We start from the raw sequence: 488,912 nt of genomic DNA, 5'->3' as shown, positions 1-488,912 counted from the left end.
AACACTTTAGTTTTGAGGTAGCCCCACAAAAAGAAATCGCACACGGTCAAATCTGGTGATCTAGGGGGCCAGGAAACGTTACCGAATCTTGAGATGACACGGTTACTGAACAATACTCGCACAGCTTCCATTGACTGTCATGCAGTGTGTGATGTCGCACCATCCTGTTGAAACCAGGATTCTTGAACATCTGGAAAATTGTTTAATTCAGGTGTAACAAAACGTTGTAACATTTTCACGTAACGATCAGAATTGACAGTTACTGCAATCCCCCGTTCATCCTCAAAAAAATAAGGTCCAATGATTCCATGTAATGAAACAGCACACCATACTGTAACCTTATTAGCGTGTAAAGGGCAGATTGTAGGGATGAAATTTTAATTCTAAATGAAGAATTCTGTGAACACTCTCACGGGACATTTCAACCGCAGCTGCTTGCTTACGAATCGAACGGCGTGGACTCCTCAATACAGATCGGCGTACAACATCAATGTTCTGTGCAGTACGAGCACTTCTTGGTCGTCCCGTTGGTTTCTTCTTTAAAGCTGATCCACTCTCTTCAAAATTATTAATCTAACCTCTAATGGCATGTTGTGACGGAACAGAATCATGACGTCCTAAGTTGTAAAAACGTCGGAACTCAATCTGGGCAGCTTTAAAACTATCACCGTTTTTATAAAACATTTTTATAGCTAACACACGCTGTTGCCAGTTCCACTGGTCCATGGCTACTGTAATGACGGCTTTTTTACTTGGTCACTGTCACTGTCCCGCAGTGCTGCCACCTGCTCACGGCTGCCATGACGCGTTACAAAAATTCCCGTTATTCTGTGTCACCCTGTATATTTAAACATAATAAATTAGTTAGTCTTTCAGCTCTGAGGTGCTGACTTGATTGGTGGAATTTCCTAATATTTGCACTAGTTGTTTGTTTATAAGCTGTTGGCCACACTTTACATTTATTTGCAGTATAACAAGGGTGTCCTGAACATTCTTAAGATAAATGATGGTAATTGGAAGTTATCTCCATTTCCAGAACAACTTGTGAGCCATTGAAAATCTAAATTTAAAGGCTATTGATTCAGAGCTCTGACATTGGAGTGAAACATCTTCTTATGGAGCACCTATGAAGTACTATGGTAAATTCTGTTTGATAGTCATTAATAAATATTTAACAACTGTGGGAAGTCTTGAAATCGGAGAACCTGATTTCATAATATGGTAGTAGAATTTTGTCCAAAATCCAACCAAAAATAAAATAATAATAGTGATAAATACCAGATGAGTTAAGATCAAGTGGTAACAAAATCTATAACAAGTTCTAGAGGTTACTATCAGTCCACATTTCACCCTCTGGGCTTGGATATTCCAATCTTCAAGGGTAACTCGGACAGTTCAATAATAATTTCTCGGGAATTCAATAATAAGTCCAAAACTGTTCACCATTATACAAAATAGATTGAAATGTTGAAAGTGTTTAATTAATTTTTTTTGTTCTCTGTTCCAGCATGTTTCTTCAGTGGATTTTCTATCCGGTAAAATACTACAAGGTCATACTGATCTGTTTTACACAATGAATTCTACAGGAGTATTCGAATGGAGTTTAGATATGTTGAGTGGAACTCTATTTAAGATGTCTAAAAAGTGGGAAACTAACTCAGGTAAAATAAATAAATAACTTTAGTGTATGAAAATAAAAATAATAAAATTTGTAGATGTTAAGTTAGGATTAAGACAATGTGTCACATTATGTTGCATTCAGAGAAGAGAACAGAGAAAGAAGAATATTAGTTTGTATGATCTCAGTTAACCCTCAAAGTGCTACTATCGCACTGTGCAATATGTTCGTACCACTTCAAAGTGCTACTATCGCACTGTGCGATATGTTCGTTTTTTTCATATCACAGACGAACGGTTCGCTCAATAACGACGTGGTTTATAAAGCTACATGTAGGAATAAATTCCCTATCAAGTAACGTAATTAGAACTATGTAATTCAGAAGTTTACGAGGAAGAGTAAGAAGAATAGTCAGCTGATTTCGATGCGTGTTTGTCTGTTACGGTCGTTTCGCGGCCGACGCTCTGTGACGTTATTGTATTGCTTCGTTCTTTTGATTTGTAAGTGACTTATATTATTGTTTATTGAGTATGAGTGCTATGAGTGAACTTAGTAATTCAAGTGCCATTAGGCGCTGTTTTGATGACGATTTGAGTGGAAATGATAGCGATGCAAGCAGCACCCCCACCACAGAGTGACTCAGACTAATTTTTTTAGTCTAATGTAAATATGTATATAAGCCATTTTTTTTTTATTTTTAATACTTTATCTGTCATTTTTCTTACTTTTACTCATATCATTAACTAAATATGTGTTTATTTTGAGGCAATAATCACTATTCAACTACTTACTGCCACTTGTTGATGTGGTAAACATTTTAGTAAAATTTTTGCGAAAAAACATTGTTTTGTTTTTTACCAATTAGTATTGTGATATGTTGTGCAAAAGGTTAAGAAGTGATATTTTTCTTATTCAGCATTATATTTGGAACATTTTGCATATTTTTAGAACTAGGACTACTACATTTTGTAAAAACTATACGTCAAGGATTTTGAAAAATAAAAATATAAAAAACTACACAACCGGTTAGCAGTACCAGATTTTTTTATGATAAAAGATAAGCATTTTTATTTTTACTTAATCTTATAGAACATATGTTTGTGTAAAAAACCATATGTAATACAAGCGAATTTGAACATATGTTTGTATATAAAAAGTTGTTTAAAAAAGAAATGTCATATGCTCGAAAATGGCCTAGCACTTTGAGGTGGTTTAGTCATCACTTGGAGGGTTAATCAACGATCGGCCAATGATATAATGGGAAAATGCTGTAACTGTGAGTCATTGAGTGAAAATATAAAACATTTAGGAACCACATTTTCACCGGTTTTTGTCAGTGTCTTAGCAGAGAGAAATTGTATGGTGAAAGAAATTCATTTTTAAAATGATATTGTGTGAATACTTTGCAATTATAAATGTGTTACCTTTTAAAAATCTAACAAAGTAACTGGCTGTAGGCTATTAAAATTGTTTCATTTTTTAGAGGATATGAGATAATTTCATTAAAGGAAATAACTTGGCCCATTTTAAATAGTTAAATTATTAAGAAACTAAAGGATTACTGGAAGATTTCATTTTTTTTACTGATGGTTATGATACAAATTATAAATTAAATTAACCTACACTAAATATTTTGAGTGATATTGTTTGTATTAATAAATGCAAAACTTTGATTAAAATAAATAATTTTAATTATTTGCAAAATATTTCTTACAAACAATATTTTTTATAGTAATAACCAGGTCTTTTTATATTGACATATCTTGTTCAGTAATAAAATTCAATGTTACTTCAGGTGGATAAAAAATTAATTACACTTTTATGGAGCAACATCACTGTGATTAATTTGTATTTTTAATAACTTCTACAAGAATCAAATTTTCGCAAAAGGAACTTACAAAATCAGAGAATACAATTCAGTTACTAAGGCAGACTTTATACGAATTTGAAATTGAGTATGACACATTACTATGTAAGACTGAAGAATATAGAGACAACAAGACAGTACCATGCCCTGTAAATATCACTGAGAAGTTGGACTGCTTGGTAATCACTGACATGCCTATTGGGAAACTAAAAATTTTAAATGTTGAAACTAAAGTCCTTGAAATTAAAACTATAAATGATTTCCCAAAAATTATAAGCTTACCAGACACTTGGAATCCAAAACTTGTGGTACTTCAGGAGGGTGCAGACATACTGTACTTGTCAAAATCACCGGATGATGCCATGGGCTATCTTTATACTCTTATAAATGTGACAAAAACAAATTTCCCAACTCCACCATAATAGTAAATAGCATCATGAAAGATGGGAAAATTCCCCCTAAACTTCTAAATAACGCAAATTCAAATATCAAGTGGTTGTGTAAAGAAAAACAAGTGGTTTTCTGTAATACACAAAAAAGATTGACAACTAAATGCCTAACTGTCCATGGAAAACTTACCACCAAAGGTTATAAAACCTATGCGAACATAATAACCTGCTTAAATAAGCTATGCTCTAGAAAGAAGACCACACCACAGCCAAACAGTGAATATACTATAACTAATTTGACTACTCCCCAATCAAAAGAACAGCATACAAGACAAATAACTTCATCTAGCAATGAAACTACACAGATTTGCAATGTAATTGCAGGATCTGCAGAACAGATAGTCAGGGAAAATGAACAAACAGAGAGGCTTCCTAGTCTAAGGAATAATCAACAGTCAATACTAATCGAGGGTATAAATATAGACTCTCCTGCCTATCTCAGTGATGAAGATGAAAATGTTACAGCAGAGACCAGACCTGTGATGAAAAGAGTAATACGCAGTGTTGCTGTTAATTCAAATACCGGTAAATTGTCATCACTACACTCACTTGATAAAAATTCTCTGGAAAATCTAAAACTATTTTCCTTTCATCCGGAAGAAACACCACTTGTGACAACACAACTTGATATGGATGACAATTGGAGAGAAAGCTGTGGTCTGTGTTTTTATGACAAAGATACAGGAGAATGTTCAATTTCACTTACCCCAGAGTCCTTAAAAGCACTGCAAAGAAGACTTGAGCTAAATCAACTCTCGTACAACATTTTTACCACTACCTCGACCTCTGGTAAACCATATATAATCATTTGTCAATCCATGAAAACAGGAAACTGGAAGCGACGTCTTTATAAATTTTTGGAACTAACAAATGACTGTTTTAAATTCCCTGTACTGTTTTCTATTGACCTAGAAAGAACTGTTGGATTTCTAAAACAACATTTCTTAAATGAAAGAGACCTTCTACAAGTGTTGTTGCAATTCTCAAGCAATGCCTACTTGCATCGTATGAGACTTTATTCAAGTGACAAAAAATTGAAAAAATCAGTTGATAAAATCCTGGACAAACAGCAGCTAAATCAACGAAAAATTTCTGAAATTACATGCAGCAGCAACAACTCAGGAAGCTACAACACTTGGAGAACAAAGATCCCACATGCACCGACTACAAACAACACTCCTCTGGCTCAAAATGACTCTAAATCTAACTTTGTCAGAACTGCTATGGTGGAACAAAGGGACCTATGGAGGATAAAAGAAGAATTACTCCTGAAAAGATTTTCAAAAATGTACCAGGAGTACAACCTAAGCAAAAGAGAAAAAATTACGCAAGATATAAGAGACACATTATTAAAATACAGAGACAACTTTGCTCTCATTGATTTGAAAAGTGGCAACTTTCTTATTGGGGACCCTAGCAAGAATTACCAGTGCGGCTTTGACGGAGCACATTTTGTAGATCTAACAAAGGATGAACAATCAAAATTTTCCGCTGCCTCTAACGCTAGTGTAATTAATGACCTAATATTGGTATCTGATGACACACTACTAATGAATGACCTTAAACTATACAATAGTACAAAAACTACCAAGATCGATAACACATACTCTTCCAAGGCTAGGTTTAACTTAGTGCAAGGTGTGCCAGGATGTGGGAAAACATCCTTCATCTTGAAGAACTTCAAAATAGGAGACTTGGTCTTGTATCCCACAAAAGAAGGAGCTACTGAATTCTCAAACCGGCTAAAGACAAGCCATCCTGAACTTCAAGATGATGTGAAGAACTACTGTAGAACTGTGCACTCATTTTTAATAAACTCGACAAACCACTTGAAGAATGGAGGAACTTATAACCACTTGATAGTAGACGAAGCACTCATGGTGCATGCTGGCGAAATCTTATACGCAGTCGAACTTTCACAAGCAAAAGAGGTCATGATGGTGGGCGACATGAACCAAATCCCCTATATTAATCGAGTCACAGGCCACTCAACTCAGTTCCATGACATTACAAAAATCACTGAGATATTTAATTTAATAAGATATTTAATTACTGAGGTATTTAAGTCACTCCTACAGATGTACGATGACAGTTGCCTGCATTCTTTCCAAATATTATTCAGAAGGTATGACAACAAGCAGCAATGTAAAAAGAGAGCTTGTAAAACATGTTTTTGACAACATCAATACTATACCAGTCATGGAAAAAGACACCAAAATGCTGGTTTTTAAACAAACTGAAAAAGCACAACTTTTGAAATTAGGCCATAACGTCTCTACCATTCACGAATATCAAGGTAAGCAGGCTCCACACATTGTAGTAGTGAGGACATCATCCAACAACGAAGACATCTACAACTCAGTACCACACTGTCTTGTCGCCATATCTTGTCACACTCAGTCTTTCACGTACATTGCTCCACCTCAAGAGGATATCCTGACTAAATGGATACGTTATGGTCAGCAGTGTTCTGAAGTAGATCTTGCAAAACATCACAAAGAAATGGAAACAACCTGTAAAGAAAACAATTCTGTAGGAAAGTATCCATTCCTACCTCACAGAAGCATGGAAAGGAAAGATGCTATGAAACTACCAAATAATAGTGACATAGGTGGAGCCAGCCAAACCACCTCAACAAAAAAACTGAATTCTAATTTCATGACAGGTGGAGACAGTCAAACCACCTCAACAAAAAAACTGAATTACAATTTCATGACAGGTGGAGACAGTCAAACCACCTCAACAAAAAAACTGAATTCTAATTTCATGACAGGTGGAGACAGTCAAACCACCTCAACAAAAAAACTGAATTACAATTTCATGACAGGTGGAGACAGTCAAACCACCTCAACAAAAAAACTGAATACTAACGCCATGACAGGTGGAGACAGTCAAACCACCTCAACAAAAAAACTGAATACTAACGCCATGACAGGTGGAGGCAGCCAAACCACCTCAACAAAAAAACTGAATACTAATGACATGACAGGTGGAGACAACTATTTTTTAGGGTTGAGAGAGAAGCGAAGGCCCAAAACCTAAACTGCTGTTGCAAAACAATGGACAGGAAGGGAACAAAACCCGGAAAACAAAATAAACCCCCCTCTAGAACTTTCCACCACAATACAGACAGAGCACCTAATGAAAACAAAACCATAGCAAAACACAGCTCCACTAATCAAGGACACCGACTGAAGATTTTTCATCAAAACATTGACTGCCTAGGAGGGAAAATAAACAGACTAACACATGTCCTAGAGCTCCATTTACCTGACTTGGTTATCTTAACTGAGCATGGGCTGAAAGAGACACAGCTATCAAGTACTAGACTTCCAGGCTTCAACTTAATAGGAGATTTCTGTCGTCAAAATTGCAGAAAAGGAGGAGTAGCAATTTTTGCTAGTGAAGGGCTGAGAAACGAAATATACAATTTTACAACTGACCTTGCGAGTGAACTTACGTGTGAAACTCACGTAGTAAACATGAAAATTGGCAAAACGACAATCTACATAATTGGTGTCTACAGACCACCAAGTGGAAATCTTGACAATGCCCTTGAAATTCTGTCTAGCACGTTAGACCTCATCCCTACCTGGAAGTGCCCCACAATTATCATGGGTGATATCAACGTTGATGGGCTAAATCATGACTACAAAAACAGAAAGTTAAAAGACATGTTGGCCAGTCATAACATCAATAGGATAGATCTTCCACCAACTAGAGTCACTCCACACACCAAATCATCAATTGACTTTGTTTGTTCGAACCTTGACGAGCGTAAAATTGACACTGACTTAATTGTCACTGGCCTATCAGACCACATAGCTCAGCTCTGTACTGTAATTACTACAAATAAAAAAATACCTCTGCCCATTTTATCTAATAGACACTTCTCAAGGGAAAACATGGATTATTTTAAATACCTACTTAATTTAGAGACATGGGAAAATGTCTACGATACCCCTTCCGCAGAAGAATCGTATGACCAATTTCATGAAATCCTTTTACAAATCCTCAATCTAACATGCCCTCATAAAAAATCCCGTCTAAAAAGAAACTCAAGATTTAAGGCAACCAATGAAGAATCTGAGAGATTAAGAAAATGCTTCCTCAGAGCTCTGGAAATGGAAAGGACAACTGGTTTTGAAGAACATAAAATAGAAACTGCTGCCAGAAAGAGGGACTATGACCTCTATCTGAAAAAATTAAGAAAAAAGTATACTTCAGATTTCATTGACAACTCGAACAACAAACAAAGGGCTATTTGGCAGGTCATTAACTATGAAAGATGCAAAGATATTAGAAAGGACGAATCATTAAAACTTGAAATCAATGGAAAACAAACTGACAATCCCAACAAAATAGCAGAGCATTTCAACCATTATTTTACAAAAATAGCTGACATAACTCTCTACAATGCTGGCCAAGCCATAAACAATCACTTACCATCATGCAAAGACTATGGCGAAATACCTGACTTCATCCTTCATCCAACCACACCAGAAGAAGTATCCCACACACTCACATCTCTGAAATCAAAACCGTCAGCAGGAGTCGATGAACTCAACTCCACACTACTGAAACACTGCAAGGATGAAATAGCGAGTCCTTTATGTCACATAATCAACCTCTCGTTTTCACAAGGCATTTTTCCAACGAAACTCAAACTTGCAAAAGTTTTTCCTAAACACAAAAAAGGTAGCGTAACATCAGTGGAAAACTATAGACCAATATCAATTCTCCCAACATTATCCAAAGTAGTGGAAAAGATTGTACTAAGCCAACTTATAACACACCTGACTACTCACAACATCTTGACGACCCAGCAGCATGGCTTCCTCCGTGGTAAATCCACAACTACGGCAATAGTACAACTGTCAGAATTCATCATTGACCAACTTGAAGAAGGTGCGACTGTGACTGCCATGCTGTTGGATTTTAGTAAGGCATTTGATTACCTAAACCACTCTTTACTTCTCCAAAAAGTAGAGAACATGGGCATTAGGGGAGCATCACAAAACTGGCTTGCTAGCTACCTGAAGGATCGACAACAACTAGTTGAAGTGCCTTATACGACCAACAACAACACATCCCATAAAGCAAATTCGACCCTACTCCCAATCACTAGAGGTGTCCCTCAGGGATCGATATTGGGACCAGTGCTTTTTATTCTAATGACAAATGATCTTCCAAGCTATCTTCTTGACTGGGCCCAAGCAATGCTTTATGCAGATGACACAGCCCTTCTTATTGCAAAAAAAGACACAATATCCCTCGAACTGGACTCTTTTATAGCTCTAAATATGACAAAACAATATTGCCAACACAATAATCTTGTCCTTAATGAGAACAAAACTCAGCAACTTATATGGAAAGGCCGAAGAACAAATGACTACTATGGTCTACCAGAAATAACTCAAGATAATGAAGCAAAGTATCTTGGTATTACAATAGACGACAAGCTATCTTGGAATCCACATATTGACAATCTCTGTAGTAAGCTTAACTCTAGTATTTATGCTCTTAAAAGAGTAAAAAGTTCTTGTAACCATGAAACTACAAGAACAGCTTACTTCTCTCTAGTTGAGTCCCATCTGAGGTATGGATTACTAGCATGGGGCAACTCCTCAGCAAGAAACAGGGACCGTGTTCTAGTTCTACAAAAAAAAGCTATCCGAATACTAGCAGGACTGACTTCTCTCGAGTCATGCCGTCAAGCTTTTGGAGAACTTAAAATCTTGACAGTGGTCTCACTCTACATCTGCGAGGCCATCTGCTACACAATAACTCAGAAACCTGAACACCTAGGTAACAATCACAACTATAACACTAGAAACACCTATGACTATGCCCTACCTACACATCACCTGACCCTGTTTGAAAAGAAACCTACCTACATGGGAAGCAAATTTTTCAACCAACTCCCGGAAGAACTGAAGAGAAATAGAGAAGACAAGAACTTTAAGAGATCACTCAAGACCTGGCTGCTACAGAAATCATTTTATACTCTAGAGGAATTTTTCAATGCTTGACCTTTCTGACTACATCAAATATCCAATGTAACTTAACTATTTTATCTCATTGACTCTGTATCTTTTTGTAACCTTTTGATTGTATAATGTTTAATTAATTAAGTGTATGATATTTTGACACCAAAACTGTACTCAATGTATATGTTAATAAAGAATTTTTGACTTTGACTTTGACTTTGAAGAAGTGTTAAAGATTGATTTCAAATTTAATGATTTTTAGAAAAATAAGAAATATTTAAAATGTTAATTGGATTTGCAAAGTATTTGTAAACTACAGGAATTTTAACTTTTCAGAGCAAAAGTGAAAGATTACTACAACATTTTTAAAATTACAAACAAAATTTTTAAAATTACAAACAATAAACAGTTAAAACTATACTTTAAAAACTAGAAAATTTGATAAAAAGTAATAGCTGTCTCAAAGGCCTATTGATGTAAAGAACTTGTTTAAATCAGAAAATGTGTTAAAAAAAGTCTGAAGCATTATTAATAAACTCAGAAAAAATGAAGTTCCACCCACTCCTATTTACCTTGAGATTGACGGAAATGGTAGGAAAGATCTTTGTATGGTTGCAGATAAATTGAATGATTTTTTTGTGAATGTGTCTCAAAATGGAGGCTGTTCTGCAAATTAACCGAGTTTAAGTAGGGCAACATAACACAATCATGTTTGCTCCTGTTACTGAAGAGGAGGTGATTGCAGTCTTTAGAGACATGAAACCCAAACTTTCCACTGACATTTATGGAATATCAATGTTGCTTATTAAACACTGTTCCACAAAATTGTCAGACCCTTAGAATAGTTAATTTTTCTTTTGAATATGGAAAATTTCCCAACAGCATACAAGAAGCCAAAATTGCTCCTTGTTCAATCAATCAGAATACTTTATTCGTATACATCAAGTACAGAATAGGTGTCAGGAGTAGGAATAACAAAATTGAAGTTACAAGTAACATCAATTTTGTATTACAGTGTAATATTAATGAATAATGAAGTTTTGAGTGTGGTGGCGGTCAACTGTGCGGGGATGGGTTGTCACTGGAACATGGCTGAAGATCTCCAATTGATGAATTCTTCAACTGAGTAGAATGGTCTCTCTGCAAGCCAAGCCGAAAGACACTGTCTTGTACTGCTTACATTGGGGCCTTTAATTGTCTCTGGTAGTAGGTTCATAAACTTCACTCCCATGTAAGAAGGCTTTTCTTCAAAGAGTAAAAGATGGTGTACCGGTAGGGTGAAATTCATAACCCTTCAAGTGTTTCGGTTGTGCCTTTCTATGCCTCGTTCAAGTTGCAGTCTGCAGGCGTAGGTTGTTACAGCTAGGATGTACATGCTGGCTACTGTTAAGATTTTTAGTTCACGGAATTTAGGTCGTTAACTTTCTCTTTGGTCAATCTCTGTTAGTATATGTATTGCTTTTATCTGGTGGATAAGGACAAGCTGTAAATTGGTTGCTGATAAATTTCCCCATACTTCCAGGCCATAACGAAGATGTGATTCGGAGAGTGAGTGGTAAGCAATCTTAGCTGTGTTGGTGTCACTTATAGTTTTAATTATTTTAATGTCATAGAGACTGCTACTCAATTGAGTAGCAGTCTCTGTAGTAAATTTACTACAGAGGCTGTCAATATGAGGGGTCCATGTCAGTTTCTGGTCTAATATTACACCTAGATACTTGGCTTCTTCTGGAGCTTTGATATCCGGGATCCTATTTACTGCATTATTTCTTCTGCTAAACACCAGTTGTTGTGTCTTCTCTTCATTAACTACTAGGCTATTGTGGTAGCAATATTGTATTGTCATGTTAATGGACACAAAGGAATTAATTTCAAGGGCTCCAGGGTTTTTTCTCTAAGGAGGAGTACGGTGTCATCAGCATACATAAGAGACTTGCTGTAGTCTTCCATGTAGTGCGGGAGATCATTTGTGAATAAGATAAAAAGGATGGGCCCAGTACTGAGCCTTGTGGAACACCCCTTACTACTGGTAGTGGCTTTGATCTCACTGTTTGTGTAACCCCTCTCTCAGTATATTTAAGTTCAACCATCTGGCTTCTTCCCGTTAATTAGCTATTGAACCATTCTGCAGATTTCCCACCCACTCCAATTCCTCTCAGCTTGTTACATAATTGGGCGTGATCCAAACAGTCAAATGCTTTACTAAAATCAAGAAGAATTTCAGGTGGTGTGTTTCCTTTCTCTAAGTTGTCTAATACATACTCGGTTAATGCTATTATGGCAGATGTGGTTAATTTCCCACATACAAAACCATGCTGATGTGACGTAAGCAACTGATTGGTTGGTAGGTGTTGTCGTAGTCTGTTAAGTACTATTTTTTTCAAAAACTTTGGAAAATGTGGGATTCAATGAGATAGGTTGGTAATTCTTTGTATTCAGATGTTTCCTTTTTTTAATTTTGGATAGACCTTAGCAATTTTCAGCTTATTCAGGGTGTCCAGCAGCCTTGAAAATCGGGAAGAGCGGGAATTATGCTTGAATTTTACATGCCTTGAATAGGGCGGGAATTATGCTTGTATTTTGTAGAAAATCGGGAGTTTTGATTTTTTTAACGCCGCTGCCGTTACTAATGCTAGGCGCCCACTGCGACCGTCCCGGTCTTTTTGTCGAAATACACGCAATCAAATTGGACACCCGCCCACTTAGGGCGGCCCGGCCCGGCCTTTTTGTGAAGTCGAAATACACGCAATCAAATAGACACCCGGCCTTTTTGTGAAGTCGAAATACACGCAGTCAAATCGAAAACCACCAACTGCGGGCGGCCCAGCCCGGCTTTTTGTGAAGTCGAAATACACGCAATTAAATGGACACCCGCCCATTGCGGCCGGCCCGGCACAGCCCGGGAAGACTCGGCCCACACGGCACCCGAAGAGCCGACCGAGGCCGGATAGGCCGGGCCGGTCGCAGTTGGTGGGTGTCCATTTGATTTGCGTGTATTTCGACTTAACAAAAAGGCCGGGCCGGCCGCAGTGGGCGGTGCTAGGCCGGAGTGAACCCGGCCCGGCCTTTTTGTGAAGTCGAAATACACGCAATCAAATGGACACCCACCAACTGCGACCGGCCCGGTCCAGCCCAGCCCGGACCGGTTGCAGTGGGCGGGTTTTCATTTGATCGTATGCATTTTGACAGAGTATAAAAGTCCGGCCTGGGCTGGACTGGGCCGGTCGCAGTGGACGCCGTGCTTAACACTAATGAAGATATTGAAGCAACAGTTCGATTATGTTCACATCAATGTTAAATTGATAGAATACAAAGGAAATTTGGAAGCAACTCGCTCTCGTTGCAGTCGCCAAAAATGGCGTTGTAGTAGGTTTGAAGAGAGATGGCATTTATATATGCTTGATGTTAAAGTAATTTGAAGAGTGGTTAAATAGCCACGCGTAGGTACGTGACTATATATTGCATTTATAATATTCGCATGTTGAAGAGGTTGCCCAATTCTTTGAAACATAGTGATGAATATTAAATGTTTCATTTTAAGGTAATCGAAAAACGTGATCATGTGATCAATTATGGTGTATAATTGGATGCCTATAGGATTTATTTTAAATTTATTTGAGATATATAATTAATACAACACTTTTGTAGTAATCTAGGTGTTTATTTACCCTTGCTATACTTATTAATGGTTGTTATCATTTAACGTATTGTCAATAGCCTTATTTGTTTAAATTAATTTGTGCAACGAGTAAAGGTGCAATACATCATTAGTAATTCAATTGTTAAAGTTTTATAACTTTCACACATGTTTTCTAAATAGAGTAAAACTTTTTCTGTGACAAATTTATTTTTAACACAAAATAAATTGTAAAAAGGTTCAACATTTGAATAGCCCATGTTTTGGACTTTTTGAGTTTAATCCTTTTTTACAAAATGAATATTAATATATTTTTATTTATTTTAATAGTTATTTTGTTTTTATGAAACTTAATTCACCTAAAGCTAACCTATCCTCGACTGGTTGAGAATAGTATTGGGTTTGATGTTGAAAGTGTAAGTAAAACTTCTTTAACTTAAAAGTAAAACTATTTCTTTACTATCCTGTGTTTTTGAGGGTTTGTTTTCAGACTTCAAATAAAAAATCGAAATCATTTACCTATTTGGATATTAAAATGTATTTGCAACAAATTGTTACAATATAAACATTAAATTAGGCTTTGGTACTTTATCATAATTTTTATAATTATGATGAAGTTTTATAAATTTTTTGTTTATTTCTTTATGAGAAATCTTTATTGTTACATGGAAAGTAAACACTATTTCGTGACTTGATTTTGGCTTGTAAAATTGTTAGTTACCGATAAAGAGCCAAAAGTAAACCGCGACTATAGCCTTGAATTTTATAATTTTGAGCCTTGAAAACCTTAAAATGTGCTTGAATTTTAGATTTGGTCATTACTGGACACCCTGTTATTTGAAAAATCCCCTGTTGGAATGAGGAGTTGATGATGTATGTTAGTGGTCTAACAAGTTCTTCTTTACATTTTTTCAAGAGATTAGCAGATACATCATCAATTCCAGCTGATGTTTTGTTTTTTATGGTGTGACTCAACTCGTGCTCGTTTGTTGGCTGAAGAGACATTTGGGATATCTGATCTTGCGCTTCTGTATTTTCAGTTGGCTGATAGTGGCATTGAGGATTTTTTAAGGGGTTTGTTGGCTATATTAGTGAAGAACTTAAGATGATGAGCAACTTTTTGAGGATCATTGGTTTTGTGACCATTTATTTCTAGTTCAATTGTTTTCTCTGTGTCTTTTGCAGTTTTTCTTTCTGCAGTTTAAAAAAGGTGATCCTCAAGCTAGAGATAATTATCACCTGATCTCCATTATTCCGGCATTGACATTGAGTAAAGTGTTTGAAAAGCTGTTCCTATCTCTTCTTGAACCGATCTGAGACCCTCTGCAAAAAGCAATTTGGTTTTAGGAGAAGTAGATGTAAAACTGATGCGGTCATGCAGCATATTGATATTATTCTGTTGGGTCTAGACAAAAAACTTACAATCATAATTTTCTTAGATTTGTCAAAGGCTTTTGACTACATGGATTATCAAATTCTGATCTTGAAATTGAATAGCTGTGGGGTACGAGGTGCACCACTCACTTGACTGAAATTGTAGTTACATGAAAAATACCAATATGTTCAGCTAAATGAAAATCAGTCAGAAACTTGCTGAGTTCACAGACCGCGAGTCAGAGTTTTAAGGAACTGACATTTTTTAAGTCTTTAATTAATTTTTTATATTGTATTTTAAAGTATTAATAATTTTCAAAGATTTTTAGAAATGTTTGTGCATGCTTGACCTTATGCCTTGGCATCTGATGAAGAAGATAGATTCCAATCCTCGAAATATAGTGCTCTATTTTTGTAATGTGTAACAATGGCAAGTGTCCGAAATTATATTATCCCTTAAAACCATCCATGGTTAATACAAATATTTTAAACAAAAATATATAGCCAACTTTAATTAATAAGGAAATTAAAACTATTCTTCAATAAAAGTTCTCTGTGTCAGAGAAGTACTGACATAATACCTGTAAATATGCTTTAAATGTATGGGAATTAAAGGTGGCAATCATGATTTTTGTCGATGTATTTTAATGAGACCACATGTTTTTTATTGGTGATCAGTAGTGGAGGATAACCCGCTAATCCAGATGGCAGGGTTACCAACAGTAAACTTCACAGAGGTGGTGAGCATGGAGTCTGTACTCAACACAATACCTGAGCTTCTCAGTAGCTGCGGTGGTGAGGTTGTCAGTCTGTCTGTCTGCCCGACACATCAGTTTATTGCAGTGGCAACAGCAGAGAAAACACAAGTTCCCAGATACTCCGACCATGTCAAGGTAATTTAATGTTATCACAGTGTATGGGAAATATTCTACAATAAACTTCCATCATATTGACAAAAAGTAAACAAATACGAGAGAAACCATCAGAGATCTATTACTAAAAATATATATTATCGTATGGGTGAATATTTAAAAATTGTTTTATGAAGTAAAAGGAAACCTAGAATATAATGTTGATCAAATATAGTACGATTACTATATATTAATATTATTTTAAATTAATATGAGCAACTTTGAATATGGTATCTGTGTTTTGTAACTATGTTACTATACATTATACAATTTACTTATGACAAATAATTGTTAAAATTGTCTCTGAAGGCTTCCATTTAAATCAAAATTTCTATAGAAAACTATAATTTTTTGTGTTCTATAATTTTACTTTTTTTTAATGTGTGTATAGTAAATTCTTTTTGCTCAGATATCTTCCATTATATAATTACTTTTGTTTTTAAGATTATGGCTAACTCTCACTTTTTAAAGGATTTTAAAATGATTTCTTCTCTCCATTATCACTGTAGATACAGGAATAGTATTTTGAATTAACTCAATATTAGTCCATCTAACAGATATATTGATGTTATTTATTTTATATTCCAAATTTTATCATGCTTCCTACCATATTGTAAATGGTCTTCTACTGCAGTCCACAATCAGGTCTATAAAGTGGCCCACTCACACTGAGACCTGTTATGATACCTGTATCGATACCTAGCTGTTCATGCAGAACTTGTTGCCAGGTATACTCGTACAAGCAGAGTGCTCAGCTATTGGATAAGTTGCCAGCACAAAGACCGTCTCACTTACAGTGGCTCCATGTTCCTTACCAGACTTGGCTTGTATTCATGCAGAACAACTCTACTCTTCAGCTTTTCCATTTTCAAGGTTACAACTTTATATACTATATAGTATTTTAGTCTAAAATTTATACTGTGTCAAGAATAGTAGTGATTTTTTTGTGTAATAAGTTTTTCGATTAAGAAAATAGGGTTGTTGAGGTAAAAATGAGAGAAATTAGGTTAGCAGTTTGACACAAGTATTTTCTCATTGCTGTGTTTATTCCCATTTATATCTTTTTCCTCTCCATCAATTAGAACACCGTAAAGTTTTGTGCAGACTGTAGCATGTAATGGTATTTTGAAACCTTTATCAGATTTTATGTTTTCCAAAAGTGTCTGAACACTTTTAATCAAATCTATTGAATTTCACCCCAAATCACATAACAAATATTAAGTTATGTGGGGGTTTATTATTTGACCCAAAATATCCAAAGCATTTAATGATGTGATGTTTATGTTGCATTTCTTAGAAATAAATGTGGGTGTATACAAACAATCTTATTCTCAATTTAGGCTATGTCTTTTTCTTTAGATTGTAGTATAATAAACATTGAAGTAAAACTGTTTCTGCATGATCTGTAAATCATATCAAGCACTTAGGCGTTCTCTTTAACCAGTTGTCCTTTCCTTCGCAGCCACATAATTTGCTTATACCTTAAACCAGCCCTGGTTGAAATAGTGAAATTTGTAGACATTATACTGAAATAGTGAAATGTTCTGCCAAAACAGAGGGGTTAAGTCTGAATAAAACATAATGCACCATAAAAAAAATTTAGAGGCAAATATTATACAGGGTAATTTAAAAAATATACCACAACTTTAGAAATTTATAACTCTGCAGAGAATAAAAGGAGAGCTAAGCACTATCTGTCGGCGAATTAAGGAAGCTCTAAGGTTTCATTTAGTTGCTCATTCGTTCACTTGAGGCGTTGTTGACAAGGCATCAGCGTCAGTTGATGCTAAGATGAGGACTGCTAAACAGAAAGCGTTTTGTGTTATTGAGTACAGCAGAAATGAACTGACGACAGTTGTTCAGAGTGCATTTCGAATGAAGTATGGTGTTCAACCTCCTGATAGGTGGTGTATCAAACGGTGGTATAAACTGTTTATAGAGAATGGGTGTTTGTGCAAAGGGAAAATTTCTAGACGGCCGCCGCGCACGAGTGATGATAATGTAGCACGTATATATCAAGCATTTGTTCGCAGCCCAGGTAAATTGACTCGGAAGAGCTACAACTGTATGGAGAGTCCTATGAAAAAGGTTAGTAATGAAACCTTATCGTCTGAAATTGGTTCAAGCCCTTTGTGCAGTTGATAAGATTAAAAGAATCGATTTCTGTGAGTTTATCCTTGCTCAAATGGAAACAGATGAATCTTTCATTTCAAAGAATAGAATAGAATAGAATAATGTTTATTGTCATTTTACAAAATGCATTGACAAAGTCATAAATACACCTAAGTGGCATAGTCAAAAGAAATATTACTCTAATACATAAAAATACTGTACATATATTTTAGATTTGATGTTAAATAAAACATAATTCCAGTATACAGATGAAAGCTTTAAACCACTAGATTAACAAATTGGAATATGCAATTGGACAATCTAGAAATATATATCATAATAACTAAAAAAACTCTGAAAGTTCATAAAATGGGTTCTGTATTAACCAGTTATATAGCTTAGTTTTAAAAATATTTACAGAATACTTATTAACTAGGCCTTTTAATTTGTTGTAAATGTGTTGGGAAATTAAATTATGACTTTGTTGGGTTTTTCTTAGCCTACAATGTTGCATTACAATATTATTTTTATTTCTGGTATTATGGCTATGAAGATTTCTGCTAAAAGTTTGGGATTGAATATATTTGATAATGTATAATACTGAGTCAAATATATATATGTTAATAACAGTTTGCAATTATAGTTTTATGAAAAGTGGTTTGCAATGGTCCAGTGGTTGTGCTTGTGCTATTACCCTAATTGCCTAAATATTGTGTTTAGTGATGAACACACATATGGGAGAGTCAGCCAGCACAATGTCCTTATATGGGGTACTGATAATCTGTGGGAAACAATTGAGCATGAACGTGACTCGCTTAAGGTGAATGTTTTCTGTGCAATTTCAGCCAATACAGTTTTTGGTTCCTTTTTCTTTGAAGGTGCTACTGTAACTGGACTATAGTATTTGGAGATGTTGGAGAATTGGCTGTTCTCTCATCTCGAACAAGAAGCACAACAATTCATATTTCAGCAGGATGGAGCGCCACCACATTGGCACTTATCTGTCCGTGACTACCTGAACGTCAACTACCCGAGGCGATGGATCGGCCGCCAGACAGCCCGCGACAGGCACTTCATCACTGGCCTCCAAGAAGCCCTGAACTTACCCCCTGCGATTTTTTCTTATGGGGGTATGTTGAGGATATAGTGTTTCGGCCACCTCTCCCAGCCACCATTGATGATTTGAAACAAGAAATAACACAGCTATCCAAACTGTTACGCCTGATATGCTACTGAGAGTGCGGAATGAGTTTGGGTATCAGATTGATATTGCTCGTGTCTGGAAGGGGTCATATAGAACATCTCTGAACTTGTTTTTGAGTGAATAAACTTGTTTTAATACTCTTTGTAATGATATATAACAGAAGGTTCTATTATGTTTCTTCCATTAAATACAAATTTAGTTGTGGTATTCTTTATGAATCACCCTGTATATCCTTGCTTAGTGTTCTGATGTTTAGATGAGTTTTAACACTGTGCTGGTTATAAAAATGTTTAATGTTTAAATATTCTAAATTAATTTGATAGGGTAACAAATTAAACTAGATTAGTATAATGTAGTACTAGAGTAGTATTTTTAATGTATTTGATTAATACAATAATGTTATTTGTGATTATATTTTTTTATTTAATCTCTAGTATAACAGCTTGTTTAAATACTCAGATTTTAAATAGTTAAGGTCATCACGTCAATCAACAATATTTTCATTGATGAGGCTTTATTGAACATGAGTAAAATATTTCGTGTAATTGTTCATGATGCAAGCTAAAGAGCAAGCAAAATTAGAGTGTTTAAAACTTTTAACAAAAGAAGTAAAAAGCATTACTTTATTCTATCATTCATTGTATTAAAAAATATCCAAAAATGAATACCGCATAATTATTACAAATAATGTCTTATTTGGTTTATAGTTATGAGTGAATGGCCAAAATCTCAAATACCTATAAAAGTAAACTACACAAAAACGAAATAAACCAAGCTAGATTAACTAACTATATGATTCCAATAAACTCTAATGATGTAAAGTGTTTGAACACTATTCAAATAAGCGTATAGAGACAAACCTCAACAACTCATTTCTCACAACTCACATGCTTTTGTTCATTTTTTGCAAGTGGATATTTACAATCAACTACAACAAGTAGTCTCTTGTAGGGTACTAACATATGTGTTGGCAATGTTGTGTGATAAATAAAGTTGGCTAACATAATTGTTATTTTATTTTCTTGTTAATCATTTGATAAGAGCTACTTGGGCAAGCTCTACTCCAGTTCAATTGATACAGACTCTTTTTTTATAATTTTATTAAAAATTAAAGCTACAGCAGAACGTTTTATAAAGGATGGCAATATTGAGAAGTTATTCTCTATAGCTTGTTACTTCTAAACTAAATCAATGTCTAATTTTATGGTTTTCAGAGGGATTTCAACTTAGACTATCAGCTGAATTAGAAGCCTCAGACTTTATATCACTTTCCTTGCCTTTGGCATCAAAAGTGAGCCGGCAGCCCTACCTGGTCGCACATTCAGGGTCGTCAGTGAAGATCTTACGTGCTGTACTGCAGGGTGATCCTTTCCTTGGGGAAGACGTAATCTGTAACTTTGATGAAGCTTTACTCAGAGTTCCTGGTAACAATTAATGAATTGTTGCTTGTCACGTTTTATTAAATGTTTCATATTGAAACGTCAACTTGTGATTTTACTGTGTAAAGTAAATCAAGAATTGAAATAGCCTTAGTAAATTTTAAAAAGTAAAATAGATTGAGTGAGAACTAAAATAATGAAAAATGAATAATAATGTTTTGTATTTAAAATTTGGATGTTAGTTTGTACACTGTAAACAGGTTGTATGCAGTTTAATATTTTCTTTTTATACAGGGTGATCGGCATAAGTCCTGGTTTGCATTTAAACATTTATGATTTTAAGAATTTTTTGTTGAATTATTACAAAGTGGAGAAATCTACATAAAGTTAAATATTTAATTCCGGTAATGTTAATAACTTAATATTTTTATTATTAAGTAATTTTAGGGAATTGAACAAGAAAACAGTATTAATATGTGTATTGCCTTATACTTTTGTGTATAATATTACTTAGTCTTATACATGTTAAACATTGTGAAGCTGCCAAACATTATTGGCAAATGAAAGATTGATACTAGTTTGTATACTTGCTATGCGTACCTTGTACAAATTTGGAAAGGGAATCTTTATAATAATTAAATTAATGTCGTAATTAAAGTATTTATTTATATTTGTGTTTGATTTCTTTTCATTTACTTATATATACATACTTTTTACTGTATGAATTTTTATGCTTTTTAATTTAAACATGTTTAATGTTTTCCTGAGTGCTTAGTAATAAATATAGTAAACTATATAAAAAGCACATAAGTAGTATAATGCTTTCCCAGGTTTCTTACTTGCTCTTGAACTTTTCTTTCACTTGAGTCAAGGCCATATAGAATGAGACCATCGCTCTCACTACCTGAAATGCATACATTTTATATTTAACGGTATTTGCAAGCAAATGGAAGTTCGTGGTTTTGACATTACTGGGAGGAGGAATATTCCTGTGTTTATCAGCAGAATGTAAAATATTATGTACAAAATACTGTAACAATAATTTGTTAATTAGGGTATCTATCTACAGTTTTTCAAACACAAAGTATGAAAAAACAATATGTAGTGATGGGTAATTTGTATAGTGACACTTGGCTATCATCTGCAGATAGACGCAACTGACATGCAGCAATCTATGTACATAAATATTGAAAATACAAACTACTAGCGAAATATTGTTTATAAGACGCAGCAGACACGCTGCGATAAATATATATACAAAGTAGAACACACTAATTGTAACCAAAATATTTACTTACAAAATTATGATAATTTGTTAGTTTATCTATCTATGGGTTTTCAAAAACAAAGTACAACTTTATTTATCGGTAATTTGCATACTGTTTTAATTTTCCCTGACCAGAAAATTTTCCTCTCTCTCCCAGTCTGTGGCTACACTATATACAGGGTGGCACATATGTCAGTTTCCCCATTAGAGAAATTTAGAGGAGTTATAGATTAGTTGAATAAAACACTTTTAGGCAAGAAAACAAATTAATTATATGAAATTACTTACATATTACCATACAATGTAATAGCAGTTGTTCGAAATGTCCACCTTGATTTTGTATACAGTTCATACAACGACTGAGAACAGAATCACAAATTTTTAGCAATAAAGGTTTATTGTTACTAACAAATTCAAATGCATTTCTAGTTAGTTTTCTGAGTACGTCAAGATTTTGCGGTTTTGAAGCATACACAGTCCCCTTTATAATACCCCACAATGAAAAATCACATGGGGTCAGGTCTGGCGAATCGATTGTACCACAGAGCAATTCATTCATTAAATGTATTATTAAAAAATCTTGAACTTGGATATCGAAATGTGCTGGGGCACCATCTTGTTGCCCAATGAGTGAATGAATATTGAAAACAGGATTTTTTCTGAGCTTGGGAACTATTACTTCTACCAGCATATTGAGTTCTGCTTGGATTACGTTATGAGGATTTACATCCAACTAGTTCGGCTGTTATGCCGATTAACACATCCATTTAGTTTGAAACATGCCTCATCACACCATAAAATTGATTGCAAGAAATTTGGATCAGCCTCTGAGCTGATAATTATTGTCTCACCGAATTTCAATCGCCTATCGGAATCATCCTTGTGAAGCGCTTGGAATAAAGATGGACGGTATGGCTTAAATTTTAATTGCTTTAACATTCTTTGCATGCTTCTTCTTGATATTTCTAGTTGAGCAGATGCCTTATGAGTCGATTTACCGGGACTAGCTACAAAAGCTTGAGCAACTGTCTGCAGGTTTTCTTCGTTGCACATTTATCATGGACGACCACACTTCAGGGCATTTCAAACGCTTTCTGTGTTTTCAAATTTCTTATTTAACTTCTGCATATACTGTTGAGTGGGTATTGCAACACCTGGATATTTTACCACTAAATTCTTCAATTATTATAGTAGTATTTTTATTATGCTTCCACCACAACTGAAGGATGTAAACTCATTGTTGGGTTGTAAACATTTTAAAAACACACACAAACAAATAACAGATACAAAGAGCATCACTTTACACTAGTCACTGGAACAGACAACGATAAACTTACTTTGTGTTGCTGCCAACTTAACATTGTTACCAATCTATCGAAACAAAATATCCTAATTTATGGGGAACTGACATATGCGCCACCCTGTAGTGAATGATGAGGAGGACATGTAATAGTAAACATTTTTATTTTATGTACTTATTTAAAAATTATATCCATGTAACCATTTTGATTCAAGCTTTATAATTATTTTGTACACATAATAATAAAATAGTGGTCGATTTATCTCCCCTCTCTCATGAAGTATGAGATGAAGGGTCAGAGTCCTTGAATTCAAATTTTGGAAAAGCCACAGCTACTTTTCTATACAGTTGTTCCATTTTTGAATCTCTTCACAAAAGTCTGCTGCTAATGTAGATCCACTGCATATATTGATAAATTAATTGCACTATTTGTGACATTTTTGTTGTTCTCATGATGCTTATCACCATAGAACCACATCATTTGAAGAAACAAGTGATAGAAGGAGCCAGGCTGTAAGGTGAAATGGTCAATAATTTGTGCATGTGGACATTCATTTTCATTACTCCATGACTCAGAATCTTCCGTTCTGATTTGCTCACCATTCCTATACTCAAGTGTTATTATATTATAAATAGCACAGACTGTACCCTAAGTCAGTTTCATGTTTCTTGGACTATAAAGTACAGTGACTGATTGCATCCCATCCACAGTCATCATGAGAGTCAATTAATTAAACATTTTAAACAATGTCATCAAACAATAAATGCAACCCTCTGACTCCATAATGGATTTTTGTGCCAAACCAGAGAGAGACAAGTAGAGCAGTACGCACACTCTTTCAGAGTAGCAAGACTCACAGTACTGCAGCAACTGTGAAAAATGATATTAACTTCCCAAACATGATTCACTACATTCAACTAAGATAGGCAAGAGTAAGACTTACCCAAATAAATGTCTTAAGGGAAAGTTCCGCAGTCTGGCTGCCGAGTGGGGTCAGCCTGATCGGCCTCTGGGTTGCCGTACAGATGATACCAAGATTGACTTTGGTTGCCTTATTGCATTTGTACCAGTGCCCATGGAAAGCATCTTCAAACACGTGAGAGCTCTATATGGAGAGAAACAAATTAACATCATACATTTTCTTAGGAGTTGAAAGATGCACTTTTCTATTGCCATCTTTTCAATCTGTTTGATAAGCCTTGACATAAAATACATGTTAAAAATATATTTATTACTGCTTACTAACATAAGAAAAAAATGTCAATTCTACTTTTTTATGCATTTGTTTTTAGGTAATAATTTTTGACATCTTAATTTATTTAAAGTACTAGCTGTTACCTGCAGCTTCGCACACAATTAAACAACTTTTAAGCCCTTAGCCTACTTAGATAAAGCACTCATAATGTAATATAATGATGTCCTATGATATTTTTAAACGCATTTCTGGTTCCAATGAATTATATTACCGACACCACAGCTGAGTTGGCCTTGTTCCAATCAAGAAAACATTAACATAGGTCTCACAAACACACTTCAGTAAAATACATTTTACCCCTTGTAATCTACTTCCGGTCAAAGATAATTTCAGTGTCATAGTTGAGTTTGCCTTGTTGTTTTAATGAAGAAAATATATGTACATATGTAGGACTGAGAAGCCTACTTCGATCAAGAAGTGTCTACTTTCATCCCTTTGAATTCATGTCTATTCTAATTTATTTATGGTGTCTAATATGTGGTTGCCTTTTTATTCTGATCAAGAAAATACGAGTATATACTTATATTGGTCTCAGAAACGTACTTCAGTCAAAAAGGATCTACTTTTGGCACTTGCAACAGGTCAAAGATATTTCCAATGCCATAGTTGAGTTTCCCTTATTGTCTCGACGAAGAAAATATAGATACATATTTAGGACTGAGAAACCTACTAAGGTAAAAAATGATCTACTTCCAATGTAAGGGGAAAATCCTTACTAAATTCATGCAACATTTCAAAATATTGTATGTAAGTAATAGATTTTGCATTATTGAAGTCTTGCTGTTTTTCAGAACTACAGTTCTGGGAAAGAATGGCTCTTTAAGGTATGTTAGTGTTCATTCCTCTGTTCTTCTTTAAGCTGCAATAAAAATACCATGTCACAATGTCGAGGAATCTAACCAATTTTTATTACTTTGTGTGCAAATGGTCACAGCTTTGTTCATTAAGGACGGTTTTTACAACAGTGTTTTATTAGTATTTCCTAAAAGTGTTTCCAATACATTAGATGTTTTAAATTTGTCACTGCTGAAATCTAGAATAAAAGTTATAGGGTAACTTTGTCTCTGTTATCTGCATTCCAAGCACTATGTAATTAATATTTTATAAAATTAAAATGTTAACAAATCTTTGTCTCTTTGAGGAACTTCAGCTGAAAAATCAAAGAAAGTTTAAAAGTGTCAACAGATGTTTAATGTGAGTAAAATTTGTGTTTTGAAACATAAATATTATCATAATTTTTTCCAAATCATAGTGTTCTGGGAAATTTTTCCTATCTTTCTTTTGCTATAAACCTCCCTTGAACTTTAATGAATATTAAAAAAAAGAATGATCCAAATTGGTCCACCCGTTCTCGAGATTAGTGCTTACCAACACTTTCAGCGATTTATTTTTATTTATAAGATTATGTTCAATCATAAATCATAATATTATATTATAATGTTTATGCAGAGTAGTGTTTGAATTCAAATTACCAAAAAGTAACAACATATAATTTAATTACCTATGGCAACCGTATCTATAACAATACCCTCATTTTTGAGATAATACTTTAAACGTACAAAATCAGAAATTCAGCTTAGAAATAATAATAGTGAACATAAGAACATGCTTTCAATTCATTTGACAAAATAGAGGTGAACAGCGACAGCGACAGAATAGTTTCATCTTAGTAACTTGTGTAAGGGGCCGTGATATTAATTACCATATTACAATGAGCATTATCAGCTGTAGTAAAAACGCTTAGTTCTTGTTTGGTGATAAAGCAGTCGTCAGGATTGTATGAAATTTAATAAATGCAAAAAACCCCTGTGTTTCTAAAATATAATGAAGCAGAACCGTATTAAATATTTTATCCCTTTCATACTTTGGTGAATTGGAAAATATTAGACTACCCTATCCATTCTACTTTTAACATTCTCTTTTTATGTTATTGTTATTTTTTCTGTATATTTTTTGTTCTTGTATGATTTCTTTAAATGGTAGTTGTAATGTTTATTGCTCAACGCTTTTAAATATTCTTACTAAAAAATGCAACAAAAACTGTTAAATAATATTTTAAAAAGAATAGATTACCCCCTCGGGAACCAAACCCTTACCTTCTTCGTTAGAGAGCCCTGTCTTACTCATAGACTGCAGAAGAGGCATTGTATAAATATTAATATAATAGCCCAAACGGTTACCCCTACTTTGAATTCATGCATTCAATCACAATGTGACTTCGAAATACCATCCAGTGCTCAGATCAGGATGTTGTTTTCTTTTGTTTAGTGCATGACTGAAAATCTTATACTTTTATCATATAAGCATTAGCAAATTATTTTGTTGATCTATTTTGTGACTAGATACTATTAGTACAATAAAATATATTTGCCATTGTATCAGATAATTAATACTATAGAGTATTGAAATATATATAAAAATAAAATACAATAATAAACAAGATCAGTATTTTAACCTCCAAACATCAAATCGATTTTGATATGTCTTATGGATAGCTTTTTAATATTATACTAAAGTATTGCTGTGTTTATAAATACCATTATGAGTTAATATTGTTAATGATATTTTTACAATCTTAGGGAACAGAATCCTGGTCTTTTTCCAGCCAAATGTCCTAGCATCTAAGTTTACTAAATTGTCTGCTGGTCCCTATACAAAGTTGTCTTGTCAATAAAAATATACTTTATTGGACTTTCCATGTCAAAATAAAGGAATAAACAATTATTTTTATTTAATTTATTTTTTTGTTCTTGTAGGACAAGGTTATAAACTGCACCTAGTCCCATAAAGACCTTTGCACTGATTCCGGAGTGATAAGATACTCTGGATGGGTAAAGTTGGGGCAGGGACGGCCTCCTATTGAGATCCATATTTAGGAAATATGGAAGAATTTAGGGCACTAATCTCATCATGTCCCCTTGAAAGAAGGGAAGGCCAGCTCTGAACCAGCCTCTCCGGTCAAAGCAGGCAGAGGATGGCACACCCTTATGTTGAGGCTAGCAAGAACCTTTGACACTTAGGGAATGAACCCCACCAACTCCAACAGTCATCTCCTGCAGCAGTAGACTAGACCTATTGAGTTACCCTTGCACTCCAGAATCTCGACATTTGCAGTTAATGACGTGTCTCTCCTGGACATCCATAAGGTTGCCCAAATTTAAGTGACACATTGGTTTTTGTTGTGTTCAGTGGTGGGTTCAACTGGAATGTATAAACCAGCCAGAAGTAATCCCTGCTGAGTTGTTATTATTCTTACTGTGCATAAGTTTATGTATGTATGTAAGAATAGCGTGTGACCAAATAAATGGCCTGACTTTTACCAAATTTGGCATGAACTCAGTGAATATGGCTTGGCAGTATGGGGAGGTATTAACAATGCCAATCTTGAGAGGTCTTAACATCCTCAAAATCCTTACTATTGTAGCCCTGTACATACAAGATGTCATCCTTCGAGCAGTCAACTCTGGACAACATAGGCATAACAACGTACACCAACACAACACAAGAAATATCATATACTTCAATCTGACATACCACCATCTAAGCCTTTACGGAAGGACCACCCTTAATCATTAAAAGTAGCCCTGTACTTCAACAAGCTGCCGAACATTTGGAAGCAACAACATCCAAACCAATTCAAGAAAGCACTGACTGAATGGATACAAGAGAGACCCTTCTACACGGATAAATAATTCTATGATTTTTGACCTAACTCATTGTTTGTTAATCTTATCAAAACCAAAAACCAAGTATATATGTAATACTTGATATAATACCAAGATTACCAAGATCATGTTGTCTAACCCAACCAAGTTTTTTTTATTTTTTAGTATATTTTCATTCCTAAAGATCCTTTACACACCAAAATTATTATTATTTTGTTAATCTTTTTGGTGCCTGACTAATATTGTAGTACATTTTAAATTGCATCACAATTATACATAATTGCCTTACATAATATTGAAATATTTCTAAAAGTCAAACACAATAATGAACTAAAACTATCTTTCAACCTTCATACTTTCATTCAATAATGATATGTTGTATTGATATACATACATTGGCTTATATTTATGGGTTTTGTTTTAAATTTTCACCATTTATAGTGTTATTAAATGGTTAAACTGGTCTGTATTAAAATTCTTTTTTAATCTTTTATTTTGTATAAAAATACAATTGAAACCTACAAGAACCAAACATGATTAGTCTGGAACTAAAGGAGTCTGGTAGAATGGGAATGGTGATTATAGAATAAATTTTGTAAATAAGTAAGATTTTCCTCATTTAGGCACCATTTGGTAATTTCTGTGACCATTTACTCATAAAAAGGACAAATAGTTACTCTATAGATTTTGCAGCCATGGATTTTGATATAATGCAGTATTCAAATTTGCTAATCTTACCTCGTGAATTAAATGTGTACCAGCAATACACATGAATAGTAAGTTAATTACATTTCCAATGAAATATGAGCTAATTATTATCTTCTCCACAGGGCTGAAAAAGTTGATTTGATCCTGAAAACCAATAAAAAATTTAAGTCATAGATTTAAATTGTACTTCATAGTGTATAGAATAATGGAAGGTTTAATTATCCCTTAGTATATTTTTCTCAAGATTACTTTTCAGTAGCCTATATATTAAAACTATACTCACTGATTTCTTCTGTTGGACAAGAATCTTGTGGTGGATATGCCACCCTCCATAACTTAACTTTCAAATAGCAAGCTATTTTGGCTGCTTCTACATTTTATTCTCATTATTACAAAAATGTCAGTGATTTTTCATTAACATCTATGAGTATATGTGTAGCCGAAATAAGGCCAAAATCTATAGCCAAATATAGAAAATGTATCTTATAGTTGATGTTTTGTGTAGGTGCTCTATTTCTGCAGCTTGTTCTCTTTTTCACTAAAATTCACTGTTTCATTAGAATATTAACCTTATATAATTACTTTCCTATTAAGGAAAGTAGTTTTCTTGGCAATACGTATATCTCATTGTCAATTGTGTACCTTACTCATGTAGATAAGTAGCAACACTGGTCTTGAGGATAGTTGTCATGTTGCCAGCATAATTATAATATTGATGTTATTGTATTTAGAATAAGATGGATAGTAGTGTTAGTAGAATAAAGAGATTGGATCTAACTCTGAGCCCTGTAATACTTCTTGTGTTACAAAAAGCTTTTTAGGTGTTTGTTATTTCCATTTTTATATAATTGATGTTAGCAGTTACTGATGGCGAGAGAAAAGAAGAGACCTGGATTCTGGCCTATCCTAAAATTGCAGGCGCTACTACTAGTATGTTGCCGCGCCTTGTTTCGTAATTCCATTACTGTTTCACTGTTTTGATTGATTTGCTGCCTAATTGTTATGTTTTATAATAACGGTACTGTCAATTAAAATTGAGCAAAATTTATGTTTGTAATAAGTTCTAATAATTAGGCTCTACAGTGGTTGTAAACAAACAATAATTAAAGGAATGGATTGCTGAAATTGAAGATTTTTTTATTGTTAAGATAACAATTACTAATGTTCATTTATGTATAATGTAAATGTAGTGCTTTTATGTTTATAAAATTTAACATTGATACCTTACTGACTAACACAATATTGAATATACAGTAAACAAAAAGCCTCTTAAGCAAAAAAAATGGGAACATTTGTAATTGGATAAAATAAATTTGCTTTAACAGCTTTAAAAATACCACATCAAAAGAAAATAATTAATTTTGCTAAAGTTGTAAATTGTTGAATATGAAACCGAGAGAACACAGTTTAATCCTCCAATGGTAAGCATGTTCGGAAGATAACATAAAAAACTTACTGTTAGTAATGTTGAAATTAATAACCCATTATTTTACATTTAAAGTTAAACAAGTGTGTTCACATTAATTTAGAAAACATTTTGTTCTCTGTGCTTGTATCAGTGTCCATCGGCAATGGTACTGCTAATTCTTCATCAGACTCAGGGTCACTAGGGTCATCTTCAGAACACGTGATGCAACACTGACAGACTGAAATAATGGGCGCGTCTAAGATGAGTCACACTCTGCAGGAATGCCACATTACTGAAAACAAATAACTCCATTGCTAGGATAAACAATTCGCAGGGTTGGCTGTGGGGCGAAGCGCCTGAAATTACTGCGCGGCAGCAACACACTAGTACACAGCTGTGCGCCGGCACGGGCCAGGTCTCTTCTTTTCTCTCGCCACCAGTACATTTGTTCTCATTTTAAAATTCGTGTTTGACTGTAAATAAAAATAAATGAATCTCACTAAATCTATTTTCGAGATTGCTTTTAACCATTCCTTTGCACATAAAATAGCTATGTTGGGAAGGGTTGATTCAATGTGAGTGTTGAGTTTAGCTTCAGTTCACCTTCTGCTTAGTGCAGCAACTGAAATCTGACCCTGTCACAACTCTTGGAATCTGGTCACGTACATCTGAATAGATGAAAAAAAGTAGGAGACAAAGAAACTCAAAACGAACTCTCTTTTTCATTGTTTTGACGTCAGAGATATCTAGACTATAAACTCAAATGTAATCTAGATGAAGAGGTGTTCTCATTGTCTCGTCAGGTGCTCAATGTCATTTTTTTATCTCTTTAGACATACGGCTCCAGATTCCAAGTCAAGTCTGTGACAGCATCAGATTTGAGCTAAACTCAACATTTACATTAAATCAACCCCATAGCTATATTATGTGTAAACACTTGGTTGCTCCACCATGCTTTGGAATCTTGTCTATAACATTGTAGTGCTCAATTGTGTTTAGAAAAATTATATTTAAAACTGTATTTTGTTTTGTACAAAATACTAATTGAAATCATATAAACACGGATGATATCTCAATATAGATATACTAGAACTCTAGAAATGTGGTTCAAAGAATAAAATTTATAATGTGCAAAGAAAGAAAGTTTGTACCATAATTTGGTATTACTTGTTGTACAAATGGTGTTGGTTCTTAAAAGATGAAACTAGTCAATTGTCTTTTGACTGGTGGTAACATACTAACAAAACAATGATCAGTATAAAGTAAATACCTGAGTAACAATGAATGTTCCAAAAGACACACTCAAGAACACATTGATGAAGTAGGCAACCAGTACAGGAGTATACAGTTGGATAAAATCCCTGCACAGCCTGAAAATAAATGGTTTATTAAAAACAACAAATTAATGTATGACTGCTTCTGCTGCTTGTGTAGACTGATTCACAAACCTTTATTTTTTTATGTAAACTGTTGAAGATATTTATAGAAAAAGTTCATGTTGAGATCACCCAAATTTTGACAGTTCACTACAATTACACTACATAACATATATGAGAATGTATCCGGATTCACACATTCAGTCTGTGAAATTTAACTTTGTTTACATCACCTTTGAGAGCACAAAGACTGAAGTCACCATATTATATGAGAAAAAAGTCAACTTTTATATTGAGGAAGATAAGTTAAATTCCAAACCCTTGTGCATGTTTAAAAATTGTATTACACCATTGATAATGGCTGTACCTAATATGTGACAAAATCTTGCTTCCATTGTCAGTGATGAACTACTAAATTATTTTTAATAGTTGCCTTTAATGGGTTTAATAAAATACAGTTAAAATTTCAAATATAAAACTTTTGTATTATTACAATGCCAGGATCTATACCAAATTTTATTAACATCTTTAGCAGGTTTAATTATGACATTAAAACCTCTACTTTAGTGATTGTCATGTACCGTATTAAAAAGTCAACAGTGTACCCAACAGTTTATTTCTTATAAAGAATCAAAGAAGCAAACAAATATGAAAAAGATGTGTGTTAATATGTCTGTTACCATATTGCTACAATTTTAAACGGTTTTAGTAGTAGTATATGACTAAAAATACTCATTTACGGTCTTTATTTTGAAGTAGCACAACTTTGTGGTTTGTGTGAGAAACTTTTATCTGTACCTCAGAAATATATGAAAAAACTATTTTGAAACCTTATTCTGCTAAAATTTCCCTTGAGGGGCTCCCAGACTCCCTTTCTTCCGGAAAGTATCCCAAACTCCTGGGAGGTTACAATTATATTACCTCTATAATTGAGCACTGCTCATAAGATATAACAGAATTTCAGAGTGGGATTAATACCCCATATATCCTTCAGGATATTCTCCTGAAAAGACTATACTGCACAAGCATGCTTCTAATTTATAATACAGTACATACCTTAAAAGATGTGTGTGGTATTGAATCCAAAATTTTATATCTTTATCTACCATCTCAAGATTTAATTTATCACTGTGTTTTAACCTTCCAGAATATTTCATTGACATCATCGGATTAGAGAACATGGTTAGGTTTTCATTTTTACAGCTGTGAGTAACGGATTTGAAAGAAAATCGGCTCCAGTTAACAACTGCTCCCAATCGATGTCGAAGATATCTGAAAAACAACACCAACAAAAGTGTCACATTAAGAATATAGAGGTCGTTGACAGTCTGCATCACCACCATTGTGTGTAGAGAGACACACTGGAATATCACAGTTGGCCAGAACAAAGCATCATCAGTAGTATCAAAGTAGACGGCATGCACCAGGTCATTCTCATTACCAAAATCTACCATCTTTACCCTGCTCATTGCTTTATACACAAAATTTGCCGGTAGTGCCAAAAAATTTAACCAAAACTGCAGTTTTATCCAAGCGTTCAATCTTATTGCATGTGGCTCTAAAATGCGCTCAAACGAGTGTAAATTGCATAGTCCTGAGCATGCACTGAATATTTCTTTCAACTCAAGCAGATCCTGTAGATGAGTTGCAATTCTTTCTCCGTTAGCCAAGTAGTAAATAGCAAGAACAGTACCATAGCTGTACATAATGCCTAACGTGAAGTTGGATGGTCCTCCCTCACTGAATTTCCAAAATATGCTGGATATCAGAAAAAAGCTGAGTATAAACAGTACAATCGCAGTTAAAAGAAATATAAAACCATAAAAGATTCTACGTTTTGTCAGCAGCTTGCAGGTGATGCACACAATTCCTGCAAACACTGCAACGGATGTTATTTCTTTAAATATGTGCTCTGAAGGAGGCATTGTCAAGAAGTACTGTAATAATTCTCTACTTGTACTTACAAGATGATGTGATAACAAAAAGAACTGGAGGTCTATTATTTAAGCTATACTAAAATTGCTGGCTATCATCCCAGTCTGCAATTTACAATCATATTCTAATTATTCATGAAATAGCTGTTAACTGTACGACATGAGATAATTATCGTTAGCTTGATTACCACTTTGTAATTAAGTTTGTCTTTTAGTGAGTCTACATTACTAATGATTAAACAAACAATAACGACACATAAAAAATAGAATTATTTTACTTAGTTGTGTGGGGTGCACTAAATTTAATAAGGTTTTGAAACATAAAGTCTTTATCAGTAAAAAACGATAAATGAATGATATAAATCACCTATTTTCAGTGCTCATATATAGGTATTTAAAACTTGTTTAATGCGTATAAATATATACACAAGTTTTGATCATTGTAGTTTTTACATTTGAATGTAAAAAATAATTTATTTGCTACTTGTCTCCAATACTTGCTTATTTTTTTGCTAAAAATACACACATGATAGAAATGTGAATTAATATATTTTAAATTTATTTATGCCATATATAACAGGGTTACATACACATTTTTAATAATAATAAAAATTATATTCTAAAGGATTAATTAAATTTTTAAGGATTCTTCAAACATCACTTAGAATTTCTATGTTTTTGTACAAGATCTTATTATTTTAGCCATTTAAAAGCTATATTGCGCAAATGATAAATAAATGTTTCCTAGCAAAAAAAAATTACACAGTTTTGTGAATTATGGTTTTTTTGCTTTGCAGGTTTACTTATGCTAATACTCAGATCAATTCACTTTTCTTTAAGCCATTCACGCACTACTTTATTATGATTAAAGTTTATGGTGCTACATAACAATGATGCTATCAGACTTAAAATTTATAATTGTGTGGTTTTTTCAATGCTAGTAGTCCAGGAGGTGAGAGCTAATTTGCATTGAATAAGAAAAAAACCCATTTTTTTAATAATAGTGAAATTTCCCTAAGAAAGAAATTGATTATCAGCAACACTAGTTTTGGTGTAGGTCGAAATGTGAGGGTATCAAGAGGGTTAAATATGTGAAATTATCATTTTTTTCTTAGCTTGACATATTTAAAACCAACTGTTAAATACTTAAAAAAATGTTAAATTTCTCTACTGCAGACCCTTTAAGTGACGAATTTCATAATTTCATCAAAAATTATTTGTAGATAAAAATGTATATATATTGTAAAATGTATAGATATAATGTATATATATACATTTTTATCTACAAATAATTTTTAATGATATATATATATATATATAAAAATGTATATATATTGTAAAAATGTATAGATATAATGTATATATATACATTTTTATCTACAAATAATTTTTGATGAAATTATGAAAGTCGTCACTTAAAGGGTCTGCAATAGAGCAATTTAACATTTATTTAAGTATTTAACGGTTGGTTATATATTGGTATATATATATATATTATATATATATATAATATAATATATATATATATATATATATATATACACACACACACACACACATATACATACATATATATCTACTACATATAGTAGACAGATAAATAATTAGCCATACAACAATAGATTTAGAGATAATTAATTACATTTTCAGTTTGCAGAGAATCCAACAAACCAATCTTCTTTGGATCAATCAATCTTACTCTGGTGTAAAATTGTACATAGTAAACAAAAGACAATTTCATTATTTATATTATCTTGAAGATTAGAAAAAATAGAACATATTAACATAGAAGCAAAGGCCATATAGGAGGAGATATGGTAGTATATCCCAAAACAATATCATTTGACAAGCTTACAGTGTTATCTTTTTGGTTTAGTGAAATCTGATGTTCCAATCCTTAAAAATACATTTGCGCTACCCCTGGATCCTCTAGCTAAATCACTAACCATCCAAATTGCTAAACAATCAGTAAACAAAATTATTGTATCCTCCATACTTTATTTCTGGCCATTTTCTTTACTGTTTCAAACTTTAACCAACTCAGAGTATTTTTATCATGAAACAATTAAAAATTTATCTGTTTATGTTTTATTCAATTAAGTATTTAATTATTAAATACACAACAGGGCCTTCTTAAAATTGTGTTGTTGTCTGTCTTTCTGTGAGATAATTCTTTATAAAAAGGTCCTAAGAACTTGAAACTTGGTGTATAGGTTTCTATTAATTAAGTAAAAAGCAATCTGTCCCTCTGTACGATAAATCTTTCATTACGTTCTGTCGGGTTTTTCAATGAATATTCTGTTGTATCGGTTTATTATTATTTTAAATTTCAGTTATTAATTTTTAATGCACAATTCTATTCATATAGGTAATGTTACAAACATTATCATGGTTTTTAATACAAATCTGTTGATTTTGATTGAAATCATGGTTGAAAATCGAAATTGTGTGCTTTGAAAATAATTTTGACAACGAATTAGAATCTTTCAACTTAATAGATTTTGATAATAAACCATAATAAATTATATCAGCTTACGGTTGTAAACAAATTTTGTTTATGGCATATCTAGCTTTTATTTTCACTATTTATGCCATGGTATTAACTGATAATGAAACAGATAATGCTAGGTTAGGACGCATTACAGCACCTATTGGCATAATAATTATTACTGACGTATGACTGATGCTAATTAAACAGCTTGGAATACAAACATTATTCAGTCGATGGTTACGTTTTTAAGTAACACAATATCAAAAATGTTCTTGACGCAAACCATTTTTAAAAATGTTTTAAAACTTAGCAAGTATGCAGGATTTCTCTCTATTGGAAACACAAAGTATTCAAGAAAAACAAAGTACTTGACATATTTATATTTGTTAGGACTATTTCTCATCTTCTTTTTCCAAATCGTGTGTTTGTCAGTTGTACTGATATTCAGGTACAACTTGGATGATGGGTCTGGAATAGTGTGTACTTTGGCAATAATGATCAACAACTCTTTCCTTGTCATATTTTACATGGTAAGAGACACAGAAGTAGCGCAAACTTATAAAAACATTTCAAAAATTGTCGATGCCATTTTGGAGGATCGCACCCATGACAGATTCATCAGCACAATAACAGAGCATGCAAAACATATCAACAAGTGGATTGTCCTGTATGTGACTAATGTTTACATTTTATTGCTGATAGAGTTTCTTGTAAAAGGACTAACGTACGCCAAGGTGGTTAGTTTAGTCCCTGACCAAAGCGTTCTTATCTATGTATTCCCTTGGCAGCCTGATGTGTACAACTTCTGGCCCACTTTAACATTCCAGACCATATCAACAGTTCTGATGACAATCATCCAACAAGCAAACCACTACTATATCTTGACAATGATGATCTTACAAATGGTGTGTTTTCAACATCTACGTCAAAAATTAGTTCATATAATTCATTCAAGTACTAAAGTGGGAGTAAAACACAACCTCTCAAGACTTAAACTTTTGGAGCCACTGTATAAAATGGAGGGTGTAGATCCATGTTTTCATTCCATTAATCGGGATAACAATATTGAAGCTGGCAAAAGTCTCACGTCTTGGATTGTTCTTCATAACCAACTTCTGAGGTAAGGTGTAATAGCTACTCTTTCCGTACTAATGTAATTTTTAAAATATTTTCCCAGCCAATTTGTAAAGTCCTCAAAATCCTTGAAGAATTTTAGCACAATTTCAACTATTTGCAACTTGTAGGAGCTATGGTGACAACAGTAGCCATCTTGAAATCTGCCATTTTAGATTTGGTTAAAATTTTTCTGATGGAAAGAGGGCATGTGACACGTCATGGGCATGAACTGCCTCATTCTCAGGAATACAAAATGTGATAACTGTTTAAAAATATATTTATTTTTGTAGGCATTATGGCTTGTTAAAGTTGTTTGCCAGTTAGACCAGTTAAATATGACCATGTTCTCATTTCATAAATTCTACTCAAATTCAAGATGGCAGTCTTAAAGATAGCTACCATTGTTTACATAGCTTCTAAAAGTGTACCCTCACCTAAAGACACTCCACAGTGCACAGTGATACTGTGTTGACATATGTATCTAAGCTCTGCTTCGACAACTTGTTACAAGATTTTAGATCAGACAACCTAAGGAAGATAAAAGCTATAGGAAGGACTGGCTTGTACTCCAGAAACTAAAGGATTCTGTCAACTTGCCTAAAAACATTTTCACATAACAAAACCAATATGTTGATTTGCTTAAATGTATTTCATAACCTAGCAATCTGTATAAGTAACAGACCAAAGAAAGATTTATGATTTGATTAATTAAATTTTGAGTCAGTAGTAATGAATGTATAATTTTGTTTTTGCCTAATTTATATTACTATTAACAATTACTTTAAATAGCAAGTACTAAGTACTCTCAAATCAGTATGAGAACATTTTATAAAAATATTCTACTTCCAAGATATATTTTTTCTAAGCAATAATTATGATTTTGTTTTCTTTTATTCCTTTAATTAATAAACAATTATATTTTGTTAGGTGTTATGAAAACCAATTACACAAAGGCGGAATAAAATCATTACGTTTATGGTTGGCCATGAGCTATACAGTAAATAACCAAACATGCGGTCAAGAAGTGCAAAATCATTACTTGAATCTGTAATTCAGACTCTAAGGTTTTTAGTCTCTTTTGTCACTTTCATTGAACAGTGAAATGGTAGTAGGTGATGCTAGTAGTAAAATGTCACCAACAAATACTTTTTTTGCCTTATTAACAAGGTTTAGTAAGTTTTCTGGAATTTTATCTATTGGAAATATTAAATACTCGAGACAAATAAGAATATTGTTCTATGTGTATTTAACGCTAATGTATATAATATTTTTGTTACAAGCTCTACAAGTGGCTTACCTTTTATATTCCCCTCGTTACACGGATGATGGAATAGTTAATGTGACTGTAGTCTTCATGTTCATGAATACAAGCATGCTTCTCTTTTACTATGTGTTCCGAGGTAATATTATAGAAACGCATTTTAATAACATGTCAACTTTTGTTGACGAATGTCTCTGTGACTCACTGAAAAATGAGTTCAAGCAAAGCTTAAAAAATCGTCGTAATCAAAGAAACATATTTATAAAACTAGCTCTCTTTTTAGTATACAGCGTTGCCTTTTTTGAGTTTGCAACAAAAGCCTTTTCCTACTCGAAATTGATTGCTTTCAACAAAGAAGACAGTTTGTTGATTTTCCAAGTTCTGTATGATGTGTCTGATGGAGAATACTACTGGCCGACATTGACTGTTCAGATTATGACTTGTTGTTTCTTAGTCGCTGTTGAGCAAACAAATTCTATTTACCTACAGTTAATGTTGGTTCTCAAAACAGAATGTTTCCTACATCTTCGCCGAAGTTTAAAGGATATTTTGTGTAAACCACAGAGGCAACATAGAAATAGGCTTATTTTCAGTACGGATCAACAATATATCCAGTATATAAGAAGTGGTAGAGAAGAAAGTTGGACTAAAGATTATAATGGTGAACAAGTCATGTTGATGAACGTGTGGATTGAAAAACATGCAAAACTAAGAAGGTAAAACAGATAATTCTAGGCAATTGCCATAGGTCAATAGTTAAAAATTTATGTTATTTTATATTTCTTAGATTTATGATGTAAAACTTAGCATTTACAGTACTTATTCGTCTTAGAAAATTCATTGCTTTGGCTACATTATAGGTATTGCAATAGTATATAAATATAACATGATTTATAATTTGAATAATCAAATCACATACAAATGAAGTTATTATAATTGTTCTTTAACAAATAGGCTGTGTTCAATAAATTAACTTGTAATTTCTCATCATCGTCAAATGTAGGAGAGTGTATCATAACTCAAACATGTTAAAAAGAAGTATACAAATTTATTGATTAAAGTTTTAAAACTATTATTCATAACAATTTTATAATAATGTGTATTCAGAAAGAAATTGTGTTTTGAGGAAAATGTAATAATATTGCAAGGTTAAATGCGCACCAGACTTCGGGTCAACATGGGAGGCTTTGTACTCACTACAAAACAAATAATATCCTGGCCCAAAGAGCGACTCCTAATGGACTAATGTTTTCATTTTAAATTTTGACTTAGGTGGTAGAGCGGGAGTTTCACATCAAATTTTAACTCTCCAAGTTATCTCACTCAAGAGGTATTTTGGATAAAGATGGACACACACAAAGGCACAAATCTGCTTTTATCGTCAATCGGTAGAAGAGACTACACTAAATACTCAGCCAATTAAACTTCATAATATCTAATTCTATTATATGAATACTTTTAAGTGCACAACAATACATTTTTACAATGAATAAATTCATAGTAGCATATCCTTTTGTATCTTCTGCACATAAGTAGATATACAGTAGACTGGTAGTTGTATGTTTTAATTTGAGGCTGCTGAGAACAGTATGACTACAGATCACTCCAGTGGATCTATTCTTTAAATGAACTGTAACTCAGTCTGGCAGAAATAACAATGGGTGTACAGAGTAGGATGGCGGCAAGGTAAGAGATGTGCGGGGTTGAGGGGACGGCACAGCACAAGGTAATCTAAGGTGGGCTGTCAACAACACAACTTGACAGACACTTATTTGTCAGTCCAAATACTTCTCCAGTATGGATCGGCAGTCTATTTCTATTGTTGGTCTCTGACAGAAGGTTCACTTGTGTCTCCAAGCTGCATTATCCACTGACAAGTACCTATTGAGTTTAAAGTGGCAAAAACATTCTCTGTTTTAGGACAATATCCTACGAATAAACAAACATTTCTTGATACAGCGAATGTACTTATGTAAATACGAATGTTTACTATGTAACACAGTAAATTGCATATTATCACACTGTTATCCAATTTTGTTCCAAATAACAAGGCAGTCTTTGAAAAGTTAGTTTAAACTTAATAAAATGTTTATACATAACAGGCAATAAAGTGAGCTACAATCTATGGTCTGTCCATTCCATTTTTCATCAGCAATCAACATAACACAGTAAAAAACCTCTTTACGAGCACAAAGTTTCCTAGTTAGGTGTGAAAATGACAGGTTAAACTAAAATATTCAAGCTTTGTATGAAACCAACCAATTGAACAAAGTGAACTTTATCATATATGTTGATACCATACTAAAAAATATCATATGATTAAGCTTCATAATAAACTCTTCTAACAAATTTGTTCATTCTCTGTTTTTCTCATTGTTAACATGTTCAGACATATTATAACCGATATAGCCAGAGTCACTTTTTGACAGACAGAAATCAAAACTCCCGATAGCCCAACGTTTACCATTATCAATAGCAATGTAGACATGGTACAGATAAAGTTTTACACTACATTTCAATCCTCTTAATGATCAGTTATCATGCATACAGTTTGAGAAATCAGATTTTGTTCTTTAGTAACCGGCAGGAGAGATTTTTGAGTTGCTAAACACTCAACGAGTTATATTACTCAATGTATTTTTTGCTAATTTAGTTATAGCTTACAATATTTTCTCAAAATTGTGAGCTCAATATTTTTAATCCAATTGAAAAAAATTTTAAATGAATAAAACATTTGAATTACCAAAAAATTGTAAACAGAAGCAGCTATATAAAACATTTATAATGTAAACTATTTTCTATCTTTGAACTTCTTATTAGTATTAGGAAACATTTAACAAATTTATGATTGCATTTAATATTATACAGTGGAGTCCCGCTAATCCGAACACGTGTAATCCGAACGTCGGTTAATCCGAACAGGTCCAGGAGGAATTATTTATAACGATAATGAACAGTTATAGGAACTAATTACATAAAAAATGAAAATGGGTGCATCATTTCGTACATAAACAAAGAAAACTTTAATTAAATAGACATACTGTACAGTATTTTATTAAGACAGATTGTGTACGGTACAGTACATAAATAATGAAGTTAAATACAGTTTCAAATTGAAACTTATAGGTTAAGTATGAGTTAAATTACTGTATTAGGAAGTGAAATCAAACAAAAATTGGACGTACAGTACTGATATTATTATTGAGTACAATATTAATTGTTAAAAGACATAAATTCAGTTATTGTCTTCTGTCGCATTGAAGAGAGTCTATTGGATTACGCGTAGTTTCGTACAACTATTGAACGCGTGGACCCGTACAATATCCAGTACGCTCACATTGCTTAACAATAGAACTCTCACACTAAATACGGTAAATGTGCTTAGTATTCGCAAACACTTTTATTTGTCAAGAAATACAATGCAACAGTCAGAAAACATGTTTTAATAAACAATGTTGATAATTCTATAACAAAATAGACCCATTCTCAAGTTTAAAACCGTATTTTTCTGTAATTCTGGCTAATCCGAACAATCACATAATCCGAATAGGGCTCGGTCCCAATTAGGTCGGATTAACGGGACTCTACTGTATTAAACAATACTCTGAATGTGAATGTAGAATAGAGAAATTTTTACTACACAATTTTTAAGACTGCTAATAAAATCAAATGGAAATACTTATTCTTAAAATAATTCAATTGCATTGGACACCTCCAAATTTAAAATTTTTTCAATTACTTTTTAGTAAACGATTATTATTATTATTATTTAAATAATTCAGTATTACTGACATATACTGATGAAAGATCGTTCTCAACAAAGAAATGGATCAAGAACTTTATAAGGAACAAAATGGGGTCTTACTCTCTGTCCACTGCAGGAAATTACCAGTTGTCTGGTCACCCCCTTCCCCCAAAACTTTTTCTTGTCTAGGTTCTTGCCAGTAAGTATCTTTACTAAATCATTTTTTACTAGGTGATGTTCAATAGCCCATGATATTCTCACCTTCTTCCAACAGTTTAGCTTGAAACTTCAATGTTGAGCCCCTAATTTCGCTTATTTTGTCTATTATGTCAGATTTCACATCTACTCTTTAGAGTCACGACTATTAAAATAAATTAATCCATGGCTACCTCACAGACAGCTTTAAAACGTATAGAGTTCAATAAACATTTTTAGTGCTTTGATGACTAGTGTTTTTCAAATTTAGTTTATATTTACTAGCGTCTACAGGTTTATTATTTTCTTTCCAAGACTTAAGGTTTTTTTTATTTCTGTAGACTACATTCTTAGACACATTCACACTAGTTTCTTTTTAATTAACAGTTTGATATTTGTAGGTATAATATTTATTGGTTCTAAATACAGCTCCTTTAAAATTCAAAAATGTTTCTTTTATACCTGGGTGCCCCCAAGAAAAGGAAGTGAATAATTTTATTTTATTCTATATCCAGTGATGTTAGTTCTTGCTCCAACTGACTGAGTGACTTTTGGACTTAAAAATACAAAATTGTATCGTACTTACTATATATATAGTAAATTAAACATTATTTTCTTTTAACTTTTTTAATTAGTATGTTGTTTTAAAACCCTTTGTATATGATTTAAAAAACTTCATTCAACTATATAATTTAAAACATTTTATTTCCCTAAAAGTAATTTTTTGTTGTAATTTGTATAAAGTATGTAAAACCATCTCATAGTGATAAATACCGTTTTCCCTGCTGCTATAGACCATAGTGGAATAATATATGAAAAGAAAATTATAGAAGGTCATAGAGGAAAACATGTTAGGTGAACATGGGCATAGTCATTAAATCAATAGACACATATGCCAGTAATATAAAGGTCATCAGAGCAATAACAGCTCCGGAGTTTTTTTAAACATACTGACCAATATGGTCATAAAACTTCATAATAAAACACATTCCATTGTCATTTACTCCAGGTGTTGTTACTTGAACTTGTCTGAAGAATGGTTGATCCAAGACTTTTGTTCTCATCAGTGATAAAACTCAGTTTTCTGGCGGGGTTCTGTTGTTTTGGAGATCTCAAGCTTTCAAAATTATCGACCTTATTGTTGGGAATGTTGCGGACAACTTCATTTACTGTGATGTTGTACCAATCAGTCACCTCAATGTACGTCCTAATCAACTTGAGTGATTATGATGAGGATGGGTCAATGTTGGTGTGCTTTATTTGCCTATGTGTTAGTTCTTGTAGCCTCATAGTGTTTTATGCATTGAATGGACATGTAATACAGAGACATTTTAAAGAAGTCGTTGATTTTGTGCCAACAAATTTTGCAGATTTGAATGAGAATGTTGTAAGGAATAAACTGATAACTTATTCTGAAAGGCTTAACACATTCCTGAACTATACCATGATTCTTTGGTTGATTGTTCTGGTTTTGGAAGTGACTATAAAAGTATTTTCTTACTCAGAAGATAGCTCCACTCGAAGTGGACGAATTTTATTCTGTGAAGTTTTTTACAGTGTAAACAACATCAACGTTTATTGGAGTACCTTGCTCTTGCAAAGTTTCACACTATTCTGTATGCTGACGACTCAGCAGACGCATCGAAATTATCTATTTGCTATGATGTTACTGCTGGCATTGTGTTTTCATCACCTTCGTTCCAGTTTACGTGAAATAGTTAGTGAGTCAAAATCTATAACTCAAGGAAAAAATTATTCAATACAATTAAAATTGTCGGATCAACTTCAAACAAACTCTACCCCTCAAAGGAGGTTGAGTCATCTAAATAACAAAAATACTGAAATCAGGATTTACTCTTGGATCAAGAATCATGTCAAATTGCTCAGGTAAACATTATGTGTTCGTAGAGCATCTGATGTATTATTTATTATAAAATTAATAAAAACTGTAATGTTACTCTTGTAGTTAGTTTCTAAAGAAACTTTATAACTCTAACTCCTACACTGTGTGACATATTACGTAACAATATACAATATACAAACAGCCACAAGTATGGAGTAGTAATAAGTACATTTTTGTAAGAGAAAAATACAGAGAAATTTGTTAAATTAAGACAATTTTATCAATATATTGCGAGGTCTCGAAACAGCCGCCAATATCAGGATTCACATACACAATGCCGTGCATGTACACCGACTAACAACAAATTGTAGCAGAAAATTAACACATTCGCTCCCTCATTAAAAAATATTTCTCTTCAAATTTGTTCAGCTATACATGACATATCAATACAAGCCTGGGTTGTGATCCGCTGTAACGGAAGAATAACTAGTCATTGGACAAATTACATTAAATTGGCACACCAACCAATCAGTTGAAATTAGGCTCCCTTTGGTCGCCAATTCTGAAAAATAAACTAACAAGAAAACCTAAATTATCAAACAGATTAGAGATCAAACAGAAAAGGCCTATTTCTGGGACAAACATTTATGATTACAAGATCATTTATAATATGTCCCTCCACATCCCTCCTTTTATGATAAAAGTGTAAAAGACATGATCTGGATACACATAAAGCACAAAAATTATAAAATGTGAATCAGTAACAAGTCTAAAGTTAATAATAAAAGTTATAAATGTATATGTACAATATACATGAAAGTAACATTAATTGACAAGATAACACTGTAAACAAGTTTTTCTGGTTAAAACCATGTTGAATAATTACTGTAAACTGTTACTGTAAATAGCACTTTCAATGCTGCATTTTGAAGGTCCTCGGCTTCTCTAGGTAGTCTCTTTAATATTCAGCACTAGGTACTGATCATCCTGGGTTCCCACAACATTTCCTAAAGCGTCTTTGCCTTTGTTACCAAATATAATTTCTCTCCTACCTGGAGATTTTGGTTACAAATAATGTAGTTATCTTTAATATATTTACAAAACTAATGCAGAGGTTCTTTTAGAGTTGAACTTTTTGAGGGAATTACTTCTTCAGTAATTGTCAATGGATTGTCATATCCTTTTACGTTTTCCCACATGCTCTTCCAGGTGGCATGGTCGTCCAGGTAAACTTTTCTTGGTTGTCTCATTTTCTCTTCCAGTTAAATGAAGACAAGGATCTGGCAGATTCAGCTTTTCAAGAGGTGGTTTAATTTGATCAAGCACCGTGTTTCTCTTCCCAAACATGAGTCTCTTATGTTGGCAAGCATCCTCACACCTCTTCATTTTGATCTTAACTTTGTTTCTAGATTTTACTACTTTCATTATCAAAATGTGTTCTAAATAGGCATTTCTTAGTTTCTACGGTTTCTCATAATTTTTAATTTTATGTATGTATGTAATAGTATTAATCTCTTCACTTCAAAAATGTTTAAAAGAATATGTAAATATAATACAAATTACTTATAAACACACTGCAGTATAAAATATTTATAAATCCTACTTGTATAACATATTTTGTAACATATTACACTTGTATTGGAGTGAATATTTGTTTTAATAGTTTGCATTGTTTTGTAAAAGGAAACAATAAATATTCATCAATATGAACCCCATTCTACAGTAATAAAATGAAAATGTTCAGTTATAAGTTTGCAGTAAAAGAAACAAAACATGCAGTTAACGAGTGGCCATTTCCTGAATTAGTAATACAGCCACTAAGGCTCTTGTCCATATTTCCTTTACAAAACTGAGGAGGTAAATGAGATGAAAAATGTCACCAACAAAGAGTGTTTTTCGTACATTAGCATGGTTCAGTAGGTTTGCTGGAATTTTATCTATTGCAAACACTACGTGCTCAAGAAAATTCAAATTGTTCTTTTATGTATATTTAGTGTTAATGTGCATTATGTGTTTAGTTCAAGCTGTGCAAGTGGCTTACCTACTGTATTTACCTCAGTATACAGATGATGGATTTGTCAACATTACTGTGTTTTCAATGTTCGTAAACACAAGTGCGATTCTATATCATTATATATACCGTGGAAACAAAATAAAAGCACATTTTAATAGTATTTCAACTTTTGTTGATGAATGCCTTAGGGACTCACTGGAAAACGAGTTTGAACAAAGATTAAAAATATGTTCCGAACGTAGGAATTTATTTACAAAACTCACTCTCTTGTTCGTGTACACTGTCGGGTTTTTTGAGTTTGCAACAAAGGCTTTTTCCTACACGAAATTGATTGCTTTCAACAAAGAAGACAGTTTGTTGATTCTTCAAGTTGTCTACAAAGTTTCCAACAGAGAGTGCTACTGGCCTACATTGATTATTCAAATCATTTCTTGTTGTTTCTTAATCGCGGTTGATCAAACCAATTCTCTTTATGTGCAGTCGATGTTGGTTCTGAAAACAGAATGCTTCATACATCTTCGCACAAGCCTGAAGCATATCTTATGGGAAAACCATTATTGTTATAGGAAAAGTGGGACATTCTTTAACATGAACAAGCAGTGTAAGAACTTCATAAACCACAAGAAATTTGAAAGTAAATATGAAGATGTGATGATGGTGAAGTTATGGATTGAAAGGCATGCCAAACTAAAAAGGTGAAAATAGAAACTTGAATAGAAAACAAACTTAAATTGCTAATAGTTTAATTTTTAACTATTTTCATATAAACACATGAGGCCAGTTTCTTGTTTAACGTTCTGTCTGTTACTATGGACTACTAGCTATCAGACACTGTAAAGGTGAGAGTTGGTATATTACAGGGTTGGAATACTGTACTGATAAAAGTGTTCCAGCCATTGACAAGATTCCAACCTATGCTATCTCTGATTTAGACCTAAAGTCCTAGATCAGACCATGCAGCTATCATCCCTATAACTTTCAAAGTGATAGATAGTAATTTTTATACTATTAGTAATCTGAAAATTTCAAAATAGCAATCTTTTTCCGGTAAGCAAAGTAAAAGGAGTAGGTTCTAAGTGACACATCCTTTCATGAACACATATGTATGAATTTTTAACACACATACACTCATTTGAGCGTTGACACATACATTTAAGATGTACAGTGTTTTAAATTCTACAATACATTCGATCAACATATTGTTGGCATCCAAATTATTTTATGTTGTGCTTGACAGAAGTCTTTTTACTTGCTTCAAATAGAGTCTTAAGTGAATTAGACTGAATTGTGGCTATAGTGATAAATTACGTGTCACTTCACTGTAAGACAGACCACTGTATAGTATATATAATATTTATTAAAATATTATCTACAAACATTTTAAAACTCTCACTTAATTTAGAGAAAGCTACAAAAATTGATTTGATCACCTAATATGGAGATACATTTTGTACTTTTTTCATCTGAAAGCTTAACAACTTAAAGGCTCATAAGGAAGATTAAATGTTTTGTTATATTTGTTGATGAAGCTACACATAACAAAACACACTGAAATCTGGAAAAAACATTTATTTTATTCATTCTACTGTTTTACAAGGAAACATAAACTACAAGAAAGCATCTCAAATAGCTTATCCCAACATTGTATTGCAATCTGGCTTCAATTAATGAAATGAAAAACATCTTTGTTATGGAGTTGTGTTGGGTTTGAAAAGTTCTATGTGTTACTTTACAACTAATGGGCCCTTTTTCAATATAATTGCCTAAACATTCTTTTGTTTATGGAAATAAGAAAGCATAACCACTCTTTCGTAAATCCATGATTTAAAAGATTTATTTTGGTCTTCCCAAGTCTACAAGTTTTCACCTCCGTTTTGAAGTGACAGATATGAAAGGAAAGACTTCCTTTAAAAGGTCCTAAAATTTATTGTTTCCAATGGTAACAAAATCCCTTTTTGCACGGGATAAAGGAATGAACTCTATTGTGACACACACACACACCACACTAAAGAAAGAGAGGGAGAGAGTAGAGTGTTTGGTCTCTTCACTCTACTATAGACCAAACACTTGTAACTATTGAATGGTAAATCTCAGTTCAAGACTGTTTATCATCATTCTCACACACCACACTAAAGAAAGAGAGGGAGACAGTAGAGTGTTTGGTCTCTTCACTCTACTATAGACCAAACACTTGTAACTATTGAATGGTAAATCTCAGTTCAAGACTGTTTATCATCATTCTCACACACCACACTAAAGAAAGAGAGGGAGAGAGTAGAGTGTTTGGTCTCTTCACTCTACTATAGACCAAACACTTGTAACTATTGAATGGTAAATCTCAGTTCAAGACTGTTTATCATCATTCTCAAATCGATACCTCAAATAGTCATCAAGTGATCTTTTCATTAAGAATAATGACCACACAAAAAGCCCTATTTATTTATTTATTTTATTTACATGCAACAATACAGGTTACACACCCAATTACATTGTGCATGATTAAATCAAGATGACATGCAATAATATCCACACAATCAAATATAATCCAGTCCAGTCCAGTGCTCCACTCAAAATAGTTCCCATTAAATAGATAATTAAGCCTAAAGATAAATAACAGATACATATATATATATATATATATATATATATATATATATATATATATATATATATATAGATATAACAACGTAACTATAATAAAATTATAAACAAAATAACAACAATAATAAATAATCATAAATATTAACAAAGTCAAGATAAGCCATAACAAAAAGAATGCGCGTGTGTGTGTGTGTGTGCGTGTGTGTGTGCGTGTGTAATTAAAAGTAAAAACATCTTAATAAAAATATTGTAGTGTAGTATATTTGTTAAATATGTATATGTAAGGTATTAGATAGTCTAGCTCAGTTTATATCCCTCTGACAAAGTCTTTTGTATTGATTAATACTATGCAAAAATATATCAACCTCCCCAGGCAAAGAATTATGTAATCTCATCATTGTATTCAAAGGTGATGAAAAATGTGCCATTGTACGAGAAAAACTAATGTGAAACAAATTTTGGGATCTATTATAAAATGATGGAGTGTAAAAATTAATTTTTGACAAGCAAAATTAATCCATTACTTCACCTCTCAGCAATTTAAAAAGAAAAAGTAAATTCGCTAATTTTCTATTTGCTAATTGAGTGAGCTCAAAAAAGGTAAAATACAGGAATTGTACAGTAACATACTATATTTTGTTTGCAGTCTTTGTAAAGAATTTGTGGAGATCTACACACCATTGCTGATCTCTTATTTCTCTGTGATGTTTGTAATTCTCATCAGTGGAGTATTCTCAATTACTCAGGTAAGTTTTGTTTGCAATTTGTGGAAATTTTCACTCAATAAAGCCATATTCTTCCTTTTTACAACCAAGAATTATATATCTCTTTTCGTAACTAATATGAGTGTACCAGTATTTCATTTTATTTTATTATTTTCTAACAGCTTCTAAAAGTGTAACTTGTAGATAAGAAATAGGAAAGTACTACTTCAAAAAGGTAACATAACTGAAAATCATTAAACTTGTAACAAATTTTAGCATAAACAAAAATAAATATGGGGTTCTTTGAGTAATTTGAATGTATACAAAAAAGTGCAAGATAAGACTTCTAAAACAAAAAAAATGTTCATGTAATGATGTAAGTTTACAATTTATGTTTGTGTTATTTAAACTTAATAATAGTTTATAAAGTAACTTGATCTATAATAACTCTAATAAAATTATTTTACACAATGAATGTTCAACCTCTCTAATGGAAATTATAGAACCACGGTGACACTTATTAAAACCTGAATTAACATGAATGTAGATCATGCTAACACTTAAGGGATAAATGAATATGTTTAGATTTAATTTTATAATTTTGAGTCTTTTATTAATAAAATCTTTATTCAAATCATTATCATTGTGTGTTGTAACACAAATTTAATGTTATTTGACTATTAAGATAAAATTATTTGTTTGATACCTTGGCTATTCAAGCAAAAATTACAGTCATAATGAAGTACACTTTTTAAATTTTAAATATGAATAAATTCTTACAAATTACAACAACATAAAAATGTCTGTATACAAAGTATTGATTTGTATTGCAATTTTAAATTTATTTTTTTTTGTTAATAACTAATGTCAGTATGGAATTTTTAATAAAAAGATTAACTTATAATTAAAGGTTTCACTTATCTAACCCAATTAATCTGTGTTAAAGGTAATTTGGGATTGCAGAATGGCTTGACGATGGGATTTAGTATTTTGTAGAAGTGCAACTTTCTTTTTGTTTTTTTTAGATATCATTTATTTTTTTCATTATTACATTAGGTGTATATGTAGGGTGAGCCATTTAAGGTGTTCTAATGTAAAACAAAAGAAAGATTACAACTACAACAGTATCCAGTATCTCTAATCACTTTGAGGAAATTAATTTAAAGCAGTTCTTTAATATTTTATGTGTGGCTTCCAAAACTTGAGGTTCCATGTTCGAATCTCATAATTTTATCTGTAACCTGTATAAAATATAATGTTTTGGTGAAATTCTTTTCCATAAATTAAACTGCCTCAAAATAATGGCACAACACCTGAAAATTTCATAGTTTGTAAAACAAAATATAAAACTACAAATTATTATTTTGCAATGAACTTTCTTCGAAATGACATATTGTATAACCATTAACCATACTTACAAAAATTAGCTAACTCCAGAAATAAACAATAAAAAAAATATAAAATACTCAAAACTCAAACAATATTAGGAGAGGAGTACCTATGTAGCATAACATTTAAACTTATTAAAAAATTTAGTTTTAAATGTTAAATTAAAACAATTCTAATGTTAGTGACTAAGATTATAACTACTGCATTGATATTTTTATGTGACCTTGGGACTGAAATGACTGGGAACAAATACATTTGGTAAAGCATACATGGTTTACAAATTATTAATAAAAAAAAGTATTTGGATCAAAATTGAAAGTCATCAACAATATTTAAATCTTTAAAAAATCATTGTGGTTAACACAATTGTTTGATTTTAGAATCAACACTACTATGGATTAGCAGAGGAAATTTTGCTTGGATTATACTTTTTGGGAATAATTTTTAATCTGTTTATGTTATCCATCGCTGGCACCAATCTGAGTTTAGAGGTAAGAAAAAATTGACTATAAATTGACTATTTAATACTTAAATGTTATGCAATAAATTATATAATATAAGTATAATAAAAAATTAAAAAAATATACTGTACCCTATGTACGAGGTATGAGTACAAAAAGTAATGGGAATTTTCATTCTTGAAAAAATATTTATTTATTCATTTACACTAATGCCGTAATCTTCAAAATAGTTCCCATTAGATATTATGCACTTGTGCCAGCACTTTTTCCAATCCTTGAAACACTTCTCAAACCCTTTTGGATACCCTTTAGGTCTTTCAGTGATGCACTTTTAGTGTCACCTGTGCTTTTAAAATGACAGCCCTTTGAGGTTCTTTTTATTTTTGGAAATAAAAGTCACACAGAGCCAGCAAGTCTGGAGAATGTGGAGGTTGGGGCATCGTTACAGTACTGTTTTTGACCAGAAATTCACAAACAAGCAATGAAGTGTGAGTAGGTCCATTGTCATGGTAAGAAGGCCAAGAATTGTTTTGCCACAAATCCAGTTATTTTTTCGGATTGCTTTACAAAAATCGCATTGAACTTTCAGGTAACCCTCCTTATTGACCATTTGCTCTTGTGGCAAGAAAAAATGCCATTAAAATCGAAGAGTACAGTAAGCATAACCTTCATGTTTAAGTCGAGCCTTTTCAGTCTTGGCGATCTAGAATGTCTCCACTGGGATGACTGAGCCTTAGTTTCAACGTCATACCCATAAATCCATGTTTAGTCACTTGTTATAACACACTTCAGTAATTCTGCAGTGTCGTTGACTTGATTTAGTGACTCCTGAGCTACTTCCATTCACCGCTATTTTTGTTCAAAATTCAACAATTTCATAACAAATTTTGCTGCCACACATTTCATAACCAAATCATAACAAAAATTTCATGGCATGAGTCAATTGATATGCCAACATCATCAGTGACTTCTCTGATCATAATACAACAATTGTTCATAACTATTTCATCCACATTGTTTCACGTTTTTATTAGTTGTTGATGTTTCTGGAGTGTTTGTCATCTTCAATATCTTCAGAGCCATCTTTGAAACATTTATACTACTCGTAAACACTTGTTTTCCTTTGCCACTAGCAGACTCACCATAGACCTTTGTTAATATTTCCCACATTTTGTTACACTCTATTTAATTTTTTACACAAAATTTGATAAAATTTTTTGATCCATTTTTTTGCAAACAAAAATTGCTCAGTTCATTAAACACATCTCACCTTAGCAGGTGCCACTGAAAAAGTAAACAATGAATACAGCTGGAAATCTTAGTCTACTACAGGAACATGAGTACTAACATAAAAATATTGACAATCAGACTATCTAAATCCGTGAAACTTAAAAATGCCTGTTATTTTTTGGATACACTACTAAAATTTGTTTTTTTATAAGCTTATTTATTTTATAATATATCATATTTATATAATGAAACGATATTATTATGGCTTTTAAATTTGTCGAGCCCAATGTTAAATTACATTTATTTAAAATCTCATTTCAGAGTATTCGTGTATTTGATGATGCTTTCCATGCACCATGGTATGACTGCAGCCCAGAAGTTAAGTCCTCACTGAAGATAATAAGTGTAGTCTCCAAAAGACCAGTCAGACTGGCTGCATTTGGCTCTAAAAACTTCAGTATGTCACTGGATACTTTCATTCGGGTGAGAAAATTTACAGTTAAATAAAAGAACTATCAACGCAAATTCCTATTAACCGAAACTAGTTTTATTTAGTCTTAGTAAAGCTATGTTAAATTACTTTCCATAATAGATTCCAGATACTAGTAGAAATGTAGTGTATATGAGACTTGTGACAGATGGAATATATAATGATCCTTGTCATATCTTAGAATCACTGACGTGATTGGAGCTAATTTAGACAATCAAGTTTTTCTGTCCATAACTTAGCTATGGTAGGAAGGGTTTATTTAACGTAATTATTGTGTTAAGCTCTATTTCACCTTCCACTTAGTGCAGCATTTGAAATCTGACACAGGTACAGATTTGACTACTAGAATATGGAGTCCATGTCTGTCTGAAAAGATCCATAAAAAGTTGGTGAAGAAGAATTTCATAAAGAACTCTTTGCATTGTTTCAATATAAGTGATACTTAGGATCCAAAGGAGCTCAGTCTGGTTACTCAGCAGCTATCCAATGTAATCTAGATGAAGAGATTTTCTAATTGTCTCCTCACTCTCCTGCCAGTCTGTACCAGTCAGATTTCAGACACTGGACTAAGCATAAGGTAAAATGGAGCTTAACACATTATTCACAAATTATTCTGGATTTCACTCCCATATGCTATTGCCTAATCTAATATAATAAATTCATTAATTCTACAATGTGTTTGTTTAAAAGCCATAGTACAGATACTCAGAAGTCTCATAGCGTGGAACTCATAATTTATTTTACCAGTAATCCTCTGGATAACCATAAGTGTCAAGAACAATTCAGATGATCTTGTGCAATGTATAAGAGAGATACTTAAGAGCATACAGAATTTTCAATTTTTCTCTAGGAAGGGTGCCAGAAAAAATTTCCATGAACTGCTTGCTATTGTAAAAATAAAACTCCCAAAGTTCTTTTCTAATGGAAGATGTTTTTGAACTAAGATAATTCATAAAAGGTTTGTGACAAATTTGTAGAAAATTAGCTGAAAATGTGGTCTATTGCATCAATGTACACATGTCTATCTTTGTAAAAACTGCCATTCCCTGTTAAAAGTTTAAAGAAATAAGGATTAATCTTTTAACCTTTAATACAGCTTCCAAGTATCATAATTTCATTACCATTGCTGGAATAATTATAATATTGTTTCAGGTGAGTTTTTGTCTGTATTAAGATTGGGTTGATTTATTCAACTTAAATATGCCATTCCTAAAAGTATTTTCCTTTCTTTAATTAAAAAAATAAAAATGCCTGAAGTTCAAAATATGATATAAAACTTAAGCTATAAGTTTTACTGAAGTATACACTTGTCAGAAGATTTCCCACAATCTTTTCCACAGACAGTTTGGGGGACTTTTTTTTTATTTTGTTCTCTTAGGACAAGAAGCTTAGAAATTGAACTTAGTCCTAAAAGGACCTTTGCTCTGCTTTTGGAGTAACAGGATATTCTGGATGGACAAGATTGGGATAGGGGTCGCCTCCTGTCAAGATCTATGAGGAACGATTTTGGGCATGAATCTCAGTCATATCTTTTTAGATTAAGGCGAGGCAAACTCTGTACCAGCCTCTCCAGTCAAAGAGAGCAGGAGATGGCACATCGTTATTGGGTTGCTTTAGGTTAGCAACTGCCTTTAATACTTAGGGACCCCAATTTGTGGTTATCTCCACATTTGCAGTTAGTGATGTGATGCTCCTGGATATCCATAGTGCTCCCCAGATTTAAGTGACACATTAGATTTTGCTGTACCCAGAGTAGGTTAAACTGGTGGGTATAAAATAGCCAGAATGGACCCTCCTGGGGACTGGGGAGACTTAGGCCCTCACCCTGAATATGTTGTTTTAAGAATTTAACAAACATAAGTGACTAGCAATTTCTCATATTAATGAAAACTTCCCTGGATCATTATAATTAGTTAGTTATTTTTTTAGAATTATTAGGTCAAATCCATGTTGTAATAACCATAATCATTTTATCAATGCATATTTTTTAACAAAAGATTGTATAGATTACAGTACTTAAAGTTATAAATTAAAGTATAGTTCATACATAATCCGTTAGTTTATGCACTGGTGTATGAACTTTACCTTCTCTCACCTGGTCTGAAACCCCTTCTAAAACCTGTCAATTTAAATTGCTAACACAAATTTTTATATATCCTTGTGTTACATATTTGCTTACAGGTTATGAAGACGATGATATCATTCTACATAGGATTGGCACAAATGAAGCAACGATTGGCCAATAAAATGGCATCTGAAGACATCAATCATATTTCAACGTAGATTTCACACCCTTTTATTTACTTCATGTAACAGAACACAAACTAGAAAATATAGCTCTAACACTGTTTAATGTGAATATGTTAAAAGTACTTTGTATTGTGAATGATTTTAGAGCATAAGATAAGTTTTAAATGTTTGTAATTATCAAGAATAACAGTTTAAGGAGTATGAGAGAAAATGGAAATCTTTACAAGTGGACAATGACTAAAACTCTTTTCCTAGTCAGATTTAGATGGTTAAAAAAATAATTCATACAAGATATTCAGAATCCAAGGATAGATCCAGGCCTGTCAGTACAGGTTTTGATATATCACTTATCTTTTAGAGTTTGAAGTCCTAAAAAATGGGCAAGACTTTCCCTTTCCCAAACTCAAAACTAAAAAAAAATAACAAATCTAAGTTTTTAAATCTCAGAGAAGTAATAATGTATCAAATTTGAAATCTCAATCATCAGAAAACTGTATTTAGGTAGTCAAGTATTATTATACACACTTTTAGCCCTAGGTGACTGTCTATGTTATTTAGGAACAAGAATAAACTAGCAATTGAATATTTCCTCTCACAACCAACATTAATTATAAAGTTGGAGCTGAAGTTAGTATTGTTATATATGTTCTTACTAGCACATGCCTGCACACATTTCTTGTGTTTGTTTGAATAGCTCACACAATTTCAGTAACATTTGAATTATTTTATATCAATGTAGAGGTACTTCAAAGTCAAAGTTCATGGTTTTCTTAGTGAAACCATTTATGGTGTAATACAATAATGTCCTATGTTAATTTTTTAAATGGAATTAGTCACGTTCATGTATCAGGTACCCATTTTTAAGTGTTCATAATTAATAGGATCAATTGCAATTTAGGTTAAACAAAATTGCAAGTAATTATAATTTCAAGTTTTGCACTTTTAGTTGAATTAATTAAGGTGTTATCCATATGTAAAGATGATACATGATACAGTAAAGTACATGTTATTGTTTCCCCAATCCATGTTCACTATATCATACTATTATTATTTTGTCTAGGGATTATATCAGTATCATATTCCCCATCAGTGAAAAATGGATGAGATGTCCCCTCCCTGTCATGAAAATTTCATTTATTGTCTTGTACTGTATATTGCTTATATTTCCTAATATTCTATATTTGCCTTGTTGCCATGGTGTTAAATTGTGTTGTTACTTTTGTTATTTTTTCTCTATAAATGTAAACAAATTGAAAATAATTATTAAATTAATTAAACATATGGTCATGCAGTCATTATAGAATGTTTACACTTAATAGTTTATTACATTAACAGGCTCTTTCAGTTCATATTGCACAACTTTATAGAGATTAAGGTGGGATATTTTGTTGCTTTAGAGACCAGTGGGGTGTAGCCTGGAGGGATTTTCCAAAAAAAGTATAGGCCTATATTCATCCCAGGAATGGTAAGAATGGCCACATAAACTTTCAGTAAAATTGGTTAAGTAGTTTATGTGTGAAAAAAATATTAATTAGGATGTGTGGTGCAACACATGTATAGGCTATTAATTTACATTTAAGAAAAGGAATATATTCAGTAAAAACGTCCATGATCAATAAAGTTCACCATAGAAAGTAAATGTACAATGAACTTACTTTGCACTTGGCACTGAATCCTCTTGTGCCTAAATTTTATAAACACCATAACACTGAACTGTTATAGAAATTATTAAGAAAATGTTTTGTGGGAAATGTATTAAAGAATTGCTTTCAAATATAAGAATATTTTATAAAAGTAGTATCTCGTTCAACACTTCTATTGAAGATGCACCCCCTTGATGTGAAATTATTCATAGAATATAGGCAAAAATAAAATAATTTTAGGTGGAACATCTTTTTGTTTATTTATTGGAACTATCCTAAGCCTGTTAAAGATAATGCATTCATTTATTTTAATAGTAATTAACGGTTGTTTTGAAATGCTGTGTCACTGCTACTTCTACTTTGTGAGCCGGGGCTCAGTTTGGACTATTTATTTTTGTCTTTTATTTTGCCCACCTCGGCCACTCTTGTCAGTCGGTGGGGGAGTCACTCCGTCAGAGTATTGATTTTCTGCCTGGTTGAGGTCAGCTGGTTGACCTTGACTAGTTTACCGACCAGCTGTTCACCGGCACCGGCACTGGCTCTGGCTACTGTTCGGAGCGGTCAGACACGTTCGGAGAAGCTTACTGTGTTCTGGCTGTTCTCTGTTCTTCCCGTTTCCCCATGGCTGGCTAATTCACCGACTTTCGGCAGGTAATTGTCTTTTTCACTCTCTTAACTTAATTAGTTGGCGGTTTTTCTCCCCCATCCAGACATATATTATCGTAGTTTAGTTATAAGTAATTTATATATATTTATTTTGTAACTTGTGTTCCTCGTGTACGTGTTCGTGTCGCAAAGTGTTCGTTCCTGTCTTTCGTACCGTACGTTCTAAATTTGTTAATTTTATTTACTATGCTAGTTTAGTTTTTTTATCTTTTGCTCTAGTGCTTTCTAACTGATCCGTTTGGCGAACGGAAATTATTTATTCCGTGTACACACTTTGTTTTTTTTAGTGTAAGCGAGACGGTACAGACTTTGCAAATTTTTGTTACCTCGTGTTTTGTGTTGCGTGCAAATTTGGGTGGCAACATCCATGATTTCAATTTTATTATTTAATTATTGCCTTTATAGTAGCGTGAACTGATTAGAATTTAATTATTGTTATTTGGGAAATAATGTATTGTTATTATTTGTAAATTATATAATTATTATTATGCCTACCTTACATTTAATATTTAATAGCAAAATGTAAATTATTATAATATTATAATAGAATGATTAAAATCCAGCGAATTATAGTTACAAGTAATTGTTATCACGCTTAATCATTTAGTATGGCTGTTCTAGCCTATAAGTAAATGTTTATATATTTGAAAATTTGTTTTGTTTTTAATATTTAATATTGTCACCAAGTAGTGTATCTTATAATACTTGGTGTCTTGAGTTATTTTTAGGAAACAGTTTTCAATACTTAAAAGGTACTGTTAGTTACAGATCGTTATTTTTAATTGTTAAATTAAAAAAAAAAAATTTATATATACTTTGTGGCAAACATAATTAAGTTTTATTATTTCTCGGGTTATACTAATATTTTTCTAAATATCTACTGGTTATGTTGGGATTCTATAGGGTCCCCGTGAGTGCCGTCAGCGGGACTGATGCGGCGAGTCTGCCCACAGCACTGAAGCCAACTGAATGCCCGCGCCCTGCCAGCGCTATTGGACCGGCATCCAACCGGAGTGTAGTGCTCCCATTAATTTCTTCTGGAACAAGGTTGGATCAGAAATGTTTTTTACTTCTTATACCACTTGAGAGGATTGGCTTGTATGGAGCGCTGCCAGATGTTAGATCTGGAGGAGGGCCAGTATATTAGCCAGTATTATTTAGTTTAGTTACATGAACTGAAGGGGAGGATTTAATCTTTAATTCGGATTCGTGGAGGCAACTAGCCTCCTTCGAAAATTGGCTTTAAATATTTTTTTTTAATTTTCGGCTACAAACTTGAAACCAAATTACTTTTTAAAATTAGTGGGCCTAGAAATTCTACAACCTTTTCCCTCCCCTCAGTTCATAAAAGATTGCCTGTTAAAATTTTTAGATTTACTACTGCCGTACCTGATATATGTTATTTATAGACCAAATTTCTATTTATTGTGTTATTATTATATTATTTATTTATTATGTTATTGTCATTATTGGAATTATATTTATTGTTGTTATTTAGTTTTTAAGTTACGCGGTGCACCGTGGTGCTGCATAATTGTATTTTGCATGGAAATGTTTGCCACCTACTAATTATATTTCTTGTACTCGAAATCTTGTCTCGTTTTTGTCTCTTCCCACTAGTGGCCTGTGATTGTTTTTTTTTATGATTTGCTCCGAGTTTGGGAGGGGCACGCTTCCGAGGCCTCCTGTATTTTTCACTAACTCGGAACAAAATGGTAGCAGAGCGTGGTTACGTGTTTTTACCCTCTACGGGCCCGGGGTTTTTGTTTTGCCACTGGTGGTGAGAGAGATGAGTTGAAGTTGTTAGTTGACTTCCTGCGCCTGTGCCGTCTCGCTGTGCTATTTTCCGCCGATCGACAGGAAGTGTGTGAACCTATTTATTTCCTGATTATTGTTACTTGTGTGTTTTTGTTATACATTGTCATCGTTGTTTTTTTTTCTGGTTTTGTTCTGGTACGGCGTAGTGTTTTGTTGCGGTATTTTGGTTTCGCTGCCGTGTTTCGTGGACGGCAGGAATTCTGGGGACCCTGCTGAGAGTGTTGTCTCACTAAGTTATTCACTTGTCGCCTTAGTTATTACTTTGTTAGTCGTTGACTTCGAGTCAGTGTGTGTTACTTGTTAGTCTGTGTCATTTATTTATTTATCATGCCTGTCTCTCTGGTGCCTGAATACTTGTTGAAGGAGGATCTCCATTTTGAGTTGTTGGCTCGTGGGCTTACTCCGGGTTCCGACTGCGAGTCCATGCGGAAGCAACTGCGGGATAACATGGACCTGGACACTACCTGGCCTAGGGATTTGGCGTTCCAGAAGCAGAGGCCTATTTTGGAGGCTAAGTTGGAGACTTTTGAAAATAGTCAGGAGGACTGGTTGGAGTCGCCGCCTACTGGCCGAGAGAGGGCTAGGTATTTGTCCCGGCTTACCCATCTACATATGAGGCTGTCGCTACTTAGAGCCAAGCTTTCTAGTTCTGGTGATAAGGAGTGGTTGGAGGAACACATCACCTTGGTTGACGGCCTGCTGACTGTACTCGAGAGGGACGAGGGGGCAAAGGCTCCTGAAAAAACTGTGTCTGCGGTTGATTCTGCTGCGGCTGTTAAGGGTGAATGCCGGATCCCTGGGTCAGTTGTTGCTGATTTTGATGTGGGCGTGGCGTCGGGGGTGTCTGGTGTGGACGGGGCCCGGGGGCCTGTGACCCAAATGCCTGCTGGATCTGGGGGACTGGGGACTGTGGTGACGGGATCCTTTGTTCAGTATCACAAGCTTCCGAACCCACTTACCCCGTTGCTGCAGCGACTACCAACGGTGGATGGTCTAGATACTGAAGCCTTGCTGCGGTTTCTTTCTGAGATCCTGCGACTGCATGACTTGCCTGGTCTTCAGGGAGCGAGCTTCCTGCATGTCATCTCTCCGTTTTGTAGGCCACCTTTGGGTGACTGTCTGGTTCGAGTTCTCCAGAGGGGTGGTACCCTGGATGATTTTCATAGGGAGGCATTGGATTTCTTTGTTCCTGGTCAGTTGAGGGAACGTCTCCGTGTGGAGAAATTCTTTAGGCCTCAGGGCAACGGAGAGAGTTTGGCTAAGTTTGTGGCCGAGGTGAGGGACACTGATAGGGTGTTAAGGCTCAATATCCCCGAAAGTACTGTGGTCACCACCATTCTTGAGGGTCTCAATCCTGAAGAGAGGTCCCGTCTAGTTTTTGCTGGTCGCCCTTCCACCTTTTCTGAACTGGACCGTCTGTGCATTGCTTCGCGCAGCGTGCAGTTTGCTGACCGGCAGAGGGCGGAGAGGAACAATCATCGTTCCATCCAGCCCTCCAGGGCTGTCACGGCCGTACAGAATCCCGTGGATGGGCCACATCACTCTGGTGGGCTTCATCCACCCATCTGCTATGCCTGTGGTGAACGAGGTCATACTCGTCGGGAGTGTCCTAGGAGATATCGCACTGGTCCAAAAAACTAGATCAAAGGGGGGTTTTCTCTGAAGTTCCCCCGAGGTCTAAGAAAAAATTTCAAAAAAATAGTACCTGTGCGAAAAATTTGATTAATAGTTTGGACACTATGAGCCTAGCAGAAAAGGGAAACCTACGGCTTAGGACAGCATCTTCGGTGTGCCCTTATATCAATATCTTAGTGGGAGACTCAGTGCATAAGGCCCTAGTTGATTCCGGGTCAGCCTGTAGCCTCATCTCTTCCCGTCTTTTTGAAGCCATTTCAAGTTTAGGTTTGGTGAAGCACACCGAGGAGTCTTCTTTAACTTGCTGGACTGCTTCTAATTCCCCTCTTCCAATTTCGAAGAAGGCTTCAATCAAGTTTAAGGTTGAATGTTTTTCATGGGTGTGGAGCTTCCTTGTGGCCCAGGACTTGAGTATGGATTGTATTTTGGGGGCGGATTTTATTCAAAAGACTGGTTTGGTGCTGGATCTTCAGGCGGGCCAGTCTTATTTCAAATTCAATCGGCGAGTGTCAGTCCCCTTTTCTGATAAATGCAAATCGACGCCGCAGGTTGTGGAGGTGGAGTGTGAGGAAGGTTCTGCCCCTGGGGACCCGTTCGGTCACTTGGATGAGGAGCAAGCTGGGGTTCTCCGTGAGCTTTGCTCAAGATTTCCGGAGGTCCTCACACCCAAGCTCGGTTCTACCCATCTCATTGAATATGAAATTCGTCTGACTGACACTCAGCCAGTACGCTCCCACCCATACAAGTTGGCTCCTCCAAAGATGGAGGTTATGCGTGGTATCATCAAGGATCTCTTGGATCAAGGAGTTATTGAGCCCTCAAACTCATCGTATGCCAGTCCAGCGTTCTTGGTTCCAAAGCCTAATGGAAAACATCGTATGGTGGTTGACCTAAGAAAACTTAATGCCAAAATTGAAATAGACTCAGTGCCTCTCCCCGATCTCCATTCTGCTTTTGATTGGTTCGGTAAGGCCAAATTTTTTACTATATTTGATTTGAACCAAGCATATCATCAGATTCCGTTGAAGAAGGAATCACGTCCTCTCACGGCCTTCTGTGTTCCGTGGAATTTGTATCAGTACCGATCTGTGCCTATGGGGCTAGCTGTGGGGGCCCAAACGTTAACTAGGTTGCTCGACTCCATCTTCCACGATGTGAAGTTCAGGTATGTCTTTAATTATCTTGATGACCTTCTGGTCTACAGTGAGTCTTTCACGGAACACGTTAAACATCTTGAGGAGGTCTTGGTTAGGTTGGGTAGGGCTGGCCTTACAGTCAATCCGGAGAAGGTGTCTTACGCCAAGTCTGAAATATCGTTCCTCGGTCACCTCGTGTCGTCTAGGGGTGTATCTATAGACCCTGCCAGGACCCAAGGCATTCGGGATTTCCCTCCTCCGAAGGATGCCAAGGGTGTTGCCAGATTCATAGGCATGGTTAATTTCTACCGTAGGTTTATTCCTGACTTTGCCGAGGTGGCCGCCCCTCTGAACGCCTTAAGAAGGAAAGACGCAAAGTTCGTTTGGGGTGAAGATCAAGAACGTGCTTTTCAACTGCTTAGGGAGGCCATTATCCAACCTCCTGTGCTGCGAATACCGGACTTTAGTAGGCCCTTCATCTTGCAGACTGACTCCTCATCCTGTGCTGTAGGAGCTGTGCTTTCTCAAGAATTCGACGGCGCTCGGCAACCTATAGCTTTTGCATCTAGGACTTTGACCCTTCAGGAAAAGAAATCTTCTATTTATGAGCTGGAGTGTCTGGCGGTCGTTTTCGGCATGGATAAGTTTCGGAGGTTCCTAGAGCATTCCGAATTAGTGCTGGAAACTGACAATCAGGCTCTTTCCTGGCTATTGGCCCATCCTCGACAACTCGGGAAGATTGGTCGCTGGGTTGTCAAAATTGCGGCCTTTAAATTCAGGGTGCAGCACATTCGCGGCACCCAAAACGTCGTCGCCGATGCTCTTTCTAGAATGTATCATCTACCCAGCGATCCTGTTGATTCTCAAGCACCGTTGTGTGGGACTGTGATGTTGGATTTCCCTGCTGCCTTTGAGAGTTTTGGCTCTCACCAACTTCAAGACCCCGAGTTGTCAAACATCATTGGTGAGCTCCAGGAGGGAGAAGCCCACTCTCCTTACTTCTTGTCCAAGGGTGTCCTCTGCTGTCGTGCCCGACGCGGAGGTGGTCCCAAGATTGTTCTGCCGAGTGCCCTCATACCGATGGTCTTTTCCTACTTTCATGTTTCTCCCGTGGGCGGTCATTTAGGTATTCACAAGACCATCGCTAAAATCAGAGATAAGTTCATCTGGAAGAGTATGGACAGAGACATTGCTGGTAGAGTACGAGCTTGTCATCTTTGCTCGGTCAGTAAACCTGCACAAAATACCAAATTAGGTTTTCTTTCCTCCGAGGTGGCGGAGCGGCCTCTTGAAAAGGTGTTCATTGACTATGTGGGACCCTTTCCCCGTAGCAAGTCAGGGAACACCTCCCTGCTTGTCGCTGTGGATGCTTTCTCTAAGTTTTGCTGGTTGATTCCTCTTAGGAGTGCCACGGCGTCGCTCACCGTCAAGGCACTCAAGTCCCGCCTTCTACAGAATTTTGGAGTGCCCGCCACCTTCGTCTCAGACAACGGCACACAATTCGTGTCGAGGGAGTTTCATCGCTTCTGTTTTGGGCATGGAATCAAACATGTTACGACATCTCCTTACTACCCCCAGCCTTCTCATGCTGAGCGGTTCAACCGCAATCTCAGAGCCGCCCTCATCGCTTATCACGCTGAGAAACAAACTACCTGGGATGAAAACCTGAGCTGGCTTCAGTTAGCCTTCAATTCTGCTCTTCACGAAAGTCATGATTCCACGCCTTTCCAGGTCATGTTTAGTCGTCCTTCTTCTGATCCCTTGTCTAATCTCTGGAGTCTGGATAGTCTTCTACCAGTGCCTGGTACTCCCAATGTGAGTGACACTTGGGAAGCAGTCAGGGTTAAGCTCCTACAGTCTAGGGAAAGGGTGAGGAGAAAATTCAATAAGGGACGTATTGCTAACCCCTTCCAGGTGGGGGATCTTGTCTTTTGTAAGGCCCATCCGGTCAGTTCGGCCGTGGATAAACGGGCAGCCAAACTTTGCTATCGGTGGACAGGTCCTCACCGGATTCTTCGTTTTCTCTCCCCAGTTACTGCTGAGTTGGTTGATCCCGTATCGGGGAAGTTGTGGCGGAAGGCCCACGAAAGGCCCACTCTTGTCAGTCGGTGGGGGAGTCACTCCGTCAGAGTATTGATTTTCTGCCTGGTTGAGGTCAGCTGGTTGACCTTGACTAGTTTACCGACCAGCTGTTCACCGGCACCGGCACTGGCTCTGGCTACTGTTCGGAGCGGTCAGACACGTTCGGAGAAGCTTACTGTGTTCTGGCTGTTCTCTGTTCTTCCCGTTTCCCCATGGCTGGCTAATTCACCGACTTTCGGCAGGTAATTGTCTTTTTCACTCTCTTAACTTAATTAGTTGGCGGTTTTTCTCCCCCATCCAGACATATATTATCGTAGTTTAGTTATAAGTAATTTATATATATTTATTTTGTAACTTGTGTTCCTCGTGTACGTGTTCGTGTCGCAAAGTGTTCGTTCCTGTCTTTCGTACCGTACGTTCTAAATTTGTTAATTTTATTTACTATGCTAGTTTAGTTTTTTTATCTTTTGCTCTAGTGCTTTCTAACTGATCCGTTTGGCGAACGGAAATTATTTATTCCGTGTACACACTTTGTTTTTTTTAGTGTAAGCGAGACGGTACAGACTTTGCAAATTTTTGTTACCTCGTGTTTTGTGTTGCGTGCAAATTTGGGTGGCAACATCCATGATTTCAATTTTATTATTTAATTATTGCCTTTATAGTAGCGTGAACTGATTAGAATTTAATTATTGTTATTTGGGAAATAATGTATTGTTATTATTTGTAAATTATATAATTATTATTATGCCTACCTTACATTTAATATTTAATAGCAAAATGTAAATTATTATAATATTATAATAGAATGATTAAAATCCAGCGAATTATAGTTACAAGTAATTGTTATCACGCTTAATCATTTAGTATGGCTGTTCTAGCCTATAAGTAAATGTTTATATATTTGAAAATTTGTTTTGTTTTTAATATTTAATATTGTCACCAAGTAGTGTATCTTATAATACTTGGTGTCTTGAGTTATTTTTAGGAAACAGTTTTCAATACTTAAAAGGTACTGTTAGTTACAGATCGTTATTTTTAATTGTTAAATTAAAAAAAAAAAATTTATATATACTTTGTGGCAAACATAATTAAGTTTTATTATTTCTCGGGTTATACTAATATTTTTCTAAATATCTACTGGTTATGTTGGGATTCTATAGGGTCCCCGTGAGTGCCGTCAGCGGGACTGATGCGGCGAGTCTGCCCACAGCACTGAAGCCAACTGAATGCCCGCGCCCTGCCAGCGCTATTGGACCGGCATCCAACCGGAGTGTAGTGCTCCCATTAATTTCTTCTGGAACAAGGTTGGATCAGAAATGTTTTTTACTTCTTATACCACTTGAGAGGATTGGCTTGTATGGAGCGCTGCCAGATGTTAGATCTGGAGGAGGGCCAGTATATTAGCCAGTATTATTTAGTTTAGTTACATGAACTGAAGGGGAGGATTTAATCTTTAATTCGGATTCGTGGAGGCAACTAAGCCCCCGCCTCCTTCGAAAATTGGCTTTAAATATTTTTTTTTAATTTTCGGCTACAAACTTGAAACCAAATTACTTTTTAAAATTAGTGGGCCTAGAAATTCTACAACCTTTTCCCTCCCCTCAGTTCATAAAAGATTGCCTGTTAAAATTTTTAGATTTACTACTGCCGTACCTGATATATGTTATTTATAGACCAAATTTCTATTTATTGTGTTATTATTATATTATTTATTTATTATGTTATTGTCATTATTGGAATTATATTTATTGTTGTTATTTAGTTTTTAAGTTACACGGTGCACCGTGGTGCTGCATAATTGTATTTTGCATGGAAATGTTTGCCACCTACTAATTATATTTCTTGTACTCGAAATCTTGTCTCGTTTTTGTCTCTTCCCACTAGTGGCATGTGATTGTTTTTTTTTATGATTTGCTCCGAGTTTGGGAGGGGCACGCTTCCGAGGCCTCCTGTATTTTTCACTAACTCGGAACATTTGGTATTGCAAACATTGAGAATTCCTGATTTCGGTTTGTCAAGATAGTGGCCTGGTTACATTGGTTTTATGGGTGAACTTGTTGACAATGGGAAAACTACAAAGCTAATTAGTAAACAGAGCATGTGGTGAAGTTTATAATATGACATTACTCAGTAACTTATCAATATACATGATGAAGTTATTTTGATGGTTTGGTTGGTTTCCTATAAAGCTTGAACATTTTTGTGTAACTTAGTGCTGTCTTCATAACAAGCTCAACTTACTACAGTGCTTTTTTAATGTATTTTGTTATTTGGAGATTGCTAATGAAAAAAGGATGATCTAAGCAGGGATCTCTTGTATAGTAGTTTGAAAGTTTACATTAAATCACTTTGTTGTATCTGTTAAGTGCAGATATCTTATTTATTTTAAACTAACTTTGCAAAGACACTGCCATGAAGTTTTGAATATAGCTCAGAACTGGATGACAGCAATGCACACGTATCTTGTACATGCCCAATGTAGAAAATACATAATTCGAGCGGACATACTGTTTGTGACATTGCCACAGTGTGGTATTACCTGTTTTCTTAACTTCTTAATCCAAGGCAAACTAAACATTACAGAGCTAAAAGTTTGATACTTCATTACATATATAAATAAAAATATAATAACATTTTACATTTTATATGCCCAACCTGTGCCTTTTGACCTAATTCATACCAAATTTCAAATATTTAATTCAGCTTTTTATTATTTAAAGTGTAGTATAATTTATGTCTTGTTTCTAAGTATTCAGTGTTACGCGCAGATTTGTAGCAGAGTCAAGGTAATGTTTTTATAAGGATAGTATAGTTTCTTTTATCAATCAGTCAACTGCCGCCACTTGTGCTGCTTATTGCATTCAAATGAGTGGATATGCCTATAATATGTAAATGGAGGGAATACTTATTTTTTATTTTACTATATTTGAATCAAAAGAAGCATAAATCCCACATTGTTACTGTTAAACAGTAATTTCTAAAGTTTTTGAAGAAGTAGCTCTGATTCGTCTTATAATTCACCTCCTGGAAAATAATTTACTAGCTTGTCAGCAACATGGCTTTATCAAGGGACGTTCTACATCAACAATTATAATTTAGTCTAATAGAACTCATTATTGATAAACTTGAAGATGGCAATGCCTGTGCATCAGTATTATTAGACTTTAGTAAAGCACTGGCAGCCTTGACCATAAATAACTCCTAAGAAAACTGGAAGCGTTTGGAATTTCTGGAATTTCAGTGGATTGGTTTGGCAGCTATTTAACTAAAGACAACAAATGGTTGAGTTTGTGCATTCAGACATGGTTTGACTTCTTCAGTGAGATCTAGCCCTCTAACCAGCTTGAGAGGCGTACCACAAAGTTCAGTTCTGGACCCGGTCTTATTTGTACTTTTTACAAATGAACTACCCAGGTGTCTAGAAGAATTTGCAACCATTATTATGGACTTGGAGAACTGTTGATATAAACCTAATGTGATAACTGACATGACTAAATTGTTTTCTCTTTCTAATTATTTAATATTGTATCTTTGACGCTAATGTTATTCTCAATGAATTGTACAAATAAAGTCTATTGTCTATTGTCACAATTGGTAAGAATACTACCACCACAATCCAACAATTTCATCCATAGAAACCAATTGTAAAAAAAATTTCTGTAATAATGCCAAATTTCAACTAATTACTACAAGACATTATCAAATTAAACACTGTTATATAAAACAATAATAACATGAACTGAAATGGTAACTGTTCAGGTAATTATTGAAGATTGAAATATGATATTTTGGTCTGTATTTGGTCCAGGAATAATAAGGTTAATAGAGAGTTCTGGGACATTATGTATATTCTATTCAGAATGTTACTGTCTCAAGTTATAAAACTATACTGTTTTTACAAAGGAAATTACGAGAGTTTAATTCAAGTTTTATTTTGGTGACACACAATTCAAATTCAATATTGGCTTGGATTTTCGTTTTATTATATTAAAATCAATGGAAATGATTTCCCTCTTACTTTTTACTTTCACTCTCTCACAAAATACAGGAGGTAGCTCACTAGGATACCTGCTGTTGCTGTTCAAGTCAACTAAATTCCACACCAGTTCCAGGTTTAAGATCACATGAAATTTAAAAACCATGAGCACCTCCAGATAATGACCAACCTAGACTTTCCAGAAACTCTCTCTGCTTATAAAGGAGTGGAAAATTACAATGACATTAGAATATAAGTTTCTCAGTTTATACATTGTTCTCACATTGAAAATCACACAACACACATTTTGGACATTTTGGTTTTTTTGTTGACGGTCATCTTAAATATATTAAGCTGAAAATATACAATTACATATATTTTATTTGAGGATAAAATATGTAAATCTGTAATTTACATGATAAATCCAAGAATCGAGTTTACAAATGTTATAATGGAAAAGGACATAATTAAATTTGTTCCATTTATTTTGAACCAAGTTGATATAAAAAAAAAAAACAGATGCATGACCTAAACCTGCTAGTGTTCTGGGCATCTGAAAGAATCCATTGATTCATAAATCTAGACTCAGGTATGTAATAAAAATCAGATTTATCAGTAAAAAAGTATATTTTAAACATTATTTTATAAAATTCACACAATTGTGTGAGATTGCTGCCATAGTCAAGTACTCCAAACTGACCTTTAAACATCAAAACATGTTTGAATCAAGTACTTGAGATCCATTAAATTTTTAAAGCTATAAAACAAAAACCTTAAGTATGTTACCTAACAAGTAAAATTATAGAAAAGTTCAATTCTTATAACTCTTAAAGTTATATTCTACATTGTTTCTCCTTAAAACACATTCAAGAATTTGTCATTTAAATGTTACAAGCAGAGAAATCTACAAAATCCAAATACAACTTTTTGTGTTGTATTACTCCATCATTCACTAAAATAAAAAAAAAAAATTTATTATCCATTCCATTTGATAGGGATGACCTTTTTCTTTGAACATGGTAAAGGTATATATGGTTTATGAAAATAAGTCGTTTTTAAGGGGGGGAGGTGCAAGGTTCAAGCTCTTGATAGACATACCTTGGGTACAAACACATCTTTGATTGTTTACAGTATCATCAATGGAAACTGGGAGATAGAATAGTGAGAGAAAGAAAGTGAAAGGGATCACCTTGATCGCACTTTCAATAATAGGTAAATAAAGATACGTCAATTTCATGGGTGCTGTATTGAGCATTTGAAAGGTAAACGATATATATTTTTTGTCAAAAAACATTTAACTTGAACTCTGGTTAAACATGGTAAATAGACTATTACAATAGGCTATCCACCCTTTATATTATGTGGTTAAGCCGTTGTTACATTGAACATTTTCCTGCTAACGTAAAAGTTTTAAATAAAAAATGATTATTTTGAAAGAGAAATTAGGATAAAATAAACTAGTGCTAAACAAACATTACTAAGTAATGACCTAAAAACAGATATAGTAAAAATATAACAGCTATATAAAACCATTGACTTACTTTAAGTTTAAAGTAAATAAGCCAGACTTTCAATACATCCAACGGGAATATGATACAAGAATAAAAGGCAAACTCTTTCAAGTCCTAACTAAACATAATTTTCCTAAAAAAAAAAACTCCCTACCAAAACAAATACCTCCTTAAAGTAGTTGTTAAATACTTCATTTCCATGGCAGCAATTTGAGAAATAAAAATTGAGGCTTGAGTTTGAGATAATACATAAATGTAATATTTCTAATTAAATTTTATTGTACCAAATTAAAGACATTATAATACTAAACTCTTCAATTATGTATTACTTAGATAGAATATAATGGACATTATTTGGCTGAATAATATCATCCAATATAATAACAGCAAAATATAATATTTTCATAGATTTTACATATTGAGATTTTAAATGATAACAATAAGTACATAAACTTAGATACGACTAACTCAGATCCTAACAGAAGAAATATATACATTACTTACACATATACAATGTATATCTTACATAGCAACTACACATAGTAATTCTGTCCATTTACATGTAAAGGCACTTGGTCTATTTTATTTATATATTTACATGTGTTTTGTACGTAAGCTTTATCAACTTTAAAAATATACCTAAACAGCTAAAATGAAGAGTAATACTAAGTTTTTCACAGCCTGAATTCTTGTAACCAGTGGTATTATTTCAATATATGAACAGATAACTTTTTGAAAATAATTTGTTTTAAGAAAGGAAAAGTTTATTATTCTCCGTAAAAATGAACTATTAAATAATTTAAAAGTAATTATTTTATCCAATGTTTATTAGAATAAAGGTATACCTGTGGGTTTAAATATTAAAAGTGTCATTATCTTACGGATTTAAAAAGCTGCTGTCTATACATTTTAATTCTTCAAATAAAGTTTTGATGACTTGAGGTAATGTCAACTCACTCTGTAAACTTACTTCTGGTTCAGAAGTATCAAACCCTTTTAAAGCCATATTCTTGACTTTTACCTGCGTTCCAACTGACCTTGTTGTTTTGTTGAGGAAACCACTTATCTTATTCCACAGGAATGCTTGGTTGACACTTGTATCTGAAGAAGGTTCATGGTAGTTGGTTGAAGATGGTTTATTGTTAATTTCATCTGAAACTGTCCTTTGAACTGGTTGAACATCATTTATTTTTCTTTTTTTGGTTACATTTTCATCACCTTCTCTTTCTTCTTCATCCTCTGACACTGCAGTTTGAACACTGCTACTTGACTCTATCACCAAAGCATTTTCTGTCAAATTCCTTGTTCGTTTTGTAGATTCTCTTGCTAAAGCATTAGTGTTTTCACTTACTTCTGAATCATTTTTATTTAAAGCTCCAACGTATCCTTCAGAATGAATTTCTGATTCAAATAAAATTGATTTTGATGAATTCTCCAGTTCCAAACAAGGACTCTCCTTAACATTTTCATCATTTGAGAAATCATCTTTTAATACTGGAATATTTATTTCAATTTCTAAATCAGATTCCATGTAATTTTCAGTTCTTGTAAAATTAGGTTCTATACATGATTTTTTACAGTTCATTTTATTTTTTATTTTCCTTCCTCTCTTCTTAGGTAGTGTTTTCCTTTCTTCAATATTAAAATGTGATTCATTTGAACTACTAATTTTATTTTCTTCTTCGTTATTTTCAGACCCATCTAATGGATTTCTAACTTCTTCAGGAGAAACAAACAAATGTTCAGTATCTCCTTTCAATTGTATATTAGGATCAAGCACTTTTCTTAGTTTTCTTTTTTGTCTCTTATTTGACAAAATTACGTTACTACTACTGTTGACCAAAGTCGAGTCAATGTCTACCTCAACTTCACTAGGTTTGTCTTTAGCTGAGGATGTGTAAGGAATTTCTAAATTTGGTGGTTCTAAATACACATTAACTGGTGTCTGAATTCTAAGTCTTCTAGCTCTTGTTTTTACCAAAGCAGGAGGTAATTCATTGTAAGTGGTTTCTATGGCTAGTTCATGGTTCTTTGCAGTAGGTGGAATTTGTACGCAATTATCATTTGAGCCCTCATCACCAAAAGAATTATCATTTACCAGCAAGTGCACATTGTTATTGGATAGTAATGATTTACTCTTTCGGCCTCTTCTCTTTGTATCAAACTCTTTATCCGGAGATAGATTATTTGTTTCCTCGGTCAGAGACAACTCCAAGCTCTCTTCTTTGTTTATGTCCTCTTCATGTTGTAAGTTATCATTCATCAGATCTTGACCACTTTTTTGCGGGTCTTCACTCAATTTTGTACGTCTTGATCTTGTTCGTCTGAGACTAATACTTTTCTGAATGGCTGAGTCCAAATCACTTAATTCCAATCTAGTTGAGTCTTGATTTACTTTGAATGTGTCTGATGAGGCATCCAAATTATCCTCATCAATTTTAATTTCATCACAACTGTTAGATGATTTTTTTATTAAATCTATATTATGTGCTCTTGGTTTCCTTCCTTTCTTTCTAATAATGTGTATATTTTCAATAATTTCAGTACCACATATTTCATTATTTCCTAAATGAACCAAATGATCTTGATCATTTAAGGATTTCTCAGTATTTTCAGTATTTAATTCTTCAAATTTTTCTTCAACATTATGTACAGTTTTTGTTCGCTTTGCCTTGGGAGGTCTTCCTCTTCTTTTAGATATTGTTATTTTTTCTGGTATGTCTAAATTTGGTTCATTATTGCAATTAGTTACATCATTACTTAGTTCGCTTTTTGTTTCAGTTATAAGATCATTGCTATTTTGAATATCATGTTTCTCATGACATGAAAAATTAACAATTCTTGATTTTCGAGTACTTTTTCTGAGTAAAGCAGGAGATGTAGCGCTCAAGGGTAACAAGCCATTATCTTCTTCTTCTTTATTCATTGTTTTGATATTGTTGTCCTCATTAGATGAATCAATAGCACTACTTCTTGTGATCTTTCTTTCAGATTTTCGTAGACTATGTTGAAAAGCAGGTTCTTCTGATTTAAACATTTTCTTTTTTGTTGTTGGAAAATGACCTGCTTGGTGATTTAATATTCCTTTACCGTCGAAGCTTGATTTATTTTTCTTTTCATCAATTGGCAATAAGTTAACTATTTCACTACATTTAGAAAGCTTTACGGAGAGAGGAGTATCTTCATCAAGATCTTCTTCATCTGTTGAAGTATCACCAAAGTATGGTAACATTTTCCCAACCTTCGCTTTAAGAATGCTACACAATATTTTATCTGTATGTATTTGAGATAACGGCTTCATACTGAGAATACTAGTGCTTGAAGGAGGCTCCTTAACAAGTGCCTCTGACACGGTATTTTCATCATCTTCACTATCAGATGGCAATGGTGAAGGGCAAGCACTGTGGTAGTTGTCTGAACCATCATCAGATTTCTCATCAAAATTGTCTTGAGAGAAAGATTGCTCAAAACTATAAAGTTCTGTTTTAGTCTCATTTGGTTTATTTTGTAGAAGTTTATCAAAATCTGAAGGCTCTTCACTTATGTTACTTTTGCTAATAGATAACAAGCTATTATTAATTTCTACCAAATGAATATTTTTTTGAACTTCTGGGAAGTTATTCTTGTTTTCAACTGGGTTTTCTTTTAAAGTGTCAGATTTTTCTTCAAAAATAGTAGAAGTTTCCTTTTGGTTTTCTTCTCTATTCTCTTTTAAGTTGTTAACAAACCTAGATTTTCTTGACTTTTTAAGATGAGCTTTACAAATAGTTTTTCTCACCCTTTTCCTTAATTCGGGTGATGTAACTATACTGCCATGAGTAAGATTTATTTGGTCTTCTGTTAACAAATCTATTTTTTCTGATGAAGATGAAGTATTATTTGACTCATTTTCATTCATGTTGTCATTTGGTGTTACAACTAATTCTTGAGATAATATTCCTACATCAGTAGTGTTAGGATTTGTTTCACCCACTGGAGATTCCACGAGACTTTCTGGTAAGGAATCTTCATTGTAACAAACCAATGTCCTGCACTGTCTAGTTTTTCTGCTCTTTCTGCTGATACTTTTTAGTTTTTCTAACAGCCTTAATTTTTGTGCAATGATATCTGGTTTGGGGATCAATTCGTGGTTTTGTATTGACTCTTTTGAGTTATGCTCAGAAACAGAAGAATCATTACAAGGAACAGTTTTATTACTATGACTTGACAAATCAATGTCTCTATAAAATGTTGGCAAAATATACGGATTTGGAGACATTGGAAAATCTCTAGTAACCGAGAGCATTGAATCTTCCATCAAAAGATCCATAACAGTTTTTCTTCGTCTCCTTGTTTTTGTTTTTGCAGATATTAATTGAATTGAACTATTAGAGGATGATACAGCTTCCTCACTTTGTGTACTGACAATGTCACTGCTCTCATTCATAACATTAGGTTCACTTTCCTGAGGTACCAGTTTTTTCTGAATACTAACATGCCTTCCAAATATTGGTTTTCTTCTCTTCCTCCTTCTATGTATCAATGATTTTCTGTAAGGCTGTCTAAAAACCTCTTTGGGTGTAGATTCTACATCTTGTTTTTCATTAATACTATTAAGATCCGACTCTATAAAATTGTGTACATCCGATTCATTTTCAATTCTAGTAACTGAAGTTTCTTGGATATCAACTGGTGACAGTTTTGAACTAATTAATGTTGTTGTAGTATTCAATCCGGGTGTGCTAGAGTCTGGTTCAGGAATTTCATTTGTAGAATTACTTCTGACTGATTCAGGTTCTGATGCTGGTTCGGATAGTTTATCACAATGGTTGTCTTTCTTTCCAGATTCTATGCTATAATCAACAATCTTATTAGGTAAAATCTTGTTTATTGAAGTCTTATTTCTAGTTTTCCTAACAGTAACCTCTTGAAATGGATGCTTGCATTTTAAAATCTCTGGTGAAGTTATAGGTTTATTTTTATCCTTTGCTATTGCATGTCTATTCTTAGAAAAACAGTTAGAGTTAAACTTGGCTTGAGTTATATTCTTAGAGTTTGTTTCATCATCACTTCCTCTAAACTGATATATAGACACAACATTTCTCCTGGCCCGTTTAGATTTTTGTTCAACCAATGGAGAAGAATTCTTTTCTTCCTCAATAATATCAGAGAGAGGTTTATTTTCATCATCTTGTCCACTATTTTGAATAGTTATTAATGATGTAACATTTTCACCATTAATAGTAGCTTTTGCAAGTATTTCATTTGTTGGTTTATTATTCTTTGTCTGAAGTGTCTCTGGAACACTATGATCATCTGTTTCAACATTTTCATTTGACTGCATGCTAGGACTTTCTGAAGAGGCCTCCTGTGATTTGAGTGCTGAAAAGATTTCATTTGACTTCTTATTCTTGACTTTTTTTGTTGTATCAGTAGATACATCTATAGTGGATAAATTATCTTCACACAAATTAATTTTTAGAAAGTCGTCTTTTGATTTATTTTCTTCAAGTTGTACTTTTTCTGTTTCAACTACATGAGTGGTAGTTGGTTCTTCATTTACAACATCTTCAGATTTCTTTATTTCAATGGATTTTTGACAAATAATACTGGATGTATCCTCTAGTGAGTTATTAGACTCATCACTAGAGATACTCACAACATCATCAGTTGTGGATTTGTTTTGATTTGCTGCCTTGCTTCGAGTCCTAGTTCCAATTTTATCCACTAAATTGGCATGCTGATTTCTAGCTAATTTTTCGAGTTCATCTATTTCAGCTAACCTTCTCTTGATCTCAGCATCAACTTCGGCTTTATCTCTTTTCTTCCTGAGAGCATCCTTGGACTTAATATTGATTGTGGAATTAGAAAATGAAGAGTAAACATCCAGAGCAGTTTGGTACAAATCTTTATTAATACTAGTAGCATCTTCTGTAGCTTGTGGTGAACTTGGAAGGCTTTTTTCAGGTAGTATATCTGAACTAGATACATCGTTTGCATTGTTACAAGATTTGGTATTAGAATTTCCACTAGAAAAGTTATTTACTCTAGAATTGGACTGCTTTTTGTCATTATCTGTATTTCTTAGTGTTTTTTCTTCATTACAACTATTGCTTTTCTGGTCATTAGAGTTTCCTGTCCTGTTAGGAGTATCAGATACACAGGTTTTAACAATGCCTTGAATATTTATATTTTGTACCTCATTTAATTTACAAAGGGTTTTCTTTTCCTCACATTCTTCACACTTTTTTTCTTCTTGGAGAGGTTTTTCCTCCTCAAATTTGTCTGATAATAATTTTTGCTTCACAAATATGAGCGGTTCGTCAGTGCTATCAGTAGACATTGATCTAGATACTACTAGTTGTTCTTTAGTGTCAGTCTTATCTTCTTTAATCATTAAATCAGACTTTATAAAATTTGTTTTGAGTTTAATTTTATCTTGACATTCTTCAAAGTTATTGAGTTTATCATTTAGTGTCATTTCACAAATTTTTTCTTGGTTTATTGCTTCGACTTTTTGTTCAGGACTATCAGGTGTTCCAAATTGCTTAGTCTGATCTTGATGCATAGTCATTTTCTTTTCAGGATCATTTTTGGTTTTTTGGACATCCTTTAGATTAGATACAGCTTCATAAGATGTCAAGCTTTTTAATGTTTCTGTCTCCTGCTTTTGCACACAAATTTTCTTTCCTTGCAATGATTCTTTTATATCTTCACCTAAAATGCATTCGTTAGAAATTTGCCTTTTTGAATTAGGTTTGAAATTACATTTTGAAGATATGTCCTTCTCAGAATGTTCTTCTTTACTACTTTCTATGTCCGATTTGTCTTTAACATCATTTTCTTTCAATACCTCAGTAGCTGTTTCAACATTTATATCAGAAGAAATTCCATAGTTAACTTTTTTTCCCTTGCGTGTTCTTTTTGCTAATGAGGAAAGGCTTACGTCTGATACTATAGGATCTGGTTGGTTAACTTTTACAGACAGATTTATTTCTTCAGTCTCATAATTGCAAAATATTTCACTTTCAGCACCAATTTCAACTTTATTTTCTGATATTCTACTCTTCAATTCATCCTTCTCAATCACCTCATAGCTACTTGATAAATTTTTTTCTGTAGCTTTCACTGTACGTGTTCTTCTCAATCTTGATTCGGGTAATTTTATTTCTTCTGTAACCTTTAAATTATGTTCTGTGTTATGGTTCATTTTATGAGAAAAGTCTTCCTCTGTATGTTTTACAGTTCTTCTCTGTCTTAGAGGACACTTATTAAGCTCTAAATCTTGTTTTACATTACTACTGATACAATTTGTAATTTTATTCCCACTCTCACAACTATTATAATCAGATAAAATACATTTCATATTACTTTTTGTCTTCCGTATTTTCCGCAATGGAGAAACATTATTTGGTTTTAAATCTTCTAAATTATTGTGTATTTCTTCTTGTACTAGTTGTTGTTCTAAAACATTATCACTAGATATTTCATTTTTTCCCAATACTTCAACAGTACCAACAATTGTATTTGATACTTTTTTCAAGTTTTCTTCAATAATAGAGTCCTTATTTGAATCCTGATTGTCCTTTACTTCATGGCAGGTTTCGTCTGTTTCTATTTCAAAGAATGGTAAACATTTAGTGCTCTGAATAAGTTCATGCTCACCACTCTTTTCCACAAAAGAAATAGCCCTTGAATTAATTTTTGATTTTTTAGCAAGTCTTTTTCTTCTCTTTTTATGAACTTTACTGTTTTTAAAATGCTTTTCAACATGTTCAGTTTTTGAATCTTCAGTGATATTTACATCTGAAATTGGCTTACTAGTATCTGAGGCATTAACATGAATAATATGTGTGTTTGGCTCTTCACTGTTAGAGATTACCATATCATCATTTGTTCTGTTTACAATTTCATCATCTTCTTCTGCCATTGTTATAGGAAAATCACTCTCTGATTGGGGAGAAACTTTGCTTACACCTTTTGAGGATTTCAGTTGATCTAAATCGTTAATAGTATCTGCATTCTTTACAAGAGACTTAATCTTTTTGGAGAACCTTTTTTTGATATTTTGTGGAGAAGAAAGTTTACTTTGTTGATTTACAGATAGTTTTGAAGTTGACATTTTTTCCTTATTAAGATCAAAATTAACATCTGATGTGCTATCATCTGATGCTGCAATGTTAAAATTAAGGACACTATCATCATCTCCACCAACAGTGCTATCGGAATCCAAACAACCTTTTGCTAAATCCGATAATTCTTTGTCTAGTATAACAGAATCATCATTATCACTTTCATTTTGCTCTGATCTACTATTATTATTTTTTAATTTTTTGTATCTGTTATTATCTAATTCAGTTATGGCCTTATTACTAGATAATGGTTTTGAAGTAGATTCATTTTTATCAAACTTTTCAGAACTAACATCTGCTTTCTCATTTTGATCCGCACTGATGGTATCATCTTGAAGTTCATGTGTATCAAACTTTTTCTTGTTCTTTAATGTTTTCTTGGGAGAATCTAGAATTTTTGCCTCTGGCATTTCTTCAGCTTTAGGAATAGTTAGCGACAATGATTTTTTTTTCTGAACATTAGACAAGGGCAAGGATTGGAAGGAATTCAATGTTTCTATTATACCCTTATAATATAAAAAAGTATTATTTGAAGAATTTTCTCTCAATAATTTTGAATTTAGAGTTTCACTTTTCTTCTGGTCATGATTCTCTATGGATGTATCTTCTTCCAATGTTAATGAATTTTCTGTAATTTCACTTTCAGTTGATTCTATAAGATCGATAGCATAGGGAGTTTCATTAATACCAATTATTTTTTCAACTTGATCAGGAATCTCATTTTGGCTATGATTTTTTTCACAAACATCAGAACATAATTCATAAGAGTTAGGCTTTATTTCACTAACATTCATGTCAAATGTAACTCTCTTCCTTAATTTTGGTTTAGTAATGGTATCTTCATGTTCATGAATTAAATCCTTTTTAGATTTAACTTTCTCCTTCAATTCCTGCTCATTCTGTTCAGTGTGTATCAATACATCGGCTACAATATCTGCCTTTAAATTAGGAACAGTTTCTTCACAAGTTTGCATTTTCTCTGGGCTAATATTAGACAATTCTTCATTTGGGGAGCTCGAATTCAATTTGGTCATATGAACCTTAAGTTTTTTGGAAGTATGTTTATCTGAGATTGTGCTTTGTTTTGAAAAACTATCTTGAGGTTTAACAAGTGAATCGCTTATGTCTAAACTTACTTTACAATTATGTTTGGATACATTTGCAAAATTATCATATTCTTCAGAAGAACTTGGTTTTTCAGAAAGAGATGAACTCGTATCTGCTGCCTTCTTTATTACACCTTGTGACGATGACAACCTTTTCACGCTCACTTGAAGTTTCTTAAAGCCTGCAACACAAACAGGAATATTTTTAAACTTACAAAGTTAGTTACATGCTTATTTGCACTTAATATGCAAGTTCAGAATAAGTTCTGTGATAACTTATGAATCTTTTAGTTGAATAATTTATGTTACATTGACATAGGATATAAAAATCTATTTAATTACACCAAAAACTACTTTACCTCTTTACGGAAGAATTGGAAAATCTTAAATGTAAGTGAAGGTTTTGTTGTTATTATATTAAGGATGTTGATATAATGAAAACAATTGTAATGTGTGTTAGCAATTATTTGAGATAATGTGTGATAATATATTAATTATTAGAATTTGGGATAGTCAATTTATTCTTCACTTTATCTAGTTCAGAAAATATATAATAGTATCCAGGTTCTCTTAATGAAAAATTACATATATTGTAAAAACCACAAATAGTACAAGGAAGGGCTGAATTTGTTATGGGTACAATTATTTCCAAAAGTTTACAAAAAATATAATTTTTACACTAAATTTTTCCAAATATACAAAATTTTAGAGAATTGTATGCACTACAAAATAATAAATAAATTAATAACCTCTAAATTTTTTTTATTTTTGAAAAGTAGTGAGATGTACAGAAACTTGTTACTATGATTATGATCATTTTGAAAATTGGCAAAAAATTTAATTTTTACACTAAATGTTTCAAAAATATATCAAAATTTAGCCTAGCATAGCTTAAAAACAAAGCTATAAAAAGCTACAAACCAACATGATAAACCATACTCATGCTATATCACTAATTTTCAAAAATAGTAAGATGAAGACAATCTTTCTGGCAAATCTTATGATGTTACTATGAGATCACTGTTGATAAAGCAGCAAAACAAATTCCACCATTCAAATCACCAATTCTTTCCATTTGAAGTGGTTCATAAATAGTTATTGGAGTGTTGATTTATGTACTGTATGAACTGTCAAAACAAGTGCGTGTCTGATCAACATTATAATGTCAATTGCCAGTGCCAGTGTTAACCCTTTGGATGCCAGCCCATTTTCCAAAAGTACTACCCAGAAACGCCAAGGGCATTTACAGCAGTTTTGCAAGCTTTCACTAAATGTATCATAACTTTTTTATTTTTTAACAGATATTGATGATTTTTTACCATTATTTTGCTTATGAAATGCCCTTGTTCTGTTGGTAAATTTTAGTTGCATAAATGTAATTTAAACTTATAAAAAAGTTAAAAATTAAGAAAAAAAAAATTAAAATTTCCAAAAAAACATTTTTTTTTTAGCACAAATAAGTGGTTTAAAAGAAAATGTATGCTGATTTCCTGTTATATCCTAGTAAACTATATCTAACCCTTAACCTAATTACAAAATTTCAAAAGTCTACCTTATATAGAAGTCCAGTTATGATTTTTTTTCACTAAATGTGACACGGGCACAGTTTTTGTAATTTGCATGGACGTTGTATGTAATGTTACACTATATTCACAAATCAATATTTGACACTATCAATATAGTAAAAATGCCCTAACAACAAAAGTAATGAGAGAATTACAAACGTAAACAACGCATAGCAACACGAACGTAACCTCAATCTCGACCAAACAATTCAACAGCTGCGAAGCTCAAATACGACCAAACAAACAGTCCATAAACGAATTAACTACTTTGTGGTTGCAAAGCAACTAATCGACTATCGATTAGTCAAAATTTCGCGGCAATAAGATGAACTATAAGAAAATTACAAGTGAAAAACGTGACGTACCTATATTACGGCCGTTGGCGATTTTCAGTTGAGTAGCCGACGGCCGTAATACCGGTACGTTGGCATCCAAAGGGTTAAATAGGCAATGTTATTTTATACATTTGGTTTACTTAAAACACAAAATCCAGGTCAACTTAGGGAAAAGAATTATAAATTAAAAGTGTAAACGGCCACAATCTTCTTCAAGGTTGTTTAAATTTAAATTGTTAGTTCCTCTTGATCAAATGAAAAATAGGTGACACCAGTTGATGACGAAATGTGATTTATCTGTGTCTGTACACATGGTAATGGTAAAAAAGTTGACCTTGAGGATTGAATCTCCTATTTCTAGAACCTATACATTGATACTGAAAATAGTAAACATCAGTCTGTTGGGAATTCTAAATTCTGTCTGTCAAGAAGGTGACTCTGATTAAATTGGTCTTATAGGTAACCATGATGGCAACAAGGAAAATACAGAATAAAAAAAATTAGTAAACAAAGCATAAAGTGAAGGTTAATCATATGACATTTTTCTATAAATTACCTGCATGAGTGATGTAGTCACTTTGTTTGATTTGTTGGTTTCATAAAAAGCTTACAATTTTTTAACTTAGCCTGAAGTGTCATCTTCATAACAAACTAGGCAAAGGGAGCAGAGTTTTCTATTTTACTTACTGCAGATTTTTTACTGGCATTACTGATGAAAAGTTATGATATGGTTATTGATTGTGAAATCTATGATAGTTATAATACATCCATGTAATCAAAATTAGCCACTATAAAATTTAATGGCTAAATGTTTGCGAAGCCTCTCCAGCCAGTTGGTGACAAAATCTTGACTTCTATCTGTGTATATGTTGTGTGCACGAATGATAACTTTCTCAATATTGATATTAAAAATGTTACATTTCAGAGAAAATGGGCAGTAAATGCTGCTGTGAACACAAAGTCTCCAAAGCTGATTAAAAATCTGGCATGTATTTAATATTGTTCTAAAGGATTAACAACAATTGATTTTTGTTAATTAATTATTAGTTAATTCTGGGAGAAATTTAATTCTCTAAGTGCCAGAGCCAATCGTCCTGTAGCAGTATAAACCATTCTAGTTTGCCTGTGGCACTGTAAAGGTTAAAGTTATGAAAACGTTACAGAGAATAACAGTAATGCTAATTTTTATTACAGTAAACTTCCATTAATCCTCCACGGTCAGGACTTGAGGTATGCTGAATTACAAAACATGCCGGATTATTGGATATATAACACAGAAATAATGTACACATCATAAATAAACAAACAATCACAGTAAAATATGTTTTTATTATTAAAATATAGCCTTCCGGTAGTCCTCATTACATGTGAAGAACGGTCTATTTATAGAGCAACGTCCACACATCATAAAAATTGGGTGGCACACGGTCAAGGTCGAGGGTGTGTTCACCCCGGTTCATCCTGTACCATACTGCCACTGCTTGAGTATCTCACAAGGCAGTGCCGAGCTGTCAGTAATTTAGAGTTATCCTTCTATCACAAACTTGTGCTGAGCACATTAACTGTGAAATTGACCTACCATTACTACACTCAATTGAATTGATACTAAAGTGCAACTGGTTACACAGGCTGGCAGCCGACGACCATGGTCAGTAACGTGACTCGAGTCTATTCGGTATTACCCAAAGTTGGCCAAATATGACGCCTAGCCTCTACTAAATAAACTTAAGAGATTCCGATTCAGATTCTGACCGCTTAATCAAAAACAATTCATTTCTCCCATGCCAACTCCAAGATTATAAATGTAACATTTGTTACCAAATCCTAGAATAAAAAATGAGCTCAAAATTATTTTTATGTTAAAAAATCATTAACAAGTAAAAATATCAATAAAAAATTGATATAATGGTTACGTGGCATTTGTTAAACACAAAAATATATTGTATAACTTATTTCAAGGAGAGCACAAAGTACTAATTTTTGCTTACAAATGAAAACTAAATTAATAATTTCCCACATGAAAGCAGAGCTTTTATAAAACATTTAACAGTAAGTCAAATACAAAAAGATTTTCTTGTATATATATATATATATATATATATATATATATATATATATATATAAAATTTAAAGTTCAAAATAAAACTATTCACTTCAAAACATTTAATACCAAAATAAACATTTCTTGAAACGAGATTAACATAAGATCAATAATCTTTTTGCTTAAAAGGTCATCTGACATAGCAAGAAAACTTATTATATTGAGAAGTTTGCTTTAGTATGTAAATATTACTGTACTCATTAAACATCTTAGTTCATTGATATTTCGCTGATCAATGGTGTTGTAGAGTTTAATTACAACAGTTGATTCTTGACAGTCTGCCAGTTACAGAACCCAGGGAAAATCCTGAAAATTCTATTTATAATGTACTATGATGTTCTCTTCGACTATGAAGTATACAAAAGAAATAATTTCGCATTGTTATTTTACAGTAAAAGAAAAATGTTTGTTTATGAAAAGTACAAAAAACAAAATAGTTCAGCTTTTACATACTGTATTAAATTACAATGTAGACCTATGCACCTTTTATAAACATACACAGTATAAAAATTAATTTACATATAAAAATATGTGTGATAAGCTTTTATTTCTTCCTACGTAAAGAAGTGGCTTTTTCATGAATGTTTTTTAACGTTAAAATGTTAAAGCCAAGTTTACACTCCTAGCAGAAGCATATCGTGTTGGCAGCTTACATAGCCTGTCACAGCTGATTGTGTACTTTGTCACTCCTAACTCCTCAACTGTTTATTTATAATATTGTCTATCAAAACAGGAGGTCAGAAGAAAAGATCTTGTTTTCATTATTGGTTACACTGTTGGAATAGTCCGAGACAAAATCCAATTTAACGGTGTCATCATCTCTAGATTTCCACCCTTTGCACTCATTCCAACAGGTACAATGATCATTGTGGAAATAAACAAAGCAGCATATAAATTATAAAACATGATTTAAGAGAAAACATGAGTAAAGTGACGGCCTGTACTGAATGAACCACAGTGTTCCTCATAAATACAAAGTCCTGACAAGTTGATCAAACAGCTCCTTTTTATAATAATTTCGAAATCATTTCTTACGGCAAAAGATTTAATTTTGGAATATGATTATTATATAATAAAAATTCTGTTTTTTACTGTAACTTCACACATTTAAAATTTGCTCAATATACCATCAAAAATTAAAGTAGTTTTGAAAATTGTACTAAAAACTTTCTGTCACAATTTATTAAGAACGATCAGTACTCACCTATTATTATTGGTTTAGTTACACATAGTACTCAAGTGAAATGGTCTCATGTGAATTATTATTACACCATAATGTAGTCAATAATGCATCAAAGAACCCTTCTTAATTTAAAATACAATTATAGCAACATTTCTCGAAATAGCACACTCTATGAATGACTCTGATTTTAATGAGAATATTTATATTTGTTATCAAAGAAGAAGATAGCAATAGTCAAAGGTCAAGTTTAAGTCAAGTAATAACCAGCAATGAATGTGCAGGTAGTTCTCTGAACTCTGTATTTATCAACAACTTCTTATCTCCACTTGTCTGATTGTTTTCATTGTTTACATATTACAAATTAGTAAAATAATTTAACTATTGAAACCATTAAACCTTTTAACTAAAGAAAATAGTTTATTGGTCTATTATTAGAATATTATTGTATAATTATTTAAAAGGATATTCCCTTGGCACTAGGATATAAAAGTGAAGTTTAAAAATCAATATAATATTTTTGTCATTGGCTAATGATATAAGAGCTCTAGGAGCATCTCCAAGAATGAATAATATTTTACATTCATATGAATATGAGATTTTGGATCATTTTTTGCTACTTAACATGCACTCTTTAGTCAACATTTACATAAATATAAAATTGTTGGCAAATTTCACTTCTAGTTCAAATGTATTGTACATATTGATATTAAAACAAGAAATACTTTTAAAAATCAGGGCCATATATCAGAACTAGTGAAGTTATAAAATAAACAAACTCTGCATGTACATAAATAAAAATGAAATGTTGATAAGCACACTACTCAAGAATGGCTGGACCTATTCAGCTGTTTTTTCCTCACATTTGTTCAAGTCCGAGGAAAGTTCATATGAAGAGAAAAATTGGAAAAGTTTTTCCACGGAAAATAATAAAAATAGAAGAACAATCCTAATCAAACTGACCTAAAACAGCTATTGGTACTCTTAGTAAAAGTTTGCAAAAGAGGCTGAAACATAATGCTGAAATAGATTAAAATGGCTATAAATACACATTTTTTTTAACAAAGTAGAATTTGCAGTCAAATGTGCAAATGCATGTGCGCACGCACACAATTTCTTGCTCAGGACATCAAACAAACTCTACTTTAGCACTAAAAAAACATGAGTGGAAGTAGACTGCTATGGCTGGAAGTATATGTGTATTGACCAAACTAGAGATTGAAATATCTTCTACTGACCATTTATCCCAGGAATGTTTGGTATGTCATTTAAAAAGGATATGCCAAACATGTCCATGTTATTCAGCATGAAATTGTGAGCATAGCTGCAGGTTTATGCTCGTATTATATACATTTATTTATTTAATTCAGTTTTTTAATAAAACAAATAAAACAGTACCAGAAATCACAGTTAATAATATCACTGAAATAGTGGTTAACCCTAGAACTGTTAATCGACATAATTTTGTCGGTCAATGCCGCTTCTGTAGTGTTAACCGTCAAAATTTTGTCGGTCAAACATTCCCTCGTATAATTACTTTTTACAATATACTCCGGTAACGTATCGATATAATTCATGCACCATTGGATTCGGGAAGAAAAATGCTAGGGAACAGATGAGTTTTATTCCTCTTTGTATTATGGTTATGACGTAGCAAGCTTGTCATTTTGAACGTAAAAGAAAACGACGCAGTTTGTTGTGACCGCCATATTGCCGCTGCCGTTCTGTATCACTTTCGACACAAATTAGCTGTGGATATTTGTAAGTTTGAATAGTTTTACGCGTGTTTTAGTGTCGTATTTAATGTGTAGTGTGTTGTTTGACGTCGTAGTAGTGTAAGCATATATATTTTAGAATAAATCAATTTCTATTTACTGAAATATGTTTGAGAAATTTCCGGCTCTGTATAGGCTATGGCAAAATGACTTGACTAAAATTCATTTCACATAGTTTGTTATTGTTTTCACTTACTAAACGTTATTTATAGCACTCTTTTAGCTCTGAAGTAACTATTTATTTTTGGTAAATAGATAGTTTTCACAATAAAATATATATTTCCTGTAATTTCTTTGGTTATATATAATAACTGTTTGGGTTATTCTATATTTTTTCAATATATTTAGTTATATTTATAGTTTTCTAACTACATAATATTTCCTATTACTTATAAACCATAAATTTATAAATTTTGATATAGTACAAGCTTTAGAAACGATTTTATATTTTGCTGAATGAAAATTTTTCGCAAAATTTTTGAATAATGGCAAAATTTAACTTTTTTTTACTTTTCAAAAAATAATTTATGGTAATTATTTCATTAGTACTGTATATTCTATTTTATTCTAAGTAATAAAATATGCAATATAACATGTATTCATAGATAAATGTATTAGCAAAACTTGTTTTACCAAAGTCTTACGTGTACACCCAATTTTCAGAATTTATACGCATCGCTGCTTTTTGTTCTATAGCTTTATGATGCTTTCATAAATGTGTATAATGTTTATGTTTTTCTGAAACTAGATAAAATTTGACTTTTCACTATAACTTCATTTGCTAGGTATGGTCCCCCCCAAATTTAAGAAATATTTTTCGTAAATTTTATATTTGATTAAAAAAAAGTGTTTATTAGAACATTTTTTATGGTTAATTTTACAATATAGTGCAATTCTACGTTTAATTCTGAACACAAAAATATATATACTCTTATTTATATTGCTTTTATTTTATATTTTTAATAATTTTTTTAAAAAAACCTTGCGCGAAGCTCCAAAACAGCCCGACACTACAGGATGAAATGACCGCCAGTTCTAGGGTTAAATAATACATGACCAAAAAACGAGTAAAAAAATAACAAACAATACTCAATTAATGTTCAATAGACACATTTTTTATGGACAAAATTAAATAAATATGATTACTGAACTAAAATAACTACACAATATTATGAAATAAAATCACTAACTACAATGAGATTGTACTAACCATATAATCTAGATTGTAAACATGGACTAACCAGATCCAAAACATCACCTACAAACCAAATCAGCTGGTTTCTAATGTTGATTATTAGAAATTATGTGTTACTACTCACAAAATTAAAACAATCAATCATTTGTTGACTGAAAATTATTTGTAAAAGTTAGTGGATAACACGCTTCTATATTAGAGACTTCAAAGCGCACAATGACAATAGTTTTATTTGTATTATGTTTGCTTCTACAATAATGTCAACTCTTCAGAATTTAATGTCAGTAATCAACACACAAGCAGACACATACATTTTGTAATGTGAAAACACCCAATTGCAGCAATATACTAGCATCTGCATATATTGCTGTTATAGCTATATGTTTGAATCACCTTAACACCATGTAAGAGTACTTCATATAGACAAGAAACCTGCAGAAGATTTGATTTAAATGATTTTGATTTGATAATGGTTTATGCTTCTTGACGTTATAAATGATATATTATTAAAAAAAATTGTATGCTGAAGTCATAACCTGGTTTATTACAGTGGTCTATCATCGTCTACAGACAATTTTTTGAACTATGTAAGCATATTGCCACATTTATTTGAATTCAATTTTTTAAATTGAGAGTAATACTTATTACTAAAATGTTCCGAAATGTCAGTTTTTTTATATATTGAATAGTAAAAAAAATGTCCAATATATGAAAAACCTACAAAAACAATCAATAAATATAACTTGATGATATATCATATCATCATAACTATTTCTTACGTATGATGGTTGGTTGCTTTCAAGTGGGCTAAGCTAAAAAAAATAATGATCTTAGAAAAAGTTTTGTTCCATAATTTGACTCTTTGGATACCCTCCCGTATGACCCCTCTCCTCCAAAGGTAGCATGGCGGACAAGTGAATTTATTTCTTAGGGGGAATTTCTTCAATCAATTTCAAGAAAAACTAGTTTCTGTATTACTCCTCTATGGCAATTAACTATAAAAATTGTATGACTGGGTTACCGATGGCTCTCATATCATCAGCAAGACCAACACAGTCATTGTGTCTATTAACTTTATCAGCTGTTTTGTTTACTCCAACATACACTCCCACCTTCCCTCAGCATTGCCATTATTTTTGATTTCATTAATGTACCACAGCTTAGGTAAGTCATTTTTAATAAAAAGGTGTATATTTATTACAAATTCTTATATGGCTATGTATTTTGCATTACTAATATGTATCAGTAATTCTTTATGTTACAAAAGACCCTATTAATACTGTGATGTATTATGTTGGCTTATATTTATTACGACAAGTAATATTAGAATTATTTTTCAATCCCTTTTATTCCATATAATCTTGTCTCCTTTCAAAGAAATCAGTTTTCAGATAAACTAAGATATTTAAGTTTTGATATTAAAATTTAAGTGAGCGCCACTGGAATTTATAATAGATGCAGCCTACTACATCTGTTGAGGCACACAAAATCACCATGGCACACAGAAGATGGTAATAAGATAAAAATTAATTCCTTACTCTATCTATTTCTTCACATTCAACATCTTCAGCAATGGGTTAATTTCAGATATACCTGGTTTGCAAGGAAAGCTCTTTTAAATTAAACGATGAACTGCCATTGATCAGTTGTCCATTTTGGCTCCTCTGGTATTTCATATGTATGTCACTGATATTCCAGCCACACTATCGATATTCCCACCACAACATCAATATTTCCGCCACACACCATCGAGAAAATTCATTTACAAAGACAATAACATTGTTCCTGCCACATAACATCAGAATGTAACTACTAGAGATCTCGTTCATAAATGATCTTGCCACTCTCAAAGATATTTTAGAAGATGAAAGTTGACCAAAATAGCTTGTTTTCACCTAAACAACAAATCAGCTGATCAAAACCTTAATGTCTCTTTAGATGGTATCAGATTAAATCATAATGAAAATCCATGAAACATGGGAATTGGATTTGGAACAATGGATTGGTCTCTAATATTTAAAAGCCACCTTCAGAAAACAGCAGTAAAGACATTGTATCAATATTGTATAGCAACTTGCCAGATCATCTTGAGAAGCCAGCGGACAAGTCCTATGAACTAATGAATAGTGTTGTCTATTCTTGCACTGAATACTATGCTCCCATATAACCGATTAGTTCCCATGTACAAGAGGTTGATGTCCAACTGAATAGTGCTATAATGATGATAAGTACAACCCTCATGGCGACTTCTCTCCCGGATCAGGGAGGCATTAATAAAAGAGTTTCAAACGATCTCATATGCCCTGCATCTCCTGATTTTCCCAGTCATGCCATGACCAATAAGGTGAATAAGTTCCAAAAAAACCACTCTTATGAACAGTTTTCCGGTTAATCATATCAAACTTTTCACCAAAGACAAATTAGCTGATTTTCTGGGACTGTTTATGAAACAGAACCTATTGGTTTTTAATCCATCAACTGCAACAATGGTGTGCATTGGCTTTCCACTGAAAGAGTGGGGATTTAATTGAATCATTTCCATGTTGAGGTGGAGATGTGTAACTACTGGAAATTTACATGGTGATTGATAAAAGAGCAATCATGTGAATAAGGTACAGAGGCTTAACTACGGAGAGCATGCTAACAATAAAGTCTCTTGCAGTATTTCCCAGATGGTTTGGCCAGTCTTCATTGTGATGAGATAGGTTATAAATGATTATTTGCTTCAACTTTGTGGCAGGAGATTTTTAATTAGTTTTCAGTATTTGATAAAAGTACTATGCAGTGAAGATTGTTAATTAAAATTTACATTTTTACGAATAATTAGCATTTAAAAAATAACCATTAGCACGACATGTTGAAACCAGGTACTGATGATTATCGCTACAGCAACGGTCTAACATCGTCATGAAAAAGCCACTTTATAAAGTAACTACACTCATGGACAAAATTAATGCAGCACCTAAAATTTAAAATTGTGCACACAATTCAAACACCAGTACTAAAATAACTTCATATCTATTTCAGTATTACTTTCTTAAACATCAATTTGATAAAAAATAAATTTGGGTCAGCTTAATTACTAATCTAATGAGTATCCTGTCTTATCAGAACAAAGTACATTCGGGAATTTAGAGACATGATCATATGTCCTGTTGTGCTGAATCCTCATTGCATATATCTGTCAGAACGATGCTATTGTTTTAGAGTCTATAATTAAATTTGTTTCCTGTGTTGAGAGATCAGCCAAAGCCATTCCTCAAAATAAGACACCCAGAGAAGCCGCTAGAGTAAGATTGTTAGTGCAACAAGGGTGGCCATACAGAAAAGTTGCTGCCTTGTACGGAGTTCACAACACAACTGTTGAGAGTTATTCAGCAGTTTCAGGAGACCAGGAGTAACTACCGAAGGCGAGGTCAGAGTCAACCTCTTGTTACAAGTGAAGTTGACAACTGATTTTTAAGACTGAATGAACACATTAAGGTCTTCTATAATTACAGAGCTGCAGGGATTGTTAAGAAGGGTTCGTAATGTTCAAGTTACAAGCAGAATCATTTATAGACGCCTTTTTTTCAGATAAGCATCAGAAGATCTGTTAGAGGTCCTGTTCTCACCAGAAGACACAGAGAAATGAGATTGAGGTTTGCTCAAATGCACATCAAGTGGATTATCGAGCAATGTAAAAGCAGTACTCTTCAATGATGAGACAAGAGTGTGTCTATGGTCTCTAGATGGACGTTAACGAGTGTGGAGAAGACATGGAGAATGCTTTGTTCAGGCTTGTGTCTCGCAACAGGTCCCCTTTGGTGGAGGGTCAATAATGTTTTGGGGAGGAATCAATTATGAGGCCTGAGTTGGTGTAGACCAGCTCTAAATGCACATACATAGAAACTATTCTACAAGTCTATGTTGTTCCTTTTGTTCCCTTCCTTGGCCCTCAGTATGTGCTCATGCACAGTGCGGCAGCAGTATCGGGTTACTTAAGGGACGTTGGTATTAGACTTCTGGAGTGGCCACCAAGAAGCCTAAACCTTAACCCAATAGAACATGTGTGGGACACTATAGTCATGTCCAAGCCAGAAATCCATCTCCAAACAACCTCGTGGAGCTGGAACGAGCTGTGAAAGAGGAGTAGGAGAGAATGCCTATTGAAGTCATACAGCACCTCATAGAAGGAATTCCTAGAAGACTCTAAACAGTCAACCAGACAAGAGGGGAGAACCACCCATTACTAAGCAGAAGCTAAGTCATATTTGTGTTAATGATATGTTACTTAGAACAGGTTTTCCATTCAATAGTACACACTGTTCTCTTCTCTGTTTAATGTTTCACTAATAAAGTAGATTGTGATTCAAACTATAAGACTACTTTTAATTTTTACCCTTTTTACCTTACACTCTTGTTATTCTGTTTGATAAAAGTGAATATTACATCATAAAAATATTATGTTATTGAAAATATTAGCGACTGTGTTCATTTTGTCCAGGAGTGTATAATGCTTTTCGACAAACGTAATGGTAGCATTCGATACTGTATAAATCGATTTATCGATTAGTATGAAGTTTGGTACTATTACTCTGATGCAAGTTGGAGAGAAGAAGAATATTTTATCAAGAACAAAATCAGTTTTAGAACAAAAAACCTTTGTTGCAGTAAACAGTGTTGTGTCCAACATTTTCACAGCCTCAATCTAAAAACAAATTCTTCGAAATCCAATGTTCTAAATTTTTCTTTGTGCTCGACAGACTGCGAATATGGCCTGGCCATCGTGTGGGATGAGGCCATATTAGAAGAGGTCTATTCCTCAAAATTTACCCTTGATCAAGGTTTGACATGGAATGCTCATATCGATTACGTTTCTTCTAAATTAGCCTCAGGCATTTATGTGTTGAGGTCTCTAGTTAAATACTGCCCTATTTAGTTTACAATGATGGCTTATTATGGCTTGATCCATCCACATCTCACCTATGGACTAGTGCTGTGGGGTGCATGTGCAAGTAACCAATTTTTAAGAGCGTTCAAGCTTCAAAAACGAGCGATACGCATCATTGCAAAATTAAAATTAAGAGTCATGTAGGCCAGTTTTCAAAAGATTGTAACTGTTGACTCTGCCAAGTCTCTACGTTTTAGAAACAACGTCATATTGTGCTTAAATGCACCTTGACCATCGGACGGGATGTTCACTCGTACGACACAACAGCCAGAGAAAACTACCGAACCAGGACACACAAGACGGTAGTTCATAAACGTTTGCCCTCACAGGCAGGAGTTCATCTCATCAACAGCTTGCCAAATAAAATTACAAATTCGCCTATGCATAAAGTATTTAAAACGCTGTTTAGTGTTGAACGCGTTTTATAGCGTGAACGAGTTTATGGTGTATAAATGGGAGTCTGCAAAATCACTTACTCTCGAATTGAGGTGGGAAGAAATTGGCAATGAATGGAGAGAGTGAGTATCAAAATGTATGTATAAATGAGAGTTCGATGTAGCATGTGTGTCAAAAGTATTAGATACTTGATGTTTGCTATACAAATGTACTTTTTGTCTCCCAATAAATACTTGACTATTGTATTTTTATTTTCATTCTTGTCATTACTATGCTGTAGTTTACTTATTGGTAGTTTTTTTACATTTTTTGTTGTAAGTATGTTGTGTTATTTGAAGGTATTATTGATAAATTATGTTATTGCTAAATTTTGAGGTGAAATAATATTGTTTCATGCATTGGAAAAAATACTGATATGTCAATGCATACCCTTCACATTATCACAAAGAAATTTTCCCTCAGTTGTGCCCCACCAACAGAGAAGAAACAAGATCCTTGTAGACAGTGTTGTGTACAAAAATACAATGTGGTGAGAACAAAAGCAGCAAAAGACACATTACATGTGCAATGACTGCAGAATGGCTCTGCTTCACAGGTTATCACAGATTCAAAAACCAATAAAACAATAAAGTGTGTCGTAAATTGTGTAAATAATAATTTTTATTTATAATAAAACATTTTCTTTACTCGAAAACGTCAGGGAGAGTGAATAATTTAGGTTTTGTTTTTCAGTAACCCCCTAGCCCTTCCATCACAAACAATAAGAGAAGGAACAACTGAATTAAGGACTTGAGCATTGGACCTTGTATTTTATAACTGGGATCCGAGCATGCATGGTGCTCAAAAGTAAGAATGTAAATTTGATAATTTCTTTTAAAAGTGATAGAAAAATTCAGAAAAAGGTATAATTTTGGTGTATTATTACAGTTATGATAGTTAGGGTACTTATGAATCAACTTGTATAAACTACATTAGTGTTTGAGTAATTCTATTTCACTTTGAGCAGGCTTATACAACATTTTATCCAGACATATGAATAATAGGGTCTTGAAGTATATTGGTTTTGTTTATTTAACTTCTATGATGTTTTACCTCCATATGCATAGCCATCTATCAAAGAATTCAAGTGACCTCTTAAGTCATTCAAAAACGTTGTTCTTTAATGTTCATAATAAAGTACAAACATTCTGCTTAAAAATATTGTATGTATGCTATTGGGATGTTAGAAATAACCACTTAAAGAACTATTCAATTACAAAATAAAAATACTATTTAACAACAATTACCTTTCTTTATCAAATATCCATCAGTTGAAAGAACAAAGGTGGTAGGCAGGTTATTCTCAATGAAAGAACCACTTTTCTTAGATAGGGGACAAGGTTTGGTACATTTTGATAAATTTGGGATGTTTTATAGGAGATTCAACAACAGGCTGTTCATTTGATGTTTCTTTTCCAGTAATTACTGGACTATTATCCAAATTTTCATTGAATATAGTTTTTGGAAGTGTTTCTAAATTTACATTTGAATCTGTTACGGTCTTCACTATTTTAATGGAATTTTCTTCACCATCTGTGGAAAATTCATTTTCTTTTTCCTTCATATCATTGGGTAATTGAGTAATTATTGATAACTTGTCATTCTTAGATTTACGTTTACTTCTCCTACAATGTGTGAAATGATCTTCCTTGTCAATAACAAATTCTTTGCCGTGTGTGACTATTTTTGATATTGAATTTACATTGTCTTTCATTTTCTCAGAATCCATGTTTTCATTATTTTCAGAAACTTCAGTGGGCCATTCCTTATTGTCACTTGTACTTGATGAATTATTTGCTTCTTTACTGTCATGTGAAGTTTCAAAAGTGCAGCTAGTGTCTTCTAAATGCAGCTTGGGTTTTCTATTAATACCATCATTGTACTTCAATGACTTAGTTTCACTAATGTCTGTTTTCATTTCATCTGTATTTATCTTCGAATTATCGTCAACAGAAGATTTAATTGGTGGTGTAATATGTACCATATCAGCTATATTTATGTTATCTACTGTTTCTCGTGAGATATCAGAACTGCTTGAGTGGGATGAGTGTCTCGTCTTCTTCTTAGAGTGCTTATGTTTATCATTCCCACTACCTTGACAATCTGATCCAGTAGAATTACTGTCCTCAAAATCATGAAGAATAGACTCGACAACATTTTTTGAAAACTCAGATTCCATGACTTTTTCTTTAGAATTGACCTTAACACCATTTCTATCTGTGTTATTTTTTGTCATTGAAACTTTGACTTCTACAGATTTGGACTTATCACTGTGTTTTTCTTGAATTAATGATTTGGATATTTTTGGATCAGTTCTTTCAGGGGTAGGAAACCGTTTTAACTCTCCTTTTGTTGGGATTGATAGAACAGGTATTCTTCTCTCAGTGGTTAAACTACTCTTCACATCAGATAAGGGTTGCTCTTTTTCAACATCACATTTGGGAGGGTTTACTTCCTGTTGAATTTGTAGAGAAAATGATGAAGCTTTAACCTGATTTTTACTATCACCTATACCAACTTCTGAATTGTCTTTCAGTGTAGATGATTTGTTTTGTTGGTTTTTCTCCAAATGAGGACTGGCCACAACTATTGCCGAATTTTTATTTGCAGTGTCTATTTCCTGGTTTTTGTCAGAATATGTAGCAACTTTATTCTTAGCCGAGTCAGTGGTATCTTTATCTTTCTCATCAGATAAACATGTTTTTACATCTGTAAGAACGTTTACATCTGACTCCTGTTCTAGTTTTTGTAGTTCATCTATAGTGTTAGATAACTGAGGAATTACTGAGTTACCCTCGGAACCAGGAAGGCAATGCTTAAGAGTGTTTGTAGCTTTCTGTTCAGAATCAGCGACTTGTTCTACTTCACTTATTCGTTTATCATTGTTCTTTTTTCTACTCTCTCTTCCAAAATCCTTTGATAGAACTTCTGTTTTATTATGTAAATTGTTTACATTTAAGTCTGGAACATTATCTTTGCCTAGTTTTTCTGAATTAACTTCTCCTTCTTTATTATGAACAGTTTTAAATGCATGTTGAAAAATACTCAAATCAGATTTCTGAATCACCTGACGAGGTTTGTATAAAGAGAGCTGCTCTTCCGATTTCTTTTTTGTTATTGGCTCATGAGGTTTACTGAATAAGGATTCATTTTCACTATCTTTCTGGACGTTCACCAAACTGTCACTTAATTCAGTACTTTTTACAGATATAGTGTCCTTATCTTTTTGCTTCAATTGAAGCGTTGTAGTCTGATTAGATGGTTTAGAATCAAGATTACACCTGTTCTGATGTTCTGTTTTCTTTGCATTAATACTTTCCAAAGTTGGTGTAAGACGCTTCCTTCCAATTGAATGTGACAAAACAAATGCAAAAGATTTGTCAACTTGAGCATTAATTTGTTTTACTTGAGACTCTGACAATTTAGGTTTTGAGTTTGTTGTTACATTACTCTGTACTTTTTTGTTAATGATGGTTTCTGATATACTTATTTGTGATGTTTCTTTTATAACACATTCTTCAGTATTTTCATCACTGTTGTTACAAGGATCGTAAGGCTCATCTCCTACCTTAGCTCTCCCATTGTTTGGTGATTGCATTGAGACGTCATTCTTTTCTACATTACCCGAACTTGTACTAATAGTATCTTTAAGCTTGGAAACAATACCTTCTATTTTACAGTTTTTCTCTATGTATTTGTCTGTTTTAACAGTTTCATTTGATTCTGCAGTATTCATAGATTTTGACTCCACATCAAACTCTGGTTCCAAACTATTAGCCTGATCAACAGCTGTGACTGGTCTAGGCTTGTAGTTGAGTTTGATTTTCACCTTTCTATCATCATATTGGCTAACACTGCCACTATTAGATGATGAAGATTCAATTTTTTCTGGTGATCTGCTTCTGATTTCCACCGGAGCAAGTCTTGGGTCTTTGTTTTTCATTCCATCACAGGTTTTTAGGCACTTTTTAACACTGTTTATCGCTTCTTGTACAGTTTGGTTGTTTTGTCCCAGTGGATTGTGTTTACATTTCTTGCTGGACTCAATCGGATGTACATTGTGCAGACTTTTAGGAAAATCATTGTCTGGACTGTCAGGCAATTGAGTTATGACCACAGGTTTTGAGTTTACATTTTTAATTTCTTGATGGACACTTATTAAATTGATGTTTGACAAGTGGCCTTGATTAGGCATCCGGTAATGTTGATGGCATGGAGGAGGCATTTGCATCTGATATGGCAAAGGTGGTGGCGGTTGATTCAAGAACGGAAAGGCCTGTTGATGGGGAGCACTGTACTGATCATAGTTACTCATCATTTGTGGCTGTGTATACATATGGTGCTGCACATTTGACCCCATATCCCCCATCGGCATCCAGTTATTAAACGCAGGACCAATCTGATGAACGTCAGGATAACCCATAGGAACAACCATATCATTAGGATGGTGCTGAGGAGGCATCAGAGTGGTGTTGGGAAGAGGAACAAAGGAAGTGTAAGTGGTGACGACTGTAGAGTCGCTGGCAGTTGGTGGGGGTGGCACTGGAGGCGGCTCTGGAGGCAGACCTGGAGGCAGCGGGGGCAGTGCAGGTGTGGACGTGTCAACTGGCACATCTGGCACACTCGGTGACGAACTGCCCTGGAAACCCATTTACATACTTCTCTGACTTGGAAGACATTTTATTTATGAGTTTCAAGTATAAAAGAAAACAGTGAATAATAAACTCAATATTTAATATAAAACAAATCTAATTATAATGTATTTTAGAAATAGTAGGAGATGTGTTCAAAAATAACTTACTTATATATATATATATATATATATATATATATATATATATATAAATTAGGTTTAGATAATAAATATGTTCAATTAAACATTTTATAATACTTCAGGATGTTGATAAACCAAATTAAATTTCCTAACTTCTTAAAAATTACATTTTTATTTTACTAAGAAGGACTGTTTTAGATTTTATCCATCAAATTGACAATAAAAATAATTAAAACATTACATTAAAATAACTTTTAACTCAACTTTAATATTATTAGATTTTAAACATTCTGTTCAATAAAAATTAAATTTTTAATATAAAGTAATTTGTACGTGTTTTAAAATGAAATATCAAAAAATTAAAAATATTAACTAAATCAAATTTAGCACAATTGTTTCCTATAGTTCACTAATATATTCATAGATATTGTCATTACAAAGCTGATGGGCCACCATTTACAAGCAAACACAATAACTATTCACCTAAATACACCATTGATGCAACCAAACCGAAATGTGCAGTGATGCACATCTACTACCTTTACTCTCCAATTGTTTGGTGATTGCATTGAGACGTCATTCTTTTCTACATTATTCATGATTCTGCAGTATTCATAGATTTTGACGCCACATCAAACTCTGGTTACAAACATTAGCCTGATCAACAGCATGACTGGTCTAGGCTTGTAGTTGAGTTTGATTTTCACATTTGATAATCAAAACTATGTAAGGAAAAGAACCTATTCCTGAAAATCTTCCTAACAGTTTAATACCAAACACAAAGCGTTTTGATTATCCATGGGATGTAGCACATAAAATGCACTTGCATATACACAATGTGCAGACTAGAAATGTCATACTATCCATCCACTACTACCATACATGTGCATGTGCGATCTTGATTATTAATCTTAACTATTATTCAATATTATTAATTATTAGTAATTATACTTATTGTAGGTTGACGCTATTCATTGTACAATGTACATTTTATTGAATAAAGGATTTTTTAATTTGAATTTGAATTTGATTATTCAAAGGTTAATGGGCAATGTATTCTGTCATATAAACAATTTATACTGAATATGAAAAATAATTTGTGAATAAAGACATTTTGAATTTAAAATATAAAAAATGTGATATACAATACAATACTGATAGATGTAATGCTTTTAGTTCCACTTTCTCTCGAATAACTTATATTATCCATCTGATCAACCCAGAAATGATTTTTTTATAGTATAGAAAATTGTGATTGAATGAATTTATTTAATCATATGCTAAATTAAGTCTACAACAGACTAAGTTTTGTAACTTGCATTTGGGGTTTGACAATTTTATTGTTAGTCTTTTTATTCCCTATTTAAAAATTTCTCTATTAATTTTATTTAATTCCGCGATGATAGGCTGATTATTTGTACATTTTTAGCATAATATTAATACATTACAATCATTCTTCAATCATACTTCATTTTCAGTGTTCAATGTGAGTCTGCTATCAAATCTCAATAAAAACTAATAAATAATATTATATGATGAAAAAAATCAAGTGATGGAATCCACAAAACTCATTCTTACCTAATTTTACACTCAATGAGGTACTAAATTGGCCTGTAACCACATCTGATTACAAGAAATCTCATATATTTTTATTACCACTTTCATGTCAAACAGTGCTGTAAAAAGAGTATACAATTTGTTAAAGATTATACATAATTTATTACATTCCTTATATTTTGAAATATTAAATTGAGTGCATTCATTCTATTTGAGACACAATGACTATAGAAATGTGATAAGATACTATGCATAAAGACTACACAATGAAAAATGAGAATATAAAGCAAGCAGGCATGCAAGAAATAAAAAACATAGTTGAAAAGATAAAAAATATATTTTGAAATAAAAAGGTAACATAAATTGGTAAGACTATCAGTAGTATTGGTAAGAAGGATGGTAGTAGTGGTGTGGCTTCGGAAGAGATTCACAGTACTGATAGAAAGACAGAGCTGAGTATCCGGTATAGTAGGTGTTAACTCCGTTGACAGGTAATAACCGTGTTGGGTAGCAGCTTGCCATATTTACCTGGGAAAATATTTTGGTTTAATCGTACTTTTCAAACAATAATGCAATAACAGTATCCTATGCTCTGCCCAGAAAGCCTTCACCTAATAATGGCCCATAACGAAGTCATAATTTGTTTAGTGAAATTGATTTACATATCTTCTAAAAATATAGGCTAGTCAGTTGATGTATTGGTTTGATTTAACTCCACCAGATATAGGAAGAGACCAACCAGCTTTTGTACATCAACTCTCAGATAATAATTGGTTAAAAATTCTTGTGCTAGCTGCTGGATTATGATACTCAGTACTAAAATAGGCTTTTAAATACCTTTAGTTGTTGGCTAGTATTTTAATACTAATTATTTGTTAGCATGTGAAAATCCTTAAGCAAAGTGGGATTTGAATCTAGGTCCCTGGGATGATAAACTGAGATGTTAACCACTTAGCAAAACAAATAATAGCAAGGAGAAATGAGCTAATGAAAGCTCAGGGAGTGTGACATACATCGTCATATATTGGAAAAGTAAAGTAATGTATTTCTTCAGGTTTAGAATTTACCATATTCCTTATTTCCTACTCACATTTTCTTTTATATGTGAAATATTTACTCCATGTATTTGGGTATAGTTTATGGTTTTCTAGAAAAAAAATAAAATTCTTATCTGTTAGATACCAGAAATTTATAATTTTCATTATAATAGCAACTTACAAAATATTGTATTACTCCAAACATATGAAATATGTCTGTACAATTGATAAATCATAATAAAAAGTCTATAGTGAATTTTATTTTATTGTTGCTTTTTTATTGAATTGGTATTTCATTCTGAGTAAGAATATATATAATATAACATAAATTCATGTACAATTATATTATTACTTAGTAAAATGATTACAAGGTGGGACTAGGTTACACTATGTGTTGCGTAACAGGCTTCACTGAGGTTGCATGGAAAATTCAGGTATATGTCATTTTATCCTCGAGATATTCTGTGGACAAATAGACAGACAGACAATTGTACAGAAAAGAAATTTTTACATCCTTCGGCAGAAAAAAGAGCAATTTTGTCAGTTCACCGAGTTTTAGGCTTCAATGACCATCAGCCAAATTCCATGGATGAACATGTGCCATCATAGAACTCATTCTTGTGTATGTATGTCTTAAAATGAAGTCTCATTCAAAATTTTCCCTCAAGATATATTGTCATATGATACATTCACATTTTTGTTCATATGTTATTTTCATAGCAGTGTTTAAATAATAAAAGTTCTGATGAGCTAGTGAGAATCCCATAACATAAGAGTACGTTGATATAAAATTTTGTCATCAACTTTCCACTCTATTATTTTATTCTTTTTATCTTTACAATAAAAGTCCAAACACAAAATCACCACAATATAATGCATCTGTTAGGGTGGTTAAGCAACATAAATTACTTATGTAAATTATATATTAAAGTCTTATATGATTGGACTCAAGTTTGTTTACAAATTTATTCATTCTGCTATTTTCTCGTTGGCATTATGGTTACCCATAAGACCAATTTAAAAATATTCTCTAACGTTCAACCAAATTTGTTGGAGTGACATGCACCATCACCAAACACAGTGTTACCTATATAGAAATGAAGCTGCATGCAAAATTTGAAGTCTATAGGTCAGTTCATTTTTGAGATATTGTGTAGACAGACAGACTAACAGAAGTGGAATTTTCCACCCATCAAGTGATAGGCTTCGCTAAATTTTAACTCTTTTATTTTTATTTACATCTATTACTACTTTATCTGCTTTCATAACTGTTGTAAATCACAATCCTTCAGCCCATTAACCATAAATTCTCAATAGGAGCAAAGAGATGTGAAATATAATACACAGAATTAATCACCTCCCGATTCACAAAGCTGTTCAAATTATTTCTTGATTTTTTAAACTCGTTGATACTGAAAATCGGGTTTTAGATTTCCCTGATTGTACAAAGAGATTCGTGGCTTATTTTCCTGTTTCTTGGTGTGTTAAATTCCTGGTTCAGTGGCCACCCTAGCATGATGTTACTGGATTGTGGGAGGGAGGTCGCAGTTCCACTTAATCCGCCCTCCTCTTAATCCACCACTGATTATAGATGGAATTTTACATTTATACTTAGTAGCTGCAGTTGAGTTTTTTGCAGATACCTGAATTGAAATTATTATCATAACATTGGAATCCCAGTTTCTGTTGAATAAGTGATATTCAACAATTTAATTAAACTAAATAAGTTAATGGATATATCTGAGACTAAAAAATTGATTTAAGACAGAGTCTCTGTGATATTTTATAAGTATATTTTTGGAAAGTTTTAATATAACTCAGAAAATATGTTTTGAACAGTGCGTCAGCAGAAACTGGAATGTTTGGATAAAATGTTTTCGCATTAATTATTTTACTTACCGAATATTTTCAATTGTAGAATCCATCTTCTATTTGTTTCTCTTCCCATTATTTCATTCTTCATCATAAACCACCTTTTAAGTTGAGCAAATTCGTTGATAATTTTACGAAATTCAATAAAAAGACCATCAAGAAAAGCAGCAACTAAATTAATGAAAACTACCAGACAGGCAATGTTACATACAACAATGAAAAAAACCAAAACAAATAAACTACATTAACTAACGGTCGTGCAAAGTAAGCAATAAAGTGAAATAATAAATGTGTTAATTTAGTCATTGTGTTAAAGTCACATGAGAGAATTAGGTGAGAGAAGTTTTCTGATGGAAACTGTATTCTATTATACCTCATTCATAACGACAGGATCATAGTTGTCTCGGACAGTTTCATAGTTGTCACCATTCGATGTGAAGGTGATGGATAAAGGTGTTGTCTGAAATCAGGTGTAACTTATTATATATTTCAAGATCAAAATAGTGAGATGAAATCATATATATTAAAAATTACGAGTATATACTCTCCAATAATCTTAGAACACTTACTTATGCTTTTGATTATTAAACTTTTGATTTTATTAGATTGCCCTTAACTACAAAAATAATTAATTTAACATTCTATAATTTTAAATTACAATAGGAACTAAGTTGCCATTACACCAGTAAAAAATTTAGGAAATATAAAATGAAAATAATTTATATTAGTTGACTAGAACTGATTCATCTACTTGGATGTCTGATTGAAGAAACGATGGGTTGAGGCTAGAAGGATGGTACTAGAGTCTACCCATGTTGCCTAAATCCATGCTAACGCATTGGATAATACAGACCTTGTCCTTGTGACTGTGACCGATCACATTGGCCAATGAAGGAATCTAGAGTCCAACATCCTGATATAGTAAGGATGAAATCTTTATAATTCAGACCTCACATCTTACTTACAGGCTAAAGACTGATTGTTATAGTTTTCTGGTTTAAATTTTTATACTATAGCCTTTGTTAGAGACTTAATACCGAAATAATGACAGTGATTATAAATGTATGAGGTCTAGTTTCACCTTTATAAAGACGCTCATCTTTTCAACTTTAAGCAATGAAGTTTGGTAGTTTAGTACTTCACAAACTATGAGTGCTCAATAGTGTGGGAAGGTCAAAGAGGGAAGAGATTAGGAGGTTAATAAACCATAACTTTATACATCATAATACACAAAACTGACTATACATGTCAGCTGATTATAATCAGCTGGATCATAACAATGATCTGGTTTGCACATGCCATTTTCATATTCTAACAAATAATTATCTGACCTAGCCTCAAGTAATTTATCAAATTATCCCAGACTCAAATTAGCCACCAACATGTAGGCCTACTACTTTGCTTTACCATCTGTTTCAAAAAGACCTTGCATCTTACAATCCTCTTAACTTATAGTAGAGGAGCCCGGGATGCTAAATTTGCAATGACTAAAGCGTCATGGGGGCCTATAGGATTGTGAAAATTAAGTCTTAAAACAAAAAAAGTTTATGTTAAGTTTTTTATTTCAGTGTGGAGAAAAGCGTAGACAAATGTTCAAAAATCTAAAAAAAATCATTCACATGGAAAAAAAGAACTTGAGCATGTCAGACATTCATAATGTATACGCGCCATGTCTTTCTGATAACCGAGCGCTATTAATCTGACGAGTAATTAGTGGACGGTGGCCATAAAAAGGGATAGAAAAAAGAAGAACAAAAAAAGTTATTCGAGTGTGTCAGATATTCAGAGGGAATGCTAAGTAAACTCAAAAAAGTATCCTATTTAAATGACTGACGATTTGGACGTGATCAAAAGTCATGACAGATTTGCGAAAATATTTAAAAAAATGCGGTCTTTAAATACTTGAGCGCATCAGATATTTATACAGGCGGTTCAATTCGATGTCCTGACAATTCTAAAAGATAATCTGACCATTTGAAAAAAAATTTTTTTCACACGTTTCTTTTCCACAAAATACACATTTAACACTTCACTCATTATTGTAATGTATATAAAACTTATTGCATTAAACAATAACAAAAATAAATAAAAACGTTGTTCTACAAAAATACGTTGTTATTGTGATCAGCTGAGATGGCGGCAGATGGTATTGTGCGGATGGCACGAGAGAGTGAAAGACAGAGAAAGAATGAGAAGGAAAGAAAGGTGCGGAGTGGGAAATACACAGTTCTCAGCGGCTGTACGCTCCACTCTTTATTTATGGTTTTAGCTACCTCACCCCATGAAAATAGTCAGATTATATTTTTTCCGTATTCCTTGAAAGATTTCCTCCAAAATAAAAAACAGTTCAATCGCGCTTGAGTATTTCGAGGTAACGTATTTTTTTACACCTTTGTGACTTGCCTATTTCCTTATACCACGCTTAAATCGTCAGATTATTGAAATCTACACTGTTCTACATGTGCTTAACTTACCTTGTATTTATCTGACGCGCACGAGTTTTTCTGAGGATTGATTTTTTTTTACTAGTCTGACGGTCTGCCCTCAACGCAGACCCCTATATTAAAGGTTCATATGTGCTAGGGGTACATTACAGGGTACAACATTTCTCCCCATATAATATTCTGACGCGCTCTAGTAACGCGAAAAATCCCTGCTTGGACTCCCCTACTATTACACCAGATGAGATATATTTGTTTTACAAAAGAGGAAAATTATTACAATACAATGTCTAAAAAGTGTTAAATATACTATAAGCTCCATGTCAGAAATAGAGACTATTAAATGTGTGTATTTACTGTATATGATTATACAAATGATTTTATGACATCCTTAACTACCTATTCCAGCTGATTGTTGAAATCAGTTACTATAGAAATATCTTAAGCAATCATAAAATACTGATCTTTTTAAACAATGTACATAGTAAAAAGTTGTTTTAATTTAATATTATCCTAAATATATATATTTATAAACAATTTTTACAACTGGACTTTAAACAATCCATCCAATTATCTGCTTCTTTTTAACAAATACCCATCAATACCATTTTCAATATTAATAACGCCACAACACGTTTTTGATATGAGATGGTGCAATGTTTTTAGTACCACCTAATTTTTCTAGTTCAGACCACATCAGAATATTTCTGCAATAAAACATCTTGAAATTTTAAACTATAGCTGTGGACAACTTTATTTAAAAAAATATTCTTAACCAAATCTGGCAAAGCCAATAATGTACATCTGCTTATAAAAGTAAGTAGAAAGGGGTCGTTGTATCCTGGTTGGCTGAAGTTGAACCAGTTAACAATCAACATGATAGCATGAGTTTGCGGCTGCATGTGACAAAGAAACCACATTTATAGCTGATTAATGAAATTTATTTCTGACTGGTTGAGTTGCAGCCAAAACAACCCCCCCTTACTCACCTATGTGAGTGGATACGCATCACTGGCTCTGCCAGTTTTGGTGTAACATTTGTTGATTTAAGACAGGCAAAAACATATTATAACGATTTATTATCTAAGCAACATTTTGACATACAGTGTGAAGCGGAACATTTAAATTATATACATAGCACCAGCAGCACAAGCCCTAGAACAAAGATGCTTTTACTATTTGGTTAGCATAAAAAATTTTATCATATTGCTAAAACAAGATTGATGCTTTTTTGTAATTTTTTTCTAAAATTTCCGTGGGTTGTCAAATATAACACTCAAATACTGACCGGTTGCGGCTTGGTGTTGCTGACCCTCAGCAAGGCCAAGGCTCTCTCGTGCTCTTCCTTGAGCTTGCGGCGCTTCTCCGCCACAGAGATCTGCACCATGGTGGGGCTGGGCGAGCGATGACGGCGATAGTGGCGCTCCTCGCTGGACGACCGGCTGCGGTGGTGGGTCGGGATCCTTGTCCGCGTACGTGATCGAGATCTGAACACACCTCTAACTTTAGTCTAGGTTGTCGGCAATCTAACATAGGAATCACAGAAGTGAAATTATTGTTATAGTATCTCATTCTATTTTCAAAGACTGTTCATAAAACTTCTTTTATACAATTGTGTTGTTTCTGTTACTTTGTGTGTACTCTAACCTTGTGTGTGGAAACACCTACGCTCCCATAATTAAGTTCTATCACAATCAGTTTGTCTCATTTAAAGATCAAATTAACTCATTTCTATCCCACAGGGTGAAACAGGGCATTTCGTGGTTTCTGATTCATCTACATAAAAAGTAGAAAAGTATGCCACACCACGTGTCGCAACAGGCTTCACTGAGATTCAGTGGCGCACCCAGAAGTCTTCTCTGGGGAGGGAAATATCCGGAACATCGAGGAGTCGGGAGCATGGAAACTCCCGATATCAATATCGGGGGGGGGGGGGGGGGGGGGGGTGTTCGGGCCCTCCCTTGAGAAAATTTTGAAATATCAGGTTCTATAATCGTTATTTCATAGTACTTCTGAACTAATAAAAGGAGAGCAAAAATCTGTCTACTATCGGATCAAAAACTAATAATATCTGAGTTTACAAGTTCACCGCAAACTACGTGATAACGGGAGTTGTATTAAAATTTAGTTCGTGTATTTATGCTTTTCTAAAAATAAAACTGTAGAATCCGATTAAGACTAAATATGCATTCAAAATATTATATATAAGTGTTTTGTAATTGAATATATAATTTTAGAATTTAGAATAGTGTAAAAATAAAGTTGTTATTAAGTTACCACATTTTCCTTTATTCTTAACCAGTAGATCACACGATTCGACACTGGTCACGCTACGGATCTAAGAGTCATTATCTTAATCTTGTAATTTTATAATCTATTATTTAAAACTTTTAATTTATAACACATATTAAATTAAGCAGGTTTTGTGAATTTACCGGTAACTGCTAGTTTTAAGGCGCAAATCACTAGACTGCGCCCAGGGTGGTGTTGCCTCGGTGGTGACAACGAATGACAACAAACTAACGCAGTACAGAACTGCTCAGAGTTCGGGGAAACTCAGTCACTACTGTGACAACCGATCACGTACGGACTACTATAACAGATACTTTGTACCGGATACTCGTCTGGTACAAAGTGTGTTGTGCCGGAAAGTGCCCGGGTAAAGGTTATTGCTAAAGGCACTTTTACGATACATATACTTTACACGTTTATTGCCGTTTATGGTACAAAATAATCATACTCGTTTAACAGTAACAGTACCTAGAACATGTAACTGTACCATTTTAGGAGTACTCTGTAACGTATGATTCTCAACAAGTACGCCAACGAGTACAATGCACGGTTACCGTCGTTCCTAAGTTTACCAGTAACAGTACTGGAACATGTACCTGTACTTTAGGAGTATTTGTATTTTAGGAGTACTCTATTACGTATGATTCTAAATCAGTACTAGTACATTTTGTGGTCGGCTAGAAAATACCATGTACAGATAAAAACCAAAACAAATAGTAAGAACTAACCTCACTTTCATAGTTGCTGTGTGACGGTAAAATTCAAATATTTAGTGTTTTGAACAAAATTGAATTATTAGATGTGTAGTGCCGGGTATTTCGTATTATATTATGACTGATATCAAAGTTTCAACATAATTGTTCTTTTTAGCCGAAAAAATACGATTAGGCAATCGATGTAGAAATGGAGTATCATACAAAATTTAAAATCTACATATTCTTTCAACATTTCTTTTCACACGATACATTCACAAGCTTTAATTAAATTGGGTTTCGTATAAGTTTTTAAATCATAAAAGGAGGGATAGTTAGCCTATAGGTGTTAATATGTTACGCGTTTCTTCTCTTATTAATCTACTCGTAAATATTCTTGTTGCCATCATGGTTACCCATGAGATGTAAAAGTAATCGCTCAGCGAAATTCCGTGGAGTGACAAGCATCATAGTCGAACTCAATGTTCCTTGTAAGAAATGCACCTTATGCACAATTTCAAGCCTATTAGTCAGTTCGTTTTTGAGATATTGTGCGGACAGACAAACAGAAATAAATACTTCGCTAAAGCTCAGCCCACAACACTATGGACAGGATTATTCTAAAAGAAGCGGTTATCTGAAGTATCCGATCTGCATTGTATGAATTAGACTACTGTTGGATATACAAGCTATTAGCTTGCTTTCCGTTAGGAACTGATTACATTATAAGGCTATAAATAGTATACTCAGACCCGCGCTGTAGGCACGTACGCGCAAGTCTGTATGTGATGCTACTTTATCGGGCCGATTATCCGAAATAGGCTTGGTCCCATCAACTCGGAATGATCGCGACCCTAGAACACAAACAGGCCAACCAGCTTATTCACGATTCGACTTCACGGACAACTATCATCTCACATTCCATGGAGAGTATATCTTGTTTTGATGTGGTAAAGCTTACATGAACGTTTAAAAGTACAAAGAATTCAAGAAATAGAGAAGGAATTAAGAGACTTTTATTTTAATCAAAACATTATATTAAGTATTTTATATATATATATATATATATATATATATATATATATATATATATATATATATATATATATATATACTCGTATGTCCTTCGTATGTATTCGTATATATAAAGTATGTCCTCTTCTTATTCATAGACGGTAATTTACATGAAGATATACGTCCACATCTACTACGCAATTTGATGTGAAGTACGTAAGCACATTTAATTTTCATAATCTCACATAAGAGACGGTTATTTTTGGAAATACATCCGAATCAGATTCCATTTCAATACAAATTCCTAAGTTTAAGCTCAGAAAATTCAATTATTAAAGGCAGACAAATTAACACATTATTCCATTTTAATCTTTCTATAATATTATTCTTTCGAATTAACATGTTTATAAAAATACGAAAAGCGCCCTGATACCAAATAATTAGATGGACTAGCAACAAATAAATGACTTTTTTGGCATAGAATTTTAGTACTAAGATTCGTCAAGCGAGTCTTTCGCTGGACCGATAAAATAATCTAACAGTTTTCATCACGGTCTTGGGATTGGGTGTAAAATAACGAATGTAAATGATCAAGATCAATGTTTTGTTTTTAATTGAGTTATAAAAATTAAAGTTCATATTTAATTATCCGATTATTAGAGTAGTATATGTTTTAAGTGAGTAAAAGCCCTCATCCGAGAAATTTGTCTTTTTGAGGACGAGGAATTGGTCCCCAGATTCGTCCTAAGACATCTCTACTGCAAAAGGAAGCCGGTATTATTTAGATAACATGCAGCACGTTGTAACAACAGATGGTGGTCGCGTTTAGCACCATACTGCGTGTCTGTTTTTCGACATTAAACATCAAGCTGCTATTTTGTTAGTTACACGTCATTAAGCATCATACTATTTGTGGCTGTGGCGTTATCCGATATTGACTGGATTGTGACATAGAAGCGTTAGATAGACGCTGTTAATGGTCACCATAAACCCGATATAGTTTGCACAAGAGTGTATTATTGACAACTGAAGACAGAAGTGGTAGTTTTGGGCGATTTGCAAGCCGCGAGCGTGATCAAGTAGCCAGGATTACCCAGTCAATGAGGAAGTCCAACAGTCTCTAAGCGGAGATGTGTTGATAAGATTAACAGAAACGGGGATACAAGTTACTGTCACATCTTAAGTTGATCACATGATTGAAGTGAAGATAGTGAAGGCCTAGGCCCAACAGCTAATAGTGGCGGTGGTGACGATGGACTGATCAACAGTCTCTAAGCGGAGATGTGTTGATAAGATTAACAGAAACGGGGATACAAGTTACTGTCACATCTTAAGTTGATCACATGATTGAAGTGAAGATAGTGAAGGCCTAGGTCCAACAGCTAATAGTGGCGGTGGTGACGATGGACTGATCAACAGTCTCTAAGCGGAGATGTGTTGATAAGATTAACAGAAACGGGGATACAAGTTACTGTCACATCTTAAGTTGATCACATGATTGAAGTGAAGATAGTGAAGGCCTAGGCCCAACAGCTAATAGTGGCGGTGGTGACGATGGACTGAACAACAGTTTGTCTATGAAGATCCTCATTTTCCTCACACGTTTGTGTGGTAATTGGCTTAAGCCATGTGAACGCGTTAGCCCTGAGAACGCCGCGCGATCACAAAACAACAGCCGGTAACATCGCAGATCAGCTGAAAATGAAGTAAAAGTGACATCAGTTCAAGGTCGAACACTCTTTTGTGGGAGTAAATGTATAAGTGTGTCAGGTAGGAGAGATAGAAGGATATATTGTGAGGTTATCCTTAAGGCAGTGCAATTAATTATAAGTTGGAATAATTTTGTACATTAAAAAGCATTTGAGCGTAGCCCTTCTGCCTTTTCTGAAAACAGAAAAATATCCATTTAGAGGAACAGGAAAATAACTGTTACCAGTTGAAGCAGAATTTAGAGCCACTATAAAATAATGGCAGATAAAGAGAAAAAGCGTCACAGAAAATGATATATGTCTATTACAGTGCGACTATATTATGACAGACGACTTGTGTTCTCATGAACGATAAAAATTTTAAATTATAATCTTCAGCCATTTTTATTTTGGTTTGATTAACACATTAACCAAGATTCCTACTTTTTTAATGCCTGCAAATCGTAGTAGAATGAACATTTGTCTTCGGGGAAATTAAATGTTATGTCTATCTTTAACTTGGGAAAAAAGAAAATATACGTGTTTTATACATTGCAACATTTTATGGTATTCATCGTATTTATGTTAAACATATAGACTAGCTTTAACAGTTGATGTTATTGTACCACGTATATTTATTACTTACCCAGGCATATATATATATGTATATGTATGTATGATAGCTTGGAAAAATGGTGTATTACACAATTTATTTATGTTTGCAAACAAAATTAAAAAATTAAACTATTTACATTGTACTATAACTTGTAACTATATTTTACTGACACAAAATAACAGTAGTAAATATATAAGTCAAATTATAATTACTGTACATTCTTGACCCTTTACTCTGACAATTGACATTGATCAGTTGATATGGTACAATTGAAGCATGTTTATGTTCGTATTATCCCGTCATCATAAAATCGCAACTTAGCTGTAAATTCTTCCAGCGAATATCTCCCGTTTTAGTAAGAAACATTCTAAAGCGAAATCAAACCAACCAGCCAGACAGTCTCTATATCTAAGTCTTAAAATACGTACAGTATCAGACGTTTGTTTATACCATAAAACTGAGTTAAAAATCGCATGAAAATTTGTTATGGATATAAAACGAACGAAATAACAAATTAAACAGGTAATTTATAACATTCACAACTAAACACGGAAATCTTGATTTAGAATTTAATCTTGATTTACAAAGGGAATTTCTAAGAATTTGTACCGTTCAAACGCACTCTTAAATAGTATCAAAGTTATAAAAATATAACGAAATTTAGTGTTACTGATTTTTTGTCCAGTGTAACTGTGAACTCCCCTATCTCGTAGCAGACTGTATCCCTCTGTAGTCAGACATGGAGCTTACGCAAGGTGTTCATTTGAAAACTTCAAACTCGTATTGAAAAGTAGCCCAAGTATCAAAATCCGAATTTGAACATTTGATTTGAAGTTTACAGAGGATTTTCAAAAGTAATCAGTGAGTAATTTTGTTGCTATTAACAAATTACTGTACTACTACTAATTTAGTAGTAGTACAGTAATTTGTAGCCTAATAATATTGTGTAAGAAATTACATTATTGGCTGCTGATACCAAACGGCTTGGCCGATTTCAATAATTATGCTTTTACCAAAATACAGCATTTTTATGAAATCAATTTGAGGTGTCACAAGGTATTAGTTGCCAATTCAAAATTTTGACTTTGTTTACAGGGGAGAGAGGGCATGGGGGTGAGCATCCCCAATTTTGAAAACAATTTTTTCCCCCAATTAGTACTATACACTTCCTTTTACAGAATCTTGATACTTGGGCTAAAGTCTTTTAATACCCGTGAAATAATAGAAACAACTTGGTGGCTGAGCGTTATTGTATCTCAATCAACTAAAATATTCGTGCATGCCTGGACAACATACTCGTACCTATCTCGAGAGTTATAATTGTACACAAATTAAATATAACAAACAATAAATAATCAACACACAAGAGCAAAAAACAAAGTTTTGGACTAAATCTTAGTTAGTGACTTAGCAAACTTTAAGGTAGCATGTATCGAGAAAGAGGGGGGGGGGGGAGAGCGAGCTTCCATTACCATTGGTACATAAGATTTGACTTACGAGATAGCTTATTGAATGAAATACGTCACTGCTACACTACACTACTGCAGCTGACACTATTACTGCCAATAAATCTACTAACTAGAACCGGTATTTAACGCCCCTAAGAACTAGAAGGCACAATAATATCTGCAGCACAAAATACAATACTTACAAACACACAAAAGTATCTTTTGAGGAAAAACTACTCCAATAATATAAAAAGGCTTATGTAGGATGTGTCTTGGAAGGACGGAGGGTTAGAGAGCTTGATGACCATAGCTAACGTCCTCCTAATTGAGTTAAGAAACATTATACATAGACAGACAACTAATGGAAAATTTTACTGAATATAACACAGTGTAAAAAAGTTTAAATCCGCTTCTAACTGAAAATCTGTTTCGACAACTTACTTAAAAATAACAGTTACTGTCTAAATAGTTACATTTTTAATGGGTATGAAAATAAACTCATCTCAAACACAAACTGTAAACCCGTACTTGCTTCGATAAGATTACGGCTTAGGCACAAAGATAAGATTACTGCTCAAGCCACAAAGATATTATAACGGCTCTGTACAAAAACAGGCAAAGAATGGCTTCTGCTACCTTTGTATTACTACTTGTTGCTCAGTCAATCCAGTGACAGTTTCAAATTCTAATATTATTAAATTACTAAATAAAATGATAAACAAGAAATTTAACATTTATTTACGACGTTGGCGCTCCTAATTCGAAACGGCGAATGCGCGGAAGAACCATTTCAGACATAGAACAATGCACACGTGGTAATCCTGATTCTCAGGCATCCAAATGGTCTTTTAATTCCTTGACATAAATCGATGTATTTAAGTTAAACTCAAATACAAATATATCTTCCGGCTCAGTCGGAGGACGAAGACTTCACAAAGGCCCGTCATCTCGAAATCTCAAACTGAATATTCATTGTTAGTTTAGAGGTGTTTTATTCGCATAAAAATGATGGGACAATAACCATCAGTATTGACATGCAACATCAGTTAGAAAGTTATCATGAAACCTTGATAGACAAAGATTATTATAACCATACACATTTCTTCGTAAAAGTGGACTTTATTTATTTACAATTAATATGAAGCTGTTTGAATACACATTCATTTATAACGGTTCAAATGTATCCTTCAATAACTTAAACGGCCACCATATTGAAACCTTAAGTTATCTAAAAATAAGAAGGAATAAAAATGTTGATCGAAATTCATTAACAATTTTTTGAAAAGTATCTATTTTAATTTATCTTTTGAAATACTAGAGACTTTGCCCAAATGCGAATTATAGCCTTCTTGAAACGTTTTATTGGTTAAGACTGGCTAACGAACTGATCCTATATAATTGCAGCCACTGTACAAAGTAGTGTCTGTATCTATTAAAAACCACGGTAGTTATCGTGTTCACAATATTCCCCCCAAATTGTTAAAATGTTGTAAGCCCGCTATCTGGAAACCATATGTGATTTAAAAAAATAACTTGGAACAAATATTACTGTAAAATAAACTGATAATTTTTAAAACATTTTTTTGTTTATTTCGCGCTGTAATGGATAATTACATATAACCTTTCCTTTCCCAAACTATTAATAGCCGTCTTCTTGAAATCTGAAGTGAAAAAGTCAAAGTTGTCCGTAATTAATTAATATATATATATATTATATATATATATATATATAAAAAGAAATTATCAATTTGGGTCGATGTTGGGGGAATTAGTTTAGTTAAAATTGTTGCTTAAATGTGAATGGCCGCCATCTTGGAAAGTTTCATAGGTTAAGACTGACTAACGAACTCATCCAAGCTATGTGCCAGTACTGCATCCAGTACTTTGTACCAAGTTAAATCTGGATATTTGGACAATTACGTCAACTATCGTGTTCACCGGCTCGCGTAATATTACATAAGCCCGTATATACATATATATATTTATATACATTATCAGATTATGGTGGTTTTGGAATCTGGGTGGTCATGATCGGAAAAAAACCCCAAAAAATCTCCCGAGAATTCCGCAATGAGGGCGATTTCTATGAAAACTACCTGAAAAACGAAGGAAGCTTTAGCGTAAATCTGTTCATTCAATAATTATAGGATGTCCCGTTGACAATTGCGAGTAAAAACGCTTTAAAACAATGAAGATCTCTCGATTGTAAAATCACATATTTATCCAAGCTAAATTTGAATACTCTAAACTTGAACGGTTTTCGGATCATTCGGACATGTATACACAAACGACTTTCCGTATGTTTTTCTATAAGGTTGGCTCATTCCGTAGATAAGTTGAAGATATTTCAATGTAAATAAGAATGAACGTGCCTCTTGCCGTTTACACTAACGAGTAAATTTGTGACAGAACTTGCGCAACTACACTGTCGCTTAATGTAATCGCAATACTGTCGCAAGTAATTGCGCTGATTGTTGTGGAATTCGATACAAAATATTTTCACACACAACAGTAATGTCTCGGCAATGTTTGGTCTGGCACTGGTCTCCAGTTCTCACGATCGACTGTCTGACACCAGCCACGACACCCCTCGGGAGAGCTCTCGCACCCGCTTAGACAAGCAATGTTTAGAGTTTCTAAACGTCGTTCCATTAATATACTAGGACGTTAATATACACTACTTTTTGGAAAAAGAAGACAATCTCTTCAAGGCCGGTGAAATAACCATAAAATAAATGTATACAATATTTAAAAAGCTATCGTAAGTTTGGACACTCGATATTAAAAAAAAAATGGCGTTAATGTAAATATAATAAAATATTAGTTACTAAAAATACTATAAATATGTAAGTAATTTTTAATAAGTTAAGTGAAATAAATACTTACAATATTAATTTACGCCAGATGACTGAAACTTTCAAGTGGGAAATAGCAATTTTCTTGCAACTAAGAACACTAATATTTACTTTTGGTATAACTCAGATGGAGTAGACGCAACAGGAAAAGGAATTTGTTGTTCATGTTTTAAAGTTCCAATGTCATTCTAAACCGAGCTTGCAGTGCGCCTTTAGTGATAAGATAAGGCCATAAACCTGCCGCGTTTACAGGTCCTAAGGGGTAGACTATAGTTAGATTATAGTTAATGGTTCTATGTTGAATATTATATTTACATGCATCTTGAAACTACATTCATAGCTAATGTTTAATTGTAGTCGATTAAAAAAAAATTAATTGCTATTTCACAAATAAATGTCCAAACAATTTCTATCGACGTTTACATAGTTTCGCCTTGTTTACATTATTTTATTTCAGTTAACGTTTTTATATTAATATTATTATCATAGTACATCACGTTATGCTGATATGATATAAGTACGTGTATTTTTCTACGCGGCTGTTTCTACGCAAACGATATTCTTAATTAAGCATCCTAAATCTTGACCAGAAAATTAATCTTTGGAAGGCAAACCAATCAAATTTAACACAATATTACTTTGAGTCTAACTGTTATTCCAATATACAGACTATATTTGTAGCCGTAGAATGTTCGCTTTATTTGAATTAATCGTTAGCGAAACAAAATTATATATATATCTAACAAAATTGTGTAATTTTATATATATGTAATTATATATATATATAAAACCACATAACCATAAACACACAACAACACATATAAGCACACATAAACATATTTTTGTTAATTTTCTAGATATTAGAAATCCAGTTGAATTGAATAATGTAGCGTATATTTAAGTATGTGTGGTTGTTTAAATTGTAGTATGAACTAGTTTCGTAAGCCATTATCACAAGGTTTAATTTTTCTTACAGCTTTATATATATATAGTATGTTTATATTATATTTTTATATGGAAAACACAACCTATCAACATATGTCAAACATGTCTAAACTTATCTTAATTTATCTTGAAAGAATTTATTAGGTGTTTCTTCTCTTATTTATTGTTTATTTTATACAGTCTTTAATTGTATTGTTGTGTATAAAAAGTGTAAAAAAAACTAAATATTGAAGAAATAACTGTAGTTTTTGTTCAAACTTTTCTGATTTTTATATAGTTTATATAAATATACATATTTTGTATATTTTTATATAAACACATACACATGCTCACGCGCCATAATTAGTGGTACATATTGTATGAATACAGCTAAGAGTACAACCAGCTCTTGAGGATGCAACAAATTGATTTATATTTTATTTATACAACGGCTATAATTTTGAAAATTAGTTGGATACATACCAAAAAAACGACACAATCGAAATTTATAAAAAAAACAATAATTTTAAAGTATTTATAAACTCTTGTAAGAAGACTTTCTTATAAGTATTTTACTATTTCAATAATTATTGTGGTTTAGAAGAACATATAAAAGTATTACGTTAAGGCGGAATTTGGAAATAAAATTACGTAAAACAAATGTATGACCAACAAATATTTATACTTATGTGATTTAAAACATACGGGAACAGAGACAAATGTAATAATAATCGTTTATTTAATTTTGATTTAAGTGCCATTTGTGTACTTAATAATCATAATTACAATTTCAATAATTATAATTTCAATTTATCTATCTGCACAAAAAAATAAAAAAAATAAACCACATATACAGTAGTTTAAAATAAAATATTATGGAAATATGCAATAAATAAGAAATTATATGATCTTTTGTACAAATATATATATATATATATATATATATATATATATATACACACACACACACACACACACTTGAGGTGTATGTAGAAAATGGACGTTACACAAATACGAAAATCATGAAAAGCTTTATACTAAAAAAAACTTATCATAAAAGAGTGTACTTAAAACACATATAGTAGGTCTCTGATATAGTTAGTACTCTTGCACACAAGTAAACCGAATATTCCTTAATTGATTTTAACCTAGATGTTAACTATCTTGCGTCGAAGCACAATGAAAAATTACTCGCGAGCTCTCAAGTCCGTAAATTAATTTAGATTGTACTTATATAATGGCTAAAACTTTCAAAATCAGTTGTGTACATGCACTAATAACGAACAAATCTAAATTGATTTAAATGGAACAATTTTAAAGCCTCTATATATGATCTTATTCCTTATGAACATTATAAAATACTTCTCCCACCGCATATCCTTTAATGAATTAAGTACATTGCAACCACTTATTTAGCTACCATAAACAACCAAACCCTTTAAACCGTGATTAGAAACTTCTTCTTTAAAACTATTTTCAATTATTTTACATTTAGAATACACCTTAAAAGAGGAACACAAAACGTATTTTTTTATAGCTGAAGATTAAGAACTGCAGACCACAAATGAATTTGCGTCACTGTTAATCCTTAGGAAAAAGGTAATTAATTATATGCAGACTCGTACTACATTAAATGTTGCTTAACCTTTTTTGTCTACAGGGAAATGTTTCAGCATACTTGATCACTGACATAATTTCTTATTTGATCGATGATAGATATAATGAAATACCCTATAAATTAGTACACTACATAATATTACATTGACAACACTTCGACAGAGACCGATTATGCTAAATCATATTACATATAAATTATCAGTTTAGTTCTAATATAACCAAAAACAATTCTGCTATACAAGTCGAGCACTTATGTACTATTGTTACCTTCGCTCAAGGTCCTCGAGGATCTGTTCGAGAGCGATGACGCTGTTGTCCGATACCAACATGCCTCAGGCCGCCCCCATCGGGTCCCTGGACATTACACACGCGGGGGTACGGCACCGCTGCCCAGTCGCATACACACGTCCAAGTACCTGGCGCGGTCCATCGTCACAAACCACTCGAACGTATTCACGCGGTGGATTTATACTGCACAGGAAAATATTACAAACGGTACACGTCCAGAGAATCGAGGACCGACGCCTCGCACGGGCGAACTCTATTCTGGACACGAATCGAGATCGACCTGCAACCGGACACGTGCGACACGGTACGTGGATTTAATCGTTACTAATATAAATAACGGCAAACAGTGAAGTTGTTGAGTTGTAATAGCGAGCAGCAGCCAGCCTCGCGCGGCGGCGGGAATCGATAGGGAGTAGAGACGCGCCGCGCGCACCCCCACATAGCCACCCTCCCGATATTATCATATACTGCACGAAATATTAATATTTCATATTAAAATAATTCAATACTAATTTATATTCAAACCCTAGAAGTGCCGTACGCGGGTGAGAGGGTAATCCACATTTATAATTGCAATTATTACACTTCCGATATGAATTCTTGGAATTGGAACTTTATATTTGTCTACAAATTCCACGTAAAGAGAGTATATCCGTACAACGGGATTATAAATACTCCGGACGTGCTGTTCCGTAAAATATAAGCTAAAAATAAAAATAAAATCTATTTTTACATAGACTTGTGTTATACCAGGGTTTATTAGATGAAACTATCCCATAAGTTATCCCATAACTTGATTTTCACCATCAAACGTTTAACTATAATGAGGATTACTAACGAGCTCTAAAAGATTAAAATGAACTTGGTCTTAAATCTCAAGGCACAAGTACTCAATTAATTACAGTTGACAAATTTGCATAACAGTGGAAATTGAATAGTCGGTAAAAAATTAAACCACTAGTTACTGTATATAGCGATAATATAATAATATTCGTTATTAAATGAAAAACTCACCAATACATGGTTGTTTCCATTTTATAGACTCGTAGGTCAATTTAATAACAGTATGGTCCATGAGACAATTGTAGATATTTTAAACCGAAATACTAACGAGCGAGTCAAGTCTTTCCGGTGTCGAATGTTAACTCGTGTAATCTATATATATAAAAATGAAACTGTTCGTGTGTAACAGCATCACTCACAAACGGCTGGACGGATTCGCCTAATTTTTTTTTAATTTGTTCGTCTTGATCTGTAGAAGGTTATAGGATACTTTTTATCCCTTTCCCGATTCAGGATTCCGCCCCACTGGTTACAGAAATACCCGTAAGAAATGCATTGCAGCAAACATATGTTATTAAGTGAAAGAGTCTTTTCAAATTTTTAATCAGCTGTTCTTTGTAAACATATATAATGCGACAAAAAATATATTTATATATAAATTTCTTTACACTTATAGTTTTAAAGCATAGAGTAAGCTTAAGAGAAACGACAAATTTTGTTTAAACTGTTTCTGCAATCATAATATATAAAAATGAATGTTTGTGTGTTTGTCCTTTATAGACTCAGAAACTATTGGACCGATCACTATGAAAATTTGTATTTTTCTATGTAGAAGGTTTATACGCAATGCCCATTGATGTAACTAACCACCAGGCTGTACTGCAAGATATAAAAGTTATCAAAGCGCCTGCACATTATAAACTGCAATTACAACACAGTAGTTACGTATATTAAAATATCCAAACACTATTTGAAGGCAAAGAAATATACGGGCAAAGCTTAAGAGACGCGTGCGAAGCCGCGGGAAACAGCTAGTCAATTTATATTTCTTAACGACAAGCTATTTATGTTGCAAAAATATAATACTACCTTTTCGAGGATTTGGAATCTATCTTCTTCATCAGGTGTTAAAAACGTTAAGGCATAAGGTTGATCTTACGTCATAGGTTTTGATACACAAAGAAGAGGATAGTTTCCAATCATCGAACGTAGTGTTATATTTTTTTAACATATAACAATGACAAACATCTGCAATACGGCTATTCTTTCAAATATCCACCGTCAACAACGAAATTTAAACAAAGAAGCTAATTTTTACATTTAGAACTCATGTTTATCTCATTTTTCAATGTCCCTAAGAATTGAAACCTACAATGAGGGGATCGACTTTTATGAAATTTTAATAATTTTAGCTGGCTTCAGAACAGGAGGGAGAGAAGACTAAGACTGAATCTTGAATGAAAGGGTCGCGCCAATAGGTAGATATAAACGAGAATTGTATCTTTCGGAAAATGTGTCTGGTAAAGCTATAATAAAGATAAATTAGTTAAATAAACTTATTTGAAATTCATAGCCTATTAAAAAACCGTACACTTTAAGTTTCGGGTTTGCATTTTTAAGTTTGAATGATTCTGAGGAATTTCTTTTACTTTCCACAAGTTAAATCTTTGTGTCCCACAACCGAATGGGTTAAAAATAATCTATTTAAATGCAATCAAGTCTTAAATAAACACAATTATACCAAGTACAATTATACAGTTTTATAGCGTCAAACAAGATAAAGAATGTCTTATTTTACCAGGCGAAGTTAGGGATAATAAGCCTCCTCTCTAACATTTAATTGGGGCAATGGATGGGTAGGCGGGCTGCTTGCAAGGACAGGATCGCTCGGCGGTCACCCATCCAAGCAGCAGCCACTCTCGACGTTGCTTGATTCGGTTTTTTTTGCCGTACTCGCTACACTGCCTTTGAATATAGCGTCAATCAACACAAAACATATAATTATTACTATTTATTAATAATACTTAAAACTGTGTGCAACTTACCGCCGACGACTTCTTGATGGTCGTTCATAGTGTTCTCTCTTACGTTCATGGGGAGAAGGATAGTCTTTCCATCGTTCCTTCAGGTATGCTGGCGGCGATGTCCTCTTTTTGTAACCGTCCGGAGATCTCACTTTCAGGGGAGGTGGTGAAGGTGACATTGATACGGACGAATAATGCTTTCTTTTTTTCTTTTTTAATTTAGATTTTACTGCTTTTGGGCTTCTCGATCGAGAACGAGAAGATTTGTGCGTCTTTTCTTCGGCGAGCTTAATTCTCTTTTTATCAGACCGCTCTTTTTGGTTTTCTAAATAATTCAAAATCGATCTATTATGTAGCTTAGGTACGGGAGATCTAGATGGCGAGAAACTAGACTGGGAAATTGTTGATAAGTCATCATTCCAATCATAAATTTCATCGGGCCCAGAGGGCTGTGTAAAGGTTGGCTTTGGTTTCAAGGTCTCCTTCCTTGGGCTTGGCGGTTGGCCTTCTTCCATAAAAGGTATTCCTTCAGAATCTTTTGAACCTTTAAATAACACACTCGTGAACACAGATATGCTTTGTAGTTCTGGATCCTTTTCTAAAATATTCTCTACGTTATCCTTATCTTCTTCCAATTTCTTGCTTTCCTGAATCTTATCTTGTTCCACAAGATCTGAGTAGGTTATGAATAGTTCCTTGTCATCATCAACATGATCAATGTGGCTATGTACAGATGAGGATGTTGCTAATGAGTCTACAGATACAGCTGAGTCTCTTTTCTCAAATTTGGTTGGGGGACTAGTGTCCATAGGTTTTCTCAGTATAATGTTTTCCGGAGAAGGATTTTCACGACTGTTGCAAAATTCTGAAAAAGACAAAACAGGAGGACGAAACTTTTTTCTTTCTTTCATTTTTTCAGGACTGGACGATTTACTTTTTCTATGTTTTCGTTTAGATTTGTGCTTGTGTTTGTCGAAAACCATCTTTTCTTCAAAACATTTTTCTCTCTCAGACTGCAAGTATTTAATATACTGTTGGTACTTTAATTTGTGTTCTTTTAATTCCTTTGACTTACTCTTATACTTCTTCTCGGATCTTGACTTCCGTTCTTTGTCGGTAGAATCTGATCTCCTTTTCGACAAATCGTCTACTGATAAAACACGCGAGGTTTTGTCAAATTTGGAAGAGGTTGAACTTTGCGGTGAAAGTTCTCTTTCCCTCCGAATTTTCCCCACAATAGATTTAAGCCTAGACTCCTCTTCTTTAAGAGCTCTTATCTTGCTACTCTCGGATTTTATTTTATTCTTTTCGTCTTTTCTAATAGTTTCACACTTCTTTGAAATTTGATTCATGTACTCTAAACATTTTGCTTTGTACTGATTCAATCTTGCGACATACTTTTTGAGTTTTAGCTTTCTTTTCGTATCTTCATCAGTTATTTCGCTTTCGCCTCTCTTTTTGTTCTTGTCTTTTTTGTCTTTGGTTTTATATCTGGCTTTAGCTTTACCCGAGCCTTTTTCTTTTTTGTCCCTGAATTTTATATTCTCTTGATCATTTCTACACTCAATAATGACCTCCCGTTCAGGCTTGGACATGACTTTATGAGGAGATGCATCATAATAACTCCTGCTTTTATTTGTGTATTCATCCAACAGTTCTATATCACTGTCTTCCTCGTCGAGTGACACATCCACAGCCCCTTGCACGTCAATCGAATGAGAGCTTGGCAAGGTGACGACAATACTCGGGCTGTCAGGGAGTTCACCGTCCGAAGTATCACATTCCCCCGACTCTGGTCCATCGAATTCGTTGTCAGAAATATTCTCAAGACCCGTGTCCTTACTCGCACTCTCTTCACGGCCATCCTTATCCTCGACAAACAATTCTTCCAACTGTCTTTCCACACTGTCTCCTCGCGACTTATCGGCTCTAGCTTCCTCCACTGTATCTCCTTCTTCATCACTACTGTCATCCTCAAATACCAATGGCACGCTAAGTAGTATGTCAAGACTCTCTTTTATGTCATCGTTGAAATCAAAATCTAGATCTATTTCGGAGTTTCCGTCTTCTGATTCTACTTCCTCCATGTCGACAACTGCAGTTTCTTCAACCATTTTATTCCTGAAACATACAGGATAAGCTATATGCTAATTTTAATATGAAACATGAATTACTTTTACAATTTTCTAAATATTCGTGAGATACAAACACATTATAATTTACTGTAAGACATATTTTAACACCAATATGAATAAACATACAATTAAGTGTTTATGTAATGAGTTTAGTAAGTTGGAAAACTAAGTCAATGGAAAAAATAAGTGGTAGACACTTATTCTTTCCCGCCCTTGGGATTCCGGTAAAGGAGAAAGTATTGCACATGGTTGTAGGCGAATTAAACTGTAGTACTTTAGCTGAAATGAGTTAAAAGTACGATACTTCGTATTTAATTGTACTGTACATACTCAAATGGCGAACGTTGCGGAACAGTCTTATCACATATAATTCATTATATAAAATCAAAGATAAACATTGAAATGATAAACTATACGAGTATACGAATATAATATGAAACGTATCGGTACATAAATCAGATATAGTATAACATTTTCCCTCCAAAGCGACAATAATGTACAGAGATTAGATACACAATTAAAAACACAACTACTAAAGGAATCATGGAATATCAAAGGCACTGATTTATTTTCATCGGCTCTTTTCTTAACGATAACAATGGCAATAAACGCGTCGATGTCATACAAAATGCAATTTAAGTCTTTAACAACTTGGAATCTTACACATAAAATATTTTGCTGGTGTTGACCAAAAAACTTCTTATACCTTCATGGTACACATGCATGTTCAAACTTGCAGATACCTTTCAAATTTTTTGTATGTATAAATATATTATACCTATGTATCATAGTGTATTCTATAATAGTTAATTCGCTTGTGTTCCCAACCAATACAACGTTTAAAATGCATATTTAAGTACGCATATATGTAATGAACGCTGTGTCCACCTTTCTGACGCGATAACTTTGCTTTGTAGATGTAATAATATATTAATATTATTGGAATAATATAACCGATTACAATTTTATGAAAAAATGGTATAAACAGTAATGGAAAAATAAAAAATGAAGAAACATATAGTTTTACTGCATGCATTTACTTAATCAAATATTGATAATGGTTTACCGTATGACTTTCTCCATTAACAAAGAAATATTAGTTTATTAAAAATTGCGAAATATTATTTATTATATTATTAAATTATGAATTCCTTAAGGAGAAAAAAAAAACTTAAATTCATCCAAAATTAAAATCTAAAAGTCAGAGCACGTCACTTACATTACGACGAACAATGTCATGTATAATTATACAATATAAATTAAACATTCAAACTGGCTATTAATTATTATTACAGTTTTACAGGATACCACAAACATGCAATATTACTGTCTATAATTGAAAATTGTACAATGGTACTGATGGGTCGACAAACCTGTAGATAGAAAGCTATAATTCTAGAAATTCAATCTATCCAGTGTGTACTCTAAATATTCAGTCGTATTAACACAAATTTTGGATTTGTCACTACCATCGATGAATCTAGTGACAATACTGGCTGATCCTGGCCGCTCAGACAGCCACTAAATGACTAAAAGCATGCCGGTCACGGTAACAGTTGCCAAGTTGGCGTATTGTACAGTTAAGTCAATTAATTAGTAACATTTTTTGTTGCTCTAATACAAAGTTTGCATAACAATATATTTTTCTTTTAAAGAGTGCATTAATTCTGCGGTAGGTTATTTGTATTACGCCGCTTAGCCTTCGAACGCCCTTTTAGATAATGTCATCTCCAATGCCGTTTTGTTACCTGGTTATTGGCTGAGCGTCAACGAAGAAAATTATATTGTGAACATTTGTGTCTGTCTGTACGCGTGATATCTGTTGCACGAACCGTCTTCTACATCTGAATTTTGCTGGAAGCTTTACTTGTACATAGGCAATATCTAAGTCTGATAGTGGTGCATGAGGCTTGTTAGCGAACATGTTTACATTCGTCTTATGGGTAACCATGACATCAGCGAATATATCGTAGAATAAACAAATTAGCAAACAAGTTGACCAGGAATTTTTAACACTGCAGTCAATAACATCTGTATAACAAATTTGGTCCTAACTCCATTCTGGTGGTGTTCTATGATTACAGTAGGTATTGTAGTAACAAAGAAGTATGTTTTCTTTGTGTACATTGCGGAAAGCATACTATTGGTATTGATGTCAACTAAACAAAGTTAATAAAGCAGTTTTGCATCTTCATTTACGCAGAAGGAATATTTACAATACATTATACAACAATAATAGTGTAGGAATTCGTCATGTCTCAGAATTAGTTTCGTCACCATGATAACTCTATGCTACACATAACTCATTTACCTTATTCAATACATTTTTATGTCATACAAACGATATTTTTATCATTCTCGAAAAAAAACTAAAAATAATCCATAAGGTAACAACAACATAAATCAACGACCAAATACATTAGTACAAAAACGAAGCTAAGTCCAGTAGGCTACGTTCTAACAAACACGTGTCGTCAACGCTAACATTTTTTAGACGCAGCTGTTCAATTCTTCCCTCACTGACTGTGTAATAAAACAATTTTGCACCATACCATACTAAACGTAGGAAGTGAATATTTAAAGTGGTATTTTCCCGTTCTAGGACTGTAAAACAGCTGGAGAATGTTCCTGTGCGGCCCGTCACAGACTGTGCAAGTGCGGCAATTAGTGAAGCCGACAGTAGAGGGTCGGTAATACCGCTCCGATAGGCGAAGTGAATAAAAAGTAGTATCTGCTGCCTTGACTTAGCAACAACTGTTTTTGAAGTGAATAAGCAATTGAGGTAATTTTTGCTAACCTAAGTTTGCCTGTATACGGTCACGGGGCAAACGAGAGCACAATAACAATTACTCGTGCAAAGCGTTTACTGGAAGTTATTAAAAGAATACTGATTCTTCAACAACTTTAAAAGTCCAACATTGATAGCACATTCACTTTGATTACACTTTTTATATAAACAGGCAGGTTGTGAAACGTTTAATGTCAACACGTCTGTGATGGAGAAGACCGAGAATTTGTTGTAGCCTGTGAAAAAAACGAAAAAAGGACTTTTTAGATATTCAGTTACAACATCTGCAAATTCACTGTGACATTATCGAGTATGTAGCAGGTTACATAGTTAGATTGCGTAAAACTAAAATCATTTGTGAACGAATGTCAACTTTACGATAATTAGGATCATATTTCAGAACAATAGTTTAATAAGTAGCAAAAATCGATATTGATTCGTGTAACCATATCAAGATGTAACAAATACTGTTTAATTTGTTAATCTGATTTCAAATACTGGTTCCTTTCAACCTTCTTATACCGACATAAGATTTAAATAGACAAGGGTGTGCTCTTGCGCATCTAGGTGGAGCCACTGGCGGCGAGGTGACGTCACAGCCAGTCAGCAGATCTGAATGTTACACCTCGCGGGACTAGAGCCACAGTTCCACACGGCCACTATGTTGTAACATTCCTTACAGCCGAGGTCTTTAGTGATAATATTTTATGTTATTTTGAACTGAAAACAAAATGTATTTATCCCATTGGACGCAACGTTCGATAAATCTGCCGTTTAGCGAAAAAGTATTATTTTTAGTTATTTTGTTATTTACAAGATTTTAACGTTTGTTTCGAATGATTTGGTTTGGTTTTGTTTTTGAAGTAAATAAGGACTACCGTTATCAGTTTTATAGTTGCTATCACTAAAGACCTTGACACAACTAATTTACATTTAAATTCTTTTACACTTTACGCAAAGCTTGTAAGAATTTCTTCTTAATCTATTTTAAAAAATTTGTTATTTAATAATGAATCTAAGATATAACCACTTTATCAATTAAACATACGTCCAATGGATATTTTATGTAAAGATGTTTCTGGTACAAAGTTATTATTTTATGTAAATTTCTTTTTTTTGTAGCAATTATTATGTAATTGTCAAATTTATATATATATATATATATATATATATATATATATATATATATATATATATATATATCAATTTTTAAGAGCGTACAAAATTGTAAAAAAAGCAATTCGAATAATTACAAAAATAAATTTTTGAAAATCCTACAATACAACTGTTGACTCTGCCGAGTCTGTACATTTTGCAAACAATTCTATTCTGTAAGTCAAGATGTGCCCTGATAAGCGGCCGAGACATACATGAGTATGAGACCATAGGCAGAGACAGCTACCTAACTGAAAGATACAGAACGGTTGCTTTTAAGCACTTGCCCTCACAGGCTGGTGTCCATTTAATCAACTGATTGCCAGATTCCATCAAAAGTGGCCCAACGCCCCATGCGTTAAAAATTCGCCTCAAACACTTTTTAGCGTCAGAGGCATTTTATAATGTCGACGAATTTATGGCACACAACGGGGAGACCGATCATTTACAAGACTGACGCCGACGTTGGAAGTGGATAGAATTGGCATATGAATGAGACTGAAAAAATGTACAAACTGTATGTAGGAATGGATATTGTGGTATAAACGACAAAATTATTTTAATTCAAATTCTAGACGTTTGCTATGCATGTTACCATGTTTTCGAAATAAACAATTTGACTTTGACATATGTATGTATATATTATATATATATATATATATATATATATATATATATATATATATATATAATGCAATTTTAATTTACGCTTATCGATAGCCAATGTAAAAAAACTACAAATAAAAAAGAAATAATTTAATTTACAAAAAAGAATAACTAAGAGCAGTACGAAACGAAACATAAAGGATTGTAAACAGGCCTCGGCGGTTTTGAGTAGTACCGAACTCTGGAGTGCTCGCATCCAAAGGGTTAAATTTATAGTGCCTGGATTAGTTTAGTTCTAACACTTTTCCGAACCAGGCTTTGTTCAATTCTCTGAAAAGACGATGACACATGTAGACCTACATTGATGAGACGGTGTATTCGTATTCCAAGTCTTAAATCTTTCAAGGCGGTAACGCTGAATAAAATGTAAGATTCGAACATTTAAAAAATTAAATTAAAGATGTAGTTAAAATGCTTATGTCTCCTTACATGTGATACCGACCCGGTCTCACTTCGCATAATGTACAGGTGTATCCAATGCTATGTACAGGTGTCTATGTTATGCTGTGTTCGCCGATTTTAACACCGGTTGCCCTAGTAGCCTGTTGCTTATATATCAGTAGTAATAATGTACTTAAAACCAGCGAAATCAGCAGTTTTATTTTAATTTAGTGAGTAGTACAATGTTAAAACAATTTAAACGTTGTGGAAAATTATTACTTTGCAATCATTACTTATTTTTACTATTATTGTAAACATAATAAGTGATTAAAAATTTAATCTGCGGCCCAACTTACGCCTCGCCCGTAAAACACGATAGCGCCCGGGCCCTCTTTCGGTACTGTTATAATCCTATTCTGTAACTAAAGTTATAAATTAAATTACTAAGTGTTCGAATTTTAGTCTTAATTTTATTATACTAATCTTGGCAAAAAGTGCTGTTAGAGCATAATGTATCAGAAATACAATTTAATATAAGAAATGACCATAGTTCCAAAAATATTGAAAGATCATGGGAATTCTAGATATTGAAAGGATAGGAGCAAAGTTGGAGGAGAAAAACACAAAAGAAGAATTACATACGTAACTACTAAATCATTGTAAATATCCTCAAAATATTCTAAACATAAATATGAAAAACAAGACAACCCCAATATTTGAAAATTTAACATATTAAATAAAGAGAATCTGGTCAAAATTACAACTATGTCATTATAAATGCAACATGGTTTTAAATGTTCCATGCGTGTATATTTTACTTATTTGTTTAAGAAGTTATTACATTGTACATGTGCCCTGAAGATAGCTTCATTACAAAATACGTGTCTAGAGTATTAAATGTTTTTAAAGGGATTTTCATTTCTTATTTTTGTATTAATTATAAAAAAGGCCCTACATTGCGGAGTTAACAGTATAACAGAAATACTAATGTTGTGATATTCTCAAACAATGAAAAACAGTAAAAATATAGTATTATTGTTTATTTTTTGGTAGCGTATCACTAAGCTGTTTATCTGATTGAAGATCGGTATTATTTATGACGTTTTCTCACACACACGACTACACACCAAGCCTCTGTGTAGACAGGTCAGCAGCGCTGCCACAAGGTCAACCAGGTCACCTCGTGCAGTTGTCCTGACAAGAGTGACGGGCTTTTAAATTTATTGCAGGTCACATAATGTGATACTTCATACACACTTTGATTGCGGTTTATTTTAGACCATTGTAGGCTTTGAATATCACCGTTATCTACGTTGTTAGATGGACGCTCTACAAATTTAACGACACCCTCTCCGTTCACAATTGATTTGCCAGATGGATTAGTAATGTATACATAATATTACAAATAATGTCAAGATAGCATACAATACCGAAACTCTGTGACACGCAAGTACAGATGGGTCACTGGAATAAAAAGGTATGGAATTTTCGAGTACAGTACTTTGATGAATGATTCGAAATACTTTAGCGGATGTAGGTGAATGCTGTCTAACCAAGGACCGCCACGATGTCTATACTTCTTAAACACATACAGTACTTGAATGATCACTACCATGATATTAGAAGTAGTTTTTTTAATAAGTTATTGTATACATGAATTAATGTATCACGTTACACCCAAAATTTTAAATCGGCATGTCTTCTCTCGCGTGTTGAATGTAAAATATTTTAAATAAAAGAATACAATCTCAATGTACATTATTTGGATCCAAAATGGATAATGGATGGGTAAATAATAAAGGTACTTTGTTTTTGAATAGTCATTCGCTATGTCTTGGAATTTCAAATTCATTGTGTAAGGTTAAGAATGTAATTATTTGAATGATTTGTAGTGAATAATTTGGCTGTTAATACAGTAATTAGAAGCGATCCCACACGGCAAGGCGCACAAATTAATTCGAATCTTTTTAATTAGTATTTATTCGAACATCTCAACACTACACACCAGACTGGGGTTCAGGATCAAGTTTACTTCTGTGGCCGACCGTAGACCGGCGGGACCGTGCGTGTATGGCTGGCTGTTTGCTGGTCACCTGACATACCTCGTGCATGCTCTTACTTGTCAGAGCCCGAAATTCTTCTTAGCTTGTGCCTTGTTTATACGGTGAAATGTTAATTTATTTATCCACCTGAACAAATGCAACACTAAACCCTCTCATTTAACGGTGACATCGAATTTAAAGGTCTGAAACGTAGAGTTTCTGTCATTTGACGCATGCGAAGACGGCTATACAAGTCAGTCACGTTACCACTGGATTCATACTCACACAATGTCACACAAATAGCAATAAAACTATTATATACTACACGTAACCCTCACAAATCCACTTTGGACAATGAATGTTTCTCAGCAGTGCTATGTGGTAAACAAAATCAGAGTGCCGATTGCCGAACATTCTGAGACGTCGGATAATGGATCTGAGTTAGAGATAGTGCATGTTCAAATAATGTCTGTGACCGAAGCACTTTTTATCATCAGTACCACCGATTATCTGCTGTATCGTCTCTACCTCTTATTAAGTTTGATAAGATCCTCGCACACGCCAGTGAACCCAACATGGCGTGCAGGTTAAGGTTTACAAGAGGATCGGCTTATTCTAAAAGAATGATATCTATAACGCTTTGTTTAAATCTGTATTCTCTCATTGTCTGAAATTAATTACCCAAAACACGTGGTACTGTTTTATAACAGAATTTCTATTCAGTCTTGAGCAAATGAAAAATACGTGGTATTTGGAAGAAACCACTTCACAATGTTCCTGAGCTCTCCACATTAAACAATGGGTCGTTCGGTAGCCAAGTGTTAATCTAAAGGGGGTTATGTTCGTGTAGCACACAGTGTTGGAATGTCAATGGTTTTGTAACGGAACTGAACAGCTAGGCTCAATCAGTTCAAGGTGACAGGGCGGTAGATGTGATGTGACCAAAAACATTGATTACACAACAAAACTGCACGAGTGGAGTGGGGAGGGAGTTGTCCTTGAGCGGGCGGTGGGAGGCGCCCCCTAGCAACAGTCGCTGCCACACGATTACAAGACTGTAGGTCCACGCCTAATTTTGTCCAGGGTGGTTACAGTCACGTTTATATACAGGGTGGTAAAGAGAGTCCACGCTCAACTGGCTGTGCATTAGTATTTATACCTGAACACTCTTCAATCTAGTAATGCTTCCACTGAAGTAGTAAATGTTAACAGCGCTTCGCTAAAATCAAAATTTGAGCTATCAAATAAAATGGTATTGAAAAATAATCAATTGAGATTACCTTAAATAAACTTCTAACAACAGTATATTACTCTTCGAATAATAAAGTAATGTACAGTACTAATGCATAATTTTGTATAAGTAAACAATAATTCTGCACTATAATCAAAAGGGTTCCTAATGCAGAATGCTAGCATTAATAATTTTTTTTCGCTTGTTGTTAGCGCATAAACTTATTTTGTAAACATATGAAGTGTAAATGGATTTATATTACAGTAAAATTAAAAATCTAAGCCTGATCAATCGTTTGTACAACATATACCAGTAGTCAGCCGTAGCGGATAGTTTGTAGTTTTATAAGACAACTTAGATTCCTGTCTCATATTTCACGTTCTCATATTTTCAAATTACTCAAAGATTAATTGTATACAACACAAAAATGTTTCATTAACTTAAACATTGGAACGGTTTATAAACCCAAATTAATCTTTGATAATACACCAAGAGTTTTAAAGAAGCTAAATTATTTCATAACCCACTAAGATTTGTTACAGGAGGTAAATTATAGTAATAATTAAAATTATTTAAAATGTAAATTGCTGACATTAGCTAATTGTTATATACTGACTGTGCCTATTTACCTTAAAGTGGTAAACCGACAAGATAATTTTAAATATATCATTAATACGAATCCAAACATTTTTAGTTGTCTTCTAATATTTATACTTTTTGAATCTTCAAACGATTAAGTTGTAAAAGGGAATGCCACATTTTCTGAATACCCAATAAAATATTGACAAAACTAAAAAGGTTTTTGTTTCTTATTTTAAATATTTAAAACGAAGCATTCCCATAATTATTATACAATCGAAAATAAGGTCAGAAGAGTGAAGTTTAAGAATGTTAATATGGGTCTAAAACCAAGATCGCAATCTGCACGGCCGGTTCTTAACATTTACGAATGACAGTCCTACTGGTTTCGGTCTCGAAACACCCTTGCAACCACTGAAACGTGAGTACAGTCCTTTGTCAACCCTTTATAAAACACAGCCGTTAATGAGACAGTGAATGAGTCCCAAGCCGTGGGTCCAGTATCCACCCCTCAACATAGGTAAGAAATAGTCCCGACAGTCCGTTTACCGTAGCCACATGTCTCGATGTTACACTTCACTAATTGTTCAATGAGTAGCCTAGGGAGGAAGCGGGTAGTTGTTCTTGAGCGGATGGTGGAAGGCACACCCCCTTAACAACAGTTGCTACATATCCCAATGTTACTAGACACAATGATTTATTTACTGTCACTAAACGATGTACAGTTACCGTATGGAAGATCTTAATCACAAATTAAATGTAAGAAGATATATATTGAAATTAACAATAAGGCTATTGCCATTTATGTAAATAAAAGTAGTTTGACAGGTATTTGGTCTTCCGATCATATGTTAGTTTGCTTATTTAAACGTATTTGTGACAGATACGGCCAAATACAAAATAATTGAATCGGAAAAAAGTGAGGGCTCTGTGGTGTAATGGTAGCACCACCCAGCAAGTGAGAGATCCGGGTTCGACTCCCGGCTGAGCAAGTACTTTTTGTGATTCAATGTTTATAGAAATTACATACATACATATTCACTAACGCCAATCCATGTGCCATAGTATGACATGCACCATTATCGTACAGTGTTGCTCATCTAAAATTTGGCTTCATTCAAAGTCTATGGTCAGTTCGTTTTTGAGATTCGTTTTTTGAGACATCGTGCGGACAGACAAACAGACAGAAATTATATTGTTTCAGCCCCACCAGTGATAGGCTACGCTAACGCTCAACTAATCATTAGGAGAATATTTTTAAGCTAATGCTACAGTATAAATTACTGTATGCTTTGTAGCTTTATCAAAATATATTTGTATTTTGTAATCGGATTATACAAAAACGTTGTCTAATCATTAAAATCCATTAATCACATTATACATTAATTCCAAAGTGCAGATTTAAAAAAACAGTGTTAATTTACTGTTGTGATAATAGAGATTGGGTAAGATGACATCAATCCAAACGGAATTCACTACATGAAGCTGTTAAAGAGGTACTTGTTGAAGAGATAAAATGAATGGCACTCTTCAAGCCTACCTCTTTCAAAATGCAATAGTCATTAGCGAAATATTTCAGGGATGTTCTGGATGGTCACTCTTTATCCAGGATTAACATAATACCTTCTGCTAAGCCTTTCTAAATTAAAATAAATAGTTGTAATAACTGATATATTTTTCATTCTATTTTTCCTTATTCGTTAATTTTGTAATTCCAACAAACTGAGATAGCGAGGGTAGATTACGCTATGTTTTAGCGTATGCGGTTTTCCCACATATTCTGTGGTCACGTCACTCGATGTATATCAACAAACTGAGATAGCGTAATCTACCCTACTATTATTCTATGTTTTAGCGTATGCGGTTTTCCCACATATTCTGTGGTCACGTCACTCGATGTATATCAACCAACCGTGATACTTGCTTGTTACACACTGTCTGACAATCCAGTTCCACTACTGACTCGAGTGCGAATATAAATCACTCACTTGTTACGTAATCCCACCCATATGGCAAACGTGCGGTTTTTGTACCACCGGAGAACTGTCAGTGTTATTACGTTACAGATTTATTTGCTCCATTATATTCTCGGCTCCACGGACTAACCAGCAATGTATTTGTAACTTGTACGTCCCTTTCTGGTGTATACCGGAAAACAAATACCCTAATACAGAGCACATTGTCTACAGATATTTCCATGACCAGTCGGTACCACGTTCTGATCTAGGTACAGATTCCTGATTAACCATTCAACATGGGAGCGCTGTCATTACGGTTAGTTGATAGTTGCTGTTCCCCTGTGCTGGCTGTGTTGGCGGCCATCTTGATTTTAGCGCGATAACAACAATATTAACTTCTCACACTTGTATTCCCTTATGTTTAGTCTTAGAATTAGGGGGGGTGCTTCATTTCAAGGATAATATCACAGTGGCTTGTTATTAATGCATATGGATATTATCTGGAATGAAGCACCCTCATCATTCTACAACCAAGTATAAGAGCGTAAAGCTATTTGAAGTTTCACACTATCCTTATGGGGTAAAACGTTTTTACTGTATGCGTCTCTTAAGACCCAGCTGTAGCTAAACAACTATACAACCTTATGTTTGTTCATGTTTAACATCTAATGTTACTGTTAAACCTGCAGCACTTTTACGCCTTTCTTCTTCTTCTATGGGGCGGCCTACTGCCATGCACTTAAGACCCAGCTGTAGCTAAACAACTATACAACCTTATGTTTATTCCCATAACAACTATGTTAAACCTGCAGCACTTTTACGCCTTTCTTCTTCTATGGGGCGGCCTACTGCCATGCACTTAAGACCCAGCTGTAGCTAAACAACTATACAACCTTATGTTTATTCCCATAACAACTATGTTAAACCTGCAGCACTTTTACGCCTTTCTTCTTCTATGGGGCGGCCTACTGCCATGCACTTAAGACCCAGCTGTAGCTAAACAACTATACAACCTTATGTTTATTCCCATAACAACTATGTTAAACCTGCAGCACTTTTACGCCTTTCTTCTTCTATGGGGCGGCCTACTGCCATGCACTTAAGACCCAGCTGTAGCTAAACAACTATACAACCTTATGTTTATTCCCATAACAACTATGTTAAACCTGCAGCACTTTTACGCCTTTCTTCTTCTATGGGGCGGCCTACTGCCATGCACTTAAGACCCAGCTGTAGCTAAACAACTATACAACCTTATGTTTGTTCCCATAACAACTATGTTAAACCTGCAGCACTTTTACGCCTTTCTTCTTCTATGGGGCGGCCTACTGCCATGCACTTAAGACCCAGCTGTAGCTAAACAACTATACAACCTTATGTTTATTCCCATAACAACTATGTTAAACCTGCAGCACTTTTACGCCTTTCTTCTTCTATGGGGCGGCCTACTGCCATGCACTTAAGACCCAGCTGTAGCTAAACAACTATACAACCTTATGTTTATTCCCATAACAACTATGTTAAACCTGCAGCACTTTTACGCCTTTCTTCTTCTATGGGGCGGCCTACTGCCATGCACTTAAGACCCAGCTGTAGCTAAACAACTATACAACCTTATGTTTATTCCCATAACAACTATGTTAAACCTGCAGCACTTTTACGCCTTTCTTCTTCTATGGGGCGGCCTACTGCCATGCACTTAAGACCCAGCTGTAGCTAAACAACTATACAACCTTATGTTTATTCCCATAACAACTATGTTAAACCTGCAGCACTTTTACGCCTTTCTTCTTCTATGGGGCGGCCTACTGCCATGCACTTAAGACCCAGCTGTAGCTAAACAACTATACAACCTTATGTTTATTCCCATAACAACTATGTTAAACCTGCAGCACTTTTACGCCTTTCTTCTTCTATGGGGCGGCCTACTGCCATGCACTTAAGAACCAGCTGTAGCTAAACAACTATACAACCTTATGTTTATTCCCATAACAACTATGTTAAACCTGCAGCACTTTTACGCCTTTCTTCTTCTATGGGGCGGCCTACTGCCATGCACTTAAGACCCAGCTGTAGCTAAACAACTATACAACCTTATGTTTATTTCCCATAACAACTATGTTAAACCTGCAGCACTTTTACGCCTTTCTTCTTCTATGGGGCGGCCTACTGCCATGCACTTAAGACCCAGCTGTAGCTAAACAACTATACAACCTTATGTTTATTCCCATAACAACTATGTTAAACCTGCAGCACTTTTACGCCTTTCTTCTTCTATGGGGCGGCCTACTGCCATGCACTTAAGACCCAGCTGTAGCTAAACAACTATACAACCTTATGTTTATTCCCATAACAACTATGTTAAACCTGCAGCACTTTTACGCCTTTCTTCTTCTATGGGGCGGCCTACTGCCATGCACTTAAGCCTCAAGGGCCTTTTGCACACCCCGGAAGCACACATGAGGCCTTATTTTATATCGAAGCGTTATGGGTGATGACTCATTTTAAAGATATTAAAATTAATACGCATCCAAACACTCCGTTTTCATATAACGTCTATTATTTTTTTGTAATACTTAAACAATTAAGAACAAAATGTTGAGGGCTTTTAATGGTCTTTAAAAATATCGAAAAACTCTAAAAGCGTTCGTATAATTTTTTTAATGAAAGGATAACAGAATTTTGGACATTTGTCATTGTTATATATTACATAAATTATAACACACAGTTTCGATGATTGTAATCTATCCTCTTCGCCAGGTGGGGGGTAATAATATAATATACAGATATTATTTTTAAAATTAAGCACTCCCCATCATTCTATAACCAAAAATAAGGGCGTAAAAGTGCATACAGTTTAATATTGTTATCATGGGGCTAAATCCTCCCTGGTCCGTATAGTCGACTCTGAACCCTAGAACTGGCGGGTTGTTTCTGGCAAGTTTATGGTACCTACTTTATTTTACTATCGTGTTATCGTGTTATATAAAATAAGTAAATTATTTTATATATATATATATATATATATATATATATATATAATTTCGTTGAGGAATGTTTAAAGAATATGTTTCTTACAAAACAATAAATATAGCGGTGTATTGTGAAAATTAAATTTGTCATTACATCCTTCAGAACCTAAAAGTTTTCACAAATTGAATTAAAAGTTATTTATCTGGCCAAAAATTACAATTGGTTAAAATAATAAACAAAATATATAAAAGGTACATAAAATGCATTTAATTATAAAAATTAAAAATAATAGTAGGGTTTAAAAATTTTCACATATAGTAAAAAAAGTAAAGACAGATGATCAAAACAACTTGTGCCTAATATAAATGTAAAAACTACAAGGTTCAATTTTGGTTGTTCAATCCAGTGAATAATATTTCTTGAACTTACCATTAATATTTACACAATCTTACCATCACTATATCGTGGTATTTAAAAACAATTATTACGATCTACCATCTTAAGTATCGTCAGCACAACTGACTCACAACAACATCAAATCAAACAAATATTACTATTATAGTAAAATACACGTAGATAAAAAATTTTAAAATCTGTAAGGACTGAGTAACACGAGCGGAGTGGACCAGCTGTTCGCCCGTAAAATGGAACGCAGCGGGTGATGTAAACGAACATGTATACAAGTGATAATAAAACGTATAGACATGCACCGAACATTTAAATGATTACTTAAATTAAACATTCATCTATTTATTTCAATATTGGCGCATGGATAGCACAATATAAAGCCGTTAAAAGAGTTACGTAAGGCCATGCGACAAGACCCTATATCGGACAGTTTGCCACCGTTGTGCGACGGAACAGACGTGGATTTGGTAGTGATCACACCGCTGATCGCAAAACAATTCGTGGTTGTATAAGACGATTTGATCACACCACTGATCACAAAATATTTTGTGGTTGTATAAGACGATTTGATCACACCACTGATCACAAAACATTTTGTGGTTGTATAAGACGATTTGATCACACCACTGATCACAAAACATTTCGTGGTTGTATAAGACGATTCAATACAGCAATTCTTTTGTGTGATAAATCATCACAAGTTATAAAAACCCGGTTAAGTAATATGAGCTTCATGTAGGCGTATTCCTAAAATTCATTACCATGACAAAGTCTTAAGTTTGAGTTAATAACACCAATTACCAAATAGATCATGATGTCAAAGTTACATGTTTACGAGACCCAATTATTGCATGACATATTAATGGTAAAGGCAACATAATAATTTTCTCTGTCCAATTTTTGGTTTATGTGGTTATGAATGTTTGGCGGAGCGTCAGCAAAGCATAACACTCGAGGTCTGGAAAAATTTCAATTCTGTCTGTATGTCCGTATGAGATCTCTAGATGGACCTATATACTTGAAATTGAAGGTTTATTTCTACATAGGCGACACCGAGTTCGATGATGGTGCATGTTACTCCATGTTATCTGGCTGAGCGTTAGCGAACTTTTTACACTGGTCTTATGGGTAACCAATATGGCAACGATAAAATCGCAGATAAAATTAATGTGTAAAGAAACAGAGTATAACCTTATAATATTGCAACGTGTGACATAGTAACACAACCTAACTATAATCAATAAATGAGCTATTAATTTGAAATATTTGATGAAGACACACGACACGTAAGTAGCATTCTCAACCACATCAGTCGGGTATGTTTGCAGGAATTGATGAGAAGAAACAAAAAAATGATAAAGACTCTCCCAAAGTGCATGCTTGATACTAATTAAAGAACAAAAATGCCGTTTGTGTTATTGATAAATCAACAACTGTTGGTTACGAATTCCACTTGTCGGACAAAAATGAGGAAGGAAAAGGTCAAATTACATACAAAATGGTTTTCCAGTTAATCGTGTTCGTGCAGCGTTGACAGTAGTTCCAAGTAGGCTCTATCGTTCAGCCAGTAATAAATGCCTCGGACGTAATGTCTCCAACCTTCACGGGAGAATTGTTACTGCAGTATCTTCAGTCATCAACGACATGATAATAAACAAACAAACATGGGGGGGGGAGAATTCGAATATCAGTCGGATATTTAGGTAGAGAGCAACAGACACTCAGTAAGCTATAAAATTTCAAGGTTATACATAACCTGAGGAAATATGATTGTAAGAAAGGTGGAATAGATAGGATAGAAAACGTACTAGCTAACAGTACTTTCTACCTTCTACTGTAGCATCTATCGTTAAGACATAGCGACTCAGAACGCTTGCTGCTTGGTTATATATAATATCTACAGGTGAAATCTTTCTTAAGATATCTTGCTACATGACACATTGACAGTTCTGTTCATTAAGTTGGGTTCGATAGCAGTGTTTAAATAATAAAGGTATACACACAAAGGCACCAAATTATGGAGCTGTATGTGTTGAGGTAGTTAAAGACTTCGTGTGCTAATATGCCACATGTTAAATCTCTTATAACCATTGTTTCAGGGTGACCATACGTCCAGCTTTTGGAGGACGTGTCCTCCTTTTTAATGTCTGTCCTCCCGCCTTTTGAAAATTATGTAAAATGTCTGGATTTTTTTGGCGAACGCTTTTCAAAAATAATAGCATCAAGTTACAAAGTCCTTCCAAATTCCCGAAGATAGGCCTTGAAATATAATTGGAGTACACGCGTAATAACATGGCATGAGAACTGCTAGATTCAGTTGTATGTTGTGTGTTGTCTATAGTATTACTGACTCAAAGTTGGTTCTATCTAATTAGGTGCGCTGGCGTACTACCCCTTGATTTCTTATTTATGTATTATGAATGAAAGGTTAATTTTTTTTTATTTTTCTGTTGTAGTGATAATTTTTTATATATGTCTGTTAGTATAACTTATTAATAATGCAATTAATTAATACAATGAACAAATTCCAATTATTTCACAAAATGTATTTTTAATATCATTCTACAAATTTGAGTTCAAATTAGTTAAATTTTTTAAAGAGAAAGATTCTAACAATAATTAATTCAATTGTGTGCCACATACAAGATAATACTTTTATCCATCATATACACTTAAAAAATATGAATTCCTTACATTTTTCTATTTATACGTATTTCAAAACAAATCCAATTGAGTTTTTTAACAAGCAAAACATTACTAATTATTTTAATAATGTATAAATAAATATTTTTCTCTAAGTATATACGAAAATTTAACTCTGTTCTCCTTTTTCATCCCCAAAAGTTTTCCTTTTAGGAATTCAATGCACCAACATCGAACTCAGTTGTTCCTCTATAGAAATGAAGCTTAATGCGAAATGTCAAGTCTATAGCCCAATTCGTTTTCAAGATATAGTGCGGACAGTTGAAATGAACAGAAAATGAAATTGTTTTCAACCCGTCGAGCGTAGTCTTCGCTAACTCTCAGCTAATAAACAGAACTTAATTAGTACCAACTCGTAATAAGGTATTAAGTATTCGTACCCCTCAGAAACAGGAGTTGGAGCGCATTCAATTTTGCCTGGTTAGCTAATTGCTAGCCTCGACTAGTTGTATACTTTCGAATACATTAATGCAGTGGCATGATTAATTAGGATTTAGAGTCAGGAGGGGTGCACAATCATCAACTCTTATTTCGTAGGGAAGGGTTATTACAGAAGAATATTCGAGAAATATGAAACCAGAATTTTGAGAAGTGAATAAAAGTATTTGTTTATTTAGAACATGTGCAAAAACCAAACAACGTCTTCTATCAGTATACGCAGGCAGGCCCGAGATATAAACTTAACCCCTGAAAGACCTTACTTTGAATCCAATTATCCACTCCATATGTGTGGCCCCTCTATAGAAGCTATTTTTATTCCTATTACTGTATACAGTACATAAGGATAGTTCCTAGTGTTAGATATTTATTTACAGCACTCGTAACAAAGCTATTCCTATTTATTTAACATAATCTCATAGTGTATTAACACACTAAAATGAACGTAAATTTTAACTTTCTTAAATAATCCACTTAAATAAAGTATTTCCTTTTTTCTGGCAATCCGTAGCCTATTTATTAAGAACACGTTCTCTCTGATATTCTTTTAAGATTTCTGAATAAGAACAAACCAATTAGATCCAGGTCCCAGGATGTAAATTGGATGATCAATTTCCTTGAGTCCTACTTCACGAAATGCAGTGAGTGGAACATTAGTAATGTGGACAGGGGCATTGTCATACAGCACAAGGATTAGAATCCATACGCTGAGACCGAAATTTTCTAAGAGTATTCTCACCCTTCCCACCTACTCCATTCCATTCCATCTTAGGACTCTGGGTCATACTAATGAATCGATGTTTCATTCCCCGTTCCAATGTTATTCTATAAATAGTAGGCCTATCACCATCTTCTACTAGTAACCTCAACAAGACATCAAAATTTGCATTTGCCGTTTGCCAGCACTTTTCTTATAAAAGTAATTTCTCAACGGCAGAGAAATTTCATATCTGTAAATGGTCAAGACGGATGAACTAATTCCTTGCTAATATCTAGAGCTACTGCAAAATGCTAAGCTTTTATTTTGCGATCTTCTACCATCTGCTGCAGCAACGTTTTCAGAAGTGAGTGTTCTTCTTCTATGAGGTTAAGATCCTACTCTAACAAAATAACTTACTCAAAAACTGTACATTGCTTACCGTACACATCACTAATTAAAGAAAGAATTTCTTTAGTGATTTGCCTCAGTAAAAAAGCTTGACGTGGCTGATAACTCAATTGTCAACAAATCAGACAATTGCGCTTCAACAGTTGGTAACAAGAGACTAAGTTTGATAACGAACTGAGTCAGGACACTTACACATGTCACGAATTCACTGATACCTCATCAGCTTCAGGGGTTTTCCCACGGTCATCACAAATATAACGAGAAAGGAACATTCCAGACGCCCCTCTTACTTTTTAAATGTCCGCTACGTAACGACCACTCCACCAAATTTCTTAACAGTTACACAAAGTTTTAGTTCAGTATTTTGTTATAAACTGAAAGTGGAGAAGGCGTTCATAACGTGTGTAATTTACAAAGTCGCATTTGAGTTTGGAGGGGCTAAACATATTAATTTTTTGAGAAAAAGGGTGGTTAAATATTTACTTTTTTAATATTATGTATTAAAGATAGAAGTTTGGGAAATGTGTATCCTTCTCTCGTAAGTAAATACGTTTTATTAGTAACTCATAAACTGCACAGAAACAAAACAGCTTGTACTACCATTATTTTATACTCATCACCATGTATGAGATACCTACGTAAAAAGCGTATTAAGTATCTCTATCAGAGTGGCCACTAGGAACCACTTTTCAAATTTTCACTTTTCCGGGGCGAAAATTACCGATTCCGATAAAATAAATATAGAACATACAAAGCATAACCAAAAATAATATGATTTGTAAAACGACGTCAATTTGTTTATTTCATTATCTATCTATATTTTTCATACAGAAAGTACAAAATACACGTGTTAGGGATCGGTAATTTGCGAACTGCAGATCAGCTGTTATCTGCGAATGGACTTATTTGGATTCAGATTCACCTTCGACACATCACTAATCGTAATATTGTGAAATGGTATGAAGCGTATTGTGAACGTTCCAAGCGGATTTTAAGTACTTGGTATTGGAACCGAGTGCTATCGAGCAGGCCCGGCGACAGGATTCTCGGGCCTCTGTGCAATTCAGAAGTCCGGGCCCCTAGATACAGGCAACCAACCTACTTACCTTGACAATTCACTTCCCTTCAGTACAGCAAAACCATATATTGGTTGTATGTTAACATTGCAAGCAATATTTAAAACCCAAACTTACTAAAATGTTACCTAACTTACTTTGTTGTTACTTAACTGATTTACTCCCCTCTAACGAATATGCCAAAGCCATAATCTAATTTTTTGTGCGTGCGCGAGCGCGGGCGTGTGTATATAGTAAATTAGTAAACAAATGGAAAATGGAAAATAAAAAATGGATGTTTAGCGATTACATTTTTATTACACAAGCAGTATAGGTGTTATCAAACATACAAACTTCATTGAAGCTCGCTTTAAATCAATATTGAAACATTAGGTGTTACTTATTTACTCATGTTACTCATTTTAACATTACATTTTGTAATATATAAGAAAATGCAGTATATGGTATATCAAACAAAATAAAAACTTGATTTAACCTCATATAAATCATCAATGAAACATTAGGCTCGTGTTACTCATTTTAAAACAACACATCATGGAAATACAACTCGTCTAGTCCTCTTCCTTGCAAAATCATCAATGATATCATAATATTTTAAACTCCTTGCCAAATCAGATTCCATTGCCAAAATGCTGAGATCGTTCATCCTCTCTTGGTTCATCGTTGATCGACTAGCACTTTTGATCCTTTTCACCAAACTGAAACGTCTCTTTCTTTGAGTTACAGATACAGGGATGCAGCAGAACAACCTGATTGCTGTAGTAATGTCCGGGAACAAACTATCGAGTTTAGTCTTCCTTAGAACATTCAGTAGTTGTAAGGGTTGAAGAGATTTTTCTCCTACGTTGGTCTTATGGATCGACTTCAAGTGTTTTATTTCGTTGAAAATGTCAATATCTATGTCTTGTTTATACGTCTGGCACAAACTTAAACATTGCTTTTTAATAACATCATCTTCTTCCTTAAAATACGTCCAAAGACATTGAAAGAGGTTACAGATTTTTCCGGAAATTTCAAATCTTTGACTAAGACCTCCTAAGACTGTCAAGAAGCTTATAGAAAACATTGAAAAATCAAAAAGTGCTTCAAGCATATTTTGACACCGCTCACAAAATTGATCAATCTCTCTTTTGCACAAGGCATTTTTCCGTCTGCACTGAAGACAGCAAAAGTGATTCCAATTTTCAAAAAGGACGATCCTTGCATATCCAGCAACTATCGTCCGATTTCAATTCTTCCCACCTTCAGCAAAATTTTCGAAAAAAACATTTCTCAAACAACTTGAAAAGTTCCTCAATCATTTTGAAATCATCTGTCCTGAACAGTTTGGGTTCAGGAAAAACAAGTCAACCATTGATGCTGTGACGGATCTCATCAACAAACGTTGTCGATGGCCTGGAGAGGAGAGAACATGTGCTCAGCATATTTCTCGACCTCTCCAAAGCTTTTGACTGTGTGCATCATGCGACACTGTTGCGCCAGTTGTGGACAAGTGGTATTCGGGGTCTGCCGCACCGTTGGCTCTCGTCTTACCTCGCGGACAGAGAGCAGTGCGTGCAGATTGCGAATGCTCTGTCAGACAAAGTAAAAATGCCCTATGGTGTCCCTCAAGGATCAATATTAGGGCCAGTCCTTTTCATATTATACGTCAACAGACTGAATTCTTCAATCCAGAATGGAAAAGTGGTTCAGTATGCTGACGACACGACTCTCTGCATCAGATCAAAATCAAAACAAGATCTCGAGGTGAAATCATTCATTGAGGTGAATTCATGCATTGAACATTTCTCAAAACTCAATTTGAAAACAAACAGTTCGAAATCAAATGTGATGAATTTTTGCCTTCGGCAACAAGAGCATGGGCAACGACCCGCAGTGATGGTGGATGACGTACTCTTGGAAGAAGCAGAATCCATCAAATTCCTTGGAATGTACCTTGATCGAGGACTGACATGGGATGATCACATTGATAGAGTCTGCTCAAAGGTTGCTTCAGGCATTTATGTTTTACGCAACCTTTCAAAATTTTGTTCCATGGATGTATTGAAAACGGCTTATTTTGGTCTCATACATCCACATTTATCTTACGGCCTTAGGCTGTGGGGAAGTTGTTCTAAATACAAATTCGAAAGAGTATTTAGAACACAAAAGAAAGCCATCAGAATTCTTTTTCAAAACTGAATCCTAGAGAGTCGTGTAAAGGATCCTTCAGGGAGCTTGGATTGCTGACTTTACCCTGTCTCTATATTCTCGAGGTCGCCCTGTATTGTCGACTAAAATGCCAGTTGGTGCAGGGCAGGGACGTCCATCACTATGAAACAAGAGGCAGGGACAACTTTCGAACCGAGCAACACAGGACAACAGCATTCGGACATTTGCCATCCCAGGTTGGTGTCACAATCATCAACAGGCTCCCTGAGGAAATTAAACATCTCGAAGAGCCCAAAACATTCAAATCTCGACTAAAACGCCTCTTGGTGTTAAAGGCATTTTACTCCGTTGAAGAGTTCATGATGGGCCGCTGGGATGAAAATCCTTGAAATTATCAACAAACAATTTCCCAGTCCTGATGTCCAGTTACCATGAAATTCCAAATACTTGTTAACTGCCTTGTTTATTGACTCTCACATTTAAGTATTGTGTGTTTAATACCTCAAATGTTGACGCATGCAATGCAATTGTGAAATTGTTGATTTTTGATGCAATAAAGAATATTATTATTATTATTATTATTATTGATTCTGAAATTTTCCTCTTCATGTTTTACTGGATGTTCCGGTACACATCATGTTGATGAAGAATCTCTGGTTTCGCCATGGAAAAGCAGTCTTTTCTTCAGTCTTATCTCCTTGAAATCCGTTTCACATTCTACATGTTCAGCCATGCTTATTGCTACTAGCTTAGCCTCAGTGTAGAGATTACTCCATTTGTCTCGCAGAACGTTTAGTTCCTCCATTAGGCCACTAGTGTTCTTTAGCTCAATGTCAAGTGTTGCTAATCGAGCTTGTAACACTTTATTTTTGTTATCAATTGCAACAAGCACTTTAAGCCATATTGTTGACATCATGATACGCTTAAACGATCTTAGGTATTTCATTAGACCTTTCTAATCTGTCTTACATTCTGTTGTTAAATTAAGCTCCTTACAGTTATTCGGAGCATGAATAATGAGTGGCAAATGTTTTACAAAAGGTTCGAACACTATCTGTTCGGGCCGACCATCTCGTTTGGGAAATACTATGCAGGGAATATTCTATACGTTTTTCTAAGTATTCCCATCTTTGAGGGCTTCTAGAAAAAAAGTAGTATGTCTTTTGCAACAACCCAAAAAATGTTATCACTTCCTCGCAGCATTCAGCAGCATTAACTCCACGCAAGTTCAGGCTATGTGCAGCACAGTTGTTATAAAAGGCCAAACTGGTATGTTCAATTATGGCTTGAGCACCTTTATAAACTCCGGCCATATTTGACCCATTATCATATCCCTGTGCTCTGCATTCCTTCAACGGAATTGAGTGTTTGCTGAGTTCGTCAATGATTAAGTTAGCCATATCCACTCCAGTTTTTTTGTTACAGTTAACAAAATTCAAAACTCGCTCGCAAATTTTAAATTCTGATTCATAATCTAACAGATATCTCAAGATCAATGTTGTTTGCTCAGTATGTGAGGCTTCGGGGGTAGAGTCTGCAATAATAGCAATATATTTTGATTTTTTTCCTTTCTTCCAAAACCTTCTGTCGAACTCTTTCACCACAAACTTGTATAAACTCATTTTGTGAGTCTTTAGACTGATAATAAGCTTGTACCCGCATCCCCTCTTCTTGGGTCTTTTTTACTTTTGAAATATGCTCTCTCAGTAAAGTGTCATATTCCGCCAATAGCTCTATCAGACCCAAAAAGTTTCCATTGTTAGGATCGCCTATTTTTTCAGAGGTCCCTCTGAGAACTAATCCTCGCTCTCCTAGAAACATGACTACGGAGAGCAATCTTTGAATAAATCCCTCCAATATTGTTTTTGAAGCCAATTCTGAGTCAAGCTGAGAATGGATGTCTGACGCGGAACTTAGCCTCCTTTCTAACTCTCTCCATTGGATGTAGCTACTTTTGTGAGAAGTGCTTGTTTCATGTGATGGTAACTTATTGTACAACTTCCGCCATCCATATTTCTTTTTCCATCCATCATTACTTAACAAAACAGACTTATTTGGATCAGGTTTCTCGCCCCCAAAACTTTTATGAAAAAACCTACATGGAAAACAAAATAAGGAGTCAGCAGTCTGACTCCATACAAGCCAATCTCTTCTAACACTCTCCCCGTTTGGTCTTTTTGGAAAAAAAAGAACTGTTTTTGGAAAAGATTTTTTTCCATCACTTGGCAGGTCTGACGGCAACACAGGTGGACCCATTTCCACTAATGTCTCAATCATACTATTAGTCACCACCTTCTTTTTTAGAAGTCCCAAATCTGAATTTGTAATGATAGTTCCCATCCCAGAATCCACGTGTGATACAGTATTTAGGGTATCGTGATATTCCAAAAAAATATCTTCTTTAAGATCAGGTTCTGAGGTGAAGCTATCTTTTCCTTCGTCAACATTACATTTATTACGATCGTCGCTTTCTTCAGTGTTTGGGGGGTTGGGTGTCATCAAAACTACGAGAAACGTCTGCACCAGGGTCATTAGGATCGTCGCTAGAACTGGCTGTGGCTTCGTCTACTTTAATTCCCACGTCAAATAATTTTCTACATCCTTTTTTTACATTTTCTTTTCTTTTGCCTTTCTTTGCGTTTTTGAGCACCAGATTTTTGTTTATAAGTGTACATTTTTATTATAACAGTGTTCTTGACTCTTGAGGTATGCAGTAAAGCAATAGAAAAACTAGAAAAAGTAGGGCATACTGTGATAACTGAGCGAATAAGCATTTTTGTTTGTTTTTTATGTAATTGGGATTCTATTTTTAATAATGCTGTAACAAAAAATCCATAAGAATTTTTATAAATAATTTATGAAATTAATTAATTAGTTGTAATCATATACGCCTACATAGCTAAGAGGAAAAGAAGGTTATCAATCCTAGTATTTAAAAAACAAATTTACAAAGGGTATAGCATTTATAAAGAATTTTTCGGTAACATTTAACTACAGCTAAATAGTATGATTGGCATTTTAAAAAGCAACAACCTGTGACACAGCAAGAAGAATTCATTGATTGTTTGTAACGACAGGGACGGTAACGACTAATCTAACAAAGGTCGGGACGGGACACACATATCAGCACCGCGCCCGACACGTGAGTCGGCCGAGTGGCGGTGCGGACTCGGCTCGGTTACTGTGAGGTCACACATGTCCGTACGTAGTCTGAGCGCAACAATCTTACTGTTTAGACAAGACTGACAAGAGCATATTTCTTTTGGATTTCTAAGTGACTGACACTTAAAAAAATACTCAGAGATTAAGGTATTGCTTGAGATGAAGAATTTTAATTTTATTGTTGTAATTTTTATTAATCACTGTGGTGGATGAAACATTGAAATGCTACAGTTTTGTCTTGCATGAAAATCTTATTGCAAATATAATATTTTTATTTCAACTTTATTGTAGTGAAAAGAATAACAAATTAAAATGTCATAGAAGCATTCTAAATATGATCCATACAAAATACCAGAATAAATTTATCAACTAACTTCAATACATCCAAGATAATTAGAATTTTGCGCAAATAAGTATATCCTTGTTATATCTTAATTAATGAAAACCTTTTATAGATTTTACATAACTCGAATTTAGTTGTTTAAAATCACTACAACAATAGTACTACAGTTTTTAAATTTGTTGTAATTTTAGCACAATAAGAACATATGACTAGTTTACTCTATATGTAAAAAATATTAATACTTTACCTTTTATCAATAAATATGATTTTGTACGCGAACGCAGGATTTAAAGTTAGTACGCTATACTAAATAATTCAATAAAATAGAACGTTTAGACTACTTAAATAGTTTTAAAAAGAATAATGAAACAATAACCAACATAGAATTATATTTCAAAACTCTATTCAAATTTATGCTTTTTCAACTCCTCATTTTCCGTAATCTTCTTTCACACATTCTCATTATACTCTGCATTCCGATATTTTTTACATGATTGATCATAACTTTAAATAATACGATAAATAATAGATAAATAACAGGAAACTTCCTTACTTCTTCGATAAGTGTTCTATATCCATGACTGATGCCGCTCGTAGACCGCACCGTGCCCTCTAAATTCTAAATTCAAACTCTACATATCGGTGATGGTGCGGGCACGGTGCGGCCCAGCGACCAAAGGTATTCTTTGGTCGCTGGTGCGGCCACGACGGTCTGGTGTCGGTGCGGTCCATGTGTGGACTTGCAGGTTGAAAACTGCGCTGCAATTCTTTCACCGTATGGCGGCCAACACACACTCGACACACGACGTGTCGGGCGCGGTGTGGATATGTGTGGCCCGGCCTTAAAGCGTCAATGAAGATTGGTGGGAAACACCAGCTGAACGCAGTGAAAATAGCCTCTTATGGCGAATTATGGGACCTGTGCTAGCCACTTATTATTTGTATTATGTATCGATAGTTTTAAACACTCTAGCTCTTAAAACTGGATTTTTTCGTAGTAAACTGCAATTTTTTATTTGCTCCTAGGTATGAAAAAGTAAATTACTTTTATTCACATTATCTATAACATAATATACTTTCGTATAAATTGACAGCGTACTTTTAAGATAAGTATTTATTGTAAGTAAACAATTCAGTTGTCAGTCGGACCAGTAAACTCAAAAAACTATTAGGCTTAATAGTCGATAGAAAAAGTTTGTCATAAAACTATTTTCTGAAACAAACGGAAAAAAAATATTTACTAAATTACCTTTATACAAGTTGTACACAGATCTGTAACAACACCATTCACACAAGAACATAAAACAGCACTGAGAGCTTGAAGGAAACAGACTTGGTATTGTGTTGTTTGACGTTCACGTTGCAACCTGTAGCAAGGAATGGGTGGGTGGGAAGGGGTGGTGAGTCACTGCTACCGCGGCAACGCCTACCCGCGGGGCCCGTGAGCGACCAGCGACAGACAGGCACCACGGTTCTTGGAAGTTTCTCACAGTCGCGCCACCACCCTCAGTGTTTACAATTGGTTTAGAATGAAAATGAAACTAAACTAAGAATTCTCTGCATATTAGGCACGTTGATTAAAAGAGCAACTGTAAACCATTTGAACTTAATCTTTCATTTGAATTTTTAACTATGGACATATATTATATGTATTCGTCGGTCCGGGCCCCTATGCATTCGACCCCCTGCCCCCTTGTCGCCGGCCCTGCTATCGAGTATCGGAATCGACTTATCCATGGTAAATGTTCCGGGGACGTTATAAAAAACTCAGGCATAACACAAACAATTTTCCTGAATGCCCAAAATTCACACATAATCCCAGATTTTCACACTGCCGATCGATATATGGTGAATGCATCCGAAATTTATCTGGTACGTAAGTTTTCGAAATGCGGTAAATTTATGACCTTGAATACATACCGGTACCGAACAGTACTTTCCATATTTGCCCCCCGAATGCGAACATAACCTCACTTTTTTGTCTATACAATCTTTCGACAAATCAAAACATGACTGAGGATCAATTGTTCACAAACTAAACTGAGACGACCGACCGGTTGGCCGAATTAAATAGTCGACTGTCCACGCATTCAGTTAACTAATAGGTGACATGATTACCACACGTTGTTGATCTCCATTCACAATTATGTGAGAATCATGTCGCGTAAAATACAAAGTTTGGGATTCATGTAGCTGTTTAATTATTTCTAGATGTCATTATATATATGCTAAATACAATATAATTGAATCGTAAAAAGTAAGGGCTCTGTGGTGTAATAGTAGCATATTCACCCGGCAGGTGAGAGATCCGGGTTCGAGTCCCGGCGGAGCAAGTACTTTTTGTGATTCAATGTTTATTGAAAAATTATATATATATATATAAACTATTAGACTTGCGCTGAACCGATTGGGATTCCGTTTAGTCTTAAGATGCCGTGGAAGTAATTAATATACGTGTATCACTCTTAATCAATGTTTTATTTAGCACTTAAACATTAAATCCATGAAACGTACAATATTAATTATTGCTTATTAAGTTATAAAATGTATGCAGTCTTCTCTCAATTGTAATGCAAAATATCAAATCTATATCTTATTCCGTTCTCGAGGTATCCTACGAACAGACAAACAGAAGAGAAGTGTTCATAACACAATGAGATATAGGCTTCGCTAATGCTCAGCCTAATTCCATGAGCGGAAATGTACCGCCATCAAATTCTTTCTTACCTGTGTAGAAATGAACAAATCTTGTCTGTAGCTCTATTTGTTCTCGAGGAGCTAGAAGTTTGTGGGAAAAAGATAGACACCCAGTTAACGCTCCGACAAATTCCACGGAGAGTCATCATGTATCATCATCGAATTCAATTTATATACAAATTGTTTCTAGCCAAATTTCAAGTCCATACCTCAATTAGTTCTCGACATATATTTTTCCAAAAAAGGAGAGATCTATCTCGTAAAACCCTTACTTTGTCCGTTCTCGTAGACCACAGACCTGTGTGAGAATCGGATCTTATCAAACATGATAAGGGGTAGACTTGATAAAGAACAAGGTCCATGTTACGAGAAAAGTGCTACGATCACAGGCAGACTATATAAATCCGCGCTATATCTAACTCACTCATTAACAAAATTTCCAAAGGCGTTATGATTCGTCTTATCTGTACATTCCAAATCTTAAAGACTCTCGTGATAAATAAGGGGGAAATTTTGCGTGAGTATTGTATACCTAATGGACGGACAGGATGGCAGTAAATTGTCACATCCAAAGTCCTACTTGGCACTCCCTTCGGACAGACTGACAGAAGAAATATTTTGCCAGCTCCCTGATTGATAGGCCCAAACAATTGCACCCTTATCAGAAGATTGAATTGTCAACTTGTATGTGACATGTCCAAAGTAATGATTTATATGTATTCCACATCCATTTACTTTTGTTAAATATTAGTTTATATAAAATCCAACACACCAAGTAGTAGACAGAACGCTCAATAATGTATATAATAATTTAACAAAATTTCCAAAGGCGTTATGATTCGTCTTATCTGTACATTCCAAATCTTAAAGACTCTCGTGATAAATAAGGGGGAAATTTTGCGTGAGTATTGTATACCTACTGGACGGACAGCATGGCAGTAAAATATTAGATTAATTTAAATTAGTACATGTTGATATTTTAGTTATTTAGATATCAGCACTTGTATTTTCTTAAAAATATTGTGTTTGTTGGCGGCAGAATAGTTCGAATATATGGTAGAGCAAGTATTATTTTTGGTAGCTCATCTCCATGCACAAACATTGTTACTTGCGGAATGTACTGTATGTCAGTAGTTTGTTACGTTAATATTTGGAAGATGAATGGAATAAAAGTATATTTGACTATGAATAGTAACCAATACAGCTCGTTATTTACAGCACCGATTCGCATCTTATTCGGTTTATAAGCTTGATAGGGACATTCATGGGCCATACAGATGGATGATATACGAGGATGAATTCGGTTTTTATTTGAGAAAATATACATAACAATAGGAATTTCAATAAAATACATAATAACACATATTTTATTCAAACAATGCACAGTTGACATTTGTATGACTGTAATTGCGTATTTGCCACCACTGGTAGATAGGCAAATATCTCTCTTGTCTGGTGCACAGCGCTGGCCTTATCTGTAACATTATGACGACTTACGTTGCTAGTAAAATACGAAGCTAGATGATGTTCTAGATAATGGTGGGAGAGTTGGAAGTAAATGTTTGTAGGCTGTGTTCATGCTGTACAAGATCAACTGGTATGTGCAGATGGTACATACAGATTAATTATTGCAGATCTTATATAAGTTCATATACCGGTATACAAAAACAACTTCCGCTTGGTTCATTACGGGTTTACTGAGAAATCAGAATCAGGAGCACGGATGTTGCACGACCCCTCTGTGTACCGAGGCCGTGCATCGGCCGTCAGACTGATTAAATCAGTCATGTTTCAATACTTACAACAGTTTTACACTTTGTTAATCTGTAATAACAATGTAAAAATGTACGATTCATATAGCACGCGATCGTGCTGAATAACAGGACATCATAATCACGTCGTTTTTAAATGGCACACCAAACACTTATGTGATGGTCATTGGAAGATATTCTAATCTCCTGATCCATTTTGAAATAATAGGATTTTAATTTTAGAAAGAGCTTCGGAGTTCTTAACTAGCAGAGTGAAACTGTTTTTAGAAGAACTAATGAAATAACTTGCTAATAAAACTTCTATGTAACATCCGAATATATTGTACTGAATACCTCCAACGTTGTCAATAACACCATCTAGTTTAGCACAGTGTGAAGAATCCTCAAGCGGAGTCCGTAGCTGTCTTATAGAATGCTCTTGATAATTTTATTATGATACATTTGTTGGAGCTCTACGATAATTTTGAAATCAAAGAACACGTATTTGAAGTACATAAAATTTCAACAGAATAGTACCCTAGTAGCTTTTACATAACAGAAACATGAACATTACAATTAATACACATATATCTAATATTAGTTTAATTCCACACAAAAAAATCTGGCTGCTTCGCGGATCAGCCAACTCGCTATCTATATGCCCGTAACCATTCTTCGAAATTAATACTACCTGTAAACCTGATACAATATAGTAGCTGATATATATTCTTGCTTTCAAATATCTGTTCACTAGACCATCCTACATCCTTAGTTCAGTCTAGGAATAACATTTTCCATCATTAGTGCAAAACGTATCTGCTACACCATCAATGTTATACACGGTATGGTCGATTGCTTTGTGGTATCCTTTCCCATTGTTGCGGGCTCGTTGTATGCAATTCAAATTGAAGTGAAGGAGTGTATACCTCCTTGAGTCATGATACAGCCCATTTCCTCCGTTTTTACTCCTTCCTAGTACCTATAAATATCCCGTTCCACAATGTCAAGAGGTAATTTCGAGTACCTTCTCACTTGGACACATTTACAATTTTATTTAGTCAAATTGAATTTTATAAAAAAGTTTAGCAAATTCAGAATAAATTAAATGGTTTGAATTAGTCATGCCCGCCATCTACATTAAGTCCGAGTAAGTAAGGTAAACTTAGATAATACTAATATTAGTGCCATTTGCGGGTAGTACTATACCTCGCAAAACGCTTGGAATCATCTGTTTCTGGAATATATTCTACTATACAATACTCTTGAACTATCAGAGTAAATACTTATATAAGCAAAGTACACGCCAAACGCGTCCCTAGGTTTGGTGGGATTGAGAATCAAACATCACAAACTTCTCCATTTACACCAGGATATTCAGATTTATTCCTGAATGGAAATTACATCATTTTCATGTAAATGTTGAATTTAGCTCCAGTTCACCTTCCTCTTTACGTGCAACATATGAGAATCTGATGTTGCTGTAGACTTGAGTCCTGAAATCTAGAGTTGTATTCGTCTGAAGAAATACAAAACTATGATATTTTTTCAATGATCATTGTGTTTGCAATTTTTGTTCAATGAACACTAGAACAGCTATTTGCAGAAAACGTTGAACTTCTTATCTCAGATTCATGTTAAATCCTGATAGGATTATTTTTTCTTGTCAGACAAGAAATGTACATTAGGCAAGCTCATTTAAAAAAAAAAAAATATGAGGCATGTTCCTCGTAAGTAAGTGTACTGAGGCTCTGGCGGCCGGAGGGTATTTTCTGTTGGCTACACTGCCAGTATAGCTTGATTCCCCACCCCACCCCCCTCCACCAACAACAAGGCTGGTTCGAGGTAAGTACGTTGAAAACTGTCGATGTAACAATACGATTTGTGAAATATGCCAATGCAATCTCCCAAAATGCGAAACATGCACCGTCATCCGTTATCTCGTTTTGTAAGGGAAATACTTCGGTTTATAATGAGGTAAAACGCCTGCATACGGTGATAAGGTATAAATGAGGTAAAAACTGCATATGGTGATAAAGCTACGAGTCGTATGAGTGTGTTCAAGTGGTGTCGCGAGTTTAAAAACAGTCGTACGTCTGTGCATGATGGTTACAAGAGCGGGCCTTCAATTGTGACTGAATTCTAGAAAAAATTGAAAATGTTCTCCTTAACGATCACAGATCGACTGAAGATGAACTTTCTGTAATATTTCCACAAATCTCCAGATCTCTGCTACACGAAACGAAACCATCACAGAAATCCTCAGATATCGGAAAATGTCCGCAAGATGGGTCCCAAAACAGTTGACAGACCCAACACTCGTGAATCGAGTGAAGGCCGGGTAAGAGTTTTTGGGACGCTACAAACTTCATAGAGACAAATTCCTCCACTCCATCGTTTGGAATTATGTAATGTTTACCTCATTATGCACCTCAATCGGAGTTTTCCCTTCTAAACAATATAACGGATGACGCTGCGTTCTTCGCACTTGGCGGGAGATTGGATTGAAACTTTTCACGAAACGTATCGCATCGGCAGTTTTCAACGTACTGACCTCGAACTGGTCTCGTAGCGGAGAGGAGGAATCAGGCTACACGGTAGTCAAAATTCAAATTCAGACGTATTTATTGCAATTATATAATAATATATTACATTAAAAAGTCAGCGATACTAATATTATTAATTTTGGCCAGCTCACCACAGTTTTCTCCATACAAATATGCAAATTCACTCACCAATATTATGTATTTGTTTATTTACCCCCCAAACCCTGCTTCGAAGTCAGCCAGCCAAATGGGTGATCTCCCAGTCAGATACCAGAAACTCGCCGACATTATAAAATGCATGTAATACTAAACAGCGTTTTAAACGATCAACGCACGGTACCCAATGTCGAAAAAAACGTTCCAGCCGTGAGAGCCTCAGTACACTTACTTTCTAGATATGTCTCATATAATTTATTGTGGATCAGCTAAAAGTGTTATAGCTGAAAGATTATTTGCATTTCGGAGGTTAAGAGCTAGGACATGAATCATGTTCTAAGCGACCGATCTGCATTTAGTTCTGTGGTACAGATTCGTAATCTACGTATTAAAACAGAGTTGACACCGTACACATGGCTGTACACGTGATGACAACTGATGCTGGTTGGACTATGGCACTGAAGAGGGAGACTGTGAACCTGACATATGTGATGAATGACCAGTGTCATTAACACCCAGGTGAGAGTAGGTTTTGCATGCTGAGAAAGTATTAATGTAGAAAACCCATCATCATTGACGATGACCCCGCCTCAGGAGTACAACAATGTCCATATCAATCGTCTTCTCGTGTGCACGACCACTTGGCGCAGGATTTTGTCAGGTCTGAGCGTGACGAGATGTTCTTGGCGAGTTTGTTTTACTATGTTGACTAGGGATCTCTGATATGTAAATCTTATGAACCAATGATAAGTGAAGAATCGAACAAATAAAACAATATTCAAACCAAAACCATTATTTTTGAGGGGAACAACCTAAGAAGAAAAATGTTAAATGAGTAATATTAAGCATATACATATTAGGTTTGCAGACGACTATAAACCTGCGAGGGAGGAAACAATGTACTTAGTTTGGACGGCTCTAACAATTATAAAGGCCTGTCAACTTTATTAAAATATTCATATTATTTTATGTTATATGAATTTCACCACATTGAGTGGTTGTAGACAAAATGTTTCAGTCAACATTTTGAAGATTACAGTTCCAGTGCCAAGTTTATATTTTAATGTGAACTTTCTTTAATTACATGACAGCTATTTAGATATTTCCATAATTTACTAAGCTGAGCATTTCAAAGATTTTATGAAGCACATTAGTAACACAAATAATGAATTTAATAAGAGTTTATGTTTTATAATTGTTTGGCCTACCAGAAACTAATCTTAAAAATATGGAAAATCTAAGACTATTTTATCCTAAAATTGACATCTATAATCAAAATATACATGTAAATACAATTCAGTAGGCCTACGATTTGCTGGATTCTTAAGCGGTCAACAATTCTGCATTAAACGGTAGGCCTAATATAGAATTTGTAAAAATAATAATAAACGCCATAATATACGTTTATAACAACGTACATTAAAAAGCATGGAATCGATCTACTATGTTCTGGTTTATTTTGATCACATTTGCTCAACTTCAAATTTCAGACTCATACATTTCTTTAATACTGTTCAGTTTTGAAGTATATTATAAAGTTAAGCATGCATTACAAATTGTATGGTCAATATAAATTAAACACGTTTAAATTCTCGTTTTCATTTTTGTTGTTCCAATCTGACTTATTTACCTTACTTTAGGGAACAAAGCGTTTATTTCATAGGTATACCAAAATACTATACAGAAATTAGTATAGTAACTAGCTTAAGTTTAATTATTTACTTGTGGAGCTTTAGGCTGAAAGGTTAATCATGAATACTGTGTACCTTTTATGTATACAACCTCATTTTATTGGTACTGTTAATGGCTGCCAAGTACAACGGCAACTTGTACATGGTTATAACTATTGTTGGAATATACAACATGCATGTCCCAACACAAAACTTACGGTAAACCAAAAGACTACAACTATTTGTATATTAAATTGTATTTCGTAATATAAACTAAATAACAAATAAACGATAGCACTTTATTTTTCCAAGCTTGTTACTTACATGTAACGCTATTTGATTATTCATAGATACAAATAGTCTATATCATAACAAGGAGTTGTATTCATAATTTATTAATATAATGAATAGGTTAGCCACACTGGTGGGCTATATTGACCTAAACTGAACAAAAGAACGTTATGTGTAAATTTATATTTTGTTAATTTGCTTTTCAACCAACAAAAGTAATATCAAAATCTAATGATACGTTACAAAATATTACTCATGCCAGTAAATCCGACTTCAAAATTTACAGCACACATTAGTGTGTTCAAATTGTTGAGAAGAAAGCAGAAGGTATAATTCTGTCTTCTTATTGCAACTCTTGGCTAAATTAGTGTCACGTAAATGTTAGCATGCAATGAATACGAGAAAACCCAGGCAGAGTGAGATACTACCTAGTTCAAATACACACGCTTACCTCACATGGTGTGTGTTTGTTTGTTAGACTACATTATTGCGTAGTTCACTTGATCAATAAACGATCACTCTATACACGAACACACACAAGTCAATGTAAAACAAACAATATATAGTCATACAAGTAAGAAAACTTCACACTACTTATTCACAAGACAACACAGGTGACTGCGAACTGCACAAATACACAAGCCAAGATGGCGAACAAACAGCCCAGCCGGCAAGACAGGGCAAGAGAACGAGTTGAGTGTCAGAGAACGGCAGACGCCAGACAGGACATGTGCGCGGGGGGGAAGGGGCAGTCACGTGACGTTGTCATGGCAACCACACGGGCATTCACAATCCTGTACTGTGCACTGAGTTAGCCGCGCAAAGCATTGACTTTGACCAGTAAACACTGTATGTGTATTGATAGATGTGTGCTACTAATTTATGAAAACAAAATGTTATTAATTGTATATCTGTCTATGTCTGGTTTACCGTAATATAGTCTGCGGTTGTTGTAATATTTGTCTATTAAATCTATTGTTTGTCTGACTCTCATTTTGGCACTTTTGGATCGTTTCATTTATTTAAATATCGGTTATGACCCTCAGACCAAACATATTAACAAGTTTAAAAAAGAATACATAATGTTTAACTTAAAAATGTGACATAACGGTAGCTAATGAAATAGTATTTAATAAAAAGTGCTTACATGTTGTTTAGACAGTTTATTAAACGGATATTAGGCCTACTTAAACCTAGTTTAAGTAACCCACAAGCCGTGGAATAAAACAAATAGTTTATAGAATTCTTAAAACCAAAATCTATTACTTTTGTCTAAATACTCTTATATTATATTCTGTATACCCAACCACTCTTAAAATATTTAAATCAGGATCTCGTAACGTAGGCTATTTCTAAAAGCAATGGTTCTTTTGCTAATAGTTTTCTATTATTGAAAACCGCTTTACGTTTATTTGTTTATTTAAAAACAATCACAAAATAAACATCAATGTTTCTTTCAACTTAGTAACGCACTTCACAACGACTTCTGATTTGTTATAAATGTATAGTTTATACTGTTACTTGTTAGGCCTACTATTAGAGAAAAGTTGTTACTATTGAAGAATTATTCTGTTCTTTCACCTACGAATAGCTAAAAAATGATCAATTATTGAATGATAGGACACAAATCAAACAATAGCTAAATATTTACTTTTCTGACATCAAGTCTTAAAAAAGATGTACTTTTACATGCATTATAGGAGAACAGGTATGTTTACCTTATGTTATGAAAATATATTAATGCACAGAAAAGTTTAGCTGTAGGCCTAATGAATGGACTTTCCACCATCATCCAAAGAGGCAGATTTCATGAGCGACCTCTGTAACCTCTATTACCATTCAAACCATCATTATTCATAAACTTTAATAATTAGTCTATGAACCATTGGGTTTTAGATACGTTCATTTTGTCCTACAGTGCTTGTTACTTCTGTGAATTTAACAATAAAAACGTGCAAGATCAAAATTAAAGAATTAAAACAAAGTTTAACATTTATTTCTTTATAACTGATTTACTGGTGCAGGTTGCTAAAAATTAAATTTTGACTATATTTTACACTTCGTAAGGCCTTATATCTACGAAATGCCTGGTGATGTAAAGAATTTCCGAGATTTCTGATAAAATGTAGGAAAATGGTAACATTTGTAGGACTATAAAACATATTCATCCCTTTGTGGATCACACTGAGATGTATTTTCACACTGATGTATTTTAACAGCTGAGACTATGACAAGTTTAAGTGGATTTAAGAGGTTTACAACTTACCTCAGCCAAATACAGAACTATCATATCAAGGGAATCGGAGTCAGAAAAATTAGTTTAAGAATAATTCTGTGTATCCCTAAATAAATACTAGAAATAAATTACAAACATTAACAGAACTCTAAATAATCCAACAAGATCGTCGAGATATTGAGATTTACAATGTATACATAATATCATGTTTGTCGCAATGCACATGATTTGTGTAGTAATGTATATGACATGCTAAACAATTCTAAATCTTATATCGGTTTACTTTGAGAAAGGTAACGATGTTCACTGCGAAACTGTTCCGAATTAACAGTACCTATATAATATCTCAAAACTATATCAACCAAAATAAGTATGCCAAATTAAAATGTTCGGAACATAACAGGCCTCGTGCACGCCGCCTGCTTTGTTATCGTGTTTTTGTAGACGTGCAGACAACATTAAATGTTTTTGAAAACGCAAAGTTTCAAACAACTGTTTTGGTGACATTTTAGAGGAAAGTATAGTTTAAAAAAATAGGAAATGTTTTTAGGGTATAATATTTATGCAATTGGAACGGTAGATGAAGCGTGAACCCCAAACGAGCCTTTTGTTTAATTTCAGTAACACTATATTTGATGGCTGATTTCTAAAAGTGCTGTGAAATAAATTTTTGAATTGAGGACAATGCATTGATATCACATTATGGGTTTGACTACGACGGTTATAATTTTGTGAAAGAAATGGTAGTAGATAAATCTATATACGACTTTAAAACTTTATAAACCACTACAATTAATTACCGTTACTACTTGAATACATAGTAATGAGGTAGAATTTTATTCTAAAATAATTAAATATGTAATATATATTTTACATTTATGTTACATTGTAATATTAATTTTGGTAAATAAATGCAGACAATCAAGTAAAATGTACTTCAACATGTTATTAATAGGTTTAACAGAACTCTCGCTATTTGAAATCACTCTCATGGCTTTTCGCGAGATTGCATTTTCTCCGATCATGGCTCCCAAAAACTCGAAACCACTATAATCAGAAATTGTTTATATGCAATATAACACGAGCTTGTGTATACGATAACTACCGTAATTATTTATGGATCCAGACTAAACTTGGAATTAACACAGTAGGCTATATTCAAATAGTCTGGATGAAACGTTAGCTAGTCTTAGGCCATTCGCATTTGTGGAAACATTTAAACTCAGATATTTACCAAGTACCCCAAGATTATTTAGATAAGTACCCCAAATGATGCGTGTTTCAAGAATATTAAGTAACTTTATTAACAACTTTAATCTTTTACTTTTTCCGGTATCTATTAAGATTTCAAGATGACGAGAGTTAAAAATACAGAAATGGAATAGTTGTACCTCAGTTATAGCAAAATCGCAAAGAAAAAAACGCTGTTTAAAAATTCCCAGGTCCTGTAGAATAATGTTTGAATTTTCGTGTTTTTTTTCTTATATCGCAGTATATCTAGATATTTTTCGTACAAAGTTTTGAGTAGTATATAACATTGCGTTAATAATCAAATTGTTAACACAATAACTGTTGAAATATGAAATAAATCTACTTAATAGAAATATATCTAAACTAACTTTGGAACAGAGACTATACTTGCACATTTCTGTAAAGGTTATAACTCGACTTTTCAATACAGATCTGAAAATATAAATGTGTAAAAATATTAAATCAGAATATAATTCTATACAACCGCTCAGTTATTCTGCATCGTAGAGTTAAATAAAAATTAATTTTTAATTCTCAGGTAATTTTGTTCTTATGCCTATACTACTATTATTATATAATTGTACTAAGACAGTATTTACGAGTTGCTCGAATAAGTTGGTCTCAACCAATAAAATATTTCCAGATGGAACAGTTCATGCAACATATTTATTTCGGGTATTTCACAACATTATCAGAATGGACACGTTTCATAATGTTTTCAAACAACTTTAATCGAAACAAATGTTTTCATAACTCTTAATTTTTTCAGATGGAGGCCGTTGAAATGTTTTATAGATATGCAATACCATTGATTCGTTGTAAGTGAATGAATATGTTTAAAAACAAATAATTTTGGATTGCTTATGTTTGTCTTGTAAGATTTCTAAATATTGAAAGTGTCATAGTATATTATCATAACAATCTTGAGAGTCATCGTACTCTACATTAGGGTGAAGCAAATTAAATATTTAAACTAAAGAAAAGCGACATTTCGAGATGAGATCCACATCTAAAATCTACCTTTATTCTGACTAAGCAGGACATTGATATATCACTTCATATAAATAGTATTTTTCTTTCTTAAAAAAAGAGTTGCATTACAAAATAATATAGTTTATAATTACTAAATAATATTAGGTGAACAATCCACATCAAAATATTGGCTTAAAAATATAGCCCTGTGACTATCAAAATATATTTCTTATCTTTTGCGTGTTTTGTTTTGTTTTCTTTAACAGTTATCAGCCAATTGATGACGCATGAAGATAAACTACCTTTCATATCAAGTCTTGTTTATTTTCTTTTATTTACAATTGATCTGTCATATCATGCGCTGATTGTTGTCCTGATCAACACCAGAGATATGATGTAATAGTTGCAATGTTCACAAACGATGACCATCGTCATGGCGTTATTCATGAAAATAACAAGAGCGCTCTATAGCCTAAGTACTGAGTGTAAGGCCTAAACATTTAATATTTTTAAATAAACTTGAGTATTTCAAAAGAAAATACGGGTTCCTTCATTTAAAAAAAATCAATCTTGAGGCTGGGGCACTTCCTAACTCAATATTTTAAAATTGATACCGCCTTTTCGCAAAGAGTATAAAACAGAATTTTAGGGCAAACTAAGTCTTTACGCTTATTGGTTTAGGATCAAATCCAAATTTCACAATATCATTAAAAAAATCGATTTAAAAATGTTTGCTAAAAGTAATCACTGGGTGCAAAACGTTTATCGTTATAAGAATTTTAAAAGAAATATACAAGACATTTTTAAAACCCTGAGGTGTAACGTATACATCTTTACGTATATAAGACACTTTTCACAGTAAACACCTTGTGGACATCAAATTAGATATTAAACGTGATTTCGAGCAAAAACACCCCAATGAAATCCCGAATTCTTAGGTTTAAGATAATAGAGACGTGTTATAAACATGAATCGTGTGAAAGTAAAAGCCCCACTCGGGCTCATTCACACAAAGGCAGGGAGTTCATGTGGGCTATCTAACCCGAGCATGTGGGTGGTACTCCTGATTTGATTAAACTTTTAACTACGCATCCCTGATAAGAAATAGTTATTTCCAATTTACAGTAGACATAATTAACGATCAAACTAAAAATTAGACTAGGTCAGCTGAAGGTAAGTAACATCTGCATAATCTTCAGTTTGTCATTGGAACTTATTCTTGTGTTTGAGAAAATTAAGGTAATAAGTGATCCTTAAGTGAAATATTGTGATTTTGTGTTTTAACGCTTTTGTTCACTTGATCCTTTTTAATTCATTAAATAGGGAGATTAGCTTGTTGCTTTAAATAGATTTGAGATTGATCATCCCATTTTTCGTTTAAAAGTATAAAAAACCTGAGAATACGGTAAAGAAAGTTTCCTTGAACACTTTTAAAACTGAAGTCACCTTTTTCTGTATCAACGTTAATTGTTCATCGTGCCAGCCTCCACCAAATGTATATAATGGCAAGGTGCTCTTATTTTTTGGTGAAGTAGGAAGGGATTGTCATTAAGTAGTGTGACATTTTAACAACGTTTGTGCTAAAAGGCCAGTTGGTAGAAAGTATTTAAGCCACGCTGTGACGAAATGTATGACGGCTTTTCGGCCAGGTTATCCAAGATCAGGAACACTCAAACAAGAATAAGATACACAGTTGGAAGTTTACTCGATGTCACAGAATAATCACAGTAAGAAGACTTAAGCAAAAAATGTTTAAAAAAGAATAAATTTCATCCTTACTAAAAAAATATTACATGAACTGATTGACGATTACCATAATCAGCGTTTTAGTAATAAATTCACTTTCTTCTAAAATGGTGCTCCAATATGCACATCAGCAGGTACTGGTGCTCAAAAACCTTGCATGAATGTAGTAATATTCACACATAATACGCCAAAAAAGTAAAATTTTAGGCGAAAAAGGAAGACATTTCGAGCAAGAGCTTAAAGAACTTCCAGTAATTAAGTAACTCAGATGATATGATAGAATCCTCAGATTGGTTACAAACGGAGATATTCATCATGAAGAATATTTACACAACTATCCTATTTAAAATTACACTTTAAAAACATGTTTTGCATATTTTATTATAACACATCCTTAATAAGATTTCTACGCAAAAAGACACAGAAACGAACAGGAAATGAATTATGGAACTAGGTCTGAATAATTTTCCAGTGGAACTTGGATAGATCAAAGCTCTAGTGACCAATAAACAAGTTGGAGTTATCCACGATTTTGCATTATGGAAACTTTTTTATTGTTATTATTGCATAGAAATTTGAGAGACTAAAATAAAGTTGTCCAAAATTCCTGATTAAAAATGTTGAATGAATTATCCAATTCTACTTTACTAGAGGAAAAAAAGAATATAAGATAGACCCAGAATAAAGGATGACTCATTTTAACCCAACCCTATATAAGACACGTAATGTAAGGATGGGCTACCCGACCCCGCAAAGGTCCAGTGGCTATTTTGATGCATCAAGCCTCACGGCTGCCTCGGAAAATCTCATTAGTGATTTCCCTAACTTAGCCAAGATATTAGACCTAAAGTTATTAAGAACTCTAGCGCTCGAAAAATACATAGAAAAGTCATTAAGCACGACGAAAAGATGGTGATATCAAAGTAAACGTCACTTTCTGAAAAAGTCAGCCTCCAGATACTCGTGGCGTACAATCAACCTGCCAATTAACACTACATTGTAACACTTCGAACCACTTATCGCAGGAATAAAATCAGTTCCGAAGCGCCAATAAAAAATAGGTCCTCGCCTCTTTTGTCCACCACATGGGGTTGACGGCGGCGTCCTCACGCGTCTGATAACTGTTTTCATGCTGCTGCTCAGCCAGCATTGGATAAAGACACCGCCATACCGTGTCGCATGCAACATCACGACGCGATCATAAATTATGTGGCTTTACACATATGACAATCTCCTATAGCCTATATGACAGCCTGCGCGACCTTGAAGATATATATTTAAAACGTAATACCCTTTTAATATTTTTCTTTCTTGGGAACAGTTTAACTTATAAGGGCTGTGTGGAAATGATAATTAATTCCTGAGTTAAAACCCGTCTGTCACCATAAAGGTCATATAGTCCACCACTTGTCATTTTAGTTGCTTAATAAATGGAATAATAAACACTTATTCTCCACCAATGGAGTGAGGGTATTCCGAACATAAACGGTCCGCTCCTCACGCGTTCGGGACGGGATGCCGCTGCAGATTACGATTTATCCCACCAATAATCAAAACAGGGATTGTGAAAGTTAGAGAGAAAAACACTAGTAGACCGTCGCTAGAGTCATCACGAAGGTGAAAATGGCAGAAACTTGACTATTTCAGATTACAATTTCGGATTCCTTGGTAGATAGACAATACCAACTGCGTAGAATTAAACAATTTCATGGGAGGTCATCGGCTACACACAAAGAGATTATAAACCCAATTATAGTAACTAGATTTTACTACACCACGTCCTCAGAGCACTATAGACGCAGAGATAATACAAATAATGGTGGACTAAAATAGAGATATGGACTTGATCGTATTAAAGTATGAATTCTAATATCAGAGAGACTCTTTGTTTGAGGTTTGTTCTTGACGAGGATACGATTGTGAAGGAAAAAAGATTTTTCCACCAGAGAAACTAACATAACACGCGCATACGTTACAATGGTTTAAAGACTAGATCACTTCACAATAAAATTTAGAATGTTCGAGATTATATTGGACAAGACGGCTTCAAAGCACAAGTTTGGGTCTTCGAGAGTGATATAAAGATACAAGAAAGTCAACGGAAGACCAAACATCACGGCAATGATGACTTTCGGTCTCTTAAAAACACGGGTTGAGATTAGGACGGTTATTATAGTGCAATTGATTTTGTACTTGGGGAATATCTTTATGTTAAATTTATAGCCCTTTAAGATGACTTTCAAAAATACAGTAAAAGTAAACTTTTTGCCACTTTACAGGCATTTAAAGTAGGAAATTTAGGTAATTTTGTAGTTAGGCTCAACTAGGAACTAAAGAAACGCAAGAATAATATCCCTTTTCAGTATATACATAAGTTGTAGGTTCAGGGAGTGATATGATTCTTTTACTTGTAAAATAATTTAATCTACTCAAGAAACCTCATTGAAAAACGTTTATTTAAAACTATAATTTCCTCCATAAGAGAATAAGAAACATGCCAATCCCTGAAGCTACAATTTATATTAACACCCAAAAAATGTCATATTTTTAATCTTCAGGCGTTATTTGGCCTGAATATAAAATTGTCTAAATTTCATACTGCCTGCAATTTCACGCGAAGTGATAAAGCAGGGTTTTCAACTTTTCTGTATTCAGGTAAGTTATCTCAAATAGCTCTGACTTTAACATAAAATATTTTCCAAACCCAAAATCGATCGCACTGTATTAAATTCTCAACCACTACCTATAAGCATGACAACAACCTGGCCCAAAAAAAACCCATTAAGTGTGATAAATTTAGATTTTATTTGATCAGGATTATCGCAAAAGTATGTACAGAAACGTTACTCTGAGCAAGAGACTGGGGGGAGGGCGCGGTGGGAGGCGCAGTATTGATCATGGTGCGGCGCGGCGCCACCCCCAGCACCAGGGCGTATCTCTCAACTTTTACACTGATCGTAATTACATTAGCGAATTCAAATATCTTGCCAAGTAAAAATTCAATCATCGTGTTACATTTAAAGCGAAAATATTATCGCAAACTGTTAGTTTTTTTACATTAACAATATAAATGACACTGACAATATAAGACGATGTTATATAGTATTTATCTTATTCCATTCCTCATATATTGGTAAAAGTAGCTTTCGTATTAATATTTTCTTTCTATTTAAAAAATATAATACTACAAGAATTACTACTAATTATTACTAAATAGTACAAATTTACATAGTTCTTACTCTGCTCCACATATATCGATACAAAAAGCTTTGTATTAACATTTATCTTACTACGATCCACATATATTGGTACAAAAAGCTTTGTATTAACATTTATCTTACTACGATCCACATTTATTGGTACAAAAAGCTTTGTATTAACATTTATCTTACTACGATCCACATTTATTGGTACAAAAAGCTTTGTATTAACATTTATCTTACTACGATCCACATTTATTGGTACAAAAAGCTTTGTATTAACATTTATCTTACTACGATCCACATTTATTGGTACAAAAAGCTTTGTATTAACATTTATCTTACTACGATCCACATTTATTGGTACAAAAAGCTTTGTATTAACATTTATCTTACTACGATCCACATTTATTGGTACAAAAAGCTTTATGTTAAAGTTTACCTTTTAACGATCCACAAGTACCGTTACAATAAGTTTTACTGCGATCCACATATATCGGCATATGAAGCTTTGTGTTAAATTTTATCTTTTAGCGATCCACAAGTACCATGACAAGAAGCATTGTAATAAAAGTTTCCTTGCTATGTTCCATATATACCGGAACAAGAAGTATTGTATAAAAAAATTTCCTGTGCCCCATATATACCGGGACAAGAAGCATTGTAATAAAGGTTTCCTTAGTGTGCTCCACATAAACCGGGACAAAAAGCATTGTAATAAAAGTTTCTTTACTGTTCTCCACATATACCGGAACAAGAAGCATTGTATCAAAATTTTTCTTCCTGTATCGAGCATAGTATACATCGGGAATAGAATAATTGTATTAATTTTTCTTACTGTTTTATATCGGAGAATTTGCCGTTTTTACGGATAAAACATCCTGAGTGATGGTGTTATTTATGAATGTTGTAGAAAGGCCTTACAGGCGTGCACGTTAAATGAGAAAACCGTAGATTTATAATAAGTAATTTATCTTTGGACTTTCTAAAGTGTCAACACCTATAAATATGTGAATGCACTACGATGTGATAGACAATATCTCTAAGCACCCGAGTTTTCTACTTATAACGTATCTATGGTACAAAGGGTTGATTTAATAGGTGTCTCTGATGTCGAAACGATGTCAATGTTTCGTTTTGTTCTACGTCGTCGACTTTCTTTGGATGTCTTCAGACGAACATGACTCCAGATTCCTGGAGTCAAGACTGAAACAGTGTCAAATACCAGACGCTGCAATATAAAGGAAGGTGAACTGGAGCTAAACTCAAAATTCTATTGAATCAACCCTTCCTACCATAGCACATTATGTATACTGGTTTGTTTGTTATTTAACTTTAAAAATTTTAAACAGATGCAATATTGTGAATATTAAATAATACAATTATTTAATTGTGAAATAGCACAATTATTTTTTTCGAATTTTCTTCCTATCTATTCAATCCAATGTGCCAAATTTTATTTCTTTAGGTTAACTAGTTTTAGAGATAATAATTGTTTTATAAAAATACAAAATGGCGGCTAACGGCTAAACGAGGAATTTCTGACCTGTACCTGATTATTAAGAGATCATTAAAACTTGACTAACTATGCATAAGCGACTACTACTACTTTAAAGGTACGCTTGTACAAGTCGGGAGCAGCAAACATTTAGCCTTTTGATAGGCATCAGCTGTTTTATATAGCCTGTAAAAATTTTACAAGATACTAATTATTTTAAAATTTTTATAACATTTTCTACGGTACTTTTTTTCAACGAAGTCTGTCGACGTCGAAGCGAGTACGACAAATTTAAAGGTACGGTTACACAAGCCGGGAGCGCACAACGTGTCACAGTTCAGAGATATCAGTTGATTTTTGCTCCTCGCTTGTGCAACCATACCTGTAACGTGATCGTGATCGCTTATGCGTTGACGGATTTCATCGCGAAAGGTACAGTTGGAATGGTTATAACAAGTACTACATAGTTGGTATCTTACGCATTTTTTTCTTACTTAATGACAATTTCAACAGACGGCATTCTATTAATATAAAGAAACCCACAAAATTATGTTTTTTTAACTTTTCTCTTATAGATTACTACCAATGTGCGAAGTTTTGGTATCTGTATCTTTACTAGTTTTATAAATATTAATTTTTGTTTAAAAATGAAAAATACCGGCTAGCGGCTAAACGAGACATTTTTCGATCTACGTTTATATGACTTTTTTTTAATTATGGATACTATCATCCACACAAGTTTGTGAAAACCTTTTGTGAACATCCTGTATACATATAACTTATTACTGAAATCTACATAAGTCACTTGACAATAACATTCTCATGAAAAACCCCTTATTCCTAGGCATGACGTATTGTTTTAACATAATACATTAATAAAATATAAAGGATCAACTTGCTTGAACAATGAAAGCTGAAACAATTACTTTAGTGTATTATCTATATCCGAGCCACATAGTATAACATTAACTTTAGTGTATGGTATAATTACCAAGGCAAGACGCATTTTATTATTTGTCTAACTGTACTCTATATATACCAGGACAAACTCCATTAGTTAGATTACTCGAATCCATATATAACAGGGCAAGCCACATTGTATAACATTTATCTTAGTGTGTAACATATACCCCGTAGCATGACATTTTGTTATACATTAGATACGGAAATCCGCGCATAGCGTGTTCATATCCACAAGGTGTAACACAGATAATTTATGTACACAACGCTTATTATGATTAACAGTAACACCATGTTTTTGCAGGATTCTACTCCAGAAGATTACGTAGCGTATATCCCTCAAATTTCATAAACTAACTATATTCATAAATATTGTTATATAAAAACAAACAAATATATATTTAAAACATATAATAATATAATATAAACCAACCTTGTTATTATTATTATATATTATAATTATATAATATATGTACACACACATATTTTGATTATACCTTTTTGAAAACGGTAAATGCCGAAATATTAAAGGAAATTATATACCAAGAAGTAAAATAATTTATATATATATATATATATATATATATATATATGAGTATTTATAGATGTTATATGTAAGTAAACTTTAGAAATACAGATTAAGCCATAACTATTATTATATTGTCCTAAATCTAAAAATTACTTAACAAATTTACCACGCGTAAATTCTGTACTTATTACCGTTTAAAACATATGTTTTAGTTTCTGACATTTTGAGGTTCCAATTTAGTACTAAATCAAGCCTTAATGTTTGGAACAGAATCCCGATTTGGTAAGGCAAGCGTCAATTACGTTCTGGACGTCACCGGTAGAAGAATATAATGTAAAGCTAGATATTTCAAAATAAATATTGAATAATTAATTGCAAATTTTAGTTGTCTTATTGGATATATATTTTTTTAATTCATTTAATGTATAACTGAACAATAAGTGTTAGCTTTTATAATAGAGCCCGGGCCCTGGGGCCAGAGGTCCTCCCAGCCCCACCCTTGTGGTGGCCATGCGTGTAAGAAAATAGTACGGTACATAGTAGGTAACATATCCTTGCTTGTAACGCCTATTGGTCCTTGTGTTAAATAGTTTTGAAAAATTCTGGAAATGCTGTGTTAAAGGTACATATTTCATGACAAGAACACTGTTAACATTCGGCAACCAACAATACGCCACTAAAATATTACTTGCTAGAGGCTGTCAATATCTGTTATGTGCGCACAACTCTGAAACTATTCATATAGATTATAAACAATACATATATATAAAAATTAAACATTAAATCACAAAAAGTACTTGCTCCGCTGAGACTCGAACCCTGACCTCTCAATTACCGGGTGAATGATTGTGCTACCATTACACCACATAGCCCTTACTTTTTACGATTCAATTATTGTGTATTTGGCAGTATCCGTCATATAACCGCGTTTAAATAACTAAACTAACATATGATCGGAAGATCAAATACGTGTGTGAGTGCGTGTGTGTATGTGTGTGTAAATTACAATTAACACATATCCATGATTTACCAGAACAAAAAACACGCACCGTGTACTGTGAATATGTTCGTTAGCGCTGGATTAATATAAACATAAACAACACACGTCGGGCGGAAAAACTCACTAAGCTACAAGTATTTAAATACAAAGGAGCGCATAAATAACCGTTAGCCTAAATTATAGCTCAAGCAGATAACGGTCGAACTCAACAAACACAATCTTAAGCTTTTATACAGTTTTTATACAGTTGATGTGATAACAAATACAATGCATGTGTTTTATGTGAAAAATAAACCTGTAATAAGCATACGTAACCACTAAAACAATATGATACATACGGTAACATTTTTAAGTATAAAAAACAACGTAACAACAGAGTGTAATGGCTGATAGGAAACAAAAAATGTAATGGATTAATTACCAAAGGAAACATATTTCCTTGTGCACATTTTACACATAACCCAACATTTAAATACAAAAGCGCAATCCTTTCAGTTATTTTCTTGTTGTAACTGTTATTAAAAAACTCTTATTGTCCAACCAACCTATGGAAGCGTCAATAACCACTGTATGACAGCAAAATCGTTACATTGAACATAATGGGTTGCAAAGTACGTGTCTACAAAATCACACAATAATAGTAATTAACGTGTCAAAGTGAATAATAGTACACAAATACATAGCTTCTAGACCTACGTAATACATATTGGAATTCAATTTTACATATTAAATAGATAAACTCTAAATCTTGATCAACAACCGAATACTGAAGTCAGAATTTGGCGTCTGTTGTTTTCAACAACAATAACCTACCTGTAGGGATGCACAATCATGTCCCTTCAATTTCCTATTTTTGTATTATCATAAATAAATACAAATAATAGAAACGATGGGAGGATCCCTACAATAGTGATGAAGTTTTAGTAATCTAACTCTTTTAGTAATCTAAATTCTTTCACGAGATCCCTACAAGTACAATGTATTCAAAGTGCCCCGATCTCAATATATGTTGCGGTATATCAACGCTTGGTTACTTTCGCCGTTTGCAACCCACTTAAATGTATCTCCAGGAGAGTTCCCTTCTGGCTGATTTAAACCTTCCAGTCGAACCAACATTGGGTACAGTAAATGTGAACCTTAAATGTGGAAAACCCAATGGACGTCCAGAATCGCCACATCACTGACTGCAAATGTCGAGATATTGGGGTGAAAGTCTACATCGAAAAGGTCTAGTCTACACTGTGAGGGATGACTGTTGGAGTTGGTGCGGCTCCTTTAGTGTTAAAGGCAGTTGCTAGCTTAGACATTTGAGCTTGTCATCCCTCTCCGCTTTGAGTGGAGAGGCTGGTTCAGAGCTGGCCTCCCTTTCTTCCAAAGAGATGTGACTGAGAATAATGCCCAAAATTCCTCCTAATGGGTCCTGACAGGAGGCGGCCCCTATCCCAACCTTACCCATCCTGTCAAAATCGGAAATCAGCGCAAAGGTCCTTTCACGAATTTCTCACCTTCTTGTCCTAACACACAAGATGCTGTCCATAACTGGTTCCTGACCAGTCCCCAGCCAGCATCGGAGATTCGCGACCACCATGCATGTAATACACAAACAGCTAACACCCTACTCGTGGTTCAGTCTCTAGACTCTGAAAACCACCATTCTTTACCTTTCCTAATATGTTCTACCCGATATGGCAGTGCGACATATTTCATACTTGTTTTACCTATATGGAATATTCTTTTTGAATTCTGGGCTTGAATGATGGTGTTGCAGCGTTTACATGCAACGTACACAACAGGGCTGCCCAACCTACGGCCCTCGGGCCGTATGCGGCCCACGAATCAGTTTTATGTGGCCCGCCTTGTTGCCAAAACAACCAAATTTGTTTAAAAGCATTTGAAATATTAAATAAATACAAATTTTGAGAACCAAGCAGTCCAGCCGATTTCACTTAGAACGAGCCGTATTCATTTGGTGGAGTATGAGTGTCGAAAGAAGTAAAGTAGTTGCAGACAGATTTCACTGACTACGGTGGTGGTGGCTGCCGGCTGGCGAATAGAACGCGCGTAAAGCATGGCACAGCGCGCGATGCGTAGACGTAACCCCTACCCAACTCAAGGTCATCACTTGCAACGTGACTTGTTTATTTCCACTACCTCCCCACCCCACCCCTGCAATCCTAGTGCTAGTGCTACTGCCCGTGTGTCCCTCTATGCAGACAAGAGTGTTTGTGGTGTCAGTCTTTACGTGTTGAATACTGCAGCAGTTGAATTTTAATAATAGTGCGAATTATTTAAAAACATTATATCGCAATGTGTAGTACCAAAATGAGGAAGATTGAAAATGAGTGTTTGTATTTTTAATGAGAAGTGGAGTGAGCAATATTTTGTTGTGAATAACAGAAACAGTGCCTTGTGCCTTATTTGTAACGAATCAATAGGGTGTTAAAGGAGTACAACATCAGAAGGCATTTTGACACGAAACACAAACAAAGTAAATATGCTCAGCTTTCAGGTAAACTTAGAATAGAAAAAGTAGATGCTATGAAAGCATCTTTGTCATCACAGAGAAATATATTTACTAAACGTCATGATGAAAATGAGTCTGTTGTAAGAGCAAGCTACAAAATTGCTCACATTTTAGCTAAGGAAGGTAAACCTTTTAGTGATGGTGAAATAGTCAAAAGTTGTATTTTGAAAGCTGTTGAAGAGCTTTGTCCTGACAAACTTTCTTTGGTAGGCTCTATTAGTCTGTCTCGTAACACCATGACTAGCCGAACCGAAGATATCGGCAAAGACGGTCTACAATCAATTAATGATAGCCTGTGAAACGTTTTAATGTTTTTCAATTGCTTTGGATGAATCCACGGATAACTCTGATGCAGCTCAGATTCTACTGTTTGTAATAGGTGTAAATAGTGAATTTCAAATTACCGAAGAACTGGCTGGAGTTCATTCAATGAAAACTACTGTAACTGGCGTGGAAATATTTTCTAAAATTAAGGAAACTATTTTAGGTCTCGGACTTGATTTTACAAAATTAAAAGGAGTGACTACAGATGAGGTAAAAACATGAGTGATACCTAAACAGGTGAAGTTTGAAACGTATACAAAGCAGTGGAAGACACTAGTGGAGAGAAACCCATCATATTACATTGTATCATCCATCAGTAGGCTTTGTGTGGAAAAAATTTGGAAATATCAGAAGTGATAGAAATTGTTGTGAAAACAGTAAACTACATACGGTCGTCCTCCCAAAAACACCGCCAGTTCAAGGCATTTTTGTCAGAAATAGACAGTAACTACCCAGACGTGCCCTATCATTGTGAGGCCCAATGGCTTAGTAGGGGTAAAGTTTTACAACGTTTTTTTGAACTTCATGAAGCAATAGATATTTTTATGATAGAACAAGGTCGTCAAGAGCCAGTACTTTCTAATCCGGTGTGGTTGTGGAAGTTAGCATTTTTAGTTGACATCACAGTGCATATCAACTGTTTAAACTTACAACTACAGGGACCTAATTCTCTTGTTACCGATGCATACCACCACGTAAATGCTTTTAGAAAAAAACTGGCCCTCTTTGAGAAGCAGCTAAGTAATAAGAATCTAGACCACTTAGAAACATGTAAAAAAATTTGTATCCGAAGTTAGTGTGCCGTTCCCTTCTGAGTTCGCTGCTAAGGTCGTCAGCCAATTGAGTCAGCAGTTTAACAAAATATTTGAAGATTTTGACAAAGAGTGTGGTAGAATCAACATATTTCAAAATCCATTCAAGTGTGATATTGATACTGTGCATCCATCCCTTCAACTTGAAATTATTGACCAAACAACAAATGAAATTATCAAGGAATGCCTTAAAATGGGGGGGGGTGGGGGGGGGGGGGGGTGGGGGGGGGGGGGGGTGGGGGGGGGGGGGGGTGGGGGGGGGGGGGGGTGGGGGGGGGGGGGGGTGGGGGGGGGAATGTACACGAATGGACGTATTATGACGTAATTTATTAAACACCACAGGGAATATAGGATTCCGGTCCGTATAACAGAAACTGTTTTATATTGTTATTTATTAATTAATACCACTGTGATGATAGCCTTGATCACTCATACAGTCAGTTTATCATACCAGTGATAATTCAATTACGTATGTCAGAAACACCGTAATGATGACATATGTCAAACTTCTACAACGATTCTGTTAGCGCAATTCATAGGCAATACGCGAACATTCGAGAGTGACGTGGGTTAGCTGATCGCCGCCCCACGCACCCGGGGATGAGGGTCGATATAGCCTGCTCATCTTGTTATTTATTGTGGGAACGCACATTACGCTTTTACGAGTCAGAATTAACAGTGTGTAAGATTCGGTCTGTCCATGTTTTACAGTGACCGATGTGATGATAAATCAAACGGTATTTTAACAAAACTTTGTTAAAATTACTGATTGTAATTAATATCGGCGTAAACCGAGCCCGTGCCATAATACATAATAGTGTGGCGAAGACGAACACATGGGAGAATCAAGATGGGACGCTTAGTGAATTATGGTATTATTGCGTTAGGAAATTAATGGAAGTAAAGAAAATTCTGTATACTGTAATTGGTAAGCAATTTCGATTAACGTAGCGTGTAAGAAATCTCCTAAAGTGTATAAAACGAATCTTATGTATCATGGCAGGTAGTTAGGTATTTGATATATTTAGTAGAAAGTAAGAAGGGCCACCTTTAAACTTTGAAAGAAAGTGTGCGGTATACTCATCGTTTATCTTGGAGATATATGTTGATTCCATAGTCACTGTTTGCGAATTAATTTTAGTCCGATTCCAGTCACTTTAATGAGTTAATTAATGTGTGGCCACTATGTTGATGACTGCTTCAATATTAAAAATTCAAATATTTGTGTCCGGAGTATTAGATGGCCACGGAGACGTTAGCAATTCCTAACATATGTCCATTTATATCTATCGTGTAAAGAACGCAGCGAGTAAACTATGAAAATTTGATAAACAGTCCCTCGGTTCCTAATATGATGAATGGCTATACGGGTAGATAGTTATCTGTCAGAGCAGCCACAAGAGAAGGACCTCCCCTCTGCTTCTTCGACCAGCACCAACTGTGCACTGTCCTTAGCTTTAGGTTCGACTAGTCAGCTTTTTTTCTTCATCCTTTGATGAGTTGGGGTGTAAGCATTATGGGTGCATGCTAAAGCTTGTCATTGGTTCCCCACATATGCTTAATTAATTATGGGGCAGGTTTCTAGTCGACAGACGAGACAGTGTCTCTATGCGTAAGAGTGATAAATCGTTTGCTCACTGAATTCCCTCCAGCTTCGAGATATGGTGGCTATAAAGTGGTCAAATTAGGCACTACGGTGGTTATGCCTTATGACTTTAAGAATAGAAATACCTAAAGCTTTTGTGATATTAAGAGATTGCAACCTTTCTTAGACAGGTTGCAAATGGGGTTGTATACCCCTATAGAAGACTATAAATTTTAGTTTCTTTCAACTTCCCTGCTGTCCTAGAAAGATGAAGTTTAACACATATGTAACTCATCACTTCGTAAGCCTACAAGAGTGCCTGAAATGATGTAAACTTTTAATGATTATTTACATGAACATAAAAGAAACGTTCAAGTGTGTTTCAAGTATAGAAAAAGAATATGTAATTCCAAGGATGATCATTTTTGCGCAAATGTTCAAGCTTGATGACCTTTCACGTGTACAGACAATGCTGATAACGCGGATACCAATCGATTCGATAAACGGTTAGGGATAAAGATATTATTTTGAATTTCGTGAACATTTATCTTTCAATTTCCAATTTCAATACATCAATTGTTCTTTGTTTTTGTTTTGATGATAAAACTTCTGTCCCTATAAAAAGAAGTCCATTAGAGTTAGATCTGGGAACCGCGCGGGGTATTCCGATGGGATCGCTTGTGTCCACAATACCACGGATTGAGCTGGCATCGAGGTGAGCTCTGACATCGGATGGTGCTGAAAGTACACCTAGTCAGCACTAAACATTTATGCAATGTGAAGATGGACTTATATAGGCAAGGTTAGGTACCTGCCACCGATGACGGTTCCATTACAAAATTGGAAAGGCTGAGATCGCGGGACTTACAGACAGAAGTGACTACTGTGAATACTGTGACTACGTGATAGATGTGAATTAAATTGTATAAATGGCAATAGCCTTATTTAATTTCAATAAACATTGAATCGCAAAAAGTACTTGCTCCGCCGGGTATATATATATTATATATATATATCTTGAAAAAGTTCATTTGCTAATTATTAAATAGTTATTTTTATATTTTAAAATAATATGAGATATTCAATTCTTTAACATTAAAATTTTTAATTTATAATAATTTTGTAGTCATTTTTACAATATTTTTACATTTCATATGTTACAATGATGACTGACTTCTAAATATTAAGTATTATTAATAAATTTCCATTATTATAGTTTATATTAATTTCTACAAATTGGTTAGTATCATTTTCACTACAATCTTAAGTTTCCGAACTAATTTCTTCATTTTCATCGTCATTATATTCTAAAAACGAAATTATGTGTTTATAATAATTGAAATAAGATATACAAATTATGGAACAAAATGTTGCTAAATAACTTGTTAACACAGCATCTATTGCTGTTCCATATCCCGTTGTACGTATGTTTTTATCGTACAATTTAATTGATCTTTTAACAAGTCAACTAATGATTTTGACGTTCCTTCAGCAAAATGTGTATTAAAATTTGTTTTACGTAATTTATTTTTTAAGTGAATGTAAGATAAGGCCCAAAATAATTGAGAAAAGTTTATAGTTACAAACAACAGAAAGACTCACTTTCTTACAGCATTAAAACACTACAGCTTTGTTAGCTAGAAAAGATATAATCAATTTATTTTTAATCCTCTTTTAAATTTCGTCAGAACGAAACTAGTAGTAAACTGTAATAGGAGTTAATATTAATCGTACTGAAATTTAATTTAGGATCCGATGAGCTTTTGCTATTAAAAGATGCAGCAACTTAATCAATTTCACGTTGGATTCATTAATAAATAAATTAGTAGTTCGTAGATGTATTCAAACCAGTATTTTATCCCAACGACTGTTTGGCATAGGAAGCTTTTTGGTGTGTTAAAATCAACATAGATACTCACAGCAGAGTATGAATTAATTTTGTAAACTTTGACAGCTTTTAAATTGGAGCTTATGCAACCTAAAATGCTACTAGATTAGAGACGCGTTTCTTTATTTTCCTTATTATATATAACGTTTTTATATGTTATTGTGGTTTATATTGTCTTTTTCATCTTTCCTAACTGATTTCTCATTATGGCCAATCTTTATTAATTCAGATCAGATGTTTATATACGGTTTGTTTTACGTTTTGGTAAAGCTGTCATTCTACTTTGAAAGAAAGCAGTGCGTGTAAAAAATACTACACATCCCGCCAAAAGAAGTAGTCACTTCGATAATAACCACTCACTAGCACGCCTGGATTAGCCACTGGACGGAGATTAGAATCGCCCTGACATCAAAATGATTCGCGATAAGTCCCCACCTTCACTTAGCGGTTTACAGAGCGAAACATAAGCTTGACGTTGACGCGTGACGCCGAAAACAAAAGTTTTTTTCCAGTGTAAAACATACATCCTTAACCGACCAAAATAAGTATAGTCATTTAGAAAAGAGCCTAAGATGGCCAATGCAGATATCACACCAAACACCGGTAACACCTGGTAAGTTCACATGAGTGTTCAACTCCGCTACATGAGGATTTTACAGGACTCCCAGTAGGTACAATTATGGTGATTAATTGTGCCATTTAATTTAAACGCTGGCCTCTCGTTTTCAGAGGGAACCCTGCGATTTTCGGCTCATTCAAAGAATTGAACCCGTAGGTCCGGCTTCATTGAGACCATGGGACCGTGTTAGGAGCGTGATGAAAAATACATGCGGATAGACGCTAGTCCTTTGATATGCGTTGTATCTTCTAGGCAGTGTGTCCTAGGTGATGTTTCGGTGCGTGATTCGAAGGAAGGACTTTCCCGCACCTTCTTCATTGTCTAGGATCTGGTAGATGTCCGTAAGGGGATTTCTTGTTGACGTGTGTGTGAACAGTTCCATCTGCTTCAAAAAATTTATTTCTGATGCGTGCGTCCGTGCGTTGTGGCAGTTTGTAGAACTCCATTCTGGAACAGTCTCTGTAGCCTCACTTCCGTTTAATTTTCGATTTTCCGTTCAACATTTAAAAACAAACTTTCTCTTTTCAAAAGCTAAGTTGATATCCAGGCCAATGCGTTTACTTCAGTAAATCCTAAAACAAACAAGAAATATTAGCGACCTTTTATATACAGGACAGTAAAATGTTTGTACATTTCTTTGAGACAATCTGTTAGGAATAGCACTTCAGAACAGCTTATTTGTATTTTCATGAAAACGAACCACCAATAGAAGTTGGAATAGTATTGCAAACTCTAGAAAAACTGTACTTTTAATTTATCAACCGTCAGATAGCCTAGAACAATGATAGAATTTGACAAACATGTATCTCATGCTCTCAACAGAAAATGAAAATATTTTCATACTGATCAACCAACAATAGGTACGAAACGCTCTTGATTGGGGCCAATAATGCAAATGCTACTACGACGCCTGATATACTTAAGACCGGTGAGGAAAATTACTATAAATAAAAGTAGACGTGCCTGTTGACTAAAAAAAGAGACTTTCCAGACTTGTCTATATTACTTTGTACTTGTTGGTCGGCAGGAACTCGCGGAAAAAAACGGTAACTGTTAGTGTTGTTTATATTATTTTAGAGAAAATAATTTTATTAACTATTAATTAGTTATGATCTCAAACGGCACTAACTACAGTTTCGTTGTGTTTGTTTTTGATTGCTTAATCCCACGGCAAACGACGATGCAGCATGTGCACCAAACAAAAGCCAGTCCCTGAGGTTATGTGATTTAGTATTTATGGATATCTGATATACACACTGAAATTTTTAGCGATTCACATACTAGTAGCTTTAATGGATTAACGTGTAATAAATAGCCTGTGTCCTTTCAGACCACATAAAATATGGACGGGTTTCATTAAATTTGCTTTGCCCCTCAACATAGTTACTTGAAAAAATCTATTCCAACTTTGAACAATGGAAAGCATCAATATTATTACAGTTTGGACTCTCATTAACTATTTCCAATTATAAAAACAGTATATTTTTTTATTTGGTGGCAAATATAAATGATCAGTGTTTGTTTTACTAACAGAATCTTAACGCCTTCTACATATTTAATCTGCGTAAATAAGAAACTCCTTCTTTGTTAATATTTTAATAATGTAAATAATAACAAAGCTATAGTAGGACGTGTGTAACAGCCATGCCGAAGTTTTGTTTTAAGTATTTTTTAATTGTTATGTTCGTTTTATTGTAAACGATGCAAGGATTGAGTAAAAACTATTCAACGAAGACCACAACATTTAATGTTTTCTCGTTTAAAATGAGATATACTTTGTGTAATATACGCGTATCGTACATGTTATTTATCAAATCATATATCTTTGTAAAATTATAGCACTTTAAAATTGATCATTTCCTCTAAATAATAAACATTTTACTTATAAATCATAGCTATTGAATTTTCTATTAAATGTGAGTGGGGAAATGATCACTTGGCGATCAGAAAATGTGAGGGCACTAGTCATGTACGTATACTGAGACGCACATTTTATATCAGATTAGGATTAAGTGTTTAATGTCCTTTTGATCGCATGGATCACAATATGAGGTTACAATTTAAAATTTTGGGTTGCTTATAGTTTGGAGAAAAGTCGAAATAAAAATACTAATAAACATCTAGTTGTATAATAGGACTATTTCAAATATTTTTAGTGTATTTTATTAATATATTAAGACAAAACAATTTTATTTTGCTACACAGATGCCTAAATCTCAAGATGATACAAATTTATAACATCAAGGTAAATTTTTAACTTTGTTAGGTTTGGGATACTGTCATGGTTTTGATGAGTTGTGAAATATTATTACTATTTGAAAATGTTGAGACATGACACCGTCTCCAGTTTTAGAAAAAGGTGAAAATGAAAAAAATATGTTAAAAAACGAATTCCTCTTATGAACATCTCCTCTTCAAACGTTTAATTCCCATTTACATATGAAACATAATAATAAGAAGTGTTTATTTCATTGCCAGCTTACACTCATGTCAAAATACATGGTTGTATTTAAGTACACTTTTCGTATGTGGGAGTTAAATAATATAAAGTAATAATCCAAGTTCTAATTAAATAATAATAGTTATTTTAACTGCCAGTTAAAGTACAATCGTTAAGTTACAATTATCAGATTAATAATACATATTGTATTGGGGGGGGTGGGGGGGGGGGGGGGTGGGGGGGGGGGGGGGTGGGGGGGGGGGGGGGTGGGGGGGGGGGGGGGTGGGGGGGGGGGGGGGTGGGGGGGGGGGTATTATTTAAAAGATTTTTAGACAGGATGTGTAATTTTTACATGCTATGAAGAAAGTAATTAATAATGCATTAAATGTTAAAAATTATTTTATTTAAATTATTAACAAATTATGAAATATACGGTGGCTCAGCTACTGTCCGATTACAAAACAAGTTGCATTTCTTTAGGGTTGTTTAAAAGCTGTTGTTATAGAATATCATTGCGCGATTAAGACGCTATGGTGTAATTGTCATATTCTGAGAAGTCGCTCAAGTTACATATAGCATGTTTACATATATCACTGTCAACTTGGTTTATTTTTTCAGTGATGACACTCCTCCTAAACCTCCTGTACCCTTTTCTACAGAATTTAAACAATTTTATACGAGACTGCCAATTCTGTTAGGAGACTATAAATCGAAATATTTTTACTTTTAATCAATTATACAACACTGATTAGTAAGGAATTAGTATAACAATATTTTAAGAAATATTACTGAAATTTATTGGTAAATTTTTATTTTATTTAGCTTTGCTTTCACAATATTTTCTACATCGTAGTAATGAACACTGAAAATGACAGAATAAATATTTTCTGGCAGCTAGAAAATAGTTAAATATCATTTAACATATTTTTGCACAGGATGTAATTTTTTCATGATAATAAGAAAGTAATTAACAATGTATTAAACGTTATAGATGATTTTAATTACATTTTTATTCTTACGATTAATGAAATTAACTTCTTCTGGTAAATGTTTTTTTTTCAAATTTATTTAAGGTTACATTAAAGCTGCAGTTATGGAATACCCTCGTTGCGCCATTTAAAACTGTGGCTAAGACGACTGAAGCTATGATGTAATTGTCATATATTATTCTGAGAAGTCACTCAAGTTACCTGTAACTGTTATTGTCCGCTTGGTTTACGGCAAATTTTTTCAGTGGTTGCTAGGTGATGAGACTCCTCGTAATTTTGAGTCGTTGCTAGGTGATGAATCCTATACCTTTCTCGGCATGTTTTATACAAACCCACTAATCATATTAAATGACTCGGTTTAGGTGTTGTTTAAAAAAACATATACATAGTCGAACTTAAAACAATGTTTGTTATTTTCTGCAATCATTCCCTTCACTTTGTCTTATATTAGTTCAGTACGGTTATACTCACAGTGATATAGGGGAAGTCTCACCACTGTACTGTGTGACCCGTTAAGCACGCCAACACGTCCAGCCCGTCAACTCTTCCTCTACGTGAGAGTACTGTCATTAGTAGGTCTGGTACTGTGTCACGCTCACGCGTAATCTTACAATTGTTTCCCTAATCTACTCTTGGATGTTCACTTTAACGCCATTTTGTGTCTATAATAATCAATATTCCATATTTTTACAGTATGTTATGAGGTTTTAGTTACCCATGGAAATTTACAATATTTCTTCGAGCAGATTTAGAAAGTTTTTGAACAACTTTATATTGATCTTCTCATACTAGTTTTGGTTTGTGGATATTTTGTGGATTGTCGATGCATTATAACATTTAATAAAAATACAATTTGTTTAACATTTAATAATTGAGTCTCCTAAGAATAATTTCACACATTTTGCATTACAAATATATATTATTATTAGCCACCACAAAACATAAATTTACAATAGCGTACAATGAACTAAACCTGATAAATATCGACTTAGATAAAATTTCTCCTTTTATCATTATGTATTAGAATAAATAAAGTAAAAACAAAAGTGAGAAGAAAAAATAAAAACAATTATTTTTTTAATATATCGTACTGTCGCTTCATGTTGTATCTGGATAATAAACAACTATGAATTTATTAATACGAACTAATTTTGTTTTAATTTTGTAAACAACTCTAGTCTGGCAGTACAAGGGGGAAAATATTAGAAGAAGAAAGTACACGTTTTATATTACAAAATATACAGTGGTCAATTTGGGACCAATAGAAATTATTTTTTTGCAAAACATCTTTTTCAGGCTTTTTCTATATAGCATTCAAAACAGCTCTCATAACTTTTAGGGGTACGAGGGTAAAGATTAAGTCAAGCTCCGTGTCTGTCCGGCGGGTGGACAATTTGTTAACGCAGCATTCATCTGGTTAGAGAGAACAACACCGTTTGATCTCTTGACCCGTCGTCGGTTCTCTGTATTTATCTTTAATTATACCACTAATCTATCCGGGAAAGAAGAGACGGTGGTGTACAGGGGGACACTAATGATTAAAAAAATTCTCCGTTCTCGACAGAACTTTGATGGAATCTGCGGTTTCTCATATTTCAAGTCCATTAGAGTGTGCGACTACTCCCTCTATCACATAGGATGGTCTCTTACATGCATGTAATCCTCACGTTAATGTTAATGTGGCCAATGCCTTAGTTTTCTAATAACATGCCAATAAAAACAATTACGTAACCAAAGTTTGAGCTTAAGGGCTATACATATACTTAGTACTGCAAATAATTTTAAAGCTTGTAAACTGTGTGTACAATATATAATATTAATATACAAGATATACTATTATATAAACATGTAATGGTATCTGCCTACTTCATTGCCCGCGCGCGCGCCACGCATGTGCGTATTTGTTACTCAGTCACGTAAAAACTACAGAACTAAATTTATTGACATAGACTTTATTAGGGTCCCTGGTAAACATATAGCCCTATTCTTATTTCTAAAATCCCTCCAGGCTACATCCCAATGGTCTTGAAAACTATCTTTTTAACTAGATCAGCAGATTGTAAATGTGTTTTGTAATTAACTTCTTTTTTTTAATGTGCAATACAATGATATGTTTAATTAATGTAAGTATAATATAATGTAAGCAACGGGACTGTACTTGTCCCGGCGGAGCAAGTACTTTTTGGGATTCAATTTTTATTGAAATTAAATTAGGCTATTGCCACTTATACAAATTTAATTAATGTAAATTAGAAGTCATTTCACAGGTATTTGGTCTTCCGATCATATGTTAGTTTAGTTATTTAAAACACATATGTGAAAGAAACGGCCAAATACAAAATAATTGAATTATATATATATATATATATAATATATAATATAGTATTTTACTTATTTAAATAAAAACAGAGATATAAAGCTTCTATATTTTATATATAAGTATGTTTATATATTATATATCGCTACCTCATGTGCAACAGTGGGACATCTGAGATTTTTAGTGTTTTGAGGTTATGATAGGTTTTCATTCTATTGGAGATGTAGATTTCAGTGCTACAATGGGTTTCCCAAGATATCTAACAATTAAAGCAATATAAAAGATATCCTGGTGTAACACTTAGTTGTTTTTCCATTATATTATAGTGAAACAGTGGGATATCTGAGTTATCCCAGTGTTGCTCTTTTATTCCTTTGTTTCTGTCTTCAGTGCACTGAAGTTGTCCCAATATTACACCAGCTGTTTTTTGTGTTGAGATAAGGTTAAGTTCATACTGTTTAGTTTTATTCTTATGATAAAAGTGTTTTCTTAGCACAATTTGTGCAATGTTTTCTTCCAGAACATTAAAAATAATTAATAATTCCAAAAAGTTGGCTGATATTGAAGAAACAAAAGTCAGACTTTGTGAAAGGTAAGTGCTTTGACCTTTTACTTATAGCCGATACATAACCTAAATAATATAACTTTTATTTAGATTTTAATTTAGAATTAAGATTGTGTTAGATCGGCTACACACGCATAAAAACAAAATATGGTAGCTGATCTAGGCTTAAAATATTGGGAATTTGATTACTTGCACTGCATTATTTAAGTTATTGATGACCTTAGCTATAGTACGCCTTAAATAGGATACTATCAAATATCCTCCCCTACACATCATGGCTATCTATCTCGAAGAATATAGGATATTGGATATAATTTAACGACCTTCATCCCGGTGATGGTGACTGTGAAAAGGAAATTAGAGATGTAGGCTTAAGAATAACTGTGCAGAATGTTAGGCCTAAACCTTATATTATGAAGACTCGCAATTAATCTAGATAATCGATTAATTTGATAAATCCTATTAAGAACGCACACTATACAGTTCCCGTTATACTTTGTAAAAAGTATTAGCTAAAATTATTGAAGACCTACGCTATCAGCTTAACCAAGTCCCACAGTTACAACTTATTTTAATCTAGTTTCAGGCGGATTATACTTTTCATTACAAATTAAAATAATTTCTGTAACCTATTGTGTAACTGTTAACGACAACTACAATTGAATTAAGCAGTTTGATAATTTAATGATATTTTATTCAGTTACGTTTAAAAGGACCTAATTCCATTTTATGTTTCAGATGATGAAATTATACAGGAGCACTGGATGGTGGTGATTCTATCGTTATGGAGACTTTTGAGCAAAGTGAGACAATGCCCTGAAATACCTGGTAAATGTGCTGTGCAGTGTATAGATAAGCAACCAGGCAACTACTATAGTATCCATACAAGGAGACAATGTGCTCGATTAGCAAGAACTAGATGAATTTATTCTAAGCAACAGACTCCGTTGATCTCAATCAACACCTACTGAACAAATAACCTGCCCCAGTAAAAATGATCCTGAATACAGTTTGAGAAGTACAGACTTAACAGTTTTACAACCATTGCAAGTAGACAATGAATTAGATTACCCAAAATGATGAAAACCTGGATGATTTAAATTTAGTCGATGATCTTTTTTATGACAGTGACAGAGATCCAGAATATGTACCAAGCTCAGAATCTGACAGTAGTGCAATTAATGAACCTCCAGCAAGATTTACCTAACGTGCAGTCAGATGAAAATCTAAGGAAAACACGATAGGCCTAAATAAAAAGTTAACCAGAAAGCGTTTAAGGAACGTGGAAAACTGGTCACGAAATATAAAGAAAAAGAAAGTTAATTCTGGTTTGGCGTATGTATCGAGACTTGGTAAAGATCATGGACCTAAGGTTTTAGGCGTATCATGTACTAACAAATGCATTTTAAAGTGTAATTTGAAATTTTTCAAATGCATGTAGAAAGACAATCTTTGATAAATTTTACAATCTGGGTGACATTACTAGAAAAAGAGATTACATATCAAAACTCATTTCTTTTTCCCGGTAACAATAATGAGCGACCACTTACAGGTCGTAAACGCAATGCATCGTTTTATCTTGAGATAGATGGTAGAAGAGAGCGAGTTTGTAAATTAATGTTTAAATCTACATTTGGCTATTTCTAACAATTTTATATCTACTGTCATGAAAAAGAGTGATGTTAATGGTTTTACAGGAGGAGACTTAGAGGAAAGCATGGGAAACAGAAGAAAACTGAAGAAGCATTAGTAAATTCAGTAATGGAACACATAAATAATTTCCCACGGATTGAATCCCATTACTGTAGGGCAAGAACTAATAAGGAGTACTTGGAAGGTGGGTTTAAACTTATCAATGATGTATAGGATGTATGAAGAAGAAAAAAACAAGACTAAAGGTTTGAACTACGTAAAAAAACATTTGTATGAATCAATTTTTAATACCAAGTTTAATATAAGTTTTTTTAAGCCAAAGAAGGATTTTATGTGTAAAATGCGAGGAGTACAAACTCTTGAACGATGAAGAAAAAATAGAAAAAGGAAGATCATGCTGAAAAAGCACAGAGAAGAAGTTTCACTTTCCAGAATGGAGAAAGAAAAGGATAAGGAAAAATGTGCTAGTGACAAAAACCTGATGTTAGCAGTGTAAACGATTTAGAGGCAGTCTTACAGTTGCCACAGGGTAAAGCATCACTATTTTATTACAAGTCTAAATTGAATGCTTACAATTTTAACAATAGCTGACATTTCTAATAAGGATACTTCACAAAGAAAAGGTTATTGTTATTTATGGCACGAAGGTATTGCAAACCGAGGTGGTGTAGAAATTGCAAGCTGCGTTTATGAATTTATTAAGGAACACTGTAAGGACAAGAAGAATTTAATATTTTACAGTGATAACACTGTATCACAAAATAAGAACAAGTATGTCTTTTGCTATGTACCTATTTTGCATTAAAACCATGCCATATTGAAAGTATTACACATAAATATCTAATAGTCGGTCATACGGAAAATGAAGCAGACAGTATTCATTCCCTGCATTGAAAGAGAAAAACAAAGAATTTTGAAAAGTGGTCCAATTTTTATTCCTAGTGAAATATCCATGCTTATTAGGACCTCCAAAAAATCAGGGAACCGTATAATGTAAAAGAAATGGAAACTCTAGAACTTCTACGATTGGAAGAAGCTTTCTGAAGACATAGCCAAAAATTTTTTCTGTAAACAAAGATGATGAGAAATGTACATGGGAACGATGTAAAGGTAGTAGAAGTTAGAAAAGAAAAATGAATATTCATTGTTTTACAAGACATCTTATAAAGACGAACATTTCAAAGAAATTGACACAAGAAAAAAATCTAGAAAAGAGTGCAAAGGAGTTAGTTTTGAAGAAAGCTATATACCGAAGCACCTCATATTTCAGATAATAAGAAAAGGATCTATTATCATTGTGTTTCAGCAAACTTAATTCCTAAAGCACATCACCAATTTTATTGTAATTTACAAAGCTCAAAGAAGGTCATTTCAATAGCCCAGAACAGCAGTGATGAAGATGATTAAAACAATGTTCTTTTGATAAATTTAATACTTTTTTAAAGTTGTATGTACAAAAGTTCTAAAAATGTAAATAAAAAAATATTTAAAAAACATTGTTTTATTTCATCATTATTTATCATTAAAATTAATTGTCTAAATAATAGTGTAAAGATTATACTTGAGACATGGATTTGGAAAAGTATGATTTATTAGTGCTACAGTGGGACATCCGTGCCAGGTCTTATTTTATATTTTTTATGTCTATAATTGAGGTACTAATTACAAGTAACTGTTGCAAAAATTGTTTAAAGATGTATCAGATGACACTTTGGTATTTTTTTAGTTTCAATTAGGCAAATGTTTAAGAAGTAAACTGCTATCATCTAACATGAAAAACTTTGATCGCTGATTCCCGAAAGTAGGGTGTTTGGTACATTTCCCACTGTTGCTCTGGGGGGTAGCGATATACATTATATATAAAACAGTGTATGTGTACACACACACACACACACGCACGCACACACACACACGCGCGCGCGCGCGCGCAACGCACGCACGCACGCAAAATCTTACTAATAATAATAATCTTACTTCAATTTCAAAATTACATAGAGCCTCACCATTTATTGCATTATAAGTACGTTAGCTGAAAAGTAAAGTAGCCTACTTTAACTTGAAGATTTTTTTTACACTGAGCTAATACAGTTCAATTATTACTGAAATCGTTGAAGCCATTTTATATTGAAGGGAAATTCGAGTTATTTTACAGGCACTTTTAAAAACTGTTTCACCCACTGACTTCAGATTCCCAAAAACTTCTCTTTAAATTTAAATCTAAAATGGATCAAGAATTTTGAATGGCTTTCAGTAATTATGACGTTTAACATAATTGTTTGGATTGCCTTGTAAAAATAATATATGCTCATGTGTACTTTTTTTCAAAATGAAATTTTGTTTGCGAAACCACGGGTAACATAAGGTAAAGAACTTCAAAATGTAATCAGAATTATTATAAAGGATTACATTTGTATTTGCCCTTTTATGTTCAATATTATCGTGATTTAAATATCAAGTTAAGCATTAACAACACGGACAAGTACAAATGCTAAATAAACAAAATGTAGTCACATACATCTTCAATAAACAGTTCGTTATCACTATTACATTCAACACGAGCCCTCAAGTTTTTGCTAGCAATTTCTACAACATATTTAATTATGTACATAGCTAAAATACCTGAATTTTATTGTTACTCAAATTGTTTAAGTTGTTCAATAACAAGTAAAAAGAATATTGAAAAGAAATTCGAGTTATTTTATAGGTTAAAAAACTATTCCACCCTCCGACTTCATATTCCCAAATACTGCTCTTGAAATTTCAATCTAAAATAGATCAAGAGGTTAGAATGTCTTTCGGTGACTACTGTGTATATCATAATTGTTTGGAATGCCTTTTAAAAAGAATATGCTCGTGCGAACTTGTTTTTCAAAGTGAAATTTCGTGCAAAACCGCGGGTAACATATGTAAAGAAATTATCTTAAATATAATAAAAATTATTATGACTAATTACATTTGTATTAGCATACTTTCATGTTCAAAATTATCGGGAAATAAATATCGAGTTAAGCATCAACAAACAATCGACACGCACAATTTACAAATGCAACATAAACAATAAATTAGTTACATACATCTTCAATAAACGGTTTATCACTATCACATTCAACACGAGCGTTCAATTATTATTGCTGGCAATTTTTCCAACATTTTTAACAACAATAGTTATTTTTAATATTTTCTTGTGAAATCGGGAAATATGTTGCATCCATAGGTAACGTAGTGTAAGCAATGGTTGTAAAGCACATTCAGGTATTCGTTCAACAGGATTCCAAAGCTCGCGATGTTACTTGCTTAAACTTCGTAAATTATACATAAAATGGTATCAGTGTCTGCTAGAATAGTATCTTTAATAAAAGCAAGAGTTCTGAATGTATCCAGTTTTAATTTATTGAACATTAATATGACAGTCGAGACCAAAAAAGAGGATGTTGAGCTCTCTCCCGGCCAGGAGTCTGGCTGGCAATATCGACCTCCCCGGGTGTTGGGGAGGGACTCAGCCACCCACATCACCAATGTTCTGCTCGCCCGCTGCGCTGGGATTAACATTTTGAAGAGAAACATTGCATATTTTATTATAGCAGTTATGAGACAAGCGCACTAATATATCAGAGGGGAACTTCGTTATGTGATTTTTTTTAAAGACTCATTAAAAAAAAAAACTTTTGCAAGTCTGAATGTGGCCGTTTTGTTTGGGAATTGCTGAAATGCAAAAAGTCTCTCATTTTTATAAGTGTCATGACTGCGATATATAGATGGTGCCCACTATCCCTCCTCATGGCATGGAGGAGGAGGGTATTATATATATATATATATATATATATATATATATATATATATATATATATATATATATATATATATATATATATTAATACTAATATATACAAGGGCAGAACTAAATAATAACACAATCTCATGACTTTTATTTTTGTTAACGTGTTAGTCCTAGTCAATTTTTAAATTACTTATGATATTCTAGCCATAAATCTGAAGTATTTATAGTAACTAATAACCGTTGTGTATTTATAGTAACTGTAATAGTTTATCGAAGTCAAAAATATATCAGATTCATAAAACTGAAGGATAAGATCTATTACTATTATTACTCCTGATAATTACTTTATAAATAAACGAAATGTATTAATTGTGTATCATCCTTGCTAATATTCATTTATTGAATAAGCAAATAGGTTATGCTATCTCAAGCCACACTCAACAATGTAAATGGGAACAATGTAAATAACGTTATCCAAAGAGACTCATTCTTAAAAAGCGCAAGTCTTAATATGACTGACTGATAATTGCAGAAACATAGAAATCATCCCATTCTTCCAAGATGGCATGACTGAGATAATGCCTACTAGTCCTCCACATGGCGATTGTACCACTAATATACGAACACGTAGATTGTTTATATATATATATATATATATATATATATATATATATATATATATATAAACATAATACAATCATGTTAAGCTTATTTTAAATATCCTAGTGAAATTTTTATTACTAATTATATTTTAGGCATAAATCTAAAGTATTTATAGTTCTGTGCACAGACAAATGGAATGCTCATTGTTCATTTAACCAGAAATAACTAGCAATCTTCTTAGGACCAAGAGGCGCGTATTTACCGTTTTGTCTACCGAGAGTTATCTATCACACGGATGGGCAGTGTCTTAACAACTAGCCTTTATTTCATCACGAGTGGTGTAATTAGTTGAACTCGTAACGATTTCAACTCCGTAGACGGAGAATACAAATCCGTCTAACTTATGAAGTCATGTTTAGTGGTATAATCACGCGATTAAACATAAAACCTACAAAACAATATTTGTACGCATAAATAGCCCCGTTCTATTCCATCAGCAACGCAAAGACACTATTTACCGCACTTTTGCATTAAAGAAATAAATTAATCGAGTATAACTTGATACTTCGATTATCTTAATAGATATAGAAAAGTCTATAAATGTGGAAGTTTTAAAATTGTGCTTTCTGAGTTTAAGTTGGTTACCATTTCTTATGTTGACTTCCATAGTCTTATAGCAGCGATGACACTTATATAAAGTGATGTATTATTTTGTTGGGATAATCTCGGCCTAGTTCAAAGAAGAAATAAATATGTAATATTTAGTTTCTAAAACATCCCGCCAAGTAATTTGGTAAAATATAGTACATTATTATGTAGTACATAATAGCAACTGTTGCATAGCTACAGAGTAGGATGTCCAGTAGGCCTACCGTATTAACAATTTAAATAATATGTACACAATGTTGGCCATTATTATGTAATATATCATGCTTAAATTATCAATTTCCAGTTATTGTGAAACATTTTTTTGCAATATACTGAGTAATGTTTATTTTAAGATGCGGCATATATGATTAGGTTCCACCCTTCAGATTGATAGGATAGAATATGGTTTAAGTTTAAACATTCAAAGTTATCACACACCACTATATGTTAGTGTGAAATGTTTTAGATACATCAGGTATTACAGTCCCATATAAAAATACACATGTAAATAAATGAACGATTTAGTTCCAATGTTATACTAGATTTTTTAAGGAATGGTTGTAACTAATGGAACGAAAGGAATGTTTCAAATTAATATTACAGTAAAAGACATGCGTAATTCTTCATTATTAAAACTGTTTATTTTTCTATATTGAGAAAACACAATAGTACATTAGGCCCAAAATGGGACGAGGGGGATAAGTATATCGTATGTAGTATCCCTTTATGTTACTGATAGAACAGAAGGTTACTTGAGGATACTTATCTCATTTAATATTTACCTTAACATTTTTAAAAATTGTTAAGACCGTATATTTGGGGAATCTGGAGATAATAAAATTATATTGCCGTTTAATGTGGCTGTGAAGGTGCCTGGGGGATGTTTGTAAGTCAAATGTGACGACGATTTGGAGAACTGGAGACAAATTGCAACATTTGGAACACCAGAGCGTTAAATCGTTTGAATTCGCAGACGGATTCTGCCTCATTCTGATAAATCACGCAAAAAATAATTTAAACTTAAGTAATTTCCCTTTGCATGATATTTATTTATTTAATTTCAAAATTGGCGCTAACGTCGAGAAAGGCCCCTGATGTATTCTTTTTCTCCCTTACGTTCAGAAGCCACAAATCCACCACCCCATGTAGTTTAGGAATGAATTCTCTTAGGACCATAACAGCGTCGTTAAAGTATATCGTGATGACAATCCAAAAAGATGGTATAAGGAAGGTAACAATATTCTATCGTTAATGGAACGTAGAGTAAATTGATGGTGACAAGAATTATTGGATTTCCGGGATTGTCTGAGTTTTTAATATTATTTAAGGTAATACAATAATGTGCTCAACCATTGATAACAAATTGAAAATTCCTGTAAGAAGAAGATTGCCTTTATAAAGTAATTCTTGTGTAAGATTTCAGATTTTGAAGTGAGATGAGATCTTATACAGGTAATATCTAACATGAAAGTAGCTTTAATGGATTGGTGGAGATTGATTGTCAAGTTAGCGTCAGTCGCGTTCCTTTTACTTCTTTATTTGATTCCATGAGGAAGTGGTCTGAGCCTTTACCTGAAGTACTATTCACAATGACAGTTCCCAGGATTGTCGTAACTTGTTAACACAACCTAAAATTGATTTAACTGTTTGTTGTATGTTATAAGTGTACTAGTTCACAAAAGCGTAACTAGTATTTTATAACTACTTACTGGTAGATACAGCAAGATTTATAATTACGTAAGAATATACAACATTAAATATTTCTTAACATCGATCTAAGTGCATGTGCACACAGCGTTATCGGAGGAAATGAGTGATAATAGTTTTTCTTATAATAGTTAAATTTCAATGTCATAAACATGTAAATCTATACAGAAATACTCTGAAATTATATGCGTTATTGTATGATTCGCCAGTCCTGAAGTTAAAACCTGTAACTAGGGAGTTGAGGGGGTTTTAGTATTGATCAAAGCGTAGCGCCACCCCCTTTTTAACATCCCTGGCAGAACTCAGTAGTTATTTAGTTTCATATTTTCCGTTGAGTAAATGTGAATCTGCAACATAACTGATGTAAAATATTTGAAGAACAAGTGATATAATTTGCGCTCTAGGGCATAGTTCTCTAGGGGCAAAAAAATACAAATATTTTGTTTACTTATAGTGTTAGTTATTAAAAAAAATCAAGTCAAATAGTTTTAAAATATTATTACTATCTTGATAAAAATTTAAAAGAATGTGGCCTTCCTGTTTTTTATTGTTAACTCTTGTATTTGAAAAGATGCAGTGACACACATCAAATGAATACTAAGAATAGCAATACGTGCAAACACGGTCATATGTTTAATCAATTTAGGTGGAATTTTAAATATCTTTACGTTTTTGGTTTGAAAGCATAGAGTAAGGTAAAAAAAAAAACATACAAACAAATGCGTACTAAGAAAAGCAATATCTGCAATAGGAAGTCTAACGCTATATTAGGTATAGGGTGATATCTGTCAAATTAATTACAATCTTCAAACATGATGAAATCCAACCAAAAGGCAAACCTCTGATAGCATAGTGAAAGTAATTAGTTTAAGAAGAATATGTGATCAGTTAAAGGATGTAAGACTGCTCACATAAGAGACAAAACGCGTGCCAAAATATCCATACAGGTAAGTCTTTCTAAAACACGTGGCTTTATTCGAGGAAAAACAATACATAGTATAATATGTTTAGGAATTTGTGAATCCTAGACGAATTAACAAAAATAATTATTACTAGTGAGAAAATAAAGCTGGAGCGAGAAAATTTGAGTTCGAGTTATTTGAGTTATGGAGCTATTAGAGTTTAAATACTATACTTTTATACTTAAAAACTGTTATTTTAATGCATTGTAATGTTGTGTCTATTGTATCGTATGACCAGTATTTAATAAAACAAAAATACTTCTATTAAAAATTTCATAAAAATATTTGGGTGAACATTGATTAACTGTATGTCATATAATCTTGCCCTAAAATGTTAATTTTAATCCCTATTATATTTATTTCCTAAAATCATACTCCCACATTAAACCCGTATATTCGTAGAGTTGTGTACTGAAACTCACTATGGACGCAAGAAGTCCATAAATTATGACGGTTTGATCAAATTATTATGATTTAATCTTGAGAGAGAATAAAAAAATAGAATCATTGCATTAATTTTTAATAATCGATCTACTAGCTTTGGAACATAATTATGTACAAATTTAAAATTTATCTATTTGCTTTACATTATAAAAACTGAATTAACACAGCTCATTTAGTGTATCGAATGTTTACCATGTAAAGTAATTAAATTCTGCTTTATCTACACGAAGAAGTACAAATTATTGTCTTTTTCTTGTATTTTCCATAGGTTTGCTAAACATCTTGCGTATAGAGGGAAGATGTATTGTAAATTGTCATTTTGTATTGTAAAGCGGTTGCAGAACTCAGATGTGTAAATTGGCTTTGCCTTATTGCATAACTTTCGATATAGAATTGTGCTATAAAGAAGTAAAAAAAACTTTGTACGCAAATATAAATTCTCAATAACTCCGCTTATATCACACAATCTATGGGGTTCTCGTTTACTTCTTTATAAATGAAGTTGTTTTTAGAGTGTTGAGGTCCTTAACATCATAGATAACTTGACCTATGATTACATTTACGATTTTATATTGATTTCTTATAGTGAAAGTGATAATAAAATCATAGGTTTTTTTTATACTACAATATACTGGTAATGTATAAATTATAAATACTCGTGTTTTATTTTTGTAAATGAAACATGAAAACATTCGCGGTATACACCGTAACCAAAAGCAATAGACGGGCAATGTTGATTAAATATTATATTTAAATTTGTTCGCATGATTATCTCCGTAATATTTAGGCGTGTGAGCGAATGGTTTAATGAATATTCTGTAAGCTTTAAGGTTTTACACTGCGTAAAAATCTAATAAAAATCTAATATACTATACAGCTGCATGTGAAACTGACTGACTGACTGACTCACTGATATATAGATACAAATTCTAACATAATTCTAGAAGTGCTGGAAACTTGAAATTTTTCATGCAGGTACCTTTTGCAATATGACCCGGAGGAAAAGTCTGAAAACCGGACTTTTTTACTTTTAAACCCCTCAAAAAAATTCGAGAAAATTCATGCATTCTTCACCCCTGCAGGCATTTTTTGTAAGCCCGATAGCGGGCGAACCGTTGGAGCTAGCTCGGATCTGACGAAAAATTCATAGTCAGGAATGAAGTGAACTACAAAAAAGATCCAGTGATTTTTAGTCTATCTTCCATGGTTAAGCGACAAAACACTCTAATATTTGACATTCCAGAGATTTTTTCGCTAAAAATAATGTTACGAGCCCGATAGCGGCCGAACCGTTGGTCGTAGCTCAAATCTGATTGACCCATCAAATTAGCAAATTGCGCGATCTACAAAAAAGGTTCAGTGACTTTTTGCCCTATCTCCATTGGTTTGGCCGAAAAACGTAATTACGTGCATTTTTTGTGTAATTTTTACGTGAACATTTTGTTTTTGGCGTAGATAGCGGTGAAACCATTGGTCGTAGGTCAAAATAAAACAAAAGGTGGATTTAGGAAATAAGATGATCTACAAAACAGTTTTAGTGACTTTTTACTCTATCTCCATTAGTTTGACCGCAAAACGCGATTAAGTGAAAATATTTGGAAATTTTCGCCTACAAATTTACATTCCGGGCTTGATAGCGGCTAAACGGTTGGTCGTAGCTCAAAACACGTGATTTAATAAGTTTTAGTAAACGACGTGTTCTACAAAAAAAGTCCAGTAACTTTTTGCCCTATCCTAAATGGTCTGGCCGAAAAACTTGTTAAAAAGGAAATATTTTATAATTTTTAGGTGAAAATTTTGTTTCTGGAGGCGGTAGCAGCCGAACCATTGATCATAACTTAAATCCTAAACGTTCAATAACTAGACAATCTAGAGATCTAAAAAAAGGTTAGGTAGCTCTTTGTCGTATATCCTTACGTAAGCCCTAAAATCTCTCTTAATGGCAAAATCTTGGTCGTATTTAGCAATTTCAGGAGTTGTAAATATGATGCGACTGTAATTTGTGCAATCCGTTCTTGTTCTGGATTTAACTTGTGTTACTAATTTAACGAGTGACTACAACCCCACATCGTGAATTGGCTGAGCGTTAGAGAAGGTAACATTAAACCCCCCTGGAATTTCCTGGTATGACCAGATAACATTCTGAGTAAATTAAACCCCCTGATGTGTTAACCCCCGGTAACATTAACCCCCTCCAGGGAATTTCCTGGCTTGACTAAATAATCTCCTGATGATAATAAACCAACTGTTCAACTTAAAATACTGCCTTAAGGTCGGTTTTTATTATGTTTATACTAAACAACTCAAGATAGCTGACCAGAGTGCAGACTTTTCTTCCGAGCTCAGTCCTGGCAAAACCAAAGCTCGCAGCTAAAATCTGACGACGGAATTGCAAGATAAAATTAAATTTTCGACAAGAAAGTTCCAGTCACTTTTTTGTCGTATCTCTAACGGTTAAGCCACAAAATGCCTTTGAAGTCAAAAGTTTGAATTAATCTGGAAAATTCGATAAAGTTGGTCAACTTTTCACTCCCAAACCAGTAATCTTAAGCTCGGACATAACATTTCCCCGGTAACATTCCCCCCCCCCTGGGAATTTCTTGGCATGGCTATATTAACTCCTGAGCAAATTAAACCTCGTAAACAACTTAAAAATACTTAATTAAGATCGTTATTTATTATATTTATACTAAAAAAATCACCATAACTGACCAGTGCAGACAATCCTTCCATGCTCTGTACTGGCTAAACCAGACGTCGTAGCTCAGATCTGAGGCTAGAATTGAAATAAAATCAAATTTCCGACAAGAAAGGTTAGTGACTTTTTCTTGTATCTTTAACGGTTAAGCCACAAAACGTCCTCAAACTCAAAAGTTTGGTTAAAATTAAACACTCCATTTTCCACTTCCTCGCAAATCTAATCACGGACTGTAAGTTAGTTATCACAAAAATCTTCATATCTCATAATTTTGCTAAAACATCATCACTTAATTTTCTACGAAATCCATTGATTATTTTATACATCACTCATAAATTGGCTGAGCGTTAGCAAAGCACCCGCACATTCTCGAGAACGGATACAACTGTGAACATAAAACTTGGAAACCTCAGGTCTGAATTTAACCAATCACCAAATCGCTCTTATCCCCTAATTGGCGAACACCCAAAAGGGAGCCTGGGGGCGTAGTCCCCAGCGAGCCGAAGGCGAGTACTGTTTATACAATTATAATCTTGAGATATTTTGGCTTCGTTATGGAAAGCCATCTTTAGTGAAGACCTGTTTAACTGAAACTGATTGGAGCAGTAATGCACAGCCACAGGGTGAGGAGCTGTATCGTGATTGGCTGCAACTTAACCAATCAGCGATCAATACGGCTTCTATATCAAAGGCTGCCAATTTTTCGATAATCTGATGTTAATTTTTTGAAATTTAATGTCTATCCCGATTATTTGTAAGGTTTCCTTATTTTTGTATGAGAGTATGACATTTCTGCAAGTACGTTTCATTAACCAGCAGTAATATGAAGAAAACAAAAGCCGTTTAATTGATATAAACCGGACCTTTAAGACGAGATAATTAGAGAATCAGGTTTTACAATTCAACAGTTGCGCTGATTCATAGTTTATAATATTGTTCTCTTTAGGCAAACTTAATATGGTCACCAGACCAGCCTTGCTTGATTCGTGGATTCGTTTTTCTCAAAAATGTAAAACGTTATTATTTTGTTATGCTAAATCTGATAATACCATATTGATGATTCAAAGCACAGACTACGGTAGTATAAACATTACTTTTGGCCTGTTAAAATCGTAATATAATATGATATCTTTACAATTTAAAGTTCTATAGTCGGAAAAATTCTTTTTTACTTTTAGTGAACAAAAATACTTGTATTTTGGCCCCTAGAGAACTATGCCCTAGAGTGCATATAAGATCGCCTGTTCACCATATATTTAACATCAGTTATGTTGCGGTATAAATTTATGCACATTAAACGTTAATTCAAAGGGAAACATGAAACTAATAATTACAGAGTTCTGTCAGGGTTGTTAAAAAGGGGGTGGCGCTACCCTTTGATCAATACTAAAACCCCCTCAACTCCCTAGTTACACTCCCAGTTTTAACTTAAGACTGGCGAATCTTACAATAACGCATGTAATTTCAGAGTATTTTCTGTATAGCTTTACATGTTTATGACGTTGCAGTTGAACTATTATATGAATCCATCTGTGACTTCAAAACCAGTCAACGCTCTGGTATTTCATCAGTTGCAATTTGTCCCAAATTCTCTATATCGTCTTCACATTTTACTTACAACATCCCCAGTGATGCAGTCATTCACTGTGACTTAAGCAAGGGTGGAATCTAATCCTATATGCCGCATCCTAAAATAAACATTAATCTCTATCTTGGAGTATATTTCACGATAACTGGAAATTGATCATTTACGCATGAAATATTGAGTTATACTGGCCAACATTGTGTACATATCATTTAAATTGTTAATACAGTAGGCCTACTGGACATCCTACTCTGTAGCTATGCAACAGTTGCTATTATATATTATATAATGTACTATATTTTACCAAATTACTTGGCAGGGTGTTTTAGAAACTAAATATTACATATTTATTTCTTCTTTGAACGAGGCCGAGATTATGTTAACAAAATAATACCTCACCTTATATAAAGTATTGATCGCTATAAGACTTATGGGAGTCAACATAAGAAATGGTAACAAACTTAAATTCAGAAAACACAATTTAGATAACTTATTATCTACTAATCGTATAACTTCCATATTTTGAGACTTTTCTATATACATATTCAGATAATCGAAGATTCTTGATATTTATTTATTTATTAACGGACAAACCATTTTACAATAAATTACACAATAGCTGATTACAAGCGATAAGGCAATAAAAATACAAAAAAAGAATAAGTGTATAAATCGAGAGAATTGCGATACAATAACATTATGAAGCTTATAAACAACAAGATGTAAACAAAAATATAAAACTATTGAAACATAAACAATGAAACTGCAAGATGTGTTCTGCAAATACAGCAATTAATTAACAAAAATCAGATACTAACAATACAATATATATAATAATAAATACCAACAATAATAAACTATATAAAAGTGCAATAACAGGAATAAATAAAATATAATAAATATATAAAAGCAATGAGAACTAATAGTTTATTTAACAGCTAATAAACTATGTAATTTAGCAATAACAAGAATACCATATATTAGTATTAAAAATGAGTAATTAATAAGTAGCTAGGAAATAAATTATTATATAAAATTGCAGTACACGACACTCCGTAGAGGCGCTTCCAATCACTCTTGAGCTGCGATAAGTGAGGTGTCCTTCCTCCTGAACAGCTGGCCACTGCTGTATAATCAGTAGCTTAATTGGTGAGAACTTCCACTCCCCGCGCGATGGTCCGCGCCTGTACAACCCCAGCAGAAAGAAGAGAGAAGACCTGCCGGCGAACCTGGTGAAGTCCATCGAAGAACAGGTCACACCCAGACGCAACCCGATTTCCCCAGGCGAATAAACCTTGCGAAAGGACTGTTGAAGTCGAAATTGGTTGAGTGGTATCTTCGACCCAGCAGATCTCGAGATCTTGTGTTTTGCCGGAACTCTGAGGTCGATTTCAGCTAGGAGATCTGGGACAGTTCATGCGACCATTTCACTATCTTCCAGAGAAGGACAACATCAGCCACGTCACGTCGCAGGGCAAGAGGTGGACAAGTTCAGATTGCTGGACAGTTCCTCCACAGGCACATCAAGATAGGCAAAACCCAGCCGGACACCAATCAAGCGAAGAAAAACGCCTTTGTAGAGCCTCCAGTCTCGTCTATTGCCAACAGTGTAAGGCGACCACACGGGGACTTGCATATTCCACAAGCTGTCTCACAAGGGAACAATACAGAGAGCGAAAAGAGCAGAAGGGTTGTCGATGCCTCTGGAGAATCTTGCTATGAAACCAAGCATCTTGTTTGCTTTGCTACTGAATGTGGTCTATATGTCCAGAAAAATCCCATGTCGCTGGCAAAATATAACGCCTAGGTCTTTTATACACTGGGACCGTGGAATGGATGTACCAGAAATGGAGTATACGTATATGACTGGAGATTTGATGCGGTGATAAGTTATACAAGAGTACTTACTGGGATTTACAGACATGTTATTCCTGACACACCAAATCCTCAATTCCGGAAAAGGCTATTTTTGAATTTCTTGAGAGTCCTTCTGGTGTAGACACAGCGATGAAAATCTTCAGGTCGTCAGCAAATTGTAAGGCCTTTACAGTTAATTTGTCTAGTAGGTCATTGACAAAGACATTGAAGAGGCAAGGTCCCAGCAAAAAGAACCTTGTGGAACTCCTGAAGAAGGTGAGAACTGAGTGGAAGTGGCGGAACCAATCCTCACGACCAGAGAAACGTTTTTGAAGATAACTAGAAAATCCATGACAAAAGAGGTTCAGCCACTCCGTAACCCAGCAACTTAGACACAAGAATTGTGTGGTCGACCTTGTCGAAGGCTTTTGCCATATCGATGTAAGCTGTATCAACTTGGTAGTTCTTGCGAAAAAGCAGACAAAACATATTCTTGAAAGAGCAGGAGGTTGGAGACAGTAGACTTGCCCTTCATTAAACCATGTTGGGAAGGATGGATTATTTTGGATAGAAAAGGATTCAGTCTATCTACCACGATACTTTCAAAAACTTTGCCAATTGCCGCAGAATAGTGATTGGACGGTAGTTCCGTATGTCGCTGGGATCATTTGCTTTATGCAAAGGAATGATGAAGCCCAACTTTAAAGAGCTAGGGAAGATTCCTTTGTTAAGTGATTCATTGAACAACACTGTGAGGGGGTTCAGCTAAGAGAGATCGGCAGTGATGAAGCATAGATGGCGGTATATTGTCAATTCCAGCTCCCTTTGTAGTGTCCAGATTCTTAAGCTTGCTGAGAACTTCTTCTGTTGAGGTTGTTATGACACAAAGAGAATCGAAGACAGCATAGCTAAAGCTAGGTGAAACTCGTAACGAGGGAGAGTAGACTGAGTTGAAATTAACTGGAGAAACAGCTGGCAAATGCTTGTTGTGTCACTGGCCACTTCATCATCTAAATGCAGACTAGATGGCATATCAGGAGTATTTCTTTGAGCTTTAACTAGTCCCCAGAAAGCTCGTGGATTAGAAGATATGTTTGATTGAACATTGGACAAATATCGAATGTGGCATTCACGAGACAGCGACCTACAAGTATCTCTCAGCCTCGAGAACTCATAATAATGGGCAAGATTGAAACTTCTCTTGAAACGTGCATGCGCAGCTTTCTTTTTCGATAATGCATTTTTTTAGATCATTATTAAACCACCTAGGGAAGCGTGAGATACCAAATTTGTTCAACGGACTTGCATTTTTGACGATTTTCTCTAAGGAACTTTCCAGAATGTCGAACTTTTCATCAACTGAGATCGGCTGGTGAATAAATCCCATATCTGCCTCCTGTAGGGCTGTAAAAGCAGCTGGGAGGTCACATTTCCCCAAGTTGTAGCCGCATTTTTATTCAAGTTATATACGCGATTAGTTTATTCTTGACTTGCAAAAGTGCCTTTGTAATTAGTTTCTTTGCTTAGCTGGTGGAATAGAATGAGCCTATCTATGCGGTTAAAATATTGTTTTGTAAGTTTTATGTTCAATCGCGTGATTATACCACTAAACATGACTTCATAAGTTAGACTGGTTTGTATTTTACATGAACATTTTTTTTAATCCTCAAATAATTGGTATTAATCGTTACAAGTTTAACTAATTACACCACTCGTGATGAAGTAAAGGTTGCTTATTAAGACACTGCCCACCCGGGTGATAGATAACTCTAGATAGAAAGACTACAGACCTAAAACTGTACATACGCGCCTCTTGGTCCTAAGAAGGTTGCTAGTAATTTCTGGTTAAATGAACAATGAGCATTCCATTTGTCTGTGCACAGAACTATAAATACTTTTGGTTTATGGCTAGAATATAATTAGTAATTAAAACTTCACTAGGACTAACACGATAATGAAAATAAGATTAACAGGATTGTATTATGTAGTTATGTTAATATATATAAATATTTATGCTATTGCCATTTATACAAATGTAATGTAAATAAAAGTCATTTGACAGGTATTTGGTCTTCCGATCATATGTTAGTTTGGTTATTAAAACGCATATGTGACAGATACGGCCAAATACAAAATAATTGAATCGTAAAAAGTGAGGGCTCTGTGGTGTAATGGTAGCACATTCACCCGGCAAGTGAGAGATCCGGGTTCGAGTCCCTGCGAAGCAAGTACTTTTTGCGATTCAATGTTTATTGAAATTAAATAAGGCTATTGCCATTTATACAAAGTTAATGTATATATATATATATATATATATATATATATATATATATATATGTATATATGTTTTTTTTATATTTTGATCTATACATATAAGGTTGCTCCTATGAAGATCGCTTTTTATTTTGAGATCAAAATAAAAAAAAACGTACCTTTTGCCTGTGCACGGAACTCTTGATAGTACATTAAGACTTAAACATTGCTACATAGTTTAGTCTTCGCTCAAGGAAGAACTCTATTAATTTTGTGGTCCAAAGGGCAGATGGAAGGCCATCCGTCTGTGCTCACTTATTTTCCTCGTACGTTCTCTGGAGACTTTCTATATTTCGTTATATCAGTTTGTTTTAATCCTGTATGCTATATATTACATACACGTCTGGTTTCAACAAGTGATTTACGTATCAAATATTAAAATTTGTTACATGCTCCTTATATAAACTAAATGCATTTCGTAACGATCACTTAGGTTAAACTTAAATCGAAGTTGGTTATGTGATTTTCATTGCAGGTTTGCAGGTTCTATACTCCTTTAAGTCCACAGAATTGATTTTCTCCAAATGTAGATAGCCAATCCACCAATGTTGTACAACTTTATTGAATAGTACATTCCACAGATCGTTAGATAACGTTATTGACGATCGGCGTATTTACAGTAGTTTACGTACTTATAGTTTGTAAGTGTGTAGTATTAACTGTTCAGTTTACATTTTTCCCTTACAGTGTTGAGTGTGGCTTGAGATAGCATAACCTATTTGCTTATTCAATAAATGAATATTAGCAAGGATGATAAACAATTAATACATTTAGTTTATTTATTAAATAATTATAAGGTTGTAATACAGAATAGATATTATCCTTAGTTTTATTGAGTCAGATATATTTTACCAATATGATAAAAAAAATTATAATTCACAATGTGATTTAATCATTTTAATATTCTTTATATTATCGGGTGATAAACTATTAAAGTGACTACAAATAAACAACGGTTGCTAATAAAATCGTTGATACTAACTAATTACTATAAGTACTTCAGATTTATGGCTAGAATATCATTAGTAAGTAAAAATGTACTACGACTAACACGTTAACAAAAATAAATGTCATGAGATTGTGTTATTATGTAGTTCTGTCCATGTGTATATATATGCCAAGCCATGAGGAGGGATAGTGGGCACCATCTATATATCACAGTCATGACACTTATAAAAAATGAGAGACTTTCTGTATTTCAGCAATTCCCAATCAAAACGGCCACATTCAGACATGCAAAAGCTCTTTTTAAATGAGTCTTTAAAAAAAATCACATAACGAAGTTCCCCTCTGATATATTAGTGCGCTTGTCTCATAACTGCTATAATAAATATGCAATGTTTCTCTTCAAAATGTTAATCCCAGCGCAGCGAGCGAGCAGAACATTGGTGATGTGGGTGGCTGAGCCCCCTCCCCAACACCCGGGGAGGTCGATATTGCCAGCCAGACTCCTGGCCGGGAGGAGAGAGCTCAACATCCTCTTTTTTGGTCTCGACTGTCATATTAATGTTCAATAAATTAAAACTGGATACATTCATAACTCTTGCTTTTATTAAAGATACTATTTTAGCAGACACTGATACCATTTTATGTATAATTTACGGAAGTTGAAGCAAATAAACCACAAGCTTTGGAATCCTGATGAACGAATACCTGAATGTGCTTCACATCCATTCCGTACACTACACTACCTATTAATGCACTCTATTTACCCACTTCATAAGAAAATATTAAAAATAATCATGTCATTAAAAAATGTTGTAAAAGTTGCTAGCATCAATTGAGTGCTCGTGCTGAATGATAGTGATAACGAACTGTTTATTGAAGATGTGTCCAACTACATTTTGTTCATTTAGCATTTCTACTTGTGCGTGTTGTTAATACTTAACTCGATATTTTGATCATGATAATGTTGAACATAAAAGAGCTAATACAAACTTAATCCTTTATTATAATTTTTATTACATTTTAAAGTCCTTTACCTTATGTTACCCGTGTTTTCGAACGACATTTAATTTTGAACAACTGGTACACATGAGTATACTCTTTTTATAAGGCAATCCAAACAATTATGATATATGTAATAGTTACTGAAAGGCATTCAAAACTCTTATCCATTTTTTTAGATTTAAATTTTAAAGAGGAGTTTTTCGGACTCTCACGTCGGAGGGTGAAACAGTTTCTAAAAGTGCCTCTAAAATAACTAGAATTTCTCTTCAATGTGTTTTTAATTGTTATTGATTAGCTACAACAATTTTAATAACAATACAATTGAGCTGTTTTAGCTAAGTGTGGAAGATCTTTAAGTCCTTTGCTTTTCAGCTAACGCTTTTATGATACTCAATGGTAGGGCTGTATTGAATTTTGAAACGGAAGTAGCCTTATTTTGGTTACATATTATTGTTCGTTAAAAGCTTTAGATGTTAGACGAAATTCCGTACATCTTTATTTCATATGTTGTGCGTGTATGAGCATGGTTGTTTGCCGTGTTGCCCTGACCAACAAAATATATATACATATACAAGTGTGACAAGCACAGTTCCGTCATTAAAGCGACCATTTTTCGGCAATTGTAATTTTCTTCAGGTCTAAGATATTTCTGGTATCATATTTGAGTTTGCTTTGTTACCCTGATCAAGGCAATATTATACAAAACGCAGTTCTGAGAAGCCTAGTTCTATAAAAAGAAAACCAACTAAGATGGGTTTTATAACGGTCTTTAAATCTGTAGCAAAAGTGAGATTAATTTTGTCTTTGACATCTGCATTACAGTACTGATTAAGCACTACATACTGAAAATTGGCTAAAATTTACAGTTAAAAATGTATTTTTATTAAAACTTCCTCTGGCCTCAACAGTGATTTAAAAAAAAATTAGTAAGTGTTATTTTTTAAAACTTAATCTATGCTTTCAAGCTAAAACGTAAAGATTTTAAAAATTACACTTACATTAATTAAACATATGATTGTGTTGCAAATTAAATGTTTACAAAAAAGAAACAAACAAAAAGACAGTTAATTACAAAACACATTATTTTAAAATATGCTGAACTAGTTAAAAAGGGAGTTATCAAGATCTTTGGGCATAGCCTGGATGGATTTTCGAAATAAGAACAGGGCTATACGTTTACCAGGGACTCTAATAAAACCCATGTCAAAAAGATTTGGTTCAGTGCTTTTTACGTAAATTAGTAACACACACGAGAGCGAAAGAGTGGACAGACACCATTACATTTTATACATAATAGTATCTATATATATATAAAAGAAAGTCGTGTTAGTTACACTATTTATAAGTCAAGAACAGGCTGATCCGATTTTGGCTGGAAAAATTTGGTATGGAGGTGTTTTTTTTGTTTAGCTAAGAACTGGGGGAAAACACATTAGGATACTTTTTATCCCGTTCCCGATTCAGGGATTCCGCCCCACTGGTCTCTAAAAGTTACGGAAATACCCGTAAGAAATGCATTACAGCAAACATATGTTATTAAGTGAAAGGGCCTGTTCAAATTGAATCAGCTGTTCTTTGTTAAACATATATAATGCAACAAAAGAAATAAATGTTTATATCATTTAATTACCATTTTAAATTTCTTTACATTTATAGTTTTAAAGCATAGAGTAAGCTTAAGAGAAACAGCAAATTTTGTTTCAACTGTTTTTCTGCAATCACTTTTAAGCATAGACTTTAGTATCCAGATAATACGAATCAAATTTTAATTTTTTACAATTCAAAGCAGTTATCTCTGCATCTCCAAGTCAGATACGTACATTAATTTGCTATCATCATTTCGACATGCTTTCCATCGAACCCATCTAACCTGTGGCACAAATACAAGGATCATATGGCAGAAGATATTTTACATCAAATTCGTGTCAGTTCAATAAAATTTACGATCTTGAAATGAATGAGGAGATACATAATCGGGCCTTGCTCTTGATCGAAGACATGAGTTATCCCATGTGTGGTAGTTTATTAGTCAGGTTAGGAATGCCAGCGCCAAATTGTAAAATGAATGACGCATTTAATCGAGAATTGGAATGGGAACGTGAATATGATCACCAGGAATTAGATTTAGTAGTTCAAACAAATATGCCCTGATGAACCCCCAACAAAAGGAAGTTTATGATACATTAATGAAGGCAATTGATGATGGAAACGGTTGTTTTATATTTACATGGTGGAACTGGTAAGACATTCCTCATGTCAGTAGTTTTAGCCACTGTTCGTGCAAGATCCAACATTGCAGTTTCAGTTGCTTCTTCTGGAATAGCAGCCACATTGTTAGAAAGATGTCGTACGGCACATTCTGCATTAAAAATTGCCGTTAAATCTTCAATATAATTTGAATAACCAACGGTGCCAACATTACAAAGCGCTCCGCTATGGCGAAAGTTTTATCAGAATCGAAGATCATCATCTGGGACGAATGCACAATAGCGCATAAACGTGCATTGGAAGCAGTTAACCTAACATTGCAAGATCTACGTAATGACTCAAAGTGTTTTGGAGGCGCAACTATTTTACTGTCTGGCGATTTCTGCCAAACATTGCCAGTAATTCCCAGATCGACTGCTGCCGACAAAATAAACGCTTGCCTCAAATCATCGAATCTATGGCGCTATGTTAGGAAACTTCAGCTGACAACAAACATGAGAGTTGCATTGCTGAACGATATATCTGCTGAAGATTTCTCTGAGTAATTGTTGACTATCGGTAATGGTCGAGTACCTGTCGACGAATCGAGCGGATTGATTTCATTTCCTCGGAATATCTGTAACTTTGTCTCTTCGAAAGACGAACTCATCAACAAAGTAATTCCCCAAACATCATTACTAACCTCAAAAATAATGAATGGTTGAGTGAGCGAGCAATTTTGGCAGCTAAGAATAAAGATGTAGATGACTTAAACTACATAATTCAGAAATGAGATCATTGGTACACTGCATTCTTTCAAATCTGTTGACTGTGTAACAAATGAAGATGATGCCACCAACTATCCAATTGAATGTTTAAACTCCTTGGATGTACCTGGTACAATTTACAACTAAATATTGGTTCTGTAGTAATCATGCTTCGAAACTTATACCAACCAAAACTGTGCAACGGAACAAGTTTGGTGGTAAGTAAATTGATGAACAATTTGATTTACACCACAAATACTCAAAAGGTGAGGAAATTCTCATTCCGAGGATCCCGATGATCCCACCCGACATGCCATTTGAGTTTAAACGGTTTCAATTTCCGATCCGTCATGACTGTAAATAAGTCACAAGGCCAATCGTTGAAAGTTTGTGGTCTTAATCTCAAACATCCATGTTTTTTCCCATGGCCAATTAAATGTGGCATGTCCACGGGTCGGGAAGACCATACGCGTTATTTGTTTTCGCGCCTAATAAAAAAACAAAAAATGTAGTTTATCACAAGGTGCTTACAATAAATGGCAAATAAAGAATCAAATAAATTATATTTTTTTATTTACAATTATCCTAATTTAAAAAGTAAAAAATGTGGATCATGTGATATTGCCTTTAAGGCGGGAACAAAGTTTCGCCGGGTCAGCTAGTATCTAATATATTGATATTATATTTTGTACACACAGTTTTCAATCTTCAAAAATGATACACAGTACTAAGTATGTATACAGCCTTTAAGTCTTCATTCTAGCCTGTAATTACAAAACTAATGCATTGGCGACTTAGTAACACACACGAGAGCGAAAGAGCAGACAGACACAATTACATTTTTACATAATAGTATATCTAATATATTAATATTATACAGGGTGTCCCATGAAGAAACGGAGAAACTGTCAGTACTTGTTCTTACGTGTGAAAATTACGAAAAAAGTTCATATACACATAGGTCCAGAAAACGCTTAGTTAGCGAGCTATACAGGGTGAAAGATTTCGCCCAGATTTCAGTGCCACCGTTAAAAGGGAGCCCTAATTAAATTATTTTGGGCGTTACCCAGGACGTTAAACTATAATGTATATTATGCAAATTGAACTGAAAAATTGAATAAAATTGGTACCACAGACCTCTAGCTGCAGTAATTTTTAAGATATCTGAAGAAATACGCAAAATTCGGTGTCCAAAAACAAGTTTAATTTTAGGTTTTGCAGGTGAAAAGGATGAAGTCCTCTCTTTACGCAAGATGCGCCACACTTTGTTTCTCGATAAACCAGTGCGATACGCAATTCGCCTCGTACTAGTACCCGGGCTACGATGAATCACTTGAAGTTAATCGTTAACGCGATGATGTGCCTGCCGTTCAACCAAAAACGAAATTGTTGGAAATGATCCATTCGTTCTTAAAAAACTGAAACACTGAAGAATGGGGGGGGGTGGGGGGGGGGGGGGGTGGGGGGGGGGGGGGGTGGGGGGGGGGGGGGGTGGGGGGGGGGGGGGGTGGGGGGGGGGGGGGGTGGGGGGGGGATATCCACAAACCAAGACTAGTATGAGAAGACGAATATAAAGTTGTTCAAAAACTTTCTAAATCTGCTCGAAGAAATATTATAAATTTCCATGGGTAACTAAAACCTCATAACATACTGTAAAAATATGGAATATTGATTATTATAGACACAAAATGGCGTAAAGTGAACATCCAAGAGTAGATTAGGGAAACAATTGTAAGATTACGCGTGAGCGTGACACAGTACCAGACCTACTAATGACAGTACTCTCACGTAGAGGAAGAGTTGACGGGCTGGACGTGTTGGCGTGCTTAACGGGTCACACAGTACAGTGGTGAGACTTCCCCTATATCACTGTGAGTATAACCGTACTGAACTAATATAAGACAAAGTGAAGGGAATGATTGCAGAAAATAACAAACATTTTTTTAAGTTCGCCTATGTACAACACCTAAACCGAGTCATTTAATATGATTAGTGGGTTTGTATAAAACATGCCGAGAAAGGTATAGGATTCATCACCTAGCAACGACTCAAAATTACGAGGAGTCTCATCACCTAGCAACCACTGAAAAAAATTGGCGTAAACCAAGCGGACAATAACAGTTACAGGTAACTTGAGTGACTTCTCAGAATAATATATGACAATTACATCATAGCTTCAGTCGTCTTAGCCACAGTTTTAAATGGCGCAACGAGGGTATTCCATAACTGCAGCTTTAATGTAACCTTAAATAAATTTGAAAAAAAAGAAAACATTTACCAGAAGAAGTTAATTTCATTAATCGTAAGAATAAAAATGTAATTAAAATCATCTATAACGTTTAATACATTGTTAATTACTTTCTTATTATCATGAAAAAATTACATCCTGTGCAAAAATATGTTAAATGATATTTAACTATTTTCTAGCTGCCAGAAAATATTTATTCTGTCATTTTCAGTGTTCATTACTACGATGTAGAAAATATTGTGAAGCAAAGCTAAATGTAATAAAAATTTACCAATAAATTTCAGTAATATTTCTTAAAATATTGTTATACTAATTCCTTACTAATCAGTGTTGTATAATTGATTAAAAGTAAAAATATTTCGATTTATAGTCTCCTAACAGAATTGGCAGTCTCGTATAAAATTGTTTAAATTCTGTAGAAAAGGGTACAGGAGGTTTAGGAGGAGTGTCATCACTGAAAAAATAAACCAAGTTGACAGTGATATATGTAAACATGCTATATGTAACTTGAGCGATTTCTCAGAATATGACAATTACACCATAGCGTCTTAATCGCGCAATGATATTCTATAACAACAGCTTTTAAACAACCCTAAAGAAATGCAACTTGTTTTGTAATCGGACAGTAGCTGAGCCACCGTATATTTCATAATTTGTTAATAATTTAAATAAAATAATTTATAACATTTAATGCATTATTAATTACTTTCTTCATAGCATGTAAAAATTACATCCTGTCTAAAAATCTTTTAAATAATATTTAACTATTCCACAATTTTGAATAATTGCAGATAGGAAAAACATTGTATGTTTCACCCATATAGAAAAATTAAACCGAGTCGCTCAAGAGAATTCGTAGTCTCGTATAAAACATGCCAAAAAAGGTACAGAAGGTTGTATACGAGGAGTGTCATCACCTAGCAAGCACTGACAAGATAACCACGGAATTACTGCAATTATTTTGTCGAATTCTATGAAATTTTTGTTTTGGTTTTGTAAGTATTTCATGCAAGGGCAGTATCCTCATATACGGATGATTTATCTGCTAATGTATTCACGACATAACGTGTACATATTAAGGTAGTCCAATAGATTTTTTTGTTACGCAAATGATTTCGAATTAAATGTATAGAGCTCTTTTTAAAAAAAACTTCCAAAAATATATAGAAAATATTAAACAAATATGTTTCTACTCTTCACGAGGAATTACGGGCATTTAAAGTAGAAAGTTTTGTAATCAGGCTCAAATAAAAACTGCTATAAATGTTTTACTTTATGTTTATTAGTTATAGGTTCAGAGAGTAACAGGTTTCTTCTGCATTTATAACTTAAGGAAATTGTATAATTTTAATTAAAATTAATTAAAGAAAATTACATGGTTATCAATAATTTGTTTTTTTAAGAAAAATTAAATTATTTAAACAGTTTACTGTTTAAATAATTAATAATTTAATAAAAGCTATGTTTTATATTTATATAAAACATAGCTTTCTCTTCTGTCATACTGTAAAACGTTCATATCATTATCTTTGACAGGTTTTCTTTAGGCCAAATTACGAGCGGTTCCAAATTTATGCTAGAAATTCCTTGTGGAATAATTAACAATATTTTTCCTACTTCTCTTATCACCAGAAACCATACTTTAAAAGGCTGCGAACAATGTTGTAATTAAAAATATAGCAAACAAATTGCACCACCACAAACGGGGTTTCCCTCAACGTGTACTGTGTCTTCCACCAAATTATTTTAAATTAATTTTAAATACTGTGTTTAACTGTGAAATGGAAGGAAATATTAAATTTTCATACTTGAAAATAGCTTAACTTAATCATCCTAACAGTGATATGAAACCTAACTTAATGAAGACAAGTGTGATTGTATCATGTGGTAAGATATATTGAAAAACATCTTATCTGAAAACTTGAGTTGCATGAATCTTCATTACTACATAGACAAGAATGATGATCCGTTTCCAACCAAGAATTTGGCATCGTTAAAGCCTATCACTCAGTACGCTGATATAATTTCTCTTTGTCTGCCAGGGCAATTGTAATATTTATTTTGCGTATGATTGTCTGTCTGTCTATCTGCCCTTAGGATACCGCGAGAATGAAATGAGATATAGATTTAAAAACTTTCATGCAACCTCAGCGAAGACTGTCACCCGACACGAGTTTTAGCTTGTATAATAATGAGTACAGTTTGTATAAATTATTATTAGTATTAAGAACAAGTAAAAACATTCATTGGCAATACACATGCTACAATATTCGATACTGCAAGGCATCATCTGTGTAATTATTCTATTAAAAAGAAATGTCTTACTTGTTCATCCCCCATGACATTCGCCTGTATATCAGGGACATTCCCTGTACATTAACTTAGTTAACTAAAATAATAAAGAGCGTAATTTGTATAAAATGCCTGTTACTAAGTGAGAACGTTTATGACTACAACAAACCACGATCTGTGAAGGTACTCTAGTTTAAATTTTTATTTATTTAACAACGCACTTTTTCTTCTGAACCAGGAAAATTATAGAATTTAGTATTCGTTTAGGTAGGAGTACATACGTTGACATTTCTTTTAATGACAAAATTCGTTAAGTTATTTCCACTTGATATAAAGTGTTTTTTGATCGAGGATTTATTGATTAATACTTCGCGGACATTACAAAACTAAGCAAAAGAATATGAATTTTAAGTACGGTATTTAATGTTGTAATTTGTAGATTCAAAGTTTTATTGTGTTTTTTATTTTATGTTGACTTTGTCTAGAACTTGTTTTTAATGATATTATTATGAATATTAATTATGTGTTGCCTATGTTATACTTATTTTCCTATTAGAGTTTATTTTATGTGTACTAATTAATTTTGCTATCTTAAATGTATGAATAAAATGCAAAAAAGATGATATAGTGTGTATGATTGAGTTAACGAAGAGAAAAATACAATAAATGTACGTCTCAGTTACATTTCAGTTAAACCGAGAGTAAAACTTGGTGGATCGAGTGTTGTTCAAGGTTGTCTGTAGCTGGGAGTGGCTCCACCCCGTGATCAATATTCAGCGACCGAAGTTTCAGTCCTCCCTGGCGCCGCGCCGCTCCGCTGTGAGATATTACGTCATGCAGATATTTTATCAAACTTACGGCAATGACCCTGTAAACTAGAATATCAGAATATAAAATTGCGTTACCACGAAATTATCTATGTTAATGGCGTAAGGTACCTCTGTTGAACACGTAACGAAGAAGACTGGAACACAGCTGTCGGTGGTAGCTGAGTGACAAGCCTCTTTGGGGCCCGGGTTCGAGCTCCGATTGGAGCACGATATTTTCGCATCTAACAAATAATCATCTGAGCCTAGCATAAAGTAATGCGATAAACTATTCCGGATTATGAAAATATCATCCATCGACAAGAACACTAATGTTATTGATGGTGGGTGATTTCAAATCATAGATTTCGGACATTTGCCATTGTTATTATGCCTTATAAACTAATATAACACTACGTGTCAAGTACTACGTGTACTATCAACTTCGTAAGGATCAAAAAACCTTCAGACATGAGCATGCTTTGAGACACGATAGCATGTATAACATTATTTATTAAAATTTTTCGACACCTAAATAAAAGGATTGATTAAAATCCTTAATACACATTTATGTAACTCATAGCGATAGCATATGTCTAGGGTCTTGTCTGTTACACTCTTAAGCTATTATATTTATTGAAGGAACAAGCTGTAGCTGAACATAGGTTCGTCAATATGAATGTGTTTAATTGATTAATGTGGTTGATCTTATTCAGATCGATTAATGTTCTTTTTTTTGGGACTACTTCAGATACTAATTCATACCTTAAATTTAAACCTGTCGTTCTTTAATTCGTAAAGCATGTGATTAAACATTTTCCCCGCATATTTTTTGGTAATATAATCTTAACGCAAATGTTAGATGTCTGTCGGTATTCCTGTGACTCCAATTACCTCTCTTAAACAATATAATTGCTTAAAAACACAATATTAAATTTCGTTATAGGCTACAGCCTTTCAATAAATTTAAGGATCATGTTTAGGTTCACCTTCTTTAAGATGCCAAATACTCTTTCTTCCTATACGCGTGATCAAATATTAAGAGTATTTATCTTTAGTTGTGAACTTCATTCCCGTATTTCCGGTCTGTTTGTACGTAATAATTTATAAGCATTCCTAGTTGAATTTTCAATACTCATGAAGTACTTTATTATAAATTATGGATTTATGTTACATACATAATAAACAGCAACCCAGTGACACTAATCTACCTTCTTAATCTTGTAATGTTGATCAACCCAGTGACACTAATCTACCTTCTTAATCTTCTAATGTTGAGCAACCCAGTGACACTAATCTACCTTCTTAATCTTGTAATGTTGAAGATGGAGCTTTGTATTGGCTACTGTTAACTTATTTACATTTAAACACATAAACTAAAATTTAAAACTTTTATTTTTGTGAGGCCTTTATCGAAAGGCCTTTAAGCAAGGCTATCTTCGTCAGACGCATCACAAAAGTAAATACAACAATTAAATTTGATTTTTAATAAACACAGAAACCAATATTCAAAACTTTTACTTTTGTGAGGAAATGCCTCACAAAAGTAAAAGTTTTAAATATTGGTTTATGTGTTTAAATGTAAATAAGTCTTCCTTATCTTGTCACTTTCAGTGTATATCCTCTTATTTTTTCCAGCAGCATTCCAATAATTCCGAAGTATTTTCTTTGTAAAACATGAAAGTACATTTCACTTTTGCCGGATAGGATTCTAGGAATTTCAATGTACCACACTAAATCAACAATGTTAGTGTATTTTCTTACTCTTCCAGTAGTATTCTAGTAATACGTATGTTATTTTTTTATTATAAATATATTTTTTTAATTTGACAAAGTATTTCTGGAATTCCAGTGCACCAACCTAATATTAACAATGTTGGTGTATTTCTCTTTCTCTTCTAGCAGCATTCCAGTAATTCCGAAGTGATTCGTTCAAGTAATTCTGAAATACATTCTCTGTAAGATGCGAATATATTTTCCACGTATGCTAAAGAGCATTTCAGTATTCCAATGTATTACTTATTTGTATAAGTTAAGTGTGCATTTTCGTATTTGCCCAGTAAAAGTACAGTATTCTATAGTATCAGATTTAATCTTTTAGAACCAGCTCTTTTCAGTAGACTACTTGTATTTTACTGGTATACATTTTGTACGTGGTACTTTTAGTTTATTACATAATGATCAATTTCATAATTATTTGTGCTATTTCTCAAACAGTAGTGATGATTCTATTCCAAGATATTGAAACTCAGCACTTTGTCTTCTTTTGTTACTTCTGTTCACTTGTTTCTTTGACTGTTAAGACGTTCAGTTCACCCCTTTTCTTTGTTGACAAGCACCGTCATCCTTGTAGTGCTATACGTTGCTGCAGAGTTTGTTTTATAATAGTAAGTTACTTTTCAATTACTATAATAATCTATTGTATATTTTGATCAAAGTTCCTTCAATTCTTCTGATTCTTTTTATTTTGCAGCAGATTATATGAGCAGTTATAATTCGTATTATAACTACAAGTAATAAGTTACACAGGGGAAAATGTTTTTTGTTCTTCCCGTACAATGCGACATAAACAAATTTAATTTAACTATATCCATATGTGTGTGTGTGTGTGTGTGTGTGTGTGTGTGTGTGTGTGTGTGTGTGTGTGTGTGTGTTTTTATAATCTATATGAATAGTTTTAGTGTTGCGGGCACAGCCTCTAGCTAACAATATTTGTGTGGCGTATTGTTAGTTGCCGAATGTTAACAGTGTTCTTGTAATGAAATATGTTCCTCTAACACAAAATGTCCAGAACTGTTTACAACTATTTAACACAAAGAACCAATAGAAGTTACAAGAAATTATATATTACTTACTATGTGCCGTACAATGTTCTTACACGCTATAGATTGAAGTCTAATATACAGAAGGATATGCAATAATATAGCACCCTGTAAGGCATTATTATGAAAGATATTGAGGTCCTCGTCGTTGCATAAACTTTGAGCTTTATAGCTTACATAATATGAACGTAAACTACAAGTAGTTACCTCAATCATATAAGCTTCATTCCCGTTACACCTTTATACACTCCCAGCTTCAGTGAAACATTAATTTTTAATTCTGTATTACATATGAAATCCTCAAATGAAAACCCACTTTACAAAATTACGATTAACATATGTGCTTTTTAAAAGGAGCTTGTAAGCCATAAGAAATATACGAGCTTAGTTTAAACAAAGAAAGTACTGCCTAATAACAAAGCCTGTAAATTATGTGAGAAAATTTAACATTAGTGGTAAATTACGCCATTTGTTCAATGGTATAGGAAAGTCTTATCTACATATTTTTAAACTGCAAACATTTTCTTCTATTGTTTTCTCTTAATAGTCACATTTTTACATACGTGTGCACTAAATAATTTTCTCGTACATTTAAAAACAATGACATTTTTTCTGAAGGAAGTTAACAGTAAATCTGAGACTCTATTCAATTTTATTAAGTGTGATGGCTTACTTTTCTGAAAATATGGAAAACTATATTACATTCTGATTTAAAAAATTATATATAATAAGTATATACACGCACGCACGCACGCACGCACGCACGCACGCACGCACGCACGCACGCACACACACACACACACACACACACACACACACACACACACACACACACACACACACACACACACACACACACACACACACACACACACACACACACACACACACACACTAAATATATACAAACTAAATAATGAACATATATAGGCTATACCTAAGCTTTAGGCAAAAAAACGCATATAATGACTTTATAAGGTATAAGATTTAAGAGAACGATTATATTATACTCAAAACTTTATTAAACAGTTTATTAAAGTGGTTTTATTACGGCTGGCCCAGGGTTAAAGTACTTTTATGATCAAATGTTTTATAATACTGAATAAAATCATCATTATGTAATTTTTTATAAAATCTATACTTGAACGTTTATGAAACAATACAAAAAGTAATACATTCAGTAGTTTATATCGAAAGGCAAAAACGTAAAACCATGAGTACTGGATTTTGTGAAGAACATGATTATTGTACTTAACTTGGATAATTTGAGCAGTAAAAGTACAAATGGATCAACACAGAATACATTTAAAAATGTTACATGAATTTTGTTTACTTTCCTTATTTATGGATTTCCAGTACTCAGAAATTTAATTTATTGCACATATTAATAAAATATAGATTAATTCTAATAAGTGATAACCAGAAAGACATTACGTTTGGGTGGTACCTCTACTAAGTACAGTGTTACAATCTTCTGTTAACTTTAACAAAAAGCTGATAGCTTGTCATAATGAACTTGTTGATCGTTGCTTGGCAACATTAACTGATTGATAGGTTGAGCTTGTGCCAATCAGTGTGTAGAGTTCAGTATCCTCCACTAATCTCTGTAAGCGGATAAGCAGTACTTGCTCTATCAGGTTTTGTTAACAAATACATAAGGGTATCCTATGTATAAGGGTATTTTATTACATCACAAAATACTTAATAATATCCACGCATACTTACAAAACTGCCATGAGTATTAATAATGCAATAAATAAATGTACTAATATAATAGCCATAATTCAGATGTCTATAGTCAATTTTTTCTGTACGAGATTTTGATACAGGTTCCAACTTTAACGTAACCATTATGGTATTCTGGATGTTTATCTACGCAAAGACCGAAATGGAAGTTTATAGCTGCCTTTGAGCAAGCGAGTTAATTTCGGACAGTGACCGAATACAAATTTCTCCCACGTTGTGTGTAAATTAATATATCCACATCATGTTGTGGTTAAAGATTCAGTGCTTGGCGGAGTCGGGTGTTCGAGCATAAAATATGTCTGTAGGAGGGAAGTTCAATAATTAAATTTACAATTTTATTGGTCTGGACAAAATAAAGGTTGGTAAAACAATTTTAATACTATTAGAGCTTAAGTTGGTATCATTGGCATGATGAGTGATCGTTTTCGTTCAAAATTACAATCAAGAGGGGCGGTACAGGTTATCACAACCCTATTGTTTTAAGTTTGTGTTTCACGATAAAAGGATTGTGAAGGAAATAGGATTTCCCGGACATTAGCCATCAGTGATAGAAGAGACCATTGTCGCCTATGAAGAAGTTTCACAGTAACGAGGAAGTTCTGTTTTATAGAAATAATCTGATTCCTCAAGACCAATTTGTCTCTGTAATTATTAGATACTACTCGTACTAACACTTCTAGATGATTATAAAAAGCCATAAAGCTGTAAAACGGTAATTAAAGTTTTTAGTAACAACAAGAATTTTAAGTGATCACACAACTTACGGTTCATCACATACTTCTGAGGTTGTTCACGATTGATCAAGTGATATCGAAACGGGCTATGTAGGGGTTATCTGTGCAATTACCTACATGGTTACCGTTCATTATCATCCATAGTCCATTACTATTTACATAGCTTCATTACAATCTTCATTACACTCCGTTCAGACAGTGAAGGATATGTCTTAAAACATCATGTTTTATAACATTTTCTGCAAATCTCTCAAATTTTGCCCATTTGTGTTTTAAATGTAAACGTGTCAAGGTACTGTTGAAGAACGAGTTTTGTCACATAGAATACTGGCACGTTCAGCAGAAATAAATAAAATCTTAATTATACATTTACAAGCTTTCGGTTTTCTTTGATTTCGTTTGAAAATATCATCACTTCATTATTTTGTCCAACGTAAAATTTTGTTTGATTATAAAGCCCCATAAATCTTCATATTACGTATTTAATTTCAGATCGTAAACTGTTAGAATATAAAGACATTTCAAACTGGGTGCTACTTCTATAAACTCGTAACAGACTAAGGATAGAGAGAGAGACCAGAAGAGCTACAGTCCAGGAGATGTGGAGGTCCTGTATCGATCACAGGGTGTACCACCCCCTCGCATACACCGGACAGTTCTCCATTTTATCATCAAACTCCTCTTTTAATATATACTTCACTTTATTTTTTTTCTATCCAGGATTTGGTGTTTTCACATAAAAGAATCAAGACAAAGTATATGACTATATATAATATAAGTTTTCATACAATATTACATTAAATCTTTATTTAATAACCTAATTTAATATCAACAATAAATGTTCCAGTGAGCTAGGAAGGGTATTGCAAAGCAAGAGTGCGTCGAAATATAATCTTGTCATCGTCGTTTAACATTAACTAACCACCCTACTATTTTCTTTTTTTGTATATGAATAAGTATATCACCTAAACATTCACATGTCATATTAAAATCTTATATGAATGTTCTTAAATTGTTTAAAAGTTATTTTATTGATTAAAAAATACTTCGTAATGCTCAGCCAAATCCCATGCAGTGATATGCACCATCGTCAAACTGATAGTCAGTCAAGTCTTGCAGGACTAAGAGTATGAAAGGACTAAAGTAAAATTCTTTCACCGAACACAGACGTTCATACAAACTGTACTCTGTATTGTGATAGTTAACTAAATTACCAAATAGCAAAGGTAATGTTCCTGATATACCGGTGAGTGTCCTGGAGGACCAACAATAAAAATCGTACTATAAGGGCAGAATAATTCCACAGATGACAGTAGCAGCGATTCGCGTCATATGTGAAATGGTAATGAATGTTTTCACTTGTTCTGCAACAGGCATTTTTTATTCAATTCTTTATAACACGAACAGGGAGATTTTGCGCGCAGCATAATTTATAATTTAACTGTTTATATTCATAATAAAATATTTGTAAATTATCACAATAATTAAAATACGTTAGGCTACATTACTCATGAGTCATGCCTTTATGAACGAGAGCCGTAACGTACATAGGTTTTTGTATTTAAACAAATATTGTTCTACAGGGTATCCGCCATCGCCGCTCTATTACACTCAGTTCAAAAAGTACGCGTTTGAACATTGACCACGAACTAACAAGAGGTAAACATTACCGGGAGTTACATTAAAATTTTGCTGGTTTATTTCTTTTTTAGACATATAAATCAAATTATCTACAAACATTTACTATTATTTTTATTTCGATAACTCATAAAGGTTCCTGTTTTTGTCGCTTTTCAACTAAACTGCAACTTTAAAAATTCGTAACTCTGAAACTTGTGATCCGATTGAGACCAAATGTATGTAAAATATAGTATATGTTTATGGGTATGCAATTTAAGAATATTTGAATTAAATGTTGTTATACAATTACGTACCATTTTATATCTTGTTCTAGATCGAACTGTTAAAACTAACGATATATCGATATTGGTCACGTTATTGAGTTCTTAAACTCTGTATCTTGGGCGTGTGGCTTAAAACCTATTTAAAAATTGTATTTTTAGCGCCGGTTTCATTGAACAGATATTGTTAATTTACTAGGGTCGCAACGGCGGCGGCGCCAATTCGTCGAAACTTGCAAAGCACCAGATTGTTCTAAGATGAAGCTGCAATAACTGTTGTTTTAATACATACTTGTGCATTTCCTATGAATTGCTTGTTATGAATAGTTGTTCAACATTATGTACAGTATTTACATTTACCAGTTTTGCGCTAGTTCTGTGCTATGATATAACAAACCATCTAAGTTTCGATTAAGTAAATGACGATTTTGTCCTAAAGCAAGTTAATTCAAAGATAGACTTCTTAAATCCTGAAAGTGTTATACCTAATGATTATTTTTATTGTTGTCTTTTTTATTTTAATCTTATGGAAATAAATAGGTCTATTAAAAAAAACCTGATATATATTGTCGTGCATATGTAATTATGCAAACTTTAGAACTAAAAGTAAGTTATTGAATTAATATCGTCATAATTTATAAAAAACAAACTGCACAGTAAAAATTAAATGTATAATGAGAGTACGGGGTTGGCTGATGGACGATGGGAAGAATTAGGTAGGACTGGAGAAGCCGTAAAAGGCTAATGGCACAGGGGCGCACAATTGCTAAATACGGGAATGAGTATAGATAACGTTCCCGATATACACGCGAGTTTCGTAGGTGTACTGTCATTGAATGTCCCGCTCGTTCTCTGTTCGTAACAGGCGTTTATACAAACCGTGCTCTTTACTGTATTAGTTAACTAAATAAATATATAGTAAAGGCAATGATCTTGGTATACAGGCAAGTGTCTCGAAGGACCAACTGCAAAACACTTTTTGTTAAGTTAAATAATTCCACAGATTATCGATTATATTAGTATCGAGTCTTGTCATAAGTGTATTGGCATTGAATGTTTCTCTTGTTCTTAGTTAGTAATAAGCATTTATACAAACTGTGCTCTTTATTGTACTGTATTAGCTAACTAAATTAATATATAGTATAGCTAGTATTCCTGCTGTACAGGCGAGTCCCTTGGTGAGCAAACTTTAAGTAACGTTTTTAACGTAAAATACTTCCACAGATTATGGTTTGTAGAGGTGAATATTGTCATATGTATGTTAATGTAGGCTAAATATAGTAAGTGTATTGTTAATACATGTCCTTGCTTGCTAATTACAGAGGGGTGACAAATTATTAGACTCAATCAGATTTTTAGGAGAAGAATTTCACGAGGATTGTGTGCTACAAACAGTGAAACATCCAACTTCTGTTATGGTCTGGAGTTAAATGTCGGTATATGGGCCTGGTAGGCTATATATTGTTGAGAAAGCAATGAGACAGGACCAGTACCTCAATGTTTTACAGCGAAGAATGGTTCCACATGCCAAAAACTGGTTTCCAGATGATGAATTTGTGTTTATGCACGACGGAGCGCCATGTCACCAAGCAAAAACAGTTAACAGCTTTTTAAATTGAAAAGAAATCAGTCTTGGCCATATAGTTAAAAACAGGATGAAAAAAGAGAAAATTGCAACAAAAACTGGTTTCATAGAGACCTTAATAATAATTTGGCACCATGACCAAGAAATAAAGGATTCTTGCGAAAAACTGGTGGAAAGTATGTCAAACAGATTGGCATTGCTTATAAAAAATAAGGGATTACATACTACGTATTAGATGTGTGTAAAAGTTAAAAATTAATAAAATGTATTGAAAAACCATGTTGAGACTAATAATTTGTCACCCCTCTGTATTAGGTATTAATGTTTGTAATAAGTAACAGTTAACAACTAAAGAAAATAGTGTCATGAGCACAAATAAATATAATTATGCACAAATATGAATCATGATGATATCATCTTAGATCATTTCTCTTGCATTTGACTAAATGGGATAAACATTTTTCATAATGGTAGCAGGTTTTGTGTTTAGATAACTTTGATATTTTAGTGATGGTAAGAAATCACCGAGGGTAAAATATTTATTTATTTATTATATATATATATTATATATATATATATATATATATATATATGTGTACCACTAGATGTGGTACAAGCTCATTCACACAGTGCTTCACAATTCTGGATGAATAAACATCAACTCCAAAGACGTTTCATTAAGGGAGTTTATAACAGATGTCACATCTTTAGTTATTTGTCAGTTGTAATCGTAGTGAGATACAGGTATTGTTATCTGAGTAGGGTCTGCCTTATTACTATTGTCAGCTCTTGGGCTATCTTTGTTTTGTGTTAATATCAGGTCGGCTATTTTAGTGAAACATTTGTTAGTGTCCTGCGACTATGAAAGGATTATTTAACTATTAGCCATTTATTGATATGCAGAGTTGATCTGAATAAGCTTTTTTGCTTTTTGTTTCTTTATTTATAATATGGCACAAGGCTTTACTTTTGTTACCAGCTGAGTTTATTAGTTTAGAGTTGGCTCTATGTTTAATTACGGCCACGTACTTTATTGGCATAGTCCTATTTCTTTCTTACCATGTCTTCTTTGTCTTGGTGGTTTTATCTCGTTATAAATGTATACATTGCCGCAGTAAAGTTCTCTTTAAGGACAAATGAATTTTATCTGTTTTCTCTGTTCCTATTTTTATAGGATAGGCAATGCCAAGAGCTACTTGAAGTGTATTACTAAAAATGTCATGGGCTGTGTCTGTATCAGGAGCATAGTGGATATTGTCCCAATTTTTGTTTACAGAGAGAGTTATTTACAATTATCCAGATTGGTTTGGTTTTCTTTAAACTGTTGCTCATTTTATAAGTGTTAACTTTAAGTATTTGTGCAGTGTTATCACACAACCCTGACAAAACTATGTTTGTGTCATTGTCGTTGTCGGATATGTTGGTACATACACAGTTAATGGAAGTGGCCGTGTCATGCGTGATGCGTGTTCCAGCTAGGGACAGTCTTGGGATGTCTGTTTATAGGTGTTTAGTTCATCCTTCAGTTGGGTGTTTTCTACGGTGTTTTTCAGGTTGTCTATGTTTATATCTCCCATGATCACATCAGATTTATTTTGGGTTTCTATATATTCGAGAATATTTGTCAGGGTGTTTTTATAGGATCGTGTTTTTTTTTTAGACAGAGAAGAGAGAAAGAGCTATAGATCCCAAGAAGGTAATTCTTTTCTTCCATGCTTTTAATCTTGGCCAATGTCACTCACAAAAGAACTCCTGATATTAGTGAGACATATCAATAGATAGGGAACTTTGTACCAGAGGCTGTTTAGCGTAGATAGCGAACCCTCCCAGTTTATTGTGTTCCCGATTGTATTCAGCTATTAAGGAGTAGTCTTCAATTCGGGTGCTTCACACCTCCCCTTTCTTTAGTCCGTGTTCTGCTAATATTACCAGATAAGATTATGTGCTATTAAGGATATGGTACAGTCGATCTACCTCTTTTGCCTAGGCCGCAAATGTTTTGATATAGGACTATTAGTTGAGTTTAAAAATGTTCTACTTTTAAACTTGTTTTTTTTATTGGCCTGGTCTGAAAAATGTTCTTTAAGACTTGATTAGAAGTGCTTTATATTTGTGAGTGTCAGTATTGGCCACGTTTTTTGTCATGTCGCTGAAACGTTTAATTGTTTTTCCTAAATAATTTTCCAATTTGTTTGGAACATCGGTGACGTGGGAGGTTTGTACAAGGGTGGTGATCAATATAGCGAGACACATCACATGGACAGCTCGTCAGTGTGAACCATCCACTCCAGACAACACTCGTAAACAGAACATCGGTGACGTGGGAGGTTTGTGCAAGGGTGGTGATCAATATAGCGAGACACATCACATGGACAGCTCGTCAGTGTGAACCATCCACTCCAGACAACACTCGTAAACAGAACATCGGTGACGTGGGAGGTTTGTGCAAGGGTGGTGATCAATATAGCGAGACACATCACATGGACAGCTCGTCAGTGTGAACCATCCACTTCAGACAACACCCGTAAACAGAACATCGGTGACGTGGGAGGTTTGTGCAAGGGTGGTGATCAATATAGCGAGACACATCACATGGACAGCTCGTCAGTGTGAACCATCCACTTCAGACAACACTCGTAAACAGAACATCGGTGACGTGGGAGGTTTGTGCAAGGGTGGTGATCAATATAGCGAGACACATCACATGGACAGCTCGTCAGTGTGAACCATCCACTTCAGACAACACTCGTAAACAGAACATCGGTGACGTGGGAGGTTTGTGCAAGGGTGGTGATCAATATAGCGAGACACATCACATGGACAGCTCGTCAGTGTGAACCATCCACTTCAGACAACACTCGTAAACAGAACATCGGTGACGTGGGAGGTTTGTGCAAGGGTGGTGATCAATATAGCGAGACACATCACATGGACAGCTCGTCAGTGTGAACCATCCACTTCAGACAACACCCGTAAACAGAACATCGGTGACGTGGGAGGTTTGTGCAAGGGTGGTGATCAATATAGCGAGACACATCACATGGACAGCTCGTCAGTGTGAACCATCCACTTCAGACAACACTCGTAAACAGAACATCGGTGACGTGGGAGGTTTGTGCAAGGGTGGTGATCAATATAGCGAGACACATCACATGGACAGCTCGTCAGTGTGAACCATCCACTTCAGACAACACTCGTAAACAGAACATCGGTGACGTGGGAGGTTTGTGCAAGGGTGGTGATCAATATAGCGAGACACATCACATGGACAGCTCGTCAGTGTGAACCATCCACTCCAGACAACACTTTTTGTGCACATTCAGTTCTTTACGTTCTTACGTATCGCGGTAACGCGATATTTATAACAGTCTATTTTTTTAATTCATTGATCACGTTTTCCCAATGCCACACCTTTACTACGAAAGTACATGGCTAAAGCAAATGACAATTTTGGCGAATATCACAGTATACTATTATTGGGAACTGCAAGAGCTGTTGCACGCTATTTTACAAATATACAGGGTGACAATTAAGTCTGGAACCTCTTTTTTTAATTTTTAAACCAATACAAAAAAATACTAAAGTTTACACGTGCTTACTGGTGATAGTAACGCACACATCTGCCCAATTACCGACCGGATAATCCCTTTGGGGGACGGTCCACAAGGAGTAAGACAAAATTCTTAAATAGCAGCATAGGTCAAGTTTGGTATCAAATTAAAGGTCTCACTTATCCGAGTACAATTCCGCAAACCGGATTTCAAAAGGTGGATTGATTCAGTAGTTATAGCTGTTTGAATTTTAAAACTATTGAATTATTGTTAAATTATTAAGTATTACATGTAAAAACCAATTTATAAGTACCTGTGAGCAAAGTAAGTGTTCAAAATGTTCCCCTCCCATCATCTGACAATGTAGTAATCGAAGCCAGGATTCAATAATTATTACCAATAACACAACTACTGTTAGAATGTGAAAGTGGCTCTTTGGGTTTTCCCAAAGAGTGAACTTTGACCCCCAAGTGAACTTTGACTGCAACCGTTGTTATCTGTATTTTGTTAGGAATGTAACAGTTCAGTTGCACTGGAGCTTTCACCGGGTTTAGTTATGCAGACGGAATAATTTTCAGTCATTAACAAGTTTTAAAATTGGTTATTAATTTGTTTATTTACCGTTATGTCACTTAGTGAACGTGAAAGGATAACTCTTTTAATGATGCGTGGGTGGGGAGATAATGAAAGACCATATGAAGCAGTTAAAATTTATTCAATGATACTTTTCCAGAGAGACATCCTATCTCTAAGTCCACAGTAATAAAGACAGTGGCCCGTTTTGTAGAGACTGGTAGCGTTAACGATCGTGTCAGAACTGGACCAACATGACCAACAACAGTGACGGGTGAAGCCGCATCATTAGATGTCGAGAATCCAAATGAATGAGTTAGATCTGCTGCAGAACTCATGAAATATCTCGAGATTCAGTCAGAAAAGTGTTGAAAAAGGCAGCTTTCAAGGCATACCGAGTACATCTGATTAATTACCATACCGAGAGGTAATAATTATTGAATCCTGGCTTCGATTACTACATTGTCAGATGATGAGAGGGGAACATTTTGAACACTTAGTTTGATCAAACTAAGTGTTCAAAATGTTCCTGTGATCACAGGTACTTAAAAATTTGTGTTTACTTGTAATACTTAATAATTTAACAATGTTCAATTGTTTTAAAATTCAAATAGCTATAACTACTGAATGAATCCACCTTTTGAAGTCCGGTTTGCGGTATTGTACTCTGCTAAGTAAGACCTTTAACTTGATACCTATGCTGCTATTTAAGAATTTTGTCTTACACCTTGTGGACCGTCCCCCAAAGGGATTATCCGGTCGGTAATTGGGCACATGTGTGCGTTACTATCACCAGTAAGCACGTGTGAACTTTGGTATTTTTATATTGGTTTAAAAATTAAAAAGAGGTTCCAGACTTAATTGTCACCCTGTATATGTACATATAGTTATATATATATACAGGGTTATATGTATATAACTATATATATATATATATATATATATATATATATATATATATATATATATATATATATATATATATATATATATAGTTAATTGTGCTACGATAAATACTAACGGAGTGTGTCAATTTACTAAATATGATACATATATATCATATTTATATATGTATCATATTTAGTAAATTGACACACTCCGTTAGTATTTATCGTAGCACAATTAACTATACGATATTGTTCATCAAAAATAAAAATGAATATTTTACCAACCTTACTGATGTTGGAGGGTAACTTATTAGGCGTTGTTCTTAATATATTATGAATATTTTGAACATTTATTTTTCTCTTTATGTCATACATAGCCATTTTTTAGCATTCCCTGATGTCATATGCTGCATACTCGTTTCTAAAAGACTGTATTAAAGCACCAATGGTGTAGTGGCACAAGGAGATAAGTCAATTTGAGATGATAGATTATCCGAATGTGAAGTGTACCTTTATCTACAAGGGTTATTACAGCCTTATAGTTGGGTTTCAAACCGTATATTAAGTGTATGCAGATTGTATAACAAGGCCTGTAGCTGTTCTATAAAAGCAGCTGGTTAAGTGCCGTCAACTGTGTGTTAACCTACACCTGACTTCAGTGACGTTCTAGTGTTACAGTACACGTTAAATAGTGTTACACGAAACGGTAATTGTAACATGTACACGCAGTGACAGATACACACGCATTTACCACGTTCAACATCATCAGACCCCTCACTCAAGTTTGTTTGCCTTAGGCAAGTGAACACATTAACCTTGTGATGTAATGCTACCATTACGTCACAGTTACGTGAACTAATACGTCACGTTATGCCATCAAGTGTACAACGTTCATATTCTACTACTGTCTATCTGTAGGCATTTCAAAATCTAGCAACATGCCTTCATCACAATATGACCATTAACGATTCCACATGACATTGTTCACACACAACAATTACTTAAATTGTGCGCATCGTTATTTCCTTGTAGGTTAGAGTAACTTTAAGTACACATGTTTACGGTAGTCTAAATGCAGACACAGTCAAAGCTAAACAGCCCAGATTTAATAGTGAACACTGATGCCACAGAAATAAAGGAAACACAATAAGAACTTATCAATATACACGACAAGTATAAAACAACGGCAGCTACAAAGAGCCGACTGTTGTTAGTGAAACTACCATGAGTTTTACGCTATAAGAATAATGTGAACCACAAATAATAGTAGGTTTATTTTTGTCATAAAATTATTAGAGATGCCTCATTTTAAATACGGTACATGATTCATGAGCATACAAACGCTTTTTTGTTTTACTTGTAAAGTTTATACTTTAAGAAAAATGCCAAAGTTTTTCATAAGCAAACGATATAATACAATAAAGTTTAATATTTTTCCATAAATAACCAATAAAGATGTTACATTTTAAAAACCTAAATACGTTTTGATGCATGCTGATGATATTTTTAAAATAAGGCATCTCTCATAACCCTACAGTAAAAAATAAAGGCGCAAAATTAATTTGCGTGTTGTTAAGTGTAATTGTTATTATTCTTGTACGGCGGACAGATTTGTCATTTATACCGATTCATGTGGTTGAATTTAATAATACCAACAACCTATCATACTTCTAGCTATTCTTTTGTCACCCATTTTGTAAATGCAATTCTGTGTTTAAAACAGTCATTCGGTAACTCAAAGTATTTATTATTGCATTGTACAATGTCTATTTAATATTAATAATAGAACTGCAAGTATTGTAATAAAATATTGCCTGGATATTACACCAGCTGATCGTAATAAAAATAAATAGTCTAAATTGAATGAGATTTTGAAATTAGTGAGTCCATTTATTCTTAAACTAGGAACAACAAAACATTTTGATCGTTTACTTACATTTATTATAATTACTTCTTTTACATGATACAAACGGTTTTCGGTTGTAATGTTTTTGAATTTTAAAAGTTTAATCGCAGCCCTTTGAATAGTACCTTTATTGAAGACAGGAAAATATGATGGATTTTTCGCTCATTCCTCAAGGAGTTGTAGGTGAAATTTAAAGCAAAATTTAAGAGCATGTTATTTTATTTTATTTAATTTAAAGAGGCCCTAGTTGGAGTAATGTATATGAAGGATAGCTGAAGGGAAAGGCCTTGTTTTATTTATAGGCAACTTTATTATAAACAATCAATGGTTTATTTGTACAAAAACGCTTCTTTCATCCATTATATTTAATTTTTTAAAGCCATAAATCATTACAAAATATGTTATTTTTAAAAAGCATTAAATCATGTACATTAAGTTAAAACACACATTTTTATCTTCTTAAATTTTTAACTGGAGTCTGATCACCAGTAAAGTTTCAAAATTTCCTACTTTCTACTGTAATTCCTGAATACGTGATAAAAAGGCCTTCCTTACCTTAAACAAGATGGGGGCGTTACTTAGGAATTTAAAATATAACACAATGTATCAACCAAAAACTGATTGTTCACCTTCAGTGTATAGCCTATAACTCGAAATCAAAATTACCGTTGATCTGCGCGTGATCTCCAGACGGGATTTGAATTTTCGGATCTCTAAAGTCTAACGTCATAGAATGTGTGACAACCTCCTTCCCCAAGGAAGGTTACACGGCGACTTGCCATGTAGCTGCATGACATTAAGAAGCTGTTAATGGCTGGAAATGCTACAGCTTTGGTCAATTTATTATTTCCAACGCCATTAGACTAGCGAAACAAAGCTCGTGTATGGGAGTGCGGCATTTCTAACAATACACTGAAACTGACAACAAAAGCTCGATTAAGTTGGTTGCAATAAGAATGGCCTAAACGACCCAGAAATATTCATCTGAATTGCATAAGAAATTGCAAAACGTTTACAACAATTATGCGTTACCAGTTTGCCTTCGAAATAAATCAAGATGTAGAGTTCTGTTCAGCGCAAATTGGAGTTTTTTGGGGGGTTTTAATGCAAACGAGAAACTTCTCTGGACATGAAAGTGCTTCCTTTGGTATCAACACGGTAACGAGTAGGTTGTGCTGATGTGTTTATCATAAACAACTGGTTTCCAGCCCTGCCAACCTAAAATCCTTTTATAATCAAATGTTTATGATTTTGAAAGTTATCCACCTAAATTTATGATTGATGCACACATATAATTGATTTTCTGTATGGTATGTATCTGATCTCGAATTAAATTTAATTTTGAATAATAAATTACTTTTGTGTTTCATAAATAATAAAAATACATAAGTAACTAATTGGAAACATGCTCAAGAACTTTAATACAGGTTATAAGATATGTTTTAATAGTTAAACTGCCAAAAACTACAGTTTAACGTAATAAATTACTAACATCGAAAGGAAAATGAACATTAGCAGAGGAGCGACATGCCTCGTTTGTTAGTTTCGACACACGATCCGTTTGGCCTTGACCTTGGCATTGACAAAGGTGATGAGAAACGAGTGCAAGCCTGACGCTGCATGTGCCAACACCAACTCTGCCTCAGTTACAATTCGCCTACCTGCTACTTACCACGCAGCTGTTAAATCGCAGTTATCGTTAACTGCTACTGAATAAAAGTAACAGGTAAGAAATCGCGGTCGCGTAGCTAGACTCTGTTTTGATCAGTTCAAATCCAAGTACTGGGAAAAAGAAGTGATTCATTACATAAATAATTTAATTTGTTATATTTTACGGAAAAATTCATTTTTAATTAAAATATATAATTAAAAAGATATGATAACAATATTATATTAATAATTTTTTTAATGTATTATTAATAAACAATTCTTTTATTGTTTATACTTTATGAAAAAATCTATTGTTAAGCTTATTATTGATTAATGTGTTTTTAAGGGAGCTATAAACCAATTACTTGTGTTTATTCTGGAGAACCTTAACACCAAATGGCTGAAATGAGAAATAAATTCAGTAGGTAAAAAATCGCGGTACCTGATAGACTTGTGTTTATTCTGAAGAACCTTAACACCAAATGGCTGAAATGAGAAATAAATTCAGTAGGTAAGAAATCGCGGTACCTGATAGACTTGTGTTTATTCTGAAGAACCTTAACACCAAATGGTTGAAATGAGAAATAAATTCAGTAGGTAAGAAATCGCGGTACCTGATAGACTTGTGTTTATTCTGAAGAACCTTAACACCAAATGGCTGAAATGAGAAATAAATTCAGTAGGTAAGAAATCGCGGTACCTGATAGACTTGTGTTTATTCTGAAGAACCTTAACACCAAATGGTTGAAATGAGAAATAAATTCAGTAGGTAAGAAATCGCGGTACCTGATAGACTTGTGTTTATTCTGAAGAACCTTAACACCAAATGGCTGAAATGAGAAATAAATTCAGTAGGTAAGAATCGCGGTACCTGATAGACTTGTGTTTATTCTGAGGAACCTTAACACCAAATGGCTGAAATGAGAAATAAATTCAGTAGGTAAGAAATCGCGGTACCTGATAGACTTGTGTTTATTCTGAAGAACCTTAACACCAAATGGCTGAAATGAGAGATAAATTCGGTAGGTAAGAAATCGCGGTACCTGATAGACTTGTGTTTATTCTGAAGAACCTTAACACCAAATGGCTGAAATGAGAAATAAATTCAGTAGGTAAGAAATCGCGGTACCTGATAGACTTGTGTTTATTCTGAAGAACCTTAACACCAAATGGCTGAAATGAGAGATAAATTCAGTAGGTAAGAAATCGCGGTACCTGATAGACTTGTGTTTATTCTGAGGAACCTTAACACCAAATGGCTGAAATGAGAGATAAATTCGGTAGGTAAGAAATCGCGGTACCTGATAGACTTGTGTTTATTCTGAAGAACCTTAACACCAAATGGCTGAAATGAGAGATAAATTCGGTAGGTAAGAAATCGCGGTACCTGATAGACTTGTGTTTATTCTGAAGAACCTTAACACCAAATGGCTGAAATGAGAAATAAATTCGGTAGGTAAGAAATCGCGGTACCTGATAGACTTGTGTTTATTCTGAAGAACCTTAACACCAAATGGCTGAAATGAGAGATAAATTCGGTAGGTAAGAAATCGCGGTACCTGATAGACTTGTGTTTATTCTGAAGAACCTTAACACCAAATGGCTGAAATGAGAGATAAATTCGGTAGGTAAGAAATCGCGGTACCTGATAGACTTGTGTTTATTCTGAAGAACCTTAACACCAAATGGCTGAAATGAGAGATAAATTCGGTAGGTAAGAAATCGCGGTACCTGATAGACTTGTGTTTATTCTGAAGAACCTTAACACCAAATGGCTGAAATGAGAGATAAATTCGGTAGGTAAGAAATCGCGGTACCTGATAGACTTGTGTTTATTCTGAAGAACCTTAACACCAAATGGCTGAAATGAGAGATAAATTCGGTAGGTAAGAAATCGCGGTACCTGATAGACTTGTGTTTATTCTGAAGAACCTTAACACCAAATGGCTGAAATGAGAGATAAATTCGGTAGGTAAGAAATCGCGGTACCTGATAGACTTGTGTTTATTCTGAAGAACTTTAACACCAAATGGCTGAAATGAGAGATAAATTCGGTGGGTAAGAAATCGCGGTACCTGATAGACTTGTGTTTATTCTGAAGAACCTTAACACCAAATGGCTGAAATGAGAGATAAATTCGGTAGGTAAGAAATCGCGGTACCTGATAGACCTGCAGTGATCGCGAACCTCGACTGCAACTTTATCGCTATGAGTACATGAACAGGTGATCAAAGAAATTACAGTAGTTCGTGTTATTTTATTCGTTCTCTTAAGAGTCAATAAGACGTTTTAATAAATGAAGGTGTATTAATTTATATTAACAATTTTGTTTATTTAAACTTTGTAACTGATCTTGATTGTAAAATTAATGCATGTCAATGAAAAGTACTTTGTTTTCCACATACTAGGGCTTCGCCGTTAATAATACAATTTGAAACTAGTATTATAGCTATGAAAAATATTGGTCAATATAGCTTAAACATGTGAAATATGATTTATATAATAAAGTTATACTAGTAAAATTATTTAATTTGAAATGAATAGTAAACACACAATAATTGTAGGTATAGAACTATAGGCCTACATACTTGCATATGCGCCTACCATTTTGTGTCAGTATGACTTTATTTTATAAATCACATTTCAGATTGTATATACATGAAAATATTACATGCAAAAGCAAGAATCTATTCATTTTACACTTCAGTGGCTCATAGTAGAAAAACAAGTCAAATGTCGAAATCGCGGAGTAGCAGTTAAAAACCGCAGTTATTTAAAAGTAGCAGTAGCAGTTATACCTGCTACTGGAAAGTAGCAGTTAAGCCCCATCACTCTAGCCTCAGCGTCTCGTTCAGTCATCTACAGTTTCAAGGTTCAGACAGCCGAGTCACCAATATAACCCCGCCCTGAGATCAATACACCCAGTTCGTCCAGGCACAGATGGTTCATTCAGTTCGTGGCAACCTCAACCGCAATTAGCATTACAGTTGAATACTCATGGAACTTCCATGGAATCCTTGAATATTTTATAAAAAGACATGTAAATAATATTAACCCTACTCAACAACTTGTGTAGGTAACAAAAAAATCTATAGCTTATCACAATAATTATATACCGTAATAAAACAAACGAATGTTACTTCCCTAGGTTTATTTCAATAACTAAATTAAATTTATGTAAACAATTTTAAATAGGTTTTAAAAAGGTGCATGAGAATTTTAATAAGACCTGACTGACCACAGAATGCAGCTACTATATTCCACGTTCTATATTATTAGGTTAATTTGGGCTTGGCAAAACTTGGCAACCCAGCGGTTCGCTATCTTGTCCCTCACGTCACATAAGGCCCTATCCTTCGTGTGAGTTATGTTGATAAAGGACTTCGCCATACGTGTAAACAATTGTTATTCTTCAAAACTAAATGACAATTTAGTGTAAAATGTGTTTATTAAAAACATTTTTCGCAAATACTACTTCTGAAAAATATAGTAAATAATTTAATTAAAGCTAAATAATAACTGTCAGATTTGAATATTTTTACTTATTTGTTGTTAGCAGAGCTTTCCACCAGACACATTATAATATATAAATTGTTGTAAGATGCGGGCGCTTGCCAATCACTCAACTCCAGATATTTAAAATTTAAAAGTAACATTCCACTTTATGTAAACCATGTTCAATCATTCTTCATTTGTAAAGAATCATTGGATTTGATATACTAATTTAAATAACGACATGGGTCGTAAATCATGTTTTAACATACGGTACCACACACGTCTGACGATCCATTTGTCACTATTGCAACTTCTAGTACGTGCACTTTACGTAGCTTTAGTGGGAAGGGGTAAATCAAAGTGAATGTGAAATTTAGCTCCAGTTCACCTTCCTCATGCAGCGTCTGAAATCTGACGCTGTCACAGACTTGACTCCTGGAATATGGAGTCATGTTAGTCTGAAGAGATCCAAAACAATCGACAATGAAAACGTTTAAACAAAGAGACACCCAGATTACAAAATATAGTGTAATCTAGGTGAAGATGTATTCTCATTGTCTCATCAAGTGCACAATTAGGTGCACTACGATGCTTTAGACACGATCTCTAAGCACGGTGGAGGAACCGAGTTTGCTAAATAAGATAGTTAAGACGAGAAGAGTTAAATCCACGTGAATGATGAGTTTAAGACCAGTTCACCTTTCTTTTAGTAAACGTCTGAAATCTGACGCTGTTCGAATTCTAGTAGGTGGATTAAACAACACCAGTAAGTATATATTTGATAATTCGAAATCTCAGCACACGAAAAAACTTCCAAGGTTCTCTGATGGCTAAACGTGTATTTTAGTCATCGATAGCACCATCTGAAATCTTGAAATATGTATATTTTGCAACTTTTTATAATCGCTGACTGTAGCATGTTTTGTATTAGACACGCTACACGCTGGCTAGAGCGGGTGTCCAGGAGTCAACTCATTACAGTCAACATGTTGGTGGCGGATGTGACCTTAAGGGAGGAGGTGCGCTTTTAATTAGCGTCAAATTAATACAATTGTGTTAAGGATTTTTTAATCAAACTCACTAACGAGTGATCATAAGTATTATATCTTATATATATATATATATATATATATATATATATATACATACATATATAAACTAAATTGGTAGATATTGATATGGTATAACATAGATATACCATTTTCGTCGATTTATTTTCGGTTACGGTAAACATTTTAAATTGAACCATAACAAAGGAAATTTCGTTAGAAGCCGCGACGGAAGTATCCCGAAATGAACGTCGTATTTACTACACAATAAATATATCATACGTACATTGCTGTAAGACATAAATTGTATATTGAATAGCGTATCATATATTAAAAAAAATCTCTTGTCTTCTGTATGGAACTGTAGCTAACGCTAGCTGATTGCTAGATGATATACTATACTACTGCTGCGTTTAAAGCATGTCGTAATGGATATCTCTTGACAAAAATATATTATAGATTAAAATAAGACTTAATGAATTATAATTTAATTATTGATTATTAAAAGCATTACTCTTTTTAAACTGGGCGTATTCTTTATCAACCCATTTTAATTCACGAGACTCTCATTTACCCGTGACGCGTTGAAAACTGTTCATTTATTCGTTCATATCTCCACGTTTACATAATGTGTCTAGACTGATACGATCAAACAATGCACGCATAAATTTAAGACTGGCATCTTTAAATGTATGCCTACGACCATGATGTATGTTACGATGTCATAAGTAACTGTATATTTACGTATGATGATATTCCACAAAGACTTTATATGAATAATTTTGTTTCTCTCTGAACTATTCAAAAGAATCGATTTCCATGAACATTGATAGCTTCCTTTATTAATAGCTCTTTGTATCTTAAAATTTTCCGTATATTCATTTAGGATGGCGTTAGGAGTTCCTCGCCACTTGTAGACGTCGTTAGATCGACTTCTGTAGCACTGCATACATCGATATTTTCTTCTAGCATATTGACTAGTCCTGCTCAGAACATCACTGATACCTACTATAAATATTGCCATCCCAACTAACAATTCGTGATTTCATATCATATAGTATTTTGCCTCAGAAGTAGTGGCATTGCCGTTTCAACTTGGAACAATGCTTACCCTCTGCTGTATTAATTTATATGTGGTTTTATCTGATTTGTACTTGGTAGATCTTCTTAAAACTCACTCACAGCTTCGTATTTTTCAACCCAGCAGAGTTTCGTATTAAACTTTGGTTTCAAGTTACTTTTATTTGGAATAGATTCCTTTTTCATTAAAACTACCAACCTCGTCTGTGTGTTGTATCTAACGTGTTGTAAGACGTTGACTGCTCTTTGGAATGGATTCGTGATTGGCATGGTGTGTTCAGATTTGGAATTACTATCTACACAATCTTCAAATGTTCAGTCTCACCTTTGTCTTGACAATAAGAATTCATTGTATTCCATTGTATGCCAGTCTGCAGTATGCAGGAGTTATCTACCGGATGTGAGTGAGACCTTGGCTGATGCGCTGTGACTCACCGAAGCGGAATGGCTTACCGTGTCTTCTTGGAGGTAAAATAGAGAACTTCCTTAGTTCGACTCACTGCTCACAGTTTTGTAGTGACCTCTCAACTTATAGGTATTTACAATATTACAGAAAAAATTTAAATGGAGTTCCCTTATAAAGCACTCCCAATATAATGAATTTAAAAATCGCCTTAAAACGTACGTAATATACGTAATTGAATAATACCCTTGCATCACCATTTTTATCGACTTTAAAAGAATAACAACAGTTTCTTGCACTCGTTCGTCCTCCGACTGACAGTCAGTCGGCGTTGTCGCTCTGAGGCGATGTTTGTAAACATCGTATCTGTTCGAATTTTACAGTTTAGTTGTTATCATTGTTACTAATTACTGTGATAATTTAAGCGTAGTTTGTTTCAAGTTTAATGAGACCACCCAAAGAAGAAAAATTAAACATTGTTAAAGAATGTAACACTATTCTCTCCATGATAGCCATGCCACAATCACTAGATTAATGAAACATACGGGATTGCATAAAACTTTTATAAATACGCGAGCAACTAACCAGAATGTAGCTAAGGTAATGACTTGAAGTATCTGTTACGGTGCCTCAGAATTTAACTTCGTAGTAGGATGTTATGCAAAAGTAGAAGATTGGAAGTGGAAACAACATTTAATAATCTCTTGTAAATCCTGTTTCTCACCTTAGAACAGAAACAATATCGCACAGCACGGATAACCAATAACCAATTTGTGCAGAAGTACCGATGACAGACCAATGATTAGTTTGGCAAGTCACACGACATTTGTGACAGAAGAACGAATGTGAAACACTGTAAGCAGTATCCAGTAAAATGTTGTACAATACTTGATCTCGACCTCAACTTTCCTGTTGTATATTGAAAATTACTCTTGAAAGTGACTGATACTTAAAAACACCACTACAATAATTATAGTATTTGAGCAGATTATCCATTAAACCATTAATTTACTTTTACAATAATTATATATCCAATAAATAAGTAGAAATCAGACTATCCTTAGAACGATACGATTTCAGCCTTCAGATCTATAAGAGTATGCAATTGCAAAATCAAGAAACATAAATATTTAATTGATAAAATTTTAAACCAACTTGCACAATACAATTTCAATACAACAGTAAGACTGAATGTTATGGAGAAAAATCTTTAATCAAATTCTGCTTAAAAAAGATAGCATATATTTGTTACAATAATACAAGACAGAAATGACGATTTTAGATTTGTTTGCAATGCAATCTAAACGGAGCCCCACCATAAAGAATCTATCTTACACGTGTATATAAAGACCTTTACTCAACAGGATACAGGATATCCAGGAAGTAAAATTATCTTACACATTTTTAAAACTGGTAAGAGTAACAAATTAAATTATTTGTAATACCAATTCCCGCCATATTTTCTTGACTGAATTATGGAAAATTATCATAACCTGCAGTGTTTCCAATTAAAGAAAATAAAAATAGAAAAATTGGGAAGAGATAGCGAGATTTGTGATAAAAATGTCTTGAACGAACCTGTCCTCTGGGACTAAAATAAACTTGAAACCGAAACAAAGAAGAATAAGATAAAGAGGCCAGAAACTAGCAAATGCTCCACTCACGATTATTATTATATTGACCAATAAAATGACAATAATGTTGCCTGACGTCAATGAAAATTGCAAGAACCGGCTATATAGTATTATTTTGTATTAAATTCAAGTGACACAATACATCGAGGAGGATGATGCTCAGGGAAGAATCCTCTAAAAAACAAAAATAATCCTATTCTCATCAGGCACCGTAACAGAAAACGATTTATCATAAACTATTATTGGCTATAAAATGAAAAAAAGAAAATATATAAGGGGTAGGATATCGGGTCAAAATAATAAGATCGCTTCATAAAACAAAAGAAATATATTTTGTACTAAACGATAAAAATGAAACTAAAACCACAATTATAGTTAACTAATTAGTATAAAGCTGCGTTTGGGTTAAACAAATGGAAATTAGAATATAGATCTAGGCTACTGCACAGTATATACAAAGCTTACAATAGAAAAGTGTTACTCTACAAGTTATGTGGTGGGTAGATACGTTATTAATACGGAATCTGAGGTTCAACTTATCCAGATTAAGAATTTCGCTATTTTTATTTCTTCTTTCTTGATACAATCTACGTTTATATAAGCTTATAATTAATTATTTTATATGAAGACAACGATATTATAACATGCAAATCTAACCAGAGAATGAATTTAAAAACAGAAAAATGGATATAGAATGATTACTTTTCAAACTTACCGATAACTTAGGGAGTCCACGCCAAAATATCGACTAGGCTCGTCTAAAAAGAAAAAGAAAATAATTAGCTGAATCATTAAAATAGTTGGGAAAGTGTATTTGCACTATAAATAGCTAAAATGTCCAGTAGTCCCGCTTATTTATAGTTTATGGTGACATTTAAATTCAAAGCGAACTATCAGAAATGACATAAACATTCTTAGCCATCTCTAAAAACAAAATTACAAAGATAGTACAGTAAAAAATGTTGCGCCAGTAAAATAATTTATCAAACTTTATCTACACTAAAAGTAACTAAAATGCGAGAAACAAAGTCTACACATAATTCATGAAACACACATCTAACGAAAACAAGAATGTATTTACAGCTTTGTGGGTTGTAATCAATCTATTCTGTAGCACGAAATAGAAATGTATTGATGCAGTTTTATGGCCACATACGATACACGGAGTAAGGGGAGGTCACGCGCTTACAAAATTAGGAATAAAATATAATTTAAATATTTTTAAGGGCGTTCTTATAAATTGAATCGCTCGCTAGTGCGCGAAAAAATGAAAATGTCAGTTTGAGCCGCCGCTGTGGTACACGGTGTTACTGCAGAGCTGTAGCGTTGTTTAATAACACGCTTCAGATTAAAACCGTGAGCCTGGCACACATTATTAAAACAGACCTTAATAAAATCAACTTGATCATAGTTTTGTAATAGTTCGCTTCACGGACAAACAACAAATCTTGAAAGGCGAGTAATCGAAAGGGATCCCCAGATAAGCCTTCTGAGAGGGGGATATCTTTTGAAAGCCAATTTTCTAAATAGCGTTTTATGACTTTATAGTCCCAAAAAGTGAAATTGGGATATAATTATAGACCCTAAGATTGGTCATCAAACAATAAGTTCCCAGAAAGGACGGTAGTCCTTAATTTTTAATTAAACATTATTTTCCATTGGTTACAGGAATTTAATATTTTTACGATCGGACGCCTACAATTTATCTTATTATACTTTATGACTGCAAACATACACTTGAGAGGATTCTCTAATAATTTTGTGTGAATGTTTAGTAACAAGTGTTTGTGTGGAAGATTGTTGTTTATAACTTCAAAACTAACATGAGATATATCACCACTATAATTTACACAGTGTAAATAATTAATATGGCACTATAAATAATTAATACATAAATAATACATATAATAAATACATATTATTTTACATAATAATCACATACGATGAAAAACCAACTACATACACTATATTACACGATGATACAGTTCCAATACCCGGTTGTCTTTCTCAGCGGAGATTATAATAAACGTCTATTCCCTGTTGTGGCAGGTAAATGAGAGTTCGCCTTAACTTGCTTCCAAACTGGGGTCTGGGATCTGTACTTACTTCAGCCAAATGGAGGACTCATAAACAAAGCAAGTTTAAACTTAGTCCTTACTTTAAATAGACAATGAGTACAGTGAAATGTAACAACTCACTAGGTTTTTATAAACACTAAGTTTAAACACGCGATTTTCAGTTCTTCGGAAGAACTTGCAATTCACTAAAAGTATTAGTTATGTAGGAGTAAATCATTGTACACGCACATAACAAAAACACATTTTATTCAAACATGTAGCGGGTTGTTCAAGATTATCACATGTTTAAAATTGGAACATATGGTAATTGGTATTCAACAATGGTCATTTTCAGCACAGTTGGAAATTAGTTTTTACAGCAAGTGATAAATAAGAAAACTTCAAGGTATATATGTTACACTCAAACACCGAATTCGGACAATGTCCGAAATTTTTACTCACTCCGCGATGTGGACAACGTGAATTACCCACGTCGCGGATTGAGCATTTTTTTCGGACATTGGCCGAAGCGAAATACCCAGAACGCGTTGTGGGTAAGCGAAAGTACTCAAGAGACGAAATAAACACGTTCATCGGAGATTGAGCAAAACCATAATACCCATAACCCGACGTGGGTAATCTAATTTGCCCACGTCGGGTTGTGGGTATTTGTAATTTGCGCAAACGCCGAAATCCGTTTCCCACAGTCCAGACGTGCAGGTCGAGACATGCGCCCCCCCCCCCCCACTATCGTCACTGTTAGCAACAAATAGGCCTACTGTCTATTTTCATTGACATTAGTGCACTGTCGTTATACACAAGCAGTTTTTCTTTGTTCTGTGCGTAAGTGGCGTGTGTTGACTTATTTTAAAGTGCTGTTGTGTTTTGTGATTTTGTTTGAAATGAAGGAATCATTTCACAGTAAATTGGAAGATCTGATGTCCAAGTAAGAATGGTCTCACAAGTCGAAATTTTATTATCGAGGAGCCACGCTATGAAGAAATTATCAGCGAAGTAAAGGAGGCAAAAACAGAAGAGGAAAAATGGTCAGTCCTTGATGTCTAAAGATTATCGCCGAATCAATCGGTTTGATGTCATAAACCATTGGCGATAAAGAAATGTTGATTGAAAAAACAACTGAAGAAATGACAGATATAAAATATTTCTGTCGCATTGATCAAATGTATGACACAATTCATTCAGCTCACTTACGAGTTGGTCATAAAAAAGAAAAAGCTATGGAAGCCGAGCTAAAAAAGAAATTTTGTAACATTACCAGGGAGGTAATTAAAATATATTTGGATCTTTGCGAACCTTGCGCACTTAAGAAAAAAGTCAAAAAGTAAAAGGGCTGGTTGTTAAACCCATCATTATGACAGCATTAAATTCACGCTGCCAGGTAAGATATCATAGCATTTCTCTAAATAAGACAGTTTCTCCTTTGCTGACAAATACCTAAGCGTATTTACGCACTGGCAGTTTGTTATAATGAGGTATATGGTATAGTTTGACATAACATTTATGTTGAGTCGATTTATGTATTTTTATTGTATTTTAGGTGGATCTAATTGATATGCAATCAGAGCCTGACGGCGAATACAAGTTTATCCTTAATTATCAAGATCATCTCACCAAGTTTGTTGTTCTACGTCCCTTGAAAACTAAAACTGCTGATGAAGTATCCGACATCCTTTTGGATATATTTTGCTTATTTGGGGCTCCATACATACTTCACAGTGATAATGGACGGGAATTTTGTAACCGGGTAAGTGGTAAAAACAAATTACTGTAGTGAAAGATTCCACCCTAGAATTTAGTATTTTTGTAATGGTAATGGTACGGTTTTCAGGTTATCGAGAACCTAGCCAGTAAATGGAGTGCCATAAAACTAGTACATGGAAAACCAAGACACTCGCAGAGTCAAGGGTCTGTCGAACGGGCCAATCAAGACGTTCGAGATAGTCTTGTGGCTTGGATGACTGATAACAACACCTCAGGATGGGCAAATGGTCTCAGGATCATTCAGAATACTAAGAACAATAGTTACCACAGTGGGATCAAGAGAACCCCTTATGAGGCAATGTTTGGTTCACCACAGAAAAATGGATTATTAGATTCCCCTTTGACAGCCGACGTCGTAAAAAAAATAACTACTGAGGAAGAACTAGAAGGAGAGTTCTCTAAGCTTGAAAAAAGTTTTTAATGAAGAAGACAACGAAGAAATAAATGCTGTGGATGAAGATGCTTCGGAGATTTTGACAAGGACTGTAGAAAACAATGAACACGTAGAAAAAGAAACTATGTCCAGCGATAACTTAACACTCTGTAATATTAGATTGTGACAAAGCAATAGATTGTGACAAAGCAAACAGCTGTTTTGAATGTGGTCAGCACATACATTATGAAGTTTTAAATAACGAAGACCTAGGCTTACCTTTGTGCACTCTTTGCTCAAGAAAATCTGCCATAGACACAATACGAGAAAACTGTGTAACTGCATTGAAAAAGTCAGGCAGCCAAAATGTTAAAGCGTACTGAAAGAAAATTAACTCCAGTCTCAGTCGGCGATAACGTTTTGGTAAACATTCCTGATGTCGACCGGGGCCGACTAGCTCCAAGAAATGTAATGGCTGTTGTAATAAATAAGAACGATGATTCCTATACCCTTGGTACAAAGCATGGAGTTCTTGACAAACAGTTTTCCAGAAACCAGTTCCAGGTAGCTCCTAATAAATTTATTAATAACATCGATGTACCTGATGAACAGCTCAATGTCCGTAAAGAAGCAATGAAGTCATCCGGGTCCAAACAAGGTTTCATCAGATGTGGGATGCAAGAAGAAGTGTTCGGGCAGATCTTGCAAATGTGTAAAATCAAATTTAAAATGCAATTCTAAATGTCACGGTAGCACTTCTTGTGCTAACAAGTAAAGTGAATACTTTTCTGAAAAGAACTTTAATAAACATTGAAAGTGGTACATGTGTGAAAAAATAACTTTTTTTTCTATTTTCAATAATAAGATACTTGTATTTTACTGTTTAGTTTTTGTTTTGATTGAAATAAATGGAATTTCAAGGAAAATTTGATTTTATTTTACTTGTTATAATGGAATTAGTGTAGGGTATGGTATGGTTGTGTTTGGAGGCTTTTCGGCGTTTGGCGCAAATTACAAATACCCACAACCCGACGTGGGCAAATTAGATTACCCACGTCGGGTTATGGGTATTATGGTTTTTGCTCAATCTCCGATGAACGTGTTTTATTTCGTCTCTTGAGTACTTTCGCTTACCCCACAACGCGTTCTGGGTATTTCGCTTCGGCCAATGTCCGAAAAAAATGCTCAATACGCGACGTGGGTAATTCACGTTGTCCACATCGCGGAGTGAGTAAAAATTTCGGACATTGTCCGAATTCGGTGTTTGAGTGTAACATATACATACGTAAACTATATCCCTACAGAAAAAAGAGCTGCGCCTGTCATTAAAGCGAGAATTGGCGACGAATATTATTTCCACGTTCTCCGTTGCAGTAATATAGTACTAATAAGTAAACATCAACAACTTTATAAACCTCAGTTGTCAGAAGGGTTCGCGCTTTGTTAGTTACGTCAAGGCGAATAATGCGACCGACGCGACGCCTCGACCTCAAACTTATTCAGTCATTTTTTTGTATTGGTGAAAATTATGTTTATAATTACGTAATTTAAAACCACACCGTAATATGCTAACACACCAGTATAAAAATAAAAATATGTCCAAGAAGAATCATAGTACACTACTGACGTATATTTAATTTCCTACAGAAGTATTAACCTCGTGTGTGAAGCAACGCGACGTTGAATTTCACCCCATAAAAACAATGTTAAAGCCCTTATTGTCGTATAATTATGCGAGACGTCTCATTTTAAACATATGATCAATACGCAATCTATATTATATATTTGCAACTTAAAATTAAACGTTCTGAAATTAAAAGTTATAACGCATCCAAGATGCTTAATTTAAATCCACAAAAGGTACCTCACAGATATAAGGGATATAATTTTGCTTCAATGTTTTTGTTATTGTACGTTAACGTACACAAACGTTATTGTGATTAAGATGAAACGCAAAATGTGTCCCAACATTACTAATCAATAATTTATTAGTAATCCTTCTGGTAATTAAACTGCACGACACCAAATTTTTAATAATTGACTGAACGTTAGCGAAGCCTATTACTCGAGAGCCTAGAACAACTACATATCTGTGTGTTTCTCTATCCACACGATATTTCGGAAACGAATAGACCTTTAGACTTTAAATCTTGCACAAAGCTTAATTTCTATATAAGAAACACTGAGCTTGATAATGGTGTATGTAACTCTACGGGATCTTACTGAGCGTTAGCGAATATTTTTACACCGGTCTTATGGGTAACCATGATAGCAAAGAAAAAATAGTAGAATAAATAAATTTTCAAAAAAAGTAGAATCGTATGAGATTTTAACATATTGTGACATTTTTTTATCATAAAGTAAAAAGAAAAAAATAATAGAGTGGAAATACAATGCTAAAATTCGGTGACAAGATTTTATGTCAGCCTTGTAAAACCCTTCCTATATCACCGGAACTTATATTATTTGAACACTGCTGTAAAACTTAATGAACAAAAAATGTGAAAATATCATGAGGCAAAATATTACGAAAATTAGTTCATCTGACACCTGTAATTTTGCATAAAACTTCATTACTACATTGTAAAAAATGTGTTCTATGATGGTGCATGCCCAACCATGGAATTTGGCTAGGCGCCATTAAACCCTATCATTCAATAGGCTGACACAATTACTCATTTGTTTTACGAAATTAAGACTTTTTAATAACTAAAAAAAATATGAAACGATCTAAGCACATTTCGGGAATGTCAAAACTAATGTAAACTAACGAGAAACTATCGATTCCAACCATTGGGTGCGCCAATTTCAAAGACACGCCAAACTAAGACTTTTTAATAATTTTAAAAATAGAAAACGACCTTAAGAAATGTAGGAATGTTAAAATTACCGTAAACTAACGAAATACTTAAGATTCCAGTCATATTGGGTGGGCCAACTTCAAAGACACGGCAAATTAAGGCTTTTTAATAATTAAAAAAATTATGGTTGCCTGTAAAGTCGGTTTTACGGGCGAAGATTTTACGTGACAACGTCTTTTTCTCGGTAGAATATTTATTGATATGAATATTATTAAATTGCACAATAGGAACAAGGAATTGAATGAAAATAAGAATTGCACAAATTTTAACTATAGAAATATATTTTGTTTACTAAAACATTGTACATAATTTGAAATTAATTAAAATTTGTTATTGTAAATGGTAAAGTTGAATAAAACATTTACTAAAATTGGAATTTGAAATTCTTGCTAAACACAGTTAAATTCTAACTCCGCGCGTGGTGATTGGTCGGTTTAGTTCGTTTGTTTGGTCGCACTGTTATGACAGGTTAGAGGTTATAATTTGTTATTTTAAATGTTTGACTAGCAATACGCGCTGTTTCTTCTCAATCGACTGAATTACGATTGATTGCAGAGTGATTTAAACTAATAATTTACTTAACACTATCAACATTTGTCAATAGTATGACATAACCTATAAACTCAGTTTCTCAACTTTTGTGTCAATCTAACAATTAATCAATCAATCATAGTTTACGATAATGAAATATCAGTGTACAATTATTTACCTTTATTGTTGTAGTTGTTGTAAATGACGAATCTAAGCACTCCACATTTTCACGAACAAACATAGTTATCTGCTTTATCCCGTGCGGCGGACCCACTGGACGGGCATCGTAACGTTACCGGGCGTTACACTTTTTCATGAGTGACTCCGAGCCGCAACCTAATTTAAGACGTTGTCACGTCAAAAAAATAAAAAACGACCTAGACAAACGTAACGAAAAGCTATCGACTGGTATGAATATTGTCTTGAAGATACATGGTAGATGGGCCACCCAAAATGTTAAGTCAAAACTACCAAAAGGAGATCGAAACAATAAGTTTAAAATGTCTAAACAAACGTAAACTAACGATTCCATCCAGTCTTAAGTGGGTGGACCAACTTCACAGACTTTGACAATTTCTTTTTTTTGTATAATTGTTTGTTTATCTGTCCGCAAGACATTCTGAGAATGACAGTCCTACATTTGAATCATTGCATGCAACCTCAGCGAACCTTATTACGCGACACGTGGTATTGTATCATTGTAAATAATACGATCAGTTTAGATAGTTATATTTTTAACGACCCAGCACCCCACTAATTCATTCTCCGTCGCCGCACAATAATGCTATAACGCGATTTATCAGCAAAATGTCGATGGGGCTCTGTCCGGCAAGGTGATGAAAAATTTAGAAACTGACGAAAGTGCTTCTTGTGTAGGTAGATATGTGATTATCCTTCAAGATCATTTTTAAATGACAATACTACGTTATCTCTAGCTCAAAATGACGAAAGTTTTTACTTTCTGTTCAAACTTTCATGAAAATTGAAATGTCTTGCAGTTTTTCACTATAATAGTCTAAAATTAATTGATAAAAGATTTGTAATGTAACCATGAAGCCAATTATACCAATTTTTTTTCAAAATCTGCCTTAAATTGAATGAGAGCCTTTTTGCACATATTCTTATTAGCATCTTGGAATTCCACCACGTTTAAATATCTTTCAAATGATAGCAATAGTATAATGCAATAACACTATCACATGAGCAATTACTAGGATATCCTTTGGTTTATTAAACACGTTTTGTCTATCAAAGCTTGCATACTCTTGTTATGTAAAAACATTTATCTTGTTAACTTGTTAGTGATTTAAAAAAATAGAATGCAACCATTTCAAACAACCACAAGATTCTATACTTCAGAGTAGCCGAAATAATCGATTCACAAACTAAGCCCCTAATCTGCTCGGTTTCCGAGCACTGTGCACGATTGAGCTTACTGCTCCAACAGTTAGGCTAATTGTTCGTAAAAAAACACTTCAAACCATACACTGTAGTGTTCTGAAAATTTAATACTTATATGCGATAACATTGGGAAAGCAATTATTTATAATAAAAAATGACAATACGAGCTGTCAGTATAGTTAGGACAAATTACTGATGACAGATTTATATTCGCAATATAATATTGTCATTTCCTGACACTTTAAACAAAAAAATAAAATTCTTTGTAAATTCTGAACAAACTAAATACACTCGAATTTATATGTAATTCAATTCATTACATTTAATTTAATTCAACAAGGTTTCTTTGGAACTATATTTCATCTTGGATTAGTCACCACAATCCACGTGCATACAACTTAAATTGTTTTGTAAGTTCTAATTCACGTACAATATTTTGCATTTTTTAAATGAACTATTGTTATTAATACTTCTACGAAAATTATTGGTTTCGCATCTGAATAAACAGAGTGAGTCGGATTCGCGTTTTAAGTTTTTGATAGAAGTACTTAATATTTATATAAGAAATTATAATATATTCTGAATGCTCTGCACACTCACAATTATTTATTTAATAAAAACAAGGTCATTAGTACATTAATACTCCTCACTAGTACAGTACCGACCACCGACTATATTTAAATGTGTTGTATAATTCGGAAATAGTTCTACATCATAGTTCTAAGTACAACAGCAAAATTATCTTATTTTAACCGTGTTGTTTTTAAACTACAGTTTAACGATGGAGATATCTTCAAAATTTGTATTTTTTCGTTGCAACCTTGGGAAAACTTAGTTGCTGTTTATGTTCTTTTTGAACATTTATTTCAGTCTTTCTCCTTTCTTTTTAGTTAACCACCACTCACTTTTTCATTGGGTTATGTTCTGAACTATAATCACTCTTAACTACAAGTTTAGTTTAAATGAACATAATTGTGTTAGTTAACTTTTCTTGAATACCATGTTCCCAACGATAAGTAGTGTTGACTTAGTGGGGCAGACTGTCATATTTTCAAATAAAATTAAAGAAATAAACACATAGGTATAATGATAGTGGTGAAAAAAACGTCAGACAAAATAAAATTAGGAACTCTTAAAAACGTTATCGAAAACTTAACTATCTAAAAACTTTAATTTAAATTATTTAAGCTATTCTAAAATAAGGAAAAAATTTAAATAAAATTACTTAATGTCTCTGGATATGGGCTAATGAATTTAATACTACACGGAATGTAATACAATACAATAGTACATTTTAATGAGTTTTAAAACATTTGATCAATTATTTTAAATGATTAACCAAAAATAATGCTCCATTCGATAGGTCATTTAATGGAGATTGTGTTTGACTTCTTAGCATACAGCACATGAAACAAAATATCTGTGTACAAAAATTACTTTTTCTAAACTTTAATAAAATGTTTTCTCGTTCAGTAACCCAAATAAGCATTGACAATTTTTAAACTGATAATTTTTTTATTTCAAATGAGTTTAAATTTGTCATGACGCTACTGCAACACTTAGAAATTAAAGTACAAGTTTACAAAACGTAAGTTTAAAATGGAGAAAATCTAAGCATAATTTACTACAAGAGCTTAGAATTTATTAAAGCTACAACATTTTTTAGACTAAGGGAAGTTGGGATAAAAACTTGTTTTAATATCACACTAAAAAAATTTACGTAAAACTTAATATGTATTTAGATATCAAGTATACGTTCCACCAGTGAACTAACCTTTGGTTACATAAGAGCCAAGATGTACTGGTAACTATCTAGATTTTAGCCCTATTAGAACTATTGTACAACTCAAACACATTTGCCTTCCTGGAATTGTTGACGGTTGTTGGAAAAATCTCAAACATGTTATAGATTCAAAGTCTAAATCTAAAAAAATGTATATAGTCTATTATTGGGCTAGAAGAAATCAAAATCATCTAAATGCATATTAATAATACTTTTTTAATTAAGACATATACCCTACTGCTACATCCAAGAAAAGTGAACAGTGTTCTAATGAGATAAAACTCTAGTGCGTTTACTACAGATGGCCAATGCGAAATCATGAAAGAACAATTCAATTTAGTCCCATAGGTTATCATAGTTCATAAAAAGCGAGTCCAAATTCCTTTTCTTATTATTATTTAATAGTTAAATAGTTAATTAGATAAATTCTAGGTCCGCCAAATGTACTACCTACAAAAGCTTATGCTCTTATAAAACTTTTTAATACTAAACAACTGTATTATATTTTGTTTAATAAACGGTGAATCAAAACGTGTGTCTGGATATGACATCGCAGCTGATGCACCTCACCCATCCCTCTTCAGGACTGGAACAAAGATAACGAGATACTGGGGGCCAAGAAATTGAGTTTAAAGAATTTGTTGACTTCAATGATGATGTAGTAGTAAGTGGAGATCTAACGAATGAATATACTGGCTTCTGTTCAACCTTCAAGAACATGAAGCAACTGAAGATGATGAGGATGCACGGGCGGATAATCATCGACCTCCACTAACAACGGAAGACGCAAGATTGATGTACTTAAGTTCTTTTTTCATGGAGAAGAATTGTTTTAATGAAAGTATAGTGAACGATTTCGTTTAATTATATCCCACGAAGTATCGTCGAGTTGGAATTCCACTTTGGACACAGCAACCATTAGTGCCGTTAAGCAATAAAAAATTGATAACTTTTTAAGACCTGATTGAAAACTGTTTATGAAATATATATCTGTTACGCTTAAGTTTCTAAAACCGTATGTACCAGTGATTTAATACACAATGGATACTGTATTTTTTAAACTCTTGCAGTCTTTTTTACCTAGGCCAACATTGAAAAATAGCTTTAGTTACATTAACAATTATTCGTATTATAGAGGTTGCTCAAAAAAATCTTTGTTTTATAGAGTTTATCTCAGAGCGAGGAGAAACCTGTATATTTTTTAAATATATAAGATAAGAATTAAATCTCGATAAAACGTATCTCTTCATTAAGAATAGCTCGAAGACGATTTTTTCCGCAGCCCTTGAAATTCCGCCTTATCGAGGTTTGATTGTAGTTAACTATCGTGGGAAAGGTTGATTTAATGTGAGTTGGGTCTAGCTCTAGTTCACCTTCCTCTTAGTGCAGCGTCTGAAACATCGTAGTGCACTCAATTGTGTACCTGAGACAACGAAAATATCTCTTCACCTCGATTACACTAGATTTTGTAGTATGTATGATGCCGAAACGACGTACAGAGTTCATTTTAAGCTTCTTCGCCCGACTTTTATTGGATCTCTTCAGACGAACATGACTCCAGATTTTTGTAGTCAAGTCTGTGACAGCGTCAGATTCCAGACTCTGCACTAAGAGGAAGGTTAACTGGAGTTGAACTCAACATCATTAAATACGAGTAGTGTTAGCAAATAGTGACTGCGACTAGAGTTCAGGTAGTTTTACACCAAAACACACGCAGGCACAACACACGCGCAGGGTGTTAGGGCCGCCCTATTAGTAACATAGTGCACGTTCCCAATCAACCCAGAATTTTGTTATTTGTGATTTTATCCTTAAGTGATAAGGTGCTAGGCTCGCACCTACCCTCTGCACTCGTGTGGGTGTGGGGGTACGTGCGTGCGAAACAACTACCTGGCCCTTCAGCCCCAATCCCTAATACTGTAGACAATATACTCCTAGTTTGGAGAGTCCTTTATACTTCAGGGGTCACGGTCATATGAATACTTAGAATTGACATTATCTAGAATATCACGCTTTCTCCAGGTAGTCCCATGGACGCTCATAACACAATACCACCCCTTCCCAAACCCCCTCGCTCATCCAAATACTGTGCTTTCCCAATTCAATCCCAAATGACCCAAAATGTTTACTCACATTTTGCATCTCAATACGCCCATACCCTGTTGGAAGTTCCTTTTCACGGAGCATAGTGGAGGTTATACTGAAGTACGAAACAGAAGGCTCCGGCTCAATTTCTAGAATAGCGTGATTTACCAAAGCTCAGTTTCTGAATATCTATGTAAAGTAGCTATGGATGAATCAATTGGTTTGAGGCTTTGTAAAACAAATTTCAATCTTATACCAAATACCTAACAGTAGTTCACACGAAAAACTTAAATTACGGGGTCGATTTTTAAGTAAGTAACACCCTTGATTATGGATCCTTCTGAATACTAACATTATTCTCCAATTATAAATGTTTATTCAATATTAGGCTACTCATAAAAGGTTTAAAACGTACTTTATAATTTTGCTTAATGTTTGAACATTACAACATGCCCTAAGGATACATTTGTATAACGAACATAAAGATAGTAGGCTATATTACATTTGTATTAATTTAAAATATTCCATGCATTTAATGGAATTTACATCTATTGCGATTCCACCAACACATATAACTTACATTCGTTAGATTCAATCTTGGAGGAAACTTAATCTATTCCACACTAAAGTAGTATTAACCGTCCCATTGTCTCTACAGAATCACACAATATTGTATATAGTATATTTAATAAAAAATATTCTTACTTATTAACTTACGCGCAGACGTATTTGGTTCTTTAATGCTGGAATGTATGTAGGTAACATGATTATAAAATAATATAATTATCTGTTTGAAAATAGTCCATCAGCTAAAAAGAAGTCGTGGCTATCTTTTTTTAATTAGAGTACCAAATGATGACTAACCATTACTTAACCGAATGGAGCGAGTTCATTGATTCCCCTCGATGATTGACATTTCCTGTTTATGTTACAATAGCAGTTCAGGCGCTCGATTAATCAATCATCACAGAGTCCCCATTCACGTTCCTTCTAGGTTAGGTGATTTATATACGAGTACATGTTCAAGATAGTGGCAACAAAAAAAGCACTTGAAGGTGAATGTACAGGTGAAATATTTTTTATGTTTATTTATAGAGGTCGCAATTTGAATTGCTTGAGTTAAATTATACTCCTGCGCTACCTTACGCCCGAGCCAATGATACGTGAAGTAAAACTAATACAAATATATATATATAACAGTATATATATATATATAAGCGAAATATATAATAGCGTAATACATATATATCACGAGCAAAATAATTTGCTCAACCGGGACTCGAATTCGGATCTTTCATTTCTCCTGCGATGGTGCTGACCATTACATCATGAGACAGAGCCTTACTTTTTGTCTACCTATACAGTTCTATTATCATGACGAAGATGAATGCATCCTAACAGATCTGTCATGGCGTCCAGCTTAAATGTAGAAATTCAAATAATGTAGGCTATACGTCATTTTATAGAATTATTCTATAATTAATTAAATATAACATTGTTTTATTCTATATTTATTGTTATTTAAATTTAGACAGAAGAAGCTGCACTGATTTGACTACAAGTACAGAGTACAACTTTTGTTTACGATGCTAATTCTTATCGCCATATTCGCATAAAAACTGAGTTTTGGATCTCTTAAAATAACCACATCATAACTGATTTTAATAATTAACTGATTAGCACAATTGGGAAAGCTTTCTTACCGCATATATGCTTAAAATAAAAACAGTTTACAAAATTAGGCCTATACGAAAAAAGGTTTTTTCATAGAATATCGTCGAATGAAAATGTCGAAACTGCACCAATCAGAGGTCCAATCTTAACCCAAAAAGTTTCAGAAAATGTATAGTGCCTATTTGGATCCTTATGGGGATTAAAATATTATGTTTGTCTTAGTTTCTTAGTGAGCGTGTACACTGCAGGCTGATAAATTAAAGTTGCCGGTAAAAGGTACGGAAGAGCCATCAATTGTAAACAAACCATGCTCTGAGAGCGATTTAACACAAAGCTATGATTGAATGGAGCGTAGATTGTCCAAGGTCGAATCACGTGATGGTTAGGCAATATATCAGATGAGATCAGAGGCTAACAAGGACGTAAACTGCGAAACAAATCTAACAAGTATTTTGATCAACCAAATATACAACCAATGAGTAACTCAGTCGCACGCGTTTAGATGGAAGCAGTTAGGCCGTCAATATTGTGAAGGTCCCAACAAGCCGTCAATTTCTTGATCATCTGGGTGGGGATTGAAGGTGGTGTAGAGTACGATATTGAATATTTTAGTTGTGTTCTTGTGATACAAACTTATAAAATATCGCACGTAACGATAATTTACTAAAATTTCATATTTGCGTTTACCGAGCAAAATATTTAAATCTTATGACCTGATTGGACGAATTACTTATTTGTATCTCGAGTTAACATTATTGTGCAGCGAGATTTCAAAATATTTCAGGATACTTTTTCTAAAGTACTACAGCAAACGCAATGTTGCAACTTTAAAACTAAGTATGAACAAAATGTGTTTAAAAAAATGTATCTTCATTTAAGAACGATCTACAATTTGTTTTTTTATCGCCTAACAATCGTATGTGGTCCACCAGAGGCAGACCTCTGCAAGGTGTTAATGTGTGAAGCGCTAAAATAGGCATTCGCAAAAAACGATCTTAACACCATAATATCAATAGTAAACTTTTCTTAGTGTTATGACAAATAAACTGGAAAACCTAAGTAGATAATACTTCTAACCAGACTGATAAAACATTGATTGGCATATATAACACAAATTCTTAACTAGTACCTAAGTTATTATCAGCTTGATATTGCTTATGAAAATCACTAATTTTAGTAATTTATCTCGAATGAGACAAACAACATTTCCTTAATAGGGATTTAAGTAGTCTACCACTGACGATGTAAACCAGTTTCCAACCATGCATAACACTATTCAGACAAATTTCACAATACGAAGAAATAATTGGCGTTTTGAAATTAACTATTCAATTTTCAAAATATTCTACTAGGTAATATGCATTATAACTGAACATTTTCAAGAATCGCGTGAAAATGGGTTATCTTGCTGCAATTGTTTTTTGACTAAAAAAAAAACACGTTTTGTTTAAACAAATAGTTATCATTAAGTGAGTTTGGATTATAGGTAGGATTCAGTATAGCAATATCGATAATTAGTGGTTGACTACATTGAGAAATTGCGACGGTATCTGCAAATACACAGTCACCGCTACAGCAACCCGACGCGATGTCGTAGTAGAGATATGTCGTTAGAGGTCCATTACCTGTTCAATTCGAACGGATCAGTCAAATGAACGAGTGATCCTGATCACATTGTTTCAAAAAGACCCGTTCGCCTGAATGAAACGTTCACTCTTTCCCCGCTAACTGAAAAATTTTTATTTTCTTACGAATCAGATAATTTATTTTTAAGAATCGTAAAAAATTATATTACAATTAAGTTAACTTAAAAATCCTTATCCATTGGAAAAGTAGCTCAAGAGTGCATCTAAAGGGGCCCATACACGGTCAATATTATTGTGCAATATATTGCGCAATGATATTGAAGGATCGGACACACACAGTTCAATAATTTTACGCAATCAGAGTGATCAGAATTACCGAGGAGCAAGGCAGTTCGTGTGCCGTGTATTGTAAAGATGTGTGATGTGGGTGCTGCAGCGTGTGTTGTGGTCGCATTGTTAGTGAAGCCAAAGAAGAAGAGAAAGAAGCGGGTATGGATGAAGGAGTGGTTAAAAAGAAGGAACCAGTTTACTCATGAAATACTGCTGAATGAGCTTCGTACAAATGAACCCAATTAGATAGTCATTGGAGAATTGCCCATCGGATAATTGACAGGATATTGCGCAATACTGCTCATCACGACTCAATATTTTCAAGATTGTGCAATAGATTTATAAACTTTTTGACTTCATCCAATATATTGCACAACCAGTTTTTGGCTTTCAATATAACTCATCAATATTATTGTGCAATAATATTGTGTCATATTGCACAATAATATTGACCGTGTATGGGGCCCCTTAACTGAAATTTCGTTCGGTCGTTCACATGATGACCTGTAACACGCTCTAGCGGGAAGGCTCAGTAACTTAGTTGACCGGGTCGCGGCAGTGAACGAGACCGACAGAACCCGATTAATTAGATGATCCGAATGTCACACCACTATCATGAAGTGTACAACCATGTAAAACGTTAGATACCACAGAGTAATCTCAATTAAGTTTATAATTAGATTATCATTTATCTATACAATATAGTTAAATGACAATTTTTATAATCTGCATGTCATACTACAAACTTTGATAATTGATAACCTATGTAAACTATGTGTACTCATGCAACATAAAATATGATTAATTACCTAATGTTTTTAATTAGTACCGACGAGTTTCACTTTGATGCAATATTTTACATTTTTTTTAACAAGACTACTGTAAGGCTACATTTTACCTGTTAATGTGCCGTGCCATAAATACCATTGAATCTGGTATACTTGTAAAAAATCTTGGAATTAAGAATTAAAATAAAACTCAAACATTGCCTATATAGGTAACAGTAGATATAAATAAGAGAGAAAGGGTAGGTATACACAATTAACATTTATAGTACCTATAATTAATACGAAAAATCATAACTAATGCAGTAATTATTAAAAATATACGTCCCGTTTGTTTTACAAGCTTGTTAGTAAATTGCTGCTTTAGTTTAAACTCTTACTGTGATGCGTTAGCCTCTGATATATATATCATAATTAACAGTTAAACTGAATGTAGACATATCAAACACTAGGCTAAGACTCAAATTAATTAATATAAATGACGACAGTTACGATAATTAGTTGAATCTAACCTTTCGTATTGTTACATTTTCCCAATTACAAAATGATTAATCTTCTTCAATGGCGTTTCTACCTAAAAAGTTCTTCTAACCCTAACGCCATGTCTGGCAGCTAAAAGTCTACGGAATAAAACAAAATAAAACACTAATGTTAGATACGTTTATTTTTTAAACACCATACAAATTCGTAAGTGTAATTTAATGCGTAAACACTAGTAACATTACACAACACTTGTTATAAAATAAACCACAAATCACAGTGAGATCGAGAATAAAATACCACTAAGTTTTAGCCAAACAAAATGGAGTTGTTTTCTTTCCTAGCTTGAAGTTGGCTCGAGTCGAGTTTGGAAGGAATGGATTAGTCCAATAGAAGGGGAGTATGGTTCTCCTCCTCTGTATAGACTCGCCCAACAGCAACAGCTGACTGTTAAGCTTGATCGTTGAATATTGAATTGACAACATTACTGTAAACGGTATTTCGCTAATCAGCTTATTCTCATTATTTACTTGTAACGGAAAACGTTTGCTATTTGTATCGTACTAAACAATCATTAATGTCCTGCTGTTAATGTTAAAACTAACTTGCTCCTTATAGAAGGTAGCTTTTCAATATTAGAAAATTAATTTACTGATTATAAAAAGAATTAATTTACCAGACAATTATTATTAGTAACTGTATTTATTCATGCAGAAGGCATGCTTTCTACCAAAACAAATTTATTTTCACAGAATCGTGTTAATTATATTTACCGTAACCAAAAATACACAACACTAAAATCCAGTTCTCCGTCATTGCGACTATTTCCGAGAGATTGTGGGATCAATCCTTTTGGACATAAACAAGAAACACAATTGTGAGAGTCCTATTTAAATTTTAATCATTATAATGTGTAAATGGTGGAACAGGACATCATTTATTACGTCAACTAGATGTAGGCCCACCTATCCTTTTCTATTGTGCACTTTGTTTTGCATAAAAGTTTATAGAAATGGAATATATGAAATATACTGTACGCCAAGTGTTACCCTGGTAATCTGCAAAAATACCTACAGTATTTTTGTGAAGTATTTGATGTTGTGGTGTAAGTAAACTAATGAACATGGAGGAATTACAATTCATTAATTTTTACGTGGTGGATGGCATTGCACAAATTTTCAATTATGGATATTAGAATATACACTAATAAACTCACTGAGTCTGGGCGCAAGATAGAATAAAATTATTACTTCTGACTATTGTCAGCGCAAATGTTGAAATATTATCTGACAAGAAGTTTGATGATGTAAGTATTCCTCAAGAAAGCAAGAAAATTTTACTATTTACTATTTAGCTACTGTTTACTATTCTAGCATCATTCATTAGGGACTTTGTTATTGTTTGGTTATTGAAAAGATTATGTAGGTATTTTCTTATAAAATGGTTAATATTATATTGTATAAAAATAAAGAATATATTATTTTTGTCAACTTTTGGTAGAAGAATTTTCACAATACTCACAAACAAGTGTTTGAGGGAGGGGTACAATTGTTTTCGGCGGAGGAGTTTAAGAAAGGAAAATCCACCAATGGCCTTTTTGGATTTGAATGTTCAATTCATAAAAGAGTGGTTGTAAGAACTATTAATAAGTTCTTGAATATATTTATGAAGTAATATAAAATTATATTACTTCATAAAAATGCTGAGACACTGGCTTACTCAACTTTAGAGCGTAATCAGAAGAATGGTAATGAGTTATGATAGCCTAGTTTAGGTGTGTATCTTGTTTTGATACTAGCTATAAACTATTTTATAGAATGTATAATTTATTGATATCCCTTAGACAATGAAAATCAAGATAATTTCATATTATATACCGTATGAAGTTAAGCCATATCGATTTTTCTATTGAAATGTAGTATTTATCAACAACAACGTCTGAACACTGTTGAAAATCTTAATTTCATTCAAAGAATTTATGTGATTACATCTATTCTAATTAATAGAACCTAGCAAATAAAACTCCGCTTCAAACTATTAAATTTACCGTATGTTTCTATTTCTAAACATTTTATGATAATAATCTTAATTGAAAGCAAAGTAACTCCACCAGTCCTTATTGTTGTATACATAGGCGTCAATAAAATAACTATAGGGTCAATCGGGGCTAATGTGAAACACACAAAAATTTGGGGTTAATGTTGAAACATGTAAATAATTATTAAGTTTTTGTTAGATGGATATCTAAAAAATTAATGTCATTTTGTAGCTTGTATATTACTTAGTTTAAACCCATTTTAAACATACATAGATATCCACTTATGTATATACAGAAAAAAATAAAAATCATAGTCATGGAATTTTACGTAAAAAAAATTTTAAACGGAATGCAAAAACTTTTTCTCAGTCATAAAAAATACTATCAAAAACCCAATAACTAAATTGTTAGGCATTCTAGAGGAGTTGGTGAGTATTTTTAGCTATTAATGTTTGTCTTAAGTCTAACATAACCTAAAATATTAACCACCAAAGTTGAGGGGCTAATATGAAACAGTGTTTGGGGCTAATGTGAAACAGTGGTTGGGCTAATTTGAAATGCTGACCAGGATTATTTAGAAACAAAACTTGAACAACACTATTCTACAACATAAATTTGTATCCACCCACCACATTTGAACACAAATAAATGCATATCTTTTTGATTTTTCATGCAGCTTCTTTTTTTTACTCTGTGTTAAAGGTGGGGAATTTTTATCAGCTGGTAGTTCCCAATCAGCTGTTTCACAATATTGTCTAGTTCATTACCATTTGTAGCTAACCTCAAAACACCCGATGTGTAACTAACGTGTTGTGTTTGTTATTTTGAAAATGGTGCGCACTTACAAAAAGAAAGGAAGTAGAAGAGTTTATCCAGAAAAACATTTTTGGATGAAGCTAAGAAAAGAGTAACTAAAGGTGAATCATTGCGTAGTGTTGCTAAAGTACTCAGTATTGAAACAACTTTCTTGTTTCGTTATTTAAAAAAGTGTGAAACTGCAGTTGATTTAAGACCTCCAGGTCACAAACATGCTTTGGAGTAATGAGATTGAAAATAAATTAGCTGATCACTTGAAAGTCATGGCTAAAAAATGGTTTTGCTCTGAGTAAGACTGAAGTTTTGGACGTTGTTAAGGAATATGTTGAGCAAAATTCGTTAACTGTTCCATTCAAGGACAATCGTCCAGGTCATGATTGGTACATTGGTTTTTGCAAAAGGCATAAACTAAGCTTAAAAAAAAATGGAGCCTCTGGAGAAAGCACGCAAAATAAACACAAGTGATCCTTTTCTAATTTATGAATTTTACGATTTGCTTGAAAAAAAAAAATAGGAGGAATTGGATATTGCAAATAAAACCATCACATGTGTACAATCTTGGACGAGACATCATTCTGCTCGGGATCCCTCAAGAGTCAAGTTTGTATCAGGCATTGGCCAAAAAGCTCACCGTACTCAAGAAGGAACTGGTAGGGACAATACTACTGTACTGGGCTGTTGTAATGCAGCAGGAGTAGTTTTTCTTCCTCCTTTAATAATTTTTCAAGGAGCAAATTTTATGGTCCTCTTGGAAAGGGCAATATGATTTGCCAGGCACCTTCTATGCTGTAGTGTAGTGAAAAGGGATGGATGACATCAAATATATTCAATGATTTTTTTGTGAAGTTCTGCCAAGAAGTGAAAGAGAGACCTCTTCTGCTGATTTACGATGGCCATATGACCCATTCTAGATGTTCACACTGCTATGTATGCTAGACAGAATCAGGTTTACAATAATTAAACTTCCAGCACACACTACAGACGTTCTCCAACCTTTGGACACAACATGTTTCAAAACATTGAAATATGCATGGGACTTAAAAGTAACCGAGTGGTACAGACTGAATCAAAGAAAGATGCAAAAGAATGATGTTTGTCGATTTACTCTTGTCAGGTTTGGCATAATGGTTTTGACACCAGATAACGTTAGAAAAGGCTTCAAGCCATGTAGGCATATTTCCATGTGATCATGCTAAATATCCTGTATCACGCTTTGATGCGGAAAAGCTGGCCAGGTATAGGGCTTTTAAACAAACTGGTAGGTCCAACTGTGATGGGAACCAAGAATGCATAACAGCTGAATCTTTTGAAAATCCCAAATACTGTCACTGAGTCTCTGTCTCTGGGCAATGTAACACCTTGCACTTCGACATCAGATAAGCCACGAGATCTAGAAGTATCATTGTCTACATCTGATAAAACAATGTCTAAGCCTAGTACTAGCAATTCCGAGTCTCTTATTGGATCACCTGTAGGTGATGGGTCACAGTCTTCTTCGTCTTTTGAGATGTTACTGCCTCCAAAAAATTAATAGAACTCTTGCTCCCAAAAAAGAAGAGAAAAAGAGTAGACGCAAGCTCAAAAGTAATTACAAGCGATGAATGGATTGCTGCCGAGCAATTGAAAAAAAAGACCAAGAAAATGACAAATTGAAAACAAAAGAACTGAAATGTCTTGGTAAGCTAAATAAAGGAGAAAAAACTGCTAAGAAATCTAACGCAAAACAAAAAGATTAGGCCTAAAAATAAACAAAACCTCCTATCATCTATTCCTCTGGGTAATGGTAATCCTCTAACTTCAAATGCTGAAAGTAAGAAAACCAATGCAGAAAAGTTTAGATGAAATATCGAGTGGTAGGCCAACAGTAATTACCCAAACTGACAACCAGTTGTATCTAAAAATGGAAAACAGTAGTAGGGCCCATGAAAAAGAAGCAAAGAAAGGCAGGACATATCAAGATAGAAATAGATGAAGATACCTCTGATAGTGATGAACCGTCTCTTTGTGATACTGACGAGGAATCGTTAAGTGATTTAATTTCCAACTCCAAAAAGGACATAATCAACCCTGTTGCATATGAGGCACCTGTTTTTTCAGGAAAATATAAAGAAAGGGACTTTTGTTTTAGTTGATGTTAAAGGTGGAAGAGGAAATCAAACCCATTACAAATATGTCTGCCTCATAGAACATGTCGATATGGATGATTGGTGAAAGTTACACGTACAAGGCTTAAGGTGCTGCAATGATGGAAATTACCGATTTTTGTGTACAATGAAGGGGACATATTCAATATTGATTATATGGATTAAGAAGCTGTGTTACCTTTCCCTTTGACCAACATTCAAAAATAGAAAAATTACCTATGTTTTCCCTGGTTGTGTTAATGTTTTTGAATCAATGAATGAACAAAGATGTTGATTTTATATCGTGATTTCTGATTTTTAAGCTTTCTATTTCTGTGAACCATTATTTTTGGCCTAATTTATATATAAAAACATTTACAAATTTAAAGCTTGAGAGTTGTTACTAATTTCCCTTAGATTATTTATACCTAAATCCATTTCAAAAAAATTTTATCCTTCCTTTATTTTCGTATTATAATTAGTGAAATATTTTAGTTTCCATATTAAAACATGAAAAAAAATCATTAAAGATAAAGTTAAGCAAATTAAAGGTTATGGAAATAATAGATTATATATATTTTCTATAAGCTGATATGTTTTTAAGTAATCAGATGCTCATAATATGGTAATTATTGAGATGTTTCACAATAGCCCTTGGCTGTTTCATAATAGCCCCTTTTTCTTGGGGCTAAAGTGAAACACTGTTTTATTTTTTTCATGATTTTATTTTATGACATAAAACATTATTGATACCATTAACTTATTGAGGAAACAAAGCTACAAATTGCTGAATTTTTGTTTGTGGGTTAGGGCAAATAGATTAAAAGTTATATTGCAAAGTTTACATTTTTGTTTCATATTAGCCCCGATTGACCCTACTGTTAACATAGCAATCAATCATAATTGCTATATCAAATAAATGGTGTATGGACAGAAAAAATTTTACTTGCTGAGCTCATTCCATAAATGACAATAAAGTAATCAATAAAATTTAAAAGTTCCAGAGAGATTTAATAATAGCATTGATTATCTGAAAAATATCAAAAAATATATTAGTAATGTATTTTTAATCTATCTGAATACATTGTGTTATTTGTAGATACAATTGGAGATGTCCATTGGAAGTAAAAACAAATCAAATGAAATTTGTAAATTAATTATAATTTTTACACTATTAATAGAGTTTAGTGACATGAGATTTAGTGTACATCAGAGAAATAAATAATTCCTTCCAATGACCATGGATAACCTCAGGATTTTTCCATGTGTATCACGTTTGTAAGTAATGCCTTGTTACATAACACCTTTCATACAGCAGCAATACACAATAAGCTATAATAGATGGAGGTTTCTTTCAGCATCGGGGATTTCTTGTCCTGATGACGAATTGAATGTAAATAGGTATGGGAACGAGCTAGTTGTAGATAGCTCTTCTCTTATTGTAACCCATAGAAATGTGCAATGTGATAATCATATGTAATTACTGTTGTACTGGATTACTTCGTTTATTTTTGGTTGACACTATTGTATGGTTGAAAAACTGTAAAAATAAAGATTTTTGAGTTCTGAGTTTCAATTACTAAAACTTACCTCAATGATGCAAGAAGAAATCTCTCATGTCACTTCAGATGAATCCTATCTTCGCAGCCATTTTTGCTATGTATCTTGACATAGCATAACAGGACAGGTTGCAAAGGTCCTTTTCCTTTGATACATCCTTATGTTCATATCAAGATCCCTGTTATGATCCCTCATGAAGGGATCCCCTCTTGGAGATGCGAAATTGAAAAGAGGTTGCAGAGAAAGAGATTTGTTTTGAAGATTCTTACTCCTTCCTGTTGAGCTCTTTTTAAATGTTGAAGGTGTCATGAGATGGACGCTGTAATCTGCGTTCTATACTCACCTGATGAGACCAAAATAAGATGGAAACAGCAAGAATAATTATGTACCGTTATAAACCATTTTGTTGCTAATGTGGAGGTAATACTTTTTGCACACAGGCTACTCCGCATAGCTATGCTGTGTAGAGTGTACAATTAAGTCATGACATTTGTTGCTTAAGTCAAGTGTTCACAAAAAACATTGGCAACAGAAATGATTGATGGCAAAGAGCGATAACATAAATGGCATTTGTTAAATGTTTCAATTCAATTAGTTTGACCACATATTTAAGGAAGTCACCGAAATGCTCTAAACTCTAACTATAGACAAAATGACTTCGTACCACTAAAGAAATTGTTGAATCCTACCACAGCTGGATCAACTGGGAATCACTGTATTTTTTAATGAGTGGGTATCTCCTAACGACGGAGGTGAGAAAACCCCATAGCGTCTTGGCCACCACTCAGAATAAGTGATGTCACATACTACCGTACAAAGTCAATAACCAAACCGATTACAAAGAAATTGGTCCAGCCAAAAGTGTTGTGGCACGAGGTTCGACCACAATTGTCTCAAACAATTCCTAGCCTACGAAGCCATAAAATCTTTTGAATGTGACTCCATCTAAAGCACGGGCATTCCCCATAGCTACGGCACTGCCACTTCTTAGATATTAAATGGCCACAGTAAAGCGCTAAATTTGAACCATTTCTGGATTTTGAAAGTTCACGTTCAGTACAAGGGTTTTTGTTGAGTGCTCGAAGAGCCTCAAAAACCAGTTAGCTCCAGTTTCAGTAAACCTTACTAAGAAGTTCTTTATAGTTATCTTCATTCCATAAAGAATAAATGCAACCATTCAATAAATACTTTTTAAATATTACGTAACCTTGGACCTGTAAGAGACCTCCATATAGCTTTAATAGTTTTGGCTTTTGTTACTGAGTGGTGGATATGATAAAAGTATGAACGTTTATAATTCAATGAGCATCAGTGGCATCTCTATTTGGCTCTTAAAAAACTATGTCAACTTGCTTGTGGTTTCTTGAACTTATGTAATTAATGCTTATTTGAGAGGGTAGTTCTTGTGCTCAACAATGGTCATTCCTTTATTGAAAGGTGACCCAAGCAAACCAGTTTTTATCCTAACGGTGTTGAAAGGAATATTAAGAATTATAATTCATATATCGTAAATGGAAAAATTCAGGTGTGTTTTCCTTGAATTATACATTCTTGGAACTTTGCTTTGTTGTATATACAAATAGTTTGAGAGACAAATTGTCCAAAACTCTGATGACATTAAAGTCAGAAACAAATCATCTTTACTAACTTATTCATTATAAAACAAATTGTATCATTTACAAAATACAAGTAGTAAAATACTCTAGTATTTAAAATGATATAGTGAAATTTTACTGTTCTTAATAGGAATTCATCAATTGTGTAGAAAAGATAAGAGGAGGCAGTTATATATTATATATCCCTTATATGTTGGGTTTAATTTCATACAGTGTGCGATGATGAGTTGGAAGTGGCTACATCGATGCATGGTATTTTTGTTGGTATTGTAGGGCGAGATAAAAAAACCATCTCACGGATATAAAGGCCAAGCACCGTAAGAATTTTAAGCGTCTTGTAGGCGTCTCTGCAGATGGCAAATAGTTGGTGTCCATTTAGTTTCCTAATGGCTTTTGTTTTGAAGTCATGATTCTTTTTAAGCTTGTTCCCATCCTGTCCCCGTCGCGTGCTCATCATCCATGTCCACCAATATGTCAGTAGTACGTAGTGTATAGTTCTGTGTAAGTAAACTGTTTATGCAGGAGTTTATCAAGTGCAGTGTTTCAAGGGTTAAAGTGTCAGTGGTGTTGTAGTGTATGGGGTGAGTTTCTAGCTACATTATTCTCTTTTATTACACATTTTGAGCTTTCAGCACTTTCTTCGTCCATTAGCACATTAAATATTTTAGATTTAAATCGTAAATGGTTTATAGAGGTATCATCAATATATTTAGGAATCTTATTATACAAGTACGGCAATGAAATTTGGTAGACGCTCTCCATAAAATGTATTCGATTTAGGCACTTCAAAGGTCTCCTTACTCCTTGTGTTTACTTTTTTGTAAATAATGCGTCTAAGATTGTTTCTTTGTACATTTGTTATTATTGTGCTATATGTATATATACCAATTGGAGAGAGTGTTTTTGCTTCTTTTCTTAGGTCTGCCGACTGTACAATTTCATTTTTATTTTTATCTTAGTAATATCTCTAAACACCTATCTTGTACTTTTTTTATTTTATTTAAATGTGTCTTAGCAGCTGTTCCCCAGACATTTACACCGTACCTAATAACTGACTCAACCAATGCCTTATACATTGTTATCTTTAATTTTCTGTCTTTCGTGTTGCCTATTCTATACATTGATATTAAACAAGGAGTCAGTTTCTTTTGTAATTCATTAATGTGGTCTTTCCAAAGTTTAATGTTGTCTTTCAAATTGGTATTATGTTTATAGTGGAATAATTTTTCCATTGCTATTTCTCATGTGAAACCGAAAAAATATATACTATTAGTAAACATTTTAATATTTAAAATTAAATTACATTACATTTAAATATAATAATATATGTTAATTATTTCTCACTGGACTTGACAGTTTTATTTCTAAATACACTTTTCTTTTTTTTTTAATTCAAGTCTACACTTATTCAGCACTTAGTGATAGCCTGCCTGTGTATTTTATATACTACTAGCGGGCCCGGCGCGCTTTGCTGCGCATTTCAATAATTTTTTGCAAAAGTTGCCCGCGGCTTCGCACGCAATTTCCCGTTGAAAACAGTACACTATATTCACTTATTCTTTTTCTATCACATTCTAAACATTGCTGAGATAATTGATAGTCGTTCCATCGTGAGCCTCTTGGGCGTATTATGAAGGTATGTACCATATTCCTGCCTCTATCTAGCTGTTACCCACGGCTTCGCACGCAAATCTTAAGAACCGAAGTCCTTATATTACTTAGTAAATTTTTTTTTTTACTATAATAAATTTTAGATTAAATTAGTTATATCTCCGATGCCACGATTGAGCTTGCTTTGTTGTCTCGATCGAGAGAATATGTACACACGGAGTTTTGAGAACCATACTTCTGTCAAAAAAAACAACTAAGGTTGATTTTATAACATTCTTTATATTTGTAGCCAACGTAAGATAGTAATTATGATATCTGCATTACTCTTCTGATCAAGCATGAGCATGGTTTATATTAAATAAATATTGCAGTTAAAGGTGAATTTTTACGTCAAATTTGAATTGTATTATCTGGATAGTAAAGTCTATGTTTAACAGTGATTGCAAAAACAGTTTAAACAAAATTTGTCGTTTCTCTTAAGCTTACTCTATGCTTTAAAACTATAAGTGTAATATATGTTTACAAAGAACAGCTGATTAAAAATTTGAAAAGACGTTAACATATGTTTGCTGCAATGCATTTCTTATGGGTATTTCTGTAACCAGTGGGGCGGAATCCTGAATCGGGAAAGGGATGGGCATAGCTTATAAACCTTCTCCGTGGAAAAATACATATACGTACAAATTTTCATCATGATCGGTCCAATAGTTCACGATTCCATAAAGGACAAACATACAAACATTCATTTTTATATATATAGATTTTTGGGAATCTCAAGAGTTTTGTTTAGGCCTATGAGATAAAGTGAAAACATAGGTTTACACAAAAAGTATTGTTATCTTTGCTGTTTTGTGGATAATAAAATATTTGTTGATGTATGTGTACAATTTTAGTTGTTGCAAATAGTAGTATCAGTTGTATTGAGGAAACTGTTATTTTTTCAAGTGTTATTTAGCATAAAAACTGGAAAAATGTCCAAAGATTTTTTAGTACATTTATAAAATTAATGACATTTGTTTTTTATGTAATAAATTAGCAGTATATGTATGTTTTATGTATTTTAATTAAAAAATTAACCTACAAAAATTTAAAAAAAAATTAAGAGCCTATCTAAACCTTTTATGATTTTACATATATTTTAGTAAAATGTTACAAAATCGCTGAAATGTCCTTGGCAGTACTGTACTTCAAGAGAAATCTCTGGCATTTCTTGGAAAAACCTTTTTACTATGCTCTGGCACTAAAAGGGTTAATCTTTATCCTGCTCTAAATAAAATAAGTGGACTAATTTGTAAATTTGCATAGAATAAAATAACCTGTGTGAAATGAGTCAATAAACTATTTGAAATATTTCCAACTGAAGCCACTAGTTTGCATAAGCAAACGGTCTGCACTAAAACGTGACATTTACATGAAACTATGGCAGTATTGCTCGTTCTTCGGCCGAGACTATCACTCGAATCCAAGTTGAATGGTTTAAATAAAAAATACACTTTTTTCTTGTCATATTCTTAGGTAATGAGGTAATATTATATCAAATGTGGAAATAATAACAAAACTTGACCTGCTTACTTTTAGAAGCATCTAACTTTTACTGATCTGAAAGAAGATTAGTAATTTATTTCCACAAGGGCTGAATATTAAAACACAACATCAGTAAACTTGTTTATTTGGTCAGGTGAAGCAGACAATCAAGATATTATAAAAGCGTTGCTTATATTTTTTACTAGGATTATTTGTATCTTTCAGTCAAATTAAATAGTTATGTTAAATGATTTGAGAGTGACATATACTACAAGTGATAATTTAGGTCTTAATTAAATAGTTGAAAATACAGGAATTTGCTGAACGCTTATTATCAACACCATTTTGTAAAATGGCTACTGAAAAGTTAAAGAATGAAAGATTTATATTTTATTGACAAGGGGCTGAGTTTAGAGCATACAGGCTTTACATACTTAACTACTTCTTTATATCAATAAACGATGCTAATCATGAGGAAACAATCTATTACATATATCACTCTCAAATCTATATAATTATCAGTTATGATTGTTTTTATAATAAATACACATAAAAAATCATTAAATCAAACATTGTAGCTCTTGTAAACATATTATGTGTAGACTTAAATAAGTTAAAACACTATTAAAAACAAGCAGAACAAAACTTCAGTAACAGAAAACTACAAAATATTGCTAACTGCTTATATTAAGGAATGTATCCAGCATGTGATAAATTATATTGGTGAACTTACATTGTGCGCATGCACAGTCAGACAAGCTGCTAATCTGAATTTGGAATATTTTCTGTAGTTCATCTCACTAATGAGTTAAAATCGCTAATAAAATAGACTATTTCTGTTACATAAACTCAGACATAATAAGTGATCCATTTACAAGATCGCTGGCCAGCTCCTGGTGCCTACAGAGGTGGCTTGCTTACAGAAAAATCATATTTTAAAAAACAAATTAAGTACAATTACAATTTGATACAGTAAATTGTTTTGTTTAATAGAGTGGTTAAGCTTTAAATTTCAACCAATATCTGAGTATTTAACAAAAAGTGAAAAATAAAAAATATGCTTAATGCTTATATTAACTATACTGAGTGAAACAAAATTATGGACTCAACTGTCAAATAGTTATTTTTTAAAGTCGAATGATCCTAAGTACACACTTTCAACATAAATAAATAACACAAGAATCAAAGAAATAAATAACTACAACTAATTATTATGTACATAAGAAAACATATGATGGGATCACATCTGCAGGGAATATTCCTGAATAATTTAGGTAAAATAATTTTATCACGGGAATAATCAGTTCTTATTTTCAATTCCTCTCTCAGACTGCATCAGTCAGAAAGACTCCATCACCATTACCCGATGCTGATTCTGATGCAGCTAATATAAATTTGTCTATTAGCAGCCCAAAGTAGCCTCTCCAACAAAAATTACTAAACCACAAACAAGAAATATCTATGGTAATAAAACTTTCAAATATATTTAGTAAATAATTTAGATTTCACACAATCAACAGAAGAGACAGAGAATCTAGCAAAAGAGTTAATTTGATAATATAATAAAACGAAATATGTTTATACTGCAGTAACTGTTATGTAATTAAAAATGTTTTTATTATCCTGTATTTGTATTATAAAAATTATTGAAACAAAACAAAAAAATATTTAGTTTAATTAAATAATAAATTTTACTTCATTATTTAATTTAAGTCATTGGTAAAAAGCAAAGATATTAATGTTTCTATATTAAAATGTAAATAGTTTGTTAAAATAATTAGTAAAACTATACTTAAATTTAAACAGTCAGTGATCCCACCCTTTTGGAATAAATTATAAAAATATTAAAAACCAGAAATATCATAAATATAACTAAAAACACCTTTCTTTTGGTTATTTGATTCATTGTAAAACATAATAACTAGTGAAAACTATTACATAGCCTTATACCAGTCACATAATCCTTAAATAAATTAGCGATATTCAAGTGTCAGACATAGTACAACAAAACTACACCATTCAAGTGATGGCGATAACAAGTAGACAGTGGAAATCATGAATGGCTATATACAATGCAATCACAGCATCAATTTTGGAAAACTTACAAAACAATACGAGTAGATGCAATGCCAAGCTACAATACACATCTACACCAATACGGTAATACTTAGAACTAACAAATTTGGTAAATAAATACTAAGAGGCTTGTTTGTTGAGATGTTCGGAGCTAGCCGTGCGCACGTGCGTCACTTTTGTGTTATTCTAAAACAAACATAAAGGTAATACAGTATTTATATTTAATAATAATCTATTACAATCACTGTTTATTTAGTACGCTCATTATAGAGTCCTGATTGGTTAGAAAATACAATTTTATTTAACATTGCCATTAATATAAAAGGAATGAAACAGGAAAAGGGATAATAATAGGAGAAGGGAAGATGGATGCTGGTAACCATAATAACCACTTTCAATTCTCCTCACTCTCACATATAGGGTGCAGCATTTTGTAGTCATGCAAGACTTAACATGGTGGTGAAACCATGACCACCGATCATGAACCTGTGGCACAGCTTAAGTACCACATCCTCCATACAGTCCAGATATGGTACCGTGTGACAGCTGGCTGTTCGCGAAATGGAAATATCCATTCTAAGGAATCAGGTTTTGAACAGTTGAAGAGGTTAAACTGGATGCCACAGCTGAGCTAATGGCAATCCCTAGTTTGGATATTGCAACATGTTTTTTGAAATAGGGGGATTGTTTGAACAAGTGCATTGGTGTCCAATGGAGAGTACTTTGAAAGAGACTAAAGTTTTTGTTGTGATCAGTAAGCTAGTTATTCAGTAATATTAAAATATCAGATATGTTCTGGACTGCCTTCGTACTCAGGTTCAAATTTTGTAATAATTTCATATTTCTCTTGTTACTTTAATATTATATGGAGGCCACTGTTTTTTGAAGTTTTTCTTAATGGGGATCTAACAAAACTACATTATTAGAAAGAACAGACTTTATTTGACTTACTGTGAAAATTACATGTCATTATGACGGTCAGTTCTTGTTTTCTGCCACCCCTATTTGTTATTATTGTTATACAGGGTGATTCACAAAGATATGCAGAAACTGTGGGACCTTATTCTACTTGTAAAAATAATGAAATATGTTTATATAAACAGGGGTGCGAAAGTGCTTTGTTAGCGAGTTAGGCCTAGTGAAAGATTTCGCCCGGATTTCAGCTCACCATGTAAAACAAGGTACCCCTGAAATTCTGGTAAGATAGATTGACTTTAATAGTGAGAGGTGTTTCTGCACCCACCATACAGCCCGGACATTGTATGAAACGATCGTCACTTGAATAAAAATGTGGCTTGCAACATAACGTTTTGACGACATGTAACTACAGAAGGACCAATTTCTAAACTTCTTAGTGAACAAGTTTAGCAGTGGCTATTATAAGTACCTAAATTTCTATGTAGGCTGTTTCCCTTCCAAACATATATAAAGTAATTTTTGTATTTCATACGAGAAAATAATATTTTTGTGGATAGTCCTCATAAAACAAAACAGTTTACAATTAGCCAAGGAATATGTTTCTAGTAGTTTTTGTCTAAAAAACAATTTTGAATTCACATAAGTCAAACTCTATCTGATGTGCCAATGGTTACCATAACAAACATAATGTTGGAAAGGTTAAAACTAAATATAAAGTTCTGGAATGTTATTTTTCAATTAGTACAATTAATTTGAATTCTGTATGTACCTGATCTAGTGGCTATCCTCAATCGATGGACCCAAAACTGTGGCGCCACCAGTAATTTTTGTTAGTTAATAATTAACTGAAATGCTTCAAATTAATGTGATATAAAAAATTACATTTCAGCAAAAAATGCTGAAAACACATGGAAGCCAAAAAAGATTTGAGCACTAAAGGAAGATTAACTCTTCATTGTATTAGATCTGGGAAATGGATTGTGAAATATCTAGCTAACTGGTTTGCAATTAATTGATTTTATTACAATAGACTAGAGAACATAACTCTAATACCAACCTTGTCATGTGTAGCAGTACTAAGACCTGAGAGTGACTTTGCGCGCTTCATGCTGAAACAGGTTTAAACACGTTTAGAGATGAACTTGCACACAAAGTCTAAAAACAAATTTAATATAAAACTTTAAAATTCTCATAGTATTTTTGTCATAACTGATTATTTGTTGGAAACTTCTAGATGTTTAGATAAGCTTTTGATTTTTAAAGCTTTAATATATAATGGAATTTTGATAACACAAATCCCGAGAAGAAAATAGCCATGCCAGCAACCATTATGAAGCATAGCTTAGTGAATTATTGTTCTACGCTTTTACATTCGACTTGCACAAGTCACTGGAGTAAGATATATAAATTTTTATTTCAGAACACGAGTTTGAGCTTTGCAAATCTGTATAAAGTTTGGTTATAATCTATGAATGTATGATAACATCTGTGTTTTATGGCCCTTTAATTTTTATAATTGAAGATCCAATTTATATTTCAAGATTTTATATTGGCACAAAAAAAACCAAAGTTATTGATGAATCTATTCAGGTTTCACAGTCCACATTATTTAGGGCCACTACCATTTATTTCACTAACTTTTTAAAATTTGTGGTGAGTACAACTGTTCATGAAACTGAAAATATTACTTACTACTTACAAATCTTATTTCTGAGTTACAAAAATTGTTAGGCAACAATAAATTCTTGTAATACAAGAACCCCTCTTTTATACCAGTACAAGTTTGACACTAAACATACTGTATTAGTAGATGTTGAACAGCAAAAACATTCACTAAATTATACAACAACTTAAATTAGAAGTATGTTAAAACAAGTGAATTTTGTCAAAATGTACAACGCAATCTTTATTCAACAATTTCAAACAATTCTGGTGTCATGTTACTCCAAATTCTTGCAAAAAACATGCTCATACCTGGAAAAATATTGTGTAAAATACCAAATTGCTTCTTCATGTTTTCGACTGTCAGTGCCATGTTGTATAAAATAACTATGTTGCCTCCATTAAATGATGAACCATTCTCATATTCTAGTAAAATATACAGTAATTACTGATTGTGGGTGGTGAAATGAAGAAACTATTACAATATTTTATAGGTAATCAAAATATATGCACAATTAAATTTTGATATGAAAAGAAGTAAAGAATGTCTTATGTCACCAGGCAAAGTTAGGGCTAAGAAGCCCTCTCTAACACAACCTGGAGACCAAAGTCTTAAATGTGACTTCCTAACCACTATCATTGGCTGAGCAGGCGGGCTGCTTCCAAGAACAGGATCGCGTGGTCACCCATCCAAACAGCAGCCACACTCGACGTTGCTTGACTCGATTATATTGCGATAATTGCCGTACTGAGCCTTTGGCATGTGCTCAAAAATTTGCATACAATATTTGTGTACAATTTATCTTTTAAAAATGTTGTTATTTGTTTAATTTTTCATGAGTTTTGTTGTAAAAATAGACTTTAAAAATTCAATTCAGACATCTAAAATTACAAAATATTTAAATTAAGGAGCCCCAAGACCCATGTGTTTAGGTCAACAGTTATGTTAACACAAAAACCAAACATTTAACATTTAAATATTCTAATCCTTCTAAGACATCACATTAGCACAGCTGATGGAATCACAAAACCTTTTGTGAAAACAAAACAAACTCACGTAAATTCAACTTACCTTAGAAGGTGTAACACTCAACACAGGGAATTGTACATTACTCAAAATTATAACAAATACATAAACCCAACAGAGAAAGAAGGTATGCAAATTACAAAAATAAAAACTAAAAGTAGCTATTTACATTCCTAAATGTCATTCCAAAACTAATATCAATCTTTAATCTTACATTTATAAATACTTATTACTGATTTTTAAAATGATCGATTACATAAACAGTTCATGGAATTTAATTATATTTTTGAACTCTGCTTTGAATCATGGAAGTGGCGAACAACTTCATACAAAAATAAATTCTGGACAGTTCACACGAACTCAAAACTATCACATTAAAACTACACATTCCAAACTGGGGCCCACAAGATTAACAAGAAATCCCAAGTGTTTTTTCAATAACAACAATAATTATCAATAGTTGATTCTTTACAAAACAATGATCGAGAAACATGAATATACATTGTGTACATCCTCATCAGAAATATCCTAAGCTCAGAGTGTTATTTCATTTACAATAACAAATTGTTTTTTTTTATTATTAATGATTCATAAATGAACATTATAATTACGTTTGTTAACATTTTTAGGGTAATAATATATAATAATAATAATAATAAAGGTAGATTTTCAAGAATTAAGAAATCTGAATGTAAAAATTCCTTGGTATATAGCCATGGAACTGGAAATTGACTTAGTGACTGACTTCATAGAAAATTCTCAACAGTTAATTGCCCAAGTAGCTAACCATTATAGTCTTAGCCACAAGTGCACAGCACAAATTTTGTAGCCATTGAAACGGCATAAATTTCATCCATACAAGATTAAACTAATTCAAGAGCTACAAGAATGATTTTGATTGTCATATCAAATTTAAAAAACAGGCGGAGAAGCTGATTACTGTATATCCGCATTTGTTGACAGGATAACTGTCATTTCTGGGCACCCGAAAACCCACACGCTACCAGGGAAACGCACACACAATTTCCTGTAAAGATAAACGTGTGGTGTGATATCTTCGGTGATCGCATTATAGGCCCACCTTTATCGACAGCAATGTACCTGGTGAGCTTTACTTGGATATGCTTCAAGAAGTCATTGGCCCTTGGTTCCAACAGAATAGGGCCCACCGTATTACGCACTCTTGTAATCATCTCTATGTTCGAGCGTTTCTGGATCAAGAATTCCTTCATTGATGGAATTGACAAAGTGGACCTGCCAAAATTTTTTTGTCCAAAAGGCATTTGAAAGTAAGGTGTTCTACTGCCAGGAGACAAACAGGACCCAGTTTAAGCACTATTTGTAAGTTTAGTTTTAGTTTATTTTCGAAGTTCAGTTTCATTTTTTATTTGTTGTTTTATCAATGTATTTGAACCTGAGTGGCTTGCAAACTGTTGGTTTTGATGAATTATATATTTTTGAGTTTCTCTGAACTTTGTTTAATTTTTCCTTTAATTTTGTGTTATTGCTTCTACATGTAATTTTTATTTGTGACGAATTGTTTAAAGGCTAATAATAATCACCATGGTTTGGAGATGAACTAATTGCCTTGATAGTACAGTGGTGTAATCATCGCACAATTTGAGTTATTTTATTTTTGTGGACATTATGTTTATTTTCAAATATTTTTCAGTTTGTTTTGGTTTACCACAAAATGTTTCTTTTTCTATTCTCTTTCCAACAATGTGTCACATGTTAGATGTTGCCATTTTAAAATTTTGAGTTGGGATACACCTCCCCCCATGAGGACTGTCCCCCAAAATCTTTTTATATGCCAAAAGGTAGGTTTCATTAACCTGCAATTATTTAAATTGGGTCAAACCGACAAGAAACAACCAATGGGGTGGCCAATGACTTTTGGATGACACTGTGCATATGGGGTAAAATAAAGGTCTGGTAGAATGTACAGGATCTTCAAAGAAATTATAAAACATGGTTTATAAAAAAAAATTGGAATCTAGTATTTGCAATTATTTTCATTTAATTAATTTAGAGAAGGTTGTAATGAAAAAAATGTTGCCATTATTAGTTGCATGCTTTTTCTTGAGATTTCAATATTTTCATTTATTTGTATAAAACTCATAAAAAATACTCATAGGGAAATTTGGAACCTTAATTGCCATTTACAGTCTTCATATAATATACTTTATACTAAAAATTCATATTCAGAAAATTATGGATTCTTTATTATTTATTTATTTTAAAATTGTAATACTTTTTGTGAATCAATGTTTATGATTATTGAAAATTAAATCAGACTATTGCCTCGTATACAAAATTAATAAATGTTTTAATGAAGGTTGCTTGACAGATATTATGTGTATATCAGGCCTTTTGATCATATGTTAGTTTGCTTATTTAAACACATATGTGACAGAAACGGTCAAATACAAAATAATTGAATTATAAAAAAGAGGACTTTGTGGTTTAATGGTAACATGCTCGTCCAGCAAGTAAGAGACCCGGGTTCGAGTCCCGGCAGAGCAAGTACTTTTAGCGATTCAGTGTTTATTCAAAATTAAATTTAGTATAGAGAATATTTATAAATAAATCAGTACAACAAAACGTAATCTTATAAATAAAAATTAATCATTAAATGTGTTGCTAAGCACTAATCTCAAGAACAGCTGAACCAATTTGGCAAGATAGATTCTTATATGAAGAAAAAGATCGGGAAAGTTTCCCAAACAAATTTAGAATTTAGAAAGATAATATTTATGTTTCATATAACAAATTTTACTGACACTAAACAGTTGTTAACACTTTTAAACTTTCCTTGATATCTCAGGTAAAATTCGAAGAAACTGAAACAATAAATTGTTTACGTTTGAATTTTATAAAATATTAATTACACAGTGTATCAGTAGTGTAATGCAGATAACAAAGAAAAAGTTACCCTTTAACTTTTAAGTCAGATTGTGCCAATGACAAATTAACACATGTAGTTATAATACACCTTAATGAACAAAGCTGTGAATGATTTCACATAAGAAACACAAAACTGGTTGGCTTCCTTGACATTTTGATATAGCATTTTTATAGTGGCTTAAGGAAAAACCGGAATGAACACCACCATGCCTCAACGAGCCATTCTTTCCCAGACTACTGTCTGAAAACAAGACTTCTTTAATGTAAAACCTATTATTTAAGATTATTTCAATATGCATAATAATTAGCTTACCAAGCTAATGTTTACATAAGATTTTAGACAGTAGTAGGTTCCTCATTCTTAAGTAGTATGTATCATTTCTTTTTACGACAGTAAGGCAAACTCAACTATGGTACTGTAAATATGTTCTATACAGCACTATAAATAAACAACAAAAGGCAAAACCTAGAAGTATATCCTTTTTTACCAAAGTAGGTTTCTGAGACACGCATGTATTTTTTAATGGAAATAGATTCCAAAAGATCTAGAATTAAATGGTTTTTTTACTGAAGCGAGTTTCTGGGGCCTATGTATATATATTTTTATTGAACCGGAAAACCCACAAAACATGGCATAAGAGTCGGCCTATTATCTTCTGATCATATTATCCATGAACATTGAAACCATTATTTACATCATAAGAGTGTTAACTAAGTAGGACTTTGATTTTAAAAAGTTGCGTGCAAAGCTGCATGTAACAGCCAGTAGTACTATATAAGTTTTTAAAAATGTACAGTAAAAATTTAACATATAACTCACTTTTTTAAATGATTATTATTGTTGGATGACTGGAAATCTGGTAATATAAGAGCTAAAACCTGTCTAAGTATGTTTTTCTCCTAACAAATCAATCTATTTGAGAAATAAATAATTAGTGGTATTAGTATAACAATGTAATAAAAAATATTGTTAGATACATAATAATGTAATGTATTACACTTTGTATACAGCCTAGCTCAATAGCTTTAAAAAAAATCACAATGTATTTGGATTTGGTGTAACTATATAACTAAATAACTAAAATAATTACTAACATACTCGTATGCTGCTGAAAATTCTAATTATATGAATCAAACATATATTATTTATAAAGAAGTTTGACAAATTACTTATCCTATGTAAATTAGGAAATCTTTCTGTGCTTATTATTATTATTATTTCTAAGATAAAACAACCACATCAAATTGATTGGTTATTGAAATACACAATTGGTCAAAAAGTCTGTTTAATTCATTCCAAATTTGGTAGTTCAGTTTGCTACAAATAAAACATAATTCAAACCATCAACAAACAGTAAGTGATATATGCATTAAACTGGAACAATACGAGTGAGTGAGATTTGTCCAAAATCCCGCTGGTCAGACAGCACAGCCGGGTCTGTACATCATTTGTAGTAAGAAAATAAATTATTGAAACCTATACATTTAGATTTTATTCAACTAGAATAACACATAATAAAACAGTAATATTATTGTAGAGGAAACTAACATAAATAATTATAAAACATTTGGTGTTATGATTAAATATTTTCATAAATCCATTACCATCGCATTCTACCATTCATGAGATAACAAAATCTTTCAAATATTTTGGAGCATATTTCACTCTTGATGGTCTTTTCAAATTTATAAATTTGTCTCGAGAAACGTAATTTGGATTAGTCTTAGTTGAATCTACTGAAGTTTGTGTATAACCCTCTAAATTACTTTGGTTGGTAGTTTCCGTTTCAGTATTGGATGCTGGATGTACCAAAGATTGTGATCAAGACACCGTTCATTATACTCAGAATTAAATTGTTATCCTCTCGAGGTGTTTGATGTCTCCTTTCCATTCTTCAAACGTTCTAATGCATTGTTTGGATTTCATTCAATGAGGTATACTTCATTCACAAAAGGAGCATACTTGCTTTGTCTTACATGACGTTTCAGAAGAACTTTACCAGGATTCATCAACCAATTAGGCAAATACAAGCCATTTGATGATTTTCTTTGAGTGAACAATTCATGAGGTGTTATATTTTTTGCAATAAAGAGTATCAATCTTATAGAGTGAAGAGAATGTTTTAAAACATATTCCTAATCATGAGTAGTCAGTTTTCTGACTTTTAGTGCAAGACAAACTGCTCACTAGATTGTACCACTCAACCACTCTGTCTGCCCATTTCACTGTGTGTTGTAAGGTGTCATCCTACTTGTAGCTACTCCTCTTGAACGAAGGAATGATCTAAATTCTTCTGACATAAAATGGTGATACTCTGATAGTGTGAATATAAGATGGTACACCAAACATTGTGAATAAATCTGAACACTCCAGTAGATTTTGTAAAACTGCAGTAGAATGCTCAGAAGCATCAATTTCTACAACAAATAGATAATGGTCATCAATAACTGTAATGACAGAGTCCATATCACTTATTAAAGCCTTTTCTTATGGTTTTGAGTTTACTCTATTATACCTTCCAAAAGCAACCGTTGAACCACACTTCCTATAACCCTTTCATCACTAGAATTATATGTCCATGGTCTAGTAGCTATTGGTTTTACATCAAGAGTTAGGTTAGCAAAGAGTGGTTGCGGTTCAATTTTGGCTTGTGCTAAAGACCATATTGATATTGATAGAGGATTTTTATCCCTACCAAATCAAGCAGGATTTGAGAAGTTAGGGATAAGATATTGTGACCAATAAGTAACATCACCACAGAAATTAGCTCAGCAAATGTAACATTGATGTATTCGTGATGTTTGAGTTTCATGTTAACATGCGAGCACACGCACCCATTTTTGTTCGCGAGGACACGCACTACAGCAATTTGCTACACATCTTACTATATTGTTTCTCATGATCTTAACATTAATCCCTATGCTGTAGTACTAATTGTTGGGTGTAGTCCGTTATCTTAACTTATTCTAGGTATTAATATTCTTTGATAATACTTTTCCAATTTATTTAAATAAATATTTTACAAATATCTTGTAAAATGATAGTTTTGTTTAACTACGCCGTGGCACGCCATGTTAGCAAATTGCCGCGGTCTCTGTGAATCTCTGGTCGTGGCGCGAGAGCACGCGCCATTAGCATATTGCCGTGTTTGTTTGAATCAGGTTTAAAAGTAATAATAATGCCACAATTGTTTAAAAATCAGTACAATTTATATGTTTTAGTGTCTAAAAAGATACAAATATATCATTATGATATGATAATTTTATATTTATCCTAATGATGTACTAGTTATTGTTAGAAATAGAGTACTTTAAATTATATGTATAATTTAAACAAAATTTAACTTACTTTATACTATTTTCATAACGAGGACTACACTGATATACAAGAATTTTTCTAAAAGTATAATTTAAACAAAATTTAACTTACTTTATACTATTTTCATAACTAGGACTACACTGATATACAAGAATATTTCTAAAATTATATAAACTATTTACCTTTTGATAAAAATGAAAACAAAATTATATTTAAATTACCTGTGTAGCCCTACTCTGTTGTTAAATACAAAGAAAATCACTTCCGCATTTATTTTTGTGTAGAAAAAGGAAGAATAATTTTAGTATGAAACTTGAAAACTTGATGAACTGGGTTTCTACTCAAAATCCATACTTTCATTATTGGTGTCTTCTGGTTCACCTGAACATCTTGTGCATGCAGACACAGTGTGTTCTTTGCAGATCGGTGTCTGACAGTTATTGCAAAAAACTGTTGTTTTTTTCGATTTTTCCTTCTCGGACATATACCACATTTTGCATAGCCTCCTTGATGAGCCTGCTGCACATCGACAGGAATAAGGGCAGGTTGAATCTTGAATATGTCAGCTAATCTGTCTTTGATTTGACGAGGTAATGATAGTTTGTCATTTACTCTTCTTTGTGCAAGGTCTGTCAAAAGTTGTCGCCCTAGATTCGAGAGAAACACTCTTCTTGGAAGGACTATATCGTCAGCTACTCTTAGATTATTTGCTTTGTGTATCACATAAGCATTAATACCTCCAACATTAAGAAGGAAAAAAAAAACAGTGTTAGTGGCCAAAGGTTAGAGATTCTTGACACGGAATATTGTTTTTGCATGGCATCATTTACATCAACACCACATTTGGTCTTATTGTAAAATGTAATGATGGAGGGCTTGCAGCTATCGCCGGACTCTTCGTCAATGTCATCTGTGTCATGGAAAGTAGACAAAGCTAGGACTAACTTTTTATTTGAAGGTTTGTAGGATACCAATACCTCAGTTTGTGTGAATGCGAACATGGAGCTCTTTACTGGTCTCTCTCGTTCCCTTTGTTTTCAGTGATCAACTCTAGAGGGATTTCTGGTTTATTCTTTCTGATTGTGCCAACCAGTGTTAACTTCTTCTGCAGAATATCACGTGCAATGGGAATAGAAGTGAAGTAATTATCACATGTGACATTTCTGCCGGTGTAAGCTATGTGAGAAGTCATTCTATTAACTACATCACGAGTGGATGTGCTCAAAGCAAAGGGCCCTCTATGCTGATTTGTAATAAAAACTTCTAAACTAGAAGTATAAAGTCTTAGAATCTGTCAGTGCCCAAACCTTAATACCAAATTTTCCTGGTTTTTTAGGCATGTACACACGGAAGGGGCACTTGCCACGGAAGTTTGGCAGCATTTCTTCCAATGTGACGAATGCTCCGTGAGAGTAGTGCTGCCGACAGCTTTGAACAAACTTTTCAAACAGTTCTCTTAAGCAATACATTTTGTTTTGGGACTTTCTCAATTCTCTGTCATCACCACTTACATCATCAAACCGTAAGTTTTGCAACAAAAACTTAAAACGATTCACTCCCATGGCCAGTCTGAATATCTCTAATCCAAAACCATCACTTCGCCACAAATCTAAAGTATTTTGTACACCTGAATTACAAACACCAGATAGATACAACAAGCCTAATAATGCTCTCATTTCAACGTAGTCAGTTTCTTTGGCATCTCGAATTCGAGAGTAATTTGCCTTATTTTGGGCAATTTTCTTGTTAGTACATGAAACTAAGTTTTCTATTAGAGAATCGGGGAAAAATAACATCCAACATTCTAGCTCTGACTTTGCTCTGATTGCCTCGCGCCTACGGCCAGGAAGTTGTGTTATCAAGTTGTGACTTCTAGCTTGTGATGATTTCTTTTGAGGAGTTTTGGACCAAACCAATGGATTGGGATTTAATCTAGTTATTCTACCAGTATAGCATGGACTAATTATTGCACTCGTTTGTAATAACTGCTGGTTACCTGTACCAGTAACTGCTGAGTTCTGGTGACTGGGTCCAGCAGATGCTATGTCCTGGAAACTGGGTCTAGCGGCTGCTAAGTCCTGGCGATTCGGTTCAGCGGCTGCTAAGTCCTGGTGATTCGGTTCAGTAGCTGCTAAGTCCTGGTGATTCGGTTCAGTGGCTGCTAAGTCCTGGTGACTGGATCTAGTGGCTGCTAAGTCCTGGAGACTAGATCGCGTGGCTTCTATGTCCTGGAGACTAGGTGTAGTGGTTTTCAAGTCCTGGAGACTGGGTCTATCGGCTGCTAATAAACAACTTCCGCTACGTTCTTGAACATAGTCTTCGTCTAATAGATCCCCAATGCTCTCTTCAGAATCACTGTCTTGACTAAAGTTTTGTATAATTTCAGATTCGTTCACATCACTCAAGTCAGATAATACATCGTCTAATTCGCTTGTTCGTGGTTCTGGAACTGACTCTAACAAGTCTCGTATGCGTCTCTGTTCCTCTTCATATGTATCCATATTTTACCTTATAAAGATTTTTTAAGTTCAATATCCAAAACTTGCACACTAAAACTAATTTTTAAAACACAATGTATCGATAATAATATATTGAATACACCAAATTACACGACAGCACGCGCGTGAGCAGATCGCTAACGGTAAAAACGCGACAGCACGCACGTAGGCAAACTGCTCACAATTGGGGTAGCGCTTGACATAACATAAGGACTGCACATCCCGGCGGCCGGCAAGACACTAACCCAGCCCAAGGTCACGTAGAGGGATAGTTTGCCGAGGATTACAAAGCCGCCCAACTTTCTCCCGCAAAAAATGAAACAGCTGCACTCAATATTGGAAAAATGCGGCAATTTGCCGCGGGTGCGTGTGCTCGCGTGTTAGTACAATATCCAATTATACTGGAACACAAGGAAGTAAATGCCATTGATACTTGTCCCTGTCCAAGGGTGACTGCTAATTTGTCTCTGAACAACAGACTGATTAAGAAAACTTTCAGATCTTCAGTGTCTATTAGTGCATCTACAGAGTTGCCACTTATTGTTTTTTAACATCTTTCTTGAGACAAGAGGGCGATGCTGCTGTAACCTTAGCCACTAGAGCTGATAATATACAGAGAGTTATCTTTATGGTATTCTGGGTGGACATTTTGCCTTACAGACTTTAGCATAGTGACCTTTCTTTGAATAGTTATAACAAGTACTATCTTTTGCGGGACAGTTAAATCATGGATGTCTCAACAATCTACAAAAATAACATTTAGAGCCCACTACAGGCAGTTGTGTAGTACATGTTGTGTGTACCTGTCAAATTACTTTTAACATTCATTACATTTGTATAAATGGCAATAACCTAAATTAATTTAAAAAAGGCTGAGTCATAAAAATATACATGTATATTATTAAATAATTTGTATTTGTGATACAAATTATATATTATTATTGTGAGAGATCAGGATTCGAGTCCCAGCGAAGCAAGTACTTTTTGTGATTAAATCTTTACTGAAATTAAATTAGGCTATTGCTATTTATACAAATTTAATGAATACTTTATAAATACATTCAGATAAGTAAAGAAAATTAATTTTTAATACATACATACAAAGGCTATATATGTATGTGTGAAAGATGTTTATATCAAATCAGTCTTAATGCCAGTCGTTCAGTTTTTATTTATGTATTTTACTTATTTATTTTTTTTATAAGTGTCATACCAACAGTAAAACATTTCTTATGCTTCATGCTGCAGGATTCTCCCTAGGATACCTGAATTAATATGGAAGTCTGTCAGCCTGAATAGCAGAAGCCCAAATATAATAAAAATGGAAGGTTTAAATCGGTTAAAACCTTCTTTAACTTGTGTACAGCACTAGTTTAAAATTTATCATTTCAAACTGTAAATAATATATTTGTTTATTTTACGAAAGTAGATAAAAAAACCAGTGCTCTTATTTCAGCTCTCACCATTGCTCTCAGTTAATAAATGTTCAACGCCCGATGTGAAATGAGGCACAATTGCACAGTACACAAATAATGTTCTGCTTCCTTGTAGCGAGCTCAGTTGATGAATAGCCAGTTGACAGATGCTGTCTAAACTAAAAATATCAGTCAACAGTTCAGTGTACACAAATCTGAGATAAGAAAATAACAGGGCACTTTTGTTTCTGGACAACTCAAATAGCAGTACAGCAAATTATGTACTGCGGAAAGTAGTGCAACATGCTAAGGAAATATATCTGACACTTTCATATTTGTTTCAAGAAGAATTTTAACCATTATTTTTTTTTGTTTCTATGGTGGAAAATTGTACAATACCCTGACCGAATAATCACAGGCCAATGATCAAAACTCTACTGTACAAATTATATATATTCTGAACTAATAGGAATAGTGTCCAAAAAGTAAGTTTCCTGAAGATATAAAATATTTAAAAACTGGTTAAAAATTGTAAATAAAATATTTTTATATTTATTGTTATGTCCTTATTTTTCTAAATTGTTATCATCTCGATTAATTTTTTTTAAATCTTGACAACAACTTTTTTTATTCCAGTATCAATTGATACTACCACAAAATGCTTCATTCAGCTAGTTATCTCTACTAGTAAAAGTCACCTGAAGCCAGGTCAGGTGAGTACGATGGATGACGAAAAATTTATCATTTAAATTTATCCAGAAGTTCATGTGAGTGCTGTTTACTGTCATGCCTGTCGACAAGTAGTCATCCAACAACACACCTTGACAATCCCAGAATACTGTAGCCATTATTTAACTCGTAGCTTGTACAAATTTTGGTTTTCGAGGTGCCTGATCTCCTCTTTACTCCTTCATTTTTGATGCGAATGATACATTTAGCTCCATTTCACCTTCCACTTCTTCTGGCTTTTTATTACATTCTGTCTTTTAAATTTGATGAAAATATCTAAAATAAATTCTTTTTATGTGATTTCGGTGGGTTACATTTTCTTTGTAACCCACCGTTATGAAATGAAATATAACTTTATTTTTGAGGTGGAGTTAGGGCTATTTAGTCCTCTCTTCCACTCAACCTGAAAGCCTGTTGTAGCTCTAATCATACTCTAAAAATACAACTAAGACACATTAGCTGACTCACCCTATACATAACATGAATCGAAATATACACTATATATAACTCAGCTTGTGGAAATGATAACAGACCCAAACAAGTTGAAACTTGGTATGACAGTTGATCTTATTAATACCTCGGCTTGATCTGTAGGCCAGTTTGGTATGCCATTTCATTCCAATATGATGGTCATTCAAATTTTTAGTGATGACCATAGAGAATAAGTAAAAAGCATTTTGAAATGCACATAATATTTCCTAATTTTCTGTTGTAAATTACTTTAACAGTTAATCATCAGCTCTCTTTATAAATGAATCCATTGATAATTTAGAATTTCACACACTGACAGCAAAGGTAAACTGACAGACCCATACTCTGTTGTTAAGTACCAACTTACACTTGGACAATAAGATAAGATTCATATGATTATCGCCAACAGCAAAATTTTCCCATAACTTTTTTAGCAATTGATATTTTTAAAATGTCTCTTAAGAAGACTGTCATTCAAAGATTCATAAGTATTTAGTTATTTCTCAGTTTTTAAGCATTTTGTATAAAAACTGAAAACGCTTTAGGAACTATACTTTATTTAGAACTTTTGTGCCTATCACCTTTGTTATAAAAATATATTACGAAGGCGGTTTAATAAGTCAGTGACTTTTTGAATTTAACTAACTTGCAGTAACTTTAAATGCAACAGTTCTGCAGTAAACTGTAATCTATTGGTGGACATATTTCTAATTTTGAGCAAGCTGTGTCGTGCATTTGGTGTTTGATAGCCGTCCAAAGCAAACAATCTCGTAAATTTTCACGAAAATGCAAAAAAAGGATTTCTATGTGCTGCTTAAGCATTACTTTTTACATTAAAAAATCAATCACTGACACTAAGGAAAGAATTGATAAATACTAGGGGGACTCAGGACCTTCAATTTCAATGGTTAAAAAGTGGTTTACAGTGTTCCGTTGTGGTCATACCAGCACTAATGATGCAGAATGTTCAGGTCGCCCAAAAGAAGTGATCACACCAGAAATCATCAATAACATCCATGAAATGATATTGGACGATCAGAGAATGAATGTGTGTGAGTTGGATCATGCTGTATGTATTTTACCTGAATGGGTACATCACATTTTACACAAGTATTTCGACATAAAAACTCTCAGCGAGATGGATGCTGTGATTACTCACACTTGGCCCTGTGACTACTTCAAAAAGTGTTTAGTGATGTTCAGCCGTAATCTGTTTTGGCACTGTTTTGTAACACTGTGGACGAAACATGGATCCATCACAAAACGCCAGACACCAAGAAACAATCTAAACAGTGGGTTGTTCGGGGTTAATGTGGACCAGAGAAGGCCAAGGTGAGTCTGTCAGCCAACAAGGTCGTGGTTTTTTGAGATGCACGGGGTGTCATTCAAATGGATTACCTTGAAAAGGGTAAAACGATCACCAGCAAATATTTTTCAGAGCTTTTAGACAGTTTTGACATTGATTTAAAGCAAAAATGCCCACATTTGGCGAAGAAAAAAAGTGCTGTTCCATCAAGACAATGCACGTGTGTACACTTGTCTAGTCACAAAGGCAAAAATCCATGAATTGGATTGCAAAACTCTATGAATTGGATCACAAACTGCTACTCCATCTAGCATATTCTCCATATTTAGCCTCCTGCGACTATTTCTTGTTCCAAAACCTAAAGAAATGGCTGGGCGGTAGGAGATTTAGATCGAATGAAGTCATTGAAACAAACGCTTATTTCGAGAGCCTTAAGAAAACTTAGTATTTGGTGAGAATTAAAAAATTAGAAAAACGCTGGACTAAATGTATCGAGCTTAAAGATTATTATATTAAAAAAAAATTTGATTTGCAAAAAACAAATGGTTTTATTCAAAGTCACTGACTTATCAAACTGCCCTCGTATAATATATCATATATATTATATTATCCACTGCAGCTTTAGAGATTCTTCCAAATGAAAGTTTTTCAACCTCTACTAGATAATCTTACTTTTTCAGAAAATTATACACAAGCACTCCTGGCAAACCTCTTGAAAATGATAACAACCACAAGTCTTAACTGAATTCAATTCATTGTAATAATTACACTCACTGTTGAGTATCATAAGACGCCTAGAGCAGCAAGTGTTAATATGCTCTGAATAAGATTATAAACCATTTCTATTGAATTATAAATCTCAAAAATATAATCCATTTATGAAAAAATGCCTTTATTTCACAGTATAGAATATTCAGTAAAATTATTTTATTGTTTGGACTTTTACAATTGCACAACATTTTGATCTAAGCCTTGACCCTCCATACAGAGCAAAATTAGTCATTAACAAATTCTTAAATTATTAAAAACCACAGTTGTGCCTTTTTGGATATGTCAAAGGGTTTTGAGGTGATGGGCTTCCATACATTTTTGAAAATATATTTTGAATGTCAGCATTAGAGAGTTGCAATATCAACAATAATTAATTAACTACAAAATTATAATTGCATCTTACATTCAATACTTCAAACTTTGAGTTTATCTCATGTTAATAGAATTTAAAACATGTACAAAACTTTGATACTGTTCTTGTAATGATTAAAAAAAACTTGATTTATCAATAAATTATTCTATTTTTTTAATTTCCCAAGTTAAACCATATCATTTGAAAAAATGAACAAAGGTGCATTAAGTGCTGTACTTTATGAATTATACTGCAGAGCAACCAGAACATAGCTGACTATTTCCACATTAAGAGTCAATGACTCTATAATTATAAATCACAGAGTAATAGGTTTGTTGATCATTTTCATAAACCAAACTTCAAACGATTGTGTAAACAATGTTCTGTGCTTGGTAAGCGTTGAAACAAAATTTATATTAAAAGAGCATGCCAGCTGAACAAACTGCTTGAAGTGAAAGTGCTGGACCAAACTACAGATAGTACTTTTTGCTCTAATTTAAATTTCGCTATTTAAAGTTGTATTTATTTCAAAGTGCTGGTGTGAACAAAATGAATTTGCACAAACGTGTTGATGGCATGTACAAGTTCGCTTACCAACGTTAAGTTTAGGTCGGGATGAAGCAAACATGGCTGCAGATTTATTGTATGCAGATTTGAGGTCAGAGTTCCACGACTTCTGTAGCTAAAGGGACAAGTTTTAAAACACTTAAAATTGTTGTGCACATAAAAACGATAGATTTAAAATTTGTCTTTAATTTCAGGAAAAAGTACAAATTTGTCTTTTTCTAATACAGTCCCCTTCCATTTATCCCATGTAATTTTAGAATAAACCTAAAACATTGGTTGATTTGAGGCCATGTGAAAATGTATACTGCATTGTTTTCCAAATTGAGGAGTCAACTTATCGTTTATTGGTATGTGTTACTTTTGACATGATAGTGGAACATAACATGTAGGTATGTTTTGATATTATGTACCTATTCTTTGACAAAAAAATATAACTTTACAAACTAAAATTACTTATATCTGTTATATATTCAAAAATATAACATTAATATAGTTTCAACTTCAAATCAAACAATGCTACAACAACAAAATTACTTGGTACAAAATTCAACACTCCCACATGGGGTGGAACCAAGAATTCATGATTATCAGTAAAAAATACTTAATAGCTGGAAAATTTTTATGAAATAACTATATGAGATAAAGTTTTATAATAAAAGCACAGTAATTAATAATATTAATATCAGGTGCACTAATACGAATGTATTTTCATAAAAAAATTCATATAAACGTCACAGCTGCTACAGCTGCCCACACCAAATAAGTCCAATGGTGGATGGTGCATGTGAATTCCTCCTCAATACCTGAATAAAAAACTGATGCCAGTTTTACGTGTATGATCAATTTCATCATATGTTGCAATAAAAAAACATAGTTGTTACTGAAAAAATACATGTACTTTTGTTTTTATTCATATATTTGGCAAACATTATAAGTCGAACAGACAGTAATGGCCATAGCTACGTCATAGAAATAACAGCCAATGGTTAAAAAGGAAATAGCAAAACCTCCTCAAATTTTTCCAGATTATTTTGGTGTGGGCAGCTCTAGTTAGTTAACGTATTTATGAAGATTACAGCACCTGCAGCAAAGATATCGAGGTATATCATCTCAATTTTCTCTATCCAGTTTTAGCTCAAATTTCTTTTACTTCATGTTATTTTTTCACATCCTTTTTGTGTACAGAAATCCAGAAACAAGGTGAATGAGGTGGCCAGATTAAAACTAACATTTTGGGAGTGCCGATGGCTGAGCAGTCTAAGACATTAGAACATTAGATAGCGCTTTCTTTGTTAGAGACATCACAGGTTCAGACCAAAGCACTTTTTATTGGTACCATCGACTCTATTTGGTTTGATGAGATTTTCACACAGGTCAGTGGCCCATGAGGATGGGCAGATTAAAACCTAAAAGGGGATCAGGCTCTCCTTTACATATATGTATAAAAAAATACAATAATTATAGAAACACGTGACATCAAATTATAACCATGTAGGTGTCATTATTAAAATATAGTTATTTGAATTTAAAATTACATCAAACAATTTTTGTTCTGTGTCTATATTTAATAACATAAAATTTAAAAAGCCAGCATAAATAATCCCTTCATCGACTACAAAAAAACCAGATAAAAAACCAAATCTCTCCTTCAAAAAATTATTTGAAATAAAATTGTTTTAATAATAATTGAGTTAATTGAAGGAAGAAGGAAAACTAGAAACATCTTCTTTTATTGCTATAATAGCTTAACATTTCAAAGACCTGATCTTCATAGCCTATGTTTCTTGTTTTCTCGTCAGGATTTTCATACTTTTTTATTTAGTAAGTCATTAGAGTTGATCCGCTATATATAGTTCATGTATCTGCTGATAATTGGGAATCTGATTTTATTATTTAACATATTCTTGGTTAGAGATGTGAAATGTGTTTGGCTGAATGGGACAGCATATTTTGTTGGTTGCTACCACACACAGTACCCAATCAAGATTAAACTACGTCGCAAGAGGTTAAAAGTAATTTTAATAATGAAATTGAAATTTCTTGTTCTTATTATAAACACCTTGAATATAATTTTACTTGCCTAATTATTATGTAAACTATTTAAAATACAGTTTTGTTGTCTTACTACTCACAAGATGGTAAAAATTGTTTGAAGGCGAAAGATAAAATCTAACTTAACTAAGTGGAATGAATTAAGACCACTTATACAAAGTGCAGACACAGGTAATTTATTGTTCATAAATAAGAAGATTCTTTCTATATAACAACTATTTGGCATCATGTGAGGAAATCAACTTATTCTTTTAATATTCACTGTCCTAGTATCACATATCAGCGAGACTGATGTTGATTATCATCATGTGATGCAATTAGTTAGGTTAATTTAAAAAAAGTCATTCTATGTAGGAGAAAAATTTCTAATCATTAGAAAACGTGTCAGTCTCATCAATCACAATTTATAAACATATAGTAAACACTTATATCCTTATCTTCAGCAAATTATTTTACATAGTGACTGCAAATAACTCAAAAATGAGTTACTGCATTTTAAATGTCAATAATTCTCTGTGGAATGATAAGCAACATTTCTCCCCATTTTGCCCATCTTATGGAAGGTACTGTAAAGAGTTATTATTATGAAACATCAGAATAAATTGCCAGAACCAAGGCATTGTCACTATCTTAGAACACATTCCCTACTGGTAGATAGGTGTATAAATTTCAAAAATAAATTAATAATACTAGTTTTGTAGATCTCATTAGAGTTTCAAACAATATCTACTATAGAAGGTTTTACGATTTAGCCTGAGGAAGAAGAAATAATAAGTTCAAACAAAAAGACATAAGTGGAATCAATAATAAGGATATTTTAGGTGCAAATTTTCGATAGGAGTTCCGGAACTCTTTGCTTAAAAGTTATTTTCTCTAAAATGTTTGATTTAAAATAGTTTCAAGTAACGCATATATTGTAATGGGGTTACTTGGGTGTCGTACTGCAGCTATTAGTAAATAGGAAAACTTTGATTTACTTAACTCTACATACATGTATGTAACATAAAAGTATTTATTTCAAAATATTACATTTTTTATGTATATAAAAAATTCACAATATATACCAAAGTTTATAATTTACCTAGATTTTATCTATATTAATTTTATTTGTTAATAAACAAAATTGAAAACCTCTTTTTATATTTTTAATGTGTAAAATGTACATGTCTTACAACTAATTTGTCATTATGTAAAGTATTATTGGTGCCAAACAACTACTAGTTACTTGTAATGGCAGTTGTTTATCCCTCTGACTTACCACATTAGCAATAATTATTACCCTAAACTAAATTAGAGTGTTCCGTGATTGTTGATTCTTGAGAAATAACACTAATTTACTCATAATATAACGGACAACAATGTGCCAAGTAAGCTCTTTTCTAAACTGCTCTGAAAAGAACTACTTGAATGATAATGAAATCTCAGTGTTTTTGTGCTTATTCTATGGTTTCCAGAGTTCTTTTCCAGTGAACTGAATACAAATTAGTCAAGAGGATATCAATGAAAAATTATTTTCAAGTGATAATAATTTTGTCACTTGAAAACAATTTGCAAGGAATTTACCTGCCAATTTAACTTATTGTATGTAAAACAAAAAGATTCTTGAATTACATGCTACAGAAATCTTACCGAAAACACATTCACTAAGACCTAAGAAAAATACAAATCTAAATACCAAACTATGACTGGAAACAGACACAAAAGACCAACACAAGACTGGGGTGTAGGTTGCTACATGCATAGCTGTGCGATGTGATGCTGTCACCTACCTGGCATCTTGCCCTTCAACCGAACGGTTTCCGAATCTGTGCATCAGACGTGCGCCAGAGCGGCGTAACGAGGCTCGCAGCTTGGAGAGGGACCCGCTTCGCTTCAGTTTGCCCTTAAAACAACCCACTTACACTTGTGAACCCACCCTTCAACAGGATGTACAGAGAACCCCGGGGCGCTTGTCGCTGGGTGCTCAAATAAAAGACAAACTCATAATCACAGGTCCTTTTATTGTACAAAATTCTCCGTAATTACAATGTGTACACAACAAGAGCCAACGAGTATGATACAAGGTAACTTAGTGAAACATACCTCGCTAGTCTACAGCCCTAGAGGCTCATGGGACTTTCCGCCAGTCCAGTTTGTGGAAACTTCTGTCCACAACTAATTAACTATATGTAGCTCTAAATATGTAGATCTAATTTAATAAAAAATTAACAATAAAAGAACCAAACATTTTTTGCTATCTGAATGCATTCTACTATTGAAGGAAAAGTTACAGAAATGAACATTATGTTTAGCAAACCATATACAATAAAAATTTTAATTCTGTACACAGTAAATTTCTCATGTCAAAAAGACGGCAAACGGATTTGAATGAAAAATACTACAACAAAATTGAAAAACACTTAATTTGGTTTCTCAATGGTAATGAAATTTAATCAAAACAGTGTTAAGTCAATATAGGATGCCTGACTTGAAATATTAAGAGCATTGGTAGAACAATAATAAAATAAATAAATCTAAAAAGTAGTACTGGAAAGCCCATGAAATCTACAATATAAACTACTGTACTATGAAAGAAATAGTTATTGGACATTTTGTGTTGGCGTCATGCAATGAAAGATCAATACACTATTGTGTTCAACATTTATTTAGATTAAAATAAATTTAAGTTTCAGATTAGGTTGATTGGACATAACAATTATGTAAACGTTAAAAAGAGAGAAAATGTGTATTTCAATAAAACAAAAGGGGGGATACAGTAGAGAAATATTTTTTTTCAGCATTTCATTTTTTTAAAGCTTACAAAATCAGTTTTCAATTAGCATATTGATATTAAACCTTTCATTGTCATGCGAAATATCCTCCAAAATGACCATTTTTATGTTGTAACTGACCCTTCTAAAACTTAATAAAGGCATCACATCTAAGGGTTTCTTGAGCATTCTAAGCGTACAACAATATCACGACGGAATCAACATAACATTTCATCATCTAGCCACTCTAAGCACTATCATTTGATTATTTCATGGCTTAACAACATAATTGTCAACTATTACAAATTACTTCCTTTTTTGATTATTATTTAACGTTTTCATACAAACCTGACAACACCCGTTTAAAAAAAGAGCACCATTTTATTAGTGATATATGGAATTATATAAAAATTTGAAAAAATAGAGTAAAACAAAATATTTAATGCATAGTTTAAAAACATCACAAATAATATACACTGAAATAAAAATGAGAATTCGCCTGTATAAAATGCAAGGAGGAACCTCAATATTGTGTATGCCACAACTAATGTGGCATGTAAACCGATCTGGTTTTTATTGTTCCTAAACAATCTGTCGTGTTTAAAGTCAAAGCAAGAACCTAACAGCATAACTGAGATTACAGGTGTCTATAGTAAATTATATCCTAAGCAAACGTATAAAATTAAAATTATTGAAACTTAACAATTAACTAACACAGTTTTATGTAAAAAAAAGGACAAAGTAAAACATAAGTAAAATTATAGTAACAGAATAAATAACGAAGCAATAAATATTATTATATGTATTGGCTATCAAGCTTGGAACGGACCAAATTAAGTAGAGAATATGAACTTAGACTAGAATGTGCAAAAATGGGTATCACGCGCTGTTGTTGAATCCGAGAACGTTGAAAAGTTTGTTTTTGAGTCCACCCGTACGTGGGTCCAATGCCCCGGTTGTTCTCTGTACATAACCAGTCCCCTGCGACAAACCAAAATGTCAAAATGTTGTCCAAGAGGTGCAACTAGTGTACCGATAATATGTGAACCCTTTGGTGGTTAGGTTTCTACAATTTATTACAGGTTATTATGAAAAAAAAAAAACAATGTCGGATTTGATAATACAATACTTGACATCATTCCTGAGAATTAATAAATCATTCAATTCATTAAGAAACAGAACAAATCTCAGAATAAATTACTGAATAAAAATATTTTTGGAAAATTTAAATTTTGAATGTTCAGTGTTCAATTTAGTTGATTCTAAAAGGTATTCAAGTGATATGAAAATGGTTCCTATTAAATTTTCTAATAAGTAATGATTGAATTTACAAAACATATAAACAATAAAATGTACAAAATTTTGAGTTATATTTATTTTTTAAAGAAATTTGGCCTCAGTTAACATCCACAATGTCTGTGATGAGGGAACAACACGGACCAGCATAACTTTCAGCAACTACCATATTACTACAGTTTACTTACCTGCCTCGAGTCTACACTAGAGCACTGTATGTATTTGTGCAGTCTATGGACAATAATCACAGTTCTTAAACATGCAAAATTATGCTTATAGAGCCAGGCCGCACTTAAAATGTTCATACAAATATTCTAGAAAATGTAGTAGATATAGTTATAAGGGTGAAAAAACAACATCCTCTTCATTGGGTATGAATTTATAGAAACAAAGAAAGATTATGCATAATTTAGCCATTTATCTCTCTAGGATTCATTACAATCATATTTCTTATCATGGTTTTCTTTAGGCCTCACAAGATTTTTTGTTGACTTTTTTTTAAGTATCTGCAATGAGATACCCACAGAGAAACACTTGCAACGATCGAAAGCAGGATGATAGGCAAGTGTCTAGATTTCACTACCAGGATGACCAGACATCTAGGGAAACGTTGCACGGATTCTACTGCTATCATGCTCATCTGGCATGGGCTTCAACATATCCTCTGATAAGATAAAGATTACCTTCAAGTTCAGGTTTCAAAGGGGAATCCATAAAATGATCATCAATTCTACTAGAACACAAATGGAAGTTCTGCAGAAACTATGCTGGTTGTCTTGTCACTGCGATGAAATCAACTATGCCTATCTGTTCTCCTGGCTTACCTGAAGATTACTATACCAACTTTGACCAGAAAACCACTATAAGAGATGCGATTTTGGTGGTTCGTAAATTTATCAGTGATTGAATTTATAGTAAACTGCCTCTTATGTAACTTAATTCAATACTATTGCTATCAAGAGTATGTTCAATTTTCATCCTTCACAACCAAATGTCCTACAAATTCAGAGAAGAATAATTTTAGATTTCATACAACTGTCTATATTTTATGAAATATACAAATCCAATAATCTTTTATGGCCCAGCCTGTAGTTAATTCAAAATATATACAGTTATCATTCAAAACATTTACTATGTAAGCCCCCCCACAGTCCAATATATTGCTCATATTTTCATAAAACTATTGCTATAGCATGTTATATAGCAATGACCATTAGTTTATTTAAAATTTTACTATTCAATTACAGAGTAGTACTTATTTGTTTACCACCTGTCGAGTTGTTTAAAATTTAGTTTCCAGTACAAACAAAATTAGCAATAGCCACTCAATTTCATTTTAAAACTCTCATTGTTTTCAGTTTTGGTGAGTAGGAAAACTTTTTTTCAAAATCTGTTTATCAGAACTATAGATTTGATAGATTATGACGAATTGGACATTCTACCAGCTTTTTCTTATTGGAATCACATGGTAATGTCACATCTAACACTGATCGTGATTTTGATAGAGCCACATACACTGGACGGGTATTTTTGTCATTTACTTAATGGATAAAAGTATTAGAAAATAAAAATGAGATCTTCATTACATTTTATTTATCAATTAAAAACTGTTATGGAGTTAATTTTTTATTATTTTCTTACTGTAATAGTAGATATGAATAGATTTTTCAAAAAATACATTTTTTGTTCACACAGAAAATAAATAGAATTGTTCTAAAAATTTCAAAATTACTCAGTTCTTGGATGTCATAACTAACATTATCAGCAAAACTACTACGATTAACGTCTCCTTGAAAAATTGTCATCCTTTGTATAAGGATGAAAGACAAGTGTTCTACCTAAACTTATCCATCTGATATTCGGTAACTCATCATGTAAATTTTTAAAATTCAAATGTGATATACACCAACAAACGAGTTGTTAATTAAAATATATTTAAAAAATCTTAGATCAAGAGAAAGAATTAAAATATTCACAAATGGCTTCAACGTTTTGTTGCTATCTTTGTGTAACTCATTTGCTATTCCAGTAATAACAAAATAACAAAACTGTAATACAAAATTATTTAAGAAAAGCTAGTGGCAAAGTTAAAATTTTCAAAGACAAAAAGTATTTTGTTAGAAACAAACAATATTTAAAAAAAAATTTTTTTCATTGCATAATTATTTGTTAATATTAAATTGCTTACAAAATTAACTACTCATACATATACATATCAGTTAATAAATTATAGTCACAAAAGAATAAGAATCACAAAATTTTCAATAAATTATCAATTTTGTCAATATTGCAAAAGCAAAAATAAACACACAAACATTTTGTAGATTGATCCTACAACAGTTTACTAATAAAAATTGATAGGTGAAAGTATCTGAGAAAACAGTTAACTCCTTTTAAATAGCTAAAATAAAGTTTAAACAAAAATAAATTATAAACCACTCTTCAAAACATAATAAACTAAATTGTTGTTATACCAGTGTTCCATGTATTTTAATAGTATTGCATAAAGATTTTTTTTTCTTATTTTTATTTAATTAAGCAAAATAATTTTTGTAATCAATGATAAATTTAGTTTACAGTAGTATGATTACAATAATAAACGTTTTACAACTCCAGATTAAATGCTTCCATCCCACCTCACTGATGAATATCGCAATTAAAGAACTTTTGGCAGGCCAGGGTAAAGTTTATTAATTTTAGCCTATACATTGTCCATTAACAATTAAGCTCTAAATTCAAAACATAAAAAAATATCTTTTCATACAAAGAAAATATTAATACATTATGGCGTGATTAGATCTCATATTGATATGACATTATCTCAACGCTGTCACAGAAAGGTTCACTAGTTATAAATTGTCTTGTTAGCTTGAAGTTGGAACATATTTATCAATCTGTATAAACTTACTGGGAATATTCTAGAGCTCTAAATAAGACCTTTTGTGTGTATTATGAATGTATTTGCCGATAGTTCCTTTTGAAATGCAGCCTACAATAACTTTGTTACTGTGACCAAAAAGTTATTGAGGCTTGGCAAGGGTTTGGCATAAGAGAGTATTTTAACAAACTATAATTATTATGCAGTTAAACATTTTACTTGTGACCTCCCTTCCAAAGTGGTTTGTTTATTGTATTGAATCTGAAAGGAAAAACATGTTATACAGTTATAAAAATATCATTTGCTGCGTAATATTCTCAGAAATGTTTAAAAAATTTATGAATCCTTGACACTTTTTTATGGTATTATACTATTCTTGAGCAAACATGAACTTCTATAGTACAGGAAAGAATTTTTAAATTTACTAAAGAACAGTTTTCACTAGCTTAAACGAATAAAGAAACCAAATTTGTTATATTTTTATCCTCACAGTAAAAGTGAAATTTAAAATAATTGTTCTAAAAAATTTGCTTTATTTTAGAACACAGACATAGTTCAAGACGTCAAAGTTCACAATGTTTAAACAATTAGTTTTGTTGCAGAAGGAAAGGGGCAATTTTTATAAGGTAAACTTGGAATCTTGTAGCAAACTCATGGTTACTGAGAGAAAAAGTCTAATAAACTCCAAGACACACTTCTGAGGGATTTTACAATTATATGGAAACCTTTATATGTTTGCTTCCTCTCTTTTGCTTCAAACTGTTTCCCCTAGTACTAAAAGTATGTTTAATATTTTCAGTCTACTTGTATACCTTTTAAAGTTATATTTCATGTTTTGACTGTGATTATTACCACCATCAAGTGCAAAACAACATTTAACAATCATGCACATTCACTTACCTTCAGTCCGGTGGTCACTGGCAGGCTTATACACTAGAGCACTCAGTATTTTATATTTATGGTACTTTTTTATTAATTATTTAGTAACTTGGAATTTTGTAGACTTCTGATCTACCTGTTTATATTACCGGTACATACATTGTTCAGAAAGAAAACAAATAAAAGGTTTTATATACTTATATTTCAATATATATTTGATTTGTACCTATATTCAGGAAAATATCGATTCATGTAATCCATTACTCATGTTGACCATGTTTCAAAGAGGGAATTTTATACTTTCCTTATATAAATAAACCTTAAAATTAAAGGTATTGAATCAAAATAATTATATACATTTTTATCAGTTAAAATGTTTACAAATAAGAATGCTAAGAATTTAAGACCATTCTTACAACTTTACAAATAAAAACAGATTTCATGTTATAAATACATTAAACTTGTATTAATGCAAAATTCAAAACTGATTCTACAAAAAAATTCAATTAACTATCTTATTGCTAAAAAAGAAGCCAACAATGTAAATTTAAATTAACTTTAAACTAATTCTTATATGTTAAATGATAATTACCTAAAAAATTATAAGGATATGCTAATTAAATAAACTCTGCCTCCACGGCTTTGTGTGTAAAACATGTTGTTTAATGATTTGACAATCATTTATATAAGTTGAGATCATTTTTATTCCAGTCATAGAAGCACAATCAAACCCTTTCACAACATTATTAAGGATTGCAATAAATTAATTCCCTCGTAATAAAATATTCTATAGCTTACAAATAAAAATCTCCCATTAATAAGTCTTAAATTCATTGGTAATGCCCCTTTTGGATGAAATTGACAACTAAATAGGTATTCTTACTTCCGTAAAATCCAAGATCGACAACTGTGGTGTGTGGTGTAAAGGATAAAGACAGTATGATCTGCCGAATGGCTTCATTCTTGTGGTTAAAATAACACATTAAACACAAAAAACAAACAACTTATTTTACAAAAACATATTAAAAGTTTACATGCCTCAAAATAAACGGCACAACTAACAGCAGACCACAGTTACTTAAACTGACATGAAACTGTTCATGTCACGGTCTGATATCATGCCAAGCATATGTAGGCCTACAAACTTTTTATACATTTTTTGTCAAATGATCATTTATTTGTTGTGTTGTGTGTTACATGATTTAAACTGCAAGAACAGAGCTATTCAGCATTTTATCCTGTAGTTAGTCTGATGATGGAATGATTTCCTGTAACTTTATTTAACTGAGTTAAATTTATTTAGACATACAAACACATGTATATTTTTAGTATGCTAAAATCAGAGACGTACACAAACATTCCCTCTGATTTTCAACTGACTGTAATTCAATTCATTTCTACTTTAGTTAAAACAGATTTATTACATTTGGACAATTTATTATACAACAGTAATGAGTTGTCATAATCAAATTATGACTTATCATGTTATTATGCTGAGTTTTCGCTACGTAAATGGTTTTTTAATGCCTGGTATTTTATATATATATATTGTGGATCAATAAATTGTACAAAGTGTGGGCATGGATTCTATGCATTAATAGTTTTCAAACAATAGAATTAACAGAATTATCATTAGCTAGATAAAGAATGTCTCTATAATTTACCAATGAACCACCATGTTTAGGTCATTTTAACAAGAAGTCACCAACCAAACTTTTACTCCAGTTTAAAAAAAATTACTGAAATAAAACAGTTTGTTCTTCACACATCCAATTATATAATCGATACAAAATATTTACAGAATTCTTTAAAGCGTAATCATTTTGTGAGCACCAAAAATTATTAAAACTTGTATACGATTTAAAATATTTTTTTAAATATTAAGATCAATTATATACATAAAAAAAATCTTAACTAACTAAATAATATACTTATATATCACATGAATGACTTAAATGGATATTTTTAATCCTTTATACACAAAACAGTTAAGACTTTCAAAAACCAAAATTACCTAGTATTTTCAGATCTACATTTATTTTTTATTCATGTGGATGGATATTCATTTAGTGATATTGATAATTTTGCAATATGAGGAAAAGTAATATTTTTGTTACACTGTTACGCTATTTTCAGCAACAAATGAGCAAATTTCTCACCTCATCTCCAGCCTCGTACTGGCTCATGGACTCGAGGCTCTCTCGTGAGCCAAGTCTGGGGCCTCGGTTGCCGGTGCTGCGCCTGCTCTCACCACCTCCCAGGATCTGCGTAACCTTGGCTTGCTTCACTATGTCCAGGCCCCCCTACACAGTGAGCACGGGTTCCTTAGCTTGTCCGGTTAGTGTGCTTTTAATCTAGTTTCTAATATTAAGTTACCGCTGTATTTCACAGTTTCTATCCACCTAAGAACCGTTACATTGTGTAACTCCCTGTGAATTCAAGTAGACTTTAACACAAAATAAATCATTTTAATTTGAAAATGTATACACATGTGGCTTATGCTATGTTCAATTATTTAATAATGAAGATTTAATAAGAGTCTATTTAAGCCTTTAAAATAGCTTTGCTTATTAGATCCAAACTGAATTATTTTGTTTATTAAGTTATTTAAAATCTCTGAAACTTAAAAAAAATAAATACATTCTTTAAAAGTATTTGGAATTAGGGTTTTCATAAAAATAATACAAATTTGTAAGATTGGTTTTGAAAACCATTTTGGTACAAAAATGTAATATATTTTTTACAAGTAATAATCTAAAATATACATTGAATATGAAAAATATATTCTGACATTTATCAACTGCACATACGTTTCTTTCGTCTATTTCTTTTGGCAAGGTCAATGGAATATAAATCATGGAAATGTTCACAAAAACTTCATAAAAATTAATTATGGCATTCTAAAATTAATTTTAAAACAAGAAAATATTCTTGTGTTGAAACTGATGTTTACATCAATTTAATAGCATCATATTAACATGTTATATTTTCATAGTTAATTACCACTAAACAATTGAGGAATGCCACTTTGGATATAATAGCTTTAATTTTGAATGTATCGTACAACTGTTTGGCCTGTTGTAAGCTTTAAAATTATATTCTATACTCTACACTTCATGATCAAACATGATCATGAAACAAACTCTTGGTATACCTTAGGCCCAAGGAGGTGAAAGTTGAAGATTGTTTAAAAGTACCCCTTTAAAAGGTACTCTTAATTTTATTCAAATCACTATTCACATCTCAGGTGGAGATAGTAAGTCACTGGATAAAAGTGTTAATGTTGACAAATTATTTAAAATTGAAGCTTGCATTGATTTCCTTTCACTGCAAGTATTTTGCAGCATCACCATGAAGGCATTCCTATCAAATAAAAAGAGGAAAGAGGATATTTGCAGTCATTAATATTAATTCACAAATAACTGTGATAATTACGCTGGGACATATGTAACAAATATTCAAGAGAATAATAAACTTTCATTCTTTTAATTCTAGAGGTGGCAATGTAAATTCTCTTTAGTGTCAGGCTAGCAGTGTTTTATGCCAACTGTTTTTTTTTTATTTTTATTTATTTTTTTTTAACATATACAACCTCAACCAGTGTTCTAAACTTAACATATTATATATAATTTTTTAAATAAAGAATACAAAAAATATTTTATATCCAAACAATTTTTGTCATCATAAGTGTATGATGTACCAAAATTAAAATTATAAACAAATTTTATACTCAAATTCTGTTTGAAATTTGACTTTCAGAGCATAAAGAAACAATTTTAATATTTCAATTTTATCAACATTTTAGTGGTGATTTCAAAAAAATAGTTTATATGATTTTGAAAATACATATTTAGACTTTTTATACACATTTCCGAAAATGTACAAACACAGTTGCTTTTAATTTATAAGTGAAGTAAAAATAAATCATTACATACACATATCTAAAATACAATAAAACCTAGTAAAACATGGTTATAATGTAAAGTTTTATTCTTCCTCTTTGGAAACACATGAGTTTTATCACAATACAGTATTTATCACAATGAGTATCGGATAATACTTACTCCTTCAAAAACGTAATACGACACGACGTTATTGGGCCAGAAACCTAACTCTTCCACTTGAACGGTCTACTGCACCATATATCTGGCGTTATCACTTCTAGAGTTGTCACTTAAGAACTGACACCTTTTCAAATAATTGTGTAATACACACAGAGCTGACTACTATAATTGACAAACCTCTTTTCTGGAGCGCAAGGCACAATCCTCAAGCGTCTCTGCAGCTTCGTATTTACCCTGGCGTCGGTAGAGGGCTCCAAGGTTCTTGAGAGTGGTAGTGACAGTCGGGCTGTCCACCTTAGCCGCCTTGTGCCACCCACCGTACTCTCCGTATGGGGCATTCTCCTTGTTCCGGTGTTTGTTCTCTTCTCGCTCCTCCGCCACTTGCCAGATCGGCTTGTTGTCACCTGCAACACAAGCACCGGCGTCAGCCAAATGTTGCACAACTGACCCTGACACACCCAGTGGCAACGACACAACATTCTATCTTCATACTGGCGGTTAGAAAACCTCAAAATCAACTGCAACTTCGGAAATCCTCAACCAAAGTATGATAATCAGTATGAATATTTGATTTATTTACTAATTCAAATATTTCATACAATAAAAAAATTTGTACTTCTATATAAGTATATAAATAAATTAGTAGTTTATAAGATTGTTCAGGTTAATAAATACATTTATTCAGATTCATAAACAATCATTAATATGGGTTTTATTTATTGTGATTGCGTTTAGACTTAATAGTAGGTAAAAAAGATAAGAAAATTGCAGTTAATAAAACTCAAGCAATTACGAACATTAGCTATATATTACGTATAGTTTATACGAGCAAAGACAACAAAATCAAACATAAATAAAAGAGCAATAACTATAAAATCAAACAGAACGATAACTTTTGCCACTGAATGCATTTTCCAGAGTCAAAAGTTGCACAATATTTTTTCCAATTCAAAACAAAAGACTCTTAAACTAAAAAAATGCATGCAAAAAAGCCTTAAAACGTAACCCAATGTATAAAGCACTTAAAAAACCAAAAAGTCCATGATCAACAAACCAAAGTGTAAAAACAAAATATAATACTAGGAATTTTATTTATTAAAGTATAATTAACTTAATTCAAAAATGGATTGATTGATTATAAGACAGTTTTCAGTACACCATTTATACCATATTGTAGTTTTTTAATCATAAAGAAAATAAAATAATTTTTGTGGCTTAAAATATTAGTATAAGGGATTTTATTAAGTTTCGCAAAAATTAAATTAACATAAAATACCACTGAACATTTGATATTTTATTATATCACATAGTAATAACATCTCTCTGTTATTAACAACATAGCTATAAGTAGTGCTTTTAGTCCTTTTACTGCTTTAAAAGTATAAAACTCACATTCATATAAACATCTAATTATAACAATGGTTTCAATGGTCTTCATCATTGTGTATTTTATTTATCAGTTAACCCTTTGGGCGCCAAGTGCCTAATTCCAATAGTGTTTGTTGCTATGAGAGCCAGTGATAAAATTCCATAACTTGCAATAATTCGTCACAAAACGTCATAATTAATTTAATATTCTAAGTAGAAAATTAAATTTTGTTTTTTATTTCAGTATCTCTGCATCCAGTACTATAGTTACTACAAAATAATTATTCACGAAAAATGTTGTGAAAACATATAACTTACATATATATGTAGATTAACTTTTTACATTTGTTCTATTTTAGGTTTATAAGAAATATATATTTAGGAAAAATATTTTACACATAACATTTAATCTTATTAAAAGTGAATATATTTTTTATAATTATTACTTAATTTCAAAGCCATATGATAAAAATATAGTCTTCATGTAATGTTTTTTTATACAATTATTTATCAACACAATTATTGTTTAACTCCTTTGTTACATTATTTTTGTATCTTGTCTTATGCTTGCTACACAAAATAAATTTAAATTTCACACGTCTCTTTCCCATTAAGGTGTAAATGTATTCTTTATAATGTCCATACTGTCTCAAGCCTCCAACTATGAAATAATTGTTTTTTTTTTTTGTTTAACCAGTACCACCAACACAATTTTACCAACTTTTACTGAATTTAGATGAATGAAATTGATTGGTAGGAGAAATGTAATAGTTTTTCAAAATATTCAATTGATCAAATGTTGACACTGGTTTCTAGAAACTAGGGGTAAGCATATTCAGAACATTTACCACGCGAAGAATTGTCTATCTTTGTTATCGTATTATTACTGAATTTTACAACATTCATTGTAATATGGTAATATGCTTGATAGTTTGTCCATTGACATGGCCATCTCATGTATTGCATATACACTATGGTTTAGCTAAGCAGCTTGGAGCAGCTCATATTATTCAATTGTATTCAGTTGTTTTCATTTTTTCTCCATCATAAAGGCTAGATCAGGAACTATATTTATGTTTTACTGAAACTAAACATTTAATTTTAAAGGAAGAGCCGTCTCACTGTAAATAGATTGTTGTACAAAACGTTTCTCATACTTCTACTCTTAGAGAAAAAACAATACGAAAAAATTTGGTAAAGAAAGACACCATTACCAAGAATAGATTATTTCGTAAGTTCCAAAAACTGCTGTATGATTACAGCACAAAGCAGATAAAGGCAAATTGTCCAGAGAGGATTAATGAACGTTAGAGCTAAGATAAAATCTAGGTTGAGGGATGATATGTAGTCATTGCAAAAACTGAACAATGACTAATGTTGTTTTGTCCGGCGCTCTTTCGTTCACAAAGTTTTTACAGGTTTATAAATAATATTCTGTATTATTATGTCGAAATTTATGTAATCGATTACAGTTATTTCTTATACTTTTTCTGACAAATCTGAATAATTGACAGTTGAAAAAATTGTGCACTTGCTACTGACATTAAATACAATTTCATTAAACAAATGTACTATTTTTAGTGCATAATTTCGATGTATTTTAAATGAATTAATATTATTAATTATGTTATTTAATGATTTGAACATGTAAGGTTGGTTGGATTCTACTGTAATTTTAAAGATACGATCAAGATATGATTACTTACTTAAAATAATAGTGGTTTGAGCAAGAAAATAGCAAAAAGGTTGGACCCAGGAAAGAGCATGAGTTTCCACACAATCTAAGGACTACTTAAATTATATGCTACTTCTGTTTTAACAGCAATTTTGAACCATTATTTGAATATACTGATTAGAGAAAATGGAAATGAAATGAGACATTTGAATTTTTGGTAACTATTTATTGAGGCAAATACAAGCTTAAGTACTGGCCTGGATATGGCAGGCCTCTCTACAAGCGGCGACAACCACACTTTGGTACATCTGACTGAAGGGAATATTTCATCAATTAAATAATTATTTTGTAGTACAGGCATCAATGAGGATTTGTAAAAATAAGATATGTTTGAGGATGAATGTATACTTTCAAATATAACACAGCATGGCTTATCACTTCCCACTGAATTTCTATTAAAATTCAACAGCAAACAGAATTAGATTGGTCACTATTTGCCTTGATGCTATTTCTAATAGAAACAGTAGAGATGTGTGGGAACTCAGTATTGTACAGAAGTGCGATCTGGTAAAACTCAACATTCAAAAATCAAGTCAAGTCCAATCATTACTTAATATGTTAGAACAGACCCGATAATGGATGGATGTGACACAGCAATGTAGACTGCAAGTGCATATGTAACTATTTCATTTTAATGTGGTTGTCTGCAGTATAGCAATGATTAACTTAGTTTTCTCACAGTATGATCATGTTGCAAGAATTAAAAAGTGAATTTATTACATTAAAATTCTATCGCATTAGCTCATTACAAAACACTAAATAAAATGTTTATTTAGCACAGAGAATAATATAACTTTTATTTGAACATAAAAATATACTTATTTATTCATTGTCTTATTATTTTAGTTACTTATTTACTTTCTTAATTTTTTTAATTTATAAAATATAATTAAAAAGTGCCTATTTTTTAAGGTAGAGAAAAGATCAATGTTACGATTATTAACCCTTTCGGGACTCATTAAGAAGTGCAAACTTCTCTATCTGGATGTACTTTAATTCAGTTAAAGTAGTGTTGTATTTTTTAAACAAAAATTTTTTGTTTCAAAAAAGTAGGGTAACAAATGGTTTTTATGATTAGGCTTTAAATATAGAATAAAACAAGGTATAAAACAATGTTTTTTGTTACACCATTATATTTTTACTTTGTAATTCAATACTTAAAAAAATTTTTTTTAACCAAAATCCCAAGTTTAATGTATATTTTAAAGCTGCTGGTGCATCAAATCATATTTGTTTTATTGAATATGTGTATCTTAACTTATTTTTTTGTTTTACAATATTGTTTCTACTCCAATAAACTGTTAAACATTAAACTTATACAATTAACTATTGTTAGGGATATCTAGGCCTATATCAGGTGGAGGAAAATCGGTCTTTAACTGCTGTGTACCAGTTAAGTGTTGATAATTCTTCAATTCTGAGCATTTCAGAGGGGTAGCGCTCTTTAACATCATAGTTACGATATTGGTAAGCTCTGAAAGTACAGAACTCTAGTCCTGTGTAGTGTCTGTCATCTCCTACATCTGTCATCAACTACTTGCACGTCATCATCACTGTCAGTGCGATGTGTAATCACCACGTAGAAAACCTTTTAATTAATCATCACTTAGAATCACAGGGATAACAACTAGAAAAATTGGAATGGATTTGGCCAACTCACTGACATTGAGAGCTGTTATTAAGACAGTTTAATTTTGTATGAAAATATACTTTCTTTAGAAACACCCACCTCAAACAAGTACGAGGAATGCTGTCTAAGTATATACGAATGTCCACATGCAAACAACAATAAACCAACTGCTGTCAAGGTTTCCTGGTCCATTACAAAGTCAAATGTTAGTCGTCAATAGAGATGATCAGTAGAATATAGCCACACCAACCAACGGAAAATCAGGAAACTATAGAGTAGTATTTAGTTCACAGTTTCTCCACTATTTAGTCCTGAGACTCGTTAACTACACAATGAAAAGGACAATGGTGTGCTCTTTTTTAAAATAAAATTGATGATATCAAAAGCCATTATCCGGATAAATAAAAAAAAGAAAAACTAGACAACAAATAACTAGCAGTATTTTTGAATTGGATACAAGTACATGAATAGTTTAAAAAATTATATTTGTATAATGTTAAATGAACAAAATTAAACATCTTTATAACATAAATTTTAAGCCTCAACTTGATATTCTAAAATGTTGTCTAGTTTAGTTTGGCCTTAATTACAATTATTTAGAAACCAATTCATAAATTGCTATTTAAGCTAATAATATACCTATAAACAGTTTACTGAAGCATTTTGAAGTTTTTACTAAGATTTTTACCAAAATAAAAGATTGGTTCAGTTACATTTTGTTAATTTATCACTAGATATTCATTTATCACATCAAGAACCCAAAAGTTAACTTCAGTAAAACATTGACTTAAATGTGCTTTCATTTAACCCTTACAAGCCATGACGAACATTCTCTTTGAATGAGTTCATTAGGTTGTGTTTTATAAGTTAAATTCATCCAGCAATTAAGTATAATATAACATAAACAGCAATGAATAAGTCACTGTATCTGTATAAGATCGTATTTTGTCTATATGATAACATCAGATTAATACTTTTTATAAATTGAACAAAGAAATTATCAGCAAATAAAAAAAAGAGAAATGTTTTCACTTTATGTATTTATTTTAACTTCACAAGTTTTGAACCAAACCAATAATTGGTTTGTAAATTATTAAATGCAAGATACTACTTATTTGAGTTTACTACTATGTTGTTATAGGATGTCCTACATGTGTTCTTGAGCTTAATATAATTGAAATAAACATAGTATCCCCAAAATATCTGAAGATTTTACAATATTGTGGAATGTTCTTAGTCATTTCCATTTAGATTGGTTAAAAAAAATTACAAAAAATTCTTCACATGGAATGTAAGTAAAATACAATTAAATAAATGAGTTATTTTAGGTTTTAGTTTATAAAATATTCCCTTCAATCAAAAATAATCCAAATAAATAAAATAATAAATACACCAAACTTTAACAATTTACAAGGAGAACGAGCACACACAAGAACAAACTAAATAATAATAAATTGTGCAAAGGACGCACATGCACTCATAATAGCAGCACTCAAATTATGGAAAGGAATGTATTGACATTACACTAACTATGACAATAGTAAATTAAGAAATAGGAACTTAAGGTAACAGATCAAACAAAACCTAAAGTTAAATGAAAAATGTACATCACACTAACACCTGATGTAGAAATACAGTAATAACAATAGACAAGACAATCTACAACTAATTTGCACCTGTTTTACCACATAATAACTGATTAAACAATATTTTTTCACTTATAAAATCAATTTATAAAAATATTTCTTTAACAGTGTACTAAAATAAAATACTGTTGGCGAGCCAGGAGATTGACCTAGTAGGTTTTGTCAAGCATGGATATACTGACCACGATGTCTCGAATATTTCAGCTCCAATTGTACCTTGCTCACATACTACTTCAGATTCACAAAATTATTTTGCAAATAACAAAATTAAAAATTATTCAGAAAACCCCAGGGCCCTTCTCCCGACTTACCTACATTACATAGCCTAGGTAAGAATTTTAATATTGAAGTTTTTTTACTATGAAATCTAAATATAATATTTTAAAACTGATAACATTTATTGTCAGATCTTGACATAGATTGAGTTCCCACAGAAATAATAGGAATTTTCTTCCATATGTTGGAAGAAAATATGTTTCCATATATGGAAGACAATAAATAACAATTAAACAAGTAATATTTTATTTAACACCTTAGCTTTTGAATTTTGTTATGGTTACAATAAATTTTGCCTTTATTACTCTAAGAATTAAGTCAACCGGTTTTGGGTCTGTGTTTTTATAGAAAAACACACTGATACCGATAATTACCATATAGACCAACTCTATTCCTACCCACTCTGAGTGTGAGTGGCTTTGCCACAGATGTAGACTTGTTTTGTGCCTGGACCAAAGATCTGTTGAAGCTCATTGGTCAAAGGGGGAAAGGCTTAGACCACTAAACTAAGAAGGCACAATCTTGATTAGTTAAATATTTTTAACATATCCAGTATTGTTATAAAAATTGCCTTTATTTCAAGATTCCCCTGAAACACCAAAAACTAACAAATTTCCCTAAGGTTGACTACTCCTTGTATGTTAATTTTAGTATAAGGTGTTACCACATGCCATTATTATTTCCTTTATACAATATCAAAATATTAATCATACAACTCAGAACAAATCTAATAATTTTTTGTTAAGATACTTTAACAGTTTAGAAATCTTATAAGTAACACATCTCTATTGTAAGAATGAAATATTGTTAAAATACAGTGTAAAAGGCCCTGATTAGCATTCAAAATCAATTGTTACAAGCAAAAATTTAACAGCAATAAAACTTTGTTGCACAACAAGAAAAATATTATTACCATCAAACAACAAAGCATAGACTGCCATTATTAACAACATTGTACAAAAATAGAAATACACATTTCAATAGTAAAAACTACAACTAGATTGCGAATGCCCCACGAAAAAAGCGAATGAATCCCTTACCCTAACACAACCTGGGGTGTAACACAAGCCACATGTAACACAAACATGTGATGCTACATCGCCTACACTAACACTGAATTTGTACATTTACCAGCCAGACTATGCTGTCTCGTCATTTAAGGCACTTGTTACACTAATATCAATCACATATCAAAGTGGAAACTAAGAATAACAAAGGTACTTGACCAATATTAAGAAGTTTGTTCTAACATTTGTATTATTACCTATTATTAGTCCAATTTCAAAGACATAAATAAAAATATGTTAAATCGTGTTGTTTGGAACATTAACTGATGAATTCTGATTGAAAAAATCAGCTGCCTTCAATATCAAAACTATCAAACAAGACACACATATATAATATGTAATACTAATATGTACTGTTATTACAGACTAAAAAGATGCACATGACAAATCATCTCCAATTAATTTGTAGCCAAAGAAAAGTGTACTAAACAAGCTTACTGCACTCAACAAGGGGCTTAACTTCACTGTATTTATTCACATGGATTGTAATTTATGTAACCCTTACATGTGTTTGACACTTCAAGCTGATACTGGAAATTGTTTAAAAAATAGCTGTCAATCTGAGCCAGTACAAAGTACAGTGATTTTCCATTAGATTATTATAGTATACGTATTTCAAAACAGAGCAACATAACTAAGCAAACATCTGATTCTATTATTATTTTTAATATCAACAATCAACAAACTGTTCATTCTTTTAAATCGAAAAAGCTGTATTTTGTGTGTTGTAATTGTTTTGTCATTGTTTAAATTAGTTTAATTTGAATAATAAATGTTTTTAGATTACACACTAACAGACATTAAAATAATAAAATAAATTATCATTGATAGATTAAGTTAGGCAAAAACAAAACAAAAATTTTGAACGATTGATTATAAATTTCTTGACCTCTTGTATTTAATATCAACACTGTTTTAATCTAGTAAAAAAAAAACAAACAAAAAATAGACACAATGCAAACTATACAAAGAAACCAAATATTCCATCAAAACATTTTTTATTTGAAAATGGAGTGTTAATTCAGTTTGGACGTTATAGTTTCATTGTGAAACACTAAATAAATAAGGTTTATTGTGTTGTAACGCTCACCAGTATCAATGGTTTAGTATGTTGACATGTTCGCTTCCAACGGCTACAGCTAGACTGGGTATTCTGTCCAATATGCTCATTGTTTGTAACATATTGATACATCATCCATACATAAAAATCCAGCTATATCTTCAAACATATAAAATAACTTACAGTTTACTCCACTTGAAATGTATCCAAGCTTTTTAATTTTCTTTCAACCTCTGATCATGTTGTGATACAGCTAGTCAAACAGTATGATGTACCAGTGCATCTTCAACTAACACCTCATGCATTTCCGAGCTTCTGACACCATTAAAAGTTTATCTAACGAAATGTGAACATGGCTACTACAATTGATTCTCCTGCCAAAATTGAAAAATTATTAAAAAATTCGCTAAAACGTGTCATGAGTACAGTGAAAACTTTTTGAGTGATGTGTAAGACATTGAGTGGTGCAGAAAATGTAAAGATGAACAACTTGATGTTCATGGCAAAGGAGGTCAAGGTCACCAGTCTGTCTCAAAATGAGATTTCATTGAGCGAATTGATAGAACAGTTAAAAGATAATCAGAGGTCTACCATTAGTGTCGCATCAATATTCTGTAATTTCAAGACCAGCCCTCTACAGTATTGTAACAAAACACCTAGGCTACAAGAAACGTTGCGCTTGATAGGTTTTAGAGATGTTGTGCGTTGACATGGATGCAAGATGTTCTGTTTGTGGAATTCTAAGAGTCAAGGACTATGATAAATGCAGAAGGCAACTGTGAAACACTACAATGGCTGAAGAGAGCCATTCAGAACAAGTGAAGAATGCTCACTTCACAAGTATGCCACAACTTAAATAGCGATTATACTAAATACTAACCGTATATATGTATGTAACTTTTGATAGTAAATTATTTCATGATAATCATTAGTTTTATTTTTGTAACACATCAGAGGTTGAAAGAGAAAAACCCTCGTACAGTCAACCTGAGTTGCTTATTTGTTCCATTAAAGTGATAATATTGAGTTCCCACAAGACACATCTGTATACACCATTGATTAAAATCTCTAAACACTGAGTAAACAAAGCTCTTTTTCTCATGTTCCCCTTAAATTGGATGCACTCAGAAATACAGTTCAATTCAGCGAATATTGAAGAAATGCACAAGAGCAAGATTACAGTTTCTGATGTTACATGTGAGCATAGCAACCATCTGTTTATAAAACATTAAATAAAACAATGTTACAGAAAAATTAATGAGGAAAACCTCTCGTCACATATAAACTAAAGAGATTGGTTTTCTAAGGTAAAATGTATGATTTTAAGGACCTAAATTTCATCAACCCTGCTCTTCCATAAAACTCTACCCACTAGAAAAACAACATTGGATGTTTTAGCACTATTAAAGTTATTTTAATCGTTTTCTTAAAATATGAATATCCAGAGGCTCAACATGATAGAAATAAATATTAATATTGAAATTGATTACAAGAGGTAAAGAAATGAAAATACACCATACTTCATAAAAATCCAAGATAGAAAATAGAATTAGCATCATCACTTGAATAACATAACAGGCACATTGTTACACGTCATAACAAATTTTTTTATATGCATGTGAAAAACACTAATTTTAAAATAAGAATTTCAATTTTTTTAGAACTGCGAATTAGAGCAATCTCTTACCTAATTAGGAAATAGTTCAGTACAAGCAATTAGAGATAATAATAATTATAAAGATTTCAATACATTTGTGTATTTTCCCAGTTACTCGATCACTTCACTAATACAGGTCGCCTTGGCCTAAACTAAGTAAAGATGACTTAGGTTCTTAATGCTAAATATAAATCTACCCACATTTTTAAGAAGTAAAAGTAAATGAACATTAGATGTTTCTTAAATAATGTTGTAGATTTGTGGAGGTCAAATCAGGTGAGTAGCACAGTAACACATAATATGAACTAAGATCAATGTGCACACAGTATTCCCTAGTCCGAGCGTCCAACACACACTTCTTGGTCCTTTTCTATTTTAGTTAGAGCTAGTATTTGAGATTGAGCATCATAATTCACTTGTATTAATTTTGTCACAGATTCAAAAATGCTAAATTAAATACATCAAAATAGATGTTAGTAATAATATATATTAGAAATAACTTTTGACTTCTTGACTAATTTAGATATGTATTATCTAAAAAATTACAATACATGATTGATCAATATGTGTCCATAACATAAAAAGCAGTAAACATATGCGAATGATTTATTTCCTGACGTGTTAAGCCCTGCTGATACTCAGTGATGTACCTGTAGGTTGCCGATGATGTACACAGTTCACCATGAGATCTCAGTTAATAATTTACATTTCAACATTCTCTAGCACAATAAACAATAAGCATGTTTAGTTTTAATGATTCCCTACATCTATTTCACTTATAAAATATCCCTGAATGAAATATAAAAAAGTTTTCATTTTTAATGCAATTTTTGGTACATGTTACGGAAATTGCTTTCAATTTCTTAGAAATAAACTTTGAGTTTAAATACTAGGTTTAAGTTAATTCCAGACTTCAGTGATGTAATTTTCAACTTTGTGTGGAAACAGAAACTCAGGAGCCCTAAAATGTTTGGAATTCAAGGATTATTGTTACTGACCATCACCTGATTTGGCCACCAGGACACAAGGTGTAAGAGTAACACTTAAAACTAATTGTACATTTCACTGAAGAGCAACTCATTCAATCAAGCAAAAATCTAAAAGCAAGCCCATGTAACTTAAAATATTACAACAGATACAGTAAAAGCGGCTTACAATAAATATCCTTACCAGATAAACTTGTTACTCAGTCAATAATTGAACACTATGTAAGAAGGTCTATATGACTTGCAGCGACACAGGACTGTACAAGAGTCAATATAGTAGCACTCACTGACAAAAATTGCACGATAAACACACCGGGACAGCCCACAAAAAACATTTCTTATTGATTGAGTTCATTAAAATCCAATATTTTGTACACTCATTTCAACTAGCCAGAGTAAAAAAAGTTTAAAAAATTAGCAAGTTACATTTGTTATGTGCATAATTTATTAAAAACAATTACAACAAGTACTTGGACCAAAACTACATAAATCTGTGATATACCTATGTAAAGCCAAAACATTTTCAAAGTACTTGAATTTGATACGTCTACTGGTTTCGTTACACAAAAATAATAAAGAAGACAGATTATGAGATAAAGGAACAAAGAACAACAAGAAGGTAGAAGGATAAACTATATGAAGGGATGTGTGAGTGTGAAGCAGATTGATACATTTGTAAATATCAACTTCAAAATAACTATTTAGCCATTCACCAAAAATTACTGTCAGAGTTAAAAAAAAAGAACAGAGATACTCTGAACTCAACTGACTCTATAATTTATAAATAAAAAATGTATTGAAAAATTTCATAAAAATACTTAATTTAATACACACAAACAAAAAAATGTTGTATTTAAATAAAAAAAAGAAAACCAATCGCTTCAAGGAAAGGATACGGTAATACATTATTTGGAGGTTTAATTAAAATTTGAAAGATCCAAAATATAAACACCACTTTACTCAATTTATGTTTTTAATAATTTACCAGTAATATTTCACTTTATACAGAATATATTAATTTTTTGAAACAAAAATACAACACAGTTTTCTGAATTAATTTCTCCAAAACACAATGCTAAACAATAAAGGCAAACAATAAAAGGAATGTTCAATAAAAGGCTGTCAGGTGCTTGGTTGGCTGAGACTAGACCACTGTGGTTGGCCACTTACCGTCGATGGTGCCGAACTCTCGCTCATGAGCCCGTGTCAGGATCTGCTTGTACAGGATTTCCGCCTCTTTGTATTTTCCCTGCTTCAGATAACAGGAGGCAAGGTTATTCTTGGTCTTCGCTACATTAGGATCGTCAGGACCCAACTTTGACTCGTAGATTTCCAATGCCCTTTGGTAATATCGTTCCACTTCCTCGTATTTTCCCTGAAAGCATGAATTGAAATCAAGGAATACTAATTTTTGTAACAAGAAGTAGTTAATTAACTGTATTGAAATGTCAACTAAATTTCACAACCATCATGTGACATACAAAGATATATACTTAAAAATTAAACTTTGTCAAAAACATCAATTTAAGTATATCGTAAATGACTCATTTTTACCCTGTATGAGTTTAAAAAAAATTACTGTAAAGAATGTAAGGAGATACTCCCCATATGCCATTAATAGAGGGAGGTAAGGTATGTTCAATTGATTTATTTTAAGAAACCGTGTAAGCGAGAGGTCTATGGCATCGTATCACAGATGTGAGTTTCCGTGCCATCTGCTCACCCAAATATCACAAAATTGCACTAAGTTAGCACCATAGCTCATGTGTCATTCCGAGTATTTTTATTATATAAAATCCATCTGGTAACAAAAATGATTATTTTATTGACTGAGCTTAGTTCCAGGTAACATGGAAAGTCGAATAATACAATTTTCAACTGTGAGACTCAAACAAATCCATGAATGAGATTGCTCTAGTATAATGAACTTTATCATACATCTGCTTCTGTGTTTGGTAGTGTTTACAAAATTGAGTACCGGTATATGAGTGTAAACAAAACCACCAAAGATGAACATCTTTCCAAACATTGAGAGGAAGTGACCAACTCTCGAAATTCTTGAGTGACAACTCACGCTACGGTTTTGACAATGTAAATTCAAGTGTGTGAAAACATTGAGACAACATGCATTACATAAATTAATGTTTTCAAATAAATTGATTCATTTAAGATAAAGAGTAAATTTGTTTGTTAGATTGATTATTAGACCTTCTTAGATTAACAAGTGATAGGTAATTACAATATGTAAAATAACAAGAAAAATACATAATTGCCTACCTGGTTCTGACAAAGCAGAGCGAGATTGTTGAGCTGTTTGGCCACATCAGGGTGATCCTTGCCCAAAACTTTCTCCCGAATTTCAAGAGCCCGCTTGCAGAGTGGCTCCGCCTCCTTGTACTTGCCCCGTTTGCCATAGAGCACAGCTAGGTTGTTCAAGGTAGCTGCCACCTATAATATATTTGGTTTGATTAAGATCTATGATAATCAACCTCTGCCTTATATTTATATTAATAGTTGGGACTGGGATGAACAATGATTGTAAACACAGTACTGAAATAAGTAAATTCTCTAGTTCTGTTCAAAAGATAACGTATGTATAAGTAATAATAAAAATTAAGAAAAAATGGTGTTTTCAAAGTAATTCTAAAAATATTGAAGACTAAAATTTTAATATACTTTGTAGCAATTTCTGTATTAGTCTAAAAATATTAACTCAAAGGAACATATGATTTGTTATGAAAATGGTAATGTTAAATCTTATTAGTAAACAGAAGAAAATAATTAATTTTAATAAAGTGGGTTTAGGTTTTTTGCACCAATTGCTAATTATGGATGCTGAAAGCATTTAGCTAATAGGCTAACATTTTGAAACAAAATAGCAATAAAGGAGAACAAAAACTAAAATAACCATAATAGAGGTCAAAAGTAAAAAACTTTTCCTTCGTAGCAAATTCAAATAGGTTTACATGATGATTGTACAGTAACAATATTGTAGTATCCCAATTAAACAACCTATACACACAGTATATTCAATAAAATAGAATGTTAAAAAGAACGTATGAACAATCTTATTACCTATTATCAACCTAGCCATGAGCATTACAAAGTTACAATCACATTGCTAAAATAATGTATGCTAAATGCCTCAAATGAATCATGTCTTCTTGTGTTGCAAATCTAATTATTGATCATTCTCCAAAATATAAATGCATGTTTGTTTTATTTGACAAGAAAACATATCTTATTCTCTAGATATGCTTTGCATTATTGCAACACAAAAAGTCAATAGATATTCTTGGTCCTAATTTATCAAACAATAATTACAAGTCTGAACAAGTGTATTGTAAAACAATATTTGAAACAATGCTGTTAAATTTGTAATGTTTAAAACAAGGTTTATTGTATAGAAGCTGAACAATTACTAAAAATCGAATTCAATATAAACAGATTTTGAACTAATGTGAATATTTTATAGCATAAAAAGTTTAATACTTTAAGAAAGAGCAGACATGCTGACTACGTTTAGAAGAAACTAAAGTAAAACTTACTGCAGGATGGTTCTCTCCAAGAGTTTTCTCTCGTATTGCAAGGGCATCGTTTAACAAGTTTGCTGCTTCTTTGTACTTGTTTTGATCCCTATAATAAAAGAAAAAATAATAAAATCTTATGCCAATAAAAATTATATTTTAGTGGCAACGTAAAATTTAACTCCTTTGTGGTTTTTGATGTGATATTACGTTCATAGCGATTGCATAAAAGTGTGCTACAGATGTAATGTTACACAAAATGATATTGTTCCTGTTTTAATCTGTTGCCAACTGAATATTGCGCAAGAAGCATGTCAATGAAAATTATTCATTGTGCATGAAGTGGTGTGCACTGTCCTATTTCACGAGTGTTTGCACCTTGGTGAGTTCGATGTAGTCACACAGTGCAGACAGCTACTGCGTATTGTTGTTGCATGTCATTCGTCTTGGAGTATATTTTTGTTTTTTTGTTTATTGTACCATGGAAATATCAACGCACAAATAGATTATTGACTTTGTTTGCTTGATGATGACACGGACACAATATATAAAAAATTTTGAAAAGACAGTAAAAAATTACTTTTTGCATGACAAAAGTAACCTTTACAAAACTGTATCTGTATAAAAGTACAAAGAAAAGTTCAGTAAAGGTACAAAATAAACCCGTTAAGGGGTTAAGAGTTGGCTTACTGACAGCAATCTTGATTTGGCCCCGTAAATGTTAAACACCAAACTTTATGCTTTTATGATCGGTGGAAGTATTATGTATGATATTATATGTTTAGTTTAATCTTAATATTGTAATTTGTCATTCCATAAAATCCCTTAATTTGATTACTACATCATTTAAATTATAAAAGAATACACAATATAGAAGGGCAAATAAAAGATTCTTAGACTGGCTTCAGATACCTTGGTTTTAGTCTTTGGCAACTCCCTGTCTCTGAAAATATCCAAAATTTTTTTTTTTTATTTGAAGCCTGAGTTATAAGGTATCTTGGCCTCTAATAGCCAACAGTATCTGTAACCATTAGGCTTCTGAACCATCTTCCTCTGAAATTCACTCCTATTCCCTTCCCTAGTTGACGAATTCGCATGCTCTCAGGCACCTGGCTATGGATTATGTATATAAATAATGGTTATCTATATATAAATATTTGATTTAAGATTTTTGTGTGTTTTTTAAGGAGAGTTAAATCCTCTTTAAGCTTATTCTGCCCTTTCTAATGAGCCACTGGCCTGTGTGAGGATCTTATCAAACATAATAAGGGGAGAATCGATACAGTACTAGGCCAATGATACAGATAAAAAGTGCTAAACAGGATTTGAACCTGCACTATCTCTACCACAGATCCAAAGCCTGACATCTTGAGACTGCTCAGCCATCCACAGTCCTGATAGGAAACACTCCAGTAAGAATCATAATTATATTCTTGAAGCCAATTTTAAAATTAGGTAAACATTAGTCAGAAAAAATTAATGATACCAATTAACACTAGCCTGAATAAAAAAAGCACTGGATTGATGGAAGAAATAAAAAAAAAAAAAAAAAAAAAAAAATACTTGCAAGCAGGCCGAATTATTGGAAAAAAGAACAGTGAAGCACTCCCTTAACAATAAAATGAGTAGTTTGCTGTAACTCACAGCTGATTAGCAAAAAGAAACAATACAAGCTGCTATGCCATGCTTATTATATGTTTTATGTATTCTGTATCACAAGTAATGTTACGTATATAAAATATGGAACACAAACGAAATATAAATAACAACTCTTAACAACTCTTTGTGATCATTTATGTAGAACACATCACTATTATTGGTGCTCTAAAATTTAAACTACTTTCAGATAAGCTCAATATATATATATATATATATATATATATATATATATATATATATATATATATATATATTTTAAGTGTTCATTCTTGAAAAATCACAAAGAAAAATAGTTTATGATTCCTAAGGGGTGTATGAGTGAAAATAAAAAAATAAAACCATTATCTGTAGACTTGCCTGTAGACGAGAGCAAGGATGTTAAGCATGGTGGCAACATCCGGGTGGTCATGGCCACTTGTCTTCTCCAGGTCCTCCAGGGCCTGTTTACACAGAGGAACAGCCACTTCGTAGCGACCCTGGCTGGCGTACTGGATCACCAAGTTGTGTAGCGTGCGCAGACGCGCTGGGATCTCATAGCCAGCGTTCACTTGTTGTGCAAACTGACTGGGTGGTGTGGGCGACATATCTGTGCAAACAAACAACCATCATCTATTCTAGTCACTTAAAAACATATTGAACGTGGTATTCTTAAGAACTAAAGTTAAAGAAAAACGTTATTTAAACCTTGAAATCTGTATGTAACAAGAACTGCAATTTAATATGATGGGAGCAAAAAAGTTAATAACCAGAATTTCCATTTACCTGGTGGTATAAGAGATTGAACTGTTCTACAAAAGTATTGATAAATAGATGTAGAATGAATTTTAAATGTATTAAACTCTAAACTAAATAGTAGAGTTTTGTTTGATATTTTAGGCTATCCAATATAAAACAGTGTTAACAAGATAATATGTAGCAAGTGTTTAGATTTTTATTGTTGTTCTCTTAGGGCAAGAAGCTAAGAAACCTCTCACAGCCCAAGGATTTTTGGGCTTTCTTCCGAAGTGAAAAGATATTCAGTATGGGTAGGGGCCACCTCCTGTGTAGATCCACGAGGATGGAGAATGGGCATTGTATCTGTCATGTCAGCTAGGAAGAAGGAGAAGCCAGCTATGTACCAGCCTTTCCAGTCAAAGCAGGCAAGGGTAGCACTCCTATGTGTCCAGCCTAGCAACTGCCTTTAACACTTAGGGAGCTCCAACAGTCATCCTCCGTAATAGGTTATACCTATCAATCTACCCTTGCACCCCGATATCTCAATATGTGCTGATCCCGGGTATCTATACAGTTTCTCAGATTTAAGTGACACTTCAGTTTTGCTTTACCCAGTGTAGGTTTGATTGGAAAGTATGAACCAGCCAGAAGTGGATCCTTTTAGAGAATCGTAGTTTTTGTTGCTTTTCCTGTATCACACTGAGTGCATATAGACTATACATATAAAAGACACTGCCTCACAATCCATCTCTATTATATCAGATGGCGTATTATGGCTTGATTTACCCCCACCTCACGGGCTGGCGTTGTGGGGAGCTTGTGCAAACAATCAATTCCTGAGAGTGTTCAAGCTGCAAAAACAAGCGATCCGCATTATCGCTAAGTTGAAATTTAGAGTCGTGCAAGGAAGCCTTCAAAAATTTCCAACTGTTGACGCTGCCCAGTCTCTACATCTTGGAAACAACTCTGTCTAAATGTGCCATGAGGAATGGCCGAGACATACATGTGTATGAGACTAGAGGCAGAGATAACTACCGAACTGGTAGACACAGAACAGTGGTTTATGAACACTTGCCCTCACAGGCAGGTGTTCATTTCGTCAATAAGTTACCAGATTCAATTAAAAACACTCCAACGCTCAAAGTGTTAAAAACTCGTTTGAAACGCTTTTTAGTGTCACAAACATTTTATAATGTTGACAAGTTTTTTGCTTATGATTGGGAGACCACCAATTAAAAAGACTGATAAAATTTGTCGCTGGAAGTGGGAATAATTGGTGAATGAATGGATGTAGGTACGTTTGCAAAATTGTATGTTTGAATGAGATTTCTTGTGGTGTGTTTGACAAAAATATTGCCATGTATTGTATAATGTTCCGGCAATAAAAGTCTGATTTGATTTGATCAGCCATATGCACATTCTCTTAACCTGTATCCTTAGCTCAAAGCAGTGAGAATCTGTGTGCTAGACAAGGGAAAGGCAACAAAAAGCGAAAACTGTAGTATTGTACGTGTTAACAGAATGGCATTAGAGGAAGATAAGAAATAGAAATATTGTGTTCTTTGAGAGCCATAAAAGGTGTATTAGAGGAGATAAAACTGTGAAAAAATGTGAATACTAACAAAAGAGATATTATAAGATTGGTTTACCAATTCAGAAACAAAAAATGTCCTTATTTTGAGTCCTTTTATGCACGAATAATCATTAAATTTTAGAAATGAGTTTAACAAAGGCTATGAAGATTTTCCACTAGCTAGACTGTTGTATGAAATATTTATGTATTTGATCCACCACTCATATTAAAATATTAATGTTGAAAAACAGCTAAAAAATGTGGCTTTTAATAGAACAAAAACCCCCAAATTTAATGTTTTTAATTAAATAATCTTTATGTCTGTTGGTGGATTACATTTTACTTGAGCAATAACACTTCTGTGTATACAGCTCATCACTTTACTCAGTATACCAACGCTGTACTATTGCCAGTACTTCAGACACGGCTGCACTGAAACTGCACCTTCTACTTCCACAAATTGTGAGCAACAACACTTCTGTGTGTACAACTCATCACTTTACTCAGTATACCAATGTTGTACAATTGCCAGTGCCTCAGACACAGCTGCACTGTAACTGCACCTTCTACTTCCACAAATTGTGAGCAACAACACCTCTGTGTGTACAACTCATCACTTTACTCAGTATACCAATGTTGTACAATTGCCAGTGCCTCAGACACAGCTGCACTGTAACTGCACCTTCTACTTCCACAAATTGTGAGCAACAACACCTCTGTGTGTACAACTCATCACTTTACTCAGTATACCAATTTTGTACAATTGCCAGTGCCTCAGACACAGCTGCACTGTAACTGCACCTTCTACTTCCACAAATTGTGAGCAACAACACCTCTGTGTGTACAACTCATCACTTTACTCAGTATACCAATGTTGTACAATTGCCAGTGCCTCAGACACAGCTGCACTGTAACTGCACCTTCTACTTCCACAAATTGTGAGCAACAACACTTCTGTGTGTATAACTCATCACTTTACTCAGTATACCAATGTTGTACAATTGCCAGTGCCTCAGACACAGCTGCACTGTAACTGCACCTTCTACTTCCACAAATTGTGAGCAACAACACTTCTATGTGTACAACTCATCACTTTACTCAGTATACCTATGTTGTACAATTGCTAGTGCCTCAGACACAGCTGCACTGAAACTGCACCTTCTACTTCCACAAACTGTGAGCAACAACACTTCTGTGTGTACAACTCATCACTTTACTCAGTATACCAATGTTGTACAATTGCCAGTGCCTCAGACACAGCTGAATTGTAACTGCACCTTCTATTTCCACAAATTGTGAGCAACAACACTTCTGTGTGTACAGCTCATCACTTAACTCAGTATACCAATGTTGTACAATTGCCAGTGCCTCAGACACAGCTGCACTGTAACTGCATCTTCTACTTCCACAAATTGTAAGCAACAACACTTCTGTGTGTACAACTCATCACTTTACTCAGTATACCAATTTTGTACAATTGCCAGTGCCTCAGACACAGCTGCACTGTAACTGCACCTTCTACTTCCACAAATTGTGAGCAACAACACTTCTGTGTGTACAACTCATCACTTTACTCAGTATACCAATTTTGTACAATTGCCAGTGCCTCAGACACAGCTGCACTGTAACTGCACCTTCTACTTCCACAAATTGTGAGCAACAACACCTCTGTGTGTACAACTCATCACTTTACTCAGTATACCAATGTTGTACAATTGCCAGTGCCTCAGACACAGCTGCACTGTAACTGCACCTTCTACTTCCACAAATTGTGAGCAACAACACCTCTGTGTGTACAACTCATCACTTTACTCAGTATACCAATGTTGTACAATTGCCAGTGCCTCAGACACAGCTGCACTGTAACTGCACCTTCTACTTCCACAAATTGTGAGCAACAACACTTCTGTGTGTACAACTCATCACTTTACTCAGTATACCAGTGTTGTACAATTGCCAGTGCCTCAGACACAGCTGCACTGTAACTGCACCTTCTACTTCCACAAATTGTGAGCAACAACACTTCTGTGTGCACAGCTCATCACTTTACTCAGTATACCAATGTTGTACAATTGCCAGTGCCTCAGACACAGCTGCACTGTAACTGCACCTTCTACTTCCACAAACTGTGAGCAACAATACTTCTGTGTGTACAGCTCATCACTTTACTCAGTATACCAATGTTGTACAATTGCCAGTGCCTCAGACACAGCTGCACTGAAACTGCACCTTCTACTTCCACAAACTGTGAGCAACAACACTTCTGTGTGTAAGGCTCATCAGTTAACTCAGTATACCAATGTTGTACAATTGCCAGTGCCTCAGACACAGCTGCACTGAAACTGCACTTTCTACTTCCACAAACTGTGAGCAACAACACTTCTGTGTGAACGGCTCATCAGTTAACTCAGTATACCTAAGCTTACGATACAGAAAGGAAATGTATTTCACTTTAACAAAATGAATAATTTTCATTAAAATAAAGAGTCTTTTATGATTCGTTCTGAGCTTTTTTGATCTTAATTGAAATTACATTTATAAAATATGCCTAAATAAAATTTAGGAATTATACTAATTTAGGAATTTTTAATTTTTGTTGAAACAATTTATACATTATAAACTATCTTAGTATATTAATGAGTGGTACAATGATTAAAATGTTCAATTTTGTTATAAACATAATGTTTTTATCTGTTTATATGACAGTGTTTATTGTGACACAATGTGAGTTGCTCTTTAGTATTATATTTTAATAAGTTCATTATTTATTATTATAAATTAATTAATTACACACGTATATATTTGTCAAGTAATTTAACAATTTCTGGTACAAGATGAACTTACTATTTCTTTCTTCCGTGTCATCATCGGGAAACAGGTCCACCACCGGGTCATCAGCTTTCGGTTTGTCTTGTTTTAGTTCAGAAGTAGAATCATCACCCTGAAATTTACACACAATTTACATTGTAGTTTTCAAGATTTAAATTTATTTTTACTTGGCATGATATTTACTAAATTACACAAAATATTATTAATAAGCATAATTATATATACATATTTAAATAGATGATAGTAAATGTTTCTATTTATTTATCTACCTGTACCATCTATAGTTCTACTTTACAAAGTTATGATTTACTTGAAGCTTTTCTTTGTATGGGTTTGTTTTTATTACATTTTATTAACTACAGTAAAATGCCATCATGTTTGTTAACTGGAAAGCTAAGAACTTTGACATTTGTCTCCCTTTAGAATTGGAATTTCTCCACACTCGCCTAAAATAGTTCCAATTGTTACTGAAATCATTGGAATAAATTCAATACAATTTTGGAGAGAAATTCAATAGATTTCCGAAGTACATATTAAAAACACTTTCTGACTTAAGGCCCCATCTTTAAACTTAAATCCAAAAAGGTACAAGAGCGTGGAATATCTTTCAGTGTCTATCACTTATCTCAAGATTGCTTGAAATGCTATGTGCTCATGGTGTCCCTGGTTTTCAAAATGAAATTGTGTGTGAAGCCACGGGGGTAGCTAATAGTAAGTACTGTATAAAGTTTAGTCCACAACTTTATTAAAGATGACTGTCATCATTTTGGTATAGCACTAGTGTAAGTGCAAGTTTTATATTTTAAAACAATTATTTGTGAACAATAGGATTTTATGCAGATATTTTCTATATTGGGATCAAAGTGTTAAATTTATAATAAATAAATATATTAATACTCTGACTTATTCTCCACTATCTTATTCCTTATCAAGAAAATATTACATAACTTATTTTACTTCATTGTTTTACTATTCAAAACTTATTAACAAAACCCTCTTAAACTGTCTAGACGTTAATAATGGCTTTTTAGTTTCTGCTATATTATTATTTATTAATCAGAAACTTTAATTGGTTAAATATTGATAAAAGTATGAACTTTACAAGAAAAAAATCAAAAACCTTTAGATACGTATTAATATATCTTTAAGATAAACCCCCATCATAATTTAAAAACCAAAACATGACTGGAAAGGTTTTTAAAATTTTCTCATTCTTGTTATGAGATAAAACTCAAGGTTGTTTCACTGCAGCCGGCTCCTTAAGACTTTAAAGAACATTTCTTAAAAACTGGTGACAATAATTTGTTAATGGAAATCTTTTTCAAAGGTGTCCATCAAGTTATACCACTACGGACAATGTCTATGCTCTATTACAGTGTCACACAACCATCACGCATAAAATTATTGATGAGGGAAAATTGGAGTTCCATAATTCCATAGCCTGCTCTACTTCACTTCTATGAGGCCGTAACTTTGAAACAACTGATATCAAAAGCATCTAAGCATATAGATGAAGTTAAGCAACATGTCTGTACCGTAAGATCTTGGTCGTATTGGCGCACTGATGCCATGAACTCGAGGTGTTTCTTCTCCTCCTCGAGCTGTGCCACTGCCTGCTCCGATGCTTGCAGCTTTTGCTGAGTGTTGGCCAGCTCGTCGCGCAGCCACGCATTCTCCTGGCAGAGCCTGCGGACCTGTGTGCGGAGCTTTTGTTTCTCTGCTTCCACAATCTGCAGATGCGATGCCAGGGCCATCATCACCTACACAAAACAGTTAGTTTGTCATATTTAGTCCTCACATGGTACTCATAAAAAATTGAAAATTTAGTAGAAGTATGTATAAAATAAACCAAAATAAAATTATTTATGCATTAAATATGCTACAAACTAAGAATTAATATGTTAGTATTTACTACAAAATGTGCATAACCAGTAACAGCCATGTGAGAACATTTAATCTGCACATTCAAACCCATTTCACTTCTCCAGACCTGAAAGTTTGTGTGTTCTGAGAAAAAATGGGAAATCTTTTATGAAAGTCCAAGATATTGTGAAGCATTATTAAGGCAGGTATAGAGATTTAGGAAAAACTGCATTTGCAACCCGTGCCATTTCATTGCATCGACCCCAGAATTTCAACAGGTTGAGGAATTCTAAATAAAGATGCAATGGGTACCACCCTCATCTGGATGACAAGATGCACCTCCACATAAGTGGAATTACAATAATGGAGTCACTCAACTGACAGTAATGGTTAAAACGAGAGTCCCTGAATCTGCAGGCATTACCACTGATGTACTGAGCCTGGAGGTCAGTAAACTGCAACAAGGTTCCATTAAGCATGTTGATTCGGATGGAAATGCCCCACAGGTGTCCCTGCATTCAGTAATGACTACTGGGAGACATTCATCAATCTCACTACCACCTGGATAAGGAGATATCTCCACAGGTGTCCCTGCAGTCAGTAATGACTACTGGGAGACATCATCAATCTCACTACCACCTGGATGAGGAGATATATCCACAGGTGTCCCTGCAGTCAGTAATGACTACTGGGAGACATCATCAATCTCACTACCACCTGGATGAGGAGATATATCCACAGGTGTCCCTGCAGTCAGTAATGACTACTGGGAGACATCATCAATCTCACTACCACCTGGATGAGGAGATATATCCACAGGTGTCCCTGCAGTCAGTAATGACTACTGGGAGACATCATCAATCTCACTACCACCTGGATGAGGAGATATCTCCACAGGTGTCCCTGCAGTCAGTAATGACTACTGGGAGGCATCATCAATCTCACTACCACCTGGATCAGGAGATATCTCCACAGGTGTCCCTGCAGTCAGTAATGTCTACTGGGAGACATCAACAATCTCACTACCACCTGGATGAGGAGATATCTCCACAGGTGTCCCTGCAGTCAGTAATGACTACTGGGAGACATCATCAATCTCACTACCACCTGGACGAGGAGATATCTCCACAGGTGTCCCTGCAGTCAGTAATGACTACTGGGAGACATCATCAATCTCACTACCACCTGGATGAGGAGATATCTCCACAGGTGTCCCTGCAGTCAGTAATAACTACTGGGAGACATCATCAATCTCACTACCACCTGGATCAGGAGATATCTCCACAGGTGTCCCTGCAGTCAGTAATGTCTACTGGGAGACATCAACAATCTCACTACCACCTGGACGAGGAGATATCTCCACAGGTGTCCCTGCAGTCAGTAATGACTACTGGGAGACATCATCAATCTCACTACCACCTGGACGAGGAGATATCTCCACAGGTGTCCCTGCAGTCAGTAATGACTACTGGGAGACATCATCAATCTCACTACCACCTGGATGAGGAGATATCTCCACAGGTGTCCCTGCAGTCAGTAATAACTACTGGGAGACATCATCAATCTCACTACCACCTGGATGAGGAGATATCTCCACAGGTGTCCCTGCAGTCAGTAATGACTACTGGGAGACATCATCAATCTCACTACCACCTGGATGAGGAGATATCTCCACAGGTGTCCCTGCAGTCAGTAATGACTACTGGGAGACATTCATCAATCTCACTACCACCTGGATGAGGAGATATCTCCACAGGTGTCCCTGCAGTCAGTAATGACTATTGGGAGACATCATCAATCTCACTACCACCTGGATGAGAAGATATCTCCACAGGTGTCCCTGCAGTCAGTAATGTCTACTGGGAGACATCATCAATCTCACTACCACCTGGACGAGGAGATATCTCCACAGCTGTCCCTGCAGTCAGTAATGACTACTGGGAGACAATCATCAATCTCACTACCACCTGGATGAGGAGATGTCTCCACAGGTGTCCCTGCAGTCAGTAATGTCTACTGGGAGACATCAACAATCTCACTACCACCTGGATGAGGAGATATCTCCACACGTTTCCATGCAGTCAGTAATGACTACTGGGAGACATTCATCAATCTCACTACCACCTGGATGAGGAGATATCTCCACAGGTGTCCCTGCAGTCAGTAATGACTACTGGGAGACATCATCAATCTCACTACCACCTGGATGAGAAGATATCTCCACAGGTGTCCCTGCAGTCAGTAATGTCTACTGGGAGACATCATCAATCTCACTACCACCTGGACGAGGAGATATCTCCACAGCTGTCTCTGCAGTCAGTAATGACTACTGGGAGACATTATCACTGTCTAGTGAAGAAACCAGGTTCGGCCACATGGATGAGGAGATATCTCCATTCTATCCCATCCTAGTAAGATTTCCCAGGACTGATTTAGTTATCAGGAACACTTTCATAAGAAATATAATAATTGCCATACCGTAATTATTCACATACATTAGTTTGCCTTGGTTTATGGAAAACCCTGAGAGTCATGAAAACACTTGTATAGGGCCTAACTATCGTATTTTAAAAGAAACATATTTGTACATTTCCATTTTGTATATTAAAGTTAAATTTGTTTGAACGGGATAGAAACACGATACAATAGATTCTAATCCATAAAAAATTCTCTATAATAACACTAGTACTAAATAGTCATTCCGATCCATAAAGATTAAATTTGTTTGATCTAATCTTTTTGTTGTTGTTATTTTGATATTTTATTTTAATATATATAAAAAACATTAACAAATAGTCTAACTTATTAGTCTAACTGAAAAATGATATGTCAAAAAATTATAATAGTCAATATTTAATAGAGACCAAACAACTTGACTAATTAATATATTTGTAAATATAATGTCACAGATAGTTTGGTTTTAAATACAAACCAAAATCCTGATAATGAGTAACTGGGGCAAATATAAAACACTTTCCCTACCCATATTTTAATTTTCTTTTTTTACTTTTTTGGATAGATGTGTAAAAACTACTGTATCAGTTGCTGCTACCAGGACCCCGGGCACGCGAAGGGGGCGTGGGTGTGCGCTGTGAGTCACCAGGGCTGTGCGGCGCGGCAGACGGGCCGCTAGGATCGATGCGATGGCGCCAAACCGTCGCTTCCCCCTAGCCGGCTTTCATTAATCGCGGCCAATAAACAAAGGCGCGAATCCAAAATGTCAGCATCGTCGCTACCGGGTGCTGTTGGGCCACTGCCAGGATAATTACTTCGACCTTCCAAATCTAGGCCATGGCCAGCGCAACACTACAAAGCGTTGGTCTGGCGCGTCGAATCAAAATGACTCATGCCACATCTAGAACCTTACAATCACTTTTGATTCAAGGGTTTCCTTCAATTAAACATACTTTTATACGTGAGCGCATAGATACTCCGTATTGGTATTATTAATTTATAACAACCAACATTTATATTTAACAAAAAATGGTAATCGGGGCAATCGAAATCTAAGACCACATCCAAGGCTAGAATGGCTACATGCCTTCCGGTTCCCGCAGTGATCTAAACCATCGAAATCAGCGCGTCTCATCGTCAATTATGTTACGTCTCTGATTTAAAAAGCAAACAACGATGTAAAGCGATCTTAAAATACTTATTTATAACGACAACTTTTGTACTTTTATAAGGGAAACTGTCCTGAAAAAATGTAAAATAAGTATAATTACTAAAGGAGTTATCGGCATATTTGACACATGTCCATAGTCATCTGCGCGAATTCACTCACATCGACTCGAAACTATTAAATGTAGTTAACATATAAAAGAAATACACAAATTGCGTTGACATCTATCATGATGACGCGACGCGCCGGTTCCTGTCTATTCGTAGCTTGGCAGCATTGTAATGACCCTAACATCGCATCGGGTGTATTTAAAGCATGTTTAATAAATGACCTTGAGCAACAACTACCTTTATTGATCTGTGTGTATTATCCCATAACGTCTTGTGCCGTGATGAAGAGTGAAAGTAATTCAACAAAAAAGCTTCAGATAGATTATCTAAAACTGGACAGACTGCGATAAGTCATATAGATCTCTGTTTATTTGAGGTTCAACAAACCACAAAACAGCTCCAACCCATTAACACAACTCTATAAAAGGGTATGTGAAGATGGCTACTATCAGAGGGGCTGAAATATCTGAAAATTTGGATTGCCAAGAAATGTTTCCGCGCGGTGTGAATGAGTTGACAGTGAGCATATTTTATCAAAATTATCTATTTTATTAACATTTTATTTGGACTAAGAGAGCTCCTTCATTAATTCCTAGAGTAAAAACTTAAGAAACAATATCCAAGAAATTGACTACGACTGTCAAAAAGGTAAAACAGTTATGACACAACTGTAAAAAAAGTAATAAACGTTAGTGATCAACACAAAGAATCCAGGAGTTCAAGACAATTACAACTTATTACCATTTTAGAAATACACTAGATATTATGCTGTTTGAAGCGATAAATTGTTTCTAGTACCTTTTACGGGTGGATAAATTAATATAACTTGTGGTGTTACAATATGTAAATATTCTTATACTATATACAATATTTTTATAAACAAATCCAACTGAATACGCATTTTCTTACTAGATTTTCTATTAAATAAACATTGTATTTTTTTCTTCTCATGTGTGTTTATGGATATCATGTTATATAAAAAATGTTGGAAAAACAAACCGTTCGTCATAAAAGCCTTACTAACAACAAAATTAATATAAACGTTGTATAATCTTCTATGGCTTTCAGAATTAATGTTATACCCAGTTGAGTTAACACGGCCGGCCCTATGGGAAATTATGAAATAGAAGAGTAACATTAATATATATTTCTCTCGGCTTCAATATAGTTTAAGTTAGTTTTTGGCATCACATTAATAAATCCATCGATATATTACATTTACTGATACCTATACAAAATTATATCGTTAAGTTAATCTTTATTGATTATAAAACTGGAACATGGAAAACAACCATTGGTAAAATATTTCAAACTAAACAGGAAAATTATTTCTATCAAACAAAAAATGTAGTAGTAGTGGTGGTAGTCCTTTGATAGTATTTTTAAGCAATTTGTTTACAATTCAGTAACAGTAACTGTAGTACTTTCCTCCCTGAAAGAATTTATTTCCCGCTATCGAATTCTTTTGCGAATGAGGTATTCATTAGGTACTACAGTTTACCAATGCGGGATACTTAAATCTTAATATGATCAACTATATTGCTCGGTATCAAAATAATGTACTCTAATCTCATTTTTAATATTCCTGTTTGGATATTAATATATTACAAGAATCTAATTTAATAGGGAGTCATTAATAAGGACTGAAACACTTGTTGGGTCGAACGAACTCTCTAATCACACGCTACTCAGTAATAGCAACTATATGATAACAGCTACCTCTATCTCCTGCTAAATGACTGCGTTCAAATCACCGATTTTATAATGTGCTACCACTACAACCCTACTTGGGGAATCCCACATGACACCAACCCGTAATGAACCCTACTAGTGGTGTCCCACGACACCAATCAGTAATGAACCCTACTAGTGGTGTCCCACGACACCAATCAGTAATGAACCCTACTAGTGGTGTCCCACGACACCAATCAGTAATGAATCCTACTAGTGGTGTCCCACGACACCAATCAGTAATGAACCCTACTAGTGGTGTCCCACGACACCAATCAGTAATGAACCCTACTAGTGGTGTCCCACGACACCAATCAGTAATGAACCCTACTAGTGGTGTCCCACGACACCAATCAGTAATGAATCCTACTGTGGGGCTCTGGGGTGTGAGCCTACAATGTACTGGCATTACAAACTCTTTGAAACATATAAATTTTTTAATAACGTGTACAGAGTTACTTGCACTTTTTGTTCATCACAGTAATTATGTTTTTGTTTATTAACTAAGTTGTTTATTAACTATTTACTTTTTCGCTTTAAAGTCGCTGGAAAAGACGTTTTTAAATGGTTATATCATTTGCGATCTAAAATTATTAGATTGGCTAATTCTGTTTGTTAATCGATAACTTCTTCCCGCTGCAATCAGCAGTTTAGTCGTCAGGGACTAGTTAGAAAACATTTAACAAAAAAAGTTGGCAAGTCGTGACTTGTTAGGAACAAACTTCAGTACTAAGTTGTGTGGCCACTTGCGATGTAAGGTTCAGCTCACCTTCACTCTCTCGCATATCACACATATCCTCCCAGTGTAACAGTCCAAACAGAGTTTTCTGAGAATTTGCTCTTTAGAAAACTATCTAAAATATTCATGTGCAGCTAAACAAATAATACACTTCTATTCAAATTCGTTATTTGACTTTTTTGTACTTTAAGATTTTTAGTTTTATGCAAGAGATAACTAAAACCTACAATAATCTAATATTTTTCATAGGTAGCATAACTTTAACATTTTCAATGTTCTAAATCGTTAAAACAGAAGCATTTTTATATAATTGTTCTGTTTTTATTCACAAATTTTACACTATTATTAGAATATTCCATTTACAAAATATAATATTAACAATCAGACATGACGTAACACTCTTAACCCTTAGTTGTCATTTGTACTTACGATTTGCGTCTAATAGCAATTATACAAACGTTTGTCCTATAAGAACCACACTATTTACTCCTGAAACTATTTTACTTTATTCTTCATTGTGCCTCAGGAATTTTGAAATATGCCTCATATTAAAGGTATAATTTATGCTTTCAAATCTATTTATTGTTCAATACTTACTGCAGATTATTAAACAGAATCATTTCAAATTCGTATAAATTATTATAACTACACACACTATCAACTTTATAAAAGACGTTTGAATGCGTTTAAATCATATCTTTAAATTCTTCTTTTTAAAACACTCAACAACTAAAAATAAGAGAGAAAATAATTTAAGGTTTAAAATCTTACTAACGTCAAAACTCAGGATAATAATAATCTTATAGCGTCAACAATTATAAGATTGCATGCATGCGTCAAGTACACTCATAATAATATACAATTCCATTGCAGTTATAGCTATTTAATCGTACAACAGAACTGGGGGTTTTAATTTTATTCTTAATAGTTTATTCAATAGTTTTCAATAATTTTCTTCCCAGCAACTCAAGATTAACTCTTCAACGGATTTAAAACGCCTTTGACACCAGGAGGTGTTTTAATCGAGATTTGAATCGTTCAGAATCACGGAGATGTTTAATTCCCTCAGGCAGCTTGTTTATTAGTTTCACACCAACTTGGGACGGCAAGTGTTCAAATGCACTCATTCTATGTTGTACAATCCGAAAGTTGTCCCTGCCTCTTGTCTCGTACAACTGGTGGACGTCACTGCCTTGGACCAACTCGCATTTGAGTCGACAGTATAGAACACGACGCGACGTCGAGAATATAGAGACAGGGAAAAGTTAACAATCCAAGCTCTCTGAAGGCATCTTTGCACGACTCTATGAAATTCAATTTGTAAATAATTCTGACAGCTTTTTTTGAGCTCTAAATACTCTTTCGAATTTGTATTTAGAACAGCTATTTAGAAACATGTCACAACTGCATTATCCACAGTGTTTGAAATAAAATGAAGGTTTTCAATTTTATCTGACAACAATTTAATGTTGTATTTTAAAAGTGGTTTGATTAAATTAACAATTTAAAACTTTAAAATAAACATAACACTTCTCATACCTTGCGTAACAGTTTTTTTTATGTCAGCTCGATAAAAGTTTCAACAGTTTTATCTTAGAGTTATAGTACTCTATAGATATTGTGTTGACATACGTTGTGGCGACATAAATCATTTATTGTATCACCTGGTGTCGTTCGAAAGGACGATTAGGAATGGCACATAGACAAACAACAGCAACATAAAGGGTTTATGAATAATGTAACGTAATGGTGTCACTAATTAATAAATGTACTATATTGTAACTAGCTCTGGGTTAAGATATAATCAACCTTTTCCATTTTTCGGACTGTAAACAATTTTCAAAGTTCCAAGACTGTCCAATTGAACACATAAGGTTTTCTCAGTTTACTATTTCATAAAAAAGGGTACAGAGATAATTAACTTTGACTGATAATTTTTTAGTTTTCATGAATATTACTTTAATAAACTCAAATACGTTTATTGAAACAACTATTCAAATTTTACTTAGAAATTATGCATAATCTTCTTTATGTGACAGATACTAATTAGTTTTTCACGGAAATTCATAATTACAATAAAATTCTAACAATTTAAACGTTATATTACTTACACTAGATCTAAAATGAGAATACAATTCAAACAAAACGTTTAAATGTACGTAAACTTAGGAATTAAATTTTCGTTTAAAAATACATAGAATAAGCATTTAGTAAAAATAAAAGAAACTACATCTTTGCCCTACTAAGTAAAAAGTTCAAACTAAGTTATTCTCAGAGCTAGAAGTTTTACTTTGTCGGCAAAGACTGTAAACCCTTGTGTGGGTAAGCTTCCCTTAAAGATTTAGAGCTGTTTCCTGATGTCCTCCAACTAAAATTACTATTTCATATCAAACAAAAACTACTTTATCAGTATAATTAAATAGATTTGTATAAATTATATAACATCCAGTTACGTTATTTCAAAATAGCAAGTATAATAATAACTAAAAACTAAACACTTACTTAACTAACTAGTTAATATACGTATTACTATTTAACATACGTATGTTTCAACACTTGGCTTGTTCTAATCTCATAAATAATATGTAATACTATCACTTTCTATAATGTTAAAAAAATTAACTACGATACAGAAGTAGTATGTTAGGACTGAACTTGGAAGCTAACCCATTTTTTGAGGGCCAAGGTCGAGAAGCCATGGATGATTTGTAGAAGGGTGGAGGGAAAGTTCTCACCACACAGCACGTATAAAGGGATGAGGAGGGGATGTTCTTACCATATAACTTGTAAAGAGGCGAAGAGCGAAAGTCCTCGCCGTGTAAAGCGAGTCTCCATTACGTAGCTATCATGTTATAATTCAAACAATTATACTGTATTACGAACCCTAAAAGTAGCACACTTCTAAGAGTCTCTATGAAATCAATGACATGGAATTTATTAAAGTAGAAAACTTACTTTTCATAAATATCTATAGTTTCATTAGAACATGTTTTTGTCATTCTAGAAGGGTAGCTGATTTGTTAGCGTAGAAGAAAACAGTAAAGTGAATTGTCTAAGACGGTAAAACGTCACAGATGAAAGAAACGTTGTTTGTTATGCTGGCAACACAGTCCCTGGTTAGCCGTAATATCCAACCTAAAATAGTTGTCTTCAGAATTCTTCATGAGATAATTTTTACGTTTAGTAATTTCAAGATACTGAGCCACCTGTTTAACGTTAGATCAACATTAATTTGGATGTAAAAAGTGTATATATGGTTTAATAAAAAGTACCTAATTTTCGTTATGAAAAATACAAACATTAATCAGATTAGAGCCTTCCGTTTACATAACACGGTATGCTAAATCACATCTGCATCAACAGGTTGCTAAAATTTCAAAGATGCATATTAACCAAAATATTTAGATTTCTTTTGAATTATTAAATAACATCGCCAAATTTGATTCCTAGTTACAACTACAATATGTTTCTTTCAGTCAGCTGGTGAGTACAATGAACATAACTTTGAAAAAATAAAAAATACAACGTGTAAATTTAAGTTGCAATAAATGCCCTAATAGCAGCCGTAAGTTTAGTTGTAGACTACAAAAGATTTGTTCTAAGTGAAAATATATTCAGCATTTAATGTCAGAGTTTGCAAACGTTCCCACGCAATACGAAACAGGTCTGTGTTAACTCCAGAATAAGTAGAAACATAAACATGTCATTTGAAATAAAAAGTTTTCCGACACTAAAAGGCACCTTAAACAATGCCGTTTTCTTGCAGTTTACATAGCACAGAAAATCGGCAGGTGAGATACACCAGCATGGGTGGAGCCCGCTTGTTACCTTTGTAATGAGTTTGTCTCCCTACTCCCAGTCCATGAATACAGATTACCAGCTTCGACTGCAGGGAGCACTCTCCAGATTATACAATTGCACACCAGGATAGGTAGAGGCCTCTTGTTACCTTTGTAATGAGTTTGTCTCCCTACTCCCAGTCCATTAATACTGACTACCAGCTCCGACTGCAGGGAGCACTCTCCAGATTATTCAATTTTGCACACCATGATACGTAGAGGCCTCTTGTTACCTTTGTAATGAGTTTGTCTCCCGACTCCCAGTCCATTAATACAGACTACCAGCTCCGACTGCAGGGAGCACTCTCCAGATTATACAATTTTGCACACCATGATACGTAGAGGCCTCTTGTTACCTTTGTAATGAGTTTGTCTCCCTACTCCCAGTCCATTAATACTGACTACCAGCTCCGACTGCAGGGAGCACTCTCCAGATTATACCATTGCACACCGGGATACGTAGAGGCCTCTTGGTACCTTTGTAATGAGTTTGTCTCCCTACTCCCCGGACTACCGGCTCCGACTGCAGGGAGCATTCTCCAGATTATACAATTGCACAGCAGGATGGGTGGAGCCCGCTTGTTACCTTTGTAATGAGTTTGTCTTCTACTCCCAGTCCATGAATATAGACTACCATCCCGACTAACACTGTCCTGAATTTAAAATTAATTAATTAATTTAAACATAGTAAAATATATTGAAACATTTTAAAATAAATAAACTGAAGTAACTTTACACAGGGTTGCTACAGGATTCCAATAATGAAATTCCCTGACTTTTCCCTGATTTCCAGACCAAATTTTTCATTTTTCCTTTTTTCTTATTTCGACGCAATCCTCAGGGTTTTTGGCAATTAATGGGTGGAAAAAAGCGGTGTTGAGGCTAACAGGGTGGCAAATATAAAAAAGCAAAAAATAAAGTGAACACAGTTTAATACGTACAAAAAGATTGACTTAAATGATCTTTTACAACACAGAAGTAAAATACTTTAGAACACTGCACCATAAGTAATTAGTAGCACATAGAAATTACAGAGCTAAAGAAGGTACATAACTTAAACATCAACTTTTAAAATCACAAAATTGTCAGGTAGGTAAAAGCATGTATTTGCTTTACTGCAGGAACTTTTTATTAACTTAACATACTAAAAGCACCTTTCACAGTTGCATAACTGTTAGTACGATTTTAAAACTATAAAAAATGAAAATTATTGTCAAACATTGTCAATTGCAACCCAAGTTTGGACATAAGAGACGTAATTTCGTCATCTACACTAGTAATCTCATTAGTTTTCTCAGAAAGAACTTTTGCTCTCTTTGCCTTTAAATCTGCAATTTGTTGCAAAATAGTTCGCTTTCTAGAGGCTTCGGATGCTTTCTCTCCATCCTGCCTTTTTTGTTCTTCTAGAACTTCACCATACTCTGTCCGAGCCCTCCTTAACGTCTGAATCATTTTTGGTTCAACAACAACATTATCAATTCCACCGCAAGATTTTATGCCATCATATACTCTACGTTGTGCAATGAGCGAGCGTGGTAACTGATTTTCTACTATTAATTCTTTGTTTACAGAAAAACCTCTCTCTACAAATACCTGTCCGTGACTCAATATTAGGACTTTCTGTATGAAGGAGTACAGGTTGGAGTAAGCATCTTTCCCCTCCAGAAGTGATCAATGCGCTGGTCACTTCTGCGGTACGACTTACACAATGTTATTACATCAGATTTATTTGTAAGAGTTCTAAACTTGCCCTCAACCTTATCAGCTGCTTGACTGGATATCCAATTCTTAGAGTGAAAATTGTGAACACACTTTTCCAGTCTGTTCCTAGAAACACTTAAATAATGACTAGCTATTAAAGCAGGATCACAAAATGTGACATTCTTAGTAAGGCTATACTTAATAGGAGATTTGGTAACAAGCATATCACATATTTTGACAAGAATATTTTTACAATCAGTCTTAAATTCCTTTACTGCATCTGTACTAAGATTGAGTTTCTTAATTTCAGCCCTTACCGCATTCCCAACTTTTAAATGTTTCTCTGCTAGAAAGTTGGCAGAATTTTTGAGATCTACATCTGTTACTGACTTTGCTTTGTCAAGGATGTCACTTTTGATAAACTGACTCATAAGGTCCTTAATTAGTGCACTGAGATCACTGTACAGAAAGGGAATCATTGGTTCTTTACACTGATAAGCTTTAAGAAAGGGGTGCAATTGCTGTGCAACATACATAAAAAAGGCAAGCCTAACAGGTAAGATTTTCTCTTTCAGTCCTTTAGCCAAATTACTGTAGCTCTTTAATGATATTTTGATACCTTCTTCTTCTACACCCTTGACAAACATTTCTAGGTACGGCAGTGCTTTAAGAGCCTTTTCAGCTACTTCAGCATTCTCCAGCCACCGAACAGCACAAAACTTTGCCGGAAAAACAGGATTTTCTTCTTCACTGAACCGTATATACTCAGCTCTTCTGGCAGGCACGTCTTTGAAAACATAGTATATACCACGAATGAATTCAGCTAGTTTCCATGGAACAGTATTAAAGCCAGACTTGAAACTATTATTAACAGTGTGTAGACCACATGACCCTAGCTCAAGAAAGATTGGAGATAAAGGACCATTTTTTTCTTTCAAATCATTGTGTAGCTCTTTCAGAAAAGAAAAAGTTCACGTTAGGTCCGTCCATTGAAACTTGCAATAATTTTTGGAGTGACAAATCCTTTCGTTCTTCCTTAAAAGCACTGCACAAGTCTTTGGCGCGGGACCGGCCTAGGAACGCAAATGAAAAGTAATGTGTTTCCACCTCATTTGTTTTCTTACAGCAATCTGTTATCACAAAATCCATCTGAAGTAATTTTGATTTTTTTCTTCAGGCTCTCGTCAAATGAAATAACAAACGCATCTGCGTTCCGCGCACTGTTAAGGACACATTCAAAATAGTAGGGACTGAGACCAAAAGTGATACCGTAGCCTACTTTGAGTCGGCCAAGAGCCCATATTCTTGGCGATTTGGCTGTCGGGGAACATGCGTTCGAAGAACGCCGCTTGCTTACCCATCGCTGCTAGCGAGGAGTGGTTGTCAACGGCCTGAAGGCACCACAAAATCTCTGCCGTCGTAAGGCTGGTAGGCGCGTCTGTCGCACCGGCCGGGCCGGGCCAGCCGAGCCGCCTCGGCTGCCTGCTTCATGCGCCGCGTCGTCTACAGGCTTGGACTCGGCGCGGCGGCAGTAAGTTTATTTGTGTAAATGGATTTTATATTTTTCCTTGACCAACGTCGAAATTCCCTGACTTTTTCCTGACTTGAGATCGGATTCCCTGACTTTTTCCTGATTTCCAGTCCTGTTTTTTTCTCTGATTTCCCTGACCTGTAGCATCCCTGTTACACCTCTGTACTTCAATTTAAACACCAAAAGGGCTGAAATGTATTGGAAAGTATAAACCTTTATCAACAAATGCCAATAAAATTGTACACCAAAAAATCATTAATTTTCACTTGCTAAAGTCAACAACAAATTATAAAACAAGGACAGGGTGAAGGTGGAAATGCAACATCCTCACTTACACTTATCATCGTCTACGCAGTGGGAGTTACTTTCTGCTACAAATTGTTGCCATCTTAACCTAATAACAATCCATTTTGTATTAATGTCTACAGAGATAGCTGTCACAAATGTCAACAGTAACTGGTGATGCGTCTGATCTGCGAAGAGGAAGATGGCGTGAACGTAGGCGAGCGAGTAGTATGATTCATACGCTTCGTCTCCAAACTACTACGCAGAATGGGATTGTCACTTGGAAATGTTGATGGGGTTTTCCGAGGCCATCTGCCACTATGAACTCGGCATGACCGATCAATATCCGTCTTTAACGAATCTAATATTGTGTGTTGTTTTTTACGCGTATGGGTTCTACTACAAGTATATTTGACAAAATATCATAAAATGTTTTCTTTTTCTGATTTATTCCGGGCCTAAGCTAAAACAGCAATATTGGCGGCAAATCTTATAACAATGGTTCTATTCAAATGATGCATCGCCAAGTGAACTTCAAGAATCAATTCAGAAACGTATACGTTTTTATAATATTTGTCATGAACATTGTTTTTATGCGTTACGACAAAATTAACACATCTAATATCCTGAGAGTGTAATTTATACATACTGTTATTTATATTCTTTATAAGTCTTGCAGAACTGCAGTTATTGCTTGTAAACAAACGTGATTGATTGCCTTATTGATGTTTTTAGCGCAGCTTGTTTTTAGTAAAACTGTCACATTTTTGTAATCAGAGATTCTCTGATGATTTGCGGATTTAAAACTTGTCAGGTATTCAGATAATGTGACTGGAGCTCGACTCGAGAAAACTCAAATATGGTGATAGGTTGTGCTACAAAGGAACTACATGCCTCATTTAAATAGAACTAGTTCTTTCCTACACGTCAGGCAGGTTGTTAATTTCTTAAACGATAAAAAAATAGCAAAGATATTGGTGAAGTACTGGTAGACTACAACATTATATTCATCTGCAGCGTGAGACAGCTGTACCTCTCTTCAGAGTGACAGTTAAAAGTTTTGTCATTGAGCCTACATACACTACAGGACGTGTATCACAGCTAATGTGAAAGCCGATACGCTATGGTTTAGCTGTGTGAGGTGGCTCAACCAATTTAGAAAAACGTTCAAAATATATAACAAGTCAAACAAATACATTTTACCAGCTTCTTCTTATTGGAAACCAAATGCTTAATTTATGAACAAACACTCCAATAAATGAGAATTTCTTATTTTTGTTTAACAGTATCCTGCAAAAATAAAAATTTCTCATTTATTGGAGTGTTTGTTCATAAACTAAGCAAGTCAAACAAATAATGTTTAATTTCAAAATTGTTTAATTTGCAAACTTTTGTAACTATAATATCTTGATAGTCCATTTGCTTTTAATATTTTCAATTGAATGATTATTTTTCGACTTAGATTGTAGTACAATTCATGTTTTAGTTTTTGATTAATTTACCAATGAAACACTTTAATTTAATCCCATAACAAACAGTGAAGAACGATTTAATATTTGGTTGGTAAAGGCTAAGTGTGCTATTCGATGTCTGGTGGGTTATAAAAATTAGAGCACCACACTCAAGTGCCGGTTGTAAAATTAGTTGTAACATTGCTCATGTAGTTACCGTGGTTGTGATCAATACAAGCATACACAAACAGGTGTAATAGTATCCTGCAATCAGAGCAAGACACTCACGCGCCGGTTGTAAAGTGAGCTCTACAACTTCCAAAGTTGTTACTTTGTTTACGCAAGCATAAAATGACAGGTGTAACAGTACTGCAATCAGAGCAAAACACTCACGCACCGGTTGTAAAGTGAGCTCTACAACTTCCAAAGTTGTTACTTTGTTTACGCAAGCATAAAATGACAGGTGTAACAGTACTGCAATCAGAGCAAAACACTCACGCACCGGTTGTAAAGTGAGCTCTGCAACTTCCAAAGTTGTTACTTTGTTTACGCAAGCATAAAATGACAGGTGTAACAGTACTGCAATCAGAGCAAAACACTCACGCACCGGTTGTAAAGTGAGCTTTACAATTTCCCAAGTTGTTACTTTATTTACGCAAGCATAAAATGACAGGTGTAACAGTTCCCTGAAATCACAGCACTACACTTACCTACTGCTTGTAACGAGAGCTGTACAACTCTCCAGGTTGATGCTCTATTATTGGATAATACAAACATTTAATTTGACTAGAATTTGTCCTACATTTCAAGATTTAATAACTTAATGAACTTATGTAATTATTATTATGTGATAACTGCAACAAAAAGTACATTGGACAAACAAGAAGAAAAATTCATACACGATATAAAGAACATTGCTCCCACATAAAATTCAACAGAAAAGAAAAATCGGCCGTCGCACACCACTGTATCAATACTGGACACACTATATCACAGAAAAACCTAAAACTATTAAAACATGTTAACATTCCAAGATATTTAAATGCATGGGAGTCATATTAAATTAATCAAACAAATACAGAAGATCTATTAAATCAAGAAGATGGACCAATACAAAATTCAATATTACTTAAACGAAGACTACAAAAATAACATAATACCATAATATAGTATAATACCAGTAATAATTTAATTGTATTTACATACTACGCCACACAGGACACATTAATATTAAATCACATATGTTAACTATTATTAATAATCAAATTTACTTTTTGTATTTACTTTTGTGATGTGTCTGAAGATGATAGCCTCGCTATCGAAAGGCCTCACAAAACAATAAAAGTTTTAAATATTGGTTTTATGTTTTTCATGTAATTTAACAGTGACCAATATAAGCTCCATCTACAGCATTTATATAAGTTAGTTAAAAAAGTGTGGACAATGTTGACATTTCAAATAGGTCTGGGACCTATAAGTTTAGCTGGACTTTCCAACATATATTTTGAGTATCAAGAAAACAAATAAATAGATTTTGAGACATAAATAATAACTATTTAGTGATCACGCACCATTAAACTGGAAATACAGTCCCAGTCCTGTCAGGTGGTACACATTGATCACAAACCACTCACCAGGTGTGAGCACTATACAGTCTTCTTGTCTGTGGTACACAGGCACAGGCTGTGGTATCCCTCTACATCAATATACCGGTCTAACTCAGTCACGACTTCAGAGTGACTCGGTTTAAAGCCAATATTTATTTTGGTGTATCTATATAAAATAAGTTTAATTTTGTTATAAGTTACTAGATGATACGTAGGTATGAATCCCTTCCTGCTATAAAATATTTCGTTTTTCCTCATACCTCTTTCAATGTATTATTTGTTGAATGTTTTGTACCTTTCTCCATGTATATATATATATATATATATATATATTATATATATATATAATATATATATTGTATGGCAATGTTATTTCGAATTCAACCTAATTTACTCTAGATAAAAAATATAAACCAACCAAACTCCATGACATTCCATTCTTTTCGTTACATTTTTCGAACCGTTGGGGCATTTTCACGAAAACAGTTAACTAAAATCAATGGGTTCGTACTGAATGTGTGGTATGGCAAAATTATTATAGTGCACAAAAATTATTGTCAAAAGCTGATTTGCCAGACACCTGATTTGATTATCTACGTATCAATCTTTGATCAAACTGCATAGCCAAACTCCTGATTTAAAGATGTCACGTATCAATCTTTGATCAAACTGCATAGCCAAACTCCTGATTTGAAGATGTCACGTATCAATCTTTGTTCAAACTGCATAGCCAGACACCTGATTTTAAGAATTCACGTATCAATCTTTGATCAAACTGCATAACCAAACTCCTGATTTGAAGATGTCACGTATCAATCTTTGTTCAAACTGAATAGTCACACACCTGATTTTAAGAATTCACGTATCAATCTTTGATCAAACTGCATAGCCAAACTCCTGATTTGAAGATATCACGTATCAATCTTTGATCAAACTGCATAGCCAAACTCCTGATTTGAAGATGTCACGTATTAATCTTTGATCAAACTGCATAACCAAACTCCTGATTTGAAGATGTCACGTATCAATCTTTGATCAAACTGCATAGCCAAACTCCTAATTTGAAGAATTCACGTATCAATCTTTGATCAAACTGCATAACCAAACTCCTGATTTGAAGATGTCACGTATCAATCTTTGATCAAACTGCATAGCCAAACTCCTGATTTGAAGATGTCACGTATTAATCTTTGATCAAACTGCATAACCAAACTCCTGATTTGAAGATGCCACGTATCAATCTTTGATCAAACTGCATAGCCAAACTCCTGATTTGAAGAATTCACGTATCAATCTTTGATCAAACTGCATAACCAAACTCCTGATTTGAAGATGTCACGTATCAATCTTTGATCAAACTGCATAGCCAAACTCCTGATTTGAAGATGTCACGTATCAATCTTTGATCAAACTGCATAGCCAAACTCCTGATTTGAAGAATTCACGTACCAATCTTTGTTCAGACTGCTTAGCAAAACTCCTGATTCATTGATTTCACGCATCAATCTTTGTTTATATTGCATTAGTGCGAGTCTTGAATTGATATCATGCGTCAAGATGATTTAGTGTGAGTTTAGCAATCAAACCTACATGACAGTGCATACCGTCTTCAGGCTCAAACGGAATCAAGAAAATAGTGAATTGGTATGATATACGTGGTTTATTTATGTCGATCATCAGTCAGACCGTGACTTTCAATACTGTCTATTACAGTCTTTTGTTGAGATAGCACTAAACCATACATTAAAGACATGAACGACATTTCATTCCTGATTAATAATGTTTTACCAAAATATGGATATAACTAAAACCACAGCTGTATAGCTATTATGAATAACCAAAGGCAGTAGTCATATAATATTTCGTCTGGCCCCCTTTTCACTGTGTTTTATTACAGAAGTGACACACAGAACATTTCATACATTTCTTGAAAATGCTAATCAAGACAACAATTTTGAGTATGACTGATTTGTTTATATTTAAGCCACGAAACATCCAGTTGTAGTAATAGATTTAAAAATCAATATAAATATTTAAAACTAAAAAAAGGAATATTACAGTTTCAAATACTTTTAATAACTTTTATTTTAAAACCTGTAGACTTTGAAGACTATTTTGGGAGGAAAAATGTAATAAAATTCAGTTAAAGTGCCCTGAGCATTACAATGCACTTTGCAGATTCAAGTTCACAGAACCAAGTTTTAATGCGTTTGGTAACAAAGTAATTCTATTTTACTAGTTGAACTGTTGCTAGAAATACAAACCCCATTTTGTTTCCCATCTCCTCATTTTATATTTTGTTAAAAAAACTTTAGCTTCCTATAAATAGCTTCCTGATATTATCCTGGTAAAATAAAGACTATACTACAATTTCATTCAACAATTTCAGCATCTTAAGCGATGAACGGAATGTTTGTCTTATGACCAAAAGGAACCGAGTAGGATCTGTATGTCAGGAATAATGGGGACTAAATAACAACGTACCAATAACAACGGTATTGACCACTCTGACGATTAAGTGTATTTTAGTGTCAATATGACTCATCCTTTGTCCTTCATTGATCCAGTTGCTGGCTTGGCTTGTTTCTAATTTCAGCTCTGATCACAACTCGTTCTTATACAACTCAAAGAGAGGTACCCATTTGGAGCAATTTGAAGGATCAATGGGGAGTACAAGAACAAGGTCAGTGAGTGTATTTTTAGATGCAATATGAGTCATTCTTTGTCCATCATTGATCCAGTTCCTGACATAACTTGGGTTGCTTCTAGTTTCAACTCTGACCACAATTAATTCGTTCTTAAACAACTCTAAGACAGCTATCAATTTGGAGCAATTTAAAAGATCAATGTGGAGTAGAAGAACAAGGTCAGTGAGTGCATTATTAGGTGCAATATGAGTCACTCTATGTCTATCATTGATCCAGTTGCTGGCATAAACTTGGCTTGCTTCTAGTTTCACCTCTGATCACAATTCGTTCTTATACAACTCTAGGACAGCTACAAATTTCGAGCAATTTAAAGGATCAATGTGGAGTAGAAGAACAAGGTCAGTGAGTGTATTATTAGATGCAATATGAGTCACTCTTTGTCCTTCATTGATCCACTTGCTGGCATAAACTTGGCTTGTTTCTAGTTTCACCTCTGACCAGAGCTTCCTTGTACAAAACACTCAGAAGTGTACCTATTTGGAGTGATATTGAAGGACCAATAAGTCGTAGAAAAACAAAGTTAGTGAGTATATTTTTAGAGGCAATATGAGCCACTCGTTGCCCTTCATTGATCCAGTTGCCGGTATAATTTGGCTTGCTTCTTGTTTCAGCTCTGACCACAACTCGTTCTAACACAACACTAAGAAAGGTCCCGATTTGGAGGCAGTATTGAAGAATCAAAGGGGAGTAGAAAAACACAACAATAACATATTTATCAATTTTGAACCTTATGGAAGGATCGGAATACTTGACAATTCCACATATCTTATCATAACAATCAAATCAATAGCTAAACCTTTAAATCTATATTAAATACTACTATATTAAATATTAATCTATATTATTAAATCTATCACTTCTGTATGTATCCCACCCACCATAATGGCTGGCTCCTATGTCGTCCCATGTAAACCAACTGCCCAGAGACCAGATTTCCGAAAATTCGAATTGAAACAGTTCGGTTTCTACATTCTCCTGTTATTTATAAGTCCGTGTACCGTGCCCAGACAACTATTGTACTTGAGGAGTCTTGTATGGAGAAGTAGACCGGGGAGTGCGTAAGTCACGAATAACATGAGAACCGAGCCTAGCTTTGTCAATGATGCCATTAAACTAGTTACGCAAGATGTTCGGAGCTACGTAAACATTTAGTCTATAGGTTTATTGATTAGTTAAGAACAGACATCTAACTCGTCCTAGTAAACACTAATTCCCCCAAAAATAAATAAACCAACAAACATTAATCACATTGGTCAGACAATCTCACAAATTAAATAATATGGATTTGTACAGATCTTCAGAAAAGTATTTGTTGTTACGTGAATAATAAAGTTAGTTTTCTAGTGGCTAAAAATACTGTCACAGAAATACCAAAAAGAAATTGTAAATGCATAACAATACTCGGTGAAAGCAACCGGATTTGTTTACTAATAGATAAATGATTACTTTCGTTAATTGTTGTTTTAATTGTGTGAGATCGGTTTCGATTAAATTAAACCATTTTCAGTCACAGAGGTATATAGGACCGTTACCGTTCTATTGCCCGTTTTAGGTCTTTAGTTAATTTAAAATATACAAAAACTGGTCACATACATAAAAATATACAACATTTCTAAATTGTTTACGGACCAAGTAAACATAATAAAGACTATGTGCCGTTTTATGGTGGGCGTCACTGTGTTTGCACTTTTGCCGTGAAGTATTTCATATATTTTTTAGAAAACTTATTTATTCTATTAATTACTAATAACATGTAGAATAGATAATGAATTATGAAACTTTCCTCAAGTTCTGGTTTAATTTAGGACTTAGATTACAATGGGTTGAAAATGGAAAGAAGGTATAAAGTAAGGAAATTACGTCAGTATTATTTTACTAAGAACAAAGAGTGACGGATAAGGCTTGATCATAACCAACAACCAAGGAAAGGCTTTGAAGCGTTAGGAAGTTTGATGGAAATATCGATGATCCTTTGAAAAGTTTCTCATCAAAACAACAAAGAAGCCGATAAATCTTGAAGCTCTTGTCAAACTCAGAACCGACCACAGCAATGCATCATTCATTACTGACCAACTTGCACATAGAACAGAACGTAGAGAAAATATTAATTTGTTTATTGGTGGTTTAAATTTAGTTGTATTATTAACTTCCTAAATAGTTGACAAATAACAATGAATGCTGATTTTTTACCACTGTTAATATAGATTTCTGGTATTAATTATCAAGGTGATCCTGTTAGCTCAAATGTATTAATTTAAAAACAAGGCATACACCGCTATAAATAAAGATTAAGTGAGTCGAAATGTACATCACTGTTATTAATATGGTGCTTATCGGTTTACAATTAGGTTAATTGTTTGTTAATTCCAACAAAGTTCATGCAATGTTTTATGGCATCTAGAAATCATACTCGCGGGAAATCGGCTGTAAATAAGGATACTAATTGTTTTATAAAACGTACATAAACTTATTCAACTTGTTAAGAGCCACAGCAGTAGTATAACAACATTGAGTTTTCCCGTAAAAAAATGTTAAACTTAAAACATTCGTACTACTTTATATTTGGTTTTAAAATTATAGAAAGTGACTAGTTTATATTAAAACTCATCTGAACATGAATATTTCTTGGAATAGTTTCTAATAAAATATAACTCCAATTGGTTTTCGCATAATCTCTGTAGCTGGTCTATGAGGAGAGACAACATCCATAAGCACATTGGATTGGACGAAAGGATGGCTTGATACGGCAATATAAACAAAACAAGAAAGTAAATTCTTCATTACAAATATATTCTGACGTCAGCTACAATAAATACGGTGATTTTCAATTGATACCCTAACGTTTGGAATTGTCCGAATAACAAGAATGTCTATTCTTGAATGGTTGTTCAGTTCAGATTTCAACGCTTACATTTAGTCTCCTTTTTAATACTGCATTGATTATGTCACATGCACAGACTATTATAATTTTGTTTATTTTGGTGGTAGTACATGATAAAAAACAATGTTATGTCAACACTACCGTTTATTCAGACTTTTTAACATGAAATGAAATGTTCAATATAGTTTATATTTAGAAAAATCATTATACGTTATATTGTTCAATGTGAAGAATTATGAAGACAATTGGTTTAGGTTGGTTCAGACATGACGGCCAGCCAGGGACTGTGTTGCCAGCATAACAAACACGCTCCCCTCCTCCCACCGAGCTACTCTCTGCAACAATTCACTTACTTAACCTGACTGTACTTACCCTCAGGGACTTGTCTTATGCTGACGTTTGTCCTCTTTATTTTCAATCATCTCTAGGATGATTCAGTCTAGAGAAAAAAAATGGAATGCTCTCGTACAATGGACATCAGAATTTTATTGCACCACGGACGTTGATGGCTGAGTACGATCAGTAGTGACACGATTGTGATATTTCTAACTGTATTGTATACGAGTATAGCAATGTACGTACCTGAGCTTCACCGAGGCCGAGCTCGATCATGTCAAGGGACTTCTGGACGATGCCCTTCTTCTCGCAGATGACGGTGGCCTCAGCACTCTGCACGGCGGCCTGCGCTCGCTCCACCGCGCTCACCGTCAACTCCACGCTCGCGGCCGTCAGTCCGCCCAGGATCGAGTTGTGTTCGTTCTTCAGCGCCTCCAGCCCCTGCACCACCGTCTTGGTGTTGCTCATGATCTCCTCCTGCGTCATCTGCGTCATCCTGCCTATTGACTCGATCTTCTTCCTGAAACAGGACAAGCACCTTTTATTAAAATGACGTCGATGGCATTGATTTTACAGTCAATTATGAAAACACGTAAATTATGTTCCATAAAACGATTCTCCGTGGTTTCTCGTAAAGACCGTACTTTATTTAGTTTTATATTCCCTTTGTGCTTGTTTTACAACGATTTGTTTGATACACGTCACCGTGGTTGCAATAAAATTTACATATTTAACACTTCCTGCGTTGTATGAAACGTTATGGTTTTAGTTCAAACATTAACAATCTGTTATCTTTCTAATCAGACATTGTCAATAATCATCCGTAAAGTAGTAAAACCCGGGCAAGGTACAAACACTGCGTATACATTCTGATACACTTCACCGCTTAGAAAAATTCCAAAATTCCGTCCTAAACACGTTGACTGTGGCACACAATCAAACCGACACCTGTCGGTCTCACTCAGTAAACATAAGGAGCCGCAGTGAAAGTGTTCAGAATTGTATTTACTGGTGACTATCTTAATGTTAGGTCCATAAGGATAATTGTAAACCTTAAATACTGTTAACCCTTGTGTTTTTATGAGTTTTGGATAATTTTAAGATATACTTACTCTTGACTACACATATTCGATATTTTCTGTTGTTTTTGTTAAGTATAAAAAAACTTATTAAAATATTAAAACAGTATAAACTTCATGAGAAAACTATAAAGCTTCAGGGTGCATTTAAAACACATCTATAAGGTGAGATCACTCCTGTAATTGTCATACCGAAATAAAGACTTTAACGTGTTTGAGGTTTAAAATTTTTCGGGTGTGTTAAAACTCCCGGACATTCATTACAACTGATTATTAATTTCTATAATGAAATGTAAGAATATTGAAAGAAACGCATCTTAAAAGTAAGTTATGACATAAATTTGTATACATCCAACAAGTATTTATGAATGAGAAATGTGCCTGTTGTCAAAAACAAGATGGTTGTCATTAGATCTGGGATCACAAAGCGTGAAGTGTGAAGTGGCCAGAGCGATCTTCGTGCTCTCTCTTACACCGCCCACGCGCAAGAGCGCTTTTGTATGTTTTATCTTTTATACACTGTGTGCTTAAATTTGTTATGAGACAAAACAATTCTTTAGCCTACAGACACAACAGTACACTCAAAATTATAATATCCTAATCTAGATAATAAAATAACACTTTTATGATACAAAATTTGCAAACTGTCCACATAAATTAATTATTTGTCAAGCAGAACTAAAAAACACATGTTTTAATAAATCTACAGTGATTCAAATCTCTATAAACCTATCTTTTTCAAATCACTATAACTCTATTTAAGTCAAATATAAGCTAAATAATGTGTTTTTATAACACATCTTTAGAAGAGAAGTATAATATAACGCTACATAAGATGGATTTCACAATTTGGTTTCTCTGTAAACCGAAGTTGGCAAACAGAACAGAGTCGACCGTCGCTTCTACAATTCCACAATGAATACCACAAAGTTTTGACTTCTTTACTTAGGTAACGCGAACTTTTAGGTAAAACAAACTCTTCTGTGATACATGTTTGTATTAACCATCTCAATATTTGTTCTAATATTGACGTTCATTATTTCTAAAAGATTTTGAAATATTTATGTATACAGGGTGTATATATATATATATAATATCCATATATATATATATATATATATATATATATATATATATCCAATCAATACGTGTAAGAGCAAATAATTGTGGTCAAAGTAATTAATATGCTCAATCCACATATTATTATCTGACTGAAGTAGGTCAAAGTTATTAAACTTACTTTATTCAACCAATATGCATACTAACAAAGCAATATGCATAATAATTGTCAATTTAACATAAGAAACTAATGTAACCTACTTCCCTAGGATTATATTTACCTCAGCCAAATCGTGTTAGCTATTATGTCATCATTAATTAATTATTATCAATCATTAATTTATCACTTCGATTAGTGAATTTGGTCAATGTGAAATTAACCAGACATTATACACATATACAGTATACAAAAATATACACACATACATATCCAAGGGGCATCCAAAAGGAGCTTATAATTAAATCTGTACTCGATAATTTCCACATAACAGCTTCATATACATATTTGACGTATATAAAAATTACTTTAATATATCTTATTAAAAGACTCTTTCAACACGATATTTGTCAACGTTAATTGTCTATAGTAAACACAATTAGAGGTATTTATCAAACTCGTTGTGACAAGCGCGAATGGACGTACTTGATGGTGGCGGTCGCCAGTTATTTGCAGACACATGTTTCACTGTTATCACTGGGTATAGGGCAATAACAGACCTTAACCAGTCTTAATTAGGTTTGGAACAGTAGTCTGACTGTGTGTATCATTTTTATACGGTGCATTTAATATCATTATATGTATGTATTCTGTGTGTATTTTTATTTCTACCTTTTATACAAACAATAAAGGTTATTCGATTGCAATGAACGATTTGGCGTGTGTTGGAATAGAACGTTCTGAGCTAGTAACATAGATACTGAAAAATGAAACAAAGAAATCGAGGTTCATATATTTTTTTAATGATTTTCTTGGTTTACTAATATTTTATTCCATATAACAAACCAATTTGAGTGTAAAGGGCACTAACACTCTTTCTACACTGGACTATTCAATACTTGCTATATACACAATATTATTACTCAATTAAAATATATATATATATATATATATATATATATATATATCATTCTCAATTTCATAAATATTTTCACTAGCTACGTAATAGACAGCGTGAATACATATAAAAAAGTTTGGAACCCCGGTGATCAGAAAGATGTTTTTTAATAATGGGGTTGTTTTTACGCTAGTGTCGTTATAATGTGGGATACTAAACAATTTTTAGAACAAAGCGAACCAAACCCAACTGAATATGAGATTAAAGACACAAATGTCACTGTTTGGGAAGAGATAATTAAATTAAATATAGTAGTAACATTCCAGCTGAACCATCGAGAACTAAACAAACGACAATCTCAGAACCACCTGAAGAGAGTTAGTGGCTGGAGGAACATATGAAGACCTCAATTAAGAACTTGGCAGCCGAGAGATATTATGAACAACTTAGAACACCAAGGAAAGTTCAACAGCCTTGATGTGATGAAAGATGTAATTAGTGAGTGTCCCCTCCACTCGCCTTCTTTCTGTGTGAAAAGAGAGCACGCACCAAGAAGAAACTATTCTTAACTGTTAAATGCTTAATGTATAATCTGGCCTGTTATAGCAGATGCTAGTTTAACAGGTTTCATGTATGAAGGACGTATTGTAATAATTTAGATTTGTAATAATGAAGATTTTGTATAATTTCAAAATATTCAATAATTTACAATTTAATACAACTTAGAAACTGTAATATGTAGTGTATAATGTGTCAAATTCAGGTTGTTACACCTGTAGCAAAAGGCATAATGCTTAACCTGCACTAGTATAAGTTAATTGCACTCTTCCGGAATCCTTTATGAAATTTACTGTCATGGATAAAATTCCTTCCAACGTGCAACGTTTGAAAATAACATTTCAAAATTGTTTATATTTACAGTACTAAAAGCATCAATTTAATTTTTAATTATAATTTTCAGTACAATTGAATAATACAATTTTTTCACACATTTCATATAAAAAACCATTTGGTATAGGTAGAACGCAATACTTTTAAAACACATGGAAAATTACAGATTCGAAGCAAAGAAATAAGCTTTCATTAGATTTAATAACTTCATGTCCCATCTCGTACTTTATTATCCACTAGATGTTAATATTGATTTGGTTACGTTAGTATTGAAACAAATTCTGAATCTTTTTTGCAGCAGAATATTAGTCATGTAATAAATACATATTTTTAAAGTAGAACATATTTAAAGCCTATTAATATTTTATTTATATATAGCAAACAAGTATTATCCAGACCTGAGTTGATAAGATGGTCATATCCGCTTATAGATCTACCTTATATCACAACTATATTAATCGTATTTTAGACTTATTTCCCACTCAATTGTGCACCTGACAATGAGACAACGAGAATACACTATATTTTGTTGTGTAGTTGTCTCTGATGTCGAGACGATGTAAAGAGTTCATTGTGAGCTTCTTCGTTGCTCACCTTTATTGGATCTGTTCAGACGAACATGACTCCAGATTCCTGGAGTCAAGTCTATTACAGCGTCAGTCCACTTTATGGGCTAATTTTAGTAACATAAATAGCTGTTATTTGTATATTATGATAAAGCTGTTACTTGAATAATTTCAGTAAAACGGGTACCTGTCGCTAAGGAAAAAAACAGAACAAAATATTCAACAGTAAAGTATTACAGGATGGCAAGTGGGAATTCTGAAAGTTCAATTCGTATGTACAAATTAACGCAACCTTTTCGAATAGGCTAAATTTCGAGTTTTCATTGAATTCGGGAATTGTCTGAGACCTTGACACATAATTTCACTACGCTCTGTGCATTAAAAAACACAATTCACGGAGAGAGTTAGGAATACTTGTAGGCCAAACACTTGTTGAAACTGAGAAGTTGGGTTATCATATCAAATCTCACGTCTTGCCATTGACACACATGTGATTGGTGGTGTGGTGATGTGTGCTAATGACAGGCACGCAACCTGTCCTTGACAGCTGCTTCTCTACACACGCTGCATTTCGCATATGTTATGCTTCAGGTACTACCGAACTATGCGAACAGCATGAAATCCGCACATGCGCCTACACCACAAACAATCACATCACACCGAAACTAACGATGGTGGAATACCGGTTCATTCTCTCCACTCTGGACTTCAATCAGTTCGTCTACCAGGTATTTTTTATATATTTAATGAGTCCATTGTCGCAGTTACTAGTTTATTAATGTATTAGTTGGTTTACACGTCAATAATAAGATTTTTAATTGTAACATATAACGATGGCAAATTCCAAAAACTACACTAAATGTTTGTTCATTAAAAGTATAGAAATTCAAAATATTTGTATTAAAAAGGAAATTATATTAGAAACTAAGTCTCACATATCCTCCATTTATGAAAAATTGCATAATGTGGTCAGAACAGACACAGTAATTCTAACCAGTTGACAGTTCTGAACGCCTTAGATATAATAGCACAAAATTATCTCCAGAATGTGTGCAATAGACCTTCAAAGTCATAATGAAAAAACAGCCAGGCTCTACTTACAACAAGAATGATATTACCAGAATCGTCTAGTTTATTATGATCTTCTACAACAAATCTTCTGTTCCTCCTACCAAGCCATCAATGACAATAAAACCATAAAATTATCCCTCTTCTCTCCGCACCTGCAACCAGTCGACCCATCTTCAAATCTCAGTGCCTGGAAGACACCTTTGAAGTGAGTTCCAGTTTAGAAGAGGACATCTCTATAGTGTTTCACTAAGACAGTAACACCCTCCCTGCTCATAAACAAACACTTCCTTCTCCGATTAAGTACTCGATGAATCTATTCCTTTACTATCCCTTTCACAAATCTTGAAGAGAATATAACAATCTGCTCCACAGCAACCGAAGGCGAAAATCGCTAATTTTCTTCTTGCAAGACCACCAGCAACCTCATTTCTCAATACAACAAGCATAGTTCCTCTACATTCTGATGGGATCCTAATCGAGCCTGGAGGCGATTCTGTGAGCAGGAGAGCTTTCACGCATGTCAGTACACACGAACATACCTCACATAGAAAAAGGTCCTACTTCAACTAATGTTGTACTATATCTTAGAAACAATTTGAGTATGAACTAAATTCACAAAACCTAATAAGACGTTTATAACGATTTCATTACATGACGATGTAAATATAGATCTCTTTAAAATCCACTCATATGTAGAAATTACACTTGATTTTGTAGTCTAAGTGTCTCTTATGTCGAAAATAAACAAAAAGTTATTCAATCTTAAATTCTTCGTCATCGAAATCGTCGGGAAGTTTGCGACAGAGTTAAATTAATTGCAGAAAAACAAAAGTCATAATGTTTTCTGTACCATTCTATTTTTACAATGAGAGGTTGAATAAAACTAAAGTTGAAGTCAATAAGCACATTTCCAGATTTGTCAAAAATACAAATACAAAATCGTATATAACTTACAACTCGGGGATGGTAACAAAACACTCCGTCGAATGGACTTTAAACACCATGGACTACACTATAACAACATTGGAAAGAGGAAAATACCATTCTTTACCAACTCAGTCGTATACTAAGAATAGATCAAAACAATCTAGGACCACATGGATACATGTATACGGAATAATGCAATCAATGCCTCCTTGCAAGACTTTCTACCATTAAAAGATGCACCTAATAGAGCAAATGGATCAATTCAGCACACAACAGCAACCGTTCTAAAGAGAGGAAGAAGTTGAAAGCACGTTCTGAGCAAGGCGCAGGAGAAATAACGGCTGTGCCCAGTCAAGAAGCCAATATCTGATTCAACGCATGACGACCCTAACATCCCTAATGGTACTGATGGCACGATACGGTGTCGACGACGAAGATGCTGACGACTAATGGTGTTGCAATATGTTAAAGCACAGCAGTGGTTGTGAAAGTGGAACCATTGAGGTTATCAGTGGCAATCGCCCTTTATTAGAAAGACTTCTCAACAAATACAACGTAACCTCAGAATTTTTTTTAAACATCAGAATCTTTTTTATAATCAAAGAAAACAATCATGGTTTTTCAAGTCCAACACCTCAACATTCATTCTCATCGGAATAAACTAGACTTACTTGAAATTCTCCTACATTTAGAGAACCCTGATATAATGGCGTTAACAGAACACGGCCTAAAATCTTACGAAATAGATGCTATTAATATAAATGGATATATGATTGTCTCACACTATTTCAGGTATTATTTTAGAAGCGTTGGTGTTATAATATTGGCCAGAAATTCACTGAAATTCAGTCCCACTTGTATCTCAAACCTAAGTGCTGAGGAAGATTTTGAGGCAGCCGGTATGAAAGTAACACTGGGAGGATGGAGAATAATTATCATTATTGGCACATATCGTTCTCCAAACTCTAATTTAAGCGCTGTTATAAATGGAATCAATGAGGCCTTGAAAAATATAAAGTGTTCTAAGGTAAATATAATAGTTTTGGGAGATATAAACGTGAACTGGCTTAAGAGTAACCATGAAATGTTCTTGTTGTCTGATCTGTTTGCAAGTTAATACGAGACAGATAGTATATGAGACAGATAGTAAACTTTCCAACTCGGGTGACTACCACCTCATCTACCACAATTGACTTGGTTTTCACCAGTCAGTCTGCGGCGTTTGGCTCGCCACTTGGATGTCAGAGCATTATACTCAACGGGTATTCGTTGCGGACATTGTTGCCTCTCCTTCTCAGTCCACACATAACTATACCAGATCATGCTCGAAAAATTTGTTGATTTTTTGAACTACTATTTATGTAAAGAGGAGTGGGGATAAATAGTACGACATTAAAGAAACGACCTCAATAAAGTCTAATCCTTCTGACCTTAAACCTTAAATATTATAGAGAATATAATACTAATTGTCGCAAGGTTGTATCCGCTGCAAAGTCAAAATCTATTCTTGAAAGAATTCCTCATGAAAACGAAAGAATCATGGGCAACAATTAATATAATGAGGGGGACACCCAGTCTAGAAGTAAAATCCAATCAATTGAAATTATGGAGAATGACAGTTCACTAACCGACGTTAAACGTAACTGGTCACTGTTCAATGAATATTTTTCTGGTGTGAAGAGGAAAGAGAGAGGTGGTGGAGAGCCGCTTCTTAGGACAGCTTCTGATGGTAATGGTCGCAGTTTCTCCAACCCACAGTATAGCCTTGAATCCCACTGATGCGACTGAGGTCATGCGTGTTTTACTGAGTCTAAAGAATTCTATATCACAAGACTTCTATCGCTTTGCAAACTTTTTAATAAAGTCATGTGCTAAACACATTTCTGAACCACTTGCATCTTTAATTAATACATAATTTCTAGATGGCGTATTCCCTTCAAAATTGAAAGTTGCATTGGTTAAACCAGTACTAAAAAAAAGGTTCAAAGGTCAAACTATCCAGTTACAGACCTATATAAATAATATCGCCACTTGACGAATGTGGCTCAACATCTGGACGCTGGTAAAAGAACTATGGGTGTTTTTATTGATTTGAAAAAGGCTTTGACACTGTCAGCCACTAAAAACTTTGGGTAAAGCTTGAGATGATGGGTGTTCTCGAATTACTCACGGCTAAAATCTTACTTGGACAATAGAAGCCAGTGTCTCGGCCTTCAGAAAGTGAGTTCCACATGTCAGCCGATTGTAAGTGGTGTGCCTCAGGGTTCGGTATTGAGACCCTTTCCGTAAAGTATATAGGTCAATGATTTTAATTTTGCTATCGAGCAAGGAATCCCAACTCTCTATGCTGATGATAAAGTCAGTGTACAGTGGGTTTGACAAGGTTGAACAGCTTGAAGTGAATTCGTTACACTTAGTCAGGCTTACCAGTACTTTAAGAACCTAAATCTTGAATCATATTTTGAAAAATGTGTTTTATTCGGTTGGAGAGTTTCTGAGCCAGTAATGATCTTAATGTAGGTTTTTTATTATTAAATGAGTATGTAAAAGTACTAAAACCTTGCTATATTGAGTTCAGCTTGTCTTGGTTTTCAAATATAACCTAAACCATAGTTTTACAATTTTAACTAAATATATTTAATTACGTAACAGTACGATTCGTGTAACATTATTAACGTAGTATAATTAATTGTAATAAAATTGACTGTTGTTATACATGTAAACCATGTCTCAAACAATATTTTTTGTATTTGTAATATTTCCGGTCCGGTCTTCACACCTAACCACCGGTTGAGCCCCACAGCGGATACTGTATTCCTTCGTGGTTCTGGCGCCAAGCTTATCGGGCAAAAATCCAATTTAGCGTGGAATCCAATTATCCGAGTCACACGACAACACAGCCGGCCTAAACCTATTACTTTGGTGGTTCCAGATAGCTGTGCACCACAACAAACTGCGACTCATTCGTATCACTTTGTCTTCACCACCGCACTTATCCGGCCCCGAGTATACGCCTTTCTCTCTTCATATATTTCAGTAGGAGATAGTAGTCAGATTTAAACTTACGATATATTTTTTAACCTTTATTGTTACTCACTACAGGGTAAACTTCAAAATATTATCACGACCTGAAGTTGAATCTTAACATTATTTCAAATTTTTTTAAACCGTGCTTGTAAGTGACCCATGTTTCTTTTTCTTAATTGATAACTCAGTAACACTGTTTATGGGTCAGTTTTCTTTAAAAATTTTACTCCTATAATCTTGTTAGGAACTGACAATGAAACAAAATTTCAGGTAATCAAAAGTTATTGGTGATAAAAAAACTAAAACACGTAGAAAACAGGATAAAATAAGCCGTTGATACCTTATTAATTTGTTTGGATTAGAAAAACACCAACAGTGATTTCATGATTATTTAACACTTTATTAATGTTATTAATAACATTATATTAATGTATTTATCTGAACAGCCTATTTAAATTTCTAAAGTTCTCTTACTGGTGTTTAAAACCGATGAATACAAAGTTCAGTTGACAATCGACTATGTTACATCCAGACATTTCCATCCAATGTGTCAGGTTTTCATGAAAACCTTACATCAATGTTACGGATCGCTCAATTTTTAAACTATAACAAAGTTGTCATCATACGTATTGAAGACACTTTGTAAAATTATGAACACTTAAAACGGTTTATTATCAATGATTAACAATGCCGAGCAAGGTTTAAAAAGGTAATAAAACATTCCAGCCTCCTCCAAAAAAATAAGTGTAAATATGATTATATACGTACAATGGAAAAGAAAGACGAAGTTATGTTCTCTATTTGCTTTAAACAACACAATTAATACACTTGGACCGTATATTTATTTAAGTAATTCACAAAATAAAATGTTCCTCTCAATGTCAACATAATAGTCTGAGAAGTAACATTGCTGTGTACCAGTACTTCTACTCGTACCAAATAACAAACTATTTCCAATTAATATTTATTCTAAACAAAATGCAATGCAAATACAAAATCATCTACGGTAATTACAACAATGTTGTCTTTCAATAGTGGTTTTTTATTACAGAAACATTATTTACCACTCAACAATCGCCAATAGTTGTAATATAGCAAGCTTGACAATGCATCATTCACAAAACCAGTAATAAATTGGGACTATGAAGCAGTAACTGGTGCCAGGAGAAACATTATCACGGTTTGCATGCCGGCCCTACACTATATTATATTCATGGGGACAATTCATACCACTCACAATACTAGTGACAGATTTTATTGCATTTTGTATTGTAAGTGGAACACTGTTCAGTCTGTCCCGCAAGAGTCGCAGTTTGACTGACAGGTGAATATGTGACAGTACTAGAACACAGTCTACATCTTGTAACACACTGTTCAGTCTGTTCAGTCTGTCCCGCAAGAGTCGCAGTTTGACTGACAGGTGAATATGTGACAGTACTAGAACACAGTCTACAGTTGTAACACATCCCTCTCTCGAACACTGTTCAGTCTGTCCCGCAAGAGTCGCAGTTTGACTGACAGGTGAATATGTGACAGTACTAGAACACAGTCTACAGTTGTAACACATCCCTCTCTCGAACACTGTTCAGTCTGTCCCGCAAGAGTCGCAGTTTGACTGACAGGTGAATATGTGACAGTACTAGAACACAGTCTACAGTTGTAACACATCCCCCTCTCGAACACTGTTCAGTCTGTCCCGCAAGAGTCGCAGTTTGACTGACAGGTGAATATGTGACAGTACTAGAACGCAGTCTACAGTTGTATCACATCCCCCTCTCGAACACAGTTTCCCATCAATTCGATGGATACCACAAGTCTTCATTTATCTGTCATCAACCGCAGGGAATCTATCTTGTTTGTAATTTCACGACGGGATCATTCTGTCTTCCATCCATCACCAACAACTGCAATCCTTTCCCTTGACCTCCTCCTATACTCTACAGTAATTTAGTCTTATATGATACAATTTAATAAGGGACCCAAACACCGAAAATGAATTACCTATTATTTGACTTTTCACAATGTCCTTGACAAATACGTCTTGTTACTATTCAAACGTTTACATTGCTGCTAACTAACCTTATTTTGTATATTTTTTAAAGGAAACAACATATACTTACTAGCCATTACATAAAGTATGTGTCATTAACATCGTACAGAGATCGATACACATCCACATATCAAATAACAGTACACACGAGTTAAATCCCTTATTTCAAAATAAACACAAAGTTAAGCACGTTGATTATACGACACCACAATTATAAAATTAACGGCGGAACTGATTTTGAATTGTTACACTTTATCAGTCGGGTTCTAAGATATATGGCGCAGTGTAGTGCCAATGGCGCAGTGTAGTGGGTACGGCGGTTATCGCAAGATAACCAGATCAAGCAACGCCGAGCGTGGCTGCTGCTTGGACAGGTGACCGCTGAGCGATCCTGTCCTTGCAAGCGGCCCGCCTGCCCGGCCATTGGTGGTGGTTCGGAAGTCACCTTTAAGCCGTTGGTCCCCAGGTTAAGTGTTAGAGAGGGCTTCTTAGCCCTAACTTCGCCTGGTAAAGTAAGACATTCTTTACTGTTTTTTTTAAGATCTAACTGATACGTACAAGTGCTCGTAGACAACAAACACTTACACGATCTTGTTTGCAATAATGCCCATTGTCAGTTCTGAATGACCCTGATTTATGACATCTACTCCAATGTACGACGACCTCGATGTGACGAAATGTGTTTGTCACTGGAGAGGAGAAGGGCCGAATCTCCAGAAGGTGGCTTAAAAATATTTCTGTTCTTCCCGTAGAATAGTTTAAACGAAACTGGAATAACAAGTCAAATCTGATGTCATCCTACAGTGTTTTGTAAAAATAAACAGAATTTAAAAATATTACTTCTATCAATATTAGTAGAGATGGACACCATTTAAATAAACAAAAAAATCAATCTAATTAGTACTGAAGCGATCATCAGTTTAAAACACGGATACCATAATAATAACAACACTATATTTAAAAACTGTTATTTTTATTTTACTATTTATACAATTGGAAATAAAATTACAACTTTCATTTAACATAATATACCACAAAAAGCCTCTTGTGCTACATCTTTGGTAATAATTTATTCCATCAATGCTTTATTGGATACTAAACAAATTCTGTGTGATGTAGCAGCGAGAACGTGAAGTGTAACATGGAGGTGAGAGACGGAGTACAAATTGAAAGGGCTGCCGTCACCAGTCACCAGGCTCCCGTGGGATGCGTGGGCTCGCGTCCCTCACATAAAACTCTGTTTATGTCCTGACCTGTTTCAGCCACGGCCACTTCACATCTCGTACAGTGTGATATCTAATCACCAGGCTCTCGTGGGATGCGTGGGCTCGCGTCCCTCACATAAAACTCTGTTTATGTCCTGACCTGTTTCAGCCACGGCCACTTCACATCTCGTACAGTGTGATATCTAATCACCAGGCTCCCGTGGGATGCGTGGGCTCGCGTCCCTCACATAAAACCCTGTTTATGTCCCGACCTGTTTCAGCCACGGCCACTTCACATATCGTACAGTGTGATATCTAATCACCAGGCTCCCGTGGGATGCGTGGGCTCACGTCCCTCACATAAAAACTCTGTTTATGTCCCGACCTGTTTCCGCCACGGCCACTTCACAAATCGTACAGTGTGATATCTAATCACCAGGCTCCCGTGGGATGCGTGGGCTCGCGTCCCTCACATAAAACTCTGTTTATGTCCCGACCTGTTTCAGCCACGGCCACTTCACATCTCGTACAGTGTGATATCTAATCACCAGGTTCCTGTAGGAGGTGTTATTAGCAGCTGTTAATACAGACCAGTCTTGCACATGAAAACCCAGAAGTGGCGGAACATTACTTGTCGACCACACATGCCCATTAGTTATTTTAATATTTCTGCGCATGTCTTCGTCTGTTTTTTTTTACCCAACTCAATTTCTGTGAAGTTTGAGAGGTTTAAGAGAGAATCCAATATATCACTTTTGATCTTAATGGTACTATTCCACCTTAATGGTATATTAAGATGAAAACCTCAACTTGAATGATATTTAATATTACAATAAAGTATATAAGTACATCTATACAGCCATCAGATTGTGGTATGACACCGCAAGAATGACACCGAACAATAGAGTTATTAGTGGCAAAATGCGTCATTCCAATTCTGAGCACACGGAAGAGGCTGAGGCTTTGTTTGTTCTGGAGAGCCTAGAGTTATCAACCGACACACGACCACGTAGTTTCAAACATATATACCGAAGATTTTAAGGTAACTGTTGTCTTTATTATTTAAACATTTTCTTTTTTCTACGTGTTAAAATAAGAACAAATATATTTCCTGTCCAACAAATTTTATATAGTGTACTCACATTTTGAGGCTTGCAATATTTATTAGTGAATGCCAGTAGACGGAAAAGCAAATTACGTCTCCTTTGTAGTAATCCCTGGACCATTAGCGTAAAGTGTGATAATTATGTAGAAACTCTGCAAGGTAAACTGCCATCAGATGATGAAAAACTGTGGCACGAATCGTATCACTCATTATACTAGAGAGAACTTATAATCCACAAAATACTAGTAAGTTTTGAATCACTTGCAAACATTGTATTTTGCGGATTTTCTTTGAGCAATCATATTTTGCCAGTATTTCTCTATACAAGAACAAAACTGGTTTAAGAATGTAAATTCTTTAATAATTTAAATTTGTCTTGAATTAAAAAAAAGAGTAATGGTAGTCCTTGTTGTGCTCTTAAGGTAGCCAATACAAGTAGAGAATTATATTAGCGTCTTAATATATTATGCTAAACCGATAATTAATTCTTCTGTTGCAATATTTCTTTGCGTACGGCAGTTACACAAATTCAAAACCTCTTCAAAGAATTTTTCAAGTGCGAGAAAGTTTCCGACTTCAAATCAATGATCATGAAAACACATAGCGTAAACACAGTCCTCACCTGCAGCAAACTATTATAACATCTGACAAGTTCAGTAGGAGTCGCGTGTCTGCATCCAGCTACAGGAGGTTACTGCAGTCTTGTTCAGTGCCTGCTGCATTATTCATCACAAATGACCTGTCGCTGATCGAATAGCTATTGCGTCACTATGCAAAGGCACTAAATATCAATGTTCTTATCAACACTAAGTAGCAAGACAAACTGTGCTGAAGTATACAATAAATACTTTCTCAGTCACAGCTCACAATAATTCCGAACACCGTTTAATACACAAAGTTCCATGTATTTCAACTGACATTTTAAAATACGATCTTAATTCAATCAGATGAATCTCCTTTATACCTCAACATTAGTTAATTTTATTTGTAAGTTAAATAACTGAGAATATTGTATAATAATATTCAACGAGCTACAGATTTCCAGTTAAAAAAGATTACGTATCATCTCGAGAACCAATAAATGTGATTAAAGGCTTGAAACGTGTTTAACAGTAACATTTTGATTTAAACAGTAAAAGACTCATTTCTTATCTGTTGTAACAAATGAAGGCAATTGAGAAATTTGTACAAGCTACTATCTTATGGCAATGCTTTCGGGTTTCCACAAACTTTTGTAAACGGGGGCTGTCAAAAATTGAAAAAATACATAAATATGTTTTTTGAAATAACATTATATTAAAATATTTTTCACGCCAAATTGCAAAGCTAAACCATTTTATGAACAATTGTAGGGATATAAACGCGTCATTAATTTTAAGACATCTATACCCATTGTATAAAATTGTTGTCTAAAATAAAAATTTCACTGTACGATTTCAATTTGTATTGGTTCCCGTGTTTCGACACACCTAATATATTGTGCTATGTTTTTCAACAGTTTTAACATTTAATATTGTACTTAAATCATAGAGTACTACTAGTAATAATAGTAGAATTTAATATTCAACTGAAAGTGCTGAAATCATTGTTTGTTTAATCAAGAAAAAAATTATGAGATTGGGGCTTGGAATATATAAAGTTTTTCTCAGAGTTGCGTGGAGATGAAATGCAGAAATGTATCGTATATATAATGGTTTTGTAATACAAAAAACTAAAGTATTTACTTATGAAACGGTAACATCTTTACAGACCCTAAAATAGTTAAAAATTTCACTTTAAATCTACTACATTACTGTTTTTGCTGCGAATTGAAAAAGGTGTGCAGAATTATCTGCGAGAATGATGTCAACACAGAGGAACCGTATTGATGAAAGCAGAGAGAAACTGGAGGGGGGCTTCTCATTGTTGTCAGATTACCCGCTCTTTCTAGAAGACATTCCTAATTAGAGCCCTTCAAAACTTCCCTCAGCTCTTCTCTTGTGGGCTTGCATTAGCAATTGTGACTTCTCTAGCATGTAAAGTGTTTTTAAACACTTTTATAATTGATAAAGGTACCACTAACAAAATATAAATTACAACAAATTAATTCACTTACACCATGCAATCATATGGCTCTGGAATTGTATGATTAATAAAAACAGCTGTGAATCAATTTCATGTAGGAGAAAGTAATAATCGAATAATACGCGAAGGTATTATTTAACAAAAAACGGGTCATATTGTGATGTGTACAACTAAAAAAAAAAAAAAATAAATTATATAAAAACTGTCCCAGGAACATTCAGTGAGGAATTTCTATAATAAAATAATACGGGCTTGATAACTAAACTTTAAACAATTAAATTTAATGAAGCATAATTTTATTTGGAAATAATACTAAAACAAAATACTCGAAAATCTTTCACGAGAATGGTAAATTATATTTAACATTATTACGAATACACACGGTTAAACGATTTTATTCCAATTATGTTTAGATTCCTTGCCGAAGCACAATAGCGGACCAATAAGATATATTATAAAATGTTTCATAATTCAAAGATCGAAATTACCTTTTTTTGTAGTTTGACAACGAAAACAGGATTTAAGTTAGCTCCGGTAGTTGGGAATTTCTCATCAGTGTAATATGTAACGATTATATTACAGTAATTACAAAGTATTACATTTCTAAAAAGTATAAAAATGTAACTGTAAAATGCTGGGTGTACAATTTAGAAAATAGTTTTTCAGGTTCAGGAAAAATTAACCATCTCGTGACTAGTTAATCAGTCTCATGAATTTACAACGTCCGCAAATGATAATTATTTTTAGGCAAATTTAGTAGTTCGGGAATATTCTATCGCCTTAGGAAATAGTTTGACTGCTGCGGGAATATCCAATCATTTTAGAATATTCTATCGCCTTAGGGAATGTTTTATAAGTTTCGGAACTAGTTTATCGGCTTCAGTAATATTTAATGTGCTAAGCGAATAGCCCCCCCCCCCACAAGCTGTAGAGTAAACAACATTACACATTCACCTCGACTATAACTCAGCTCCGACACATTAGCGGGATGCCACATAATTACATAGTTCCAGCGTTGAGCTTCGGATCATTAATTAAACTACAGGGTACTCGCAGTGAACCACTTTCACAGAATACATTTCACAATTAATTAAAACTTTTAAATAACTTCTTATCTAAATACTTCAAGAGGTCAACTTTGTTATACACAAAACGCGGAGCACTAGTGGTTGTTGAAATTTTAGAATTGAGGTTAACAAGCACGTTACATTGCATATGAGCGTAAAAAAACATGCGGATTATGAAAATCACATATTTTTATAAAAGAACGAACGTTTATGAAACCTTTAACCACTCCCTCGTCAATTTTGTGAATACGATGTTTTTAACAATTGGAGCTCCAAAATATTATTTCGAACAAATGTTCACATTAGTATTTTAACCCTTTCGATAACCCACCAAAATTAACGCTGCTTACATGATAGAACAAACTACTCTATCGATTCCACGGAAAGCAAAGCTATGTGCTAACACCATATGCAGTGCAACTTGGCTCTCGACTCCTCGTCTATTAATATATAAATATTCTGTTAATACCTAGAACTATAAAAATGTGTACAAAAATGACATCAATAACGACATTGTAATTCTACTATATATAATATCGATCAACCGCTATATGCAATATTAACAAGGAACTGTTAAAAAATGAATCATTATTAGTTTTGTTTGTAATAAAGCACTTATTACAAAAATCAAATTTTACAATTTATATAACTGTGGTCCTTGAATTGCCAATATATTTTCAACTTAACAAAATCTAATGTGTTAAATAAAACTTAAAACTACCATGTTCGAAGCTAGTTGAAACACCATTTTAAATCGGAAAGAGATGTTGAAAAATGTGCAGAGTAAAGAAATAGTGTATTTTTTCCAAAGCAGGACTTGATTAAAGCCAAGTAAACTGGTAAAGTGACAAGGTCTGAGGGAATCCATTTATTTTTCAGGTAATGGAATTTATTGGTTCTGTCAGTCCGAAGCTGAAATTGAATTTATCTCTATGATTAAACCGTCCACTCTCCAAGCCAACTCTCACACGCCTTTCAGCCAAACACACCGTTGAATTCTTTTGTACAATTACAGAAATGTTAATAAACTGCATTTTAGGATAAACTCCACCCATGCTTACAATATGGAAAACGTTCAAAATAAATAATTATTTCTTTTCCAAAGTCAGAATATAAACCTTTTGTTAAAAATAAGTTGACAGAATAATTTCTTATTTTTCCACAATGATTTATTTCTAGTCACGAAACTTTTATCCCTGTGTAAGTGTTCTATTATACATCGATGGGGCAATTGTTTATAGACAGATGTCTACGAAATCTACCTAAAAAGCACGCCAACAATTTTGTATTAAGTCAAATAGTTTTATACATTATTAAAAATTTCAATGTAATCAAAGATTTTTTATTGATTTGCATTTACTACTATATTTGAAAATCGTTCTTACAACTGTTATAAATGTAAATGATAGCTACTTTTAATTCTTAAATTATACAATATCCCGTAAATAATGAAAAAGTCTTGCTCTAATATGAATAAAAAATTCCACGACAATTTACAGAAGAATTAATTTTGGCTGAAAACGTACGAGAAATCATAAGCACAGGTTTATTTTTATTTAATTCATTATGAGTGAATAGCTTATAAATAAAACTTATTTATGTTTTAAGTTGTGTGTATTTTGTTATATTTATTTAATTTTTATGATTTTGTGACCTATGATAATGTTTTTTTAACATTGGTCTGTCAAAAAAGTTTTCTCAAAAACGTCTCTCATAATTTTGTAATTTTTGCAAGTCAGAGTCCATTAAATTACAATTAATTTTTCAACACAGCCTACACTGCCAATGTCAACTCGCCGTACTGTAGTATTACTGGATGGCAATAACCATCTAAAACAATAGAATTTTAATTTGATATACAGTACATAACCCAAATGTAAATTTCATAGAAGATTAAGAGGGGTACCACCTAATCTTGCAAAATTTGACTATGGTGAATTTTAATCAATGCTTAAGGAATTTACTTCGATACATAAATAAGCCTCCACTTGTAACAAAAAAAACTCCTCGAGTTGTCTATAAAATCTTGAATTATAGCTAGAGTATACAATCTGAGGCACGATCTACAAACACTTCCCCATAATCAATCAGCCCCTTCTGCTCTCATCTCGGTGTTGCCAAGACAATATTTACTCTGTCCCTCCTTCCTACAAGAGCTGATGTGTTCGACAGTTCTATAACAAACTTTAATTAATTTGCGTTCTTAATTAACTCACTATGACCTACTTTAGACACTCCAATGATAGATTGAATCGAAAACAATATATCGTTAATTAACCTTTAGTTATTAACGTACCTTAAAACACGTCTCAACATGAGAACTAGTATAATAATTTATAATTAAAATAACCAAACTACCAGTATCTTACCTATACTAATCCCAAAACTCACCTCATTGCTTCTTCTTTCATGACAAATTTGACCAAAATTATATTTCAATACTAAAATATATATAGTGTTGAATGCTTTAAACCACTAGACCAATCATTAGTAATTCAAAAATGTTTTTTTTTTTTTGGCAAAAGTAAATCTATTAAATGTATTAGTTCAGGCTGTATTGTATAACACATTTCCAGCCTGTAATCTATTCAGTAGCACGTTGATGCCTCAAGTATAATTTTGTGAGTTTCAAACCACTTTTATAAAACACATCTAATAAACATAGTTTAAAGTATATTAAAGTTGAACATCGCTCAACATTATACAGTAAATAATGACAAAACAGAACAAGTCTGTAGCATTCTAACCTAATGATTGTTAAATGAAAAAAAAATTAAAATTTGTAAAAGTCTTAATTTATAGATCAACAACAAAGTTATACCAGTCACTGACAATCTAAACATTATGGTAATAAATCAGCACTTAATGAACCATATGTTTACATTCTATTTTTTTCTAACTATAACAGCAATGTTTAAAACCTTTTACTTTGGGGATGATTATCCCTTCGGCAAGGACAACACAGGTTCATTTAATAATACAGTTTCTATTGTTAACCAAGACTGTTGAATACACAAGTTTCCACAGTGTTTAGTCTGCTATAATCTTATACTTGAAGATAAGTGTTCCGCCCACATAATCCTCCCAATAGCACAGTTGTTTATTCAATTCATATTTACGCGATTTTGGCTGCGTTTGCACCAGAGCGTATCATACAAAGATATTTGATGCGTCTCCAAATGCACTTTTGTCAAATCTAGGCAGTTTTCATCAAAGTTGGAAGGTATAAAGCTGGAAGCTACAATGAACAAGAATGTTAGGTGTTACAACATTTATTAAGTGTTCTGCAAGTTGTGATAACCTCGTTTGTTAAATACTTCTGTAAAAATGTAGTTGCTACATAATCTGACAACATGAACATATATATGTTGCTTCATTTTAGACGGAATCATAGTAAGATTTCAATAATTAACTATTATTAGTCGAATAAAGTTAGTTCTAGCATTTTGATCATAAGGGTACAAATACACAGATAGTTATGCAATGCGAAACTATCAAACAGATGCTTATGGTTAAAATACACAGAGCGCGACGCGGTCTGTTTTTTTTCTTTTTTTTCTCGTTTAAGCCTCAGAGTCAGCTATACAGGCTTCGAATTGTACTGGTTTTTAGTGTCAAAGTTTTATTGGACCTCTCCGGGATTTGAACCCATAATCTGTCGGTTACAGAGCTGAGACTATAACCATTATTCTACTGAGGAGAAGCTGTTTGTATATTCGTACCTTATGTATTCAACGATTCTTTTGTAACATGGTCTAAAAGCAGTGCGAATGCAATGAATGCTTAGATACTGAATACTCCCAACTTAGTAGCAGACATAACTTAAGCCATGGTTTAGCCGTTGTGATGAAAGTCGAATATAAAATTACAGAGGTGTCACATGGTAAATGAATCCACTTGCCAGAATCTACAACACTTTGTCTGGATCACTCCCGGCCGGGGACAGCTCAGCTCCTGTGTGGACTCAGAGACCTTGCTTCATTAATATTGTGTCCGAGTCGCACTGCAGATGAATAAATCACTTGTAATTGAGCCTTGTTACTACAAACTTGCCGGGCTTCTCCAACCTCTCCAATAACTCCGGGCTCTTTCCCTGTTTAATTAAGTCAACTCTTTAACAGTGTTCATTACAGTGATAAAGTTGCCAGTGACGTTTTAAAAAGCACTCCGAGACCCGGCGAATTAATGAATGGATTCGTTATCTTGCCCATAATTAATGTCTCTTTTCCAAATAACGGACCAATTATATCTTTTCCTTCTTAATATGTCTAGCTTATCCGACCATTATTTTACACTTTACAAATTAGTCGTAAAAATGTTTGATGAACAAAATTAATTTGCAGTGAAATTAATCTGATGGTTTAACATTACTAAGCCACTAGAAATCTGATCAAACTGACTGGCACGTTCACTCACCACACGCCAACGTATTGTGATAACTGACTTTCAGAGCTTAGTGGACTACAAGAATTTTGACCGAATTTAGGCAAATGTTACATTCTACCTAAATGAATATTTCGTTATACAATGTTATCATTGTAAAATATTTTCTTTATTACACTGCTAAGATTTTTAAACATTATTTTTTAAATGTCTACCGTAAGTGTTTTTATGTACAAGTAATGTTATATCTCTACAATCTGTAACCAATTAAATGTAAACCGCAATTAAAATCCTAGCTACCCAATCATATCCCATTCTACTTTATGAACGTGTGGACATGGAAATTAACGCCAAGTATACAACAGAAAAATGATAATGTGCAATTCTAGACCAATATTTGTTTTCTGAACTGATATAGAAAGTAAAGCGCAAACAAAAAATTGCGATATTCATCCATCAAGTCAGACTATACCGCCATCCATTGCCCACCACAACATTTTGTTGAATTCTTTTGTCAAGTAAATTGCCCCTGTACAAAGACAAATATCAGCACACACGTGATGGTCATCAGCAAATACCAATATAACTGTTGTCAATTGCTATAGTGGTGTGACACGCAACACCAACACATCACCCAGTGTCGGGTATCGACCGTTTGGTGGTAGATACGGACTCTCTGACCTTGGTAGCGAACGCTTTCGTTTACTCGCTTTGTCTGCTCCGTTTATTGAATAAATACTACATTTCTGTTGTGTTGTGTCTGTACGACACGCAACACCAACACATCGACCGCAGTGTCGGGTATCGACCGTCTGGTGGTAGACACGGACTCTCTGACCTTGGTAGCGATCGCTTCCGTTTACTCGCTTTGTCTGCTCCGTTTATTGTATAAATACTACATTTCTGTTGTGGTGTGTCTGTACGACACGCACACCTACACATCGACCCAGTGTCGGGTATCGACCGTCTGGTGGTAAATACGGACTCTCTGACCTTGGTAGCAGTCGCTTCCGTTTACTCGCTTTGTCTGCTCCGTTTATTTTATAAATACTACATTTATGTTGTGGTGTGTCTGTACAACACGCACACCAACACATCGACCCAGTGTCGGGTATCGACCGTCTAGTGGTAGACACGGACTCTCTGACCTTGGTAGCGGTCGCTTCCGCTTACTCGCTTTGTCTGCTCCGTTTATTGTATAAATACTACATTTCTGTTGTGGTGTGTCTGTACGACACGCACACCTACACATCGACCCAGTGTCGGGTATCGACCGTCTGGTGGTAAATACGGACTCTCTGACCTTGGTAGCAGTCGCTTCCGTTTACTCGCTTTGTCTGCTCCGTTTATTGTATAAATACTACATTTCTGTTGTGGTGTGTCTGTACGACACGCACACCAACACATCGACCCAGTGTCGGGTATCGACCGTCTGGTGGTAAATACGGACTCTCTGACCTTGGTAGCGGTCGCTTCCGTTTACTCGCTTTGTCTGCTCCGTTTATTGTATAAATACTACATGTCTGTTGTGGTGTGTCTGTACGACACGCAACACCAACACATCGACCGCAGTATCGGGTATCGACCGTCTGGTGGTAGATACGGACTCTCTGACCTTGGTAGCGGTCGCTTCCGTTTACTCTCTTTGACTGCTGCGTTTATTCTAGAAATACCACATACTGCATACAGAGTGAATAAAAAGTCGGGACCCCCTCCCGTTATTTTGTTTTAAAGTTTCTATAAGAAGATATCCTTTTAATAGTTGTGCAAGGTGAAAAGAAAATTTGATTTGTACATTTTGAAAATGTATAGTGTCTTCCAAAAATTTGGGATTTTGGGAGCAACTCAAAAATATTAAATATACCTTGAAAGTGATCCCTCATTTTAAAGAGCTCAGAAATCTTAAAGCATTTGAAAAACTAGAGATTGCTATCTTATTCCCATCCAAAATAATTAGCAGAGGTAGCAGAACAATATTTTTAATAACTCAATACATTGCCAAGTTAAATTAAATGTTCAAACTGAAGTCCTCCTACTATTTGGCAATGAGACAAGCGTAGGGTGAGCTACTTTCTCAAGTTTTGATAAGTCTCAAGTGGTATTTTTTTGTAGTCCTCAACAATCATGTTTCTTACATTTTCAACGTTTCCTACTGGTGATTTGTAAATTATAGACTTAATGTGACCGCATAGACCAAAGTTCTTGGGTGTAAGGTCCGGAGACCGCGCAGGCCATTCTATTACACCACGCCTACCAATCCACTGACAACATAGTTGAGTTCCCCAGATTATGTCGTACAGAAAGGTGAAAATGTGCTGGGGCACCATCCTGCTGGACGTAGACGATATCTTCATCAAATTCATGTTCATTTTCTCTAAAAGTAGTTATTTCAGGGAAAATCGATTCTTGTAACATTTGCAGGTGTAGTTTTTCATCACGATTCTCATTAATAAAAAATGTTCTTAAAATGTGATTCACAAAAATACCGGCCCACTGGTGTATTGGGTACATGATTCACAGAAAACATTGCATTTTCAGTGTCCCAGTACGTTTCGAAAAAATAATAGATGAGCAGAAATTTAGTGCTTTCATTTCCTCACAAAATTGTAGACGGCGGGCTGAATCGTCTCCATTTAACTCATGTACAAGCTGAATGTTATAAGGGTGAAATTGGTTTTTTTCAGTAAGCGTACCACACAGTATTGGGAAACATCACTGAGATTTACTATTGATCTGTTGGGCTGCTGCGGATCTTCAATAAATTGTGCAACAATATCAAACTATCCTTCGGTTAAAGGAGGCCGACATGAGCAATGAAATGGATCCAGATACTCGAAACTTATTTACTAAACCTTGTCACAGGTCTATCAGGATGTGCAACATTAACACCTTTGTGCCTCATGATTATTTTTATTCGAAGCCCCGAAAGTAAATATAATTTCTACTTTATCGCATTTTTTTTATTATTCGAAGCATTATTACTCGTATGCAGTAATAATTTGAGAATATTATTAAAAGTAAGAATGACAAAGTGATTCAACAAAATCACTAACTGCAATAATACTGAACCACACAAAACATGTTCTAAACACTTCACGAAGCAGTAACCGCACAATAATGATACCACTAGATAATAATGATCCACTAGATAATATCCACTCAAAAAGTATGACCTGTTTTGATGAAATTGAAACAAAGAGACTTGTTTGTACTAAACCATAGTTCGAACCGGCAAAGCACGGTCACTCTTTGCAAATACACTTCTAATCAGTGTACTTTCTAATCTCCATTAGATCCTTCGTCCATTGCATTCCTAATTGATTCTGAACACTAACAACCAATAAACCGGTTTCCACAAAGACAGCAACTTTGCAACAACAAAATGTAAGTGTAAAGACTTGTAAAATGTTGACAACTTATTATTTTGTATGAGAAAGAGATAGTGATATCTGGTTTTCATCAATATTTAAAATTTTTGAATTGCCCCCCAAAATCCTGCATTTTTAAGGAACACAAAAAACATTTTCAAATTCACCGAATGAATCTTCCTTTCCACAATGCACCACTACCCAAAAGATATCTCCTTATAAAAACTTTAGAACATAATAGAACGAGTCCTGACTTTTTATTCACCCTGTACAGCTGTAGTGGTGTGTTTGTATGGCACGCAAGGCCGCAGTATCGGGTATCGACCGTCTGGTGGTAGACGCGGACTCTCTGACCTTGGTAGCGATCGTTTCCGCTCACCCGCTTGTCCGCTGTGTTTATTGTAGAAATACACTTTCGATGTGTAATGTTATTTTCCTACACTTCTCTACAAAAATTAAATACTTTTTATATTTTTAAAAAGTGTCACGACATATAGTTAGACGAAACTCATGTTTGCGGAAATCAGAATAACTCGGTGACACTTTCTAAATTAAACCAATTAGGAGAATTTTCAATTAATTACTAAGGTTCTGTCTAAGGCACCCGTGTGAACTTTAACACGGAATACAAAGCCACTAATCTACATAGTCTTTGCGGAGTTAGATAGTTCTACAACCTCAGACATGGATTTAGATGGAACATTTTTAATTTATAGATAATAATTAATGCAAATAAAACATTTAATATTATATTATTATTATTATTATTATTATTACTATTATACATCTCCTATGTGTGGGACACGTGTTTGAATTATAAATACCAGCGTCCATATTTTCATCCTTTTTCTATTTACATCCTTAAGCGGAAGCAAGGGATTCATTCATTCTTCCTGGTCACAATTAATGCTTTAGGCAAAAGTAAATAACAAATGAACTAAGATTCATTCATAAATTCAAAAATATGATTATCTTTAGTTAGTTCGAGAAAAGAATAATGGGATTTCGGACATTGACCATTGTTATAATTATGTAAAGAAATACAACACTACGTTCCGTAACGTAGAATAAGAGATTATATTGTTATAATATACAAGAGTGCGTGCGACATGTGTTGTGCAGTGCTAATGGTTCTAGACATATTTTGGACTCATTCGCGTCAGTTTGGACCTATAGTAATATGGTTGGTGTTTTACGTTGAACTTATTCTGTTGTCAAGTTAGACGATAGCGAGTTCATTGCTACGGATTTGTCTGTGGCCTTTGTCTATGTGTAACGTTGTCTTGAATTTTGACACCTAAACACCTAAAGAAGTGGATAAAGTCATATCCTCGAAACTCAGTGTTCCATATATGTAACATACAAAGATGGCTAATGATTAAAATCATATTATCCTTTATAATCACCCATCGTCAATAAACTTTAAAAATGTACGAGGTGACTTATATATTGACAATTTAATTTTTGTCTACAACACAAAACCCCAATTCAAACAACTGGGAGAGGATGACAGCTCATAAATTGTTCTACAGGTTCGTAATGATAAAAAAGAGTACTTTAGTTTATCACTAAACAGTTTTTTTTTTAACCAGAAGATTATAGTTTGTTTAGTATTATATGTTAATGTAAAAGCACATGTGATATGAAGTTCCGAACTTCCATCCCGAGTACGGGTTACTAATGTAATATTCAGTAAAAAACCTTAAAATATACTGTAATTAGAAACTAAAACACTCAGTTGACAAAAAAGTAGAAATTAACAATGTAGCATTATGTGGAAAGAATTTTGAATACGATTTGATCATTTTCGAATAGAAAAGAGGAATGCAAAGATATACTTCACTAGATAGACGTACAGGTATGCACTACACTCAAATCTTTTAGAACAAACTAAAACTGTACCTTTAAGCATACAAAAACCATTAACCACACACACGCCTTTAAAAGTTTTGTTCGAAAAGTATGATGTCTAAAAACAGTATTCTGGGGTAAATTGAAGAAAGCAGACAGTTACGTCCGTAGGGCAAAAATCCGATTACGGTCGTTTGCACCGCTGGCGATCCTATAATTGAAAACAGGAAAGCGCCTCCCTCCAATAACTGACGTGAAATTTGTCGACGCCAGCGCCGGTGGTGGGAAAAAATAAGGGGCACTGACGACCTGTTCTTCAATACAACACCGACACTGCTCCTTGTGTATCATCAGTCTCATTGGACCGGACACGATACTGTCTGAGGCATCGCTTACCATATTTTCAATAACATCAACTCTAATAATATTAGCCAGTAACCACCGTACCGCACTCTACAAGCTTCATATCACACCGGACCTTTGATACTGTACCTGCCGTGTGTAGGACACAAGGGAGTCATCGCTTATGACACTTCCAATAACATCATCTCTAATATTAATGGCCTGTAACCACCATACCGCACTCTACAAGCTTTACATCACACCGGACCTTTGATACTGTACCTAGCGTGTGTAGGACACAAGGGAGTCATCGCTTATGACACTTCCAATAACATCATCTCTAATATTAATAGCCTGTAACCACCATACCGCACTCTACAAGCTTTACATCACACCGGACCTTTGATACTGTACCTAGCGTGTGTAGGACACAAGGGAGTCATCGCTTATGACACTTCCAATAACATCAACTCTAATATTAATAGCCTGTAACCACCATACCGCACTCTACAAGCTTTACATCACACCGGACCTTTGATACTGTAACTGCCGTGTGTAGGACACAAGGGAGTCATCGCTTATGACACTTCCAATAACATCAACTCTAATATTAATAGCCTGTAACCACCATACCGCACTCTACAAGCTTTACATCACACCGGACCTTTGATACTGTACCTGCCGTGTGTAGGACACAAGGGAGTCATCGCTTATGACACTTCCAATAACATCATCTCTAATATTAATGGCCTGTAACCACCATACCGCACTCTACAAGCTTTACATCACACCGGACCTTTGATACTGTACCTGCCGTGTGTAGGACACAAGGGAGTCATCGCTTATGACACTTCCAATAACATCAACTCTAATATTAATAGCCTGTAACCACCATACCGCACTCTACAAGCTTTACATCACACCGGACCTTTGATACTGTACCTAGCGTGTGTAGGACACAAGGGAGTCATCGCTTATGACACTTCCAATAACATCAACTCTAATATTAATAGCCTGTAACCACCATACCGCACTCTACAAGCTTTACATCACACCGGACCTTTGATACTGTACCTGCCGTGTGTAGGACACAAGGGAGTCATCGCTTATGACACTTCCAATAACATCAACTCTAATATTAATAGCCTGTAACCACCATACCGCACTCTACAAGCTTTACATCACACCGGACCTTTGATACTGTACCTGCCGTGTGTAGGACACAAGGGAGTCATCGCTTATGACACTTCCAATAACATCATCTCTAATATTAATGGCCTGTAACCACCATACCGCACTCTACAAGCTTTACATCACACCGGACCTTTGATACTGTACCTGCCGTGTGTAGGACACAAGGGAGTCATCGCTTATGACACTTCCAATAACATCATCTCTAATATTAATGGCCTGTAACCACCATACCGCACTCTACAAGCTTTACATCACACCGGACCTTTGATACTGTACCTGCCGTGTGTAGGACACAAGGGAGTCATCGCATCGCTTATGACACTTCCAATAACATCATCTCTAATATTAATAGCCTGTAACCACCATACCGCACTCTACAAGCTTTACATCACACCGGACCTTTGATACTGTACCTGCCGTGTGTAGGACACAGGGGAGTCATCGCTTACCACATTTTCAATAACATCATCTCTAATATTAATGGCTTATATCCACCACACTGTACTCTACAAGCTTTAAAACACTGCAGGTCTTAGATGCTGTACCTACCATGTAAAAGGACAGTAATTATTTAGTTTAATTTCTGCTGCTCTGCAAACTCTGTCTTGGATTTTCTTTCTGTTTCGTCTATAGTCCCAGGACTTGGAACACCATACAATGTATCGACAAAGAAGTTTGATGTTTATATATGGGTGATTTCTTGGATAATATGATCGCTAATATTTGCTGTCATTATATACAAGGAGGGGCAGAGGAACTTGCTTATCAAAAATTAGATTGAAAATTAAGTAATGAAGAATATTTTTAAACAGTTTTAGAATATCTCATTCTATTCATATAATAAAAAAAAAACATTTAACATTTATTTCCACTTAGTTTAGAATATGCAATCACATAGATGGTGCTCATTGTTGTCAATACGTTAATCAGATTCTAAAGTTTCGCTCACCCTTTCCCAACATATTGACGGGCATGTTGGCACATTTGCTTGAAGAATGCTGTTCTTCAGTTGAGCCAGGGTAATGGGACGATCATTATAAACAAATGAATAAAAAAACCCTCATAAAAAATGTGTTGCCCTTTTTAGCACCATTTATTTATTTGTATTTTACAGTGTTACGGAAATTGCCTCAGTATAGCTGGAAATTAATGGCACCTGATACGCTAATCTGCCATCTAACTAGAATTCGAGATGTCAGTTTGTCGCGTCAGGAGAAGGGTGAGATCGGTCGGCGAAGGTACGAGTATTTATTTGAAGATTATGAATTATTGAATACATAGATTATGAATAGATTTATTTTGAAACTGGTCTTGGCATGTGACGGCAGGGGCATTACCGATTTACTTAATATTCATTTATCAAATGGGGCAGATAATTAAGTTTGGGTTAGTGTTAAATCATTAACTACTGACTGGTAAAATTGCGACGGTGTTTCATAATAACACAATAGTAAAAATGTTGGCCGATTTAGTGCCGACTGAGCACAATACTTGGGCGAAACCACTTCTTTAAATAATATAAAATTTTATGAATATATTTTAAAGAAGAGTTATTGAAAAATAAGGCATTCATGTTACATGTTTACAGTTCTCTCCAAACCGTAAGTAAAAATTGAAATATTTTTGTAAAAAGTTGCATAGTTTATAGGCTACTTAAAACCAGTAAACAGTTTAAACGGTGAAAGTATATTTCTTTGTTTTGTATTATTGAAATTTTTACTTCTTAACTTTCCTAGGACCGGCCTTTTCCTGGACTTTAAAATATATTTGGATGACTCGAAGTTGCTATGATTTGTGCACTGTTAAGTGTAAACAATATCCCAAAATGAGTAATAAGCAGAACAATTAAATTTTATTGAACGTTGTTAAGTTAAAATATCTAAGCGTCTTTCAAACATGTGACAAGTGATCCTATTAAGAATCAGAAATGTAAAAATCTTAATAACAGTACGATTTTTTTAAGAAGCATATAACTTATAGGTCTCTGATTGATTATATGACAGTTTTAATTTATTTAATTCGTAAAACCATTACAGCCAGTACACCCCTAACAAGTTAGTAATATATAAGTAATCCAACCCAAAGTTATAATTAATTTGCTAGCTTTGCAATTTCTTTACGTTTCTATTAAAAGTATAATGCAATTGTACTAAAACACGGATTTTCTACAGATGCATTAAACACGTTTAACATAAGAATGCAATTACAAAAAATGAATAAAACAAAATAACATTAGGCACAGTAAAATACTCTGTTAGAGAAAAAAAATATGTCGCTGTAAAAGGACAAGTAGAAAGTCAGCTATACAGTGCACAACCCCAATATTGGTGCTCATTGTAACACCAGCATGAATGTAAAGAGATTTTATCCACGAATGCTGTGCGATAACAATCTACGCTGAGGCAAATGCACGGAGACTGGACATACCTCAGTTTACATTGAATTTTATTGATTCTAAAAAATATTCTGTATTTTGTTTCGTAATCAACACAAGCTGCAACACAGTTACTGCAAGTACAATTACAAAATAATACTGATGTTATTACGCTTCCCAAATACGATACAACGGGTATTATGAATTACGACATTTAATAATTAATACTTAATTCTTTGGTAGCGACACGTAATTACACACAACCACCCCTAAATTATTATTGTTGTGTTAAAATTAAAGCAGAGTCAAGATTAAAGGAGTGCTCCGAGCACTAATTTTCCACTGGGAGTCGTTTCATGTTGTAGCCGGGGGGGGGGGGGGGGGAGTTACACGTTTAAACAGTAAACGCAGGATAAATTTGAGAGCGAATGCACCTTAATTGTACAGTATTTGCAAATCATTACCAGAATAGAAGGGAGCCGAGGCGGCACTTACGTCTCCTATGCTGAGCCACTGCACACTTACCTGTAACATAAACAGCGAATATTAGTGCGGTAAATTACCGTGCACTACCTGCGTTATAATACACAGTTACCTGTAACATAAACAGCGAATATTGTGCGGTAAATTACCGTGCACTACCTGCGTTATAATACACAGTTACCTGTAACATAAACAGCGAATATTAGTGCGGTAAATTACCGTGCACTACCTGCGTTATAATACACAGTTACCTGTAACATAAACAGCGAATATTGTGCGGTAAATTACCGTGCACTACCTGCGTTATAATACACAGTTACCTGTAACATAAACAGCGAATATTGTGCGGTAAATTACCGTGCACTACCTGCGTTATAATACACAGTTACCTGTAACATAAACAGCGAATATTGTGCGGTAAATTACCGTACACTACCTGCGTTATAATAAAAAAAAAGTAAAGAATGTCTTATTTTACCAGGCGAAGTTAGGGCTAAGAAGCCCTCTCTCTAACACTTAACCTGGGGACCAACGGCTTAAAGGTGACTTCCGAACCACCACCAATGGCCGGGCAGGCGGGCCGCTTGCAAGGACAGGATCGCTCAGCGGTCACCTGTCCAAGCAGCAGCCACGCTCGGCGTTGCTTGATCTGGTTATCTTGCGATAACCGCCGTACCCACTACACTGCGCCATTGGCAAATAATAATACACAGTTACCTGTAACATAAACAGCGAATATTGTGCGGTAAATTACCGTGCACTACCTGCGTTATAATACACAGTTACCTGTAACATAAACAGCGAATATTAGTGCGGTAAATTACCGTGCACTACCTGCGTTATAATACACACTTACAGCTACAGTGGTTTAATTACACAATACTAGTATACGTTGATATGAGACAGAAAACACTGTTTTCCAACATGGTACACAAGAAAATATAAACATATTATAGACAAGACACGCAATCAGGCCTGGCGCCAACTGATTAGAGCGGTCTCTAGCGGCATCGAGACAGAGTTACATGTGAACGTTACAGCGCCGAGCCGACCGACACTAGTGCACTCTTGTATCATCGGGACAAACTCTCGACTGGAACGAGGAATGATTATCATCATACCATATCAATGTAAGAACCATTATCTAAGGTGGTACAGTGAAATGTATATAGCTCGATCTCAACATTACAAACTTCCTTATGTACAATATTCCCAATGTACGCTAATGTCTGGTAACGTTATACAAGGTATTTTAGCAACACGATGTATTGTGGTAAAAACCCTCAATAAGGAGACTTCAGTTACTCACCACAAAGGAAATGAAAGCCCTTATAACACGAACCTCTCTCTAACTGTAAGAGACAGTGAGTATGTAATATGAACCCTACGATAACAAATCTAATCTGTAAATGACACGTGCACTCTTTCCCCTTTCACAAATACTACTGTACTAGAGTCAGTTAAACGTCTTAAAGATGACGTTTTACTGTCTAAACCACAATATCTCCGACTTCGCTGATATGGAGAACTGCTATTAATCCATTTCAGGTTTGTATTGCCTAGATTTAGGTTGCACTGATCCAGCAATTTAACATATCAACCTTATCCTGATAATTAGTGAATCATATCCATTTCAAATCTTAAAAGTTGCTATTTTAATTGTATTGTATTGTAACGGTTCTAACTTGTTTTAGATAACAGCTCAAATTAAAATATTTCATACAGCGAAACTAATAAATACTTTAAAAGCACCATAATGATTTTTAGTGTGTTCATATTATTGGTTAAGCAATGACAACATCAAAAAGGTTGTTTCATTAACAGTTACCTAGCAGCGCAGCATCTACTACTGTGAAATTTATGAAACTTTATGATGTTACCTCTGTATAACACAGTGCAATCTGCTTGTGTTGTGATAACCTAAATCTTTAATAAAGGAACAAATATACTTATCCTCCTATTTTTCCAATAACAACTTGAGTGAACTTCTTTAAAGCATGAAACTGTTTAATGGGACATATATTATTTACAACCAGTCTCAAGTTATTAAAATAAGTAGGGCATAAAACAATTCTTTTGTAACATTAAATTATCCCAGAGATATCAATGTTAATATGTACCAAAAGAAATGCGTGAATTCATCCACGAAATTCATCTGCCCAGTGACGCGAAAACTACTGTTATCGATGGTGTGGAAAAGCCGATTGCTGAGGAGCTCTGATGCTGGAGACATGTATATTATAGTCTGAGGTAGTAATAGCATCGACATTATTAAAATACTGTTGTCGTTCGAAAACCTTGGAAAACGCTTAAAGATATTTTGAAACACACTTAGTTCAAAATGGCAATAATTGTATAGTGTATTGTATTGTACCGATCCAACTTATTATTCTTGTTGGTGTGGAGTAAACGGAAACATAGAATATAGAATAAAGCTATACAAATATACTAAATATTAGTCACCACACTAGGACTGTTTGCGTTATCCAACAAACAGATTCGTAACTGTTAACAGCGTTTTACAATCGGTCTTTTGATCCAATTTAAATCTAACAATCAGCAGGTATACGCAATAATCCCTTCTACAATATGGATCTAAAATTGTCTATGTGAGCGAGAGTTGGTAGTATTTAGGAATTTGATACTCAAAATTGGATTTCGGCCGACCATCAAACTACTGAAGAACTCCAATTTATGAAATAATCATTTCCTATTCAGGCCTATATTGTTCCAAGATACAACACTGGAATACTAGTAGATTATCGAACAAAAATGTTAGTAAAAAAACACGACAGGGGATTTGATTTATTGTTTAAAATTACATACAGTATTAAACATATAACACAGCTTTATGATTAGCGATTACAATAATATGTCGGCACTCTGTATATTGCTCTTCTTCCACGTTTTACATGGACGTTGGAGGGGTAAGGCATTACCTGGTTATGTATTACTTTTGCACTTGAGTCACCTGTCACTCATCAGTTATTAGTGCACATATTTTAAGCTAAACTAAACTGTATATATCACTTTTACCTGCAGTTTACAATGGATTTAAAACTTAGAATGCACTTTCAATTGTGAGAAAATAGTTAATACGTATTATTTTAATTATTAGACTTGCACAGTCGGTGTCGTGAGTGTCATCTAGGTTTTTTTGTTCACGCCAAGTTAACTATTATTATTACCAAAATTAAAGGCTTGAAATATTTTGGACCCAATTACAGATTACACCGAAACATCCAATAGTTCACATCTGGTTATATACACGAATTGAATCGGGGGCGGAGCTGAATCGTGATTTACTTGAGCTTAACCAATTAACGATCAGTATGGCTTGTTACTAAAATAACCAACAAACAAGATACGAGCGTGTGAAAGTAGAAACAGCTTGAAGTCTGTGCTAAAAAATTAATAATCACCGTTTGCTCATAATGGTGACTGATTGGTTGAGGAGAGATCTGCCCCGTCAACTCACCTGCCTTGAGATATGAGTTTATCAAAGACAAGACAGTCTTCTAAAATACGTTTTTGGCCCGTCTGTCAGTGCGATAACTCTTGATAGAAAGTCCTACACACTTGAAACTCAAAACTTCTTACATAGGTTTATGTTGGTCTCAGGAAGAACTCATCGAGGTTTGGGTTAAAAAGATTAAAAAAAAAATTAAAAATATTACATTAGCACATTGGACAAAACAAATATGGTTATGGGAAACCATAATGACAATAAGAAGAATAAATAGAATCATATAACATTTTATCATTGACATTTTAAGTGACATATTACAGATTTGTTGCAGTTACTTTATTATATTGGTCGGCGAGAATTGTTCAGTCGGATCCTTCGATATTCTATTCTATAGATTTATTAAAGACGGTTCTCCACAGTGAGGCCAAAGTATTCCAAATATTGAATTATGGTAATAAATTGTCCGATATTTAAGTACGATCTTAAATAAGAAAGCTTTGTCCTTAGTGAAACCTAATTGCTGTAAAATGTATGAAAGAAACAGTTCATCTCTGAAGTTGCTACCAGTACAGCTGATGACTGCGGCAGTCCGAGAGCCAACTGAGCCAACGACCGCGCAATATCCCCTTCATTGACCCCACACCCACCCACCGTAACACACACACACGCACCACACGCACACACGCACGCACGCACGCACGCACGCACGCACGCACGCACGCACGCACGCACGCACGCACGCACGCACGCAACGCACGCACGCACGCACGCACTCACGCACGCACGCACACACACACACACACACACACACACACAACACACACACACACACACACACACACACACACACACACACACACACACACACTTGTTGTCTGCTTGCTCCTGAGTTAACCTCAAAATGAATATCTGTTCTGCATGTGAAGATCCCGTTCCTAGTTTGGAAGAGTGTTGTGTTTGCTCTGTGAATAACTGTATACTTCATTTTGAATGTGCTAACATCACTGAGTATAACTGGAAACGCTGGGGGCAGAAAAGAAGGAGTGAGTGGAAATGTAAAGACTGCCAGGTAAAGCCAGGATCAACTGGGTCAGGTAACTCCGTTGATTCTAATCTTATCACTAAGCTCCATGAGGAATATTTGACAAAGATGGAAAGTACTATTAAGCAACAATTGGCCATTCATGCTAAGGATGTATCAAATGAAATAAACACTTTTAAACAATCTTTGGAGTTTTTTTCTAGCAAAATTGATACATATGAAGAAAATGTTAAAACCTTTCTGAATAAATTAAAGACTGTAGATGATTCTCATGCTGAAATTGTTAAACAAAATGTAGCCCTTTCTAAAGAAGTCCGTTTTTTGAAGCAGAGACTTGAAAATTTGGATCAATACAATAGAAATTGTAATATTCAGATAGATGGTGTGCCCGAATTGGAGAAGGAAACAATGCCTGAGGTTCTTTCTAAGGTTGCGGAAATTATTCAGGAGCCTATAGATTACATTAAGGATATTCAAGCATGCCACAGAGTTCCTACGAAGAACAAAACAGGTGTAAAACCAATTGTGGTTCAGTTTGTAAACAGAAAAAAAAGGAATTTAGTGTTGGCCAAAGCTAAGGAAAATAGGGATCGCCTAAAGTCCACTGCTTTTGTGAATAATGTACCACAGGCTAAGGTGTTTGTTGGAGAAACATCTTACCGCCTACAATAAAGACTTGTTATATAAAACTAAAAAACTTAGAGACTTGGGGTTATCAGTATGTCTGGTTCAGAGAGGGAAAGGTATTTGTTAGATGGGATCATACTAGCAGGACTGTGGTTGTGACCTGTGAAGAGGATGTAGAAAGGATGATGAAGGGAGGGAGAGCAACCTAAATATTTTTAAAACTGTACCTGGTGGATAAACTGTATATTTAATTTCTATTTAATTATGATTTCTTGCAACCAAAACTCGGACATAAATATATTTCATTTAAATGTAAGAAGTGTACGTAAGCATTTTGACGAAACATTAATTTTTTTTTGCAGACATTTAACATTAAATTCAAAATTATAATACTAAGTGAAGTATGGATTGGAACCGGTGAAGAGTGTAAATTCCAGATCCCAGGATTCGACTTGCTCTTACAACCTAGAGCTGATAATCAGTCAGGAGGCGTTATCATCTATGTGGACTCTGACCTTCACTACAAACACCAGCTTATCTCCCTTCGAACGGCTGAAGTTGTTAATGTCCTACTGACTGTTTCATTATGCAATGGTACTGGGATTGACATATCAATATATGGCATTTATAGGTCTTGCAAATTTACATTTTCTGAATTTAAAGACGAATTTGAAAATATATTGAAAATCACACATAACCCAACTTTAATAATTGGAGATATGAATATATGTACTCTTAAAGAAAAAGGCTCTGGACCTAAATATATTGATTTGTTTTCCTCTTATGGTTTTATAAATTATGTAAAGTTACCTACCAGAATAGTTGACAATTATGTATCTTGTTTGGATCATGTACTAATTCGCAGCACAAAGGCAATACATTTTGATTGTGAAGTGGTAGAGTCAAGTATTACTGATCATCATGCCAATTTAATAAGTATTAAAAATAATATTCCCAGTATAAATAACTATTCTAAGTATATGTTTTGTAAAGTTGTGGATTACAATAAACTTCGCGATAGGCTTTCTGCTGCGAGTTGGTCTAGCGTTTATGAGTCTGTTGATGTAAATCAAAGTGTCGAATGTTTCTATAATATTTACAATACATGTTATGATCAATCTTGTAGACTGAAGAAGATTAATAGTAGTAATAGAAGGCGAAATCCATGGATTACAGATGATTTGGTACAGTTATGTGGGGGGGGGGGGGGGTGGGGGGGGGGGGGGGTGGGGGGGGGGGGGGGTGGGGGGGGGGGGGGGTGGGGGGGGGGGGGGGTGGGGGGGGGGGGGGGTGGTTTAATCCATATAACAATTTATGGATTGAGAAAAATAGAATCAAGACCCGTAAGCTAAACAATTACCTTGGCTTACATTGGCTAAGCGTTAGCGAAAGGATGGGAAAATATTTGCCTGTTCTTACGGTTAATTGGATATTTAAATGTTTACAAAGTTTTAGTGGCTAACTATCGTAACTATAATAATATTAAAAACGGAAGTTAGCATTAAAACCGAAGTGTTTTTTTTACGCAATTGCATGCCCGGTTTGGACAGATTACTTGTGTTGGGCTAATTCTCACGTAGCTGGTATTCACTTACAATTTACCAGCGCTGATAAATCAGAATCATGTGGAACCGCTAAAGTAAACAAGCTTGTTATTTTATACGCGCGCTGGTAGCTTTCAACGTGTTTGATATTGCCAGGGGTGACGATGCGGGGATAGGTCACGTGATCATCATTGCTGGTAATTCAGCGCTTCGCCATCATCGTATGAATGGAATGAAACTAGCTTGTTTGCTTGGTCGAGTTGTTGCAGAGTCGTGTTTAAATCACCAATTTAAAGTGGATCGTAAATCTTGTGGTAAGGCTTTTGAACATTTTAAAAGTGTATTCTTGTTTATAAAAGAGACGCCAGGGATGTAATCGTGAGTGTGTTAGTTTCGTATCTTGAATGCGAAGGGTTTGGTTGATACACACTAACTTAAAAGTAAAATTAGGTCTTTAAAAGACCTAGTGGAAATGAATGGTTCCCTTGTCCCTTGGAGACATCAAGTCAACTGGCCCACTCGCACTTATAACCGGCGCTGACAAAACAGCCAAGTGTCAGTTGTTATTTTTCATGCTGATATATACAGCTGGTTATAGTAGCTAAGATCAGCAGCAGTTGGCGAATCAGCCAGTGTCAGTGAGCCTTTAGTCTGGAAAGTACAGCGAATATAGTGGACGGGTTTTCCAATTCGACGAATATGAGTTCCATTCTTATTGGGAGACCATAATTTATAAGGTATTATATTCATGAGAGTATTATCCTTATTTTGAAAACTAATTTCTATAAAACTCATATAGTTTAAGTTTGCGGTGGAATGCCAACGTTCGGTGACGTCAGACACGATAAGCACGTTATTGTATGAAATTTCTGTTCAGTGCAAGTTGAAAAAAAAAAACATTATTTCGATTCGTAGTTTTCCAATTTAACGCGGGCTTTAAATGGATTAGAGAATCTATCAGGGATCGAGTCACAACAGCCCTCACAGTTAAACGCCAATAGACAATACGTCAAAGAGAACAATTCTTAGAACTCTTTCCTTTGTTCGTGGATTAAAATTGAATTCAGATCTCATTTCTGTCTCCCAAGAGCCATTCCCATGATGAGTGTTTTCCTCTGTAACTGGACGAAATATAATACTGAAAAATTATAATAAAAGACCGATATTTTCTTCAGAAAAAGACTTTACAAGAATACACAGTACTCTAAAGTTATAATCGAAACAAAGTAATCTATTAAGTGACGAATATTATATCGCTAGATGTCAGTTTTAGCGACTTATCATAACTCACAATTGTAAAAACATTGATTGCTCGCAATAAAAGGAATTTACAATAATTGTTTAGGGCATTTGAATACGCTCTGATAAAGTGAGTTTCAATTTAATCTGGCGCTTCTTTACTTTGTTTTCTAACATTAGGTTCTATATTGTACTTTAATTTAATTGGAAATTTACAAGTGTAAATGTATACTATTGCAATTCTCCTCGAGCTTCAAATTTATCCCGAGTTTTTACAATTATGCTATTGTTGTAAGCAATTGTGTTCCGAATTCCGCCTGCTAAAATCTGTGGATGTCTTGAAGATTACCAGTTTTCCAATAACTATTACAACTCAGTTGTTTTAAAATCCAAAGTCAACAAAACTCAGGTGGTTTGACTAATGCTATTTAAAAAGTAAATTTAGAATAATTATTAGGAGATGTAACTTTTCAAACACCTTATCGGATGCTAACCTTTTGTGATTTTATCAACTGATATATTATTCTTAGAAATGCGTGCTTTTGGCATTTTTTATGTAAACCACTTAAAGATCATTCATTATCTTCCAGGTGAAAAAATGTGCTAGTATTTCACAAAGTCCACCTGACACACTCGTGGCATACAGAATTCTCGTGAATAGTTAAGTTTTAAAATAGTTCTAGTAAAAAAACTAATCATCAATTTAAGAATTATTATGTTTCAAGTACACCAATAATTGCCTTGAACAGTTCAATTGTGTTTTACGTATCATTCCCGTATGCTTTGAATAAAGTTCAATCAGATAACGACTCATTAAGAAACGAGTTCCGACTTTGTAATATCTCGCGGTTCGCACTTATCGTTAAACCAGCCTGGGCTAGTGAAACAATTACTTATTTAAATCTGTTAAATACTGTTGTAAAATCAAATTATGACACTACAAACGTAGTTTAGTTTGCAGATGTACATGCAACACTACGTACTCTGTTAGTCACTTTGAAAACTCACCGTTGACAGTACGAAATTTTAGAATCGGGCGCCGCATTGTACGAAACAACATTACCGTGTAGCGTTAACGTTGAAACGACATTGTGCGCTGCTAAAGCACGGAACGGAACGGCACAGAGCACAACGCAGCGCTGTTTGGAGTTATGACCGCACGTTTGCGCGGCGCGGCGGCGATAATTACATTTTAATGGCGTCGTCGATTCTCACACTGTACGGCCACTCCACGTCTGTACCCCTAACGTCGTGTACGTGATGCTTCTAGCCTAGACATATCCTACTACTGCGTGTGTTCGAGACTCTGTATGTGTTCTTTACTTAGTATTCGGATAAGATTTTCATACTAATTTTTATTCAACAATGTTATGTGGCATTAGGTGTTTACAGCACGTTTTGTTATGCATGTTAGTCTTAAAAAACATTCTACGACCATAATAACTTTAGTAACCGAATTCGCAAACTTCAATTAAACGCAAGGACAAATTAGTCTCCTGTTTTTTTCCTCTGTCGTTCTTTACAACGCCTCCTCCTACGTTAAACGTAACTACGCAAGTAATTCTAAGAATGCTATAATTCCGAAACACACAACTATAGACCTACTTTTTCTATCTTCTGCCGGCCTTATAGGTTGTACATCATTATGCATAGAACATAATTTAATATAATGGTTACGCACAATTGCCACAGGTACATATGCTATTTTCTTCAGGTACGAATGCCTAAAAAGTATGTTTAAGAATGCTTAAGTAAACTGATCAAGGATACCGCTTCAAGCGTCAGAACCAAAATCTGGAACTAAACTGGATTAAATGATCAAATAAAAAACTATTTCGACGTGATCGGTGACATGAATCTTCACTTGTTCTAACTTTAATGCATGCTTTATGGGTTCCATGCTTATGCTTTATGGATAACTTATGCAACGTTAGGGTTCCAAGCACGCCGGACGAAGAGCACAGATACAACTTCTCGAAACGTCAGACACTACGTATTTTAACAATTGACCATGACAAATATCCCTCGATCATGTAATCCATTCAATTCAATTTATGATCTATTAATAACTATGAGATCAGTTAATAATTTAAAACTGCACACAAACCAATCAAATCACTCAGTCGCCGATGTGTTTTAAAATCCGTCCAATCTATATCACTGGATTCACAAAAACACTCCTGTTTTACAGCAATAATCCTAAATTTCTCTTACTTTTTCCGGTTCGACTGGCGTCGGAGAGAGGGAATATCAATCAGTAAATGAATTTCTACGTTCCATCCTGAAACTATACAATACGTGTGTAGTTTTTTTTTAATATTTAGCCAAGTACGAATTCCTTTACAGGTATTCTACTACGATGAAATCAATTACTATAATTAGACACTAAAACCTCAGTCCTTTTTCAACCCTCTAAACTTTTTTTTAAATTAAACATATTTAATCATTGTCGTAAAAATCACTTATCGTATCAACTTTAGTTAGCGACTCTTAGAAAATAGTTATTATAAGCAGTTTCTTTAAATTTAGTACAAATTGACAGATTCTGTTAATTTTTTTTTTTCGAGAATTCTGTCATTCATAATTCTTGATTGGGAGTTTTTCGACTACGTTAAAGTCGTTAAAAATAACTAAATTGTATAAAATGATCCCGAAATAATGTGTTTCAGTTAATTTCGTAAAACATAAATACTATTCATATCAATTTATTTAGTTACTAACGCGAATTCAGGTAGCACACACGTTTTCGCGGCAATATTTTAACTATTCTAACGGAAATAAATGGTTTAATAATAAAAATCTTATTATATTTGATTTGAAAAGTTCGAAAACAACTCGTTGATGAATCACAAACAAGCAGATGTCTGTGCCGGCTGGCTGGCAACGCTACGTAGCGAGTTTCCAGACAAGCTTTTTGCAGCGCGAGATAACGCCACCAAAATTATTGCCGTACTGGGGTGGCGCGGGGGGCGTAACTTGAAACCGTAACGAGGGTGGATTTATCGCATTAGAGCCGAATCGGGAGACCCGGAGGGCGAGGGCTGATAAGCCAGCGTGGAGGTCGTGTCATACATAATTTATAAGACACGAAGGTATCTTACCTGTTTTAGTATAAATAGAATTACAAGTTTAGTTTCAATTTTAGTAATTTTAATTAGATTAAAATGTAAAATGTACGTGATAAATTAAATGTAGTATAAATGTAACATATATTTTTATAATATTTCGCAATAATGCATCCATCCCTGATAAGCGGCACATTTTATCATATAAGGCGTCAAACAAATTTATTTCTCATTTATCCATAGCTTTCAGTTATTTTTCTTTCCTCTAGTGTCAATAATTATCAAATTATGAGTAATTATTCAAATTTATATAAGGTAATAAATATTTGACAATTACTCTGAAGCATCTTTACATAATTAGAGCCAATCAAACGTAACCTTAAGAAATATTAGTAGACATTCTTTATTACAGTATTATATTAAAAGGTTTCGAAGACTAAAATTATTACTAATAAACTAGATTTTGAAAATATGGAGAAACATATTATGTTAACTATCTAAAATCGTATTTTACACTGCACGGCTTGTATCTAACCGGTGTTGTTACATACCAAACTACTAAGCGGGCAAAAAACAGAAATCTTTCGGTATAGTAAGTAAACAATGTTACTTAAAAATTTAATAAAAGTGATAATCCAGGTTGTTTTACTTAACGTAGTGTAAAATAAAGCAATTACATTTTTATTTTTATATTTTTATTTTTTGTGATAATATGATAAAAGAAATCTTCTAACAATTGAACATCGCTGTCCGCAAGAAAAATATTATGTGCTTTGTAATAATTTGGGTAATCATCGAGATTTCGAGAGGGGCCGGATGAAGTGAAGAGTCAACGCTCAGGTACTGCAAGTAGAATAGAGCGAGCAAGTAAGGAGTATTACGCTTGTAGGTGGACAAACATAAGAGAATAAATAATAATAAAGAGACAAACCATGCTTACTGCTATATTCTCATCATTCTTATCTGATTGTCTGAGCGCTTATCAATATCTACAGCAACTTGAGTTCATCAGTGTACTTATGCCGTCTGTTTCCTAGATCAATTTCGTTTTCTAGAGAGTATTTTCACGCTGTGATTTTAATGTTAGTTTATCTCAAGAGGATGCATCGAACACCTCAAACTTGTCTTCGGTTCTGGAGCACCATCCTGTTTTAGGTGGTAATAGGTAGAAATTCGAAGTGGCGGCAATTCGCGTCCATCATTCAGGGAAGCTGTATTCCGCACTCAGGAAAGCGTTGATCCGGTACGCGCTGTGATCTAAGAGGACAGAAACTGCAATTATTCGATTATTGAAGGGATTAGATTCGCAGCAAAGCGAATATCATGACTAGCAGTTAGTACAAAACCTTACTAACTGTTAATTTAAAATGTTTCCAATTCCTCCAAGAGTCTTCAATGACAGATTTTTCTTTATTGGCACATCTCAATTTGACAGACGTGTGATAACCAGCCAGCAGACCCTCCGATTATTTCAAAAATTGTCACTGGTGAAGGAAAACACTTGTTACTGATTTTTTGTTTCACTGAACGATGGCAAATGTCCGGAAAAATCCTCTTTCCTTCATAATCCTTCCATCCTCAAAAATAAACTTCAAAATATTTTCACTGGTGATAATCGGTGATACCTACCATTTTAAGAAGTGCCAACTCGAGGGAATACTTGCGTATATAATACGAGCCATCCCCTGCAATAGTAAAAAAACAACGGTCGGTGAATATGAGAATATTAATCTCGAGAAATAAATGACTAGTCACATCAAGTTGGTACACTGAACAATGCTTGCTAGATGTTCTTCAGGACTTGAACATAACGGATTTCAATGTGCACCACGACGTTGCCTAGTCTAATACTGCTGCTAAAATTTGAAGCTTTCTGCCGAAAATCCATCAACGACCTTGCTACGCGCGACTCTTGTTAACTCTATCTTAAACCTTCAGAGTGACCTTTTTGTATAACTGTTGTATCACACACATTACAACTTCCCAGTGAAATATCTGATAGTGGAATAATGGTGATAGTTCAGTAACGAAACAACTATGCATTAATATACCTGTAGAGGATGGCTTGGATCGTGACGATGAAAATGTTTACAGGTGAGGCTTGTTTATGCTTAGCGGTGACATGTTTATGTTGACAGAACGCATTAACACCAGCTTACAGTGCGGTGCGGATACCGCGCCATAAATACTGGTACTCACGATATTGTCAGAATAGTTTGCTGCTTAGATACTGTAAGTAGTGCCTGTAATTGTTTGTTAGTTACTTGGCTACTTAAGACTGTAAGGAGTGCAAATGTATTCATAATCTTTCACACTAAACAAACAATGTACGATGGACTATAACTTAACATATGTTATTAAAGAAAATGGAGAATTTCAACGAACAAGTGTGTCTAATGAGAAAATGTTACCACTATTTGGCACTCATCACAAACTAGAATAGCAATGTCACGCCAATGGTAATAGTCACCGACACAAAAACCATCACAGAAGTTGACTTCCTTGTGTTTGCATAAATGGCCGTTGTTTAAATGAATAAAACAACGACTTGTGTATTACATAAAATGTGAGACAGAAGAGTCTTTATTCAATACAGAAAGTCTCAGAGCAGTCGTTAATCTTTAGTATTGCAAGTAATGATTATGGAATATACACAAGATCTACAGAGAAGACACACAAAGCCATCCGGCGTGTAACTAATTAAGAGGCGAACTATAGTTGCGTCACATCAAAGTTACTGGTGGTGAACCGTTATCAGCATTAACTTTGTATTGGCCACCACCAGTACCACGTTGGTTCAGCAATTATAATAGTTTAGTAGCCGATAACAGCCAACTTGCATTGCGTAAGCAAATAACCAGGATTTCTTGAAATCGATACAAGTGTCCTCTAAGAAAGATATTAATCGTCGGTCGTTATAGTTCTTCTGGAGGTCGAAATGAGATATATCAAAGGTATTTTTCACTAATGTGACTTTAACGGTTCTTGATACGCGTAAAACCGACATGTAAATAATAATCACCCCACTGTGAGACTGACAGTCATCAATTTCTGTCGAATACTATGTGGCTACCTGACGTTGTACGTGTCAACCGGTCGGGTTGATCTAAATGTGTGTTTGGTTTGGCAGATTGTTAGGATGCATTTCAGTACAGTAAAGTCAGGTTTGCAGCTTAGAAAACCTGCACTCGTTTTTGTGTTTAAGAAAACTAAACTTTTCCTGGACTGTTTCACGTCTGTCTTACGAAAAAAATTGTATTCTTAAAATTTGATAACATTGAAATAATTTCAACCCCATCGTACTTTTGTCGGTTTGACCGAGTCAGTGTTTTAGTAAATAACTAGTTTGTACAATAACTTCAAACATTTTTCACTCGCCTATTGAACAAAACATAAGGAAATAATCCTCATTCTAGGAGGGAATTCATAATGAATAAAATCATACTGTGGATACCTATATTCTATATTATATATAGAATATAGGATATATTGTATATATATATATATATTATATATATATATATTATATATATATATATATAAATATATATATATATATATATATATACACACACACTACTTGAAATAATACTAAAACGAAACACGATATATCGGGCTTCTAACTTATAAGTTAGAATTAATTAAAAACTTATATTGATTTTTCCATATTTATTTTTTATTAGATGCAAGCATTAAAAAAAGGTTATGATAAAATAAACAAATTAAATTACCAACAATTTTTTGCAATTGTAAACCTCAAAATATAAACAACATGGAAGTCTCTTTTGTGTTGATGCACTTTTTATACTGAGCTCATTCCGTACAAAGATTTAAAGCCTAACAACAGTGTTAACGATACATAGTTAGCACTCGATAATGATCCAGCAGATACCATCAGAGCCACAATATAACCTCACAGTTTACCCGGGCTGTCCTAGTTACAGCTTGCAAACAATCGCAATCAGTTATACAGCTCTGTCACAGTCTCTATGCCGCACGTGAGATTAAAGCCTCACAACAGTGAAGTGTAATCATAGATAGGTACAAAGCAATAAAGGCCGATACACAGTTAGCACTCGATAATGATCCAGCAGATAGCATAGAGCCACAATAACCCCACAGTTTACACGGGCTGTCCTAGTTACAGCTTGCTACCGTCGCAATCAGTTATACAGCTCTGTCACAGTTACTATGCCGCACGTGAGATTAAAGTCTCACAACAGTGAAGTGTAATCATAGATAGGTACAAAGCAATAAAGGCCGATACACAGTTAGCACTCGATAATGATCCAGCAGATAGCATCAGAGCCACAATAACCCCACAGTTTACACGGGCTGTCCTAGTTACAGCTTGCTACCGTCGCAATCAGTTATACAGCTCTGTCACAGTCTCTATGCCGCACGTGAGATTAAAGCCTCACAACAGTGAAGTGTAATCATAGATAGGTACAAAGCAATAAAGGCCGATACACAGTTAGCACTCGATAATGATCCAGCAGATAGCATCAGAGCCACAATAACCCCACAGTTTACACGGGCTGTCCTAGTTACAGCTAGCTACCGTCGCAATCAGTTATATTGCTCGGTTACAGTCTTTATGCCGCACGACTTAAAATATTTAAAAGATGTTTATGTTCGTCAATCTTTCTGTCATGCATTGTAACTTCTAAAGAAAATAACAATGTTTTGATAAATCGTAAGGTTTAAGGTATTCCTTTCTGTAAAGTTTTTCTAGTGAACGTAATGGGTTGACGCTTGATACAAACATTTGTGGTGTGTCTCTCAAACTTTTAACTGTTCAAAATGCAGTCCAATTTGACAAAAATAAAACTATTTGTCTACCTCCTCATTAGTTAAGTATGATGTTTAAATCTAAAAGCAGAAAACTTACATAATGCAGACCCGTCATATCGGGAACTTACCTAGAAAGAACAAGAAACATTAATAACATTTTCTTCAGAAACAAGTTAATAAGCGAGTTCTCACATAAATACAGATTCAATCTCTCCAGGTACAAACACATTGTCTACAATAATAACAACGGACAGTTAGCAATGTATCCAAACACAATAAAACTAGGTATTGCAGTCAAGTAAGGTTCACACAGCTTCAGATTAGAGTCAGAAATGAAAAACGACAGTATAAGGGCTCGGTGAGGAGTCACGAGCCATATAAATGAACCTGCGAGAGCTGAGTTGCGGTACCCCATCAATCCGCAGCTTTATCACGGCCCTGCGGACATCTGTGTCGTCCTCTCTCGCCCGATAAGGCGCTTTACTGACTAACGTACATGATCCTTCTTTTAGACTCGGCTTACCAACACCACCATTGTATTAAAACTCAACTTAATTATAAAAACAAAACTATAAAGTAATATAAAAAGTACATTTGGTTCAAATGTTCTTGAGAATGCTCGTTTGTAAAATTCTGCATTTCTGTCACTTGTGTACTAGTTGTGTATCATCTGACTAGGAATATAAACTGAAGAACGTTCAAGAAGTAAAGTTGAAGTATATGAAGGCTGTGCTGACGCAAGTACTCAGCATGTCGGATGATGAAGCTGGGATAATATGAGCCAAGTTTTCAAACAACGACGGCGCCGCTTAACTTTTAAGTGCTCGACGCGAATTGTGTAAGTGCCCATGAGGTGCCGGCTGAACACTGTGCACTGTAAACATTTCCCGCATTCATTTTTTCTAAAATATTTAAATTTAATTTGATTTCCTAAATCGCATTACAGAGCAGTAATTGCAGCACAGGATAATACAAAATGAAAAACTTGACATAAGTTCTTTGCAACAAGACTTTCACCATTGCCATACTTCCACTCCTATAATGAAACTTTACCATTTAATGGTTCAGAAAAACTTAAAACTATAAAATACACACAATAATTTATTTAGAAGATACTATTTTTAATTATATTTGTAGAGGAACAAGCCTGTAGAGGCGAAAGTTTCAAAACAATAAGCTCTTTTGGCCTCAAGACATCCTAAACGTTAAAAAACCCCAAATTAAAAATCGATGAATGCCATTTCTCAACGAACGGACAGTTTTCATCATCATGCATATGAGAAAACCAATGCCAGAAAAGCGGCTTACAATTAAAAAAAAAATCAGATTGAAAGATAATTTACAAATATCACGAATTTGGTTTATGATTTAAGTTGTACATAATTATGAATACAGTGACTGTGTATCAAATATCATATTTATCAGATAACTCTCATAAACGTTAGGTCTACATTACTGGTACAGGAAACTGGCATAATTTTCAAATACCTGTCATTTTTAGAGAAATGAACAGTTCGTGTTTTGTTTTTAATTTTAAAGAAGAGCGTTCAAATCGGCTAAAATCGAGAATTTATGGTAAGTGTTAACTTATAAATATTATTAGCAATTAAAATACAATATACTTAGGCTTTTGTCATCTCTATCATTAATTTTTTCGGTTCACAAAACGTCGAAAGATTCTTACATTTACGTTAACGAAAGAATTCGACCTCGATTTTTCTACATATGTTACATCAATACTCCCAGTTAACACCATTAGCTTATTATAAAATGGCGAAAATCTATTGTGACTTTCTTTAAGTGTAAACTAATCAACAACTAATATGACCAATATTATAAAACAGGGGAAACAGTTTATCTTCACGAGTTTGAATATCCTTAAGTAGAGCCTTAAACATAGAATATTCTTGATACGGACAAATTGGAGCGAACACAGTTGGAAAACCTAACATGCAAAACAAAATAACTTACAAATATTGCTCACTACTGTATTATACTGTACAAGAATAATAACACAAGGCTTACAAGGAAATAACTATAACGAAAATGACAGCATCCAATGATCTAACAGCTGGTAGCCTGTTCCCAGCAAATCACGATACGATACAGCCCCCTCCCTCAAAATCCCACCTGTACGACGAGAATGAAATATCTCATGGTGTTAATTGTGTTAGCAGGTTTCTCGATGTGGTATGAAACAAAAATCCTAGATGATGACTAATTGTGGAATTTATGTTAAGAATTCTATATGCTGCTTTTTGACCTACATAAAATAAGGCGAGCCGATCCAAGATTTTGAAACATAAATCGCCATCTTGAGGCGCACCAAACGAAAGAACACAAATTAATAAATACAGCACAGTTTACAAAACTCTTTAATTAGTTTAGGAAAAAGGACATTATTTTTGTGTGAAATTAGTATAATTCAAAATTTTTCATTAACACACGTAAATTACTACATTTATTTGTTTTACAATGAGTTAAGAGTGGGTTACTTCACATTCAATCTGAATGTACAATAATATCACACATAAATATATACCATTTTGTTAATATTCAGCCCCAATTTTAAAGGAAAACCTAAACAAAGAAAAGCGTGCTAAAATCGAGTTTCCGGTCATTCAATACCCAGCATTAGCAAACACGGCTGTACAGATAAAGCAGCTATCCAATCACCGGGAGCCAGTATCAATTTAAAACTCTCTTCAATCCATCCTGTACTCCATTTCCATTGCAATAAACCGAAATGTTCCACTTAACTTTACCCGTCTACCGAACTAATCTGTACGTTTCGGATGATATATTCAATGCGTTGAACCGCTACAACTTAATCTTTGTTACGATTAATTTAACGTGTTTATAACAACGTCATACACATTCAAAAATATCTGCAATAATTCTTTAATTTCAGGAAAATTATTATGCACAAGAATGCAAATTTTGTATGCATTTTAGAAGTGACTAAAGACAGAAAGTGGATGACGTGACAATTTCGTTAAAGCGTTTAACAAAATACGATAGTAAATACATAATATATAGTACATAAATGATTTATTTAAATATTTAACCGTGCATATTTAATAGGGGAGATAACAGTATGAATTAAAACAATTATGATATATTATCACTTTATGATTATTATTAAAATTTGTCATTTCATTGTCATAAATTTGTTTGTAAAACAATGAATTGAGTATTACTATGCCGTAAACAGTTTTTTGTGATATCAATCTTATCGACCTTAATAAACAACGGTAAATAACTTTTTATGACTATTTAATTAATAGTTTTAATGTAACATAGGTGATCGTTTTCTATTATCGTATTCTATTCGCCGACCTTTAAAACTACTCTCATATAATAGCTTGACGCTAAGTTGTGCTTACATACCGAATCATAACCGCTCAATATACTCAAACTCTCCATTGTGGTGAAATTCCTGTGGCTCGAAACTCTAGTGACCTTATCTTATGCCACTGGTACTGCAGCTTAGTTAATGGTGTTACGCACTTCCACAATGTAGGAGGAAGAACATAAACTCGTTGTTTATAACTCCATAAGAAGAAGTCACACCTTGAGATCCTGTGGACTTAAGGACCAGTGATGCAAGGATACGTCGTCGTCGTTAAGGTCCCATGGTGGAAACGATTAAGGTTCACGGTTCTCTGTTGGGATTGTGGGTGATTAGTATGGAATTGTGCCGGGTGTGTTGCATATTTTCATCTACACCGGTGCCCGGTGGGAGGGAGGGGAGACCTGGAGACACAACCGGCGCTTGTCTATTCGTTCCACCAAATCGTGAACGAAAATTAATATTTATTAATTATCAGGGACTTTGTAAATCGTAGAACATAAAGATTACCCTTGTGCCATGCAAAGAACAATGAGTGAAACTCGAGAAACAAACTAGAGTATAATACATTAACAGCAAAATATTTATACATTTTTTCCTGATACGCTGTATATAAAGTCTACTCGAAGAGCTGTTTATAGCTCGTCTCCAGGAGCGCTGCAGGGCTGACGATGACGGTGACGATGACAACACATCTGTTGTCTGACTCACGCCACGTCACGTGTCGTGGGACTGGACTGCTACAGCTCTCTCCAGATCTCTCGGCCACCTCTTCTCATCCAATCCTATATCTTGGTGGATTTCAGATGAATCGTTCTTTCCCAACTAAAATTTTGTAATGTAAAGAAAGCTATTAAAAGTTTTAGTTAAATTCAATACCTTTTAATCTGTGAAAACACAGACTGTCTTTTTATAACAGAAATAGAACGTCTATTGTATTGAATAATTACTCAATTATACGGTATTTTAAATCGTTAATACTTTACAATTTTATTTCAGAGGCTTATTTCATAGCTACTCCGCCGGAAGAGCTTTCTAAAGCCTTCAGACGGCCTTCGAGACACCAGGTCACAGCTCGGTAACAGTTAATGGTTTCTGCATTGTAATGTTGTAAATTGGGTTACTGGGCATATACTTAATTATTCTTATTTGATCGTTGTTGATAGTTTATTACTTGAAACATACAATGTTAATTTCACTTGAGGTTTTGTTTTCATTTACTTAGAAAACTAAAAACCAGATGTGTGATTAAAAGTCACTAAACAAACTACTTATATGTAGAAAGAAGTTCAATTTCAAACACTTAATCCTAGTCAATCTTATGCTATAACCTTCCGTCCGATTAATATAGATTCGTTATTAGCAATAGTGTATAGTACTTGTCCAGGTGGAACATTAAAAATTTCGATAAATACTCCACGATCAATAGTATAATGCCAAACAAGATATATAACGGAATTCATTAAGGAGGTTTGATCTTCGAGCGCCATCTCTACTCTTGATCTTTGCACTACGTGGGCAGAATGAGAAATCCATCGGTTAAATGGAAGTCGGACGTGCCAAAAACTGTTCTTACTTCTTCTTCAGAGAAGCAAGTCCTTCGTTTATTTCCAACTGAGACCATTGATGTAAAACTGAAGCAAGTCTAATTAAAGCAGGATTATCTCTTTTTGGGTTGCAGACAGTTAATAAAACTGTGAGATAGAAATTCATGAATTTCAATTTATTTTATTTTCGAGGACTTGAGGAAAACCTAATCAAAAACTGTAAGTACATAAATTGCTTTAAACTATTGTAAAGTAAAAATCTACTAAATAGCTAACCGGGAATTATCTGTCAACTAAAAAATTCAAAAGCTGTAAAACATACTTTAATACACGTGTTTAAATAAAATTCTAAATGCAAAATATCCAACATTGTAAAGTTTATTAGCAATATAAAACCGTTTGGCACTAACAAACAGTGTTTATAGTAGCAATCAATTGAGCCAAGTCGTGCAATAACAAACTTTTAACATATTAAATTAGATGATAAATTAGAACATGTTAGATATAAGAATGACTATGAGTTAGAGCGTGACACCTCGTGTTAATATTCGTGCCATTCATACGTTTGGTCCAGAGGTTCTAATGTTGCAAAAATAAGCAATGTTTCATGTAGTCGTCTTCTATCTGGGCGTAATTTTCATAACTACTAAGAATTAAATGAACCTTCCCCCACCCACCAGATCGACGACGGAGATAATAAGCATATTACATTTCAGGGCGTTCAACTTTTCTTATTAAGCATCCACAAGTGTACAAAATATATTTAACTTCCATTTAATACGTATCCGAACAACTTCGTTTACTCAATGAAAAACTGTTAAGTTTGATAGACTAACAAATAAGCGAGTGATAAAACAGAAGTCTGGCACTGTCAGATATTGTGGCGCCGAAGGGATGTTAGTGAAAAACTTTTTTTATTAAACAACAACGGAGTTAACTTTTTGTAGTGCCCGGCGGGAATCATCTTTTAAACACGGCCGGAAGTGAGCCGGCTTCTCATTTAAACACTCTAGCATTTTATAAGGATTTAAAAAAGTATTACCAATGTATTTCTATATGTAAAAACTTTCTCGAACATCTTTGTTAATCATCCCATGGAATCTACACTTATATAACACAAATTTTATTCAGTACATTCAGTGAACATCGAGTAACAGCCAACCAGAAAATTTCCACCTTCTACTAGTACAAAACTGGTCTCAAACAGGGAATGTTAAAGACACAAATAGTGATGCATCAAGACATACACTATTCACTGGCGTATTCGAACAGTTGGAAGGGGCTCGTATCAAAACTAGAACAAATAATATCATTGCACATCTTTAAATGCAACAAAACAAAAATGTTTAGTAAAAATTTAATACATCACCAGTATTGAGATTATACAAAGATTAAAGTGAATTTATAAGAAATTATAATACTTCACAGACGAAATCATAATAGGTGCAAAATGCAACATGTCAGGAAACAATTTTTATTTAACTATGAGAATTCGAAAGAGGGCAAAAGAAATTCAAATTAATCAAGATTAAAAATTACGCAGACTTTATTATAGTATATATAGTATTAGAGTATAGAACTTTGAGATTAAATTTTTGTGATTTGTTCTAGTTAGACTAACTTCAATCTGGTATTAATAAATGATTTTATTGGTGTATTTAAGAAATAAATCTAGCACTGTAAGGAGTTTGCAAGGTCATAAGTCTTGACATCCGCTAGAGGTAACAACCGTCCCATTTGGAGTTGTCGCAAAGTTTGTTCCGTATTTTTACTTTAGAGTTCTCGTGATGTCCAGCATTTTGCACGCACCGTTGCTTTTTACAACAGGAACTGGATAACAAATTTATTTACTACTTACTAAGGATGTCCGACTGTAAATTAGGATATATGAGATGAATTATGTATAGAATGAGTCACGTAAAGGAACGTAAAGAAAGGGTAGAAACAAATTATATTGGAGAGGTGGTGAGGGGAGGGGAGGGGGGGAGAGAGAGAGAGAGAGAGAGAGAGAGAGAGAGAGAGAGAGAGAGAGAGAGAGAGAGAGAGAGAGAGAGAGAGAGAGAGAGAGAGAGAGAGAGAGAGAGAGAGCTGATTGGCGATTCAATCAAAATTGAAACATTCAACTTGAATACCAGAACCTAATAAATTACAAAAATGCATTTTTATGTGCATGAGTTAAAAATATTAACGAAGGATGGACACACATTTCGATAAGAATTTGGATTGCAAGAATACGATTAGATCAATTGATTAAGAGACGTACATAGAACCTGTACAATCAGTGAAGAAGGACATTTATCGACACAAAAGAATGAATGGAGATCAGACACTAGTAATTACAGAGAATGAGAGACAAGATTTCCAGCTGCCGGACGAGTCCCATGAGAGAAGGTAATTAATTACTATAGCGCGGGACCACACGTGTTGATATTGCCACAATTTATCCTAATCGATAACGACTTCGAGTACATGCCAATCACAAACAGTTAATTCACAGCACGCATATTCACCACCACCAATAAACTTTGGCTTAATTAAGGCGACGCGGCGCTCAACATGTATGGTGAAACGGAATTAATCCCAGCGAATTGCATAAAACAGTAATGCCACTGCTAATTTCTCAATTGCAGGCCTCTAGGGGATTACTGATTGCGTAAAATTATCACATTAGTGTGTATTGTTTATTCAACACACTACTTTTACAGTATAATCTGTTGACGTGTTCACCTAATATTTATTGGCAGTCGCTCATAAACATGATATGTAAAATGTGCGATTAAAATACAACCACCATTCAGAAGATATACTTATTTCTGAGTCTTAATAATATTGATAATATTTGATATTATCACTTTTGTTACCAAGAATCCCAAATGTATAATGTATACAACAAATTAGGACAAATATATTAAAATCAATTCCTTGTGATCACTTAACCCCCACACGTGTGTTATGATACTAGCGGCCATTACTGCCAACACAGACATAGCACCTTCGTGTCACAAGTCTCTCAATCATATCGCCTAAAAAGATGCAATGTATTCAATGCTATTTTCATTGCAAACTTTCAGTGAGTTAACTACAATTTTTAATAACTGTACTTTATTCTTCAAATATTTGGGCTCAAACGGAATCTTTTATTTACATCCTACGAGAAAACCAACTATGTTACAACCAATCACAACCACAATTTATTTAGGCCACACTGCCGTCATTGACGCATCAATGCGCCGAACACAGGGTTTGTAAAGTAAGAGTGTCTTGGACCGGTATGAAGTGATAAATAATTCAGCAGAACACTTGAGTGCACCACATTAACATTTAGCGCTCATAATGACGGTTACTTATACAGCTGCCACTTTCCTGGGCTGTAGCACTGCACTTAGCGTTCACGGTCTAGCAACATACCATACAATAGTACACAGTGTAATATATACCGCAAGCTCGACTAGCGCTCTGTAATGTAAGAGTGTCTTGGACCGGTATGAAGTGATAAATAATTCAGCAGAACACTTGAGTGCACCACATTAACAGTTAGTGCTCATAATGACGGTTACTTATACAGCTGCCACTTTCCTGGGCTGTAGCACTGCACTTAGCGTTCACGGTCTAGCAACATACCATACAATAGTACACAGTGTAATATATACCGCAAGCTCGACTAGCGCTCTGTAATGTAAGAGTGTCTTGGACCGGTATGAAGTGATAAATAATTCAGCAGAACACTTGAGTGCACCACATTAACATTTAGCGCTCATAATGACGGTTACTTATACAGCTGCCACTTTCCTGGGCTGTAGCACTGCACTTAGCGTTCACGGTCTAGCAACATACCATACAATAGTACACAGTGTAATATATACCGCAAGCTCGACTAGCGCTCTGTAATGTAAGAGTGTCTTGGACCGGTATGAAGTGATAAATAATTCAGCAGAACACTTGAGTGCACCACATTAACATTTAGCGCTCATAATGACGGTTACTTATACAGCTGCCACTTTCCTGGGCTGTAGCACTGCACTTAGCGTTCACGGTCTAGCAACATACCATACAATAGTACACAGTGTAATATATACCGCAAGCTCGACTAGCGCTCTGTAATGTAAGAGTGTCTTGGACCGGTATGAAGTGATAAATAATTCAGCAGAACACTTGAGTGCACCACATTAACATTTAGCGCTCATAATGACGGTTACTTATACAGCTGCCACTTTCCTGGGCTGTAGCACTGCACTTAGCGTTCACGGTCTAGCAACATACCATACAATAGTACACAGTGTAATATATACCGCAAGCTCGACTAGCGCTCTGTAATGTAAGAGTGTCTTGGACCGGTATGAAGTGATAAATAATTCAGCAGAACACTTGAGTGCACCACATTAACATTTAGCGCTCATAATGGCGGTTACTTATACAGCTGCCACTTTCCTGGGCTGTAGCACTGCACTTAGCGTTCACGGTCTAGCAACATACCATACAATAGTACACAGTGTAATATATACCGCAAGCTCGACTAGCGCTCTGTAATGTAAGAGTGTCTTGGACCGGTATGAAGTGATAAATAATTCAGCAGAACACTTGAGTGCACCACATTAACATTTAGCGCTCATAATGACGGTTACTTATACAGCTGCCACTTTCCTGGGCTGTAGCACTGCACTTAGCGTTCACGGTCTAGCAACATACCATACAATAGTACACAGTGTAATATATACCGCAAGCTCGACTAGCGCTCTGTAATGTAAGAGTGTCTTGGACCGGTATGAAGTGATAAATAATTCAGCAGAACACTTGAGTGCACCACATTAACATTTAGCGCTCATAATGACGGTTACTTATACAGCTGCCACTTTCCTGGGCTGTAGCACTGCACTTAGCGTTCACGGTCTAGCAACATACCATACAATAGTACACAGTGTAATATATACCGCAAGCTCGACTAGCGCTCTGTAATGTAAGAGTGTCTTGGACCGGTATGAAGTGATAAATAATTCAGCAGAACACTTGAGTGCACCACATTAACATTTAGCGCTCATAATGACGGTTACTTATACAGCTGCCACTTTCCTGGGCTGTAGCACTGCACTTAGCGTTCACGGTCTAGCAACATACCATACAATAGTACACAGTGTAATATATACCGCAAGCTCGACTAGCGCTCTGTAATGTAAGAGTGTCTTGGACCGGTATGAAGTGATAAATAATTCAGCAGAACACTTGAGTGCACCACATTAACATTTAGCGCTCATAATGACGGTTACTTATACAGCTGCCACTTTCCTGGGCTGTAGCACTGCACTTAGCGTTCACGGTCTAGCAACATACCATACAATAGTACACAGTGTAATATATACCGCAAGCTCGACTAGCGCTCTGTAATGTAAGAGTGTCTTGGACCGGTATGAAGTGATAAATAATTCAGCAGAACACTTGAGTGCACCACATTAACATTTAGCGCTCATAATGACGGTTACTTATACAGCTGCCACTTTCCTGGGCTGTAGCACTGCACTTAGCGTTCACGGTCTAGCAACATACCATACAATAGTACACAGTGTAATATATACCGCAAGCTCGACTAGCGCTCTGTAATGTAAGAGTGTCTTGGACCGGTATGAAGTGATAAATAATTCAGCAGAACACTTGAGTGCACCACATTAACATTTAGCGCTCATAATGACGGTTACTTATACAGCTGCCACTTTCCTGGGCTGTAGCACTGCACTTAGCGTTCACGGTCTAGCAACATACCATACAATAGTACACAGTGTAATATATACCGCAAGCTCGACTAGCGCTCTGTAATGTAAGAGTGTCTTGGACCGGTATGAAGTGATAAATAATTCAGCAGAACACTTGAGTGCACCACATTAACATTTAGCGCTCATAATGACGGTTACTTATACAGCTGCCACTTTCCTGGGCTGTAGCACTGCACTTAGCGTTCACGGTCTAGCAACATACCATACAATAGTACACAGTGTAATATATACCGCAAGCTCGACTAGCGCTCTGTAATGTAAGAGTGTCTTGGACCGGTATGAAGTGATAAATAATTCAGCAGAACACTTGAGTGCACCACATTAACATTTAGCGCTCATAATGACGGTTACTTATACAGCTGCCACTTTCCTGGGCTGTAGCACTGCACTTAGCGTTCACGGTCTAGCAACATACCATACAATAGTACACAGTGTAATATATACCGCAAGCTCGACTAGCGCTCTGTAATGTAAGAGTGTCTTGGACCGGTATGAAGTGATAAATAATTCAGCAGAACACTTGAGTGCACCACATTAACATTTAGCGCTCATAATGACGGTTACTTATACAGCTGCCACTTTCCTGGGCTGTAGCACTGCACTTAGCGTTCACGGTCTAGCAACATACCATACAATAGTACACAGTGTAATATATACCGCAAGCTCGACTAGCGCTCTGTAATGTAAGAGTGTCTTGGACCGGTATGAAGTGATAAATAATTCAGCAGAACACTTGAGTGCACCACATTAACATTTAGCGCTCATAATGACGGTTACTTATACAGCTGCCACTTTCCTGGGCTGTAGCACTGCACTTAGCGTTCACGGTCTAGCAACATACCATACAATAGTACACAGTGTAATATATACCGCAAGCTCGACTAGCGCTCTGTAATGTAAGAGTGTCTTGGACCGGTATGAAGTGATAAATAATTCAGCAGAACACTTGAGTGCACCACATTAACATTTAGCGCTCATAATGACGGTTACTTATACAGCTGCCACTTTCCTGGGCTGTAGCACTGCACTTAGCGTTCACGGTCTAGCAACATACCATACAATAGTACACAATGTAATATATACCGCAAGCTCGACTAGCGCTCTGTAATGTAAGAGTGTCTTGGACCGGTATGAAGTGATAAATAATTCAGCAGAACACTTGAGTGCACCACATTAACATTTAGCGCTCATAATGACGGTTACTTATACAGCTGCCACTTTCCTGGGCTGTAGCACTGCACTTAGCGTTCACGGTCTAGCAACATACCATACAATAGTACACAGTGTAATATATACCGCAAGCTCGACTAGCGCTCTGTAATGTAAGAGTGTCTTGGACCGGTATGAAGTGATAAATAATTCAGCAGAACACTTGAGTGCACCACATTAACATTTAGTGCTCATAATGACGGTTACTTATACAGCTGCCACTTTCCTGGGCTGTAGCACTGCACTTAGCGTTCACGGTCTAGCAACATACCATACAATAGTACACAGTGTAATATATACCGCAAGCTCTACTAGCGCTCTGTAATGTAAGAGTGTCTTGGACCGGTATGAAGTGATAAATAATTCAGCAGAACACTTGAGTGCACCACATTAACATTTAGCGCTCATAATGACGGTTACTTATACAGCTGCCACTTTCCTGGGCTGTAGCACTGCACTTAGCGTTCACGGTCTAGCAACATACCATACAATAGTACACAGTGTAATATATACCGCAAGCTCGACTAGCGCTCTGTAATGTAAGAGTGTCTTGGACCGGTATGAAGTGATAAATAATTCAGCAGAACACTTGAGTGCACCACATTAACATTTAGCGCTCATAATGACGGTTACTTATACAGCTGCCACTTTGCGTTCACAGTGTAGCAAGGTACCAGATTTTTTGCGCAACTTTACATAATTGTGTTTATTATTGCGGTATATACAAACAAGTTATGTTCAAAAGTGGGCCAAATAGATATGTAAATTATATGAAAGCCTATTGACAAACTATTCTACATACTATGCAAATGTAATGACAGTGTCACATCCTAAGCAATTGTAATTTCATATCAGCTTGTTCAGCTATAGTCTTTACCTCAGGATAACTGGTTGAAACCGGTAGACATTCAGGAAGATCTTGACGTAATATTGAAGCTTTTAAATGAGAAACGCTGCCATTTCACCCGTGTTTAAAGAGTAATCCCCACCGCGCTTTAAGAAGTTAACTTTGCCGTTGTTGAATAAAAAAACTTTACCACTATCACTCCTGCAGTTCGCGATACCCTTGTGCCTCACCCCTTGTATGACTGCTCTTGTTATTAGTTTGTGTTATTCTCATTGCGACAACTATTGAAGTTAGTTATTATATTCCCGACATATACTGCGAGTAATTGAGAATTCACCGCTTTATTACAAAACACTCAGTTTAACTGTAACTAGACTTTCACATTTCTCAGAGGTGTTTAGTTTTGTTTTATTATATTATATAGGCACAGCTACAGTGTTATAGATCTATCTATATATATAAAAATGAAACTGTTCGTGTGTAACAGCATCACTCACAAACGGCTGGACGGATTCGCCTAATTTTTTTTTTAATTTGTTCGTCTTGATCTGTAGAAGGTTATAGGATACTTTTTATCCCTTTCCCGATTCAGGATTCCGCCCCACTGGTTACAGAAATACCCGTAAGAAATGCATTGCAGCAAACATATGTTATTAAGTGAAAGAGTCTTTTCAAATTTTTAATCAGCTGTTCTTTGTAAACATATATAATGCGACAAAAAATATATTTATATATAAATTTCTTTACACTTATAGTTTTAAAGCATAGAGTAAGCTTAAGAGAAACGACAAATTTTGTTTAAACTGTTTCTGCAATCATAATATATAAAAATGAATGTTTGTGTGTTTGTCCTTTATAGGCTCAGAAACTATTGGACCGATCACTATGAAAATTTGTATTTTTCTATGTAGAAGGTTTATACGCAATGCCCATTGATGTAACTAACCACCAGGCTGTACTGCAAGATATAAAAGTTATCAAAGCGCCTGCACATTATAAACTGCAATTACAACACAGTAGTTACGTATATTAAAATATCCAAACACTATTTGAAGGCAAAGAAATATACGGGCAAAGCTTAAGAGACGCGTACGAAGCCGCGGGAAACAGCTAGTAAGAAATAATTATATACTGACGATGACAAATCTAAGGGGGAAATGTTAGATAGCAGTGTCTGATAATTTCTGACATTTAGTATAATATGAAGTATTTTATTAATGGGTGAAATGGTTTATTCATAATACACCAAGTAATTAGTTTACCTTTGTAAGTTTAAGATTTCTGTTCGCAATAAGTTGCAATCTCACACATTGCAGAATCATTCAAATATAATAATTTACCACAGAAGTGTGGCACTAAATCTAAAATATAGCTGTATCCTAACTTTATAACTACTAAGGCACAACACGCAGAATTTCTTTTTTAGCCACTGAACTTAAGACGAATGCCACAAATACTACTGCATCCACTTATATATTTCACGAAGTATCTAATATTTTAGCATCGCTGTCTAAATATTATTTTACGGAAAACATTCTAAGACATTCTTAGTTCAGGATATAGCTTGAATTTTTGGAGAGGTCATTACATTTATAAATGGTTTTGGACAGTTGTCCCTTAAATATGATTAGCACAATCAATTACACAATGCCATAAGCATAGAAAGAACTCCTTAAAACGTAAAAAAGACCGTTTCGGCAGGCACACCTGAAATGTCATAACACACTCAGTACAACAGAGAGAAGAATACAAACAAAATTATAAGGCCGAATGCGTCTGATAATTTGACTTCTCAATATGTTCACTGACTTTTTTCCCGTTAATATGCTGCAGCCTCCTAAACACGGGATGTGCCTAAAAGGAAATACCTATGTAGTCCCCACTTCTCTGCTGTTATCCGTGCCTGTATTGTGTAATGATATTTTGCTTGTGTTCACCTTTGGTGCAAGGTCTCAAGTATGTGATTAATTTTTACGTACACATTGTTGTACAGTATGACATTAGTGCGTCATGTCTAGTTGGTTTGATAATTCTGAGGATAAGAGGACACGCCACCTCCAAAAGTCAGTGCTTCGGTTTTTGTAATAATAAAGATTCGCTAATGCGAATTTTGAGTTAAGCTCCATTTCACCTCCCCCTTGGTCCAGAGTTTGAAATCTGACAATTATGCATCGGATGAGAATCTCCGAATTATGAAAATCTCTTCATCTAGACTGGACAAACCTTTGTAATCCTTTGTAATCAGGGTGTCTCCGATGTCTAAATTATGTCCAAGGAGTTCATTTTGAACGTATTCTTCACAGACTTGTTAAGGATCTCTTCAGACAGACGTGGACTCCAGATTCCAAGAATCAACCTGGATGAGTGTCAGATTTCAGGCGCCGTACTAAGCGGAAGGTGAAATGGAGCTTAACGTAGAGCTATGGTATATGTAGAACGATGACAATGTTCCGAAATCCCATTGTACTTTCAAATCGCCAAACAAACAAAGAAAGGATTAGTCTGTTGTGGAAATAAGAACGTGATGTTCGGAAACGATCAATCTAAACCCACGCGCCTCTGAGTTGCAACATAACTGAATCAGACCACCCTCGGCGATACAGACGCGTAACTCGTATGAATATATCAGTATCTCGCACACAGTTTCGCTCTGAACGAAAAGCCAATCAAGATACATGACTCACTGCTTCGAGCAATCTGTATCAATATGTTCTAAACCGTATCTGAAAATATATTATCAAGTCCATGACGTATCTTGCCTGTTATTGTAGGAAACATACATCATGTTATCATTATAATGACATGTTATGTAGGAAGTTGGAGTTTTAATAAGCACGTATAAAACTGATAAATTCAAATTGTGGATGATAATAGAACCGTGTGCTTTGACTGAATGTTTTATTTTACATATTTGCTTTCCAACATCAATTGTTCTAGTTATTGCTGTGGGTTAGACAGTAGTAAGAAATTTTTAGACGATAGAAGGCATATGGTTGTATTGTTATTTTATTACGTAACATAATTTCCACATTTTTGAAGGTAGTAAACAAAATTAGTAGCATAAAAACTCATCTCAAATAATTGATAGTTACCAAATAATGGAGTTCTATATTTGAATTAATTTAACCATCATTAGTACACCGAGCTGTCCGAGAAACTACACAGTGTACACTGCTTCTGACTAGACTGTGCAGAGCCGCGGCTGGAAAGGTTGAACGGCCGCACAATGCCTCGATACGCTACATTATCTCGTACCTCGCCGAGCTTGCTTTCACCCGCCACCACTCCTCTCTTTGCTTTTGATACTGACTCTTCCATCCCGTGTCTTGGGAGAATCGCTATGTTCTGACTAGACTGTGCAGTGCCACGGCTGGGTAAGGTTGAACGGCGGCACAATGCCTCGATACGCCACATTATCTCGTACCTCGCCGAGCTTGCTTTCAACCGCCACCACTCCTCTCTTTCCTTTTGATACGACTTCCATCCCGTGTCTTGGGAGAATGACTATGCTCTGACTAGACTGTGCAGTGCCGCCGCCAGGAAAGGTTGAACGGCCGCACAATGCCTCGATACGCTACATTATCTCGTACCTCGCCGAGCTTGCTTTCACCCGCCACCACTCCTCTCTTTTGCTATTGATACTCCTTCTTACGTCCCGTGTCCCGGGAGAATCGCTCTGCCACTGATTTCGCTCGTAATCTGGAACAACGTTTAGTCAGCGCGTGCAGTGCCGTTGGGAAATCATAAAACCTTGAAGAAGTGTTTTACATCATGTTTAGTAGATATTCGTAAATGAGGAATCCTTATTTTAATTCTTCTGGGACGCAATATTACATGGTTACAAGTACACATACAATGTCCTGTTCGCTTGTATCTTACAATTTTTACAGATCTTGCATTCTATAAATGAAGTTAAGGGGAAACATGCACAAAAACAGCATTATATGTGCATTTGAATTATTTGTATCGTAATCACATTGTCATTCGATTCATATACATATAGAAACTAGCAGCAATACAAAGATATAGAAACTAGTAGCAATATAAAGCGTTAGACACGCAATTGAATGATACTTTTAGTTGTTCTAGCTTGTAATAAAAGAAGGAAACATGTTAATGTACTCCTTACTATAGTACACTCACAAGATGTATGTAAATAACAATAATAACAATAAAATCATGTTAATATACTTTTATCATTATAAACCTACTTGGGCGATGTATAAACGAAAACAATAATTACAAATAAACATATAGCTTTAATTTTATCTTTTAAATTGGATATTTTCTCACATCCCTCAAAAACAAAAACAAATTGTATTTTTTCTAAATTCAGCAGAATGTGTCTGGGGATGAAAGATAGAACTCTGACTCATTGAACATTATATCAACCGAACCTGGAGCAGTTTTTATTTTTTAATAAACCAGGAATTTGTTACGTAAACTTAATTGATCTATTCGATGATGAATGTCTAACCAGGGTTTTCATATAATACAATAGTTAAATGTTTGTGTGCTTCATCAAGTATTCTCTCTCTGAATGCCTGTTCAGCGGTTGGATATTGTTGAATCTGTATGCAGGTCCACGGTGCTAGGGGTATCATTTCGGTAGGGTTACTGTAACAACCACTGCGAGCTGCCGTTGCAGTCCCAGAAAATGCCTCGACCCTTTACTTATTACTGCAAAACAAAACCAAGTTCTTGCTACCGTTTTCAAGTGTCTCAGGCGTACAGCTTTTCTCCTCGTCATGTGGTTTACGGGATAATGGACTTTCACTTACTTAAACGTTAGTTATGTTTTATGTAAAATCCGTTACGTGTAGCAAACATGTAAAAACACGTTTCAAATTAACTTAAATAGTTACAAGACACTATAAAAAGTAAAACACTTGAAAGAACCTACAAGAATTTTAAACAAAAATCTCATCTTTCTGGAGGAAAAATAGTCTTATATTAGAATAAATATTGTATATATTTGAATGATAATACATATCCATAAACTGAATCTACAGGATGTAGACCTTAGAGCCTATCCCGTTATAGCCTCATTCTTCTGCCTTCACGGGCTAATGTCCTGTACGAGAATTGTATCACACAGAACAAGAAGAGTCGATACAGTATAAAGTAAACAGTAGTGATAAAAAGCGTAACTGTCACAGACAGGATTTGAACCTGCGCTATCACTAACTCAGGCCCCAAACCGGGCGCCATACACCACTCGGTAACCGGGCCTCCCAAACAAATGTCATTTAAACGTTCATTATTATTAACACAAACCAATTTAATTCACACATCCCATTCGCGTTGCAAGTCAATGAACAAATTCTCCTTCACATACGGCTCGACCTCTAATAATGTTAAATTTAGTTAATTACTACTGAATTAAGTCTCTGGTTGAACAACTTAAACCCCCATTGTAGTCACAGCCGTAGTCCTAGTATATTGCACATAGTCACTGGCATGTACCGTAACGATGGTGATAATGCTCATATCAAACTTCAAGAAGAAAGTGGCGTTACATCACTTTGCTCCAATTTGTACGTAAATGTAGTGCCAGTGGGGGAAAGTTTCAGAACAAATTATAGAAGCCCTCTAACCATCTACAGGAAGCTGCGTGTTCAGTACAAGTTTGAGGAGGGGAGGGTTGGCGGGTCTCCTGGAATCAGTGCGGAAGCCCTAAACTGATTGAAGGGCTTGGCTATGGCAAGGTAGATAAATTTTTTAATCCAAGTACAAATAAGATATTTTGGAAATTAGAATAATATAGTGAGAACGTTTCCTTGGTTACACGATTTAATTATGTTTATAGAGTGCAGTTCAAACAATTGTCTTCTTGTTTTAAATAACACTTCTTGGAATACTATTGGTTCCCCCAATTGCACAGTATACAGTAATCTGACACAAGAGCTCTTGTGCCACTCACTCACTGCATTATTGCCAGGCGACCTGGAGGTGGTTTCCTTAATTAAAACTACAAGTTGTTATTGCCTAGGATAGTCTGCCATATTGTCTAGTTATGTCTATATTTACCGTTTACGTTTGTTAAAGTGGACGATTGTCTCCGGTTCAAGTGGAAAGAAGGGCAATAATAGTAAACAAAGTGACAATAAGCAAGGCGATATTGCAACAGCAGCTCCATTTGGTTGTCACGCACTACCTCTCTGGAGTGTTAAATAACTGAATTGTATGTTGTCTGAAGATTTCCTTTGCGCTATACGTTTTAAATTTTAACTGATCATATTGTAGAAATTGTGTAGAGATTTGAACAAAACAGCATAATCTTTTCTTTATCTTTTCAAATCTTTTCAAGGCAAGAGTACGCTCCACCACGTGTTGTAACAGGCTTCGCTTAAGTTGTATGCAGACGTTGAAATATATATTATCCATAATAGAACTCAGTGTTCTAGAAATATATTTTCTTGTAAGTATTTTAAGTCTACATATGAAATCTTTCTCGCATTATTTTCCTGCATGACACATTCACAATTTCGTTCATTAAAATGGTTTTCGTATAACTGTTTAAATAATAAAAATCTACACACGCAGTCAGTATAAAATTACATTGTATATGTCGGGGTAGTTAGGCTCAAGTGTGAATCTCTTACGGGTGTATTGAGTTTGTTTACATATTTATTTATTCTGTTATTTACTCGTTGCTAAAACGGTTACCAATAATACTAATGTACAATTAATATCGCTAACGTTCCGCCAAATCCAATGGAAAGACATGCACCATCATCAAACTCAATGTCCAGCATATATAAATGAAGCCTCGTGCAAGTTTATGGCTCAGACATCGCGCTGACAGACAGAAATGTAAGGTGTCCAGTCTCACGAGTAGTAACACTAAATCTCAGCCAATAAAGGGCAAAACAAAACTCCTGTATAATATTGCATATGGTCGATATTACAAATGATTATTATGCAAGTCTTAATGTGAAATAAATGTTACCCGTCTGTTTTTTTTTTTTTTTAATATACAGGGTGGGCCATAAGTCAGTTGTCAGAAATGCATTTGGTGCAATAATATACCAAACAAGCGAAAATACAAATACATTTATTTTACTATGTAGTACAAATACAATTTATTAATACAGGAACACATGTAGTATTCAATGAACTTACAAGAGATGCTCAAAGTGGTCTCCATGCTGTTCTAAGCAAAGATTGCATCTTTTTAACACAGATTTACAAATTTTGTCGCAAATGTTCCTGGACTGTAAGTTTTCAAATTCTGTTTTTATTCGTTCCTTCAAATGCTCAACATTACGAATCTTGACTGAATAAACATCATTTTTTAGTATACCCCAGACTGAAAAATCCATCGGTGTTATATCTGGGGACCGTGGAATGCAAGATAAACATCACTATAATTACGATCATGTTTCCACCATGTTTGCAAAACAAACACACGCTGTTCTGTTGTTAATTTCCTATTCATACTTTCTCAGATATCGGCAATAAACAATCATAACCTCAAAATGCTAGTGTTTGACTTAGTCACAACTACTACGCTAGGAAAAACAAAGTCTAAGGATTGCTAGTGACAACTGACTTATGGCCCACCCTGTAGTTGTACAGGTCTAGCAGACAGACAGAAATGTAACGTGTCCAGTCTCACGAGTAGTAACACTTCACTAAATCTCAGCCAATAAAGGGCAAAACAAAACTCCTGTATAATATTGCATATGCTCGATATTACAAAGGACTATTATACAAGTCTTAATGTGAAAGAAATGTTACGCGTCTGTTTTTTTAATAAACTTTTACAGGTTCATTTTCATAAACAATATATATTTCGTACTGTATTGGTCTTTCAATGTTGTCTTCATAAGTATAAATATCGATGTTAGAAATATTTTACTTACTTCTTGGATTAAGAAAATTGAATCCTGCAATTTAATTATTAATTGACTCTGCCTATCTATAGGCTGCAGTTATGTTAATGTATAGGGTAACCCAATATCAATATAAATAAATAAATAAATATATATATATATATAAATTTACAATTGAGATATACTCGTAAATCAAAAATGGTTTGGTCTAGGCAACAAACGTACTTAGCAACCCGGATGAGTTTGTGGAGTGGACAAGAATATTCTGTTACGTTTATATAGTATATTTTTATAAAAATAAACACAACATTTTGATGAAATACATTATATAACGTTTTATATAATATATATCTTTTTTACTTCACATAATGTGTGGTTTTTAACATAATGTTGTTTTATTCATCACAACAGTCGAGAGCCTATTTGCAACGTATAAGCACACTACCTGGTTTTTGTAATCGATAGAGAAAACGTCTTAAAAAGAAATGGATCATCTGCTCCGAGTTTTCGTTGTTTAATATATGCTAACTCAGCGTTAGCTAATCATATGCAAACCCTTAAAGTGACTTCCTGTCTCTTTATCTCGTAAATGGATAGTGATATCCCTTTGAGTGTCTACGTCGGTTTCAGTGCACCAAGCTAGGAAATATAGTTACTGAATTAAATGGAAAACATATACCTTTATAGTTTGTAACCCTTTCGATGCCCACTCATTTTCGTATTCCACAGAAACTAACGCAGCTAATGAAATTCCTCTATCTTATCAAGAAAGACCAGGTTAATGGAAATGTTGTCTCTCCACTCCTTCACAAGACTTTTACATGACATTTATTTTAAACTACATCGTGTTTCAAGAAAATACTCCACTTTGGAAAGCCACATGTCATTTCATATGTACCCGGCCACAGCCATGTCATAATTTGCTCGTTTCTGAGAGGCCCACATAGACGTGCAACGGCGGAGTAATGAATCTGCAGCAGACGTGTACTCTCTATCCGTGATCCGATTTCGCGGTGCTTTCCTGGTAATCTGAAATGCAGCCACAGAAACACAAACCTAGCCTTCTCTGCACTCCCACTCATCCTGCATATGAATAGCTTGAAGCATGTAAGCATTGTAATTTCTCTGTTCATACAAAAACCCATGTACAACTTAAGACTGTTACGCATCTAGCCAAAGTACATTGATCAGCACTCATTGTTAAGTATAAAATTAAGTAATTATGGAATAATAAAACACTTAATTTTATAGATTTTAAAATTATAACTCCAATATTGAGGGTGTAGAGATAGTATAAAATCTTCGATTTAAACAGTAAAAAAAAACTGAGATAACAACTACACCTAAGTAAGAAATAAAACTTTCCGATTAAAAAAAAAAACAAACCTGGGTCTGCCACGGAAACTTGTAAATTTTTCGAACAAAATATTATTTGTATTGATAAAATAAAATGCTTGGAAATATTTGTTTTTACTCACCAACTCCCAATTTTATTATATACGCGTACCTATTAAAAGATTATTTTTTAGTTATTTATCAATGAAAAACGCCGAGTATGACATCTGCGTTTAATATGATCCTAAACTGTGTTCTTCATAGTAACAAAACACAATATATATATATATATATATATATATATATATATATATATATATGTGTGTGTGTGTGTGTGTGTTTCAATTTAGGAGAAAATATAATTGCATAGTGAAAACAAAGTTGGACTATTCAGTGAGGTAAAATATTTGTCTTTTATAAATGTCACGTTATTTGATGAACCCCCATCTACAAAACTCATGAGATGTTTGTGTAAGGGAGAGAGGAGAGGCGGACTCTGTACGGCAGCAGCAGTATTAGCTCCGGCCGTCCTATCTACCATCAATCCCGACACGAGCCATCATGGAGGCCATAACTTACTCCACTGTTCCGGAACCAATTGGCCTTTGGGATCTCCTTTCGTTTCCTTACACTAACTTACAAAACACCGAGTTATCGGGTGGGGGGGGTAGGGGGAGGGAGATCCCTTTCCTGCCGCACGTCTGGAGCTCGGGGCCACTCGCCAACTTTTCCCACAATAGCAGGGAAACCGAAGGAACAATTCACAATTTTTTGTGCTGGTATTATTATATTGTACATCATTTAATATTGACTTCGGCTTTCTGTACACTTTACACCAATTATGATTGTAGAACTTCAATGTTACCACATGACTGGGCAATGCTAGCAGGGGTGTACCCGGGATTGAGTTTTGAGAGAGGGGGTGGGCATAGCATCAACTCTTTATTTCATTGGGCATTACGTGGCAAGGCAAATTTGAATATCATGTATTAATGGTAATGCATACTGACGGCTATATCTCGCCCATACAGCAAAACAACCATCTTTCGCATTGTCTGTTTAGAAAGTACCTGGTTACTTTCAGGTCTACAGATGGTAATATGATATCTCAGCGTTACATAATTAATTACGAACCACCCCAACGGCTAAGACAGTGCTGGTCATGGCAGGTGTCACTTCCAGCTGACCTGCATGATGTATATTGATTGTTCTAGGACTCGGACGCTCGCTGAGTGCAACGTTCCTTTGTGACCATTTCACGTCTCAACACAGTGTTTTACCTCGTATTTTATGTGTTTCCTGGCCATTGTAAACAGATGTTATTTATTTTTTTACGAATTCATATCATACATAACAGTAGCGCAATTAGGACTTGGATTTGGATGGTAAGAGGGTGTGATTGAAGAGCACATTATACCAAAGGTACGGAATAAATCTGAATAAATTACATTTTGAGATCAATAATAGCCCTAAAAGTAAAACATTTAAGTTGTGTATAAAAGTAATTGGATTGCTGCTATAAGTGTATTACTTCATTTCTTGAGCTCGGAGAGGTTCTATCCTCCTCATCCCTCCTAGCTACGCCACTGATACATAATAACAAATTCCTATACCATGAAAAAGGCACATTATACGATAAGACTTTTAATTATAACGTAAACCGAAAAACAGCAACGCTACATTTCGAGACCTCCAACCTCTCAAGTGGAAAACCAACCCGAACAACAAAGTAGATAAAGTAAATACTGAGTCACACAGGAGTCAGGATGTGTCACTGTGATTTCCATTTAGTAAATGGTTTGGAGACACTGTGCGTAGAGATGACAGTCGCTTTCACGTGTCACAACATACTGGTATGATTTGTTCACTTTCACCTTTTTTGCAGTTATGCGAATTAAGTTATCAAACTGAGGAAGAGACCAGAATTCAGATATCGAAACTTAAGTGTTCTGGTTTTTTTCGTGCCTCAACGACGAAAGATCTCCCAAAATTTAAGTTACCTTAACAAAATTTGAAATAATTCTTAGAATTGGAAAACGGAAAAATGCAAATACAAAAAAGAGGAAGTGCCAGTCATTTTTAACATTATTTTTGGTATTTGCATTAGCAATACGGGATAACGCGGTGTGCCCATTTTTGCGGTAAGTGAGTAATAATCACCACGTCACTGCGACATGTTAGGCTCAATCTGACCACGTCATCAGGACTCATTAAAGTGTGAATAATCTGATAACACAAAAACTGTCGCCGCCGTTAACCGATAAATGAAAGCTAGTGAACCGACAAGCGCCGAGCCCGTCCGTACTTTTATGATCCAGTCAGACGCAAATTTCCCAAAGGGTATCGATAAAAAGATGGCGGGGCCGAGCCGGGGATATTGATTAGTCCTAGCATAGCGAAGTCGGCGCCACGGGTTATAGAGGTACTCTTGTGTTCACTATACAGGCCAGTCGGATCGGACCGGCTTCATCAAACAGTCCAGTTCCTGAGGGCGGATTGATTACCACACGATGCAGCTACCCCTTTGATAGGCAACACACATCGGCCTTTCCATCAATACAGTTTATGGACAGTAGATTCGTAGTAATTCGAGGAAAACATTTTATATTTGCTTTTATTAATGTGAATTGTAGAATAATTAATATTATGAATAGTTCATTACTCATAATAATTCATTAATCATTGTGTTTCATAATTTTATGAAACACAAAGTTATTGATAAATCATTAAACTTGACATCCTGTGATGCACTTAATTGCTCAAGAGATATCCACACAACAAAGACACCCGTGTCAGGTTGGCAGTTAATGGTTGGTTTATTGGATGAAAACGGCCGATCCATTCGTTAGTAGTTTCTGCGCATTCATATGGATGATTCATTCATGGGAAAACGTCAAAACCTACTGGCTGGTTTAATGAATAATTCATGTGTTTGATGGGTGAGCAAATCTTCTGTATGAGCTAGTTATTTCTCTTCTAAACGCTAAATCTTTTGATTAATTCAAGAGTCTTTAAATTTATTATATCCAAAAATATTTTTATCTCTTTGACCACCTGATAATATATTGATGCCCATAAATACCAATCCTTAATTTGAAAATTTATATCTGCAGTTTCACAATAAGCGTACAAAATATTACATAAAATCTAATTTTGAAAATTCATAAAGAAAAATTCCAGTATTTTAACTTATCTAAATCTCAGTCATACTTCGATACCAATAAATACAATGACAGTGGCCAGTCTCTTCAAATTTTTTGTAAATAATAAACTATCTACTAATAACCAGTAAAGGTTATTAAAATGAAAACAGAGAAATAATTACGGATCGCCATAGACTTATCCTATTGTTATAGAGATGTTAAAACCTTAATTTACCCCTCTCTATGTGAGTGACTAGTGTTAAGAATTTAACGTTTTTTTTTTGTTTTTTTTTATGCTTTATAATTAGATTTAAACAATAACTGTTCTTTCCTAAAATGCAACTACATGATGTAGTAATAGTAAATTAATGTTTTTACTAAAATAATTCCAGATTTATTTCGGAAAAACGACGCAAATAATTACATAATACTGGGGTGATCACAGACTGGAATAAAAGCAAAATCTCTTCTAAAAATTTTGAACGACAGTCCCAACAAACTGTGTTTATGGGTCGAACATAACCAACGTAAAAATACGAAACCAGTTTTAAAATTGTATATTGTAACTTGACAAGGTTGTACATACAAATATTTAAATGTAACTTGAAACCTCCATGGATATGAGGACTCGAGTATAAACGATTTAGATTTACAACACAATACTATATAATTCCTAGTTGGTATCAAACAGCATTAACCTTCCTGCAGATATCGTATGTAAAACAATAGTGAGTGGGTATTGTGACACACAATGGCAGAGCGATGTCAGTAAATGCACATTATCACGCCACGGCATGGCAGCAGCATGCTGTCACTCTTCAGTCTCAGTTCCGTTACGCCGGAAATGCTAGGAATCTCATTTCCCTTCATCATTTTTCTTGGCCAACCGACGTCAGCGTCGCTTTGCTTCCACCTCCATTATTTTATTTTCGCTTTAGCACAGCGATTGCCAAACGCACTAAAGTTTCGCCAAGGTCGATTATTATCGACCATGACCTTGGAAATTCACACGTTTGTGAACTCATATACAAGAAGAATTCATAAAAAAAGTATATTGCCACAGATGAAATACCAGTATTTTTGTAATGAATAACTACGAATTTACACAATTCGTGTGCTAAAAGCATGTGTAAAATACAGTAACATATTACAGTCATTGTCCAGTTTATAATAATCTCCAGTACATATTGTGTGCGTCAACGATGCGCACGCCAATAATTAGTAACAAGAGCTGTTAACGGCGGATTCACTCCAATTAAACTACGAGAACCGTGGTGTAGACTCGCTGATTAGATATTCGTCATGGACTACTATTAGACTGATTAGTCACCATCATATACACACCGCTGCCTTGTAATAAAGTGTAAGTAAAAACTAATAACAGTCTGATGCAGTCATGTCTTACAGAACTGGTAGCCATCCCGTGGGCGGTACATCTACAGAAGGGCAACAACAAGAAATGCACGAAGAATCGCCATTTTTTGTTTTCTGTGACAGCTGTAGGAATCTTTCTAGGATGACCAAAATGAGCACTAACGAAATGGGACTGTTGGGCCCGGCAGTCCACACACCGAGTGTGGGATTTGGGTGACCTTTCCTCACCTTTTACTACTCCTTCCGTTCATTCCCATCAATGTTGCAGACAATAACAAATCATTATTATCAATGAACACATCCTGGTGTTTGGCTGTAATCCATCTGGAAGTTGACTCTGTTAGGATCCAATAAAAGCTACTAATTAATAAAAGAATATTAATTTACGTGTTATATCGTGGATTTACAACTATTATGCACAGATTGCCATAGTGCAAAATAATCCATTGCATAAACACACATAAAAGCAATATAACCTATATTATTTGTATTAATGCACAATTACAAATACAAAAAAGCTCCCAACCTAGAGGTATTCTGAGGTTAATAGCCAGGACCTGTCAACACTCTAGTGATGATATGCTCCCTCTTACCCCAATAGTAGTTTCTAGGTCTAGCCGTTGGATGGCGCTGTATAGAGCGTTCCAGTAATCTTCCACAGTTCGATTATTACTGATCGAGATCGTAGAAGTGTAGAAATGTGTAGAGGAGATTCAGTGTAAAAAGCTACACCTTCCAGAAAGGTCGGATGCGGACACGGATCTCACCCGTCACAATATGAGCTCATATCTGTGATATTTTCGTACAGTTAACAGTAGAATAGATTGTGACAAAAACGACCATCACAATATTTCAAAATGACTGTAAATTGTCTAGTGATTCAACATTATAAATTGGCAACCCGCTTTTTAAATAAAGATGCACTGAAACAAGAGCAACTTGTCTACCACAGCTACCCTAATGCACTTTGTGCTGCGGCAGATGCCGATCGACGTTTATAGCGCTGTTGTGGCGAATGCGGCAGACGTTTGCTGTTCGCACAGAACGAGATTTCCAACATTACTTATGTTTCATTGTTATTACTTGCATACTTTGAGCACATGTTTGTAAGCCAAGTTGCTTATTGTGTTATCATGCAAACTACTCACATCGACGTTATCCTTACAATACTGGTTTCATTACTTTTGCACTGTGAGTTTTAATTACATTGGTGATGGTGCAAAGAGACATTCTTACTGCTACTATACACTAGACATTGTATGTCATTTCCATGATTCTCATTTTTCCACTTCTGGAATGCCAAGGTTGGCTAGAGACGTCTTATGAGCCACCATACTTAGCCTACCCATAAAATTAGATAGATTGCTGCTGTATTCTATATTAAACTCTACGATTGATACAAAAACTGTAAACTTAGTCAAAATTGGAATAACAATTTTAAATAAATCATTTAAACAATTGAAACACTAACAGTTTCCCTATAAGTATTTAAAGATGCATGCCGGATATATACTTAAAATAACATCCCACGTCTTACGGGATACGTTATACCATGGCAACAACCACTTGTCCAACAATTGTATTCAATATATGTGAACTGTTGGAAACTTGTAGGGTAATTAGGGTAGGATAATAGATTGCAGAACATATTCGAAATCAATTGTTTAGAAATTACAAAAAAAAACCTATTTGCGGTATAACATTGTTCAAAAATGAAAACCGAAACATACCAAGGAGTAATGGTAGATTTATAATTCCGAGGGACTCAGCCGAATTTAAAAAAAATCCGACCAATTCTAGTGTTTGTCCATCATATATCACAATTTCAAACAAAATTCTGATTAAATTTAGGGAATATTATAAAGGTCTACTGTATGGGTGTATAACCAACATAACAAGGCAGTAGTGAATGAACATTACAAAATACATGCTTTAAATGTACTTTACCAGCTTTAATATATAATACTAATATATTAAAAAAGAAATTTGTTTTTCTCTCTTCCACACGTGCTTTGTGTAGCACATGGAATTATATTTTTTGCAAAATTTTTGGAAAATAAATTTTTTTGTGAACTGTGACGCAACTACTATGACATCAAACACCAACCGGTCTCAGATGGCGAGACCACGCGTTGCGGCTGGGAGTGTAGTGTGGGCTGGGTTGACCCCACATCTACTGTATAGGTGTATAGCCAACATTACAAACAGTATTGACTGTGACGCAACTATGACATCAAACACCAACCGGTCTCAGATAGCGAGACCACGCGTTGCGGCTGGGAGTGTAGTGTGGGCTGGGTTGACCCCACATCTACTGTATAGGTGTATAGCCAACATTACAAACAGTATTGACTGTGACGCAACAATGACATCAAACACCAACCGGTCTTAGATAGCGAGACTACGCGTTGCGGCTGGGAGTGTAGTGTGCTGGGTTGACACCACATCTACTGTATAGGTGTATAGCCAACATTACAAACAGATTGACTGTGACGCAACTATGACATCAAACACCAACCGGTCTTCAGATAGCGAGACCAACGCGTTGCGGCTGGGAGTGTAGTGTGGGCTGGGTTGACCCCACATCTACTGTATAGGTGTATAGCCAACATTAACACACAGTATTGACTGTGACGCAACTATGACATCAAACACACACCAACCGGTCTCAGATAGCGAGACCACGCGTTGCGGGCTGGGAGTGTAGTGTGGGCTGGGTTGACCCCACATCTACTGTATAGGTGTATAGCCAACATTACAAACAGTATTGACTGTGACGCAACTATGACATCAAACACACCAGCCGGTCTCAGATAGCGAGACCACGCGTTGTGCGGCTGGGAGTGTAGTGTGGGCTGGGTTGACCCCACATCTACTGTATAGGTGTATAGCCAACATTACACACAGTATTGACTGTGACGCAACTATGACATCAAACACCAACCGGTCTCAGATAGCGAGGACCACGCGTTGCGGCTGGGAGTGTAGTGTGGGCTGGGTTGACCCCACATCTACTGTATAGTGTGTATAGCCAACATTTACACACAGTATTGACTGTGACGCAACTATGACATCAAACACACACCACCGGTCTCAGATAGCGAGACCACGCGTTGCGGCTGGGAGTGTAGTGTGGGCTGGGTTGACCCCACATCTACTGTATAGGTGTATAGCCAACATTACACACAGTATTGACTGTGACGCAACTATGACATCAAACACACCAGCCGGTCTCAGATAGCGAGACCACCGCGTTGCGGCTGGGAGTGTAGTGTGGGCTGGGTTGACCCCACATCTACTGTATAGGTGTATAGCCAACATTACAAACAGTAATTGACTGTGACGCAACTATGACATCAAACACCACCGGTCTCAGATAGCGAGACCACGCGTTGCGGCTGGGAGTGTAGTGTGGGCTGGGTTGAACCCCACATCTACTGTATAGGTGTATAGCCAAACATTACAAACAGTATTGACTGTGACGCAACTATGACATCAAACACCAACCGGTCTCAGATAGCCGAGACCACGCGTTGCGGCTGGGAGTGTAGTGTGGGCTGGGTTGACCCCACATCTACTGTATAGGTGTATAGCCAACATTACAAACAGTATTGACTGTGACGCAACTATGACATCAAACACCAACCGGTCTCAGATAGCTCGAGAACCACGCGTTGCGGCTGGAGTGTAGTGTGGGCTGGGTTGACCCCACATCTACTGTATAGGTGTATAGCCAACATTACAAACAGTATTGACATGTGACGCAACTATGACATCAAACACCAACCGGTCTTAGATAGCGAGACCACGCGTTGCGGCTGGGAGTGTAGTGTGGGCTGGGTTGACCCCACATGTACTGTATAGGTGTATAGCCAACATTACAAACAGTATTGACTGTGACGCAACTATGACATCAAACACCAACCGGTCTCAGATAGCGAGACCACGCGTTGCGGCTGGGAGTGTAGTGTGGGCTGGGTTGACCCCACATCTACTGTATAGGTGTATAGCCAACATTACAAACAGTATTGACTGTGACGCAACTATGACATCAAACACACACCAACCGGTCTCAGATAGCGAGACCACGCGTTGCGGCTGGGAGTGTAGTGTGGGCTGGGTTGACCCCACATCTACTGTATAGGTGTATAGCCAACATTACAAACAGTATTGACTGTGACGCCAACTATGACATCAAACACCAGCCGGTCTCAGATAGCGAGACCACGCGTTTGCGGCTGGGAGTGTAGTGTGGCTGGGTTGGTTGACCCCACATCTACTGTATAGGTGTATAGCGCCAACATTACAAACAGTATTGACTGTGACGCAACTATGACATCAAACACCAACCGGTCTCAGATAGCGAGACCACGCGTTGCGGCTGGGAGTGTAGTGTGGGCTGGGTTGACCCCACATCTACTGTATAGGTGTATAGCCAACATTACACACAGTATTGACTGTGACGCAAACTATGACATCAAACACACACCAACCGGTCTCAGATAGCGAGACCACGCGTTGCGGCTGGGAGTGTAGTGTGGGCTGGGTTGACCCCACATCTAACTGTATAGGTGTATAGCCAACATTACAAACAGTATTGACTGTGACGCAACTATGACATCAAACACCAACCGGTCTCAGATAGCGAGACCACGCGTTGCGGCTGGGAGTGTAGTGTGGGGCTGGGTTGACCCCACATCTACTGTATAGGTGTATAGCCAACATTACAAACAGTATTGACTGTGACGCAACTATGACATCAAACACCAAACCGGTCTTAGATAGCGAGACCACGCGTTGCGGCTGGGAGTGTAGTGTGGGCTGGGTTGACCCCACATCTACTGTATAGGTGTATAGCCAACATTACAAACAGTATTGACTGTGACGCAACTATGACATCAAACACCAACCCGGTCTCAGATAGCGAGACCACGCGTTGCGGCTGGGAGTGTAGTGTGGGCTGGGTTGACCCCACATCTACTGTATAGGTGTATAGCCAACATTACACACAGTATTGACTGTGACGCAACTATGACATCAAACACACACCACCGGTCTCAGATAGCGAGACCACGCGTTTGCGGCTGGGAGTGTAGTGTGGGCTGGGTTGACCCCACATCTACTGTATAGGTGTATAGCCAACATTACAAACAGTATTGACTGTGACGCAACTATGACATCAAACACCAGCCGGTCTCAGATAGCGAGACCACGCGTTGCGGCTGGGAGTGTAGTGTGGGCTGGGTTGACCCCACATCTACTGTATAGGTGTATAGCCAACATTACAAACAGTATTGACTGTGACGCAACTATGACATCAAACACCAACCGGTCTCAGATAGCGAGACCACGCGTTGCGGCTGGGAGTGTAGTGTGGGCTGGGCTGGGTTGACCCCACATCTACTGTATAGGTGTATAGCCAACATTACACACAGTATTGACTGTGACGCAACTATGACATCAAACACCACCAACCGGTCTCAGATAGCGAGACCACGCGTGCGGCTGGGAGTGTTGTGTGGGCTGGGTTGACCCCACATCTACTGTATAGGTGTATAGCCAACATTACAAACAGTATTGACTGTGACGCAACTATGACATCAAACACACACCAACCGGTCTCAGATAGCGAGACCACGCGTTGCGGCTGGGAGTGTAGTGTGGGCTGGTTGACCCCACATCTACTGTATAGGTGTATAGCCAACATTACAAACAGAATTGACTGTGACGCAACTATGACATCAAAACACCAACCGGTCTCAGATAGCGAGACCACGCGTTGCGGCTGGGAGTGTAGTGTGGGCTGGGTTGACCCCACATCTACTGTATAGGTGTATAGCCAACATTACAAACAGTATTGACTGTGACGCAACTATGACATCAAACACCAACCGGTCTCAGATAGCGAGACCACGCGTTGCGGCTGGGAGTAGTGTGGGCTGGGTTGACCCCACATCTACTGTATAGGTGTATAGCCAACATTACAAACAGTATTGACTGTGACGCAACTATGACATCAAACACCAACCGGTCTCAGATAGCGAGACCACGCGTTGCGGCTGGGAGTGTAGTGTGGGCTGGGTTGACCCCACATCTACTGTATAGGTGTATAGCCAACATTACAAACAGTATTGACTGTGACGCAACTATGACATCAAACACCAACCGGTCTTAGATAGCGAGACCACGCGTTGCGGCTGGGAGTGTAGTGTGGGCTGGGTTGACCCCAACATGTACTGTATAGGTGTATAGCCAACATTACAAACAGTATTGACTGTGACGCAAACTATGACATCAAACACCAACCGGTCTCAGATAGCGAGACCACGCGTTGCGGCTGGGAGTGTAGTGGGGCTGGGGTTGACCCCACATCTACTGTATAGGTGTATAGCCAACATTACAAACAGTATTGACTGTGACGCAACTATGACATCAAACACACACCAACCGGTCTCAGATAGCGAGACCACGCGTTGCGGCTGGGAGTGTAGTGTGGGCTGGGTTGACCCCACATCTACTGTATAGGTGTATAGCCAACATTACAAACAGTATTGACTGTGACGCAACTATGACATCAAACACCAACCGGTCTCAGATAGCGAGACCACGCGTTGCGGCTGGGAGTGTAGTGTGGGCTGGGTTGACCCCCACATCTACTGTATAGGTGTATAGCCAACATTACACACAGTATTGACTGTGACGCAACTATGACATCAAACACACACCAACCGGTCTCAGATAGCGAGACCACGCGTTGCGGCTGGGAGTGTAGTGTGGGCTGGGTTGACCCCACATCTACTGTATAGGTGTATAGCCAACATTACAAACAGTATTGACTGTGACGCAACTATGACATCAAACACCAACCGGTCTCAGATAGCGAGACCACGCGTTGCGGCTGGGAGTGTAGTGTGGGCTGGGTTGACCCCACATCTACTGTATAGGTGTATAGCCAACATTACAAACAGTAATTGACTGTGACGCAACTATGACATCAAACACACCAACCGGTCTCAGATAGCGAGACCACGCGTTGCGGCTGGGAGTGTAGTGTGGGCTGGGTTGACCCCACATCTACTGTATAGGTGTATAGCCAACATTACAAACAGTATTGACTGTGACGCAACTATGACATCAAACACCAACCGGTCTCAGATAGCGAGACCACGCGTTGCGGCTGGGAGTGTAGTGTGGGCTGGGTTGACCCCACATCTACTGTATAGGTGTATAGCCAACATTACAAACAGTATTGACTGTGACGCAACTATGACATCAAACACCAACCGGTCTCAGATAGCGAGACCACGCGTTGCGGCTGGGAGTGTAGTGTGGGCTGGGTTGACCCCACATCTACTGTATAGGTGTATAGCCAACATTACAAACAGTATTGACTGTGACGCAACTATGACATCAAACACCAACCGGTCTCAGATAGCGAGACCACGCGTTGCGGCTGGGAGTGTAGTGTGGGCTGGGTTGACCCCACATCTACTGTATAGGTGTATAGCCAACATTACAAACAGTATTGACTGTGACGCAACTATGACATCAAACACCAACCGGTCTCAGATAGCGAGACCACGCGTTGCGGCTGGGAGTGTAGTGTGGGCTGGGTTGACTCCACATAATACTGTATGTGTGCGTGGCCGACCCTAACACACACAATCCACACTGCAAATTATAATGTATTGAAACACTAAGAACTGTATGTGCTGTATATAATACTGTCATTGTTTGATGTACATGTTGTATTTTTATTAATCATATCTTTTTATCGATTTACACAATACAGATTCTATCGAGTTGTTCACTACCTTCATGTAACTAAACTAGTTATTAAAAGTGTTATACCTGTGTAATATAAAGACAACAAAATTAGTTATTTTGAATTTTTTTACAATGATCCCGTCTGAAAATAATTAAAGGCATTTAAATACTATATTAGGATAATGTATAAAATATTACTACATTGAATTCCAAATACAAAATAGAAGCATGTGGGAAGTGCTATCAAATTTTCGCGTTCAATATTTCTGAATATACCAGGTTTTTGCGTATGTTACATGAGTTACGCGCCTGTATGTATAGAGATAGTGAGTGGGATTTAATTGTAAAAATTTAAGTATGAAATTCTATTTAGCACCAATAGAATTTTTAATAAATATTCGTTGATCAGGAATCAGTCATAATGGTTTGTCCAACATGATGGATTTAGTAATTAAGATAAGCCAAAAACCGGTTTGTTTTAATACAGTATATTCTCAGATTAACATATCAATAAATACGATCAGTTTGATGTAGTAATATTTCACAGGTAAAATTAAAGATGAGTATTTTATACTTGAAATTGCTTCACAAATAACAAAAATACTTTCATATAAAAGTCTAGTAATCACAGTATTAGACATCTGCTCAATTCGCATCGTCCTTAATATTTATGAATGTTTGTATTATTATGAATCTTGGTATTAATCCTATTTTGCAGCTTTTTGTTTACTCAAATTAAAAGTTTATTATATTTTTTAATAAGGCTGTGCAATAGAATTTGGGCTTGGAATATATATTTTTATGTTCAAATAATAGACAGCACTTTAAAATAATAGCCATTCCATGGTATAAAACTAAAATCTTAGAAAAGTATTTTACAGTAAATTGTAAACACATTTATTTTTTCTAATAAATGATAAGTTACCTATTGATCAAAGGTAAATAGTTTTTCAAATTTTATTTTATGTATGTGATGTAAACTAGGCTTAACTGTACTAGATAATACGGATTTTAGTTTTGATTTCTTTGGTCCTCAAGTTCATTCATATTATAAGCTGTGGACGTACAATCAGCTGATAATAGAGGGAACTAAACATGTTCTTATTGTTGTACTGTACGTGTCTCTATATACTTTTCATTCAAAGTTCAAAGAATTTTAAAGTCTGTAGGCTACCTTTTTAAGCGACCCATCCGTAAAAAAAGGCATTGGTTTTTTATTTATTTGATAAAAATGTATATTTATAAGAGACTGCACACCAATACAATAAACCGATCAAAATTTGAACTTAGGACATTGAATATTTTGAACCTACAATCTATTGATAAAAATTTACAATCAGATAATTATGATTTAATTTTCCCCGTCCATAACAGTTTTTAGAAGTCATAACATAAAATGTATTAAGAATTGGAATGTTAAAACACTTGAGCTTCTCATTATTTATACATATCTCATTATCCAAACACACCTATAAATATATATATAGCTATAAAATATATTGTCTTTGATAATCTAAATGAAGTAAATATATTGCATTGGTATATTTTTATAACCACGCTATTTTTTGCCAGAGCTTATCATCCGGCAATTAAGACAATAGGAATCATCCTGTTGAAATACACTAAACACCAGACAACAGTAGGACATTATTATGTCGAAATACTCCGGAATTTCAGACAAGCCATATTGGAAAAGAGACGAGGGATAATCAGCTTATTCTCATGCTGCACACGATAACGCTGCAGTTCATCAGTCTTATGTTGCAGTGTTGCACAGGATGCCTGCGGGAGTGTGGTTTCGAGCAGTTCAATTACCCACCCTACTGTAGGGTAATTGAACTGTAACAGTCCAGATCTGGCATTTCCTGTTTTCCAACTTGAAAAAAAAACGGAAGGGGATTTGAGGACTTGGAAGTCCGTGAAAGCTGCTACAGAACAGTGGTTTGTGGACCAGGAGGAAACATTATTTTACGAAGGCATAGTAGTGTTCCGAACAGGTTGACCAAGTGTATTCATTTAAGGGGTGATTACGTAGAGAAGTAAATTAGTTTCATATTTACAACGCCTTTCTGTATACCTCAGTTGCAGTTTTTTTTTATCCTGTCTCGTATTTATAATAATCAAACTAATATTGATATTCCTGTTGTAGTATTAACTTGAACATTGAAAAGATATATAAAAGTAATATATAAATAAGTTATACAAATACAGATATTTATTTACTTTTTAACTGACAGCAATATTGGATTATATTAAACAGTTTAAGTCCCGCCCGTAACAATAATGCAATCTTGGAATAATTAAAAATATTCCTATTCCATAAATATGTTTTAGACCATGGTAATGTACAAATATAAAACATTAGTTTTAAACATCTACATTCGAAATATGTCCGAATATATCGTTCGTAATAATATAATGGCTGCTAACTTCCCTAAATACAGAAAAGTTGAACATCTATTTTTTCAATGAAAACAATTTAAGAAGATTACATGCATACAAATATTTTTTTCTTAGCGAAATTATTATGTATAAATAGGCTACAATATGTAATTTCCTGTAGCTATACAATTGACGTACACTTTGTTGCAATTGCACATTTTAATTTTCAGTCATTGTTATTCAGGCGTGATTAAAAAAAGGGTACTATCTCAGAGCTAACAATATTAAAATAGAAATGTATTTCCCATACCCAAAATCGATTATACCACCTTAACTTAAGATAGTTTGTACTATCAACTATCATTTATCTTAACTTTTACTGATGCGAGAAAAAATGAAAATATTTATTTAAATCAACGTAAATCCTATGAGTGGTAGACAAAATACATGATCAATCGTAAAAATTAAATTGCCCTAAATTGTAAAATAACAATGTGCGACGCCATGCCGACCTGTATGTAGCTTTCTTTAGTGGTAGAGTGTTTCAGCAAAGAATATTTTAAAGACTTAACGATCGAGTGACTACAAGATAAGAAAACAATCTTTATGTTAAACAGGTCGCATCCAATAACTGGATACAGCACAGTTTGCTCAGTACTAACCCGAAGCCTTTACTGCAGTAACAATAGAGAGTTATTGATTTACAGTGCTTTCTGTCTGCCCGAGTACGTGGGAGACACGGTTCTCACGCTCACTACTGTACTCCTGGACATGAAGTAGAGTAAGGTTCACTTGTAAATGATACAAACTAGAATTGACTAATATGTAGGCGCAGTGGGTCGCAGACGAAACATTGTGGACCAAACGTGACCTATCTAAGTACCACGAATGTAAAACAATTTTTTTTAAATAATTATAGCTTTGGGTTAACTACCTTTATAAAGTACACAAAATAATTAAACAATTTTGTATTTACAATATATATACACACATTGTCATTACTACAAAATAATCTTCCATATTAAATAACAATATATTGAGTATACATTACAGTAAATTAACTTCCAATACTTGTACGAGCTCTACCTCTATTGTACGGTACGGAAGCTCCACATTACAATGAGACAGTTGGCGTGCCACACAGCATGCAACGTTGTGACGTACGATGATGCCCCAGATATTTACGCTGTCTCACCCCTTCGTACTTTTATAAATAACGAAAATATGATAAATTATCCATTTTGCCCTTAGAGGTCCGAAACTAATTTTCTTCCTTATATTGAATTTTAGAAAAATAAAGAATATAAAGTTTCGAAACTATTATTTTGGATGTGACCAAGAAAACGATGGTTTCGTAAACCACGTTGATAGTTCGTTGTATTCCGTTGCAAAGGTAGCAAAATTACAATGAAAATAACAAATTTAAAGCTACCTCTATTTTCACTTCCAAATTTTGGAAAATTACAAAATAAAAAACCGTACCTCAAAATAGACTCAAAGTTGTGATATCTCCACTACATGTTAACTACCTCGCCAGTTGGAGAACATAAATAAGCCATTGTTTTAACAATCTTAATATACAACATTCTCAAACTAACAATATTTTTAATTGGTGTAGAATTTATTTTCGAATGACCTACTTTTTATTACTTAGAACGTTCAAAGATGGGATTTATGTAAAGTTCAAACTGCATGGAGAGCTTTACCATACAAAGCCAACCAATACCTCCTTCAGTAAATTTATACATACACCCTCCACATAGTTTGGTTCAATACAGACAACTAAAAAAAGACAGGAACTCCTTTTTTCTTCAACCTTGTAGAAGGTTATTTCACAAACCTTTGTCTTTTCACATCTTCCCATGTAGACTGCCTGGACACCACTACAACTAGCTAAATTCAGTAAAAGACAGCTAAACTACACAAGCGACTAGAGGCAGAGAACAAAGTGGCGTGATTCCTGCTGAGGGCGAACGCTACTTGCGCCTACATCAGTAGCAAAGATACTCACACTCTGTATGCGTTGATAGTTTTGGACATGCTGTTACAGTACACTTGGGCCGCGTAGCATGGCCTCAGTCGCCGTCTCCTCGCCCGTAGTACATCTGCTGTCGGCCCGCACACTACCGTTCACTGAGCGCCTGTTACATTGGACTTCAGTGGGTCACACGACAAATGTCAACTCAACTAATAAAGCATTAACGAAAATGTAACAAAAAATTAAAACATAAAGTAAAATAAACAAAAATAAAACACGTTGATTTGTGATTTTGACGGAAACCCAATGTTTTACATGTTATCTATCATATTTGTTAAGAAACATAATTTAAAGATCCTTTTCTTACGTTTTAAGATTTTTATGTTTATTACCAACTATTAGATGGAAATAAGTTTAGTTAGTAAAGAATTGTTTTAGTTCATCATCACTCTTACATCGTATTCAGTCTTTAGTGTTATTTAGCTAAAACTTATTTTGTTGTTGTGTTATAAAAGTGATTTAATACGCATTGTTGATGAAACACTTAGATAATTATCATTACTCATACAACTTTATTTATTTAATGATATGAAAATGCAAATTATGTAGGTACTATTATATTACAATAGAATATTGGCTGATAGGTTAATATGATTTAGTACGTAAAAACGTGAATTACAATTCGGAATTCTTTTTTTTTAATTTTAAATATGTTTGTTGTCTACGTGTTACGGTTTATCACGCGCCGAAATATAGCTATCACACTTAAATCTATAATTGATATTCCGGTCTCGATGTGGAAAGCTATTTTACGTAAAATCAACAGATATTAGATCAAAACTGGCAGACCAGTAGTGCACATCTGGTTATGAAAAGTAAGGAAAGGAGGGCAGAGTTTTATTATGATTGGCAGAAAAACAAACCAATCAGCAGTCATTAGAAAGGCAAATCAGCGATAAAATGTTGATAATTTGGCGCCTTTGTTGAAGTGATCTTCCTTCTTGGTCAGTATCGCATCATATCATATTAACGCATTAATATGTAATTTTCGTATGTATGTGCTTTTGAAAGGATACTACGATTTGGACATTTGCCAACAATATACTCGTATGTTACAAAAAGTAGAACACTGCGTTTCGAGGAATGAATCTACACTTCCTAATGTGCAGTGTTCCTCTTCCTAGCTTTCGTACTTTTGTAAAGTTATACTTTTTGTGGCGTTGCCATGGCAAATGTACGAAATCCCGTTATCCTTTTAAACGATCCATCCTCAATAACACAAGTTTTAACAAAGCACCTACTTTGTATTATCAAAATCTACTGTATCCGGTTTTGAACAATGCAAACACCAGTTTTAAACAATAATAATAAAAAAAAAATATGATGTTCATGACAATAGCCACGTAAGCCTGAGAAATAAAATATTTTACATTAGTCAGGTTGAAAAAGAAGTGCAACAATCGTACCCACTCACACAGACATTTAATTGTGGGTAGGGGGGAGACAATGGGGTAACAATTAATCGCCTCTCTAAACCACTGATCTGCCATTTTGTGGTTTTATTTACGGAGTTTTTCAGGCTAACAGAAACTCCTACTAACCCTTTAGTCAACCTGATTTTTAAGTTTACACGGACTTCACTATAACAAATATACAAGAAACCAATTTTGTTAAAACTGATTTTTTGTATTACTACATTGTATAAGTAGGTCCTCCTCAGTGAACCAGTGGATATAGTGACGGCTCTTGAACTGAGAGATCATGGGTTCAAATCTCGGGAAAGTACTGCCTTGACATGACTGGCATAGTAGTCATGTGACTCGAAACTAGCCAGCAGAGAAGGAAACCGAACACCAAGATTAGGACGGGCAGTTGTTACTTTCCAGCGAGAAACTCTATCCAATTACAACAATAAAACAATCATAGATTACTATTTTATCAATCCAACTTTGTGCTTCGCGGAAATTTGAAGTAGTTTGAAACTTAACGATGGACGGATTCACTACAGAAGTGACTAATTGGCCTACACGAAGTGTTGTCTAACCAACGGAATTAGCCCCGAGAGGGTCTAATTGTGTTAGCAGTTAGCTCGTTGTGTCGGCGGGTTCAGGTCCTCTCGATGCCTTGTGCTCCGTCTATTTTGTCGAAGGACAAACTCATTGTCTAAGGCAACACGTCTGTAACGTACATCCTCATGTTCAAAGCGAAACTCTCATATATTATAATGAAACTATTGCATTTATAAAGTTTGTGTACGCAATGATAATCCGTTAGGATGTCTATTTCAAATCTGAGTCACAGTAAGTTTTCACTCGGACAGGAATTACATTCATATTAATTTTATAGTACTTTTATTATTAATTAATTAATTTTAATTTTTTTCTTGATTACGGGTTACTTTTGAAACCCTCACAAACCAGTACTGGTAAGGTTTAATTCAGTTTTAATCAAAATCACATTAGGCTATATGTTTCTGAAAACAACAAAATAATCCAAATATGATATATGTTGTCTGATCTCAGCTTTTCATTAACCTGCATCCTACGGGTAGAGAGAGGATCATAATTCCTACATTTCACGTTTCCAATAATTCCCTGGCGTGGCTCGCACTGTATTGCGCTAATGATGGCCGAGCTGCGATTGAGTACCGTTCATTCCACAAGCGGTGGAGCTTACACTATCAAACGTAGCAATTATGATCATTTATTTACATATACCACTTAATTATAAATAATTAATGTTCTATTTTTTTTACTCGCCAACAAATCAGTGTTGCTCGTACTTGCATTATAACAGTGCAATAACCTTCGTCTGTCGTATTAAAAACTAATCACACATAATAAAACTACAAATCTTTGTGTTATTTCTTTCAAAAATAGGTAGTGTCGAAATATGAAAAATACTAATGTATATTATAAATATTGTATAACAATAACAGTTACTTTTTGAAGAAATAATACGAACTGTCGTTGTCACGACATACATAACACATGAAATAACATTCACGCACGGAACGTGAAAAGGATACACTGCTTTTGAAATTTACTCCAGAACATAACGATAATATTTCCCGTGCCACAAAGTATAAAGAGATGATAGATTTTGCAATCTCCATAAACACTGGTAAAGCAGTAAATCTGTTCAATGTTCCTGGGGAAAAATTATGTGTAGCAAAAAGTATGTTCACCAAATGAAAACTTATATTTACAGCGTCCTGAATACAAAACTGTACACAATGTGAGTATAAAACAACGCTATTTACCAACAATATATTTATCCTGTTCATATTGGTGATCAAGCGTACCTGACACCGTGCGTTACACATCTGTATCCTGTGCTCAAGTGACAACTGTACACAGTGTGAGTATAAAACAACGCTATTTACCAACAATATATTTATCCTGTTCATATTGGTGATCAAGCGTACCTGACACCGAGTGTTACACATCTGTATCCTGTGCTCAAGTGACAACTGTACACAGTGTGAGTATAAAACAACGCTATTTACCAACAATATATTTATCCTGTTCATATTGGTGATCAAGCGTACCTGACACCGTGCGTTACACATCTGTATCCTGTGCTCAAGTGACAACTGTACACAGTGTGAGTATAAAACAACGCTATTTACCAACAATATATTTATCCTGTTCATATTGGTGATCAAGCGTACCTGACACCGAGTGTTACACATCTGTATCCTGTGCTCAAGTGACAACTGTACACAGTGTGAGTATAAAACAACGCTATTTACCAACAATATATTTATCCTGTTCATATTGGTGATCAAGCGTACCTGACACCGTGCGTTACACATCTGTATCCTGTGCTCAAGTGACAACTGTACACAGTGTGAGTATAAAACAACGCTATTTACCAACAATATATTTATCCTGTTCATATTGGTGATCAATCGTACCTGACACCGTGTGTTACACATCTGTATCCTGTGCTCAAGTGACAACTGTACACAGTGTGAGTATAAAACAACGCTATTTACCAACAATATATCACAATCCGGTTCATATTGGTGATCAATCGTACCTGACACCGTGTGTTACACATCTGTATCCTGTGCTCAAGTGACAACTGTACACAGTTTGAGGGTAAAACAACGCTATTTACCAACAATATATCACAATCCGGTTCATATTGGTAATCAACCGTACCTGACACCGTGTGTTACACATCTGTATCCTGGGCTCAAGTGACAACTGTACACAGTGTGATGGTAAAACAACGCTATTTACCAACAATATCCTGTTCATATTGGTGATCAAGCGTACCTGACACCGTGCGTTACACATCTGTATCCTGGGCTCAAGTGACAACTGTACACAGTGTGATGGTAAAACAACGCTATTTACCAACAATATCCCGTTCATATTGGTGATCAAGCGTACCTGACACCGTGCGTTACACATCTGTATCCTGGGCTCAAGTGACAACTGTACACAGTGTGATGGTAAAACAACGCTATTTACCAACAATATCCCGTTCATATTGGTGATCAAGCGTACCTGACACCGTGCGTTACACATCTGTATCCTGGGCTCAAGTGACAACTGTACACAGTGTGATGGTAAAACAACGCTATTTACCAACAATATCCTGTTCATATTGGTGATCAAGCGTACCTGACACCGTGCGTTACACATCTGTATCCTGGGCTCAAGTGACAACTGTACACAGTGTGATGGTAAAACAACGCTATTTACCAACAATATATCACAATCCGGTTCTTATTGGTAATCAATCGTATCTGACACCGAGTGTTACACATCTGTATCCTGTGCTCAAGTGACAACTGTACACAGTGTGATGGTAAAACAACGCTATTTACCAACAATATCCTGTTCATATTGGTAATCAATCGTACCTGACACCGTGTGTTACACATCTGTATCCTGGGCTCAAGTGACAACTGCACACAGTGTGATGGTAAAACAACGCTATTTACCAACAATATATCACAATCCGGTTCATATTGGTGATCAATCGTACCTGACACCGTGTGTTACACATCTGTATCCTGTGCTCAAGTGACAACTGTACACAGTGTGATGGTAAAACAACGCTATTTACCAACAATATATCACAATCCGGTTCATATTGGTGATCAATCGTACCTGACACCGTGCGTTACACATCTGTATCCTGTGCTCAAGTGACAACTGTACACAGTGTGACAACGCTATTTACCAGTTCATCCTGTGTTACACATCTGTATCCTGTGCTCAAGTGACAACTGTACACAGTGTGATGGTAAAACAACGCTATTTACCAACAATATATCACAATCCGGTTCTTATTGGTAATCAATCGTACCTGACACCGAGTGTTACACATCTGTATCCTGTGCTCAAGTGACAACTGTATACAGTGTGATGGTAAAACAACGCTATTTACCAACAATATATCACAATCCGGTTCATATTGGTAATCAATCGTACCTGACACCGTGCGTTACACATCTGTATCCTGTGCTCAAGTGACAACTGTACACAGTGTGATGGTAAAACAACGCTATTTACCAACAATATCCTGTTCATATTGGTGATCAAGCGTACCTGACACCGAGTGTTACACATCTGTATCCTGTGCTCAAGTGACAACTGTACACAGTGTGATGGTAAAACAACGCTATTTACCAACAATATATCACAATCCGGTTCATATTGGTAATCAATCGTACCTGACACCGTGCGTTACACATCTGTATCCTGTGCTCAAGTGACAACTGTACACAGTGTGATGGTAAAACAACGCTATTTACCAACAATATATCACAATCCGGTTCATATTGGTGATCAATCGTACCTGACACCGTGTGTTACACATCTGTATCCTGTGCTCAAGTGACAACTGTACACAGTGTGATGGTAAAACAACGCTATTTACCAACAATATATATCACAATCCGGTTCATATTGGTAATCAATCGTACCTGACACCGTGTGTTACACATCTGTATCCTGTGCTCAAGTGACAACTGTACACAGTGTGATGGTAAAACAACGCTATTTACCAACAATATATCACAATCCGGTTCATATTGGTGATCAATCGTACCTGACACCGTGTGTTACACATCTGTATCCTGTGCTCAAGTGACAACTGTACACAGTGTGATGGTAAAACAACGCTATTTACCAACAATATATCACAATCCGGTTCATATTGGTGATCAAGCGTACCTGACACCGTGTGTTACACATCTGTATCCTGTGCTCAAGTGACAACTGTACACAGTGTGATGGTAAAACAACGCTATTTACCAACAATATATCACAATCCGGTTCATATTGGTAATCAATCGTACCTGACACCGTGCGTTACACATCTGTATCCTGTGCTCAAGTGACAACTGCACACAGTGTGATGGTAAAACAACGCTATTTACCAACAATATATCACAATCCGGTTCATATTGGTAATCAATCGTACCTGACACCGAGTGTTACACATCTGTATCCTGTGCTCAAGTGACAACTGTACACAGTGTGATGGTAAAACAACGCTATTTACCAACAATATTCCTGTTCATATTGGTAATCAATCGTACCTGACACCGTGTGTTACACATCTGTATCCTGGGCTCAAGTGACAACTGCACACAGTGTGATGGTAAAACAACGCTATTTACCAACAATATATCACAATCCGGTTCTTATTGGTAATCAATCGTACCTGACACCGAGTGTTACACATCTGTATCCTGTGCTCAAGTGACAACTGTATACAGTGTGATGGTAAAACAACGCTATTTACCAACAATATATCACAATCCGGTTCATATTGGTAATCAATCGTACCTGACACCGTGTGTTACACATCTGTATCCTGTGCTCAAGTGACAACTGTATTACTTTAAATCACTTTAACTCGTACATTAAAGTATTGAAATAGATGTTAGGTTTGGAATGTTGTTTTATGTTAAATTAATAGCTTTTTAATATAACTCTCTTGAATAGAAATCAGAAGAAAACGATTTTGATACACATGAAATTACAGATACTAAAAAGTAAGAATTTTGTTAATTTTGTGACCAAGCCCAAATAATACAAACTGTTGAAAATAAAAATGTGAAATGTTTACAGTACGTATATGAGTTACAGCTATAGAAAATGCCATTATTAATTTAAGACGAATTGGGGTTAGTTTAAATATAATTTCAGAAAATCCCTTTTTGCTACTTTTAAAGTTTACTTTAATAACTACAACAATAACAAACATGCCGTAAAAATGACAACCTTTAACCCTCAGCCGTTTCTATGTGGGATCTATTACAAAACACTTAATTCCCAAACTTTAAATACCTGTAATACACGTGGAGTGTGATAAAAAAATGTGTCTACAATCTCTGTATTCAGATAAGTTATCTTAAGCTAAGAATGTAACATACAAGTACTAATTTAAACTCAAAATTGATTGCACCACCTAATTAATGTTTTTTTTTTAACATTATGAAAGGTCCAGTAGATACACGAAAAATTTTAAAATACAAATAATCAATCTAGTGATTCAGAACTCAATAGTACGTAATCCATTAATTGTTAGATCGCCTAGAGTTTGGAAATTTTATTGACGTAAAACAATGTTAATATAAAATTTTTCAATCTAGATTCTAATTAAATCAGAATTAACTTGATTGAAAAGTGAAGACTTAAAAATAATGGTTATTGTACAGATTAAATGTGGATTGTAATGAAAACACTGTACTTGTACAGCCAAAAGTAGGTCTACTTATCAGAAAAGAACACTTGGAAGTGAGCGCTATCAAGGCACAGATAAGGAACACTCCTAGGTGAGGAGATAAATCACGGCAAGGCGACGCGTGGGCGCCGGAGTTTGTGTGCCGTGCCGTACAAACATTAAAAAGCGGTCCCGGTCCGCTTGGTACACTTAAAACTGAGCTATAGTACAATTAATTGAAAAAATATTGAACATTGGCGCGTCTAACTATGATTTAATACACCGGAGCGCCTCAGTCGCATTGTATACAATGGTCCCTATCTGGACTTTGTTGATCATTTCCTGGATGAAAGGCTTCACTCCGTTCTAATTTCCGTTCTACTAAACCACATCCTACTGATAGAGATATTTAGTTGGAAATTGTCTGGGTTTATCAGCAATAACCAAGGTTTAATTAAACTATCACTTGTGTTAAAAACGCTACTGGGCTTTATAACATTGTATTGTGAAAAGATTAAATAAAAATAAACTATTTAAAAAAAAATTCCGGACCAAACTTTATGTTAATAAAGCTAGTGGAATTACAATATTGCACTATGAAAAGTTTAAATAAAAATAAGCTATTAAAAACCAGAAATTGCTCTAAAAAACGTACGAGGGAGTGAAAGTATGCAGGTTTCAATCAAAACAATAACAGCAAAACACAATAATGGAATGCAGCATACGTATTAAGGCTTTTGGATATTTTCATAAGGTGGGTAAAGGATTGAATATAAAACTGACAGATCACTGTCAGTTTTATTTAATATATCCAAATAAAACCATATTATATTAATTACATGAAACCCTACAGTAGTCAGTGGAGACAATGTGTGCAATGCCGCCATACATGCTCCCTGGTGGATCGTACTTATTTTTCAAAAAATCATGAAAGCATAATTATAAGAACGCTGAGCGCATCTATTCTAAAACTTCACATGATTTGTAATTTCCGTATCACACGCACAACCGCAGTGACTGTAGCTGTTGCCATCCTATTCAATCCAGTTTCCTTTATTTCATTCACAAGATAATAAAATAGTTCAGACATGTTAGTGTCCATTCATGGATGTACGACAATAGGGTAAGTAAAAACTATTGCACACCGACCAGCCGTTCAAATGTTGTCTTTTTATATATTTTGCATCTGGAATACGTTCCAATTAGTCAAAGGCAAGCGGTAGACCCCCCTCTACGCTCACAAAGAATGTGCCCTATTTTTGATTTAAAAAATAACTCACTAATAAAATGCCAGGTTTTAACTATATCTGCTATATTCTGTTGTTAAATGTTTCAATAAATGCAATTTATAGAATGATATAAAATATTTAGAAGTCAATATTAATAAACTTTACATGATCACATTTTTAAGTTAAATTTGTTTAATACTATTGTACTGTAATAAAATTCCTGTTTATATATTTCCCACTAAGCCCACGTCGATCCACTCCTTTGAGAAGGAAAAATCACTCGTGGTAAAACAAAAAGTTTCATTTTCCTATACCGATTTAAAGAATTGTTAATTATATTTAAATAATGAATTAGTCGTCCACAGATTTTTACATTAAAAAAAATTGTTATCTTTCGGACTTTGATTAATATATTAAAGGTTCTGGATTATTACATTAAGAAATCAAGGTCAATGTTATTCGAATGGCAAAACTTGTACAAAAGGGTCAGTCTGTAAAACACGCAGAGAATTTAATAACGGAGACAAACACCAGACCTCCGATGGTAAATATTTTAACAAAACCTCAGCATTGTGAAGAAGTCAGTTACTGGAGAGTCGCCAAGTGGCGCTTTCCAGGGCTTACAATGGCGTTGTCCCATCTGGCTTATTTGGCGTCAAAACCCGCATCTTACTTGGCTTTCCACTTAAGGTTTTTGTGAAAAAGGAATTTCAGTTTACTTAGCCCATTCTAAAAAAAAAAAAACACACAAAGTGTTTAACCATCTACTCTAAAAACTTCACAGAGGATTGCTCGGGGTTCTTTTTATCATTCATTATTTTATATTGTTATAAGGCTGCCATACTGTTTTATCTCATATATTTTTAGAAACAACTCAAACGTTAGGGTCTTCTGGCGATCTCTACAAGCTTATCGCGATGACAATCAAGTCTGAAATCTAAAATTGGGGCATATACCGCGGGAGTTGCGGAACAGAATTATCTATAGATAAATTCGTTTTTTAGTATTGTTTATACTTAATGGAATCTCTGTGATAAGATAAACTTTACTTTCTGATAAGATTGATAAAACGTCATCTACTATTTTGGTTCCCCCAACACGACACTATATTCTTCGCTTCATGAGTGAGCAAGCTTCGCTTTATACAGCCGCATTCCAGACATTTAACAGAACCCGAAGTTCTATTTTTTTCAAAGCCAAAACTAAAAACTGTAACTTTCATGTAAAAACTTTCATGTTGTGAACTAGTAAAGGTAGTATACACGGTGCAGTTTGATATTGAAACATTAACTCCTCACTGCAAGGTTGGTTGGAATATCTAGTTGACAGTAGACTGGCGGAAGTAACCCAGAGCGGCCGCTCAGCTGATCCGCCTACACCTCCCACTCAAGGCCGACCAGTCCCGCCCTCGCGCTCTCAGTCTCAGTAGACTACACATAGTTAGTGTCAACAATTCCTCAGACAGAACGCGGCTGGTACTGACAAAACTGTGAATAAATGTTAGAAGAAACATGGAATAATCACTATTCTTCTTATGTTCAAAGAATAAAACAAAGCAGAACCAAAGTCCAGTATTTCAAGTCCTGAATTGAGGCAGCCGATTTCAATTTTAAATTCAAACAAGATCTATTTCGTAACCTCAGGATAGATCGCACCACTCTGGCCGAGAGGACATGGGTTCCCTACTCCTGGGTCACAAATTTTACTCCGCGTTTTCCCCAAAAAACGTTAAATATCCCATGGCACGCTAATGAATCAAATGTTAAATATGGTTAGGTAAATATAATATGAAAAATGTGTTACGTAATTAAAGGGACAATAAAAGTAACATATAACTATTACAAGGTATTATGAGAAAAATAAAACACTAACATACTAATAAACGTGTAAAAATATTGTTTTTATTATTAATTGAAACAAACGATATGCGAGGGTATACATTTCCTAACGATAACTACGTCCGTTTACCGCTAACAGTGTGTATGTAAAAAACACTTAATTTAATTTAATAATTTGTTTAGTTGGATTAACAATATAAGAATTATACTCCAGGGCATACGACCACCGTAACCTCCAACACTCGCCATTACACCGTGTTGTGTTACAAGTAGCGGTTATAACCTCCAGTGGCACTCATGGCGTCAATAATCCATACCGGCATATAAGAAGGCGTGGATTCTGGCCTTCGTTTTGCTATCGATCTGCCATTACCCTGCACGCATGTTTTACCAACCCCATTTATTACCAGATGTTCACCTCGACCGGAGGTAAGGATTTCTTCAAACTGTCCCTACAAACTTCGCGGTATTATGTATCATACAATGTTTTTTTTAGTAATTGAAGTAAGAGCCTGTTTCGTTGCCTGTCTGTTTGAATTAGGAACTATGGGGTAAAAATTTGTTGTTTAAAACTACCGACTATTGCAACACCTAAGTGTCAAATTTCACAAAAAGTGACATAATAACAAAACCTAAAGTACCATCACAACTTGTAGAAATGAGGTAAACCACGTAAATATAGCAATACACGATAAATACACGTTATATTTACTGTTTTTCATTACATTTTAATGAAAAATGTGATGCATTGAGAAGAAAATACTACCAAACTTCTATTTGGTAGTATTTCATGAAACAGAATTTTATTTTATTTATGATATTTACCTCACTAGATAATAATCTTATGTGTGTATTTAAATGTTGCCGATAGAAAAAAATAAAACTTGGTTACAATATTTAGGTCAAAGAAGGACCACTAACTTAACATCTTCCACCTATTGAACTCAAAATCCCTCTCATATATCAAAGAATTACTTTCATATCTGTATTTCAGGCTTAACATTATTAATAAGTGTTTATTCTTAAATTTTTTATTACAAAAACTGATATTTGTATGTTTGTCAAATACATATAACATAAATGTTGTGTGTCTAAATTTAACTTGGTCTAGGTTAACTAGAAACAGAAATAATGCAAAACCAATTTATGCCATGTCTTGAGAATGTTTTTTATTTCGTTTCATTCTGTATCAATTGAAGGTTGCAGTGTAAAAGTTCTATTTAGGGACGACCCATTCGAGAAAAACAACTTCTAAGTTCGTAATAATTTATTTCCTAATCAGCTGCTATAAAGTAATAAAACAGGAAGGGTAATTTTTTATCGACCTGGAGGTTTAATGATAATTACGATATATTTTTAAATACATCACCCCAAAAACAATTTAAGGTCCTTAAACAGACACTGTTCTGGTTAACAATAGTGTCATACATCGAATAAGCAATATGACAAACAACACAGTATGATACATAGCAATATGTTCCCATTTAAGACATATCAATCGCAAACGACAAACAAGTGTTGAAATATTGTTTCCCACAGATGTGTTCCCCATCAGGCCAAAATACCCCATCTCCCGAGCACAGAGCAAGACGTTGTGAGGAGAAAGGGGAGCGTGAGTATTGCAGTTACAATAACAATAGGCAATCTACCAACACTACCGCGTCGCATAGCGTTCTGCCTTGTCCTTATTGTAATGTGAGTATCTCCCATTTCACTTAACTACATTCTTACCCTCAATGGTAAATAGCAGAAACATTGAATCATCATTCAAGAATGTTAAATGTCAAAATAATTTATGAACGAAAACTAACATTTAGAAGTTTATAACATAAAGCTATTGTGGAAGTGATTATAATGAAGTAAGTCTCTTTTAGTTTTGGGCCATTAAGAACAAAAACACAATTCTGCGCCACAAAAATTACAAATTATCCACTTTAATTACAATTTAATTAAACACATATTTTACAAAATAGATCATTATGTTTAAAATTGAATGAAAACAAAGTATTTTAGTTATATTTATGTCATAGAATATTAAATTAAAGTAAACCAAATTTTGCTAAAAAGTTCATGATAACATGGCCAGTTACTTAAAAAATAGCATGAAATTATCTTTAGTATTTTAAAGGCGGCCATAAAAACTTTTAAACTTTGAATATCTTAAAAACCAGCAGTTTTTCTCAAGAACTACCATAACAATTATCATGAAATTATCTTAATTATTTTCGAAGTGGCAGCCATTAAAACTTTTAAGCTTTGAATATTTATAAAAACCAGCAGTTTTTCTCAAGAATTACACGAATAACAGATTTTAGAGGATATTATCACAAATCTAATGACACTAAAATTATTTAAATCGAATAATAAAGAATTAATTTTAAGCAGATTTACTGTGACAATATCCTGGAATTTTCAGTTTATGTTTTTTTTGGCTATTCGCTGAGAACCCCATGTCTTGTCACAGTGAATGTGCTCTAAATCAGTTATTTAGAGCAAATAAATAGAGTTTATTCGATTTAAATAATGATGGTGTCATTAAATTTGTGATAATAACCTCTAAAATCTGTTATTCGTGTAATTCTTGAGAAAAACTGCTGGTTTTTATAAATATTCAAAGCTTAAAAGTTTTAATGGCCGCCACTTTGAAAATAATAAAGATAATTTCATGATAATTCTTATGGTAATTGGCCTTGTTATAATAAAATATAGAACCAAATTTGGTATAATTGAACTTATTAGTTTTAAAGATATTAATTTTTTAAATTAAAAACAGATGGGAAAGGTTTTTTTAAATTACTACATAAGAATTAAAATCGTACAGGTTATTGTAATACACTAAGCATCAAAGAGACCCATGTTCATATGGTAAAATATGTTTGTCTGCCCTGAAAAATAACGTAGTATAACTTTGTCCAGAGAGTTAAGGGACACCCTATATATTTATGTCTTATAGTTATTTTCAACATACGTGATGTTATTTCCAAAAATATAAAATAGAATAACTTGACTTTCTTTCTTTGGGTTTTCGTCTAGTTTTAGTTGGGAATTAAAAATTGCATTACATCCTTCGCTTATTGCCTAAATGATGTGTAATTGAATCGAAAATACTCATTTTTAGAGAAGGGCAATCAATATATGAACTGAAATCGCAAATTCATAATGATTTGTATGAAAACTTAATCAACCAATATAAGCCAAACATAAATGTATCCATTAATGAAAGTGGTTGGAGACATTTTTATACAAATACAATACATGACAATACATTATGCACACAAATGCACAGTCATCGCTATGAATGTGTAACGGATCCCATTACATTGATATCGTGAAATATTAACGACATACGTTATTATTTCAAATACGTCACGGTAAAAGCATGGCACATACATAATACTTTCACTGGCAATCATTGACAGAAAACCGTTATTTTTTAAATTACTACATAAGAATTAAAATCGTACAGGTTATTGTAATACACTAAATACTTTAAACGGTGACGCATTATACTGTTATAGATAAATAAATATACGAAAATAATAGTCAACTCGTGTTTTAATAGTAAACTGGTCTTTATTTTAACTATTCGAAACACAAAGAAACTAATATTCTTGTCTTCCAATGCGATTCATTAGTAATGTTGCAATTTATTGCTATTGAGTATACTGAGAAACATCAAATAATAATTATTGTTATGAATCAAATTTGATATTTGAATAGAGAGTGGTATTTTTTATTATTGTATGTATTAATAATTATTTAACGTTGAGAAACCAACACCAGAACGGAAAATAAAATAAAAAACAAACCTAATTTATTGACGGAATAAAAACAGGAGAAAACAATAGAATCCAAAGGCGGACGTCATGAAAGAAAAACAGAACACAACACAGAACGAAACAAAACACCTTTTGTCAGAGGTCACACCACGGAACACACGACACGATCAAACGTCAGCGCTCTACTGAAGCTGCGGGGCGCTAGTGTAGCGCTCTCAGGCTGGCCAACAGTGCAACACCATATTGTCGTATACTGGCACCTCGTCATTTGTATTTTTCTTTACAGCAATGCACTTACATGCACACTCAAATTTGGATTGATGTTAATCGTGCATTTACAGAGGGATGCAGAATTTGATTTGGGTATACCGAAACCCACTCTCAAGGGGGAGAGGGGAAAGATCGATATTTTTGTTTTTGATATTAAGAATAAGTTTTCAGTACAAATATTTTTTTTATAATTTTGAAAAGAAAGTTTTGATAATTGCTCTGTACGATACCATTTCCGAAGACGAGAAAATAGAATTCCATTATTATTCCATAAGGAGTGGCAAGAATTTAAGAAAGATTATGAGACAATAACTGGGCCCAAAATCCCATTAAAGACAAAAATATAAATATTTACTTTACGTACATGAAAGATGATCCACATGGAATGACATTTTTTATATTTCTAAGGTAACACACTACGTGTCGGGTAACAGGTATAGCTAAAGTTGCATGCAAAATTTCAAACCTATATACCTCTTTTCATTCTCTAAATATCCTGGTAACAGATTGACTGACATATATAAAATCATACATATTAGAAATATTTACATCCCCCCGCAGACAAAAATGAAATTGTGCTAGCCTATGTTTCGCATCAATTACGCTAAGCCAAATTCCATGGTTGCAATTATAATATTAAGTCTAGGTCAGTACCTTTTCGAGATGTCGTACGGACAGAGACAGAATTGAAAATGTTCCAGCCCCACAAACGGTAGGCTTCGCTAAAGCTCAGCCAATAAAAGATGTATTTAAGTCTCTGTCTATCTGTCTGTCCGCACTATATATCTAGAGAACAAACTGACTTACAGATATGAAGTTTTACATGAGGCCTCATTTCTATTTAAGCGACATCGAGTTCCATGGTGGTGTATGTCTCTCCATGAAATTAGGCTGAGCGTTAGCGAACATTTTTACATCTGTCGTACGGGTAAGTAAGATGCAACGAGAAAAACTAGCGAAGTAGGCTACAGATTTCAAATCAACATGCAACTCAGCTAGGTCTGTTACGTGGTATTGCATACTCCTACCCTGTCGTATAAGTGGATGATGTCCTCTCTATCTCCTCGTCTAATTCTATTTCTGCCGTTTTTATGATATTAGCATCAACATTTTACAGCCAATTAAAGTTATTTAAATAATCCAATTCTACCATTCCTAACACATTGTTTGGTTTAATTTGTGCATTCTAGTGCAGAATGTCACGGATAAAATTTAAAAATTAGGAATTATTTACCATATACAAAAATAACATAATTTTCTCAATATGTGCGACAATTTCTTTCATATAATTATAAATACAGTTTCCTCCATTTACCGCTGGATAGCAGAAAAGAATTTCACCATTGGATGACATGATGTTATCATAGACTGTTCCGTAATCAAAGGCTTCGCGTGAATGCTTGAATTTTTATATTACAACTGGCAATGCCAACGCAACTCGTATAAAACTACAGAAAGTAAATATTCTTGTTAATTAATTTTTTAAAGAAAATAAAACACATGCATTCATATGTAATACTGAGTAAATGACGAAGAATATATAACTTAATGGTCCAATTTTAAAATGTTCTAAGTTTGGTCTAAGCTTTCTACACGTAAAGTTATATATTATAGCAAAAAGACGGCCGACGTTCCTGCTCCTCTCCCACTAAAAATTGAGTTGCCTCTCCATGAAATATGAGATGGTAGGATTGCTTCCCTTCTCCCACCCAAAAAACTTAAATCTTTTACACGCCACTGCATTTATAAATTACTAGCCTAAACCCGCGGCTCCGCTCGCGTGGCAGTAGAGAGGGCTACATCAATCAAGCATCGAAAAAGAAATACTAATTTTATTATACGTTTTTCCAATTAATTTATTGCTCTACTAATACATCGTAGCATATCATAAAATCTATTATAAAAGTTTTTTGTTTATTTTAATGCGTTTTGGTAAACAACGTTATTAGTTGTATTATTTGGAGCATAAATATAAAGGTTCTTCGGGTTTCCGACTCTTGAGCAAGCGACGTATAATTGACCGTGCGAGAAAACATGAGGGTTCCAGATGGATTCCTGCGACGTTAAGTGATTGTCCTTGTGCCTTATTAATCGTCATTGCGAAACGCAAGTCGAACGGGGAACTGAAGTCTCTTAAATTCAAATGGCAAGTCGGATGGAATTAAGGGGATGCGAGGGATGAAGACATCTTCCCCGGCAGATGTTCCCGACAAAATCGTTGCTTCAATGATATTTGGATGTAAATTTTTGACGGTTAGTCGAGTGCCGTTGCACAATTTTGGTGGTCGTAAGTTTCTCAACATCATTATCGGTGATCCTACTTTCAAGAGTAATTGATGTGACGGCATTCCTGATGGTTCAAGTGAGTTTAAAAACTCCACAGGGTAGTGTACAGCTTGTTCTGGATCAATGACGGTGTCGAATGGACTTGTACGTCGTCACAGCTCCCGGTAGCTTGTCTTGAATAGATATGTTTAGATTAGTTACTTGATCGTTTCGTGGTGCTAGAATCGCTCTTTCTCTAAGCCATCCGTGATTTTTGTAATTAGTGGCAATGTCTTGAAAAAAAACACTGTTAACAACATCATTGATTGATTCAGCCAAATTGCAGATGTCCTCTGGAAATGTTATGGAGTAATTGCCTGGCGAATTCATGAAGGTTCCATTTCCAATTTGCAAAAGCCGTTCCGAAAATTCTTGTGAGGCCGCATCACTTTGCAGGCGAACACGCATGTTTGTTGTGAGCGTCAATATCTGAACTCGCCTCCATAAATATGATAACTTGAGACACGCATTAAGTTCATCTGCTGGAGTTCCTCTTGGAATAAACAGGAAGAGTTTGACGAAAGTCTCCAGCTAGTAGCAAGAGTGCTCCTCCCATTGTTGCTTCTTGACCCCTCAGATCTTGCAGAGTCCTATCCAAAAGCCTCAAGAGCTTTTTTGTTTGCCATCGTGCATTCGTCCCAAATGATAACCTTGCATGTTTTTAGAACAGTGGCTTGTCCAGAATATTTTTCTTGATGTTGCAAATTGGCGTATCAGTTGCACAAAAAATCCAACGGTAATTTTAGCGCTGAATGCGCAGTTCTTCCTCCTGCCAAAAGAGTTGCGGCTATTCCAGAGGACGCAACAGCAAGTGCGATATCGCCATTCTTTCGCACTTGTGCAAGTATGAGGTTAATGAGGAACGTTTTTCCTGTTCCCCCTGGAGCATCGAGAAAGAATATACCTCCCTTTTGAGTTGAAATTCGATCCATAATTATGTTATATGACGTTCTTTGCTGTCCTACTACCAAAAGAGGTACGTTAGTCTCTACAAATCTATGTAGTTTCATCTCGATTGTAGTTGGTCTCGCGTACAACATCAGTATCCACTATGTCAATGTCGTCTCCTGTTGGTGTTTTGTCTACTCTGATAACAATTTTATATTCATCGCTTGGCATTCGTTGTAAAGCATTTTTGAACATTCTAACCAAATTGTTTTTTTCTTGTAGCATCTGTTGTAATGAATCTACGATTTTGCGGTCGACTCCTGGAATATTTCCACACACCGTTGATCAATTTGAATGTCGTTATTTCCGGTAAAATATATTTGTAAAAATCGTGGCTCTTGATTGGGTTCAGGTAATAATGACCCGGCTTGATGATAAACCTGTCCTTGAATTTTAAACGTAGGCATGTATCCCCGCATGTGTCACTACTTTGGTTGCCCCAAAAGATGTCATCTGAAAGCAAGAGTTGTACTTTCGTATATCCTGTAGAAAACGTTTAGAGTCGGGAGTTGTTCCGGATGTTAAAGACAAAAGTGGCTCAGGAGGTTCTTGAAGTGGTAGCAGATACACCTTCCCGTTGCTGCAACACATTCCTAGTGCCTCGTTTGGAAATTTCCGTGCATGGCAATGTGGGCAAGTTACATTCATGTGACCGATATTCATTTTGGGTGTTGATTGTAGTCTGCTGAAGGATCGTAATTAAAAGCTTGTTTATTACATGTCATGTTGAAGTCGAGCATCGCCTGATCTGTTTGCAACCGCTCGATTACTTTTGCATTCTCAATCTATCATTCAAATTTGATGTTTCTCTTTCTTCTTGCGACAGCATCATTCTTGATTGCTGATGTTCGTATTCGATTCAATTCGTTTACCTTTGCGCGCTGGTCGTTGCTTTGATTATTACGAATTCGTTTTGTTGCTATCGCACGTGCGCTGTGACGGCTTAAAGCACTTTTTTTTTTCTTGGCGGCATTATGTTATTTCCAATAAAATTCGTCAAAAAACTGCTCAAAGGAATTCTTTAAAAAAAAATGTTGAGAAAAAAACATTCTTCAAAGAATATTTACATGAGAAACAAAAAAATACTTGCCTATTTTTTTAAAACCTTTTACTGATGGAAAATAACACTGTTCTTGGAAATTGTAAAAAAGATATCAAATCACGTTTATCAAAAATTTGACATTTGTGACACGTTGTAAATGTCAAAAAATGTTTTGTTTACATAGAAACGTCAAAAATATTTATGTTTACTTAGTTACTGTCAAAAATAACAACAATTTTTTGTCGCATTATATATGTTTACAAAGAACAGCTGATTAAAAATTTGAAAAGACTCTTTCACTTAATAACATATGTTTGCTGCAATGCATTTCTTACGGGTATTTCTGTAACCAGTGGGGCGGAATCCTGAATCGGGAAAGGGATAAAAAGTATCCTATAACCTTCTACAGATTCAAGACGAACAAATTAAAAAAAAAATTAGGGCGAATCCGTCCAGCCGTTTGTGTGTGATTGCTGTTACACCACGAACAGTTTCATTTTTATATATATATATAGATGATGGCAGCCGGCCAACGCAACATGCAGTGTTGCAGTATAAGATGTACTTACAGAGAGATAGGAAACTAGTACACGACATAATGTGTTCTGCAGCCATATAGTGGAATAACCATTACCATTACACCAATTATCCTTTCTGTATTACCTAACCGTTCCCGCTGAAATGTCTCGGGGGAAATCCTCAGAAGTAGGGAGTGAGTGCCCATACCAAACCCTTTCACGTAGCAATTCTCGTTTTGGATATATTATTAAACAAAAACAGAAAATAAGCATTTTGGAAAAATTGCATATTTTTAGGTTTTTGCCTGTTTTCTAGATACTCAGTTCAACATTTTAATAATACACATTTAAATCACAAGTCCTCAATTACAGTTGTAAAATGGTAAACCATGTTTGAAAATTCTCAACCCCGTAAAAGCTTGTATGATAAAATACCCGCAACACATAAACATTAAAGTTATTACAACTCATATATTGTGTTAATTGATAAAAATGCACATTAACACGTTGACTGCATCAGACGCCCTCGTGCGCTGACTGTCTCATTCTGATGACTCATTCACGACAAGAGGCGCAGTGAAGGAGTTACATACATGTATTATAGCTAGACAGTTATTGTACAGTACTTTAATGGTAGTTTGTCCTGTAATTTTACTTTAACGGTATTTGCAATGATTTCTCAACATTTACGCGAAATTTCAGACAAGAGATTTATGGTCTTACTACTTACTTAATATGTCAAATCGATATTCTTATTTGTCTCTGAACATGAAAGGGACTTCTAATTAATGCGTATATTTCTTTATATTTCAAATATGTATCACAAAGACGGGTATTTCGTAATCCACAATGTTATTAGTTAAATATTTTCCCTTTGAGAAGCATCCAAAATATTGTATATATTCTACGTATTTTTAAGCTAGAGTACGTTTTATATTTGCAATGGTTTAAAACATAGTGGGAGGGCAGACTGTTTAATGATTTTTACTTGCAAATAGATATATTGATATTGATAGATATAGATAAATATTGCTTAAACGTATTTTAGCCTTAATTTTCACTCAATTCTGTTTTTCAAGACCCGCACTCAAAAAAGAGAATATTTGATTACGATTGTAGGCTTAATATGCTCTTTTTGAAACATTATTTATTTACTATTTAATCTACTGTTTTGTTCCTGTTTTAGAGCAAATATACTTATACGTATTTTTTTTACCAATATCATAATTTGTTAAAAATTAAATTCAACTATACTTTAATATTTTGTCTGTTCTCAAATCTGTTTTCAAACTAATTACGACAGGGTGACAATTAACTTTAAGGTGTATTAATATCATGTTTATTAAGATTAAATTCAACAGTTTGTTCGATACATTGTTTTAATTCTAGTATAGACATTTGTTGTGTCCCGTTTACTTATATGGAAGGAAACATTCAATTGAACATACTAAGACCTGCAGTGAATAACCTTGACCTGAATATTTATTAATTGAATTTACGTGAGCAGTATAATTGCTCCCTTTTAAATCTGAATATTTCTGAAACTGTACAAAAAAAAAAAACAAAGCAACTCGAAACGCTCCGGCCAAAAAACACTTAAGTTGTCTGCCAATATCCAGTGTTAAAACATATCAAATGGCATAATGAGTAGATCGTGAACAATTGCTATAATTATAGTGGTAGAGATGAATGGGCACTTACGACGAATGATGGTACGACTGCAGCCGACACTTACCTGCGAACAAGATGAAACTGTTAGTCACGGACAACAGATTAACAGTAAACTACAACTGAAACAACATTTACAGACTTTGTAGTATTTATTATGTGCTACATACTTCATATTTATCAATACTTGCAGTCTCCAATTACGATTATAATTATATCTCATTTCACCATGAATATCAAAATATATAATCAATTATTAAACACTCAATAGTATCAGTGAAAATAAAACGGAAAATAAACACAAAAGATACTAATAGTACCAAGACCTCTTAACTGCATTGAGAAGCAGATGAGTATCTGACCTAGTACAGCACCTGAAGCACTAATAATCATCCTATCCCATTTATTAAAGAGACAGAGGTATTGTAGGCCATCTTAGTTTTAGACCATAAGAACAATAATAACATCAAAACACTATTACACCCTAACTTTTTTGGCATAGAATCATTGACGATGTCTCATTGAAAAAATGTGATTAATATGCACTCGAACGCTTGTTAATTTTTAATATTTTTATTGGTTACTCAGAAAAATAATAACCTTTTATACATTCCTTTTATAAATACCTTTTAGATATTCTTTGTTTATGTATTCAAAAAGTAAAATCTGTACATGCAAATATTAAAAACGTTTGGATGCACATTGATGATATTATTCAAATGAGACATCTCCCACAACGCTAAGACTACAATATATGGATGTAAAAGTGTTTTGAGTTTAAAGTTGTTCTTGTGGAGTAACCGAATTTCGTTTCGACACAGGCTCTTAAAAGATGGCGTCTTAGCAGGAAAGAGAAACTAAGTAGTTATTGCCACAAAAAGTAAAACAATCGTGTATAAAATTATTTAACAATTCTTTACAATTAAGAAATTATTTCCAACCTCCCAGACGTGACACCTATTAATAAAAATTAAAACAATACATATGTTTAGGTTCTTAGGCTTACGCAAACGATATCATGACTATCACGAAGTCTTTAGATTCAAAACGCGTCATCAAAATCTTGAAATAATTCCATCTCCAGGATGAAACCCATATTCAGTCTATAAATATTAAACACAAACTGACAGTACCAGTAACACTAATCACCTTATAAATAAATGTAACCTAAGAGAAATATCGTGATTGGCTCAAGCGCAAATAATCAGCGACCACCATCAGTACCACCAGTGATCAATAAGGCTTCTTTATCTTTGTCTTCTTATTGATGATCCGACCGCTATCTTCTTCATTGAAGTTATTTTCTTTCTTGAATATTTCTACGACATGTTTGGTTTTGTAATAAAGTTTTGACACGGCTGATCTTCCGTGGCCAAGTGTTTTGTTTGTCTAATGTACTCTCTTATAGATTATTAAGAGTTTTATTTTAAGACTGAATCACGGTTAAAGGTCGTAGACCCATCTCTTCCAAGTTTTTGACAGAATTGCTAATGTCCAATATTGTTATTGACTTTCACAACCATATCATTTGTACAAATAACATCCGTTCGACAGGAACGCTGCCATTCTTTAACAGAACGATGAGGTTCAGTGTTTGTTTTAAACATACTGCTAGGTCCCACAGAGGATCTGCAGCATTATCGGTCAGAGAAAATAGATGAATTCACTTAATTTATATTAAGCAAAATCTCCAATGAAGCCAATTTTATTTTAAAAGCCAGTAATGATTCAGACAACGGTTAATTAATTGACCTTATAGCAGGCACTGTCACTCCGCCGGAAACCTGCACTCACCCCGGGCGAAACGACTACGGACAGATCCTTGTCCCTACAAGATCTAACGTACTAACCAGTATTCTGACACAGTTGACGTTGTTGGAACTAGCTTATTTTTCTAATGTAAACTGTTATATTCATGTATCATTTAGAATAACTTTATTGTGCCTTTGTGGGATGTTTTAGCTAAAATAAAGGCAGCGGTATAACAAGCTACCACCAACACAATCAAATCAACTATCGATTAGAAATATCTAAACTATTGAAAAAACGCCGTGTGATCTATAGATATTCATAATCTATCATTACCAACTCAGATGTTTTTATTTACTAGAAAAATAATACTGCTGAAAATAATTAATTTAATTCAATCAAGTAAAATCATTTACGTACTGAGTAGGCTGGTAACATAGGTAAGAACAATTGCGAACATGCGATTTAGGTCTCAAAATGTATTTATAAACATTGGACACTGTTTATAATGGTTCCAAGACAATGACCTTGATGGTGAACAATTCGAGCATTTTTTACATGCTATCAGACATGTTTATTCTGTAAACTAAACGAATTGTAAGTAGCTACTACGCTGCTCAAACATAGTATAAAGTTTAGTAATTTTATACGCTCGTATAACCTTAACTACATACATTTTGTTACATATAGGAATAAAACTTCGCCATAATACGATTTGGAAAACCTATGACGTTATTTAGTTCGATATTATTGTTCCAAATTAATTCAAAATAAAATCATGTGTTTCGCATTTGAGTACAATGGTAATGTACAAGTTTTCTTTGACATGTTTATCCTTGAAAAATAGTAAAAAGTAAGTAAATGTTACACTGTTTTTTTTTAATAATATTTTAGAAATAAAGACAGCCTAAGTAGTTTTTATTCATCGTTAATATATTAATTTTTAAGATGTAAAATCATCAGAAATATATTGTTATTTGAAATACCTATTAAGTAATTTGATTCGACATTTTGCTTTCAGTATTTTTAAATATGCATGCATATCGAGGATTCGATAATGCTGATTTGATTGTGTTAGTGGCCGCTTATTATACTGGAGCCTGAATAAATAGTCAGAATTCAAGCGTAGATCATATTTATACGAAAAAGTAAATCCAACATTGCGGATCCAATGTGGCAGCAAACATGTGTCTGTGTAAAACAAAGTATCTATTACTCAACATGCTCGACATTGATGCGTTATAAATATTTGAAGATGTGTATAAAATGATGGGAGATTCATTTAAGTGTCATCCTGTATTGGTTAACCGACAACACTGATGGCCTTGATTAAAATTAAAGCCTATTATTACATTGTACGTTACTCACTAATTATTACAGATCACTAAGAGCAACATCTAGGACAGGCATCCAACAGGCACACATAAAGTGCGTGAGACTCTGTGCCATCTGATTATATAACATGTTTATGTTCACATCACTGATCACAATTTAAACTACGACTGTGCGAACCTTGCGAACAATGACAAAAACTTTGTCCTCAACTTCACAAGAATTATTTGTTATGTAACTGTCTTACAACACGAAGACTGAACAAGATTAGATTGTATCACTTATTAGACAAGATTAGTTACTCAACATGGCAAATTAACCTACATCACTGTATGTGATAACATCCTAGTGGATGGATATTGATGAAGATGAATAACGTAAGTTCTAATTGTGCATTATTTTAATTTAAAATACGAATAATACATAAGTCTAGTAAGGTTTAAGGCACCGCCCAACAGATTTTCCCTAACAATATGCCATGTAATTTTGTACATGGTGTCTCATAATTTGTCATCAAGAAATGATATGATGTTTGACCAGGTAGTTTTTGAAAGATCACCCACCACTACTAAAATCTCAGAAACTACTGAAACAGAAATATCCATGAACATTCATTGTATCGATCTTGCTGTACTCAGGTTTGTAGTGGTTTCAGACACGTTGGTGGCAATCCCTGTAACACATGACGTAGCTATGGTGGGAAGTGTTAATTCAATGTGAATTATGACCTAAGCTCCATAACAAGGACTCCATATCACATTCCGCTGAGTGCAGTGTGTGAAATCTGACACTGTAACAGACCTTCTGGAATTTGGAGTCCACGTCCGTCTCAAGAGATCAAAAAAATGTAGGCGATGAAAACGTTCAATTATTTCGACATCAGAGAAACCTAGACTACAAATTAAGTCTGTCTAGTTAATCCAGCAGCCTTACAGACCTTTTTGGATCTCTTCAGGCGGACGTAGACTTCAGATTCTAGGAGTCAAGTATGTGATAGTTTCAGATTTCAGACACTGCACTAAGCGGAAGGTCAAATGAAGTCCTTGTTAGATTTCAGAAAATTTGCAAAACAGCTACATTGAGTTATCCTTCTATTTCCTACATCTTCTCTAACAGAAACCTCAAGAACAGCTCTCGCATTGTCAATAAATACGCGACCTGGTATTGAACCTTGAAGAAGCAGAAGTAAATGTGATACTATACTACTACTACTACTATACTACTATACTACTTCGTATTTAAATGAAGCATTCAGTGCTATCCTGACAATAAAGACTAGCAAAATATATAGAAATAGTGGTATATCGTTATCACAGTTTCAACGCTTGTATTGTTACACGTTTCTTTTATGAAAAAATAGACAAATTAAGCAATGAACAGGTTCAGCACATACTGTATCACAGCCCTAGCTTCAAATAAAATATTCATCAGGAAAAGCGTAGAACCTTTCAATGCTTTGTGACTTAATGCACTTATATTCACGCTAATACAACTTCTGTATTGCATTTCATGAAAATAAAGCCGTAGATTTTCAATTACACACTGAGTCATACAGGAAGGCCAATAATGCAAAGCTAAACACTGAATATGCCCTCGATATGGTTAAGCCATTTATCGATAATATCAACAATAGATTTATTCCGGAAGAATTCACTTCAGCCATACAACTGTCAAACTGAACAAAACTGGAAACACCAAAGGCCGATACCACTGCTATCTGGACAGCATTATGTCCCACTACCCTTTATTGTCCAGGGATTCCTATACAGCTTAACTCTCTGCCGATTTAGATATTTATAAATTATTACAGGACAATGTATTGAAACTTGATTTTTTTTTATCTAAAAATACTTGCGCATATAAAAGCCATAAATAACTGTAGGCCAAATGAGTGGTGTTATCTAAAGAAATGTATGTGAGTGAGGCAATGCACGTAAGGAAAGAGCTGTAACAGCGTACATTGCAACACATCAGACGTCCGTGGAGATTTCTAAACCGCTACATATGGCTGAGCAGGGAATTACTTAGCACTTACCCTAACTCTACCATCTCTTACAGAAACACATTTACTCTAACAACACGTTTATTTAGTGCCTTCAGTCGTGTATACTGAACTATATTGAACAAGGTCAAAACTATAATGGTCGTGGTTTTCTCCACCATGCGTCACGTAGCTGCAAGCAAAATTTCCATCATAAAATTTCCATAAGACCAAAGTAAAAACGCTAACGCTCAGCCAAATCCCATGGAGTGACAAGTGTCTATCTACGCGTCGAACTCGATGCTGTCTATATAAGGATTCAAGCAAAATTTCAAGTCTGTAGGTGAGATCGTCCTCGAGATGTGCATACATACATACATACAGAAATTTTGTCCAGCCCTCCGGGTAGTAGGCATTGCTACTGCTCATCCAATAACACACATTGCATAGGATTTCTAGATTCATGTGTACATAGTGTGCCTATCGTCACGTACACAAGGTGTGTATATCCTAGTAAATGCTAATTGAATACAGGTTGTGCATGTTTACAGGCTAAACTATAGTCTACACAATTTGTCTATGATCACATACAGAGAAAGTGCCTACGAGAAGTTATCGATTTGCACAAGGAGCATCAATAAAGGCATGGGTCTACAATGATGTACACATTCATTGAATACATTAATGAATATAAGCTGCCTACATACCTGTACGCATGGTCTCAAAGTATTTTAAAACGATTTATGTAAATATACGTAAACATTGATTTCAGTCATGTATACAGTGATGTACAAAGGAGGTACCTACATTCAAAAGTCTGCATTCGTGTAAATACACATTTCATACGTCTGTGTATACATGTGGCATCATGTATATATACAAGTTTTACATCATGTCAGGATGAATATCTTTATACAGGGCACTTGAATTCGTGTAGGTTGTACAGTACCTATATATTACTTCATAAAGTCGCATGTACAGTAACACATAGGCTGTACACATTACTAGCTGTTACCCGCGGCTTAACACGCGGTTTTGTTAATCAAAGTCCGTAGCTTACTTTGTCAAAGCACTTACGATGTAATATAAAGATCCTCTGTGATATTTTTCAAACGTACATAGGCATATCAAGTTTATATTATTTCTGTGTTCATGGTTAGACGATCAGAGGTCGAGGAAGTAAATCTTATATCAAGTATGGCGTATTTAGGAGCATTTCTGGTTCAAATTAACTATATTTCCGATACCACAACGGTGTTTGCCTCCTTGCCCTCATCAAGAAAATATATAAATAGGTCTAAAAATACTAATTTAGTAAAATATTCCAGCTATTGTGATCTACTTTCGGTCTAATACATTTCCAGCGCTATAGAAGAGTTTATCTAGTTGTCCCGACGAAGGAAATATATTTACCTACTTTGGTCAAAGAGTGTCTAGTTCCAGGCGTTTCAATTAACTCCTAGTGTACTGATGGCGAGAGAAAAGAAGAGACCTGGATTCTGGCCTATCTGAAATTTGCAGGCGCTACTACTAGTATGTTGCCGCGCCTTGTTTCGTAATTCCATTATTGTTTCACTATTCCATTGCTAGGATAAACAATTCGCAGGGTTGGCTGTGGGGCGAAGCGCCTGAAATTATTGCGCGGCAACACACTAGTACACAGCTGTGCGCCGGCACGGGCCAGGTCTCTTCTTTTCTCTCGCCATCAGTAATGTATGTACAGTGCTACAGTTGGGTTTACCTTATTTACTCGATCAACAAAAGATGTTGATATCTTGTAGATGTATCTCCAGATATTTCCTGTATATTAGAATTCCCCACGTTGTAGAATTGAGAATCATACTACAGCCAAAACCAAAAAAGCGTCTACGGTTTAAATTAACGGGCTAATGTATTTATGGTTTGAAATTTGAATTAACTTTATTGTCCCGACGAAGAAAATATATATACATATATCGATTTCAGAAAACGAATTCTGTCAAACAAGGGTTTAATTATGTCTCTTGCAATCTATTTTTGTTCTAGTACGTTTCCCGTGCCATAGGTGAGTTAGCCTTGTCACTATAAAGAAAATATACATGTATCTTAGGAATGGGAATAGGAGTTTAGTGTCAGTTAAATTTTGATTATGAAACATAACTATTATGGTAAAATAATGGTTAAATAAATAAAACACTGTTGTGCTGTCATAATACAATGTTTACACAGAATACATTTGACAGGCTCATTCAATTAATATTACACGACTAGAGACCAAGATGGGATTTTTCTCTACTTTAAAGACCAGGCATAGCCCAGAGGGATTCTCGAAATAACAATAAACCTATATTCATCCCAGGAAACGTAAGAATATATATGTAAATTTTCAGTACAATCAGTTGAGTAGTTAACGCCTGAGTGCAAAACAACCAAGCACTCACAATTATAATATAATTAGGGTTTATACAAATATGGTGATGTTACGTAAATCATAAATTGTGACACCAGAAAGACTTGTAACTAGCAAAGGAAAAAGATATCCAATATAGATGTGTCACGTAAACATGTGGAGCTGAAGTATCAGTAAGCTATCTCCTGAAATATTGGCTCCATGAATCTTACTGAGAGACTGGTGTGTTCTGACTATCCCGTCACATTTCTACTTGCAGCTCTGTCTTTATTATATCAAGTTGTTAAATAGCAGGTAAAACTCAGATGCCAAAAGCGTAGTCTTCACAATTCATTGTCGATGAGTCGTTCTCGTTTTAAGATTTAGGCTATACTCCTCCAGTTATGGAAAATTACGTATCTTAAACAACAACTTGTTTGTTCATAGGAAAATATTACTGTAATATAATTATGACCCATTAGAATACCATGGAACGATTATACGCTAACAAAATTTAAACTCTTTTATTTTATTATATTAATTATGTATACTTAACCATACAACAGATTAAATTAATTTGTACACTGTGAACGACTACCAAATCTTGAAAATCACAATAAGGGGCGCACCGACGGGAGGACGAACCGGACCTGCCCTCCCCCCCCCTTTCACCCAAGAGCATTTTATTTCAAAAAGATCGATAGCCTAATAGTTTATTTTCAACTAAAAATGACATTTATGATGGATCTTTAAATTAAATAATAATCAAGTATATAAATTTAAAAACTATACATTACGAATTACACGGCACTTTACATATAACAATTCAATTTTGTTCAAAACGCTAAATATTTGAGTTTTACCGTCACGAAGCAACTACAAAGAGGGTTAGTTTTAGATATTTTTCGTGGTTTCTAACTGTGCCCAGTATTTTCAGTAACCGAGTGCAAAATGTATTTGTACTGATTTAGAATCATACAATGGATACATAATGTTACTGCTACACGAGGATGTTACTGTTATTCATTAGTCACTTACAAAAGGTAGTCGACCTGCGATAGTAGCAACACTAGACAGTATATTATTCTACGCACCATTCATTTCATTTTCGTCCGTGAAAAATGACACCGGTATGTCAAGGAATATATGAATATGAAGGAATATGTGAATAAAATGAATGAAAAATATATATTTCTTATAAGTTATATAGGCTAAGCAAAAATACTTATGTAAATTTATACGATTTGAAGAAACAACGAAAATAATCAGGCAAAATAAATAGAGTACTATATCGTCAACCATACGTATCCTTGATTATGTGTAACGTCAAAAAGCATTTACAAGAACATTTCTTATTATTAGAGGATTATTACAGAGAACTGACGCATTGAGGATGTGCACACATGCCTGGAAAGGTAAACTGTGGACTTAATCTAAGAAAATGTTTTAAAGATGCCTCTGACAGCTGAACCAATACAGTAGTTTACTTCTTTTTAATTTTGTACCAAAACTAGAAGAATTATAATATATATACTTTATTAGTTATTTTTCGTAAATCAAGCTATTTCCTTTTAGTTTCAATATAAATCATAATATGGTAAAATGTCTGTATTCAATTATTGTACATTTACTGTATATGATATGACGTTGGGTGGTAGAGAGGGCTTGACACAATGATTGGCTTGACAACCTTAACTCCGCCTCTTTAATAAAGGCATTTTTCATTTCATTTCAAAACTTCAATTTTAAATTATCATTAATAAGTTTGTTCAGAAGAAGTTTATCTATTAAGAATTTAGGTTTTGAGAACATGTTTTCTAGTCACTTAAAGAGAAAATATTTTTTTTAATTTAATCCCTTTAGCGTGTTTTTAATCTCCCAGTGTTCTTAAGGGTGTAAATTTAATTTTCAACTGACAAACACGTGTTTCTGTTGTACAGCCAAACAAAACAGACCCAATGTGCCTAAAACGTTTACTTGCACTTAGCGCAAGTTAGACATACACGTTTGCAAGTTCTGTTACAAGAATTCGGGCAGCCTTAATATTACCTGCTGTGGTGGTGGGAGAGTTTGCATTATTCATGAACCTCTTTGGTTTTATCAGCACTAACTACTAACTGACCGCAGACCAAGCAAACATGTCCTGTTACCATAGCTTACGTTTGATCATCAAAATCCAATCTAGAACTTCAACAAGACGTGTTTAAAATACTGTCCTTGTAAATAAAGACAGTCATTGACCCAGATAGTTTCAATAATATTTTAAACATATTTGGATATTTCATAAACATATTATGTATTAATAACTACCACATGCAAATTGAACTATAAAACACGTTTAAATCGTGTTAAAGATCCTTCATTGAGAGCATTATAACGTAATTACCTTCATTAGTTGCACATCAGAAGACACATATTGTTATTGGTTTATGCGAGATAAATGAGCTTGTGAACGTGACAACCTACCCCCAATACAGAATCGATTCCAATTAAACTTGGTATAGAGCTTATACTAACATGTGTAATGGATAGTATCATGCACACCTGAACATTCTATTCTCAATTGGCCCAATATAGAACGAAAGTTAATGGTTTAAAACAAAATTAGTAATACATTTTATTCTTGCGTAAAATTGTTATATATTCTTAGAAACCTCGTAATTAAATCTCTTAACGTGTTTTAGAACATTCTCAAATCATGAATGATTTGTGAACTTGTGAACACAAGTTTTTTTTTATATTTAATTTGTATTATTCATTGAATTTCAAGACAGCACTGTAAACATTTTTAACAGCACAAGGTGGCATGTCTACTTTTCAAGTCAAAACGATATCGTAATTCTTACTTCAGTCTAGCCAAATTTGATAGGTTTATGGAATATTTATCTAATGATTGTTGACTTGTAATCCAACCGAATCTGATTTTAAGTTTCATTATGGCGTCTGTTTGAGAGTGGAAATAACTATTATAAAAGTTAACGATTCACACCACAACCAATAACTACTATCACAATGGAAATTTTAAGATATTTCTGACCTCGCTGTGCAGAACCATCTTTAACTAACAATTATTAAATGAAATTGGCACAGCCAGTAACGCACATTCGCTTATACAGCTCAGTGGAGGGGGCCGAGCTTTGTCGTGATTGGCTGATACTTAACCATTCAGTAACCAACATGACCAATCGGCGACTGTTAAAAGTTTTTGTTAGTCTAATGTTGCCTTATTATTGAGGTTATTTTCTTAATTTAAGTTATACAGTATCTAAATATCCTAGCAAAATTGTATAGAATATAGAACATACTACTACTTTTGTGTTGCCAAATGCTATTTTGTGTTTGGCTAATTCTATCTGTATTTTGTTATATCTTATGTTTTCATGAACACTTGTAGATATTAAAAGTTTTGATTCCATGACGTATACACTAAATAATACTTGGAAATTCCACATAATCCAGAATTCGTGTCTTTGACTGGTCAAATAGTTTTAGCCGATTTGAATATCATTGAGACTCAGTCAACATTGAGGAAACAAAACATTTCATTCATACACAAGTTTGTGAACCCATTAGACGCACACAACATCAGGACACAAAAATATTAGTAGTTTAGATGCAATTAAACAAATTTATTTTAATTTTATTTTTCAATTATTTTTAATGTAATATTAATATGTAAGATACTAAATAATGTTCGACCAGACAACTAACAAATAATACTGACAGAATTTCAAAATACGAGATACTAAAGATGTGAGGACTGCTGTGTGAAGACGGTTGCAATATCTCTGCATGAGCGCCCACCATTGGTGACGACAGCGATAATCTAACGGTGACAGTTCTGCCGACTGTTTAGTCTGCACGGGTGCTGCCGGGACACACTGTGCATAAACACCCGACACGACGTGGTGACGTCAGTACAGGGAAATAAGGGCATAGATACCCTTATTAGGGAGTATAAAATGTCAACACCTGTAACAACGTTATGATTTTGTCACTTCGTCCAACCCATTACGGTATTGGACCATATGAATTACGACATATCGCCTTACGATATAACAGCAGAAATAGCACACCTTGCATGTCCGCATGACTGCATTGTTCAATTGAGCGTAATTAAACGTTCATATTTAAAATTGTATTAAATTTATTCTATTGTTTTTCGGCAATTCAATGTATGACTATATTCATTTTATAAGTTGGTCAACATATTAATATATACATATTCGAAAGACAATTCCTTCTTACAACCGTGTGGATGGATGTCCGTCTGTGCGATAAATTCTGACAGAAAGATCCAAGAAATTATAAACTTGGCACAAGGAAGAAATTTGCGGATTTTTGGGGTAAAAATGTGTAAGGGTAGCAAGTTATAAATGACTCCATAAAAAATGTTCACATTTTGTCTGGTTATTCGATACTCTATTGCATTCGCTGTCATTAGAAGAGAGGTCGTGAATTATACCAACTCCCCGAAATGTTTAAAAGTTAAGTCAATATTTTCTCTTGGGTTAAAATCATATTTTTGACTTATGTGTATAAAGCATAATAAATAGAAATTTATTGTTTTTAATTGGATAATTTTTTTTCAATCAGAAATCAGAGAAATACAACAAAAATTCGTATACCGTGTCTAACATAGTTGGATAGTTGAAAAATTTAATTTATGTTTCGGTAGATTCGGTAATGTTTATTTGCATAGCAGCATATAATGAAATAAATAAGCAAAAATACAGCTAAGTGAGTTTTGTTTTGCGATGACATTTAGAAATTCACCTTTGTAACATATCATACGTTAGAGAGATAAATTTGGAATGTTTGTTACAAAATCAGTACCATAATGTTTGCGTTACGGTTGGAATAAACGGAGATAATAGCGTGCCGAACACCAGTATAACAGGCGCCGCGCCGCGCCCCGCCAGGCCGAGTAATGAGGTTATGAGAGGTTAACGTAACTAATTGTGGTAGTTATAACAACAGGACCTCCAGCCCCGTCTAACCCAATCCTAGCTTAAGTCGGCTTAGCGTATCGATCCTCGATACAATTATAAGTTTCGAAATGAACGCCAAGTTTAAAATAATAACCTCAGTGAATAAATCCGGATAAGAAGTAAAATAATGATCCAACACAAAAACTTCGACATAAAACTCCATTTCTTCGGACGAACAAAGTAGAGAATTATCAAAGTTCAGTGAAGTCGGAATATTGGTCATGTTTAAAACATTGCTTGCAATTCAAATTGGAGGAGCACTCCATTATGCAAATCACACGGGGAGAAGAACATGTTTGGTCTATTATTAGTCGAATTGGCTGCAACTCGACGAGAAAGGTTCATTTAAAATTCATATTGTGTCTTCCCGTTTGGAACGTTATTCGTTATGTTCTGTGGGGGAAATGAGGGAAAAAATTACAACAAAGAGTTTTTAACATGCCAACTTGTATCGTATGTTCTAGTTTTCCGCGGCATAGATTTGGGATTGGGGTTAGTTCCAATAAGTTTACTTTCGGAATAGAAAAGTCCTTTGTGGATCGACCATTTCCAGTTAGAATCTCCAGGACATTTCTAACAAGAATCTAAAAATGACTAATGAGTTTAATCCCTTTGGTAGCTCATAAATTGAAACTCCCAACGATACAATGATTCTTATTATAGCCTACTCTCAATTAACTATGGGAGAAGGTAGGAAGGAATACACCATACCATATGTAGTGTAACAGACTTCGCTAGGGATATATAGAAAGAAATGGTCCCATGGAGGACCACCACCTCAAACTCTTGCTGATGTAAATATAAATCAATATTTCAAGTCTAAAGCTCGATCCATCCCTGCTAACAGACAGACGGAAGAGATATTTTGCCGAACTCCTGAGAGATAGGCCTCAATAACTCAGCCAATTGGACCATAATCAATCTTGAATTTGAAATCCTGAATTTTTCTTCCAAACAATCGTTCGGAATAATTTGAAATTCACGATACTAAAAAAGAGGACGGGTGTACAATTTATACTATAATAATTATTGAACTTTTGTCTCAGGTTTTAAACGTGGAAAGGTGCCCCGTGTTCTTCCTGATATTTCAAAAGCTTTTGATGGTATTCACCAGAAGATATTAGAACAACAGGTCACTCGCTCGACATACGCCAATTGAAGAGCATAGGGAGTCCTTGACAACCGATTGGAGCGAATTTACTCATCCCACGGCTACCAGGAGGATAGTTCAGTCTCTGCGATCAGGGAAGATGGTAAGGAAAATTAATTACTCTCTGCCATCTGAGCTGCTGACAATGTAAAACCGTATCGACAAAGCCAACTGCATTAATACCACAAAGGAAAATGCAATCAGACGTCTCTTAAAACTTCACTGCGGCTTCGATTTCTGAGGAGCATTGTTACTGTGGGAATCCACTCTAATGGAACTTTTGTTTATGAGTAATATTATGACGTATTTCATATTTTATTCTTTACATTGGGGAACAACTATGCGTCAGTCGAATCTCACGACATATTTTGTTTAACGCTCGTTGGCGTCAATAGTTTTGACTTATGTCAATTACAACTGATATTAACTGACGAAATCGTTAAAACCGGTTTCTAATCAAGTACATTCAGTAAATACAATTAACTTTTGGCGAGCAAATTAAAGACAAAATCTTCCGTTTTCAACCCACAGCTTTGCGTCAAAACTTCTTTAACTGTTTCGTAATGGGAGAAAGTTTGAGGGTAATAATACATTATAGAATGTTTCATCTTTGAACCAAATCAATCCGTTCAGCTTTATACCTAGTGAGCCACGAAGAGGTACATGCTTTCCTACCATTCACATTTTCACCACTTCTAAATTGAAAATTTTGAGTTTCTAACAAAGGTTAAAACTTTTAAAACCATTTAAATGGACTTAATAGGGGAAGATGAAACTCTGTAGATAAATTTTGTAAACAAATACAAAAATCTATGTTAACTATTTTAACAACTCATTTCGAAAATAAAAAAAAAACTTAATGTGATTCATAGTTTAAACTGCTTTATTGTTAATATTAGTTTTGACAAACTCCGAATTAGGCCCGAATATTTTGCCTGATTCACCAATCCATAAAGTTAATGAACTTAGTTTTTAATGTGATGTACACATCAATCCATAGAAGCGGGTTGTTGTTATTTCGTCTGTTCGGAAGGATACTTCCGCGAATGCGACGTACTGGTGCAGCCGCGCTGCTGACAGTGAGAGGTCATGGCGAGGGTGAGTTCAATAACCTTGATAAAGGAAGTGCCGACCGTGACGGGACCATCCGAGTTGGAGAACGCGCATCGCCGCACATCGCAAGTCCTGGTCCTCGATATAACTACTGGCTACACCTAGCTAGAAACGTTGCTCAACACATTCATTCCAGTGTACAGCTGATCGGAATGATTTTGTTTAACAGCTAAGTACAAAGCACGAAGAGAAACTACCCAGGACATCCTGGGGAAGCCATGCATTTCCGATTGACTCCTGCCCACGTGTTGTAACAGTAACCTTATCGAGAGTCACGTCGTTTTATAAGTCTTCGTAAATAAAAGACTGATCAATAATAAATGGTCCAAGTTGACTTCATCGTACGTAGCACCTAATTTCAAACTGTTGTTTAAACTGAAACCATTTTGGATAAATGATCATAAATTGGCTTGCTTAGTACCGTTGCCTTTCATTCTTACAGACATTTAATTTGACCTATAAATCAATAGGTTGTCACAATTGACAATTTTGGCTACCTATTTCTTATTTCGTGAGAAATTGGTAATTCGAAATCCATGAAAAACGTTCTTAGATGTTCTCATTTATCAATTAGGAGGTTTAACAATTTTATCAACCCAGGTGGAGGAGTGGTACTTTTGGTATAGCATAGCACAAAATGTGCGTTCGTGTGGACTTGCACTTTTTCCAATGAAAACTGTATCCCATCAAACCCTTCAGTAATGGCAAAGGAGAAATTTTTTTGCAAGCAAAAACAATGGTATTTGAATTTTGCTGACTATTCCTCAAAATAAACACAAACACTACCAGTTTTCAGCCTCCCAAGTTGTGTTGTGCCAATTACTGTCTTGAAGATAGTCTGTGATGCTGATCTTAATATAAATATAGTAATGTCAGATTTCTTGAAAATAATTTATGTCTTTGCAAAAATAATATACACAATACAATACAACCTTATTATTTATATAGATACAAATGTTAAGTAGTACTGTACAATAATTTTAATTTACTTATAGGGAATAAGAAAAAAATAAAAGGGATAGGTACAATAAATTTATAAAGAAGACTTTTACAGTACATTTGGTAAAAGATTTTAGTAAATGTGAATTTAAAAAGTAAACAATTCTTTTGTCATGTATAATTTATAACACAACAAGTATGACCATCACTAGTAATTTATATTACTACTATTATGACTCATAAATACTGTAGAATTCTCTTTGTACAATAAAAGTAGCTTTCTTTTAAATAAAGTTGATTCATTTCTAATTTTATTCATTAAATGTAAAATGTAGAATAATTTTATTCTACCTTGAATTTGAAGATGTTCACATCATTTAATCTACATATACTGTTGCAGTGTAGGAATTAGATTAGATTATGTATTATAATCATGAATATTCTTTCCTACTTTATTTTTTTAAGACGAATATATACAATTGTATTTATTTATATTATACATACTAGGTAGTCATTATCAGCAACTCCCTGAAAGTATTTCAACTTTTACTCTTTTAGTTATAATTTCTTCATTATTCTTCTGGCTTTCATTTGTACAACAAATAGTTTATGGCATTCACTATTAGTCAGATTTTATCCAAACTAGTGTTCCATAAGACAAGTGTAGTTATATTAGCCCACAATAAGCTATAACAAAACAAGGACAGTAATTAATACAGTTTTTAGGGTATATAAATTAACTAACCCTAATGTGAATCTTTTGTGGTATCTTGTTTGTCATCAGCGGTTTTCTTTAATTGATTTTTTTTTTGTTCCCTGATTAATTAGAAGTTACAATACAGGGAAGAGCTATTATAATTTAGAATGGTAAATTGTTTTTGTTAGTAGCCATACAACCAGTCACAGTCTACAGACAATACAAACAACAATGGAACTGGAGCCAGGTATAATTAGCAGCAGCCAGATATATTGACAATCAATGATGATCAACAGGAACAGAAAACAATAGCAACCCTTTGTGATACAGTTGAGTGACATATCAATCAATGGGCTGTCCACAACTGACAAAACAATGGTAATTAGTTGTTAGAGTAAAATTACATTGACATTTTATATTGCAGTTGCTGTCAGTTATGAAAATATTGAAGAACAGTGACAGTTCATATGTGTTTGGCCAGAAAATCTAGAAATACAGCTATTATTAATGAATGAAATTTAATACTTAAATAAGGATTTTATATTATATTAACACACACACACACACACACACACACACACACACACACACACACACACACACGCACGCACACACATATATATATATATATATATATACAGAGCGTTTCAGACCACCTGTGCAGCATCTGTAGCATGCCAAACTGAGCTGCATAATTCGTTTGAACAGATACCTCCATTTTTACACCAAAGAATTCAGTAAACTTATTTATAACCCGGAAAAAATGCCAAAAAGGGCACTTTTTGAGGGGGTAGGGGCCTTTTTAAATGGGAACATAGCTTATGAGATGTCTTATTTTCAAGGTCTATGTACCCTGAGCATTTTGGCACCAAAAATTCAATATTATTTTTCATATGTACAGAATGTGACAAAATGTCTTTAATTTAACTGTAAATTCTGCTGTTAGCCCATCTTAAGACCTAGGTGTACCAATTTTTGTACACAATGTTTATTACATACTCAATCAGGAAATGTATAGTGGCCTAACTTTGTACTTTCTTTTCTAATTTTATAGACCATGAAACATTACTAAATTTTTAAACTTTTCACATTTTTTACGTTATGCTACCCCATATTTCCTGATAGGGTATGAAATAAACAACATACCAAAAAAAATTGGTGAGCTAGGTCTTAAGGGGGACTGACACCATATTTTACTGTTAAGAGTCTAAATTAAGAAACTTTTGTCACACTCTGTAGATATGAATAAACATAATATTGAGTTCTTGACCCCTGCCCTCTAAAAAGTGTCTTTTAAGAAATTTTGTTGGCTTAAAAATAATTTTACTGGAGTGTTTGGGGTAAAAAACGGGAGTGTCTGTTGAAACAAATTATATAGCTCGGTTTATTTGGGTGCTATATACTGCAGGTCTGAAACACACTGTATATACCGTACTGTATACATACAGAGTGGCGCATATGTCAGTTTCCCCATAAATTGGAATATTTCGTTTTGATAGGTTGGTAACAATGTTAAGCTGGCAGCAACATGGAGTAAGTTCATTGTTGTCTGTTCCAGTGGCTAGTGTAAAGTGATGCTCTTTGCATCTATTTGTTTGTGTGCGTTTTAAAAATGTTTACAACCCAACAACAAGTTTACATCCTTCAGTTGTGGTGGAAGCATAATAAAAATACTGCTATAATAATTGAAGAATTTAGTGGTAAATATCCAGGTTTTGCAATACCCACTCAACGGTATATGTGGAAGTTAAATAAGAAATTTTAAAACACAGCGTTTTAAATGCCCTGAAGTGTGATCGTCCACGATCAATTTGCAACGAAGAAAACCTGCAGACATTTGCTCGAGCTTTTGTAGCGAGTCCTGGTAAATCGAGTCGTAAGGTATCTGCTGAACTAGAAATATCAAGAAAAAGCGTGCAAAGAATGTTAAGGCAATTAAAATTTAAGCCTTGTTTTAAGAAATGTTTGAATAGAATTGTTCTGTTAGGTTTTTGTCCAGTTTATTATATCTATCTTCATCACATAATTGTTAGTTTATTTCTGACACAGAAATCAACTATATTCATTATTACTGTAGTATTTCCTTTATCTGCTGAAACAATAATTATGGTTTTTAAGATATGTTTGTTATTAATATTACAGGTGTTTTCTATTGCTAGTCTTATCTTATAAATATTTTTTAAACTCTATATTTTACCTAACTCTGCTTACAAATAATAACAATTAATTATACTTATCTTGTTCCTATATATAAGTAGATTTTTTAATAGTTTTTCACAAAATGTTCTTTTATTTAAGGCCATTTTCTTGTTTGAAGAGGTTAAAAATTATCACAGGTCAACAAAGCAACAGGTGTGACTTAATTCTCTTGCTCTCTCTTTGCATCGAAGCCGATGTAACAAAAAGAGTTGACTTCAACCATACTATTGACTAATTTGCATGGACCAAAGCATGGAAGAAAACATTTTGAAACCTCACACAAAGAGGTTAGAGTTTGTACTTGGCCTTGTATTATTTTAAAGCATAATTATTATGTAACATATTATTTACTGTGATTAATAACATATATTTTACTGTGCAATTAAAATTAATATTTAGCTATGAACCTATTAGCCTCCCACTTTGAAATTTCGAGAATCACTTATCAAAAATATAAACTATGTATAGCAATTTTGTAAATGCACTTTTAAGAAAATAAAAATAAAAATGCTAGTTTTGTTGTGTGGCATTGGAACTGTTTCAATAGGAAATTTTTTAATTTATCATTGTTGGATGTTGAGCTGGTCACATGAAATACTTTTTGATTTTGAATTAAAAGTAGGTACAAAATATTTAAATTTTAAAAACATTAAACAACTTTGATAACATAACTTGAAATCAAAATGTAATTTTAAAAAAGAATAAACAACACAAGAAAACGAATCTGAAATAGTAATATTTATATTACTATTTCAGATTCAAATTTTTTAATATTTTGCTTTAAAAAAAATATATGAAACAAACACAAATGGCAACATTTAAAGAAACGAACAAGACAATATTGAAAAGATATATATCATGTTCCAGATCCTTCAACGTGACCTGATCCTTCAAAAGTACTGATCGGAAATGCCCCAGCCATCAGTACAGGCTACGGTAGCTGACGCCAACCCAAACTTCTGGGGTAAAAAAGAAAAACATCCCTCAAGATAGTACCTAAACTCAAGCTCTGATCAAGTGAGGTCCTTGTAAAGTTTAACTTAAACTCTGTTTCTATTTATAATCCGTATGTATTTAATCTCACTATATCGTGTAATATTAAGTAGTAGATAGAGAAGGAGTAAAACAGTGCCCTCCATATCATACCAACATTGGTATATTAAATGTGAGGTAAAATAAGAAAAACTTCACTTGAATATTTCAGGATCATTTCATACCTCTAGATGGCAGCAAAGCAGAAATGTTTATGTATGAAAGAGCAAGATGAGTGAGGAGATTTAATGTATTCAACAGAGGTGACTCATTAATTAGGCGAGCACAATACTGTATCTCATGGATACAAGACTGGCTTTGTCTCTTGTTGAGAATCTGCTCAATAATACTTCTTCTTTAGATGTGAAACTCGGATAACTCAAGTTTCCTACAACATCTATCGATCTATCACGACTGTTGAGTAGATAACCTGTACTGTCAGAGAACTTTTTCCTGATTCTGTAAGGGAACTTTTTTTAATATAGTAAAATTAAAAACCATATTTAACTATACATTTTCATACATCACTAGTTTTATGAGTCTTGATTTTCTAGTAACATATTTTTAATAAACAAATTTTTAATTTAATTTTACAAAAAAATATTCGTTAAAAATGTTTTTCCTTTATTTTGGGAAAGAATCCAAGCTGACAAAATTGGTATTATATTTAAATACTCCAAATCACTCAAATTAGTTCCATTAAAAGTATAGTTACTTGGGTTTATTTTAGACATGTTTATTTTTATACTAATAAAACATGGTAAGTTATGTGGCAATTTTCTGAAAATTGTAATTGCCTTGGTTACCTACCAACAGTAAAACATAACATTACCTACCAACAGTAAAACATAACATTAACATTGTTATTGTTGTTGGTTCAGTTTAGGTATTACCTACAAGCAACAATGAACTAAATTATTCTTTCATGCCTGAAACATTATTAGTTTACATCACTAATAAATTAGCAATAACAAGCGACACAAATTACCTTAAAACAGCAAAACTCGCCATTGTTCCGACCCATAATGCTTCAATTAATTTTATTGACAAATTTTACTTTCACAAAGTAAGAATCAATGTTCCGACTTTTTTAAAAACTGAAACTGCATTCCTTAACTGTGTGATTAATACCATCATTCACAAAGTGAGAAGCAATGTTCAAATTTTGTTTTACAACTAAAACTATATTGCTTAACTAAATACACTATGTGTGATTAATACCCATCATTCGCTATGTGATTGTCTCAAAAAGAATGTAAACAAAGAAATATTAACATGAAACAAAACAATAACAACAATAGTAAGACTGAAAATGTCTCATTCTCTCTCTCCAGATGCATTATTTCTAAGAATAATTCAAATGCTAAAGTTAAACAAAAAGTCTACAATAACATTGTTTTGTTCACCTGCATTCAAGTAAGTTTGACATTGTTGTGCCTTAACCAGTGACAGATTTATAAATAGGCGCCCACTAGACCTGGGCATATGGCTGCAAGCTCAAGGGGGCAGTGATCGTGAATCTGAAGGTTCAGAGTCAGAAATCGGTGTCAGAGAGGTGCACAGTACAAGTAATTTTATTTTGTGATGTGTCTGAAGAAGATATCTTGGATATCGAAAGGCCTCACAAAACAATAAAATGTATTAAATATTGGTTTTATGTTTTTAATGTAATTTAACAGTGACCAATATAAGCTCCATCTACAGCAGTACAAGTAATGATAATTCTGAAAATCTTAATTTAATTGTTGGCCAAGTTATAGAGTTACTGTTGTTACTGAAACTGAAATTTCAGATCCAAATAGGATACTCAATATTACCACGTATTTAGTAGAAGTAGAAGATAAAAACCTTGATTTTGATTTATTGGATGGATCCACATTTTTGAGAACATTTACCAACGAATCTAAGAGATAATAATATTATTATTTTTTTTATCTGCCACAACACTTCCCAATCTAAACATATTAAGAATAAATATGCCTACAAAACTGTTAATTACTCATTTACAAAATGGACAACTATAAAAAAAGAGAGTGGTTATTGTATTCAAACAGTAAAGGCTGTTTTTATTATCCCATGCAAGCTTTTCCAAACAGGTTATTCTGAAAATGCATTTCTTCAATGTTATAGTGATTAGAAAAATACTTTTTCAACATGGATTTTAACAACATGAGAAAAGTCCTGAATTGGGCACTCTGTTGAGAAATTGAATACCCGCTTGTGAGGGGAGGCGTTCATAAACCATCGTTCTATGTCTATACCAGTTCGGTAGTTTGCTCTGCCACGTGTCTCATACATGTGTGTGTCTTAACCTCTGGTTGTGGCACATTTATTCATACAAAACAAAGTGGTTTCCAATATGTAGAGACATGGCAGAGTCAACAGCTGCAATTTCTTGAAAACTTGCCTGCAGGGCTCTCTGAATTTGGTTTTTTGCGATGATTTGTATTGCTTTTTTTTTGAAGTCTGAAAGCTCTTTGGCACTGAGTGTTTGCACAAGCACTCCCCAAAGTATCACTCCATAGGTCAGATAAGGATATATCAAGCCATAATACGCCGTAATCACTACCTGACTCAGGCAGTATTTGGTAAAGTTCTAAGAACAAAGATGCCTGAGCAGATTATGCGCAAACATGATCGATGTGCTCATTTCATGTCAATTCTCGATCAAGGTACATTCCTAGGAATTTTGAAGAGCTGACTTCGTCAAGTGTGGTGTCAGCCATCAAGATGGCTGGTCCACATTGGTTGCCTGCAGTGCGTAAAGAAAAATTTAAAACATTGGATTTTGAAGAGTTTATTGTGAGGTTGAGGCTGTTGAAGTATTGGACACAGTTGTTGATATAAACAAAATCGTTGTTCCAAAACTTCACTTGATCTTGCATTGAAAAAGAGAGTCGTATCATCTGCAAACTGCACTGTTCTTCCATACAGAAACGAAGATTCTATGTCGTTGACATAAAGCAGGAAAAGCAAAGGACTGAGGATAAACCCCTGGGGGACTCCATAGCTAAGATCTATTAGCTTGGATGATTTATTTGATATTTTGACAACTTGGGATCTGTGGCTTAGAAATGAGCTCAGCCATTTAAAAGACACGCCTTGAATGCTGTGGGATTCAAGTTTGTCGGGCAGTATATTGTGTTCAACGTAGTCGAATGCTTTGGACAGATCCAGGAATACACTCATTATGTGGTTCCGACATTCAATCCCCTCTACAATCATATTGACAAGACCAACGACTTCTTCGATTGTCGATTTACCCTTTCTGAACCCAAACTGTTCATTTGAGAGCTGATTGTATTTGTCCAAAAAGTAAAGCATTCTTATAAGAACAAAACTTTTTACTGAATACTGGCAAAATTGAGACAGACCGGTAGTTATTTATAGAAGCTGGGTCGTCTTTCTTTAAAATTGGGACAACTTTTGCAATTTTAACTAAACTGTTTACCTTTATTTATGAGACTTAAGTAACAAGATGGGCACGAAACCAGAGCCCTGTGTCATTAGGCTCTTACAGTAATCTCTGAAAACCCACAGAAAAAACCAGAATCCAGCTTCACAGCTAAAGGTCTAAGTAAACTTATTGTGTTTTGGCATAATATACTGGAACACTTTAATGCAGTAAGCAAAGCATTAATACTGGCCTTGGCGTTTTTGGCAATTTACACAGATCTCTCAAAGATGATGTAAAAGACTTACAAGAAAGGTTTGATCAATATGAGTCAAAGGGCATGGAGCTGTACAAAAGTAAAGCAGCAGCCACCTATGATATAGACTTAAAGGATGAAAAAAATCTGTTTATAATGAATTAGGTGATGATAATGATATCGCCAGACTCGATAGGAGACAGGACGTGATTCTTAATACATTTATTTTCATAATCAACAACATTTCTAACAAGGTAGAAAACCTTTCGAGCACAATAAAGTGCTTGTATCTCAGCAGTCTTATACAAACGGTTTACTTTGAGAAATAGTTCGGGATAGAGCTTTTGTCTTAATACAAAAGTATCCCGCTGACCTTGCTTAAAATTTTGGAGTCAGAGAAATACTTCTCATTTAAAAGCATTTATAAAGCCACTTGATATAAACGTAAAAGAGCATTATTTGCCTAATGAATTCTTGAAAATTGTTAAGCAACAAAAAGTGACATCTCCTGTCCCTAACATTGATGTAGCTTTAAGAATGTTTTTATCCATGATCTCAACAAATGCCTCTCATGAAAAAACATTCAGTATTTTAAAAAGAACTAAAACTACCTCTGTAATTCAGTCACAGGTGCACAATTGTCAAGCCTTCAGGACTAGTTTCAATACAAATGTAGAAATGTTATCTGCCCTTAACTTTGATGACACTATTAGTGAATATTTGTCAAAGAAAGCAAGTAAAGTACATGTGTCAACATTACATTAATTTAGCTTTGGTGAGAAGGAATGATTCAATGTGAATATTGAATTTAGCTCCATTTCCACTTTCCCCTTAGTGCAATATCTGGAATCTGATGCTATTACAGACTTGACTACTGGAATCTGGGCTGAAGTTCGTCTGAAGAGATCCAAAAAGAAGTCGGCGATGAAGCTAAAAATAAACTCTTTACATCGTTTCGACATAAAGACACCTAGACTACAAAATATAGTGTAATCTAGGTGAAAATTTATTCTCATTGTCTCATCAGGTGCACAATTGAGTGCACTACGATGTTTCTGACACGATCTCTGAGCATGGTAGAGTAACAAAGTTTTCTACACATAACATAGCTATGGTGGGATAGGGTTGATTCAATGTGAATGTTGAATTTAGCTCCAGTTCACCTTCCTCTTAGTGCAGCATCTAAAACCTGACTTGGCTCCTAGATTCATTCAGCCTTAAGCATTGTTCAATGGATCCATAATGGCAGTTGTGGATTACTGACAGATAGCAGGTACACGGTGCGCATGCACTGAATGCCTACCCCAATGATACAATGACAGAATTCCTAAATGGTACTTACTTTTAAAATATGAGTCATACACAAAAATATAACAAAAGAAATATGTCAACTTAATAAAGGTAATACTCAAAAAACTGATAAAAGCTACATTAAAGGTGAGTTTAAATGCTAAAACAAAATAAGGAGTACAAAGAGGAATTTTTTTTAATATACCTGAGACGGGAGGACCTCTTGGTCTTGTAAAAGACAGGATTCAAAAGGTTAATTATAATAAAATTAATAAAATAAAATTCCTCAACCATCTACAACGAACGAGATATTAACCAATGTCCATACTGTATTTTCAGCCTTGTTTATTAACACTATTATTTACATCATTGAAATAAAATAGTTTATATGTCTAATGATCGACTGGAAGTATGCAAGCTGAAAAATATGATCTGTGAAAAAATGTATCATTTGGTATTTCTAATTCCTTAGCTAGTCTACTCTAAATCTCTACTAAAATTATGACATAATAATTTTTTTCTTTGGGAAAATTCTTTTCTTGAGTTACATTTTTATAAAATTTATGCAAATTGACTTTTGCCAAATATTACAAAATATAAAAAAAGCTTAACTTACTGATCTTGTCGAGTATCCATTCCTACAGCAACTGATGACACCATATGGAACACCACGTCATGAGCTCACCAAAGAAAGTGCAAGAGGATTCTGAAAAAAAAAAAACACAAATTAATAATATTATAATAACTAGATTTTGGACTATTATTGTTTTGTCTATCAATTATTTATATAGGGTTTACTACCATACAAAATGTACATAAACCTCAAAAGGGTTTGGTTGAAAATAGTATAATATTTTGGTAGTTGGTGGTAATCAAGTATTAGGTGAGTAATGGATTTGTTTAAAACTTTATCTAAAGAATATAAATAAAGAACTAGTTGTCTAGATCATAAACTGCAGCCATGATTATGGCCTGAATTGAGTAAATTACCAATTTGAAATGTTCGTCCAACATAAGCCATTAATCTAATGACCGATAACCTTTACAAGATGTTGAAAAGAGACACAAGGAAGTGGTGGATCACCACTAATATTTGTTAAATATCACTATTACCACTATCGGCTCATAAATAATCCATATTTAATGTAATTTTATCTATGACATAAGTACTGAACAGCTGCTGTTTGCTACTTTACAGTTTAACGTACCTCTACTGCAGAGGTTTACCACAGGATATGGGAGGTATAAGAGCAATCCCCTCCCAAGAAATACATTTGATTTAAAATGGAAACTTTGGGATGACCAAAATATCAAAATAAATGTTAATATAAAATAAGGTAACCTTAAAATGCTACTCCTGTACTACTGGCAACAAACAAAACAACCCAAAAGATTATCAGGTAATGAATAAAAATTCCAAAAGGTCTGAACTTTAATGCACATATCTGAATCACCTTTATTTATAGCACACAATTATTCATTCATAACTATTATTATTGATATTATTCACACATTTATTTACAAGATCAAATTCATAACAGGGCCAAGTAAAAACCTGTAATAGCTGACAAATTCATACAGAAGTCTGCTACTTCTGAATATTATTTATAAGGTGAAATAATTATTAAATCTTTTCATTCTGGGCTTTGAAACATCTTTATCATTCTTAAATTATTCCAAAGATTTTTTATGAGTTTGAAAAGGAGGTGCATTTGTAGAAAAATATACATTCCACTTCTGAACTAACTTGGATCAGACAAAGGTTATTGATGACTATAATCATTAATGTGCAACGGATAATATAATTCTATCATTTACGAGTTATTATAAGAATATGTACAAAACTATATAGTCTACAAGTAGATTAAAAATCATAAAATGGTAAATAAATGAGTACTAAATGTTATTATCTAGAGACCACTATGTTTGGAAGTTTTTCTTTCCAGGAACTAAAAACAATATTAGAAAGAAATTTTTTTTTTCTCTTAGGACAAGAAGCTTATAAATTGCACTTAGTCCTATAAGAACATTAGGGCTGCTTCCGGAGTGACAGGATGGGTAAGGTTAGGGAGTGAGGGCCGCCTCCTATCGAGATCCATGAGGAAGAATTAGGGTATTACATCTCCAAGTCATGTCTCCCTAGAAGAAGGGGAGACCAGCTCTGAACCAGCCTCTCCAGACAAAGTAGGCAGGGGGTGGCACACCCTAACCTTAAGGCTAGAAAGAACCTCTAAGGTTAGGGAACAAACCCCACTAACTCCAACAGTCATCTCTCACAGTAGACTACACCTATCGAATTGCCCTTCAACCCCAGAATCTCGACATTTGCGGTTAGTGATGTGCCACTCCTGGACATTCATAAGGATGCCCAGATTTAAGTGACACATTGGTTTTTTTGCTGTGTCAGTGGTAGGTTCAACTGGAAGGTATAAACCAACCAGAATAGAAAGAACATAGTTTATTTGACTTACTGTGAAAATTACATGTCATTATTATGATCTTGTTCACTGCCTCCCAAAACGAAGCGAGAAGGAGGCCCCTATGTCCCTATCTACTACTCGTTATTACACAATATAAGTATGTAGGTTTAGATTAGATTATCATTAAAATATTACTAGTGGTACCAAAGTTAAAGATAACCTTTACAAGTGCTCACGTGATCTGAGCTTGAATTTGGGTAATATCTCAAGTGATATTTTTCTTTATTCGCTAGAAGTGTGGGATCACCGAAGCCCGCACTATGGCCAGGGGGCTAAAACTATAATAATACAGTTTTTAGGTCTCCGGTAAAAAAATCTCCTCCAAACATACTGGGCTCCTGTAGGTGATGATACCTAAGTATTAATAAATGTTAGGCATCTAAAAAGTTATATAGCACTAGACATTTTGTTTTTTTTGCATGTTTACTCATTTCACAATAAAAGTTCCGAGATTTACCGTACCTAGTTAATGTTACACCATCCTCCCATGTTATAGTACACCCTTGTTTTAACTTTAGCACATTGCCTCTGGGAAGTATGATAACATAGATATAAAGTTATTTCCACTGACAAAATTTTGAACTGTTACTCAAAATAAACCATCAGCCAGTCTAATTGGGCCGCAGCATCAGAATGAGTCATACCATCTTCCAGTTCTTCATATGTGGAATTGACTTCACTTTCCTCTGTTGCCATTGAAGAACAATCTGCTAATACAAATTCAATGTCGCTCATTCTAGCAATGTAATTGTCAGTATGAAGCCAATCATTAACATCTTCCAAATTTACAACTACCAACATAATGGGTCTCATAGACCTACTACAACATAGTTAATTTGTTATTGGCCTATGTGGAATGCATTACACTTAAAACTTTTAAATGTGTCATCGAAAAAATTGTAGCCTACCCCACATCGGATAAATGAGGTCCGGATAAACAAGGTTGGACTATATGCTTACGAAGCTCAAATAACCTATATCTAAGTATCCGCAAACAACTTGACAAAGCACTTGATTTTAGCATACTTATAATATTTAACTAACAAATAACAACATATAATCAATGGTCAAACAAAACAACAGAATTCATGAGTTTTTCAAATATTTATATGTTAGCTTATTAGCTTATTTGAACATTGATAATTATAAACAAAATCTTTCTTCTTATCACATTATGTATGAAAAAACTTGGGTTATTCATAAATATCAAATATCTCTTTAAACATAATCAGTGGGGATGTTAACATCTTTTAGGGAAAATCTGTTCTTCCAGTGGGGTGTTTGTGTTCATAACCTAGAGTTCAGACTAATTACAAATAAAGCCTAGTCCAAGCAGTCTTCTATAGTTTAAGAATTTATTCTTCAGGAATTAGCCTAACTAAACATATCTGCCTTGATCCAACCTACCACAATTTAGTTCAAAATTACATATAGCCTAGGCCTAGCATGAGTATACACAAACTTTTGTTTCATTGGAAATAGACCTGTGAAGTGTGCTGCTAAATGAAACTTAATGCTGCCACCAAGGTGAATTAGATATAACTTTAAAATATATAGCACAATTTGGTTCAGAGCTTTTTCGTCTGAAATGTACCATTCTTTAAGGTTAGATCTTAAGGGGAGCTCAGAATTTTTCTATAGATTCAGACTTAAATGACAGACGTACATATAAACAATTAAAATAATTATTACATATTATAAATAGATGAAATGCTTTGCTAAGTAAATTTAAAACACGTACATGGAAAAAGTATTTTCTTTCGGTAGAACTAAATTACTAAAATGGCGAAGATGGAATAAGAATGCTTCAAAAAATATATAGCTATTTTGATTGAATTACTATTTATTTAGACTAACACTTACAAATAGAGTCTCAAATATAATGGACAAACCAATGAAGTAGAAATATTGAACACAAAGTATCAACACTCCGTACTCTACCCGTCAATTCCAGTCATTCATTCGCTCATTCGTTCTTTTCGGCTTACGATTGCATGCAACTCGTGGGACTAAAATTGAGAGAAAATGTCTTTTTTTATTTGTATTTTTTCTTTTTATTATTTTTAAACTCATTTTATTTTATCTTTAAGTCCTTGTGTATATTATCCTTGACTCGGATTTTATTTTAGAACATGGAAATAACAACGAGTAACAAGTTTGTAAATATTGTATGAATAATATAGTATACTGAAGGTTTCGGCAAATTTAAACTAAATTGTCTAAATAAATCAACTGCTGTTCTAGGGACAGATCCAGGATCCAGGTCCGTCTACGTACAATATTTAGATAGTTTGGGTGATCATCCATCCTTCCTATGGTGTAGTAGTTTTCGTGGAACACAAATGGTACAGTGGGGACTCTGAACACCCAAATACTAAAAGTGGTGTTACAAATCATTCTGAAACACAAGCGACCTCATTTTAGTCCTACTTTATCTCAATTTGGTTCAACGTTTCCTCTTGTAAATCCACATCTTCAGTTCGCCATTAAACTCAATTTAACCCAAATGGGGATAGCCATAACATAAAAACTACATTCCACGATTATTGTATACTAGGTTTAATATTCAAGCAATCATCCCAAGAATATGGCCTAATCTCAATTTAATTTTATTGGAGGGACAGAAGGCCTTGATGGAAGCAGTGTACCAAGTGACGGGTCTGGAAAGTATATTATTAAACGGATATTCTTTTTTTAGTTTGGCATGAATATGACGACTTAAATGGTCATTAGAATTGTTGGCAAACTTGTTTTTAGCCAAAGGTAGCCTTGTTAGGGGAGAGTTTTAAAAGAACTTGGCATAGTGTTTATAAAGGTTGATCTCAAAGTTATGACTTGATTCGATTAAATATGGCCAAATGAGGGGGAGGTGAAGGATGGAAGTGGTGATTCAAGTGTCTAATCTCCCTTAAGTTTTCAGCCAAGGAGGCGGGGCCCCAAGGGCAAAACCTTTAAGAAAACCACTTCTCTGAGAGAATTCTAGAATACAGTCCTTGGTTTACTTGACGTGATTTGGTTACATTCCAATGGCAATTACCGACCACAGCATGAGGGAGCGAAGCCATAGAATGAAAAATATTTAGTCTAGTGTAAATAACTGTTATATAATTTACTCCATAACTAGATCATCTGTTATTTTTAAAGAAGATATTAAGTAATTGTTTATACATTCTGATTGAATATTTAAGGTTATCTAGTTGAATTTTGTTGATTAAAGCCTAAGTTTGTAAAAAGGTTTTCTTAGTTTCATTACAATTTAATCAACAATTTTGCTATACTAACTTCAATACTCTGTAATAGAAAAACTACTGAAACCTGAGAAATTTGCATGCAACCCTGAAACAACAAATGCTTCTAAACAATGGAAACATTGGTTTCAAACGTTCAATACATTCATAGAAAATGCTGAAGTTAAAGAAGATAAGAAACTTGGAGTACTAGTGAACTTTCTAATCTATGAAAACTATGAATTTATCAGTGAGTGTAAAGATTACAACAATGCTATACAAACTTTAGAAACATTATTCATACCTAAGAAAAATGTACTTTTTGCTAGACACTTGCTTGCTAATCATAAACAACAAGAAGGAGAATCAATAAATCACTTTTTGCAAACGCTTAAATCTCTTAGTAAGGAGTGTGATTTCGTAAATGTCGGTGCTAAAACCTATAGTGATGAGTCTATCAGAGATTCCTTTATTAGTGGTTTAAATTCTTCTCAAATCAGACAACGGATTCTGGAACATAACGTTTTAACTTTGGAAAAAGTTGAAGAAATAGCTCGTTCCTTAGAGTCAGCTCAGAAACATGCGTACGCTTATTCCATGATTTCAGGTGTACCTCAATCATATTGTCACAACGTTGATACGAGTAGTAATTTAAAGATTCCTTCAGACAAAATAAAAACTCAGGAAGACAATTCTACTGCTGCTGCTGTATCAGCACACGGACTCCGACAGAAATGTTATTTTTGTGGAAGAGCAAGACATATTTCAAGAGATAACTGCCCTGCAAAAGATGCTATTTGTAAAGGTTGCTCGAAAACTGGTCATTTTCTCAGAGTTTGTTTATCTAAGAATCTTAAAAAAGGTAAGATAAATTCAGCCTCTTTAACAACATGTCCCGTAATAACGTCAGCAGTAACATCCAAAGTATTATCTAAAGCAATTGTATCCAGAAATGTAAACGGAATTTCTGCTAAGTTTTTAGTTGATACTGGAAGTTCTGATAGTTTTATTGATAGCAGTTTTCTAAAGGCTAACAACCTTAAAACATTTCCAGAAGTCAAACAGGTGTCGATGGCATCTACGTCACTCGTTTCACCAGTTAAAGGGTATGATATGGTAGATCTGTATGTACAAGACAATGCTTACAAACAAATCAAAATGCTTGTAATTGAAAAGTTCTGTACTGATGTACTGATAGGACATGATATCATGAAACTACATACAAATGTTACTGTAGACTTTGGGGGACCAAGATCATCTTTCTCAGTTTGTAACGTTGCCTGTGCTAATGTGGAACCACCATCATTATTTCAGCACATGACTAAAGATTTTCGACCTGTTGTGACTAAGACAAGGCGGTTTTTTGGGGAAGATGAAAATTTATACAATGTAAAATACATTCTCTTTTGAAAGATGGTGTTATCGAGGAAAGTGTTTCTCCATGGCGAGCTCAAGTGCTCATTACCAAAAATGAAAACCACAAGAAACGACTTGTAATAGACTATTCTCAGACAGTAAATAAATTTACATTATTGGATGCTTATCCTTTGCCAGATATCGAATCACTTGTGTTAAAAATTGCTAAATTTGATACTTTCAGTTCATTGGATTTGTCTAGTGCTTATCATCAGATACCAATTCCAGAGCATGAAAAACAACTTACCGCTTTTGAAGCTAATGGGCAGTTGTATCAGTTCAAACGCATTCCTTTTGGAGTAACCAACGGCGTGTCCGCTTTCCAAAGGACTATAAATAAGATTATTTCAGAAGAAGGACTCGAAGGTACTTTCGCATATATTGATAATGTTACAATAGGAGGAATGGGTAAACAAGATCATGATAAAAATTTAGAAAAGTTTATGGCTGTGGCTAAGAAATACAATCTAACATTGAACCTGAAGAAATGTAAATTTGCTCAAGATACTATATCTATCCTTGGTTATCAAATCAGAAATAGAACTATACGTCCCGACACAGAGAGATTACAACCACTTTTGGACATGCCTCTGCCTCATGATGCTGCTTCTCTTAAACGAACACTTGGATTGTTATCATACTACTCCAAATGGATATCAATGTTTTCTGACAAGATTAGAAGTTTAGTAAGCTGTAAGAATTTTCCTATTGAACCAACCTCCATTGCCGCTAGTGTTTTTCAAAACATTAAAAAGGATACAGAAAGATCATTTCTTGTGACTGTTGAACCGGAAAATCAATTGATAGTCGAAACTGATGCTTCAGGAGTTGCAATAGCTGCTACACTGAGCCAAAATGGACGTCCTGTTGCCTTCTTTTCTAGGACATTGTCTGGAAGTGAAAAACAACACTCAACAGTAGAAAGAGAAGCACAGGCCATTGTAGAATCTATTAAGAAATGGAGACATTTTTTGTTAGGGAAACAATTTATTCTCTTAACTGATCAAAAAGCTTTGTCATTTATTTTTGACCAAAAACATTCTAGCAGAATTAAAAACGACAAAATCATGCGCTGGCGACTAGAGCTTTCTCCTTTCCCGTACGACATTCAATATCGACCTGGTAAAGAAAACGTTTCTGCAGACGCACTCTCTCGGATCTGTAATGCCTCTACGACTGACAACAAACTTTTTGAAATGCACCAGGCTCTTTGTCATCCAGGAATAACGCGTTTCTATCACTGGGTACGCAGCAAGAATTTTCCATATTCTTTGAATGAGATCAAATCAATGACTTTATCTTGTCCTATTTGTTCAGAGGTCAAACCTAGATTCCACAAACAAACCAACACATTGACAAAGGCCACTTCACCTTTTGAAAGACTCAATATTGATTTTAAAGGACCACTACCATCGTCAAGTAGAAATCGTTATATGTTAAATATTGTTGACGAGTACTCTCGCTTCCCATTCTCTTACCCCTGCAAAGAGATGACTTCGAGTACTGTGATATAATGTTTGGAAAACTTGTTCTCTGTTTATGGGATACCAAATTACATCCATTCTGATAGAGGCAAATCATTTTTGTCTGATGAAATAAGGACATATCTTCATCAAAAGGGGATTGCTACAAGTTTAACCAGTCCATACAATCCTGCAGGAAATGTCACCAGTCACTAAAATCCAAAGGACTGGATCAACGATACTGGGAGTCTGTACTTCCAGAGTCTCTACATTCGATACGCTCTTTACTATGCACAGCAACAAACTGCACTCCACACGAGAGAATGTTCATACATCCACGCCGATCAATTAAAGGTACTTCACTACCAGCATGGTTACTGCAACCTGGTCCAGTACTAACTAGGGGAAATGTAAGAAGCAGCAAATACGAACCACTAGTTGATGAAGTTGAATTAGTAGAAGCAAATCCACAATACTCACTAATTCGTTACACCAATGGAAGAGAATCTACTGTTTCACTAAAACACTTAGCTCCCCGAGGTGATAAAAGTCTAATGGTGACAGACTTATCCAATTGGTCGGAAGAACAGAAGGCGGAGGATGAACACGAAGATGCATCACAAGGAAATAAGGAAGATTCTTCGAAAGACACTGAAGTTGAATCTGAACAGTTCAATGAAGAAAATAAAATAGTTTCTCCTCGAAGAGGATCAAGAATAAGAAGGATCCCTGAACGTTTCAATGACTACCTCCTAAATTCAGTGGGGGAGAATGTTATATAATTTACTCCATGTAAACATAACTAGATCATCTGTTATTTTTAAAGAAGATATTAAGTAATTGTTTATACATTCTGATTGAATATTTAAGGTTATCTAGTTGAATTTTGTTGATTTAAGCCTTAGTTTGTAAAAAGGTTTTCTTAGTTTCATTACAATAACCATTAGTTAAACCTGACAGATACGTAACAAAATGTGTTTAATTCGGAATTTAGAGTAAAATTCATCTCTCTCTCTCTCTCTCTCTCTCTCCTGTAATCAAGACCATGCTTTTTATATGGGTTTCAGCCCAGGAAATCACTTTAAAAAATCAGGGCATACGGCAGAATTTTCTTAAACTCGGCTCTAAAATACTCGATAATAATATTACAAAAATAACTATACTCCACCAAAATATTAGAGATTTGACCATGAAAATTGATAGACTCAACCATCTGCTTAACACAAGCCCACAATATTCTAGTCCTCACAGAGCATGGACTGAACACCAGTAAAATTCAAAATGCAAACATAAACGGTTATGTGCTAATGGCAGATTACAGCAGTGATTGTCACAAACTGGGTGGAGTACAGAAACAACAAACAAGGGGATCAGTGCACTGGACACATCTGCCCACTGTGTAGAACTGACCTGTGCCCTAATAAAATTAAGCTTGAAAGGTCACACACTTTACTTGCTTGGAGTTTATCGTTCGCCTGGAGGACAAGCTAAACAAGCAATTGAAATAAAATATAACATACTGACTACAGCACAATCTGAAACCAGACCAATCATTTTAGTATGTGATGTAAATTTTGACAGGTTATCTCCAAATACAGACACTATTTTATATGAGGAAGAAGTTTTTGTAAAGTTGTCAATTTCTATTATTTTTACTAATTTTTTCTTTTTTCCTTAGTAGTTGAAAAGGAGCGTTTACTACGAGTTTCAAGTGCCTGTTTTCCTTGTCTTATAATCTGTTTGACGAGCGTTGCACCAACTCCAGTGGCACTATTGGTTTCATCAGCCAGGTTATACTTTAATTTATTTTCAACTTGCATTTCTTTTAAATATTCAGTCACGTTGTACACTATTTCCCGAGCCTGTCTCCTCAGAGGCCTTCCAGAAGTACAACCGGATTTTTTTGGTGTTGGTTATTTTTAGTTTGCTGAATTAAAACCAAAGCAAAATGTATAACCGTAATGTAATAATAGTTCGTGTTAAAAAGACATCAATAAATAAATACCACAATATGATAAAACTACAAATTATTGTTGGAATTGACTCTATATTTATAAGATAGAATATAACATGGACACAAATGCTTGTAATACAGAAAAACATTGACTTTATTCATACAGTGTACTGAACAGAGTTACATAACAGCTGTTTTCAAACCCAGTCATAACAACAACTGTTAACAATAAACATAAAAAAATACTTCTTATTTATTTTAACATA

The 488,912-nt window shown here is 34.2% G+C and overlaps 2 protein-coding genes across 11 annotated transcripts; both read right to left on the bottom strand.

The window, feature by feature from the left end:
* Nucleotides 1–68,809: 68,809 nt before the first annotated feature.
* Nucleotides 68,810–255,833, bottom strand: LOC124357144. Of its 2 annotated transcripts, XM_046808643.1 has the most exons (7): nucleotides 255,505–255,833; nucleotides 238,460–238,502; nucleotides 120,392–122,491; nucleotides 105,418–105,616; nucleotides 102,062–102,148; nucleotides 93,696–97,087; nucleotides 68,810–79,111 (listed from the first exon to the last, which is right to left on the bottom strand). In XM_046808643.1, exons 3-6 carry the CDS (start codon nucleotides 122,482–122,484, stop codon nucleotides 93,773–93,775), a joined length of 5,694 nt encoding a protein of 1,897 aa, XP_046664599.1. In that variant the 5' UTR covers nucleotides 122,485–122,491; nucleotides 238,460–238,502; nucleotides 255,505–255,833; the 3' UTR covers nucleotides 68,810–79,111; nucleotides 93,696–93,772. The 2 variants fall into 2 exon arrangements, with proteins under 2 accessions (XP_046664599.1, XP_046664598.1); XM_046808642.1 differs by lacking the exons at nucleotides 238,460–238,502; nucleotides 255,505–255,833 and adding an exon at nucleotides 157,227–157,458.
* An 11,056-nt stretch (nucleotides 255,834–266,889) lies between these two features.
* On the bottom strand, nucleotides 266,890–482,608 carry LOC124357143 (kinesin light chain). Of its 9 annotated transcripts, none has more exons than XM_046808632.1 (14): nucleotides 482,450–482,608; nucleotides 478,723–478,812; nucleotides 347,075–347,348; nucleotides 323,960–324,184; nucleotides 322,440–322,536; nucleotides 317,666–317,894; nucleotides 315,671–315,758; nucleotides 314,400–314,570; nucleotides 313,293–313,497; nucleotides 300,875–301,101; nucleotides 298,793–298,936; nucleotides 290,600–290,712; nucleotides 270,812–270,863; nucleotides 266,890–269,022 (listed from the first exon to the last, which is right to left on the bottom strand). In XM_046808632.1, the coding sequence occupies exons 2-14, from the start codon at nucleotides 478,764–478,766 to the stop codon at nucleotides 268,957–268,959; spliced, it is 1,935 nt and encodes a 644-aa protein (XP_046664588.1). In that variant the 5' UTR covers nucleotides 478,767–478,812; nucleotides 482,450–482,608; the 3' UTR covers nucleotides 266,890–268,956. The 9 variants fall into 9 exon arrangements, with proteins under 9 accessions (XP_046664588.1, XP_046664589.1, XP_046664590.1 ...); XM_046808633.1 differs by lacking the exon at nucleotides 482,450–482,608 and adding an exon at nucleotides 482,328–482,352; XM_046808634.1 differs by lacking the exons at nucleotides 478,723–478,812; nucleotides 482,450–482,608 and adding exons at nucleotides 432,337–432,512; nucleotides 446,875–447,033.
* Nucleotides 482,609–488,912: the final 6,304 nt, after the last annotated feature.

This window comes from Homalodisca vitripennis, chromosome 3 (assembly GCF_021130785.1).
Source record: "Homalodisca vitripennis isolate AUS2020 chromosome 3, UT_GWSS_2.1, whole genome shotgun sequence".
Classification (NCBI taxonomy): domain Eukaryota; kingdom Metazoa; phylum Arthropoda; class Insecta; order Hemiptera; family Cicadellidae; genus Homalodisca; species Homalodisca vitripennis.
This window is presented reverse-complemented; position numbering and strand designations above follow the sequence as displayed.

Bases quoted from the DNA above. Each gene is read 5' to 3' on its own strand.
- LOC124357144 (XM_046808643.1), bottom strand. From the start codon at position 122,484: ATGGTTGAAGAAACTGCAGTTGTCGACATGGAGGAAGTAGAATCAGAA. The intron at 105,617-120,391 runs GTAAGTTGCACA...AGGTGTGTTCAG, and splicing joins CCATCAAGAAGTCGTCGGCG to ATCTCGATCACGTACGCGGA. The intron at 102,149-105,417 runs GTCAGTATTTGA...ACCTGATTTCAG, and splicing joins GCAACACCAAGCCGCAACCG to ACAACACCTTTATCCATCAC.
- LOC124357143 (XM_046808632.1), bottom strand. From the start codon at position 478,766: ATGGTGTCATCAGTTGCTGTAGGAATGGATACTCGACAAGATCA. The intron at 324,185-347,074 runs GTACGTACATTG...TGTTTTGTGTAG, and splicing joins TCGGCCTCGGTGAAGCTCAG to GTGATGATGGCCCTGGCATC. The intron at 269,023-270,811 runs GTTGGTATTAGA...TGTTTGTTTTAG, and splicing joins GTACTGCTACACATGACAAG to AATAACACAAAAGTGACGCA.